This window comes from Capra hircus, chromosome 28, assembly GCF_001704415.2.
Source record: "Capra hircus breed San Clemente chromosome 28, ASM170441v1, whole genome shotgun sequence".
NCBI lineage: Eukaryota > Metazoa > Chordata > Mammalia > Artiodactyla > Bovidae > Capra > Capra hircus.
This window is the reverse complement of record NC_030835.1, coordinates 40,444,811-40,974,664: the sequence shown is the minus strand read 5'-3', so window position 1 is coordinate 40,974,664 and position 529,854 is coordinate 40,444,811. Positions and strand designations below refer to the sequence as shown.

General features: G+C 45.0%; 1 protein-coding gene across 1 annotated transcript; it reads left to right on the top strand.

Moving 5' to 3' along the window:
- On the top strand, window positions 61,346–508,077 carry DISC1 (disrupted in schizophrenia 1). Its single transcript, XM_018042542.1, has 14 exons — window positions 61,346–61,591; window positions 146,876–147,852; window positions 158,369–158,438; window positions 205,357–205,504; window positions 220,532–220,661; window positions 224,305–224,531; window positions 249,861–249,915; window positions 255,035–255,137; window positions 269,145–269,333; window positions 412,419–412,479; window positions 473,269–473,542; window positions 494,631–494,748; window positions 503,280–503,437; window positions 507,502–508,077. The coding sequence occupies exons 1-13, from the start codon at window positions 61,492–61,494 to the stop codon at window positions 503,417–503,419; spliced, it is 2,592 nt and encodes an 863-aa protein (XP_017898031.1). The 5' UTR covers window positions 61,346–61,491; the 3' UTR covers window positions 503,420–503,437; window positions 507,502–508,077.

Genomic DNA, 529,854 nt, shown 5'->3' with positions numbered 1-529,854 from the left:
GGGTTGCCATTCTTTCTCCAGGGTATCTTCCCAACCCAGGGATGGAACCCACATCTCTTACATCTCCTGCATTGGCAGGTAGATTCTTTGTGTCACTTGGGAAGCCTCCAAGTTATACCTGTCAATTCCCAATTCAAAATCTCCACTTGAGTGTCTGATGGATGCATCCAAGTTAACAGGTCCAGAAGTTAGCTTGTTTCTCCTGTCAAACCTTCTCCCACTGTTATCTACTTCTTCTCAATTGATGGTGACTTCATCCTGGCAAACGATCAGGCATGCTGATAGTCATCTCAGTTCCTCACTTTGGCTCACATTCCGTATTTAATCTGTCAGGAATTCTATAGGTCTATATTTAAAATATACCCAACATCTTTTATCATCCTGGTCCACGCCGTCACCGCCTTTCACTTGGGTTACTGCTGCAGCTTCCTGCTTCCATCCTGTCCCCTCCCGAGTAGGCAGAGTGGTCTGTTAACCTGCAGTCAGGCCAGCTTGCCTCTCTATTGAAATCCTTGCAGTGGCTACTGTTTCATTCAGACTAAAATGCCCAAGCCCTTGAGATGGCCGCAGGACTCTGCACTAGAGGTCCTCGACCTTTGTGGTACCAGGGACTGGTTTCGTGGAAGGCAGTTTTTTCACAGACCTGGGGAGTGGGGAGGACGGTTTGGGGATGATTCAAGCGCATTACACTTATTCTGAACTTTATTTCTATTATTGCATCAGCTTCAGCTCGGATCATCAGGCATTAGATCCCAGAGGTTGGCGATCCCAGCTCTATACCATCTGCCTGCCTCCTCTTATTTCAGCCTAATATTCTCCCTCCGGGCTTCCCTCGTGGTTGCTCAGTGGTAAAGAATCTGCTTGCCAATGCAAGAGATTCAGGAGACTCGGCTTTGATCCCTGGATTGGGAAGATCCCTTGGAGGCGAAAATGACAACCCACTCCAGTATTTTTGCCTGGGAAATCCCGTGCATGGGGGAACCTGGTGGGCTATGGTCCATAGGGTTGCAAAAGTCAGACATGACTGCACGCGCCTGCACACACACACACACACACACACACACACGCACACACACACACACCACACACTCCCTTTGACTTACTGCCCTCCAGCCTCACTGGCCTCCAGCTTGTTTGTTGTTTTACCAAGGTCTGTTTCTTGTCTCTTTTTTTTTATTCAGATATCTGTGCACTATTTTCCTTATCACTTTTAAGTTTGTGCTAACAAGCCACCTTCCAAATAAGGCCTACCACGATCTAATTTAATCGCTATTTGCAACCTACTCCCAATGCACTTTCAGAGGGTGGCCTCTCCATGGAACACAGAATGAACAGTGTCCTTGGCACTGTGGAAAATACCATTCCCTTCTTACATGCGTAATATGTAACCAACCAAAGTGTTATGCTTGCTATTTGTCTCCCTTAACTAATATGTATGCTCTCCAGGGAGAGGAATGTTTGTACTCCCTGGTGTATCCCAGACATATTGAACAATCCATGGGTACACATAATGGGTACTTAGTGAATACTTGTGAAATGAACAGACAAGGAGATTGTTTTCAGTTCTTTGGTATTACAGATAATATTTGTAATAGAGTAGTGAGTACCTGTGATGATTAATTTTATGTGTCAAGCTGACTGGGCTAAGAAATGCCCCGACATTTCATCACACATTATTCTGGGTATGTCTGTGAGGATATTTTTTGGATGAAATTGACATTTGAATCTGTAGACTGCGTAAAGCCTCTGGCCCTCCCTAATGCAGGTGGACCCCATCCAACCCTGAATAGGACAGAAGGCTAGAGGGAATTCTTCTTGCCTGACTGCTTGAGACTTTGATCTTTCCTGGCCTTTGAACTCAGACTGAAATAACAGTTTTTCTTGGTCAGTGAGCCTGCTGGATTTTGAACTGAAATTTACACCTTCGGCTCTCCCGGGCCTTCAGCTTGACAGCTGCAGTTCTTGGGGCTTTTCAGCCTCCATAATTGCAGGAGCCAATTCCTTATAATAAATCTCTTTATATATATCTATATGTGTATTGTATGTATGTGTCTATCTGTCTACCTACCTATCGATAGGTAGTTACATACACCTGTGCCCTACTCGTTCTGTTTCTCTGTAAAACTGATTAATACAATATTCTCAGCTTGTCTCCTTGTGAGCATATGTAAGAATTTATCTAGGGAGATGATATGGGAGAGAAATTGCTTGGTCTTAGAATGTAGACATTAAATTTTACTAGATATTATAAAGTACTATACTAATCTATATTTCTTTCTGCAACTGTGTAAAAGTTTGTGTTCCCACATCATTTTGCCAACCCTAATAACCAACCTGATGGTTTTTATTTTTATTTGTTTATGTATTTTTAAAATATTTATCTATTTGGCTGCACCGCGTCTTAGTTGGGACCCGCAGAGTCTTTGATCCTCGCTGCAGCATACAGGATCTCTAGTCGTGGCATGGGGGATCTAGTTCCCCAGCAGAGCCTTAGCCACTGAACCGCCTGAGAAGTCCCAGCCTGATGGTTTTGAAATGGTATCTTTTAAAATGATTTTGTCCCTCACTGTACTAGTTTTACCTATGTGAAATTGCATTTTTTGTGAGCCAGAAACTATTGAATACTGATAATTCAGTGGGGTCTAATCTGACAGTGACTGTCTCTGCAATTATGAACTCATTGCCATTCATATTTCTTCTTTTATAAATTACTTGTTCATATGATTTCAACGTTTTTCTATTAAATTGTTTCCCCCCAACTCCCTCATGGCCTTTCCCCATTTTTGAAATTCTTCTTTATATGAATACCTTTTCCTGGTCTATGGTTGGGAGTGTGTTTTCTCATACAGATATGTGTGATTTTAATGTCATCACATTTACCATTCTTCTATGATTTGTGCTGTTATTGTCTTAAGAACTTCAACCATACCCTGAGGTCATAAGTAGATTATCGTATATTTTGGTCTATCATTTAAAAAACTTTTATTTTAAATTGAAGTATAGTGTCTCAGGTGTACAGCAAAGTGATTCAGTTATACATATATGTGAATATACATATATATTTTTTCAGACTTTTCCATTATAGGTTATTACAGATGTTGAATATAATTCCCTATAATACGCCATAAGTCCTTGTTGTTTATCACTCTCGTATACAGTAGTGTGTATCTGTTAATCACAAATTCCAAATGTATCTCTCCCTCTTCTCCTTTGGTAACCATAGGTTTGTTTTCTGTTTGTGAGTCTGTTTCTGTTTGATAAAGAAGTTCATTTGTATCTTTTTCCTTTGGATTCCACATATAAGTGATTTTGTTGTTGCTGTTGTTGTTATTGTTCAGTTGCTCAGTCATGTCCAGTTCTTTGCAACCCCATGGATTGCAGCACACCAGGCTTCCCGGTCCTTCACTCTCCTGGAATTTGCTCAAACTCATGTCCATTGAGTCGGTGATGCTGTCCAACCATCTCATCCTCTGTCACCCCCTTCTCCTCTCCTTTACCCCCTTCTCCTTCTCAGTCTTTCCCAGCAGCAGGGTCTATTTCAATGAGTTGGCTCTTCTCATCAGCTAGCCAAAGTATTGGAGCTTCAGCTTCAGCATCAGTCCTTCCAGTGAATATTCAGGGTTGATTTCCTTTAGGACTGACTGGTTTGATCTCCTTGCAGTCCAAAGGACTCTCAAGAGTCTTCTCCAGCACTACAGTTCAAAAGCATCAATTCTTTGGTGCTCAGCCTTCTTTATGGTCCAACTCACATCTGTACGTGACTACTGGAAAAACCTTAGTTGATATGATATTTGTCTTTCTTTTTATTAGCATGATAATCTCTAGGTCCATCCATGTTGCTACAGATAGCATTATTTCATTCTTTTTTTATGGCCGAGTAATAATCCATCATATATCTATATCTATCTGTATCTATATATTACCCTTTCTTAAACCAGTCCTCTGTTGATGGACACTTGGGTTGTTTCCATGTCCTGGCTATTATAAGTAGTGCTGCTATGAACATTGGGTTGCATATATCTTTTCGAGTTAGAGTTTTCTCCAGATATATGCCCAGGAGTGGGATTGCTAGATCATATGGTAATTCTATTTTTAGTTTTTTAAGGCACCTCCACACTGTTCTCCATTGTGGCTGCAATTTACAGTCCCACCAACAGTGTAGGAGGATTCCCTTTTCTCCACATCCTCTCCAGCATTCATTTTTTTGTAGCTTTTTTCCTCCACATTGTGTGACTTGTGGGATCTTAGTTCCCCAACCAGGGATTGAACCTGGGCCCTTGGCAGTGAAAATGCAGAGTTCTAACCACTGGACAACCAGGATATCCCCTGTAGACTTTTCGATGTTGGCCATTCTGAGCAATGTGAAATGATGCCTCATTGTGGTTTTGATTTGCATTTCTCTAATAATTAGCTATGATGAGCATCTTTCCATGTGCCTGCTGTCCATCTGCATGTCTTTGGAGAAATGTCTATTTAGGTCTTCTGTCCCTTTTTTGATTGGGTTGTCTATAAATCTTTAAAAGTTTTGCTTTTTCCATTAGTTTGGAATCATTGTGGAAATTTTTTTGGTATTCCAGGGTATGGTGTGTGATATGGATGAGAGAAGGGGTCTTATTTTTCCATGTGGATTGAAAACTTTATTCTTTCCCCATCAGTTTGCAATGCAGTCTCCATTATCTTAAGTTCTAAGAAATGTGGGTTTCTTTTGGTTCCATCTTTCATGGCCCACTGGTCTATTTGCCTGTCCTTGCACCAATAACACACTTACTGATCACTATCAGTTTATAGTGAGTGTTGATAAATGAGAGGGCAACTATTCTTGCCTTGTTTTTCTTCAAATTTGTCTTACTGTTCTTGTATTACTTCTTTCAGTACTGGATAGAATTTTGCAGTGTGTTTTAAACTGAATTTGCTAGTCACTTGAAATATACCTTTTCATAAGGAGAAAAATATCTTTAACTTTGTTCCTTTGTTATGGTTGAGTTAGAGTGAGTTATGTGAAATCAGTGAATTAATTATCACCAAAGCCAGCAGGAAAAATCAACAGCCCATGACAAAAAAAAAAACGTTATGACAAAAGTGATCCATTCTCTACAGCAAATATTGTGACTTTCCTATTACAAGCATGTTCCCAGTAGCAGAGTTACAAATCAACAGTCTCTCGAACAATTTAAAATTAATATTATAGGAAAACATGATGACTTCATGATGTCAAGGTACAGAGTAAGTATACATTTAACTTTTTATAATCATAGGCCTGTAAATTTTTATTAATCTTTCCTTTACTTACCTCACAAGATGTAAGGGCTCATTCGGGGCTTGGAAACAGACTTCCCAGTTCTCCTCGCCCCGCTTCTCCAAGTTCCTGGCTAGCAATTGCTAGCTAGCTCTTCCTGGCAGCCTCTGAGTCAAAAGAGCTATCCAGTCAGTAATTAGTTAGTATTCAGCAGTTTTCTTAATGCCAGCTTGCAGATCTCTCATAATCTCTACTTTGGAACTTAATTTACTATTTAATTCATCTATTAAACTTGTTGGTGGAGAGAATCAATTTTTTTTGTTTCAATAACTATTTTTAATTTCTGTAAGTTTTATCTGTTTTTCAATCCTTCCTGTTCTGTTTTCATAGTGCCTATTCTGTGATTTTCTATTCCTTTCTTTTAAAAACCTCTCTAATTAATTTTTAAATATGCTTATTTCATAATATCTCTCAGACTATCCTTGAGGGGCTAATCCTGGTGCATCAGTGGGGATCATGTATTCAGGTATATTATGTATTTTTCACTTAACCTAAAGTTTTATCTCCTGCCCTTGTGTGTCGTTAAATCCAGGCTCCTGGTGTTTAGTACCTACTGTTGGGTCCCCTGGGAGCAGCGTATCTGTGTGCTTTCAACCATGGGCGTGGTCAGTTCATGTGCATCTCAGCCTGCATTTCAGATCACTCTTTCTCAGAGACTTGTTTTCTTTTTCTGTGTTCCTTTATGTGTCATTTCTGTGGGTTTATAGTATATGGCATTCTACTTCAGGTCATTCTTCCATGTTGCCAGATATGGTAGTTAAATTTTTGCAAGAAAAAATTTTTTAACCTAATTTTTATATGTACATTGTTGAAAAATCTAAAGTCAAAAAATTACGTTCTACTTGAAGAGATTATTACTATTAGCATTATATTAATTCTATATCTTTGTAATCTTGTTTGTGCATATGTCTATATGTATGTGTGCAGGTGTGCAAACACTAATAAAATTACTGTTAGGTTAAAGAGGAATTATCCTCATTGTACTATTTAATAACATGATTTTCAAAAATTAAATATAATGTCAAAATATTTACATGTTAACCAGTGTATTCCTACTAGGTGTTTTTTAAAGGCTACAAGGTATACCATCATGATGCTGTAATGTAATTTATTCCACCAATTGCATTGTTGGACATTTTTTAAATGTTTGTGGTTATAAACAACACTGATACAATGACCTTAGAAGTGCATCTTTGCCTGCATCTTTGTTTATTTAGAATAAGTTGCTGAAAGCAGAATAGCTGGGTAATATGAATATTTTTGTTATTTACTGACAAATTGAGTTGTTTTCTTCTGGGACAATTATCAGCCAGACTCTCTTTCCTAAATTCTTGTTTACCAGATATTGAAAATTGAAATGACATGAACATATATTTATATGTATCTCTTCCTAGAGCTGTAGGCATAGCACTAACATTTTCTCCCAAGGTTAGGGAGTGAGTTTCTGGCGTGTCTTTCCTACCTAACTCCACCCTGTCAGAGTTAATAGGAATTCCATGTGTCACACGTGCTCTGAAGCATCAGTACGTGCTCTGAAGGAGAAAGGGTTCTCTATGATTACTTTTCAACCTGAAAAAAAGTACATATGCCTCACATTTATCTGCTCCACTTACCAGCACCCAGCCCCATCCTGCCTCAGTGAACTTAATGAGATTAACAGATGCTATTTCTTTTTTTAATATGCTTTTTATTTTGTATTGGAGTATAGTCGATTAACAATGCTGCGCTAGTTTTGGGTGGACAGCTAAGGGACTTAGCCATCAGAATGTATCCATTCTCCCCCAGACTCCCCTCCCATCCAGGCTGCCACATAGCACTAAGCAGAGTCTCTCGTGCTGTGCACTAGGTCCTTGTTGGTTATCTGTTTTAAACATAACAGTGTGTACTGGTCCACCCCAAACTCCCAACGTGCCCCTTGTGTGCTTAGTCGCTCAGTCATGTCTGACTCTTTGCAACCCCATGAACTGTAGCCCACCAGGCTCCACTGTCCATGGGGCTTTTCCAGGCCAGAATACTGGAGTGAGCAGCCTTTCCCTTCTCCAGGGATCTTCCCAACCCAGGGATCAAACCCAGGGCTCCCACATCGCAGGTGGATTCTGTACCGCCTGAGCTACCAGGGAAGCCCAAGAATACTGGAGTGGATGGCCTGTTCCTTCTCCAGGGGATCTTCCCGACAGATGCTATTTCTTCAATCCGTGTTAGTGTACTGTCAGGTAACAGCGTCATTCTGAGGCTGCTAGAACTGAGGCGCAGAACAGTGGCGAGAGATGGGCAAACGAGTCTGTGAGAGAGTATTCTTCACGTCTTCCAATCTATATGTCCATCTGTGCTTCCCTCTAAAGTCATTTATGTAACAGAATGCTACATCAGAAAACTCCAAGCTGGCTTTTACTAAAGTATTCTTTTGGTTACATTGTAGATTATGTAAAATCTTGCCATTTATTCTTGTTTAAAAACATTGAAAGGAGGCATGATATGACTCTAATAAATCATCATTAATTTTGTTACGTTTCATAATGGCATCTTGTCATAAAAGAATATGTTGTTGTTTAGACACTAAGTTGTGTCCAACTCTTTTGTGACCCCATGGACTGCAGCCCACCAGGCTTCTCTGTCCATGGGATTTTCCAGGCAAGAGAATACTGGGGTGGGTTGCCATTTGATATTCCCAACCCAGAGATCAAACCCTCAGCTTCTGCATTGACAGGCAGATTCTTTACCACTGAGCCAACAGGGAAGCCCGTAGAAGAATATACACGTGGGAATTCGCCGGCAGTCCAGTGGTTAGGGCTCTGTGCTCTCACTGCCAAGGGCAGAGCACTAAGATCCTGCATGCCTTGCAGCGTGGCCAAAAAAACAATATGCATATGTATTTTAGACATGCATATCAAAGCACAGGAAGTCTGGAATTTGCTCTAAAACTCCATGGAGTGGGAGGGAGGGAGGGGGAGAGGAATCGGTGGATAGTTGAAGCAAGTGTGGCAGAACTCTATGGGGCCATTGCATTATTCTCACTTTGTGAACATTTGATAGTTTTCAAAATGTAGTAAAAAGGTAGTTTCTTAGGGCAAGGAAGAGAAGAGAGACATGGAGAGAGATATTGAGAAGGGTTGATTGATTATCCTGTTGAATCTCTGAGTTAAAAAGCCAAGGGAAACCTGTCTGACAAAGGGAGAAACCTGGCTGAACGGGGCTTCATTGTGAATGAGCCGCCTGCTGCCGTCTAAGAGCTAGAGGTTCCCCGATGGCGCAGCGATAGAAGAATCCTCCCGCCAGTGCAGGAGGACCGAGTTTGATCCCCAGGTCAGGAAGATCCCTGGAGAAGGAAATGGCTATCCTCTCCAGTGTTCTTGCCTGGGAAATCCCATGGACAGAGGAGCCTGGCAGGGCTGCGGTCCATGAGGTGGCAAAAGAGCTGGACACGACTCAGTGACTAAACAACAGGCCATCTAAGGGCACAACGAGAAGCAAGGCTGTGTCTTTGTAGATACATCCCTCTACCCCATACACACACGCAGTTCCCGTTGCTCTAAGCCTGTTCTGTAAGAATGCAGTTAACTTAGGATTTAATAGTGGGAGGAATATTAGAGACCGTGCAATCTACCCTTTTTCTTGAGTAAATGAAGAAATCAAGTAAAATACATCTATTTCCCTGCATAAGCATCTTTTAAAATCTCATCTCATGTACTCTCACCGCAGTTTTGAAAGGTAAAAACTGGAGATGTTGCCCTGTTTTTATACACACAAGTGAGGCCTTGTGTGTGTGTTGGTGGGGGTGGGACAAGTGTCTTTGCCACTTTAAAAAGTCTACACTGAAATGAGCTCTTTCCTTGAATTTAGACTTTTTCTTTTACTGAAGCTTTGTGTATTGACTTTAAAATTTTTACTTATATTAATTTCTTTGGCTGCACTGGGTCTGAGTTGCGGCACATGGGGTCTTTAGTAATTGCGGCGTGTGGAACCTTCTTTTAGTTGTGGCATGCGGGATCTAGTTCCCAGTCCAGGAACTGAACCAGGCCTCTGCATGATGAGTCTGGAGTCTCAAGCAGCAGACCACCAGGGAAGTCCTGAATCTAGGCCTTTTGAAATCTATCCCAGACTCCTTGTATTTTATTTCGTAGAACACTAGGAATTAACAAGCCCTTCAAACAGAATTAAAAGTTATTAATATCACTGATATGTGAGTAGGGAAACTGTTCTGACGCCATCTCGTTTTTAAAATTGAAGGTCCAAGTTTTGATTCTGATATCATAAATTTCCTTTAGTGGCTTGTGCACGTTCAAGTTCAAAAGTCAGTAGTGAAATGTTTAGAGTTCAGCAGTGACATTAAGGTCCGGATGAAAATAGGAGATTTTATTTGTAAGACAAGCAGAATTATACAAATAATGTCACAATTCAAAATATATTTCTCCAAACCTAAGATACTCGTCCGTGACGCCTCTAATGAATTACCTCTGCCTGCTCCCCTGACTGCCTGTAGGTTCTAAAGGTAATGTCAGCTTCCCAAGCACGTTTAGTGTTTTTCTGTTTTCTGTTTTTCTTAATGCTCCTTCCTCTTTGCATGCCTTCTCTTTTAAGACTGAGCTCAGATTCTACCTCCTCCAATTTGGTGAAATCTTCCTTACTAGCCCGTATCACGAAGTCTCCCTGTTTCCTAGGGAAACTCTAACAAAGTAACACAGATGGAGAGGCTTAAATGATTGAAACATATCTCATACTCCTGAGAGCAGGATCAGCTCTTTCTGGGGCTGTGAGGAGGGCTGTGAGGAGGGCTGTGAGGAGGGCTGTGAGGAGGGCTGTGAGAGCCCTTCAGGCCGCCCCCCCCTAGTTTCTGATGCTTTGCTGGTGGTCTTTATTCCTTGGCCTCTGGCGGCATCGCCCCCCAGTCTCTACCTTGGGCTTCACGTGGTGCTCTCCCTATGTGCATGTCTGTCTCTAAACATCCACTTTATTAAGGACATCAGACACATTGGACTGGGCCACTCTGCTCCAGTTCTACCCCATCTGAACAAATGACACCTGCAACAGCGTATTTCTAAATAAAGCTATATTCTAAGGTAAGAAGACTGAGAACTTCAATAGGTGGATTTTTCTGGAGATCCCAATTCAACCCATAAAACTCCTTTTGAGTTTTCTCCCCACTTCATTTATATTTCGTTCATGGAATCTATCACATTCTGTGTTGTTAACAGTCTTGACTCTCCTCCCAGACTGCAAGATCTTCCAGGTCTGGTTCATCTTCATACAACCGGAAGTGCCAAGGATAGAGGATGGGTTTGTCAGGGGCCTTATATAGTTTTCATTATGGCTGCCTCTGGTCCCCTAGGCTATACCTCCAAATGGCAACAGGCAGGATTTTATTAAAATAAAACTTCATTTTTTCAGGTACACAGTCTGTGTACCTGAATGCATGCAGTTAAGTTTTTGTACCCTTGTTGAAGGCAGGACAAAGTGATTTGGATTTGAAAGTCAGGTGGACAATCCAGGCTGTAATAGCCACTTGATAGTGTCAGCCAGGAGAGAGAGAGACAGAGTAGCAAGTATGACTTTCAAAAAAAGCTAGGGAAGACTCTGAGTTAGTGGCTGAATGGGTGGATGCCTCAGGAGTAGTGGGTACAAGCATTAGGATTATAAGAGCATTCTGAAACCTAATGCTAATGTTCTGGGGACAGAGATTCTGCAGGACTTGAAGGGGAGGAGTGAGTGTGAAGACAAAAACCAATTACCAGTAACCAGCACCAAGGGGCAGAATATCTGTGCCAGGGTCTGTGCCAGCCCCAGGATCTGGACAATACAAGCACAGATGTCAGAACCAAGAGGTGAGTTTGATGATGAGCCAGTCCATTGTATTTTTCCAGAAAGCTTGCATCATTGTGAAGGAAGTCCCCCAATCTGGGGAGGAAGGGATGGCTGGAGCAGGGAAGGGTGGCATGCTCCCCAGCCCAGCCTCAACAGCAGACTCACAAAAGGCCAGGCTTCGTTTGCTGTTCATGCAAAGTACTGAACTAGACAACTAGGGGAAAAAGTCACGGTCCCCTCACTCAAGAGGTTTACAGATCTACAGGGAATAAAACACAGCCAAGAAAAAGTAAACAATCATCTGGTGCCCTACATTTGGGCAAGTTCCATGGTGAGTTGGAAAGGAGGTCCCTCTGTTGATGGAGATGCTGTCTCCAAGTGTGGCCCTTGGACGGTGGCATCAGTGTCATCAGGAGCTTGTTAGAAAGGCGGATTCACAGGCTGCACTCCAGACTTATGAAGTCAGGGTCACTGGAGGTGGGGCCAAGGAATCTGCATTTAACCAGCTTGGAAGGTAGGGGATTTCTTGTGCACATTGAAGTTTAGGAGGCACTGCACTTAGGAGCAGCCGGGAGGATGGGAAGCCGGAGGCAGGAAAGGAAATGGGGAGATGCGGACATGGAGTGAGTGATGTAGGAGAGCCTTTGGGGACTGCTTGTGAATGTACAACTTTCCAAGCCTTTAGTTAGGAGCTTGGAATCTGCAGGATGGAGAACAGGGCAAGCAGGAGAGCATCACACTCCCCTGGATGCCAGAACTTGCCTCCCATCACTTAGATTAGCCTTTCCCCCAAACCAGAGATGCTCCATGAATAAAAGGATTCCAAGAGCAGATGCCTGTGGGAAACGCCGGACTCTGTTCACACCTCCTGGAGATTTATAGTGAACACGAACACGGTAAAGACATCAAAATTCTTTTTTAAAAAATAGGGATCTATTTAATAAGTTTTGGTCCTTTGCTCACTCAGCATATGATCTGCAGACCAGCAGCATCAGTACCACCTGGGAGCTTGCTGGGAAATGCAGAGGGATTTCCTCGGTGATGCAGTGGCTAAACCTGCACACTCCCAATGTAGGGGGCCCAGGTTTGATCCCTGGACAGGGCACTACTAATAGATCTCACATGCTGCAACTAAGAGTTTGAAGGCTGCAACTGAGACAGGGTGCTGTCAAATAAATATTTTTTTGAAAAAAGAAAATGCAGAATCTTCGTCTCTACTCCAGAGTCAGAAACTTCATTCAACAACATCCCAAGGTGATGGATATGCTCATTAAAGTTTGAGAAGTGCTGGCTTAACCCATTATTCTTGTGGAATTCACTTTGGAAATGCTGCTTTAGGCAATGAGAAGCCAGTGATTTTGAACAGGAAAGCAGCAGGATGAGAGCAGCCTTGTCCTACACAAAGCCCCTGAAGGAGTCTTTCCCTTTCTCCTCCTGGTGCTCTCTCCCCTTGAGCGCTTCCGGTCATTCTCCTCCACTGCAGGAGACCTTGTTCAGGCATGAAGCCCCACAGAGACTTTTCTGGGCAGTGCCACACTGGTGACCTGTAAACCAGTGATCCATGAGCTCCTTGCTCTCATGAAACTCCAATACCTTTCATTGACCTGGAAACCCAGCCATTGTTCTTACTGATGATCAGATTCAGTGCTTCATCCAATCAAGGCATCTTTGGATCCCTATCTTTTAACAGTCCCTCTGTGCAGTTTTTAGATACGATCTACCAGGATAGTCTTCTTTTCAAGCATGGTCATTTCATTACACTTTCTTTTAAAAAAATAACTTGAAAAATTATTGTGTTAAAGTGTCATTCTGAATTATTCGCTAGTTGTGTGCGCTAGTCGTTTTTGAAAGCAAGAATCTTGCTAGTCAAGTTTTGAATCCCCCAACTAGAACTTAGGGGGTTACTGAGTAACAACAAACGGTGGGAAAGCACAGGGTTTCCTGGAGCCATATGAGGTAGTGGCATTCAGAGGAACCCCACTTGTTCATTACATTCCAAAGGTATGAGCAAAGCAAAATCTTGTCCTAAAGGGGGTTAGCGGAGACGGTGACAGTTGAAAGGCTGAGAGATCCTGCGAGGACAGATTGTATGGGCACACCGTGGTGTGTGTAGGAGAGACTTGTGCGGTGAAGGAGGGGCTGATACATTCAGGGCTGGGGACACTGCAGGTCACACGGAAAGAGCATGGGCCAGGGCAAGAGACTGAGGACACAGGAGGCTGTTGCAGGCACGCTGGCAAAGCCGCGCAGAGTCAACCTGAAGTCCGGAAGTGTAAGACCTCTTTGCGTCCCCTCCGACATCTGCCAGCAACGCCTGTCTTTGTGTTAACAGGAGGCCGGAAGGGGGAGCAAGTTAAAGAATGGGGACCTGTTTCCTCTCTTTGTGCCCCAGTTCCCCCTCCTTTGTATACACCCTCCATCCTGAATAAGCTCTGATTCTCAGGACTAAAATGCACAGCGTGTATCCTGCGGAGACACAGATACCGCCCAGGAGAGCAGAGCCAAAGGATCCCCAGAGTGCAGAGGTGAGAACACCCAGGTAGCTCGGGGGGAATACAGTCTCTATAAAAGAACCTGTTAGCCTAATGAGGCCAACACTGACTTAAAGTTGTAGGTTCTTTCTCTTTCATCAAGAGGCAGAACTTGGAGAGAAGAGTGACTCGGCGACATGGTTTTAGACACACTGTGCAGCTACAGAGTCGGGTGGGACGAGTCCCCTCCTTGGGCGTCTTGGGACCTGAGGCTGTGACCACAGAGATGTCCTGGCCGCGTCTGCCATCTAGCGCCTCGCAGGAGGGGTCACCACGCCGGTGTATCCCGGCTTCCCGGGTAAATGTGTGCATATAGACTCACTGTGAGAGCATTATAAAATCGGCCAGATGGAGGTGAGTAGAGCAGATTCACGGCAAATTCTGTACAGATCGAGGCGAGTGGGAGAATGCAGTTAAGTGGACCTGAGGGGTAAGATCCCCTGGAAGAGGAAATGGCAGCCCGCTCCAGTATTCTTGCCTGGAAAATTCCTGGAGAGAGGAGCCTGGCGGGCTACGGTCCATGGGGTCGCGGAGTCCAACAGAACTTAGAGACTGAGTGCGCGCGCGGGCACGCACGCGCACATCCCCACACACACCCCCCCACACACAGCATGTGCACCCCAGCTCTTCTCTTCCCCGCCCCCCCGCGCGCGCGCGCACACACACACACACACACACACACACACACACACACACAGCATGTGCACCCCAGCTCTTCTCTTCCCCGCCACACACCCCCGCGCGCGCGCACACACACACACACACACACACGTGCACCTCAGCTCTTCTCTTCCCCGCCCCCCCGCGCGCACGCGCGCACACACACACACACACACACACACACACACACACGTGCACCTCAGCTCTTCTCTTTTTCCCCCGCCTGTGCTTCGCCTCCCCTGGCGTCCTCACTCTGCCCAGCCCTTCCTCCCGGGAAAGGTCAAACAATCCTCAGCCACCCCTTGGTTCAGCCCATTCAGAGGAGGTCGGCCATGTAGAATCCAGTAGATACGATGCCTTCATATGAACAGACTTACATCTACGATTCATTTTGTAAAATAGATTTCTACTATAATAAAAATAACGCGGGCTCATTGTGAAAACTTTGGAACGTATAGAAAAGTGAAAAGGGCCCACTGTCTCCGCATCCTGATTATCTGGGGGCGGGGGGCGCCCGCTGGGGAGTGGGCTTAGATAAGAAATCCCAGCTTGAGAAGGCAAATGACTGCTAGAAAGGCGTCTGGGGCGCCTGCCAGAGCTGGGCTAGGACAGCGCCCAGGCCCTAGGCGATCCCCGGGACTCCTACCCCGCAGCTCTGGGCGCGTAGGCGGTCCTTCTGCGCATGCACACTGCCTGGTCGCCGGGAGCCCAGGTTCCCCGCGGTGTGACCCGCGACCCGAGCCTGGGCTGGGTGCTCGGGGCTCGGCTCGGACGTGCGCGTTGTCCCGTGCCCTGGCTGCCGGGGGACTCCTCCTCCACCACATCTGGCAGCTCTGTGACCCGAGGTCAAGCAGAAAATAACCTGTTTAACAAATCCAGTCAGTTATTTTTAAATCTAGAAAAGTTAAAAATAAGAAAGCAAAAATATCTCCTAGCGAATGCCTTTCTGGTCTTTAAGGAAATGACAGACATGGGCTTAAAACATACAAAACAGCATAAAAGTTTTAAAATGAAAAATCAATGGCTGTCCTTCCGAGAAATCCCTCTTTTCAAAGGGAATGATTATGTCCGCCCCCACAATATGTACGTATTTATATATGTATATATTCATACCCTTTTAATATTTATACGATGTGGACTTTTAACTGTTCATTCTTCTGCTCTTCCTGCCTGCCCTCTTCATACTTCTCAGGGACATTTCCACATTTGAACATCTAAATCTAATTATTTTAAGGATGCTTGGAATTCCATGTGTAAAGTACCGTATTTCATCTAATATAAAGAAATTCTCAAATGCTTTGTCAGGCAACTCACAGATCTAGAATGCACCTGGACCTGCAAATCTGAGTATTCACAGCTGGGAGAGTTTTTGGCTTGGTTTGTGGTGATCTAGAAGCTATTCATTTACAAAAGTGCCACCAAAACATCTCCATGAAATCATTTATTTCAATTTAATGCTACCAAACAGAGCCCTCTTAAAGCTTGGAAACAAAACTAAAATCGTCCTAGAAGTGGAAATGCTGAGTCTTAAAGAACTACACTAAAAGGTATTGGTAGATTTTGTTAAATGGTCCTTTTACAAAGTTGCACAGATTTATACTGTTACCAAAATATGAATGAGGTTGAACATCTTTTTATATGTAAAATGGCAGCCAGTATTTCTTTTTCTGTATATTGCTTGTTCATATTCTTTGGATTTTCTTACTGATTCAGCTGGGCTTTGTAAATGAAAGAAGTTATCCTTTGTCTATCACTGTGTTCTGCAAATGTTTTCCGCATTTTGTCTTCTGTGTTCTACCTTTGTGTTTAGTTATTGATTTTGTTTTGGTTTGGTTTTACAACAAAGAAATGTTAACATTTTGTCTGGCAGATTTGGCAGAGTGCCTTTATACTTGTGGGTTGTCTGTCTTATTTTGCAGAGCCTTCCCCACTACAATCAGTCAATTCACTCATGATTTTATTTAAAAGACACACACACACACACACACTCATACACCTTTAATTGTTAGGAAAGTCATCTATTCAATGAAGAAAGTTTGTAAGATACATATGAGCCAAAAGAAAAGTCTTACAGTCTAACTGCCAAAGATAATCACTATGAACATTTTGCCATAAGAAGTTCTATGTAATAATTAAGATTGTGTTTCGATAATGTCATGAACTATATTTGTTAAATATTTGAGCTCTATTTTAAAACAACTTTACTGAAGTATGACTATTATCCCATAAAAATCACTCATTTAAAGTAAATGATTCTTGGTAAAATTACAGATTTGTGTCATCATTACAACAATCCAGTTTCAGAGCATTTCATCACTGCAGAAAAAAGCCCTATTTGTGTTCTTTTGAAGTCACTCCCCACTCTTTCCAACCAGTCGTAGGCAACCATTAATCAACTTCTTGTCCCAATGGATTTCCTTTTTCTGGACATTTCATATACATGGAGTCACACAATATGTCAAGTTTTGTGTTTGGCTTCTTTCACTTAGTATAATATTTCTGAGATTCATCAATATCATAAGGTGTATCAATACTTCATTGACTTTATTGCGGAATACTAAGTAGTTCATTGACTGGATAGAATACATTTTGTCCATTTGTCAGCTGATGCACATTTGAGTTTTTTCCGCTTCTCAGATATCCTGAATTACGCTGTTTTGAACGTTTGTCAACAAGTTTTGTGTGGACATGTTTTCCTTTTCCTGGGTGTAAGTGGAATTGCTGGATTGTGTGCAAACTCTGAGTCAGCATTTATTTGTTTATTTACTTAGTTTTGACTCTGCTGGGTTTTCACTGCTGTGAGGTCTTTTACGCAGTTGAGGGGGGGGGGTCTACTCTTCGCTGTGGTGAGTGGATTTCTCACTGCAGTGGGCTCAGGGCACACAGGCTTCTGTAGCTGCAGCCAGCGCTCAGTAGTTGTGGTTCCCAGGCTCTAGAGGTCTCGCTCAATTGTTGTGGAGCATGGACTTGGTTGTTTTGCAGCATGTGAGATCTTTCCGGACCAGGGGTTGAATCCATGTCCCCCTGCACCGGTAGGCTGATTCTTTACCACCGGGCTACCTGGGAAGCACTCTACCTTAGCATTGGATTCTATATCTTGAGGAGCTGCCTGGGACCAATCTGTACTGAAACCTCCACCAGAAAAAAGGAGGCCCTTTTCATTCAAGCTCCTTTTCTCTGGATGACAAGGCCTGTCTGGAATAATGTCTAAGGTTCCAGGACTTTGCATAGAGCTTAAGGTTAACTTTGAGTCTTATTTTAGCAGAATGTTAAGGTGAATTTCTTCCTGTCTGAGTTTTGACTGGGCTACTAATGTAATGGGCATTAAACACCAAAATGAATATAAGACTGAAACCTACATGAGCAAAATTTTTTTAAAAGTTCAAAGTTACAAAAGGGGAATCAGAACAGTATTTGCCCACCCATGTTCATAGCAGCATTATTCACAATAGCTGAAAGGTGGAAGCAACCCAGCTGTCCACGGATGGATGGATAGATGCACAAAATGTGGTGTATCCATACAATGGAGTATTAGTCAACCTTCAGGAGGAAGGAAATTTTGACACCTGCTACAACATGGTTGAACCTGAAGGACATGAAGTTAAGAGAAATAAGCCACACAAAAATACTGCATGGTTCTACTTACAAGAGGTACCTCTAAAACGGAGTAGGTCCCTGTGGTCCTTGCCATCTGACCATGTCCTCTGCCTGTCTTTTGTCTGTGGAAAGCTTTAGTCAAAGAATAAGTTTAATCAGAGAAGTGAGATACGCGGAAACAAAGGAAAATAGTAAAAGGAGATTAATAATGACAAGTCATTAAGCATACTCAAGGGCCTTTAGTTCTTTCTCAAGGGCTGTAGATGATGTTCTGAGCCATATCCTGTGAGTAGTCTCATAGCTACCAGAACACCAGGTGGAGAAGTTAACTACATGATGACCACACTGTACCCAGGACATGAACGTCCACAATTCTGAGAACTTGCCGCAAAGAAATGGGAATAAATGGGCCCTGGAGCTGAAGATTAACTATACCTGAAACAACCAAGATGATGCTGGTAAAACCACTGATGACCAATTTGAAGATGACTACTAGAGACGACTGTGCTGTTTTGCTTGTGACACCAATTCTGTCCATAAAGGCTCTTATCCCCTGCTTGTCAGGGGTAGGAGGAGAGTTGGCCTTTGGACAGATGTCCACCATGCTCCCCCCACAGTTGCTGGCATCTGAAATAAAGCAACCTTTTCCTTCCACCAACCTGGCCTGTTTATTGGCTTCTGAGATCCCACACACTTTCAGTAACACCTATGCTGGTCAGATTCATAGAAACAGAATGGTGGGTGCTGGAGTTTGAAGAGAAGGAGGGGGAGGAGTTATTGTGAAAGGGTACAGAGTTTCAGTTTGGGAAGAGGAAAACATTTTGGAGATGGGAGATGATGATGGTTGCCCAACAATCTGAATGTACCCAATTCAATTGGATCTTACACCTAGAGATGGTAAAATTTTTGTTATATATATTACAGTAATTTAAAAAAAGAAAATGGTGGGGATCAGTAACCATTTGGACATATTTTAATCAAAAAAGAGAAATGTAAAAGGCAGGGGAAGGACAGCTGGGTTCTTGATGCTGAGACTCTGGGAGAAGGAGGCTGTTAGGAGCTCCCAGACCTCGCTGGTTTCATCCTAACCATCTGAGAGTCAGAGACACATGAAGAATCACAATGCCATATTCCCAAAGAAAGGAGTGGGGTCAGGGAAGGAGGTTCCTTAACTCAGGCAGGACTGCCAGGAGCTCAGCCGCAGGCAGGTAGGGAGGTGCCAGGAGAAAGCTGATCCTGTGCTGGGTCCATGTTGCCCCTGGGCTGCTTGGAAATGAGGCTCCAGCGAAGGCTTCTGCTCATCCACCAAAACCCCATCAACTCCTGCACGTGGGGCTTTGTGAACAAACTTCCTATTTGCAAAAGCAAAACAGGATTGCAATTTCTCTGATTTTCCTGAATTTAGAAAAATAGGCCACAAACGTAGTATTTAAGTGAGTTATCATCTGGGGCATATGCTCAAGGATGAATCACCTGTGAGCGCTCTGCAGCATTTAGAGAAACTCCAGAAGGACATTACCGAACTTCCCCCTGAAGACCGTGAGAACAGATGCCAGCAGATCAGACTCGCTTTAAATTCTCAGACCTTGTGCGTTTCAGAACTCCAGATACGTTCTTATGGGAGGACAGAAAGCTGGAGCAGACTTTTTCTAAACCTCTCTCTCTAGATGACTCCACCATGTGCAAGTCACATTCTGTGGAGAAAGACGCAGAAGCCCGCCCAGTTTTGAAGGGAAGCACTGTTTGTGTATGAACTTGGAGGAGCGGGCATGCTAAGTCACTCAGTTGTGTCTGACTCTTTGCAACCCTGTAGATTGTAGCCCACCAGGCTCCTCTGTCCATGAGATTCTCTAGGCAAGAATACTGAAATGGGTTTCCAGGGCCTCCTCCAGAGACTCTTTCTGACCTGGAGCTCGAACTCCCACCTGCCTGTGTCTCCTGCATTTGCAGGTGGATTCTTTACCCACTGAGACACCTGGGAAGCCCCAACTTGGAGATACAGATCATTAAATAGGAGAATTGTCCTTCAATGCTTTTAGTCACATCTCATTCAAAATTTTCAGTAAGGAACGTTCTGGAACCTGTAATGGATATATTTATTCAAATATAAATTTACTTATTGCAGTATCTTTCACCCAGAAATATTTTATTTCTACTCATTCTTTCTGTGCCACAGGTCCTCCGGGACTTCTGTAGCATTTGGAGATCTGGAGTCAACTGCTGACCAGGGCCCTTATCTGCATAGAGATGTTACATCCTAAAGCGTTTGTTAGCTGTCGTGGGGTACAGACTTCATTGTGTAAACAAAGATAAGCCTGGATCGGGATCCTGGGACATCAGACAGAGGTCCTCAGGGATTTTAGGTGTGTCCTGCTTATCTTTATCTCACCTCTTGCCTGGTTTTCTCTAACACCCATGTGGGGAAATTCTCACTGTATTTTCCTCTTCTCGCATTCACAGAGCCAAGAATTGAGTAACCAAAATTCATGGTTTGACAGGAAAGAGAGGGTGTGAGGAAGGTGGGGAGGGGGCAGTGTAAGATGGGATATACCTTCTATGGTCCCTGCAATTTTTGAAAACTCTACAGAGTACCCAGAGGCAACTGCAGCAAGGGACATCCAACAGTAAGGAGATGAATTCCAGCCCAGGAAGAACCCAGGCTTGTTAGACTGGCTTCTCATACATTGAATGTCAAGTAACAATTAGAATAAGACCCACAAAGTCCATTTCACCTGATGCGTCTGGACCGTAGCCAAACTGAAGCTTTAACAGCGACATATACAATGTGCATGAACAAGTGACCAGTGGACGTCAACATCTGTTTTTTTATCTTAAGTGTGTTTCTTTGCCTTGTCACTGTGGAAGAAATCCCGGAAAAGTCTTGAAAGCTACTTAGCTCCAAATTTACTTTAGGAAAGAAAGGCCAAAGAGTTTTGATGACAAATTTTCTTTATTTCAGCTGCCAAGCTGGTCTTTGACCCTTTAACATGGGTGATTATTTATTTGCACATAGGTTCTTTGCTTCTTTCAATACAGACATCTCTTTCCTGGAATAGTCACCTGATTTCTGATTCCCATTTGCAAAGAATTTGCTGTTTCAAATAAGTTTTAAAGTACTGTACTAAATATCTCTTTTAATATACTGCTGCTGCTGCTGCTGCTAAGTCGTTTCAGTCGTGTCTGACTCTGTGCGACCCCATAGGCGGCAGCCCTACTTATATATAAAATATAGTAATATGAACTCTGGTGGCTCAGACAGTAAAGAATCTGCCTGCAATGCCAGAAACCTGGGTTCATCCCTGGCCTGGGAAGATGCCCTGGAGGAGGGCATGGCAACCCACTCCAGTATTCTTGCCTGGAGAATCCCATGGACAGAGGAGCCTGGTGGTCTACAGTCCATGGGGTTGCAAAGAGTCGGACACGAATGAGCAACTAGGCACAACACAGCACATAATGTAATATAGATAATATATAAAATATTTTGATGCACTATATATATATTTCCTTTATTAAATTCGTAAGCATTATAAGAGGGAAATGTGAGTTAATAATGGCACATGTTTTTTGAGTTTATATATCCCTCCAAAGTAATGCTTTTTTTTAAAGAACTCTGATTTCCTGTCTAGTTCACATATTCTTACTACACATATAAATTCTTTTCTACCCTCTTATCTTTTTCATTATATTTAAAATATGTTACTTTGATATGGATGAAGATGAAAAATGAGTAATTTTAGATGAGTTTTAAGGTTATCAGTGATGGTCCATTTTCTTGGAAGACCAAAATTGACTCAATTCCACCTCACTGTTGTAATCACAAAGCCTCTGATGGATAGTGTCATTTTAAAAAGCATATTGCTTTTTATAAATATGCACATGTATTTGAGAAATCTTTATATATGTGTATTATAATATATGGCATGTATATGAAGGAATCCACTGAGCCACACTCATATACCTTTTTCTATATTTTTGAGCAAAAAGTTTTTAGGGGGAAATGAACAGGCTTGTGTGAAAGATCTGGGATCTTGGTGGCCCTTTCGAGTTTCTGATCTGATGATGACTCAGTTCCCCCACTCACTCTGCTCTGATGGGAAAGGTGCGGGGATTCTTTAGAACTGTTGGCTAATTCTGAGACAGACTGGGGCCTGGGGCCCTTTGCGGCAGTGCTTGCACCTGGACAAACATCTCCTCGAGTAACAGAATGCAAAGAAATTATAAGCGACTAAAAATAATAGCCTGCATGCGCTGTTGGGGCAAGTTACCGACAATAAGATACAAAAAGTCCAAAAACCCAACTGCCACTTCTGAAGAGCAGGGAGCAAAAACAGAGTATTGTACATGCCTCTTGCACACAGTATCACCAAAGGGTGAGCAAACCACCTAAGCCATCCCTCTAGCCCAACCCCTGGGCACAGTCCTACCCTTACCTGATATTAAGAACCAGCTCGCCTCACTTTGGGGAATGAGCAAGGGAATCTATTATTCTCTCTCCCTGCTGCAGCCACAGGAGCCCCAGTAAAGACTTGCCTGAATTTTTTGTCTGGCCTATTTTGTTGCTAAGTTGTGTTCTACTCTTTTGTGACCCCGTGGATTGTAGCCTGCCAGGCTCAGAGGAGTTCATGGAATTCTCCAGGCAAGAATACTGGAGTGGGTAGCCATTCCCTTCTGGAGGGGATCTTCCTGAACCACGGTTTGAACCCAAGTTTCCTACACTGCAGGCAGATTCTTCACTGTCTGAGCTACCAGGGAAGCCCATTTTGCTTCTATTCTCTTTCTATTGATTGGAGAAGGTCAAGAACCATGGTCAGTATAATTCCTTTGAAACAGCAGAACTCGCCATTTCTCCGACTCTCTGCACACTGCAATTCTGCAGGGTCAGAAGCCTGTGTCTGTAAAGCAGCAGGACGTAGATCTTTCTGCGGGGCTTCATCAGCCTCTGCTGCCCTCTGGTCCTTGTGTAGGTCCTGAGATTGCAGGTCTGGACCTAGTCCAGGGAAACTCAGTTTCCTTGCCAAAATACATGCAAGTAACAACGTGGAGAGCACCACGTTTTCTTTTCTCTTTTAAGGATGAGTCTGAGTGCCACTGATTCTCCTACACAAACACTGGCATAAGCAACTTACTTTCTCCTTGGGGGACTGTGCTCTGGCCTGACTGCCATAAACACCTGGACCCTCCCGAGGTTAGGCCAGCTCCTCATCTTGCCCAGGAAGGACATTGACATGTTTATAAACATTTTATTACAGGTTGAAAATTTGAAGTCAACATTGCGGTAGCAGAGTTGCGAGCACATTTATATTGTTGTTTCGTCGCTGTTATGTCAACTCTTTGCAATCCCATAGATGTAGCCCACCAGCTTCCTCCGTCCATGGGATTTCCCAGGCAAGAATACTGGAGTGGGTTGCCATTTCCTTCTCCAGGGGATCTTCCTGACTCAGGGATCGAACCCATGTCTCCTGCACTGGCAGACAAAGTCTTATCCACTGTACCACTAGGGAAGTCCTAAATTAAGTATACTTTAGTAAAGGAAAGTATAATAATTCCATTAAAATAAGTTTTACTGCTATAGCAACAATAAAGCCCAAAGACAACAAATAGAAGAGATCCGTACTGTGACACTCATCACATTTGTAGGTAACAGGAGACTGGGGTTGAGAGATTGAAGTCTTAGTAACTATTAGCAAAACACAGCAGTCTGGTCAACTTCTGGGTCTTACTATTGGCATACCGTTATGGTGAAACATCTTGTTTATTCTGCTCTGCCTTTCACTGAGCCTAATATATTCAGTTCAAAAACTGTAAACTTACAATGCATGATTTATCATTTTGCATGTCTTCAAAATGACTTTCACAATAAATAATAATTGAGAAAATTAATATGTTATAATTAACTATTACTCATTGGATATTTATGTATTCACATTTTTTCTTTTCCTTTTGTAATATTTTGCTTCTACTGACAGTTTCTTACAGTAAATTTCGGGGAGTAAATGTCTTGGGTGAAAGTTTGTTCACATTTATTCATTTTTCTTCTTTAAACATTTTTTTCTCTTTTACGCTTAACTGTTTTTGTTCTCAAGTTTTTAGAATCATGAAATATTTGAATCATAAAGAAAAGTATACAGAATGCTCTCATTTCATTTATCTTTAAGAACTTTCCCCCTGTTGTCTAGGCACTTGTGTCAGTTTGAGAGTGTTAGTTGCTCCGACTCTTTGCAACCCCATGAACTATTGCTCACCAGGCTCCTCTGTCCATGGAATTCTGCAGGCAAGAATCGTGGAGTGGGTAGCCATTCCCTTCTCCAGGAGCTCTTCCCAACCCAGGGATCGAACCTGAGTCTCCTGCATTCCAGGCAGATTCTTTACCCTCTGAGCCTCCAGGGAAGCCCCTGTGTTAGCTTAAGGAGCATCCAATGAATGGAAGGTTACTCCTTCAGTGAATGGGAATGTGGTTTTGAGATCAAGTCAAAGCGACAGGTCTTTATTGAGAATTTAAAGAGAACACAAAGTGGAGAAGAGATTCTGGAGCTTTGACTTGAAGTAACTCACTCTCTGCACCATTCCAAAGGCTGTTGTTGGGACAGTGCCTTCCTCTGGGGCCAGATGTGGACCTGCACTGAGAGCCGGTCTCTCTCTTCTCATCCTACGGGAGAGAGGTGGCACCTGCACCTTAGAGGATGGAGGGGAGGGATCCAGGCCAGCATGTGTACGGCGCCTCACCTAACTGTGGGCACACTGAGTGTGATGCAACGCTCCATCTCATCCTTTCACGTTGAAAGATCTATCTGCCTTCACAGCCTTGTCCCGCTCTCAGGTTAGGTGAGAGGGTGGTCCTCTCATCTCCGTTGGGCCGAGTCTGAAATGGCCCCAAGGCAGCCAGATCAAGGGGTCTGGAGGAGGGGGAAGTTGGATATAGCAGGAGAAGACCCTGGGAAAGTTCTCACACGAGCTTCTTAAAGGAGAAATGTTACGGAGCAATCGTGATGGTGTTGCGCCGTATCGCATTTTTTAGTCGACTTCCACCCCCTAGTGGTTATTTCTGAGAAGTTCTCTTCCACTTTATTTACTTTAAAAAAGTTTTGATGTTGACCTTCCTATCTCATCATCTGTGTTTTCTTTTATAATGTTAAGAGCAAAATAACCCAGTAGCACGACGGAAGTAACCATCACAAGCATACACACTCAGAGATGCTCTGAGAGGGTCCTTGGGGCAGGCACACTGGTGTTTTAGTCTGTTCCCTCTATACCATTTGGATTTTTGTTGTCTTGTAATATGATACTTATAATATGTGATTTAAGCTTTTAATTGAAAAAAGTTTTGTTGAAAATACAAGTAGGAAAACTCAACATTAAAAGCCAAATAACCCAATTTAAAAATGGGCCGGGGGCATCCCTAGTACTTGGTGGTAAAGAATTTGCTTGCCAATGCAGAAGACATGGGTTCAACACCTGGCTTGGTTAGACCCCACGTGCCCTGAGGCAACTGAGCCCAAGCGCCACAACTACTGAGCTTGGCTCCGCAGCAGGAGAAGGCATCCCAGTGAGAAGCCTGGACACCGAAACTCGAGAGCAGCCCCTGCTCACCGCAACTAGAGAAGAGCCTGCGCGGCAACAAAGCCCGGCACAGCCAAAAATAGTTATTTTAAAAGTAAACAAATAGGGCCAAAGGTCTTACCAGATACCTTACCAAAGATGATATACAGATGGCAGAGAAGCGAATGAAAGATACCCCACGAAATGTGGAAAATGCAAATTAAAACAACAATGAGATACTATTGTACCCATTAGAATGGTGAAAATTTAAAACTGTGACAACGCCAAAAGCCGAAGAGGATGTGGAGCAGAAGGGACTCTTGTTCTTTGCTGTGACAATGCAAAACGATGCAGCCACTGTGGGAGACAGTTCCGTGGTTTCTTATGAAACTAAATACAGCCTTGCCGTAGGATCCAGCACTTGCATTCGTGCCTTGGGTAAATGCTGCTGCTGCTGCTGCTAAGTCGCTTCAGTCATGTTTGACTCTGTGCGACTCCATAGATGGCAGCCCACCAGGCTCCCCCATCCCTGGGATTCTCCAGGCAAGAACACTGGAGTGGGTTGCCACTTCCTTCTCCAGTGCATGAAAGTGAAAAGTGAAAGTGAAGTCTCTCAGTCGTGTCTGACTCTTAGTAACCCCATGGACTGCAGCCCACCAGGCTCCTCCGTCCATGGGATTTTCCAGGCAAGAGTACTGGAGTGGGGTGCCATTGCCTTCTCTGTGGGTAAATGCTAAGGAGTTGAAAACTATGTTCATATAAAGGCCTGCACATGGTTGTATCTAGCAGCCTTATTAATTAACTGCCCAATTTTGGAAGGAACCAAGGTGTCCTTCAAGAGGTGAATGGATGAACAAGTACACCAAGACAGCAGAATCTTATTTAGTAATAAAAAGACTCGAATCATGAAAAGACATGGAAAAACCTACAATGAGAAGCATTTAATCTGAAAATGCTACATACTGTGTGATTCTAGCTATATGACATTCTGGAAAGGGCAAAACTATGGAAACAGGTAAAAGACCACTTGTTACTGGTGGAGATGAATAGAAAAGGGGTTTTTAGGGCAGTGAGACTGTTCTGCAGGATACTGTAATGATGGATACATGGCATCACACATTTGTCCACAGCAATGTGCACGTGCTGGTCCAACATCAAGAGTGGAGCCTAGTGTAAACTGTGGACTCTGGGTGATTATCATTGATGGTGAGAAATGTAACACTCAGGCGGGGGGAGCTGATAATGCGGGAAGCTGTGCATGCGTCTGGGGATGATTATATGGTAACCTCTGTGAACCTAAAATTACTCTGAAAAAAAAAACAGTTTATAAATATATATAAATAGGGGGCTTTTTGAGGAAGAATAAATTTTGGAAATTGGGGCAAAAGAAGTACTAAATATAAATATGAAAAAGGTTAAAAAGAAAAACATTTAAAATGATAATTTTTTAGATAAACTGTATAAAACATGAAAAATAAACATTACTTAAAAATTCATTTCACTTCCCCCTCTTTAATAGTTGTTTTACATTTTCAGCTCTTTTCTTCAGTTAATCCACAAGCAAACATTGTTTTAATCTAATCAATACAAGAATCAATCCGGATTTCCTGATGTGGAGTCAGAATTGTACAACTCATCTATTTGGAAACATCATGTTTACAAACAGAACACGAGTGAAATCAGTAGAATTTTCTTTGCTTTAAATACTTGTTGCCAGAAGAGCAAGTTGCTTTTGCAAAATGAATTGTATCTGTGATACTCAGAGGAAGCCTGGAGTAAACCCTCAGGTACAACAGGGTCTTCTGTTGTGTAGGTTCTGGTGTCTTACTGGCTAAGTTCTCATCTCGGCTCTGTCTCCATCTTTGTGATCGAGGACAAGAAACAGGCTCCCCAGGCCTGATTTCCTGGTGGATTAGTTTGCTAGGGTTGCCATAACACAGACTAGGTGGCTTAAACAACAGACATTTATCTCCACACAGGCGTGCAGACTGGAAGTCCAAGACCAAGGAGTCGGCAGGGTTGCTTTCTTATGAGGCTTCTCCTTGGCTTGCTGATGGCTGCCTTTTCCTTGGGTCTCGTCCCATCATCTTCCCTCTGTGTGCATCTGTATCCAAATCTCCTCTTACAGGGACACCAGTCATGTGGGATTAGTGCCCACCCTAATGACTTCATTTTACCTTAATTACCTCTTAAAACCTCCATATCCAAATGTAGTCATTTTCTGAGGTGCTGAGGGTGAGGGTTTCAATATACAAATTTTGGGGGGTTGTATACAACAATTCACCCAGAGAAGGAAATGGCAACCCATGCCAGTATCCTTGCCAGGAAAATTCCATGGATGGAGGAGCTTGGCAGGCTACAGTCCATGGGATTGCAAAGAGCTGGACATGACTGAACAACTTTACTCACAACAATTCAGGCTTCCCTGGTGGCTCAGACGGTAGAGAATCAGCCTGCAATGCAGGAGACCTGGGTTTGATCCTTGGGTTGGGAAGATCCCCAGGAGAAGGGAATGGCTACCCACTCCAGTAAGGCAATGGGCAACTCACTCCGGTACTCTTGCCTGGAAAATCCTATGGACAGAGGACAAAGAGTCAGACAGGACTGATCAACTTCACTTTCACTTTTCACTTTCATGCATTGGAGAAGGAAAGGGTAACCCACTCCAGTGTTCTTGCCTGGAGAATCACAGGGATGGCGGTGCCTGGTAGGCTGCCGTATATGGGGTCGCACAGAGTCAGACACGACTGAAGCAACTTAGCAGCCAGTATTCTTGCCTGGAGAATTCCATGGACAGAGGAGACTGGTGGGCTACAGTCCGTGGAGTCACAAAGAGTTGGGCACGACTGAGCGACTAACACTTTCACAATTCAGCCCATGACACCTAGGAGCATAGTTGGCTATCCCCATGCTGCAGAACTGTGTGACCGTGAGGTCATGTTTAGAAAGCTCCTATGCAATGCCAGGCACACCCCAGGCACTGATCACAGTAGAGGCTCAGAGAGCAAGTTGTTTCTGCTTCTTAAGTCTGGATATGGAATGTCAGATTTTCTTAGAGTGAGAGGCGTCTATGACAAAATCTGGGGCTTTCGATACTGGTTCAGAAAGCTCTTGCACAATCCTACTGCTTACATGTTGCAGACGTAACTCCCCTTTAAGGTGATACCCCTTGAAATCTGTCCTGACTCACTAACTGCCACTCTGAGGAATGCTTTCTGACTGACCAGTCTCGTTCTAGTTCCTCCGGTCACTCCAGCTCTTCCGAGGCAATAAACCAGCATGGATTCCGGAGTCCCATGGTGTCCATCATGTGCTAAGTCACTTCAGTCTGGCTCTGTGCAACCCTATGGACTGTAGCCTGCCAGTGGGCTATAGGCTCCTCTGTCCAAGGGATTCTGCAGCCAAGGATACTGGAATGGGTTGCCATGCCTTCCTCCTGGGGATCTTCCCAACCCAGGGCTTGAACCAGCATCTCTTACGTCTCCTGCATTGGCGGGCGTTCTTTACCACAAGCACTACTTGGGAAGCGTGGCTTACACTATGTGTGTGGGTGTTGGCATTCAGTCTCTTCAAAGCCTCAGGTCACACGTTTGTAAAATGGGGGTGACAATCCTTGTCAGCACTTAATCTGCAGAGGTGTCATGAAAATGGAGCGAAATGTCACAGAAATGCATAATGATGAAATCACAGGTGAGTTCCTCGTTTCTGTCAGCTTTTCTTATTTGCCTCCCTGTACTTGTTGCTCTCCAGGTGGCTGTTTTTAGGAAGAGCGTCCTCTCTGCGTGGCCTTTCCAGGCTTTTGCGGTTGCCCCCGCGATATTCGTGAGGAAAGACAGCGGGGACTAAGGTCGCGCCCGCTCCCCGCCCTCAGCCTGTGTGGGAGGAGCCCAGGATGCACGCCTTCCCGGTCTCCTGGGCTTGCTGCCCCTTCTCACCTCCAGCCTCCCGGGCCTCACCGCAGTCATTCCACCATCTTCCTGTTCCCCTCTGTAATCACTCTTTGCTTGCTTTCTTTCCTCGCTGCCTTCTTATAAGCAGGTTTTGTTGTTCAGTCAGTAAGTCGTGTCTGACTCCGTTGCGATCCCCTGGACTGTAGCCCGCCAGGCTCCTCTGTCCATGGGATTCCCCAGGCAAGAATACTGGAGTGGGCTGCCATTTCCTCCTCCAGGGGGTCTTCCCGACCCAGGGAAGGGGCGCACCTCCTACACTGGCGGGCAGATCCTTTACCGCTGAGCCACCAGGGAAGCCCGTAAGCATGTTTACCCTATACTGAAAAAACCACTCTGGCTTTTCCTTTTTGGTTCCTGTGGCCCCACCATCTCCTTGACCTTCCACCTCCTGTCTGTGTTCCTCTCTCTGCTGCCTCTTTCTCCCTTGGGTCCATCTTTAAAAGTGCTTTGTTCAGATAACTGTCTGCTACTAAAGCTTTAATGGCTCCTTCTAGCCAACAGGGGACAAAACCCAAAGTCCTTGGCTTGGCATTCAAGGCCCTTCCCAACCTGGCTGTAACCTCTATCTCTAAAGTTGCCGCCTCTGAATCCTCATGGAGATGAGCTCTCAGCTCCAGTGGGTGGGGTCGACAAGCTGCACCCTTGCCCCACCCTTCCCCTTGCCTGGGAAGTCTCCTCCCCATCTCTTTTAGGAAGGATTCTCCAGGCACCTGAGCTCGCAGGCTTTTCTACCTCCCCTGAACTCTTACCTCATTTTAAAAAAAGTATTTTTTATTGAAGGATAATTGCTTTACAGAATTGTGCTGGTTTCTGTCAAACCTTAACATGAATCAGCCATAGGTATACATATATCCCCTCCCTTTTGAATCCCCCCCCCATCCCACCTGTCTAGATTGGTACAGAGCCCCTGTTTGCTTCCTGAGCCATACAGCTAATTCCTGTTGGCTATCTATGTTACATATAGTAATGTAAGTTTCCTTGTTACTCTTTCAATACATCTCACCCTCTCCTCTCTCCGCATCTCCGTAAGTTTGTTCTCCATGTCTGTTTCTCCATTGTTTCCCTGTAAATAAATTCTTCAGTACCATTTTTCTAGATTCCGTATACATGCATTAGAATACGATATTCATCTTTCTCTTTCTGACTCACGCCACTCTGTATAATAGGTTCTAGGTTCATCCACCTCATTAGAACTGACTCAAATCCGTTCCTTTTTATGGATGAGTAATATTCCACTGTGTATATGTACCACAACTTCTTTATCCGTTCATCTGCTGATGGACATCAGGTTGCTTCCATCTTCTAGCTATTGTAAATAGTGCTGCAATGAACAGTGGGATACATGTATCTCTTTCAATTTTGGTTTCCTCTGGGTATATGCCTAGGAGTGGGATTGCTGGGTCATATGGTGTTTTTTGTTTTTTTCCCTTAGTTTTTTTTAAGGAATCTCTATACCGTCTCCATAGTGGCTGTATCAATTTACATTCCCACTAACAGTGCAAGACTGTTCCCTTTTCTCCACACCCTCTCCGGCATTTATTGTTTGTAGGCTTTTTGATGGTGGCCATTCTGACTGGTGTGAGGTGATATCTCATTGTGGTTTTGATTTGCATTTCTCATAATGAGACATATTGAGCATCTTTTCATGTATTTGTTAGCTATCTGTATATCTTCTTTGGAGAAATGTCTGTTTGGGTCTTTTCCCCACTTTTTGATTAGATTGTTTGTTTTTCTGGTATTGAGTTGTATGAGCTGCTTGAGTATTTTGGAAATTAATCCTTTGTCAGTTGTTTCATTTGATGATTTTCTCCCATTCTGAGGGTTGTTTTCTCACCTTGCTTATAGTTTCCTTTGCAATATATTGTGCAAAAGCTTTTAAGTTTAATCAGGTCCCACTTGTTTACTTTTGTTTTTATTTCTGTTAGAGAAGGTGGGTCATAGAGGAGCTTGATTTGATTTATATCATCAAGTGTTCTGCCTATGTTTTCCTGTAAGAGTTTTATAGTTTCTGGCCTTGCATTTAGGTCTTTAATCCGTTTTGAGTTTGTCTTTGTGTATGGTGTTAGGAAGTGTTCTAATTTCATTCTTTTACATGTACCAGTCCAGTTTTCCCAGCACCATTTATTGAAGAGGCTGTCTTTGCCCCATTGTATATTCTTGCCTCCTTTGTCAAAAATAAGGTATCTATAGGTGCATGGGTTTATTTCTGGGCTTTCTATCTTGTTCCATTGGTCTATATTTGCTTTTGTGCCAGTGCCATAGTGTCTTGATGACTGTAGCTTTGAAGTATAATCTGAAGTCAGGAAGGTTGATTCCTCCAGCTCCTTTCTCCTTTTTCAAGACTGCTTTGGCTATTTGGGGTCTTTTGTGTTTTCATATGAATTGTGAAATTTTTTGTTCTAGTTCTGTAAAAAATGCCATTGGTAATTTGATAGGGATCCCATTGAATCCATAGATTGTGTTTAGTAATATAGTCATTTTCACAGTATTGAATTTTCCTATCCAGGAACATGGAATATCTCTCCATCTGTTTATGTTGTCTTTGATTTCTTTCATTAGTATCTTATAATTTCCTGTGTACAGTTCTTTTGTCTCCTTAGGTAAATTTATTCCTAGATATTTAATTCTTTTTGTTGCAATGGTGAATGTGATTGATTCCTTAATTTCTCTTTCTGACTTTTTATTGTTAGTATATATAGAAATGCAAGTGATTTCTGTGTATTTATTTTGTATCCTGAAACTTTGCTAAATTCACTAATTAGCTCTAGTAATTTTCTGATACTATTTGTAGGGTTTTTTTTTTATGTACAATATCATGTCATCTGTAAACAGTGAGAGCTTTACTTCTTCTTTTCTGATCTGGATTCCTTTTATTTCTTTTTCTTCTCTTATTGCTATAGCTAGGACTTCCAGAGCTATTTTGAATAATAGTGGTAATAAAATAATAATAAAAGTGGAAACCCTTGTCTTGTTCCTGATCTTAGGGGGAATGCGTTCCATTTTTCACCATTGAGAATAATGTTTGCTGTAGGCTTGTCATATATGGCCTTTACTATCTTGAGGTAGGTTACTTCTATTTTAATCATAAATGGGTGTTGAATTTTGTCAAAGGCCTTTTCTGCATCTATTGAGATGATCATATGGTTTTTATCTTTCAATTTGTTAACATGTTGTATCACATTGATTGATTTGCATATATTGAAGAAATCCTTGCATCCCTGGAGTAAACCCAACTCGATCATGGTGTATGAGCTTTTTGATGTGTTTCTGAATTCTGTTTGCTAAAATTTTGTTGAGGTTTGCACCTATGTCCATCAGTGATATTGGCCTGCAGTTTTCTTTTTTTGTGTTGTCTCTGTCTGGTTTTGGTATCAGGGTGATGGTGGCCTAGTAGAATGAGTTTGGAAGTGTTGCTTCCTTTGCAGTTTTTTGAAAGGGTTTTAGAAGGATAGGCATTAGCTCTTCTCTGAATGTCTGATAGAATTCTCCTGAGAAGCCATCTGGCCCTGGGCTTTTCTTTTTGGGAAGATTTTTGATCACAGCTTCAATTTCAGTGCTTGTAATTGAGTTATTCATGATTTCTATTTCTTCCTGGTTCAGTCTTGGAAGATTGAATTTTTCTAAGAATATGTCCATTTCTTCCAGATTATCTATATTAATGCCATATAGTTGTTCATAATAGTCTCTTATAATCCTTTGTATCTCTGCATTTTGTCCATTGTAACCTCTCCTTTTTCATTTCTAATTTTGTCGATTTGATTCCTCTCTTTTTTTTCTTGATGAGTCTGGCTAAAGTTTGTCAATTTTGTTTATCTTCTCAAAGAACCAGCTTTTAGTTTTATTAATCTTTACTATTGTTTCTTTCATCTCTTCATTTATTTCTGCTTGGATCTTTATGATTTCTTTCCTTCTGTTAATTTTGGGGTTTTTTTGTTCTTTTCTCCAGTTATTCTAGGTGTAAAGTGAGGTTGTCTATTCAATGTTTTTCTTGTTTCTTGAGGTAGGATTGTATTGCTATAAACTTCCCTCTTAGAGCTGCTTTTGCTGCATCCCATAGGTTTTGAGCTGTCATGTTTTCATTGTCATTGGTTTCTAGAAATTTTTTGATTTCCCTTTTGATTTCTTCAGTAACCTGTAGGTTATTTAGAATCAAGTTGTTTAATCTCCATGTGTTTGTGTTTCTTACAATTTTTTCATTGTAGTTGATATCTAGTCTCATAGCGTTATGGTTGGAGAAGAAGCTTGATATGATTTCAGTTTTCTTAAATTTACTGAAGTGTGACTTGTGACCCAAGATGTGGTCTATCCCGGACAGTGTTTCATGTGCACTTGAGAAGAAGATGTATTCTTCTGCATTTGGATGGAATGTCCTGAAGATATCAATGAGGTTCATCTCATCTAATGTATTATTTAAGACTTGTGTTTCCTTATTAATTTTCTGTATTGATGATCTGTCCTTTGGTGTGAGTGGGGTTTTAAAGTTTCCTACTATTAATATGTTACTGTCTATTTCTCCTTTTATGTCTGTTAGTGTTTATCTTTTGTATTGAGGTGCTCCTACATTGGGTGCATAGATATTTACAATTGTTATGTGTTCCTCTTGGATTGAGCCCTTGATCATTATGTAGTGTCCTTCCTTACCTCTTGTAATCTTTATTGTAAGGTCTGTTTTGTCTGATATGAGGATTGCTACTCCAGCTTTCTTTGCTTCCTATTTGCATGGAATATATATTTCCATCCTCTCACTTTCAGTCTCTATGTGTCTTTAGGTCTGAAGTGGGTTTTTTGTAGACAGCATATATATGGGTCTTGTTTTTGTATCCATTCAGCCAGTCTGTGTCTTTTGGTTGGAGCATATAGTCCATTTACATTTAAAATGATTATTGATATATATGTTCCTATTGGCATTTTCTTAATTGTTTGGGGTTGATTTTATAGATCTTTTTTCTTCTCTTATATTTCTTGACTATATAAGTCTTTGCTATATAAGCTTTAACATTTGTTGTAAAGCTGGTTTGGTGGTACTAAATTCTCTTAACTTTTGCTTGTCTGAAAAGCTTTTGATTCAATTTTGAATGAGATCCTTGCCAGGTACAGTAATCTTGGTTGTAGATTTTTCCCTTTCAGTACTTTAAATATATCCTGCCATTCCCTTCTGGCCTGCAGAGCTTCTTCTGAAAGATCAGTTGTTAAGCGTATGGGGTTTTCCTTGTATGTTACTTGTTGCTTCTCCCTTGCTGCTTTTAATATTCTTTGTTTGTGTTTTGTCTTTGTTAGTTTGATTAGTATGTGTCTTGGCATGTTTCTCCTTGGGTTTATCCTGTATGAGGCTCTTTGTGCCTCTTGGACTTGATTGGCTATTTCCTTTTCCATGTTGGGGAAATTTTCAAGTATAATCTCTTGAAAAATCTTCTCATCCCTTCTCTTTTTCTCTTCTTCTTCTGAGGGCCCTGTAATTTGAATGTTGGTGCATTTGATATTGTCCCAGAGGTCTCTGGAGCTTCCCTTGTGGCTCAGCTGGTAAAGAATCTGCCTGCAATGTGGGAGACCTGGGTTCGATCCCTGGGTTGGGAAGATCTCCTGGAGAAGGCAAAGGCTACCCATGCCAGTATTCTGGCCTGGAGAATCCCATGGACTGTATAGTCCATGGGGTCGCAAAGAATCAGACACGACTGAGCAACTTTCACTCACTCACTCACTCAGAGGTCTCTGAGACTATCCTCAGCTCTTTTCATTCTTTTTACTTTATTCTGCTCTTCAGAAGTTGTTTCCACCACTTTATTTTCCAGCTCACTGATTCATTCTTCTGCTTCAGATATTCTGCTATTGATTCCTTCTAGAGTATTTTTAATTTCAGTAATTGTATTGTTTGTCTCTGTATGTTTCTTCTTTAATTTTTCCTGGTCCTTGTTAATTGATTCTTGCATTTTCTCCATTTTGTTTTCAAGGTTTTTGATCATCTTTGCTATCATTATTCTGAATTCTTTTTCAGGTAGTTTGCCTATTTCCTCTTCATTTATTTAGACTTCTTTGTTTCCAGTTTGTTCTATCATGTGTGTAGTATTTCTCTGTCTTTTCATTATTCTTTTTTTAACTTATTGTGTTAACTTATTTGTGTTTAACTTATCGTGTTTTTCCAGGCTTCAAGGAAAATTGAATTATTTCTTCCTTTTGTTTCTGCCCTCCTAAGTTTGGTCCAGTGGTTTGCATAAGCTTTGTATAGGGTGAGATTTGTGGTGTTTTTGTTCGTTTGGCAAGGCTGAGTGAGGTGGTAATCCTGTCTGCTGATGATTGGGTTTATATTTTTGTTTTGTTTGTTGCTTAGATGAGGTGTCCTGCACAGGGTGCTACTGGTGGTTGGGTGATGCCAGGTCTTCTATTCACGTGGTTTCCTTTGTCTGGGTTCTCACTATTTGATACTTCCTAGGGTTAGTTGTCTGGTAGTCTAGGGCCTTGAAGTCAGTGGTCCCACTCCAAAGGCTCAGGGCTGGATATCTGGTCAGGAACGAAGGTTCCACAAGTGGTTTGTTATGGCATTAAGTGAGATTAAAACAAATATCCAATAATGAGAAACCATGAACCCCAGACAAGTAGCAGTTACAAAATCAGGCAAATAATAATTAAAATAATGGAATATACACTTATACATGTAAACCCATGAGCAAAGTCAAAACAGTCCAACCAAAATAAAGTACAGTAGACTGACCCAGCAAACAAAGGAAATAAAAAATTATATTTACCAGTTAAGAACAAAACTAACTAAAGCACAAACTGGAAAACAAGACTAAAACAGGGTGCCAAGTGGCGAATGAAGCAATGAAAATAAAGCTAGCAAATGTGTTGAGAGGAAAGGAAAGAGAGAAACAAAGGAATAAATGTAGAAAAAATAATATTATGTTTAAAAAATTGAAATTATAAAAAAGAGAAAAGAAAAAAGTAGAAGAAGAAAGAAAAAAAGAAAACTCTACAGAACTGCAAAAGCCCAACATAGAGGCAGAAGTTTATAAAAACAATAAAAAGTGTGACTGAATATACACATATACATATACACCCATAGCAAAATCAAAACAGTCCAACAAAAATTAAGTGCAATAGACTGACCTGGCGAACAAAGGAAACCAAAAATTATATCTAGCAGAACAAAGCTAACTAAAGCACAAACTGGAAAACACCTAAAGCTAGGTGCAGCTGGGGAATGAAGCAGTGAAAATAAAACTAGCATATATGTTGAGAGGGAAAGAGAGAAAGAAAAGAAAGAATAGATATGTAAAGTTAAATAGAGGTAGATAAAGAATATTTATATATATTAAAGATTGACTGAAAGGGGAGAAGAACAATAGGAAAGGAAAACAAAGGAAGAAATGTAGAAAAAATAATAATGGGTTAAAAAAATTAAAAGTTAAAATTAAAAAAAGAGAAAAAAAAAAAAAAAGGAAAAAAAGGAAAACCCACAGAACTGCAAAAGCCCAGTGTAGAGGCAGAGGTTTATAGCAACAATAAAAAATGTGACTGAGGGAAAAAAAAAAGCTCAAAAGCTTAATTGGATTTCTTAGTGCCAATAAAATCAACAACTAAAACAGTGCCAATAAAATTGACAACTACAACAGATTAGGGGGGCAAAAGGGGGACAAAAAGAAAAGTCCAAAAGAATCTACAGAACAAGTCCAAACAGGAATGCCGCTGCTGCTGCTGCTGCTGCGTCGCTGCAGTCGTGTCCGACTCTGTGCGACCCCATAGACGGCAGCCCTCCAGGCTCCCCCGTCCCTGGGATTCTCCGGGCAAGAACACTGGAGTGGGGTGCCATTTCCTTCTCCAATGCATGAAAGTGAAAAGTGAAAGGGAAGTCACTCAGTCGTGTCCGACTCTTCGCGACCCCATAGACTGCAGCCCACCAGGCTCCTCCATCCATGGGATTTTCCAGGCAAGAGTACTGGAGTGGGGTGCCATTGCCTTCTCTGCAAAACAGGAGTAATAAATGTTTTTCTTGAGTCACTGCTGTCAGAGCCCTTCCCCTCGCTGGGAGTCCAGTCCACCTCACCTCCCTAGGATGCCCTCTAACACTGTGCTGGTCTCTGCTGTGGGGGCAGCTCAGAATCTAGTCTGGTCCTACTCCTGTGTGTTCTTGCCTCCGATGTCCACAGCTATCAGAACTACTGCGTTTTCTTTTGTGGTAAGTCTCAATGGCCTTTTATATATTCAATAGACCCAGAGTCTGCCTAGTTCATCGTGTGGATTTAATCTGCAGCTTGTATAGCTGGTTGGAAAGGTTTGGGTCTTCTTCCTTAAGACAGTGCCCCTGGTTTCAATTGTGGTTTTATTTCCACCTCTGCCTGTGGGTCATCCACTGAGGTTTACCCCCTGAGGCTGCCCTGGAGGGCTTGGGTTTGCCCCTGTGGGGGCCAGATGTGGAGGTGGTGCAGCTGCTTGGGTCCCAGCAGTTCTGGCAGCACCAGTACTCCAGGGAGTTGGCGGCTAGGGCAGCAGGAAATATAGTGCTCTGGAAGGGTATGGCAACCAGTACTGGCCAATACGCTCCAGTCTTCTTGCCTGGAGATCCCCCTGACAGAGAAGCCTGGCAGGCCACAGTCTACAGGGTCGCAAAGAGCTGGACACGACTGAAGCGACCCTGTGCACATAGATGCAAGACTGTTTTGATTATGGTGGCTCTGCCCCAGTGAGAGTTGAGCATGAAGGTGGCGCAGCTGCTTAGCTTGCTGGACACTGGTGGTGCCAAGTGTGCAGGGACACGGACTGCCTCTGCCGCAGCAGCTACGGTCCTATCAGAGTCTTTTTGAGCCTCTTGTAGATGGTGATCAGAAGGCCTCTTTGGCCAGTCTTTCTTCGTACCTCTCCCAGTTCAGGCACTTAGAGGGCTCCCTTGCCTGGGGTCCTTCTCTGTTGTTTGGGCATCAGGCAGAGAGAGAGCCCCCCCCTGGTTGAGGTCCTACTCTGTAGAATGGCACATCAGTCACTTAAAGGAGCACCCTGGTGGGGTCCTGCTCCATAGTTCAGTGCGTCAGGCGTTTGATGGGCCAGCCTCTCTATTGTTCAGCTGCAGATGCTGGCATGTGGGGAGAGAGGCTATGGTGATGGCTCCACCCCGTACACGTGACTCAGCAGTATCGCCTTGCTCCCGTGGCTGCCTGGCTTTCCTCCACTGGCATTTCCCACCACAGTCTCCTCCCTCACATCCCCTCCATCCGTCTCTCTGCAGTTAACAGCAGCGCTCGCCCTGGGATTGCTCCACAATCCCTAAACTCCAGCTCCCAGCCCTTGTGCCTTCCAGGGGACCTGCATCCCTGTCCAGGGTATGTATGGCTGCAGCAAGGACTGTCTGATTCTCGTTCCATTTAGGCTGCCTCAGATCAGCTGTTTCACTCTCGGCCTTAAATGTTCCTCCTCTGACTCAGACAATTGCCCCACTGCAGGGATCAGACCCCTGCTTCAGTTCCGCCACCCACTGAGGGCAGGTCCAGTCCTGCTAACACTCTTGTTTCTCCCCCAGTTCCTTCCTCCTACTGAGTTTTGTGTGGGTCTATATTTTCTTTCCACTGGTCAGGTACTCCTGTCTGCTCTCAGCTGGTGTTCTCCATGCACTTCTGTGTCTGAAGGTGTATTCCTGATGTATCCGTGGAGAGATTACTCCACGTCCACCTCCTCCTCTGCCGTCTTGTTCTCGCCTCACTTTTTTTTTTTTTTTTAATGTCCATGTATGTTCTCCAAAGAACTAAGAGCCCTGAATGCAGACCCTGGATCTTACTTGACCAGGTTAGTGTTTGGGATGTGCTGCCTTTCACTAACCACAGTCATGGACACTTTCATCTTATTGAAAAAAAAAAAAAAAATGGAAGGAGTCTTTCCTGCTTTCTCACATGGCTGTTGTCATCACTGAAAGAGCGCAAGTAGGAGAAAACGCTTTGAAACTCCAGGGACATACACATATTGGCTATTCTTGATCTTTCCACATCACTCCAGAGCCCTGTGTTTGTTGCATGTCCACGTCCCTTTCCCGCTATCACCTGCTTCTTAGGGGAGCTTCCCGACCCAGGGGCTGAACACGAATCTCTTGCATCTCCTGCACGGGCAGGCGGGTTCTTTATCACTGTGCCACCTGGGAAGTTTGTGCTATCAAACAGAGCTAAATCAGACTGTGCAGCTTAAGTGTTGCCTGGAAAGAACAGTTGCAAAGGGCTGTGTCTCCTTAAGCTCCAGGACATAAGACGATTAACAGCTGGGCACAGGGCACCCGCTCCTTCTGCCGAGTTGCTCAGATGACGGGGTGCCTGGGAACGGCAGATTCCTGCCATCTGTCAAGGCGTCTGGCTCCCACTCAAGGACGTGGTTCAGATTCTAAGCTGACAACACACATCTAACACAGGCGTGAACCTCAGGATCTCTGTCATCCTGAGGATGTTGATACAGGATGGTTCTCCTCCCTGTGTGGCCCTGACACTCACGTATCTTCTATCTTCCAACCAGCAGGATGTGGGCATTTGGACTCTGCTCACTTTATTCGCCACTACTGCCAAATGGTCATTTTCATCTAAGGCTTTTCTCAACTGGCAAACATGTTGGTCTTCTCGCCTCCCTCTTTGGCCCTCCTCCTCCCCATTTCCCTCGAGTTAGGATTAAAAAGGATACAATGATTTAACTTTATTTCGATGTGTACAGTGCTTGATAGCTCTCTAGCCAAGTCTATGCGCTTATTCCTTATTCTTAGCTGCTTCTCTCTGAAGTAACACTCGTGTATTTGTTGCTCAGGCATGTCCAACTATTTGTGACCCCATGGACCCCTCTGTCCACGGACCCCATGGACCCCATCAGGCTCCTCTGCCCACAGAATTCTCCAGGCAAGAACACTGGAGTGGTTACCATGCCCTTCTCCAGGGGATCTTTCCAACCCAGGGAAATGATTGCACTTGGTGCCTGAACCATAGGGCTACAGATCTATTGTACTCACCTACTGCCTTATTGTGTGCCCTCTTTATTTTTTGTGGGTCAATCTTGCCTATTGAGCAGCCTATTAAAATTTTTAAAATTTTGGTGGGCTTTTTTTTTTTAAGAGCAGTTTTAAATTTGCAGAAAAAGTGAGTAGCAAGTATAGAGTTCTTCTTTTTAAAGAATTTTTTTTGATGTGGAACATTTAAAAAATCTTTATCGGTTGGTCACACTATTGTTCCTGTTTTATGGTTTGGTTTTTTGGCTACAAGGTGTGTGTGATCTTAGCTCCCTGCCCGGGGATCAAACATGCACCCCCTTCATTGGAAGGCGAAATCAACCACTGATCACCAGGGAAGTCTCCAGAGTTCTTATGTACTCCTCCCCAGGCTGCACCGAGCCCAAATGATTTCCCCTATTATTTTAATTTTAATTAATTAAGCTGTACTGAGTCTTTGTCAAAGAGCACGCCAGCTCTTTGTTGTGGCTCAAAGGCTTCTCTAGTTGTGGTACATGAGCTTAGTTGCGCCAAGGTATGTGGGAACTTAGTTCCCCCAGCAGGGATCAAACCAGCATCCCCTGCCTTGGAAGGAGGATTCTTAACCGCTGGATCACCAGGGAAGTCTCTAACCTATTATTATTAATCTCTTGCAGTTGTTGCAATTAGTTTATATTAGGGTTCAGTCTTTGTCTTGTACATTTTACAGGTTTTGCTAAATACATAGTGACATATGTCCACCATGCCAGTGTCACACAGTGCAGAGTCCTCTAGAGTCCCCTGCGCTCCAACCATTCATCCCCATCCCCTCCCCCACCCCCTGGCTGCCTGTGGGTTTCTCTGTCCTAACAGGGAGGTGCTAATTACACACACATTCAGTATCACAGTAATCCAAGTCTATGCCCCAACCAGTAATACTGAAGAAACTAATCTTGAACAGTTCTATGAAGACTTACAAGACCTTCTAGAACTAACACCCCAAAAAGATGTCCTTTCAATACAGGGGACTGGGATGCAAAAGTAGGAAGTCAAGAGATTTGGCCTTGGAGTACAAAATGAAGCAGGGCAAAGGCTAACAGTATTGCCAAGAGAACGCACTGGTCATAGCAAACACCCTCTTCCAACAACACAAGAGAAGACTCTTCACATGGACATCACCAGATGGTCAATACTGAAATCAGATTGATTACATTCTTTGCAGCCAAAGATGGAGAAGCTCTACACAGTCAACAAAAACAAGACCAGGAGCTGGCTGTGGCTCAGATCATTAACTCCTTATTGCAAAATTCAGACTTAAACTGAAGAAAGTAGGGAAAACCACTAGACCATTTAGGTATGACATAAATCAAAACCCTTACAATGATACAGTGGAAGGGACAAATAGATTCAAGTGATTAGATCTGATAGAGTGCCTGAAGAACTATGGTGGAGGTTTGTGACACTGTACAGGAGGCAGTGATCAAGATCGTCCCCAAGAAAAAGAAATGCCAAAAGGCAAAATGGTTGTCTGAGGAGGCCTTACAAATAGCTGAGAAGGCAAAAAGGGAAAGATATACCCATTTGAATGCAGAGTTCCAAAAAATAGCAAAGAGAGATAAGAAAGCCTTCCTCAGTGATCAATGCAAAGAAATAGAGGAAAACAACAGAATGGGAAAGACTAGAGATCTTTAGAGACACCAAGGGAACATTTCATGCAAAGATAGGCACAATCAAGGACAGAAATGATATGGACCTAACAGAAGCAGAAGATATTAAGAAGAGGTGGCAGAAATACACAGAAGAACTATGCAAAGAAGATCTTCATGACCCAGATAACCACGATGGTGTAATCACTCACCTAGAGCCAGACATCCTGGAATGAGAAGTCAAATGGGCCTTAGAAACATCACTCCGAACAAAGCTAGTGGAAGTGATGGAATTCCAGTTGAGCTATTTCAGATCCTGAAAGATGATGTTGTGAAAGTGCTGCACTCAATATGCCAGCAAATTTGGAAAACTCAGCAGTGGCCACAGGACTGGAAAAGGTCAGTTTTCATTCCAATTCCAAAGAAAGGCAATGCCAAAGAATGTTCAAACTACCACACAATTGTGCTCATCTCACATGGTAGTAAAATGATGCTCAAAATTCTCCAAGCCAGGCCGCAACAGTACATGAACCGTGAACTTCCAGATGTTCAAGCTGGACTTAGAAAAGGCAGAGAAACCAGAGGTCAAATTGCCAACATCCATTGGATCATTGAAAAAGCAAGAGAGTTCCAGAAAAACACCTACTTCTGCTTTACTGACTATACCAAAGCCTTTGACTGTGTGAATCACAACAAACCGTGGAAAATTCTTCAAGAGATGGGAATACCAGACCACCTGACCTGCCTCCTGAGAAATCTATATGCAGGTCAAGATGCATCAGTTAGAACTGGACATGGAAAAACATACTGGTTTCAAATAGAGAAAGGAGTAGGTCAAAGTTGTATATTGTCACCCTGCTTATTTAAATTATATATCGAGTATGTCATGCAAAATGCCAGGCTGGATGAAGCACAAGCTGGAATCAAGATTGCCAGGAGAAATATCAATAACCTCAGATATGCAGATGACACCACCCTTATGGCAGAAAGTGAAGAACTAAAGAGCCTCTTGATGAAAGTGAAAGAGAAGAGTGAAGAAGTTGGCTCAAAACTCAACATTCAAAAAACGAAGATCATGGCATCTGGTCCCATCACTTCATGGCAGACAGATGGGGAAACAACATAAACAGTGAGCGACTTTACATTTTGGGGCTCCAAAATCACTGCAGATGGTGACTGCAGCCATGAAATTAAAAGACACTTGCTCCTTGGAAGAAAAGCTATGGCTGGCCTAGACAGCATATTAAAAAGCATTGACATTACTTTGCCGACAAAGGTCCGTCTAGTCAAGGCTATGGTTTTTCCAGTGGTCATGTATGGATGTGAGAGTTGACCTATAAAGAAACCTGCCAAACTGATGCTTTTGAGCTGTGGTGTTGGAGAAGATTCTTGAGAGTCCCTTGGACTACAAGGAGATCCAACTAGTCCATCCTAAAGGAAATCAGTCCTGAATATTCATTGGAAGGACTGATGCTGAAGCTGAAACTCCAATACTTTGGCCACCTGATGTGAAGAACTGGCTCATTGGAAAAGACCTTAATGCTGGGCAAGATTGAAGGCAGGAGGAGAAGGGGACAACAGAAGATGAGATGGTTGGATGGCATCACTGACTCGATGGACATGAGTTTGAGCAGGTTCTTGGAGTTGGTGATGGACCGGCAAGCCTGGCATGCTGCAGTCCACGGGATGGCAAAGAGTCGGACAGGACTGAGTGACTGAACTGGCTGGTTAGCAGCAATAGTAAACCCTGGGTTGAGTGTCTGCATGGCTGTCAGTATACACTCCTGTGTGCACAGGCATTACTTATGGAGCCACAGTTTCTAGCAAATCATAGAATAGTCTCAGCTTTTTATGAGCAGGAAGGTAGGAAGTCCCTGAGATAGGATGATACCTTCTTGATGGAGAAAGTGCTTTCGCCAGCGTCTGCTGGGAAGGGCCGTGGTCTGAGTGTGGTGTGCTGCATTTCTGCGTAAAGGGCCCACAGAGGAGACCAGCCAGAGGGGCTCTTGTCCTTGGCCCTGGGCCAGAGGAGCAGCTGGGCTGTCAGTGAGCTGAACATTGTTCAGCAAGGGCTTTGGCGGGTGCCCAGCATCCTCGGGTGGCTCCTGGCAGATGTGACAGGAGTGTAGAAAAGCCTCTTTTGAAAGCAGCAGTGAAATTCAGCAAGTGTCCTCCCAACACCACTAGCTCATTCCGTGTCTTTTCCCGGAAAGTCAGGTAATGACAAAGGCTGATTCTGATTTGGGGGGATGACTTCCTTTAAAGAATGAATGCATGGGAATGTCTTGCTAATAAGATGGTAAATCTCCTTCTAGCACTTCATGTGAACTGCTGCTGGACCATCTTCTTTCTCAGCTGGGGTAGTGAAATGCATAACAGCAGAACAGGAATAGTGAAGGCAGAAACTAGCAATGATCGACCCTATCACACATCACCCACGTCAAATACGTCATATCATTAGAGCAGTTCTGTAAACATGCATGAATGGGAGGAATCCTTTACACAGATCATTTTTCAAAATGTCTACTTGCTGTAAAATTCATGTTTAGTTGCTTTCACAGAAGGTAGGCAGCTACAGATTTATCAATTGCGCATAAATTAGGGTAGCCATAAAGTTGACTGATGCTACAGCTGAAGCTCCAATATTTTAGCCATCTGATGAGAAGAGCTGACTTATTGGAAAAGACCCTGATGCTGGGAAAGACTGAAGCCAAAAGGAGAAGGAGATGACAGAGGATGAGATGGTTAGAGAGTCCCACTGATTCAATGGACCTGAGTTTGAGCAAACTCTGGAAGATAGTGAAGGACAGGGAAGCCTGGTGTGCTGCAGTCCATGAGGTTGCAAAGAGTCGGACAGGACTTATTGACTGAACAACAATATAAGTTTACTGTCAATCTCTAAGCAAACCCTAGGGGGTGGGAGGTAGTGGGTGGTCGAGGAACAGGAAAAATCCTTGGTGAAACTGGAAACTACTCCCGAGTGATCACCACCAGCTCTGTAGTCTGCCTCCTCCTTCTGGGAGTCATATCCTCAGCATATTCATGCTAGAGACTTTGAGATGCCAGCTTACTGAGAAGCAAGGGTCGGGTATCAAAAGTCCTCAAAATCCCACCAAGAGGATCAGTGCAACAGTTTCTTAGCCGCCCTCCCCCTACACTGTGCAGGGTAGATGAGCCTCACACACCTGAAGAACACTCTGGAATCGAGGTGGCCCCTCATGCTCTGTATTCCATATTGGTGGGCTCCAAACTCTGTCTACCATTAAAAACAAAATCTCCTCAGTGAATTCATATTTCTTTCAAAATCAGTTTTATACATTATTTTAAATTATGTGTGCATTGCTTTAGTCATGTCTGACTTTTTGCAACCCTGTGGACTATAGCTCCTCTGTCCTCATGCTCCTCTGTCCATGGGATTCTCCCAGCAAGAAAACTGGAGTGGGATGCCACGCCCTCCTCCAGGGATCTTCCTGACCCAGGAATGGAACCTGCATCTCATGTCTCCTGCATTGGCAGGTGGCTTCTTTACTGCTGAGCCACTGGGGAAGTTCGTTTTAACTCATAAAACCCCTAAAAACAGAAATTAAAAAAGGATGAGATACACAGTGCTGAAAAATAATTTAAAAATGTATAGATTAAGATTTGACTTCTTATAAGAAAAAAGTAAAGTAAGTAGCATAAACAAAGTAACAATTTTTTTTCTATCACATAAAGAAATTCAAAAGAAGGCAACTCAGGTGTGATATGACAGTTCCACAAAACTGTCAAGGAGCCAGATTAATTCCTCATCTCTTCTTTACCACCCCTAGGCTGTGGCTCTTGTTTTGAAGGTCCAAAATGGCTTCTAGAGCTCCAGCCATCATATCCATAATTCAGGATGCAGGGTGCATGAAAGAAAGATATCATGTCTATTTACTTTTTTGAGGTTAAAAAGGCTTTTCTTTGTGAAATACTAGTGATAGAAGTTGGTGAAAGCTAAATTTCCTTAAAATGTTAGTAATATTATGTATCTGAACATCTTGTTATTTCTTAAGCTTTTACTGATCATTTGCAAACTCTTGAGAGTCTGATAGCCACTCAACTGGTTTCCCTCTTGTTTGCAAACATGGAAACTAGGAAATAAAACGATTTGCCCCTCAAACACACCGATTTAATTGGAGAAAGAATCCTCAATCGATTCTTGGATTCAAATTTCATCCTTTTTCTTTTTCTTTTCTTCAGAAAGTCATAGGTTCATCACTACACAATATGCCGGTAATTCCAGCTTTTTGAGGGTGATTTCATCATTGGATGGATTCAAATTTCAGATTGGCTAAATGTGTGGGCCTTTCTTCCCCAGGAACAGCTTTATAGAGACATGTATAGTTGACAGTGTTTTCCAGAGAAGTTTCGAGAACACATTTACTGGGGCTTCCCTTGTGGCTCAGTGGTAAAGAATCTGCCTGCCAATGCAGGGTCACTGGTTTGACCCCTGGTCTGGGAAGATCTCATATGCTGTGGAGCAGCTAAGTGGATGCACCACAGCTGCTGAAGCCTGTGCAGCCTAGAGCCCACGCTCTGCAACAAGAGAGGCCACTGCGACGAGGAGCCTGTGCACCGAAACGAAGAGTAGCCCCTGCTTGTCACTAGAGAAAAGCCTGTGCAGTGTTGAAGACCCAGCACAGCCATCCCCCAAAAAAGAACACATTTACTTAACTCTCCATGAAGGGAGCCTGGTGAGCTGCAGTCCATGGGGTTGCTAAGAGTCGGACATGACTGAGCGACTTCACTTTCACTTTTCACTTTCCTGCATTGGAGAAGGAAATGGCAACCCACTCCAGTGTTCTTGCCTGGAGAACCCCAGGGACGGGGGAGCCTGGTGGGCTGCCGTCTATGGGGTCGCACAGAGTCGGACACGACTGCAGCGACTCAGCAGCAGCAGCAGCAGCAGACTACTCAGGCCCTGGATGAAGGAGGCACCCTCTTCACTTTGGACTCTGGGACTGCTGGGTGACTTCCTGAGATTTGCTGAGCTCTGTCCTCTATGAAGTGCTTTGTTGACGGGGGTGTTATAAGCTCCTGTAGGCTGTGGAGTGTATCCATTTGAGGGGGTTGCTTTTCCTGCATTAGGGAAAGGTGAGCCAGAAATGGGTGCTGGTCAGACAACTTGGGAAGTCAGCCGTGAGGGAACAGGCACGATGCTACAGAGCGGGTGAGCAAAGCTCTCCTAATCGCTGGCGGGGAAGATTAAACTTGGGGAAGAGAAGCCTTGAGGTTGCCGAGCTTTCTAGCAGTAAGGCTGGCACGCGTTACTGTGGTGGCCACGGCTGTCCCTGGCGTGTGAGGACTGTGACGGCAGCAGCGGCGTCCGCCGCGTGAGATGGGCAGCCCCAAAGAGGCCTGGGCGGCGGCAGCTGCTGGCAGGAAGCGGCGGGTGGGAAGGCCAAGCGGCCAGACTGCTCAACTGATGAGAGGCAGGGAGTGGGGGACAGCGTCTCTCTCCCGGAGGAACTTGAAATAGGTGTAGATACGGAATTTCTTAAAAAAAAAAATATATATATATATATATATATATATATTTTTTTTTTTTTTAATGGAGGATAATTGCTTACAAAGTTGTGTTGGTTTCTGTCGTACAACAATGTGAATCAGCCATAAGTAACATATGTCCCCTCCCTCTTGAACCTCCCTCCCACCTCTCACCCCTCTAGGCTGTCACAGAGCGTGGGTTTGCGCTCCCTGTATCATACAGCAAATTCCCGCTGTCTGTCTACTTTCCACACGCTAATGTATGTGTTTGCTGTGAATTGGCCCCTCCCTCTCCTTCCCCCACGGTGTTCGTAAGTCTCTTTTCTATGTCTGCGTCCCTATTCCTGCCTTGCTAATAAGTTCCTCAATACCATTTTTCTAGATTCCATTATATATATATGTGTGTGTGTTAATAGTCAATATTTGTTTCTCTCTTTCTGACTTAGTTCACTCCGTATAATAGGCTCCAGGTTCATCCACCTCAAATACGTTCCCTTTTATGGCTGAGTAACTGTATTTCTAATGGAGAACAAAGTCTATTCGAGGAAGAGAGCGGCCAGGGGAAGAGCATACCTCAATGAAGAATTTACTTGTGAATAAATCTCTGAGAGATCCTGTTAGTCCTTCCTAAATTTCATGTGGGAAACTGAGGCAAGAACAGATTAAAAACATTAAGGTCCTACTGTATGGCACATGGAACTCTGCTCAGTGTTATATGGCAGCCTGGATGGGAGGGGAGTCTGGGGGAGAATGGAAACACGTATATATAACTGAATCTCTTCGCTGTTTACCTGAAACTATCACAACATTGCTAATCCTCTATACCCCAACAAAAAATAAGTTTTTTTAAAAAGAACGGGTTAAAAAGACACTGGATGATGGATCTTCGTGCAGCATAACATCAGGCAGCCTCTCTGAATGCTCTAATTTGACACACAAACCCATTCTGAATGCCAGCTCTCTAGTGGACACCGATCACTGGAAGATGAAGATGTCACAGCGAGGGGTCAGGATGGCATGTCTAGAACGAACACCCACACTTCCCATGTGTTTTCTCACTGTTAGAGCTTTTAGACAATGTCCATTGCGAAAGGAAGGTTATTTATATTCTATATTTAGCCTAAAACTATGATAACATCCTTTGGCATGGCCTTTATCTGGTGGTATTTGAAATTGAACCAACTTCCTGCTTCCAGGCATTAACAAATGAGGGACTTCATGTTGTCTACTGTTATTTCCTGACTTGAAGATAGATTTTTTTTCTCCAATTCAAGTTTTTTTTTTTTTTAAGAAAAGATCTCCTTTAGACATTAAAATTTCCCAGAATTGTTTAAGCTTTGTTATTGTTCTCAATGAGAATATTTCCTATTTCACTCCGGCTATGTCACTTGATGAGAATTCTTGTGACTATCCTTCACTGCCATGCTCAGATAATTTGCAGGAGATTGGAGAAATAAATCCACTAGCCTGTCAAGTATCAGAATCCCAATTTAGAACATTCATTCTAATAAGTCTCTGGCCAGAAGATCCAGTGAAGAACAAGGATGATATCTACCTTCAAAGAGCTTACAATTTAAAGGAGTGATGCAAAAGGACATTATTTATATAGGAAATTATCATGTCCCAACTTACCTCTGGGCTTCCCTAGTGACTCAGTGGTAAAGAATCTGCCTCCAATGCAGGAGACATGAGTTTGATCCCTGGGTTGGAAAGATCCCTTGGAGAAGGAAATGGCAACCGACTCCAGTATTTTTGCCTGGGAAATCCTATGGACAGAGGAGCCTGGTGGGCTACAATCCATGGGGTTACAAAAGAGTCGGACACGACTGAGCGACTAAACAACTTAGCTCCACTGACTTTTTTCCTCTGGGAGTGAAACTAAGGGAAGGGGGGTGGTGGGGGAAATTATGCATGAAAATGCCTCAGTCTGAAGACTTATTACCTAAATATAAATCTCACTATATGAAAGGAGAGTGATTGTTCAGAGGCATCAAAAAACTGTCATTTTTGCTTAGTGAGTGATAGTGTGTCGTCACCGGAGAAGGCAATGGCACCCCACTCCAGTACTCTTGCCTGGAAAATCCCATGCACAGAGGAGCCTGGTGGTCTGCAGTCCATGGGGTCGCAAAGAGTTGGACACGACTTAGTGACTTCACTTTCACTTTTCACTTTCATGCACTGGAGAAGGAAATGGCAACCCACTCCAGTGTTCTTGCCTGGAGAATCCCAGGGATGGAGGAGCCTGGTGGGCTGCCGTCTATGGGGTCGCACAGAGTCAGACAGGACTGGAGCAACTTAGCAGCAGCAGCAGCAGCAGCAGCAGCAGCAGCAGCAGCAGCAGCAGCAGTGTGTCGTCGCGGTTAGGAGAGCAGACTATTCTGCCAGGCTGCCAGGTTCAAACCCCCTCTCTGCCACTCACTATGCTTGTGATTTGGTGCACGTTCTAAAGTTCCTGTGCCTCAGTTAGCTAGTCTGAAAATGGGTGTGATAATTGGGTTGTTCCAAAGGTGAAATACATTTAACAAGTTTAAATTGTTTAGAACAGTGTCTCACTGATAGTAAGTGCCCAGTAAATATTAGCGACTATTAGCCAACTTCTAAAAGACTCCCATATTTTGAAGTTCACTGTTTTGGCAAAAGAGCTATACGATTTTTCCTCTCTGACGTCCTAGTGTTTTGCTATGAAATTTACTCTGGTGGCTCGGATGGTAAAGAATGTGCCTGCAATACGGGAGACCCAGGTTCAATCCCTGTATTGGGAAGATTCCCTGGAGAAGGAAATGGCAACCCACTCCAGTGTTCTTGCCTGGAGAATCCCATGGACAGAGGAGCCTGGCGGGCTACAGTCCACGGGGTAGACAGTCAGACACGACTGAAGTGACTGACACTACGCCTATAGTGGTCAGTGCTCATTCTCTATGTCAGTGCAATCTGTAGGTGCGTGTAGTTTCAATAGAACAAAACCAGTGTCCCTGTCTTGATGGGGCCAGGGTCCCGGGCTATCGCTTTGGATCGCATCGGCATAGGGATGTCCCTCCACCTCTGCTCTAATGAAGATTTTGGTAGTATTTATGAGGAAAAGTTTTCCAAGAATTTAAATTAGAAAATATTGCCAGAACAATTATCTCATCATTATTTTCTCTCAGTTATTCTTTCTGTACGACACTGTATACATATCTCAATACCCAGAACTGAAATCCATGGCAAACCTTGCTGGGAAATAGCTATGGTGGTGGAGAAGGGAATGGCAACCCACTCCAGTATTCTTTCCTGGAGAATCCCATGGGTGGAGGAGCCTGGACTAAAGGTGTCACTTGTTTACTCATAAGCAGTAGGATCCTTGGTGCTGAGCCTTCTCGGAACATTTAGAGTAGACACTTTCTGGGTTGCTGCCCAGCTCACAGTGGTCCTTCCCTTCCCTCTGTGTTCAGAGGTGCTTTGCAGGCACCGTGCTTATCCTACACTCATATGTGACCCCCCCCTTCCTTGTCTACCCTGGGCAGCAAGAGAGGCTCCTGACCTACTTTGGACATGAGTCAGGATCTCATCTGTAGAGATTTAGAACTGGCTCCATGGGACTTCCCTGGTGGTCCAGGGGTTAAAAATCTGCCTTACGATGCAGGGGATTCAGGTTCACTCCATGACCAGGGATTGAACTAAGATCCCACATACCATGGGGCAACTAAGTCCCTGGACCACAGCTAAAGATCCCACATGCTGCAACTAAGACCCGCCGCAGCAGCCCCACCCCTGCCCCCGGAAAAAAAAATATATTTTAAAAAGAACTGGCTCCATGAGGGTCAGGCTTTCCATGTGGCTGACTAATGAACATGGAGACTCGGGAGGAATAGCAGTAGATGTGCAGGAAAAAGAAGGCAGGCGGGAAATTGCCAGGGTCCTGCTGGTTTTCCAGAGGCTGGCTCTCATCTCTCCAGAGGACCCGATTCATTCTGTCTTTGAATTCTGTGAAACACCCACTGTATCCTCACGAAATTTCTTTTGACTTAGAGTATATTGGTTTTGGTTAGTTGTAGTTACAGAGTCCACACTAACACAGCATTGTGTGGGGATGATAAAGCTGTCATGAAATTAAGGAAGATTCCTGCAATATCTGTGCCAGAGATTTGGAATCAGTGGGTTTGTAAGCGAGAGTTCAGTTGAAGAAGCAGAACTTCCATCGGTGCTGTGAAATAAGGAATATGTTATAGAAATTAGACCTCAAAAACCATCGTGAGAGTGGCTGGAGAAAGGCTGTTAACCAGCTCTGGCGTGGGTAAAGGAGTCGGGGTGTGCAGGAAACTTGGAAATTGTGCAAGTCCGACTGTCAGGACAGGGCTGGGGAGGGGTTGGTAGAGAAGTGTGTGTGTGTGTGTGTGTGTGTGCTCAGTCGTGTCTGACTCTCTGTGACCCAGTGGACTGTAGCCCGCCAGGCTCCTCTGTCCATGGGATTTCCCAGGCAAGAACACTAGAGTGGGTTGCCACTTCCTCCTCCAGGGAAACTTTCCGACCCAGGGTGTCTTCCTGTCTCCCGTGTCTCCTGCATCAGCAGGCAGATTTTTTTAACCACTGAGCTACAGGAGGCCTATGGGAAGTTAATGCCTCTTTATGCCTGTGAGTGCACAGAGAAGCATTCGGGGATGTGTGAGCCTGGACATTGTCAGTTGGGACGAGAAAGGACAAGCTAGAACCAGCCAGCACCTCTGCGTCTGTCTCCACTGCCTCTCACCAGCAGTGGCCTTTCATGTGAGATGGCTGTTGCTTCGCTGCCTCCTCCCAGACAGCACACTTTTGGCCAGGGTAAGCAGTAACTATCCAGGGAAGGGCATTCTGCAGAGCAGAGTTCCTGGAATAATCAAGCTGATGACAGAATAGTCCTGTGTACAAATCTTTGTTTGGCTAGGGATATACAATTCCACAAAGTAGCTAAGATATAAGCTTAGGAAAAAAAATTCTAAGTGATTATTGTGAACAGACATATTTGGGACCCACCGCTTTATGGCGTCACCATCTGCTCAGCCTGGTCAACCAAGTTAAAAACCAGAGTCACCTTAGCTGCCTTCCTCTCAACTTCCCTCAGCATCCAGTCACCAAGTTTTATATAATTTTGCTTCCTAAAGTATCTCCTGAACAGGGCCCCCTCCTCTGCATGCTCATCATAAAAGCTCATGGAATCCTACCTGGACTCTTGTCTCTTCATAACGGGCCTTTCTGCACAGGTCCATCCTACTACCATTACGTAGCAGTCTGAACCCTGACTGCGCTTTAGAATCATCTCGGGGACTTTAAAACACCCAGTGTTTACACCCCACCCTAGGCCATACATCAGACCCTCTCATGACAACCTGCTGTGGTACACACCACCATTAGTTCTATTTTGCAGATGAGCACATTGAAGATTCGCAAAGTTGAATAACTCCCCAGGGTTCACAGCTGAAAAGTACTGGGGTCAGCTATGCACACAGTTATCTGAGGGCAGAGCTTGTGCTCCTAACCACAGGTGGGATGCCTTCCAAACTGCGGTGCTGGGCAGATTAGAGGGATGGTAGGGCCAGCAGGTGAGGTGGGAAACACAGGTGAGCGTGTACAGTTGAGGGGGACTTGAGAACAGCTTTGAACTTCATTGGTTTGAATGGTTTCTTAGACAACCAAGTGGTGATATTCCGGCAGCAGCTGAAAATGCAATGAGGGGCGTCAGGATGGGGAAGAGTGGATGGACACAAAGGACAGTGCTGACCTAGAAGGGACAGGATTCAGTGAGCTCAAAGGAGGCGGTGCAGGAGTCTGCAGCATGGTCTCCAGGTTTCCATCCTGAGGGGAGGGGTCAAGGGGAGAGGGCTCTCCCTTCAGAACAAAGCTGATTCTGGGAAAGCAGCAGTTTGGGGAATGGGCAGGAGAGGGCAGTGAGAGTCCTTTTGGAGATACTTCACTTGAGATACCAGCAGAGCCTCTAGGTTGGAAATATGAACTGAGTTTGGGAGAGAGGTTGCTGTCAAAGATACCAACTGAAATTATATCAGGGTAGTTGAAACCTTGAAAGTAGATGAGATAGTCAGATGCAGAGTGAAGGATGCTCAAGAAGAAAGGAAGGCTGAGGATGCAATTCTGGGGAAGACGAATGAATGAAGGGGGAGAAAGGAGAAGTCAAAGGAGGACGCCCAAAAGGAGGAGCAGGCAGGGGAGGAGGACAGGGATGAATGGATGGAGAGATATAGATGGAAAGATAATAGAAGAGAGATTTATTTTAAGGAACTGGTGCACGCATTTGTTGGGGCTGGCAATTATGAAATCTGTGAGGCAGGTCACAGCCTGGAGGCAGGATTTGAGGCTTTAGTCTTGAGGGAGAGTTTTTCTCCTTCTGAAAGCCTCACTTTTTATCCGTAAGGACTTCAACTGATTGGATGAGGCATACCCATGTTATCAAGGGTCATCCCCTCTACTTACAGGCTTCCCTTGTAGCTCAGTTGGCAAAGAATCTGCCTGCAGTGCAGGAGACCCAGGTTCGATCCCTGGGATGGGAAGGTCCCCTGGAAAAGGAAATAGCAAGCCACTCCAGTATCCTTGCCTGGAAAGTCTCATGGACAGAGAAGCCTAGTGAGGCCCATGGGGTCACAAAGTGTTGGGCACGACTGAGCGACTAACATTTACTTACTTACACCTACTCCTTTACTTAAAGTCAACTGACTGTAGATATAACCACAATTACAAAAGTGTGTCTACAGAAACACCTAGACTAGAGTTTGATTAAACAGCTGGGTACCCTAGCCTGGCCCAGCTGACATATAAGACCTACATCACAGTTCACTCCTGTTGACTTGGCATCCATACACATCTCCTTAAGCCGTTCTTTTTTTTTTTTTTAATTATTCACTTTGTTTGTTAGCTGGATAGGTCTTCATTGTGGTGTGCAGGCTTCTCATTGTGGTGGATTCTGTCATTGTGGAGAATAGGCTCTGGGTTAATGAGCTTCAGTAATTGCAGCTCATGGGCCCAGTAGTTGTGGTACATGGGCTTAGTTGCCCCAAGGCATGTGGGATCATCCTGGACCAAGATCAGACAAGTGCCCCGTTGCACTGCAAGCAGATTCTTAACCACCAGATTGCCAGGGAAGTCATCCTTAAGCCCATTCTTAGTCTCCAAGTAAAGACAATAACAAGTACTTCTGCGTAACATGATACAGCTCCCCCAAGTGTAACTGTAAATGCACTAACCTTCTCCCCAGAAGAAGATGTATAGTCCTTGGGTGATGTTTACTCTTTCTCTTCATGCCTAGGACCTAAATACTGTGTTGTAAATTTAATTGTTATTAGTACATCCTATGTTATATAAATGGATAAGGAAGAGAAGAAAACAAAGGTAAATTATAAAATAATACATCAAATATCTTTGTTTCTTTCCCTTTCTTATTCATGTATACACATAGTCATAACAAAATAAGGAAGAAATGTTCATAACAAAGTTCTTAGTTGTATTAGCTGGTTGGAGCTGCTATTTCTAACTACCTTCTTCAACTGATCATTCTCTTTACCTTTGGGAAGCACCTCAGCTGGTCCTGGTTGTTTACCTGCTGGGGTGACCCAAACCTTCACTCCTAAATGGTCTGGGCCATTAGCAGTCCTCCCTGAACTAGGTTGTTATAGTTTTCCATGGACTTTAGTCAGAGGGCATGGAAATGCTAAGAGGTTCCCTGAGGGGTCTCCTACATTCCAGACGTATATGCTTCCTTACCTCCACTGTGGAAAGGCAGTCCAATGTCCCCTTGGTAGTCAGAATCAGTCATGCCAGCCAACACCCTAACTCGCTTCTTTGTTGATTCAGAGACACAAGCCACCCAAAGTAGCCAGGTGGCAATCTTAACTTCCAGTTAAATGCAATCATTGTTGTGTTTCTTCATGAAAACATTCCTCCCTTTGGAACTAACACCACCAGGTCAGCTGAGCATAAGGTTGCGGGAACAGAAGGCAAACCTTGTGCTAGGGCATCACTAGAGCTAATGGTGAGAGATGCCACGCCCATTTCCATCCCTGGATTCTTGGACCCATGAATCTGGTCTTGGGAGAAACAGCATCATATACTGGATCCTGATTCAGAGCCTCCACAGACAGTTTCCTGGAGAATCTTGCCCAACTCTGCAAGATACTGCTATCTAGCTGATGCTGTGACTGAGTCTTCGAAAGGCTATTCCATTTCTCTACCCAGCTAGCTGCTTCAGGATGGTAGGGGGCATGGTAAGACTAGTGAATTCTGTGAGTGTGAATCCACTGCCACATTCCAATTGTTGCGAAGTGAGTTCCTTGATCAGAAGCAACGGTAGCGGGTAAGGCGTGCTATGAGCCTATGGATGGTGGTTTTGGCAGAAACACTGTGTGCAGGAAAAGAAACTCAGTGTACTCAGTGTGATTATCAATTCCAGAACAGAATTGATAAGAACAGAATCACATTCAAAAAACTAAGATCACGGCATCTGGGCTCATCTCTTCATAGCAAATATATGGGAAAACAATGGAAACAATGACAGACTTTATTTTCTTGGGCTCCAAAATCACTGCAGATGGTGACTGCAGCCATGAAATTAAAAGATGCTTGCTCCTTGGAAGAAAAGCTATGACCAACCTAGACAGCATATTCAAAAGCAGAGACATCACTTTGCCGACAAAGTTCCATCTAGTCAAAGCTATTGGAGAAGGAAATGGCAACCCACTCCAGTGTCCTTGCCTGGAGAATCCCAGAGACGGGGGAGCCTGGCGGGCTGCCGTCTATCGGGTCGCACAGAGTTGGACACGACTGAAGCAACTTAGCAGCAGCAGCAGCAGTCAAAGCAATAGTTTTTCCAGTAATCATGTATGGATGTGAGAGTTGGACCATAAAGAAAGCTGAGCACTGAAGAATGGATGCTTTTGAGCTGTGGTGTTGGAGAAGACTCTTGAGAGTCCCTTGGACTGCAAGGAGATCCAACCAGCCAATCCTAAAGGAGATCAGTCTTGAATATTCATTGAAAGGACTGATACTGAAGCTGAAACTCCAATACTTTGGCCACCTGATGCAAAGAACTGACTCCTTAGAAAATACCCTGATGATGGGAAAGATTGAAGGCGGGAGGAGAAGGGGATGACCAAGGATAAGATGGTTGGATGGCATCATCAACTCAATGGGTATGAGTCTGAGCAAACTCCAGAGGATGGTGATGGACAAGGAAGCCTGGCGTGCTGTAGTCCATGAGGTCTCAAAGAGTCAGACAAAGAGTCAGGTCGCAAAGTTCAGACTGAAAGACTGAGCTGAACTGATCGCTTTGGGGAATGCTGCCATATTGTCGGTCTTGCTGCTGGCAGATTGGACCCTCGTTGGTGGCCATGGTCAGGCTGGCCTTGGTGAGTGAGTCTGTAATGCTGAGCCTCTGGATAACTTCTGGCCCTGCCACCATGATTGATTTGTTCATCAGCCTATTGGGCAATGTCAAGTAGCTGGAGAAGGAGGCTGACTGGTACCCAAAGAACAATGTCCTAGCCACTTGAGGATTACAAGCCTCCTCTGCTGAGATCAGACCATTCACCTGGGACATAGTATCTTGGAGTTTTTTGGCTGTTCAGAGAGGTCTATCCACCTACCTCTTCCTCAGATCACCTTGTCACCAATTTTCTAGTCATGTTCCTTTCAAATCCCTGACCATCCAGCCAAACCATTGGTCACAGTCCATAAGCTGGTGTCTACTTGTACTTCTGGGCATTTCTCTTTTGAAGCAGACTGAACAACAAGGTTGACTGCTCAAAGGTCAGCAAGCTGGGCAGACTTGCATTCACCACTGTCCTTCAGGGATGTTCCAGAAGGGGCTGTAGTACAGCTGCTGTCAACTTCCGGGTGGTGCCTGAACACTGGGCAGGCCTAAGTCTTCTCTTCCTCAATCAGCTGATCACAGGGAGCCCCCTGAGGCCACAGGTGCAGGCCGGGAAGGAGAGGGAGGCGGGGGCCTTGGGCGCGTGGGCCACTTCCTCATGTGACTTAAGCACGTCCTCTCGGTCTGCTTGAGCTGAGTCTCGTATGTGTCCATTCCATCTGATGATGGAGTGTTGCTGTACACCTGGACTCATGCCTGAGGTTCTGGCAGCACCCAGTTCATGGCAAGCAGCTCAGCTTGCATGGTGATGTGTGGGCCCATGGTTAAATGATCAGTTACTACTAGGCCCAGTAGTAAGTAAAAGGCTGTTTCTCAAAGTCCACGGAGGAAGGCAGGGCCTTGCTCTGTAATCTTAAGGGTCTGTGAGGTGACTCCCTGCGGGGCTCTGACCCAGCCTCCATCAGCATCTACCACTGACTGTTGCATCTGCTGGATCACGTGGCTCAGCCGGCAGAGGGCAGCTCACAGTGCGACCTGGATGAGGTGCAGGGACTTTGCTTGTTCTTGGTCCCCCTCAAAATCAGCCGCTTTTTGGGTCACTTGGTAAATGGACTTGAGGAGCATTCCTGAGTGAGGAGCATGTTGTGTCCCAAACCCAAAGAGGACCATCAGGTGCTGTGTCTCTTTTTTGGTTATTAAAGTATTATTAGTCGCTCAGTCTGACTCTTTGCGAACCCATGGACTGTAGCTCGCCAGGCTCCTCTGTCCAAGGAATTGTCCAGGCAAGAATATTGGAGTGGGTAGTCATTCCCTTCTCCAGTGGAATCTTCCTGACCCAGGGGCTAAACCCAGGTCTCCTGCATTGCAGGAAGATTCTTTACTGTCTGAGCCACCAGGGTCATACAAAGGGCCAAATACAACAACTTATCCTTCACCTTATTTATTTATTTAAAAATATTTATTTATTTGAGACCATCGAGTCTTGGTTGCGGCATGTGGGATTTTTGTTGCAGTGCAGCGGCTTCTCTCTCGTTGTGCTGCTCGGACTCAGCAGTTGTGGCATGTGGGTTAGTTGCTCTGTGGTGCGTGGGATCTCAGTTCCTCATCCAGGAATCAAACCCATACCCTCTGCATTGGAAGGCTGATTCTTAACCACTGGACCACCAGGAAAGTCCTTATCCTTCACCTTAGAATGGATAGCCTCTACTACCAGACCTCTTGAAAACCCACTGAGAAGGAAATCTCTAGAATTTTTGTCAGATTTGCTTTCCACCCCAGGACATACAAATGTCTCACCAATAAGCCTAGAAGAGCTACTCTTTCCTACACACTAGGTCCAATCAGCATAACATCATCAGTGCTATGGACCAGTGTGAGGTCTTCCAGAACAGAAAGGCAAGAGGGTCCCTCCTTGACCAAATTAGGATGTAGGGCTGGAGAACTGACCTATCCTTGAGGGAGGGCAGTCTTCACTGTACTGCTGTTTTTGCCAGCTGAAGAAAGGCTGCCCTGTGGTTGGTCTTTACTAACAGGTATGCAGAAGAAACATTTTGCCAGACCAATACTGCATAGCAGATACTAGGGGAGGTGTTACTTTGCTTAAACAGTGAAGCTACAGCTGGTAGGGCAGCTGCAATTGGAATCACCATCTGGTTTAGTTTATGATGACCCAGTGCCGTTCTTCAGGCTCCATCTGTCTTCACAGGCCACAGGGACGTGTTGAACGGGGAGGTGGTAGAAATCACCCGTGCATCTTTCAAGTCCTTGATGGTGGCATTACTCTCTGCAGTCTCTCTAAGTAGGCAGTATTGCCTTTGGTTATTAACTGGGGAATGCTGCCGCACTGTTGGTCCTGCTGTTGGTGGACTGGACCCTCAGCGGTGGCCATGGTCAGACTGGCTTTGCTGAGTGCAAGCCTGTATTGCTGAGCCGCCAGATAACTTCCAGGACTGCTGCCGCAACCACTTTGCTCATCCAAGGCAGAGGCAGCTGTAGAGGCTTCCACTTGGCTCTTTCTCACAAAATAACCCTCACTTTAAGGGTCGTGGAGCCAATGTAGGGATTCTGCCAGTTGCTGAGTATTATTCTAATTATTCTAACAGTGCATTCCCCTACTGGAGAAATAACCCCAGTATGGGTGCAGAGACCCCTATGAGATGGACTTGAGCTAAAACTCCATTCATCACCTGACCTCTACAAACCCTTGCTTGGAGGAGTACCGCAGTGATGTTCTGGATGCTCTGAACTCAGTGTCAGTTCAGAGCCAGTGTCCAGTAATTCCTGAAAAGTCTGATTACTTCCTTTTCCCCAATGCACAGTCACCCTAGTAAAAGGCCACATGTCCCTTTGGGGAAGGCTCGAAGAAAGAGTAATAGTATGTATTTTTGACAATGTTGCAGAATCTTGTAGGAGACAAACATCCCCTTTGTTCAAGGAGTTTTGGGTCTGCAAATTGACTCAAGTCTGGGAACTGATGGAGTCTCTCTGTTTTAGTAATTTAAGTTAGGCTTTTGTTTGCTTGACCAAGAACTTTCCTGCTCATACAGATCACATAAGAATTCAGTAGAATTCTCATCCTGGATTGCCATGACTAACTGGTCAATGCCATAGGTCTGTGGGGGTCAGACTGTTCTGGTTGCTGCCTTGCCTTTGCTGTCCATTACAGAAACCGTGCCCACCCTACCTTGGGTGATTCATTGCCACCATTCGGCTCCAGCCACGCTGGGATCCAACTATTCTCACTGCATTTAAGGACCCACGCTGCAGTGGTGCAGTTTCCAGGGTAATTTCTGATCTACAGAGAAGAGTTGACCAGGCATGCTGGGTCACAGAGTTATTTCTCAGAGTCACGGTGAATGCTGTGTCCTCTGGACCTCCTGGGAGTCAGTAAGTGGGTCTTATGTGATAAATCTATGCTGATATTTCACTCTCCCTAAGCCTTTAGATAATTCCTTTACAGTGTACCAAGGCAGTTCTGGCATTTCCACATCATTTAGTGCTGGTCACCTCTTGCCTCCTATTTCTGTCAACTAGCTAAGCAAACAGCTTGTTCTAATCTCACAAACTGCGGTGAATCCGGATCTCTGCTTGGTGGTGACCGTCATTACATTCAGCCTCATCCAATGGTTCCCCACACTCTTCATATTAACGCTCACATTCATTCTGTCCTACAACACTCCGACTTCTAAGCATATATAGGTGTTTTCACTCACATGGTTCTGATCTTTTGAACGACCTTGACTCTCCTCCAGTTCTAGGACAATCCTTCCCCTTCCTCCAGGGAGCCTTTCCGATCCTTCCCCTTCCTCCAGGGAGCCTTTCCGACCTTTCACTGCCTCTTACCGCCCCTCCTCCCACTTCTACAGTGTTTCATGACAGACTTCTGGCTCTTGGCATATTCTGCTGTACGTTGTTATTTAGTTTTAGAGGCGCATGTTTATCTTCCCCATAGGAGGCCGGGGAAGCTCCTTAAGGGCGAGAACCATTTCTGGCAGGTGCGTCTTCAGGGATGCTCCAGGAGACTCCTGAATGAACACAAGAGGAGGCGAGTGGGCTGGCTTAGGAGCTCAGCACGGATCGCAGTTGTGTCCTGGGCTGGCTGCCCAACGTGGGGAGGCGGATCTGGGGCCAGCCCAGTGCTGCCAGAAGATTCAAACAGTTGGATCCTCATTTCATGTAGAACTACTCGCCCCGCTCTCTTTCCCAGGGTGAGCCCCAGTCTCCCCTCATCCTCCCCCAGCCCCCCCGCTCCTAGCGAAACGAGTCCCTCTCACTCCCTCCAGCTCTTCCGTCAACCCTGTGGTCACTTCCCTAATTAGTGTCTGGGAGGAACCCTCCCGCCCCCCAAGGAGGGCCTCCTAGTCTCTCCCTTCCCGAACACCCGTCCTCTCCACCGCACTTCCCCTCTCATTTTCGTCCAACACCGAGGGAGAGTGAAAAATAAGCTCTCCGAGGTCTGTGACCCAGGCTGCGGGCTTGCGCGCCCCGCCCGCCCCAGCCGTCCGCTTGTGTGTGTGTGTGTGTGTGTGTGTGTGTGTGTGTGTGTGTGCGCGCGCGCGCGCGCGTGCCTGGCCCGAGGCTGGAGAGGAAACAGCCGGTCCAGCCCGGGAGGAGGAAGGAGCCTCCCCTTCCTCGCCAGCCCCCTCCCCACTTCCCGTCCGGCTCGGCCGTTAGCTTCCCCGGACGCGGGCCTCGGGTGCACAGAGCCCTCTGGCCGCAGAGGAGATGGAGAAGGTGGAGGCGGATCGGGAGGAGCCGGCGGGGCGCATGCTGGGCGGGGCTCCCCAGGGCGCCCCGGCCGGTGGCGGCAGGGGCCACCGCGCAGGTAGGGGTGCTGTCACGGCCGCCCGGCGGGTCGGGCCGAGGGTTCCTCGGCGAGGGTGAGCTCTGTCCTCTGGAAATCGGTTAGGTCCGGGGTGCGCCTCGGTTAATATCTAGGGCTTCTGCACTCTTGCGGGGTGAGGGAAACTGAGGCAGGGCGCGTGGCGTGCCGAGCTGAAGTCTTTGTCCGGCCTGGGGCTGCCCGCCAGCGCCGAGCCGGGCCAGGTCCTCCCGGAAGACGGTGCTGAGATCCCGGGAGCAGTTCCCGCCCCCGTGGGTCCCGGTGGCCGAGGAAGGCGGCTTGAGCGCGCCGCTGGGTTTCGCTGCGCCCGGGGACTGAGCCAGCCGAGGCTCGGGGCTCCGCGCGCCCTCCCCTGCGCACTCTCCGGACAGGGGACGCCCCGCCGCCTGGTCCGGGAACCGCGTCCTGACACCCCGCAGAGTCTCGGGTTTCAGCCCTCGAGGACCTGGAGGGAGGAGGTGGGGGTGGGATGGGGGACGCGGTGCTGGCACCGTCCCAAGGGGCTGCTCTGCGAGCAGTTTCACCTCCCACTTCCTCCGCGTCTGTGATGCCCTCGGCTGTCTCGGAGCTGGAGCCGGGGAGCCCCGGTCAAGCTGTCAGCGCTGTCAGCGCTCAGGGTTGACACTGAGGCCGTGAAGTGCACCGTTGCTTTGCAGGAATGACAGGATGTCTCCTGCCATCTCGCTTTTAAAATACACGTGCAAAGGAATTTGAGACTTTGGGATGAGAATGAGATTTGGAGTGAGGGAGTTATGTGTCCTTGCTGGATTGGAAGGAGGCGGGTAACTTTGACAGCTTCTGGAGTCTTCCCCGGTGGCTCAGATGGTAAAGCGTCTGCCTGCAAGGAGGGAGACCCGGGTTCGATCCCTGGGTTGGGAAGATCTTCTGGAGAGGGAAACGGCACCCCACTCCAGTACTCTTGCCTGGAGAATTCCACGGGCGGAGGAGCCTGGTCACAAAGAATCGGACACGACTGAGCAGAGAGTCGGACATAACTGAGCGGTTTCACTTTCACTTTAGCAGCGCTGAACCTCGATTTCATCACATACACAAAAGAAGGCTGGTAACCTCCCCCCTCCCCATCTTGTCTGGATATCTGCTGTGTGTGAAAGCACTTTGCAAAATGTATGGTCAGTTGGGCAGGCAAAGGCGATTTGGATAGTACCAGAGTCTTCAGAGCTGGAGTCTGAGACAGTTAGCCTGCACCTCAATCCTGCACCTAATTGTGTCTTAGTTGCCCCACTTATGAGATGGGGACAATGACAATGTCCTCGTAGAGTCTCTGTGGGTTTGACCGTGGCCATGGATGTGGACACCCAACCTGGTGCTGAGACACGTAGTGAGCTCTAAACGAGAGCCTCAGATGCTCTTTTCACTAAACAAACCCCAGTTAATTTGGAGTGGTGTTAAAAAAAAAAAAAAACCACCACCAGTGTGATTTGATTATCGTATGAATGTGTGTCTGTGTGTGTTCAGTCGTGTCTGACTCTTTGCAACCCCATGGATTCTAGCCCACCAGGCTCCTCTGTCCATGGATTTTCCAGGCAAAAATACTGGAGTTGGTTGCCATTTTCTTCTTCAGGGGATCTTCCTGACTCAGGGATCGAACCCTTGTCTCCTGCATCTGCGAACAGATTGTTTACCACTGTGCCATCTGGAAAAACCACATATCCTGTAAAGTATGAATCAGCTCAGTTCAGTTCAGTTGTTCAGTCGTGTCCAGCTCTTGGCAACCCCATGGACTGCAGCATGCCTGGATTCCCTGTCCATCACCAACTCCCAGAGCTTCCTGAAACTCATGTCCATCGAGTCGGTGATGCCATCCAATCTCATCCTCTGTCATCTCCTTCTCCTCCCACCTTCAATCTTTCCCAGCATCAAGGTCTTTTCCAATGTGTCAGTTCTTCACATCAGGTGGCCAAAGGATTGGAGTTTCAGCTTCAGCATCAGTCCTTCCAATGAATATTCAGGACTGATTTCCTTTAGGATGGACTGGTTGGATCTCCTTGCAGTTCAAGGGACGCTCAAGAGTCTTCTCCAACACCACAGTTCAAAAGCATCAATTCTTCAGCGCTCAGTTTTCTTTATGGTCCAACTTTCACCTCCATACATGACTACTGGAAAAACCATAGCTTTGATAAGACGGACCTTTGTTGGCTAAGTAATCTCTGCTTTTTAATATGCTGTCTAGGTTGGTCATAGCTTTTCTTCCAAGGAGCAAGCGGCTTTTAATTTCATGGTTGTAGTCACCATCTGCAGTGATTTTGGAGCCCCCCAAAATAAAGTCTGACACTGTTTCCATTGTTTCCCACCTATTTGCCATGAAGAGATGGGACCAGATGCCATGATCTTAGTTTTCTGAATGTTGAGTTTTAAGACAACTTTTTCACTTTCCTCTTTTACTTTCATGAAGAGGCTCTTTAGTTCTTTGCTTTCTGCCATAAGGGTGGTGTCATCTGCATATCTGAGGTTATTGATGTTTCTTCCAGCAATCTTGATTCCAGCTTGTGCTTCATCCAGCCCAGCATTTCTCATGATGTACTCTGCATATAAGTTAAATAAGCAGGGTGACAATATACAGCCTTGACGTACTCCTTTCCCGATTTAGAATCAGTCTGTTTTTCCATGTCCAGTTCTAACTGTTACTTCTTGACCTGCATACAGATTTCTCAGGAGGCAGTTCAGGTGCTCTGGTATTCCCATCTCTTAAAAAATTTTTCACAGTTTATTGTGATTCAGACAGTCAAAGGCTTTGGTGTAGTCAGTAAAGCAGAAGTAGATGTTTTTCTGGAACTCTCTTGCTTTTTCGATGATCTAACAGATGTTGGCAATTTGATCTCTGGTTCCTCTGCCTTTTTTAAATCCAGCTTGAACATTTGGAAGTTCACAGTTCACGTACTGTTGAAATCTGGCTTGGAGAATTTTGTGTATTACTTTGCTGGTGTGTGAGATGGGTGCAATTGTGTGGTAGTTTGAAAATTTTTTGGCATTGCCTTTCTTTGAGATTGGAATGAAAACTGACCTTTTCCAGTCCTGTGGCCACTGCTGAGTTTTCCAAATTTGCTGGCATATTGAGTGCAGCACTTTCACAGCATTGTCTTTTAGGATTTGAAATAGCTCACCTGGAATTCCATCACCTTCACTTGCTTTGTTCATAGTGATGCTTCCTAAGGCCCACTTGACTTCGCGTTCCAGGATGTCTGGCTTTTTGGTGAGTGATCACACCATCGTGGTTATCTGGGTCAAGAAGATCTGTTTTGTATAGTTCTTCTGTGTATTCTTGCCACCTCTTCTTAATATCTTCTGCTTCTACTAGGTCCATACTGTTTCTGTCCTTTATCGAGCCCAGCTTTGCATGAGATGTTCCTTTGGTATCTCTCATTTTCTTAAAGAAATCTCTAGTCTTTCCCATTCTATTGTTTTCCTCTGTTTCTTTGCATTGATCTCTGAGGACGACTTTCTTATCTCTCCTTGCTATTCTTTGGAACTCTGCATTCAAATGGATGTATCTTTCCTTTTCTCCTTTGCCTTTAGCTTCTCTTCTTTTCTCAGCTATTTGTAAGGCCTCCTCAGACAACCATTTTGCCTTTTTGCATTTCTTTTTCTTGGGAATGGTCTTGATCACTGCCTCCTTTACAATGTCACAAACCTCCATCCATAGTTCTTCAGGCACTCTGTCTATCAGATCTAATCCCTAGAATCTATTTGTCACTTCCACTGTATAATCGTAAGGGATTTGATTTAGGTCATACCTGAATGGTCCAGTGGTTTTCCTTACTTTCTTCAATTTCAGTCTGAATTTTGCAATAAGGAGTTCATGATCTGAGCCACAGTCAGCTCCCTGTCTTGTTTTTGCTGGCTGTGAATAGCAGAGTATTTAAAAAGAAATTTAATCGTAATAAGTTCACAAGTGGCACATCAAATCTTCTGAGGGAATCTTCCCACCCAGGGATCAAACCCGGATCTCCCACATTGCAGGCAGATTCTTTACCGTCTGAGCCACTAGGAAGCCCAATTGAGAATCTGGCACTGAGCAAAAAGAGGCCTGGAGCTTCTTTCTAAGCTGTGTGTCCTCGATCCTCAGTTTCCTCAACTGTTTACAAAAAAGATAAGACGGGGACAGTAACTTCTGGGTTAGGGCTGCCTGAGGATTCAGTGAAGTAAATGGTACGAGTACCTTGGGGCGTATGACTGACTGTGCAAATAGAAGATATCAGTGCTACCAGGAGGGAATAAGAAAGTCTGCAGCTTTTTAGAGCTTGCAGTATGCCAGGCGGTCTAGCAGGAATTGCTGTGATGAAACCTGCCCCAGACCATTTTAAGGTAGCTACTTATAATTTTCACTTTCCCCATACAAATCTGAGATGCAGATTCACCCCTCTTATTTCCAAGTCACATAGCCATTAAATGTAGAACCAGGGTTAGAACCGCGGGTTGGTGCCTCTCACAACTGTATTCTCAACCACTGGCTGAACTAAAGTTATGGAGACAAGCTGATGTTCAGAGCAGGCCTATGTTAGATCACTGGTAACTATATACCCTACATATTTATAGACTCTAAAACATGGGTGAATTGTTAACTCTGGAAGAAGAGACTTTGAAATAATCTTGTTTTCATCCCTATGTAAAATAATGCCATTTTAAGCTATCTTCTTTCCAAAATAAACAATGAAAATTTGCAGAGAAAAAAGTATTAAATTTTCATATAAAAATATATCACAAGAAATCATCAGAAATCTCCTTTTAAAAAATAATTGCTCTGAGAAAAAGAAAGCAAAAAAGAGAACTCATCAGAAATCTCAAAACTCAATGGAATTTGCATGAATGCTTTATTTTAACACACTTATTTGCCAGGACCCTTAAGACAGCACAAGAAGGGTAAGCTGGGATTGAGGCTTTTGGGATTATGATTACCTGGTAAGGCTGGGACCCAGGACATTTCTGCAGGGACCTCACTGCTCACTTGAGATGCCCCCAGCAATGGGCTTTCAGGCAAAGTCTGTGTACCTGAGGGAGAGTGAATGCCAGGTTTCTGTGCTGCAGAACCAATTCCCTGTTCCGTTGTTTCTCTTATTCTTTTTTCTTTTTCCAGAAGTAACTTGTGCTCTTCAGTTCAGTTCAGTCGCTCAGTCGTGTCCAACTCTTTGCGACCCCATGAATCGCAGCATGCCAGGCCTCCCTGTCCATCACCATCTCCTGGAGTTCACTCAGACTTGCGTCCATCGAGTCAGTGATGCCATCCAGCCATCTCATCCTCGGTCGTCCCCTTCTCCTACTGCCCCCAATCCCTCCCAGCACCAGAGTATTTTCCAATGAGTCAACCCTTCGCATGAGGTAGCCAAAGTACTGGAGTTTCAGCTTCAGCATCATTCCCTCCAAAGAAATCCCAGGGTTGATCTCCTTCAGAATGGACTGGTTGGATCTCCTTGCAGTCCAAGGGACTCTCAAGAGTCTTCTTCAACACCACAGTTCAAAACCATCAATTCTTCAGTGCTCAGTTTTCTTCACAGTCCAACTCTCACATCCATACATGACTACTGGAAAAACCATAGCCTTGACTAGACGGACCTTAGTTGGCAAAGTAATGTCTCTGCTTTTGAATATGCTGTCTAGGTTGGTCATAACTTTTCTTCCAAGGAGTAAGTGTCTTTTAATCTCATGGCTGCAATCACCATCTGCAGTGATTTTGGATCCCCCCAAAATAAATTCTGACACTGTTTCCACTGTTTCCCCATCTATTGCCCATGAAGTGATGCCATGATCTTCTTTTTCTGAATGTTGATCTTTAAGCCAACTTTTTCACTCTCCACTTTCACTTTCATAAAGAGGCTTTTTAGTTCCTCTTCACTTTCTGCCGTAAGGGTGGTGTTAGGAAACTTACAAATGAGAAAAAGAACATTGAAAACCACAGTAATTCCACCAATGCAGATCAATAGTTTGGTGTCTCTGTTCTTATAATCCATTTCTGTACCATGTTCATTAATTTATGTGTTTCCAAAACATTGCATGCAAACTATTATTGTTTAGTTAGATGACAAAAATAATACTTGCTCATTGTGCAAACATTAAGGTATTAGTTTAGAAAAAAAAAGAAGTCCAAATTTATTATGTTCATTAAAACATTTCCTTTTTTTAAAAAAAATATTCTTGAAATTTTGACTGAAGAAGGATTAGAGATTATATCATTAATGTCTGAATTTTATCGTGATTTTGGTCAAAGTTTTATGAAAGATCTTCAGAGTGAAGACAGTGATGATCTTCCTGCATGCCAAGTTGCTTTAGTAGTGTCTAACTCTTTGCAACCCTATGGACCTCAGTCAGGCTCCTCTGTCCATGGGGATTCTCCAGGCAGGAATATTAGAGTGGGCTGCCATGACCTCCTCCAGGAGATCTCTCTGACCCAGGGATTGAACCCGTGTCTCTTGTGTCTCTTGCATTGGCAGGTGGGTTCTTTACCTCTGGAGCCACCTGGGAAGCCCCTGAAGGAGCATGCTGCTGCTGCTAAGTCACTTCAGTTGTGTCCGACTCTGTGCGACCCCATAGATGGCAGCCCACCAGGCCCCCCGTCTCTGGGATTCTCCAGGCAAGAACACTGGAGTGGGTTGCCATTTCCTTTTCCAATGCATGAAAGTGAAAAGTGAAAGTGAAGTCGCTCAGTCGTGTCCTACTCTAGCGACCCCATGGACTGCAGCCTACCAGGCTCCTCCATCCATGGGATTTTCCAGGCAAAAGTACTGGAGTGGGGTGCCATTGCCTTCTCCTCTGAAGGAGCACAGTCATTTACAAACCTGCTCATCACTTGAGGTCTTGTTTTGGCTGTGGCATGTGTGATCATAGTTCTCAACCAGGGATCGAATCTGCATGCCTTATGTCTTACCACTAGCGCCACCTGGGAAGCCCGGTGATGTTTAAATAATAAGATCTGAAGCTTGGCACAGGACAGTTTCTGAGCATAGAATTTTTAGATTAGTATCATTAGACCAGAATTAGAATAATTTTTTTTGGCAGTGATAATAGTAATTCAGCTTATATGCCAGGTTCTCATGCAAAGCCAGAAGAGAATACTGCTTCCAGGCAGGCCCTGGACAGCCACCCTGGGGCTGGAGAGGGTCCCCGCTGGGCACTGTTGGTGCTGCCCTTGGCCAGGCACTTTCCAGATAGCAGAATGTAGTCATGTAAGGTTTTTTAGCCCTTGGGAGTCTTCTGTTGCTCTTCTCAACTTGAACGCCTGTGGTGAAAACTCCTTAGCAAATATCTTTCATGCAACAGTCATGCCCTTTTAAAAATACCTGCCACAGATACCTGGACCATTCTGATCCATTTTCTCTTTTGAAATCAGTTTACCAGCTGCTTCTTTGAGCACAGACTTCACCATCAGCTTCCCATTTTTCATACCAAGTGGAAGTGGGAAAGCAGAACTGTGGCTCACCAGTGAGTGACGTAATCTTTCTCTCTGGCTTTGGAAGGCAGTGGGGGCCCATGTGCTGTGCTCAGTTGCTGACATGACATGATTTTCTGTCTGCTTCCTTTTACTCAGTGCTCCTTCCTTTTGGCCACTTGCCTCCAGTCATGGCTCAGAAATGGGTGACAGAGATGTGGAGCTTCCTGAGATCACTTGGGTCGGTTGGTGTTTATAACAGAATCGCAGAACTTACTGCTGGATGAAGCCTCAAAAGAGCCAGTGGCCAGACCTCTTGAGTTCTGGCTGGTGAGGCATGGACAAGTGTATTTATCAAGTGCAGGGCTGAGAAATATATATTTGGTCCTTATAATGGTAAACATGAGTGTAGAAGGCCTGGTCTCACATTAGGTAATTGAAATAAATAGCCCTAGGTTCTCATTCCCAATCAACTTCAGGTAAATTTCTCAACCATGTTGCCTTGTGCTCATCCTGAAAACAGGTGGATATAATTCTACCTGTTCAACCCTTGCATTTGCCTTCCATGGTAGGACCACTTTTTTTTTTTTAATTCATTTATTTGGCTGTGCCAGGTCTTAGTTACAGCCCATGGGATCTTTAGTTGCAGTATATGGGATCTTAGTTCTCTAACCAGGGATTGAACATGAATCTCTTGCATTGGCAATGCAGAGTCTTAGCAACTGGACCACGAGTGAAGTCCCCTTGGTAGGACTTTTACCCTTTATTTGCAGATGGGTTTGAACTCTCAGAGAAATTCAGTTAAGACAGAAATTCCTGGAGGTTTGGCACTACAGTCTTTGGGGATAAGTCACATCAGAGTCCTGACAGTCTTAAGTGATGGTGGAGATCTCAGGATCTGCCTGGCTTAGCTGACAAGTGTGGAATGTGGGTGGGAGCAGCAGAATATTAGGACCTGAGTCCTCTCCCCTTACTCAGGACTGTTTCCGTTAAGTATGCTTCATTCCATAGTGCTGCATAATCCCCCCTGCTTAAGTAATATTAAGTGAATCAAACCAAATCCTTATTTATATATTTTTGAGCCATCATGCTTAAATTTGTGAGTGATTCCTTTTTCCAATATTGTCATTGATCTGTAAGGCCACATCTGTTCGCTAATCATTCATCATTCAGTTGGCATTTAGAGTGCCTTCTTGGCCCAGAATTACGAATAGAGCCACACATGAGTAGGATGTCAACTTTGAACTTCAGTTTAGTTCAGTCGCTCAGTCGTGTCCATGCGACCCCATGAACCGCAGCACGCCAGGCCTCCCTGTCCATCACCAACTCCCGGAGCCTACTCAAACCCATGCCCACTGAGTCGGTGATGCCGTCCAGCCATCTCATCCTCTGTTGTCCTCCTCTCCTCCTGCCCTCAATCCCAGTATCAGGGTCTTTTCAAATAAGTCAGCTCTTTGTATCACGTAGCCAAAGTATTGGAGTTTCAGCTTCAATATCAGTCCTTCCAATGAACACCCAGGACTGATCTTGAACTTAACCTAGAGAAAGACAGCCTTCTGAATGGGAGAAAATAATAGCAAATGAAGCAACGGACAAACAACTAATCTCAAAAATATACAAGCAACTTATGCAGCTCAATTCCAGAAAAATAAACGACCCAATCAAAAAATGGGCCAAAGAACTAAATAGACATTTCTCCAAAGAAGACATATGGATGGCTAACAAACACATGAAAAGATGCTCAACATCACTCATTATTAGAGAAACGCAAATCAAAACCACAATGAGGTACCACTTCACACCAGTCAGAATGGCTGCGATCCAAAAATCTGCAAGCAATAAATGCTGGAGAGGGTGTGGAGAAAAGGGAACCCTCCTACACTGTTGGTGGGAATGCAAACTAGTGCAGCCACTATGGAGAACAGTGTGGAGATTCCTTAAAAAATTGCAAATAGAACTACCTTATGACCCAGCAATCCCACTGCTGGGCATACACACCGAGGAAACCAGAATTGAAAGAGACACATGTACCCCAATGTTCATCGCAGCACTGTTTATAATAGCCAGGACATGGAAACAACCTAGATGTCCATCAGCAGATGAATGGATAAGAAAGCTGTGGTACATATACACAATGGAGTATTACTCAGCCGTTAAAAAGAATTCATTTGAATCAGTTCTGATGAGATGGATGAAACTGGAGCCGATTATACAGAGTGAAGTAAGCCAGAAAGAAAAACACCAATACAGTATACTAACACATATATATGGAATTTAGAAAGATGGCAATGATGACCCTGTATGCAAGACAGGAAAAAAGACACAGATGTGTATAACGGACTTTTGGACTCAGAGGGAGAGGGAGAGGGTGGGATGATTTGGGAGAATGGCATTCTAACATGTATACTATCATGTAAGAATTGAATCGCCAGTCTTTGTCTGATGCAGGATACAGCATGCTTGGGGCTGGTGCATGGGGATGACCCAGAGAGATGTTATGGGGAGGGAAGTGGGAGGGGGGTTCATGTTTGGGAATGCATGTAAGAATTAAAGATTTTAAAATTAAAAAAAAAAAAAAGAAAAGTGTTAGCTTTTTGCCCCAGAAACATTTAAGTTAGTGTTGGCTGATTCTGGGGTGCCCATACGGGGGAGTCTGCATGTGGGTCAGGTGGGGGCTGCAATGGATGATGTGTGGGGACCCTTCCAGCTCTCGGATTCAGCGACTTTTGTCCTGGAAGACTGGGATTGTCTGGGACTCGGGGTGTGAATTTCCTAGTCCCTGCTCTGTGTACTCAACCACTCCAGTACTCTTGCCTGGAAAATCCCATGGACAGAGGGCCTGGTAGGCTGCAGTCCATGGGGTTGCTAAGAGTCGGACAAGACTGAGCGACTTCACTTTCACTTTTCACTTTCTTGCATTGGAGAAGGAAATGGCAACCCACTCCAGTGTTCTTGCCTGGAGAATCCCAGGGATGGCAGAGCCTGATGAGCTGCCGTCTATGGGGTCGCACAGAGTTGGACACAACTGAAGTGACTTAGCAGCAGCAGCAGCAGCTCTGTGGGGTTTCACGTTTTGCCTCCTCCCCCCACTCACATGGTTGCATTTCAAGAGGCTCAGACAGCTCCCCGCAGTCAGCTGCCTGAATGCAATTGGTACTTGACCTTCCCAGGGTTATCTGTATCTAGGACTGATATTAATCATTAACACGATCATGTTCACTCAGGCAAACACAGAAACCAGGAATAGAAACGTGCATTTGACAGGTGGCCCTGCGTGGAGACTAAATGCTTTCACAGGTTGAAGGGGGGAAATATCTAAATTTAATGACTGAATTGTGTCTTGAATGTAGAATCTGACTTTAAATTTGGTTTTGGGACGTAGACACCAACGTAACTTTTCTTTTTCATACCTGTGGTTTCTTAATTTGCAAGTAGATTGATAAGATGATTTGGCATAATTATTAGGCTTTATTTTTGACACAGGAGAAGGTGTTTTGCATTTATAAGTAAAGCAAGTCTCATCTTAGTAAAATACTGATAGCCAAAGAAGGACTGTTTCAGAGTGGTCAAAAATAGATCAATGGGGGTTGTGTTTCTAATGTACTGGAAACATAGACTTGTGAATGCCGCTTTGAGATTACAGATCTTCAAATGAAAAAATTTTGCACATCTCAGTACAATTCTTTTTTTTTAATTGAGATATGGTCGACACGAACAAGATCAGACTGGGTGTACAACGTGGTGATCTGCTATTTGTGCACATTGTGAAATGATCTCCACAGTAAGTCTAGTTACATTCGCCACCTCGCATGGTTACAAAGTCTTTTTCCTGTGATGAGATCTTGCAACGTCTACTCTCTTATAGACTCCGTACAATGATTAATATTTCCCTGGTGTTTTTCATTATAGCCATGGGCCAGGCATAGTGAAATGCGAGACGGCTGACCTTGGGCATAGATATTCTGCATTCAATTCAAATAATAGACTTGGGGCCTCAAATTACCTTGACTCTGATCAGTTTTTTTGTTTTCCTTTCTCTGGTTATACAATTCTCTTCTAAAGACTCTAACATCCATTTATTCATTCCACTGTATTTATTCATCTGTCCAGGAACACTCATTTGGCATCTACTGTCTGCATGGCACTGTGGTATATAGCAGTGTGTTTAAAGATGCATTGGATTGTCCACAAGGACCATCTGGTCTAAAGCAAAGATCTAACAAGGCCTGGTGTTCTTCCCAGGTGATTTAAGGCAACCCTCAGAGCTTCACGGTCATTCTTAGGGTGCTTCTCCCAAAGGCATCTGTGTCTTCCAAAGACCTTCCTGTGCTTTCGCAGTCCTGACACTAGTTTGTGTCAGTATTTCTCTGCTCAGTCCCTCCTGACAGTCAGGCCTGGATACTACTGCCAGGATAATCTTTCCAAAGGAGAGATCTGATTAGATCACTCTTCCTTGTGCAAATACTCATTACTGTCCTGTAGGCAAATTCTTAGCATTCCTTTCCAGGCCTTCCATAAAGTGAAACTGAAGTCGCTCAGTCCTGTCCGACTCTTTGCGACCCGTGGACTGTAGCTCACCAAGCTCCTCTGTCCATGGCATTCTCCAGGCAAGAATACTAGAGTGGGTTGCCATTTCCTTCTCCATAAACAGTCCACCAAATCCCTAAAACAGATGCTCTGGCTCACTTGGTTCTGCCCACCAAGAACATGATGGCATCTGCCCTATTTGTCCCAAGTCTCCACACCTCATTTTACTGTATCCCAAAGTGGGATTGGCAGCTCACCGCTCAAAAGCTAATAAGGAGGCAAGATCGGTGGAAAGGAAAGTTCGCTTTATTTTGGATGCCAGCAACTGGTAGGGAAGATGGGGAGAGCAGACTCCTGTCCAAATCAATCCTCCTCCTCCCCATTAACAATCAGGGGGCAAGATTTTACAGACAGAGGTAGGGGGCTACATGCAGAAACAGGACAGTCAGCTCTTGAAATTGGTCATCGGTGGTCTGACCAGCATCATCTTGATTGTTAATCTTCAGTTTTAGGGTCAGTTTGTTCCCGTTTCCTTGAGACCAGTTCTCGGCTTATGTCTTGGTTACAGCCTGGTCATCACGTGGTTAACTTCTTCCACCTGGTAGGGACTTCAGTATCTATAAGATTGCTCATAGTACATGGTTCAGAATATTAGCTATATCCCCTGAGAAGGAATTATAGGTCTTTATACTTAATGTCTAAACTATATTATTTAGTATTGTTGGACTGTTTTCCTTTGTTTATGCATTTTCTCACTTTTCTGGTCAAACTTATTTTTTTGGCTAAAGTTTTTCCACAGACAAAGGCAGGCTGAGGACGGGGTGGGGGCAGGGGAGAGGAGAAAGAGCATCTTGCGCTATTTCAATACTTCCAGCCTTCCCTGGTCTTCTGGAATCATCTACTCTTTGCCACTTGTGTTCTGTTGCAGGTTATTTTGTTTCTTAACCTGCTTTCTGCCTCCAGTGTAAACCCCTTCAGCTCAAGGAAGCTCTCCGGTGATCTCCTTGTCTCTCATGTATGTAGTACATCACAGTTTACTACGCTCTGAGTTGAATTAAATGCTTTGTTGTATTTTAGATTGAGCAATCCAGTGGGTGGGTTAACCAAGTCTGTTAATTTTTATATATTTTGAAACCAGAGTTCCAGAAGTTCATTTCAGTTCAGAAGTTTATTGTAATGCACAAATCACTTTGCTGGATACCACGGTAGCCTTTCGATTAAAAAGAGAATTGTATAGATTGTTGTTCATACCCTTGACAAGTCACAATGCAGCGGAAAAAGGAGAATTCATTTTTTGGCATTTCTGGATGCTGTTTCATCAGAATGATTGGCCATTGGTATACACCAAAATTATCAAGAAGTGACCAGCAGCTAGTGGGTGTCCAGTGAATATTTTATAGGATAGATGGATGGATAGGTGGGTAGGTGAGTGGAAAAAGAAAGAAGGAATTTGTTAATTTAGAATTTATCAACTGCAGTGTTTATTGCTAATTATAACAATTGTGTTGAATATTATAGTGTTTTTTATTATTAAAAAAAATTTTTACAATGTTGTGTTGGTTTCTGCCATACAACAATCTGAGTCGGCCATCAGTTCAGTTCAGTTCAGTCGCTCAGTCGTGTCCGACTCTTTGCGACCCCATGAATCACAGCACGCCAGGCCTCCCTGTTCATCACCAACTCCCAGAGTTCACTCAAACTCACGGCCATTGAGTCGATGATGTCATCCAAACATTTCATCCTCTGTCGTCCCCTTCTCCTCCTGCCCCGAATCCTTCCCAGCATCAGAGTCTTTTCCAATGAGTCAACTCTTTGCATGAGGTGGCCAAAGTATTGGAGTTTCAGCTTCAGCATCAGTCCTTCCAATGAACACCCAGGACTGATCTCCTTTAGGATGGACTGGTTAGATCTCCTTGCAGTCCAAGGGACTCTCAAGAGTCTTCCCCAACACCACCATTCAAAAGCATCAATTCTTCTACGCTCAGCTTACTTCACAGTCCAACTCTCACATCCATACATGACTACTGGAAAAACCATAGCCTTGACGAGATGGACCTTTTTTTGCAAAGTAATGTCTCTGCTTTTGAATATGCTATCTAGGTTGGTCATAACTTTCCTTCCAAGGAGTAAGTGTCTTTTAATTTCATGGCTGTGGTCACCATCTGCAGTGATTTTGGAGCCCCCCAAAATAAAGTCTGACACTGTTTCCACTGTTTCCCCGTTTATTTGCCATGAAGTGACTGCAAGGAGATCCACCCAGTCCATTCTAAAGGAGATCAGCCCTGGGTGTTCTTTGGAAGGAATGATGCTAAAGCTGAAAGTCCAGTACTTTGGCCACCTCATGTGAAGAGCTGACTCATTGGAAAAGACTCTGATGCTGGGAAGGATTGTGGGCAGGAGGAGAAGGGGACGACAGAGGATGAGATGGCTGGATGGCAGGAAGCAACAGTTAGAACTGGACATGGAACAACAGACTGGGTCCAAATAGAAAAAGAGGTCCGTCAAGGCTGTATATTGTCACCCTGTTTATTTAACTTATATGCAGAGTACATCATGAGAAACGCTGGACTGGAAGAAACACAAGCTGGAATCAAGATTGCTGGGAGAAATATCAATAACCTCAGAAATGCAGATGACACCACCCTTATGGCAGAAAGTGAGGAGGAACTAAAAAGCCTCTTGATGAAAGTGAAAGAGGAGAGTGGAAAAGTTGGCTTAAAGCTCAACATTCAGAAAACGGAGATCATGGCATCCGGTCCCATCACTTCATGGGAAATAGATGGGGAAACAGTGGACACAGTGTCAGACTTTATTCTTTTGGGCTCCAAAATCACTGCAGATGGTGACTTCAGCCATGAAATTAAAAGACGCTTACTGCTTGGAAGGAAAGCTATGATCAACCTAGAGAGCATATTCAAAAGCAGAGACATTACTTTGCCGACTAAGGTCCGTCTAGTCAAGGCTATGGTTTTTCCAGTAGTCATGTATGGATGTGAGAGTTGGACTGTGAAGAAGGCTGAGCGCTGAAGAACTGATGCTTTTGAACTGTGGTGTTGGAGAAGACTCTTGAGAGTCCCTTGGACTGCAAGGAGATCCAACCAATCCACCCTAAAGGAGATCAACCCTGGGATTTCTTTGGAGGGAATGATGGTAAAGCTGAAACTCCAGTACTTTGGCCACCTCATGCAAAGAGTTGACTCCTTGGAAAAGACTCTGGTGCTGGGAGGGATTAGGGGCAGGAGGAGAAGGGGACGACAGAGGATGAGATGGCTGGATGGCATCACTGACTTGATGGATGTGAGTCTGAGTGAACTCCAGGATTTGGTGATGGACAGGGAGGCCTGGCGTGCTGCAATTCACGGGGTCGCAAAGTGTCGGACATGACTGAGTGACTGAACTGAACTGAAAAGAGTTGGACACGACTGAGCGACTGAACTGAACCGAACTGAACTGATGGGACCAGATGCCATGATCTTAGTTTTCTGAATGTTGAGTTTTAAGCCAACTTTTTTTACTGTCCTCTTTCACTTTCAACAAGAGGGTTTTTATTTCCTCTTCACTTTCTGCCATAAGGGTGGTGTCATCTGCATATCTGAGGTTATTGATATTTCTCCTAGCAATCTTGTGGAGAAGGCAATGGCACCCCACTCCAGTACTCTTCCCTGGAAAATCCCATGGACGGAGGAGCCTCGTAGGCTGCAGTCCATGGGGTTGCTGAGAGTTGGACACGACTCAGTGACTTCGCTTTCACTTTTCACTTTCATGCATTGGAGAAGGAGGTGGTGGCCCACTCCCGTGTTCTTGCCTGGAGAATCCCAGGGACGGCGGAGGCTGGTGGGCTGCCGTCTGCGGGGTTGCACAGGGTTGGAAACGACTGAAACGACATAGCAGCAGCAGCAGCAGCAGCAATCTTGATTCCAGCTTGTGCTTCTTCCAGCCCAGCATTTCTCATTATGTACTCTGCATATAAGTTAAATAAGCAGGGTGACGATATACAGCCTTGACTCCTTTTCTTACTTGGAACCAGTCTGTTGTTCCATGTCCAGTTCTAACTGTTGCTTCCTGACCTGCATATAGGTTTCTCAAGAGGCAGGTCAGGTGGTCTGGTATTCCCATCTCTTTCAGAATTTTCCGCAGTTGATTGTGATCCAGACAGTCAAAGGCTTTGGCATAGTCACTAAAGCAGAAATAGATATTTTTCTGGAACTTTCTTGCATTTTTGATGATCCAGCAGATGTTGGCAATTTGATCTCTGGTTCCTCTGCCTTTTCTAAAACCAGCTTGAACATCTGGAAGTTCACAGTTCACGTATTGCTGAAGCCTGGCTTAGAGAATTTTGAGCATTACTTTACTAGCATGTGAGATGAGTGCAATTGTGCAGTAGTCTGAGCATTCTTTGGCATTGCCTTTCTTTGGGATTGGAATGAAAACGGACCTTTTCCAGTCCTGTGGCCACTGCTGAGTTTTCCAAATTTGCTGGCATATTGAGTGCAGCACTTTCACAGCATCATCTTTCAGGATTTGAAATAGCTCAACTGGAATTCCATCACCTCCACTAGCTTTGTTCGTAGTGATGCTTTCTAAGGCCCACTTGACTTCACATTCCAGGAGGTCTGGCTCTAGATTAGTGATCACACCATCGTGATCATCTGGGTCGTGAAGATCTTTTTTGTACAGTTCTTATGTGTATTCTTGCCACCTCTTCTTAATATCTTCTGCTTCTGTTAGGTCCATACCATTTCTGTCCTTTATCGAGCCCAGCTTTGCATGAAATGTTTCCTTGGTATCTCTAATTTTCTTGAAGAGATCTCTAGTCTTTCCCATTCTGTTGTTTTCCTCTATTTTTTTTTTTTTTTTTTTTTGCGATCATCGCTAAGTAAGTCTTTCTTATGTCTCCTTGATATTCTTTGGAACTCTGCATTCAAATGGGTGTATCTTTCCTTTTCTCCTTTGCTTTTCACTTCTCTTCTTTTCACAGCTATTTGTAAGGCCTCCGCAGACAGCCATTTTGCTTTTTTGTATTTCTTTTCCGTGGAAATGGTCTTGATCCCTGTCTCCTGTACAATGTCACAAACCTCCATTTATAGTTCATCAGGCACTCTGTCTGTCAGATCTAGTCCCTTAAATCTATTTGTCACTTTCACTGTATAATCATAAGGGATTTGATTTAGGTCATACCTGAATGGTCTAGTGGTTTTCTCCACTTTCTTCAATTTGAGTCTGAATTTGGCAATAAGGAGTTCATGATCTGAGCCACAGTCAGCTCCTGGTCTTGTTTTTGCTGACTGTATAGAGCTTCTACATCTTTGGCTGCAGAGAATATAATCAATCTGATTTCAGTGTTGACCATCTGTTGATGTCCATGTGTAGAGTCTTCTCTTGTGTTGTTGGAAGAGGGTGTTTGCTATGACCAGTGCGTTCTTTTGGGAAAACTCTATTAGCCTTTGCCCTGCTTCATTCCGTATTCCAAGGCCAAATTTGCCTGTTATTCCAGGTGTTTCTTGACTTCCTACTTTTGCATTCCAGTCTCCTATAATGAAAAGGACATCTTTGTTGGGTGTTATTTCTAAGAGGTCTTGTAGGTCTTCATAGAACCGTTCAACTTGAGCTTCTTCAGTGTTACTGGTTGGGGCATAGGCTTGGATTACCGTGATATTGAATGGTTTGCCTTGGAAATGAACAGAGATCATTCTGTCATTTTTGAGATTGCATCCAAGTACTGCATTTCGGACTCTTTTGTTGACCATGATGGCTACTCCATTTCTTCTAAGGGATTCTTGCCCACAGTAGTAGATATAATGGTCATCTGAGTTAAATTCACCCATTCCAGTCCATTTTAGTTTGCTGATTCCTAGAATGTTGACCTTCACTCTTGCCGTCTCCTGTTTGACCACTTCCAATTTGCCTTGATTCATGGACCTAACATTCCATGTTCCTATGCAATATTGCTCTTTATGGCATTGGACCTTGCTTCTATTACCAGTCACATCCACAACTGGGTATTGGTTTTGCTTTGGCTCCATCCTTTCATTCTTTCTGGAGTTATTTCTCCACTGATCTCCCGTAGCATATTGGGCACCTGCCGACCTGGGGAGTTCCTCTTTCAGTATCCTATCATTTTGCTATTTCATACTGTTCATGGGGTTCTCAAGGCAAGAATAGTGAAGTGGTTTTCCATTCCCTTCTCCAGTGGACCACATTCTGTCAGACCTCTCCACCATGACCCATCCATCTTGGGTCAGCCATAATTTTACATATATCCCCTCCCTGTTGAGCCCCCTTCCTTTCCTCCACATCCTACCCATCTAGGTCATCACTGAGCACCAGACTGGGCTCCCTGTGTTATTTAGAAGCTTGTCACCAACTATCCATTTTGCACATGATAGTGTATATATGTTGATGCTAGATATTTTCCATTAGACCCACTCATTTCCTTCCCCACTATAATTTTTAAGATGGTTTACTTACGTATTGATTTCCACACATGTGTATAACATGGGCTGCTCTTTATCTAGGAAGAGAGATACTAGTCCTCCATCTATAGAAACTGTGTCAATTTCCTGGCCGTGGTGTTACGTTTGCTCAGTTTCACAGATGTGCTCTTCTCAGGAGGCTCTGTGATTTCTGTTGCACACCTTTCCCAGGCTAGGGGAGGCCCACGGCTGTCTGGGGTGACAGGAAGCAGAGTGTCTCAAGCTGATCCCACACTGATGACCTCATCCTCTGCCCAGATGCCTTATTGGCCCTGGGGATTGCACGATGAGTTCTGAACCATTTCCCCACAGGGCACCTTTTGTGCATCTGCCTTGATTTGGCTCAGATAGTCATTTGAACAGAAAAATGGGCAAATTCTGTCATTTTAATCCAACTGTTGTATTTTCTTGACTTTATGATTTGGGATTATTCAAATACATTCAGTCTAATATTTATTGTATCAAAATGTTTTTTGAAACTTTTCTGAAAAGCATAAGGTGATATACAAGGAGAGCTAATGATATCACTCTCATTTTTTCCATTTTGCTGAGGTGGAATAGGGCTCAGTGAAAATAATATGAAATGTCCCAAGGGGGTTACTGACCTCCAGCTGATCTTGGGGTACATTTATATGGGCTCTGCTTTTATTTATTTTTTAAAATTTTATTTATTTATTAAAGATTAATTAATTTATTTTAATTGGAGGCTAATTACTTTACAATATTGCAGTGGTTTTTGCCATACATTGACATGAATCAACCATGGTTGTATATGTGTTCCCCATCCTGAATCCCACCTCCAACCTCCCTCCCCATCCCATCCCTCAGGGTCATCCCAGTGTACCAGCCCTGAGCACCCTGTCTCATGCATCGAACCTGGACTGGTGATCTGTTTCACATATGATAATTTACATGTTTCAATGCTATTCTCTCAAATCATCCCACCCTTGCCTTCTCCCACCAAAACAGACCAAAAAGTCTCCTTTGCTGTCTTGCATATAGGGTCATCATTACCATCTTTCTAAATTCCATATATATATGCGTTAGTATACTGTATTGGTGTTTTTCTTTCTGACTACTTCACTCTGTATAATCGGCTCCAGTTTCATCCACCTCATTAGAATGGATTCAAATGTATTCTTTTTAATGGCTGAGTAGTACTCCATTGTGTACCACAGCTTTCTTATCCATTCGTCTGCTGATGGACATCTAGGTTGCTTCCATGTCCTGGCTATTATAAACAGTGCTGTGATGAACATTGGGCTACACGTGTCTCTTTCAATTCTGGTTTCCTCGGTGTGTATGCCCAGCAGTGGGATTGCTGGGTCATATGACAGTTCTATTTCCAGTTTTTTAAGGAATCTCCACACTGTTCTCCATAGTGGCTGTACTAGTTTGCATTCCCACCAACAGTGTAAGAGGGTTCCCTTTTTCTGCACCCTCTCCAGCATTTATTGTTTATAGAATTTTTGATAGCAGCCATTCTGACTGGTGTGAGATGGTACCTCATTGTGATTTTGATTTTCATTTCTCTGATAATGAGTGATGTTGAGCATCTTTTCATGTGCTTGTTAGCCATCTGTAGGTCTTCATTGGACAAATGTCTGTTTAGTTCTTTGGCCCATTGTTTGATTGGATCGTTTATTTTTCTGGAATTGATCTGCATGAGCTGCTTGTATAGTTTTGAGATTAATTCTTTGTCAGTTACTTTGTTTGCTATTATTTTCTCCCATTCTGAAGGCTGTCTTTTTATCTTACTTATGTTTCCTTTGTTGTGCCAAAGCTTTTACATTTAATTAGGTCCCATTTGTTTATTTTTGCTTTTATTTCCATTACTCTGGGAGGTGGGTCATAGAGGATCCTGCTGTGATTTATGTCAGAGTGTTTTGCCTATGTTTTCCTTTATGAGTTTTATAGTTTCTGGTCTTATATTTAGATCTTCAATCCATTTCGAGTTTATTTTTGTGTGTGGTGTTAGAAAGCGATCTAGTTTCATTCTTTTACAAGTGGTTGACCAGTTTTCCCAGCACCACTTGTTAAAGAGATTGTCTTTACTCCATTGTATATTTTTGCCTCCTTTGTCAAAGAAACGGTGTCCATAGGTGCATGGACTTATCTCTGGGCTTTCTGTTTTTTTTTTTCCATTGATCTATGTTTCTGTCTTTGTGCCAGTACCATACTGTCTTGATGACTGTAGCTTTGTAGTATAGTCTGAAGTCAGGCAGGTTGATTTTTCCAGTTCCATTCTTCCTTCTCAAGATTGCTTTGGCTATTCAAATTTTTTTTTGTATTTCTATACAAATTGTGAAGTTATTTGTTCTAGTTCTCTGAAAAATACAGTTGGTAGCTTGATAAGGATTGCACTGAATCTATAGATTGCTGGAGTGGGTTGCCATTTCCTTCTCCAATACTCATTTTCACTATATTGATTCTTCTGATCCATGAACATGGTATATTTCTCCATCTAATTGTGTCATCTTTGATTTCTTTCATTGGTGTTTTATAGAATTCTCTATATAGGTCTTTTGTTTCTTTAGGTAGATTTATTCCTAAGTATTTTATTCTTTTTGTTGCAATGGTGAATGGAATTTTTTTCTTAATTTCTCATTCTGTTTTCTCATTGTTAGTGTACAGGAATGCAAGGGATTTCTCTGTGTTAATTGTATATCCTGCAACTTTACTATATTCATTGATTAGCTCTAGTAATTTTCTGGTGGAGTCTTTAGGGTTTTCTATGTAGAGGATCATGTCACCTGCAAACAGTGAGAGTTTTACTTCTTCTTTTCCAATCTGGATTCCTTTTATTTCTTTTTCTTCCCTGATTGCTGTGGCTAAAACCTCCAAAACTATGTCGAATAGTAGTGGTGAGAGTGGGCACCCTTGTCTTGTTCCTGACTTTAGGGGAAATGCTTTCAATTTTTCACCATTGAGGATAATGTTTGCTGTGGGTTCATCACATATGGCTTGAGGTATGTTCCTTCTATGCCTGCTTTCTGGAGGGTTTTTTTTTTTTTTTTAAATCATAAATGGATGTTGAATTTTGTCAAAGGCTTTCTCTGCATCTATTGAGATAATCATATGGTTTTTATCTTTCAATTTGTTAATGTGATATATTACATTGATTGACTTGTGGATATTGAAGACTTCTTGCATCCCTGGGATAGAGATGTATGTATGATCTTTTAATATGTTGTTGGATTCTGTTTGCTAGAATTTTGTTAAGGATTTTTGCATCTATGTTCATTGGTGATATTGGCCTGTAGTTTTCTTTTTTTGTGGCATCTTTGTCAGGTTTTGGTATTAGGGTGATGATGGCCTCATAGAATGAGTTTGGAAGTTTACCTTCCTCTTCAGTTTTCTGGAAGAGTTTGAGTAGAATGGGTGTTAGTTCTTCTCTAAATTTTTGGTAGAATTCAGCTGTGAAGCCATCTGGTCCTGGGCTTTTGTTTGCTGGAAGATTTCTGATTACAGTTTCAATTTCCATGCTTGTGATGGGTCTGTTAAGATTTTCTATTTCTTCCTGGTTCAATTTTGGAAAGTTATACTTTTCTAAGTATAACTTCCAAGTTGTCCATTTTGTTGGCATATAGTTGCTGATAGTAGTCTCTTATGATCCTTTGTATTTCTGTGTTTTCTGTTGTGATTCCTCCATTTTCATTTCTAATTTTGTTGATTTGATTCTTCTCCCTTTTTTTTCTTGATGAGTCTGGCTAATGGTTTGTCTATTTTATTTATCTTCTCAAAGAACCAGCTATTAGCTTTGTTGATTTTGGCTATGGTATCCTTTGTTTCTTTTGCATTTATTTCTGCCCTAATTTTTATGATTTCTTTCCTTCTACTAACCTTGGAGTACTTCATTTCTTCTTTTTCTAGTTGCTCTAGGTGTATAGTTAGGTTATGTATTTGATTTTTCTCCTGTTTCTTGAGGTAGGCTTGTATTGCTATGAACCTTCCCCTTAGCACTGCTTTTACTGAGTCCCATAGATTTTGGGTTGTTGTGTTTTCATTTTCATTAAGCATATCTTGATTTCTTTTTTTATTTCTTCTGTGATTTGTTGGTTATTCAGAAGTGTGTTGTTTAGCTTCCATATGTTTGTATTTTTAATAGTTTTTTTCCCCTGTAGTTAACATCTAATCTTTCTGCATTGTGATCAGAAAAGATGCTTGAGATGATTTCAGTTTTTTTGAATTTACCAAGGCTAGATTTATGGCTCAGGATGTGATCTGTCCTGGAGAAGGTTCCCTGTGCACTTGAGAAAAAGGTGAAATGCATTGTTTTGGGGTGAAATGTCCTATATATATCAATTAGGTCTAACTGGTCCATTGTATCATTTAAAGTTTGTGTTTCCTTGCTAATTTTCTGTTTAGTTGATCTATCCATAGGTGTGAGTGGAATATTAAAGTCTCCCACTATTATTGTGTTATTGTTCATTTCCCCTTTCATACTTGTCAGCATTTGTCTTACATATTGCGGTGCTCCTATGTTGGGTGCATATATGTTTATAATTGTTATATCTTCTTGGATTGATCCTTTGATCATTATGTAGTGTCCTTCTTTGTCTTTTTTCACAGCCTTTATTTCAAAGTCTATTTTATCTGATATGCGTATTGGTACTCCTGCTTTCTTTTGGTCTCCATTTGCATGAAATATCTTTTTCCAGCCCTTCACTTTCAGTCTGTATATGTCCCTTATTTTGAAGTGGGTCTCTTGTAGACAGCATACATAGGCGTCTTATTTTTGTATCCATTCAGCCAGTCTTTGTCTTTTGGTTGGGGCATTCAACCCATTTACGTTTAAGGTAATTATTGATAAGTATGATCCTGTTGCCATTTACTTTGTTGTTTTGGGTTGAGTTTATAAACCTTTTCTGTGTTTCCTGTCTAGAGAAGGTCCTTTGGCATTTGTTGGAGAGCTGGTTTGGTGGTGCTGAATTCTCTCAGCTTTTGCTTGTCTGTAAAGCTTTTGATTCTCCTTCATATTTGAATGAGATCCTTGCTTGATACAGTAATCTGGGCTATAGGTTTTTCTCTTTCAGTCTTATTCTTACAGTAGCCTCAAGACTTCTCTGTCTATACAGCACCGATGATAAAACATCTAGGTTAATGGTGAAAAGATTCTCCACAGCGAGGGACACCCAGAGAGGTTCACAGAGTTACATGGAGAAGAGAAGAGGGAGGAGGGAGATAGAGGTGACCAGGAGAAGAGGGGGAGTGAAAAGGAGAGAGACCAATCTAGCCTGTGATCAGTTCCCTAAGTGTTCTCCACAGCTCGGGACACCCAAAGAGATTCACAAGAGTTAAGTAGAGAAGAGAAGGGGGAGGGAGGAGATAGAGGTGACCTGGGGGAGAAAAAGGAGTCAAAAGGGGAGAGAGCACTCAAGCCAGTAATCACACTCCTGAGTAAAAATGGGTACTGAAGATTGGATTCTTTAAGGTACAGAATTGATAACAAATACCAAAAAAGCAAAGATTAAAAATCTAGAGTAGAGGTTAGACTCTCAAAAATATAATATTAAAAAAAAAGTTGCCAAAGTTATAAAAAAATATGGAATTTGCTTTAAAAAGAGGGTCTTTTTTTGCAAGGTAATAGTAGGTTTTAAAAATGAAAATTAAAGGAGTGATAAAGAACTTAAAAATTTTTTTAAGTTTTAATAGAAAAAAATATATAGGAATTTCTCTGGAGATGTTGAGGGCATGTGGAGTCAGTTCATTTCCAGTGTGTACTTCTCAAGGTCTACAGCCCCCTTCCAATGTAGCCAATGCTGCTGCTACTGCTGCTGCTAAGTCACTTCAGTCGTGTCTGACTCTGTGCGACCCCATAGTCGGCAGCCCACCAGGCTCTCCCGTCCCTGGGATTCTCCAGGCAAGAACACTGGAGTGGGTTGCCGTTTCCTTCTCCAGTGCATGAAAGTGAAAAGTGAAAGTGAAGTCGTCAGTTGTGTCCGACTCTTCGTGACCCCCTGGACTGCAGCCCACCAGGCTCCTCCGTCCCTGGGATTCTCCAGGCAAGAGCACTGGAGTGGGGCGCCATTGCCTTCTCCCGCAGCCAATGCTGACAGGGTCTCAGTCTGCTGCACCTGTCACTTCCAAAGCAGCTCCCCCTTCTTCGTTCCTTTTGGCCTCCTCTCTTTGCAAGTCTCTTCAGTGTCTAACTTCCACCCTGACACAGGGGGCGAAGGTGGTCGTTTATTTAGGCTCACTTGTTCAGTTGTGCTGCGGGGAGGGAGGAACACTGCAAACAAATATCACTGGCGTGTGTGGGGAGTGCTTGCAGTGTCTGAGCCACACTGGGTTTGCCCCTGCTCACGGCGTGTGTGCTTTCCTGGTCTACACTGCTCAGGCTCCAGGTTGTTCTGCTGGAGAGCCATCTAAGGTGGGCCCTGGGATGCATGCACTTCCCAGGTATAAGCCGCGCAGGTTCAGGTTCTTGGGTACTCTGCAAGGGCAGGCTCAGTCGGGCCTGCGTTTTGTGCCCTTCTGAGGTCCAAGCAGCTCAGGCGACCAGGTGCTTGGCGAGCGCACTCTCCCCAGGTCCTAGCCACTTGGGAGTGCCATCTCAGGTGTGCCGCGTGTCTCCTCTGGGGAGCTAATCTCTGTCTGCGACCCTCCTGGCGGGTGTCAACCTCCCAGGATCCTGGGAAGAGTTGGTTAGCGACTGGGAGCCTGCTGGCAGTTTGGTAGAGGATGCCATCTCTGGGGCCGAGTTTGCCCCGCTCTGGCTCTGGCTGTCGCCCGCCTGCCTCCGGCGGGGGATGGGCCAGTCTGCAGCCGGCTAGCCCTCCTCTGGTATTCATTCAGTCCTTTGTTCTGTGAGCGGGTCTGGCAGTGCCTTAGGTTAGAGCTTTTCGCAGGAAAGTTCTCTCTCTTTCTTTCCTCTTTTTTTTCTCTCTCGGGCTATCCCACAGTTGGGGTTGCTGTCTCGCGTCAGCTCCCTCAGATTGCCCTCAGGGCATTCAGGCCCGGTCCTTACCGGGAGCAAAGCAGCGCGGGCCTCCCTGTTAGCCCCGGCCTGTTGGTGGTGGATGCGAGTGCCTGGGCTACTTCTCCGCTGGGAGTTGCACTTAGGCACGTAATCTGTGGGTTTTATTTATTTATTTTTTCCTCCTGACTATGTTTCCCTCTGAGATTCCAAAACTCCTCACAGACCCGTCTGTGAGGGGGTTCCTGGTGTTGGGAAACTTCTCCTCCTTCACGACTCCCTCCCCGGGACGGATCTCCGTCCCTAACTCTCTTTTCTCTCTTTGTATCTTTTATATTTTGTCCTACCTCCTTTTGAAGACAATGGGCTCCCTTTCTGGGTGCCTGGTGTCCTCCGCCAGCGTTCAGAAGTTGTTTTGTGGAATTTGCTCTGTGTTCAAATGATCTTTTGATGAATTTGCGGGGGAGAACGTGGTCTCCCCATCCTATTCCTCCGCCATCTTAGGACAGCCAGTGGACTCTGCTTTTAAAATTGTATTCTGCTTTTTAAGGAGTATATGATCCTTAAAGAAAAAACAAAACAAAACAGTTGTTGTTGTTAGTTGCTCAGTTGTGTCTGGTCTTTCTCCCCTGATAGACTACAACCCACCAGGCTTCTGTAGCCCTCCTGTCCATGGAATTTCCCATGCAAGAATGCTGGAGTGGGTTGTCATTTCCTTCTCCAGGGAATCTTCCTTCTCCAGGGATCGAAACATCGTCTCCTGCATTGGCAGGTGGGTTATTTACTGCTGAGCCACCTGGGAAAAAAACAATATCATATCCAAATTAGGAGACTGCCTTTCCCAATAAAATGATTAATTATTCACCATTACAGAGCCAGGAAGGGGTGAGTCAACCAGAAATTTAGCAGAAGGAGAGAAACATTAGTCTGGGCTGAATATCTGTGTCTTATTTATCTTCTTATCATTTGTGTTAGATTGTAGTAGGAGTAAAGACTTACTGAATTGCATTGGCTTACGCTAACATGCATAATTTGGCCACTGTGGCATGCAGAAGAATTGCCTTCCAACCAGTGGTGGGTCCAGAACTGTAGCCGGGGGAGGGTTAGGCAGCATCTGGGTTAGAAAAGGCAGGATGCAGCATGTGTCTTAAAAAGTTGCTTCTGCATGCAAACACACTATATAAACATGTTCAGTTTTTTTTTTTTTTTTGATCACAGTATGCAACATGTAGTATCTTAGCTCCCCGACCAGGAATTGAACCCATGCCCTGTGCCTTGGAAACACAGAGTCTTAACCACTGGACCTCCACAGAAGGCCTTCAGTTCAGTTGCTCAGTCATGTCTGACTGTTTGTGACCCCATGAACTGCAGCATAACAGGCTTCCCTGTCCATCACAAACTCCCAGAGCTTGTTGAAACTCATGTCCATCAAGTGAGTGATGCTATCCAACCATCTCATCCTCTGTTGTCCCCTTTTCTCTCCTGCCTTCAATCTTGCCCAGCATCAGGGTCTTTTCCAGTGAGTCAGTTCTTCACATCAGGTGGCCAAAGTATTGGAGTGTCAGCTTCAGCATCAGTCCTTCCAATGAATATTCAGGACTGATTTCCTTTAGGATTGACTGGTTGGATCTCCTTACAGTCCAAGCAGTTCAAAAGCATCAATTATTCGGCACTCAGCTTTCTTTATAGGCCAACTCTCACATCCATACATGACCACTGAAAAAACCATAGCTTTGACTAGACGGACATTTGTTGGCAAAATAATGTGTCTGCTTTTTAGTATGGTGTCCAGGTTGATCATAGCTTTTCTTCCAAGGAGCAAGTGTCTTTTAATTTTATGGCTGCAGTCATCATCTGCAGTGATTTTGGAGCCCAAGAAAATAAAGTATGTCACTATTTCCATCGTTTTCCCATTTATTTGCAATGAAGAGATGGGACTGGATGCCATTACCTTAGTTTTTTGAATGTTAATTTTTAAGTCAACTTTTTCACTCTCCTCTTTCACTTTCATCAAGAGGCTCTTTAGTTCTTCACTTTCTGCCATAAGGGTGGTGTCATCTGCATATTTGAGGTTATTGATATTTCTACCTGCAATCTTGATTCCAGCTTGTGCTTCATCCAGTCTGGCATTTCACATGATGTACTCTGCAGAGAAGTTAAATAAGCAGAGTGACAATATACAGCCTTGTTGTAGTCCTTTCCCAATTGGAACCAGTCTGTTGTTCCATGTCTGGTTCTAACTGTTGCTTCTTGACTTGTATACAGATTTCTCAGAAGGCAGTCTGGGTGGTCTGGTATTCTCATCTCTTGAAGAATTTTCCACAGTTTTTGTGATCCACACAGTCAAAGGGTTTGGTGTAGTCAATAAAGCAGAAGTAGATGTTTTTCTGGAATTCTCTTGCTTTTTTGATGATCTTTGGTTTGATCATTTGATCAAATTTGATCTCTGGTTCCTCTGCCTTTTCTAAATCCAGCTCGAACATTTGGAAGTTCTCTATTCATGTACTGTTGAAGCCTAGCTTGAAGAGTTTTGAGCATTACTTTGCTAGTTTGTGAGATGAGTGCAATTATGCAGTAGTTTAAACATTCTGTGGCATTGCCTTTCTTTGGGATTGGAATAAAAACTGACCTTTTCCAGTCCTGTGGCCACTGCTGAGTTTTCCAAATTTGCTGGCATATTGAGTGCAGTACTTTCACAGCACCATCTTTTAGGATTTGAAATAGCTCAGCTGGAATTCCATCACCTCCACTGGCTTTGTTCATAGTGATGCTTCCTAAGGCCCACTTGATTTTGCATTCCAGGATGTCTGTCTCTAGGTGGGTGATCACAGCATTGTGGTTATCTGGGTCATGGAGATTTTCCTTGTATAGTTTTTCTGTGTATTCTTGCCACCTCTTCTTAATATCTTCTGCTTCTGTTAGGTCCATACCATTTCTGTCCTCTATTGTGCCCATCTTTGCATGAAATGTTCCCTTGTATCTCTAATTTTCTTGAAGAGATCTCTAGTCTTTCCCATTCTATTGTTTTCCTCTATTTCTTTGGATTGATTGCTGAAGAAGGCTTTCTTATCTCTCCTTGCTTTTGCACTCTGCATTCAGATGGATATGTGTTTCCTTTGCCTTTAGCTTCTCTTCTTTTCTCAGCTATTTGTAAGGCCTCCTCAGACAACCGTTTTGCCTTTTTGCATTTCTTTTTCTTGAAGATGGTTTTGATCATCCTGTCTAAGGGAAGTCCTTAGACTGCGTATTTAAGATCAGTACAAGTAGCAACAATTTCTAAAGGCTCTGGCACTCACATATTTCACAAGATAAAAATGTTGGCTGCCCATGTTGAAGCACGTCATCATGATTTTAGTTGGAGTACCTTTTTTGAAAGGCTGAGGAAGCATGTCGGGGGTGAGCACCCCAGGCTGACTTTTGACGCTGCTGCTTTCCCCCTCCCCCAGCATCCTATTACCCAGGATGTCCATCACTTATCAAGATGTATTGTGAATTTCTGAAACATTGACCAATGAGTCTTTTAATGGAAGTGCAGATACAAAGAAGTACATGGCTAGTTTCATTTCAATTGTCATCAATTACTTGGCCTTATTGTGGGTAAACCATGGTTAACCATGGCTAACTTTGTGGCCGGATGGATTGGGGGTCAAGACCCTGGGCAAATCCTTTAACATCTTTGGATCTAGTATCCTTCCTTGTGGAATTGTGGATGAATTTATCAGCCCTCAATGTAGAATTGTGGTAAAGGTCTAATAGAATATTTATATGGGTGCATCATAATCTGTAATATTTGTGTGTAAAGCATTGTCTTGATTGTAAACTTGCTGACATTGTCTCTAACAGCAATCCTGTCTGTGATCTCACTTCACCTTAAAGCTTTTCCCTTGCACCTTAATCCAGGTCCCAGATCCCTTATCTGAATCTCATTAGTATTTCTGCAGCAAAATCAATTCTTATGCCCTTAACTCAGAGGGATAAATAAGCTGTCCATCACTTTACACCTGTGCATGTGAGGATGCATGGACTCCTGCAGGTTGTTTGAAGGGAAGCCTGTGGTTCTCAACAGGGACTTCTGAGTTTGGAATTTTAGGTGCTTAATCAGGAGCTTGTATTTAATGGTTGTTATACTTGCTCTGCTTCTTCTCCCCTTTCCCTCGTTTCCTTGCTCTCCATTTCCAATTCTTAGCCTCAGTTGCAGTTGTATTATCTCTGTTGTTTCTGAAATGGGCCCTTGATATGCTGCCTTTGTTGAGAGACATAAGCCAGCTTGCATCTGGGGTGAACAGAGGGACAGAGGCGTGTCCCAGAGGAGGTGGGAAGCAGGACCCCATGGAGGGTGTTGTTATTCTGTTGAGTTTCAGCAGGTTTCCAGAGCAGGAAAGCAGACTGACCCCTCTACAAGGCAGCGCTGGCAGGCAGTCTGCTCTGGGGGTTGGGGGCTCTCAAGCTCAGCTTCCAAGATGGTGTGCTCACTAGGCCTCTCCAGGTTTTGGTCCTTGGTCTGACACCTGGATTCTCTGGCTTTGCCTGGCCCTTTAGGAGGGCTGGGTTGTGGAAACTGTCTTGCACTGGTTTTAACTCTTCTCTGAATGCTTCTGCCTCTTGGATTCATCCTTTGGGGTCACATTTTGCAGCCTGAGGGCAAAGGATACCCTACCTTCTACTCTTCCTGGGCTCTGGAGCCCCTGCTTGTCTTGGAGGGACTTTGGGACAGTTTCTATCATTGATAAGCTGGAAGGAAAAGGGGTTGGAGCTGTTATGGTGCCTCCTTAGATGCCCACCACCATCGAAAGTCAACGTGGGCAGTTCCTTTGGTTCTTATATTGCTGTCTTGGGCTGTGAGCGCTTGTGGGCTGCTTGTGGTAGGGAGGCTTCCCGTGACTGATTGACACCAAATGATCACAGAGAGTGAAGGCAGTGTAACAATACCCATGGGTTGGCTCTGGGGAGGAAATTCTGGAATTCTGGTTCTAGAGCCAGTCAATCTTCACTTTGTTCAAGGTGTCATTTTAAAAATTTTAAAACTGTATGTACATATGTATATATTTAAATTCATTTTTAATTGGAGGATAATTGCTTTACAGTGTTGTGTTGGTTTCTGCGATACAGTGTGAATCAGCTGTAAGTATACATATATCCAGGAGGAGGAAATGGCAACCCACTCCAGTATTCTTGCCTGGAAAATCTCATGGACGGAGGAGCCTGGTGGGCTACACTCCATGGGGTCACAAAGTGTCAGACACGACTTAGCAAATGAGCACGCATACATATATCCCGTCCCTCTTGAACTCCCTTCCCAACACCCCCATCCCACCCCTCTAGGTTCAAGGTGTAATTTAATTTGCGTTTGTCCTTATAAAATTTTCTCCCATATGAAATGTATACTCTGTAATTCACTGTTTGGCTTTTGGTTTCTCAGCATCCCCTCAGATAGATAGCCTTTCCTGTTGCAGAAATTCTCCGCTCTTGCTGCTATCATTTCACACCCAAAGAGGGCATTCTAACCTTAGAAGAGCTTCAGCTTAGCAGTGCACCTGCCCTTTCTCTCTAAGCACAGAGTCTGGCCTCTCTCTCTCTCTCTTTTTTTTTTTTTTTTAACTTTATTTTACTTTACAATACTGTATTGGTTTTTGCCACACATCAGCATGAATCCGCCATGGGTGTACATGAGTTCCCAATCCTGAACCCCCCTCCCACCTCCCTCTCCATACCATCTCTCTGGGTCAGCTCGGCTTCCCCGGTGTTTTGGCTGCGGGGAGGAAATCGTCACAGCCCACGCGTATTTAATAAGACTGTGATGGAAATGGACCCAACCTGAGTGCAGGAGGGGACAGAGAGGGGCCTGCTGCTTGCTCTGCCACCAAACCTCATGGGCTCCCTGTACATTTCTCAAACCTCACGGGCTCCCTGTACATTTCTCAAACCTCACGGGCTCCCTGTACATTTCTCAAACCTCACGGGCTCTCTGTACATTTCTCAAACCTCACGGGCTCCCTGTACATTTCTGGAGCTGCTCCTCATGGACTGTTTTCACTGAGGGAGAATTGTGACTATTTTCTGTGAGGCTGGGGACTTGGCAAGTCAATTGGCTAATTGTTTGGGTGTTCTTTCAGCATTGTGTGCAGTGAGTGTGGGAGGCAAAGACCCTTCAGTGCAAAGGTCATGCCAGCTTGTTTCCTGGAAGCCCACAGGAGCCAGAGTCAAAGGGACTTTTTGTTTTACCAGGAGAAAAACCTACAGGAAATCTCAGCTTGAGCTATTCCTCCGCAGTCTCCTTGTCCCATCAGAGCTGGCTGTGCTTTGGCCTCCTTTGTGGGAGGCAGTAACTTGAACAGAAAACAGATAAATGAAAGGATGCTGCTCGCAGTGGCCGGAGTGGAGCACTCCTGCTGGACCCACTAATACGCAGGTGGGGGCTTCCCCTGGGGCCGCTCATGCTGTTCTGAGAATCAGCTGTGGTCTTAAGAGTAAGGTCATGAGCCCAGCCTCTGCCCCATCATAGGCCATCTATGTTATTATTGAGGGGCAAGTGTTAGGTTTCAAATTTCTACCAGCAGTTCTGTCTCTTGCTTAGGTATATGACCAGGAATAAGTCATTTATTAATAATTTCTATTCCGCTATAAACTGAGCAATAATAATGCTTATTTCATAGACCTGTTGTGTGGATTTTACGAGACACATGCAGAGGGCTTAGAAAATAGTAGCTCATTAAAATAGGTGAGCTGTACCTCTAGCTGTGCGGGCCAGGTCCCTCCAGGAGTACAGGTGGAGCCCAGGGGAGAGTGGGGCTGACCCCCAGCCTGGGCTATGGTGCTAAGGAAGGCATGCCTGCATCCAATTCATCATCGCAGAGGGGTCACCTTTTTCCAATTTATCCGCCCGGAGGGAACGTATTTTTGTAGTTCATCACCCCAGAGGGGGTAACTTTTAAAAATTCTGCACGCAGGCACCACATCTGCTAGCTGCAGCCCTGTTGACAAGAGAAAGATGCTGTTATTAGTGTAGCGGACAGACCCTCCTGGAGAGAGGGCACGCAAGGCATGCTTTGCCTGGCTCCAGTCGGCTCATTTCACTTTAATTCCAAAGATACGGTTACCACAGGCAGAGGAGCAATTTTGCTATTTCCTCAGTTCTAAATTTTGTCTAGAATTTTCCCTGAGGCCAAGGACGATAATCTGCCTCCTAAGGCTCCCTCCTCACCACTGCCTTGCCCCTGTCCTCTGGAATGCACACTTGCTAACAGGCTGGAAGAGAATGAGAGAGAGCAGCTGTGGGATGCTGGTTGTTGGCTCGTGGTCCCCCACCCGTCCTTCTGTGCTTTGCTCCTTTCTGTTGGGGCCGAGAATCAGACACGTTTCTGGCTCCCTTGCCAGCCCTTTCCCCAGGCTCTAGAACCAATGGGCATAACCTCTTCAACAGCACAGCAGACTCAACAGGCTAGGGATGCAGCCCAGAGAATCAGTGCCTGACCTCTAGCTACTCTCCTTTTCATCTCCCTTTTTTCTCCTCCAGTTCTTTCCATACCTTTGTGACTAACTCCCTGTACTAAATGTCCTCTGTTTGGCATGCCTGGAGTGGTTTTAGCTTTCTTGCACTCTGTGTGCAGTCTCTGTGGATCTGTTGGGTGCTTAGGGGCTGGGCCCACTCCCCAGGATATCTTCCTTTCTGTGTCCATCTCCATCATGCCTGTCGGCATCATTGCCATAGCCTTTACAATAGGTTTTTAGTTTAGCCTCTTCCTAATCATGGTGTCATTTAATAGTCAGATTAATTGTCCTAAAACTTTAGTTCACCTGGCTCACACATCTCAAAACTCGAACTTTCCAGCCATTTGATAAAGGTATAGTCATCTGTGACCTAAACCACAGTGGCGAGAATCGTAATTATGGACACCACCTCTGCAATCCTAACAACAGACCTCTGCAGTCAGAGGGTCGTTCTTCGGCCCTGGCTGGAGGCAGGGTGTCAGTCCAGTGGCAGACACACCAGCAGTGGGTGTGAGGAAGCTTGCAGGCCCTGGCCCCAACTCCTGCTGCATCTCCTTCCCTCCTCCCCACCTGCCCAGACCGGGGCCTTGGGGACAGGGCCCTGGGCGGCACTGGCCTCTCCTCCTCTCCCGGAAGACAGCGTCAGTGCACAGATCCCACGAAGTCCTAGGATTAGGGAGGACAGAGACTGGGAAGTTGAGACCATGATACTTATAAACCGGTGGAAATAGGTGTACTGTGAAAAGTGCAGATGAGCTGTGAGCCCAGATAAGAGGTTACTGTCTTGGGAGCGGGGGCTGTGTTTCTTACCCTGACAGATTTCCTCACTTCTTTGGAGTAATGTTTTTAGGAAATTCCAGAACGAAGGGATTGGCAAGACTCTCTTAAGGGAAATAAAAGAGCCATAATAGGGTTAACTGGAGGAAAAATAATACAGTTAATGTTCAAACATAGCTTTATTGTTTCCATATAAAAAACAAAACATAGGTGTTATAACAAGTCAAACAAACCTGAAAAATACATGGTGGAAGAAGTGATCACTGAAGCCCTCCTTCTTCACTAAATTCTCTAGTGGTCATCCTTCTGAAGGGTTCTCAAGCCTGTGTTATACACACATGCAATTTTACAGAACTGGGATTATGTTACCTTGTTTTATTAAAAATTTTTTATTTGTTTATTGGCTGCGCTGGGGCTTCATTGAAGCAAGTGGGGGCTGCTCTCCAGTTGTGGTGCTTGAGCTTCTTATTTCTGTGGCTTCTCCTGTTGTGGAGCACGGGCTCCAGGGTGCACGGGTTCATCAGCTGTGGCTCACGGGTACTAGAGCACCGTCTCAGTAGTTGTGGTTCATGGGCTAAGTTGCCCTGTGCCTTGTGGGATCTTCCCGGACCGGGGATCAAACCCATGTCCCCTTCATTGGCAGGCGAATTCTTCACCACTGAACCACCAGGGATGTGGCCATGCCTCGTGGTATGTGGAGTCTTAGTTCCCTGGCCAGGGATCGAACCCATGCCTCCTGCACTGGGGGCCTGGAGTCTTAACCCCTGGACTGCCAAGGAAGTCCCTACGTCCCCTTGTTTTCTAATCTAATTCTTCCCACTTATTAGTATAGCAGAGAAACAGTTTCATGTCAGCTGATACTGCTCTACTTCGTTACTTCTAATGACTGCACAGTATCCTATGTTCGCACCATAAATTACTCACCCAGCCACACTAAACTGGAGTGTTTACAGCTGTCTCCCTTTAGAACATGCTAGCTTGTGTTAAGTCCCTGTGCTTATGGTGATGCTAAGGCTCTAAAAGGTATTCTGAGGTACCAGTGCTTAGAGCATCAGAAGTGTGTTTCTTTCCTGTGACGTTTACTTCTTCCTCCCTTTACCGGCGGTTATCCTGAAGCACCGCTCGGGTGGACGGGAAGCACTGCCTTCCATGGCCATCCAGGGGCTCAGGCTGGCAAAGGCCTTTAGCATGTGGTTTCCAAGGTTGTTCTGTCCTTTGCCATCCAGCCAGGAGTTAGTAGAAAAGAGAGAGCAGATTTGATGGGGGGCTTTATAAGCATCAGAACTGGAAGTGGCAGACTCCACTACTGCCCACATCGCGATAGCCAGGTGAGTCACATGGCTACACGGAGCTGCAAGGGAGGCTGGGAAATGCACTTAGCTGGATACGAAGGAGGGAAAAACCTAGGTTTGGCTAACAGCTCCTTCTAGTGGTCACCAAATCCTGGTTCTTGTGGCGCTAGTAGTAAAGAAGCCGCCTGCCAATTCTGGAGACATAAGAGATGTGGGTTCAATCCCTGGGTCAGGAAGATTGCCTGGAGCGGAGCATGAGAACCCACTCGTTTTCTTGCCTGGAGAATCCCCTGGACAGAGGAGCCTGGCGGGCTACAGTCCATAGAGTTGCAGAGTTGGACACAACTGAAGCGACTTAGACTGCACCCCGCCCAGGAGAGACACCTTGAGGCCTACGCAGTCCCTCCAGATGACTTTTCTCCTTCATGAGGACCCTGGTTTAATGATCCTCAGAAAATGAGGTTCCGTGACTTACGAACTAAAAGGGAAAACATTTTATTTACCTCATCCTTAGCCCCTCCCAGTTTTTAGTGGTGGAGCAGAGACAGAAATGATACAACAATAAAAATTCCCCTTTGGACTGGGTAAAATAGGAGATCCACCATAGTCACATGCATCCCCAGGCTCAGAGCAGATCCTAGAAGCCAGTGGGTAGGCAAGGTGCAGGCACCCAGCCGGGAGGTGGGAGAGCTTCCTCCACTGGCCCTTGATTCTGTCCGGAGAGGACGTCTCCTGTTGATTGTCTCCACGGCCCCTGGTCTGTCCTGCCGGGTTCATCCTTGGCCTTTAGTTTCCATGGCGACATCTGAAGTGGTTGCTGGGGAGTCTGCCATCTTTCTCTTAATCAAAGAGCTTTTATTTATGTATTTATTGGTGGTTGCGCCACATCTTCGTTGTTGTGCTTGGGCTTTCCCTAGTTGTGGTGAGTGGGGCTCCTCTCCAGTTGCGGTTCACAGGCTTTCATTGTGCTGGCCTCTCTCGTCGCAGCAGCTCGGGCTCTAGGCTCTTGGGTTTCACTAGTTGTGGTGAGCGGGGCCCCTCTCCAGCTGCGGTGCACGGGCTTCCATTGTGCTGGCCTCTCTTGTTGCAGCAGCTCGGGCTCTAGGCTCTTGGCTTTCCCTAGTTGTGGTGTGCAGGCTCAGTTGCTCCACAGCACGTGGAATCTTCCTGGCCCAGGGATCAAACCTTTGTCCCCTGCATTGGCAGGCGGACTCTTAACCACTGGACCACCTGGGAAGTCCCATGAAGCTTGATTTATTGTGTGACTTTATCACCCCATACCCTTCCATCTCAACTAAATGGCGGTTACCTTGAGGTCCCCAGACTCAGACAGGAAGGCATCACTCTTACTCAGTTTTTTTGCCACAGTCTTTGAGTCTTTGGGTCTTTGTCACTCATAAACTTTTTCAATCTTATTTCTTACTGTTTGAGGCTTAGAAGCAGACAGTTTTTACAACCCTTTAAGCACACAAATTTCTGAATTCTATCCTCTTTCATTTATGCCTGCAAACCAACATATTTGTGACTGAGTGTATTTTTTCTTCAATATTACTTTAATTGTATTTTACTATCACTTTTATTTTATTAACAATTTTCTGCTTTTCAAATCCCCCCCTGGAGCTGCAAGCTTGGTTGGCCCTAGGTCTGCTTTCTTAGTTATTGCAGATGATGATTTTACCAAACATTCTGCCATTGCATTACTTGGATTTCCATTTTTCCAGGCTCTGGTATCAGTTTGCTTGCTATTCACTTCCTGGTGATTAAGTCAGTACCACTTATTTTATTGATGTCTACTTTAAGGCGCCAATTTTTGCACTCGTTAACCCCTGCTGTTGTAATATAAAACCTAAATTCTCAGTAGCATATCATTTTCAAAGTTTGTTTCTTGCTGATATAAGCTATATTTTGAGGCAAGGGTGGTGGTGGTGGTGTTTTTTAGGGGACATCATTCTACTCTGTGTGGTCATTTAGGGAGTCAGGTGAACTGGTGAACCTCCATTTTCAACATCTGGCTTCCAAAGTCTCCCAGAACATCAACACCTAATCCATAGACAGAGGAAGAAGGGCTGTGGAATGACCACAAAGAAGGTTTTTTATTAGCCAGGCCTGAAAAGTGGTGGTCATCATTTCTGTCCACAGTTTCACTGGCGAGGATTCAGTCACCTGGCTACACATAATTTCAAGGGAACCTGGAAATGTGGTTTACCTGTGTGTCCCAGAGAAAGGGGGAATGTGCTGGTGAGTAATTATCAGTTTCTGACTGAATGCTTATGTAGCAGAGACTCTTCTAAAAACCTTACATGTATGAACTCTTTTTATTCTGTGAGATAGAAACTGTTGATAACTTCACTTAACAGATGGGAACTTGAGACACTGAGAAGTTAAATAGTTTCCCCAAGGTCACCCAGCTAATCAGCGTTGGAGACAGGATTTGAATCCAGATGACCTTGTCTGGTCTGTGACCTTATTCACTATCTATATTGATAACATAGAATACAGTCAACAGTAAACTATAAAAAAGGATAGAAGGGAAGACCACAGACTCAAAGATTTAAAAGTGAGGATTAGAAGTGATCAATTTAAAAACTACATAAAATAAAGAGAAATACTAGAGTTGATAAGCAAAGAATACTAGCTTAAAAGACTGATACATAACCTTCAATGTAATATGAGGGTAAAATGTGATAAATAAAACACAACGGCTAAATGTGAAAGAAACTGGAAATTAAGGAAAAAATGCTTATAAATACCTGTCAACTGAAAAAAAGCACTAAGATGAAGTGAAAAAATAGTGAAATATCACAAAAGAATAAAAGTATTAAATAAGGAAAGAGCAAGTTGAATAAATGAAGATTAAAGTATTAAGAAAGGCAAACTCAGGGCTCCATATTCGGTGAGGCACAATATAGCTAACGTTCAGAGCAATTAAAATAGAAATTTCCTGTATGCAAAATAAGAAAAAGGTTTAACTAAACCCACAACATGATAAATGAAACTAAAATAATAGAAAATTATGAACTCTTACAAGATAGAGGAATTTTAGAAGGGATTCACAGAAACAGTTAAAATAAGTTATCGGCATAAACCCTGTTCTCAGATTGCTCCAATCTGAGTCAGCGCCTGTGATTTGGGGTCCCCAGTAGACATTCTCAGGGCTGAGAGCTGGTGGGTAGGGAGGGTGTCTGGGGTCTCCCCCTCTTCATAGGCCCTGCTGCTGCTGCTAAGTCGCTTCAGTCATGTCTGACTCTGTGCGACCCCATAGACGGCAGCCCACCAGGCTCCCCCGTCCCTGGGATTCTCCAGGAAAGAACACTGGAGTGGGTTGCCATTTCCTTCTCCAATGCATGAAAGTGAAGAGTGAAAGTGAAGTCGCTCAGTCGTGTCTGACTCCTAGCGACCCCATGGACTGCAGCCTACCAGGCTCCTCCATCCATGGGATTTTCCAGGCAAGAGTACTGGAGTGGGGTGCCATTGCCTTCTCAGTCATAGGCCCTACAGTACCTGAATGTAATGATGTCAGCAAAATGGGGGTGGGGGTAGGAAGCACCAGATCCTTGTTCCTCCCTGGAAATTTAAAAACAAACAACAAACAATTAGAGACCAGAACAAGCAACTTAACAGGAGCTTTGGAAAATGGTCAGAGGAAGTAAGTGAATGCCCAGTTCAGAAAGAGCCACATTCAGAATGGTAACTGAAAATGTTAGTCACTCAACGTGTCCAACTCCTTGTGACCCCATGGACCCCATGCGCTAGGCTCCTCTGTCCATTGGATTTCCCAGGCAAGAACACTGGAGTGGTAGCCATTCCCTTCTCCAGGGGATTTTCCTGACCTGAGGATCAAACCTGGGTCTCCTGCATTGCAGGCAGATTCTTTACCATCTGAGCCTCCAGGGAAGTCCTCAAAATGGTAGGTTCTACAAAATTTAAGTGTTAAATGCACAGTTATTGTTCAGCCGCCCAGTCGTGTCTGAGTCTTTGCGACCCCATGGACTGCAGCTTGCATAAGGATAAATACATAAGGAATTATTATAAATCCATATGGATGATGTAATTATAGAGGTGTAATTTATAACATCAGTAATGCAAGGGGGTTGGGAGGAGCCGTGGGAAATGGAGTTTTTGTTCCCTATTGAAGTTGTTGGTATTAATTCAAATTAGATTATTATCACTTAAGATGTTATATGTAATCCTCACGGTAGCCACAAAGAAAACATCTATAGAAAATGCACAAAAGGAAATGAGAAAGGAGTCAAAGTGTCCCACAAGACACAAAGGAAAGCAGTAAAGGAGGAAATGAAGGACAAAAACGCCATCAGACAAGCAGAAAACAAATAGCCAAATGGCCAAAGTAGGTCCTTCCTGATCAGTAATTACCTTAAATATAAAAAACTCTCTAATCAAAAGGCGTAGATTGGCAGATGGATAAAAACATGATCCAGTTACTTGCTGTCTGTAAGAGACTTACTTTAGGTCTGAGGATACACAGAGAGTGAAATTGAAGTGGTGGAGAAAGAAATTCCCTGCAAAATTGTAACCAAAAGAGAGCTGGGATGTCTATACTATTATCAGACAAAGTAAAAAACTGTTACAAGCAACAAAGAAGGGCTATATATATATATATATATATATATATATATATATATATAATGTATATATGCACGTGTGCATGGTAAGTTGCTTCAGTCCTGTGTGACTCTTTGTTGCCTTATGGATTATAGCCCACCAGGCTCCTCTGTGGGATTCTCCAGGCAAGGATACTGGAGTGGGTTGCCATGCTTTCCTCCAAGGGATCTTCCTGACCCAGGGATCAAGCCCACATTGCTTACATCTCCTGTACTGTCAGGCAGGTTCTTTACCACTAGTGCCACCTGGGAAGCTCATGTGTATATACATATACATATATATATATATTTTTTTTTTGAAATATTTTTTGGAGTATAGTTGCTTTTTGGGGCTTCCTTTGGTGGCTCAGTGGTAAAGAACCCACCTGCCAATGCAGGAGACATGGGTTCAATCCCTCGGTCAGGAAGATCCCCTGGAGAAGGAAATGACAACGCAGTCCAGTATTCTTATCTGTGAAATCCTGCAGATAGAGGAGCCTGGCAGGCTACAGTCCATTGAGTCGCAAAGAGTCGGATGCCACTTAGTGACTAGCCCACCACTACCACAATGATAGTTGCTTTACAATGTTTTGTTAGTTTCTGCTATAGAACAAAGTGAATCAGCTATACAGGCTTCCCTGGTGGCTCAGAGGTAAAGAATCTGCCTGCAATGCAGGAGACCCAAATTTGATCCCTGGGTCAGGAAGATCCCTTGGGGAAGGGAATAGTAAATGCATTCCAGTATTCTTGGCTGGAGAATTCCGTGGACAGAGGAGCCTGGCAGGCTACAATCCATGGGGTTGCAAAGAGTTGAACACGACTGAGTCACTAACACTTACTCTTTTTTGGATTTCCTTCCTATTTAGGTCGCTGCAGAGCATTCAGTTCTGTGTGGTATGCAATAGGTTCTCATTAGTTATCTATCTTAACATAGTAGCAATAGTGTATATAAGATATTATATACTGATGAAAGACTCAATTCGCCAAGAAGATATGATAATTATAAACATATATGTACCAAGTATCAGAGCTCCAAAATATATGACACCAACACTGAGAGACGTTGCAGTCCATGGGGTTGCAAAGAGTTGGACACGACTGAGTGACTGAACTGAACTGGCTGAACACTGAGAGAACTGAGGGGAGAAATAGCTCTAGGATCCCAGGCCTGTGCAGTGCAGGGGGCAGGCCGGCCTTCTGCTCTGCGCCCGCACCGCTGGAGGTGGACCCCAGAAATAGCTCTAGGATCCCAGGCCTGTGCAGTGCAGGGGGCAGGCCGGCCTTCTGCTCTGTGCCCGCACCGCTGGAGGTGGACCCCTGCGTCTCCAGTGGCTCCCTGCTGCCTACTGGCGTTTGAGTCTCTGTCTTGCACGTGAATTCTGACTTTGGCTATATGTTCCCTATTACTTGGTGATCCGCATCCCCACCTTAGTTGTGTCTCCTCTGACCCTCCTCCCTGAAAAGCCTCTCTTTCCTCCACACTCCATCTCCTCTAGGAAGGTTTTTATGAGCCCAGGTTAATGACTCTCATCCAAGTGTACCCTGACCTGGTGCACAGATCATCTGTTCCCCTCATTTAGCGCATCATGTGTGGTAGTATTCTTTTCGTCGTTGTAGTTGACCATGCTGCAGTATGTGGGATCTTACTTCCCTGCCCAGGGGTTGAACCCAGACCCCCTGCATTGGGAGTATGGAGTCTTGGACCACTGGATTGCTAGAGAAGTCCTAGACACGTGTATTTCTTTTATAAAAAATTATTTATTTATTTTTAGTTGGAGGATAATTGCTTTACAATATTGTGTTGATTTCTGCCATACATCAACATGAATAAGCCATAGGTATACATATGTCCCCTCCCTCTTGAACTCCCCTCCCACCTCCCACCTCATCCTGCCCCTCTAGGCTGTCACAGAGCACTGAGTTTGAGCACCCTGAGTCATACAGCACCTTCTCACTGACTGTCACTCACTGTCTGTTTTACATATGGTAATATAAATGTTTCCATGCTGCTCTCTCGATTCATCCCACCCTCTCCTTTCCCCACTGTGCCAGACACATGTATTTCTGTTTTGTCTATTTGTTTGATAGATCTTGAGTTTCTTGGGGTCTAAAGCTTCTTTAAGTCAATGGCACTCAGCTTTGTAACCTGAATGAAGAATTCTAATTTTTAAAAATTGAATCAGTAGATGTTTTTCAAAAGAAAGGAAAGGAAAGAAAGAAAGAAAAGAAAGAAAGAAAGAAAAGAAAGAAAGTGAAGTTGCTCAGTCATGTCCGACTCTTTGTGACCCCATGGACTGTAGCCTACCAGGCTCCTCCATCCATGAAATTTTCCGGGCAAGAGTACTGGAGTGGATTGGCATTTCCTTCTCCAAGGGATCTTCCCAAACCAGGGATCAAACCTGGGTCTCCCACATTGCAGCCAGATGCTTTATCGTCTGAGCCACCAGAGAAAGCTTATTCCCAAACAATGATCTTAATCCTAATGATTAGCTAATGGACACATCTCAGATATGAAGGTGGACAGACAGAGCTAAGCTGCTTAAATTTGTGAACCTCAGTTTTCTTACTTTTGAATCTGGGGGGGGTCCATTTTTTGCCTCTACTATGTACTAACATCGGGCCATGTGCTCTTACTTGAGCATCATAACAGCCTAGGGAGACGGGTGCTGTTCTCATCCCCATTTTTCTGCTGAGAGAACTGAGGCCCAGCGGTGTTCAGTAACTCACCAAAGTTACCCAACTCATAAATGGGAGAGCTGAAACTTGAACCCAATCCCACAACTCCTTTGCTTATTTTTATTTTCAGGTCCCAGTTCTTTAACTTCTTCATCTTGCCTGTGATCTAAGTTCAAGCCCTCCATTATATTTTCCCATCTCCCAGTGGTAGCTGTGGTGGGCAGAATGATGCTCCTTCAAAGATGTAGTCATTGGAGTCCTTGGAACCTGTGACTATGTTGTGTTACAGTCACACTGTGGATGTGATTAAGTCAAGACTTGAGATGAGTAGATCATCTTGGATTATCATGATGTGCCCGATGTGCTCACAGGGTCCTTCGAGGTGGAAGAGGGAGGCAGGAGTCAAAGTCAGAGAGAGATTAGAAGATGCTCTGCTGCTGGTTTTGAAGATGGAGGAAGGGGCCCCAAACTGAGGAATTCAGGCAGCTTCTAAAAGCTGGAAAAGTCAAGAAAATAGATTTCCCCCTAGAGTCTTTACAAGGAAAGTAATCCTGCTGGCACTTTGATTTTAGCCCAGTGATAACCACTTTGGATTTCTGACCTCCAGAACTCTAAGATGATAATGTGTGCTCCTTTAAGCTATGAAATTTGCAGTGATTTGTTATGGCAGCAATAGGAAATGAATACTGTTGTATTTCTGCTTTCTTTGCTCTTTTTTTCGGTCACATCTCTTTCCTCTGTCCCCATTCTAAGTGGTGTTCCAGGGCTCTTCTTCGCCAACTGGGTTATCACTTTCTGTGTGCATGGAAACATTCTCCCTTCTGCTAAAGGCCACACCAAGGTAATTATCTTCCTGGCTGTTTTCTCTTAAAAGGTGGTGCCAAGAAAAGAGAAGAATGGCCCATATGTGGTCTTAGCAGAACAGGGAATAGTAGGTCTTCTATATCCTTTAACCTGCAAGCTGAGTCTCTCCAGTAGGCTCAGATGGTAAAGAATCTACAATGCAGGAGACCTGGTTTGATCCCTGGGTCAGGAAGATCCTCTGGAGAAGGGAATGGTTACCCATTCCAGTGTTCTTGCCTGGAGAATTTCATGGAGAGAGGAACCTGGTGGGCTATTGTCCATGGGGTCACTAGGAGTTGGACATGACAGAGAGACTTTCACTTTTGAGTCTCTCCAGTGCCTGTCAATGTCATGCTTAATTTTGGTGCTTCCTGTGGCTCAGCTGGTGAAGAATCCGCCTGCAATGAGGGGACCTGGGTTCGATCCCTGGGTTGGGAAGATCCCCTGGAGAAGGGAAAGGCTGCTCCTCCAGTGTTCTGGCCTAGAGAATTCCATGGGCTGTATAGTCCATGGGTCTGCAAAGAGTCAGACACAACTGGGCAACTTTCACTTTCACATGGCATCACACTGGCTGCTCAGTTCAGTTTATTGTTAACTGCAGTCCCTAAGCTTTTCAGATCATACGAAAGCCAGAGATATTATGAATTGTTCTTGTATCTTGTAGAATGTCTGTCATCTCGAGTCATGTAGCTTTTGGCTCAAAGAGGGGGAAAATGTACTGATTTAATCTCTCCAGGGAAAGATTTAAAGACCAGGCTAGTAAGGAAGACAGATGGAGTTCTGGGGAAAATATAACAAATTCTAGAGCTAATCGAATTAAAGGGCTATGAGAGCTAATCGAATTAAAGGGCTATTTATGCACTTTTCATTGCTGCATAAATAAGATATAACAATCAGTGTCAGCTAAGAAACCCTCAGCAAACATCTAATCTCATTATTATTTCTTTCAGCTTTACATAGAAAGGTTGTTTTAAACAAATATTGGTATGATACAAAAGAAGCTGAGAGAAGCAGAGAGACACGGGATATCTGCTTGCCCGCTCTCTATATGCCCCCACCCCCACCCCACTCTTCAGAGGGCAAGAGATCTCCCAACCATTTCAATCTGTGACACACCTGTGACACCACCAGCTTGAAGAGTAGGGTAGAATGCTTTCAGGGAAAAGGATTTCATCCATGCCTGGCCATTATGGACTCTGAGGATGAATAGAAACTTGAGAATGCAGAGAGGAGAGTTCAGGGCTAGCTTCAGAGAAGAAAGATGCTGAGGTTATTGAGAATTCTCAGAGATGGAATAGTTCTTTCCTTGAAAATTCAGAATGGCTGTACCCTGAACCCTCTGGGCTTCCTAGAATTGTGTGGTTAAATGTTTATGCATTTCCCAGGAAAACATTTTAAACAACGCAGCTAAGGTGCTATACCTCCAAAACAGGTAAAGTAGTTGGCTCCCCGTCTGTGATTGCCTTGCACAACCTGGCAGAGAGAAGGCAGGTCAGGAACCCATGTCCTGAAGGAAGTTCTTACAGAACACCTAGGAGATAGTGCCCCCAGAAGAAAGAGAAAAGCAGTTGGTGAGATTGTTTCCATTAACTCTAAGGTATCCAAGAGTACCACAAAAGTCTGTTTTGGGTAAATCTCAGGCAGTCCAAAGGTTCTCAAGGGATATAGGAAGAAAATTTTACTTTGCACACTGGAACTTTGCAGTCTGTCTGACCCCTTTGGAGGTTACTTCTAAAGTGGCAGAAGCAGGGCTTCAAGGAGTCCTAAGCTTTGGTGACCTTTCCTCAGCCCTCCATCCTGATCGCTATAGGGAAGTTATTCTGCCTGTGTGATCTGTGTTGTGTTAACACACGCAGAGAGATTGCCATTTTAATGTCCCCTGGATGTACTTCATCCTCACAGAGTTAAGATCGAATTGCTTTCTACTTCAGTAAATCCAATCCAGATTTCTAACTGATTATTGGTTAAAGTTTTAATTTAAAATTCCTTTTCTTTTAAAAATTAGCCATTCAGATTGCAAGGTTCGTAAGGCAGCTCAGATCCCGAGACTGTTGGTGTTGGAAGGGGCCTTAGCTGTCATCTATCGTAAGGGATGCTTTGTGGAGTTTTTGGGGGACAGAATGAAAAAGTGAAAGGGTTAAGTCGCTCACTTGTGTCTGACTTATTGCAACCCCATGAATTCTAGTCCACTAGGCTCCTTTGTTCATGGAATTCTCCAGGAAAGAAAACTGGAGTGGGTTGCCATTTCCTTCTCCAAGGAATCTTCCCAACGCAGGGACTGAACCCGGGTCTCCTGCGTTGCAGGCAGATTTTTTACCATCTGAGCAACCAGGGACGGAATAGTCATTACTTTAACTAGATCACATGTAATGATGTAAGTGAAAATGCTTTGTAAATTTTAGAAGACTTAACAGATATTAACTATTTTTTTAAACTGAAGTATAGTTGATCAACAACTATTGATTATTAGCATTTGTAAAGATGCTTTTCCATTGTTGCCAGCTTTATTTATTATAACATGCATTTTCATCTTGAATTCCTATTCTTTATGTGAATAAGAGTAAATAACTTTAAAATTACTTAATAACATTTTCCCCCTCGCACACTCTTTCCTATACTTCAGTAATTATGGGGCACAGGCTTAGTTGCTCCGTGGCATGTGGAGTCTTCCTGGACCAGGGATTGAACCCATGTCTCCTGCACTGACGGGCAGATTCTTATCCACGATACAGGTGAGTGATGTGTCCCCAGAGGTACAAGAGATGGTTTTCAGACTCACAGGATGTGACATGGAATGCCATTGGCTCACCTTCTCGTGTTCTCTTGCTGCCAAGGAGAATTCTCAGTTTGCTGCTAATGTGTCCTTGGTGTGTGTGTGCTCACCTTCTTTAAAACTAATTTCCCTTTGTAATAAAGTCAGAGCTGAGCAGGCTTCTGTTCCTCCTCCTCCTCCAAAAGGCTAGTTTGTTTGCATTGTCTTTATTTATATGTTGTTGTTCAGTTGCCAAAATGTGTCCGACTCTTTGTGACTGCAGCATGCAGCCCTGTGGACTGCAGCATGCCAGGCTTCCCTGTCTCTCATCATCTCCTGGAGTTTGCCCAAGTTCATGTCCATTGATTCAGTCATGCCATCCAACCTTCTCATCCTCTGTCACTACCTTTTCCTTTTGACCTCAATCTTTCCCAGCATCAGAGTCTTTCCCAGTGAGTCAACTCTTTGCATTAGGTGGCCAAATAATTGGAGCTTCAGCTTCAGCAACCATCCTTCCAATGAATATTCAGGGTTGATTTCCTTTAGGATTGATTGGTTTGATCTCCTTGCTCACAGGGATGATATCGAAAGAAAAATCACAGTGGGGAGGATACCTGAGGACTGTCAGGAGGAACAACTGGGTACAGATTCAGGAGTGATACTTATGTCCTCAAATGTCTTTATATCGATGCACAAAATAGTGACTGTAAGCAAAATGAAATTGAAACATTTACGTCAGGGAAAAAAATGTGTGAACTCTTTAGGATTTGGGTTGGAAAGTCTGTGAGAATATCTTTGCAGCTTGCCTCTCTGAGGCCTATTAAGGATTTCTCATCACTAAGATTGTTTCATTGATTAAATGAGGGGGTTGCATGGAGAATGCTTTGATTAGTTGGAGTATGCTATGCATATGTGTGCATGCATGCTCAGTTGCTTCAGTCATGTCCTTCTCTTTGTGACCTTATGGCCTATAGGCTGCCAGGCTCCTCTGTCCAGGGGATTCTCCAAGAAAGCATACTACAGTGGGTTATCATGGCCGCCTTCAAGGGCTCTTCTCAACCCAGGGATCGAATTGGTGTCTCCTGCATCTTCTGCATTGCAGGTGGATTATTTGCCCACTGAGCCACCTGGGATCCCTGAGGTGTGCCATACAAATGTCAAAATGATCGTTCTTTCACAAGTTGTATTATTACTTTATATTGTCTGCATTATAACATTTACATTCTATTCTGTATCAGTACTTTTCATCGTTGTCTAGCCTTAGTGCTTTCTTTAAAAGGATCTGGTGCTTGCTGGTAGTCTTTCTTAAAAGGATCCTACCATTCCTGAGTCCTGTACTATGATTTATTGCTTGGTTGTTTGAATTTCACCATCCAGAGATTTTCATCCAGAAAATCCGTGACTGTGACAGTGCCCAACATTAATGCATATTGAATAATGACTTTTTGTTGTTTTTATAGTGTTTGACAAGTTGGCCGGGTATAAAATTCTTGACTGTCCCCACATCAACCCCCAAACTGCATAGACAATGTCACTTGGCATTGAATGTTACTTTGAAAGCCCTTTATATGCATAGCTTGAGTTTTCTCCAAGGTTTACACAGGATTCATACTTTTTCTTTGGAGTTAGGTGATTTTACCATATATGCTGGTGTTGGTCATAATATTTCCTGGATGCTGTGTATACCTTTTATCTACAGATTTAGATTTTTATTCCACAGGTGTTTTCTTCTATTATATCTTTGGTTCCCTCTGTCTTTTTTCTTCTCAAGGGACACCAATCATTCATATATTTGTTGCTCTGTATATATATCATCTTCTCTATAATGATTTTCTCCTTACCTTTTCTCTTGCATGTTTTCATTATTTTAAGCTGGCATTCTAAGTTGTTGACTCTCTTTTCAGTCGAAACTATACTTCTTGCTGCTTCTGAGATTGTTCTTGGAGAGACAGCAGTGAGCAGTCTTGAAGCCAGGTCTTATTTCCCTGACCAGGAATTAGACCTGGGTATTCTGGATGAGAACCAGGAATCCTAGCTCCAGGTCCATCAATGGATAGAGGGTAAAAGCAAAGTTGCCCTGACTCTTGCCCTCTTTGAAAGCATGAATGTTTCAAGGAGGCAAAAACTGTAGAAACAGGTACAAATTTTATTATTAGAGACATAGCACATTGTGTGGGAGAGCACACAGAGAAGCAGTTTATTTAAGACAGAAGCAAGGCAGAAATACACACCTGGAGAGGAAGAGCATGGGCATCCCTAATGAGGAGAAGTGCGGTAAAGGGGCAGTTAAATCATTTATATAGGGCAGGTCTTCCCAGTCTTTGTTTACCTTTGGCCAATCACCTTGCTTCTTTTCTCACATCTGATCTGCCCTAGGAACCCAGCCAATATGCATGTACATCTTTTTGCCAAAGTGGATTCCAGTGCAGAGGCCTGTGGGAGCTTTGACAGCATCAGTTATGGAGTGGCACCCCCTCCTTTTTGACCCCTGAGGAGCATGCTTGTGCATGTGCAGTCAGGGAGGTTTCCTTGACCTCAGGAGTGATAGATGTGGTCATCTTATCTCTTTGCTCCAGCAGAGCTCAGTTCCTGCCATAAACTTGGTCCTTCGAGTTTCTAGGGAAAGCAAAGCTTCAGTTTACTCTGCTTGACAAACTCCAGCTACTCACCCCAAGGGCCCATCTGTTGCAGCAAAAGAAGAAATAAGTGAATGGCCTTTGGCACGTGCCAGGCAAACAGTTCTGAAAGAGTTAAGCAATCTTGGTTATTCCTTAGCTGTTACTGCTAGTAAACACTCATAGCTAGCTTTGTCCTTCACAAAGCGAAACAAAGCTGACTTCATGTGAGTAGTAACCTGTACTTGGCGTTTCTTCTCCCCTTACACTCTCTTGTAGCATTCTGCATTTCACAAAGGTCATGGGCCGATAACTTCAGGGACATCAGACCAGGTTGCTGAGTTGCCTGATGCTAGCTGTGGCCATTTTGAAACTTTGCAAAAGAAAAAAAGTGTAGGACCTTCACAAAGATAGAAAACCTCTCCCTATTCCTGATAGAAAGGGGGCACAATTCTTGAGGCACCAGCCTCCTGTGTTTCCCTTCTGCTTGGCAAGAAGAGTAAAGCTACTCTTTTTCTATTTCCTTCAAACTCTGCTCTGTATTTCTATTTGGCATTGGTAGACAGGAAAGCAAGGTTTTAGCAACGTGTCTACCTCCTACCTCAAGATGGCTTCATTTTATAACTGAACTGAACAGAACACCCAGGCAGGCATCCACTGGCCTAGGGTAAATCTTAGGTATTGTTTTCTAAAAATTGTACTGTTACTACTGTTTCTCAAATTAACAACTGGCTGCCAGCTGCCTTCTTCTCATCTCATGCCTGCCTTCTTCATTCTTCTGAGTGCAGCAGCTCAGGAAAAACACTTCTTTCCTTCTCAAGAACTGAAGAGGAAGGTATTGATTTGGGTGTCTGCTATTAATTTCATCCATATTTCACAGTGTTTGGAGAATGTTCCTCAGAGCTTTGAGAAGCAGCATGGCTCTGGAGCACTCTGCTTGTGTTTTAATTCCTACCTTGCCAGCTACCAGCTTTGTGAGGCTGGGCAAATTACTTGTTTTCCTCATCTATGAAAAGAGGCTGGAGTAGGGCTGTTAAAAGGATGAAATGAATTAATGTTTGTAAAATGTAGATAACAATGCCTGGCATACATAACAAATAGGCACCTTATAAGGGCCTATTAAATGGATATGGCATATGATCGTGCATTGCCAATAAAGTTTTCTCCCCAACTTCTTACAGTTTGTCTATTTCAGTGGACTTCACAGAGGTTCAGTTAACTTGCTTTTATTTCATTCTCTTTCTGGATTTGTTTGCTCATAAATGTTTGTTTAAGCATTCATTTAGAATTGTATCTAGTGTATGTATCTGGCTGACCAACCTGTAACTTTTTACTTTTTTATTTTTAAGTCTATTTTTAATTGAAGTGTAATTGATTTACAATATTGTGTTCAACCTATAACTCTTAGATTCTACTTTTTTCCTTCTTGGAACCAGAACACTTGCCAATCTTGGTCCACAGTAGGTGTGTGCATATGTGTTCAGTTGTCCAGTCATGTCCAACTCTTTGTGATACCTTGGACTATAGCATGCCAGGCTCCCCTGTCCTTCACTATCTCTTGGTGTTTGCTCAGATTCATGTCCATTGAGTTGGTGTCACTATCTAACTCTCTCATCCTCTGCCACCCCCTTTTCCTTTTGCCTTCAGTCTTTCCCAGCATCAGGCTCTTTTCCAATGAGTTGGCTCTTTGTATTAGGTGGCCAAAGTATTGGAGCTTCAACTTCAGCATCAGTCCTCCTAATAAGTATTCAGAGTTGATTTACTTTAGGATTGAATTTCTTTAGTGTGGATAATAGTTTATCTGACCTCATTTGAGGATATGAACTCATTTGAAGTGGCTGGGTGTTCTCTATCATTTTGCCTCCCTTGAGCTTCAGTTCCTCCTAAATTATGCTACCACCATTCTTTCCAGTCTGAAGGTCACTTTCAGTAGAAATGAGGTTGAAGCTTGGAGCTGTGTGATTCTCTCCTGTCTTCTCTCATTTGTTTCCCTTGTGCTGTAACTAGTGGGCTTGTCCCTGGTAGCCTGACTTTCTTATCCTGGTTTGTTGGTTGGCTGGTTGGTTGGTTGATTTGAAGCGCACTCCGCCTGCCCCCCCGCCCCCCTCCCCCCGCCACTTTTAGCATATTTACAGAAGGAATAACTCCTTCTAGCCTTTTAGTCTTTTGACATTTTTCTTATTGCTTCATGACCCCTTTGTACTTTTCATGTTATTTCCCGTCTGTTTATTTTTTCCCTTTGAAAATTTCTGCCTCTTGGAAAGCCTCCCTTCAATCTCTGAAGTTCTTGTAGATGCTGCATTGGGGTTATTATGCTAGTTAAGTGATTGGGCATTGTGAAAAGCACATATTCCTAGATTTCCTGCTTTAGGTATTCTAGTTGGTGGGGACTAGGGACTAGGACTGCCCCTCAAACACTTCCTGCATTTTCACAGGGCTCCTGGGTGCCTGCTGCTGCTGCTGCGTCGCTTCAGTCGTGTCCGACTCTGTGTGACCCCATAGCTGGCAGCCCACCAGGCTCCCCCGTCCATGGGATTCTCCAGGCAAGAACACTGGAGTGGGTAGATGCAAGTAATCCATGGACCACACTCAACTCTAGCTGCTTTGGAGTGAAAGTGTTTGTTCTCTTTCCTCCTTCAAGCCATGAGTGAAGGTGACTCATGAGTGAGATTCTCTGGGGGGCTGACTGCAGGATCAGGTACCTGCTTCTGGCTTGACAACTTTAATCCTGTCCCTTCCATTCCCATTCAAGAAAGATAACAGAGTATGAGAGAGAGTAACATGGACTTGAGTATATTCCAACTATAACAAATTAAATAGCTCGCAGCTTTAGTGCCTCACTCTCCCTACCCATCTCTGAGCCTCCTTTTGGGGCAGTTTCTAACTCCAGCTTGACCTGGGCACCCCTCCACTTCTGTGTAACTGATACTTTTTGGGTGGCTGTCAGATGACTCCCGATGTTCCCTGGGGAGGACCTTTCCTTAAGAGCCTCTGCTTGAAGCTGAACTGACTCTGGCATATTTTCAGCTTGGAAACTTTCGTATAAAGGACTCTATAAATCCTTCCAGGCAGTCACATTTGGACATTATCCTGGGTGCTGATTTCCTTAGAGTTGTTGTTGTGCAGTCGCTAAGTCATGTCTGACTCTTCGCAGCCCCATGGACTGTAGCATGCCAGTTTTGTCTGTCCTTCCTTACCTCCCAGAGTTTGCTCAAATGCGTGTCTGTTGCGTTGGTGATGCTATCTAACCCAGGTCACCCTCTGTTGCCCTCTTTTCCTTTTGCCTTCAATCTTTCCCAGCTTCAGGGTCTTTTCCAATGAGTCATCTCTTTGCATCAGGTAGCCAAGTATTACAGCTTCAGCATCAGTCCTTCCAATGAATAGTCAGGACTGATTTCCTTTAGGATTGACTGGTTGGATCTCCTTGCAGTCCAAGGGACTCCCAAGAGTCTTCTCCAGCACCACAGTTCAAAAACGTCAATTCTTTGGCACTCAGCCTTCATTATGGTCCAACTTAGTGATGTTAGCAACCTCCTTGTTCTGGAATATTTTACATGTAATCGGTGAGTATTTGCAAAGGTCATACAGGCCTTATATACTCCTTGAGATCCAGTCTCAGCTCTAAGAGATCTGTTTGTACCCCAGACTCTCATTCCAGTGTCAGGGTCTATTACCTGCAGGACAGGGTTGAGGCTGAGTGGAGGCCAGGCTTCCCAGTCCTGGCTCCAGCATTAAGTAGCGGTGTGACTTTGGACAAATTTTGTTCTCTTCCATAAGCCTCAGTGACCTTATTTTTGAAATGAGGTGATAATAATCCTGACTATTAGGTTTTGGTGAGGATAAAATGACATAAACATGCAAAGATTAGAATGTCCTTGGCTCTTGGCTCAGTGAATGTTGAAGGAGTCAGTGCACATATAATGATGTCAAGTTCATCAAGCTTTTTTTTTTTTTTTTGTAAAAGGTCTAAGTTTATTAATCCTCTCATGAAAAATCTGCACAATCACCACAGATACAGTCACTGCAGAATCTTTGCTCCTTCTTTCTGCAACACTGACGTGACCTTTGCACTGCCCCTGACTTTCTTCATTCTGTTCTTGCATCCCTTTCACTGTTTCCTTGAGGTACTTTCCTTTTCACACAGTTCATGTCTTGCAAGCCTGTGCTTGGGCTCATTCTTCTTTGCGTGATCATAAAGGAATCGTAAATCATGCCAAAGCCAGTTGCCTTGCCCCCACCAAAATGGATTCTGACTCCAAATACAAAGATACAGCTGGCGTTATCTTGTACATTTTGGCTAGTTTTCCCCAAGTTTCTGTCTTAGGTACTGTTGCCTTCCCAGGGTGAAGGACATTGATGACTATTTGTGTCTGCTGAAGTAGTTGATTGGTCACAAACTTCCTGGTCCAGGTAGTTACTGTGTCGTTCATGATGGCTGTTGACCTTCAAGCAACCAGGACGGGAAAATCAAGCCGGTTTTTGCTGTTATTTTCATGGTTTGCATTCTGAGTTGTTTTCGAGATCACATCTGTTGGGTGTGCCACAATGCTTGATGATATGGAGGGGAAGGTGGACGTGGAAAGCAGTGTCATGGGAAGTAACCAGACTGTTGTGATAACAGTGTTTGATTCATAAGCTACTGGGATAAAACTGGGCTATCACTCTTAGAAAATAGCGTTAGGAAAACTTTTCATTTCTATAACACTTTATAGCTTAAATGTGTTTTCTCATGTCCTATTTCATTTAAAGGTCTCCCAGGTGGCACTAGTGGTAAAGAACCCACCTGCCAGTGCAGAAGATAAGAGAGGCTTGGGTTTGATCCCTTGGTGGGGAAGATCCCCTGGAGTAGGAAATGGCAACCCACTCCATTATTCTTGCCTGGAGAATCCCATGGATAGAGGAAACTTGTGGGCTCTCATTTAAACAGAAACTTAAGTGCATGGGAAAATGGTTTTTCTTTATGTTCCATCATAAGGAATGGAACAATATGAGGAATATCAATAACCTCAGATATGCAGATGACACCACTCTTATGGCAGAAAGTGAAGAAGAACTAAAGAGCCTCTTTTTAAAAATTTTATTTTAAATGTAAATTTATTTTAATTTTAATGTTTACTTTACAATATTGTATTGGTTTTGCCATATATCAACATGGGGGGGGTTCAGGATGGGGAACACGTGTATAAAGAGCCTCTTGATGAAAGTGAAAGAAGAGAGTGAAAAAATTGACTTAAAGCTCAACATTCTGAAAATGAAGATCATGGCATCCAGTCCCATCACTTCTTGGCAAATAGATGGGGAAACAGTGGAAACAGTGGCTGACTTTATTTTCTGGGCTCCAAAATCACTGCAGATGGTGATTACAGCCATGCAGTTAAAAGACGCTTACTCCTTGGCAGGAAAGTTATGACCAACCTAGACAGCATATTCAAAAGCAGAGACATAACTTTGCCAACAAAGGTCCATCTAGTCAAGGCTATGGTTTTCCCAGTAGTCATGTATGGATGTGAGAGTTGGACTATAAAGAAAGCTGAGCGCTGAAGAATTGATGCTTTTGAACTGTGGTGTTGGAGAAGACTCTTGAGAGTCCCTTGGACTGCAAGGAGATCCAACCAGTCCATTCTAAAGAAGATCAGTCCTGGATGTTCACTGGAAGGACTGATGTTGAAGCTGAAACTCCAATATTTTGGCCACCTGATGTGAAGAGCTGACTCATTTGAAAAGACCCTGATGTTGGGAAAGATCGAAGGCAGGGGGAGAAGGGGACAACAGAGGATGAGATGGTTAAATGGCATTACCAACTCAAAGGACATGAGTTTGGGTAAACTCAGGGAGTTGGTGATGGACAGGGATGCCTGGCGTGCTGTGGTTCATGGGGTTGCAAAGAATCAGACACTACTGAGCGACTGAACTGAACTGAACAGCCAATATAAGGCTTCCCCAGTGCCTCAATGGTATAGAATCTGCCTGTAATGCAGGAGATGCTGGTTTGATCCCTGAGTTGAGAAGATCCCCTGGAGGAGGGCATGGCAACCCACTTCAGTAGTCTTTTATTTATTTAATTGTTTATTTTTTACTTTACAATATTGTATTGGTTTTGCCATACTTCAACATGAATCCGCCATGAGTGTACCCATGTTCCAAATCCTGAACCACGCTCCCACCTCCCTCCCCATACCATCCCTCTGGGTCATCCCAGTGCACCAGCCCCAGGCATCCTGTATCCTGCAATATGATAGTATACATGTTTCAATGCCATCCTCCCAAATCATCCCACCCTCTCCCTCTCCCACAGAGTCCAAAAGACTGTTCTGTACATCTGTGTCTCTTTTGCTGTCTTGCATACAGGGTTATCATTACCATCTTTCTAAATTCCATATATATGCGTTAGTATACTGTATTGGTGTTTTTCTTTCTGGCTTACTTCACTCTGTATAATCGGCTAAGTTTCATCCACCTCATTAGAAATAATTCAAATGTATTCTTTTTTAATGGCTGAGTAATATTCCATTGTGTATATGTACCACATCTTTCTTTTTTATTTTTTTACTTTATAATACTGTATTGGTTTTGCCGTACATTGACATGAATCCACCACGGGTGTACATGAGTTCCCAATCCTGAATCCGCCTCCCACCACCCTCCCCATATCATCTCTCTGGGTCATCCCAATGCACCAGCCCCAAGCATCCTGTATCCTGTATTGAACATAGACTGGTGATTCGTTTCTTACATGATAGTATGCATGTTTCAATGCCATTCTCCCAAATCATCCCACCCTCTCCCTCTCCCACAGAATCCAAAAGACTGTTCTATACATCTGTGTCTCTTTTGCTGTCTTGCATACAGGGTTATCGTTACCATTTTTCTAAGTTCCATATATATGTGTTAGTATACTGTATTGGTGTTTTTCTTTCTGGCTTACTTCACTCTGTATAATAGGCTCCAGTTTAACCCACCTCATTAGAACTGATTCAAATGAATTCTTTTTAATGGCTGAGTAATACTCCATTGTGTATATGTACCACAGCTTTCTTATCCATTCGTCTGCTGATGGACATCTAGGTTGCTTCCATGTCCTGGCTATTATAAACAGTGCTGGGATGAACATTGGGCTACACGTGTCTCTTTCAATTCTGGTTTCCTCAGTGTGTATGCCCAGCAGTGGGATTGCTGGGTCATAAGGCAGTTCTATTTCCAGTTTTTTAAAGGAATCTCCACACTGTTCTCCATAGTGGCTGTAGTAGTTTGCATTCCCACGAGCAGTGTAAGAGGGTTCCCTTTTCTCCACACCCTCTCCAGCATTTATTGCTTGTAGACTTTTGGATCGCAGCCATTCTGACTGGCGTGAAATGGTACCTCATTGTGGTCTTGATTTGCATTTCTCTGATAATGAGTGATGTTGATCATCTTTTCATGTGTTTGTTAGCCATCTGTATGTCTTCTTTGGAGATATGTCTATTTAGTTCTTTGGCCCATTTTTTGATTGGGTCGTTTATTTTTCTGGAATTGAGCTGCAGGAGTTGCTTGTATGTTTTTGAGATTAGTTGTTTGTCAGTTGCTTCTTTGCCATTATTTTCTCCCTTTCCGAAGGCTGTCTTTTCACCTTGCTTATAGTTTCCTTTGTTGTACAGAAGCTTTTAACTTTAATTAGGTCCCATTTGTTTATTTTTGCTTTTATTTCCAGTATTCTGGGAGGTGGGTCATAGAGGATCCTGCTGTGATTTATGTCGGAGAGTGTTTTGTCTATGTTCTCCTCTAGGAGTTTTATAGTTTCTGGTCTTACATTTAGATCTTTAATCCATTTTGAGTTTATTTTTGTGTATGGTGTTAGAAAGCAATCTAGTTTCATTCTTTTACAAGTGGTTGACCAGTTTTCCCAGCACCACTTGTTAAAGAGATTGTCTTTAATCCATTGTATATTCTTGCCTCCTTTGTCAAAGATAAGGTGTCCATAGGTGTGTGGATTTATCTCTGGGCTATTTTGTTCCATTGACCTATATTTCTGTCTTTGTGCCAGTACCATACTGTCTTGATGACTGTGGCTTTGTAGTAGAGCCTGAAGTCAGGCAGGTTGATTCCTCCAGTTCCAATCGTCTTTCTCAACTTTGCTTTGGCTATTCGAGGTTTTTTGTATTTCCATACAAATCTTGAAATTATTTGTTCTAGCTCTGTGGAAAATACTGCTGGTAGCTTGATAGGGATTGCATTGAATCTGTAGATTGCTTTGGGTAGTATAGTCATTTTCACTATATTGATTCTTCCGATCCATGAACATGGTATATTTCTCCATCTATTAGTGTCCTCTTTTATTTCTTTCATCAGTGTTTTATAGTTTTCCATATATAGGTCTTTAGTTTCTTTAGGTAGATATATTCCTAAGTATTTTATTCTTTTCTTTGCAATGGTGAATGGAATTGTTTCCTTAATTTCTTTTTCTACTTTCTCATTATTAGTGTATAGGAATGCAAGGGATTTCTGTGTGTTGATTTTATATCCTGCAACTTTACTATATTCATTGATTAGCTCTAGTAATTTTCTGGTGGAGTCTTTAGGGTTTTCTATGCAGAGGATCATGTCATCTGCAAACAGTGAGAGTTTTACTTCTTTTCCAATTTGGATTCCTTTTATTTCTTTTTCTGCTCTGATTGCTGTGGCCAAAACTTCCAGAACTATGTTGAATAGTAGTGGTGAAAGTGGGCACCCTTGTCTTGTTCCTGACTTTAGGGGAAATGCTTTCAGTTTTTCACCATTGAGGATAATGTTTGCTGTGGGTTTGTCATATATAGCTTTTATTATGTTGAGGTATGTTCCTTCTATTTCTGCTTTCTGAAGAGTTTTTTTAATCATAAATAGATGTTGAATTTTGTCAAAGGCTTTCTCTGCATCTATTGAGATAATCATATGGCTTTTATTTTTCAATTTGTTAATGTGGTGAATTACATTGATTGATTTGCAGATATTGAAGAATCCTTGCATCCCTGGGATAAAGCCCACTTGGTCATGATGTATGATCTTTTAAATGTGTGGTTGGATTATGATTGCTAGAATTTTGTTAAGGATTTTTGCATCTGTGTTCATCAGTGATATTGGCCTGTAGTTTTCTTTTTTTGTGGCATCTTTGTCAGGTTTTGGTATTAGGGTGATGGTGGCCTCATAGAATGAGTTTGGAAGTTTACCTTCCTCTGCAATTTTCTGGAAGAGTTTGAGTAGGATAGGTGTTAGCTCTTCTCTAAATTTTTGGTATAATTCAGCTGTGACGCCGTCTGGACGTGGGCTTTTGTTTGCTGGAAGATTTCTGATTACAGTTTCAATTTCCATGCTTGTGATGGGTCTGTTAAGATTTTCTATCTTTTCCGGTTAGTTTTGGAAAGTTGTACTTTTCTAAGAATTTGTCCATTTCTTCCATGTTGTCCATTTTATTGGCATATAATTGCTGATAATAATCTCTCATGATTCTTTGTATTTCTGTGTTGTCTTTTGTGATGTTTCCATTTTCATTTCTAATTTTATTGATTTGATTTTTCTCCCTTTGTTTCTTGATGAGTCTGGCTAATTGTTTGTCAATTTTATTTATCCTTTCAAAGAACCAGCTTTTGGCTCTTTTGATTTTTGCTATGGTCTCTTTTGTTTCTTTTGCATTTATTTCTGCCCTAATTTTTTAAGATTTCTTTCCTTCTACTAACCCTGGGGTTCTCCATTTCTTCCTTTTCTAGTTGCTTTAGTTGTAGAGTTAGGTTATTTATTTGACCTTTTTCTTGTTTCTTGAGGTGTGCCTGTATTACTATGAGCTTTCCCTTAGCACTGCTTTTACAGTGTCCCACAGATTTTGGGTTGTTGTGTTTTCATTTTCATTTGTTTCTATGCATATTTTGATTTCTTTTGTGATTTGTTGGTTATTCAGAAGCATGTTGTTCAGCCTCCATATGTTGGAATTTTTAATAGTTTTTCTCCTGTAATTGAGATCTAATCTTACTGCATTATGGTCAGAAAAGATGTTTGGAATAATTTCAATTTTTTTGAATTTACCAAGGCTAGATTTATGGCTCAGGATGTGATCTATCCTGGAGAATGTTCCGTGTGCTCTTGAGAAAAAGGTGAAATTCATTGTTTTGGTGTGAAATGTCCTATAGATATCAATTAGGTCTAACTGGTCTATTGTATCATTTAAAGTTTGCATTTTCTTGTTAATTTTCTGTTTAGTAGATCTATCCATAGGTGTGATTGGGGTGTTAAAGTCTCCCACTATTATTGTGTTATTGTTAATTTCCCCTTTCATACTTGTTAGCATTTGTCTTATATATTGTGGTACTCCTATGTTGGGTGCATATATATTTACAATTGTTATATCTTCTTCTTGGATTGATCCTTTGATCATTATGTAGTGTCCTTCTTTGTCTCTTTTCACAGCCTTGTTTTTAAAGTCTATTTTATCTGATATGAGTATTGGTACTCCTGCTTTCTTTTGGTCTCTATTTGCGTGGAATATCTTTTTCCAGCCCTTCACTTTCAGTCTGTATGTGTCCCTTGTTTCGAGGTGGGTCTCTTGTAGACAACATATATAGGGGTCTTCTTTTTGTATCCATTCAGCCAGGCTTTGTCTTTTGGTTGGGGCATTCAACACATTTATGTTTAAGGTAATTATTGATAAGTTTGATCCCATTGCTATTTACTTTATTGTTTTGGGTTCAGGTTTATACACCCTTTTTGTGTTTCCTGTCTAGAGAGTATCCTTTAGCATTTGTTGGAGAGCTGGTTTGGTGGTGCTGAATTCTCTCAGCTTTTCTTGTATGTAAAGCTTTTGATTTCTCCTTCATATTTGAATGAGATCCTTGCTGGATACAGTAATCTGGGCTGTAGGTTATTTTCTTTCATCACTTTAAGTATGTCTCGCCATTCCCTCCTGGCTTGAAGAGTTTCTATTGAAAGATCAGCTGTTATCCTTATGGGAATCCCCTTGTGTGTTATTTGTTGTTTTTCCCTTGCCGCTTTTAATATTTGTTCTTTGTGTTTGATCTTTGTTAATTTGATTAATATGTGTCTTGGGGTGTTTCACCTTGGGTTTATCCTGTTTGGGACTCTCTGGGTTTCTTGGACTTGGGTGATTATTTCCTTCCCCATTTTAGGGAAGTTTTCAACTATTATCTCCTCAAGTATTTTCTCATGGTCTTTCTTTTTGTCTTCTTCTTCTGGGACGCCTATGATTCTAATGTTGGAGTATTTAATATTGTCCTGGAGGTCTCTGAGATTGTTCTCATTTCTTTTAATTAGCTTTTCTTTTTTCCTCTCTGATTCATTTATTTCTACCATTCTATCTTCTACTTCACTAATCCTATCTTCTGCCTCAGTTATTCTACTATTTGTTGCCTCCAGAGTGTTTTTGAGCTCATTTATTGCATTATTCATTATATATTGACTCTTTTTTATTTCTTGTAGGTCCTTGTTAAACCTTTCTTGCATCTTCTCAATCCTTGTCTCCAGGCTATTTATCTGTGATTCCATTTTGATTTCAAGATTTTGGATCATTTTCAGTATCATTATTTGGAATTCTTTATCAGGTAGATTCCCTATCTCTTCCTCTTTTGTTTGTTTTGGTGGGCATTTAACCTGTTCCTTTACCTGCTGGGTATTCCTCTGTCTCTTCATCTTTTTATATTGCTGCGTTTGGGGTGGCCTTTCTGTATTCTGGCAGTTTGTGGAGTTCTCTTTATTGTGGAGTTTCCTTGCTGTGGGTGGGGTTGTCAAGGTTTGGCTTGTCAAGTGGCTTGTCAAGGTTTCTTGGTTAGGGAAGCTTGTGTTGGTGTTCTGGTGGGTGGAACTGGATTTATTCTCTCTGGAGTGCAATGAAGTGTCCAGTAATGAGTTATGAGATGTCAGTGGTTTGGGGGTAACTTTGGGCAGCCTGTATATTGGAGCTCAGGGCTGTGTTCCTGTGTTGCTGGAGAATTTGCGTGGTATGTCTTGCTCTGGAACTTGTTGGCCCTTGGGTGGTGCTTGGTTTCAGTGTAAGTATGGAGGCATTTGATGAGCTCCTATCGATTAATGTTCCCTGGAGTCAGGAGTTCTCTGATGTTCTCAGAATTTGGGCCTAAGCCTCCTGCTTCACGTTTCCAGTCTTATTTTTACAGTAGTCTGAAGACTTCTCCTTCTATACAGCACCATTGATAAAACATCTAGGTTAAAGTTGAAAAGTTTCTCCACAGTGAGGGACACCCAGAGAGGTTCACTGAGTTACATGGAGAAGAGAAGAGGGAGGAAGAGACAGAGGTGGCTAGGAGGATAAAAGGGGGAAATGAAAAGGAGAGAGACAGAGCCAGCCAGTAATCAATTCCCTAAGTGTTCTCCACCGTCTGGAACACACAGAGATTCACAGAGTTGGGTAGAGAAGAGAAGGGGGAGGCAGGAGGCAGAGACAACCTGGTGGAGAAAAAGGAGAGTCCAAAGGAAGAGCAAGCAGTCAAGCCAGTAATCTCACTCCCAAGTAAAAATGAGTACTGAAGATTGGGTTTTTACAGGTACAAAATTGATAACAAATACGAAAAAGCAAAAATTAAAAATCTAGAGTAGAGGTTGGATTTTCAAAAATACACTATTAAAGAAAAGAAGAAGAAAAAAACAAAGTCACAAAAATATTAAAATGTATGTATATGAAATTTGCTTTAAAAATAGGGTCTTTAAAAAAATTAATAGTAGGTTATAAAAATGAAAATTAACGGTGTAATAGAGGACTTTAAAATTTAAAAAAGTTAAAAGAAGAAAAAAAAAGAATGATCGTAAAAATAGTAATGATATACCTAGGACTTCCTCTGGTGTTGTTGTGGGCAGTGTGGGGTCAGTTCATTTTCTGATACTTCCTTGGTCCGGCGTATATTTCTCAAGATCTATAGGCTCCTTCCTCTGTAGTCGGTAGTAACGACAGGGTTTTAATCTATTGCACCTGTCACTTCCAAGGCGGTTCCCTCTGTTTTCGCTTCTGTTTGCTGGTCTCTTCAGTGTCTGATTTTCGCCCTGACATAAGAGGGGTGGTGGTGGACACTTTTTTTTAGGCTCACTTGTTCAGTCGCGCTGTGGGAAGGGAGGGAGGCTGCAAACAAATAACACTGGCGCGTGCTCACAGTGTCTCAGCCACACTGGGCCTGCCCCCGCTCACAGCGCACACAGCTCAGGCTCTAGATTGCTCCACCGGGAACCGTCTGAGGCCGGCCCTGGGCTGCATGCACCTCCCAGGTCTAAGCCGCTCAGGCTCAGGCACGCGGGTAGTCCTCAGAGGCGCAGACTCGGTTGGGCCTGCGTTTTGTGCCCTTCCCGGGTCCGAGTAGCTCGGGTGTTTGGCGAGCGCGGTCGCTGCGACTCATCGCCTCTCCCGTCCCTGTTGCTCCGTTCTCTGGGTGTACAGCTGGCGCCCCTTCTCAGGCGGATGGTGACTGTCCAGAACCCCAAGATGTCTTAGTTAGCAAAGAGGCCTGTTTGCAGTTTGGTAAATAATATCTCTCTGGGGCTGCCATTGCCCTCTTCCGGCCCTTCCTGCTCTGGCTGCCTGTCACCGGATGGGGATGGTCTGCAGCCGGCTAATTCTGTTCCATCCTTTGTTCTGTGCCAGGTCTTGGCGGTGTCTTGTGTTAGAGCTTTTTGCGTGGCAGCTATCCCACAGTCTGCTTTGCTAGCCCAAGTTAGTTCACTCTGGTTACACTCGGGGCATTTGGAGCATTCGGGCTCGATCCTTAAAAAGCCATGCAGCCCGCACCTCCCTGCCCAGCCCCCGCTTGCTAGTGGCGGATGCAGGCATCTACGCTGCTTCTCCACTGGGGGAGTTACTGTTGGGCTCATAATCTGTGGGGTTTAATTATTTATTTATTTTTCCTCCCTGTTATGTTGCCCTCTGTGCTTCCAAGGCTCGCCACAGACTCGGCAGTGAGTGTTTCCTGGTGTTGGAACCTTCTCTCTTTTTAAGACTCCCTTCCCAGAATGGAGCTCCGTCCCTACCTCTTGTGTCTCTTTTTTTCTCTTTTATATTTTTCCCTACCTCTTTTTGAAGACAATGGGCTGCTTTTCTGGGTGCCTGATGTCCTCTGCCAGCATTCAGAAGTTGTTTCGTGGCATTTACTAAACGTTTAAATGTTCTTTTGATGAATTTGTGGGGGAGAAAGTGGTCTCCCCATCCTATTCCTCCGCCATCTTAGGACCGCCCCCTCCCACTCCAGTATTCTTGCCTGGAAAATCCCAGGCACAGAAGTAGCCTGGTGGGCTACCGTCCATAGGATCTCAAAGAGTGGGACACTAATGAAGCGACTGAGCATGCACGCATAGCCAATGTAATGACAAAGCCTGACGAAAATAACCTTGAACTTCACCTCCTACACGGAGTGAGGGTTTGTGTGGTGTTCCTGATGACCCTTTCTTTCCACCCCACCCCCATCCAGACTCGCCCCTGATTTTGATCCTGTCTGGCCCTCTCCCAGGATTAGTTGTATAATTGAAAATGTGCCCACAAACATAATCTCCGGATTGGTGGATTTAAACCAAAGCTGATTAGAGAGTTCCAATTGTAAGTGTATGCAAAGAACATCTCTCTTTGAAACATGTTATTGATAATGAAAAGCGGAGACCCTCAGTGCTCTGCACACAGCTCGTGGCCTTTGTATGGTTTCACACACATCCTCTGTGTGTCCTGCTCTCGAGCTAGGCTCCTCCTAACCGCACAGTGTGACACTGTGTTGGTGTTTTGAAGAAAAAGCACATCTGTTTTCTGTTGGGCTGAGCACTGGGCTCTGGGGTTCCTTTCCCTGCCTGTGCCCCCAACCCTACCCTAGCAGACTTACCAGAGTTTCCTTGCTCTGAGGCCTCTCTAGTTGAGAGTGTGCATTCTGAGATAGGAATCTAGGTGTGATAGAAGATTTCATGTGAAAACAGTTGCAGGTTGATATTTGACTCCAAGAAAATGGTTTGTTCTGTAATTATATATAAGTGTATATGTGTATGCATGCATGCTCATCACTTTAGTCTATCTGACTCTTTGTGACCCTATGGACTTTATAGCCAGCCAGGCTCCTCTGTCCATGAGATCTCCAGGCAGGAATACTGGAGTGGGTTGCCATGCCCTTCTCCAGGGGATCTCCCCTATATACGTCTATATAATCCTATCAACTTTTCCTTCATACACATGTTTACTGTCAAAGTTTCCTTAGCTAACAGGTCACTTGGGGTGGCTGAGCATTCCTAGAAGCACCTGTGTGGCATTGCCTGCATCCTATGGATACTGCCATGATGGGGAATGTTAGAGGCCCATGTGCACCATTGCTGTGCACCCTTCAGAGGCTTTCTGGTGGAGGGTTTACCCTGTCCTTGTCTTGTCTTCCAACCTTAAGGGTCCTTCTTTGTTCCATTGCCGCCCTGGGTGACATCTTTTCCCCATAAGCTGGATTTCCCTTGTCCTGATGTTACTGAACCAAACTTGGGTTTACTCACTGACACTCCGTAAAGCCGATCTACTGACACTGGGTTGTGGTGAAGGAAAGAACAGTGTTTATTGTAAGGCGCCAATACAAGGAGGATGGGTGGCTTGTGCTCTAAAATCCTGAACTCCCCAAAGCATTTTTAAAGGCCAGGTTGAGAGAGGGGTGTTTCAGGGTATGTGATCAGCTCCTGTTCAATTATCTGATTGGTTGATGGTGGTCAGTCATTTGGTGCCAGAAGGTCTGGGGGCTATGTGCTCATGATCATCAAGTAGCAATTTCTTCCATTTGGTGGTGGTTTTAGTATCTTAAAAACTCAGAAAATATGCATGAGATACTGTTATCTGGGTACTGCAAAGAGAAACTACAGCAGAGGATAAACGGTACGGGGCGGGAGGGGGTCTGTCCCTGGGAGGGCTCCATAGGGTCCTTCTTGGTTACACTGGTAGTTGTGAGTGTATGGCAGGTATATTATAGTCCTCTCCCTTCCCCTCCCATTATTTAGTTGAATTATTTTTCTTTCTCATACCATAGAGCAGTTATATGAGTCTCCTCCCTTTTGAAACCTTTTCCAGTCTTAATTAACTCTAATCCATCATGCTGGAGAGGACAGGGCAAAGGAAATAGTCCCGAATCAGGGAGCTGGGACCCTCCCACTAGCCAGCCACCCATCCAAGACTTGGGTCCCTTTTGCCTGGACCTGTCACTCACCAGCTATGAACCCACTTGCCTCTCCTACTGGTCCTACTTCCAGGCTCTACTTGTAAACAGGGAAATTGGGGGAGTCTTTTTCAGATCTTTTGGATGAAATCCAGAGATATATGTCTACCACCTTTCCCCTGATTTACTGTACTTGACTTATTGTTGTTGTTCAGTCACTCAGTCGTGTCTGACTCTTTGCAACCTCATGGACTGCAGCAAGCCAGGCTTCCCACTCCTGCACCATCTTCTGGAGTTTGCTCAAATTCATGTCCATTGAGTCGATGGTGCCAACCATCCAACCATCTCATCCTCTGTCATCCCCTTCTCCTCCTGCCTTCAGTCTTTCCCAGTATCAGTCTTTCCAATGAGTCAGTTCTTTGCATCAGGTGACCAGAGTATTGGAGCAACAGCTTCAGCATCAGTCCTTCCAATGAATATTCAGGACTTATTTCCCTTAGGATTGACTGGTTTGATCTCACTAAAGTCCAAGGGACTCTCAAGAGTCTTCATCAACACCACAGTTCAAAAGCATCAGTTCTTTGGCGCTCAGCTTTCTTTATGGTCCAACCCTCACATCCACACATGACTACTGGGAAAAACATAACTTTGACTATATAGACACTCCATTTAAAGTTATTATAAATGATTGGTTGTATTCCCTGTGTTGTATGTATCTTTGTAGCTTATTTATTTTACACATAGTAGTTTATACCTCTTAATCCCTTTCCCCTATCTTGCCTCTGCCTCTTCCCTCTCCCTGCTGGTAACCACTAGTGTGGACCCTCCACATCCAAATGGCATTGTAATTGTTGTAAATGGCATTATTTCATTCTTTTTCAAAAATAGCTGAATAGGATTCTGTTGTATATATGCACCACTTTTTTATTCATTAGCCTGTTGATGGACACTTGGGTTGCTTTCACATCTTGGAAATTTGTAAACAATGCTATGAACATTGGGGTGCTCTATGTTTTTAATTAGCGCTTTTGGTTTTTTTAGATAGATACCCAGTAGGGGAATTGCTGGGTCATATGCAAATTTGGAAAACTCAGCAGTGGCCGCAAGACTGGAAAAGATCTGTTTTCATTCCAATCCCAAAGAAAGGCAATGCCAAAGAATGCTCAAACTACCGCACAATTGCCCTCATCTCACAGGCTAGTAAAGTAATACTCAAAATTCTCCAAGCCAGGCTTCAGCAATACGTGAACTGTGAAATTCCAGATGTTCAAGCTGGTTTTAGAAAAGGCAGAGGAGCCAGAGATCAAATTGCTAACATCCGCTGGATCATCGAAGAAGCAAGAGAGTTCCAGAAAAACATCTGTTTCTGCTTTATTGACTATGCCAAAGCCTTTGACTGTGTGGATCACAATAAACTGTGGAAAATTCTGAAAGAGATGGGAATACCAGACCACCTGACCAGCCTCTTGAGAAACCTATTAGCAGGTCAGGAAGCAACAGTTCTAACTGGACATGGAACAACAGACTGGTTCCAAATAGGAAAAGGAGTACATCAAGGCTCTGTATTGTCACCCTGCTTATTTAACTTATGTGCAGAATACATCATGAGAAACGCTGGACTGGAAGAGGCACAAGCTGGAATCAAGATTGCTGGGAGAAATATCAATAACCTCAGATATGCAGATGACACCACCCTTATGGCAGAAAGTGAAGAGGAACTGAAAAGCCTCTTGATGAAAGTGAAAGAGCAAAGTGCAAAAGTTGGCTTAAAGCTCAACGTTCAGAAAACGAAGATCATGGCATCTGGTCCCATCACTTCATGGGAAATAGATGGGGAAAGAGTGGAAACAGTGTCAGACTTTATTTTTGGGGGCTCCAAAATCACTGCAGATGGTGATTACAGCCATGAAATTAAAAGACGCTTACTCCTTGGAAGAAAAGTTATGACCAACCTAGACAGCATATTCAAAAGCAGAGACATTACTTTGCCAACAAAGGCCCGTTTAGTCAAGGCTATGGTTTTCCCAGTGGTCATGTATGGATGTGAGAGTTGGACTGTGAAGAAAGCTGAGCGCCGAAGAATTGATGCTTTTGAACTGTGGTGTTGGGAAAGACTCTTGAGAGTCCCTTGGACTGCAAGGAGATCCAACCAGTCCATTCTAAAGGAGATCAGCCCTGGGTGTTCTATGGAAGGAATGATGCTAAAGCTGAAGCTCCAGTACTTTGGCTACCTCATGCCAAGAGTTGACTCCTTGGAAAAGACTCTGATGCTGGGAGGGATTGGGGGCAGGAGGAAAAGGAGACGACAGAGGATGAGATGGCTGGATGGCATCAGTGACTCGATGGACGTGAGTTTGAGTGAACTCCGGGAGTTGGTGGTGGACAGGGAGGCCTGGCGTGCTGTGATTCATGAGGTCGCAAATAGTCAGACACAACTGAGCGACTAAACTGAACTAAACTGAATGGAAGTTCTATTTTTAGTTTTTTGAGGAATCTCTAAACTGTTCTTCATAGTGGCTGCAGCAATTTACATTGCCACCAACAGTGTTTGAGAGTTCCTTTTCCTACACATCCTCACCAAGTTTGTTATTTGTGTTCATTTTGATGATAGCCATTCTAATAGGTGTAAGGTGATATCTCATTGTGGTTTTAATTAGCATTTCTCTGATGATTAACAGTGCTAAGCATCTTTCCATGTGCCTGTTGACCATCTGTATGTCTTCTTTGGAAAAAAATGTCTACTCAGACCTTATGCCCATTTTTTATGTTTGGTTATTTCTTTTTTTTGATGTTGAGTTTCATTAGCTATTTATATATTTTGGATATTAACTTCTTACGGGTCATATAATTTGCAAATATCTTCTCCCATTCAGTAGTTGTCTTTTCATATCATTGATGCTTTCCTTTGCTGTGCAGAAGCTTTTACGTTTAATTAGGTCCCTTTTGTTTAGTTTTGCTTTTATTTCCTTGGCTTTTGGGGACAGATCCCCAAAAATATTGCTACGATTTATGTCAAAGAGTGTTCTGCCTTTGTTTTCTTCTAGGAGTTTTATGGTTTTGGTCTTACATGTAGGTCTTTAATCCATCTTGAGCTTATTTTTGTATATGATGTCAGTGTTCTCATTTCATTCTTTAACATAAAATCTGTTAATTTCAAATTCTTTTTCATAACCCTGCATTTGTACTCTCCTCCCATCACAATTACTGTTTTTAATATCATGTTTGACATCAAATTGTTTTCTGTATCCTTTAACTGCTTATTGTGGATATGGATGATTTTGCTACATTTGTCTTTTAACCTTCCTACTAGCTTTGTGTATGGATAGTTTTGTACCTTTACTATATGTTTGCCTTTACTGATGAGCCTTCTCTTTTGTAATGTTCATGTTTCTAATTTTAGCTTTTTCTTTTTAACTTTAAAGAGGTTCCTTTAGCATTTTTTTGTAAAGCTGGTTTGGTGGTGCTGAATTCTTTTAGCTTCTGTTCGTCTGTAAAGATTTTGATTTCTCCATCAAATCTGAGTTGGAACCTTGTGGATAGAGTATTTTTGGTTATAGATTTTCCCCTTTTGTTACTTTAAATATATCATGCCATTCCCTTTTGATCTGCAGAGATTCTGCTGAAAAATAAGCTGATAGCTTTATGGGAGTTTCCTTGTATATTATTTGTTGCTTTTCCATTGCAGCTTTTTAATAGTCTGTCTTTAATTTTTGCCATTTAAGTTACAGTGTGTTTTGGTATGTTTTTCTTTGACCTCATCCTGAATAGAAGTCTCTGTGCTTTCTGGACTTGGGTGACTTTTTCCTTTCCCATATTAGGGAGTATTTCAGCTATAATGTCTTCAAATATTTTCTCAGGTCCTCTCTCTCTTTCCTCCTTCTGAGACTTCTATAATGTGAATGTTGGTATGCTTGATGTTGTCCCAGAGGTCTCTTAAACTGTCCTCGTTTCCTTTCCTTCTTTTTTCTGTTCAGCTTCAGTAATTTCCTCTACTCTTGTCTTCCAGACCACTGATCCATTGTTCTGTATCTTTTAGTATCCTGTTGATTCTTTCTAGTTTACTTTTCATTTCCCTTATGGTATTCTTCATCTCTGTCTGGTTGTTCTTTGTACCTTCTGACTCTGTTAAAAGCTTCTAACTTTCTCTTCTGCACATCCATTCTTCTCCCAGGTTCTTTGGTCATCTTTATGATTATTCTTGGAAGAGGCATGGCAACCCACTCCAGTACTGTCACCTGGAAGGTATGGACAGAGGAGCCTGTAAGGCCTCAGTCCATAGGGTTGCACAGAGTTGCACATGAGTGAAGTGACTTGGCATGCACTCAGGATCATTACCTTGAGCCCGTTACTTGGTAGCCTGCCTATCTCCACTTCATTTCATTCTTCTTCTGGGCTTCCCTCCTTCATGGAACATGTTCCTCTTCCACCTTTTCCCCTAACTTGCTGCTTTTGTTTTTATGTATCTGGTGGTTGTGTTTCCCAACCTTGGAGAAGTGGCCTGCTGTAGGAGACGTTCTGTGTCCCAGCAGTGCATTGCCCTCTTGTTACCCAAGCAGTATGCTCTAGGGGTTCCTTCTATGAGGGCAGCTTGGGTCCTTCTGTTGTGGGGGGCTGACTATGTGGGTAGTCTGGTAGGCTTGGTTGGCTCCCAGTTTGATTGGCTGCCAGGATCTGCCTTGTGTGAAGGCTGCAGGCCACTTGTTGGCAAGGGCCAGGTCATGGGGTAACTGACTGCCAAACCCAGGAGGGCCCCAGGACCACTGCTGGCTCACTGATGGGTGGAGTCCTGGTCTATGAGACTCTGGGGCAATTGCCACTTTGTTGGTGGGTGAAGCCAAGTCCTGGGGTTAGTGCTGGGTCTACTGGTGGGCAGAGCTTGTCTTGAGTCTGGCTGTAGGGCCCAGGACTTGCTGAAGTGGTGTTGGATTGTTGGTATGTGGGGGTCAGTAACCAGACATAGTTGGGTACAGGATCTGGGGTGTCCTGCTAGTGGGTGGGGCCAGAGTACAGTCTGTCCCAGGGGGCAGGTTGGTTCCACAGGCCCAGAGACTGTGATTTTCTTGTGTCTGGTGTCTGTCCCCTGGTGGGTTAGGCTGGTCTGGAGGCTAGAGCAGGCTCCTTGGAGGGCTAGGATGGGGCCCAGGGACTGGTGCCTGCCCACTGGTAGGTGGATCTGGGTCCTGGGCCCTCCAGGGGACAGGGCCGTGTCCAGAGGTGTCTGTGGCTCAAGGATTCTTAAGGCACCTTGTTCGCTGGTGAGTGAGACTGTGTCCCTGCCCAGTTAGTTGCTTGGCTTGAAGCATCTCAGCTCTGGTGCCTGTAGGCTGTTGGGCTAGGGAAGGGCTGGGTCCTGGGGCTAATGAGCTAGAGGGAGGGTTCCACAGTGGCTCTCGGTGGCACCAGTGTCCACATGGTATAAGAAAGAGCTCACCCTAAACACCTGCCACCAGAGTCTGTGTCCTCAGGGTGAGCTGCAGTTGCCTCCTGCCTCTTTAGGAGACTCTCTGAGAATCAGCAGGTAGGTCTGACCCAGGCTCCCATGACATCACTGCTGCCCCAGGACCCAGAACATATGTGATTTTGCGTGAACCCTTTAAAAGTGGAGTCTCTGTTTCCCCAGCCCTCTGAGACTCCTGAAAGTATGCCCTGCTGGTCTTTCAAAGTCAAATGCTCTGGGGGCTTCTCTTCCCAGGCAGGACCCTCGGATGAGGGAGCCTGATGTGGGGCTCAGACCCCTCACTCCTTTGGAAGGACCTCTGCAGTTGTGATCACAACCTTCTCCAGCTTGTGTGTTACCCACCCAGGATGGGAGGAGGGACTTGACTATGTCACGAGTCCATCCCTCCTTAGCTGTCTTGTGGTATTTCCTTCTTTATGTCTTTTAGCTGTGGGAGGTATTTTTCATTGCTGATGGTCCCATAAATACAGTTGTGATTTGGTGTGCCCATGAGAGGAGGTGAGCTCAGGGTTCTTCTACTCTGCTATCTTGACTGATCTCTCTCTACTGTCTTTTTCTTTTTATTAGTTCTTGCTTAAGTAAAGTTAGTTGGACATGATTCACTTTTTTAATAAAGCATTTATTTATTTGGCTGCATCGAGCCTTAGCTGTGGCATGTGGGATCTTTTGTTGCGATGCAGACTCTCTAGTTGCAACTCGTGGGCGTAGTTGTTCCCAGGCATGTGGGATGTTAGTTCCCACATCCCCTGACCAGGGATGGAACCCATGTCCCCTGCATTGTAAGGTGGATTCTTAACCACTGGACCACAGGGGGAGTCCAGACACGATTTACTTTGAATAAACCATGTAGGCGTCCTCCATTTGTAAGTGTTCATATAACATCCCTGTGATTAACCTTTGGCAGCTTATCTGGTGTCTGTTTCCTGCACATTGATTTGCAGTTGCTAGGCTTCAATTTGCAGGAAGGATCTATTTCCCTTTTTAGAACCCAGGAGGGTGCTTTTGTGTTTCCAGTCTGTTGGAGTGTCTCCTGTTCTCCCAGATTGCTTAAAGAACACCTCAGCAATCCTCTGATCTCATTTTCACATTCCTTCAGTTAATAAGTGAATTAAAGCCAATTTATTACCCAGGATTGCCTCATTTGTTTCAAAATAGCCTGTGTACAGAGGAAGCTCTATTCCCTTAGTGAGAGTTAACTCAAGTTTTCAAACCCATTCTAGAGAAAAACAGACTCATCTAGTTTGTTTTTGCTATTAAACATGTTTTTAAAAAAGGAGTCGGCCTTTGGATATCAATGGAAGTTGAGAAAAATAGCCCAAAGACTGAAAAGGTAAATGAAGAGAGAGAGGGACAAAACCCTTGATTCTGAGTGTTCTGAAAAAAGTGTGAAATGTGATTCTTTCCCTTAATAGTTCCCTTAAGGAACATGAGGAAGTTTTCAAAGCAGTGGCTGGTCGAGGGCATGCACATGGCAAGGATTTCTGTACCTCTAGGGGAAAATATAGATCAATTAAAATCTTCACGAGTTTCTTACATTTGCCAGAAATTGCTTGCAGACGTCTGATATCTTTCTAATAATTTGGGAGTTTCCATGGACTTCTGTGCTTTTATAGTCGCCCATTTATTTTCTCTCTGCTGTCTTCTACCTTATTAAGAAGATAAGAAGAGGAAAAAAAAACAACAACAACAACAACAGCACGAAACTAAGTCTGAAGCGGCGGACTGCTGGAAACACGGAATAACAGAAATAACACAGTTCAGGAAAATTGTAAGATGCTCTTAGGATACAATGATGTCTTCTGGTGCCCAAGAGCTTGAGGAAAGAAGCTAATTTTTTGAGCCTGTGTCACCACTAATCACAAACTCTGACGGGCTTTTGGAAATACATGTCAGTGATTCTATCGTATCTTCGGAACAGTCCTTCAAGATGTGGGGATTATGGCCTTTCTTTCTTTCTTTTCGGCTGTGCCGGGTCTCTTTCGCTCCCTGAGGGCCACTTTCTAGTTGTGGTGCGCAGGCTTCTCATTGCAGGGGCTTCTCTTGTTGAGGAGCGTGGACTGTAGTGTACGTGGACTTGGTAACTGGGTCTCATGGGCTTAGTTGCCCTGCATTGTGTGGGATCTTCCCAGATCAGGGATCAAACCCATGTCCCCTGCATCGGCAGGTGGATTCTTGAGCACAGGGCCACAGGGAAGTCCCTATGCCTGTTTTATACACAAACTGAGGTGTAGGTGGGCTGAGTCACTTTCTCACGTCACGTAGATGGGAGCTGACAGAATCCAGCTCCTGTTTGTGTAGCCAGATCCTCTCTCTGAGTCTTGAACTGGGAACCTCATACTTGACAGATGAGGTTAGTCGTCCTCGGAGGAAACACAGGGCTTGTCTGTAGACATCGTGGCTCCAAGGTGACATGGCTGCAATGCCCGGAAGGCAGGACTGAAGTGCGCTCAGAAATACAAAACTGACATCTTACGCACTGTGTGGGTCTAATCTGGAGAAAGATGCTAACACAGAGACGCTCCCTGGCGGGGGAGTAGGGAACACTGACTAGGAGGACAGAGGACGAAAGCGCTGTTTTCACCCTTCTGGGCTGGGGCAGAGGGTGGGGATTGGTGGGAACCTTCCTGTCTGCAGGACTGACAGGCAGCTCCGCATTGTGGTCCATGCGCAGCCAGATGTGGCTCAGAGCAAAGCTCTCTAGGGCCTCTCCATTGTGAGGAGATTGTTAACAGTCCCCAGGTGAGAAAACCAAGTTCAAAGACGGTTTACGTTGACACGCCAAGGAGCTCTGAGGGGCAGAGGTAGGTTCAGACTCTCTCTTTTTTTTTTTTTAAAAAAAGTACTTATTTTATTTATTTTTGGCTGTGCTCGTCTTTGTGGCTACACGTGGGCTTTCTCTAGTTTCCGGGAGTGGGGGCGACTCTAGTTGCAGTGCTCGAGCTTCTCATCGCAGTAGCTTCTTCTGTCGCAGAGCGCGGGCTCCAGAGTGCACGGGCTTCAGAAGCTGTGGCAGGCAATCTCAGTAGTTGCAGCTCCCCGGCTCTAGAGCACTGACTCAGCAGTCGTGGCCTGTGGGCTTAGTTGCTCTACGGCATGTGGAATCTTCTAGGACCAGGGATTGAACCCATGTCCCCTGCATTGCCAGGCAGATTCTTATCCACTGTACCCCCAGGGAAGTCCCAGACTCTCTTGAGAATGTCATTCTTCCTTTTGCAAGTCTTGTCATTCCTGGGATGCTGAGCCTCGTGGATGATTGATTGTGGGGCCTGGTCCCATGGGTGGCTTGAACTCCTGTGTGTGCCTGCTGGGCCATAGCATCCCTTGATGCACATGCATCTCTCTTGGAAGCCTGGACTGCAGGAATGATTCCCTGGGTGATGTGGCTTGTGCTGGCCTGGCCTGGCTGTGATATCTGGGGGTGTCATCACCATGCTCTGAACACCAGCCTCCAGGGGAGCAGCCAGCATCTCCGGCTCTTTGCCCCCCCTTGGCAGATAGTCCTGATCTGAGAATTTTCTGTGATACCCTCCCTGATAGTAGTGACTGGTGGAGACAATAGAATCTCATCTTTATAAAAAAAAAATCGCAAAATACCTCATTTTGAGAACAAAAGCTTTCAAAAGGAGTTGCGTGATGTTTAGTTGCTTTCTACGGTATGGAAACATATTGATATAACCAAAGCACACTTGAGATATTTAAGCATCAAAGCATCCGTGGAGATTTATTCTTAAGAGTAAAATGTATTGCTTTGTTCGCATTGATTCCAGTGTGAAGAGGCACTCCAAAGGCAAGAAGACACAAGGATTCTGTATAATGAGTTTGTGCTATGTGAATGTAAATGGGTACTTGAAAACAGTTTGCTCTCTTAAACATCCTAAGTATTCCCCACTGCTGTCTTCCAGAAAGTAGGACTGTTTAAACAAACCCCTTCTTTGCAGGTGGTGCAGAGGTTAACTCCAGTCCAGCCCCTGCCTGGTTTTCATCTACTCCAAATGGTAATGGCGTTTGAATCAATCAGAAAGATTTGAGTTTCCTGGATGGAGAGATGGCCTCTTAAAACTTGGATGCTATATATAGTATCTCAATATGAAGTGAGACTAGAAAAGTTTTATGAAAGAAGAATCCTCAAGTGCAGAAGAAAGACAATCATATTCTGTTATAAAATATTTCCTTACATCTAAGACCCAGTTAAGTGACAGGTCACCCTCAGCACCCTCCCCCATGCTCACAGTGGCTTAGAGAATCTTTATAACATAGGAATCATTTCATTTCTTCACACCAGGGCATCAAGTATTTCCACACTCCAATATTGGAGTGTGGAAAAAAATAGCAAATTTCCTCTTGTTTTCTAGTAGGACCATACAGCAGACATTTGCTGCTTATATCATTTTTAAGGACAGGCATGTAAAGTGGCACAAACCTTTGATATGGGCTTAAATTCTGAGTATTATAAAAATCTAGTGCAAAGTAGAGATTTCCTTGAAAGACAGGTTACTACTTCTGTGTGAAGTGCTGACAACTTAAGAGCATTTTTTAATAAACACCTCTCAAATTTGGCACGCAAAGAGGGGCATTTAGAAAGCCATGAAAATAAGCCAGTGCGTAAAATACAGCATGAAAAAGGTTAACTGTGAACTTTACCGATGGACAAGTCTGAGCAAAACTCTCTTTTGTTAGGGTGGATGTGAGAGCTTACGGTTCTTTGCTGCAAAAATAAGAGCAGAAACTTGTTTTGAAGTAACAGCTACAGAGAGGGCTCCTTCTGGTTCATCCATATTTTATTAGGGTAGCAGTTAAAAAATTCATTAGCGACACCCATCTGGAGCTAACAGCACTCTTGAGAGGGTTCAGATGGTGATCAGATTTTTGAGTAGCACTTTACATGGAAAGAAAAAAGACAATCGTTTATGAGAATTAATAGTACTGTGGAGGCTGCTCAGTGATTTCAGAGCAAACCCTTTCATGGGTTTTATGAGTGTCTAGTTCCTAACTTCCTCTACCACTTGCTTCACCTGGAGGAAGGAGATCCAGGGGTAAAAGGGAAAGAAAAGAGAACTCAGGACATTGGATCAGAGAGTTGGGCAGGTACTGGCCGACGAGAGTGGGTGGGTTAAGTGTCCAGGGACACCATGCTAGGTGCCGTGTGTGTTGGCCTCCAAGAGCCTGCTCCTGCTCTGGTTTATCTTTACCTTAAGTTCGGTCTACAAGGCTTCCCTGGTGGCTCAGATGGTGAAGAATTTGCCTATAGTGCAGGAGACCCGGGTTCAATCCCTGAGTCGGGAAGAACCCTTGGCAAAGGGAATTGGCTGCCCACTCCAGTATTCTTGCCTGGAAAATTCCATGGACAGCGGAGCCTGGCAGGCTGCAGTCCATGGGGTTGAAACGAGACATGACTGAGCGACTAACACGTTCATTTTCACTGCCTGCAGGGGGCCAGGTCCAGGTGCCTTGGCTTTCAGATGATACTTTTGCTCTATTCCTGACTTGCAAGTAAAAATAGCTTTTGAATGATTACTCTGTGCCAGGCTTGGCAGAGGGCAGTGAAACTCGTAGCCTTCTCTGGCATCTCAGCAATGCCGTGAGGTGGAGTCCCAGGCGACAGACCAGATAACGCAAGTGGCAGAGTCGCAAGTCACCCAGCAGCACTCACTTGGAAGTGGCAGAGAGAGACTGTAAATGCAGGTCATCTGTCTCCAGAGCCCGTACCATTTCCTACTGGAAAACACAGGTCCATAATTTGTGTGTGGGTATGTACATGCGTTTTAAATAAACTTTTTATTTAGGAATATTTATGGATTTATAGAAAAGTAGGAAGGATAATACAGAGAAGGCGATGGCACCCCACTCCAGTGTTCTTGCCTAGAAAATCCCATGGACGGAGGAGCCTGGTGGGCTGCAGTCCATGGGGTCGCTAAGAGTCGGACACGACTGAGTGACTTCACTTTCACTTTTCACTTTCATGCATTGGAGAAGGACAAGGCAACCCATTCCAGTGTTCTTGCCTGGAGAATCCGAGGGATGGGGAAGCCTGGAAGGCTGCAGTCCATGGGTCGCTAAGAGTCGGACACGACTGAGCGACTTCACTTTTACTTTTCACTTTCATGCATTGGAGAAGGACAAGGCAACCCATTCCAGTGTTCTTGCCTGGAGAATCCCAGGGACGGGGGAGCCTGGTGGGCTGCCATCTATGGGGTCACACAGAGTCGGACATGTCTGAAGTGGCTTAGCAGCAGCAGCAGGAAGGATAATACAGTTTCCTTCACCCAGGTTTCCGTATGCTAACATATGTAATATGTTATAATATATATTATATATTTGTTGTTGTCCAGTTGCTAAGTTATGTATGTCTGACTCTTTGTGACCCCATGGACTGCAGTCCACCAGGCTCCTCTGTCCATGGAGTTTTCCAGGCAAGAACACTGGAATAGTTTGCCATTTCCTCCTCCAGGGGATCTTCCCAATGCAGGGATCGAACCTGCATCTCCTGGGTCTCCTGCATTGGTATATGAATTCTTTACCACTGTCCCACCTGGGAAGCCCTGTTTCATGGTAGGATAATTAAAACTAAAAAATTAACATTGGTACAATGAGCTAACCTACAGCTTTTATTTGAGTTTCACCAACTTTCCATGAATATCCTTTCATTGTTCCCAGATCCGATCCAGGATCCCACACTGCATGGTGCATATGTGGGTTTGACCGTTAAACACCAAAGTGGGCTGAATGTTGAACCGTGTTTGGGTCCTGCTATCCTGACTGCAGACGGTGGGTGGAGGGGGAGGTTTGGGGAAGTGAGAAAGCTGCTGGCCTCCTGGGCCTTCCTCATGGTCATGTTGGGGGCAGGAGGGGCGGGGGTGGGCGGTGCCCAGGCCTCCCATTGTCTTATAGAAAGTGGAAACCCTATGTGGGGGAGAAGATTTAGAACATATATATGGGGACAAGTTTTAAATACCAGATCACACTTGGTCCGCATGTAGTGGGCAACAACTATAGCTGCATTCCAAGAAACAAAAGAGGAAGATTCTGCGAAGAAACATGATCTACAGTGCTGTGAAAAAGTTTAGGATAGGTTTGAACCCCCAAGTGTTCTAGGAGGTTATTCAGGACTCCTCCGTAGAGCAGAGGCTCCCAGCCCTACTGCCTACGGGATCACTTAGGCAGCCTCCAAAGGACTCAGGCCCTCTCCCCAACTCTGTGATGTCATCAGCCTGGGTTGTGGCCTGGACTGGGGAATTTTTAAAAGATGACATTTCAAAGTGACTCTAATGTGCAGCCTTGTTTGGGAACCACTGATCCAAAATCTCAGCATTTCAGCTGCAGAACCCAAGCCAAGGACAGCGGTGACAGCAGCTGGACACACAGGCTGCGTTGGTGTAATGGTGTCCCTCACCCAACACCTCCTGGAATCACCAGTGGTTTCCTTTTGGTTCTTTCTCTCCTGAGCCCGCCCCTTCTGCCAGAATTCCTCCTTAACGGGCCCTGTCCTTTCTCCAGGCTCTTCTGTTCTCATCCATTCCTCTTCTCTCCAGCACAGGTCCCTGCCTCGTACTGCGTCCACCTGGAAGCCCTCCAGGCTTGCCCACAGCCTGCCGTCCCTTCTTGCCCTGTGGCCTTGCCCTGCCTACTCTCAGTGATCCTGAGAAAGAATCGTGCCGTCCCTGTATACTTGCTGTTCCCTCTACCTGCAGATTCTTTACTGACTGAGCCACCAGGGAAGCTCATGTATATATATAATCTACATTCCCATAAATGTCTGTGTATGTACATACACACTTGCGTGTGTCTTTTTATTATACTCTGGCATGTGTGAACCCCTGAGTATGCATGCGCGCGCACACACACACACACACACACACACACACACACACACAGCCTGGTCCTCCCTGCCCATTGATGACGCTGTTGAAAATGTGCTTCCTGTTGGACTTCTGATTTTAGCCCCCGATTTAAGCTTTAAGCTTAAGCGATTTAAGGTTCTTGAAGATGCGGCTGCTTGTTTTAGGTATGGGGAGTTTTATATGGATATGTGTATAATGGTAGAAGCTGACAAGGAAAAATAAAGACATTTTTGGCCTAATAGATGTTTTTAAAAATGTAGGCATCTTGGTAAACTAGTTAGGATGATTCTGAAGGGGTTCTTTACAGAAAGATTGAGAATCTCATTTATCTGGCCCTGAAGTGTTTCTTCGCCTAAGTGTTTCTTGGGGACGTACCTCATGGTCTAGCGGTTAAGAATCTGCCTTGCAATGCGGGGGGTGTGGGTGCGCTCCCCGGTCATGGAACTAAGATCTCACAGCCACGGAGCAACTAGGCCTGTGTGCTGTGCCAGCCCGTGCTGCAGCTGGAGAGTCCAAGCGCCACAGTGAAAAGTCCTTCATGACCTAATGAAGATCCCATGTGCCACAGCTAAGACCCGGCACAGCCCCAAAACCAAATATTAAAAAACTAAATGTCGTCAGAGGGTGGTGGAGGGTGGGCAGCGTGCCCAAAATGCTCAGAAGAAAGTGTACTCCCTGGCCGTTGTTACGAGGAGTCCTGGGGTGGCTGTGGCGCAGAGAAGGACGCAGATATCCGGGGGATGGCTCTTCCTGGCTTGGTGCCCCCTGCTGTGTGTGGGAAGCTGCGGGCTTCCTTTGCCCTGGGTTTGGTGCCTCCTAACTGCTGTCCCTGTGTCCTTTCTTGTTCCTGCCTGGTCTCTCTCCACAGAGAGAATCTCGTAAAACATGCAGATCAAATTCTGCCTCATTCCAGAGATCACTCTCAGGACAGAGAGCCAGTCCCGGTGCAGCTGGGTGCAGCAGCTGGCTCCATCCTGCCACCTGCCTGTCACCAGGGTCCCCCATCTGCCCTTGCATCTCCGTCCCTTCCTCTCTCAGGATCTTCCCAGCAGCCTCCCCCCGTGGCCTCCCTGCCTCCCGCTCACTTGTCAGATCTCAAGACCCCACTGACCAAAACCAGGGCTCTGTCACCTGTGCCTGGGCACCGCCAGTCTGCCCGTCACCCTCCCCGTCTCTGTTCCTCCGTGTGCTTGCGTGATCGCCACTGCCCCCTCCCAGGAGGGCGGGGCCCTGAGAGCTCACCGTGCTCCCTCAAGGACAGGGTCTGTGTCCTCTGAGAGGCAGGTGCTTGGAGGGGAGGGATGTGGGAGAGGTTTAGGGAGGTGCCCCTGAGGATAAAGGAGGGGGCAGGGGAGCCTGCCAGGAAGACAGGGAAGGAGCAAGTCTCACAGACCAGGAGGCTCTGGTCAGGCTGACGGCGGGACTCTTGGGCGCAGGTTGTTTATAAGAGTTGTCCTGTCTCCCCTGGAACGGTCTGTGTTCACTTTGAAAGTGAAAGTGAAAGTGAAGTCACGTCCGACTCTTTGCAACGCCGTGGACTGTAGCCCACCAGGCTCCTCCATCCATGGGATTCTCCAGGCAAGAATACTGGAGTGGGTTGCCATTTCCTTCTCCAGGGGATCTTCCCGACCCAGGGATCGAACCAAGGTCCCCTGCATTGCAGGAAGGTGCTTTAACCTCTGAGCCACCCTTCCCTTTAACTCCAGGAGGTGAGTTTTGGGGTAGCACATACAGTGAGGAGTACTCTGGAGCTCAGAGAGCCCTCTGCTTTGCTGTCTGGTTAAACAACTGAGCCAGCTAGGCAACTCCACTGTGTGTGTGCGCAGTTGCTTCAGCCATGCCCAACTCTGTGTGACCCTGTGGACTGTAGCCCGCCAGGCTCCTCTGTCCTTGAGACTCTCCAGGCAAGAATCCTGGAGTGGGTTACCATGCCCTCCTCCAGGGGATCTTCCCGACCTAGGGATTGAATTCATGTCTCCTGTACTGGCCAGTGGGTTCCTTACCACTGGCGCCACCTGGAAGCGCCAGGGAACTCCACTGCTGCTGCTGCTGCTGCTAAGTCGCTTCAGTCGTGTCCGACTCTGTGTGACCGCATAGACAGCAGCCCACCAGGCTCCCCCGTCCCTGGGATTCTCCAGGCAAGAACACTGGAGTGGGATGCCATTGCCTTCTCTGGTAACTCCACTAGCTAACTTCACATGGAATTCTCCATTCTCTGTGGTTGATTAGTCATTCCATCTTGGGATGGTTTTTGTACATGACTTACATCCCGTGCTGGATCATAAGCAGTCTGGGGGTGGGGATACATCCTCATCCAGAATCTTGTGTTCAGTGAGGACTGGTTTTGTTGGTGTGGATCGCACAATTAAAATGGAAATGCAGTAAAGCTTGATTTATTTCTCTCCAGCACTTGTCTTGCTCACCAGATTATTGCAGTGACCCCAAGGCACTTCCGAATCCCCAGGTGCTCTCTGAACTGTCTGAGAAAGATGAAGTTGTGCTCAGTTGAGTGTTTGTGCTTAATGTATATGATTGGATTCTGGTTCTTGGAAAACAAGTTAATCCTCAGGGATGTGTGGTTTCTTTATGATCCAGAGCCTCTGGTTAACCTGAACATTTTATAAAAGTCTATGCCTTGACCATGAAAAATAGGATTAAAATTCCTTCCATGAAAAGAGTATATTCACTTATGTTTCCACTGTATATTGATACACAGGTCATGTTTTGTAGTCATCATGTGCTTATATGTCTCTCACTATTCTACACATCCTCAGCAGTGCCTCCGAGTCCCTGTGTTTCCCCTTTATGAGGCAGAAGTGCTTTCCCCATGGGGCCTTAGCATCACCGAGCACCTTTCCCAAACCCACATGAGCATTTTGTGTAGATTTTAACTTGGGTATTGGCTTTAAGGTCTTCCAAGTAAATTCATGAGTATGTTAATTGCGTAGTTTAGATTTCCTAGTCAAAAATGAATATGATCTGGTCAATGTATGTTAGACGCCTTCTCTGTATACTAGGGTTTGGGCGGGGGGCTGTTGTAAGGATCGCATGGAGCTTATTTATAGCATAAGTTGAGAACAGTTTATATACACCAGCGAGAATAACTGACAGAGCTGGGTGTTAATTAATAGGGACTCTTAATAAATGTGGGCTCTTGGTGAAGGCCTGTGAGCTGGGGGATCTGGACAAGGTAGCTGATGGATCAAGGGAGAGCCTTAGAGGTGGGGCAGGCAGGATCCTTGCCGACCTGGCTGGAAACATTGGTTTCTCCCATTTTCTGCGTAAATTATGTAAGCCGATGCTCCTGGGTATCTTATCTGGGCTGGGCTGTGTGTGGGAGCTCCGTGACATCTGGGCCAAGTCGCAGCCCTCTTCTTTCACTCCCTTCAGTCTCAGAGCTCACTGGGTGGATGCGGGTGCAGACGGGATCCCACGTAAGCAGGGACCTGCCGGTCTGTGCCGTGGAGAGTTGAGAGGACTGTGCTCCCCTCCCCTGGAGCTGCTGTGGAGTGTGAGGCTGCCAGGGAAGGAGACAGCTGCTGTGGCCCTGCCTCCGCCTCAGCCTGTCTGGGGCCAGCTGGGCAGACTGGAGCCCTCTCTGGGTTTACACGGAACAGAGGGCACAGCTGGCTTCAGGTCCTGCCCTCGTCTTGCCATAGTCGACTTCCTGCCCACTTGAACCTGTGTTTCCAGAGCTGACTGCAGCAGGGAGCCAGAAGGACTCTCTCTCCAAGGGCTGAATGCATTAGAAGCCTTCCTTACCGCAGGATGTGAAGGCTGGGCTTGGATGTCAGGGTGGACTTCAGGCAGGATAGATAAGTAACAATTGGTTTCTGGTCAGAGGGACGCGGCTTCCCAGTTGGGAACCTGCCTGCCAATGCAGGAGACATAAGAGATGAGGATTTGATCCCTGGGTTGGGAAGATGCCCTGGAGGAGGGCATGGCAACTCACTCCAGCATTCTTCCCTGGAGAGCCCCATGGACAGGGGAGTCTGGTAGGCTACAGTCCATAGGGTCACAAAGAGTCAGACGTGGCTGAAGTGACTTAGCATGCACGCACAGAGGGACATCAAGTGAGTGTGTGTGTGTTAAGTTGTTCAGTCGTGTCTGACTTTTTGCAACCCCATGGACTGCAGCCTGCCAGGCTCTACAGTCCGTGGGGATTCTCCAGGCAAGAATACTGGAGTGAGTTGCCATCTCCTTCTCCAGAGGGACATCATAGATGTCCTCAAATAAACAATTAAAATATAAGTGGATAAAGGTTTCAGAGCAGCCATGTGCTCTGTATGGGTTTCTTATACTCCTTCTAGCTCATTCCACAGGTGCCCTCCAGATCCAACGCTGTCAGCTCCTCTGCCCTCTCTGGAGGCTTAGGATTGATACCGTGTGACAATCTCTGTTTCTGGGGTCACATTCTGGGAAAGCTCACACCTGGGGGGATGTCTGGTGTACAGGAGGATTCAGGGGCTGGGCTACCCCCATTCCCCAGCCCTACCTCTCAGCCCCTCATTTGATGAACAGTGTGGCCTGATGGCATCTTACAGGCCCCTCCCCTTCCCCCAGGAACTCAGGCTCCCATTGGGGAACTGCTTGGATGGCAGCTGGGCCAGGCCTGGGGAGGTTTCAGACCCTTGGTTGAGTAGCTTTATGGAGGGCTACTCAGACCCAAGGTTCTACAGGCGTTTGAAAAAAAGTGAAATTTCAAACAAATTATTTTCTACTTAATGTTGCTCCTTTAACTTCAGAAGAGTTATTTGTGTGATTGGACTTGCATAAAAAAATTAGCTTAAAGTCTCTTTAAGCCAAAAGACAATACAGATTTCACAGGACTCCATTTTGAAGGTATGAAATTGCTGAATAGTTTTCCTTTGGTAATTGAAGCCAGAATTCAGTGTTCTCTCTGCTTCCTTCTGGATTCCTTGTTCTTCAAAAAATATTTTGCCAGTTTCACAGGCAGAGGAGAGTTAGTTCTTCTTGGCATCCCTCTGCCCCATCCTGAGCTCCTGCAGCCCTGTGCTGACCACCTCCGGGTGAGGGGGCAGCCTCAGATGGCGAGAGCAATGAGGGAAAGGATGGGTCTCCTTGGGATCACAGAGCATAGTGACCTAGTTTGGTCTATTAAAAAAAATTTTTTTTATTGAGGTGAAACACGTATAACACAGAATTATCCTTGTAACCATTTTTAAGTGTACAGTTCAGTGTCATTAAGGACATTGACATTGTTTTGTTTCTGTTACTGCTGTCCATCTCCAGAACTTTGTTATCTTCCCAGACTGAAGCTCTATCCCCCCTGAGCGCTAGCTTGCAACATTCTCCTACCTCCAGCCGTCTGCCTTCCTATAGCCCCTGGCAACCATCTTTCTGCTGTCTGTCTCTATTAATTTGACTCCTCAAGGTATCTCATATAAGTGGAATCAAACAATATTTGTCCCTTTGTGACTATCTTATTTCACTGAGCGTCATGTCCTCAAGACTGAGGTTCATTCATGTTGGAACAGGAGTCAGAACTTCCCTTTTTAAAATAAGGCTGAATGATTTCCCATCGTGTGGATAGACCATGTGTGACCCATCCGTTTGTCAAGGCACTCTTGGGTTGTTTCCACTTTGTCTATAGTGAATAATGTCGCTATGAACACAGGGGTACAGTTATCTCTTTGAAACCTGATTTCAATTCTTTTGGGTATATACTAAAAAGTGGAATTGCTGGACCATGTAGTAATTCTATTTTTAATTGTTTGAGGAATTTCTATACTCTTTTCAGCTATACCATTTTACATTTCCATAAGTGCACATTTCTATAGAGCACACTGGTTTCGATTTTTCCACATCATCATCAACACTTGTTATTTTCTGTGTGTGTGTTTAATAGTAGCTATCCTAGCGAGTGGTCCAAAATGATGTATTAATGATTCCTTCTGTACATTTTCTGCACGTTTTTGCCATGTTCTTTTCCACCAATTCAAACTTTGATGGAAGAAAAAAAAATAAAGAAGAGAAAAGAAAAGATAATACCTTTCTTTGACTTCTTGTCATTGCAAGTTTCCATCCTAAGTGATGTGCTTGGAGGAAAAGGACATAGAAAAAGCATGTGATTTGGGGTCAGATGGGCCCCAGTCCATCCATCCATCCATTCTACTTTCCTTCCATATAGCCTCACATCCATTAATTTATCCACCATTTATCAAGCAACTTAAATGCAGGGTATGGTCATAACACAGTGGGATCCTGGATGCCTGGCACCCTGTTTACCTGATGAAGGATCTGAGACCATCTGTATTCTGGGAGGTAGGGCAGGGCAAGATGTGTGGACCCAGCAGGGGTGGGGAGCTGCGCTCCACTTCTCAGCACAGGCTGCCCGATACACAGCTATGCCTCACGTTGCCTGCTCTTGCAGCTTCCATCCAGTCTGATTCGAGTTGTGGCAGGGCCCCAAGACTCAGCCACTTGCAGGGGTTTGATTTCTCTGAGCCTGTTTCCTTAACTGAAAGAAATGTTACAGTTCCTGGTTGATTCACATGACTTTGGTAGGGAGCTATGGAAATTAATCAAATGAGGACACATGATGAGTAACGAGGTGCTACAAAATATCAAAATAGTAACTGTTAATAACACTTTAATCACAGTTATTCTGAGTGCCAGGCACTGTTCTGAGGGGTCTGCCTGTAGTAACTCATTTAATTTAATGCTCACCACCATCCTAGGAGAGAAGTACTGTTGATATCTCCATTTTACTGATTAGCATACTGAGGCACAGAGAGGCTAAGTCACTTCTGAAATGTCACACAGCAAGAAATGGCACAATGTGGTTTGAACCAGGCAATGAGGTGGCGCGACTTATGCTGTCAGCTGCTATAGCATCATGCCTCTGAGAGGCATCAGCAGTTTCATTGTCTCTATCCTTCTCGCATAGCTGGGAGGGGAATACAGCCCTTGGTTTGGAGAACACAGCAAACAGGGCCTCCTGTAATTCATTGTGAGATGAAATTGATGGGCGTAGGGTCTCAGTCAGCTCTCCACGGTCCACAGGCAGCAAAGCCGTGGAAAACTCAGGTAACCAAACCATACGTATATCTTAAGAGCAGCCAGAGTAGGTGACTGGCTCTCATTCTGAGGAGTGCGCTGGCATTCGGCTTCAGCTCGTTTGCTTCCCAGGCCACTCCAGGATGAAAGCGCTGATGCACTTAAACGATCAACAGGCAGGATGCTGGAGGCTCAGAAGGAACTGCCGATGTTGTGCTTGAGACATGTTAGCATAATAGCTGTGCCAGCTGCTCTGCTGAGCAGAGGAGCTGGCACACTGGGCTGTGTCTACACATCCCCGGGGTCGCTTCCGGAGGATCATCAGTTTCTTTGCCAGGTTGGCCTGGTGACCACTGAGCCAGCATCTCTGTTTGACAGATGCCCAAGGGATGACCTCTGAGCCTGGGGTTGTTTCCCATCTGAGCCAGAGAGATGTGTGTGTGTGTGTGTGTGTGTGTGTGTGTGTGTCTATGATGATGTTTTCTCTCTCTCTCCAGGAAGCCAAGATTGCTCACCACCTGCAGCGTCTTTTCGGAGGAGGCGGCTGGCACGGAGGCCGGGCTACATGAGAAGCGCAGCTGGGCCCAGGATCGGGTTCCTCTCCCCGCCAGTGGGCGCTCCGTTCCGGGCCCAGGGAGGGGCATGTGGCGAGGAGTCTCACCACCCTGAGTCCAGGGCTGGCCCGTGTGGCCTTGACCCTGGAGGCCAGTGGCGAGGTCGCTCAGTTGGGAGCCTCATTCCCAGGAGCACGGCCGCCTCGGCTCTGACCGTGGGGCACCGAGGATCGGCTCTGATGGCCGTGAGAGGAAGCCCAGGGCTCCTTGGGGCTCAGCCCCGAGCTGGCACTGCCCTGCCCAATAGGCTCAGCAAGCTGAGTGGCCCCAGGGCCACTGGCTGTCGCGGGGAGCTGCCGTCCATGGACACTCACGAGGCCCTGAGTCCTTGCCGGGAAGCCTGGAACAAAGGCTGTCCACCCCCGGAGGACATGAGTGACACCAGCTGCAGCCTCGGAAGTGGCCCCCAGGCACCCTCCGTCCCTGCCAGCTCTCAGGACGTCTTTACCTCCAGCTTTAGTTTCATTCGCCTCTCCTTGGGCTCTGCTGGGGAACGGGGAGAAGCAGAAGGCTGCCCACCCTCCAGAGAGGCTGAGGGCCCTCATCAGAGCCTGGAGGAGAAGGAGGCCAAGGCTGCCAGCTCGGGTGGACCCCACGATCACCCTCGGCTCCTCTCTCTCCCCTTCACTTTCAAGCCTTCTCAGGGCCTGGCAGATGCTGCCCAGACCTTGGGGGGCAGCCCCAGTCTGGAGGGCCAGACTCTTCCGTTGTTGGACACAGATGCTGCCTCCTCCTGCTCCCTGGATCCCGTGTGGTTTGAAGCCAGCAGCTCTGCAGATGCTCACCAGTGGGACCCGCTGCTCAGCAGATGTGAGCCAGCGCTGCTGCACTGCCTGCAGGGCCAGCGGAGGCGTCTGGAGGTGGGTGTCTTCCCAGCCTTCGGGCACGGGATGGTCATGGCTCAGATTAGTTCTAGGCAGAGGGCCAGAAACGACGCTTCTAGGCTTGACCGATTTCCCACTGGAAAATATGGCAGCACCTTTGGTGGTTGGCTGCAAAAAGATGTTGCTCCATCTCTGCTTCTTCTCTTTCATCCTGAACTCAAATCTGTTCTCATTTTCTCTGTCCCTTGGACGCTCAGGTTTGTTGTTTGTTGGGCCACAGGCTCCTCTGCAGTTTCTGGCATGGGTGACTTAGGGTTGGCTCAGTGTAACTCTTCTTTGAAGTGGGAGGTCAGGACCACAGAACAGGGGACCTGGAGCTGGCTGGTGTGTGGACGGATGAGTGATATAGAGGTGGTGATGCTCCACATTGGGGCGATCCAGAGTCGCTTTTGCGTTTTTAGCTCATCTCCCACTGCAGCTCCGGGAGCTCCCCACATGGAATCAGGGGCTCTGTTTCTGGTTCCTAAACCTCTCAGCCCCTTAGTTTCCTTGTTTAGAGATGATAACACCATGCAGGGTTATTCCGTGGTCCGGTGGGAATGTAAGTGCTTTGGAAATTGGGATGGACTGTAAGCCCTGACACTGCAATATTGCTGGCCACCCAGTTATCTGAGGGGTGGGTCCACCTTGGAGTAGGCGAGGTTGTTCTACCCTAGAAAGTTCCCAGGGAAACCCGGGCAGAGGTGCTTTGTGGTGACCCACTGACTCGTCCTGTTGAAAGACTGTTTTCCTTCTGGGGTGTGCATGCATGTATACGCACACATGTATATCTATGTGCACGTATGTGCATGTGTGCATATATGTGGATGTGTGTACACATGTGCATGTGTGTGCATATGTGTATGCGTGTGTATGTGGCGTAGGTACATGTAAGTAGGGAAGTCGAGCCTCTCTCATCAGGATTGGAAGGAGGACCTGAAAATGTGAGGCTCACGTTCATTCCGAGGGACTGATCTCATCTGCTCTCAGCCCCTCGTCTGTGGCCTAAAGTCCCAGCCACCTCCCCGTTTGCCCTGTCCCAGGCCGGCCTTCAGATTTATCCCCCAGGGAGAGAGAGCAGCCGGGCCAGTGTGCAAGCAACAGTGCAGTGTGCGGTGCTCCCAGGCGAGGCGGGGAATCTTTGAGTCAGGCATGTCCAAAACTGACACCACTGTCTCACCCGTTAAACCAGTCCTAACAGGTGTCACTGTTGATCTGTAACTGTTGATTTGAGCTAATAGAATGCACCCAGCTCCTTAGAGCAGCTGCAGGTTCTTCAGCACCCTCCCCGCTGCCCTCCCAACCTCTGCTCCGTCTTTAAGTGCCCCCAGCCCTGCTGCTAACCTACTCTCACGGCCACGGCCATGGTCCCTGCCTGGTTCAAATCCTTGTTATGTTTCACCCGAGTTTGGTAAGGGGTCCTGACATACTTTCCTCCAGAGTCTCTCTTCCCCAATTCCTCCTCTCCGAGGTCAGCATCATTGTCTTTGGGAATACTGCTGGGATGCTGTTATTCCTTGGCTTAAAACATTTGGTGGCTTCTTACTTCCCTTAGGATGGTCTCCAAACCCCTCATCCTGACAATGGAGACCTTTCCCGACCTGCTGCAGCTGCCCAGTGCCTTCCTCCTCCAGCTCGGCTGCTCTCTCTTCCTGTGTCTTGGGCCTCTGCCTGGAGTGAGCTTCCTGCCTTGTGCCACCTGCTAAGCTCTTCTTATTCCTCTCAGTGCGGCTCCAAAGCCACTTCCTTGTGAGACCTCTCCCCCCTTCCCCCCGCCCCAATACCGAATGAATCCCTCCCTCCCTCCCTTCCCACAGCCCTTTGGATGTGCTCTGTGACAGCACTTGTCACTTTAATAATCAGTTGTTCGCGGTCCAAGTTCCTCACTTGACCATGAGCTCTTTATCTCCAGCTCACTTCTCTTAGCCATTTTTGGATGCCTGATGCCTGGCATACTGCCTGGTGCTTGATTAAAATTGTGGTTTTAGTGAAATAATTTATCTTGGTAAGATGGGCTGCAGGAATCTAATTGATAGACTTCTTGGATTGAATGTCTGAGGCATAAGGAGAGATGCTGAGAGGTACACACACAAGGATCCAAACACTCAGTGGAGGTTTGCACCATCGTGATTTTTGGACTCTGAGTGCCAGTTTTCAACACTTTATTTCCAAAATATTTTAAGAAAAATCTCAGCAACATATCTGCATTTCAAAAATCCAAGTTTTGACACAGGTCAAGCAGAAGTACAAAGTGGTTATAAAGACCAGCTTTCCTTCCTCCTAGATAACCAAGCAGAAAATCACTTGGCAGTGGGTCTGCTGTAGTCAGTCCACAATATCCAGTCCCTGAGGTTTGGTAGAACCAACAGTTTTTCCTTTCCTTTCAAGTCCTCTTACCAAGATATAGGGGTCTTCCCAGGTGGCGCTAGTGGTATAGAACCCACCTACCCATGCAGGAGACACAGGAGATCTGGGTTTGATCCCTGGGTCGAGAAGATCACCTGGAGGAGAGCATGGCAGCCCACTCCAGTATTCTTGCCTGGAGAATTCCATGGACAGAGGAGCCTGGTGGGTTACAGTCCATAGCGTCGCAAAGAGTTAGCCACGACTGAAGTGACTTAGCATGCATGCATGTATATAGGTATAGACCAGGATATCTAGTCCTGGCCTAGATTTTTTGATACTTTGGAGTTTGTGAAACCCTGAGCAGATATGCTTTCTGGGGGCCACAGACTCACCATGCTAGTCTCTGAACTACCAGGACATTGGGGTGCCTGGGAGCTAGAATTTTAGGGGCTGTGGTTGCAGAAAACCACCTTAGCTCACCTTTTAGATTCCATGATCTTTAGTTTTAAAAAGAAATGAAACACACCCTAGATATATCTCTTCTTATAATTAGTTATAAGCCACTGGAGAGTTGTTTTATGGGGTCTTGATTTCTGGAGGATCCCCTGGGATCTTGTACTCCTGGCATGCTGGCGGGACTGCCTGACTGGTAGCCTGCTGCTGTCACTTCCTTGCTGTGTGACCTGAAGTCATTTCCTTCATTGTTCTGTGCCTCAAGATGCTCTTGTAGTAGTTGGAGGTAACTGCAGTCCCCACCTCATAGATTGTCGTGAGGATGAAAAGTGCTGGTCCACGTGCAGTGCTTCAGATTGGTTCTGATGCCCAGCAAGAACACAGAATATTGCTCATTGTTATAGAGTATTGCTCATTAGAGAAATGGCTCAGAGAATTTGAGTCAAAAGGGGAATTCACTCTTCTTCCTTGTTGACTTAAAAAAATATTCGCAACCTTTAAAAGAAAATTCACAACCTAAAAGTTGAGAGTTATGTTTTATTTGGTGGAAATTTTTAGGACTTAAGCCCAGGAGATAGTATCTCAAGTGACCCTGAGAGATGCTCCAAGGAGGCAGGAGGGGGAGCCAGGTTATATAGAAGTTTTGCAACAAAGGGAAGGTAGTCTGAACATCAAAAGATTATTGTTAATTAACAAAAGCCAGATATCCCAGGTTAAGTAGTTCAGCACTTTTCTGTGTGTGGGAAGATGCAAGATTCTGGGCTCACTGAAATCATGCCTGTGATACTCACCTCAGCTATCTGGGGCCGATATGCTGTGTTTTCCACATTCTGAGCTTCCTTGGGGCTCACCGTAGGGAGTGGCTGCAGTCTGGTGGCTGCGAGATGACAGATATTCTTTTCCTCCCTGAGTTCCCTCAGGGCTCACCGGCTCACATTGGAAGGCTGCAATCAGTGATGACTGTGACATCCATGTTTACTGATATGGCAGGAAATATTCCATTTCTCACCCTACAGTTTAAATTAAACTCACATCTTGTCTCAGATGATAGGATCCGGACACAGGTGATCTGTAGTGTAAGTTCCTTGGTTTATCCAGCACCTGGATAGTGAGTAACATGATGCTTTCCAGTGATTTGCATGTCTGTTGCGTGGAAGAGGGATGACCTTTATTCAGGGTCGTGGAGTGACCAAAGGAACTCTGTCCAGGGCAAAGGTCTTACAGGAGTGCAGATTTTGCTTCAGATGGAGGAAGAGGCTCCCGACAGTAGGGTTGTGCTTGATGAGGGAGGCCTTGCTTTTTCCACCATGTTTGTGCAGAAACCTCAGATTGCTCATTTGGGCTGAAGAACTGGGGAAGGGTTGAGCTACGGATCTTCAAAAAGATCCCTTCAAAGATTGGGATTTTAGTGTTCTGGCGCTTTTTAAAATGTTTTATTCCAATTCCCTAACCCCTCTTCTCTCCCCTTAAGGAAAATGAAAATCTCAGGAATTTGAATTTTAGCTCCTGTTAAATGCAGTCCATACTTCGTATCCACAGATTCTGTATTCGGGAATTCACTCTCTTGTTAAACCTTACTGAAGTCCAAGGGCAGGGCTCACAGTGCTTCCCTGGTCTTTTGTGGACGTGCATGCAGTCACTCAGTCTTGTCTGACTCTTAGGAACCCTTTGGACTGTAGCCCGTCAGGCTTCTCTGTCCTTGGGATTTTCCAGACAAGAATACTGGAGTGGGCTTCCATTTCCTCCTCCAGGGGATTTTCTTGATCCAGGAATCAAACTCGAGTGTCCTTTGTCTCCTGCATTGCAAGCGGTTTCTTTACCTGCTGAGCCATCAGGGAATCCCTCATGGACATGCACAGAGTGACTGAAAGTCTGGGCCACCCAACACGCATGTTCTAGCTGAGGTCTTGTTTCAGCTCAGACTGTAAACTAGTGTACTTTGCAGCTGCTGCTGCTACTAAGTCATTTCAGTCGTGTCTGACTCTGTGCGACCCCAGAGACGGCAGCCCACCGGGCTCTGCTGTCCCTGGGATTCTCCAGGCAAGAACACTGGAGTGGGTTGCCATGTCCTTCTCCAATGCCTGAAAGTGAAAAGTGAAAGGGAAGTTGCTCAGACATGTCCGACTCTTCGCGACCCCATGGACTGCAACCTACCAGGCTCCTCCGTCCATGGGATTTTCCAGGCAAGAGTACTGGAGTGGGGTGCCATCATGGCCTGTTTTTATAAAAATTTTTTCTGTTTTTTTTTTTTTTAATTTTATATACAGTATTTTTTAAACAAATTTGTTTTTACTGAAGTATAGTTGATTTACGATGTTGTATTAGTTTCAGATGTACAGCAAAGTGATTCAGTTAAATTTTAATGCCATGCTTTTCCCACGTTTGATTTTTTTTTTTTTGGTGAGGTCACTGTTTAAGCTGGTTCCCAAGCACAGGACTGGCAGTGCCGTCTGGCACTTGTAAGCACAAGAAGGCTGCTGTGTGCCTAAGTGGAGAAAGTACGTGTGTTAGATCAGCCTCTTTCAGGTGTGAGTTGTGAGCTGAATGTTAATGAAGCAGAGATAAATATTAAATACAGAATCTTTAAGGGCTTCCCAGGTGGCGCTTGTGGTAAAGAACCTGCCTGCCAATGAAGGAGACATAAGAGATTTGAGTTTGATCCCTGGGTCAGAAAGATCCCCTGGAAGAGGGCATGGCAACCCACTCCAGTATTCTTGCCTGGAGAATCCCATGGACAGAGGAGCCTGGCAGGTTATGGTCCATAGGGTCACAAAGAGCCAGATACAACTGAAGCTACTTACCATACACAGACAGTATCTTTAAATTGAAACACACATAAAACAAGGTTATATATTGATCAGTTGACAAAAATATTGTGACCTAACCCTATTTTTCCCCCTGGAAACAGTGATTCAGTATTTGCTAACTGAGTTTTCCCAGTGATTCTATGGAACTTAATGACCACAAATGAGACTCGACTGTGTGTTTTATACTGTTTAGAAATAGCCACCCAGGGACATTACCAGGGGTTGGGAAAAAATGCTTATTCCTTGGAAGAAAAGCTATGACAAACCTTGACAGCATATTAAAAGCAGAGACATTACTTTACTGACAAAGGTCCATCTAGTCAAAGCTATAGTTTTCCAGTAGTCTTGTATGGATATGAGAGTTGGACCATAAAGAAAGGTGAACACCAAAGAATTGATGGTTTTGGACTGTGGTGTTGGAGAAGACTCTTGAGGGTCCCTTGGACTGCATGGAGATCTAACCAGTCAATCCTAAAGGAAATCAGTCCTGAACACTCATTGGAAGGACTGATGCTGAAGCTGAAGCTCCAATACTTTGGCCACCTGATGCAAAGAGCTGCTCATTTGAAAAGACCCTGATGCTGGGAAAGATTGAGGGCAGGAGGAGAAGGGGACGACAGAGGATGAGATGGTTGGATGGTATCTCTGATTCACTGGACATGAGTTTGAGTAAACTCTGGGAGTTGGTGATGGACAGGGAAGCCTGGCGTGCTGCAGTCCATGGGGTCACAGAGTCAAACATGAATGAGCAACTCAACTGAACTGAACTGAGAAAATTGTGGTGAAAGGAAATGCTAGCTGGGGTGCAGAGGAGGGAAGTAAGTGGGAGGACCATGAGTGCTGGGTCCCACCTGAGGTTGTGGAGCTGGAGGAAGAGGAGACAAAGGGCCTGCCTCACATGGGTGGTGTGTCTGGATAAGACATGCCCATTAGTCGCTGTGCTTCCAGCCAAGATGGACATTCAGACATATCGCAGGGCAGCAACTCAGGGTCCTACAAGGATAGTTGGATGAAGGGGTAAAGTGAGGTGGGCACTGGCTGCAAACTTTTCTTTGACCTTCTTTCCTGTGTTTTTTTTGCATCAACTCATGTGGTTGTGGTGATGCTATAACTTCACATGGCAATTGAGCTGGGCATTCAGCCTGTCTTCCATCCTGGCTATTTAAGACTAAGTAAGTAAGTAAATGAAGTCACTCAGTCATGTCCGACTCTTTGTGACCCCATGGAATTTAGCCTACCAGGATTCTCTGTCCAAGGCATTTTCCAGGCAAGAGTACTGGAGTGGGTTGCCATTTCCTTCTCCAGGGGGTCTTCCTAACCCAGGGATTGAACCTGGGTCTCCCACATTGTAGGCAGACACTTTACCATCTGAACCACAAGGGAAGCCCATTTAAGATTAAGTTCCTGGTAAAATATGCACTTGTCATGTGGACCAGCTCAGCGATAAATGTGATCATTCATTCATTCATTCTGTCATTAACTAGGAAATCACGTGCCTGCTGCTAAGAGTACACCTCATGACTGGCTTGGAGGCTGTGTTGGTTGGAGTAGGTTAGTAACAGACAGCAGCGCAATATGAGAGGCTTCATAGAACACAGCTGTGTTTCTAGCCTACGAGTCATGTTCCACAGGGGTGGTTGGGGGCCCTGCTCTGCCCCTGAGCGCATAGACTGGTGTGGTGTTGAGGGGTGTGGTGTGGTGTGGTGTGGTGACCACTCAGGTCACAGTCCCTGAGACGAGGAGGAGAAGGCTGAGGGATCCACAAAAGCAATTCAGAGCACAAGCCACCTCTGTCTCCTCCACGCACACCCCGTGAAGCAGAACAAGGACAGGAGGGCAGTGTAATGGCTCCATGAGCCCAGAGCAGCGGAGAACCAAATCAGGGTGAGCGCTGTCGTCTTCTACGTGGACACAAAGAGGCTCTTGCACTCTAGGTGCTCTAGGTTGGATGAGTGCTCAGACACCACACCACACCACACCACACCACATCACATGACACAACACCACATCACACACACCACACCACACCACACCCCAGCATGACTCCACAATACACCACACCACACGACACACGGCGCTATACCACACAATACCACACCACACGATACCACACCACACCACACCATACCACACCACCCATACCACAGCACACAACACCCCACAACCCATACCACCACCACCCACACCATACAACACCCCACCACACCACACCACACCACACAACACCCCACCACACCACACCACATCACACCACATCACATGACACAACACCACATCACACACACCACACCACACCACACCCCAACATGACTTCACAATACACCACACCACATGACACAACACCACATCACAATACACCACACCACACCACACGACACACGGCGCTATACCACACAATACCACACCACATGATACCACACCACACCACACCACACCACATGACACCAACCACACCACACCATACAACACCACCCATACCACAGCATACAACACCCCACAACCCATACCACTACCACCCACACCACACCCCACCCCACCACACCCCACCCCACCACATGACACCACACCGCACCACTCACACCACACCACACCACTCACACTGCACCACCCACACCACACCACACCACACGACTCACGCCATACCACAGCACACCACACCACACCTTACCACATGACACAACACCACACCACATGACACCACACTACACCACCCATACCACACCACACCATACCACATGGCACCACACCACAACACATCACACACAATAGCTGTTGCCTGGTGTGATAGGTACTAAGAAACTTGCAGCTCCATCCTTCTGTGGCTCACACCAAAAACTTGGCATTCTCCTGGCTTTGTCCTCCCAACACGGGATCTGTTGGTGAAATCTGGTGGTTCTGTCTTCCCCCAACTGTCTTCTGGGTATGTCCACAATCACATCACTTCTCCCCATCTTCACTGCTCCTGCTAGAATCCAGGCTACCACTATCTCCTTCCTGGGTTATTTCCATGCCCTCCTCCCTGGCCGCCTGACTTCTGCCCTTACCCACAGCTGTTAGGAGGAAACGTCAGACATATATTGAATCATGAATTCTGTTATTCAGAGTCCCCAAGTAGCTTCCCAAGCCCTCCAGAGTGGAATCAGAGCTTATTTTGACCACACCCAAGCAGCATGTGGGATCTTAGTTATCTGACCAGGAGTTGAACCTGTGCCCTTGACGGTGGAAGGCTAAGTCTTAACCACTGGACTGGCAGAGAAGTCCCGGAAATCAGAACTCTTAAATGTCTTCATCCCATGTTCCTCATGACCTTTCTGACCTCCTCTGCTACACTTTCCCCCTTTAACCAAGACTCTTTAGGCACGGCTGGCTCCTGTTAACTCTACGGTGCCTGGGGAGTTGCTGCCTGCAGCCTCTGTGGCAGTTCTGCCTTCTGCTGGAACATGTGTCTCCCAGACAGCCTCAGGGTTGGGATTCTCCAGGCAAGAGTACTGGAGTGGGTTGCCATTTCCTTCTCCAGGGGATTTTCCTGACCTAGGGATCGAACCCGTGTCTCCTGCATTGGCAGGCGGGTTCTTTACCACTGAGCCACCAGGGGAGCCCTACCACTCATGTATCTTTGCTCAAATATCAGCTTCTCAATGAGATATTGCTTAAAATTGCAACCCAACTGTCTACCAGCCTTCCTGGCCCCCTTACGTGGTTCTGCTTTTTTTCCTCTGTCCTAGCACTAATCCTTTTCTAAGGCCTTGTAAAACTTACTTATTATGTTTATTTTTGTCTTCTTACACAAAATGGATAAGGCTGGAGGGCTAAGAATTTTGTGCTGTATCTGTAACCCCTCGAACAGTGCCTGACACTTACGAGTGAATATTTGCAAAATGGTTTAGATCATGAGCGCAGGTGAGGTTGTCAGTAGAGAAACAGGACATCTAATGTGGACTGGAGGGGGTGGCTCCTGAAAGAGGTGTGGAAGGAGAGGCAGGTGTAAACTGGCAAAGAGTGGCAAGAAGCTGGTTTCCAGGGAGCAAGATTAAATCCATTTATCGATGGACCAAGAATGTCCCTGCAGAAAATCCCAGAGCTTCCTGTTGAGACGAGAAATAATGAGAAATGAATGTGTTGGTAGTTCTCAGACAAGTGATGGGATCGTTGAATCTCGTTCTCATGCTCAGTTCTAAGTCTGACTCTTTGTGACTCCATGGACCGTAGCCCTCCAGTCTCCTCTGTCCATGAGATTCTCCAAGTAGGAATACTGCGGTGGGTTGCCATTTCCTTCTCCAGGGGATCTTCTCGACCCAGGGATCGAACCCACGTCTCCTGCAGCTCCTGCATGGCAGGCAGATTCTTTACTGCTGCGCCACTGGGGAAGCCCATCCTTGAGTCCACACGTGGATTAAGTAAGACGGTGCCCATTTCTATAATGGAAAGATCCTTAGGACTTCTTTGATGAAGTCTTTCATTCTCACCCAGCCCTCAGGACAGCCTGCTGAGTTGAAGTTCATTGTTTTCTTTTCCTGGTTTCTGCTCTAATGTTGGTGTGTTTATTTTCATACATTTAATATGATGCTTTTGAACAGAAGACACTTGGTCAGGTCAGGAAATCTGTATTCCTTTTTATTATGCATTTTTCACACAGATGAGGGTACAGTGTGATGTTTTTGTTTAAAAATGACATTCCAACTCTTTTTTTGGTTTTATGCTCAAATTACGCTTTTTCTTTATGTAACTTTTTTTTGAGAAATGAATGCATATGGCATTGGAAAAATGTACATTTGTGGTTCTTTTTTTAAAGGAGAATAGTGTGGTTCAGCTTCAAAATAGTTTCTAAGTGTTCTTAACTGTAACAAAATTAGTGTGAACAAGATTGTAATTCAGTTTTCATTTTTTTGCCTTTCAAACCAACATAGGTAAAATCCTTAAGATTAAAGCTTCAGAAACTTCAAGATAAAGCGATTGAAGATGATGATTATGATAAGGGTGAGTTTTGCTTTGTTTATTGATTCTTTCTTCTCTTCCCATAATGGGCAATTTCGCTTTCCCTCCTTATTCACCTGTATCCTCCACACTGCAAATGAATTGTGTAATCTGTTCCCTGATCACCTGCACTCAGTAACGGTTGACTATTTTACAGCACTGTTCTTTTCTGAATTTCAAAGCAGTTTGGGAGGAATAATCCTTTGGGTCATAAGTATAACCTTATTGATTTTCCAGAAGCACTCTGAGTACTTGCGCAATAAGGGTTATATTAAGTCATCATCTACCTGTCTAAGGTGTGATGTTGTTGTTGCTGTTTAGTTGCTAAGTTGTGTCTGACTCTTAGCAATCCCGTGGACCATAGCCCACCAGGCTCCTCTGTCCATGGGATGTTCCAGGCAAGAATACTGGAGTGGGTTGCCATGCCCTCTCCAGAGGATCTTCCTGACGCAGGGACTGAACCCACATCTCCTGCACTGGTCAGTGGATTCTTTATCATTGAGCCACTCAGGGAAGCTCCAATTTGTGATGTAGCTATACTTTATTCACTCATCAAAAAACATTGGTGAACACCTACTATGTGGCCAGCACTGTGGCAGGGATAGGGGAGTAAGAGAATACAGTTTCTGGCCTTGGGATGCCTGTGAGTATGAGCCCTCGTGGAGCTTTCTGACTTCACATGCTTGGGGACCAGGTGTAGGAGTTGGGATGAGCTTAAGAGATGATGCCAGTCTCTGTGAGTGGGCTCGGATGTATTGAATTCCCATGTAGATGGCTTGAAATGGTCAAGCTGGAAAGAAGTCATGACATGAAGATGGAAGAGTTGGTCAGAAGCAAAAAAACCCAAACCAGAGTGAGGCACCCAAATAGGAGTCAGGCCAGAGTGGATGAAGGTATCATGGCTGCCAAGTGGACGCTGGGTTGACTATGTCAAAGAAAAGTTGCAGGTCTGGTTGGATTGGGAAGGATCTTAAGGACCTGGGTACCAATTGCAAGATCTCACACTCATTTCTGCTGGGTCTTGGGGATAAGAGAGGGCCTTAGAGGACTTCTTGTTCCACCAGGCACTGATGAACTTGAGAACTATGCTGGTGATAACCAAGCTCAGCACAGCGAGGATTGGCCTGGAGATATTTTAGATTTAAGGCTCCCCTGGAAGCTGGTTAGCCCTGAGGCTTGGTCTTCAACCTCATGGGGCCATATTCTGGTTTCCCAGAGAGTAACTGACCATTACGAACTGGGTGCTACAGGAATGGGGCAAGTGACTCCCAAAAGGAGGGTGCAAATCCTATTCTAGGAAACACACGGAGCAGAGCTGATGCCGTCTGGTGTCCTTGTTCACCATGGGCTTTGGGAGGAAGGAGAGGAATTTGGGGATGGAGCTCTTTAAACTCTGCCAGTCCGCTTTGATGGGACATTTTGATTTCAGAATGATGCCTGGCGCAGGATGATGTATGTGAAAGAGGAGCAGATGAGCTATTCCCAGACCCAGGTGTCCCTGGGGACTTTTGTCAGTGGGAGACACCTAGGTTTTGACACTCCCACAATGGCACAGGTTTTATTTTCTCTTCCAACGGCTGTGCCTTGGTTCCTTTGACAACAGAGCTCTCTCTGTAACACACAAAGCTTCAGACACAGGTGAAAAACCACACCCTCTTTTTCTGATCAAGAAAAACCTCAACTTTTCTGGATGCGGTGCTCTCAATGGGCTTCATTAAATGAAGGCCTCACTTCTTTAGTCCTTTCTCCAAATGTCTCTGAAACACCGCAGGGGAGAAGTTGAATAGGACACACCTCACAGGGAGGCTGAAAGAATAAAGGTGACTTTATTCAGTGTTTCTGCCTGTTTATTTTCCTTGTTTGTATGTCGCTGTCCCCCGAAGGAGATGTTTGGGGGTAGGCCAGCATTCTGTTTTTCCTCAAGCCTTCCAGGTGATTGAGGTGTGTGCTGATGCCCGAGAAAACACAGTGTAGGACTTTCTTCCTTGGAAAATCAGGCCTGTGGTACAGTGGCAGCTGAGTCTAGCCAGTGAGGCTCAGTCCATGGGCCATGTCCCTCCTGGTGAAGATGACTGGGCCCTGAGGTGTGAGTAGGATATACTGGAAGGGCAAAGAACTGGAAGAGCCACCATTGCTTACGAGCCGCCATCCCAGAGTCTGATTGCCTTGAAAGGAGATTTGAAACCAGCTCTCTTATCTAAGGGCTTCCTTCGTTGCTCAGTGGTAGACAATCTGCCTACAACGCAGGAGATGGGGGTTCGATCCCTGGGTCAGGAAGATGCCCTGGAGGAGGGTATGGCAACTCACTCTGGTATTCTTGCCTGGAGAATCCCATGGACAGAGGACATTGGCAGGCTACAGTCCATGGGGTTGCAAAGAGTTGGACGTGCCTGAAGCCACTTAGCTTGTGTGTGTTTGTTGTGTGTGTGGCTGTGAAGTACATTCAGTCATGTCTGATACTTTGGACCTCGTGGACAGTAACCCACCAGGCCCCTCTGTCCATGGAATTCTCCAGGCAAGAATACTGAAGTGGGTTGCCATTTTCTTCTCCAGAGGATCTTCCCAACCCAGGGATTGAACCTGGGTCTCCCCCACTGCAGGCAGACCCTTTACCAGCTGAGGCACCAGGGAAGACCGTGTGTGTGTGTGTGTGTGTGTGTGTGTGTGTGTATGTGCTAAGTAGCTTCAGTTGTGTCCGACTCTTTGTCACCCTTGTCACCCTATGGGCTGCAGCCTGCCAGGCTCCTCTGTCCCTGGGATTCTCCAGGCCAGAATGCTGGAGTGGGTTGCCATGCCCTCCTCCAGGGGAGCGTCCTGTCCCAGGGATCGAGCCCGTTTCTCATGGTCTTCTGCACTGGCAGGTGGGCTCTCCCCTGGTGGCTCAGATGGTAAAGAATTGCCCCTGGAGAAGGGAAAGGCTACCCACTCCAGTATTCCGGCCTGGAGAATTCCACGGACTACAGTCCATGGGGTCGCAAAGAGTCCGACACGATGGAGGGACTTTTACTTTCACTTTCACTTTTCTTTACCACTAGCGCCACCTGGGAAGCCCTTAGCACGTAGCACATGGCATCTGAAATGGACCTCTGCAGGGCCCAGAGCATGGACTGGCACATAGCAGGTGTTGAATAAGTTGTCATAAACTCCTTGCCATTCAGAAAACTAAGATCATGGCATCTGGTCCCATCACGTCATGGCAAATATATGGGGAAAGAGTGGAAACAGTGTCAGACTTTATTTTCTTGGGCTCCAAAATCACTGCAGATGGTGACTGCAGCCATGAAATTAAAAGACGCTTACTCCTTGGAAGAAAAGTTATGACCAACCTAGACAACATATTAAAAAGCAGAGACATTACTTTGCCAACAAAGGTCTGTCTAGTCAAAGCTATGGTTTTTCCAGTAGTCATGTATGGATGTGAGAGTTGGACTGTAAAGAAAGCTGAGCGCCGAAAAATTGATGCTTTTGAAGTGTGGTGTTGGAGAAGACTCTTGAGAGTCCCTTGGACTGCAAGGAGATCCAACCAATCTATCCTAAAGGAAATCAGTCCTGAATATTCATTGGAAGGACTGATGTTGAAGCTGAAACTCCAATACTTTGGCCACCTGATGGGAAGAACTGACTCATTTGAAAAGACCCTGATGCTGAGAAAGATTGAAGGCAGGACGAGAAGGGGAAGACAGAGGATGAGATGGTTGGATGACATCACTGACTCAATGGGCATGAGTCTGAGTGAACTCTGGGAGTTGGTGATGGACAGAGAGACCTGGCAAGCTGCAGTCCATGCGGTCACAAAGGGTCAGACATGACTGAGCAACTGAACTGAACTGAATTGAACTGAACTGAAACTAATTGCCAAGTAATTAGGGAAGTTGAGGTGGAGAGTTGTGGTCATGAAATGTGTTGACACAAGAGCTGAATAAAGCTTCCTTTCTCACCTATGATAGTTCATCCAGAGTTACTAATCAACATTTTCAGGGTTGCTGAGATGTCCTTGCCACTCACTATTTAGTCTTTGTGTGGACTGTCTCCTTGTTCTGAGAGGAGCTGCTCTGAGGCTGTGCGCTGTCTCTAGGGAGTGGGTCTGCTGATGTCCACAAGGTTTTCCAGGAGCACGTAGAGGGTGATCTTATCCCCCTTTGTTTTGTTTTGTGTTTTTGCTTTTCTCTCTTTCTTTCTAGTTTCGTTTGTAATGACAACTTTGTGTTCCAGGGAAATGAGCCATGAGCACAGAATAGAAAGGTCCATGTTTTGTTATCTCATTAATGTGCTGAAGCTTTACCTGTGATGCCCAGTGAGGAACCTTCTCAGATCTCTAATGACATCTCTCCCTCGCTAGGGAAGGAAGGTTGCTATATTCTCATATTCTTGCAGAAAGCTGGGAGGACTGAGGTGAAAAAAATGTTGCTGTTTGGTATTTCCTTGGGGTCTCTCTCGTAGAGACTCCACGTGCTCCTTGGTTTTCTCACTTGACCGCTTGTCGCATGTCAGCTGAGGGGCGAGGCTGAGACCTGGGAGTCCCACGGGGGAGAGCCTGCCATCCAGGGACTGGGGGTGAGAGGCCCGGGTCTGCGATGTGCTGGGAGGGAGAAAAGGAGAGTGTGGACCGCGGTGTTTGACATGGTTACTGTCCTAGTGGTTGCTGTGTGGATTTGTGGCCTCTAACATCCCCTGGCCATGTGTGTCCATGGGTGACCACATCACACATTCACGAGGAGGCCGTGAGGTGGTGACTTCAGCTCTTCAGTGGCCTGCATTGCTGTGCCATGGAGCAAGCTGGCTTTCCTGCTTGCCTAGACTTTCTTTCTTGCAGCGGAGAGTGGCCAGCACTGAATTCCTTTCTCTCTCCTTGTGTCTCAACCAGTAGTCACTGTGACAAAATTCTAGCACAATAAAATGTGAGGCATTCAGAGAAAGGTGATCCAAGCAGAGCCAAACATGAAACCATGAAAATGGCCAGCTCTTGTCTAAACTGCCGTCATCTTCTTTTTTCCTGAGTTCTTTCCTTAGCAAGCTTCCTCCATCCACAGTGGATCCTTGGTGATAGTGTGCAGATCATCCAAGCTGACAGCCATTTCTTTCCCAGGGGCCTGCTCTAAACATCCACCCATGGCTTCTGGAATCTAATGCACTCTTGTCTTGGGACTACAAATGTGACTGAACACAGTGAAAACCCATGGGTTCCTTTTCACTGTATTTCATTTGAGTCTAGAAAGCAAAAAACAAGACTGAGTAGAATCTGGTCATTTTTATATCCACAGGACAGCAGAGTCAACGGGAGGTGGACCCCATTCTGGCTACCCCAGAACAAAAATGTGATTCTTGGCAGCCTGTGCTGTTTCATGCTCTGCCTTGGAAAGAGCTACACTGAACCCCAGGGCTTCTCAAGAGATGCAGGTTTTCCCTGGGTCAGGAAGATCCCCTGGTGCAAAGCATGGCAGTCCACTCCAGTATTCTTGCCTGGAGAATCCCATGGACAGAGACTGGTGGGCTACAGTCCACAGGGTCACACAGAGTCACACGACTGAAGCAACTTAGCGTGCACCCGGAACCCCTGTGTGAATGTGGGTGCAGCTTCTGTCTGCAGCCCCCTGCCCACACCCTTGCCTCCTCTCCCTGCACCCCAGTCTGGAAACAGCATCCTTCTGACCTGTTATGCAGAGGGCTCACCCCCTGTGGCCCTTGAGTGTCTCCCCTGGTCCTGGGATAGTGAGGCTTCCATTAAAAAGCACAGAAACAGAAGCTCAGATCTCAAGTAGGTGTTACTCGACTGACTGCATCCTTGTGTGCTTTGAGCTCAGTTGCTCAGTTGTGTCCAACTCTTTGCGACCCCATGCTGGCCAAGCTCCTCTGTCCATGGAACTTTTTAGGCAAGAATACTGGAGCAGGATGCCATTTCCTGCTTCAAGGGACCTTCCTGACCATGGGATTGAACCCACATCTCTTGTGTCTCATGTATTGGCAGGCGGATTCTTTATGGCTGAGCCATCAGGAGATTGCAGCCTTTGCACTCATGAAAAATGCCAGCGTACGAGCCAGCCAAGTCACCATCAGCTGGGATCTTGGCCAGTTCCCAGGAGGCACTGTCACCAACCCCTTTCTTGGGCAAGGCCCTGGGTGCTGCCCAGAGAGGACCAGCATGTGCTCCGACCTGGCAGGATCCAGAGCATCTTGCATCCCAATGTGGAAAACAGCTTTGTAGCAGTTGTGGGGGACAAAACCCAGCTAGGAAGGTTGTGGATTCTGGCAACTCATTTATGTGACCACTGAGGGAGGAGCAAATGAAGGCTTCATGCTGGGGATGCATCAGGAAAATGGCCCATGATCTTATCTAAAAACATTAGGCTGTTAGGAACTGAGCACTTGCATTGATTCAATGTTAATCTTTAGCATCATTCTCACAAGAGTGGAAGCTCCTGTGTCTGCCTCCTATTTTACGTAAAAACTGAAAAATTGGGAGATAAGTTATACATATAGACAAATGCTGCAGAAAAAGAATATGTGTAAAATGCCATTCGCTTCTCTTGATTACATTGTCTCAGGTTCTTGTCCTGTTTATAGAAGAGTTTCTGATTTGTGAACTAAGGGCAGAGATCTCAGCTGATGGCGGCTTTCCGCATCACTGTGTTTTTTGGCAGGTTTGTGTGCTGGCATTTTTCAGTGTGCCGAGGGCACAGTCAGCTGTGTAACACCTACTTGGGATTGGAGCTTTGTGCACAGACCTTTGTCTGCATAGGATATGCATCCCTTTCATTTGTAGCAGATTCAAACATACATTTCAGCATGATGCCTTTTCTCCCCCACGTTCCAGCTGGGTGTCTTGGTGTTAAGTGTGGAATATTAACCCCCTGCCCTCACCGTCACTCTGGGGGTAGACGCTCAGGGGAGTGAATGTCCCTCTTCGTGGCCACGTCGTGGGTTCCCAGGTGGCTTCTGGTTCGCTTCCCTGATTGTGAGGAGATTGGCCTGCCCTTCAAGGACCACATGAGGTGTGGCCGCAGCCATTACTCGTGATGGAACCTGACAGCTCCAAGGTTTTATATGCTTCTGAGTACAAAACACCAAGACAAACAAAAAAATCTTTTTTTTTCCCCCAGCTCTTCTCCCTGGTTAGTTGGAACTTGGTCACACTTTCCTACCTGCTGAACTGCAGCACTTTTTATTTTATATTTTGGGTCAGTAGGTCTTTAAAAAAAATAATTTATTTATTGTAATTGAGGGATAATTACTTTACAATATTGTGATAGTTTTTGCCATACATTGACCTGAATCAGCCAGGGTGCACATGTGTCCCCCATCCTGAAGCCCCCTCCCACCGCCCTCCCCACCCCATCCCTCCAGCTCGTCCCAGAGCACTGACTGTGAGTGCCTGGCTTCATCCATCAAACTTGCCCTGGTCATATGTTTTACACGTGATAATATACATGTTTCATTGCTGTTCTCTCAAAACACCCCACCCTTGCCTTCTCCCACATAGTCAGTCCAAAAGTCTGTTCTTTACATCTGTGTCTCTTTTGGGGCCCTGCATGTAGGACCGTCATTGCCATCTTTCTAAATTCTCTATATATGTAATATACAATATTGGTGTTTCTCTTTCTGACTTACTTCAGTCTGTATAATAGGCTCCAGTTTCATCCACCTCTTTAGAACTGACTGAAATGTGTTCCTTTTTATAGCCGCATAATATTCCTTTGTGTATATGTACCACAGCTTACTTATCCATTAAGCTGCTGAGGGACATCTAGATTGCTTCCATGTCCTGGCTGTTGTAAATAGTGTAGCACTTTTAAAACTGGAATTAGTAGGTGGTTGTGTAGTAACAGTAACAGTAAACGTGTCTTGATCTCTTTGTGTATCTGCCTGAGACTCACTCCCTTTGATAGGCATTCCAGACTATAGAAACGTCAACAACTTTACCTTTTCAAGTGAAATAGAAATTTCATTTGTTTTCAAGGGGCATTTCCCCTCTGTCTGCAGACTGTGAAGTAGCAAACACACCTAGAAGGGATGTGTCTGTGACCAGGGGCAAAAGCCGGAACAGGACTGAGTCTTCCCACTACAGTCATTTCAGGTCCAACCTATCTCTGTTTTAAGCACAAATGGATGACTTTCCTTTAATAGGAGGAATGTGCTAATTCCTCAGGCTGCTATAGCAAAGCACGACAAGACTGGGTGGCTTAAACACGAGCCATTGATTTCTCGTAGTTCTGGCTGGAAGTCCAAGGTCAAGCTGCCAGCAGGGCTGGCTGCTCCTGAGCGCTCCTTGGGGTGTAGACGCCGTCTTCTGCCTGGGTCCTCGTGTCTGTGTCCTAATCTTTCTCTTCTAAGGACGTGAGTCTTGTTGGATTAAGGTGCACCCGAAGGACTTCATTTTATGTAAGAACTCTTTAAAGACTCTGTCTCTAAATACAGCCACATTCTGAAGTCTTGGAGGATAGGATTTGGGGTGCACAATTAAACCCATAATGAGAGGCCTAACGGGCTCAGAGCAGAGCTGAGTACTGAACACATCCAGGCATTTGCACAAAAGTAGATACTTGTTTGACCATTCTGTGGTCATATGTAGACATTTGATAGAAAAGTTAAAAAAGAAAAAAAGGCAGACTTTTGTCACTGTGAGTAAATGGGTTGACTACTCCTTTCCCTGTCCACAGATGAAGCTGGCTGTCACGGGCATCTTGTTTTGTCCAAAATGCCACAGTTAGGAGCAGAGCCTGGCTCTTAAGCCAGTACATCATACCGTACCTCACTCTTTCATATGAACAGCCATTTAAGGAATCTTTGTCAGGTTTACCAGGCTGTGGTAAACCAACACATGTGTGAGAGGTGACCTCCCCTCAAGAAATGTTTTCCCTGAGTGTATTTGAGGCAAGCAATAATTATACAAGTAGGTAAAATTTCAGTTAACATTTGAATTGATTTTTTTTTTTTGCACGAGGACTGTCTACTTTCAAGAGGAAGAGAATCAACTTAAACTGGTGCCAGAAGAAAAGAGGACTTACTGATGGGGGTCTGGGGTCAGGGGGTCGAGGGGGTCAGGACGCTCACTTTTCTGTCTGTGGGTTGACTTGTTCTCTCAAACCGCTCGTTTCACCTGGTTGCTATAGCGGTAGGCTGAAACACGGCCGGCTCTAAAATAACGCGTGCATGTGTGCTCGGCCGTGTCCAACTCTTTTGCAACCCCATGGACCTTTTGCAACCCTGCCGGGCTCCTCTGTCCATGGAATTTTCCAGGCAAGAATACTGGAATGGGTTGCCAGTTCCTCCTCCAAGGGATCTTCCCAACCCAGGGATCGAACCCGCATCTCCTGTGTCTCCTGCATTGGCAGGCAGGTTCTTTACCACTGAGCCACCTGGGAAGCCCTCCTGTAAAAGGGAGGCACACTTACTCCCTGGAATTTGTATACTTAACAGTGGTTAAAATGGCACATTTTGTTAAATATATATATATGCGTGCATGCTAAGTGGCTTCAGCTCTGTCCAACTCTGTGATCTTATGGACTATAGCCTGCCAGGCTCTGTCTGTCCATGGAATTCTCCAGGCAAGAATACTGGAGTGGGTTGCCATACCTTCCACAATTTAAAAAAGTAATGTACCAAAACTGGTTGAATTGTACGCTTTAAATAGGTGAATTGTATGGTATGTAGATCACACTCAATAAAACTGTTTAAGAAAAATGGTGACAAAACTTACCTTCCTCATGAACCTACAACTGGTCAGGGCAAAATGGGTAGAGCTCGTCTCTGCTCTAGGCATTCACTGGGCAGTTTGAAGGCTAGAGGAGGGGGCCACGCTCAGTCGCGTGTCTGGGGGCTGGTGCTGTCTGCTGGTACCTGACGGGGGCCATGGCTGGAGCACTTATCTGTACCCTTTCCATGTGACTGCTTGGCTTCCTCATATGGTGATGGCATCCTGAGGGAGAGAGATAGGCAAAAACAATCACTTATTAGGGATTAACCTCGGAAATCAGGTAGTGGTACTACTGCTACTACTGCTGCATTCTATTCCCTAAAAGTAGATCACCAAGTGTGACCCCCTACTCAAGCACAGACTCATTAGACTCCATCTGTTGATGGGAGGAAGGTCTAAAGAATTTGCGGGCATCTTGTTAAACCACAACAGACAGCCCTCTCTTCTCAGATGCTTTCACATTTTCTCCATGTGCGAAACATACTCATTCCCTCTCAAGACCCCTTAAAGCTCTCGTATGTTAAGGCATCAGGCTCAGACTTGATGTCCCCATTTCCATGTCTAACTCAGATGCAGGTGCCGAGGAGGCTTCTCAGGGGTGATTTCTTGAACACAGCGTCTGGGTTACGGTTTCTCTGGATGATCTGAACACCTGTGCGCTAACGAGCTGGCTGTTGGTTGCTTTTAGTCGCTAAGTTGTGTCTGACTCTTGCGACCCCATGGACTATTGCCTACCAGCCTTCTCTGCCCGTGGGATTTCCCCGGCAAGAATACAGGAGTGAGTTGCCATTTCCTTCTCCGGGGGAATCTTCCCAACCCATGAATCAAATCTGAGTCTCCTGTGTTGCAGGCAGGTTCTTTGCCAACTGAGCTATGAGGGAATCAACCCCTACAAACCCAGCCTATGGTGGTGGGACGGATAGGGTAACTGCTAAAGATACTTGTTCAAAAGGGGTAAGTGGGAGGCCTGCAGCAGCGACTGGTGCTGAGCAATTCTGAAATCCACCTGTTGTCTGTTCCTTGATTAAGATTTAGCCCTACTGCCTAGAAATTATTTTCTATATCTCTGACCTCTGGGCTCTTGGTTCTACACTCTGAATCATGCTTCCTTTTCCATAAGAAGTAGTCTGAGTGTATAGCCTGCTTCCCAATCATACAGGTTTGGGGGTCCAGATGCCTTTTTTTCATTTTGTACTTTCTCTTTAATTTTTTGGCGTAATTCTTTTTAAAACGTTTTGGGTTTTATGTGAATCCATTTATAATCTGCTCCATCAGACAAAAGCTATATCCACAAGTCTCTTCAAGAGAAGCCTCTTTTCTCAGGCTTCCTGTAAGGCTTGGAGGGGCAGGGGTTAACACTCTTCAGAGTCTGAAGGGGCTGTTCGACTGTTTGAAACTGTTGGTGATGACCCTTAAATCTTTCTGGGATCTTAAAAGGGACTTTACAGTATATAGCCTTGGCCTCATCTTTTGACCGTATTTTCCTGACAGAACTCTGAATTTGATTCTTTGCCTGGAAGCTGTTTCTAAATCTTAGCATCATTTGTTATCTGGAGAAGCTAGGAATAAGAAATAATTTGAATTTCGAGCCCTATACATCCTGGTTCCTTTATAGTGACAGTTATTTCTTTGGCTTATTCTCTTTTCTCACATTGTACTATGGGGATAGAGAAGCAATTCCGGTAGTCCCTTGGAAGTTTGACTTCAAAACCTAGAAGTTAAAAGTTTTCAAATAAAAATATTGCTAAACAGCCTTCCAGCTTCCACTAACATTTTTCTTTCTTTACTTCCTTACCAATAGCCTCTTCAAGATCAATCATACTTCTCTTTAGGGCTCTTCCAACTTCCATGCAGCTCCACACCCCCATATCTATGACCGCGTGTTTGATTCTTTGTTATGGCAGCACCAACGTGGCACCAAAATCTGTTCCTGGTTGCCTGCTGCTGTGTAACAAACAACTCCAAGTTTAGTGGCTTGTCAAAATAACAATTATTTTGCTAAAAAATTCTATAACTTGGGGAAATCTCAGTAGAGAAAGCCCTTCTTCACTCCATTTGGCATTAACTGGGACACGCGGTCATGCTCGATTTGACATTGGGCAGTGGTGCTGGCTGTAAACTGGGTCTCAGCAGGGTCTGCAGCTCATGAGGCTGCTTGAATTACTCTCAGTGTGATGTTTAATGTAGGGGGGAGAGAGAAGGGGCATTGGAAGAGAGGGAGAGAGGAAGCTGAAGGGAGTTCTATCATCTTTTAAAAAATTTTTTAAATTGGAGTAGAGTTGACTTTCAATGCTGTGTTACTTGGCTGCACACAGCAAAGTGATTCAGTTGTATATATTTATATATATTCTTTTTCAGAATATTCTCCATTTTAGGTTATTGTAAGACATTAAGTACATTTCCCCATGCTGTGCACTAGATCATTCTTGTTGATTTTATATATAGTAGTGTGCATCTATTAATCCCAAACTCCTAATTTATCCTCACCCCACATTTCCCCTTTGGTAACTGTAAGATTGTTTTTTTTCTTTTTTTTTTTTTGTCTGCAAGTCTGTCTTTGTTTTGTAAATAAGTTCATTTACAATGAGGTATCACCTCACTCTGGTCAGAATGGCCATCACAAAAAAGTCTATGAATAATAAGTACTGGGGAGGGTGTGAAGAAAAAGGAACCTCTCTTCTTGGCTCCAGTATGAAAGCTTTCGCGGAGAGCTTGCATCAGGTGATGACTTTGGGGGGACCAATTACTGCAGCTAAAGGTACGGCAGGTAGAAAAATGTGTTTACTTGTGTCTGTGATGAGGTGAGATTGTCTATTGTGGGAAGAATGACTGATAAAAAATCAACTCTGTAATAACCTATGTTGGAAAAGAATCTAAAAAAGAATGGATACATGTATATGTATAACTGAGTCACTTTGCTGTCTAGCAGAAACTAATATGACATTGTAAATCAACTATACTCCAATATAAAATAAAAGTTAAATTAGAATCGCCAGTCTATGTCCGACGCAGGATACAGCATGCCTGGGGGCTGGTGCACGGGGATGACCCAGAGAGATGTTATGGGGAGGGAGGTGGGAGGGGGGTTCATGTTTGGGAACGCATGTACACCCGTGGTGGATTCATGTCAATGTATGGCAAAACCAATACAGTATTGTAAAGTAAAATAAAGTAAAAATAAAAATTAAAAAATAATAATGAGAGCAACATGTGAATTTCAAAATGACGGATGTTAACAATATTCAAGAAGATTAGGATGAAAACACTCTCCAGAGTCCATTCATTTAGGTGTCCAAGCACTGCAGGATGGTGGGAAGTATGGTGGATTACACACAGTCCCTCCCCAAACCTGCTCTCACAGATTGGATTGAAAATTGCCTCTTATTAGAGATTTTCCAGAGACGTTTGTCCTAGTCTTCCCAAGGAAGCAAGGCAATCTTTGATTTGTCTCTGACTGTGGTCGCGTCTCGGGCGGCTTTGTGAGTCCATCTCATAAAGTGAGTCCATCTCATAAAGTGAGTCCATCAGCAGGTTGTTATGTACATGTATATAATGTGGTGCCGACTGGCCCACATCTCCTGTCACTGAACTGAAGGATGGCTGAAATCAATTGGCAGAATCAGCTCTCCTATTTCTACATGGGTTAGGGAAGCTTGTGTCGGTGTTCTGGTGGGTGGAGCTGGGCTTCTTCTCTCTGGAGTGCAATGAAGTGTCCAGTAATGAGTTATGAGATGTCAGTGGGTTTGGAGTGACTTTGGGCAGCCTGTATATTGGAGCTCAGGGCTGTGTTCCTGTGTTGCTGGAGAATTTGCGTGGTATGTCTTGCTCTGGAACTTGTTGGCCCTTGGGTGGTGCTTGGTTTCAGTGTAGGTATGGAGGTATTTGATGAGCTCCTGTCAATTAATGTTCCCTAGAGTCAGGAGTTCTCTGATGTTCTCAGGATTTGGACTTAAGCCTCCTGCTTCTGGTTTTCAGTCTTATTTTTACAGTAGTCTCAAGACTTCTCCTTCTATACAGCACCGTTAATAAAAGATCCAGGTTAAAGATGAAAAGTTTCTCCACAGTGAGGGAAACCCAGAGAGGTTCACAGAGTTACATGTAGAAGAGATGAGGGAGGTGGGAGTTAGAGGTGACCCGAATGAGATGAGGTGGAATCAAAAGAGGAGAGAGCAAGCTAGCCAGTAATCACTTTCTTATGTGCGCTCCACAGTCTGGACCACTCAGAGATGTTCACAGAGTTATACAGAGAAGAGAAGACGGAGGAAGGAGACAGAGGTGGCCAGGAGGATAAACGGGGGGAGTCAAAAGGAGAGAGAAAGATGACAATTAGAAATAATTTACTTTTATTCAACCTGGGGGAGTCTGTAGTTAAAAATACCTTTAGGAGCTGTGAAAAATTCGCCCAGTGTTTATTTACACATTTAGTTTTAATTCTGTATATTTTCAGTTGAGGTGTAATTTACCTACTAGGAGCTGTGAAGTGTTTAGTAACCAGCTCAGCATGCAGAGTGCACACTCCCAGGATTGGGTGAGGCGACCTAGGGTCAGTGTGACAGTGTCCTTTCGTCTTGTCATCTGTCCTTGAGCACCAGTTCGCTCCTGGATAAACTGGGGATAATAATCCCTGTGGTGCCGTGTGGCTGGAAGGTTAACCATGATAATGGTGTGTGTGAGGTGCCTGGTGCACAGATATTGATGGATTGCTTGTTCTCCTTTCCCTGCCCACTCCTCACCCTTATCCCACATCCCTGGGTACCACAGGTTAGAAATCGCAGTGCAGAGTGGGGCTGCCTCTGAATCATCTCTTTGCCAGCACTTAGCATCAGTAGCAGGCAGAAAATAAGATAGAATGGTTTGGCTTCTTATTTTCTATTTGGCAATAAGCAGCTTATTTGCACATAACCTGATTTCTTTCAAGCTGCAAAATTTTGGAAATGAGGTAAAGCAATATATACTAAAACATGCCGATTATAATGAGGCATTTAGAGTCTGACTGCTCTTCACATTTTCCTGGCAAACTACTTTTCTTCTCTGCGGTCTAAATCTCATGACCTTGAGTTTCTTGTTCTCTGCCTCATTTTCTGTTGAATGACATTGGATGACATTGCGAAAATGAAGTTGAAAGACTGCTTGGGCTTGAAAGAATTGGTTTCCCCGGTTTTGAGGGTAGTTGGAAAAAACATGAAAAAGGAAGAAAACGAGACATAAATGGAGGGCTAAAGACAAGGACAAAGAAGAGATCGACGAGAGATTGGTCCTCGGTCCTGGTCGTTTTTCTGTGGGTCCCTTGCTGTCTTGTGACCTGTACCCTTGTGGGCAGAGAGAGTGAAGACGCAGGTCCAAGATGATGATCTAGTCCATTTAACATGCTCGCTCACAGACATGGCGTCCATTTCTCCTGCGTAACGGCAACGGTACAGAGCCCCTGCTCCTTCACGGGGCTTCTTGCATGGGGTGGTGCGTCACTGGACAGATACTCTTTTTTTTTTAATAAACTGTCCAGACACTTACTTAAATCTTGCATCCCCTCTAATAAAGAAATTGACAGTAAGCATATCAGTAGCATATTGTAGATGACAGAGACACACCAGGGGAAAATGACTGGCTATTCCCTTCCGTTTTCACAAGCTCTGCGGACATCGTCTGCTGTTCTCTCTGCCCATGGCTCCAGCTCCCAAACCCATGAGGACTGGAAGCATGGTGTGAATGCATCAGTTGCTCTGGAGCTGGAATTGTCTTTGGAAGACTAATTATGACCCACTTAACAAAAGTTATCTAGGAAAATTTGCATAAGTTTTCTGTAAGATTTGGGTACAAAAACCTTTATGGTATATAAATGCTTGGAGATTTACCCAGGTCTTCAGTTGGATGGAGGCAGATGCTCTGGAGAAGGAAAGGACATCTCCTTGTTTGTGGGTGGAAAGTTATAGTGAGTTGTTCGCTTCTGCTTTGGCAGTGGTTGCTGGTCAAAGCAATCTGGAGTCTTGACAAGGTTTTTAAGCAGCCCTCACTGCTGCCTCTGCCTGACTGAGTCACTAGTGTGGGTCCTGCTTTGGCCTTTTGGTCCTGTTTGTCAAGGAGGAAGGCAGACCAAGTGAATCAAGGCTGCAAGACATGCATTTGGAACAAGAACTGAGTGGGTTGTAAAGTTCATCAGTGAAGAGAGAGACGACCTCAGCCATCTAGTCTCCAAGCCCAGAAACTGAACAACTTTCTGTTGTGTTCTCTCAGCACATTCATCAGATAATTCTGCCACCTCCCAGTTTCATTTGCCCACTGGTCCTAGCCTGAGAATTGTTTTCATTGTATGTTTGTTTTTGGACAGTCAAATATCTCTGAAATAATAAGAAACTGGCCAATTTGTGACATCTTCCCACTCCAGTGTGACTGTGTAGAATGTCTGGCCTAAGACCCAAATACGGCACTTCTCCTGCCATCCCGCCCTGGCAGGATCGAGTCCCGGGCTCTGTTAGGTCTCAACCCAGCTTCTCTGGCTGCATTTCCTCCTGCACTGAATGGCAAGTCAGGCTAGAAAAACTGGGGCTCGTGCTAGATCCTCCCCTTTCCCTAGACACTGAGCCACTGCGTCGCTTGGATTTCGTCTCCTGAATATCTTTCTTCTGTCCTTAGATCCATCAGGTTCTGCCTGGACTCATGCACTGGTCTCTCCAGGGTCCCCGCTTCCATTCCCACTCTCCTCCAATTCGGCTCTCACGACTGCCAGCTGCCCTTCTCCAGTGCCTGGGGGACCACCTTCTCTTTCACCTCTGTCCATGATTAACATCCTCAGGATAAATGTTAAACTTGATCTATAGCAACACCTCGCCCTGACCACTGTCTGGCCTGCTGATTTCACTTCTTGCCACTCCTTTCCCCCATGTAACCCCCTCTTCAGCCCTTCATGGTCCCTGGAGGTGGCTGCCTTTCCCACATGGCACTTCGCCTTTGCCTGCACGCACTGCTCCCTTTCCATCTTAGATCCTACGAGCCATCATGACTTGGTTTCAGGGTCCCTTCTGTTGAGTGCTCTGTAGGTTTCCCTAGCCTCATATACAGCATGTGTTAATATAGCTGTTTGCTATGGCCTTGGCTGAACTGTAAGCTGCCTTCTGGGAGAGGCAGAGTCTCCCTAATTTCAGCCTTTGTCCTCCGCACCTAGCATCATGCCTGGTCAAGGTAGACTCTCAAGAAATGGTTGTTGGATGAGCTAGTGAATGTTTAAGATACATCTTATCAATAAATGATGATGATCACTATTATCATGTTATTAATAGTTGATAATTCTACTAACAATTGAATCATAAAGTATTAGTGCCTTTCAGGTCACAAAGTCAAGTTCTGCCACTTCCCAGCTGTATGAACTTGGGCAAATTACCTAATCCTTGCAAGCTGCTGTTTTCCCATCTGTAAAATGGGATAATAGAGTTGTTTTGAGACCTAAATGATATGGTATAGACTAAATATATGGGTTATATATAACACTGAATGAATGTCAGTTACTGCAATTAAGATCACAATTAAATATTTAGATATTATGAGTCTATATAGATAATGTTTTAAACTTACTGTCTTTGTGTTTTTCTATTTAAATTTGTTTGCAAACAAGATTTTGTCATAGTAGTAGCTGAAATACCTTGGAGTGACAAATTTAGTAGCTTCCTAGAGCAGAGAGAAACCAGAAAGCCTATAGCAGAGGGACTCTTGAATATTTCACAGTAGACAAACAAAGTTATTTTCCGTCACGGCAGTGTATTGGGTGGGATGACCTTTATCAGTTGATGACAGTGATGTAGCAGAAGGGACAGTTTTCCACTTGACCTTTATACAATGTGCCAGCTTGTCTCCTAACACAAACTGGGTTACAATTGACAGGCTTGAGAGAATGCTAACCTGATGGAAGCTTATTGTTTGGGAGGAGGCGTGCACTGAGGCAGCCCGTTAGCTCTGGGATGTGGTGACTTGCATGTCCCTGGGGTGGCTGTGAATGAATGCCTGCTGCCTGAGTCACTGCCAGAGCATCTCATGTAATTAGCTCCTCTGGGAGTTTGTTTTTCACTGAGGTTTGTTCATAATGAATTTTTACTGCCGTGGACTTGATCACTCTGTGTTCTTGTGGCTTTCTGTCTTTGTTAGCTCTCTTCCTCTCCTTGCCAGAACGTCACAGGATGTTTTCTGCTCACTGTTTCTTGCAGCTTCATCTTTGCATTTCCCTCCACTTTACTACTTCCCTTGAGTTTTCTACCATTGAGTGACTCTTCACGAGGGCTGTCTGTGAACTTTGCAAGTTTGCTCCTTCTCCAGACGGTTCTGGGGTTCTGGGAAGCAGAGGGAGTGTGCGGAGGTTCAGCCTGGTGGCTGTGGTGGAGGGATGTGCTGCTGGGAACAGGTCCACTTGGGTTGTCTCCCTAGTTCTGGTGCCAACTGCATGGATGACTGCAGGTAATCCACTTCATCGCTTTAGGAAGCTCGTGGGAGGATTATGTTTTTGTCTGGAGTGAGGGCCACAGGCAGTCCTGATCAGGAAATTAAAAATGGGAAATGCATGTGTCCTTCTGCGACTTATTCCAGAGCCAGATCTGCTTGCTGTGAGAAAGCACTTTATCTACTAAACGGGTGCAATTGCGTTTGCCCTGTTCACTGCCCTGAACCCATGTGAGAAACAAAGAGAATAATGGCTGCTTTCCAACTGTGGTGCTGGAGAAGACTCTCGAGAGTCCCTTGGATAGCAAGGATCATGGGTGTAGCAAGGAGATCGAACCAGTGAATCTAAAAGGAAGTCAGGCCTGAATATTTCCTGGAACTGCTGATGCTGAAGCTGAAACCCCAGTACCATGGCCCCCTGATGTGAAGAACTGACTCATTGGAAAAGACCCTGATGCTGGGCCAGCTTGAAGGCAGGAGGAGAAGGGGATGAAAGCAGATGAGATGGTTGGATGGCCTCACCGACTCAACAGACATGAGTTTGAGCAAACTCAGGGAGATAGTGAAGGACACGGAAGCCTAGCATTCTGCCACGAATTTGCAAAGAGTTGGACATAGCGACTGAACAAAGACAGCAATGGATGCAGAAAGTGGGCTGATTCAAAGAACTTTGCCAAAATGTTAACAGGGCCTGTCTCTGGTTGGGATGTTGTGGATAGTGGTCTCTGTTAATCCTTTCTACATTACAAAAAAACAAAAAGCAGGAGAGAAAAGTTTTTAGGAGGGAAAATAACATGCTTTGGAAAGTTAGAAATCTGATAAAAACCCTCAGTACCACAGCTTGGAACTTAGCCTCTTGTTTCAGATGAGTGAATCTTGCTGAGATTAATATTTTATACATATCTATGGAATCAGAAATTCACTCACATTGTTTAAATAAGAATTTCTGTCTATCAAAACAGTGCGTGAAGATGTAAACCTTTGTTTTTCTTGACTCATAGCATGAAATGCTCACTTATATCCTGTCAATTTGAGGCAGATTCACAAAAACTTGGCAACTTACATTAATCAAGTCATGTCTGACTCTTTTGCCACCCCACGGACTATAGCCCGCCAGGCTCCTCTGCCATGGAGTTCTTCAGACAAGAACACTGCAGTGGGTTGCCATCTCCTACCCAGGGCTCGAAACTGGGTCTCCTGCCTCGCAGGTAGATTCTTTACCATCTGCTGCTGCTAAGTCACTTCAGTCGTGTCTGACTCTGTGCGACCCCACCGACGGCAGCCCACCAGGCTCTGCCGTCCCTGGGATTCTCCAGGCAAGAACACTGGAGTGGGTTGCCATTTCCTTCTCCGATCTTTACCGTCTGAGCCACCAGGAAAGGCAGTATTTACAGCTCTTCAACACTGCTGTGTCTATGTATTTTCTTCAGAATGCCAGAAGGCTGTGATTTTCAGGCTGTGTTCTGAGGGGTCCCAGGCTGGAGGAGGGGACCATCCAGAGCATCGGAGCCTCTGGGCTTTGTCTGTTCTTAACACTCCTGTAAGGGTCATCACAAAATGGGTTCCATTGCTAAAAAAGCAAAGCAAAACAAGCCAAAAAAAAAAGAAGTAAGCAAAAATATTGAGAAGTATCATGATAAGAACTTAAAGATGATAGCTTGGAAACCCTGAAACTTTGTAGAGAGGAAAGAAGAGATATCCCTTCTGTCTCCAGGCTTCTTTTTCATATCTAATGAAAGGTTCACCTTTGAGTGTCTAAAAACAGTATATCTCAGAGGGATTCAGCCTGAAAGGATGATGGCGCTTGAGTCTAATGAGGTTCTGAATAGTGAGTACAGGATTGGCAAGTGTGGTTTGCCAATCATACTGAAACAAATCCTTCTAGTTACCTACGGGGCATGAGTACTTCCTATGAGCTCATACAAGGGTGGTTTTTCAGCATAAACAGCAGTGTGCTTCCAGCGCCATTTGTCCTGGTCAAGGATGTTATTCTGTGTCCATTCCACTTAGAGGGATTCATTTTCTACTTGGCAGGTGGAACCAATTGCTTTGGATCCACCATGCAAACCTTCACATCCTAAACCAAACTCCTATTAATGAAACTTCCCAAATTTTAAACAAAACAAACAGATACACAGAGCTCATCATTACCCCTTTAGACAAAAGAAAAAGAAGATTTGGATGGAAGGATATGCTCACTCAAGATCAAGGAAGCATCCTGTTCCTCTCTGTCTCTCTCTCTGTGTCTCTCTGTCTTTCAGGATAGCAGCTGTTTGGATGCTGGCCATGGGACTGAGAATATCAGCTCATCATTTCTTCCCACCCCAAGACTTTTCCCACTAATATCCTGGTCCCCTATTACGGTGTGAAAAACCACTACTGTTCAACGTCAGTGTTTGGACAATTAGATTTCTATAGGGAAAAGTTCCCATCCAAAAGTGAATAGAAAAATATGCCATGATTAATGTCATTTATGGGAACTGAACTTTTGGGGCCAGTACATCATGAGAAACGCTGGGCTGGAAGAAGCACAAGCTGGAATCAAGACTGCTGGGAGAAATATCAATAACCTCAGATATGCAGATGACACCACGCTTATGGCAGAAAGTGAAGAGCAACTAAAAAGCCTCTTGATGAAAGTGAAAGAGGAGAGTGAAAAAGTTGGCTTAAAGCTCAACATTGAGAAAATGAAGATCATGGCATCTGGTCCCATCACTTCATGGGAAATAGACGGGGAAACAGTGGAAACAGTGTCAGACTTTTTTTTTTTTTTTTGGACTCCAAAATCACTGCAGATTGTGCCTGTAGCCATGAAATTAAAAGACGCTTACTCCTTGGAAGGAAAGTTATGACTAACCTAGATAGCATATTCAAAAGCAGAGACATTACTTTGCCAGCAAAGGCCTGTCTAGTCAAGGCTATGGTTTTCCAGTGGTCATTGTATGGATGTGAGAGTTGGACTGTGAAGAAGGCTGAGCACCGAAGAATTGATGCTTTTGAACTGTAGTGTTGGAGGAGACTCTTGAGAGTCCTTTAGACTGCAAGGAGATCCAACCAGTCCATCCTAAAGGAGATCAGTCCTGGGTGTTCATTGGAAGGACTGATGCTAAAGCTGAAACTCCAATACTTTGGCCACTTCATGCGAAGAGTTGACTCATTGGAAAAGACCCTGATGCTGGGAGGGATTGGGGGCTGGAGGAGAAGGGAACAACAGAGGATGAGATGGCTTGATGGCATCACCGACTCGATGGACGTGAGTTTGAGTGAACTCCCGGAGTTGGTGATGGACAGGGAGGCCTGGCGTGCTGCGATTCATGGGGTCGCAAAGAGTTGCACATGACTGAGCGCCTGAACTGAGGACCATAGCTGAGCACTCCTCCTCCCCCTGGTGGCAGCATGTATTAATTGCAGGCAGAACGTTTGGGCAGGAAGTCACTTGCTCTGCAGACTCCGTAAGGTGATGACAGTCACCCCTCTCTTCCAGAAGTGTTGCTATGAGGTCAGATACCCTGGCAGTGGGCTTACTCTTTTGATAGAGCTTATTTCTGGTCCAGGTGAAGTGACAGTCCTTCCTTATTACACACATATCAAAGGTTAGATTTCTTATAACACGACGAGCACATCAGACTTCTCCAAAGCCCAGAGCAGACTTTTTAAAATATTGGTCCGACTCTGGCTTATAACTTACAGTTTTGAGTCTGCTCTAGAGACTTTTGTGCCATTGATTGGGCTATTATCCCTTTACCCCCTCAGCGTTCTCCTCAATTCAGTGTTGTCCTCAGACTCAGCCTCCTAGCTCCTGCCCGCCACTTCCTGCAGATCCACCTCTGCTATTGACGCCAGCTGTTGGGATGAGGAGCCCCCAGAAGAGGTTCACCCAGGGAGAGGTTCACCCGCTCCCTCCCTTCTTCTTCCCTCTCTTGGGGGTTGTGGGGCTCATCCGTTCACCTGAGGAGTGTCTGAGGCAAGTGTGCAGCTGTCTGGACAGTTAATTCTCCGGGTCAGTGGCTTTCTCAGCGTTTGGCAGTGACCCACAGAAAGAAATACACCCGATTGTACATATACATGGACAAAAACACTGCCCCCTCCACACTGTGTTTGTTCTGGTTAGCTCAGGAAAAATGAATGCTGGTCTCCACCCTTTAAATTGATATCAGCAGCCACTAGTGGGTGGGCCAGCATTTTGAAAAATACTGTTCTGGTCCCTTGGAGCTTCCTTGGTGGATCAGACAGCAAAGGATCTGCCTGCAGTGCAGGAGACCTGGGTTCAATCACTGGGTCAGGCAGATCCCCTGGAGAAGGGAATGGCAACCCACTGCAGTATTTTTGCCTGGAGAGTTCCATGGACAGGGGAACCTGGCGGGATACAGTCCATGGGGTCACAAAGAGTCAGACACGACTGAGCGACTAACACTTTTCTTTCTTTCACTCTGGTCCCTCAGATGACTCACACCCCCTACCTGGGGCTGGGGCAGTTCTGCTCCTCTGGGCTGTCTCCAGGGACACTTAAGGGCCCCTGTTCTGCCTCGGTCTTCAGGAAACCTGGAAACCCCCTCTCCTCAGGAAACAGCAGGGCTCCAGGAGGGACTTTTGTCTTTTCCCAACTCCCCCACTCTGCTTTCTCCCCAAGGACTTCTCACCATATTAGAAGGTGGCACCAGAGTGGCCTGTGGGTTCTGAACTCTGCCAACCTTAAGCCACAAGTGAGATGCGCTTTACCCTTCTTTCAGATGCCCCCGGACTTGAGGATGGTTTTCCTAAGGCCTTTGACCTTGGGGAGAGAAACAGTAACCCCTGCCTGCAAGACTTTACTCGGTGTCATGGGCTCTGTTCTCCCCGCCCCCCGACAGCCTTTTCTGCTTGGCTTCTGTGTGCACACACAGGGCAGGCTCGTCCTGGAATTCATCCTCAGTGGTCTGTGATATGACAGGTGGATCCAGAGCCCAGACTTGAGGATGAGGCACCTTGTCATCTTCTGTTCTGAACCATGGCCCTTGTCCACTGTAATCCCAACATCACTGAAACAGTTCCACCTCTTCCCGGGAAGGCAGGTTCACAATGGTCATTTTGTCTTCTCGTTTCTCGCTCTGGCTCAGTGAGGCTCATCATCCAGGTGACCGTGAGTACCGAGTGCCCAGCACAGCTTTGCTCTTAACAAACAATATGCCAACCGCCACTTGACCAGATATACTGTCTTCTCTGCAGGGTTGGGTTTTTGTCCACTCCTGTTCTTTGCTGTCCCCTTAAATGGCAACCCACTCCAGTATTCTTGCCTGGAGAATCCCATGGACGGAGGAGCTTGGGAGGCTACAGTCCACTGGTCGCAAAGAGTGGGACACGACTGAGCGACTTCACTTTCACTTTCACTTCACCATGGGTGGGTTCTCCAGGCTATGGGGTCCCTGTGTGTTTCTAGAAGCAGAGAGTTGGGACCCTAGTGGCCTGTTTTGGCTCCAGGCCCTCCACCCAGGTTGCTGCCAGTCTTGGTCCTGAGAGATCACAAAGAGGGCTACAGGAGTGTAGAAGCGGACATGGGGATCAGCCCAGGTCCCCGCTAACCACAAGGAGGTTCCCAGTGGTCAGGCTCCATGGAGAGGCCATGATCAAAGGGGACTGAGTTCTCCCTTGGTTACTGAGTTTAATGATTCTCATACTTTACACCCATGCCCACATCCTGGCATCATGGTGCTGTTTTTACCACGTGCTGGGAAAGTCAAGTTTGTCCTGCCTGAGTCAGTCCCTGTGCCCACACGCTGAGGGGGTGGTCCCAGCCACCAGGGGATGACCCAAGCCACCAGGGGGCGAGGCTGGCCTCTGAGTTTTGGATAAACGGCACCCCAGAGTCAGCCGCAGCCCCTGTACTGGACGCTTGCCCTGGCATTGCCAGGGTGTCGTGGGCAGGGTCAGGACGGCCATGCAGGCAGGCGGGCAGCAGTGAGTCTGTTCCTCCTCTGGCCTCACAGCCTCCCTCTCTAGCAGAGCCTGACCGGACCCTCTGACAGCCACAAGGGTGGGTGTTCCACTAAGTTCCAGCGCTGGCAGGACAGAGCTCCTCTCCTTGTCCCTGGGCAGGTGTAAGGGCTGGGGCAACAGGGAAAGCCCTCCCCGTGGACGCCTGGGGAGCAGCGGGGAGGCATGATAGCCATGAGGTCACTGCCATGATATAGTGACCACAGTCCTGTTAGTCGCTCAGTCATGTCTGACTCTTTTTAAGCCCCTGGACTGTAGCCCTCCGCCAAGCTCCCCTGTCCATGGAATTCTCCAGGCAAGAATACTGGAGTGGGTTGCCATTCCCTGCTCCAGGGGATCTTCTCAACCCAGGGATCAAATCCGGTCTCCTGCATTGCAGGCGGATTCTCTCTTGTCTGAGCCACCAGGGAAGGCGCATTTCCTCCATGTGTGTGCGTGTGTGTGTGTGCACGTGCATGTGTGTGTGTGCGCATGTGTGTGCGTGCGTGCGTGTGTGTGTGTGTGTGTGTGTGTGTTAGTCTCTCATTTGTGTCCCACTCTTTGAGACTCCATGGACTGTAGTCTATTAGGCTCCTTTGTCCATGGGATTCTTCAGGCAAAAATACTGGAGTGGGTAACCATTTCCTCCTCCAGGAGATCTTCCCAGCCGAGGGACTGAACCTAAGTCTCCTGCATTGCAGGCAGATTCTTTACCTTCTGAGCCTCCAGGAAAACCCATTTCCTCCCTACATGATGTCAAAGACAATATCCCCAAATTAGTTGACTTAATAAGGGCCAGTTCTTACAGGTGGATAGTATCACCCCCAAATGCATTTAGGGAAAATTGATTCTGAGGCGGCCAGTACATTGTGGTCCCAAATCACGTGGCTCTGCTACTCTGTCCTAACTCAGGATGTGGTTTTAGAGCCCAAGAGAAAAGACATGGATGTACTTACTGCATGATCCTTCTGGAAATACGCACATTCCTTCTTAGGCTTTGATAGGTAAGGGTCAATGGAGAGATTTTACCTCCTTGCAGGAGTCTGGTGTGCAACAATTCAGGAATGTTCATTCAGAGAGGACTTTCGTGCTTGATAGAATCAACCTAGTTGTAGAGTTGTCAAGTTAATGCCATCAGTACTTGGTCATGAATATTATTACATGTTTTTCCTTAGAAAACCAGTGCATTAGTGCCTGATACCACTTGTGTGCTGGTGTTTGCAAGATAATAGAGTGGATGGACATGTGGCAAAAGATTAGCAGTGAAAAACTCAGAAAGTCTTTGTCTTGCTTAGTCCTACAGGTGCTTTTTTCTCTCTTTTCTTCATGGACACCAATGGTGCTCACTATAATTTTATATGGCACACCTATGGGTATTTCTGCGAATGCAAATGATGGAATTTTATATTGGTGTGTCATGGTGGTCCTTGAAGGACTTCCTGACTTCCAGATGGCTCTGAACCACTGGTACCCCAGAAGCTGAAGCCCATGCTACCTACACATGTGAATGGAAGATGGGCTGAGAAGGAGAAGGAGGGCCAGAAAGCTGATGCACTGTTAACATCATGATAAAGGACGCACACAGCAAGACTTGGCATAAACTCCTCCATAGTTGACAATCCTCCAGGCGCTGGGCCACATGGAATGTATGCTGAATTTTATATAGATGTCATCTGAGTTGAATTAAATCTGAATCAACAAGTTGGGCCCTCACAACAATCTCTTTGAATTATTTTTACTTTTTGTAACAACTCTGCCACTTGTATTTTTTAAAACTGTTCACAGGTATTCTTTCTTTGCCATTTCAGAATTAGACACTGGCACAAGTTGATTATTCAGGTATCTTCAGATGAGGAAACTAAGTATACAAAAATTAAATAACCCCAAAATCACTGCAGATGGTGACTGCAGCCATGAAATTAAAAGACGCTTACTCCTTGGAAGAAAAGTTATGACCAACCTAGATAGTATATTCAAAAGCAGAGACATTACTTTGCCGACTAAGGTCCGTCTAGTCAAGGCTATGGTTTTTCCTGTGGTCATGTATGGACGTGAGAGTTGGACTGTGAAGAAGGCTGAGCACCGAAGAATTGATGCTTTTGAAGTGTGGTGTTGGAGAAGACTCTTGAGAGTTGCTTGGACTGCAAGGAGATCCAACCAGTCCATTCTGAAGGAGATCAGCCCTGGGATTTCTTTGGAAGGAATGATGCTGAAGCTGAAACTCCAGTACTTTGGCCACCTTATGAGAAGAGTTGACTCATCGGAAAAGACTCTGATGCTGGGCGGGATTGGGGGCAGGAGGAGGAGGGGACAACCGAGGATGAGATGGCTGGATGGCATCACTGACTTGCTGGACGTGAGTCTGAGTGAACTCCGGGAGTTGGTGATGGACAGGGAGTCCTGGCGTGCGGCAACTCATGGGGTCGCAAAGAGTCGGATATGCCTGAGCGACTGAACTGAACTGAACTGAACTGAACTGAACTGAATATCACAAAATTGGGCCCAGTGAATCCAGGACAAAAATCTGGGTCTTCTGATCCGTAAGCAAAGAAATCATTTAAATTTTTTGATTTTCTTTTCATCTTACAGGATTTTCATCAGAGAGAAAGGAATCACACCACTCCATTTTTAAATATTTACCTGATAATTTTATACATCTTTAGATACTTCAGGATAACATACAACCTATGGCACTCATCTTTAAGATTCTAGTTTTCAGGATTACAATGCCAAGGTTTGTTTTGAGAGTGTGCATATCGCCCTCTTCACTCACTCCATAAATATTGACTGGGTTAGATGCTAGGCAGAAAGCCGTCCACAGGGCAACATCGTCTTCCACCTATAGGCGCTCAGTCCTCCCACTCCTGGGCAGTAAGGCTGGGAGTCCCCATCTGGGTCCAGCAGTTGGACTTCTCCACCAAGTAAGAGTTATTGATCCTCCACCTTCTCTTATTTTTTTAACTCAGGGGCTTGGAAGCTCTGCTCTTGGAGTCATGCTTAACTAATGAAGGGCCTGATGGCCAGGGACCATGACTATATGCCACATGGAACCACGTGGGGAATTTATTTGGTTCTGTCAATAAAAAGACATTTGCTCCTTGGAGGAAACACTGTGACAAAACTAGACAGTGTATTAAAAAGCAGAGACATCACTTTGCTGACAAAGGTCTGTATAGTCAAAGCTATGGTTTTTCCATTAGTTATGTATGGATGTGAGAGCTGGACCATATAGAAGGCTGAGTACTGAAGAATTGATTCTTTTGAATTGTGGTGCTGGAGAAGACTTTTGAGAGTTCCTCTCACAGCAAGGAGATCAAGCCATCTAAAGTCAATCCTAAAGGAAATCAACCCTGACTATTCATTGGAAATTGGAGAAGGAAATGGCAACCCACTCCAGTGTTCTTGCCTGAGAGAATCCCAGGGACGGCGGAGCCTGGTGGGCTGCCGTCCATGGGGTCGCACAGAGTTGGACACGACTGAAGTGACTTAGCAGCAGCAGCAGCATTCATTGGAAGGACTGAAGCTGAAGCTCCAATACTTTGGCCACCTGATGTGATGAGCTGACTCATTGGCAAAGACCTTGATGCTGGCAAAGACTGAGAGTAGGAGGAGAAGGAGGCAACAGGGAATAAGATGGCTGGATGGCATCACTGACTCAATGGACGTGAGCTTGAGCAAACTCTGGGAGATAGTGAAGGACAGGGGAGCCTGGCATATTGTAGTCCATGGGGTCACAAAGAGTTGGAAATGACTTAGTGACTGGACAGCAATAATCAGTACAAAGGACTTGAGGTTTTTCTTTCTCTGTTTTAAATATATGTATATATGATTGAAGTATAGTTGACCTACAATGTTTCAGGTAGACAGCAAGATGATTCAATTATACAAATACACATATATTATTTTTAAAATTATTTTCCATTATAGGTTATTATAAGATATTGACTATGGTTCCCTAGCTATACATTAAACCTTTGTTGCTTGTTGCATATCTATTTTTTAATTAGAAATCTAGCATTCTATTCATCTTAAGTCAATCAAGTGGAATAAAAATGTCATAACTTTTTAGTTAGGAAAAAATTCACAGGTTTTCTAAAATATTATATATGTATATATGTATACAGAAGCATTTCTACTACACTTGATAAAGGCTTGCGATAGAACACCAGAAAAAAGAAGAGATGGAAAAATTGGAGAGTATAAACTGAATGAAATGGGAGCACTGAATATGAAACACAAAAAGTTAAACAACAAGATAAAAGTAAAAGATCATCATATACTCCAGTTGTTTTTAAACATGACTGCTCCTTAGAAACATATCTGGAGCTCTGGAGAAAAAAAGCAGTACCTGAGCATTTGTATTTTTCAAAAAAACTCAAGATAATTCTGATATGCATTTGGATTTTCAAAAGCGATTACAGGTTTTCCTATTAGATCCTAGTTTTGGTGATACAGAGTTCTATTATTTTTCTGTTGACCAATCATGATACAATGGTGTTAAATGACGAATAGTTACATAATCACAATAATGAAAAATGTTTATCAGTTTTCACAAACAATAGCCAGACAAAAAATAAAAGATAATCACAATTGCAAGCATAATGGGAACATGATTAACAACAATATAAAACAGTTAACATAAATTTGGGGGGGGGAGTCGAACAGAATGATATGGTGAGTGGAAGTGCATACATGCACATGTTTTCATCCACCCAGTCAGTCTACATCTTTTGGTTGGTGCATTTAATCCATTTACATTTAAGGTAATTATTGATAGGTATATTACCATTTTCTTAATTGTTTTGGGTTTATTTACTGTAGGTCTTTTCCTTCCCTTGTGTTTCCTGCCTAGAGAAGTTCCTTTAGCATTTGTTGTAAAGCTGGTTTGGTGGTGCTGAATTCTCTTAACGTTTGCTTATCTGGAAAGCTTTTAATTCCTCCATCATATCTGAAGGAGAGTCTTGCTGGGTAGAGTGTTCTTGGTTGTAGGTTTTTCCCTTTCATCACTTTAAATATAATCATGCTCCCTTCTGGCTTGTAGAGTATCAGCTGATGGCCTGATGGGAGTTCCCTTGTGTGTTATTTGCCACTTTTATTATGACAGATATGTTATGTTATATGTTATTTGTTTTTTCCTTGTTGCTTTTAATATTTTATCTGTCTTTACTTTTGTCAGTTTGATTACTATATGTCTTGTTGTGTTCCTCCTTGGGTTTATCCTTCCTGGGACTCTCTGTGATTCCTGGACTTGTTTGGCTATTTCCTTTCCCATGTTCAGAAATTTTTCAGCCATTATTGCTTCAAATATTTTGTCAGGCCCTTTCTCTCTCTGTTCTCCTTCTGGGACTCCTATACTGCAAATGTTGGTGCTTTTAATGTTGTTACAGAGGTGTCTTAGGCTGTCTATATTTCTTTTCATTCTTTTATTTTCTGTATTCTGTTCTGTGGCAGTGATTTCCACCATTCTGTCCTCCAAGTCATTTATCCATGCTTCTGCCTAAGTTATTCCGCTATCGATTCCTTCTAGTGTTATTCGTCTCTGTTTTTTTTTTTTTGTTCTTTAGTTCTTCTAGGTCTTTGGTGAATTTTCTTGCATCTTCTCAATCTTTGTTTCCATTTTTTTTTCAGAGACCCTGAATCATCTTCACTATCATTATTCTGAATTACCTTTATGGAAGGTTGCCTATCTCCACTTCATTTAGTTGTTTGTCTGGGGTTTTATCTTGTCCCCTCACCCGGGACCTAACTTTCTGCTTTTTCACCATGATTAACTTTGTGTAATTTGGTTTTTGTTTTAGCTGCTGTGATACTGTGCTTCCTCTGTCTGCCCTCTGATGAATGAAACTAAGAGGCTTGTATAAGCTTCTTGATGGGAGGGACTGGTGATGGGGAAAGCTGGGTCTTGCTCTGGTGGGCAGGGCCTTGCTCCGTAAAGCATTAATCTAATTGTCTGCTCATGGGTGGGGTTGCACTCCCTCCCTGATAGTTGTTTGGCCTGAGGGGACCCAGCCCTGGGGTCTGCAGGCTCTGTAGTAGGGTTAATGGCAAACTCTGACGAAGAGGGTTTACTCCAAAGGGGAACTCTCAGTGCCCCCGTCCCTGTGGTGAGCCCCTGCTGACCCGCACCTAGCAGGTAGTTTAGGTTCAGCCTCCTGTGGGGTCACTGCTCCTCTCCTCTGAGTCCTGGTACGTGCAAAATTTTATTTGTGCCCTCCAAGACTGGAGCCTCTGTTTCCCTTAGTCCTCTGGAAGGCCTATAATCAAATCCTGCCAGCCCTGAAGGTCAGATTTCCTGGGTATTTCCAGTCCCTCTGCCGTGTCCCCAGACTGGGAATCCTGACATGGGGTTCAGAAAATTCACAGCAGTACGAGAATTTCTTTGGTAGTATTGTCCTGCAGTCTGTGGGTCACCCACCCAGTGGGTATGAGATTTAATTTTATTGTGATTGCACCCCTCCTACCATCTCGCTGCAGCTTCTTCTTTGTCTTTGGATGTGGGGTATTTTTCAATGGTTGTCCAACAGGTAGTTGCAATTTTGGTGCTTTTGCAGGAGGACATGAGTGCAAGCCCTTCTACTCCACCATCTTGAAGCAGAAACCTTGATGTGTTTCTTGTATCTTCTTTCAGTTACTGTTGTATTTCTGCTCTAGGAAAATATTCCTGCTCACTCCAGGTTTTTTTTTTTTCTTTTCCTAAAATCTTCGAGGTACCTGAGGACTCTAGGTCTAAAACTAGAGAGCCTTTCAAGTCCCAGTAGCTTCTCCTTACTATTTATAGGGGCATTGCATGAAACCAGTACAAGTGCAGGCTCACAGCTGAAAGGGTTGCTGTTTAGTAGCAGTTCTGGTCACTGGCTGCTGTTTTGTAATTTCTCTCTATTAACATTGCCTTTGAATTGAAGGTCACAGTTTTATTTGTTGTGGTGCTTCAGCCAAAAGAAAACAGCTTAGTTCTATTTTGTTCCAAGGAACTAATATTCTAGCATGCTTGATTCCTCCTGATTGGATTTCAGCCTAATTGGAATGGCTCTGGCTGGGGGAAAGAATTTATTTAATCTTCTTAGGTTTTTTTTGAATATGCCATTTTATCTCTATCCCTTTGTGCCACTCAAAGAATTTAAGCTGTTTATGTTGCCATGCCATTAGCCGGAGATCAGTTTAGGAGAATCCTTTGGCATGAGGCATCGCGTTTGGAGTATTCTATTTGTCCATTGTTGAAGGGGACAGGCACATCAATGTGGTTTGCATTATATTTTTAAAATGACAGTGGTTGGTTAATAGTGCACTCCTAATATTCTGAATTCCATTAGAGATGGATGTATTGAAAGATGTTCTATTTTAAAAAAAAATGAAGTCCGAAAAGATTACAGGTTGTGATGATTACTGTCAAAAGGATGAGAGAGCGTGTGGTTTTTGAGTGGTGACAAGCAGATGTGTCCAACTAATTCTGTATGGAAACACCAGCAGAGCAAATTACTCATGAAAAGTCTGTTCATAGGAACTAATTGAATGCCATGTCCAGTTTAATAGTGAAAATGGAGGGCAGCCAAAACCAGTGGCGAGAGATGATGAACAGGCATTTGAACTCTCCCACTCGGCTGACTTCTGAAAACAGCCCTGGGGCCAACGGAAGGTTCACAGGGCCGAGAGACACATCACCTCAGTCCCAGACCCTCGGACAGATGTGGAGAAAGGTAAAGGAGCCCATGAAGGAGAAGCTCAGAACAGACCACTTGGATTTGCAATAACGTCATTCTGCAGGAGGTCCAGGAATCAGTGGCTGAGTCTTGAAGCTGTGCCACTGGTTTCCAGCAATGCCCATAGCCTTGCAAGCTATGGTCAGTCTGCTGAAAAGCTCTGTCCCTTTCATCCTAATAACGTCCAGTATTCAGTCTACAGAGGTGTTCCATTTACCAGCTGTGTGCCTAGATTGCTAAGTGAGTTAGTAACTGACTGAGTTAGTAATTGCCTAAGCGATTAAGCCATTTTGGTAATGACTGATCATATATCGAAATTCAGTTAAAATGAGGAAGATGTCGTAAAAAGTTGTTTCACGTAGGAAGACCTGCCATTATATTTTAAACAAGAGTTCCTCTTTCACAGTTTATACAGCTTCAAATGGCTGAAAAAAGACACGCCCAACTGTGGTTACCTCATACTTAGTGCTGGTTGACCCCAGGTAGGCACCCTACTTGCTGTCACCTGAATGAACCAGCTGATAATTACCTTTTCAAAAGTGGAATTTATCTATCAAAATTCATATTTATTTATTGAAGAATAGTTGATTTGCAATGTTGTGTTAGTTTCAGGTGTATGGCACAGTGATATATATATATATATATATGTATATATATATGTATATATATATAAATCTGTGTGTGTGTCTCTGAATCACTTTATGGCCTTCCCAATGGCATTAGTGGTAAAGAACCTGCCTGCCAATGCAGGAGATGCGGGAGATCCAGGTTCAGTCCCTGGGTCGGGAAGATCCCCTGGAGGAGGGCATGACAACCCACTCCAGTATTCTTGCCTGGAGAATCCCGTGAACAGAGGAGCCTGGCGGGCTACAGTCCATGGGGTGAGCAAAGAGTCAGACACAGTTAAAGCAACTAAGCGTGCGCGCACACACACACACACAAGCATGCAAACAGAAAAACTCAAATGCACATTTTGGCCAACCCAATATATTCTTTTTCAGATTGTTTTCCCTTATGTGAAGTGAAAGTGAAAGTTGCTCAGTCGTGTCTGACTCTTTGTGACCCCAAGGACTGTACAGTCCATGGAATTCTCCAGGCCAGAATACTGGAGTGGGTAGCCTTTCCCTTCTCCAGGGGATCTTCCCAACCCAGGGAGCGAACCCAGGTCTCCCGCATTGCAGGCAGATTCTTTACCAGCTGAGCCACAAGGGAAGCCTATTTTCCCTTATAGGTTATTATAAAATGTTGAGTGTAGTTCCATAGGCTATAGTAGGGCCTTGTTAAGAAATACACTCTATATATAAAGACATAAAAGGGTTTAAAGTAATATCACGTAAACATGTATCATCCTAATACTAATCCAAGCAAAGCTGGACTGGATCCTTTTAGGTAGCATATAACTGAATCTTGGTCTTTTACCCAATTTATATCTACCTTTTAATTGGGATGTTTCTTGTGGAGTTGCTAAGTCATGTCCGACTCTTTTGTGAACCCATGGACTGTAGCCTGCCAGGCTTCTCTGTACATGGGATTTTCTAGGCAAGAATCCTGGAGCGGGATGTCATCTCCTACTTCAGAGCATCTTCCCAACCCAGGGGTCAGACAAGGGTCTCCTGTGTCAGTTGCGTCTTTACCGCTGAGCCACCGGGGAAGCCCAACTGGGGGTGTTTAGATGCTTCATATAAAAGTGAAATTTTAAACATAATTCAGTTCAGTTCAGTTCAGTTCATTTGCTCAGTCGTGTCCGACTCTTTGTGACCCCATGAATCGCAGCACGCTAGGCTTCCTGGTCCATCACCAACTCCCGGAGTTCACTCAGACCCATGTCCATTGAGTCAGTGATGCCATCCAGCCATCTCATCCTCTGTCATCCCCTTCTCCTCCAGCCCCCATCCCTCCCAGCATCAGAGTCTTTTCCAAGGAGTCAACCCTTCGCGTGAGGTGGCCAAAGTACTGGAGTTTCAGCTTTAGCATCATTCCTTCCATAGAACACCCAGGGCTGATCTCCTTTAGGATGGACTGGTTGGACCTCCTTGCAGTCCAAGGGACTCTCAAGAGTCTTCTCCAACACCACACTTCAAAAGCATCAATTCTTCAGCGCTCAGCCTTCTTCACAGTCCAACTCTCACATCCATACATGACTACTGGAAAAACCATAGCCTTGACTAGACCTTGAGTCAACAAGAGTTGACTCATTGGAAGACTCTGATGCTGGGAGAGATTGGGGGCAGGAGGAAGAGGGGACAACAGAGGATGAGATGGCTGGATGGTGTCACTGACTCGATGGACGTGACTCTGAGTGAACTCCGGGAGATGGTGATGGACAGGGAGGCCTGGTGAGCTGCGATTCATGGGGTCGCAATGCTTTGTTGGCAAAGTAATGTCTCTGCTTTTGAATATGCTATCTAGGTTGGTCATAACTTTCCTTCCAAGGAGTAAGCGTCTTTTAATTTCATGGCCGCAGTCACCATCAGCAGTGATTTTGGAGCCCCCCAAAATAAAGTCTGACACTGTTTCCCCATCTGTTTCCCATTAGTTTATGTTTAAAGCAATACATGATCATTGTAAAAAAGCATCTAGTAAGTTCAGAAATATAAATTTAAACATCATCTTTATTCTCAAGAGGCACAGACAGTGATCCACTCTTAATATTCTGGGGTGTGCTCTCTTCACCTTTTCCATTGTCCTGCCTTTCTTCTCTTGTCACTTCTTTTGGGCTCTCTGCAGCTATTTGGAAATGAATGTTCCTCCATCTTGGAAATGCTTTCAGCCCCTGTCTTGTAATAAGTAGCTGGCGTGTTAGGGGGGGCAGGACAGTAGGCAGTGGCGGCTGGGCAGGTGGTGATGGTGGGAGTGGAGGCAGTGGCGGCAGAGGTGCTGGAAGTGGTTGGAATCCTGGGGGGGCCTGGCTCTTACAGAGATATGGACAACAGTTGCCAGTAGAAATCCAGCAACCGCGAATTCTGAACGATGAGCTCGGAGCACACAGATGCAGTGGTCCAGTTTTCAGCAGCATCTGTGGAAACATACTTTAGAGACAGTTTTTATAATTATGAATATCTCGGGCTTTTATAAAAAGTAACCAAAATTCAGTTGGTCAGTTACTTGCCTAGGGCATTTGGTAATTGACATTTGGTGAAAGAAACATTTTCTTGTGAATTTAGTTTTGAGAGCTAAGGCAAAGAGTATTTTGGAGGGACCCATAACCAAGCCTTCCTTTGGCAAACTCACGATCCTGAGGAATTCTTAATGTTTTGTGTTGTGTCTGAATATTGTGACTTGAAGCATGGTCTGCAGGCCAAAGGACAGCATTTGTGTGCACACTCCTACACACACACACACACACACACACACACACACACACATGCTAGTCTAATGACACGTCCCAGACCTGGGGACAAACCTGGAAGTTTCATTACTTTTGCTGTTTTGATCGCTCACAATTGATTTTGCCTGGTAAATTCTTGCTGAGGAAGAACAGATGCTTCAAACCAAATATTCTATGCAAATACTTCAGAGAATCAACAAATATTTGTTAAGAGCAAGGTGATAGGCTAAATGCTGAGTGAGCAAACACCATGATTAAATCATTGCTTGTTTTCTGAAATTTTTGTATCTCCCCCAAATGTTTGTTTTTCCTTTTATACCACAACCAAGGTAATTTCTTAGTCTTTTTTCCACACGTTGGTGAGCTTAAAAATATAACATTTCTGGAAATCCTCTTTGGGATACACTGAAAAGATCTATGACCCAGGGAGACCAGGCTTACCTTAAGCAGTTTAGCATTAAGGATTGGAGGAAGCCAATTTCCATTTTTTTATGCAGAAATCAAAGAGTGGGATAAGAAACCAGTAGGCTTTCAAAAAATAGAATACTTTCCTAAATACTAAACAGCTCAAGATTTCACAGCTGATTTTATAAGAAGTGAAATTGAGAAAAGGTCACCTGCAATTGCATGACTGATTGCCAAAATTCTTAGTTCCTCCCAGATTAAAAAAAAAATTTATAAATAATTATGGACCCTGTGCTGTGTCATGCTAAGTTGCTTCAGTCGTGTCCAACTCTTTGCAACTCCATGGACTGTAGCCCCTCAGGCTCCTCTGTCCATGGGATTTTCCAGGTAAGAATACTGGAGTGGGTTGCCATGCTCTCTTCCCGGGGATCCTCCTGACCCAGGAATCGAACCCGTGTCTCTTAATGGCTCCTGCACTGGCAGGTGGGTTCTTTACCACTAGTGCCGCCTGGGAAGCCCCATGCTTGTAATATTGTATCTTGTTTTTCTTGTGTAATATTAAAGTGCTCCTTCACAGATTTTCTAATTGTGTTTCTACGTAGCATTCCATATGGGTGGCTAAATACCATAATTTATTTAGACATCCCCCTAGAATTGGATCTGAGTCTGTTTCCACTTGTGCCAGTTCTTTTTTTTGTTTTTGGTTTGTTCTGGCTCCTGAATGCTTTCTGTGAGAAAAGCGGGTCAGACGAAAGATGAGTTGATAGAGCAGTTTGCGTTTGCGTGACGTATGGATATGTGTTAGTTGTTCAGTTGTGTTTGACTCTTTGCCTCCCCATAGGCTTAAATACTGGAGAAGATAGCTGTTCCCTTCTCTAGGGGGTCTTCCCAACCCAGGGATCACACCCAGGTCTCCTACATTGCAGGCAGATTCTTCACCATCTGAACCACCAGGGACGCATCCTGTATAACACATCCTGGTGTGTATTTCAGGATATGGTCTACAGTGTAGGATGTGATCTTCCCTGTGGAACAGGTTTTGGAGTCAGACCGACCTTGGTTTTATTTCTAAATCCACATAGTGGTACAACTAACCCAGAAAAAATCTCTTAAACTTTCCATGAGCCTCAGTCTTTTGATCTACAAAATGGGAACAACCACGGCCCCTTCATGAGGTTGCGGTGAGGCTAGCAAAGCACTTGGCACTAACAGTGTGCATAGACTGGTTGTTGTTTTTCCATGACTACAGCATTCTTCATGCAAATGTAGACACTCATTTATTTACGAATGAATAAATACCTAGTACCTTTGTCTAGTACCCACTGTGAGCCTAGTGCTGAACTGGGTATTGGCAGAGATGACTAGGACTCAGCTCTGCCCAGCGGGTGCCACTGCCTCTAGGGACCCGCACAGATGAATAGACAGACAGCATCTCTGTGTGGCGGGGGAAACTGTGGGTGCTGGCACAGTTTTGGGGGTGGCTCTTGGGAAGTCTAATAGCAAAAGCCTAGAGTTTGCCACCGAAAGAGTCAAGGTGCACATTCTGAAAACTGAAAGTGAAAGTCACTCAGTCATGTCTGACTCTTTGTGACCCCATGGACTATACAGTCCATGGAATTCTCCAGGCCAGAATACTGGTGTGGGTAGCCTTTCCCTTCTCTGGGGGATCTTCCCAACCCAGGGATTGAACCGAGGTCTCCGTACTGCAGGTGGATTCTTTACCAGCTGAGCCGCAAGGGAAGCCCAGGTCTTGTGCAAATGACTTAAATTCTCTGCATCTTAGGTTCTGCAATTGAATTCCTGCCGTAGAAGTCCCGTCAAGCTCAGAAATAATGTATATATGGTGCCGGGCCTGTAATAGATGCTCAGAAAGGATTATCATGCTTGAAGGCTTCAGTGCCCCAAGAGTAGCTGATTTTTATGATAATGAATCCAGCGGATTCCAACACACTGAAATGTCAGAGGCTGTCTCCGGTCAGTCTGAAATACATTTTATCGCAGTTTTATGCTTTGTAAACTGGTCATCTCACATGGTGTGTATGGTAACGTGGAATTGTTACACTATTCAGCTCTCAATGAATAGCATTTCTTGGCTATTACGTAAAAACCAAGGCAGAATGACTTAGGAAGACATTGATTGCTTCTTAACTTTAAAGGGCCCCCTTAGAATGTAGAATGGCTGCACGGCCAAGAAAGGGGTTTACGCCATCTATTCTGTCATCCCATAGACGGAACAAGGCAGTAGGAATTGAGTCTGTTTAGCAGGATGCCTTTAGGTGTGAAGATTTCTTACTGCTCTGTAAATGGTTGTTTGCTTATTTACTCATAGCTGTAGAAATTACTTTTCTTTCATTCTGTTTCCATCTTGTAGCCCAAGAAACAGGTGCTTAGGGCTAATGTGTCAAGGAATAACAGACGAGTGCTGCCCCTCAATTAAACATTAATAAATATGTTGTAGCAACATCAGAAAAAGCATTTGCTTGATCCAAATTGGAATGAGATGTTGGTTAGCATTTTCACTGCTGAGGTCCTATAAATAGTGTATTAGATTCATAAATTAAATACCTAGTATCACTGAGAACATATTAGACATCATTTTGCTTACTGCTTGGTGATATCTTTCCTGGTTAACTTTGAGTTTATTTGTTTTTGCATTTTACAAAATGCAACCCCAGATTCTAACGTTGGGACTGTTCTGACAGTCAACCACATTTCCTCAGCACCTGCTATATGCAATACTCTCTAAAACTCTGGCTTTCAGACTTGAGCTTCAGACTGAAATCAGATGAACAATATGTGCAGAAAGCTTGCAGAGGTGTACAAGAAAGAAAAGCCGGAGACAGTGAGTTATGTTTCCTCAGCCACTGGCCAGATAGAATTAAAGAAGAGATTTTCGTAAAGACGGAGCGGAATTCAGACAAATGATGTCAAGTCACAAATACTGGATTTAGTTATGCTGCAGTTGTCTACTTGTAAGTTTTATTTTTTATTTACTTTTTAAATTAAACATTTTAAACAAAAGTTACTTATTTGATCGTGCTGTGCTTTAGTTGCAGCCTGTGGGATCTTTGATCTCCGTCGCCACATGTGAGATCTATAGTTGCAGGTACGTTGGATCTTAGTTTCCTGACCAGGGATCAAACCTAGGCCCCCTGCATTGGGAGCATGAAGTCTGAGATACTGGACCACCAGGGAAGTCACTGTTTATAAGTCTTAGAGAGAATTTATTTGGAAATAATTCCCCACTTACAGAAGTTGCAAGTTCAGTACAAAGAGCTCGCATCTCTCCCTCCCCCTGGGTCCCCCGCTGGATGCTGTGTATCACTTGCTTGAGAGTCAACCGCGGACGCAATACCTCGGCAGCCCTACGTACCCCACACACACCCCCAAACAAAGATCCTGTCACACGCCCCCACCCTGCAACTGTCTCAGTCAGTCGAGGAGTCAACACTGACCACCGTTCCCGTCCGGCCCTCGGACTGTTCACACATCGCCGACCGGGATCCAGCGCTGGGCGTTCATCCTCCCTGGACTGGAACACGTGTTGCACGTGGTCGTCATGTTCCCTCAGTCCTCTCCTGTTTGGAACCGTTCTGCAGTACTCGGTCCTATGTCCTTGAGAGTTTTAAGGCGTGCAGACCTTACGTTTTGTCGGATGACCTCCAGTTTCCTCGTGACTGGACTCAGGCGGTGCAGCCCCGACAGAGACGTGATGGAAACGCGGGTCAGGGACTGTGCTTCTTGGTGCATCTTAGCAGGTATCTCAGTAGGCAGACGACTCTGGCCACCGCTGATGGCAGCCTTGACCATCTGGTTATACCCGCGGCTCCCAGGCTCCTCAGCATGCGTTTACTGTTTGTCCTCTAGAAACTGATTAAATGCTGAGATTACACTTCTGCCCTGCACCTTACCAAAGAGCCATTCCTTTTTAGCAGTTGGCACTCTGTTGGCATGGATGCAACTGCAAGACCCCTGTTCTATTCAGTGGGTGGTACTTCATTCATGGCGTTATTTATTTGATTCACGAACTATTCCAGATTTGGCTTGTGCTGTGTGTGTGCTAAGGCGCTTTACTCGTGTCCAACTCTTTGTGACCCCATGGACCACTGCCCACCAGACTCCTCTGGCCATGGAATTCTCCAGGCAAGAATACTGGAATGGGTTGCCATTTCCTTTTTCAGGGGATTTTCCCAACCCAGGGATGGAACCTGAATCTCTTCTGTCCCCTGCAGCGGCAGGCGGGTTCTTTACCACCAGCGCCACTTATGGGAGCTCATTCAAGGTAGTTCTTGATACATCCCCATCAGTCTTTAGCTTGTCCTTATTATTTGTACAACAAGATATTCCAGACTCATTTTGAACCGGCCCTGCCTCAGACTTAGAATCAGCCCGTCTTACAAGGGCTCCAGTTCCTTTCAAGGAGGGTGGTGTTTAGAAACCAGAACCTGTCTGCCCACTGCTACTGGGGTATTGTTGTGTCTAGGCTTTCTCAGTGGACAAAGATAGAAAATATCTGTAGACACAGTCACATATAAATCTGTATTTCCATAATTATCTACGTCTGTGTTAAAGATGGTGCTAGTGGTAAAGAACTCGCCTGCCGATGCAGGAGATAGAAGCGATGCGGGTTCAGCCCCTGGGTCAGGAAGATCCTCTGGAGAAGGAAATGGCAACTTACTCCAGTAATCTTGCCTGGAGAATTCGATGGACAGAACAGCCTCACAGTCCATGGGATTGCAAAGAGTCAGACATGACTTGAGTCCACTGTGCGTGCACACACACACACATCCAATTCTAATATAACAATCCTAAGTTCTTTCTGCCCTAATCTCTTTCCATAATTGGAAGAATATCCTCTAATAATGAAACATCTGGCTCTCTTTACCCTCCATGCATTCACTTACTTGTTCCATCAGTTTATTTCTCAGTGTGACCTGCCTCCCACCCATCTGGCTGTCCCTGCAATATGCTCTGCCCTCAGGCACTGGTGGGTGCATTACCAACTGGCCCCCCAGGCCTCCGTGTGGCTTCCCGAGGCCCTGCCCCCTGCACGCTAGTGCTGGCAGGCACATACACGGCTATGTGCTCCTTCACACGCCCCCTCTCCCAGTGGGACAGCTGGCTCCCCCTCCTCACGGGCAGACAAGACAAGGCCTGTTTGTAGTTTTGACCCCCTGTCCCCAGTCACCGGGTCCCTGAACAACCAGGACTGTGTCTTACTCGTCCTGGCAACCCTACAGCCAAAGTTCAGTTACCAGAATATTTGTTAATGGAATGAATACACGAAATAATGAATATGCATGTTATTTAGAAAGTGAAAAATGCTATTTCCAGTCATTTTCAAACACACCATCCACATGGGTAGATGAAACAGGCCACTCTGGCTGAAGCGTCCCCTCCCCACTGTGAAGCATATGATGGACTGATTGTTTGCGTCCCCCGTAACCATATGTTGAAACCCTAAATCCCGAAGTGGCAGCCTTAGGAGCTGGGGCCTTTGGGGTGATCAGATCATGAGGATGGAGCCCCGTGCATGGGTCAGTGCCCTTGCCGGAAGACGCTCTCTTTCGGACCTGTGAGGTCGGGCATGGTGCCAGTCTGCCTGCCCCCCCCACCCCAGGAGAGCCCCTCACAGGGCCCAATGTGGCCTCAGTGATACCAGACCTCCAGCCTCAGAGCTGACAGAACACGTCTGTTGTGAGCTGCCCACCATCTCTTAAACATCTCTTTGCTGTTTAATCCCAATTGTGACTTCTTTAGACCCCTGAGGAGACCTTCTTCCCATCTAGTGGATGGAACTCTGAGACTTAAATGGGGAAGTGACCTATCGGACACTGAAAACTCCACCAACATTGAAGTTGGTGATGGAATTCAGGTGCTTCTTATTTTTTATGCACTAAAATTTTTTAACTGAGGTGAAATAGAGAATAATGTAATAAGGTGCATGCTAAGTTGGCTCAGTTGTGTCCAACTCCTTGTGACCCCATGGACTGTAGCCCACCAGGCTCTTCTGTCCACGGGATTCTACTGGAGTGGGCCGTGATGCTGTCCTCCAGCAAATGTTCCTGACCCAGTGACTGAACCCACGTTTCCTATGTCTCCTGCACTCGCAGGTGGGTTCTTTACATTAGCGCCACCTGGGAAGGCCAACAATGTAATAAGGTGCATAAAGCTGTATTGTACGGTGCAAATCTGCCTGGAGGCCAGGCAAGTCCTCCAGGATTCAGAGCTTTTTGTGTGTGTGTGCCCTCTGTAACCACCACCTAGAACGGGATACAGCATATTTCCAACACTCAGTGAGACTCCCTCATCCCCGTTTCCCAGACGCTATCTCTACCTGCCCCACGATAAGCATTATTCTGACCCCTATCAGCATAGTTTGGTTTTGCCTGTTTCTGAGCTTTCTATAAATGGAGTTGTACGGTGTGTGTGAGAGTCATCCACGCTGTTGTGCATGAAGCAGTAGTCAGTTCAGTTTTTACTGCTGTGTAGTTAATTTATCTGTGGTCCTTTTGAGTTATTTTGAGTTTTGAACCATTATAAATAAATGTATGACTGTTGTCCTATGTCTTGTTTGATGGAAGTGTTCTGGACATATCCCTAGGAGTGGAATTACTGGATCATGGGATATAGCGTATATTAGCAGCTACTGCCAGATAGTTTTCCAAAATGGTTATGCCAGCTTGGTGCCCTGAGTCTCAGTGTTTAGATTCTGTGTTCTTTTCAAGAGTTGTTGCCTCTGCATCACTCTGGGGCAGAGTGCAATGGGGGAGGAGTGAGCTAGGCTAGACAGCGTGCCTGTGGTCCCCAACTCCAGGCATAGACATTTGGCCTCTGTCCTGGAGGCCAGGCAAGTCCTCCAGGATTCGGAGATCTTCTTGTGATAACGTGTGACAGTCTCTGAATTCCTGTGTCCGTTCACTGGCTCGTGAGCTGCTCACACCCGAGCGTCGTGATGTGCAGAGATGAAACAGTGGAGCTGTGAGCTCCTGGGTGGAAAGTAACTCAGCTGCAGAAGCGGTGAGACTTGAGCTGGACCAGACGCAGAGCAAATGGAAAAGGTGTGAGTGTGGGGGAACCACAGGGAGGATCACCAGGATCACCAGAACCTGGGGTTACAGGAAGAAGCCAGGTCAGAGAATGCACACTGCAGGCCCAGCTGGCGCCTTTGGAAGGAGGAGCAGAATCTTGTGAGGTAGGCAGTAGATTTTAGATTTGATGAGTGTTACGATTTTATACTCATCCAGCTGCAAAAGAGAGCTTCCCTGGTAGTGCTAGTGGTGGTGAACCTGTCTGCCAGTGCAAGAGATAGGAGATGTGATTCGATCCCTGGGTCAGGAAGTTCCCCTGGAGTAGAGCATGGCAACCCACTCCAGTCTTCTTGCCTGGAGAACCCCATGGACAGAGGAGCCTGGCAGGCTGCGTGCAGTCCATGGCCTCTGTCCATGGGGTTCCAAGAGTCAGACAGGACTTAGCAATTAAACAGCAACAACTTTTTTTTCTTTTGGTTTCCATGTATAAATGACATCATAATGATATTTGTCTTTCTCTGTCTGACAATAAATTAGTATGCTAATCTTTAGACCCATCCATGTTGCCGCAAATGACATTATTCATTCTTTTCTGTGGCTGAGTAATATTCCATTGTATATATGGACCCCTCTTCTTTATCCATTCATCTGCGGATGGACATTCAGGTTGCTTCCATGTCTTGGCTACTGTTAATAGTGCTGCTGTGAACACAGGGGTGCATGTATCTTTTTGAATTATGGTTTCTTTTGGATATACACCTAGGAGGGGGATTTCTGGATCATATGGTAGCTCTATTTTTAGTTTTTAAAAACCTCAATACTGTTTTCCATAGTAGCTGCATCAAGTTACATTTGTACCAACAGTGTAGGAGGGTTCCCTTTTCCCCACACCCTCTCCAGCGTTTATTGCTGTAGACTTTTTGATGATGGCCATTCTGACCGGTGTGAGATGATCTAGTGCACTTTCTAAAGTCATAAAATAGAAATAATGTAAAGTAAGTGGCGGCATTGAACGTAGCTAATCACAGTTGTCTCCTGGGATAACCGCAATGACTTTTCCTTTGGCGTTTATTGTGAATCTGATTTTTGGCAGCCAGTTTCCCATTTCTAGTGTTTGCTGCTGCTAGGCCAACTAGGGTTCTCTGCGGACTTCTCCTGTGGCAGCGGAAGGTGCCATTTACAGTGCAGTGCCCAGTGGAGGGGGCCCGGCCTGGGTCTCTAACTTTCTCGCAGACTCTTGAGGGCCAGCACGCAGTGGTGTAACTAATAATAGCCAGTCCTTCTGGACACATGCCAGGCACCAGGCGCGGTGCTAAAGGCTTTGTGTGGATTATCTCATTTAATCCTCAGACGACCTTGTCATGTGTAGACTATTATTAGGCCTGTTTCTGCAGATTAGGAAATGGAAGCTTAGAAAGGTTAAGTTATTTGAAGGTCACGCAGCTAGAAATGGCAGAGCTGAGGTGTCAACTCTGTTTCTTACCAATCTCTGTGTAATAACATCTTGACACATCTTTATCACTGTATCAGGATTGCATCAGTACGCTATTTTAAAGCATATAAGGTATTTCACGCTTGCTTTTCACTGAAGTTTTGGTTTTATACAGCAAGCTGCTGATGCTGCTAAGTCGCTTCAGTTGTGTCCAACTCTGTGCAACCCCAGAGACGGCAGTCCACCAGGCTCCGCTGTCCCTGGGATTCTCCAGGCAAGAACACTGGAGGGGGTTGCCATTTCCTTCTCCAATGCATGAAAGTGAAAAGTGAAAGTGAAGTCGCTCAGTCATGTCCGACTCTTAGCGACCCCATGGACTGCAGCCTACCAGGCTCCTCCGTCCATGGGATTTTCCAGGCAAGAGGACTGGAGTGGGGTGCCATTGCCGTCTCCCTTATACAGCAAGAAGTAAGTCAATAACTAAATAGCAAAGCAAGTAAATTAATAAAAATGTAAACATTAATTAAAATAAAGTATTTTAAAAGCATGAAGCCTGGTGTTAGAGAACGGGTCGGGTCGGGTAACTGTGGGCGCAACCCTAGTAGACCTGTCAGCCAGACTCCACCGTATGTTGTTAAGTGTGGTGCCTGACTTGGTTCCACCATCCTTCTGAAGAAAGTGGCACAGACTAAGAGCCCTGGCAGTACCTGTACTGGATCTCCAACAGGACGCAGATGACCTTATCTGGTGTTGCTAGAATGAATTCTTGGCAAATTCTCTCAGCAAGTTTCTGGCTATTAGTCCCAAGGTCTGCAGCAAATTGATGGGAAGATCTTGCCATTGACACTCCCAGAGACCTGGGGCCGCTCCCCATGACACCTGCGCCCTCATCTCCTCCAAGTACGTGTTGCTGCCCAAGAGGGGTGCCCTGTGATCAGCACTGACCTCTGCTGGTGTAGCATAAAAAGTGTGCTCAAAGAGCTTTCAAAATAACAAGCTTGTTGAAATAGCGTTTCCACTTAAAACTGAGTCTTATGGAAATGGCTCACTTGGAAAATGAACTGTAGGGCCATAGAAATGTGAACGTATATTGTGAGCTAGGGACTGGTGGCTCAGTGATAAAGAATTCACCTGCCAATGCGGGAGACGTGGGTTCAGTCCCTGGGTTGGGATGATCCCCTGGAGAAGGAAAGGGCTACCCACTCCAGTGTTCTGGCCTGGAGAATCCCGTGGACAGAGGAGCCTGGAGGGATACGGCTCATGGGGTCACAAAGAGTCGGACGCAACTGAGCGACTAAACAACAGCAACAAGAGGAAAAGACTGTCTTTAAAGAACTTTCCTTTACATTTTGGGGCTTCTCAGGTGGTGCCAGTGGTAAAGAATCCTCCTGCCCATGCAGGAGATGAAAGAGACCCAGCTTCAGTCTCTGGGTTGGGAAGATGTCCTGCAGTAGGAAATGGTAACCCACTCCAATATTCTTGCTTGAAAAATTCCACGGACAGAGGAGCCTTTGGGGCTATAGTCCATGGGGCCACAAAGAGTCGGACACGGCTGAGTGACTTAGCACACTCTGTAATCTAGGCCAGAGCCTCTGGAACATTCTCTCATGGCACACATAGTAAAGGATGTGTGTGTGCAAAGTCGTGTCCGACTTTGTTCAACCCTATGGACTGTAGCCCGCCAGGCTCCTCTGTCCATAGGGTTCTCTGGGCAAGAATACTGGAGTGGGTCGCCATTTCCTCCTCCGGCGGATCTTTCCGATGCAGGGATTGAGCCTGCGTCTCTTACGTCTCCTGAATTGGCAGGCGGGTTCTTTACCACTCGTGGCCCCTGGGAAACCCCAAAAGTAAAGGGTAGTATTTGCGTTGCACACCGGGGTCAGCAGGTGGTGCTCGTGGCTGGAGGTGGCTGCCTGGGATCTCCGGGGCCGCAGAGCCCAGCTACTACCAGGGGGCAGAGGGGATCACCGTCCTTCCCACCTGTCAAGGACCAACAGGAGGGAATCTCTGACTGATATATTTTTAACTCCAGTCCTTGCATTTCTAAAAAAAATAGCTTTATGGGAAACTTTCCAGTTCTTGAGGGTTTGATTATGAGGGTAAGTCCTTAGTTGATGGGATTCCAATTTCTGCAGCTTATTTTCTTTGAAGAAAAAATGTCTGGCAGTGATCACTGTGTATGCCTTCTCCTAGGAGATTAAATGTCTTTGAAAAAAATAATAGGAGCCATCCTCTGAGCAGAAGTGGATCTCTGCTCATCTGTAGCACAACAGAGTTTGAACATCACTTCGGTGACTTAGTAACTGTGAGTGAGTCTCTCTTGAACAGTGTCTAAGGAAACATTCTCAAAATCAACACTTGGGCACTGATCTTTTTCAACTGGTTGTACAGAACTCATCAGAATTAGCAGGTCTTCTCCTAAGTGATCATCATGGTGTTAGAAATAATTCATGTGAGGTATGGGCTTCCCAGGTGGTGCAGTGGTAAAGAACCTACCTGCCAACGCAGGAGCTGTAAGATGCAGATTCGATCCCTGGGTTGGGAAGACCCCTTGGAGTAGGAAATGACAACGCCCTCCAGTATTCTTGCCTGGAGAATCCCATGGACAGAGGAGCCTGACGGGTTACAGTCCCTGGGGTCACAAAGGGTCAGACACGACTGGCTGAACGAGCACAGGATGAGGCATCCTCCTGTGTGATGGCCACAGTGACGATCATCATATAAATACATAGACTGCAACCTCTGGAACCTAGAAGAATGAAAGCTAAGGGGGCCGCCTTTTTAATAAAAAGACAGGAGATACTTAAAAAACGTCAACCTAGAGATGAAGAGTGCTGACCTAGAGCGCGTGACCTTTCTGTTACTTCGCTGAGGCCACCATGGGCTGGGGGTGGAGCCAGGGACCCTGCGTTGTCTATTTTGAGTCGTATGTTTCTTTATTTCTCTCTCATCCTTTTGGGTTTCCAGCCGAGATGATCCAACAAAGATTAGAAGCCCTGGAGAAGGAGAGAAGCAGCCTGCACTTTCAGCTTCCTTCTCAACAGCCCGCCCTCAGCGGCCTCCTGGGCCACCTGGGGGCCCAGGCCCAGGCTTCCCTGCGCTGGGCAGCTCAGCGGTAAGCGCTCTCCCGGGGTCCTCTTCCCTTCTCCCCACTCCCGAGTGAGGAAGAACATGTAGGAGTCAAGCCCAGGAGACCCTCCCTTCTGTTGGTTGGGCGGGGGTGGGGGTGGAGTGGTGTTCCTTCCAGAGGGCGAGACCTCTGTGGGTCACACGCCCCGAGAAGCCCTTCTGATCAGTGGCAGGAGGGCCCCTTAACCTGCACGGGCCGGCTGGGTGCTAAGTTCCCCGGGGGAGCCCACCTCCTGAGCAGGTGGGGTGGATTTTCTCGGGTCAAGGGCAGCTGTAAGATCGCAGGCGGTCCCCTCTGACTGAGGGATGAAAATGCATCCTCCTCCTGAGTCCGCCTAGGGCATCTTCCGCTGTTTCCTCTACCCAAGGGTCTCCCAGGACCAGGACTAGATGGAGCGCAGCTGCTATTTCTAATTCGGTGGATCTCAGGCCCGCCTGCCCGTCTGAGTCACCTGGAGAGTTTTTAAATGTCCAGCTCCTACCCTAGAGCAGCTAAGTCCGGCTGTCTGGGGCTGGGTGCCAGGTGTCGGCCTGTTGGAATGTCTGTGAGCGGCTGTTCTCCTCTGTCTGCGGGTGACCTCTCTCTTCGGGTTTTAAAGACTTGGGCGGAAGGGGTGGTGATGAATGTGATTAGCCGAGTCACAGCACAGGTCTGCTTCTGCTCGGGTACAAACATGGCCGCGGCAATTACATTTTATTTCCAGCTTCCGCTTGGCTCTGCACTCAGTTACTGAGTGCAGTTACACACCTGCGTGACCTAGTTCTCGCTCACGTTCGGTTGATCTTAGCGGCTCCCTACAGCCTGCCTTGCAGTGAGGCTGGTTATTTTCTCGCTTGCTTGTCCTGCAGTTTTGCAGGAAGCATAGGGCAGTGTGTGTGGTTGCTGGTAGCTGCTTCCTTATACATCCTTGTTGAGTGAACTTCTACCTCTTAAGGGACAGGTGGACCTCACCTCCTGTTTCTGTTTTTATTTTCGTCTGCCATTGAGGTATCAGCTTGTTTCCTGTCCCTTTCTCACACGGGACTGTCCCAACCTGACTTTCTACTTAATTCTTTCTTTTGATCCTTGGGGTTATTTCTGGTCCTGCGCCCCAGTCATGGGCCATTTGTAGCATCTGCCAATGTATTGTGTTTCTATTCATTTAAAAAACACTTGTGTAAGAGTTACTGAGTGTGTTAAGAAGTAACTCAGTTTTTAAATTTCCTTTGTGATAAAATGAACGTAAAATTTACTATTGCAGCCATTTGTGAGTATACAGCTTAGTGGCATTAAGTACGTTCTACTGTCCATCTCCAGAACTTCTTCATCTTCTCAAACTGAACCCCTGTCCTCATTAGACACTGACACTCTATCCTCTTACACTGTTGGTAGGAGTGTAAATTGGCGCAGCCACTGTGGAAAATAGCGTGGAGGCTCCTTAAAACGCTGAAGCTGGAGCTAAGCTAACTGCAGGTAGGATCCTGCAGTCCCACTCCTGGGCAATATATCTGAAGAAAACTCTAATTCAAAAAGATACAAGCACCCAGTTCATAGCAGCACTGTTTACAATGGCCAAGACAGGGAGGCAGCCCAAGTGTCCATCAACAGATGAGTGGGTAAAGAAGCTGGGCTGTATATATACACACAATGAAATAGTACTCAGCCATGAAAAGAATGGAATGATGCCATTTAAGCAACATAAATGGGCCTAGAGAGTGTCGTACCAAGTGAAGTGAGTCAGATAAAGGCAGAGAATGACAAATGTCATATAGTATCACTTACATGTGGAATCTAATAGACGATGCAAATGAACTTATTTCCAAAACAGAAACAGACTCACAGACTTAGAAGACACACTTACAGGTACCAAAGGGGAAGGTGGGGAGAGGGATAAATGAGGAGTCTGGGATTCGCAGATACACACCACTATATATAAAATAAACAACAAGGCCCTACTGCGCAGCACAAGGAACTGTATTAAATATCTTATAATGAACTATAATGGAAAAGAATTTGAAAAAGAATCTCTATCTATATATATCTGAATCACTTTGCTATACACCAGATACTAACACAGCAACTGAATCACTTCGCTGTACATCGGAAACTAACATAGCATTGTAAATAAACTATACTTCAATTAAAAAAAACCTCCCACTCCATTGTCCCCTCTCCCCTAGCCCCTGGCAACCGCCATTCTGCTTTCTGTCTCTGTGAGTTTGGCTAGTTTGGGTACCTCACATAGTTGGAATCATGCGGTATTTGTCCTTCTATGATGGCTTATTTCACGTAGCCAGGATTCGTGTATGTTGTGGCAGGTGTCAGAATTTCCTTCCTTTTGGAGGCTGAATCATGTTCCATTGCATCATGTACCGTAGTTTGCCTATCTATTCATCTTTTGATGAACAGGAAGTAATTTACTGAATCCTCAAGACAAGTGTAGGGGGTAGTGGAGTTTGTATATTGCTCCAATACGGAGACCTACACCGTCACCTGCATCAGTGTCTGTACTTAGAGCTGAGGAGACCAGGACAGGAGGGCTTTGGGGGCTTGTGCCAGACCCCCGTGTGTGTGTACGGAGCCTGGGCACAAGCCTGGCATTCGGCCTGAGGCCCAGTTGGGAACTCGCTCCCTGTGGGCTCTAAGTCGGAGCCGGGCCCTGCTCGCCAGTGGTCATCTCTTTATCTGCACAGGACGTGGATGGAGAGCGTTGCTTGGCTGTGGTCTCGGAAGCTAAAATATGCTACAGATGAACTTATTTCCAACACAGAAACAGACGCTCCGATTAGAAGACAAACTTAAGGCTATTAACGGGGAAGGTGGGGAGAGGGGTACATTAGGAGTCTGGGATTAGCAGAAACACACCGCTATGTATAGAACAGGTAAGCAACAATGTCCTAATATATAGCACAGGGAATTATATTCGCTATCTTGTAATGAACCATAATGGAAAAGAATATAAAAAAGAATATATCCGTGTATATATATAAATATTTATCAGGAGCACTTTGCTCTACACCAGAAACTAACACAGCATCCAAGTCACTTTGCTGTACACCAGAAACTAACACAGCTTTGTAAATAAACTATACTTCAATTAAAAAAACCTCACTAACTCCATTGTCCCCTATGAGTATCTCATAGGGCACTGTGAACTAAAAGGCAGTGCCCTACATTATCAGGTTATATCTCCTGGCATTTCTCATATTTAATTGTTTGTGACCCATAAAGATAGCATATTCATGTCACTCAACTTAATATGTCCTTTACAAAAAGATGTATGTTATAGTGAAGTCGCTCAGTCGTGTCCAACTCTTTGCGACCCCATGGATTGTAGCCACCACACTCCTCCGTCCATGGGATTTTCCAGGCAAGAGTACTGGAGTGGGTTCCCTTCTCCAGAGGATCTTCCTGACCCAGGGATCGAACCCAGGTCTCCTACATTGTAAGCAGATGCTTTACCGTCTGAGCCACCAGGGAAGTCCCAAAAGATATTATTAACCATTTGTGAAGCTCATAGAAACCTTGGCGTACCTTGTTAACCCTGTTGCCTTTGCTCACTGAACTACCTGGATGCTGTGTTTTTAGTTCCTGTTCACTTTTGGAGCCCACTGGGATTTGATTTCTATCTCTAGCGCTACCACCTGGCAAGGAGGAGGTCCACAGTGCCTTGAAGAACCTTGGGCTAGAGTTCAGGAAACCTGAGTCTGATTCTGTCTTTTCTGTCTTAACAAGCTCTGTGTGACCTGATGTGGTTTCCCACCTTCTCCACACTTCATTCCCCTCATCAGAAAAGGGGGGAGGAGTTAATTAGATCACTGTTTCCCAAACCAGTTATTTAAGTATTATCTTGGCTTTTCTTGTGCTCAATCCACCTGTCCATTGTTAGAAGATAATGCCTCAAAATCAACTCTTTTCTTATCTTCTTCTATTGCTGCTGCTGCTGCTGCTGCTAAGTCGCTTCAGTCATGTCTGACTCTGTGCGACCCCATAGACGGCAGCCCACCAGGCTCCCCCGTCCCTGGGATTCTCCAGGCAAGAACACTGGAGTGGGTTGCCATTTCTTTCTCCAATGCATGAAAGTGGAAAGTGAAAGTGAAGTCACTCAGTCGTGTCTGACTCTTAGCGACCCCATGGACTGCAGCCCATCAGGCTCCTCCGTCCATGGGATTTTCCAGCAAGAGTACTAGAGTGGGGTGCCATTGCCTTCTCCGTTTTCTATTGCATGTTGACAAAATTACATAGTCATTAATAGTTTAAGAAATTGTGTCTCAGTGTGCTGACTGCACATGCAGCCTGTGACATTTGTCAGCGGCAGGATTATCTGGACCTGGCAGGTTTTCTCTGAACCAGGGGCTTTGGTTGCAGTTCTCACAGAGGCCACCAGGAGGATGTGCCCTCCGGCTGGAGCTTGCACAGCCACAGGCCACGGGCTCTGTGAGCCCAGGGGGACGCAGAATGCTTTCCAATTATTTCCTGAAGAAAAAAAACAGTGGTATTGACATGGAAAAATTTCAATACTGATTAGTAACACAAATAAGTGCCTCTTCACCTTGTTGAGATCAAGGATTTCCTAGAGGAGCTAATGAAAATGGTGGGTTTCTTTCATCACAAAACCACGTATGTACAAACGTATGGACGGTTGCATACAGACAGCTGCGTGCAGATCTTCTCAGCTTATTCCTCTCTGGGAGGAGGAGTTTTGGGTCTCTAGTTAAGAAAATTTGGTTTGGAATAAGATCTGAGGAAATGTACCCAAGTACACCCAGCTACTTCATATCTTAATTTTCCCTGTTTAATTCAACTTTTTAAAAAGGTATGTTTAATTCCCTGAGCTTTTCGTCCTGAGTCACACTCTGTTTGTCCAGCTCCTTCCAGAATCCCAGAGAGTGTTAGCTGTCACCGCAGGGGTTAACTGGGCTCCTCTAAAGCAGATAGGGTCCTCAGATGGTTTAGCATCTGTCTCTTTCTGGCTTTGGTTCCGCACCGCTCTGTACTATAACTGGTTCACTGGGGTGTCTCTGCTCAGCAGGGGTACAGAGGCATCTGCTCTGCTGTGCTCTGTTGAACACATCTTTCCCATTTCTCTGTGGTATCTTGGGCAGATCATAACAGATGTCCGGGGCATGTTCAGTTACTGATGCTCATCCTGTCAGTCCAGTTTGAAATGCCAGTTGTATGTCCAATTCAAGTCTTTCCTTGTCCAGTGCTTGGAATCCTCTCTTTGTGGGCCATCACTGCTCCCATGGCCAACACAGCCTTTCACACCCCTGTGATCGCGAGCCTGCATGTTCCCTCTTGGGGAACTCAGGTGTGGGGTCCCCAGAGGCCACTGCAGCGCCTCCCTGATCTTGACATGAACACAGTCTCTCCACTCCATGGGGGCAATCACTGCTTTTTACATGTCACCCAGCCTGGTGGCTCAGAGGTTAAAGCTTCTGCCTCCAATGCGGGAGACCCGGGTTCGATACCTGGGTTGGGAAGATCCCCTGGAGAAGGAAATGGCAACCCACTCCAGTACTCTTGCCTGGAGAATCCCATGGACGGAGGAGCCTGGTGGGCTACAGTCCACGGGGTCGCAAAGAGTCGGACACGACTGAGCGACTTCACTTTCACCTTCAGCCTCTTCCTGTGAGCCCCCTTGCCCAGTAGGCACACTGGTTGGGCGGATCCCTTTTGTCGTGTCCACTTGATTCCTGGGAGGCTCACATGTACTGTCACGCTGAGCGGTGGTCTTGCAGCGGCTGGGGTGAGGGTGCGGGGGTGGTTCCCAGTGCTCTGCCACGGCTCTCCCGTTCCTTCATCCCTGCTTGACAGGCAGCCACTGAGCTGTTGTAACCCCCCTGTAGCTGTGGTAACACCCCACTGAAGCAGTTATATTACAGAGCAGTGCGGAACCAAAGGTAGAGAGAGAGAGATGCCATCCCTGCTCACAAAGTTGGTGTGTGGGCGGGCCTTGCGGCAGAGACACGATGCCCAGAGTCCCAGCCCCTCAGCCGCGCCCACCGTTCCCTCTCCAGCCGTGGACGCCTTCGTGCCCAGTGACTGCTCTGCACCTCAGCCCCCAGCAGGCTTCTCCGTCATGGGGCTGTCTCTGACGCCTGTGAGGAAGGGGCATGACTACTGCCCCTGAAGGCAGCCCTTAGCCCCCGGGTGGGAGCTGGGGGCTTAACGCCCTTGCTGCCCCACCCCCAGGGGGATGGCTCTGAGGAGCATCCCACACATTTTCCCCAGAAGGTTCCTAGTTGGTTGGCGCTCCAGTGGCCTGGGTGGTGATCAGCTCAGCAGCTCACTGTTCACTGACTTTTCCTCCTTCTCACTCCTTCACTCTAATTCCTTGAGAACTGCTTCTCCTAAAACCAGCCAAACTCAGCTCCTCATCTGGGGCTTGGCTCTGAAGAGGAAGAGAGGCAGATGGAGGTTCACGTGGGAGATACAGACCTCGGCCTCCGTTCCGGGGTGCTCCCAGCTGGAGGAGAGGGTCTGGTCCAGTGGCTTTTCTTTCACCTGATCTCAGTGGGAGAGTTTGCTGCCTCCCGTGTGGGGCTGGAGGTGGGGCTGGAGAGCATCCCTCGTCAAGCCTCCGTCTCCTGCATGGCCAGCAGGTGTGCGTGTGTGGAGGGTGCTGGGGTGGAAGGTGGTGATGCTGTGTGCAGCCTGGGGTGGGCACCTCCCCTCATGTTCCCAGCTGAGGGTAGAGGGCTTCAGGCCTGTGTCCTTCAGCGTTTGCTTCTAATTCTGGAGCAACCAGAGACTTCCACCTGAATATCCTCTCACTGCAATGATAGGAAGAGAGCAGAGAGGCGTCTATTCTTGCTGTGTTCATCTAGTCCAAAGAAGGTTGTATTTTCCTTTCTTCTAAGACAGAGGTTTGGTCTACTGTGCACATATAACTGATAGTTTTCTCATTAATACTTTGCATTTCTCTGACTGCAGCCTATGTGTTTTCCCATGGGACCTCCACCAATGCGTACATGAAAACTGGTCATATTTACAACTTCACCTGTGTGTGTGTGTGTGTGCGCATGTGTGTAAAATGTCCTTTATCAAAGACCTTTTACCAATAAATAACTTAAAACACAAGTGAACAAAGTACAACAGAGGTTTAAAAGCAAAGATATGCCGAGGTTTTCCAACGTGGCTTATCAAGGCCCAGTATTTCCTGCTCACATCTCTTCTTTCTGACGGGAACGGAAGAGATGAATGTTGTGTAGCTTCTGGTGCTTCTGGACCGAGTCCTTTTTCCTCTGACCAGGTCTCTGTCTCTCCCCTTTGAAAAATGATTCTTTATTTCCACTTAACTGTCATGTTGGGGCCATAGCATTTAGTGACCATCAGCTCTAAGTTCACAGTCTGGAATGGAGATATACCGCTAGAGGCTAGGAAATAACTCACATAGACACATTCTACTCAAGATGCAAAATGAGGTGGCATAAAATGATCACTCTTCCCAATACGCCAGGGGACATTTCAGAACCCTAATCACAGCTTGGGCCAAATGAGGACTAGTATCACCTGTCCCCCCGAGAGGACCCACCTCCAACCCCTTGTCATCATGAGGAGATAAGGGAGGAAGGAAAAGAGGAGAAAAGCCAGTTGATGGGAATCACAGAAGACTTCCTGAAATTTGTTTTAAAGTCAGTGGATTATAAATAAAAGCTTCCAAATACAGACCTTCCATCCTCTCGGCTCCAACTTATCTGAAGTCTGTCTGAAGCCTGTTTTATTGGACTTGGTTCCTATAAACCCAAGTGGACGTCCATGTGCCCTCCTGCAGGGCTGTCATCTCTATGTTTCAATTCAGTCCAGTTGCTCAGTCATGTCCAACTCTTTGCGAGCCCATGAATCGCAGCACGCCAGGCCTCCCTGTCCATCACCAACTCCTGGAGTTCACTCAGACTCACGTCCATCGAGTCAGTGATGCCATCCAGTCATCTCATCCTCTGTCGTCCCCTTCTCCTCCTGCCCCCAGTCCCTCCCAGCATCAGAGTCTTTTCCAATTTAGAAACCAATAGTGCCCACTTTCCTAAGGGGTATGAATTTTACTCCGCTCTCCTTACTTTTAGACCCCAATCAGATATATAAGGCAGAACCGTAAAGCTGCCTGCATCATCTCTGACAGTTTTACAATGTTTGATTGTGCCATCAGAGTGGCCTCTGTCATTTATGGACATTGTTTGTTGGCCGAGGAACCTATTTCCAGATTTAAAGCACACTTCAGTGACTGGCCCAAACCGCTTCCTATCACCATCTTGCCAGCATGGGGGAGATGGAAACATATACGTCAGACGACATAAATTGATAGAATCGTGACAGATACAAGCAGCAGTTGGCAAAGGCGTTCAGAAAGTCTTGCTCAAGTCTTGTTTTTGGAAGTGGTCATTGGAGCTGAAGTTTTCCTCACTGTGGAAATGAGGGCATCAGTTTTGGTTCTTTGCTCAATTAAAACTATGATTCCATGGGGCTTCCGAGATGGCTCAGTGGTAAAGAATCCTGCCAATGCAGGAGACACGGGTTCGATCCCTGATCTGGGAAGATCCCACATGCCACGGGGCAGCAAAGCACGTGCGCTACAACTACGGAGCCTGCGCTCTGGAGCCTGGGAGCTGCAACTGCTGAGTCCATGAGCCGCAGCTGCTGGAGCCTGGGCACCTAGAGCTGTTGCTCCGCAACAAGAGAAGCCGCTGCAGCGAGAAGCCCGCACACTGCAGCCAGAGAAAGGCCCTCACGGCAACCAAGACCCAGGTCAGCCAGAAATAAGTAAATAGTTACATTAAAAAGCCTCTATGATTCCAGCAGTGGCAACAAAGCAGCATCGTGTGACTGTCATTTCTGCCTGGAAACAGACCCTCTGTGTTACACGTACAACTATATAAACCACACAGTTGCCATGAGCCGTTCTGGCACCGGGTGTCCTAGCAGGTAGAATGTCTGGACTCCCCTTGGCCCTGTCACTCTGGACATTCCCGAAGGTGGTCCTTTGATCAAAGGCAGTGCATTGGAAGGCTTCATCCTTTGCTCAATATTACTGAACCCTGCACTCACAAAAGTCAGGTGGCAGATGTTTTCCCTGGGATGAAGAACGCTCTCCTGTGTAATTTGGAGCTATGCTGTTTTCAGGGGTGTAGGAGCTTATTTTACCAATGGCTTTTTTATCCTTCTTTAAGTGATTAGTGGAAAAGACAAAAGTAGAAAGGCCAGGGGTTAGCCAGCACTGGGCAGCTGAGGGCCTGAAACTCAGGGCTGATGGTGGGTTCCTAGATACCCCGATTCCCTGTGGGCAGTGAGTGCTGTGCTAACATTGCAACCCACATGTTTTTAATTCTTGCCCCTGAGGGGTTTGCTCATTTTCCATACTGATTAGTTTATAGCAGCACAGCTAATTTGCAGTGACATTCGGGATTACACATTAAGGTTTATTAGAATGAAGGGAACAACACTGTGGAATGTTGTAGCAGGGGAGCCTGGCTCTGAGCGCTGGAGAGCTGAGATGCAAACCCATCCCCGGCTTCATTACTGAACTGCCATGTGTCCTGGGGCACAGCCTTCTGTGCCCAGCTTTCTTCACCCAGAGTCAAAATCTGAGAGACATAAAGAAGAGTTTGGGTAAATCACAAGGGTTTTCTTAAGGATTAAGTAATGAATGTGATTAACGGTAGATGGGAGAATTCCCACTCACTCACCTGTCGCTCCCCCACAGCTCATTTTCAATTCTGTGTTGATTTCCTTCAATAACTCCTGTCCCAACCCAGATGGCATCTATTTAGGAAATTCAGGAAACTCTTAATATTTGCATAAGCAGAGCAAATTGAGAAATAAATTAGTGTGAAGCAATGATCTCATGCAATAGAAAGCTGAATATAAATGGCTTCTGGATTTTTCTAGGCCAGGGATTCATGAAGTCACTTAGTAAATATTTGTGAAGTCCTACCCAGTGCTGGACCCTGGAGATAACAGCACGGGATGGGCTGAGGTTCACCCTTCCGAGCGAGAGGCTGGGTGGACAGGCCAAGACCCTGGGGTCCAGGGGAGGAAGTGGGTTTCATTCACACAATCGCTGATGTGGTTTCCTTCCAGGGACCCCCTCTTCTGACACCTGGAAAGGTTGTCAGAAACGCCTCTTCTTTACTCTTCATTAAAAAGGACAGTGTGTCCACTGGATGTGAGCACAGCGTTCCCTCTCCTGATGCAGACATTGATGTGGGCAGGGAGTGGGTGCAGCCAGCTCCCTGAGGACAGAGAACAGACGTCCCAGGGAGAGGGCAGAGTCTGCACACTGTTGACACTCAATGGTTGTTTGCTGAATAGATTTGTTCCCTGTAATCCGCTGTACAGGGAAGGTATCAACATCAGGATTACCACCATCATCCTCATTTTGTAAACGAGGGAGGTGAGCTTCAGGGAGGTTTGCTAGGGTTAGGGTGAGTAACTTCAAGGACACACGACTGGAAAAGGGTGGCATTGGGTCTTCTCGCCCCTGTGCAGTAAAGCCAGTCTACTGACACCTAGTGGTGGTGGAGGAAAATGCAGTGTTTATTGCAGGCACCAAGCAAGGAGTCCAGGCAGCTAGAGCTTGAAAGGTCCCTGAACTTGCTAAAGACTTTGACAGGTTTTTAAAGACAGGGTGAGGAAGGGGGAGTTATGGGTTGTGTGATCAGCTCATGGACATTCTTCTTATTGGTTAGTGGTGAGGTAGTTAGGAGTCAACATCATCAACCTTCTGGTTCACACTGGTCTGGGGTCTACCTGCTTGTGGGCATCATACAGTTAACTTCTTCCACCTGATGGAGGCTTCAGTATCTGCAGAATATCTCAAAGGACATGGCTGAGAGAATTAACTATGGCTCTGGAAGAGGAACTAAAGTTTCTTGACTTAGTTTAGTGGCTATGCTATTATTATTTTGCTTGACTGTTTTTCTTTCTTTCTGCATTTTTTTTCCAATTGAATTTATTCTTTGACTAAAGTTTTTCCTACAGATAAGTGGTAGGTGAAGGACATGGCAGAGGGAGTCCTGTTCTGGAAAGGCCCCCATTGGGCCCCCAGAGCAAGTTGTTGGAAGTCTCTCTGATGCTCTCTTTCCTTGTTGGCAAAACTGGTAACACTTGGTGTACAGTAAATTCTCAATTCATACTGAATTATTTTGTTATTACCAGTTAAATTTTTTCATTACTACTACTACCATTGTAATTTGCCTTTACACAGATGAAACAGAGAGTAGCAAGTCTTAAAATAAGCTTCTAAATTACGTGGTATGTTGCAATAAGTAAGCAGCTTTCGAGATTACTCAGAGTCTGAATCTGTGTCAGGCCCAGAAAGGCAAGCAAGGCTCCCTTTTCTGAGGCTGCTGGTTTTTAACTTAGGAAAGCCTAGGTGACATATTTTCTACCGCTGTCTCTAAGAATATCAGGGTTACCTCACTGCAGGGCTTGGCTGGCCTCCTTGTTTTGTAAGGGCCGCATTAAGATGTAGGAAGTGGGACCACGACTTCTACCTTTCCACTTCTGCAGTCTGTCTGAGCCTTGGCAGGAATGTTTGTCCATGGCTTTGGTTTATCCATCACCTCTGCTCTGTGCAGAAACCACATCTTTTTTATTGCTGTGTCTGTGGCTCCCAGCACAGTTCATGGCACATAGTAAATGGGCTTAAGAATGGTTCTTCTTTTTCTGAATGAATGAATCAGTACATCAAATTGATAGGAGTGAAAAGAAATGGACAAAATAACCACACATATTTGGATTAACTACTCACTTTCTTTCCTAAGAAATATGGAGGTTGTGTGATCCTGCATGAATGTACAAATCAAAACACACACCTCTCCCACTTCAGCATGAGGGACCCTGAGGTCAACATGGCAGCCACGCTCAGGGTGTGTGGAACGAAGTCCCAGTGAAGAGCGGACAGGGTGGGTCATGCCTCACACCCATCAGTGGGACCTGCTTCTCTGCCGGGAAGACACCCTTGATTGTTAATGTATGGATAGGATTTATTTCTGATGCATACGTATCTCGTTTGTCCAAGACCTGGAACCGGTTAGATATGTTAGAATGTTTAATGATACAACTACTTGTGTCTGTGGTAGAAGACATTTTTATTATCTTATTGTTTTTCTTTCATTTTATTGTTTGTATTTTATAGTTATAAAAAATAGTATATGCTCATTATAGAAAAATTAGAAAATAAAAGATTGGCCAAAAGAAGTAATTCCATCACACAGAGGTAAAAGCTGATAACATGTTGGCAGATATTTTCTCATCTTTTACTTAATATATATTGTTAGAATAGTTGTTCCATGCTATATGGATTACCAAATACCTGCTTTAGAAAACAGCTATAAATAGTGAACATTTTCCATGCAATTTAATCTTCTTTGGTGACCTAATTTTAGTGGCTGCAGAGCCCTCCTCTGGGTGGATGTACCGTGGTTTACTGCCCTGGTCCTAACTCGGGGCCACAGGCGCAGTGTTTTCAGTTTGGGCTACTAAGGAGTGTGGTATTTTTTCTGTGGCTATTCTCTATGCGTCCCTATGATTATTGTTGTTGCTGTTTAGTTGCTAAGTTGTCTCTGTCTTTTGTGACCCCATGGACTCTAGCCCACCAGGCTCCTCTGTCCATGGGATTTTCTGGGCAAGAATCCTAGAGTGGGTTGCCTTCTCCAGGCAATCTTCCTGACCCAGGGATTGAACCTGAGTTTCCTGCATGGCAGGCAGACAATTATTTACATATTCAATTCAGTTCAGTCACTCAGTTGTGTCCGACTCTTTGCGACCCCATGAACTGCAGCACGCCAGGTTTTCCTGTCCATCACCCACTCCCAAAGCTTGTTCAAACACATGTCCATCGAGTCGGTGATACCATCCAACCATCTCATCCTCTATTGTCCCCTTCTCCTCCTGCCTTCAATCTTTCCCAGCATCAGGGTCTTTTCCAATGAGTCAGTTTTTCTTATCAGGTGGCCACAGTATTGGAGTTTCAGCTTCAGCATCAGTTCTTCCAATGAATATTCAGGACTGGTTTCCTTTAGGATGAACTGGTTGGATCCAGGGGACTCTCAAGAGTCTTCTCCAACACCACAGTTCAAAAGCATCAATTCTTTGGCACTCAGCTTTCTTTAGAGTCCAACTGTCACATCCATACATGACTACTGGAAAAACCATAGCTTTAACTAGACAGACCTTTGTGGGTAAAGTAATATCTATGCTTTTAGTATGCTGTCTAGGTTGGTCATAGGTTTTCTTCCAAGGAGCAAGTGTCTTTTAATTTCATGGCTGCAGTCACCATGTCTGCAGTGATTTTGGAGCCCAAGAAAATAAAGTCTGTCACTGTTTCCATTGTTCCCCCATCTATTTGCCATGAAGTGATAGGACCGAATGCCATGATCTTAGTTTTCTGAATGTTGAGTTTTAAGCCAACTTTTTCACTTTCCTCCTTCACTTTCATCAGGAGGTTCTTTAGTTCTTCTTCACTTTCTGCCATAAGGATGGTCAGAACCCCATGAATAGGGGCAATTTACATATGATTAATTTTTAAAACCTGGACAAGAGGATCCAAAGGCATGTTTTGGAGCTATAATTTTTATTCCCTGTGCTCACCAAGGAAATATGGTTTCCAAAAGCTTTTGTCAGTTGTTATATGAAAAATGATATTTTATGTTGTTTGAATTTGCTTTTAAAACCATTTTTGATGATAAACCGTCATAATTCTCTTTTTTTGAGTTTCTGATAGATGTACTCATCTTTTTCTGCTTCTGTTGCTGGCACTCTTGACATTAGCAATATTTCCTTTTCCCCAACTTGTTGTTTGCCTTTTAACTGTGGTCAGCGGTGCTTTCACAGACACTGTTTCCCTGGATTGTTGGCATAGTTTTGCTTAGGGTAGACTTTTCCCCCATCCTACTGCATTCAGTTAGGAATTGATTTGTCATCCTTTGATGAGAAACACCTGCAAGGTTTCTGCAAGGCCAGCTCACCCGCGTAAGGTGGCAGCCTGAGCCACATCCTCACCAGTGTTGCTTCAACCAAATATGCCAACTCCTGTGAGCATAGGAGAAAGAGCCAAACAGATTTTAAGTGGTTTTTTGATAGTCTTCTAGCACACTTTTTCCGAGAAGTTCTGACCCAAACATCTTCAAATCAGCCATCCCTCTCTGTCATGTCCACAGCCAAGATCTGCCCCGGAATTTGGCTCTGGATGGGTCCAGGCAGGGCTGTCCAATGATGTATAATGCAGACCACATGCATGATTTTAAATAATATGGTAGCCACAGTAAGATTTTTTATTTAGTTTTGGCTGTGCTGGGTCTTTGTTGCTGGACTTTCTAGTTGCAGTGAGCAGAGGCTACTCTCTACTTGCCGTGCAGGGGCTTCTCATTGCCTGACTTCTCTGGTTGCAAAGCATGGGCTCTGGGTGTGTGGGCTTCAGTAGTTGCAGCACGTGGGCTCAGTACTGGTGGCTCACAGGCTCTAGAGGGCGGGCTTAGTTGCCCCTTGGCATGTGGGATCTTCCTGGAGCAGGGATCGAACCCATGTCCCCTCAACTGGCAGGCAGATTCTTAGCCAGTTTAGCTCCAGGGAAGTCCCTACTCTCCATATTTTTTAAATGTAAGAAAAAAAAATAAGTGAAATTAATTTAAGAAATACATTTCATTAACCCAGTGTATCAAAAATGTTGTCATCCCAACATGTAATGAATGTGAAAATATCATTAATGAGATATTTGGCATTCTTTGTTTTCATACTGTTTACAATCTGATGTGTATTTTATGCTTTCAGTACAGATAGCTACACGCATAGTTATGGAGCCGGACGGTGCCCAGTCCAATAAAGCAAGGTGACTCTAGGCAACTGCTAAAGCCCCAACAGATTATCATTCAAACAAACACATACACTAGGGACCTCTTCCCCATGATCCTTCTAAGGACGAGGGCAGCTGGGAGCCACTTTGTGAGTCTTCTTTGCATTAACATACATGTAGATCTGAAGATTTCAGGTCACTCATATCTGTGCCTATATATGTGTGTGTGTGTGTGTTTTAAGAGCTGGCAGTGACGACCCCCAGGCCCGGCTGAGAATGGATCCAAAGACGTTGGAAGCCGCTGCTCAGGACAGTTTGCGAGTGTCCATCACCAGGCGAGACTGGCTTCTCCGAGAAAAGCAGCAGCTACAGGTGAGCAGGTGAAGACTCTTTATGAAGCAAGACAGCTTTTTCTAACACATGTGAGCCAAATGCAGCAAAGTGGGTCTTTGCTTGAATGCAGTTCTTAGAGAGTTGGCAGGGCACCCAGGAGCCACGAGGCAGAGTGAGGGGTGGAGACAGCTGGAGGGCTTGTTGGAGTCTCTTTACAAACAAGGGGTTGGAAGTTCAGCAGTGTTTGTGCTTGTTTTTGCTAGTACTTTACCTTTTGAATATGCTTTCCTTGTGTGCCAGGCCAATTTGTCACCTCTTATCATTTTGTCCTTGAGAAGTTTCTTTCGGAAGGCAGGGAAAAAAAAAAATCTGAGCTGAGGCAATCCTTTATGGAAACTGCTATCAGATTGGACTGTGGGTAGCGACTGTCAGGAGGCAGAGCCGTGAGTGGGGACTGGGCAAGGCGGGCGGAACTGGGAAAGACTGGGAATGACTGGGCTTCGTGGGAGCTCTGGGTTGTCCTGGAGCAGTGGATGCAAGTTGGCTGAGAATCATGGGGGGCTGGAAATCTTGGTGCAACTCTGAGTTATAGCCAGAAGGTGACCAGGGCCTCTGGAAGTTGACAGGCCCCCCAGAAGCAAGGAGCCTTGAAGTTCTGTCCACGCCTTCCAAAGCCTAGAGGACTTGAAGCCTGACTGGGGAACAGTGAAGGAACACGGACTTCTGGAAAATGCAGAGCTCTTCAACATGTGCGTCCACAGTGTGGCTTAGCCTCTAAGGCCGAGTGACCTTAGACAAGAGAATGGGTCGTGGAGAGGTTACTGGAAACCCCCACCTCCCATGCAGAGTCTTCTTGTTATGAGTTCACCCTTCCAATTCCATATGATAGCAAGGAAGCAAAGGGAGGCAAACATCATTGCAATTTGAAGAAAGTGAAGTGAAATCGCTCAGTCATGTCCAACTCTTTGCGACCCTATGGACTATAGCCCTGTAGCCCCCCAGGCTCCTCTGTCCATGGGATTTTCCAGGCAAGAATATTGGAGTGGGTTTCCATTTTCTTCTTCAGGGGATCTTCCTGACCCAGGGATTGAACTCAGGTCTGCCACATTGCAGGCAGATTCTTTACCCTCTGAGCCACGAGGTTTGAAAATGTTGTTTTTTAATGGCTAAGTCATGTCTGACTCTGCAACTCCATGGACTACATGTAGCCCACCAGATACCTCTGTCCGTGGAATTTTCCAGGCAAGAATACTGGTGGCCATTTCCTTCTCCAGTCTGAAAATATTTTCCAGTAAACTGGTGCTTTCACACTCTTGAGCTCACCACGTTGAGCACACTTGTTGAGCAAGTTCAGGTAGCTGAAAATGTGAAGTCTGATTTTTGATTCTGAATAATATTCACCAGCTGGAGGTGAATATTCCTGATGATGTCAGAGTGCACAGAACATACTTTTAGCCCAGGCTACCTAGTGTTTGAGGGCTTTGTGGTAAAGAACCTGTCTGCCAACGCAGGAGACATAAGAGATGTGGGTTTGATCCCTGGGTTGGGAAGATCCCCTGGAGGAGGGCATGGCAACCCACTCCAGTATTCCTGCCTGGAGAATCCCATCAGAGGAGCCTAGCAGATTACGGTCCAGAGGGTTGTGAAGTTGGATATGACTGGAGTGACTTAGTGCACATGCATATACTGAGTGTTTGAAGGAAGCATTCTTGGCACAGTGCTGGGGGAAAAGAGAAAATTAGTGATGGGGGCGTGGGGCCTGGCAGGCCTTTGTGAAGTCTTGGGGTTTTTTCTGACTGGAATGTGAGCCATGGAGTGGGGTTGGTTAACCAGTGAAGTGATGTAATTGACCATATTTCAAAAAGGCATTTTGACTTCTGTGTGAGAATAGGGTGGAGGGCCACTGTGGAAAACAGTATGGTGGTTCTTTAAAAAATTAAAAGTCGAGTTGCCATGTGATTCAGCAGTTTCACTTCTGGGTATAAGACTGCAAAGAATTGAAAGCAGGGACTCAAAGATGTGTTCACAGCAGCATTATTCACAATAGTCAAAAGGTGGAAGCGACAACCCAAGTGTCTATCAACAGATGAATGGATAAGCAAAGTGCACGTTGCTCAGTCCTGTCTGACTCTTTGCAACCCCGTGGACTGTGGCCTGCCAGGCTCCTCTGTCAATGGAATTCTCCAGATCAGAATACTCGAGTGAGTAGCCTATCCCTTCTCCAGGGGATCTTCTCGACCCAGGAATCGAACCAGGGTCTCCTGCGTTGCAGGCAGATTCTTTACCAGCTTAGCTACCGGGGATGCCTGGGTAAACAAAATGTGGTATATAAATACAATGAAGCATTTAAATTCAGCCTTTAAAAGGAAGAAAATTCTGACACATACTACAGCATGGATGGACCCAAAGGACATTATTCTAAGTGAAATGAGCCAGCCATAAAAGGACAAATACTGTATGATTCCACGTGTAGACACCCGGAGGAGTCAGAGTCACAGAGAAATAAAGTAGAAAGATGGCTTCCAAGGCTGAATGCAGGGGGAGAGGGGGGTCAGAGTTCAGTTTGGCAGGATGAAAAGAATCCTGGAGATGGATGGTTAAGATGGTAAGTTTTCTATTACTTATATTTTACTACAGTGGAAAAACCCCAAACAAACAAAAACGGAAAGAATAGGGATGGGAATTCAAAGGTAGGAAGTAGGGAGGTGTGGTGGGAGACCCTGTCAGTGACACCATGATCTTGGACCAGTGGGATACACGCTGTTGTCTTAGCGTGTCTTAGCCGTGGATCTTCAATACCTCCTCCTGTGTCCCTTCCCACCCCTACTGGAGGAGGGGTCAGCAGGTAGATCAGGTAGAGTGGTCGGCATCTTGGGGTTGTGAGGACATGGGTGAGATGGGGAGACAACCAGTATTAGAGCTGTGCTCTTATCAGCTGGCGGCCACCGCAGGAGCCATGGGCGTATGTTGATTAAAAGAGTCTCATTGGAGATTCAGGATGCTACGGGCACTGAGATGACTATCTGCCATAACGCTGTGTGCACAGCGGGCATTCAATTACCTGCTGCATGTTTGGTTCATTGACCTCAAGATTGGATGATACTCAATTCTTGGGATTTGGGTTGTCATATTAGTGGAAATTAAATTTATTTAATATTTTTATGAACCTTAGGCTGCATAACCCTATCTGTGGCATCTCACTGTTCTTTCAGTCCTTAGACTTAGGAAACTATGGCTTCTAGTCTTTCTCTGCATGCTGTATCTGCATGCTTGGGGGCAGACCAGCCAAGGCTTGTTTGCTTTTCCTTTTTTGGTCGTGTTAGCTGCTTTGCTGGCCTCTCAAGTCCCTGAAGTTTGTTGCACTCTGTTCTGGCTCTATCACCTGAAATGAAGTAAGTGGTTTACATATTTGCTGGATTCTTCCAAGTCTAATTCTTGGCTCACCACCCGCAGTTATTTAATGCTTGGGAGGGAAGCTTTTTCCCTATGCCAGCTAATCAGAAATACAAAGCTGGAATGATTTTTCCAGTTCAGCAAACCTCCAAAAATCTGCCCGCCTTCAAGGCGAGCTTCACGGCCCTCATGCAGGTGGCGCACTCTCCTGTAAAGAGAGAGTTCTCAGCAGTGTAGTCGACCATGAATGGGGTTAATTTACAAAACCTGCTCTCTCCATTCTCTGCAGAAAGAAATTGAGACCCTCCAAGCCAGGATGTCTGTTCTGGAAGCAAAAGATCAACAGCTGAGACGGGAAATTGAGGAGCAGGAGCGGCTTCTCCCGTGGCAGGGCTGCGACCTTGTGGGAGGATTGTCCCTGGGCGAGCTACAGGAGGTCACCAAGACCTTGCAGGACACCCTGGCCTTGGCCGAGCAGATTCCCCTCCGTGCAGAGCCACCTGAAGCCATCCAGAGGTACTGGTGATTTCCTAAGTGATTTTGGATCTCTCGCCTTGTCAATCTGTTTATGGGACTGATTTAGTCTGCGGTCCTACATATGTAAATGTTGGGTTGGCCAAGGAACTTTTCCGTCAACTCAGTATTTTCCAAGCAGTGCTGTGTATTTTCAAGGGAAAGTACTCTCGGAATTTTGAGGGTCAAGGCCCTTCTTTGTGGGGGCAGCCCTGTCCACTGCAGGACGCTCTACACCATGGCTACCTAGCCTATTGGGCTCCCTAGGTGGTTCAGTGGGTAAAGAACCCGTCTGCACTGCAGGAGACACAGGCAGATACGAATCGATCCCGGGATCAGGAAGATCCCCTGGAGGAGGCCATGGCAACCCACTCCAGTATTTTTGCCTGGAGAATCCCATGGACAGAGGAGCCTGGTGGGCTACAGTCTATAGGGTTGCAAAGAGTCAGACGCGACTGAGCAGGATGCACCCAGCCTGCTAAATGCCTCTTTCTCTCCATTCTGCTCAGCACCTTCCCCATTTCCTAACGCCCCCAGGGCGCCTTCTCTCTCTTTGGGATCTGTTGGAGTTTGATCGGTTGGAGAGTCTGATGCCAACCTTTACTGAGGACAATCGTCTGGAGACAAGGGGAATGTTAGAAAGTGTTAGTCGCTCAGTTGTGTCCGACTCATTGCGACCCATGGACTGTAGCCCATCAGACTCCTCTGTCCATGGAATTCTCCATGCTGGAATACTGGAGTGGGTTGCCATTTCCTTTTCCAGGGGAATCTTCCTGACTCAGGGATCGAACCTGGGTCTCCTGCATGGCAGGCAGACTCTTTATCATCAGAGCCGCCAGGGAAGCCTGGAGACGAAGGAGGGAATGAGCTACTAAGAGGGGAGACTCAATCAGTGACCAGGAAGAAGAAATGATCATTCATGACAACCAACATTTATTGAGTCTTACTATGTGTCAGGCGCTGTGCTAAGCTTTACACTATGAGTGGTGTCTATTATTATATCCATTTCACAGATGAGGATAAGAGAGTTTAGGAAGATCAAATAGTTTGCCAAAGTCTCAATTGATAAGAGGCAAAACTGATACTAAAATTCGTGTTTGTTACATCAAAGCCTAGTTTCTTACCCACTTGTGGAGGGAGAACCTTCCCTGTGTTCTCTGTTGAGGAAGACACAAGAAATACATGTGGACCTCTGACCTTCTGGGAGGTCATTACCTTATTCTGGCCAAAGATGGAACCTGCGCTTACTCCTATTAGACAGAAGTCGAGCTGGTGGTGAGGCTTGAGGGTGCAGCGGGTGCGGCAATGAGGGGAATGAATGTACTGCTCAATAATTATGCTGCAGGAAGCACTTAAGAAAGCCTTACCACCCGTAGCGGTTGAGAATAGGGACTCTTGCTATCTACTCATCCACATATTAGTTGGAACCACTTATTGTCGGGGGGCTGTTACTCGGATGAACTGGGTTAAAATGTATCAATATAAAGGTCATATGATGGTGCCTGGGTGGCAGCACGCCCCTTTACGGTCGTATAATGGTGCCTGTCCTTTTCATCACAGGGATTTCCATCTTCAGAAGCCTTCTAACTGCCGTCCAAATGTGTCTTAGACTGTTTAGCAAGTATCTGCCCTCTTACACATGCCACACTCGGAGGTATCAGCTGGGATGCTCATCCAGGAAGATACTCACCATGTCCTCTCCTCCCCGTCCCAGCCCTGATATTTCCCTGCAGAGCTTTAACCCTGGGCTCCATCCACAGGGAAGGGGAAGATGTGTGTTGTTGCCAGATTTTAGTCAAAGGAAGCTGACCATCAAGCCTGCCTGTGCCCTTTCTCCTTCACCCCCACTGTACAGCCTTGGCCTCCAGGGACCTTTCCTACTCCTGCTTCCCCTATCCCTCCTGTGGAAGTCTTTCTACACACACACGCACACACACACACACATGCGCACAAACATGCATATACAAGCACACACATATGCATGCACACACACATATACACACGCACACTTACACATGTGCACACACATGTGAAAGTGTGAAACTGTTAGTTTCTCAGTTGTGTCCAACTCTTTGCGATCCCATGGACTATAGCGTGCCAGGCTTCTTTTTCCATGAAATTCTCCAGGCAAGAATATTGGAGTGGGTTGCCATTCCCTTCCCCAGGGGATCTTCCTAACCCAGAGGTTGAACCCAGGTCTCCTGCATTGCAGGCAGATTCTTTACCATCTGAGCCAGCAGGGAAGCCCATACACACATATATGCACACATGCACACACACACACAGACAACACACGCATGCATGTAGACACGCACACATGATGTTACATGTCATGTGTAATTATGCATGTGATGTATGCATGATGGTAGACGGATGTGCTGACATACGGGCTTCCCTGCTGGCTCAGATGGTAAAGAATCCTCCTACAACTCAGGAGACATGGGTTCCATTCCTGGATTGGAAAGATCCCCTGCAGGAGGGAATGGCAGCCCATTCCAGTATTCTTGCCGGGACAGAGGAGCCTGGCGGGCTGCAGGACTGAGTGACTAAGCACACACACACATTAATATATAAGGAATACGTATATGGCATGAGCTATACATATACATTTGTTTCTATAAATGCAATTTACACCTGAGGCTGAAAGTGAGCCTCTTCTGCCCCTCTGTCCAGATGTGTCCTACTTATTTCTCCTTTCACTTTGAGCAGCAGAGAGGCTGGTTTGACTCCTTTTATGTCACTCACAAGCTCTTCGAGGGCAAAAACTGGGGTGTGCTTACCTTTGACCCTGCTGCAGGATTCACAATGCCTCTGTGCTTTGAGCTGAATCCCTGGGCAGCGTCCCTGCAGGTGTGCCCATCCCTGCACAGAGATGCCCCGGGCAGAGGCTGCTTTCTCATTCATCAACTCACGGCTCGCAGAGCAACCCGCGTGGTGGGCAGGCTGGGCTTGTTATTCTATTTAATGATTGAAGAAATAAAAGCTCGAAGTTTTCAGGGGATGCAGCTAGTTAGAGACTACTTATATCCACCTATAGGTGCCTCTGGGTCTGAACCAATGAAAGAGTTTCCACTTAGAGGCCTCAGTCTAAAACAAGAGACTCCTGAGTATGGTGGCTGATGGAGCTTGGCTCCTGAACTCAGATCTTACCATCTCTAGTCTGTTATGATGCCCATGTGCTCCAGCTTTGCCTTTTTAATCAGGATGAGATGCAATCGAAATAAAAGTGTGACTTTTGCTAAGTCATCCAGTGCTCTAATCAACTGAACTGGCTCTTGAAAGACCTTTCAAGGTGTGTGGCAATCCGATTCTACAACATTCTTAGGGAAATCGGATGCAAGGCTGGCTCTTAAATGTGCTGCGGTGCTGGCTGGGGGCTCCTCGGGGAGGACCCATCATCCCCGAGTCCACCTGTGCCCAGGGAGGTTACAGAGTTCAGGTCAAGAGCAGTCTGTCACTTTTTGTGCCTCTCTGCCTGTGGGAACACCTGGGCATCTCAGTGACCTGAACCTAGCAGGGCTCTGTGTAGGAGCGAGAGTCTTAGGAATAAAAGGACTAGCAGTTGCCCAATGAGGGTAGGAGGGAAGATCCCAGGATCATTAAAGGTAGAGATCAACATGGGAAACTTACCTGCTGATCCAATGGCTAAGATGTTACACTCTCAATGCAGGGGTCCTGGGTTCAATCCCTGGGTTGGGAAGATCCCCTAGAGAAGGGAATAGCAACCCACTCCAGTGTTCTTGTCTGGAGAACTCCTTGGCCAGAGGAGCCTGGTGGGTTACAGTCTGTGGGGCTGCCAGGAGTCAGACACAACTGAGCGACTTTCACTTTCAGCCCATCTGTGGCTTATAGCTGGCTCTGTATCCATGGTTTCTCTGCATCCCCAGATTCTACCAACAACCAACCACCAACAGTATTTAGTATTGAAAAATAGCTGTGTATAGGTGAACTCTTGCAGTTCAAACCTGCGTTGTTCGAGGGTCGACTGTAGTTTCTTCTCAGACCCGTTGGAGAGATCGGGACAAATTGTGAAACAGGAAAATCTTGGTCTTAGGAAGAGAGGTTAGAGAAAGCTGGAGAAACAGACCATTCAACATCCTAACCGTCTTTGTCATCATCCATGAAGGTTTTTCACAGAGGCCAGCTATCAGCTTAGGATGCTGTCTGGGGAGGAGCTGCTTCTGATCGACTCTATCAACAGTGTGCAAGTTCAAGGGGAGGCTCTGCTTCTTTGCCTGGATAAACCACACACTGGTTTGGGGAGGAGCTTCCTAAGAGCACTGGGCATTCCTGAGATAGCTGCTGCTGGAGACTCTGCTTGTGTGGGTGCCACGTTCTGACTGCAGCTTGCTGGGGAACCCTTGGGCCGATGTTTGAGAAAGACAAAGTAGCAGGCTGTGTGCTGGGGATGAGAGGCCCGGTGGCTTTATATTTGGGTGTTTTGGTAGGAATCAAAGCAGCAGTTTGAATTTTCTGATGTCTGTGTCTTGGATAAAATAACGTGTGTATGTTGTGTTAGTTGCTCAGTCATGTCCGACTCTGCGACCCCATGGACTGTAGCCCGCCAGGCTCCTCTGTCCATGAAGTTCTCTTAGCATGAATACTGGAGTGGGTTGCCATTCCCTACTCCAGGGGATCTTCCTGAGCCAGGGCTTGAACCCTGGTCTTCTCCACTGCAGGCAGATTCTTTACAGTCTGAGCCACCAGGGAAGCCCAGGATCAAATAATTTATCAGGATGGAATGAAGAGCTGCCTTCTCAGATATCCGAGTTGCCTTCTGATGGAGCCAAAGAGAGTGAATTTCTTCCTCCAAACAAGAGGAGAATGTTTTTAACTACTTGGGAATTAGACATTTTGCAATATGAAAGCTTACAGGGTAGGGATGGGTGAGGGACAGGAGCCACTCAGAAGACGAATGTTCATTGCCATTTCCCTCATCCCTGGGATTCCAGTCCTTTGGCTTTAGAACAAACTCCTTGTCTCTTCCTGCAAGTCTTCCTGTGATGGGAGAGGTCCAGAAGGACAGCTATTTTTCCGGTAAGCCTGATTCACTCTCCCTTGGGAACCTACCCTTCCCTTCTCTGTAGTGGGATTGAGGGGTGGAGTAGGGGGTGGGAAGAATGGGGACAGAGGGAGGGAGGAGGTGACAGTTTCTGGGGTTTTCCTAAGGGATGTGTGTCCGTCTGTTTATTTCCGTATGTGGAGGAGGGCTGTGATTTGCAGCTCATCTGCCTCCAGGGCGGTCAGCTCAGCCCCTCTTGTTGGTCTGGGAGCCTTGAGCATCAGTGGAGGCAGGGCCGGCTGTGACCCTGGCTGACTGCAAAGCCAGGTAGGAATGTACTAGTAACTGACAGAGCCAAGTGAGGGCTCCATTATTTGCTAACATTCTTTAGAGATGCTTGGCTGCTTTGCATTAGTCTGTGGTTGAGTTCTTCATTCCTTGGCTCCTGGAATTTTTCATGCTTCAAATGGAATGTATTCTGGCAGCTCATGGATGAGTCGTCGTCTCTGGTTGTACAGTTGGAAGAAACATGTCGCATCTTTTTACGAACCATTGGCACAAACTGCAAAGCAAACCCAAGCTCTGGTTACTGCGAGTCTGGTTGGACCTTGGCAGGTGTGTCTGAGTTGCTGGGGGTGTGGGTGGAGAGCCGGGCCTGTTCCCTGGTCCCCATGACTTACCCTCCTAGGGCCCCTTGGCATGGCTGACCAGTTCTTGGAGGTGCTCAAGCCTCCCGTCATACCTACTCTCAGCCCACAGTGAGCAGCCAGGCTGATGTCACATCTCTGTTTAAGTGAGATTTGAAATAATGAAATTCAGCACAGTTCACAATTGACTGGGAAAGAAGCATCAATAGTCCCACTTTCCTCCCAGATACTTTATCTTATTATAGTTAAAAGAAACAGCAAGGCCTGAATCAGAAAACAGACTCCAGATGTGGGACGAGAAAAGCTGATGCTCAAAGGGTGTGTTCAGGGGTAGGGGAAGCAGCTGTGTGTGTCCTGGCGATGCGCCTGGGGGATGGCACCACGCTGGGACAGTGCCGAGTTCAGAAGAAATGCTCCTGATCTCCACGCCTCTTCTCCACTTGCTGTGATCGTGTGCTTCAGTCTCTGCTTCTGGTCTTTGCTTTGGTTCTTTCTCGCCTTTGTCCTTCATCTAGTTGGTTTGTCAAGACAGGGGCTTGATGGGACTGAAACTACGAGGACTTATCTGGAGGAGGGGAACTGCTTTGTGTTGCTGAAACGGCTAGGTTTTGCGGTGAGGTTCTGACTTTTCTTCCTTTATTTTTAAAACAGACACCTTGGTTTTCCCACGGATTCATGAGGCAGGCAAATCTTTGCCCAGAGACTCAATGAATGCAGTGAGGTTGCAACGTATAAGCAGCATGAGACCGACACTTCTTGCAGGAAGTCTTCCTTGATTAGACGGCGTCCTCAGTGTTCAAGACAGCTCTCATGTTTATCATTCGTCTTTCTTTTTTGATTTGCAGTATAATAATACATTAAGGCCCTCACTTTGGGCTTCTCTGGTGGCTCAGATGGTAAAGCATCTGCCGGCAATGCAGGTGACCTGGGTTCGATCCCTGGGTCGGGAAGATCCCCTGGAGAAGGAAATGTAAATCCACTCCAGCACTCTTGCCTGGAAAATCCCATGGATGGAGGAGCCTGGTCGGACACGACTGAGCGACTTCACTTTCACTTTCAATGCATTAATTTAAATGTCACTATATGCTTCCCTAGTGGCTCAGTGGTAAAGAATCTGCCTGTAGCGCAGGAGATACAGATTCAATCCCTCAGTCGGGAAGATCCCCTGGAAAAGGAAATGGCAACACACTCCAGTATTCTTGTCAGGAAAGTGTCACGGACGGAGGAGCCTGATGGGCTACATAGCCCATGGGGTCTCAAAAGAGTTGGATGTGACTTAATGACTAAACAATAACAAATTATTTACAAAAGTTCATTTCTGCTCACAACCCTATAAGGTATTCTGGGCAACACACTGGTTTTTGCAATGTGTTTAGTAGATGAGGCTGCTGAGGGTCCAGATTCACACTGCAGTAGGGTCCTGAGGCCTTGGGCCAGGTTTGGAAATGGAGGGGAGAGAGGTGGTTAGCATGGAGGGTCTGGAAGAGAGCGGGGCTTGGAGCAGGTGCACCTGACGGGCAGTGGAAAGGTGTGCAGCTGATCCAAGCAAGAGAATGCTGCCATTTCAGGCCAGCAAGTTCTCTCTGAGCCCAACGGATCACAAGGTGGCACCTGAGAGGGATCAGAGCAAACAGGTCTCCAAACACAGGCAGCCTGGGGAGACCACCAGGCAACTGACTAAGAGGGGTGGGAGCAGTTTCAAAGACAGGAGTGCAGGAGAGGAGCCGCTGGAGGAGAGGAGCTGCTGGGCGCCCGCAGAACAGGAAGTCTTGTTTATCAGTGGAGGTTTGAACTGGATAACGCTGGAGGTCCCGTCCAAATCTCGAACACTTTGCACTTTCAGACTTTGTAAAATAGGTTAAAATAAATGGCTTCAAAAAATTGGTCATTCTGTTCCTCGTAGCCCCCAAATATGCTCCCCTATACTGTTCCCTAGCAGGTGACAACCACCCAGAGCTGCAGCGCTCAGGCTCGCTCTTTTCCAGATGAGTCATTGCTGATGGTGAGCAGGTGGCTTATTTGGTCAGTCGTGTCCAGCTCTTCAGGACCACATGGACTGTAGCCCACCAGGCTCCTCTGTCCCTGGGATTTCCCGGGCATGAATACTGGAGTGGGTTGCCATTTCCTTCTCCAGGGGATCTTCCCGACCCAGGGATGGAACTCGGATCTCTTGCGTGGTCTCAGGTGGATTCTTTACCAACTGAGCCACCAGGGAGGTCCACTGGATGAGGATGGAGTTGGTCTCCCAGTGGCCACTGTTTAGAGTTGGGAAAGACGGTCGTGTCCTCCCGTTTCCTTTGGAAAGTCATCATCACAGGCAATGGAAAGTTTTTACAGGGCCACACCTTGGAAAAGAAGGAAAGGCTTAGAAAAGAAGGAAAAGACTTGAAACTACCCCCTGTCTGGGCATGTGTGGATGCCACTTACCTGGAGGAAACAGGACCCTGACTTCTGTATTTTGTTTAGTACATTTGAGAAATCCCGAGGAGGACTCTTATCTTACTTACAGATTAAAATAACAACAACAACTTTATTTTGCGCTTAAGTAAATTTATTAGGACTGAAAAAATGTAAAACAAAGGAAGATTTAAAAAAAGAGCAGGGGAGGATGAAAAAGTGGCTATATATTTTAATGTTATTTATTTATTTTGAAGTATTTACTCATTTATTTGCCTGTGGATGCTCACTCGCCCAGTCGTGTCTGACTTTGCAGCGTGCCAGGCCTCCTTTGCAGCAGCCCATAGACTACAGCACGCCAGGCCTCCCTGTTCCTCGCGGTTCCTATTTCCCAAAGTTTGCCCAAGTTCATGCCCATTGCGCCAGTTGTGGCATGGGCATGAAATCTCCGAAAGAAAGTGAAGTCACTCAGTTGTGTCCGACTCTTTGCCACCCCATGGACTGTAGCCTACCAGGCTCCTCCGTCCATGGGATTTTCCAGGCAAGAGTACTGGAGTGGGTTGCCATCGCCTTCTCTGGAAGATCTTCCCGACCCAGGGATTGAACCTAGGTCTCCCGCATTGTAGGCAGACGCTTTACCATCTGAGCCCCCAGGGAAACCTGGGCCCCCTTGCATTGCGAGCACAGAATCTTAGCTATTGGACCACCAGGGAAGTTCCTGTGGCTATTTACTTTTAAATGCTGCATTTTCATATTTTATAAATTCTTCGTGCTTCATTTTCTTCGAGGAATTTACAACATTTATTATTAGGTAGTTATTTTGGGAAACTTGTAATATATGGACTTATCCATTCTTCTTTTATAGCTTGGGTATCTGATAAACTATTTTTGACTCGAGCCACATGGATTCTCAGAGACTGAAATGACTGTAGCTGGTTCTCCGGGTGCTATGACTGCGAGTCAGCTCTCAGCCTGGGTGAATGCCTATGGTCTCTTCTAATAGTTTTTACTCTGGTCAATTTCAATTTTAATTTTTCATTATTGTCAACTTGAGAATTGTCCTATGCTTAATTTCTATGTAACTTATGTGTCTTCCATAATCCTCCATCCCCCTTCATCAAATTTTCTTATTCCTGATAAATCCTAAACGTGTTATCGTGTCTTCAGGTTGTAGGTTTTTGGTTCCTGCTTTAACTTTTCAGATGTTAAAGAATACGCCCAACTAAACTGTTCTTCATACTTTGAGCTGAAGGTTTAAAGCTCTTCCAGCAGAAGTCATTGAGTTCTGCTGAGAGACCCTTTCCCGGGGACTGCAGCAAATGTCCCCAGGTCTGGAACACCTGCTCCTTACTGGCTGGGACTTCAGTCGGTTATTAGCACGTCTTTTCCAAGCTGCACCTGGGCTTCCCTAGTGGCTCAGATGGTAAAGAATCTGCCTGCAATGCAGGAGACCTGGGTTTGATCCCTGGGTCAGGAGAGAGAAGAGAATAGCTACCCCCTCCAGTATTCTTGCTTGGAGAATTCTACGTGCAGAGCAGCCTAGCGGTCTACCGTCCAGAGGGTCACAATAAGTTGGACACGACTGAGCAACTAACACTTCCATTTTTCCAAGCTGCTCAAGGCCTGCCCTTCCCTGCACTGATTCCTAGGCTGCTGGGAAGTCATGTGCCAGGACCTCTAGATTTCCTTTACACACGGGCAGGGAGGCCCGGTGCCTTATACATGGGGGTCATTTGTTTCTTACTGTGCTCATCCTGGGCCACTGTTATCAAAATTACTTTGTACATCCTTTTGGACAAATTCCCTCAGCTTCCTCTTTGAGTGGTATTGATGTTGGTATTTGATTATTTATTCAATTATTTGTTTAGTCAGCTAGGTTTTTTCCCTGCTTTTTATTCATTTTGCTCATGAGCAGTCTATTTCTGCAATCTTTTATCCAATAAAATGTGTAAATCTTTAGCTTACTCAAGGAAGCATTTTAGGAAATGAAATTTATAGTATTCCCCAGTTTCAGGAATCGGATGTGTTGCTTTGTCAGCGAGCTTTGAAAGAGCCTGAGAGAAATGTAAGGTTTAAGCCGTGTCTGCAGCTTTACGTTCATATGCTTGTTCCTGGCCAGATGGCATATAGTTAAAGATGAATCAGAAGAGCATCGGTTCAGTTTAGTCACTCAGTCATGTCTGACTCTTTGTGACCCCACGGACTGTAGCACACCAGGCCTCCCTGTCCATCACCCACTCCCGGAGCTTGCTCAAACTCATGTCCATTGAGTCGGTGATGTCATCCTCTGTCCCCTTCTCCTCCTGCCTTAATCTTTCCCAGCATCAGGGTCTTTTCCAATGAATCAGTTCTTCACATTAGGTGGCCAAAATATTGGAGTTCAGCTTCAGCATCAGTCCTTCCAATGGCTATTTAGGACTGATTTCCTTTAGAGTTGACTGGTTGGATCTCCTTGCAGTCCAAGGGACTCTCAAGTGTCTTCTTTCACACCACAGTTCAAAAGTATCAATTCTCTGGTGCTCAGCTTTCTTTAGAGTCCAACTCTCACATCCATACATGACTAACGGAAAAACCATAACTTTGACTAGACGGACCTTTGTCAGCAAAGTAATGTCTCTACTTTTTAATATGTTGTCTAGGTTGGTCATAGGTTTTCTTCCAAGGAGCAAGCGTCTTTTAATTTCATGGCTGCAGTCACCATCTGCAGTGATTTTGGAGTCCAAGAAAATAAAATCTCTCACTGTTCCCATTGTTTCCCCATCTGTTTGCCGTGAAGTGATGGGACCAGATGCCATGATCTTCGTTTTCTGAATGTTGAGTTTTAAGCCAACTTTTTCACTCTCCTCTTTCACTTTCATCAAGAGGCTCTTTAGTTCTTCCCTTTCTGCCATGACAGTGCTGTCATCTGGGTATCTGAGGTTGCTGATATTGCTCCCAGCAATCTTGATTCCAGCTTGTGCTTCATCCAGCCTGGCATTTCATGTAATGTATCCTGCATTTAAGTTAAATAAACAGGGTGACAATATATAGCCTTGACGTACTCCTTTCCTGGTTTGGAACCAGTCTGTTCCATGTCCAGTTCTAACTGTTGCTTCTTGATCTGCATACAGATTCCTCAAGAGGCAGGTCAGATGGTCTGGTATTCCCATCTCTTGAAGAATTTTCCTCAGTTTGTTGTGATCCACACAGTCAAAGGCTTTGGCATAGTCAATAAAGCAGAAATAGATGTTTTCTGGAACTCCTTTGCTTTTAAAACTCAAAACAGAAAGTAAAACCTTTCGGGTAAACCTTAGAGTTATAGAAAGTATACATGTTTAGAAATTTAGGAGAAACAACATACATTAAAAAAAGTATTTGGATTAAGTGGAAATGCAAACATTTTTTTAAAAACCATGAAAACAATGGGATATTACTTATTAACTAGTCAGAATTAGGGGGACAGTGAAATGGAAATTGGATGTTACCTTTGAATCCTTTAACAGAATAAACCCAGAGGCAGGATCATATTCCCCCGGATCAAATTGTAGGGTTTGAAGGATTGAACTCACAGGAATTTTGTGGCGAAAAGCTCTAGAGGCCCAAGAACAGAAATCTTTTTGAATGTTTAAATACATTTGGGTTATGACAGTAGTTGAAATCTGACACCATCTTGGTTACTAGTCTTCAGAAAATAAGAGACCAGTAATGTATTTTCATACTGTATATAAAAAGATATCTTTAAAATAACTTGGGAGGAAGAGGTGGAAAGGAGAGTAGTTATGATCTAGACATAGGGTCCTTCATTTTTGTGACTCCGTTCATTTTTTTCTTTATTGGGCAACTAAAATCTCTTGCAGACAAATGCCTCTAAGTCAAAGTATTTTTGGCACATGCATTATAATTTCATTTTGGAATATAATTGTTTGAGAGGCAGCAGGAAGAGTTGGTTGGAATAACACTTGGAATATTTGGATAAGCCAGATAACAGATTTGTCAGTTGAAACCAAGCTGTGGTTGGGACTTCCCCGGTGGTCCAGTGGGTAAGATTCTCTGCTTGCAATGCAGGGGACACAGGTTTGATCCCTGGTCAGAGAACTAAGATCCCACATGCCGCATGGTGCAGCCAGAAGAGAGCTGTGATTCTTGACGGAAATGGGCTTCGATGCAAGGTGTGACTCTGTAAAGTCAGGCGGTTTGTCAGTGGAGCTAGAAACTGGCAAGAGATGGCAGGGGCCAGGCTGTGTGTGTGTGCGTGTGCGCGTGTGCGCGTGTGTGCGTGTGCTTGCCTATGTGCGCCGTTCTATTCATATCAACTGATTTGGGAAATTCTGTATATCCAGTAAATTCATTATTAAGCTCTTTCCTCCGCTCAGCATGTTTCCATCAGCACCTCGACCCCAAGAAGTGGTGTTTTTTTTTTTTTTTTTTTTTTTAAGAAATTGGAAATCCTTGTGTTTATTCTGTCTTTCTCTCTTAGATCCCTTTTAGGAGTGCTTATATGAGTTTCTTGGTGGTTCAGATGGTAAAGAATCTGCCTGCCATCCAAGAGACCCAGGTTTGATCCCTGGGTTGAGAAAATCCCCTGGAGAACGGAATGGCTCCCCATTCCAATATTGCTGCCTGGAGAATTCCATGGAGAGAGCCTGGCAGGCTACAGTCCATGGGGCCACAAAGAGCCAGACGTGACTGAGCAACTAACACTCTCACTCTTTTCACTTTCATATGAGTGACAGACATCTTTTATTAAAAAGAGTACATGCCCTAATAACATTTGACATCTCAGCGTGAGTTTGCTGAGTCAGTTGGAGAATTTGGACTTTACCACAAAGATTCAAGAGCGATAGAATGAATTATCCTTATTCAAGTTTAGACTAAGATCCCTGAAGTTCAGAGAAATATTTGGTAAGGATATGAGTCACTAATGTGATCCACATTTAGAGAAATAATCAACAGACCTAAAGTCCAAATAGTTCTCTGGCCAATTTCGCTTTGGTTCTTTTATTTAACCTCTTCTGCTTGGGCTAGAGAGAAAAACGTCAAACATATTAGTTAAAAATGCACGTGCCCAATTTTTGTCAGATTACTTGTAAATATTTCTTACTCTGATATAGGCATGGCTATTTGTAGAATTATTTATTTTAAAAAATCTTTCTATACTTCATTCTGGCCCACGTCCCCCACACATGAGCTAACTTTTTGAGTCAGTCCTGTGTGTGGCTCCCTCCCCTGCTGGACAGGGATTCTGTGCTGTGCCCAAGGTGACAAGGATGGCCTGCAGTGCCCTGCTCCTGCTGCTGCTAAGTCGCCTCAGTCGTGTCCGACTCTGTGCGACCGCATAGACAGCAGCCCACCAGGCTCCCCTGTCCCTGGGATTCTCCAGGCAAGAACACTGGAGTGGGTTGCCATTTCCTTCTCCAATGCATGAAAGTGGAAAGTGAAAGTGAAGTCACTCACTCGTGTCCAACTGTTCAAGACCCCACGGACTGCAGCCTACCAGGCTCCTCCATCCATGGGATTTTCCAGGCAAGAGTACTGGAGTGGGTGCCACTGCCTTCTCCGCTGCAGCGGCATAGAGGTTGGCATATATCTCTCTTCACTGCATGCAGCCTTTGCTCAGAGTAAGTGTCTCAGGCGACCCGCTTCCTCGCTTTTACAGCCGCAGAGAGTGGCTTACCTCTGATGACTGTGTGTCCCGTTGTGCCTTTATGAGATCATCTGAAGCCTGGAGGAATTCTTGGCATTTTTGTTGTCTGTGCTCCATCTATGTCCCACTGGTGACATGTGACATTATCAGCTGTGAGGAGAGAAGGGTCCAAGGATGGGAAAAAGCCAAGTGGATGAAGTCCTGCATTTCCTAAAGCTGTTTTTGCTGTCATTTTCTTCACCACTTGCCCCTGACAGAAGGTTGGAGGCCTGAGCAGTAATTGGCAAGGTTGGTAATGTCAAGGATTCCTGTATCTGTATATATATTTTAATTCACCACCAAGTAGTGCCTGTGCTAGGCCAGCTGTCGTCTTGCCCTTTATGTCACTTCTCGTTTGCTTCAGTAACAGTCTCTCCTTCTTAAACTTGTTTTTACGAAACAAGACAAGGGATGGAGCTGGGGATGGGGACAGGGGGCAGGGAGAAGACTGGAAGCTGAGCTGATGTTCCTGCTCCTGCAGCTTCTGGCACATGGTCAGACCTACACGGGCAGAAAGTTGGGTGGTCAGTGGCCAGCAGACAGCAGACTTTTTGCACAATTCTGTTCTGAGGGCAGGAACACTCATGTCTTGCTTAGTAAAAATGGCCTTCTATTTCTGCCTCTGTCATTAATGCTCTCTGGCACTTTGCATAACTGATGTGTTAAAAAATGTTTTTTTTTAATGTGGACCATCTTTTAAAGTCTTTATTGACTTTGTTACAATATTGCTTCTGTTGTTAAAGTTCTGTTTTTTTGACTGTGAGTCATGTGGGGTCTTCACTCCCGACCTGGGATTGAATCCACACCCCTCCACTGGCAGATGTATGCTTGGCATCCTGGGTGTGAGTTTAATGCTGATGGCCAAGGCTGGTGCTGAGGGTAGTCATGGCTGGCTTCCTGGAGGTGAGAGAAAGCATCACTAATGGAGGAAGAAAAAATGCGTGTGAGGTGGTTTCTCTAGAACAAAAACACAGAGGCATCCTCCAGGCTGCCTCTCATGTGGCCCAGAGCAGGAGGCCAGTGGAAGCAGGAGGACCTGGCTCGTATCCCCATCCTGTGGTCTGTTCTGCACTGTGATGGGACCCTTGGCCTGCATGTCCAAGAACTAGCCACGCCTTCCAGATAGTCACTGCTTGATCCCTGCAGTGTGGTCCACCCTTGGGAGGAAGACCTTAAAAAGGGGCCCAGGCAGAGAGCAGGTTCATTGCTCTCTGGGAAGGCTCTTCTGGTCTCAGCTGCCTTCACCAGCTTCTGTATTGGCATGTATTAATACCTTTGGCCCCATAGATATTTTCTTCCGGGAGTAAGGAGAATAAGGGCAGAGCCCTCTAATGCCTGGATCCATGAAAGGTGTGGAAAGCATTACTGTGAGAGGGCACAGATTCAAGTTTCTGATGAGTCTTTTGAGTTATGCCTCCCAAAGTAATAGCATCTGGAGAAACAGGGAGTAAATAGTTGGTTGCTAGTTGAGCAGGGCATGGGATTCTGTAACCAGATAGATGCCAGATGCAGCTCTAGGTGTTAGCAAGGAAGATTAGCAAGGTGCTCTGGGCTGCCCTGGTGGCTCAGATGGTAAAGAATCTACCTGCAATCCAGGAAACCCAGGTTCGATCCCTGGGTTGGGAAGATTCCCTGGAGGAGGCCATGGAAACCCACTCCAGTATTCTTGCCTGATGAATCCAATGGACAGAGGAGCCTGGTGGGCTACAATCCATGGGGTCACAAAGAGTGAGACACAACTAAGTAACAAAGTACTGAACATGGGTGGCTTACACACACATTTATTGTGATTAGAGGTCCAAGATCAAGGTGATGGTGGGGGAGAGGTTGGTTCCTTCTGAAGCTTTGAGGTAGGATCTGTTCCAAGCTTCTCCTCAGCTTGTAGACGACCGTCTTCTCCCAGCATCTTTTTACACTGTTTTCTGACCATGTGTGTTTCCGAGTAAAAATTTCTCCACCAGTTAAATAGGAGTGGGGCCCACCCTAGCAGCCTCATCTTAACCAATTACATTTGCAGTGACCTTATCGCCATTAAAGTGACATGCTGAGACATGGGGGATTAGGACTTTAATATATGAGTTTTAGGGGGACACAATTCAACCCCTACATGTTCTATGAAAAGGAGCCATCCGAAAGAGAGAAGTCAGAGAGAGCAGGACTTCTAGGAGCTGGGATTTAGAAGGAGGAGAGGAGGTCTTCTTGAGTGGACACCATGTCGTTAGCCTCTTCTTCCTCTCACATAAACCTCCACCCACAGCAGGCTGGTGAGTGTGTGTGCGCTGAGTCCGCCAAGCTCCCCTGTTCATGAGATTTTCCAGGCAAGAATACTGGAGTGGGTTGCCATATCTTCCTGCAGGGGATCTGCTGGCCTGGGATTGCACCCTTATCCCCTGCGTCTCCTACACTGCAGATGGATTCTTTACCTCTGCACTGCGGGCGGGGGCGGGGGGTCCCTATCCTTGAAACAATGAAAGGAAAGCTCCAGTGTCCTCAAATGCCAGTGAGGAGGAAGGGTGGCATGGGAAAGAACTGGATGTGCATGGAACTCTTAGTAGCCTGGCCTGTTTTTCAAGAGACTATATTGAATGAATTAGATCTTTCTGACCTTCCTGCCTGAGCTGGAGTTCACTGATTTCATTACTATCCTGCACTATTTCTTAAATCAATATTGCATTCATGCGTGCCTGTGTGCATGCTAAGTTGCTTCAATTGTGTCCAACTCTTTGTGACCCGTGGACTGTAACCCACCAGTCTCCTCTGTGCATGGGATTCTCCAGGCAAGAGTGCTGGAGTGGATTGCCATTTCCTTCTGCAGGGGATCTTCCCGACCCAGGGATCGAACCGAGGTTTCCTGCATTGCAGGCAGATGCTTTACCGTCTGAGCCACCAGGGAAGCCCCCCATTAATCCCCACTTGCGCTGGGGCAGTAGGGGGAGTGGGGCAGAGAGGGAGCCTCTCACCATCCTGTGGTTTGAGGGCATGTCTGATAGAGATGGGGATGTTCCCACAATGCCCCACCTAGTCCCTAGAAAGAAGACAAGAGGGTGCTCATTCACTCACTACCCACTATGCTCCAAGTATTTCTCCATGGAAGAGACTTGACCTTGTGGAGCTTTCCTACTAGTGCGAGAAGAAAGCAGATATAAACAAGAAATAGAAATAAGCAGTAAGCACAATTAATAAGTAAATCACATCGTCGGTTAGGAGGCAGTGAATGCTATGGGGGAAGACAAAGGACTAGATGTTAAGTGTGCAGGTTTATAGGTAGTAATCAGTTTGGGCTCCCTGGGGTGCGGAGTGCTTAGACCAGAGTAGGGACTGGAAGGTAGGAGGGACTGGTCTGGTGTGTGTCTTGGAAGGAGAGTACCAGCCAGAGGGGTCTGCATCAGTGGATTTGACGAGCATCAGGAGGCCTCTGTGGCCAGGCAGAGAAAGTGAAGGAGGTTGTTGTAGGAGAGAAGGGCAGAGAGGTTATGGGAGAAGGCCATGCTGGTCCTCGTGGATGGGCTTTACCTGAGTGCATTAGAGAATGGGTTTATGGGTTTCATGCAGTGCCTGAGAAGGCTCACTCTGGATATAGGATTAAGAATAGACAGTAGGGGGTGAGGACAAAAGCAGGGGACCACTTCAGAGCCCACTGCAGCGTTTCAGGGGAGGAAGTCCATGGTATGGGTCAGTGGTCGCAGCATACTTGATCCTCTGGCTGGACTCTTCCTTCAAACTGTATTTCATCCTGAGTCACTGAACCCAAATTGCCTGGCTGATATTTTCCGCTAAAAATGTCTTATTCTGGCCCTTAACCATGTCTTGGCTTCTACTGTTTAGATTCAGCTCAGTTCAGTTCAGTTGCTCAGTCGTTTCCGACTCTTTGCGACCCCATGAATTGCAGCATACCAGGCCTCCCTGTCCATCACCATCTCCTGGAGTTCACTCAAACTCACATCCATCGAGCCGGTGATGCCATCCAGCCACCTCATCCTCTGTCATCCTTTTCTCCTCCTGCCCCCAATCCCTCCAAGCATCAGAGTCTTTTCCAATGAGTCAACTCTTCGCACGAGGTGGCCAAAGTACTGGAGTTTCAGCTTTAGCATCATTCCTTCCATAGAACACCCAGGGCTGATCTCCTTCAGAATGGACTGGTTGGATCTCCTTGCAGTCCAAGGGACTCTCAAGAGTCTTCTCCAACACCACAGTTCAAAAGCATCAATTCTTTGGCGCTCAGCCTTCTTCACAGTCCAACTCTCACATCCATACATGACTACTGGAAAAACCATAGCTTTGACTAGACAGACCTTTGTTGGCAAAGTAATGTCTCTGTTTTTGAATATGCTATCTAGGTTGGTCATAACTTTCCTTGCAAGGAGTAAGCGTCTTTTAATTTCATGGCTGCAGTCACCATCTTCAGTGATTTTGGAGCCCAAAAAATAGTCTGACACTGTTTCTACTGTTTCCCCATCTATTTCCCATGAAGTGATGGGACCAGATGCCATGATCTTAGTTTTCTGAATGTTGAGCTTTAAGTCAACTTTTTCACTCTCGTCTTTCACTTTCATCAAGAGGCTTTTTAGTTCCTCTTCACTTTCTGCCATAAGGGTGGTGTCATCTGAATATGTGAGGTTATTGATATTTCTCTCGGCAATCTTGATTCCAGTTTGTGTTTCTTCCAGCCCAGCGTTTCTCATGATGTACTCTGCATATAAGTTAAATAAGCAGGGTGACAATATACAGCCTTGACATACTCCTTTTCCTATTTGGAACCAGTCTGTTGTTCCATGTCCAGTTCTAACTGTTGCTTCCTGACCTTCATATAGGTTTCTCTGTTTAGATTAGTTGCTGTGAAAAAGTGAAAGTGTGAGTCGGTCAGTCATGTCTGCCTCTAAGGACTGTAGCCCGCCAGGCTTCTCTTCCATGGAATTCTCAAGGCAGGAATACCGGAGTGGGAAGCTATTCCCTTCTCCAGGGGATTTAAGGGAATCCTTTTCACCCCTAACCTGAAGCTAAGGCATTTGTGTGCTTTTATACTTACCCAAAGGCTTCCTCGGTGGCTCAGATAGTAAAGACTCTGCCTGCAAAGCAGGAGACCCAGGTTCAATCCCTGGGTTGGGAAGACCCTGGAGAAGGAAATGGCAACCCACTCCAGTATTCCTGCCTGGAGAATCCCATGGGCAGAGGAGCCTGGCGGGCTACAGTCCACGAGGTCACAAAGGGTAGGACGTGACTCTGCGACTGCCACTTCCACTTCAAAGGCCCCATAATCAGTTTTTAAAAACTCAAAGACATTGTCACATGCAATTTTTTTATAGCCACCTGTCCTTAGAGCCTACACTACAAAGCAAGAATGTTTACAATCTATTGTGGGAGAGGTTTTCTGTTTCCCACTTGGGTGAGTTGAAAATGAAATCATCTATTAGTCTGAAACAAGCAGAAGGGCCATCGTGACCACATGGAGTAGACTTTTTTCCTTGGACCCTGGAGCAAGCTGGAATCAAGACTGCCAGGAAAAATATCAATTACCTCAGAAATGCGGATGACACTACCCTTATGGCAGAAAGTGAAGAACTAAAGAGCCTTTTGATGAAAGTGAAGGAGGAAAGTGAAAAAGTTGGCTTAAAACTCAACACTCAGAAAACATGGCATCTGTTCCCATCACTTCATGGCAAACAGATGGGGAAACAATGGAAACAGATTTTATTTTCTTGCGCTCCAAAATCACTGCAGGTGGTGACTGCAGCCATGAAATTAAAAGACACTTGCTTCTTGAAGAAAAGCTATGACCAACCTAGACAACATTAAAAAGCAGAGACATTACTTTGCCACCAAAGGTCCATCTAGTCAAAGTTATGGTGTTTCCAGTAGTCATGTATAGATGTGAGAGTTGGACTATAAAGAAAGCTGAGCGCCAAAGAATTGATGCTTTTGAACTGTGGTGTGGAGAAGACTCTTGAGAGTCCCTTGGACTGCAAGGAGATCCAACCAGTCCATCCTAAAGGAGATCAGTCCTGAATATTCATTGGAAGGACTGATGTTGAAGCTGAAACTCCAATATTTTGGCCACTGATGCAAAGAACAACTCATTTGTAAAGACCCTGTTGCTGGGAAAGATTGAAGGCAGGAGGAGAAGGGGACAGAGGATGAGACGGTTGGATGGCATCGCCGACTTGATGGGCTTGAGTTTGAGCAAGCTCCAGGAGTTTGTGATGGACAGGGAAGCCTGGCATGCTGCAGTACATGGGGTCACAAAGAGTTGGACATGACTGAGCGACTGAACTGAACTGAACTGGAGCACCAGGTATAGGATCTTAATAACACATGTAATTAATCATATTGTTAAAAATGGAAATTTCACATATGTTAGTTTGCTAGAGCTGCCATGACAGACTCCCACAGACCAAGGGGCTTAAACACAGTGCTGGAGGCAGGAAGTCCAGGATCAGGCGTGGGCGCTGCTGGCTCCTTCTAGGGCTGTGCAGCGAGAGTCTGTGCCAGGCTCTCTCCTCGGCTCGCGGGTGACTGCCTTCTCCCCGTGTTCCTGTCTGTGGTCTTCCCCGTGTGTGTGTCTCTCTCTGTGTTCGAATTTCCCCTTTTCATAAGGACACCAGTTATATTGGATTAGGGTCACCCGGATGACCTTGTTTTAATTGATCACCTCTATAAAGACATTATCACCAAATAAGGTACCATTCTGAGGACACTGACATAATGAATTGGGGTTGGGGGCACACTCTCAACCCATAATAGACCCCTGTATACTCAATTTCCTTTCGCCACCGCCAGCCTCAAGCCCAGCTGCCCCTATTGTACTTTTCTGTATAGCACATTCTTCTTAATAGTCTCAACTTTTTCTGAGGCTTCATGTGTTGAGAGTGAATTTCAGTCAAATGATTTAAGTACCATTTGTGAGTAGAGGATAATGTCCATTTACAAATAATGAATTTGTGTTGTAAATTCAGGGCCTCCCTGGTGGCTCAGACAGTAAAGAATCCACCTGCGACACAAGAGACCTGGCTTCAGTCACTGGGTCGGGAAGATCCCCTGGGAAGGAAATGGCAGCCCACTCCCGTATTCTTGACTGAGAAATCCCGTGGACAGAGGAGCCTGGCGGGCCACAGTCCATGGGGTTACAGAGAGTCAGATGTGACTGAGTAAACTCAACACCATTCTAAAATAGGATTCTAAAAACCAGTGTATACAGTGACAGTATACCTCAAATGATTACACATCTTCCGGAAGAGCTAGCGTAATTTAGTGGTTAGAAGAACAGACAGCTAAACCGCCTGGGTTATCATTCTCCCATTTACCAGCTAGCTGACCCTGGGAAAATTACTGAAATCTCTCTTGGAGTGTTCCCGTCTGAAGATGTAGATATTAGGTACCTACTTCATAGAGTTATGTGAATTTAAAAGGCTAATCCATGTAAGGAATACAAGGGAGAGTGCCTGGCACACAGTAAGTGCTCAATAAGTGTTTGACACTATTATTCCTAGGGTGGCTGCTTTGCAGGAAGACACTCATTTGAGTAAATTAGGCCTGGTGTGTTTGTTAAAACATTATGTGCTAATTTGTGGAGACAATGTGTGTTTCCAGGGTACCGCATAATTTGATCTGAGAGAGCAGTTCACTTGTCATTAACCATATGCAGGCTTCAAAGAAACGTGGGGATTCATTTTAATCACTGAAGTACATGTAACTCATATTTATAAACATTTAACTCCTCTAATTTGGTGGTTTTCAATTTGTATTCCTGCTCCTGGAATCATGATTTGGGGACCCCTGGAAGATCCCCTGGGAGAGGAAATGGCAACCCACTCCAGGATTCTTGCCTGGAGAATCCCATGGACAGAGGAGCCTGGTGGGCTACAGTCCATGGGGCTGCAGAGCTAGATGTGACTGAGTGAGTGACACGCCTGGGTGACGGTGGTAATATTCAGTGTGCAGGTCCCTGTGACCTCATTTGTACCCCAGGCCAGACATCCCACCTCAGTCAGAGCAGATCCCCTATTATCTATTGTATATATTACTATTCTGAGTACAAGTTCATTTGAAAGAGCTCTACTAGTAAAAATAGCTTGAAAATCACTCACGTGGGGTATAGATGATTTATATTCTTCTGCCCCCCATTGCTTCCATTCTGTGTGTACCCCAGGGATGCAACTAATGCTAATATTAGCCTGAGCAAAACATAATTAGGAAGGTGAATCTACTGTGAAAAGTAATATAGCATAAATTAAATAAATTAAATATAAATCAAATCAAATATAAAACAATGCATTCAACTATCTGCCTCTCTGCCTCCCTGCTTTAACATCAGTATTTGAGAGGAGACTAATCCTCTTTCTGGGACTGGGCCAAGACCCATGAACATGTCAAACCCTGGAAGGACGGTGCTTGACCCGCTGGGCACGAGCTAAAGGCACTGACATTTTGGTCAGCTAAATTCTGTCTTAATTGTTGACACATGAACTAGTCTTTGTATATGGCTGGGAAAACCTATTTATAAGATACTATTATTATTACTTTTAATTAATTCATTTAAAAAATTGATCATACAATGCATTAGTTTCAGGGGTACAGCAGAGTGACCCAGTTATGTATGTATATATGACTTCCCAGGTGGTGCTAGTGGTAAAGAACCCTCCTGCAAACACAGAAGAGGTAAGAGATGCGGGTTTGATCCTGGGTTGGGAGGATCCCCATAGGAGGGCACGGCAACTGACTCCAGTATTCTTGCCTGGAGAATCCTGTGGACAGAGGAGCCTGGTGGGCTACAGTCCATGGGGCTGCAAAGGGCCAGACACGACTGAATGAGGTGCACACACATTCACGCATATAGCTAAGCTAAGCCGCTTCAGTCGTGTCCGACTCTGTGCGACCCCATAGACGGCAGCCCACCAGGCTCCCCCCTCCCTGGGATTCTCCAGGCAAGAACACTGGAGTGGGTTGCCATTTCCTTCTCCAATGCATGAAAGTGAAAAGTGAAAGTGAAGTCGCTCAGTCGTGTCCAACTCCTAGCGACCCCATGGACTGCAGCCTACCAGGTTCCTCCGTCCATGGGATTTTCTAGGCAAGAGTACTGGACTGGGGTGCCATTGCCTTCTCCATGAAAATATTCCATAAATGAATTTCAGTAACTCTTAAACACTCCACAAAATTTCCTAAGAACCAGTGAGAGTATAATACCTGGCAATCCTCTCTAAAACAGAAATTCACCTATCTGCTACATTACTGCTGATGATCTGAAATGTACATCCGTACATGTATATTCTTTTTCAAATTCCTTTCCCGTATATTGAGATATTGAGTATGGTTCACTGTGCTATGCAGTAGGTCCTTGTTTATCTATTTTATGTACACTAGCGTGCATGTGTTAATCCCACATTCATAGCTGACCCTTCCTCCCCATCCTTCTCCGTTGGTTATCGTGCGTGTGTGCTCTCAGTCGTGTCTGACTCTTTGTGGCTCCTTTGTGCTTTTTCTCCCATAGATGATAACAGTGATAACAGTGAGGACAGTGAGGGCAGTGAGGACAGTGAGGGCAGTGAGGACAGTGAGGGCAGTGAGGGCAGTGAGGAGAGTGAGGACGGTGAGGGCGGTGAGGGCAGTGAGGGCAGTGAGGACGGTGAGGACGGTGAGGACATTGAGGGCAGTGAGGGCAGTGATGATAACAGTGAGGGCAGTGAGGGCAGTGAGGACAGTGAGGGCAGTGAGGGCAGTGAGGACAGTGAGGGCAGTGAGGAGAGTGAGGACAGTGAGGACAGTGAGGGCAGTGAGGGCAGTGAGGAGAGTGAGGGCAGTGAGGGCAGTGAGGGCAGTGAGGACAGTGAGGGCAGTGAGGGCAGTGAGGGCAGTGAGGGCAGTGAGGGCAGTGAGGAGAGTGAGGGCAGTGAGGACAGTGAGGAGAGTGAGGACAGTGAGGACAGTGAGGGCAGTGAGGGCAGTGAGGACAGTGAGGGCAGTGAGGAGAGTGAGGGCAGTGAGGGCAGTGAGGGCAGTGAGGGCAGTGAGGACAGTGAGGGTAGTGAGGAGAGTGAGGACAGTGAGGACAGTGAGGGCAGTGAGGGTAGTGAGGAGAGTGAGGGCAGTGAGGAGAGTGAGGGCAGTGAGGGCAGTGAGGGCAGTGAGGGCAGTGAGGGCAGTGAGGGCAGTGAGGACAGTGAGGAGAGTGAGGGCAGTGAGGGCAGTGAGGACAGTGAGGGCAGTGAGGGCAGTGAGGACAGTGAGGGCAGTGAGGGCAGTGAGGGCAGTGAGGACAGTGAGGGCAGTGAGGACAGTGAGGAGAGTGAGGGCAGTGAGGGCAGTGAGGGCAGTGAGGGCAGTGAGGGCAGTGAGGACAGTGATGGCAGCGATGGCAGCGATGGCAGCGAGGACAGCGAGGGCAGCGAGGGCAGTGATGGCAGTGAGGGCAGTGATGGCAGCGAGGACAGCGAGGGCAGTGAGGACAGTGAGGGCAGTGAGGAGAGTGAGGGCAGTGAGGGCAGTGAGGGCAGTGATGGCAGCGAGGACAGCGAGGGCAGTGAGGACAGTGAGGGCAGTGAGGGTAGTGAGGAGAGTGAGGACAGTGAGGGCAGTGAGGAGAGTGAGGACAGTGAGGACAGTGAGGGCAGTGAGGGCAGTGAGGGCAGTGATGGCAGTGAGGGCAGTGAGGAGAGTGAGGGCAGTGAGGGCAGTGAGGGCAGTGAGGGCAGTGAGGGCAGTGAGGACAGCGAGGGCAGTGAGGGCAGTGAGGGCAGTGAGGGCAGTGATGATAACAGTGAGGACAGTGATGGAAATCAGTCTGAGAGTTCGTTTCATTCACTCACTCGGTCATTCTGTAGACATTGACTGAGTCCCCACCCGTAAACTCCAGGAATTATCTTGCACACCAAGGACACAGGAATGGACACAGGAGGATGCACGCAGTTGCTCCGATTGTGGAACTCTTATTCCAAAGAGGGGAGAAAGAAATTACATGAGTAAATAAATATGTCAAGATGCATAGTGCTAAGGAGAAAAAAAGAAGCAGGGAAAAGCCTAAAGAGCAGAGAATTCTATTTTAGGTACTTTAAATATATGTATCTTCTCTCTGCTGCGCCTCCCTGCTAAACCCAGAAGATGCTCGGAACATATTGAGTGAATTATTAACCCAAGTAGATTATATGGGATCACCTGGCTGTGAGACTACCCTGGATAGACCGTCCTTCTTGAAAGGTGCTTGTAGGGATGTACTTTGATATCTTGCTGCCAGAAACACATCTGAGTTGTTCACTCTGCCAGTGGATGTGCTTATGGGAATGCTAACAGATTTCAATGTAGCCTAGGTAGAGCGTGATTAGGGAGGGAAAACTCAGCTTCCTGAGGGAGTGGGTGAGTGAGTGAGTGAGTGAAGCCGCTCAGTTGTGTCCAACTCCTTGCGACCCCGTGGACTGTAGCCCACCAGGCTCCTCTGTCCATGGGATTCTCCAGGCAAGAATACTGGGGTGGGTTGCCATTTCCTTCTCCAGTCAAACAGAACCAATTTGGGATCTTCTTTCCTACTGTTCTTCTTCAGCCTTTGGGCTGATAGAAGCGTCACTGTTTTGCCATCTTGTAAACATGTGGTAGGACTGAGCATTTTACCAAGACCAATGTCCTCTTTTCAATTCTTCCAGCCTCCAGGAAAGGATAAAGTCCCTCAGCTTGTCACTTAAAGAAATCACTGCTAAGGTAAGTACCTTTCTATGCCCACTTTCTAAAGAAGTTGCTGAAGTTTTCTTTTGATATAATTTCATGTCACAGATCACCCGGGCTCTGGACAAAATATAAACTTGGCAAAACCATTCTACAGGCTAAGTGATGGGCCAGCCCACGAGCCAGGGCCGAGGGCGGCTCCTCTGGTGGATGTTCTGGCTGTGGTCCCCAGGCATCGACGGGCTTGGCCTTCGGGGAGGGAAACACGATTACAGCTGTGCAGAATCAAATGTCTTTGCTTAAAAAGCCTTCTAGGATGGGTGTAATCTGACAGGTTGAGTACATTCCCTTCCTGAAGGGCTGTGTTCAGGTTTTTCACAAACAGATGGAAATGGTACAGTAGGTGCTTGTTTTTTGTTTTTGTTTTTGTTTTTTTAAATAAATTGACTTCGAAATCATTTTGCCTATCTTACCTACCATTTATACTTCATATCAGCACCTTGGTTTGCATAGAGATAGAGGACCCAACATTATTCCCTGGGAGCACATAGTCAATTCATGTAAATAGTCAGTGTGCAGCTAGTGAGGATAACCACAGTTTACAAAACAAAACCCTCCTCCACAGAGATAGTTACTCCCCACCAAGTTATCCTATGAAGCAGGATCAATTACCCTGTAAATTATTCTTAGAGGGGAGGCAGGGAGAGAACTAGGTCTGAATCATTAATGATTTGTGTTGGGTCTGGGAACCAGGGTGGTTATAAGATGGTTGAAATAAGTAAAGGTCAGGATTCTGAGCAGGGAGCAAAGCAGCCAGGAGGCCACCGGCCTGGAGGGAAGATCTTGTTCTCCGTCCCCAGGGCGGAGAGCAGGAAGACCCGTGGGGGGGTTTGTAGACCCCAGGAGAGCCAAGACAGTGGATGTATTCTTGGCAAAAAATGTCCATAGTGGCTCTGGTCCTTTTCCTGTTTTCTGCGTCTCGTTCACTTTTGAAAAAAATTTCATATGATTTTGCTAAAAACTGCACAGCAGCAGTTTGATGGGCAGTTCTGCTCTGCACCGAAAAAGAGCTTCCTGTGAGACTGAGCCTCGGACCCCAGAATGCTCGAAGTCCAGCTGCCCTGCCTTCCCAAAGAACCACCGCAGAGCGCTCACCCAGAGCAGGAGGGCGGGATGAGACTCAGGCGGCCGTGTGGGGACCTGAATCCACATGCAGAACTTGGGAAAGAGCTTTATTTCAGGCTCCCAGGCTGTGTGGCTGATGCCTTGTCTCCTGCCCAACTGGAGACACTGGAGCCAGTGCCAACACTGGCTTGGTTTACCGGTTCTGTTACAGGAGGCAAGAGCGGATGCTCGACAGCACACCTGGATTTCCGCCTTATCCGTGACGGTGATGTCCACATGGACGTTCCTGTCCCACGCACTCTGTGACCTCCAGGGCAGCCACTGGGGAGGTGAGGTGGGGCCAAAGCTTCCTGGATGGGGAGGTGGTAGAAGCACCTCTTGCACTTCCTACTAGAAATTATGCCGTTTATAAGTACATCCTAATTTCTGTGTAGAATTAAAACGTGAAAGGACTCTTGGGTTTGGGTTTATTGGGCATCAGACAAACACATATACTGTGTGTGTAACACGAATGAGTCTGGATCCCAACAGGGAGGATGTCGGTGTGCCTAATCTGTAACACAGATGGTGTTTGTGCGTGTGTGTTTTCTACGACATCTTATTTCACGCGCACACACAGGTACACATGTGTGCATTCACGCGCACACACAGGTACACATGTGTGCACGACGCTGGGATTCGTTGGTCTCCAGCTGCTATGATTTGCCCAAATGCCAAAAGCCTTTTGCTTTGTTTGTGTCTTTTCTCTAAAACATTCACACACAAAATTGCAATTCCCTTGCTTTTCCATAAAATTAACAAATGCATGCCTACAACTTTAAAATGTAAATGGAAAAGCTCCATTTGGCAATGAGTCCCTTAGGGTCTAAGTTTATTTGGAAATAAAAACGGAGATGCAGGTTTTCTGGGTCATGCATGCCTGCAGGCGTGTGTGTTTGTGTATATAGGTGGGTGTGTACATGTGCACGTACATGAATGTGTGTGTGTATCAGGGCCATGTATTAGTCTATAGAGAATTAAAACTGCTCAGTCGCACACAACTTTCTCTCTACTCTGAACTTGATTGACCGGTGACCTTGAAGTAAAAGTCACAGCTTGGCCCAGCCTTCTTTCTTCAGTGTATTAGACACAATAATCTGATATTCTTTCAACTCCTTTCTCAAAGAGAGCTGGCACCTGCCTTCCACTCATTACATTTTTTGACTCTTATGGGTTACCCAAACCAAAGGTAATTAGGGGATAAAGGAGATGGAAGAAAGTGTTGGAAATAAATGGGGTATCTGGAGGTTGGTAGATATTAGATTACATTCAGCAGTGCTGGAAAGAATGTACATTGCAATTTAATAAGAAGATTTAGAGGTTGTTTTATATTAATAGTGACAGCTCGCTCAATAAAAGAGAAACTGACCCAATTGTGGTTAAGAGAGACTGTGAGCTAAAATCAGAAACGCTGGACGTGAGGTGCAGCAATCATGACCGGGGTGATGGAATGGACAGAAATGTCCTGGGACCTCTGGCGACACGCTTTTGCCCAAGGGGAGGGCATGTTCCTGTCATCAGCATGGGGCCCATGAGACTGCTTGGGCGGATGTAACAGCAGCTTCCTTTACCTTCGGGTCCCACCCCTGGGACGAATCTCAGGGCCACTGAGAGGGTGTCTCCAAATTGATGGCTTTGGACAGTGGTTGCTCAGCTCTGCTGGTGCAAGCTTTGGGGTAGAAGCCTTTACACTGTCCCTTCATCCAGAGATTTTTATGAAGAGATTTATAAAAAGAGTTTTATAAAGCGATTTGGGAGATTACAGCTGCTTAATGGAAAGGACTATGCTGAAGGCCATGGGGGCGAAGGCGTACTGTTTTAGGCAGGGTGGGCGAGGTCTGTGCTGATTTTAGAAAGAATCTCTGTTGAAGTCTGAGGTCGGCAAAGCACTTCAAGGTGATAATGTCTAGCAGGAGCTGGAAACTTCTGGGGAGATTAAATTTTATATTTTCTCTGGGCTCTGTGAACCCACCTGGGTTTTTATTTCTTGAATGGAATGTTGGGTTTTTGGTGAGGAAAGAAAGGTGCTTCTAAGTAACATCCTTTGTGGATCCCCCAGATGTCTTCACATATGTATTCATTGTTATTCAACTGTGCTCTCTGCTTTCGCTGAACTGGAGGTTTTTTTAGGTAGTTCATTAATCTCAGTATAGGTAGCAATTGAATACAAGGTTTTTGCTCTAAATAAAAGAAACAAAATGTCATGTTTTAGCTTCAAACAAATACAAAATAGCCCAAGACATCTGGAAAAACAAACTGAGATTTAAAATTTTTGCTATTTTTTAAAGATCAAGAAAGATGTAGGAAGTGAAATGCTAAAACCTGCAAACTTTCCTGAGATCTACTTGTCTATTTTTCAAATCTAGCTTCCCAGCAAGTATTTACCCTCAAGTTTTATTAGACAGTGTCCACTAGGAACTCTCTGCCCTTGATCGAAACATCTGTGCACCGTTATTTCCTGCCTACTATGTGCCAGACACAGAATGAAATCCCCGCTCCCATAGCGTGTGTCCTCCCCAGAGAGGCAAGAGAAAAACGAAGGAGAATGGCAGCAGTGTGTCAGCTGGAGAGGGCGTTATGGGCAGACAACCTGTAGGGGCAGGTGGAGGGGGAGGAAGGGCTGAGGGGTGCTTATGTTCTGTGGGTGATCCACACGGCCCTTCCTCCCAAGACAAACCCTGTGGGCTGTGCCACCAGGGACAAGCCGAGCCACACAGAGGAGGATGCCAGCATGCAGAGGCCCTGGGGAGGGAGTAGGGAGAGGGCTCCAGTTATTTACTTGTGGTTATATCCACTTGTGCGAGCTCATCTCAGTTTCTTCCCTCGCTCTTCCCTGCTCCCTCCTCCCTCCCTGCTCTTTCCCTCCTCCCTCCCTGCTCTTTCCCTCCTCCCTCCCTCCTCCCTGCTCCCTCCTCCCTCCCTGCTCTCTCCTCCCTCCTCTCCCTCTCTCCTCCCTCCCTTCCCTTTCCCTCCTCCCTCCTCTTTCCCTCCTCCCTCCCTCCTCCCTGCTCTCTCCCTCCTCCCTTCTCCCTCCTCCCTCCCTGCTCTAACCCTCCTCTCCCTTCCTCCCTCCTCCCTGCTCCCTCCCTCCTCCCTCCCTGCTCTCTCCCTCCTCTCTCTCCCTCCCTCCTCCCTGCACCCTCCTTCCTCCCTCCCTCCTCTCCCTCCCTCCTCCCTGCACCCTCCTTCCTCCCTCCCTGCTCTCTCCCTCCTGTCCCTTCCTCCCTCCTCTCCCTCCCTCCCTCCTCCTTCCTCTCCTCCCTCCCTGTTCTCTCCTCCCTCCTCTTCCTCTCTCCTCCCTCCCTGCTCTCTTCCTCCTTTCCCTCCCTCTTTCCTCTCCCTCCTCCCTCTCCCTCCTCCCTGTCTCCTCCCTCCCTGCTCTTTCCCTCCTCCCTCCCTCCTCCCTGCTCTCTCCCTCTTCCCTCTCTCCTCCCTGCTCCCTCCTCCCTCCCTCCTCCCTCCTCTCTCCTCTCTCCCCTCCCTCCCTCCCCCCCTCCCTCCTCCCTCCTCTCCCTCCCTCCCTCCTCCTTCCTCTCCTCCCTCCCTCCCTGTTCTCTCCTCCCTCCTCTTCCTCTCTCCTCCCTCCCTGCTCTCTTCCTCCTTTCCCTCCCTCCTTCCTCTCCCTCCTCCCTGTCTCCTCCCTCCCTGCTCTCTCCCTCTTCCCTCTCTCCTCCCTGCTTCTCCCTGCTCCCTCCTCCCTCCCTCCTCCCTCCTCCCTCCCTGGTCTCTCCCTCCTCTCTCTCCTCCCTCCTCTCTTCTCTCCCTCCTCCCTCCTCTCCTCCTCCTCCCTCCTTCCCTCCCTCCCTCCCTCTCTTCTTTCTTCCTTCCATCCTTCCTTCTTTTATGTGTTGCTTGTCTTTTAAGAAATTGCCTGTGGTTATTCTGTATCGCCCCTTTACCACTTATAAACCTGGGAATCTGGCTGGTGCTCTGTCGCCCTCTAATCTTTACCTGAGTAAATGCTGAGTCATGGCTGCCTCTCTCTTTCTAGGTGTGTATGAGTGAAAGACTCTGCAGTGCCCTGAGAAAGAAGGTTAACGATATTGAAACCCAACTGCCAGCACTGTTTGAAGCCAAAATGCTTGCCATCTCAGGTACCTGGGACAGAGGGGACGTGGAGACAGCTGGAGCGAGTGATGACAAACGCCGCACCCCTTTCTCATCCTGGGTTGACATTCTTCCTGTGCCTGAACGTTGTGTAGCATTCCACCTGTCACTTGACAACTCAGAGCCTTCCCAGGGAGTCTCACTGAAACTCATGGAATAGATGGGCAGCGTGGCTTCTTTATAAGGGATGGGTTGTTATTTTTTACTTGCTAAGTCGGGTCCAACTCTTGTGACCCCATAGACTGTAGCCTGCAGGCGCCTCTGTACATGGGATTTTCCAGGCAAGAATACTGGAGTGGATTACCGTGTCTTTCTGCAGAGGATCTTCCTGACTCAGGGATTGAACCTGCATCTCCTGCACTGCAGGCGGAGTTTTTACCACTGAGCCACCAGGGTACTCCTATAAGGGATGCATCAGTTCAGCTCAGTTGCTCAGTCATGTCCAACTCTTTGCGACCCCATGAATTGCAGCATGCCAGGCCTCCCTGTCCATCACCAACTCCTGGAGTTCACTCAGACCCACGTCCATCAAGTCAGTGATGCCATCCAGTCATCTCATCCTGTGTCGTCCCCTTCTCCTCCTGCCCCCTATCCCTCCCAGCATCAAATTCTTTTCCAATGAGTCAACTCTTCACATGAGGTGGCCAAAGTACTGGAGTTTCAGCTTTAGCATCATTCCTGTCAAAGAAATCTCAGGACTGATCTCCTTCAGAATGGACTGGTTGGATCTTCTTGCAGTCCAAGGGACTCTCAAGAGTCTTCTCCAACACACCACAATTCAAAAGCATCAATTCTTCGGCGCTCAGCCTTCTTCACAGTCCAACTCTCACATCCATACATGACCACAGGAAAAACCATAGCCTTGAGTAGACAGACGGACCTTAGTCGGCAAAGTAATGTCTCTGCTTTTGAATATGCTATCTAGGTTGGTCATAACTTTCCTTCCAAGGAGTAAGCGTCTTTTAATTTCATGGCTGCAGTCACCATCTGCAGTGATTTTGGAGCCCCAAAAAATAAAGTCTGACACTGTTTCCACTGTTTCCCCATCTATTTCCCATGAAGTGATGGGACCGGATGCCATGATCTCCGTTTTCTGAATGTTGAGCTTTAAGCCAACTTTTGCACTTTGCTCTTTCACTTTCATCAAGAGGCTTTTTAGCTCCTCTTCACTTTCTGCCATAAGGGTGGTATCATCTGCATATCTGAGGTTATTGAGATTTCTCCTGGCAATCTTGATTCCATCTTGTGTTTCTTCCAGTCCAGCATTTCTCATGATGTACTCTGCATAGAAGTTAGATAAGCAGGGTGACAATATACAGCCTTGACGGACTCCTTTTCCTATTTGGAACCAGTCTGTTGTTCCACGTCCAGTTCTAAGTGTTGCTTCCTTACCTGCATACAGATTTCTCAAGAGGCAGGTCAGGTGGTCTGGTATTCCCATCTCTTTCAGAATTTACCACAGTTTATTGTGATCCACACAGTCAAAGGCTTTGGCATAGTCACTAAAGCAGAAATAGATGTTTTTCTGGAACTCTCTTCCTTTTTCCATGATCCAGCGGATGCTGGCAATTTGATCTCTGGTTCCTCTGCCTTTTCTAAAACCAGCTTAAACATCAGGAACTTCACGGTTCACATATTGCTGAAGCCTGGCTTGGAGAATTTTGAGCATTACTTTACTAGCGTATGAGATGAGTGCAATTGTTTGGTAGTTTGAGCATTCTTTGGCATTGCCTTTCTTTGGGATTGGAATGAAAACTGACCTTTTCCAGTCCTGTGGCCACTGCTGAGTTTTCCAAATGTGCTGGCATATTGAGTGCAGCACTTTCACAGCATCATCTTTCAGGATTTGAAATAGCTCCACTGGGATTCCATCACCTCCACTAGCTTTGTTCGTAGTGATGCTTTCTAAGGCCCACTTGACTTCACATTCCAGGATGTCTGCCTCTAGATGAGTGATCACACCATCGTGATTATCCAGGTCGTGAAGATCTTTTTTGTACAGTTCTTCTGTGTATTCTTGCCATCTCTTCTTAATATCTTCTGCTTCTGTTAGGTCCATACCATTTTTGTCCTTTATCGAGCCCATCTTTGCATGAAATGTTCCCTTGGTATCTCTAATTTTCTTGAAGAGATCTCTAGTCTTTCCCATTCTGTTGTTTTCCTCTATTTCTTTACATTGATCGCAGAAGAAGGCTTTCTTATCTCTTCTTGCTATTCTTTGGAACTCTGCATTCAGATGCTTATATCTTATAGGACTCTTAATAATGCAGGAGCACACATTATATAAAATAGCTATTTGTGTAGTTTGCATTTCCAGTTTCGGTTTAAGAGTTTAGAGATGAGATGTACTCTGGATGCCATGTAATTCTAGCCAGGGTTTCTATAGATATATGTATCTGGAGATGCTTAGTGAGGGTGTGATCAACCGCTTCCTATAGGGGAAAGAGTGGTAACAGGAGACAAACTAATGTATTCAGAGTAACAACCTAGTCATAGATAAGAGATTTCTGGAGGATTTTCAGTGGATCATTATCCTTCCTTAATTTGGTAGTTATAAAGGGATATACTTTTCCATTAATCGGTAGGCTGAAAAGACGAGTGTCTGAAAATAGGGTCTTACTCTATCATTTGAATAGTACTTAAGAAAAGACTTATTTATTTATTGGCTGTGGGTCTTTGTTGCTGTACGTGGGCTTTCTCTAGATGCGCTGTGCAGTTTTCTCATTGTGGTGGCTTCTTATTGTGGACCATGGGCTGGGTAGTTGTAGCCCACAGGCTTAGTTGCCCCGAGGCATGTGGCATTTTCCTGGACGAGGGATTAAACTGGTGTTCCCTGCATTCTTAACCCCTGGACCACCAGGGAAGCCCCTGAACACTGCTTTTGAGCATTCCTCTGCATTTGGTATTATCTTTCCACATCAGCTCTATCAGGTAGGAGGGAGAAACACTGTGATCCCGAGGAAGAGAGGGAGAGGTTGAGGCCCTGGAACGTGTCCTGTGGTCCAGTTAACCCCATTAACGGCATGGTGCTAGATCAGGGCTAGTGTCCAGGTGTGATGTATGGGTTTTTAACCCAGTTATGCAATGACAGCCTGCTTTATAAGCTGAATGAATCCATAGCGCATCAACTCCAGAAGAATCATAAAAATTTAATGAAAAGGTATAATAATTACATGTATGGGTTTTAAATGGCATTTTAAGAAGGAATACAATAATTGGCAGCTTCTGCTCTTCAGATCATTAAACAACTAATGTTGGCAGCTAACGAGCAATTTGGTGCCTGGCGCAGTCACGCGTATTATTTACAGCCCGTAGAACACGCGGGCGCGCGTGTGGAGCTCAGCTCTCGACAGCTTCACATTCCATTTCCTTCGAATTATGGCCCCATTTGCTAAGAGGAAAAAAGATTGAATACAGTCTTGCTTCTGAATTAGGGTTTTTGCCTTTCTTGATCAATGTATCTTTCTCAGGAATGCAGGTGGATGTGTCTCTATTAAGCCCAGAGGAGGAGATGCATCATTTGGGCAACAGAGAAACCCTCTCTCAAATGTGAATTATCTCCGGTTTAGGATCCAGGGAAAATTCTTAAGATGGTGTCTTGCACAGAGGGCCTGAGTTTTCTGTGTCGTTTTTAGATCAGCTGAGAAATTGGTCAGAACTGATTGGATGAGGGGTTCCCCGAGTTAGCTGGGGTGGGAACACACCCCCCATGTCCTATTTCCCTGACACTCTTGAGCCCCGTGGTGAACAGCCCTTTCAGTCCATGGATCGCCCTGTGGGTTGGATTGGTGACAGATGCTCACCATCAGCTTCTGTGGTGGTGTTGGTTCAGTCACTAAGTCCCACTCTTTGCAACGCTGTGGACTGTAGCCCACCATGCTCCTCTGTCCATGGGATTTTCCCGGCAAGAATACTGGCGCGGACTTTCTTCCAGCGATCTTCCTGACCCAGGGATCAAACCCACGTCTCTTGTATCTCCTGTGCTGGTGGGCAGGTTCTTTACCGCTGAGCCACCAGGGAAGCCCCTTAACTTCTGTACGTGACGCAGTTTCCATTTCCTTCTGAGCTGTGCTCCACAGCAGGGAGGGTCAAGGTGGGAGGAGGTACTCTCTTTAGGATTCTGGCAGGTCTGTTTTTATATAGTCAGAATAGCAAACCCTAACTCTGTTAGACAAAAGCACAAACATCTCCAAGAGAGGCCTTTCTCTATTTTAGGATCTTTGTGAGGATGCTAGGACAATGCTCAGAGGTTCTTAGAAGCCCTACTGAATGAGAGGACCTTATGGGATACGCTTAGGTTCTTAGAGGGCCTTTTGTCTGTCTGAAAGCATCTAGATCTCCCATCCTGGTTTTGATCAACGGACTGAGGATATCCTCTTGATTTAGGAATCATCTGCCCTCTGCAGACAGGAGGAATAATAAAAATGCATCGGTTAGGTACAATGGCAGCCTGAAATCCTCCTTGATTTATGTGTGTGTGTGTGCTTGCTTAGTCGCTCGGTTGTGTCCCACTCTTTGCAATCCCAGGACTGTAGCCCGCCAAGCTCCTCTATCCATGAGATTTCCTAGGCAAGAATGCCATTTCCTTCTTCAGGGGATCTTCCTGACCCAGGGATTGAACCCGCGTCTCCTGTATTGGCAGGCAGATCCTTTACCACTGTGTGATTTGGAGGGAAATAGGAACATTCTTAGAAATAAAATTCGTTTTTCTAGGTAATACAAAATATTTGCTTCTCTCTAAAAAGTTCATGGTTTTGATCAATGGCTGGGGGATCTGATAGACTCAGTAAAGGTTTTTCAAAGATGATGTTTATCCAAGATGGAACTAGAGACCTGCCAAATGAGAAGGAAAGGGTATTGTTGAAACCTTAATAGCAAGGGAGTCAACCACCATCACTTATGCTGTGGCAGAAGCTCCAAGGCAGAGGAGTGGGAAAGCTTTGCAGTGGAAAGAAAAGGAGGTTCCAGTAAGGACTGGAAGCTGTTGGCCTCGGGGAAGCTAGGGGTGAGGTAACTAGAGCACCCAGTGTGATTGCTTAGGGGAGCATATTTGGCTTTCTCTGATTGGTCCTAAGCTGGAAGCAGGGACAAAGGTTAGGAAAGCTGTTATCAATCAAGTGCTGGCTATTTAGGGCCGGTTGTTACAGAAGCTGTTGTTTAGCTTTGTGGGCTGTGGATAGAGAAAGCGTCTGCCTGCCTACAAGTCTGCCTTACAGCTGGCTGGCCTCCTCTGCTGGTTGCTGTGCACAGGGCTGTGTCCTCGGTGCACTGCTGCAGGCTGGGTTCTGTTCTACGTATGATCTGGCCACTGTCTGTCTGTATACTTTGTCTCTCTCCAGGCAGCTCATTTTCTCAAGCTAGTTGAAGCAGTCTATGTTTTATGTATTAATAAAATCCTGTGTTACAGCATTCTGTTCCCTGCATCTCCTCTATGCAGTGTGGCCATTTCCAAAATGTTTGATGTGCAGAACCAGTCACGGAACTTGGCTCACAGAAGATGTTTCTCAGTGTCTCAGGAAATCATGGTGGCTGGAAGAAAGAAACAAAACCAGCAGAAAATAGCAGATTCTAGCTGAAGGAGCTACCACGGATAGGGGGATGGGTGCAGTTGGCTGGTGCTTGATTGTGGCCTTGACATTGCTGAGGGCGGTGCCTAGAAGGCAGACGGTGTGGACTTGAACTTGGAATTCCTCAAAAAATCTGGTGTCACACCAGAGAAGAGATGCAGAATTCCATTAGTTAGGGGTTTATGTTCAACACTGGCTTTATTTCTTTTTCCCTAGTCAAGTGTAGCTCAAATTTGGGTAGGCAGAAGAGGATGGGAAGAAGAGAAGCCTGGCGTGCTGCAGTCCATGGGGTCAGAAAGAGTCGGGCACAACTGAGTGACTGAACTGAACTGAACTGAACTGAAGAGGATAATTTAGGAGAATCATCACAAATGGAAACACATTTGGCTCAGCCAGTACCATGCGTGTACACGTCCCCGTGGGCGGATGTCATTGTGAGGCCTGGGCACTGACCGAGTGAAACAGCCCCTCTGAGCACAGGATTCAACTCGCCTCCTTGTGGTTCCCTCCCTGCGTGAATGACCTGTGGCCATGTGTTTACTAAGTCCCTTACTGAACTATATTTGGTAGAATGAGCACCTACCATGAGGTTGGAAGAACCAAGTTCAAGTTCACTAATCTAATGTGACATCTTCAAATTCCAAAGCTTTGTGACATTGGGAGGGTCACTCTCTGGATCTCCGTTTCTTCAACTAGAAAGCAGAGACAATGATTACAAGAGCCCCTTCTTGGATTTTTGGGAAGACTAAAGCAGAAGGCGATGGCGCCCCACTCCAGTACTCTTGCCTGGAAAATCCCATGGATGGAGGAGCCTGGTAGGCTGCAGCCCATGGGGTCACTACGAGTCGGACACGACTGAGCGACTTCACTTTCACTTTTCACTTCATGCATTGGAGAAGGCAATGGCAACCCACTCCAGTGTTCTTGCCTGGAGAATCCCAGGGACGGGGAACCTGGTGGGCTGCCTTCTATGGGGTCACACAGAGTCAGACACGACTGAAGCGACTTAGCAAAAGGAGAATTTATCTATGAGCTCTATAATCTATGAGACTCAAGTAATGACCTCAGAAAGTAACTTGCAGATATCATGAAGCAGAGAAGAGTAAATATTTGAATTCAGAGACACTCAGGATATAGTTAGAGAGAACAGAATGGATGACATCAGTTTTAGCTTTGGCATACCCCTAGAAGTTTTTAGTTGTGTTATTTGTAGAATAAAATATTTTGACAGGTGCTTTAAAAAAACCTACTTGAAGGCCTATGTGCGGTTCCCTTGGGCCAGAGCAGGTGGGCACACGTGCAACTTGATGCCAAAGCATATACGCACCCCTAAGATTCCAGGCTTTCCCCATGGCTTGGTGGTAAAAGAACCCACGTGCAGTGCAGGAGATGCAGGCAATCCAGGTTCAACACCTGGGTTGGGAAAATCCCTTGGAGGAGAGCATGGCAACCCCTTCCAGTATCCTTGCTGGAGAATCCCATGGACAGAGGAGCCTGGTGGGCTACAGGCCATGGGGTTGCAAAGTCAGACACAGCTTAAGTGACTAAGCACGCAGCACACAGATTCCCCTTCACTTTAGGGAAGGCCCATCAGGGTAATGGAGACTGGGGTTACTGGGTCGCTGATGGAACTTCTTTCAAGGATCAACATTTCTTTTTTTCAATTTTCATCTAAACACTCTGGCCAGTTTCGGCAATCAGAGAGGGCTGCCTCAAGCCAGATTCACCTCCTGGGCTTGGATCTGAAGCCAAAATGCTTATGAAATATTAACCGAGGGGACTGTCATGCTTTCTCATGGCATGGGTTTTGATATTGACTGTCTCTTTGGGAATTCACTCTCGTTCTGCGTATATGAAACTTCCACATCACTCTGTATTTTCCCAAGCCATACCCCTTCAGATCAAGGAAGGTTCCTAATTAGTGATTGCTCTCACGTTTTATTGAGGCCTTGGTCTCTGGAGCTGGTGATGAGTTGCAGGAGGGCCTGATGATGTGTTTGCAGGGCCCCTTCCGTACTGGCACTCACTCCATCTCTGTAGTCTCTTCCTGTTTGCTTTGAGAGGTCTTGTCTCTGAACTATTCTCGGGAGGAAGTTGCACACTTGGCACCTTCTGCCTGGAGTCTCTGGGGCCCAGTTGGTGCTTACCCCACATTTTATTAACTCTGTAGCCTTGAGAATATGGCCCTGCAGGATGAGAGTGAGGGTGAGGGTTAGGTCTGGGGTATTGGTGGGGGCTCCCTCAGCCCAGGCTGAGAAGGGAACTTGAAGGTGCCGCATGTGCTGGGACTGCGTTGTGCGTCGGCAACCACACCTCTGGGGCAGGTCCTTGGGCTTCTTTGGGGCCCTTCTGGGGGTTTCACCAGCGGCAGCCCTCACTGGTCATTTTTCAGACAGAAGTCATGGATCCAGAAAAGTTTCAATTGTGTTTCCATTTACAACTCAAAGCTTGTGGAGTCCAGCCTGCTCTCCTTATCAGGACTTTGGTTTTCCTAAGTGGTCCGAACCCACTGGCTTGACTTTGGGGGCTTCCACCGACTTCTTGGCTGCGCTAGGCTCCACCTCAGTCATACGCCTCCCACCAAAGATGAGGCTCTTTGCTTAACCAGGTTTCCATTTCTTCTTTGGAAACCTTACATTTTTTTCCTGGAGAACCTGCCTCCATCTCCCTTTCTGGAATTATCTCCTTTCCAAGAACCCTTCTAGTGAATATTTGTATATATATATATATTTTTTTAACCATACATCTTATCCCCCCTCCCCCTCCTTTTTTTTTGATATGTACCATTTTTAAAGTCTTTATTGGATTTGTTACCATATTGCTCCTTCTGTTTTTTTTTTTTTTTAATGTTTTGGTTTTTCAGCCATGAGGCATGTGGGATCTTAACTTCCCACCAGGGATTGAACCCACATCGCCTGCATTGGAAGGCGAACCTTCAACCACTGGACCACCAGGGAATTCCCCAATTTATCCCCTTTATTCAAGATAACTTCCTGGAGAGCAGGGACTGCGCCTGTTCCTTTCTGTATACGCCCATGCAGTGATAGACAATAAATAGTCTCAAAAGATATTTATCCAGTCATGGAATTGGAAACTGGATTTCAGTAACAGAAATGATATTTTTTGGGTATTCAGAATGCCCTAACATGGAAAAAATTTTTGTAACCTTTTCCATATTTATATAATATTGAAATCTGCCTATTAAATAATCAAAATGAAGAAATAAATAGCACAGTCTATTATTCTGGAGACTTCTGGAGTTGTATTTGAGTTGGAAACTTGCCCTGCATTTTACTGCTATGGAACCTTCAGCAAGATATTTAGTTCTCTAGATTTCACTTTTCTCCACTGTAAAGCAGAGATAACAACATGTATTTTAGTGAACATAAAATGAGCCATTATTTTATATAGTACTAAGAAAGAAAAATTGCTGTCAATTAAACAATGATGCAATGCTTTCTGTGGCTTAGACTTTTTATTTTTTTTTATTTTTATTTTTTTAAAATTTTATTTATTTTTTTATTTTTTAAATTTTAAAATCTTTAATTCTTACATGCGTTCCCAAACATGAACCCCCCTCCGACCTCCCTCCCCATAACATCTCTCTGGGTCATCCCCATGCACCAGCTCCAAGCATGCTGTATCCTGCATCAGACAAAGACTGGCGATTCAATTCTTACATGATAGTATACATGTTAGAATGTCATTCTCCCAAATCATCCCACCCTCTCCCTCCCTCTGAGTCCAAAAGTCCATTATACACATCTGTGTCTCTTTCCCTGTCTTGCATACAGGGTCGTCATTGCCATCTTCCTAAATTCCATATATATGTGTTAGTATACTGTATTGGTGTTTTTCTTTCTGGCTTACTTCACTCTGTATAATCGGCTCCAGTTTCATCCATCTCATCAGAACTGATTCAAATGAATTCTTTTTTACGGCTGAGTAATACTCCATTGTGTATATGTACCACAGCTTTCCTATCCATTCATCTGCTGATGGACATCTAGGTTGTTTCCATGTCCTAGCTATTATAAACAGTGCTGCAATGAACATTGGGGTACATGTGTCTCTTTCAATTCTAGTTTCCTTGGTGTGTATGCCCAGCAGTGGGATTGCTGGGTCATAAGGTAGTTCTATTTGCAATTTTTAAAGGAATCTCCACACTGTTCTCCATAGTGGCTGTACTAGTTTGCATTCCCACCAACAGTGTAGGAGGGTTCCCTTTTCTCCACACCCTCTCCAGCATTTATTGCTTGCAGACTTTTTATTTTATACTTACTGAAATAGCTCGTTTAGATGTACTTAAGCTTTTGAAAAGTCACATATCACTCTTTAAAAAGAAAAATGTAAGGGCAATGAATTGGTTAAGGTTTTTCTAAAATGTTTCATATTCAGACTGAGTGTCCTGATACACAGTTTGACTCAAGTCAAGACTCCTGTTTCTCCATACATTATCATCCTCTGCCTCAGTGAGGATATTGGTGATGTAACTTTTTTCCTCCAAGACTGAACTATTTTCTATAGGATTTTCTGCCAAGCTGCTTACACCATTCTTCAAGTTTTAAATGCTGGTGCTTTCCTGATCTTACAAATCTATATCAACAGTTAGGACTCAAATGGTCCTTGCTGTGAGAGGTGGACCATAACGAAGGCTGAGCACCAAATAATTGATGCTTTTGAACTGTGGTGCTGGAGAAGAGTCTTGAGAATCCCTTGGACTGCAAGGCAATCAAACTAGTCAAACCTAAAGGAAATCAACCCTGAGTATTGACTGGAAGAGCTAAAGCTGAAGCTTCAATATTTTGGTTTAAAAAAAAATATTTTGGTTACTTTATGCTAAGAGCTGACTCACTGGAAAAGACCCTGATTCTGGGAAAGATTGAGGGTAGAAGGAGAGGAGATGGCAGAGAATAGGATGGTTAGATAGCATCAAAACTCAGTGAATGTTAATTTGAGCAAACTCCATGAGACAGTGGAGGACAGAGGAGCCTGGCTGCTGTCAGTGGGGTTGCAGAGTCAGATGCAACTGAGAGACTGAGCACATTCTAGAATTTAATATCATCAGAACCCTGTAGGGTACCGTCTCTTGTGTCTTTTTTGATTTACTTCCGTGTCACTGCATGTATGAAGAGTTCGTGCCTGTTTCTTGGAGAGTGGCCTTCCCGGGTGTAGATGTATCGCTTTTCTGCGTTCTCCAGCTGATGGATGTTTCCGTTGTCTTCAGTTTGGGGTTGTGAGTAAAGCGACTGGGAAGATCCGAGTCCAGAATTTTTGCTTATGTGTTTCATTTCTCTTGGATAAATACCTAGCAGCGGAATTGTTGGATCACAGGATAGGTGTATGTTAAAGGTATAAGAAGCTGGCAGAACCCTTCTCCAAGTGGTTGTACATTTCAATCTCCACTATGTGGGACAGTTCCAGTAGCGGGTTGTCCTTGTTAACTGGTTTCAGTCCAGTTAATCTGCTTACCTGATTGGTTTTGCAGTGGAATCTCCACAGCTTTAATGTGCATTTTCCTGGCAACACTTTTTCATATGCCTCTTGGCCGTGTGTATGTCTTTGTAATGTGTCTGTGGCATCATTTGTCCACTTTCCAGTCAGGTTATTTGTGATTTAATTATTGAGTTGCAGAACTCAAGTGCTTCCTCAGATATATGTATTGTAAATATTTTCTCCCTGTCTGTGGCTTGCCTATGCATCTTCTTAATGGTATTTTTTTGAGTAGAGGTTTTTAATTTTGATGAAGTCCATTTATCCATTTTTTCTTTTATAATTAATATTTTCTGCATCCTTTATAAAACTTTTGCTGACTCCAAAGGTAGATTAATATTCTTCTATATCTTCTAGAAGCTTTACAGCTTTCACGTCTTCATTTAGGTTTGTGGTCCATCTCTAATTAAATTCTGTGTATGTTTTGAGGTATGTATTAGGATTACTGTTTTTCCCGGGTAGGTAGCTACTTGGTCCAGTGTTTCACTGAAAACACTCCTTTTTCCTCGTTGACTTGCTTTGACACTTCGGTTGAGGATCACTTAACTCTGTGAGTGTGGGTCCACTGCTAGACTGTCCGTTCTGTTCCATAGAGCTGTTTGTCTGTGTCTATGCCAGCCCCATACTGTCTGCATTTACTGTAACTTCACTGTTAATAAGAAATCAAGGAGCAGATGCCCTCTAACTCCGTTCTACCTTTTAATGATTGTTTTGCTTTAGCATTTTCTTGTACATTTTAGAATAAGTTCAATTTCTACAAAAGACTCATATAAGGTTTTGACTGAAATTGTATTGAATCAATAGATCAATTTGAGGAAAATGAAAATCATAACAAAATTCAGTTTTAATATATGTGTATATGATGTCTTTCTAATTATGAAGTCTTCCTTAGATCTCTCAGAAGCTTCAAAATGGTTTTGTGTGTAGAAGTTTTCTCATGTTTCTTTAAATTTATTCCTAAGTATTTTGAGTTTTAAAATATACATGATATTTTAAATTGTTTGCTGCTGGTATTTAGAAATACAGTTAATTTCCGTGTATTGACCTGGATTCTTTCACCCCTGATAAATTCAATGTGCCATATGTTTTGCTTAGAATTTTATAGAATTTCAGGTTTATTCTTGCAGTCGTCTCTAATGCAGGTATTCAGTTCAGTTCAGTCGCTCAGTCATGTCTGACTCTTTGCAACCCCATGAATTGCAGCACGCCAGGCCTCCCTGTCCATCACCAACTCCTGGAGTTCACTCAGACTCACGTCCATCGAGTCGGTGATGCCATCCAGCCATCTCATCCTCTGTCGTCCCCTTCTCCTCCTGCCCCCAGTCCCTCCCAGCATCAAAGTCTTTTCTAATGAGTCAACTCTTCACATGAGGTGGCCAAAGTATTGGAGTTTCAGCTTTAGCATCATTCCTACCGAAGAAATTCCAGGGCTGATCTCCTTCAGAATGGACTGGTTGGATCTCCTTGCAGTCCAAGGGACTCTCAAGAGTCTTCTCCAACACCACAGTTCAAAAGCATCAATTCTTCGGCACTCAGCCTTCTTCACAGTCCAACTCTCACATCCATACATGACCACAGGAAAAACCATAGCCTTGACTAGACGGATCTTAGTCGGCAAAGTAATGTCTCTGTTTTTGAATATGCTATCTAGGTTGGTCATAACTTTTCTTCCAAGGAGTAAGCGTCTTTTAATTTCATTGCTGCAGTCACCATCTGCAGTGATTTTGGAGCCCCAAAAAATAAAGTCTGACACTGTTTCCACTGTTTCTCCATCTATTTCCCATGAAGTGATGGGACCGGATGCCATGATCTTCATTTTCTGAATGTTGAGCTTTAAGCCAACTTTTCCACTCTCCACTTTCACTTTCATCAAGAGGCTTTTTAGTTCTTCTTCACTTTCTGCCATAAGGGTTGTGTCATCTGCATATCTGAGGTTATTGATATTAGCACAATCATATTCTGTAAGAAGTTTGCCCTGAAATTCCATATGCTAATTTTTTTGCTCCAGGTCATACAGTTTGAGTTACCAGGGGAGTATGGTTTGAATTTCAGTCTAGTTTGACTCCAAGGCCCAATCCCTCTCCACCCCACTGTAATATTTCACCTCTTTGACATTTGGATGTTTGAATGGAGTAATACCATGTAGCTTCCCTGGGTTTCACGGGGACATTTTTGTGTCATTGTGTTTCAGAAGGACATGAATTAATCAATGGAACCTCTGAAACAAAATACCACGAGAAAAGGTGGAAAAGTGCCTAAAGGTTTCTCTAGTTTAAAAAGGACTGTCAACGTGCTTCCAGATTCCTCCACAGAGGCCATTCATGCAGCTGCTGCTGCTGCTAAGTCGCTTCAGTCGTGTCCGACTCTATGTGACCCCATAGACAGCAGCCCACCAGGCTCGCCTGTCCCTGGGATTCTCCAGGCAAGAACACTGGAGTGGGTTGCCATTTCCTGCACACAGCTGCAAATTCCAGTTTCCTTGCCTCACACAGTTGTTGTTGCTGAGTTGCTCAGTCATGCCCGACTCTTAGCGACCCCACAGACTGCAGCACGCCAGGCTTCCCTGTGTTTCACTGTGTCCTGGAGTTTGCTCAAATGTGTGTCCATTGAGTTGGTGATGCCATCTAACCATCTCATCCTCTGTTGCCCCCTCCCCTCTTGCCCTCATTCTTTCCCAGCATCAGGGTCTTTTCCAATGAGTCAGTTCTTCACATCAGGTGGCCAAAGTATTGGAGCTTCAGCTTCAGCGTCAGTCCTTCCAATGAGTATTCAGGGTTGATTTCCTTTAGGACGGACAGGTTTGATCTCCTTGCCGTCCACGGGACTCACTGTTAGCACCTGTTTGCTATGGCTGAGTCTTCTGTGTATTGGGATGCTCTAATGCTTGTTCCCCCTCCTTCTCTCCCACTTCTCTTCTCTTCCAATGCGCTGCAGGAAACCATTTCTGTACAGCCAAGGAGCTCACGGAGGAGATCAGATCATTAACGCTGGAGAGGGAAGGGCTGGAGGGGCTTCTCCACAAGCTGTTGGTACTGAGTTCCAGGAACGTCCAAAAGCTGGGAAGTGTGAAAGAAGATTACAGCAGACTCAGGCAAGAACTGGACCAGGGGAGAGCTGCCTATGGTAAGTGGTCGCACGGTTGCCCGATGCAGTGTGTGTGCCGTTATTGCACTGCTTCACATGTGCCCTTCACTGTGGAGGCTGTCCTGGAGCCACACAGGATGTTGTTGACAGGAGCCCTAGAAAATAGGGCACGATTTCTTCAGCGTTTGTTTTGCTATCAATCTGATGCCGTTTCGTTTCCTGTCTTTCCTCCTCCTCTACTCTGTGTTTGCTAATGGCCTTGTGATTGCTTGAGGCAATCTCCCCCTTGGCACAGGTCTTGAGAATTTTCTGGCTGACAATTATCTCCCTTTTGTTCCTTGGCTCGGCCTTCTGGCTTGCACAGTCATACACGAAAGCAGGCTGGCTCTGGGAAAACCAAGGAGAGACCATGGAGTGCCTCTTCTCTGTGGGCTTTTCTGAGAGCTGCCCACAAAGAAGGGGCAGATGCAGAAGACACTGCCTTGGCCAAAGTATCCGCTTGTTGGAGGAGTTAAACTGTTCTTGTGGTCTCTTCTTGTCTAGTTGTTATCAGTAAATGAGGTCACCTTGAAGTTTCACTCTGAGGGATAATTTCAGCAGATTGTGCTTTAGCCCAAATTAATAAAGTCAAACCTGTTTCTTAAAAAAAAAAAGTAGTAAAGAGTTTCTGATGATTCAGTTTCTAATATACAGAATGAAATCATAGGGAGAAAATTTAAAATACAATAGTTGCTGAAACCCGTTTCTTCACCAGTAAAATGAGATGATAGATTATCCATCTTAAAGCTGGTTAAGTGATACAGATTAATTGCATTAATTTATTAAGATCCTGAGATTGTGTGTGTGTGTGTACACCTTTGCCCTTCCCTTGGGAACTAGAGGTTGTTGGAAGGCAAAGTTCATACTAGTAAATCATATTTCCTAAATAAATGTTTACTAGATAAATGAATGACATTCATACTAATAAAGAGCTATATTTATAAAGTATACTTGTTTAAAAATTTCTAGTGAGGTGGATGAAACTGGAGCCTATTATACAGAGTGAAGTAAGCCAGAAAGAAAAACACCAGTACAGTATACTAACATATATATATGGAATTTAGAAAGATGGTAATGATAACCCTGTATGTGAGACAGCAAGAGACACAGATGTTTAGAATGGACTTTTGGACTCTGTGGGTGAGGGAGAGGGTGGGATGATTTGAGAGAATGGCATTGAAACCTCTATACTATCATGTAAGAAACGAATCGCCAGTATATGTTCAATACAGGGTACAGGATGCTTGGGGCTGGTGCACGGGGATGATCCAGAGAGATGATATGGGGAGGGAGGTGGGAGGGGGGTTCAGGATTGGGAACTCATGTATACCCGTGGCTGATTCATGGCAAAACCAATACAGTATTATAAAGCAAAATAAAGTAAAAATAAAAACTTTTTAAAAATAAAAAGAAATAAGAATGAAGGTATTAGGTAGCCAGATTTGAAATAGGTTCACCCTGGGGGCTCACACAGTAAAGATTCCACCTGCAATGCAGGAGACCTGAGTTTGATTCCTGGGTTGGGATGATCCCGTGGAGGAGGGAATGGCTACCTACTCCAACATTTTTGCCTGGAGAATTCCCTGGACAGAGGGGCCTCATTGGGTATAGTCCATGGGGTTGCAGAATCAGATGTGACTGAGTGACTAACACTTTTAACACACTTATTTGAAAATACTCCACAAATTGAAGTGAATGAAGATTAGTATTTAAAACCAAACAAATATGAAATCAGCTAATAGAAACAGGTGTGTCGTTTCACTGCTAATACGTTTGGTTTTAAAGGCTTCCTAAGTTTTGCAGAGAGAGGTTCCTTTGCAGCTATCTGAACGACAGGTGCCGCTGTCAGCCACTGTTGTGTCCGCTCAGCCCTGGACACCTCTAAGTTGGCCTTATCTTTTTTTCACCTTTGCAGGTCAGAGCTTTGTGTTTTGCCAAATATGTAAACTAGACACTGTGCATTTGAGCCTTAGCATATAACTATAGTCCTGAGAAATGACAATGTGTTCCTCCAAGATATAATGCTGCAGTTTATTATGTTATTGTAGGTCTAATTTTGTAGTTAAATAAATTTGGCTGTAAATTTTTATAAATTTGTTTTAAAATTTTAAAAATATAAACAAGGAAAACTATGAGATGTCTTATGTTACCATCATAAGACTTTTGGCACAAAACAGGAAATTTATATCTCAGAGAAAAGATGAAAACAAATTTGGACAAATTTAGTTCAGCAATAGTTTCTTGTTTTAAAAAAACTTTATTGAGGAATAGTTGATTTACAGTGTTGTGTTAATTTCTGCTATACAGCAAAGTGACTCATATATATATATATATGTATGTTTTTTCATATTCCTTTTCATTATGGTTGTCACAGGATATTGAATAGAGTTCTCTGTGCTGTACAGTAGGATCTTTTTATCTATCCTATACATAATAGGATGCAGATATATTTTCATTTGAACAGTTAAGCTCTTGAAAGCCATTAATATCTCTTTTTTTTAAGGAAAAAAAAAGCTGTGCGGTACTTTTTGAATCTCATCATTGTCACTTGACTAAGTATTTTCAAAATGATGAATAAAACATAAACAAATGGAATGAGAGATTGTTACCGTGGATGATTCTAAATTGCAGATGGCTCATTACTGTGAAGGCATTCTTTATGTTTTATCCTTGGATTTTGCTGGATCAGCTACCCTTTCCCTGTGCTGTGTGTGTGTGTGTGTGTGTGTGTGTGTGTGCGCGCGTGCACACTCAGTTGTATTCGGCTCTTTGAGACCCTGTGGTCTGTAGCCACCTGGCTCCTCTGTCCATGGGATTTTCCAGGCAAGAATACCGCAGTGGGTTGCCATTTCCTCCTCCAGGATGTCTTCCCCACCCAGTGACAGAACCTGCATCTTCTGCAGCTGCTGCTTTGGCAGGTGGATTCTTTACCACTGAGCCACCTGGGTAGCCCTTCCTTGTGCTTTACAGGCTAAAGCTAATTTTTAAGCAATCTGAGGTGACTTGGCGATGGGCCAACCAACTTAATAATCTTGGGTTGGTGAGAGTGTAAGAGACAAAGAAATAAATTCTTAGTAAAGTGAAGCTTTTATCCAGTGATATGATATTAAACTAGACCAGCATCCATGTTCTGTTATTTGTTGGGTTTGAGAGTTAAAAATCTGGAGTGAGCTCTGTGCTCAAGTTTAAATGTAGAGCAAATACAAAGAAGTAATGTGCTTCTGCACATTACTGAGATGGTTGGATTGCATCACCGACTAAATGGACATGAGTTTGAGCAAGCTCCGGGAGTTGGTGCTGGACAGGGCAGCCTGATGTACTGTAGTCCATGAGGTCGCAAAGAGCTGGATACGACTGAGCGACTGAACTGACTAACTAATGTGCTACTGCAGGTATTCCCATGAGCTGACTCTTTTTTTTAATTTATTTTATTATTTATTTACTTTACAATATTGTATTGGTTTTGCCATACCTCAACATGAATCCTCCATGGGTGTACATGTGTTCCCAATCCTGAATCCCCCTCCCACCTCCCTCCCCATACCATCCCTCTGGGTCATCCCAGTGCCCCAGCCCCAAGCATCCTGTATCCCACATCAAACCTAGACTGGTGATTCATTTCTTATATGATATTATACATGTTTCAATGCCATTAATCTTAGATAAAACATCTTAAAGTAAGACTATTAAAAAATGAGCAATGTGTAGTGTTCTTAAAAACAGATTTTTATTTATATATTAAAATTTTTTTCTATATGTTATTCCCTATTTTATTTCTTTTTTATTAAAAAACATTTTTTTTTACAAGTGTGTTGGTTTCTGCCATATAACAATCAACCATAATTACACCTGCATCCCCCACCCTTGAGCCTCCCTCCCCTCCGCCACCCCACCCCTGTAGGTCATCACAGAGCGCCAGGCTGGGCTCCCTGTGTCACACAGCCAGTCTTCACCGGCTGTCTGTCTCACACATGACAGTGTGCATGTATGTTGGTGCTACTTTCCCCATTCTTCCCACTATCTCCCTCCCCCACTGCGTGCACAAGTCCATTTACTACGTCTGCGTGTCTGTTCCTTCCCTGCAGATTGGTTCATCAGTACTATTCTTCTAGATTCCATATGTCAAACTGGCTCAACTTTGTTCTTTTACGGCTGAGTGATATTCCACTGTATTAGCCACACCTTTATCCATTCATCAGGCCACGGACATCTCGGTTGCGTCATTTTCTGGCTATTGTAAATAGTGCTGCAGTGAACCCTGGGGGTATATGTGTCCTATAGGATTGTGGTTTCCTCAGGGTATATGCCCAGTAGTGGGGTTGCTGGGTCATATGGTAGCTTTATTCCTAGTGTTTTAGAGAATCTCCATACTGTTCTCCATAATGGCTGTATCAGTTTACATTCCCACCAGCTGTGGAGTAGGGGTCCCTTTCCTCCACATCCTCTCCAGCATTAATTGTTTGTAGAAATGGCTTTGCAATGTTGTGTATTTTCTGCCCTACAGCGTGAATCAGCCATAAGAATACATGTATCCCCTCCCTCGTAGCCTCACCCTATCCCACCCACCCCCACCCTGCCCCTCGAGGTGTCACGGAGCACTGAGCTGAGCTCCCTGCGCCGCACTGCAGCTTCCCACTAGCTGCCGGTTTTACACATGGTAGTGTATATATGGAGAAGGCAGTGGCACCCCACTCCAGTACTCCTGCCTGGAAAACGCCATGGACGGCGGAGCCTGGTAGGCTTCAGGCCATGGTTGCGAAGAGTCGGCCATGACTGAAGTGACTTAGCAGCAGTGTGTACATGTCTGTGCCACTCTCTTAGTCTGCCCTGCCCTTTCCTTCCCCTGCTGTGTCCACGTCCGTCCCCTATGTCTGCGTCTCCATTCCTGCCCTGCGAATAGGGTCATCAGTACCGCTTCTCTAGATTCCATGCGTGTGTGCATGCTAGCGGTCACAACAGTCGGGGACCCAGGCTGTGTGATGTCGGCTCTGGGTAGGCTTACCCAGCCATGTGTGTGTCCGCATCCAGTCGGGGTCCTGTGTTTATAGCGGAAGGGGAGAGCTGCAGTCTTAGAGAATAATCAACAATCTCTGTCATTCAGAGGGTTAATGATGGGGAGAGTGTATGTGATGGCGCATCGCAGATGAACTTGCTTTGCTAAATCACGTACAATGTCATTACATCTCGTGTCTCTGGTTCAACTGTGAGCCCGCTGAGGTGAAAGCACGGTCTTTAGGTTTCATTTTTGTTGTTGGCAGTATCCACCATGATGTCATCAAAAACAGTAAATAGGCCATAAATATTTGTTCACTTACTGGGGTCAGATGTTGACAAGAAACATTAGTCCTTTCTTCCCTTATTTTGACTCACAGACCCAGACCTTGGATCTTCTTTTTTGTTCAAATGTTTAAAATTCTTCTCCCAGTCTAATTAAGGCAGTGATAAAGTTTTTTAAAGTTTTTCATGGAAGATGCTTGAGTTGTCCGAGTTGGATATACAGATTGGGGTGGCAGCAGACGGAACAATGTGATGCGAAGTAGGCCAAAGTACTTGGGGGCAGGGAGACAGAAATCATTATGAATCTATTGACTTTTGGCTCAGTGACACAGAGTCTGTTTAAAGAGGGGAGGAATACCCCAGGTGCTTATACCCCATCAGTGGTTCCTAAGACTTCAGGAGAACGCATATGAAGTCTGAGCAGTTTTAGGGGCAGTAAATAGATTAAATCTATCTTTCAACCTTTGAATACTTGTGGAAATTAACTATAGACCTTTAGTTATTGTGGATTTCAGTGTTTTCTTTTTTTAAGGGAGAGTGGTATGAAAAAGAATCAGTAACATTTTTAAGTTTGCTACGTCTGTTTTCAGAAAAAAAGACAACCCTGGGATTTACAGAACCGTGTTTCCCTCTCTTGTGTATAAGTTGGTAATCTGTATTGTCCTTTATTAATATTATTGATTTCATACTGTAACTTGGATATAAAGGAAGCAGACGTCAAGGGGAGAGATTTAATCACAGAATAATCAGGGCCAGAATTTTAAATAGGACATCATTAGCATGGTAATGAATTTTCCCACTTTATGCCAGCTGCCCGAGTAGAAAAGATGCTACAGATGTAGCTCAAAAATCCGGCAGCGCCTGTGGCCCAGTGAGCTGTCAGGAATCCACGTAGGATCTGTGAAATGCGTGAAAGAATTCTCAGTGCGGGTGTCAAATGGTGTCTTTTTTCTGGGAGTGATGGCTGGCTGTGTCCAGACTAAACTCATCTGTTTGCCTTTCAGTGAGTATGGAGGAAGAGGCAGTCAGATAAGGGGCAGTTTTTAAAGGTGATAAAATGGGCGTGGCTCAACTTTTCAATTATGGTTTGGGTCTAATATCTACTTTTTCCTTTAGGCTAGAAAGGCCACATTCACATAATCCTACCCTTCTTCTTGGACTACCTCCTAACAGGTAATAAAAGGAAGTTTGATGCTGTTTAGTGAGATACCAGTTTTTTAACTCTTCAGTCCACTGGTGAAACATCTTTTGTAAATCACTTTAAGAAAAAGCGTTTGGTTTAGAGATCATGTGATTTAACAGGCTTTGCATATATAGGCAGTCACTCCTTTTCCACATTTATTATCTATATTTAGGTGAAATTTTCAAGAAAAATTAGAACGGGGAATAAAGTCTGTCTTTTTGGGGAGGGGGTTGGGGAAGAAATGGAAAACTGGAATTTATATAAATATACATCAAAGATGGACACAAAAAATTAACAAATATAATGGAAATATAATGGAAAAGTTGAGACAGAAGAAAATGCAAGTGATGAGTGTTAATTATTTCGGTTGAGAATATGATGTGATCATGAACTTCCTAGAAGCCAGAGCAAAAAAGACCAATAAAACATCATCTGTCCTCCTCAAAAGTAGCTTAAAGCATGAAGTTTTCAGGAATATGGAGTGGTGTTAAATCCTTAAAGGTGATTTTTTTTGAGAGTGTGATGGAAAGTCTTCATGAGTAGATTTATAGCAAATGAAAAAGCTGCTACCAACCATTTCTGACAAAACAAATGACAGCTGAAAGCAGTAGTGCATGGGAGCCTGTGGACCTGTGCACAGACTTCAGATCTGCACGGCTGTGCATTGTTTTCCACAAAAAGATCCAGTTACTCAGCAGATGTTTGAGGGAGTCAGAATTTCCTTCAAATTTTAAGTTCCTCCAAATGTTAAGAAACTGTTAACGTATAATTAGATGGAAGTCAATTAGGAAGGCCTCAGGCTCATTGAGTTTAAATATAGGATCTTCCGGTGATCTGACATCAGTGGTCCTAAGTCCCTGGAACCTGAAGGGGTGGTTGCTGCTGCTGCTAAGTCGCTTCAGTCGTGTCCGACTCTGTGCGACCCCATAGACGGCAGCCCACCAGTCTCCCCCGTCCCTGGGATTCTCCAGGCAAGAACGCTGGAGTGGGTTGCCATTTCCTTCTCCAATGCATGAAGGTGAAAAGTGAAAGTGAAGTCGCTCAGTCATGTCCGACCCACAGCGACCCCATGGACTGCAGCCTTCCAGGCTCCTCCGTGCATGGGATTTTCCAGGCAACAGTACTGGAGTGGGGTGCCATTGCCTTCTCTGGAAGCGGTGGTTAGAGACCCCTTTCCGTAGATGCATCACAGGGATTTCGAGGTGGCCGGAGTGGTAAAGAATCCACCTTCCCATGCACGAGGTGCAACCGATGTGAATTCAGTCCCTGGGACAGGAAAGATCCCCTAGAGAAGGACATGGCAACCCACTCCAGTACTCTTGCCTGGAAAATTCCGTGAACAGAGGAGCCTAGTGGACTACAGTCCATGAGGTAGCAGAGGGTCAGACATGACTGAGCGGCCTGAGCTATTTGTCTGGGAACCAGATGAGTGTTGCAGGTTCAAGGTGAAGGAACTTAGTTTGTTATATGGCAAGTATTTTATTAATGTCTGCCTTTCTAACTGGAAATCTTTATTTGTTTAGATTGAATATATGTATAATATGAATATTTTGGAGAAAAGCTTTCTTTAAAATTTGAAAATTTCTTTTCTCAGGTTTTTCTGTGAGCTGAACTTTCACGTCCCTAATCATCTTATTAAGTTATCAGAATCCCAGTTAAATATACATTTTCATTTTTTAGTTTCTCTGCATAGTTTTCTTCTTTCCAGTTTATTCTTACATCACTGTGAGTATGGTTATTTCCCTTCAGACTCTCTTGCTGTAAAATTCTAAGCTTGAAATGCGTGATTACTTTCCTTCCTCTTGTATTAAATAATCATGATAAGTCCTTTGGGAGGCTTCTCCACAACAGTGCAAGAAGCCTGTGTTAGTTTGTGGGTGGCCTCAGTTCAGTTCTGTTGCTTCTCCATCATCTGTGTCTCATCTGGCACGTGTGGCATCACAGTGTGAGGTTGGATGAATACATTCTTTCTGCTTCCCAGGTGTTTGATGTAAGTCACGGCAAAGCCAGGTGTCTGTTTCATTTCTCTTCACCCCTCCATCATTTAAATTCTGTTATTTAAGTATAGTTGATTTACAATGTTGTATTAATTTTTGCTATATAGCAAGTGATCCAGTTACGCATATATGTATTCTGTTTTGTATCTGTCCATTATGGTTTATTGTAGAATGTTGAATATAGTCACCAAGCTATACAGTAGGACCTGTTGTTTATCCATTCGATACATAGAACCTTACCCCTGCTAACCCTAACCTCCCCCTCCATCCCTCTCCCGACCCATCCCCCTTGTCAACCACAATCTGTTCTCTAAGTCCATGATCGTGTTTCTGTTTTACAGGGAAGTTATGTCCTGTTTTAGATTTTACACGTAAGTGATATTACACATAAGTGATATTACATGGGATTTGTCTTTCTCTGTCTGAACTTCACTTAGTATGGTAATCTCTAGTATCATTTGAAAAGAAAGTGAAAGTGAAAGTTGCTTAGTTGTGTCTGACTCTTTGTGACCCCATGGACTATACAGGCCATGGAATTCTCCAGGCCAGAATACTAGAGTGGGTAGCTTTTCCCTTCTGCAGAGGATCTTCCCAACTCAGGGATCAAACTCAGGTCTCCCGCATTGCAAGTGGATTCTTTACCATCTGAACCACCAGGGAAGCCCAAGAATACTGGAGTAGGTGGCCTGTCCCTTCTCCAGGGGATTTCCCCAACCCAGGAATCGAACCGGGGTCTCCTTCATTGCAGGCAGATTCTTCAGCTGAGCTGTCAGGGAAGCCCCTAGTAAAGCCTCTGTGTTCCAGAATGACTTAGACAGTTCCTGCAAGAGGTGAAATCACTGGTTACTCTAGTCCATTCTGGTCTTGAACTCCCATGATTCCTTCCAATTTTGTTCCTTTTTGTAAAAAAAAAAAAAATTGACCTCAAATATTTTTTTAAATTGTGGTAAAAGTCACATACTATGAAGTGTACTGTTCCAGCCATATGTAACTGTACCATTCAGCGGCACTACATTTATTCGCATTGTTGTGCAACTTCTCATCATCGTCCATCTCTTGAATTTCTTACCTTCCTAAACTGAAACTCCCTGTCCTCCCATTAAACACTAACTCCTCATACCCATTCCCTGTGCTTTGGCCCCTGACATCTGCCAATGTACTTTCCGATTCTATGAATTTGACTATTCTATGTGTCTCATGTAAGTGGAATCAAACAGTATTTGTCTTGGCCTAATGTCCGCTTCTGATTTCTTCTTTCCATTTTTATCCGTGCAGTTAGTTTTAGAAATCTTCACTGATGCTACTCCTTTTTCTACATGTATCTCCATTTGCTTTTCCCCCCAAAGATTTATTTGTTTATTTTTGGCTGTGGTGGGGTTTCGCTGCTATACATGCAGGCTTTCTCTAGTTGCAGTGAAGGGGGTCTGTTTTCTAGTTGTGGTACCCCGGCTTCTCACAGTGGCGGCTTGTTGAGGAGCAAGTGCTCTAGAGTGCTGGGGCTTCAGTAGTTGCAGCACTGAAGCAGGCTAAGTAGTTGTGGCAAATGGGCTTAGTTGCTCCACGGCATGTGGGATCTTCCTGGACCAGGAATCAAACCAGTATCCCTTGCATTGCAAGGCAGATTCTTAACCGCTGGATCACCAGGAAAGCCCCTCCATTTGTTTTTTACACTCCTATAACAATATTCCCTCAACAGAGCCCCTAGGTGGGAATAGAGTGACAATTTTAATAGTATTTCATACCCAATTGCAGCAGGCAGTTTTTTGACATGCTGATTTGTTTGGAGCAGGAAGTTGGTTCTATGTTATAAGGTGGGTCCATGTGAATCTTAAGTACTTGACAAGTGTTCTGCTTTCTTTCTGGAACATTCTTGTCAACCAGTGCCTATGTTAGTCTCTGTCTACATTTCACTTGGACTCAGGGCTTTTGATGACCTTAGTGTGTGCACACACATGCACACTCATACACACCCTCCTGAAAATTAAGCTGAAAACGGTGGTAAGCGGGATGCCACAGTTCCTGGTGGAAAGCCCCTTGGCCAGGGTTGGGGGAGGGGTTATTCATTTCATGGGGCTGTACCCTGACTCGCAGAATGTTTCTCATCCTTCGCATTGTCTTTTGTGCATCGCTTCCTCCCACACCTGGTTTTAAATGTTCTTGGGTGGGAGTTTCCAGTAGTCATGTATGGATGTGAGAGTTGGACTATAAAGAAAGCTGAGCACCGAAGAATTGATGCTTTTGGAATGTGGTGTTGGAGAAGACTGTTGAGAGTCCCTTGGATGCAAGGAGATCCAACCAGTCCATCCTAAAGGAATCAGTCTTGAATATTCATTGGAAGGACTGATGCTGAAGCTGAGGCTCCAATACTTTGGCCACCTGATGTGAAAAGATTGAAGAACCTGATGCTGGGAAAGTTTGAAGGCCAGAGAAGGGGATGACAGAGGATGAGAGGGTTGGATGGCATCACCAACTCAATGGACATGAGTTTTGAGTAAACTCCAGGAGCTGGTGATGGACAGGGAGGCCTGGTATGCTGCAGTCTGTGGGGTCGCAAAGAGTCAGACACAACTGACTGAACTGAACTGAGTGGGAGTGGTACCACCCTCAGTAACCTGAACAACTTCAGCATTATGTTATGGTCTGAAAATAGAATATTATTGTCGTGATTATTAGAACTTAATTGAAATGAGGGGAATTTAATTCTCTAAATATTGTCCTTAATGTAGAACCTTATAGATTTAAAAATGAATTCTTTGGGGATTTCTCCTTCTGTGGTCTTTATTGTTTGTATTTAGCATGTGTTTATTAGATCCCTTGCTGTGTGCACAGATTAGCTATAGCTTTAATGGATTTGATATGTTCTTTGAAAGGAAGGAATGATTCCCTGTATGTTGTCACTTTCTCTTCAGTAACAAATGTTAGTTTCTCTTCTTTTGGGCTAAGGCTGCACGTGCATTTGGTTGTCTGATCCTCTGGACACTTGTGCAGCTGGCCCAGTACCATCAGATGGAGATGATAAGACTCAGGAAGGATGGGAGTCTTGTCTGAAGTCACATGGATGGAAGGGGTCAGGGCTAGGATTTGAATCCATGGCACCCCACTCCAGTACTCTTGCCTGGAAGATCCCATGGATGGAGGAGCCTGGTGGGCTGCAGTCCATGGGGTTGCTAAGAGTCAGACACGACTGAGTGACATCACTTTGACTTTTCACTTTCATGCACTGGAGAAGGAAATGGCAGCCCACTCCAGTGTTCTTGCCTGGAGAATCCCAGGGACAGGGGAGCCCAGTGGGCCGCCATCTATGGGGTCGCACAGAGTCGGACACGACTGAAGTGACTTATCAGCAGCAGTAGCAGCAGCATATTGTGATTTCACCTTTTATGTAGATTTATATTCTTTATGAACCTGATTCCTGACATGAGGTCTTTCCACCCTCCCTTACCACTGGCTTACTACCCTTATTGCCAGCCACCTTCATACTGCACTCAGAGTCGAGATTATGGAACAAAAGTCCACTAACATCATCTCTTGAAATGATATTGAGTGTCCTGAAAAGAGAGGCTGTTTTCATGTTTGGAATTTCTAAGTGCGCATTCTATGTTGAATGCCCCAAATGACGACCTGCTGTCTGCAATATTCCTACACTCATTGCATCATGGAACTTGACAGGAGGTTCTCTAGGTTATCAGCCATGTAATACTCATATTTTATATTAAAACCCAAATTCTTTATTTTGGAAGGATAACTAATAGGGACTTACCATCACTACCACAAGTGAGAAAAAAGTTGAATTATACAAATTTAGTTGGATACAAATATGGGAACTTCAAACCACTTTTGGATATTTTGTTTTCAAAGAACTATGGCTAGTTCTGCTTCCTGTTCAAAAATGCTTAAATGTCAGTGTTTTCCTTCGTAGTCCTGTAAGATCAGGCATTGATAGTATATTGATATCCCAGTCAGAGTTTTTGGGGGAGAAACCCCGTTTGCCTTTAAGAATTTACTAACATGCCATCCAATTGGTTATGAGGAATTAAGTTGCAAAAGTGTGGCTCAGATGGTAAAGAATCTGCCTGCAGTGCAGAAGACCCAGGTTCAATCTGTAGGCTGGGAATATCCTTTGGAGAAGGAAATGGCAACCCACTCCAGTATTCTTGCCTGGGAAATCCCATGGACAGAGGAGACTGGCGGGCTACAGTCCATGGGGGTCCCAAAGAGTCAGACATGACTGAGCGACTAACACATTCACTTTTCTTTCAAACCCCTATTTGCCTGTAGAATTTACTGATATATCATCCAATAAATAATAAGGAATTAACTTGCAAAATTTGATGGCCATTGTTGTGAGTTTCTTTTGAGTGAGCTTTTGAACTTTAAATAAGCAACATGTACAGTATTCTATAATTCAAGGCTTTGAGAGATTAAGACTGATTCTTTTTTTTCTGAGTCCAATTTTGTGAATTTTTGCAGAATTAAATGTTTTTCCTGCTAACTATGATGTATTTTGGAGAAGGAAATGGGAACCCACTCCAGTGTTCCTGCCTAGAGAATCCCAGGGACGGGGGAGCCTGGTGGGCTGCTGTCTATGGGGTCGCATAGAGTCGGACACATGACGTATTTTATACTATCATAGTATTTTTAGTGCTTAATCTAATAGGAAATGTCTTGATTTCCTCTTTGACTTTGTCATGAGTTATGACCTCCTGCCATTTTCTCTTTGTTCTTTTTCTTTGAAGCTGCCATATGTTTTGTAACCCAAGAAAGAGAATTGTTTTTGAGAGGTCATCATTTGACCTGAAAAGCTAACTTGGCTTTTCAGGTTCTCTTAGCTCTTGTAAAGAAGACAGGGTTTCATGATAAGTGTTTTCTGCCCTCATCACATTGTTGCACCAAATTTTGTTGCCCTGTGCCCACCAGACTTTGGGTGATGGCCATCCTGCCTCATTTACTTTTTTTTCAGACTTTTATGGAATTGACGAGGGTTGGATCCTGTTCAGTTCAGTCGCTCAGCCATGTCTGACTCTTTGTGACCCCATGGACTGCAGCTCTCAAGGCTTCCCTGTCCGTCACCAACTCCCAGAGCTTGCTCAAACTCATGTCCATCAAATCGGTGATACCATCCAACCATCTCATCCTCTGCCATCCCCTTCTCCTCTTGCCTTCAGTCTTTCCCACCATCAGGGTCTTTTCCAATGAGTCAGCTCTTCGCATCAGGTGGCCAAAGTATTGGAGTTTCATCTTCAGCATCAGTCCTTCCAATGAATATTCAGGACTGATTTCCTTTAGAATTGACTGGTTTTATTTCTTTGTAGTCCAAAGGACTCTCAAGAATCTTCTCCAACACCACAGTTCAAAAGCATCAATTCCTTGGTGTTCAGCTTTCTTTATAGTCCAATTCTCACATCCATACATGACCACTGGAAAAGTTGTAGCTTTGACTAGATAGACCTTTGTTGGCACAGTAATGTCTCTGCTTTTTAATATGCTGTCCAAGTTTGTCATAGCTTTTCTTCCAAGGAGCAAGCATCTTTTAATTTCATGGCTGCAGTTACCATCTGCAGTGATTTGGAGCCCAAGAAAACAGTGTCACTGTTTCCATCGTTTTCCCATCTATTTGCTGTGAAGTGATGGGACCTGATGCCATAATCTTAGTTTTCTGAATGTTTGAGTTTTAAGCCAACTTTGGATCCTGTTCAGTTCAGTTCAGTTCAGTTCAGTTCAGTCGCTCAGTCGTGCCTGACTCTTTGCGACCCCATGAATCGCAGCACGCCAGGCCTCCCTGTCCATCACCAACTCCCGGAGTTCACTCAGACTCACGTCCATCGAGTCAGTGATGCCATCCGGATAGACAATTCTAAGCCAATGCACTGCCATTTAATATTTATGGCGTGGCAGAAACCATCAAGGGCTGCTTAAAGGTCGACTGACTTGACATGAAAAATGTATAAACCAGGTGTGCTCATAGCTCGCGTGCTCCATAGTCACAGAAGGGAATTTTATTTGTCTTTTGACATGAAACTCTCTGCAGTTTTTATAACTCATTAAGAACTGATTGCATGCTTTGCTTTAGGTTTACTGATAACCAGACTTGTTTTTCTCTTTTAATTTGCCAAAGTGATGTTAGAATTTTGGTTATTTTAGCTTGTTTTGATCAGCTCTCTTTTCATCTGTGTTACTAAAGCTGTTTTACACTGTATATATTTCTAAATATTATATTACCCTTCCCACAAAAGAATCTAATGCAAATATATTATGACACCAGGGTGTGATTAATGAAAGGAAGCCTGGTCTTGCTGGAGCAAGGTGACTGGAGTCTTGAGCTTCTTGTTAACTTCATATTTGACCCAGCATTTGACTTTGGTCGTCAGGTCCCCATTGTATCAGTGTAACAGATAAATTAGAATTTGGTGAATGTCTGTGTGCCCTCCATACAACCCTGCAATTTTTTTTCAGAGGTTGAGGAACAGTGGGGGACTGAATACCAAACTCCAGGTCTGCCCTAAGAAGGCCACCCAATACTGAGATCCCCCTATATCTAGAATCCTGAGAATGTAGTAAGCTTTGGAGGTGAAGTAATTTCCCCAGTGGATTATACAAGAATCCTCTGAAGTTGAAGCTTCTGAAATTCCTAGAGTTTCTCTAGTGTGATTTTTTTTCAATTTTTAATTTATTTCACAGAATATCATAGAATAAAAAACATTTAAAAAATTGAATGAAAAATGTCCACCACATAACTTCCATAGCAGAGCCAGGGTCCCTGGGTGCATTTTTGGTGTCCCACTCCTCCCCACCACTGCTGCCAATGCCTAGAGTACATGTAGACCTTTTACACATGTGTACTGAGAGAGTGGGCACCATCATACCTTTATAGCCTTATGTGGCAAAAATGAAAGCATTACATGACTCAATCCTCATTGCTATACATTCAGAAAAATGTATCATCCCATTCTACTGATGCTGAAACTGAGGCTTAGTGAGCTAGGAGGGCTGTAGATGGATGCAGAGAGCTGGAACATGGCTTAGATCTGTGCGGCTCCAGAGTCAGACTCAGCACGGAGTTAGATTTCCTTGTAACACAGAGTTCTAGGTTAGTTTCTAGAACCTTAATAACATTCTGAGAATCAGTATACCATGACTTAACTTTCTCCTTATTTTGATGTTTCTAGCAATCATTTTATAAATTTCTTTCTGAAGATAAAGTGAGATTGGGATTTCTGGGCCCAAGAGCAGAACCATTTTGTGATTTGATACATCCTACAAAGACTTTCAAAAGGATTATACCAGTTTAGTTTAGACTCCCATTCATCCTTTCTACACTGTTATTTCTTAAGAAATTATGTAGTATAATAAAAATAAAAAATTGTTTTTAATTCAGGCTTTATTTTGGAATCTTTTTGACTAATAATGAAGTTGAACTTGCTTTTTTGGTGCCTTTATACTTTTTTCTATTGTGTGTTGTTCATATCCGTTGTTTATTTTTGGAGCAGGGGCAGGAGGAAATTTGATGGTTTCCTTATCTTTATATAATGTGGTTATTATCATTTTTCTTGTTTGTATGCTGTGTGTATGTGTGTGAAGTTAACCCATTATTATTAATAATGGAATGAAAAGAGAAATTTTTTAAAGCAATGATAACATGTTGAAGTAGCAGTTTAGAGTGAATTTTGAAACTTCTTAAGGCTTAGGATGCAATAGATTTAACAAACAACATAGGTTTTCTCGGGAAAATGCATTCTGTTTCCACTCCATGCGTTAATATTCACTGGGCCTGGCCTTTAAAGCTAATGCAATATCGAGGGAACAGCTGTAACTGGGACCATAATAAACCAATCTCATTTTTATAATAAATCTGTGGAAGGCATCCTTTTTACGTTTTCATAACCATTAAAATAAAGAAGCTGAGAGAAATGTGCAGTTTCATATCCATTGCTTTACTTTTTCTGTATCCCACATCTCACATTGAGTACTTCACCATATTTGGCCTTTTACAAAAATATGCTGTTTTCTTAAATGGATCCATTAGAAAAACAGCTCCTGCCAATATGATTTTTTTTCTTGACAAGCATGCTGTTATTTCAGGGCCTATAGGAGAGTGTCTGTTGGTGCCTGGAGCTGCTGAGGCTGCAGCTGTGGGAGTCACAGGACTTGGTGATGGATGGTGGCCGGGTGGGAAGAGGGATGGACGGGATGACCTTTTAGACTGTCACCAGCCTTTCATGGAGAGGATCTGGGTCTGTAACAGCTCCTGCTCCTTCTCTCCACAGATAATAACCAGTGCAGGGTATTAAGTCAAAGGTCCTTTTCTGTGGACCATGTGTCATCACTGTAAGTTGCTATGATTGGGGTCTGCGAAGGCACGTCCTTGCCAGTTGCCACTGTTGGGTATCAGATTCTCCACCACCCCAACCACATCTTCCTACAGCTTTTTGCTGTGGGTTTCTCTCCTCCATCTTTCAGATATTCCCACACCCTCATCCACCCAAGTGCACACTCCCTATCTCTGTTCTGGGTATCACCTGGACAACTCCTTTGACCTGCTAAATTTCCCGTGGTCTCTGCATGCTCTGGATACCTTATATGATGCACTCCCACACCTCTCCAGGTCCAGCTGCTCTGAGGTCTCTGTGAGGATGCCCTCCAGCAGCAGAACCCACCGACTTACCTCCCTGTATACTCTGTGTCCTCCTTGACCTTGTATTTCTATCCCTTGACTTTTTCTTCTGGCCCTGCCTGGAGCTTGGCTTGATACTCTGGAGGGGATCATTGTCCCCACCCCTCTCCAATGTTCCATGATTATTCATTCCATTTTGCCATGTTTAATGGAATATTTAACAGCATCTATGAAGAAGGCTGAAGACTATAAATAAATGCTCTCTTTGGTATTGAAAGGGTTTTATACAATATAAAATTTAGAGCATATTTTCCTCAGGAGCCCTGACATTAATATTCATCATGAGCCCCAAAGAAGAAGCTATTATATTTTAGCATAATGAAGTTTACCATATGTTTCAAAGTCACTTGCAATTGTGCTTCTCATCATGACAATTAGAAAGGTCATCTTGTCTTGCCAGGCTGTGTTAGATACATCACCCAGCTCCTGGCTGTGAGTGTGTGCACATATATACGGGGAAGATAAGATGCTTCTTATAAGAAAGTATTGCTGTTTTCATCTAATTACAAACACGAAACATGCCTGTTGTTTGGCCTTAGATGATATGTGGACACAGAGATGGAAACATCTAAAGCAAATCCCCTTTTGTGCTCTCAGTGACTAAATTATATGAGGTTATTTTTCCTTCCTTGAAGCATGATGGTGATGAGGCTTCTCAAACCTTGGGTAGAGGAATTTGACAGCAAGACAATAGTTTGTTTCTTAAAAGTGGATTTTCTGCCTTTCTTAACAGTATGGCAACAATATTATATTTAATTCTCCATATATGAACTTGGATGACAGGATGAGGAGAAGGAGAGAGGTGGTGATGGGGCTTCTTACGGAGCTTGTGGAGGGACAAAGATGCAGTAGGATTAAAGCAGGTAATTCTTAGGAACCTGAGCATGCAACTGGAGGAGCTGGTCACGGGAGCTGATGCTGGAAAAATGGTTCTTCACCATTATCTACTAATATTATTGCTGTTGATGTAGCTGAGGCTTCCTGAGGCTTGGCCCAAGGTCATATCCCTCCAGACAGCAGAGCCTGGCATGAGCCAAGTCTGTTTCCCTCGTTAGGCCCATGGAATTGAGTCAATTCCTAGGCAGGTTGATAAGAAGTCCAGGGATCCCCAAGGAGAGTTAGTTAGTTAGTTAGTTTAGTCGCTCAGTCGTGTCTGACTCTTTGCAACCCCATGAATCTAGCACGCTAGGCCTCCCTGTCCATCACCAACTCCCAGAGTTCACTCAGACTTGCGTCCATCGAGTCAGTGATGCCATCCAGCCATCTCATCCTCGGTCGTCCCCTTCTTCTCCTGCCCCCTATCCCTCTCAGAATCAAAGTGTTTTCCAATGAGTCAACTCTTCGCATGAGGTGGCCAAAGTACTGGAGTTTCAGCTTTAGCATCATTCCCTCCAAAGAAATCCCAGGGCTGATCTCCTTCAGAATGGACTCGTTGGATTTCCGTGGAGTTCAAGGGACTCTCAAGAGTCTTTTCCAACACCACAGTTCAAAAGCATCAATTCTTCAGCGCTCAGCCTTCTTCACAGTCCAACTCTCACATCCATACATGACCACTGGTAAAACCATAGCCTTGACTAGACGGACCTTAGTCGGCAAAGTAATGTCTCTGCTTTTGAATATGCTATCTAGGTTGGTCGTAACTTTTCTCCCAAGGAGTAAACGTCTTTTAATTTCATGGCTGCAATCACCATCTTCAGTGATTTTGGAGCCCCCAAAAATAAAGTCTGACACTGTTTCCACTGTTTATCCAACTATTTCCCATGCAGTGATGGGACCAGATGCCATGATCTTCGTTTTCTGAATGTTGAGCTTTAAGCCACCTTTTTCACTCTCCTGTTTCACTTTCATCAAGAGGCTTTTGAGTTCCTCTTCACTTTCTGCCATAAGGGTGGTGTCATCTGCATATCTGAGGTTATTGAGATTTCTCCTGGCAGCCTTGATTCCATCTTGTGTTTCTTCCAGTCCAGCGTTTCTTATGATGTACTCTGCATATAAGTTAAATAAGCAGGGTGACAATACACAGCCTTGATGTACTCCTTTTCCTATTTGGAACCAGTATGTTGTTCCATGTCCAGTTCTAACTGTTGCTTCCTGGCCTGTATACAGATTTCTCAAGAGGCAGGTTAGGTGATCTGGTTTTCCCATCTCTTTCAGAATTTTCCACAGTTTATTGTGATCCACACAGTCAAAGGCTTTGGCATAGTCAATAAAGCAAAAATTGATGTTTTTCTGGAACTCTCTTCCTTTTCCCATGATCCAGCGGATGTTGGCAATTTGATCTCTGGTTCCTCTGCCTTTTCTAAAACCAGCTTGAACATTAGGAAGTTCGCAGTTCATGTATTGCTGAAGCCTAGCTTGGAGAATTTTGAGTATTACTTTACTGGCGTGTGAGATGAGTGCAATTGTTCGGTAGTTTGAGCATTCTTTGGCATTGCCTTTCTTTGGGATTAGGATGAAAACTGACCTTTTCCAGTCCTGTGACCACTGCTGAGTTTTCCAAATTTGCTGGCATATTGAGTGCAGCACTTTCACAGCATCATCTTTCAGGATTTGAAATAGCTCTACTGGAATTCCATCACCTCCACTAGCTTTGTTTGTAGTGATGCTTTCTAAGGCCCACTTGACTTCACATTCCAAGATGTCTGGTTCTAGATGAGTGATCACACCATCGTGATTATCCAGGTCATGAAGATCCTTTTTGTACAGTTCTTCTGTGTATTCTTGCCATCTTTTCTTAATAGCTTCTGCTTCTGTTAGGTCCATACGATTTCTGTCCTTTATCAAGCCCATCTTTGCATGAAATGTTCCCTTGGTATCTCTAATTTTCTTGAAGAGATCTCTAGTCTTTCCCGTTCTGTTCTTTTCCTCTATTTCTTTGCATTGATCGCTGAAGAAGGCTTTCTTATCTCTTCTTGATATTCTTTGGAACTCTGCATTCAGATGCTTATATCTTTCCTTTTCTCCTTTGCTTTTCACCTCTCTTCTTTTCACAGCTATTTGTAAAGCCTCGCCAGACAGCCATTTTGCTTTTTTGCATTTCTTTTCCATGGGGATGGTCTTGATCCCTGTCTCCTGTACAATGTCACGAACCTCATTCCATAGTTCATCAGGCACTCTATCTATCAGATCTAGGCCCTTCAATCTATTTCTCACTTCCACTGTATAATCATAAGGGATTTGATTTAGGTCATACCTGAATAATCTAACGGTTTTCCCTGCTTTCTTCAATTTAAGTCTGAATTTGGTAATAAGGAGTTCATGATCTGAGCCACAGTCAGCTCCTGGTCTTGTTTTTGTTGACTGTATAGAGCTTCTCCATCTTTTGCTGCAGAGAATATAATCAATCTGATTTCGGTGCTGACCATCTGGTGATGTCCATGTGTAGAGTCTTCTCTTGTGTTGTTGGAAGAGGGTGTTTGCTATGACCAGTGTATTATCTTGGCAAAACTCTATTAGCTTTTGCCCTGCTTCATTCCGTATTCCAAGGCCAAATTTGCCTGTTATTCCAGGTGTTTCTTGACTTCCTACTTTTGCATTCCAGTCCCCTGTAATGAAAAGGACATCTTTTTTGGGTGTTAGTTTTGAAAGATCTTGTAGGTCTTCATAGAACCATTCAACTTTAGCTTCTTCAGCATTACTGGTTGGGGCATAGACTTGGATTACTGTGATATTGAATGGTTTGGCTTGGAAACGAACAGAGATCATTCTGTCATTTTTGAGATTGCATCCAAGTACTGCATTTCAGATTCTTCTGTTGACCATGATGGGTACTCCATTTCTTCTGAGGGATTCCTGCCTGCAGTAGTAGATATAATGGTCATCTGATTTAAATTCACCCATTCCAGTCCATTTTAGTTCTCTGATTCCTAGAATGTTGACGTTCACTCTTGCCATCTCTTGTTTGACCACTTCCAATTTGCCTTGATTCATGGACCTGACATTTCAGGTTCCTATGCAATATTGCTCTTTACAGCATCGGATCTTGCTTCTATCACCAGTCACATCCACAGCTGGGTATTGTTTTTGCTTCGGCTCCATCCCTTCATTCTTTCTGGAGTTATTTCTCCACTGACCTCCAGTAGCATATTGGGCACGTACTGACCTGGGGAGTACCTCTTTCAGTATCCTATCATTTTGCCTTTTCATACTGTTCATGGGGTTCTCAAGGCAAGAATACTGAAGTAGCTTGCCATTCCCTTCTCCAGTGGACCACATTCTGTCAGACCTCTCCACCATGACCCGACGTCTTGGGTTGCCCCGCGGGCATGGCTTAGTTTCATTGAGTTAGACAAGGCTGTGGTCCTGGTGTGATTAGATTGACTAGATTTCTGTGAGTATGGTTTCAGTGTGTCTGCCCTCTGAAGCCCTCTTGCAACACCTACCATCTTACTTGGGTTTCTCTTACTTTGGGCGTGGGGTATCTCTTTACGGCTGCTCCAGCAAAGCGCAGCCGCTGCTCCTTACTTTGGATGAGGGGTATCTCCTCCAAGGAGAGAGGGGTCTGGAATTCTCAAGTAGGAGGAAAGGACAAACTTTTTTCCCCCTTTACATCTCTTACTCTTAGTCACATAGAATGTTTTTAAGTCTTGAACTGATGATTACACAACAGACAACTCAGTTTAAACTCTGTACTAAGGATTAGATAACAACAGTGTATCCTGCTTAAGGACAGTTTCTCCTTTCTGAAAACCTTCTGGCTAATCTTGTCATCTTAAACTGTAAATTATAGGAGTAGGTCTAGTGAGATCTTTACAACCTCTAGACATTCTTTTGATTCATTGTAATAATTAATTAAAAAGTATAAAACCCCCTTGCTAACACTAGCGAAGGGAGCACTCTTTCTGCCCCCTTCTGACATCTGTGTCAGAAGCTTTCTCTATCCCTTTTATGCTTAAATAAAACTTTATTACACAAAAGCTCTGAGCAATCAAGCCTCGTCTCTGGCCCTGGATTGAATTCTTCTCCTCCGGAGGCCAAGAATTCCAGTATCTTTCGTGGTTCAGCAACAACCTTCAGGATTGCACCCTGGCCCTCAAGGAGGTGGAAAGGGGCAGAAGCCACAGTTCTTGGCCTAAGAGTCAGGCTGCACACTAGCTGTCCAGCTGATGGTCAGTGTCTGTCGCACTGTGCATCCTGCTGGTTCAAATTTTACAAATGGGAGAAAGCTTGAAATGTTTTTATAAGTGCTTAGTCTCAGAGAGGGATTGGCTACTTACTATTTCATCCCCAACTTCTTAATTTATGCTGTTGGCTAAGTTCAGTTTGGCTTCTTTTCAAGGAACTGCAACTTCCCTAGAGGGTGTTTATGGTGACACCTTGAAAATCTTGTTCATTTGTTGGTCAGTTCAGAGGTTTCTCTTAGGCCCCTTAAATATCACTCAGGTTGTAACCCAAGACAGCCACATGGCTGAGCAGAGCTGGTAATTTACCACATAGTCAGCTGTAGAATGGAGGCTGGGGAGATAACTCCTTAGAGAAAAAAAAGCAAAGTATTAAATAAAGAGGAACAGGAAAAAAAAAGATGAAGAAGATGAAGAAGAACTCTTTGCAGATTTTAGTTTTTTGTTTAAACACCTGTTTTCCCAGCCTCTGTGGCAGCTCTTTGAGGTCATCATTCCTCCCCAGCCACACACACCACCCCCAGGTCTATGCTCTGCATATAGAATATGGGTTTAGTGAAGCCTGGGTAAATTAGGTGGATGCTGAATTTGAGAACTGAATAGAATTTGTGATGTGAGGTATTTCGAAGTGTCATTCGCCAGGCATTCCTATATTCAGAATCATTCTTGTGCCAAGTCCTGTGTAGCTCCTTCTGGAGGTGATATAGGAATTATTCCTCATGAGTCCTATGAAGGCTGTATTCTTTTCCCCATATGATGAAACTGAGGCTGTGCATGATAAACTGACTTTCTGAGTGTGGGTCCTGGCAGAGTTGGGGCTGTGTGGATGCACATGCAAATTCAAGTTACGACGTGGGACATGAGATGGGGTAGCTGTTTAACTTCCGTGACCCTCAGTCTCTGCCTCGTTTACTCATGTAACCAGCAGCAGATCCAGGTCTTAATGGGCCCTAAGACATGCAATGTGTAGGTGGGTCTTATTTAAGAAAAACTTGCTCAGTCATGTCTGACTCTTTGAGACTCCATGGACTGTACAGTCCATGTAATTCTCCAGACAATAACACTAGAGTGGGTAGCCTTTCTTTTCCCCAGGGGGTCTTCCCAATCCAGGGAGCAAACCCAGGTCTGCTGCATGGCAGGCAGATTTTTTTTTTACCAGCTGAGCCATAAGAAAAACTATATACATAAAATTATGAATCAAAATTAGTTACAGGGCTTAGAAGGGACCCACTGAAGGTGAGGGGCCCTGAGTTGTATGTATCATTAGATTCATGGAAAATTTGTCCTTGCTTTCAATTAATTTTTTGTAGCAGCCACTGAGAGTTCAGCCCTCAGAGATGGGAAAACTCTGGGAGACGCCAGCAGAAAAGAGATCATTGCAGTAAAGTGTGAGAAATGCTCTGATGGAGAAGCACAGGATGCCAGGGAAAGAATTCTGGAATAAATGATACCTATTCTGAAGGAGATCAGCCCTGGGATTTCTTTGGAAGGAATGATGCTAAAGCTGAAACTCCAGTACTTTGGCCACCTCATGCGAAGAGCTGACTCATTGGAAAAACTCTGATGCTGGGAGGGATTGGGGGCAGGAGGAGAAGGGGATGACCGAGGATGAGATGGCTGGACAGCATCACTGACTCGATGGACGCAAGTCTGAGTGAACTCCGGGAGTTGGCGATGGACAGGGAGGCCTGGCGTGCTGCGGTTCATGGGATCGCAGAGTCGGACACGACTGACTGAACTGGACTGAACTGAACTGAACTGGACTGAAGCTGTGGCTTCGGACACGGAAAAGCTGAAACAGGAAAGTATGGGAAGCACGTTAGGGGCAGGAGAGAGCCGGGCTTGAAGGTGAGAAGGGATGGCCTTCCGTTAGCAGCTGTAAGAAGGTCAGCGGGCTTCCAGGTGGTGCCAGTGGTGAAGGAGACCTGCTAATGAAGGAGACATGAGAGATGCTGGTTCAATCCCTCGGTCAGGAAGATCCCCTGGAGGAGGGCATGACAACCCACTCCAGTATTCTTGCCTGGAGAGTCCCATGGACAGAGGAGCCTGGCGGGCTACAGTCCATGGGGTCGCAAAGAGTCGGACCGAACTGAAGTGACCTACACACAAGTGACACACACAAGCACACAGAAGCTCAGTGTGTCCAATTTCTCTGTGCGATGGGCAGGGGGAGCTTAACCTCCAGGGTCAGGCAGGCCAGTCAGGCTTGCATACTAATTAAGGTGCCTGGACATTATCATAAGTGCAAGACTCATATCTTTTTCATTATAGGTGGTGAGGTGGCGAAGTCGCTCAGTCGTGTCCGACTCTTTGCCACCCCGTGGACTGTAGCCCGCCAGGCTCCTCCGTCCATGGGATTCTCCAGGCAAGAATACTGGAGTGGGCTGCCATTTCCTTCTCCAGGGGATCTTCCCGACCCAGGGATCGAGCCCAGGTCTCCTGCGTTGGAGGCAGACGCTTTAACCTCTGAGCCACCGGGGAAGTGGTGACACTCATTATACGTGACGTGTGTGCCCTGTAGGACTTTCAGCAGGTTCCTTAGCCTCTCTAAGCCTTCAGCCCTCATGTCTGAGGAATGCAGGTCTCAACAGGTATTATTTATTGAGCAGATACTGCTCGTAGAGCTCCTTGTACATGCTGGGCGGTATAGATGGTGGTTCAGATGGTAACGCATTTGCCTTCAATGCAGGAGACCTAGCTTCGATCCCTGGGTGGGGAAGATCTCCTGCAGAAGGGAAAGGCTACGTGTTACTCATCATAACAGTCCTCCAGTGTGGAATCATTATCCTGATTTTACAGAACAGGGAACTGCTGCTCAGAGAGGTTGAACAGCATGCCCAGTTTGCCCAGGTCAGCATACTACAGGGTTCTGAAGATACCTCTATGTGTGTGTGTGTGTGTGTGTGCGCGTGTGTGTGTGTTTGTATGTGTGTGTGTGGTGTCGCTGTGCTCGTCAAGTAATCATTTAGGTTCTATGCAGGTATGTGATTGTAAGTAAAAGACAAAGATTGTAGACAACTGTCAACTTGCAAGAAAGCTCAGATGCGTTTTTGATCCCCAGTGTCATCTTCGTCTTTTAACCACCATAGCCCTTGATCTTGTACGAATTTTGTGCTCTTGTGGGCACATGCCCAGCTTTCTGCTGTAGGCTGAAGACTGTTAAGAGCAGGGACTGGGTTTTGCTTCCCACTGTCTTCCCTCCAGTACTCAGTCATTACTTTTTTTGGTGTAGCTTGAGCTGAATAGGATTTGGGGAGCATGGGGCGGGACCTAAAAGAGCTTTGTTGTTGTTTAGTCACTAAGTCATGTCTCACTGTTTTGTGCCTCCATGGACTGTAGACTACCAGGATTCTCTGTCCTCGGGATTTCCCAGGCAAGAATACTGGAGTGGGTTGTCACTTCCTACTCCAGCGGATCTTCCCAACCCAGGGATGGAACCTGTGTCTCTTGCATTGGCAGGCGGATCCTTTGCCACTGAGCCACCAGGGAAGTCTCCCCAGCACTCACTATGGTGTAAAAATATCACCAAACCTGGGGATGCTCGAGGTTTCTCTGTCTTGATCAATTTTGATTTATGATATTTTTCAGTGAAAAGAAATTTCCTGCTGAAGGGCCAGGTTCAACATGGAGAGGGCTGAGGTGGTTTGCTAATAACAGGAGTCAGCCAGACTGGGTTGGTGCATGCTCTGTGCCCTGGGCAGGGCACAGAGGGAGGCAGGAAGGATCCAGGAACAACCGCCAGCTGTGTTTGTTCTGTCCCTGCTGGCATCTTGGATGGCTAAGTCAGGACAGAGTGGGCATAAAGCGTGATCCTGCGGCTGAAAGCCCTTAGGGAGTGAGGGATGATGGCAAACTTTACCATCAAGTAAATCTGCTGCCTCTTGAGAGACTTGCCTGTTTGTGAAATGATGTCTCAAACAAGCTTGGGCTTGAGTTGTTTAAAATTCCAGCAAACCAGAAATGTCTCTTATGTGTCTTTGGGATGATGAAAGTCTTCCAGAGTTGTAGAGAGCACAAAATAGACTCTTTCCTTTGATCCTGACAGGGGATATTCTGAATTAACAATGTGGACAGTTACAGGTTGAAAAAAGATCAATGCTAGAGATACTAGTACTAGACAAATGGTAAGTGGCTTGTCACTCTATTAACAAATGCACTAAGGGAAAAAAGGGTTTTCTGTGTCTTTTATGAAGTTGCAAAAGTGTAATATATCAGAATTGTTTGAAAAATGCCAAAAGTATGGACTATTTTATGGGAGCATGTTTGGTTTACTTTTTATCTTGAATTGCTCTGATATTCTTTCCTTTTAGGAAGCTTTGAGGCCCTGGCTTTTTGCTCTGTTTCAGCCAGTCATCAGGAAGAGTGGGAGCCACAAATAGCTCATTGTTTTAACTTTAAATTTCCCTGGGCTCTCACCTAGTCATCTCAGGCACCCTTAAAGGGAGGCTGGCATCAGGTGTGTGTGAAGGTCAGAGCAAGGGCCACAGTGTGCCTGGGAGCACGTGTCTGGTGAGGTCGGGGTCTGATAAGGCCCCTGACTTTCCATAGAGCAAGACTTGCCTCTGCTACACCTTCTGTAGATTTTAATACCTGCATTTAAGTTCATACATTTAGTCCTTATTGCTGTAAATATCCTTACATGTTTGTGGTGTTTTGCGTCACAAGAGCCTCTGAGTACATTTTCAAGCTGAATTTGTCTAGGAGAGTTTCAAGTGCAGAAGAACTCACTTGTATGTTGGTGGCATCTACCTTTAGGGAGATCACTTCTTTTTCTCAACATTCTATCCTTTTGAGAAACTGTGAGTGCAGAGATGACTCCCCTGACCAGCTGAGCTCCTATCACAGGAAGCAGAGCTGGGACAAGGAATCGGCTGTAAGACCTGGTGTAAAACGGAGGCAGCCCTGAGCAGCAGCAACAGAACAGAGCCCCTCACCGGCCAGACCAGACGGGTGGACCTTCGCGCAAGTTCAAAGTGGGTGGGAACGTGACCATTCTATGCTTCCAGTGCAATTGCGAACGTGAAAGGAGAGGAGAATGCCCCCAGCACAGTTATGTCTGTGGTACAGGACTCTAACGGCCTGGGATGAGGGAGCCGATGGAAGAACAGGGCGGTAAAGGGGAAGAGTGGGAATGCAGGTTAGTGGCGGAGGGCAGCGCACACCCCTTCAGACCATCGTCTGAGGCGAGTGGAGTCCCCTAGTCTTCTAAGTCCCTATTTTACCAAAGGCTTATAATATAAAATCGGAACGTTGTATTTGGAGAGGGAGAGGCGAAATGTCCACCCAGGAGAAGACTGAATAAGGGCGCCTTTGGCGGGTAAGTGAAGGGACCAGCAGGGGCTGACATGTCCTCCTTATGGAAAAAGGTGCTTAGCGGGAGGTCTCTCCTCCAAGGGGCGTGCCTGCCTGGGACTTTTGTGGGTACGGCCATAGTAGCACCGTCAGGACGGTGGTTGCAATGAATCTGAGTCAGCTCTAGTGAGGTGGATGGACCTGGAGTTTGTCATACAGAGTGAAGTAAGTCAGAAAGAGGAAAACAAATATCGTATATTAACATGTATATATGGGATCTAGAAAAATGGTTCTGATGAACCTATTTGCAGGGCAGTAATAGAGGCACAGACATAGAGAACAGACTTCTGGAGACAGTGTAGAGGGGAGGAGAGGACGGGATGGACCGAGAGAGTAACACTGACGGATATACGCTACATGTGTTAGACAGACAGCTAGCAGGAAGCTGCCATGTAGCACAAGGAGCTCAGCTCAGTGCTCTGTGATGATCGAGAGGGCTGGGGTAGGGGCGCAGGAAGGCTCAGGAGGGAGGGGGTATATGGATACTTACAGCTGACTCACGTTGTTGGACACCAGAAACTAACAACGCTGTACAGCAATCATCCTCCAATTAAAGTTAAAAAAGAGAAAGGTTCACTGTCAGCTTAAGCTCAGACAGCTAGTAAGTGATGGAACCTCCAGAACAGGACTGACAAAAAATTTAAAATTGTTTTAGCTCTTCTACAATGGTCCAGGGCTATCTTATGTTGCAATATTTGAAGGTTGCTTTTAGAACTGATCACTTCTTCAATCACTCTGAATCTTTATGTCTGAGCTTTATTCATCTCGGGTTTTGGATTTGGAAGGCTCTAAAAGCTATGGATTGGTGTCGCGTTTTCTTTGAATAAGTAAAGAAAGTGACCTATGCACAGGAAAGAACACCGCAAGGGTTCGAAGGATATAAACACAGTTGCTTTTGCTTTTATATGTGTCTTCTGTATATACATCAGCTTTACCCCCAAAAAAGTCAGTCTCATGATTAGTTTTTCTAATATTTTGTAAGTATTTAAATGCTGGCGTTGGGAGAAGCTACAATATATGCGCCTGGTCTTGTTTGAATCAGGGGTCCGTTTGGCAAGAGTGGCTGCTGCTTCTATGTCCTCAGCTTCCAAGCTAACTCAGTCGTATTTGTTATTAGCTTAGACTTGCTCTCTGCCTAATGTGGCACTAGAGTCATTGGCTGTGTCAGCCTGACCAACAGCTTGGTCACAATGAGGACAGCCACCAATTCCCTTCCCATATGGGGTGAAGTCAGGAGTGAGGAGGGCTTCCCAGGTGGCACGGTGGTAAAGAACCCGCCTGCCAATGCAGAGACGTGTTTGCGGGTTTGATCCTTGGGTCGGGAAGATCCCCTGGAGTAGGAAATGGCACCCTACTCCAATGTTCTTGCTTGAAAAATCACATGGACAGAGCAGCCTGATGGACTACAGTCCACAGGGCCGCAAAAAGTTAGACATGACTGAGCACGCGCGTGCACACCCAGGCACGCACGCACGCACGCACGCAGGAGTGAAGATTATCAGGGAGACGCGCTTGTCAGATTCTCAGTGATACTGAGAAGGAAAAAGTCAGGGCTATTTTTTTTTTCCGGTGTGAACGGGAAATAGAATTGTAACTAACTTTCAGTTTCTCCACTGTGCTAATCCCATCTTAAACTACTGGGGATTATGCCAGATAGTTTTGGATTTGGGCCCAATATTTGACCTTAGAGCAACTCTCTAGAAGATTAGATTGTAGTTGAGTGGAGAATGCCCCCCGGACTTGATTTTTAAACAGAACCAGATGAATTCCACTCTTCTCTGCTTTTAAGAGCAACACGGCTTGGGGATACATGAAAGCTGTGTCAGACAGCTTTGCTGATACTTGCCTTTATCATTCTTTCTGGAAGTGGTTAGACTTCTTTAATAAAATGCTACTGTCCTTGGAAAAGGACTGGAGAGAAACAAAATAATTCAAGCTTGCTACATCCCTGGCTGTCCAGTGGTTCCGACTCTGGGCTTACAAAGCAGAGGGTGTGGGTTCAATCGCAGGTGAGGGGACTAGTATCCCACATGCCTAGTGGCATGGCCAAAACAGAACAACTCATCTTAAAACAAATCAAGCCTTAGTCTTGAGACACTTAAGAAATGACAGGGTGGAGAAGAAGCGGAGCAGGCGGGGCTTCCTGTCTTAATGGTGACTGAGGGGTGCTAAACGCAGGCTGCAGACAGGCTCTAGGCTGGATCCAGTGCCAGGATACAGCCTGGGGTCGGCTCTGCGTCTTCCCTGCCTGCAACCCAGAGTTTGTGGTTGTGCTTGAAGCCTGAGGAGCCTAGTGACCCCGATGGGACTAGAGAGACTAAATTGACAGTATAACCTGCTGGCTATTGCAAATGATCGCGGTAAGCTTAGCATCACCGAAGACAAAGAGCCAAGCTGGGGACGGTAGGATGGCGGCCTAGGGCGACAGTGCCAGACACAAAGACACCGGACCTCACGGGAGGTCATCACCCTGGGGCTGAAACCAATCCACAGACGAACAAACTTGCCAAATGAGACCAGCTTCTGCATGGGCTTTGTTGATTGGGTGAAGCCGGGTTTTAATCCTGATTAACCTCTCACTGGTGTAACTGTGTGTGAGTCATATAACTTCTTTCTCGCTGAGCCTCAGGTTTCCTACCTATAAAATGGGGGTAAATCCTATTATAGCCATCATGAGGGATAAATAAGGTAACATATATGACAATATAAAAGATCATAAATGTGATAGTACAAAATGTATAAAACTTTTAGTAAAATAGTTGTAAGATGTGTGTCCAACTCCTGGCAACTCCTAACTAAATTATGTATACTACTCCTATGTGTAATGTACATGTAATATTACGTATGCATACTACATATACTACTCCTATGTGTAATGTATACATGTAATATCACATATGCATATTACATATACTAACACATGTAATTCTCTTATCTAACATATACAGCAGTACATATAAAATTTCTAATCAAATACCTGGCTGCAATTATGAAATCTCATGTACCCTTCCTTAGCTTTTCATCCTTTTGCAAATCTTTACAGGAGTGCCCTAAATTTGTTATGTACTGAAAATGTTCAGCTTTACATCCGAGACTTCAAAGCTCTTTCTATGATTCCATGCGCCACATACTTTATTACTATATACTTGGCCGGAGGTGATATAAGAATCTAAGGAAACTTTTAGATAAGGAAAGAGGTTTATTGAGTAGGTTTTTAAAATGGAGGTAATTGTGGTTTTCGATGTCAGTGCAGTTTCCCTCCACAAATTATTGAATTTGTAAATGACACTTCTGAAACCTGATACCTTATTCTAGGTTTAATCCTTAATTTTACACTATAATATAAAGACTCATATAATAGTGTCTTGTGTTTATATAATACCTTTCTATCTTGTCACCTTACCCACAGTGATAAAATGCAATTAAGCTTGATTTTCATCCAACCTTCCCTTCAAATCTTGACATTCTACTTTTTCGCCCTCTCTTTTTAAAGCATAATTCCCCTTGTATTTACAACATACAACTCACACCACACACACTGGAGGGCAGGGACTGGGGAGAGGAATAAAACTGGGGTGTTACTCATATCCTTAAAGCCAAACTCTGGTCTGCTCTCCGTTTCCTAAGTATGGTTTGTTTTGCCAATCGTGAGACTATTTTATGGATGATTATTTCCAAAGAGAAGTGCCCCTCCTCCTCCCTTTTCTTCAGCTGATCCATTTCACAGTCAACAACAGTGAGCCTCCAATTTGGAACTTGATTCAAAGCCTGGATACATCTGTCTTCACGGGCCGTGTTCATGTGCATATTCTAAAAAGGGCTTCGCATTACAGGGTCTGCTTGATAAAGTATGCAAATTAAACAGCCACCCTACTGTTTAAATTCAAATCCTAAAATTGCCCTGAGAATGCGAGGGCTTGTGCTGGAGGCCCCTGCACTTACAGCTTTGTTTTTGGCTTGGTGCTCATGCTGACAGCTTCAGAGAACATGAATTCCTACCAATGTTTGTCAAGCTGTGAGCCTGAACAGTTCATTAGCTGCTAGAGTTATGGGGTGGGAGGTGGGTCACCCAATTTGGAGGGTGACCTTTATGAGCTCTTAGCTGGATTGCATATTTATGTGTCAGAGTGTATTGGAATTTAATGAATCTGTGACCTGAAGGGAGAGGAAGACGGTGGCAAGTCTGGGAGTCTAGGACCGTAAACACCCCATTCCCCTGTTCTTTGGGGTGTCCCCTCTGCTTCTTGGGGTTACTGATTAAAATGTGGTAGGTAATGCAGAAGCTGCTTCAAAATCAAATTTGGTCAAACATCTGTGTAGGAATCTGTCCTAGTGGCTTTAATACTGAATTTGCTTGTGTGTTCTTTTAGCTACTGCAGGCCTGTGCATCGTTTTCCTCCCCTTCCTGCTCAGGTGGATTCTGCTGAGCTCAGGGTAGGACTTCTGGTTGAAGCCCCTGCCCCACGCAGACTGTGGGTCCTCATGTAGCCCAGCCGTGGGGAGTCAATCTATTATTATTATTTTGGTTAGAAATTATAGGTTTTTTTTTTTTTTGAAAGAGACAAAAAAGCAAAAATAAAACCAAAACAACCATGCGTGCATGCGTGCACGCTCAGTTGCTTTAGCTGTGTCCGACTTTGCGACCCGAGGCACTGTAGCCCTCCAGGCTCCTCTGTCCATGGGATTCTCCAGGCAGGAATACTGGAGTGAGTGGCCATGCCCTCCTCCAGGGGATCTTCCTGACCCAGGAATCTAACTGGCATCTCACCACTCCTGCACTGCAGGTGGATTCTTGCTGCTGAATCACTGGGGAAGACCCCAAAGCAACCATATATATCAATAATTGGGAAATATGTGACTATACACACATATATATAATATATACACACTCACTCATATATGTATGCATGAAATTACATGAGGAGAAGAGTAAGATGTCTGAAACCAAGAATGGGCTTGAACAGATTTCTAGCAAAATGCAACGGAAAGTTTTGCTTCAAGTGTCTAGGCTAGATAGCGTGGCCCATGAAGCACAGGAACACTCATCTATTTAACTGATTAAAAAGCTATATTCACTTTACCTGGATTACTGCCCCTGAACCCACTTTCAGGAAAGGGGAACATGAGGTGTCAGGTCCCCTGGCGTGTGGGGAGGAAGCAGGCTGGGGAACCACGGTCTTTGATCAGTTGATGGCGCTGGGCATGTGCCATAAACACACCAGGCCTTGGCCTCCTGAGAGCAAAAGTAAGGGTCTGCACTAGATAACTCTGCAAGGGCTTTGCAGTGTTTTTTGGTGATGCTGTGAATTTAAAACTAACACAGGAAAACAATAATCAGCCTTGCTGGCTAGAATCCTGAAGTTAGCTGCGGTCGCTCTTCAGGCCCGAATGCAGCCACGGTCTCCTATCATCAGAACTGGATGGGCCACGCGGACATCGCTGGGGCAGGGCCGTCGGGAGGGGAGGTCCCCTGCCAGATTCAATGTCACTTGCTTTCTGTAGCTGTATTTTCCGAACACCCTCTAACCTTGTCTGAAGAGACACCGGGTGCCCGACACCTGGCGTTGCCCGGCGCTGAAGTCACGTGCCTCCCATGCTGAGCAGAGGGAGGAGCTTCGCTCAGCTCTGCCCCCAGGCCACCTCCCAGGGGAGTTCATTCCTGGGCCTGCTGCGCTAGGACCGTCTTAGGTTGAGCCGGCAGGACATCCAAACAAGCAGCCATCTGTGCTAATTCCGTTGTTTCAACAGAAAAGGTAAGGCCGATTTTACTAAATCAATGGTTCAGGTGCCCATGAAATAGAGCCTAGCTGAGGTCCCTGCAGTGTTCTCGGAGGCTGTAAGTGGGCACTGCTTTGTAGCTGGGCTTTTCTCCCCGGCTGCACTCAGAGCCACCTTCTGGTCATAAGTCTGTGGGGTTAGGGGTAGAGTGAGAGGTATTTATGTCAGGGCTCCAGGTGACTGTAATGTTTGCTGCTGCTGCTGCTAAGTCGCTTCAATCGTGTCTGACTCTGTGCAATCCCATAAATAGCGGCCCACCAGGCTCCCCCATCCCTGGGATTCTCCAGGCAAGAACACTGGAGAGGGTTGCCATTTCCTTCTCCAATGCACAAAAGTGAAAAGTGAAAGTGAAGTCGCTCAGTCGTGACCAACTCCTCGGGACCCCATGGACTGCAGCCTACCAGGCTCCTCGGTCCATGGGATTTTCCAGGCAAGAGTACTGGAGTGGGGTGCCATCGCCTTCTCCGACTGTAATGTTTAGTCAGCTTGTAATTAATTTATAACTGATTGCCTGTGTGCCGAGCTGCTTCAGTCGTGTCTGACTCTTTGTGACCCTATGGACCGTCGGGCTCCTCTGTCCATGGGGTTCTCTAGGCAAGAATCCTGGAGTGGGTTGCCCTGCCCTCCTCTAGGGATTAAACCCTCCTCTCATGTCTCCTGCATTTGCCTGCGGGTTCTTTACCACTAGCTCTACCTGGGAAGTCTTTATAACTGATTACCAGACTTCAGATGGGTAAAACCAGCTGGCTCTTATGGCTCTCTTTCAAAGAGAGCCTTGTTTTGAACAAGGTCTTGTTTTGAACGAGGTCTTGTTTTGAACGTCTGAAGTTTCGTGCACTACTGGCCCCTGGCTGAGACAGAGCTGCTGCTGCTCTGGTTTCTCTGCACCCTGCCTTCCTGCTCTTTGCTCACCATTCTGGAGTACTTTTGTAGTTCAGTTGCAGCTTATAATTTGGAGTCAATCCCTGTAGTTTCCCTTTTTCTGTTGATTTTTCCCCCTACATTTAATTTATTTATATTTAATTTTTGACTATGCTGAGTGTTCGTTGCTGTACATGGGCTTTCTCTGGTTGTGGTGTGCAGGCTTCTCTTCTTGCAGAGCACGGGCTATAGGGCACATGCTTCGGTAGTGGTGGTTCACTGGCTTAGTTGCCCTGAGGCATGTGGGATCTTCCTGGATCAGGGATTGAACTGATGTCCCCTGCATTGCAAGGCAGACTCCCAACCCCTGGACCACCAGGGAAGCCCTCTACTGACCTTCAAAAGGTGTTGTGAGGTCAGAGTTCCTTCCCTGTGCTGGCTTCCTCTGGAGCATTGTAGGGTTCCCCTGGGCCAGTGCTTTTGGCCTCTTTGGTACTATGATGCCTCTGGCTTGGCTCCTTAGATGTCCCTGTGCTGGATGTCTGGGAACGTGGAAATCTCAGAAAAGGGCCATGGATGTCAGACACTGATGCATTGCCTGTGACCTTGAAAGCGATGTTGATGGGTCAGTGGTCTCCAGGGAAAGCCTTCAAAATGCAGAAGATGCTGTCAGATGATGGGGTGCCTTGAGCATCGAGGAGTCAGAAAGCTGGGGCTCTCTTGCCAATTCTGAGTTAGTCAAAGACTGAGGATCCAGAGAGGGTCCAGCCAAGCTCCTTGTGGGGAGGTCCTTCCTATCCTTCCTACCTCTGCCCACACGTGAGCTCACATGGCGAGGTGACTGCCTGCTTTCACAGCCTGTAAAGGGCTTGGTGACGAAGGAGGCTGAATCTAGCGCTTCAACCTGGCTTTGGGTGGAGGATTGACACCTATACCACAGACATCTGGAAATCTAAGGGTGAAATGTGTGGGTATCTTTAAAAAAATTGTCAAAAAATGAAGACAGGAAAGATCGTTAACGATCTTAAAAATATAAGTGCTTGGTGGTATTTCCCTGTTGGTTCAAATCTGCCTGCCAAGGCAGGGACACAGATTCAATCCCTGATCTGGGAGGATCCCACATGCTACAGGACAGCCAAGCCCGTGCGCCACAACTAGAGAAGCCGTTGCATCTAAAGACTAGCCCCTGCTTTCTGCAACTGGAAAAAAACCTGTGTGCAGCAATGAAGACCCGGCCAAATAAACGAATAATAAAAGCTTAAAAAATGTTAAGTGCTTACATTAAGAAAGGTAGTGGTGTCTGTTACATTCAGACTATTTCTTATTTATAAACAAAATTAATTTGATATTTTTTAAGGCTTATTATCAATTAATCTGTAATGCTACTAAAATTTTAAAGAGTCTGGTCTCTGGTTGATTTTTTCTGGTTTATGAAAAACTGAGTACTCTAAGCCGAAGACACATTCAGCATAATATCAGTTATGTCTCTGTGAGGTGTGTATGTGCCCATGTGTGTGGGGAAAGGCAGCTTTAGAATCACTTCAGTCAAGAGGAATTCCTGTGATTGCCCTGGTGCGCCTGGCTCTTCACCTGGCCCAAGTGACCCGCCGTCTGTGTGACATGGTGGGAAACTGGCTACAGCTGGAAAGATCTGCACCCATCTAAGAAGTGGGTTAGGCAGTGACGTGGGGGAGAGAAATGAGTTGCATTCAGGCCAAACGTCAGTTTTTCTGTTTTTATGGGTCCTTCTCGATTAATAAAGGCTTCCCAGGTGGTACTAGCCATAAAGAATCTGTCTGCCAACAGGAGATACAACAATGCAGGTTAATCCCTGGGTTGGGAAGATCCCCTGGTGGAGGAAGTGACAACCCACACCGGTATTCTTGCCTGGAAAATTCCATGGGCAGAGGAGCCTGGCAGGTCTAGACCATGGGGTCACATAGAGTCAGACCCAACTGAGCGTGCCCACACATGTAAGTTTAATAAGGCACGTAAAGCTAGCAAAAGTGTGGAATGAGAGGATGAAATGCTTGGTAATAGTAGGTCTGAAGTAGAGTGTCTTCAGTGGGCAAATACCTTATGACTTGCACCAGGAAGGGGAAGAATGTCCACTCTTGTCTTCTTAAATTTTTTCCTGAAAATGTTCAGGGGAAAAAAAAGATAGGTAAGTGTTATACAAAATACAGAGGCTATTGTAGGGAAACAGAGGAAACTTTAAGCTTTTTGTTTTGTATTGCGGTATAGCCAATTAACAATGTTGTGGTACTTTCAGGTGAACAGCTAAGGGACTCAGCCATACATAGACACATATCCATTCTCCCCCAGCACTTCTCTGTCTTTTAACTTGTCTTTATATTTTGGTAGATCTTTATTAAATATTTTATTGAAATATAGTTGATTTACAATGTTGGGTAGGTTTTAGGCGTACAGCAGAAGTGGTTCAGTTAGTTATATATATGTATATACATAGATGTATAGATATATATATTCTTCTTTTTCTTGGCTGCACTGTGGGCTTGGGGGATTTTAGTTCTCAAACCAGGGATTGAGCTCAGTCCCTTGGCAGTGAAGACATGGTGTCCCAACCACTGGACCACCAGGAATTCCCTATATCGATTTTTCTTTAAAGATTCTTTTCCGTAGGAGGTTATTGTAAGACCTTGAGTATGGTTCCCGGTGCTATATGGTAGGTCCTTGTTGTTTGGCAGTATTTTCACATTATGAGTGTGATCATCCCAAAACGACTCACAGTGCAGAATGAAGCTGGAGGTTTCCAGCGCGTCTGGCACAGCTGAAAGGACTGGATAGATTTTACTTCGTTTGTCACCTTGAAGGTAAACACTGATGTTTTCAGTCTGCTGTGTAGGTAAAATCTGCCCATATTCACATAGCAAATAAGTGGCAGAGCTGGTATTTGAGTCAGTTTTGCTGGGCTCTGAAAGGCTTGCTCTAAAAGGTTTTCATATGGTCAGTGGTCACCCCATTTTGATAAGGGGTAATAAGCAACAAACATGCCTTCATCAGTTTCTGGGTCAGCACCCAGGGCTGCACATAAAAAACTTCATAATGATGCCGCCTTGGGGTGTGCAGCCTCACTGCTACAAAAATATTGGATTAATAAAAATTCAGTTATGATTGACATCGTTTATGAAACGTTCTTTTAACAAAAGTATAGTTTCATGTCAAATTCAGATAAATTTGAACGATGACTTTTAATAAGACAGTGTGGTTTCTTTCAGACGCTTTGTGTAGATTAAAGTCATAAAACTGTCAAGAGACAGATCACAACTTCTTTCCAACACCCGCATCTTTGGACTAGTTCGTTTCTTTCTTTGTCCTGAACTTTTAAGAAAGTAGGGTAATGAGTCCCTTGTTTCTAGTCTCTGTAAAAAGAAAAGGAGGCTTTGCCAATGTCTAGTTTATTCCCAGTCCCCTGAGGCGCAGTGGGGAGGGAAAGAACCAGCTAGATCAGAAGTCCATGAGAGGAAACTCAGAATAAAGAGGATATTGAGTTCTTCCCTTTCTTGGGGGAAATCACTGTGCCCCTAAAGAGAAAAATACCCCTTGCAAATCTTGCACAGGGGAATTCTGTTTTAGTGCCTCTTCAGATGAAAGGACTGTAACAGCTGACACGGTGGATGTTTTTTAATGAACGTCTTTTTCATACATCCTTTTGTAGAGTATAGACCACTAGCAATATATGAGCTTCTGAGCTTAAGCATAGTTTAGCTGTGCAAGATTAACAATATAAAACATGCAAGACTCATCCTTCTTATACAGTGATGCTCATAAGTTTTCACTACTCTAATTTCTGAGGGGAAATTTTCAGATGAAAGCAGAAAGAAATTTTAGAAGTATTCATCTCCTGCCCCATGTCATGTTCTCATGTGTCTTCTATGGATGTTAAGAAAGACTCGATCTTCCATTTATACGACTCATCAAAGTTGCCTCTATTTTGTACACAATGGGGTTCTCATTAAACCTGAGGAAGGGATATGACAATTTTTTTCATGACTGCACTGCATATATGAGGTGTTTAAAAAGTATGGGTGGTAAGAATAATATCTTAAAATTCTTGTATGTTGTTCCCACAACTTTCTTTTTGTTTGGATTTGTGATGTCCTATGTTCAGTTTTTCATTCTGCATTTGCAGATGATTCCACGAAGGGAAGAGAGAATTAGAAAGATTTGGCGGGGGCTTCCCTGGTGGCTCAGTGGTGAAAAATTCTACTTGAGACGCAGGAGTCACAGGAGATTGCAGGTTTGATCCCTGGGTCAAGAAGATCCTCTGGAGGAGGGCATGGCAATCCACTCCAGTATTCTTGCCTGGAAAATCCGAATGGACAGAGGAGCCTGGTAGCCTACAGTCTATAGGGTCACAAAGATTCGGACATGACTGAAGCTCCTTAGCATGCAAGGACACTGTAACCTTCAGTTCAGTCGCTCAGTCGTGTCCGACTCTTTGGGACCCCATGAACCACAGCACACCAGGCCTCCCTGTCCATCACCAACTCCTGGAGTTTACCCAACTCATGTCCATCGAGTTGGTGATGCCATCCAACCATCTCATCCTCTGTCGTCCCCTTCTCCTCCTGCCCTCAATCTTTCCCAGCATCAGGGTCTTTTCAAATGAGTCAGCTCCTCGCATTAGGTGGCCAAAGTATTGGAGTTTCAGCTTCAGTATCAGTCCTTCCAATGAACACCCAGGACTGATCTCCTTTAGGATGAACTGGTTGGATCTCCTTGCAGTCCAAGGGACTCTCGAGAGTCTTCTCTAACACCACAGTTCAAAAGCATCAATTCTTTGGCGCTCAGCTTTCTTTATAGTCCAACTCTCACATCCATACATGACCACTGGAACAACCACAGCCTTGACTAGATGGACCTTTGTTGACAAAGTAATGTCTCTGCTTTTTAATATGTTGTGTAGGTTGGTCACAACTTTCCTTCCAAGGAGTAAGCATCTTTTAATTTCATGGCTACAGTTACCATCTTGCAGTGATTTTGGAGCCCCTCAAAATAAAGTCAGCCTCTGTTTACCCATCTATTTGCCATGAAATGATAGGACTGGATGCCATGATCTTTGTTTTCTGAATGTTGAGCTTTAAGCCAACTTTTTCACTCTCCTCTTTCACTTTCATCAAGAGGCTCTTTAGTTCTTTTTCACTTTCTGCCATGAGGGTGGCGTCATCTGCATATCTGAGGTTATTGGTATTTGTCCTGGCAATCTTGATTCCAGCTTGTGTTTCTTCCAGTTCAGCGTTTCTCATGATGTACTCTGCATAGAAGTTAAATAAGCAGGGTGACAATATACAGGCTTGACGCACTCCTTTTCCTATTTGGAACCAGTCTGTTGCTCCATGTCCAGTTCTAACTGTTTCTTCCTGACCTGCATATAGGTTTCTCAAGAGGCAGGTCAGGTGGCCTGGTATTGTAAGCTTAGTACAGTTGAAATCTTTTTCGGAAGTTTTTCAGTTTTGTAGCTGGGGATAGTGCCTTTTGGGCTCAGATCACATTATGATGATTGACAGCCTTTAGAGATCCCCTGGTGAATCTGTTGTACAGAGGAACAAGCTGAGGCCTGAGCATTCATGCCGCTAGCCGGGGTCCGATGGCTCATGAGTGGCTGAGCTATGATGAGAACCCATCTTCCCATCTCTGTGCTGGAGCTCTTTTCATACAAACATGCTGACTTGATGAATCTAGTGTTACAGTGTGCTGATATTTCATACTTTTTTGAAATTTCTTTTTTTTAAGTTTATCTTGTTTATTTTTATTTTTTGACTCCACTGTGAGACATGTGGATCTTAGTTCCCCAGCCAGGGATCAAACCTGTGTCCCCTGCATTGGAAGCGTGGAGTTTTAACTACTGGACTGCCAGGAAAGTCCAAATATTTCATATTTGAGGTCCACGTCTTTGTGTCTGCTTTGGAAGGGAGTTTTGTACCATTCATTCATGGCCAATCTTCATATTTGCCCAACACCACCAAATGCATGGACAGAGGAGCCTAGCGGGCTACAGTCCATGGAATTGTGAAGAGTCAGACATGACTGAGCAACTAACACTGCAAATACATGGAACAGTAACTGTTTCCCCCTGTTTGTTGACAGGTCAGTATTAGGTGCTGTCAGGAAATCAAAGGAGGTTAAGAAATCCCAGAGGTTGATCTGAGAAGTTCTGGTAATGTGTTGCCTCATTGTCTTGGTTGTATATGAGTTTTAATCCATGATAAAATGCTCTGTAGCCCAGTAAAATCAACATTAGGTTGAGATTTAAAAGTCTAAGAACTAAGCAGTCTGCAGACTGGCATATATTTCCTTGGTGATATTGGCCAGATCCACAAAACAGTAACGCTCCATCGCCCCATCCCTGACCTCTGGTCACCCCTGTTCTACTTTCTATCTCTAAGGATTGGTCTGTTGTAGCAACGCTGTATAAACGGGATCCTCCCACATTTGTCCATCTGTGGTGTGTGCGTGCGTGTGTAGTCGCTCAGTCATGTCCGACTCTTTGCCACCCCATGGACTGTAGCCCACCAGCCTCCTCTGTCCATGGGATTTTCCAGGCAAGAATGCTGTCTCTGAAAGCAAGATGAACCGAACCTTTCCACGGGAGAAGTCAGTTCCATAGACTACGTGGCCTCTGGAATCCACATCTCAGAAGATGTGGGAGTTTATTCTGCCAGCACATTTATAAGCCTGAGATGTTCACTGCGTGCGTGGTTATCTTCAGCCTCCTGAAAGGGTGAGAGGTCAGCCCCTCTAGGCCTGCTGAGCTTCACGTCGTCCCGTCCTCAGTCTTCGGTAACAGGTGTCGCCACCCTGACACTACCCAGCAGATAATGGAGAGGGCTAACCGTACCCCTGTGACCGGACCTCTGGCTAAGAGGTTCTGCCCTGGTCCCACGCGCCCCTCACACCCGTGGCCGTGCACCAGTTGTCCACAAGCCACTCACTCAGAGCAGCGGGTGTGGAGGGCTTGGATCTCGCCGAGCCAGGAGAACTGAATTCTCATTTCTGCTCTGCTGTGGCATGTCTGGGTGACTGTCACTTTGTTCCTTCAAACTGGAGATTTCCCGCCTGTAATATGAGGCGTTTGGACTTGATTATCTCCAAAGTCCCTTCAGTGCATATGTAGCAGTTTTCTAATGATTAAACAGACAACAAAGACTAGGTGGCGCAGTGGATAAGAGTCCGCCTCCCAAATGCAGGGGACACAGGTTCGATCCCTGATCCAGGCAGATCACCCATGCTGCAGAGCAGCTGAGCCCACGCACCGCAACTGCTGAGCCCAAGCTCCGGAGCCCCCGCGCTGCCCCTGCTGAGCCGAAGCGCAGCAGCTGCTGAAGCCCTCGTGCCCAGAGCGTGTGCTCTGCAGCCAGAGAGGCCACTGAAACGAGAAGCCCACACACCATAGCCAAGAGTGGCCCCTGCTCGCCGCCACTAGAGCAAACCTGCACAAAGCAATGAAAGCCGAGCACAACCAAAATCGGATTAGTAAATAAAGTTTAAAGGAACAACAACAACAATGACCACCAGCTGACATGCGCTACGAAACTTAGGCACTTTCAAAATCGCTTTGCATTCACCTTCACAGCTACCTTAGGAAAGAGGTACTGGACGCAGAGAATTAGTAACTTGCCTAAGGACAGCCTGCAGGCCAGAGCACTGTGCCTGGAAGACAGAGTCTGACTCCAGAAGCCAGGTCTCAACTATAGTAGCATTGAATTGAAAGAGCGTTGAAGAGAAATGACGTCACAATAAGAAGAAAAAAGCAAAAAGCACAGCTTCTACTCTCTAGCAATCATGCTTTGTATGGATCCTTCTAACCCTGATGAAAGGGTGTAATTAATCTGTAATTAAAGTAATAATGGGATTTCTTAGACAGGGAGGGCAATTAGGGAATGACGTCCTTGTGGCTCTCTGGACGCTAGAGGGCGCCCTGGCAAAGCTTACTGTCTGCACATCCTCTGTCTTAGGAGAGTGCAACTTCCCCGGACCAACTTCAAAAGAAATATGGCATTTCACCCATCAACGTGAGTCAGCCAGTTTTGATTCCTGTAAAATTCAAAATAGAAAAAGACATAAATCAACACAGCCACACCCTTCCCTGATGACATCAGAGCGTTCTTCAGGCCTGACTTCAAGCCCCTGGTTCTGTGCTGTGTTGCGAGTGCTGTGTGCCTTCTCACAGCTCGCCTTAGTACAATGCTCCAGATGGCCATATTCTTAGCAGCAGATCGACTGAAGCATGATAATGAGGGATATTTTATTTAAATCCACTCTTTATCTTTCGTTGCTTATTCACATGTATGGTTTGCGATCACACTGCCATTCCATGTGATGGGAAATGAGACAGATTTGAAGAAAGTAATTGTTTAATATTCAACAGATATACCTATTGTGCTTCAGACAAGAACAGACAGCACTAAAGAACTGCGGCTGCCTCACAGAAACGCCCTGTGGCTGGATCTTAGGTACTAAGGAGCCGTTTGGAACTGTGTTTAAAAATAATAGTAGAGGGGGCCTTCCCTGGCAGACCACTGGTTAAGCCTGTGAGTTGCTAATGCAGGGGTCGCAGGTTCGATCCCTGGTCAGGGAACTGAGATTCCCACATGCCTCTAGGCATAGCCAAAAGATTTTTAAAAAATAATAGTGGAGGGAACCAGGAGAAGCGACGGTGCCTAAGAGAGCCACAGAGGGTCCTGTGAGATATAGAGATGCTTTTCACTGTTAGTCTCCTGGGAAACTCTCCTGAGTGTTCAGGATAGGAGGAGGTCGTTGTGCAGCCCTGTGGCCCCCGGGTTATCATCCTGTTACCTCTCTTACTGTGTCCATATGTAAAATAGATCTTCACATACAGTTGCGTTGTTAGGAAAAGATGTTAAGTCCTTGTATATGATGCTAAACAGAAGCCCTAGAAAGCCTGTTTAGGCTCAGCACTGTGTTTGGCTTAACACAGGACAGTCTTTTTCACCTACTGAGCTGTGAATTGTTCACGTGGTTAAGATCATCTCTAGCAAGTAAGCAGAACACTTGAAGCCCCGCTCCTGGGAAGGGAAGAAAAGCCTCTCAGGCCCTTAGCTTCCCCCTGATAACACCCCATTTGTTTTGCAATGAGTGTGTGTTGGTGCTGAGCGAATGTGAAAACTCCTGCTTAGCTGACAAGGCAAAAACCCAAACCCAAACAAAAACACACATAAAACAGAAACCTCAGAGGACACTTGTCTCTGGGGGAATAAAAAAACAAACAGTTATTTCTGCTGTTGAAAAAGCCGCTTGTGTGCAGCCGGAGTTGATACCTGGCCCCAGACTCTCCGCGTTTCCCTGAGGGGGGCTGCCTTCTGCTGCCCTTCCTTGTCTGTCTCGTTTTTACCTCTTTCCCCCCCGCCTTCCCTCTCCTTCCTCTGCTCCTTGTTTCCCTGTCGATCCCTTTTCTTCTCCTCCTGTTTCTTTTTTCATCTCTCTCGTTACTCCTTCTCGGGGTTGGGCAGGACTGGTCTGAGGCCCCTGCTGGCTTCCGGGCTAGGTTTGGACCCCTCTAGCCGAGCATCCTCAAGACAGCCGTTAGCCCAAACACGCTGATTCTGTTCTTTTTGTGAGAGCAGTGAAACAGATAATAGGGGCTTCCCAGGTGGAGCTTGTGGCGAAGAACCCAGCTGCCAGTGACTGGGACATGAGAGATGCAGGTTCGATCCCTGGGTTGGGAAGATCCCCTGGAGGAGCGCATGGTAACCCACCCCAGTGCTCTTGCCTGGAGAATCCCATGGGCATGGGAGCCTGGTGGGCTGGAGCCCATGGGGTCGCGAAGAGTCGGACACGACTGAAAGGACTTAGCACGCACGCACACGTGAAGAAGATAACAACATGAAGTCCAACCCAGCACCTGCAGAAAGGGTCGGTAGTTGTGTTTTTCTCGAAATTAGTAATGGGGATTGCTGTCAGGGAACTGGTATTAATTAGGACAAGAGCTGGGGTAGGTGGTCCCTGCATGGAAGGAAGAGGGGATCCGGCTGGACCCATAATGGGAGGTTCTTCAGCTTAGGAGGGGGAGTGCTGACCTTCAGGAGATGTAGTCCAGGGGGATACTCAAAAACATCAGGCTTCTGAAGAGAGTGAGCAGGGAGGGGGCGAGCGAGGGACAGGCAGAGAAGTGAGCGGATGGCTGGACCTGTTTTTACAGACATGCTTCACTCAGAAGCGCAACTGTGATGGTTGATGTGGAGTCAAAAAGGTCAGGGTGGGCCCTGACAAAGATCAGGTGACCATCAGCCCAAAGTTTTCAGGGTTAGAGTCTCCCCTTGAAGATCTTGAGATGACAGTTTGGGCCTTGGTTCCTGAGAAGAAGTGTTCATGTTAGTCCCTTAGTCTTGTCCGATTCTTTGCAACCGCATGAATCTGTCCTTGGAATTCTCCAGGCCCCTCTGTCCTTGGAGTTCTCCAGGCAAGAATGCTGGAGTAGGAAGCCATTCCCTTTTCTAGGGGATCTTCCCTACCCAGGGATTGAACCTGGGTCTCCTGCACTGCAGGCAGATTCTTTACCGTCTGAGTCACCAAGGGGATCCTCATCACTCAGTGGTTCTTTCCTGGGAGAGGTCTTGCCTTGCTCAGTTGTCTGGGTGAAAGCTCTTGTGTCCTTGGTCCCTAGAGGAGAGCTGGCATCTGAGGAGCTGAACCCAAGGCTGAACTTCCAGTAGGAAGAAGCTAGGAAAGAAACCACCTCTAGGGGGCACTTCTGGAGTCCACGAGCCCAGGGGGAAGGAGTCTGGAGGTCCTGGGAGCCTGGGCACGGTGGGTCTCTGCGGGGGTATGGGGAGGCAGAGGAGAATGAAGGAGGCACCCTGGTGAGGTTTGAGCAGCTGGTGACTCTTTGCCTGACAACTGGGAGAACTGCTATGGGATCATCCTTTCCAGGGCAGCACATCAAAGTAGCAGCGACCTCAGCTCCATCCACTAGGAAGCAGAACTGGCCCTCTAACTCTCAGGGGCCAGAGGAGGCAGCCTGTGTAATGCTTGGAATACAACATGAAGAAACAGTTACAAGGGCAACACCCTTAGACCAGCGAGGCAGAAAGTCCTAATGATTGACGCGCACCTTCCCTCCTTACCCCTGAGTGGGTCTGATGACCTCCGGGCGGTGGGTTTGCACGCTTCTCACCCGGGTGTGCTCAGCAGGTGGCCAGCCCTGCAGTCTCTTGAGACCTGCCCTCAGGGCCAGCACAGCCGGCTGGGTCACCCTGAGCCTGTGCCGTGAAGGCTACCGGACACGGGTGTGTGGTCGGCAGTGACGCCCTCTGTCCCCACCTGGCAGGCTTAATGAGGAGTGGACATTGGCAGCAGCCTAGAAAGGCCACCAAAACCTGTTAATGAAGTCAAACACGAATGCTGGGCTTAATTTCCCTCTTGCCATCATGGTAAGTTACTATAGACTCTGCTTTTAGAGATTAACAATTAACCTTCCCCCCGCCCCAAAAATTGTTTCCTACCTCTCTAAACTGATGCATTCCTGGTGGTATTTATAAGTAGTGAATTTTGAACATCGATTCAGATGTTTTAAAAAATAAATATTTTTCTTAAAGTTATTTATGGAATATTGTGACTTTAATTTGGCCTAGGAATATAGTTTCTGAGGATAAACTTACATCCATCTTGTGTTTCGTGATGAGTTTCCAGCATTTTTCTTCTTGTTGCTGTTGGAAGTGGGGTAGACCAGCTCACTGAAACCTTCCAGGGCCTTCGGAACAGACCTCACCCACGGATGTAGCCCTGCCGTCTTCCCTGTCTTACTGGGTTGGTGCCTGGAAGTTTGGGCTCACAGACTCCTCCTGGACTGGGCTCCGTACATGGTGCAGAGGCTTCCCCTTAGCTGTCATCGTCTCATCAGGGTTTTGCTGGGTTCTGAGGGCAGCACTTAAATCTATTTCTCACTTCCACTGTATAATCATGAGGATTTGATTTAGGTCATACCTGAATGGTCTAGTGGTTTTCCCTACTTTCTTCAATTTAAGTCTGAATTTGGCAATAAGGAGTTCATGATTTGAGCCACAGTCAGCTCCTGGTCTTGTTTTTGCTGACTGTATAGAGCTTCTCCATCTTTGGCTGCAAAGAATATAATCAATCTGATTTCGGTGTTGACCATCTGGTGATGTCCATGTGTAGAGTCTTCCCTTGTGTTGTTGGAAGAGGGTGTTTGCTATGACCAGTACGTTCTCTTGGCAAAACTCTATTAGCCTTTGCCCTGCTTCATACCGTATTCCAAGGCCAAATTTGCCTGTTACTCCAGCTGTTTCTTGACTTCCTACTTTTGCATTCTCTTCAAGAAAATTAGAGATACCAAGGGAACATTTCATGCAAAGATGGGCTCAATAAAGGACAGAAATAGTATGGACCTAAACATCACTTCATGAGAAATAGATGGGGAAACAGTGGAAACAGGGTCAGACTTTATTTTTGGGGGCTCTGGAATCACTGCAGATGGTGATTGCAGCCATGAAATTAAGACGCTTACTCCTTGGAAGAAAAGTTATGACCAACCTAGATAGCATATTCAAAAGCAGAGATATTACATATTACATATACATATTACATATTACATTGCCGACTAAGGTCTGTCTAGTCAAGGCTGTGGTTTTTCCAGTGGATGTATGTATGTATGTATGGATGTGAGAGTTGGACTGTGAAGAAAGCTGAGCGCCGAAGAATTGATGCTTTTGAACTGTGTTGTTGGAGAAGACTCTTGAGAGTCCCTTGGACTGCAAGGAGATCCAACCAGTCCATTCTGAAGGAGATCAGCCCTGGGATTTCTTTGGAAGGAATGATGCTAAAGCTGAAACTCCAGTACTTTGGCCACCTCATGCAAAGAGTTGACTCATTGGAAAAGACTGATGCTGGGAGGGATTGGGGGCAGGAGGAGAAGGGGATGACAGAGGATGAAATGGCTGCATGGCATCACCAACTTAATGAACATGAGTTTGGGTGGACTCCGGGAGTTGGTGATGGACAGGGAGGCCTGGCGTGCTGTGATTCATGGGGTCGCAAAGAGTCGGACACAACTGAGTGAACTGAACTGAGGGCAGCACTTGGCAGGGGTAAGAGAGGAGCCTTTGTGGAGAGAAGAAGCCCCTTTAGGCGGAGGGAAGGGTGTGGGAATGGTCACTGGATGGGCACAAGCCCCCTTGTCCCACTTCGTGCATTTGGTCAGGGTGGTGCCGACTGTGACACGGACTCTTGTCCCAGGTGTGAGGCGGTGCTGACCAGGATCACACCTTTGGCAGAGGAGAAAAGTTACGTTCAGACCATCTATGGCTGGTTTCACCTTTCTGTCGGTGGGTTCTACCTCGATGCACTGACTCTCTTTTCATCTCCACTTCTTTTCTTGTTGAACTGCCTCCAGCCAGACAGCCAGTGTGTGCACAGTGGTGTCCAGCTCTCTGGGGGCCCCTGGACTGTAGCTCCTGCCAGGCTCCTTTGTCCGTGGAATTTTCTGGGCAAGAATACTGGAGTGGGTTGCCGTTTCCTACTCTGGGGCATCTTCCCGACCCAGGGATTGAACTCACGTCTCTTGCATCTCCAGCATTCGGTCCTTTAGCAGCTGCTTCACCTGGAAAGCCTCATTTCTGACTTAAAACCCCAACTTCAACCTTTGTAGGCATGCCCTTCTGCTGGGGAGTGAGTTCCTGCAGCCTCGGGGTCTGGAGCCAGGCTTGAACCTGCTTGCTGGCATCTTCCATCTCTTTCTCGGGTCCAGTATAACTCCTCGCCTCCAGCCCTTGTTCTGACTCATGGCTGTGAGCAGTTTCTTCCTGTAGACTGGCTTGACTTCAGACTGTGGGATAGAATGCGTTTCAGGGGCCACATGATCGAAGGGCATCTCTTACATCTTCTTCCTTTCAATGATGAAGTTTGCCTTTAGGTCACCCGGGCATAGCATTGCTGAGTTCAGATTGAATGTTTGCACATACACCAGTGCCGCACCAAGAGGCCACATGGACACGTCCCCAGGGACTCGCCTCCTCCTGCCCGTCTCCCCACGGGTGCCCTGCCTGTTTTCATTTCTGAGTCCTTTTTCTTTCAGGTTGAACACTGAGTCGGTCGCTGATGAAAATGCTGTGGGTTAGGTACTCTCTGAAACATGTAGACAGTGATGCTGACTTTCTGCAGGCGCATTGGTTCGAAATCTTTTGATCTGGAAAAACAGCCCATAATAGTCTTCAGATTATGATGTCATGCCAATGGAGTGTTCCCTCTGAGGTCAGTCCTTCGCAGCCTGCCCATGGCTACTGCAGGTTCCTTCTGGTCTGGCCCTGAGGCAGTGTGATGGGCCTGGCTATTCTGGGGCAGGATCTGAAATAACCTTATTTCTAAGGTCCTGTGCTTGGGGGAACTGAGAGGCCTAACTCAGCACTGACCTCTAGATTAGCAGCCTCTCTCATGGAAGGGTGATTTTCTATCCATTTCCCCGGTTTGGTGGGCCCAATCGCTTGCTCCCAGGAGTGGGCAAGCCCTCCATTATGTCTGGGTCTCCTGAACAAGAAAAGTCATCCCCCAGGGTGCTGGGCAGTCACTGTCAAGGGGGAGTTGTGTGTTGTGTTCTCAGTAACTCAGTCGTGTCTGACTCTTTGCAACCCCATGGGCTGTAGCCTGCCAGGCTCCTCTGTCCATGGGCTTTTCCCAGGGAAGAATACTGGAGTGGGTTGTCATTCCATCCTCCCAGAGAGGCTTCCCTGGTGGCGTAGTGGTAAAGAATCCACCTCCTAATACAGGAGACGCAGGAGACACGGGTTTGATCTAGGTCAGGATGATGCCCGGAAAAGGAAATGGCAACCCACTTCAGTATTCTTACCTGGAATTCCATGGACACAGGAGCCTAGTGGGCTGCATACGGTCCATGGGGTCCCAAAGAGTCGGGCACGACTGAGCATGCACATGCACGCACTCCAGGGGATCTTCCCCATCCAGGGATCGAACCCACGTTTCTTGTGTCTCCTGCATTGTAGGCGGATTCTTTACCACTAAGCTAGCTGGTCAAGGGGGCAAGAGAGGACAAAACTCACCCCTCGGCCCAGCTTTGCAGTCGATCCCTTAGCCTTTACCCTCCCTGACAGGGGCCCTGATTTCTAATCTGCCTGTCCAGAACCCCACGTGCTCCTGCAGGGACTGACTCTCCCTGTCCCTAGCCTCTTCTATAGCATTAAGTCAGACCTATTTGACCTCTGACCCCAGTACCCTGACCCAGTTGGTGCCATCCCTGCCCTTGTAAGAACAGCCAGCCACGTTGATAGCAACTTTACTGGCCCTGATACAGAGAAAACAGCTTTAAACTTGAAATTAAGGGTTGCTGGGGGTGAGACCTGCAGTCACCTGCACCACACCTGGCCTCCCCGCCAGCTTTCAGTCAGGAAATAGCAGTTAGGATGTAGTCACAGAGACTTCCTGTATCCAGTGGCCAGCAGAGTTCACAAAGTGCCCCTCTTCCACCAACCTCTTCCTAAAAGCAGGTTTTTAGGTAACAACTATGTGAACATGGAACATGAGCAGTTCCATGAACACGATTTCAACATCACTCATGACCTCTCCTGTTCATCTTAAAAAAGTGATCTGATCTTCATGAACCTCCATTCATCATTTTATCTTATTATTGTAGCCAGGCGGAGCCTTGAGGGTTTCATCTCCCTTGGAGACAGGGCTGAGCAGCCTGGATTCCTAGATGTCACTGGGGATGGGGCTGGGGTGTCTGGAGGGGCCTGAGCCCATGATGCTCCCAGGCTGAGACATCCGCACAGCTCCCTCTAGAGACACGGGTTTGTATTGGGGGCAGGATTCGACTCATCCACAAACCTGAGTGACATTGCCGGGACCCGCTGTCATGGTGCCCGTGAGGGTTGCCTGCAGGCTGGATGCCCACTTGGGTGGGGAGACAGGAGGCGCGACAGGAGAGGGAAAGAGCAGAGGCAGTGTGAAGAATCAGAGCTGGAGGAGAGGATGAAGTTTGTGCCTGTGTGTGTGTGTGATGTGTGTAGGCATGTGTGTGGTGTGCGTGGGGTGTCTGTGTGTGCGTGATGTGTGTGGTTTGTTTGTGTGTGTGTGTGTGTGTGTGTGTGTGATGTGTGTGGTGTGTAGGCATGTGTGTGGTGTGCGTGGGGTGTCTGTGTGTGTGTGTGTGTGTGTGTGTGTGTGTGTGGTGTGTATGTATGTGTGTGGTGTCCGTGGGATGTCTGTGTGTGTGATGTGTGTGGTTTGTATGTGTGTGTGTGTGTGTGTGGTGTGTGCTTTGTGTGTGTGTGGCATGTGTGGGCTGTGGAGTCAGGACAGGGAGGGCGCTGGGGAACTGCTTCCAGGGCCTGGTGGTGGCACAAGGTGGCTGCCATTGCCCCTCATGTCTCCCTCCTCTCCATGGCCTGATGTAATCCACTGGGAAAGCCGCTGTGTGTAAGTGCTGGATTCACTTTTGGAGGTTCCAGATGCGCCATCTCCCCACCGCAGAGCAGCGCTGGGCGCCCTCCACGCGGTGGGCGGACCTGTGGACGGAGCGTGGGAAGCCTCCCTGCCCCCCTGCTCTGCAGCATGCAGAGAGCCTGATTTGATGCAGTCCATGCAGATGTTACTGTCTGGGCAGGTCAGTTCCCGTGTCTCAGAAATGAGGACGTTCGCCTTGGTGCTTGATCATCGACTCTATGGAATTATGTAGGCACTGTACTCCTTTAACACTGGCTTGCTTTCATTCTCTTAAAAAATTCCTCATCTTAGTGGTGGAAAAAAATGTCTGTGTCATGCTGGTTCTTGCTGTAAGGTTATTTCTCCCCATTTGCCTGAAAACTCTGTCTTACCACTCCCAGCCCCTTTGATTTAACTCCTGGAAAAGCTCCTCACACCCGATTCTGCTCCCTGGGTCCCCCTGTGTCTAAGTCTCTAACAGACCCCCAGTCTGATATTGGCTGAAGACAGAATAACAGAGGTTCTTTATCTTGAGAGTGTCTGCAGGCTAGCTTCCAGCATGTCATTCTAGGACTGAAGCTGTAGCTGTTTCCTAGACTTCTGTTTATTTTCCGTTCCTTTACCCACTACTGTTTGAAATCTGGCTGCTGTTTGCATACTTTCGCCTTTATGTCCCTATTTCCATCTGCTCTTTAAAAAACCCCAACAAACCAAGTGAGTTTTATTTTAAACCAATCCAGATGACAGGAGCAGTCCTGACAGTGCCTTGGGAACCAGGAGAAGAACGTTCTCGTTAAATCACTCATCTACTCACTCAGTGCAGGTCCGTCTACGCTCTATCACCAGGTTTTCTGTGTATCTCAAGACAAGTGCGTGTTTCTGAGGCAGCTTCCTTCACCCCAGATAAGCAATTGTTTAAGAAATTGATTTTGACATATGCTTTTGGTTTTAATGTTTCCTTTTACATTCTAAAATAATCTCCCGTTTCATGTAATTTCCTGCTGCCACATATAAAGATGTCTTCCAGGGATCCTCTCGGGAGCTTCCATTTGCTTCCTGCAGACATGGCTGTGGAGGGTTGACAGAGGAGCCCTGGTGCCCTCTACTTGCGGCTGTGAAAGGGACTCCACCTGGGTCCACTCAGTCCTCCTTGTGCCCAGACTCTAAAAGATCTCCTGCACACATTACCATTTTAAGGAGCCCTGAGGAGGAAGATCTTATGAACTAGTATTGTGTCACCACAAAAGATACGGACATCGTTTCTCATCAAGGCCTGATGAGAAATGAGGAAGAGACGGGGGTAGAATGACCTGCTTAGTGTCTGCTTATGATTCTTGAGCTGAGACCACGTTAGGGATTTCTAATAGGGCAACACATCAGAAGCAGCACTAAGGTCAGTGTGGTGAGCTGTCCCAGGGCTATGTCTCAACCTTTGGCCAAGAGCCCACCCTGCATCCTCCTTTAGCATCCCAGAGCAGTGAGACTCAGTGTTAGTCCCTCAGTTGTGTCTCAGTCTTTGAGACCCCATGGACCATAGCCCACCAGGCTCCTCTGTCCATGGAATTCTCCAGGCAAGAATACTGGAGTGGATTGCCATGTCCCCCTCCAGGGGATCTTCCCAACCCGGGGATAGAACCTGCAGGGTCTCCCGCATTGCAGGCAGATTCTTTACTGTCTGGGCCACCAGGGAAGCCCTGGACTTTCACAGCAGCCCACTCATGATGTGAAAAATGGAGTGAAGGCAGTACTCATAGAATGCAACAGAACCAGCAGGTAAGGAATTGAGAGGGAAGGGTTTAGGATTATAAGCACAGGTGTGCTAATGATGAATCATCTGAGGCAACCCATCAAGGAACATTCACACAATAATTTCACACAATAATTTCAAGCTATTAAGGAAAAATCAACCCCGCAATCAGATCTTTCCTATAGAGATCCTCTCTATATGGGAGACTCCCAGAACAGAAAGTCAGAAGTGGGATTCTGGGGGGAAATGTAATAGAAATGCTTAAATTCCAATTTCACAACTAGGAGGAGGGCATCTTGAATAATCTTAAATAGTGCTCAAATGTAGGTCTGGTCAAAGACTTAGAGGCTAACACATTTTCATGACTTTTGTCTTTTTCACTTGAAAATTTTTTCATTCATAGCCTTCCATTTTGAGAAAATAAAACACAGTGCATCCCTTTAGCAGTCATCTAAATTATTCAGAATATCATAGTTCTAACTGAGATACTCATGAAGGCACTAAAGCTATTTCCAGCAGAATCCGGGATGCGGGCATTAGAAGCCCGCAGGGTCTGTTCCAAGCATCCTCTGGATGTGACCGTAGGAGACCAGCTCTGTCTGACCCCAGTCTGACCTCAGACTTGTCTAATATATGGATATAAACACTGAGAGAGAAATCAATCTGCCCTGCCTGGTGGCAAAGTGAATTTTCGTTAAGCCTGTGATCAGATACTTACAGCTGTAGTATTTGGAGGCTATGACCTGGGGTGCTGTTAGTTAGAAGGAGAAGCTGTCTGCTAGCTGAATATGTGGGGAAACCAGCCTCAGCCAGCTTTGGGCCTAGGTGAATGAGGCCACCATTGTTGGGTGTTGGCTGCCTTAAGTAAGCAAGTAAGTGTTAGTCATTCAGTCGTGTCTGACTCTGTGCTACCCCATAGACTGTAGCCTGCCAGGCTCCTCTGTCCATGGGATTCTCCAGGCAAGAATACTGGAATGGGTTGTCAAGCCCTCCTCCAGGGGATCTTCCTGACCCAGGGATCAAACTCAGGTCTCCTGCACTGCAGACAGGTTCCTTACTGTCTGAGCCACCATGGGACCCCCCCCCCCTTATTGGAAACTGGGTGCACTGATTGCGTGTCACCTGCTGTGGGGACGGCCAGCTATAGACCAAAGCCACAATGTTGATGCTTTCAGTAGGACTGACAACTTGAGGGGTCTCAGGCAGTTCACTTTCCTGGTTTTGAGCTCATGTTTCTTCTTTTGTAAATAAGCGGAATGGCTGAAATGATCCATTAATTCCCCTCTAGCTCATCTGGGTCTGTCTTATCTGAACATATTGGTTTGGTGTCTCTGAATTGTTCTCGCTCTAAATGGCAAAACAGAAAGACCCCATGGCCACCTGTCTTTGCAGCAGCAAGGGCTGCATGGCTCTGCTCTTCTCCTCCCATCCACCTGTCTCCTGAGATCCATCGTGGAGGATTTAGAGAGCTCACGAGTCCCCAGTAAATAGAACCAAGGGGGAAAGAAGAATGGAGCAAACCGTACCAGAAGGTATGTGAATGGCCAGGTCGTGTTGAGACCATTTTGTTGCCTGTTAACTGTTTCCCAAACATGCTTCTGCACTGGTTCCTGGTGGGAAATGATGTGGAATGCAGGCCAAAAAAGGTCTGAGAGCCCTGGCACATAGTGGCGTAACCTGAAGACCTTACCCCATGTCATATTTCTTTTAGTTAAGTTTCTAACTCTGGTTAGCAACAGTGGCAGTACCTAACTCTCCTAGTAGTCATGAAGGGCAGTCATATCTTTCACAGAAATGGCCTGGGTATCACTGACCCGCAGCAGCTGCATTCTGTATTTTAAACTTTGGGTCTGAACATCTCCACTGATTTAAGTGTATCAGAATCCAGAACTCTGGGCAGCAAATGAGCATCTGGAGGGCTTCTGGCTTTTTGGAGGCATAGCAGAGATATGCAGGGCACTGTGGCGAATCAGAGCTCTGTGGTTCTCGTCTGTCTGATGATGCTAGGGGCTGGGATGTGGACCTCTTTTGTCCTCCCACCTCGCTTGGTCCCCTCCTTGGTAGTGGTGAAGTGTGGAGCCTTGGGGGAATGTGGGGTGCGAACAGCATGCCCACAGCTTAGGAGTCTTGGGCGCATGCTTAGTCATGTCTGACTCTTTGCGACTCTCTGGACTGTAGCTCTGTCCATGGGACTATCCCAGCAAGAATACTGGAGTGGGTTGCCACACGCACCTCCAGGGGATCTTTTTGACCCAGGGATCGAATGTGTGTCTCCTGCATTGCAAGTGGATTCTTTACCCACTGAGCCATCAGGGAAGCCCACAGCTTGGGAAAGATGGTTCTGTCTGGATGGAGAACAGTTTCAGTAGCAGCCATACTACATGTGCTGATTTTATTTCCAGCCAAAGGAGCACTCTGGAGGGAAACTAGACTAGGGGTCACAGGGCAATCTCCCCCACGAATAGTGGATGAAATGAGAAAGGGGGCATTTAGTTTAACACAAGGATGTCCTTTTCCATCAAGAGGTCTATAGGATGTTATGACACCCACCATTGTGGCTGTGCTAAAGAAGAGTCTGACTGCAGAGCCCAAACCTGAATAGCCAGGAGGATTAATTGGATGATCCCATATGTCATTTTTGTTTATAATATTCCTGATCCAGGTAATAGGCAAATTATGTTAGACTCTGAACACTAAGGGGATAAGATCATGTTCCACTTGGTGACCCGTCATGAATCTAGTAGCTAAATTCAGTGTATACTGGGACTAAAACTTATCTCCGTTACAGTTTAAAGAAAAGTCAAGACACAGGCATCCAAAGTTTTGTATTTATTTATTTTTTGATAACACAGGGACACAATTTAATGATTCTAGTTTTTTTTACAAGTCACATGTCATAAACATTCAAGTAATCCATCTTTAAAAAGTATATTTACAACATTGAAAGTAATAAGGTGAAGTATGAACACAAAGTTTTGTTATTTTTGTAGCTCATTTACTGGTGGAGGGAAAGGAAGAAGTATTTGTGTATTCTCACTGGATAAAGATCCGGATGCTAACTCTAGGCTTCTGTGCCCTCATCCTGACTCGAGTTTAGGAGCTGGGTTACTCAAAACGTACTGGGGTGCTCCAAGTTACTGGCTCCTGGTCCGAGTGGGGTTCAGTGGAGGTTGGCTGTCAGTATTACTTTAGGTACCTCAGTTTAGCTACACTCTGTGAGGCTGTGAAAAACACCAGTGGCTCAGCAGGTAAAGAATCATCCTGCAATGCAGGAAATACAGGAGACATGGGTTTGATCCCTGGGTCAGAAAGATCCCTTGGAGGAGGAAAATGGAAATGCACTCTAGTATTCTTGCCTGAAAAATCCCATGGACAGAGGAGCCTGGCAGGCTGCAGTTCAAAGGTTTACAAAGAGTCGAACACAACTGAGCCACTAGGCAAGCAAGCTGTGAGGCTGAATGATGAGGCTGTCTACAACCCTGGTGAAATGTAGATGTTCAGATCTGTGGCTAGGTTCTTTTTCCTCCAAGTAACTTTGCATTCTGAGTTTACATTTAAACAAAACACAATTAGAGAACAGGCATGAATGACTGATCTGCATGAATCAGCTTCTTTCTACTGAACACATGTAGATCAAAAGTGACTTAATAGCTGACTTCAAATATACACAGAAAGTATGGAAAATGGAAATTCCGTGGTATCTCAATTCATATTCACTGAGGGCAAGATGGGGATAAAGGAACCCAAATTGCAGCAGAAAGGAGTTAGACATCAGGAAGGAAGCCTCCTACCTTTGGAGATGTCTGATGGGAAAAAATGAAGCCACTGTCTTAGGATGGATCACTGTCTTAGCCCATGAATATTTATGGAGTGAATACATGCTACCAGGCTGGTGCTGGGCTTGGCACTGTAGATCCAGTCTGTAGAACAGACAGATCTGCACTCTGACCACACAGCTTTGAAGTCTAGTGGGGGACACAGATATTAGGCTAAAACACAAGCAGGTAATTATAAGCTGTGACGATTATCATGAAGGGAAGTCCAAGAGTATGAAATGGGTACATAGCCTAGGGCCAGGAGGCAGAGGAAGACCTCTCCAAGGAGATGAGGGTTGAGTTGAGGTCTGAAGGATGAGTAGAAAGTAGCAGGTGGATGGAGGAGGACATGAAGCTCAGGCCGGCTGAGCAAGAAGTCTGTGCAAGGACCAGGGGTCAGGGGAAGCTGTGGCTTCAGGGGATGTAGAGAACAGTGAGGCCAGTGTAGCTGGAGCCCAGGATGGGGAGAGGAGTGTGGGGAGCCCTGTGTTCAAAATGTAAACCAGGACCCAACCGAGAAGCTTTTGAAGCAAGTTGAGGACCTTCATCTTTCTATAAAGAGCAATGGAATCATCAATGTTGTTTGCTTTTCCCTTTATTTTTTGTAAACTGAAGTATGACAAGCTGTCAGTCCATTCGACCTGCTGTGAAGAATTACACAGACCCAGTGCCTTATAAACAGCATCAATTTACTTCTCACAGTTCCTGAGGCTGGAATACTGAGCCCGGGGGGCCAGCATGGTGGAATTCCAATGAGGACTTGCTAACAGGTTGCAGATGAGATTGTTCTCCTCATGTCCTCACCTGGTGGGGAGCAAAGAGGGGGGGGGGTTTCCCTCAACTCTTACAGGGGCACTAATTCAACCTGTGTGTAGAGTCCTTGGGACCTTGTTTGATCCTAATCACCCCTCAAGGGCCTCATTCACCTCCTAATAGCATCACTTTGGGAGAATAGAGTTTCAAATACAATCTCAGGAGGGACACAAACATTAAGTCCACAATCATGCCTACGGAAAAATGCCCATACAGGTCAGCTCATCAGTTTTCACAGGGCATACATTGATCGCGTAACCAGTACCCAGGTCAATACACAGATCATGATGAGCACCGCAGCACCTGCCCAGTCACTAGCTTGCTCCAAGGAAACCCTTTCCTGGCTGGTGATGCCGCAGACTGACCGATTCTGAGCTTTTACATAAACGGAGGCATACGCCGTATTCTTGGTTTAGCTTCTCTTACTCAACAGTGTGAGATGCATCCACTGGCTGTTTGCAGCAATAGCTTAGTATGTGAATATAACATAATTGATCAGTTCTACTATTGATGGACAGACATTTGGGCTGTTTCCTGGGTCTGGCTCTCTGGAATAGCGCTACTGTGAAATACTTGGTGATTCTATTTCTATTGGCTTTTCTATTGGCTGTTTTTCTAAGATTGGAACTTCTGGAACTTAAGGTGCAACTCTTCCTTGACTTATGACGAGGTTACTTCCCTATAAGCCCATTGTAAGTTGAAAACATTGAATACACCTGACCTAGTCAACATCATGAATTTTAGCCCAGCCATCTTAAGCATGCTCAGAGCACTTCCATTAGCCTGCAGTTGGGCAAAGTCATCTAACACGAGTCTGTCTTATAATAAAGTGCTGAATATCTCATGTAATTGATTAAATGCTATACTGAAAGTGGAATGCAGAATGGTTGTCTTGGGTCTAGTGTGGTTGTAAGCGTATCACTTGTTTGCCTTTGTGATCTCAGATCTGACTGGGAGCTGCTGCTCACTGCCCAGCCTCACAAGAAGGGATCTAAACACATATCACTAGCCTGGGAAGACAGCACAATTCAAAAATCAAAGTAGGGTTTCTACGGAGTGTATATCGTTGTTGCAGTGTTGTAAAGCTGAAAAACCTAGCCGTCCTGTCTGGGGTTGTCGGTATGTGTGTTAAACTGTAGTGCATCCTGACAAGCCGTTTTCTAAGGTGTCTGTTCTGACTTTCTCCCCCACCCACAGTGTGGGAAAGTTCTCACAGGTTTTTCTGCAAACAGTGCTTTGATCAGACCTGTGTTTTCAAAGACCATGTGGGCCACTAGGAGGAGAGTGGATGGTAGAGCGCAGTGTGCATGGAGGGGCCTGGGGGCTGTCCTGGTGGGTAAAGACGACGGGTGGGGATGCAGCTGGTGAAGCCAGGTGGGTGGAGAGAAGTGCACGGATGCAGGAGAGACTGGCAGGGCAATGCCGATGGCCCCAGGGGATGAGCTGGGGGTGGGAGTGGGAGAGGTGACAAGAAGGACCTCTCACTGCCGTGCTCACCCCTTACCACCATGATGACCGGTTAGGTGGTGGTGTTTGTCCGAACTCTGGTGATGGGCCAGGCGTGGGCAGGCTTGGATCCTGATTCTAGTTTGGGCCTGTTGACCTGAGGGTCATCAGGGCTGTTCAAGTGGGAATCAAGGAGGCAGTGAGACAGAGGTGCCCGACTCAGGAGGGCAGGAGGGCTGGTGGGCCTGTGGTATTGATGTTCACAGGAGCGCTGATGAGAGGAGGTCACCTGGGAGGAGAGCAGCCAATCCAGTCCCAAGACTTCCTAGTTTCAGAGCAGTTTTTCCTAATGTAACTTTTGAACACATTTTAAAGGAAAACAATTATTTTATTTCAAGGTGAAGATCATTAGGCTACTGTGTATGTGGTGGGGACATGAGTGGGGAAGTGGGAAGTGTGTCTGTATTTGCTGTAGGACACCACAGGGCTGGGGGCAGAGTATCTCTGTTTTAATTTCTTGGGCTACCTTAACAAAATACCACACACTGGGGGGCACCATCAGCAGTTTGTGTCCTCACAGTTGCAGAGGCTGGAAGCGCACAATCATGGTGTCGGTAGGGTTGGCTCCTCCTGAAGCCTTTCTCGCTGACTTATCGATTGGTCTTCTCTCCGCATCCTTACATGGTCCTCTGTCTGTGCTTCCCTCTGTCCCAATCTTCTCTTCTTACAAGGACGTCAGTCAGTGGATCAGGGTCCAGCCTGATAACTCTCTTCCCTCTTTCAGAACCCTGTCTCCTGGTAACCTCACACTCAGGTCCTAGGGCTTAAGGACCCCAATGTATCTTTCCCAGAGGAATCTGCTTTTTCCTGTGATACCCTCTCAGTCAAGGTCCTGCATTTGGACCAGAGCTCACCTGTCCTTCACCCTGCACGTTCAGGAAACTCTAACTTGTCCCTACTTTGTGTCTCACTGGCAACCAAGCTAGGCAGTTAGAATTTCTAGAGTCAGAAAAAATTGTCTTATCACACAAGGCTTCCAAGCAACCAGAAAATTTGAAGCAAAGCCATAATAATCATGACCACAGACCTTGAATGTGTGCCCTTAACTTGTTTCACTTGTTTCTTTAACTTGTTTCCTTTCAAATTCACATCTAGCCCCTGCCCTCCACCTGCCCCCCTTCCCCTGACTCTGTGGAGGAGGTATTATTTCCCACTTCATCGAATTGATGAGCAACTTGTGATGTGGGTCACATGCTTGGTCAGTAGAGATGAGGCGTCTGTCCAGGCCTGCCTGCCACCCCTCTCCATCCTGCTGTGGGCTCGGGCCACGAGGGACGCACCAGGACCTGGCTCCTCTCTCAGGTTTTGAAAACACAGTTTAATTGGAAGAAGCAAATGTTGGCACAGTGATTTTTAATAGTTATCTTTTGGGTGCTGCTGCTAAGTCACATCAGTCGTGTCCAACTCTGTGCGACCCCATAGGCTCCCCCGTCCCTGGGATTCTCCAGGCAAGAACACTGAAGTGGGATGCCATTTCCTTCTCCAATGCATGAAAGTGAAAAGTGAAAGTGAAGTCACTCAAGTCATGTCCGACTTTTAGCGACCCCATGGACTGCAGCCTACCAGGCTCCTCCATCCATGGGATTTTCCCAGGCAAGAGTCCTGGAGTGGGGTGCCATTGCCTTCTCTTTTGAGTGAATGTACTGTTTTTCCCAATTCAGGCTGATTTACTTGCAGGGCTTGTAGTCAGGGCTCTGACAGCTACGGAAGAGATTATCTTTAATACTCCCCAGAACCATGAGAAACACCAGATAAAGAAGCACGTTTCACGGTGGCACACGCTCCCCATCATCTCACACTGAGCAGTCTCCAGCGTTCCCCACATCCTGTCTCATCCATTCATGAAAAAGAGAGAAGTAAACCTGACTGGAATTAAATTTGGAAATCTCTAGGAGAAAATGTGTTTTTGAGTTTTCGGTTCTACACCTCACAGCAGTTTATTCTGTGCTGTTCTCATCTGTCTGCCTGACTTTCTTCTCACACAAATCCTTCAGGCGTCACTTGAATAAGCAAAGCATATTAAATAGGAAATGCCTTGTTTCTCATGTCCTGTCTCGCTGTGGTACCTGTGCTGTTTGTATATCATCCGTTGTCTGTACAATGAGGTGGTTTTACGTTTCTGTTGAGAAGCTTCAATCACTGTCCCTCATCAGGTTTGCCTCATGTAACCGAATGGTTGATGTGTATTTGAATGTGTCCTTGATAGCATTAGGCCCATGAGTTAGCTCAGAGAAAAGATCCCTTTTCCAGATGTGAATGTGGAATGGCTTGAAATGTATGGCCAGCCCACAGCGTGTTCATCATTGTGCTTACTGTTAGGCCTGCAGAGACGCTTGCAGCATTCAGGGTGCACAGCTGGGCACCTTTCTGTTTGTATCAGATATGCAGGAGAAGGGGGAGTGGGGCGAGAGGGAGGAAAGCAGGAGAGGGGGATGGAAACAGAGAACACAAGAGCAGAGCAAGGCAGTTCCTTTTTCCAGAGGCCTCTAGCATAGCGCTGAAGACACGCAGGAAGCTGAGCAGTCAATATGCGGAGCAACAGACGCTACACAAGCAGGTACCTGCAGGCTGTCGCAGGCAGAAAGACACACGAAGGGAGGACAACAAATGGGACTCCAGGCCCTGTTCTCGGTGCAGAAAATAGAGCAATGAGCAAAAGAGCCATGCCCCGTCTGCCCTCGGGAAGCTCCTGTCCTTGTAGGCACAGGGTGGTCAGGCAGCCAGGTGGGAAGGGTGGGCCTGGGGCTGAGAACGGCACAGGCTTTAGAGTGAGGTTTGAACAATCCAGTGGATCTGGGGCAGTCAGAGGGAAGCTTCCCTGGTGGCTTGGATGGTAAAGAATCTGCCTGCAATGCAGGAAACCCAGGTTTGATTCCTGGGTTGGGAAGATCCCCTGGAGAAGGGAATGGCGACCGACTCCAGTATTCTGGCCTGGAGAATCCCATGGACAGAGGAGCCTGCCAAGCTATAGTCCATGGGGTCACAAAGAGTCGTGACATGACTGAGTGACTTTCACTTTCACTTTCAGAGGGAGGCAGGCAGGGTCAACACCAGGCCCCCAGGAAAGCGTCTGGATACCAAGCCAGGGAGCAGAAACTGTCTTCTGAAGGCCACGAGGAGCCCTGCTCGTTTCCATGAGGGTCTCGAGGTTGGATTTGGAGAGCTTGGCAGAGGTGTGCAGGATGGAGAGGGCAGGGCTCAGGCAGAGCCCATTCAGGACCTTAGGAGGGGAAGGTACCTGTGGACACACACAGTGGGCCCGGGGGCAAGAGGACAACAATTCCATGGTGGGGCAGTGCTGGGGAGCGTAGGGGTGAGGATTCTGGAAGGACCTCCAGAGTCCTAGCTTTCCACTGAGTGTCTTGACGCCATCCACTGAAGGATGGGATGGATGAAAAGGGTCAGGTCTCAGAAATTGTGCTGAGTTCAGATTTGGCCATCTCGCTTGTGAATTACGGAATTCCTCATGCTTCACCCGGGAGTGCATCAGAAGGATGAGGTCTTCTTACTGGCATTTGTGGAGACTTGCTTCCTGAATGTATTATTCCTCAAAGATGTCACATGTCCTTGGTGTAGCAGGGACTGTTTGTTGGAGGGACTGTTAACACCTTCATGGTGGGGAAAGGAAACCAAAGCTGGCTCTGGTTAAAAAGCAGAGTGTGGGGACCCAGAGGATGTGCCTGGGTGAGCGACGCCAGATCTAGTGCTTTTCCACTAAAATCCCCCAGGTTTTTCCAGGGCTGTCTGAACCCCCTGGATGGAAAGTTAGGTGATACCAGTTCCCACCCCCATGGCAGGGGGTCAGCCAACTGAATGGCAGCTCCTGGTGTCCTAAGGTGAGGTCCTGGTGTCTAGGGATCTAGGGAGGGTGGTGGGGTAGGGGCAGGTCTGGATTCCTGCCTCTCTGCATCCACCATCCCAGCCACTCAGCCAGTGCCCACCCGTGTCTGGTGGATAAGTTCTCTCTTCTGAGATGTTTTTGCCTGTGAAAATGCCCTTGCTGTGGGTGACAATGGCATTTTGTGTCTGACACGTATATTGTTGATGTGTGATACTATATGTTATAAGTTCAGTTCAGTCGCTCAGTTGTGTCCGACTCTGTGACCCCATGGACTGCAGCTCGCCAGGCCTCCCTGTCCATCACCAACTCCCGGAGTGTACTCAAACTCATATCCGTTGAGTTGGTGATTTCATCCAACCATCTCACCTGTCATCCCCTTCTCCTCCTGCCTTGAGTCTTTCCCAGCATTAGGGTCTTTTCAAATGCGTCAGTTCTTCACATCAGGTGACCAAAGTATTGGAGTTTCAGCTTCAGCATCAGTCCTTCCAGTGATTATTCAGGACTGATTTCCTTTAGAATGGACTAGTTGGATCTCCTTGCAGTCCAAGGGACTCTTGAGAGTCTTCTCCAACACCACAGTTCAAAAGCATCAATTCTTTGGAGCTCAGCTTTCTTTATATACCAGCTCTCACATCCATACATGACTACTGGAAAAACCATAGCTTTGACTAGACGGACCTTTGTCAGCAAAGTAATGTCTCTGCTTTTTAATATGCTATCTAGGTTGGTCATAACATTCCTTCCAAGGAGCACCATATGTTATGCTAATATAATAAATATAACAGGAAACTTGGGGTGGGCATCTGCAATGTGTCTTTGTGTGATCCAGTTTTTTGGAAGGAGTCAGTCCAGGATGGGAGAAAGAATGGCTTAAGACAGGAGTATCTGACTTGGAGGGCTTCCCGGGTGATGCTGGTGGTAAAATCCCTGCCTGCCAGTGCAAGAGACCTGAGTGATGTGCGTTTCATTCCTAGGCTGGAAGGTCCTCTGGAGGAGGGCATGGCAACCCACTCCAATATTCTTGCCTGGAGAACCCCACAGAGGCGCCTGGTGGGCTACAGTCCATAGGGTGGCAAAGAGCTGGACGTGACTGAAGCGACTTAGCGTGTGACTTGGAGGGGCGTAAAGGGAGGGTCCCCCCTCTTTCCATCCTCCTCCCTCCTCTCTCCACCAGTATCTCCCACCATCTGTGGTGTCTAAGGCTTGGGGCAGACCGGCTTTAGAACTTGTTATTAATAGATCACAGTGCTTATCTTCATGGAACAGAGAATTACCGACTCTTTAGTTGACGCCTGGTTAGCAGGCAAACAGTTTGACACCAGCTGGCTGTAAAAGGCATTTTTAATAAAACTTACCTCTGATTTAAAATAAAAATGCTGCCTCAGAGATTTTGGACTGCAACAGATGAGAAACTGACAGGTGGAATCTTTCATGCAAAACTTTTGCTGGGGCTAAAGGGAAATATCTGATAAGATTGCTTGCCCAGGGAGGAAGGAGTAATTGGGTTTTCTCTCCTGCCCCCTTGCATCTAGCCTGCTGTTATTATGACAGGACCACAGAAGTTCTAAAAGCTGAATCATAGTTTATATTTTTAGCGTTTCTGAACTATTGAGAAAAGATGGAGGGAAGGAGTGCAGTGTGGGAATAAGTTCTTGCCCCACTTCTGTGATGATTATTGTCTGCGTGAAAGTGTGAGGTGAGATATTCAAACCTGATTTAGCTTGTCCACAGCAAGCTGTCGGGGAACCAAAGCCTTAGCTGAAGACCATGGGCTGAAGTCCAGGAGTCCATCTTTCAAAACCTTAAGACAATGACTTCGCCTACTCTTGTGTGTGGATGGTGTTACCGTTTTCTGGGTCTTTCCAGATCAAATAAGTTTATGTGTCCATCATCTTGTGGATATGCATTCTCTGAATACATGAGGTTCTGAAGAATTTTCTCCCTAATCCTGCTTGTGGTGACAGTGGAAGAGGAGGAGGGGGAGGAGGGGGAGGAGGAGGAATGGGAGGAGGGGGAGGAGGAGGAATGGGAGGAGGGGGAGGAGGAGGATCGGGAGGAGGGGGAGGAGGAGGAACGGGAGGAGGGGGAGGAGGAGGAACGGGAGGAGGGGGAGGAGGAGGATCGGGAGGAGGGGGAGGAGGAGGATCGGGAGGAGGGGGAGGAGGAGGGATGGGAGGAGGGGGAGGAGGAGGATCGGGAGGAGGGCAGGAGGGGAGGAAGAGAGGAAGGGGGAGGGGGGAAGAGGAAGGAGAGACAGCCCTGGGAGCTTGCAGCTAAGATAAAAGGAGCTGAGATTATGACAGTATTATTCTCCCTCGGCTGTCATCCTCCTTATAACAATGAGGAATAACCTTATGGTGATTTTGCTTATCAAACATTATTAGCAAGTCTCCCTCTTTATTGTTTGCTCATGGGATGTCTTCAGAACCCTTGGGTAGTTTCTGTGGGTTACAAGTTCCAGCTAAGTTTGATCATTGAGGAAATAATGTTCTTGAAGGAAAGATGTATCTGAGTTTTTAAGGAAAGAGCACACACGTGAGGACAACAAAAATGTTCATTTCTCTCCCTCCCTTCCCCTGGGCACTGGATGCCGTATCTGGGTCAGTCCAGCTGCCATCTTTGTTTCCAGATGTGTGTCTTATGGAACACGAGTAATACGGATTTCTCAAGTCTTCTAGCAATTTATTCCCCTTAGCTAAATTTTGCAAAATGATTTAAACCACCCAGGGCTCGGCTCTGAAAGGCACTAAAATGGGATGAAGGCATTGGACATGACTCGGAAACAAGTAAAACAGAACAGACCTGTCTTCTTTCTAATATAATTTTATTTTAAATGCAAGTTATTGCTCTGCTCTCCCCAATATCAGACAGCTGGTTCCTTCTTGAAGCAACTCGTGACGACAGATGGACCAACCGTTTTCTCAAAGTCTTGGCTGCTTCCATGACGCCATTTTCCCAACCCGCTCAGTGCCCCAGCTTCTTCCCATGCCAACCTCCGTTCTCCTGGCATTAAGCAGTTGTCTAGAGTTGACTTTTTATTTTCCATTTAACATTGGGAAGATGAACATAAGGTGCCAGGCTGGATTATTGTGTTCATCGCCAGATGGATTTGTTCTGTCTCCATAAGCATCCATTCCCTTTGTGCAGCATCTGAGCCCCGGTACCTCCCTTAGAGAGTGTGTAGCCCTCCCCTAGCTTTTCTCCCAAATGTGTATGTTGTGAGTTAGGCTGTTAAATCGATGGGACCAGGTGGTGGTTACCTGGCCATTAGTACATTTTCCTGTGTTCTACTATATGTACCTATTTCTGCTCTTTAAAGCATGGAATTATTTGTAAGTAATAGCTCTAGAAACAAACCTAGCATGTGTATTAATTACAGATATCAAATTGGTATAAGTGAGGAAGGAAAATAAAGTGGGGGTTGACAACTGTTATCTGTGTCCTTTGAACGTTAGGACACTTCACCTGACTTCCTCACATCGATTTTCTATCCAGAACCGTTGCTGTATAGTTGGAGTATTTCTTTTATGAACAAGTAAACAAAATCCTGTACAATTATGAAAGTGAATAGACTATAGCTACACGTAGCAACATGGATGAGTTCCATATACATAATCTCAGTGAGAAAAACAAGTTCCCGAAAAACATTTGCAGTGCAACACCAATCATTTAGAAATGTGCAAAACAACGTTTTACTATGTTAAAAGACACGTACATATGAAGGAAGAGCGTAAATCCATGTGTGGGAACAATAAGCACCTAAACCTGCCCCCTCTGGGGCAGATAGTAGGGTTACACCCCCAGAAGAGGGGTCAGCGCCACCAATACGGGCTTTCCGTCCCTGTGCCCCTCTGCCCCTTCACACCACACACACATGCTTCCCTCTGTGCAGTCCTGCCTCTTTTTCTTTTTTCTTTCCATCTACTTTTCCCCCCATGTAGACGATGCATGCTAAGTCCCTTAGTCGTGTCTGACTCTTTGCAACCTATAGACTGTAGCCCGCCAGGTCCCTCTGTCCTTGGAATTCTCCAGGCAAGAATACTGGAGTGGGTACCCATCCCCTTCTCCAGGGGATCTTCCCTACCCAGGGACTGAGTCTTACGTTGGCAGGCGGGCTCTCTACCACTAGCGCCACCTGGGAAATGCATGTAGACAATGGACTTTTTTTTTTTTTTTTAAATTGAAGTATAGTTGACTTACAATGTTGTGTTCGTTTCTGTTGTACAAGAACAGTGAATCACATATATACATAGATGAGACCTTCTCCACAGTCTTTTCCGTTGTGTTTTATTGCATGTTGAATCTTGTAGCAGTTTGTACCTGTTAACCCCAAACCCCTAGTTGAGCCCTCCCCTCCGTCCCCCTTGGTAACTGTATGCTTGTCTCCTGTGTCTGTGAGCTTTGTTCTGCTCTGTAAAGAAGTTCGTGTTGCATTTCAGATTCCACATGAGTGATATGTGGTGTTTGTCTTTCTCTGTCTAACTTCACTTAGTATGATTATCTCCAAGTCCATCCATGGTGCTGCAAACCACATTATTTCATGCTTTATGGCTAATATTCCATTGTGTGTATATATATATACCCCCATCTTCTTTATCTGCTCATCTTTTGGTGGACCTTTAGATTGCTTTCATACCTTTGTTGTTGTTGTTTAGTCGCCAAGTTGTGTCCACCTCTTTGTGACTTTGCGGACTGAAGCACTCCGGACTTCCCTGTCCTTTACCACCTCCTAGAGTTTGCTTGAACTCATGTCCATTGAGTCAGGGCTTGGTTATTTTAAATAGTGCTGCTGTGAACATAGAGCTGCATGTGTCCTTTTGAATTATAATTTTGACCTCATATATGCCCAGCAATTGGATTGCAGCATCATATGGTAGTTCTATTTTTAGTTTTCTAAGGCACTTCCATCGGAGGTGATGGCACCCCACTCCAGTACTCTTGCCTGGAAAATCCCTTGGATGGAGGAGCCCGGTGGGCTGCAGTCCATGGGGTCGCTAAGAGTCGGACACGACTGAGCGACTTCACTTTCACTTTTTACTTTCATGCATTGAAGAAGGAAATGGCCACCCACTCCAGTGTTCTTGCCTGGAGAATCCCAGGGACGGGGGAGCCTGGTGGGCTGCCATCTCTGGGGTTGCACAGAATTGGACACGACTGAAGCGACTTAGCAGCAAGGCACCTCCATACCGTTCTCCGTAGTGGCTGCACCAAGTCACACGCCTGCAAACAGTATAGGAGGTTCTCTTTTCTCTGCTCCAGTATTATTGTTTGTAGACTTTTTAATGATGGCCATTCTGACTGGTGTGAGGTGATACCTCATTGGCTTTGATTATGAGAAATATTAACTGCTCCCTTTGAGAATTACTTTTTCAAAAGGTTTTTAGAAGAGCAATGTTGGTCATATCGTGTGTAGTTCATAATTCAGGTCGTGTTCAAAAGACTGAAATCAGTTAATACTAAAAGGAGCTGTGGTTTGTCCCACATTTGTGGTTCTATTATTTTGGGGGATTTTGGAATTGTTGTTACAAGGAATTGTTTCTCCTTAACTCCAGAATTTGCTTAGAGAGTGTTTTTCTCCTTGATTTGCTGAAATTTGATTTCCTCTCATGGAGTTTTCAAGGTGTGCCATAAGTTGGTAGTTGCTCTCCATTGTACCAAACTTTACTGTAAACCATGCATATTTAACTCCCATGTATACATGGGAGTGATCTCTGCCTTTGATGGCTCCAGTCTTGTGTAAGCGAAAAGCATAGTGACTGATCAAACAGACGGAAGGAAATCTCTTTTTCCTTCCCATGGGAACCCATAGTAAAGTTCCCATGAAATTAGTGCTGTGCATACACAAAATAGCAAACTCTCTACACAGCATTCATTGTGCACAAATTTACCTTCACAAAGCAAAAAATAAAAGTCAAACAGAGAAGGCACATCTGCTATATATTTATTTTTATTTTTAAAATAACATCACAGAGTGTTTGGAATCCCTTTAAATAATTCTCTATGTGATTCCACTTATATAAAGTACCTACAGTTGGCAAATTCTTATAGACAAATGTGGAAGAAGGGTGCCAGGGGCTGGGGGAGGGGGTATGGGGAGTTAGTGTTTAATGGAGACAGAGTTTCAGTTTGGGGTGATTAAGAATGCTTCAGAGATGGGTGGTGGTGATGGCTGTACAACCATGTGAACATAACAGTGCTATTAAATCATACACTTGAAAATGGATAAAATGCTAAATTTTATGTTATGTGTATTTTACCACAATTTAAAAACAGACACTATATCCTGATAATTTTGACAAATTTCCCATTTACTGATAAACCTGAGCATGCGTTCTTTCTGGATATTGAATGCATTTTGTTTCTTTTCCTTTGGGTGTCCTGTTCAGCATTTTAGATTATTTTAATAGCTAGAGCTGTGCTCATGTTTTCCTCCCATGACAAAGAGTGGGAATCAGGTGTTCGTCTCTCACCATCTGTTTGACAGCAGCCCTGAAGCCTCATGGGATTGGAAGGTGGAGTTACTCACATGGAGTTATCTTATCCTACTGCTTCCATGCCCACTGGCTTGGCCTCCACTGTGTTAAAAAAACTGCAGCTATGAAATTAAAAGACACTTACTCCTTGGAAGAAAAGTTATGATCAACCTAGACAGCATATTCAAAAGCAGAGACATTACTTTGCCGACTAAGGTCCGTCTAGTCAAGGCTATGGTTTTCCCAGTGGTCGTGTATGGATGTGAGAGTTGGACTGTGAAGAAGGCTGAGCTCCAAAGAATTGATGCTTTTGAACTGTGGTGTTGGAGAAGACTCTTGAGAGTCCCTTGGACTGCAAGGAGATCCAACCAGTCCATTCTGAAGGAGATCAGCCCTGGGATTTCTTTGGAAGGAATGATGCTAAAGCTGAAACTCCAGTACTTTGGCCACCTCATGCGAAGAGTTGACTCATTGGAAAAGACCCTGATGCTGGGAGGGATTGGGGGCAGGAGGAGAAGGGGACAACAGAGGATGAGATGGCTGGATGGCATCACGGACTCGATGGACCTGAGTCTGAGTGAACTCTGGGAGTCGGTGATGGACAGGGAGGCCTGGCATGCTGCGATTCATGGGGTCGCAAAGAGTCGGACACAACTGAGCGACTGAACTGAACTGAAACAGAAAATTTGCGATAGAGATAGAGCAACAGATCAGGAGGCAACTGCCACTGACAAGGTAGTCTGTTATTTAGTATCACAGATTCCAAGAGGAGAGGCAGCCATGCCATGGGGACCACATGGGGAAGCTCTGCGGTCGATCAGGAGGCAGAGGGAGGGGAGAGGGTGAGAGCCTTCACTGTGGTTTCCATGATGCTGTCGATCAGGAGGCAGAGGGAGGAGGAAAGGGTGAGAGCCTTCACTGTGGTTTCCATGAGAAGGAACAGGAGAGGCAGGGCTAGCGGGCTCAGACTTTGGCTCATTTAAGGGCTCTGATGTAGGGGTTTCCCTGCTTGTCTGACTCCTAGCCCCAGGTGACTAGGCAGTGGTGAGGTGGGGAACTGAATGCCCCACAGAGGGTGTGCTGGGAGGGTGTGGACTTTCTTGGTTGCTCAAAGGGGAATTGACCAGCCTTTAGCCAGGACCTCAAAACTGAGTCAAGGGAATGTTGTTAAAAGCTGTGTTCCATCCACCAGGCCATCTCTTCCCAGTAGAAAGGAAGCGTTTCTGGGTGTTATAGCACCACTCCGTGTGGACTCGAGCATCCGTGTTTCAGCGGTGGCAGTAACCTGTGGCCACCCCTTTCTCAAGGCTGACTGCCGCCCCAGCTCAAGAGAGATGTGTTTCCCTGCACTGACTGACCCAGGGGGGTTGTTTGGCCCAATGCCATGAATGTTTCAGGATAGGGGTTCCAAATACGTCACAAAAGGAGATCCCTCACCTCAGAGCCTCTTCTGGGCTTAGCTGCTCTACACAGAGAAAAAACTTGACAGCATAGTTACCCCCTTGGGAATGACCACCCAAAGGTGAAGAGTGTTCAGGCCTCAAATGGGTGAGGTGGGCATGAGAAACCAGAAGCAGGTTTCACAGAAGTAATGCCTTGTCCTCCATAATGACCCTTCAAGAGCATTGACCCCATTAGCACAGCACAAGAAATTCTCAGCTCATTTATTCATTCAGGAATATTTGCATGAGAGGCAGCATATATGATGGTCAAAGGCATGGGGTGTGGCGTCCGGATGGCCTGTCAGTGGCTCCCCTTGCTTATGGTCTGTGTTCTAAGGTGAACTGCTGAACCACGCAGTGTCTAGGTATCCTATGTGTAAAATAAAGATGATAATACAAAGCTCATAGGATTCTTGTAAGGACTGAAGAACACACTGATAGAAAGATCAGAGCTATACATGTTAAAGAGCATGGTGATTATGGTACTTTACCATTCATCTCTGCTAGGTATTAAGGCATGTGAGATGCGGTCTCCTTTCTCATGGAGTCCACTGGGGGAAATGAATATAAAAACAGGCAACTGGAGAACAATTGGTGAGTTTTCTTATTTGGAGCATAAAGGAGGGAGTCACCTCACTTTCTGGGCTTATCAGGGTAGACAAGTCACATATGAAAAAAGACACTTTATTTAAGTATTAATGGATATACAAACAAAGGGAAGACAATTCTCCGAGTAGGGAATAGCCCAGGTAAATAGCTGCGAAGCCTGGTCAGTGTTTTAGGATGTGACATACTCTGGAATTAAAAGCACAACCTGTGGCAGATTGGGGGAGGTTAACAGCAGATCGTAAGCTTAGAGTGAAAACTCAAACCCAGATTCAGAAGAACTTGGGTCGTGTGTATGTGTGTGGCTGGTAGAATTCCATAGTCTTAAAAGCTTTACATGCTAATAACTGATACATGGAATCAGATAACATACTTTCACTTCTGCCTGTCATCTTTTATTTAGCATATTTTTGAGGTTCATCCATGTTTTGTGGGTATCAGTAGTTTACTCCTTTTTTTAGTGCTGAGTTATTTTCCTTTATATGAGTGTAATTTATTTATTCATTTTCCTGCTAATGGACATTGAGGATTGTTTCTAGTTTTTGACTAATGTGCCTAAAGCTTCTGTGGACATTATTATATACATCTTTCCTGTTTTCATTTTACTTAAAAGTGTAGTTACTGGGTCATAATGCAGGCACATGTTTAATTTAATCAGAAAACTTCCAAAATTGTACCATTTTATATTTCTATCAACATGGCTGGAGAGTTATAATTGTTCTGCGTCATTACTAACATTAGATGTCATCTGTCCCTTTCATTTTAGCCATCCTAAATAGCTGTTCATTCACGATGTACTGGTGACTGTTGGTATTGAGCAATTTTTCATGTGTTTATTAATCATTTATATATATGTGTGTGTATACATATATTTGTGTGTGTGAAGTGCCTGTCTATGGCAAGCCACTCCAGTGTTCTTGCCTGGAGAATCCCAGGGACGGGGGAGCCTGGTGGGCTGCCGTCTATGGGGTCGCACAGAGTCGGACACGACTGAAGCGACTTAGCCGCAGTGCCTGTCTAAACCTTTTGCCCAGGGTTTTGTTGGGTTTTCTGTTAACTGTTAACTTTTCAAGGAAGCTATTGATGTATTTTGAAATCGAGTCTTTGGCCATGTATATTTATTGCAGCTATTTTCTCCTGCTCTGGGGACTTTTCTGTCTATTTCTTAATGGTGTCATTTGATGACTAAAAATTTCTAATTTTGTTGAAATCTATTTTATACCTCTCCCAGATTTCTATGAAATTTCTTTACTACCTCTGTTATGGTACATTGATTGATTTCCACACACTAAATAATGTTGCTTCCCGCACAAACCCTACTTGCTCATGAAATATTATGCTTTTTACATATTGTTGGATTTGATTTGCTACTGTTTGATTAAGGATTCTTTGCCTATGTTCATGAGAGTAATTGGTTTATATTTAGATCAGGGTTATGCTGCCCTCATAAGATTGAGAAGTATTCCCTTCTGAAAGTTTGTGTAAAATTGGTATCTCCCCCCTCTTAAATATTTGATTATATCTAACAGTAAAGCTACCTGACTTTGGAATTATTTGAATAAGGCTCAAGATTACAAATTCAACTTGTTTAAATAAATATAGGGTTTTCAGATTAAGTATTCTAATTCTTTTGGGGAGGATGTAATTTGCATTCTTGGGGCTTCCCTGGTGGCTCAGTGGTAAATATAGGTTTGATCTCTGAGTAAAGAAGATCCCCTGGAAAAGGAAATGGCAACCTACTCCAGTGTTTTTGCCTGGGAAATCCCATGGACAGAGGAGCCTGGAAAAACCACAGCCTATGGGGTCGCAGAAGACTTGGATACAACTTAGTGACTAAACAGCAACAGTTTGCACTCTTGAGAAAATTTTGTGTCATCGAATTATATTTACAGTATATATGGTGTAACATTATTTGAAAATAGATTTGCTTAATTCCTAAACACTTGTGGACTTCCTAGATATCTTTTTGTTATTGCTTTCTAATTAAATTATGTTGTATTCAAAAAACATTTTTGGTATGATTTTAACCTTTTTTGAAGTTATTGAGACTTGTTTTACAGGTAACATACTGTTTATCTTGGGTAATATTCTCTGTGCACATGAAAACTATGTAATTTCTGCAATCATTGGGTATATGTTCTATAATGTCAAGGAAGTTATATTGATTGATAGTGTTCAAAGGCTCTCTATTCTTACTCCTTAACATCTCCTTGATCTCTCAGCTATTGGGAGGAGTATGTTGGAATCGCCGTCTGTGATTCTGTCTGTTCCCTTTTTAGTTCTATGAAACAATATATTTCAATGCTGTATTATTGAAGCGTTTTGATGCTTCAAGTATTTTGATGCTCTGTTAAAAACATACACAGTTGGGATCGTTAAGAGTTCTTGACACAGTGTCCACTTTATTATTTTGACATTTTCTTTTACCTCTGTCAATACTCCTTCTTCTGAAGTCTGCTTTATCTGGTTTGAATATAGTTATTTCAGGTTTCTTATGATTAGTGTGAACTTGATGTATCTTTTCCCACTTATTTGCTTTTAACCTATCTGTGTCTTCATATTTAAAGTGGGTTTCTTGGAAATATGCTATAGTTTGATATTTGCTTTTTTGTCCAGACTGGCAATTTTCTCCTTTAACAGCAATCATTAATCCGTTTATATTTAATGTGATTACGATGTTTGAGTGTAAGTCCACTGTTTCGCTGTTGGTTTTCTATTTTTTCTGTGTGTATTTTTTTTTTATTCTTTTTCTGTCTTCATTTACAATTGAGTCTTTTTCGGCATATTTTATCACTTCTCTCTGATTACTACTATTCCACTTTGTTTTACTTTCTACAGTGTCTGCTCTATGGTTCACATTGTGCACCTTTAATTTATCACAGTCTGTATTCAAGCAGTGTTATACCATATATATTACAGATATAATTAATCTAAAGTAATGTGTGACAGGTGAAAGGGAAAGTCGCTCAGTCGCGTCTGATTCTTTGCGACCCCGTGGACTGTAGCCTGCCAGACTCCTCTGTCCATGGAATTCTCCAGGCAAGAATACTGGAGTGGGTAGCCATTCTTCTCTCCAGGGAGCAAACCCAGGTCTCCCACATTGCAGGTGGGTTCTTTACCACATGAGCCACCAGGGAATTTTTATCAAATATAGTAAGAATTTTACAACCATATACTTTTATTTCCCCTTCCTTTTTTTTTTTCCTGTTATTCTTTTACTTTTCTCTATCTCTCTCTATATATATATGTATTACAAACACAAATCAGTAAGACTTTCAAAATTACATTATTGTCCCTTTTTCTGGGATAAACTGTTATTTTCAATACCATGCTGGATTTTTACTAATTTATCTCTGCATCCATATTGGTAAATTAAATTAAATACAACGTTGTCTCTTCACACTGTCTTTTACCAGTCTTGGCACCGAGGCTATATTAGGTTTGTAAAGTGACTGGGCAAGTGTCCTCGTGTTCTCTTCCCAGGTCTCCGTCCATCTGGGCTGCTGCAGCAATTTGAGAGCTAGTCTCTACCCATTCCCTCGTTTTGACATATACTTCTGCTCCCAACACTATTTCCCACAGTGCAGTGATTCTTCTAAAATACACATCCCTTGATAGTAACTAAGTATCTATTTGTTTTCTGGGGTTTCTCTACACAACATTAGCTGCATTGACATCATCTGGCTAAAAGACCAGTACTGGATCACAACAGATTTTCTATCACCATATTCCCTCTTCTTGTGGAGTTTCAGCTGTATCAATGATGGTATTAACAGCTGCTGCCCCACCGTCATTTTTCATGCAATTACTTGTATGCTGTGATCTGGAGCCTGGTTAGATGGGGATATTCAGGGAATGGTCAGGGGTATGGCAGTGCAAAAGCAGTGACCTGACACTCTCTGTATTTTCCCTGAATTTGGGGTCCAGGGCAGCCTGTTACAACAGGCGTATAGATAGTGTTTAAATAATTGGTGCAAAAGTCTGTCCAAAAAAGATTGCCTCTTCATCGAGTTCTAGACAACCCTCTAAGATATAACTTGTACTGAGAACTAGTCCTTCTGGAGATGCAGGCAAGGTGCCATTTCTGAAACTTTTGGAAAAGAAATAGGTCAAGTGCCACATTTTTTTTCCATTTTAGTTTATGCTCTTCCCTGTTCTCCCTTCATCAGTAAATGGTGGGGTTCCTTAACCTTCCTGGTGCCCTTGTGGGAAGTGGGCTAATGCACTAAAAGGTAGTCATTCCAGTTTTATCAAGGAGGACATTGAGGCTCACACAGGGTGTGTAAATGGCCCCCCAACACGTGACCAAGCAAGGGTGCAGAATAGGCCCCAGGGCCGGACTCGATTCAGAGCTCAGTGCTGTGGTCTCTTCACCAGTGCCCTCACAGGACTGGCGTGAGGAATTAAAGAAGCTGGTGCATAAAGTGTGTACCCAGTAAAGCTGCCATCACTGGGGACTGAAGCACTGTCTGTAATTCATTCTAACAGTTCAGTGGAAGGTATTTTTGAGTACTGACTCGCGAGCCACCAAACCTTTTGTCAGGTTCTGTGGGTGAACAAAAGGTGATTGAAAAATGATCCCCAGCATCACTGGCTGGTATGGATGAGAATCACGCAGGATCAGGCATGTGACCCCACAGGGCTACACCGGCAGAACAGCGGGAGCTGGGAGCAGGAAGGGGCAGGTGATTCATTTTGCCTGGCAGGGTTTTGCAAGACTTCAGAGAGGAAGTGGCAGTCGAGGTAAACGTTGAAGGAAGATTGAAATTTCATCAGATAGATGATGTGGGCAGGGCATTTGGAATAGAGGGAGGGCGGGTTGCAGTCAGACCTTGGTGAACTGACTCGGGCAAGCTTCTGCTGGAATCACAGGGGGTCTTGGATTAATAGTCAACCTTGCTGTCATTTCTTTGTTACTGTGTCTGTTCTTTGAAACGAATGGGACTTTTTGATCTTTTATCCTTGTTTTTCTCCTTTCTGGGTTACAGTGGCACATTGCTTTATTTTCCCCTGATAAATTGACTGGTCCAGATAGCATTTCAGTTATCACTTAATGAAACAAGGCCAAAAGATTTCTTTCACACACACCACTCACTAAATTGTCCTTTTCTTTCCCTTCTTCCACAATGACCTTCAGCCTATTTGTAACATCTGAAGAACTCCTTTGCGGTGACATTTTGCGGTCATTTATTGTTGAGTTGACTGCCTTGGGCTGCCGTCAGGGCCGGATAGCAAAGTTACGTGGCTGATTTTGAGCTGGTCTGCATGCGCTGGTATAACACCCAGGCCCTGTGGTGCATTTAACACTGTTTATTTCACACCTGATCACTGGCATATTCAGGAACAGAGCACTTTCCCTGTCAGTTTCTCCTTTAGGGTTAGCTTAAGCCAGGGCTGTCTTAACTTTTGCCTTTTTTTTTTTTTTTTATCAGAGAAAAATCTAGTTTCAAGCGGTGAATCACCAAAGTAGGATTTTAGAGGCTCATTCCTAGAGCAAGGAGGATGGAGAAGGTACTTGATTCAATATATGCAAGCAAATATGTTTTGAATCTCATTACAAGAATATTTCTACTCACAAGGAGTTGGAGATTTGGTTGTGGCCCTCAAGGAACGTAGAATCACGAAGAATTATATTAAAATGTTAGATATTAATATTAGACAACATAGCAAGATGTAATTGAGTGAATTAAAGCAGTATAAGCTGTACACAGAAGTGTGAGCTGAGAAAGAGCCAAGTCTGCGTCCACTTGATCTAGGTCAGTCATGACTTGGACCTCCAGCAAACATTAAATAATGGTAATAATAAGATTTCAAAGAACTGCACATAATTTTCCAACCGCGTGCATGTCTGTGTACTTAGGGTCTTAAAACATAACAGATCTTAAAACAAAATAGTAACACACTGACTCTCAGAAGAAAGAATTCACATTCTTGCTTTTCCATTGTTTCAGTGTTGAGGGAGAATGGCAGGCCGCTCAGGAGAACAGATGTCTAGAAGACAAGGGGTGCTCACCAGGAGTGGCTGGGATCTATGCTGGGCAGGGGAGTGGAGGGATGGATATTTTGACTGAATAAAGATTTCCTCTAACTGAATTGCAAGGGAGGCAAAGAGGATAACAGCTTGGACTTTTATCCCTTCACCATGGAAATTTCTAGAGTCAATTGAAGACCTTAAAACAAAATGGAATTTGGAAATCGATGCTGAAAGTCAGCAAGTAAAGTTGACACTTTGTTGCCGTTTAGTCACTGTTGCGTCCAGCTCTTTGTGGCCTCATGGACTGTAGCCTGCCAGGCTCCTCTGTCCACGGGATTTCCCAGGCAAGGAGTGGTTGCCATTTCCGTCTCCAGGGGATCTTCCTGACCCAGGAACCCCACCCACATCACCTGCATGGGCAGGCAGATTCTTTACTGCTGAGCCCTGGAGCTGAAAATAGTTGCTAACTACTTCCATCAATAAATAATTAGACCAGCTGGGACAACCAGGCAACAAATAATACCAGAAAATTTCCAGAATACAGTGTGGTTTCCCTAATCTGTCAGTCACAAACTGATTGTCCATCCTGAGAATTTTCATACTAGTTTCCAAGGCATGAAAAGAGTAGAATTCTAACTTAGACTCCCTACTTAAATCTCTGGGGCAGTTGTTCCCGAACTATAGTGTGTATCACATTCACCTGGTGGATACATTTAAAACAGAGTTTCTGATTCCCCAGATAGGGTGTGAGATGCGGTATATATAAAAAACGGAATACTGCTCAGCCACAAAAAGAGTGAAATAATGCCATTTACAGCAACATGTGCAGACCAAAGGATGATCATAGTAAGTGAAGTTGTCAGACAGAGAAAGACAAATACCATATATCGCTTACATATGGGCTCCAAAATATGATGCAAATGAACATATTTACAAAACAGAAACAAGCTCTCATAGGGAACAGATCTATGGTTACCAAAGGGGAGAGAGGGTAGGGGAGGATAAATTAGGAGTTTGGGATTAGCAGGTACAAACTTATTATATAGAAAATAGATGAACAACAAGGACCTACTGTATAGCACGAGGAACTATATTCAATATCTGGTAATGCCCTGTGGTGTTGGAGAAGACTCTTGAGAATCCCTTGGACTGCAAGGAGATCCAACCAGTCCATTCTAAAGGAGATCAGTCCTGGGTGTTCTTTGGAAGGAATGATGCTGAAGCTGAAACTCCAGTACTTTGGCCACCTCATGCGAAGAGTTGACTCATTGGAAAAGACTCTGATGCTGGGAGGGATTGGGGACAGGAGGAGAAGGGGACGACAGAGATGAGATGGCTGGATGGCATCACCAACTTGATGGACGTGAGTCTGAGTGAACTCTGGGAGTTGGTGATGGACAGGGAGGCCTGGCGTGCTGCGATTCATGGGGTCGCAAAGAGTCGGGCATGACTGAGCGACTGAACTGAACTGAACTAAATGCCCTGTGGGCTTCCCAGGTGGCTCAGTGGTAAAGAATCCACCTACCAATACAGGAGACGCAGATTTGATCCTTGGGTCAGTAAGATCCCCAGGAGAAGGAATGGCAACCCACTCCACTATTCTTACCTGAGAAATCCCATGAACAGAGGATCCTGGCGGACTACAGTCCATGGGGTCACAAAGAGTCAAACACGACTTAGCAACTAAACAAAAACAACAATATTCTATGATGGAAAATTATCTGAAAATTATCTGTACATTATATGCATATATGTATAACAATCATTTTGATGTACACCTAAAACTAACACAACGTTGTAAATCAATTATACATCAATAAAGGGACTTCCCTGGTGATCCAGTGGACAAGATTCCACCCTTCCATTGCAGGGGGCTTGGGATCGATGCTTGGTTGGGGGACTTGATCCTGCATCCTGTGCAATATAGCCAAATAAATAAATAAATAAACAAACCTCCAAAGCTCAGTCATGTCCGGTTCTTTGTGACCCCATGGCTGTAGCCCGCCAGGCTCCTCTGATATTTCCCAGGTAAGAATACTGGAGTGGGTTGCCATTTCCTGCTCTAGGGGATCTTCCCGACCCAGGGATTGAACCTGGGTCTTCCACATCGCAGGCAGATTCTTTATCACCTGAGCCACCAGGGAAGCCCCAAGATATATATAAAGCTGAGATATTTCTACCCAAAACAGAAACCTGAACATAATTATGAGAAAATACCCAACAAACTCAAATGGGAGGAAATTCTATACAGTAACTGACATGTAATCTTCCAAAGTGCCAAAGTTATGGAGGTTAAGGGAAGACGAGAGGGCCATCCCATACTGAAGGAAGCTGGAGAGAGGAAAACTGCATTTAGTGTGGGTTCTGAAGGGGCTGGCAGTCTACAAAAGAGTATTGGGACATTTAAAAATTATCAATGAAACCTGAGAATTTGGTGGTAGTCTTTGGTGGTTTCTCCTGGCTCAGACGGTAAAGTGTCTGTCTACAATGCGGGAGACCCAGGTTCGATCCCTGGGTTGGGAAGATCCCCTGGAGAAGGAAATGGCAATCCACTCCAGGACTATTGCCTAGAAAATCCCATGGACAGAGGAGCCTGGTAGGCTACAGCCCATGGGGTCACAAAGAGTCGGACACGACTGAGCGACTTCACTTTCACTTTCCTGCTTAAGTAGGTTATGTACTTGTTTGTAGGAAATACACACTGAAGTATTCCAGAATGAAGGGACATAGGGTCAACTCTCCAATAATTCAAAGGAAAAAAAGTTCTTCATATTATATTTGCAGCTCTTCTGAAACTTGTGATTGTTTAAAGTAAATCCACTGAGGGCATGCATTTTGATCCATGAATCAGGGGAGACATACGCACAGTGCTTGATTGTTTGGGCTGTTCTTGAGGTTAGCACTCTACACCCACAAAATCCTCTCCCATGTCTTTAGAGATCATAGCATATTCCTGGTGCTCCCTGCAAGTGGGAGGTGGGATGAGTCCAGGGGGAATATATGTCCTTCCTCCGGATAGCACAGTGTTGGGTGAAAATAAAAACAAAGCGAAACAAGACAAATGCTGACTGTAGCCCACCTGGTAGCTGTCAGAGCCGCGCTGCACTCTGTATTAGACGCTGCTGTTGTTCTTTAGTTGCTAAGTCACGTCCAGCTCTTTGTGACCCAGTGGTTGCAGGCTGCCAGGCTCCGCTGTCCATGGGACTCTCCAGGCAAGAATGCTGGTGTGAATTGCCGTTTCCTTCTCCCGGTTCTCTTCCTGACCCAGGATCACACCGTTGGCTCTTGCCACACCTCCTGCATTGCCTGCGGATTATTTACCACTGAGCTATCCGGGAGGCCCAGTAGATGCTGTAGGTTGTCCAAATCTGCTCAGGTTAGATGGTGCCTTGACTGCGCTTCTGGGCAGATACTGTGTGCGTGTTTATTAACTCTCTTCTGAGGCAAAACATGAGCAGCATACGTAATTTCTATTTGTATTTGTCTATTCTATTTGTGTTTGTACCCAGTAGGTTTCTATACACAAATAGAAGGAAGCTTTGTGCTTAGCGGATTTGTTTTTATTTCCTTCCAGTCAGTCCTATGAGTGAATAACTGCATTCAAACATTTTGTCAGGATATAATTTTTTAAGCTGAAGAGCCTTGTCTTTTACTTCTGTGCTTTGTCCCTCTCCAGGGGGACATCCATAATCCCACGTTGGCCTGCAAGCTCACCCCCTCGGGCTGGTGGGCCCCAGTTTTATCTCTTGTTAAGGCTGTCATTTGATGGCTAATGCTTATTAATGCTTCACTCTAGGATAGAGAAGAAATTGGCCTTTCCAGCACTAAAGGCTTCAAATGATGAGACTCTGGGTTAGCTTCTCCTGCCAGCTTCAGGCAGAGGCCTCTTCTAGAAGGACTGCACTTCTTTCCCTTCCTCTCGGCTTGAGGCAGGGCAAGGCTGGGCCTGGGGTGCACAGAGGCACCAGTACATGGAATCCAACTCTCAGGGCTGTGCGTGGGCAGGGTGAGTGCCTTCTTAAATGTACTGTCAGCCCAGGGGAAGCTAGCTAGTGGTAAAGAACCCACCTGCCAACGCAGGAGACGTAAGAGACGCAGGTTCGATCCCTGGGTCAGGAAGATTGTCTGGAGGAGGGCATGGCAACTCATGTTAGTATTCTTGCCTGGAGAATCCCACGGACATAGGAGCCTGATGGGATACAGTCCATAGGGCCGCACAGAGTCGGACACGACTGAAGTGGCTTAGCATGCACACAGGCACCTCACTGCCTTGTCTTGGTCCCTCATGACCATCTGGGTTCATCTTCATTTTGTCAGGAAGCAACCAGCAGGGGACTTCCTTGGTGGTTAAGAATCTGCCTTCCAATGCAGGAGACTCAGGTTCGATCCCTGATCTGGGAACTAAGATCCCATATGCCCTGGGGCTACTGAGCCCACTCGCCACAACAGAAAATATCCTACTATGTTGAAACAAAGATCCCCCGTACCACAATGAAGACCCAGAATAGCCCCCCAACCCATATTTTAAAAAGAAGCATCCAGCGGATGCCAGTGATCTGATTTTTCCCCGCCATGCTTTCTGATGTCACAGCTCCTCTTGGCAAGTAGCATTTCCAGGGTACAGTCGGTGACAGTTTCATCACGTTTTCCCCATCACACAAGATACCAGATTTCCATCCACATGCTCAACGCTCTCTCTTCTCTCTTTGGCCAAGTTCTCACTTTGGTTCTGTTTCTCGTGGCATCCTACTTGCAGGTAACAAATTCTGTATCAGTGAGGAATCAGTGACAGAAGCCTCCATATAGTGCTGATGAGGATTTTCTTTTGAAAATTTTCTGTTCTCTTGTAATGAGAACCCTGGAAGCAGGCGGCCCAGGGTTGGCGTGGTGACTTCCTGAGACCTAGGATCCTTCTGTCTTTCCACTGAGCCGTCCCTACTGTTGCTTATGCCCCCTTATGTTCACAATATGACTGTCTCTTCTCCAGCATTGCATCTGCATTCCAGGCAGAGAGCAGACAAGGGGCCAAAGGTGCATGCCAGAGGAGCCTACTTCTCTAATAAGCGGATTTCTCACAAGCCCAGCCTGTAGCTCATGCTTCCATCCCACTGTGTCCTTCAGGAACCCTAACTGCAAGAGAAGCTAAAATCTAGTTGTTGCTTGTTTTTTTTAATTTTGTTTTGTTTTAGTTTACTTGCTGTTAGCTAAGCATATTGCAATCCCCAGTAAGAGTTTGGTTATGATGAGGGGAATAGCTATTGGGTAGAAAACTGGGAGTTTTATCACAGTTCTGCTTGGCCCCTTTTGCAAACACGTCAATTCATGAGACAGGGAGAATAGCCATCAAAGTGGCCTTTGGCAGGCTCCACCTTGCAACCCCGCCTTATCATCCCTACCGCAGAAAGGAAACCTTTTCTTTTGCTTCCTGTGTGTCAGTCTCAGGGAGGACTCTGGTTCCTTGTGGGTGACATGTCCATCCCTGTGGTCATCTGTGCCTTACATATGGGGAGGGGTGGCTTCCCTGAGGATGGGACAATGACAGGGAAACAGGTGGCTATGGGCGCAGACACTGCTGTCCTGAATTTAGAAAGATCTGATTAGTTAATATATATTAACAAAGACAAAAAGAGAGGCCTGTCTAGATGGAAAGAAAATTATATTTGAGGCAGAAAATGTACAGGGGGACCTGGGTGGCAGGAGTCTGTACTTGCCCCTCTTATCAGCCCATGGGTGTTTCCTCTGAGAGGGTTGGACTGTATCTTTGCAAACAGCCTGGGGCGCATCAACAGCAACATTTACAGGGTTATAAAGAAAAGCAGTTCTTCATGGAACAACTTAGAATCTCAGCAGCCATAGGAAGTTTTACGTACCGTTCCTGGGCACACATCTGGACAAAACTCTGATTCAAAAAAGATACATGCGCCCCAATGTTCATTGCAGCGCTACTTACAGTAGCCAAGACGTGGCAACAACCTAAATGTCTATCAACAGACAAATGGATAAAGAAGATGTGGTGTGTGTGTGTCTGTATATATATATGTGTGTGTGTATATATATATGTGTGTGTGTGTATATATATATGTGTGTGTGTGTGTATATATATATATATATATATACACACACATATACACACGCTGGATGTATATATATTTCAGTTCATATTTCAGTCACTCAGTCATGTCTGACTCTTTGTGACCTCACAGACTGCAGCACACCAGGCTTCCCTGTCCATCACCAACTCCCGGAGCTTGCTCAAACTCATGTCCATCGAGTTGGTGATGCCATCCAACCATCTCATCCTCTGTCCCCTACTCTTCCCGCCTTCAGTCTTTCCCAGCAGCAGGATCTTTTCTAAGGAGTCAGTTCTTTGCATCAGGTGGCCCAAGTATTGGAGTTTCAGCTTTAGCATCAGTCCTTCCAATGAATATTCAGGACTGATTTCCTTTAGGATGGACTGGTTGGATCTCCTTGCAGTCCAAGGGACTCTCAAGAGTCTTCTCCAACACCACAGTTCAAAAGCATCAATTCTTTGGTGCTCAGCTTTCTTGATGGTGCAAGTCTCATATCCATACATGACTACTGAGAAAACCATACCTTGACTAGAGAGACCTTTGTCGGCAAAGTAATGTCTCTGCTTTTTAATATGCCGTCTAGGTTTGTCATAGCTTTTCTTCCAAGGAACAAGTGTCTTTTAATTTCATGGCTGCAGTCACCGTCTGCAGTGATTTTGGAGCCCAAGCAAATAAAGTCTGTCACTGTTTCCACTGTTTCCCTATCTATTTGCCATGAAGTGATGGGACCGGATGCATGTGTGTGTGTGTGTGTGTGTGTGTGTGTGTGTGTGTGTGTACACACACACATTATATATATGTATAAATACTATATATTTATAATGGAATATTAGTCATGAAAAAGAATGAGATAATGCCATTTGCAATGTGGACCTAGACATTATCACACTTTGTGAAGTAAGACAGAGAAAGATAAATACCATGTGATATCACTTGCGTGTGGAATCTAAAGCAGGACACACATGAACGTGTCTGCAAAACAGACCCACGGATAGAGAGAGCAGACTTGTGGTTGTGGAAGAGGGAATTGGGGAGGGAAGGACTGGGAGTTTGGGATTAGCAGATGCAAATTATTATGTATAATATTGATAAAACACAAGGTCCTACTGGGTAGCACAGGGAACTGTATTTAATAACCTGTGATAAACCATATAGGAAAAGAATATGAAGAAGACTGTATATATGTGTAACTGGGTCACTTTAAGGTACAGCAGAAATTAACACAGCATTGTAAATCAACTATACTTCAAGATAATTAAAAAATGAAGTTCCACTAATTTTTAGCTGAGATAGAAAAGAGTAGAAGAAAGTTTTCACATGGAAGTCACCTAACTGAATTCTCCAAGGAGGCATCATAGCATCAGATTGTGTAGGTCAAAATTTCTTAGAAGGATTCTGAGATCTTAGATCTCAAATCTGCAATTTCTCCTGCATAGGATTTGCACGCCACAGCATGCGCACTGTGACCAGAGGCACAGTTCGTTTGACCAGAGACCTCTTATTTGATGATACTGTTATGCACCGAGCCCGTATCTCCGAACCAACCGAGAGAACGAGTCCACCACAGTAATGCAAAGGCAAGAAGGGAGTTTATTTCTAGCGCGCTAGGGCCCAAGTCTCTTCCAGCACAGTGGAATCTGACAAGAGCCCCGAACAAAGGAGTATGGCGGCTTATATACAGGCAGTTCTTTGTCTCAGTTACAGGAGTAGCTGGCGTTACATGATTGGCCAGGCAGGATGAGCGCATGTCCTGTCTCTTTCTGGTAAACATGACTCAGGTCCTAGAGCCCGTGGTTTGGTCCCTAACATTCCCGCCTGTCCTTAGATCATATAGAGGAATCTTCCTCTCGGTCCTGAGACACAGTTTGATATTGTTGCCGAAGCACAAACAGCTGCACTGTATTTATGCATTCCTTTACAAAGGCTATAAGTCTGTTGATAATACATGGGCCAAAGGTAAGCATCAGTAGAAGTATTAGCAGGGGTCCCAGCAAGGTGGAGATTAGGGTGGTCAACCAAGGGGATTGTTGAAACCAAGACTCAAACCATCCTTGTTGAGCCTCACGTTTTTGTTTACGCTGGGCTAGTCCCTCTGTTACTTTGGCCATAGATTTTCTAACTATTCTTGTGTGATCAGCATAAAAACAACACTCTTCTCTTAGGGCAGCACAGATTCCCCCCTGTTGCAGAAAGAGCAGATCTAATCCTCTTCTGTTTTGCAGAACTACTTCAGATAGGGAAGTTAAAGACGATTTTAAATGACTAATAGATTGCTCTATACGGGTGATGTCCTCATCTATGGCCGCTCTCAGGGAGTTAAATCCTTGGCTTTGCAGGGACAAAGCTGTTATTCCTGTTCCGGCCCCGGCTATTTCAAGACCGAACATAGTTGCTATGGCTATGGCAGTAAGAGGTTCCCTCTTGACTTTGTAAGTTCTTTCTTGAGGATTTAGGATCAATTTTTGGGCCCAGTAATCATATATTGTTTCCTCTGGTCAGTACAGAATCTTTGGCATGACTGCTACCATAACACAGAATTCTTCTTTGGGATCAAAGATTGAGCTGTGTAAGCATGGAGTCAGCCCCGTGTGTGAACAGACCCACCATCCTCTCATCCGTGGTATTAGCCACCTGGCTATGGGCAAGTCCGTAGGCTCAACGACATGCGCACACAGTGGAGACTTCTCTTATAATACCTTGCGCATACATAACCCTTTCCCCCATACCTCTCTCATTGTAAGGCCTACTTTTTGGTCTCCCCATTGACACTGAGGAGAATTGGTGCCGTTGGCCAGGTCCTAAGAGGCGTTGAGGCCTACTGCCTCGTAATAAGGGGGAATTAAGTTGTAACATAACCAACAGGATTTAGTTGCCTCAGGATGGGTTTGATTTAAGGTAGCATAAGCTGCCTTTACTAATTTCCATAGTGGATCTGTTTGTCCGAGTTTAGGAAGGGGGCCCGCCTCTGGGTCTTTTGTTGGTCCCTGGGATGTAGGTAGGGAGGTTGTCGGGTAGAGAGTTGCATGGACCTGTTCAATGGGGTTTGGACTGATACTATATATTTGTACCGGTTCTAAAACTTGACTCACAACAATGATCCCATTATAATACTCCCGGTATGGGAACCCGTCAGTTCTGGTCTGAAGCCCCCATGTTATCCCATTGACCCAGGCCTTTTCTTTTTTTGCTTTGTCAATGTTAAACCTTATTTTTACCTGGGCAAAGTTATGATCCTTTTCCCAATCAGAGTACGGAGGTACGGGTCCTACAAATGAGAAGTTAAGCAAGTCCCGATTTCCTACATCCCACCGTCTATACCCTGGAGTCTCCGACCCATCATTGGAAGTTACGCAGTCCCAAGATTTACAATAAGAGTCCTGTATCCCCCTACAGATCTTCCAGTTATGCCTGGGCACACCTGGACATGCCCAGAATGCATGATTCCGGAGCTTGCCCCTCTTCCAGGGTACATTTACCACCGGCTTAAGGTCAAAGTATAAGTCTGGCCACCAAGTATTTGGTGGCTGTATTGTGGTGGTGGAGTTAAGCATCTCACGTGTTAGTCTATTTTGCAGTTTCCAGGTGATTCTGACGGGTTGGTGCGGGTTCACGCTGGCAGCTTCGGAGCAGAGTAACATGGTCATCCATAAGATGGTCCAGACGAGTTGTCTTGGTCCTGTTGACGACGCCAGAGCTTCAGCCTCAGGGGGTTGGATGGGTGCAGAGACGCTTTCCATTTTTTTTTTTAGTGTCTTCCTGCTCTGCTGAAGTAGCTGGGCATACGTGGTTGCAATGCACCCAAGGCCCAATACAGTCGACCTTTAGGGCAGTTGGGGTAGTAAGAAGAACAACATAAGGACCCTTCCATTTGGGTTCTAGTGCCTTGGTTTGGTGCCTTTTGACCCATACCCAATCTCCTGGGCCAATGTCATGTGAGGGAATAGTTCCCTTATTTTGACACACATGTATTTTCTGGAGCAGTTTCCAGACACGAGAGTGCACCTTGCTTAAGGCCATCAAGGCCTCTTGGAATTGTCCCAGTGTGGGAGGCGGTAGTTTCTTCCCTTCAAATATTGGACATACAGGGGGAGGTCTCCCGTACAGAATTTCAAATGGGGTCAGATTAAGTTGATTACGCGCACGGAAGAGGGTGAAGGGAAGGAGGGTCACCCAGTCCCCACCAGTCTCTATAGTCAATTTAGTTAAAGTTTCTTTTAGGGTCCGATTCATTCTTTCTACTTGCCCTGAGCTCTGTGGACTGTATTCACAATGTAACTTCCATTTAGTCCCCAGGGCTAGGGCAAGGCTCTGAACTATTTGACTCACAAAAGCAGGTCCATTATCAGAGCCGATGGTCACCGGCAGGCCAAACCTGGGAACTATTTCTTCTAAAATCTTTTTCGCCACTATCATCGCGGTTTCTCCCTTTGTAGGAAAAGCCTCCACCCACCCTGAGAAGGTATCCACCAACACTAACGAGTACCGGTAACCATACTTGCCTGGCCTTACCTCGGTGAAATCTATTTCCCAGTGTTGCCCTGGTCCTTCTCCCCGATACCTCAGTCCTGCATGTTGTCCTTTTCCTGGCCTCATCTGTTGACACGCCTTACAAGCATGCACTATGTTCTTTACAGTTGTCTGGTGCCAGGGAAATCGCAGGCGCGCAGTTTGAAAGAGCATCAGAGTCTTTTTTTTTTCCAGATGAGTAGACAAGTGTAAATGCTCACATAGTTGCTGTCCCAACTGAGCAGAGAGTATCAAGTAGCCGTCTGAGTCTCAGTACCATCCATCCACCTTTTTGAAGGTTGGTGTGTTTTTGGATCCAAGCAAGGTCTGTGGATGAATACTCAGGGGTTGGGGGCAGAGTTCCCATACCTGGAGGTGGAAGTCCGATCGCCAACACAGGGGTGATGAAATCTTCATCAGCTACTTTTCGAGCTGCCAGGTCTGCGGCACGATTACCTCGTGCCGTGGGGCTGTCACCCTTCTGATGTCCAGGTACGTGTTCTATTGACACAGCTCGAGGCATCTGTACAGCCTCTAAAATCTACGGATTTCAGGCAAGTTTTTAATTTCTTTTTCTTCAGCTGTCAAAAACCCCTGTTCCCGATATATAGGGCCCTGGATGTGTACCGTGCCAAAAGCATAGCGACTGTCAGTGAAAATAGTTATTCTTTTTCCTTTGGCTCTCTCTAATGCTTGAATCAGGGCAATTAACTCTGCCTTTTGTGCTGAGGTATCCGGGGGAAGGGCCTCTGCCCATATCGTCTGTCCAGAGTCATCTACTACTGCGGCTCCCGCCCGTCTCTGTCCATCTTTTACATAACTGCTGCCATCTGTGAACCATTTTAGCTCACTGTTACCCAGTGGAGTATCGGTTAAGTCCTTTCGTATTGCTGTTACCCCGGCCAGTATCTCATCACAATCATGGAGGGGGCTATTTTCCTCCGGATTGGGCAAAAGAGTGGCCTGATTTAGAGTGCAGGGCGTTTGGAAATGAATCCGTGGGGTGTCAAGTAGCAAGGCCTGGTAGTGCGTCAAGCGGGCATTAGAAATGCATTTACCTGGGGGTTGCTTAAAAACTCTCTCTATGGCATAAGGAGTGCAGACCAAGAGTCTCTGTCCATAAGTCAGTTTATCAGCATCGTGGACTAAGAGCGCGGTGGCCGCGATGATACAGAGGCAAGGTGGCCATCCGGCTGCCACTGGGTCCAGTCTCTTGGAAAGGTAAGCTACAGGTTGCTTCCATGGTCCCCGTCTCTGTGTTAGTACCCCTTTTCCTATCCCCCGCTTTTCATCTACAAATAATTGGAAAGGCTTAGATGGATCAGGGAGGGCAAGGGCAGGAGCTTCTAGCAAGGCTCGCCTGAGCTCTTGGAAGGCCTCTTTCATTGGCTCAGTCCATTTCCAGTCCTTGTTTTCTTTGGTCCCTTCATATAGGGGCCTGGCCTTTTCTGCAACCCCCAAGATCCATAACCGGCAATATCCCACAGTTCCCAGAAATTCTCTCACTTGTCTAGGGTTAGCCGGCTCAGGGATCTGGAGGATGGTTTCTTTCATAGGCTGTGTTAGCCACCTCTGGCCCTGCTTTATCTTATAACCAAGGTATGTAACCTCTTGCTTGGCAATCTGGGCCTTTTTGGCACTGGCCCTGTAACCTAAAGTCCCCAAGGTTTGGAGAAGGTCACCTGTTGCCTCTTGGCACTCTTTTTCTGTAGCCGCTGCCAGCATAAGGTCATCAACATATTGTAATAAAACAATGGTAGGGTGTTCAACCCGATACTCACGGAGGTCTTCGTCCAGGGCCTCATTAAATAATGTGGGTGAGTTTTTGAAACCCTGTGGTAAGCGAGTCCATGTCAGCTGCACGGGGTCTGACCACTGTCTTCCTGCCATTTGAAGGCAAAGATCTCTTGGCTTGCAGGGGTAAGAGGCAAACTGAAAAAGGCATCTTTTAAATCTAAAACAGTATACCAAATGTAGTTTGGAGGCAAGTTGCTTAGCAATGTATAAGGGTTAGGAACCATAGGATGAATATCACTCACCCATTTGTTGACTTCTCGTAGATCTTGAACCGGTCTAAAATCAGTTCCCCCCAGGCTTTTTCACAGGCAACAGGGGAGTGTTCCATGGGGACCGGCACCTTTTCAGGACCCCAGCGTCTATGAGGCATTGTATATGAGGAGTAATTTCTTATCGAGCCTCTTGACTCATGGGATACTGCCGTACCCTCACCGGGGAAGCACTGGCTTTCAGTTCCACAATGATAGGGGGCCTCTGTTTGGCCAGTCCCATTCCTGCTGTTTCAGCCCAGGCCTGAGGGTATCTTTGAACCCATGGTTGTACTTTGGGGCTTATTGTTGCTGGGGCCTCTGGCAAGCAGAGTCTGTATTCATCTTTTAATGCCAGAGACAAGACCTGAAGAGGATGCCCGGTCCCATCTAGAACCGACACTTGTCCGTGGTCGAAATGAATTTGGGCGTTCACTTTAGACAGTAAATCCCTTCCCAAAAGGGCGCTGGACACTCAGGTATCACAGAAAAGAATGGGTCACCTGGTGGGCCCCCAAGTTCACTTGCCATTGTGTAGTCCATCCATATCATTTAGTCCTGGTTGCTCCCTTTGCCCAGCTACTTTTCTTAGACATGGGTCCATCTTTTTGGTTTAAGACTGAGTATTGGGCTCCCGTGTCCACCATGAAGCCAACCGGTTTCCCCTCCACATTTATAGTTACCCAGGACTCGGGGAGGGGCTTCGAGCCCTGACCCCCCTAGTCGCTATCCTCATCCGCATAGAGGATACAACTGTCTGGAGAGGGAGTCTCGTTCCTGGGGTTCTTGGACCCCTCTTTTAGATTTTTTTGGGGGCATTTATCTTTCCAATGTCCAAACTCTTTACAAAACGCACATTGGTTTTTTTCAAGCTTAGGCCTTGTCATCTTTTCTTCAGTTTTTGAGTCCAATTTTTTCCCTTTTTGGAACCTGTTTTTGTTTTCAACCCCAGCAAAAAATATCTGGGCCAGCTCTTTTTGATTTTTACGTTTTTTTTCAGCTCTAAATTTTCTTTCTTCTCTTCTAATGTGGTCCTCTCTCTCTTCTGGGGTCTCTCTATGATTAAAAACTCTCTCGGCTGCCCTCACTAGATCTTGCAAGGATTGTTCACTTAACCTCTCTATCTTTTGTAACTTTCTTCTAATATCGGGAGCTGCTTGATTTACAAATGCTAACATAACTGCCGCTTGTGACTCATCTGCCTGTGGGTCCATGGGGGTATACTGTCTAAAAGCTTCCACTATCCTTTCAAGGAAGGCTGCTGGGCTCTCATTTGGCTCCTGCCTCACTGAATTTATTTTGGCCAAATTAGTTGGCTTCCTGGCGGCCGCTCTAAGGTTGGCCATAAGAGTCTGACGGTATACCCAGAGACGCTCCCTACCTTCAGTGCATTCGAAGTCCCAGTTGGGTCACACCAAGGGGGACCCCTCCTCAATGAGGTTAGGCTGTATTGTGGGCCTCCCATCCACCCCTGGCACATTCTTCCGAGCTTCTGACAGGATCTGCTCGTGCTCCTCTGTAGTGAAAAGCACCTGTAACAGTTGCTGACAATCATCCCAAGTGGGATTGTGAGTAAAAAGGATAGACTCTAAAAGATCAATAAGACCCTGTGGTTTTTCAGAGAAGGAGGGAGTCTGGGTTTTCCAATTGTACAAATCACTAGTGGAGAAGGGCCAATACTGATATGTCCGCTCTCCACCCTCTCTGGCTGGCCCCGCCCGGACCGGAAATGCGTGAATGGTGGAGGAGGGGACTTCTGGGTCTTTTTTTCCCGCTATGCTGGCCATTTCCCCTGTTCTTCCCTGAGTTCCCTGGGTGGGGCCCCCTTCTTTGGGAGGAGCTGAAGGCTCGGTTTTCCTCTTGGCTTCTCCCGATGAAACCTGTGGAACCTGTGGAAGCAAGGGCGGATGTGGATCCGCATACGGGGGTGGGAACAATTCGGTCTCCAGATCTATCAGATTAGAATACAGAGAAGATTCCTGGAAGACTGGCTTTGGTCGATTCTCATCCTTTTTTCCTTCTTTTTTTTTTTGGAAGCCTTCATGACTAGCACCTGTGGGCTTGGTGAGGTTGGAGTTGGGGAAGAGGGACGGGGAGGTTTAGGAGGTTTAGAAGGAGCGAGAACAAAGGGTTTAAGCCATTCTGGCGGGCTTCTCACTAGATCCTGCCAGACCAGAATGTAGGGAGTCTGATCTGGGTGCCTGGCAGGACTAGGAGTAAGCACCCTCTCTTTAACTGCCTGGATAATTTGGGGATTGAAGGTTCCCTCTTGTGGCCATCTGACGTCAAAGGTGGGCCACTCAGCAGAACAGAAAGTCACCAGTTTGCTCTTCTTCACCAGTAACGAAAGATTCTGAGCTCTAGACTTGAAATCAGAGAAGTGGTTAGTCATAAGAGATAAAGGAGTAGAAGTTGTTTGTCCCATGATCACAGAAAAGTACACTGGGAGCCAACAGAGCACACAAAGAGCAGCGCAGACACCACAAATAGACAAACAGATAGCAAACGCAAGGCGGCCACCGACAATGCACTCAATCTTACCTGCAGGGAGTTCACAGAGCCAGCCGCCTCTCCAGCACAAAACCGGGCCCCGGCCTTACACTGGACTTAATCCAGTAACCAGAGCCAGCCGCCTCCCCAGCACGATACCGGGCCTTGGCCTTATGCAGGACTTAATCTAGCAACCAGAGCCAGCCGCCTCCTCGGTATGATACCGGGCCTTGGCCTTACGCCGGACTTAATCTAGTAACCAGAGCCAGCCGCCTCCCCAGCACAATACCGGGCCTCGGACTTAATCTGGGCTTCTGCAACGTTAGCACCGGTGCTCAGAGCTCTTATCTCCTAACGAGGTTACTCCCTTCTACCAGGAGAGTTGTCCTCCCCAGCGGAACGGAGATCCCGGATGAGCCCCCAAATGTTATGCACCGAGCCCGTATCTCCGAACCAACCGAGAGAGCAAGTCCACCACAGTAATGCAAAGGCAAGAAGGGAGTTTATTTCTAGCGCGCTAGGGCCAAAGTCTCTTCCAGCACAGTGGAATCCGACAAGAGCCCCGAACAAAGGAGTATGGCGGCTTATATACAGGCAGTTCTTTGTCTCAGTTACAGGAGTAGCTGGCGTTACATGATTGGCCAGGCAGGATGAGCGCATGTCCTGTCTCTTTCTGGTAAACATGACTCAGGTCCTAGAGCCTGTTGTTTGGTCCCTAACAGATACATTTTTCTTTTCTTTGAACATCCACAGTCTTAAGCTGTGGCCAGCAAAGCTGCCAGAGCTATATTTAACCCACTGCTCCTGTTAATGATGCAGATATCGTGGATGATGGAATTATTCTCCTTGAGAAGATGTATTCATTTTGGCTCTAGTGGCCGAGCATTGTCAGACAAGTTGATTACCGGGAGACACCTAGCAGGTGAGGCGGGCACCTGTGTACTGGCTTTCTGCAAGAGTCATAAACCGCATCTTCTCTGGATTTGCCTTTTTATATGGATTCCATTGTGGCAGAAGTGCCTTTTCTCAGTGACCAGTTGGGTCATCCACACTCTTTAGGGATGTGACATGGAAATGGAAAAGCTGTAGGGAATCATCATAATGTTAAAATGCAAATACTTTGTCATTTAATCATTAAGAACAAAGACTTTTAAAACTCCCGGAGTTGGAAACATCAGGGTTTACAAGATCCTTGCACATAATGGAGGCTACCTCTCTCAAATATGCTTAACAAAGGATCATCCCATCTTTTTCCCTGCAGCTTTACTGGGCAAATCTAATTGTTTGAAAGGCTTCTGTTCTACTGAGAAGAAATCAAATTTGAGAGGGAGTGTATTTCATCCTCACTGAATGAATACATCTCACTTTCTGTAAAGAAAATACAGGTGTGTATTGATGCCTGATGCCTTGATGATATGAATTACAGTGGTCTGGGGAGTGTGTTAAGGCTTCCAAGATGCTTTATGTAATACTGTGGGCTCCAAATAAGATAATGTACTGTTAAGAATCACATAGACAGGCATTTTTATAATGAGGAAATTTGAGGTTAAGAGCTCTGTTGGCTTTCCTGAGGTTTCTCAGGAATGATCTTGTTTTTCCTCTCCCTCCTGCTGTGTCTTTCCCCTCTGGATACTACAAGCTAGAGGAAACCAGGATGGGTCAGCAGTCAGGGTGGAGAGAGCACAGTGGCTGGCCCTAGAGAGATGAGCTATTTGGAAGGAACAATTTTCCTCTATTCTTCTAGGTTCTTCTGGCTGGCTTAATACTTAAATTGACATGAGACATTAACAGGAGAAAAGAAAATTATTTGCATACATACAAGGGCTCCATAAGAAATATGAGGATAGTCAGGCAAGTGAGACTTTCATGCTGTTCTGAGCTAAGGGGAAGTGGGGTGGTCAGGGACCTCAGAGCGGGGAAGTCAGTTCACGAAAAGCATGTGTTTGGTAAACAGATATGTGCTGGGCCAGATGGAGACAAGAGGACACAGAGAAGTTTTAACAAACAGGCTCTGCTAGGTTCTTCCCTGTATGCACACCTAGTTCACACTACTAGGATGTGAATGTTCCCTTCCTGGGACACACCCACTACCAAATTTTCATGATGACCTAGGGTTAATATCATGTATACTAGTTGTTGGGTTTCCCTAGTGCCTCAGACAGTGAAGAATCCGCCTGAAATGCAGGAGATCTGGGTTGGGAAGGTCCCCACTCCAATATTCTTGCCTGGAGAATCCCCATGGACAGAGGAGCCTGGTTGGCTACAGTCCATGGGGTCACAAAGAGTCAGACATGACTGAGTGACTAAGCGTACCACACACTAATTATTAGGGGCTTCGCTGATGGCTCAGATGGTGAAGAACCTGCCTGCAACGCCAGAGACATTGCGGGGTTCAATCTCTGTGTCAGGAAAATCCCCTGGAGAAGGAAATGGCAACCTGAGCCTGGTAAGCTTACAGCCCATGGGGTCACAAAGAGTTGGACAGGACTGAGTGACTAACACTTGCACGCAAACACATACTAATTATCAGCTAAGTAATATTCCTTGATTGTTTATATGATCACACTTTATTTCGAAGACCGTTTTCATACTCAACATGGTGGCAAGAAGCGGCAAGCTGATTATCTTCATTTTGTGATTAAAGCTGAGATTCCAAGAGGCTAAACTATCTGTGTTTGTGAACAGCAAAAATTAGAATTGGAAGAGCAACAGCTGACTCCAGGTTCACGGCTTTGTTGGCACTGTGGTCATGTCGTGGTCTGTGGAGTGCGGTGTCGTGGGGCCCATCAGTGAGGGCCACAGGGCTGCTGTGCTTTGAGTTGTGATCACCTTTGTGACCTATGTTTCTGCTTTCCTCTCATCCAGGCTCTGAGCTATATTTGTGAGAGAGATGTTCCTGTCTGTTTCACCTCTTTGCTATTTTGTTTCTTTTCATCTCGTGGGATCTCTGAAAGGAGAAAACCAAGACCATTTAGAACTCTAAGTGTGGTAAGGACGACAGACTGGGCTGAGGGTAGACTGTCCACAAAGTTCACAAATGCAGTGAGTGACCTCCTTGTAGACTCCTGGGTGACTATTCAGATTTTATTATTTTTTTTTAGTTTTGTAAATTAATTAATTTATTTTAGTTGGAGACTAATAATTTTACCATAGTGTAGTGATTTTGCCATACATTGACATGAATCAGCCATGGGTGTACATGTGTTCCCCAACCTGAACCCCCCTCCCACCTCCCTCCCCATCCCATCCCTCTGGGTCGTCCCAGTGCACCAACCCTGAGCACCCTGCCTCATGCATCGAACCTGGACTGGCGATCTGTTTCACATATGGTAATATACATGTTTCAGCGCTATTCTCTCAGATCATCCCACCCTCAATTTGATGTCTGGTTCTGGGTTGTGTCCCAGCTGTGGAGTTTGTTGCGTCATGTCCCAATCAAGCACAGGATTCCCAGGTGGCTCGGTGGTAAAGAGTCTGCCTGCCAATGCAGAAGACACAGGAGATTCGGGTTCAAACCCTGGGTTGGGAAGAACCCCTGGAGAAGGAAATGGCAACATGGTCCAGGATCTATGCCTGGAAAATCCCATGGACAGAGGAGGCTACAGTCCATGGGGTCGCAAAGAGTGGGACACAACTGAGCAACTGAACTGAACTGAGCATGCGCGCACGCAAGTGTGGTCATGGCCCTCACCCTGCCTGTGCACGCTCGTGTGTTACGTGTGTGACTGTAGGTAACTGGTGCAGAGCAGTTATTTGGTAACAGAATATTTGTAAAATCCAAGGTTGGTTTTAAAGTCTGCATTTTACCTGCAGTTATCCTGTAGGACCGCTGGTTAGGAGAAATATATCTGTCTTGTTCGGAGGGTTCCTGGATATTTTTTAAGCGCTCTTTGAATGCTTACAAGGGTTATGAGACCCTAGGCCAGCAGGAAGGAAGAGACAGTTGGGGAAGGAAGGCAGGAGATGGGAGCAGCCAGAGGAAATGAATGCAGATTTCCACATCCGGAGGCATTGTACACAGTGCCTGCCTCCAAGACCTGGAAAGGAGCTGTCCCATTGTGACCTAATTTTGGCTATAGATTTCCTTTCTTATTTACATGTTTTCTACATTCCATTCTCTATAGAGTTTTTTCCTTCCTCAGCTTTTTATGTGTGCTCAGTTACTAAGTCATATCTGACTCTTGGCGGCCCCGTGGACTGTAACCCAGCGGGCTCCTCCGTCCGTGGGATTTTCCAGGCAAGAATGCTGGAGACATTTCCTCCTCTAGGGCATCTTCCCCACCCCCATACTGAACCTGCGTCTCTTGCTTCTGTTGCATTGGCAGGCAGGTTCTTTACCACTGGTGCCACCTAGGAAGCCCATAACTTTCTATAAAGGCCCTCAATTAAACAGAAAAATGTGTTTTTCCTAGGGTTTAACTTGCCAACATCTATTTTCTCTCAGATTTTCTGGTTGCACTAGAAAACTTTTGCTGATAAATGAATCGATGGTTTTTAAGCCACAGAAATACCATTTTCTCTCCTCACTGATGGATTTTCTTGATGGATCATGAGTATAATGTATACATAGTTCAGTGGCACTCGTCTTGTTTGGCTGTTTTTCTTAAGACAGCTTTGACAATAAGCCGCTACTTTGTCTTTGATTCTTAATTCATCAGTGATAAAGCATCCATTTGTGTTATCCTTGATTAACAGTGAAAAAAATGTGCTTCAAACTTTGCTGTGCTTGTTCTCAAGTTCTTGGTGGATCTTCTTTTCTTCGATGCTTAAAAGGTTTAGGGAGTGAATGAGAGGTCACGTGGGAACAGCTAAGCTTCTCCTCGGCACACAGACTTGCCACTGACATGTTTTTGTCCCAGTGGCCGAAGTGCATGTCTTTCTGGATACTGCATGGAAATCTGCTGTGGGGCTTGGGGTTAAATCCATCCTTAGGCAATCTCCTAATTTTACTTTTGTGGCTGAAGTGCTTTACCAGACATATTGCTGCTGAGATTGGACAGAAAGATGTTTTTTTGATAAATTCTTAATCTTTATTGGAAGGAGTCAAAACGAATTCTGTTAGGGTGTCTATTTTTTGGCTATGAGTAATAGCTATCACGGTCTCTGACAAACAATTTTGTATGTAAAAATAATGTGCAGAGTGATTAAAAATAGTTTTTAGGTGTGCCTTGATACAACTAGGATTTGTGCACTTTCATTTTCCTGTGGGAACCTATTGTTTGTGATCAGTGGTGAAGTTTACATTCCCAGGTCCAGGACAAAATCTCCTGAGGGTTTCTCCACATCCCTCTAGGGCAGGGATTCATAGCCTCTTCACATTTGTAGCCCCTGGTTACAGAGGCTCTCCAAGGAGTGCATTGAAGATGGATAGCGGCCTCTGCATATTAGATGCCAGTAGCACCTCCTCCTCAGTTGTGACAATCAAAAATGTCTCCAGACTATGCCAGTGTCCTTGAGGCTTCGGGCTACCAGAATTAGCAAATAAAAACTTGGGACACCCAGTTAAATTTGAATTTCAGATAAACTGTAAACATTTTTTATTGTGGTTACATATCCATAACACAAAAATGACCATTTAAACCGTTTTAAGTGAAAAGTTCAGGGGCATTAAATTCATTTCCTTGTTGTGCAGCCATCACCACCGTCCATCTCCAGAACTCTTTCCATCATCCCAAACTGAAATTCTATCCCCATTAAATTGCCCCAGGCAACCATTGTTCTACTTTCTGTGTGAATCTGACTAGTTTAGGTTCCTCAGAGAAGTGGAATCATACAATATTTGTCCTTCTGCGTTTGGTTTATTTTCCTTAGCATAATATCCTCCCAGCTTCATTGATGTTGTAGCATGCAACAGAATTTCCTTTCTTTTTTGAGACTGGATAATATTCCTGTTATGCCCAGAGTCCGAGTCCCCAAAACAGAGAATAAGATGTCCACAGCAATGCGAAAGCATAAAGGGGTTTATTACTAGCTCAAGCCAGGGCCCTGGCTCCATCCAACACAGTGGAATAAGGCCAGAGCCCCGAGCTCTGAATCACATATACTTTTATACAGACGGTTCTTTGTTCCTGTAACAGCATAGCTGATTGGTTAAACCGTACGTGCACGGGACTTTTAACCTCGCATCCCTATCTGGATTGGCTCAGGTCTGGCGCGGGCGGGGGGCTACAGGGATTTTTTTCTGATTAGTCGAGCTACACTGCCTGAGGGAGTTCCCAGTTCCTCAGCTTTCCTAGAGACTAAACCTCAGGCCTAGCCTGCCCCCTAGAGCCTGTCCTGGCTTCAGTTTGGTCCTAACATTCCCCCCTGTCTTCAGCTACATAGAGGAATCTTCTTCTTTATTTTGGGGCAGGGCCTGATGCTGTTGCCTCAGTACCATCAGTTGGATGGTATTGATGTGGTCTTTTACAAAGGCAACAAGCTTAGTTATTATGCATGGACCAAAAGTAAGTATTAATAGTAGCACTATTAGAGGGCCTACCAGGGTAGAAATTAGTGTTGTTAACCACAGGGACTGTTGGAACCAGGACTCAAATTAATTTTGAGACCTTTTTTTTTTCTATTTTTGATTTAGCCCTTTTCTTGTCTTGGCCAGGGACTCCCTGATTACCCCTGAGTGATTCACATGAAAACAACATTCTTCCCCTAACACAGCACATAGGCCCCCTGAGAGACTTCATACTCAAGATACTTTTTGGGAATTGGGGCGGAGGTCTCTTTCTTCTGTAACTTCTTTCTGCTGTGCATGGGCGTAGGCCTGCCTAGCAGAGCAGAAGTCTCTCTATCTGATCTAAGTTGGGGTTTTCCACATCTGAAACCACCTTCTACCCTTGTAGTAACAGCAATTTAGTTGGCCCCTCTCAGAGATGAAATAGACAAGGGCCAAAAAGAGACCTACCAGGATGGTCATCTCTGGTCCCCGGAAACAGAAGGCAACATTTGGGGTGAGGGTTACAGGGTTTGTGACCCCTTCTGATTGGTTGGTGGTGAGGCAACAGAGCAGTGCTCCAAGAATCTTGTGTTCAGTCTGAAGTTACCATCTTTTACCTGGGTGGGGGCTCAAAGACATTGTTATGCATATTTCTTTGAGTAGGAACTAAGACTCAGTCTGGAGGCTGTACCAACCTTTGATCGTTTCTGTTTTTATATCCCCTCCCTTCCCTGATTAGCAATTGTTTGAATCTATGCCTTGGAATTCAGGGAAGGCCAAGGAGGCTGAACAAAGTCTATATCTTACAGATAAGAAATGGAGAACACAGAACAGATCTGTACTCCAGGGCCCCACAGAGTCCCGCTCAGTTTTAATTTTAGGGAACTAGGCAACAATGACTATGATAACTTTCTGTCAAAATGGGGCATAGGACTGCCCCAGCTTGGAGCAATACAAGCCCTAATCTGAAAGTACACCCATAGCATCACCTAGTTATTTTCCAGGATATCTGAACCGTAGCTACTCTATTTTGACTTTTAATTGTAAGCTATTTTTAAATAGCCAAAGCAGATTTTACCGTTAATGACATCAGTGTTTTTCTAGATATGAGAAGATGCAAGAATTGGGACTCATAAAATCTTTTCCTGAAAAGATCTAACTATCTGATGGCCTGTTTTGCCAGTTTTTCCCAGAGCACAGAGTGCCTCATTTTTTATTTTTACCCTGAACTCCTTTCAGGGGCGTTGAAAGTCAGCAGTTGCAGCGGCCATGATTTAATCTTTGTAGATGCAGATGGCAAGTGTCAGTCTTCAGTTGGCAGAGCCCCTTTTTGCTCATAAACTTGACCATGATTATGAGGGGGGCACTTCATGGCCATTTTATCCCATGGTGCTGAGAGTGTCCATTCTCAGGTAAACAGGCCACTCAATGTGCTGTTGCTGGACTAGGCCATGAAACAGTATCCAAAATTCTCTGGACCACCTGTCTTACTAGCTTTTTGGTCCAGGAGAATATTTCCTCTTATTGCTTCTTGCCATATCTAGAGTTACACTGTTACCATCATCGATCTCATATGGGACTATATATTACTCTATTAGAGGCCTCACACACATACAGTGTAAGAAACAGCAATTTTGTAAAACAGGTGAAATACAAATAACATAGCCAGCAGTATTAGGAAAGTCACAAGTAAGACTTATGTTAAGAACTTTCATTAGATGTAGCCCAGTATATCTTCAGGTTATCTGACTTAGTCTGCCCTGTAGAATATTTATCTTCCAGGGAAATTATATATTGGCACCATCTATAAGGAACATAGCCCAGCTTTCTAGTGTCACTAGACTGATTATCTTTAGTATGATTTAATTTTTTAAGTAAATTTTCTCAGGGCCAACCAGTTAGAGTCTGGTAATAGAGAAATTTACCAAGGTAACCCAGAACTAGACACAGGTTATTGGCCACAAACCCAACAACTGGATTGATTTTGAAACTAGCATAGGATCAGGCCTATGATAGAAAAGCATTCGACTTATATGCAAAGGTCTAAGAAGTCAAGAAAACATAAATGATCATACGAATCAGGTCCCGCATCTTGGGGAAGCTGTCTACCTCTGATGTCGTCGTCTTCTCATCCTGGTGTAGTGTAGTTTCTCCTGATAAAAAAGTCTTTCCATCCATGTTGGAGACAGTCCCTTAAAGTATGTCTTTTTCCAGTCCTGGTTGCAGGTCATGAGGCATCTGATCTTCATCCAAAGATAGATTACTGAGATAAGCTTCAGAAACAAACTTAGGGTGTTCCTTAAGAATTCAATTAAATTTTATATTAACATTACATAACAGCAAAGAACTATCTAAGAGATGAGTCTTACTAGATGCAGACCTCTATTAACAAACTGGTATTTAACATTTTGAAATATCTTTTTTTTCTTAAAGTTACCCTTATTTTTATTAAATATAACCAAATTAAGGCTAGTTTGTTTGCAAAATAGGTCTGTTTTTACTGATTCTGGTCTGATGATTTTTATAATCATAATTGATCATAGGATTTTTATTTTGCTGAAACATTTATAGAGTCTCAGACTGAACTTTTAAAATAAAACAGGGCTGGGAATCTCACAGCAAAGGCTTATCACAGATTTTGCCCAATGAATCTAGGTGAATTTTTCCCTTTTTAAGGTCTCAAAAATTTCTTGAGATTTTTGTATCCGTGAGATAACCTTCCTAACTCATTTGATAAACTTACTGGGAACCTAAGAACTTCCAATTTTTGGAGGAGTCAGATAGAAAATATAATTGTTTTGTTTATAATGTTTAAATTTACCAAAGTATTGTCATAATTAGTTTGAGAGGAAGATTTTCCCTACTCCCTGAAAACATAAGATTTAACCCCATAATTTTTCAGATAGAAACCATAAAAGTTATAAGCATATTCACTGGTTCATTCAGTCCTTTTGTTAACTTTTGTGAAGTTATCAGGTTTTCCATTAAAATACCAGGACATATCAGAATGTTAAAAACTCCATATAATTTTTAGGATATCTGTATTAGTAATTTTACCCTACATTATAATATGAGCAGATTTATTACTCATTTGATAATCGTTTTTATGTAATTTAACCAACCAAATAAACACAGTTTAATATCTCTCTTTGGGATGCTTCAGGGGCCCTCTGAAGCACCCCAAAGTTAGCTAGAAGCTAAAAGTGCTTCATAGAATGATTTAGGAAGTTTTGTCAACAAATATCAGAAAGGTTTCGAGTACTCAGTCAGATGGGACTATAGGTCACTGTGAAACAGTAGCTATTCACTCAGCCAAAGTAACAATATGGGATTTCAGAGGCAAATACAGAACAGACCATTTAAGAGGCAAATAAACTTAAATCTATTGTCAAATGCAGTTCAACCTCTGAAGAAAGTGTGTCCTTTTAACAGAGAGAAAAGCCAAATTCAAGTTTTTGCGCCAGCTTATTTTTAGTCATTAACAGTCCCAAATTTCTTTAGCTTCTTTGTAAGAGGAAACTAATGTTCAGTAATAAATGTTTTAAAATCTTACTCTATTTGGAAATGAGCTAGCTAGTCAGTGAACTTCCATCACTTAGTTTAGCACAACCCAATTCAAGTTACCCCAATTTGGACAGACTATTTCAGACAGACATTCCTAAAGCATAATTATTTTTAATAGAGTTTATCTAAACGCTCATATCTCATTTACATTTTTTTTGAAGTTTTTTACTTGAGGTAATTTTCTTGTTGACAAACTTGTAACAGATATAATATTTAACATATTAAACCTAGGTACAATGAAAATTTTTTTTAACGTTAATTACTCTAAGACATGTCTATATTAGATAGGTCAACAGACAAACATTAATATCAGGTATTTAACATTGAATATTTCCCAGTTCACATAAACCTGGAATTTATTGTTTAATTTAGAATTACTTGATTTGTAAGCACTTACCTTTTTTAAGCCAGATAAATAGATCTCATATACAAAGTAACCTCAAAAATATTATCCAGAGACAGAGACATACCAAGACATATTTAGACAGCACAGTGCAAGATCTAGCTTAAAGTCTTTTTTTTTTTTTTTCTCAGTGTCAGGAGTTAGAGATAGTCTAGATAAGTGTTCTTAAGAGCCCTGGTCTCAAGGCACAGGGAAAGAAAATCAAGTTCTAACAAATGGCGGCAGGTCTAAACCACATGGTGGCCAGACAAAGCAAAATGGCCATCAAAAATCACTACACAGATCACAGAGTTAAAACACACACATATAAATCCGGCAGTCCTCATCAAAGTGAAGGTGAAGTCGCTCAGTCGTATCAGACTGTTTGCGATCTGTGGACTGTAGCCCACCAAGCCTTTCCGTAACATCAAAGATTTTAAGTGAGGAAAGGAAGCCAGGTTGAAAGAAGAAGGGGGAGGAGGCGGGAGAGGGGGCAAAAGGGGTGGCCTTACAGACGTCTCCTGCCACCTACAGTTACCCAGGCCTTACGGGACTTTTCCCTGGCCTTACAGAGAAGGGAGGACTGGAACTCGGCTCTACTAGAAATCAGAACCAGAATTCGAGTTCTCTGCCAAGAGGAGGTGATCAGTCTCTAATCCTCAGCTCAGGCTGAGGGCCCTTAGACCAGATTTCTGCATCCAGGACCAGGGGACTAGAAAAACAGGGAAGGATAGGAAGGGTTAAGGAGAGGAAAGAGAGAGGGAAGGAGAGAGAGATCAATAAAGTTTCTTGTTCCTTACCTGTCGGGGCACTGTGGCCTGTTGTCTGCGTCAGGAGGAGACCAGGGACAAAAGGATCCCAGTTTGGGCCGCTGGGTCTGGTCCATTGGCAGGCAAGCTGGCCCCTGAGTACCCCGAGTGGTCAGGATGTCAGTCTCGGTGAAGAAGAATCCCACCAGAGTCACTATTTGTTGCAGGAAGAGGGACCCCTTCCAGGGCCCGAAACTGGGCTCTTGCCTAACACTCAGAAATGAATTGTCCAAGGAGACATATGTGCTGACAAAGCAAGAGATTTTATTGGGAAAGGGCCCCCGGGTGGAGAGCAGTAGGGTAAGGAAACCCAGGAGAACTGCTCTGCCGCGTGGCTTGCAATGTACAGGCGGTGTCTCCTTTAAACCTTTCCCGAACTCTTCCGGTTGGTGGAGGCTTATTAGTTCTGTATTCTTTATCAGGATCTCCTGTCATAAAACAACTCATGCAGATGGTTACTATGGTGCCTGGCCAGGGTGGGGCGGTTTCAGTCAGTGTGCTTCCCCTAACAATTCCCCCTGCAAGATGGGGTATATAGCGGCACCGTTGGTTCAGGCTCCTTGAGATTCTTTGGGTTCTTTCTTACATGTGTTGCCAACACCTGAGGGGTAGAAAATCCCTGTTGAGGCAAAAAAGGTTTTACCCAAGGAGTGGGTGGGGGGGCTTGGTCAGGGTGTCTGATCCGCAGTCGGAAGATGATATCTCGGACTTGGTGTAGAGTTTCCAAGTCAAAGGTGCCTTCTGAGGGCCAGCCTACATGGAAGGTCGGCCATTCTGCGCTGCAAAAAGTTATTAATTTGTTCTGCTTCACCAGCACCGATAGATTCTGTGCTCTAGACTTAAAATCAGAGAAGTGGTCACTCCTAAGAGACAAAGGAGTAGAAGTTGTTTGTCCCATGATTACAGAGAAAAACATAGGAGACCAAATGAGCACACAAAGAGCAGAGACAGTGCCGGCACTCACACAGACGCAACAGACAGACAACAGATGCACATCGGCCAAAAGCACAGTACTAGGTCTTCCGGGGCCCCCTTTTTTTAACCTTTTTCTCCCCTTGAGAGTATCTTACCAGCAGGACGTCCACAGAGCCAGCCGCCTCCCCAGCACAATGCCAGGCTTCGGCCTTACGTTGGTCTTAACCAGAAAACAGAGCCAGCTGCCTCCCCAGCACAATGCTGGGCCTCGGCCTTACGCTGGACTTAACCAGAAAACACCAGTGTTCAGAGATCTCTCTTCCTAGTGAGGAAACCACTTCTGCCGGGAGAGTGTTATTCTTCCCAGTTAAAGGGATCCCGGACGAGCCCCCAGATGTTATGCCCAGAGTCCGAGTACCCAAAACTGAGAGAATAAGACGTCCACAGCAATGCAAAAGCATAAAGGGGTTTATTACTAGCTCGAGCCAGGGCCCTGGCCCCATCCAACACAGTGGAATAAGGCCAGAGCCCCGAGCTCTGAATCACATTTATTTTTATACAGACGGTTCTTTGTTCCTGTAACAGCATAGCTGATTGGTTAAACCGTATGCATGCGTGGGACTTTTAACCTCACATCCCTATCCGGATTGGCCCAGGTCTGGCGCGGGCGGGGGACTACGGGGATTTTTTCTGATTAGTTGAGCTACACTGCCTGAGGGAGTTCCCAGTTCCTCAGCTTTCCTAGAGACTAAACCTCAGGCCTAGCCTGCCCCCTAGAGCCTGTCCTGGCTTCAGTTTGGTCCTAACATTCCGAGTTATGAAACACTGGACTGGAAGAAACACAAGCTGGAATCAAGATTGCCAGGAGAAATATCAATAACCTCAGATATGCAGATGACACCACCCTTATGGCAGAAAGTGAAGAGGAGCTAAAAAGCCTCTTGATGAAAGTGAAAGTGGAGAGTGAAAAAGTTGGCTTAAAGCTCAACATTCAGAAAACGAAGATCATGGCATCTGGTCCCATCACTTCATGGGAAATAGATGGGGAAACAGTGGAAACAGTGTCAGACTTTGTTTTTCTGGGCTCCAAAGTCACTGCAGATGGTGATTGCAGCCATGAAATTAAAAGATGCTTACTCTTTGGAAGAAAAGTTATGACCAACTTAGATAGCATATTCAAAAGCAGAGACATTACTTTGCTGACTAAGGTCCATCTAGTCAAGGCTATGGTTTTTCCTGTGGTCATGTATGGATGTGAGAGTTGGACTGTGAAGAAGGCTGAGAGCCGAAGAATTGATGGTTTTGAACTGTGGTGTTGGAGACGACTCTTGAGAGTCCCTTGGACTGCAAGGAGATCCAGCCAGTCCATTCTGAAGGAGATCAGTCCTGGGTGTTCTTTGGAAGGAATGATGCTAAAGCTGAAACTCCAGTACTTTGGCCACCTCATGTGAAGAGTTGACTCATTGGAAAAGACTCTGATGCTGGGAGGGATTGGGGGCAGGAGGAGAAGGGGATGACCAAGGATGAGATGGCTGGATGGCATCACTGACTTGATGGACGTGAGTCTGAGTGAACTCTGGGAGCTGGTGATGGACAGGGAGGCCTGGCGTGCTGCGATTCATGGGGTCACAAAGAGTCGGACACGACTGAGCAACTGAACTGAACTGAACTGAATGACTGTAGCACAGGTTGTTTATCCATTCATCTGTTGATGGACATTTGAGTTGCTCCCACATTCAGCTATTGGGAACAGTGCTACTCTGAGCATTGCTGCTCCTGGTCTATTAGTGAGATGTGTCACGTGCAGTTTCAGAATATACTTACATTTCAAAAGATGCACTGCTAATCCGCTACTCAAATTAGCTGGCCATCCTGTATTCGCTTTTGTCGGGTAATCCTACTGAGTGGAGAACCATGGCCATAGCCCCTTCCTTGGGCCCTGGCTTGGGGCTGTATGGACAGCTGTGATCCCTGTGATTGTCATATATTCAGTTCAGTTCAGTCGTGTCCGACTCTTTGTGACCCCATGAATCGCAGCACGCCAGGCCTCCCTGTCCATCACCAACTCCTGGAGTTCACTCAGACTCACGTCCATCGAGTCCGTGATGCCATCCAGCCATCTCATCCTCGGTCGTCCCCTTCTCCTGCCCCCAATCCCTCCCAGCATCAGGGTCTTTTCCAGTAAGTCAGCTCTCCGCATGAGGTGGCCAAAGTACTGGAGCTTCAGCTTTAGCATCATTCCTCCCAAAGAAACCCCAGGGCTGATCTCCTTCAGAATGGACTGGTTGGATCTCCTTGCAGTCCAAGGGACTCTCAAGAGTCTTCTCCCACACCACAGTTCAAACGCATCAACTCTTCGGTGCTCAGCTTTCTTCACAGTCCAACTCTCGCGTCCATACATGACCACTGGAAAAACCATAGACTTGACTAGACGGACCTTTGTTGGTAAAGTAATGTCTCTGCTTTTGAATATGCTATCTAGGTTGGTCATAACTTTTCTTCCAAAGAGTAAGCGTCTTTTAATTTCATGGCTACAATCACTATCTGCAGTGATTTTGGAGCCCCCCAAAATAAAGTCTGACCCTGTTTCCACTGTTTCCCCATCTATTTCCCATGAAGTGATGGGACCAGATGCCATGATCTTCATTTTCTGAATGTTGAGCTTTAAGCCAACTTTTTCACTCTCTACTTTAACTTTCATCAAGAGGCTTTTTAGTTCCTCTTCATTTTCTGCCATAAGGGTGGTGTCATGTGCATACTTTCAGGTAAAATCTGGGATATTCCAAGATCCCCAGCACAGCTAAGTGCATGCAGAACAATGTGAACGCTATTAAACATCTTAAACCTCATGAGTCCATTTGCTCTCAATCTGGGAAAGGTGATGGAGGTGTTGACCTACTGTTTTGCTCTAATTTTCACCCACAGTGGTTCTGGCAAAGTAGTATTTATTAAGGACTTCCCAGGGGGTGCTAGTGGTAAAGAACCCGCCTGCCAATGCAGGAGGCACAGAAGACACAGGTCAGATCCCTGGGTCGGGAAGATCCCCTGGAAGAAGTCATGGCAACCACTCCAGTATTTTTGCCTGGAGAATCCCATGGACAGAGGAACCTGGTGGCTACAGTCGACAGGGTCAAAAGAGTAGAATATGACTGACGTGACTTAGCACGCCCCGAGGTGCTTATAGAAAAAATAGTATCACAATTGGATTTTTCAAAAAGTCAATTTAATTACAAGTTGAGATCCTCACTGGCTACTCATCTCCATTTCAGATCATTTTTCTTCTCCCATTTTTCTTTTTCTACCACCCAGAGAAGCCACTTAATGGATTATTTCTATGTGATTGAGGACGGTCGTGTGTGACCACCTAGAACTTTGCCTCTGAGGCATAGGGACTTGGGTGGATCCTGTCTGCATCCTCAGCTTCAGTTTTCTCATTAGGATAAAAGTAATGATGGGAATGCTGTCCTTAGTAAGGTCCCCAGGAGGATAGAGGAGATCATTCAGATCCAGGTCTGACTGTGGGAATATTGAGTACCTGCGGGTGTTCAGCTCCACTCAGCTGTGGAGCTGGGGTGAGGTTTTGGTGGCAGAAAGACAGCAGTAATTGCTAACACTTATGAAGTGTTTACTGTGTTCTACGTAAAAGCCTAAAGTCTTTGGATGCTTCATTGCTTTTAATCCTTACGTGGAGGCCAAGAGGCTTGCATGAGTGCTGAGTAGCTTCAGTCGTGTCTGACTCTGTGCGACCCCATGGACTGTAGCCCGCCAGGCTCCTCTGTCCATGGGACTCTCCAGGCAAGAATACTGGAGTGGGTTGCTGTTTCCTTCCCCAGGGGATCGTTCTGACCCAGGAATCGAACTTGGGTCTCCTGCCTTGCAGGTGGATTCTTACCACTGAGCTCCCTGGGAAGCTCCATGAGGCTTGGACCACTGTAATTCCTTTTTACAGATCAAGAACTGGAGCCCAGGGAAGTTTACTTCACAGACAGTGAGTGGGGGAGCTGGGGTTGGCCTTGGAGCATCAGGCATCTGGACTGAATAGTTGTCCTAAACACTCGGCTACACTGAGCTGCCTGGAAGGAACGCAGGGAGCAGAAATGAGCCATGTGGGCAGCACTGAGCCCAGGGGTCCCCCTCAGACTCCAGAAAAGATACCATTGCAGCCCCTCAAGTCCAGTCACAGGAAGGTCGCTCTTTTTTGTGTGTGGACCATTCTAAAATCTTATTTTATTTTAATACCAAAACCATTTTGTGTTGGGATATAGCCAATTAACACTATTGCGATGGTTTCAAGTGAACAGTGAAGGGACTCAGGTGTACATACACCTGTTTCCGTTCCCCCGCAAAGCCCTATCCCATCCAGGCTGGCGCATAGCATGACGCGTTCCCTGTGCTCTGCAGCAGGTTTTCGTTGGTTATGCATTTTGGTGCAGCAGTGTGTCCATGACCTTCCCAAAGTCCTCAACTATCCCGAACCCCTGGCAACCGTAGGTTTGTTTTCTAAGTCTGTGAGTCTCTTTCTGTTTTGTACGTAAGTTCATTTGTATCATTTCTTTTTAGATTTTTGTGGACTCTTTTTTTAAGTCTTTATTGAATTTATTGCAATATTGCTTCTGTTTTATGCTTTGGTTTTTGGCCACAAGGCATTTATGATCTTAACTCCCTGACTAGGAACTGAACCTGCACCCCCTGCATTGGAAGGTGAAGTCTTAACCCCTGGGCAACCAGGGAAGCCCCAGGATGTTGTTTCTAAAACAACTTTTGTGTTCCCACCCTGCTCAGAGCCTCCTTCTGATTCTGGCAAAATGTCTTCCGCCTGGCAGTCAGGATTCAAGCCACCAATCCTCAGCTTGAGAAAATGCAATGCTTATTTTTACAAAAACCAAAATGGTTTTGATTTTTCTATACTGACCCAAATAAGGAGTCAGTCAGTTATCACTTAGCTCTCTGTGGTCTCGGGCTCCCAGGGCTCCACACACTTGCTCTCCTGGGGACCCTGCCTCCCAAGCCACGCATTCAGCAGGTGTTCCCAAGTGCTGACAGTTTAAACTGTTGGTGGAAAATGTGGCCCCTCTCTCTCTCTTTTTTTAAATTCTGTGATGTTTTACTTTGGGGCCTGGAAAGGAACCTTCACTCACTGACTGCTGCAGGTTAGACCTCACCTCACCGGGGGTGGTTTTCTTCACTGAGAAACTTCACACCCACATGCAGACTTTGAGATGTACCTGTGCGGTGCACATCCAGACTACTTTTTAGGGCTTCTGCCCAGAAAGCATGGCTGCTGGGGGTGAGTTTGGCTCATGTGTTAACACACGTCGTGCAGGAAGGATGTTGGCAGTTAGTCGTATGGTTTTCGAGATCCGTCCACGACAGCTTCACACAGGGCATCTGACGGTGAAAACTGGAGCTGCCTGGGAACTAAAAGCAGGAATTCTGCTCTGAACAGCTTCAGTTTCTGGCTGCAGCACTGTTACCCGGAGAGGAGGCCTGATGAGGGCTCAGGGCTGTGTGTTTCTGAAGTTACAAAAGCGAGCGCTTGTTTGAGTTCATCGGGCAAGTCCTGCTGCGTCCCTTTACTTGTTCTCTCCTGTATTAAGGGCTTCAAAGTGGCTCATTTCCCTGAATAAATTTGGCTTTATTTTCCCTGAAAGCTTAGTAATGACTTAATGACAGAATTTGAGGAGCTTGTCATAGAAACACATGTAAAGGGAAAAAGGTGAATGTTTCCCCCAGTGAGTAAGGCAGCTGACCATCAGTCCAAGGAGAGCAGCAGGAAAGCCCTGTCCTCTGTCCTGGGGAGCAGCCTGGACCCAAGCCCCCAGAGCCTTGGGGCTCACTCAGCTGTACCTACCAGGGATGGTGTGTGTCTGCTCACGATTGGATCAGTGAAGGAAGGCGCAGTCTCGTCAAAGGAGGCATACTGAGCTCCAGGGCTACATATGGGACAAAAATACTCCCCTGGAAAATCTACTGAAATACTTTCAGTGTTCAGCAGAGGCTGTGTGGGGGGGATACATGCACATGGCTGATGTGAGGATAATGTGGCCATGTGAATGATGCGGGGAAAGGGGAAGAGGTGTGATCCTGGGAACCCTGATTCTGCTTAAAGAGATGCTCTGTATTCTCAGCCAAGCATAAGGGGGACACAGCCGCTCTGTTGAGAAAATGGAAGGGTATCTGCAACTCAAAGAAAAAAAATATGATTCTCTTGCTCTGATTATTGGCCTGGCATCAGTCAGCTCAGCATTTGTCAGTCTTATGAACAAGGTGAGGTTGGGGTGGCCTTATAAATGCCAGGTAATTCTGGCACCTTGAGAACGCATCTAGAGTTGGGAGGAGACTTGAGAACTCATCTAGAGACTTACCCCCTCCCCTGTACTTGCTGCAGGAGTCTACTCTGGCCTCAGTTTCTTCATCTGAAAGTTGAGGATAATAGGATTAGCAACCCCATGGTGAAGTTGTGCACCCAGGACAGTCTTTAGGAGCCCAGAGCTGTCTGACGTGGCCAAGGCTTCCCTCAGAGCTGAGACTTCCCTGGTGCTGGACTGGTCCAGGGACAGCTGACTGGCTGCTGTCAGGGGTCATAGCAGAGAATGGTCACAGCCATGGACATGGGGACAGGATGACTTCAGAGGTTTCCTCCACCAGTGAGATAACACAAAGTCCCCCTTATGAAACCCGTAACAGGGGTGAATTGTACCCCCTCCCAAAAGACAAGTCCAAGTTCTGACTCCTGATACCTGTGAATGTGAACTTGCTCAGAAATAGGCTCTTTGAAAATATAACTAATTTCAGCATTTTGAGATGGAATTATCCTGGATTTAGGGTGGGCCCCGAATCCAACGGCTGGTATTCTTTTAAGAGAAAGGAGAGGGAGGTTTGAGGCATGGAGACCACAGAGGGAAGCCACGTGGAGATGCAGGCAGAGGTTGAAGAGCTGTATCTGTCATCAGGATGCTGAGGGTTGCTGGTCACCACCAGGGGCTGGGAGAGAGGCCTGGGACTGACTCTCCCCTGAGCCACCGGAAGGTGCCAACCCTGTCACACTGATTTTGGTCTTCTGGTTGATGGAACTGTGAGACAATAGATTTCTGTTATTTTCAGCCACCCAGTTCGTGTACATTGTTACAGCAACCTCAGGAAACGAATTCAATTCCTGACCCATAATAAGCGCCCCATGAACGTCAGCTATGAAGACGCCGCTCTGGTGACTCCTGGCCCCAGGAGGACTGTGTTCCTGCAGAGAATTAGTTATTCCACTTCCAAGAGTCTTCCTGACCTCAGATTGTTGTTGTCAGCTAACCTCTTCGACATGCCCTGTTGGTGAACACATTTCAGAGAGCAGGATTGCTTTTTTAGGGATTATCAGTAGTGTTATCATTGTGGTGGTTATGTGGTAAGTCACTTCAGTCATCTCTGCCTTTTTGTGACCCATGGACTGTAGCCCACCAGGCTCCTCTGTCCATGGGATTCTCCAGGCAAGAATACTGGAGTGGGTTGCCATGCCCTCCTCCAGAGGATCTTCCCTACCCAGGGACTGATCAAACCAGTATCTCACATCTGCATTCACAGGAGGGTTCTTAACTACTAGTGCCACCTGGGAAGCCCAGATTTATTATTGGTATTTATCAGTAGAATGTCTCTACAATCCAGACCCATATCAAAAGTAGATGTGTATAAAACAATGGTGTGTTATCTCCCTGAGTATAGCATATAAAGTTCAGGAAGTACAGGTCCAAATTCAGACCCAGTGTGACAACGTCAGTTTGTGTGGAGGTGAGGGCTGTTCGTGGGTGTCTGTCTTACCTACACATTTCAACAGCTGTCTGTCCTTCTGGCCTGGGACAGTTGGATCTGGAGATTGAGCTATTGTGATGTTTATAAGTTTGATGATCCGTCTCAGGCTCTCATATCTTTATCTGACCCAGTTTCAGTGGCCGCCTTTGAGTCTGAAAGTCAAGAGGTCAGGCTCAAGGGGAGTTGGGGGTGTAATAACACTTTTACACATAGTGGGAGGAAAGCCAAAGGGACAAAGAAAGAGGCCGCTCCTTGGGCTGAAAGTCAGAGGCAGGGATTTATCTTCCACCGAATCTGAGGACCGAGAGTGGAGTGGGGAGAGGGCTCAAATGCGAGTTCAGTTCTCACACGCCCTTCCTGACCTCCTTGAAGAAAGGCCAGCTTTGAAAAACGAATCTTTCCCAAGGGGTATGATGCACTGTCTTCATCGCTTCGTGTGCTTTGCTCAGAAGTCCATTGGTTTCCTGGAATTCTTACTTAGAACCCACTTAGCCCAACAGTGGCGTTTTCACCCACACTGAGGATGGCACACGTGTCCACCGCAGTGTGCTCCTATACCCTAGTCACGGAGCCCTGGGGACCACCTGGGATTGTCTTTCCAGCTCTGTGTCCTCCCGCTGGGAGGAGAATCCCCCTTTCTCTGAGACAGAAGACGGGAAGGTTTAGCATCCTCATTCTCTGTCTAGACTCCACCCTCCTGCATCTGGGTCATGGGATCTGTCTGAGTCCAAGACCAGCCGTGCTCCCAAGCATGAGGCATGCGTGCACACTTCAAGACTAGGAGCACTAAGACATGACCATCAGGTTTCTTATTTACTTTTATTGGAGTATGGACGATTTACAATGTTGCCTTAGTTTTAGGTGTACCATGCAGTGATTCCGTCTTTTCATCGACTCTGCTCCATTTAAAGCTGTTACACGATGATGGCTGTATTTTTCTGTGCTGAATCTTGTTGGTCGTCTGTTTTTCACGCAGTTGTTTGTATCTTGTGATCTCCTCCCCCCATCTTGTCCCTCCCTGCTTTCCTCTCCTCACTGGCAACCACAGTTTGTTCTCTGTAAGTCTGTTTTGTTATATGCCTTCGCTTTGTTTTTTACAGGTCACATTTAAGTGAAATTGTAGAGTATTTCTCTTCCTGTCTTGACGTTTCACCCAGCATAGAACTCTCTAGGTCTATCCCTGTTGCTACCTCTCTGTTATGGCTGAGCAGTATTCTATATGTATACATGCTCGTCTTCTTTAGGGACTCCCAGGTGGTGCCAGTGCTAAAGAATACACGATGGAATATTACTCAGCTATTAAAAGATAATGCATTTGAATCAGTTCTAATGAGGTCGATGAAACTGGAGCCTATTATACAAAGTGAAGTAAGTCAGAAACAAAAACACCAATATAGTATATTAACACATATATATTGGAATTTAGGAAGATGGTAACAATGACCCTATATGCGAGCAGCAAAAGAGACACAGATATCAAGAACAGGCTTTGGGACTCTGTGGGAGAAGGGGAGGGTGGGGTCATTTGAGAGAATAGCATTGAAACATGTATATTATCATATGTGAAACAGATTGCCAGTCCAGGTTTGATGCATGAGACAGGGTGCTCAGGGCTGGTGCACTGGGATGACCCTGAGGGATGGGATGGGGAGGGAGGTGGGAGGGGGGTTCAGGATGGGAAACACATGTACATCCATGGCTGATTCATGTCAACGTATGGCAAAGCCACTACAATATTGTAAAGTAATTAGCCTTCAATTAAAATTTAAAAAAAAAAATCTGCCTGCTAATGCAAGAGACACGAGAGACATGGGTTTGATCCCCGGGTTGGGAAGATCCTCTGGAGTAGGAAATAGTGCCCCACTCTAGTATTCTTTGTTTGGAAAACTCCATGGGCGGAGGAGCCTGGTGGCCACAGAGAGTCAGAAGCAACTGAACACACACACATCTTTTTTAATGTTTATCTGTGGATGGACACTTAGGTTGTTTCCACATCCTGGCTGTTGCGGACAGTGTTGCTGTGAGCATGGAGGTGGCCTGTGGAGACGGCCTCTGCTTGCCTGCCAGCGGGGTGTACTCAGGGTGAAGGCCGTGCCCTCCCGGGCTTGCACCGGGCAAGCCGTCCACGGGGCCATGCTATTGTTCTCGCCATTCTCCCTCCCCTGCTCGCCTCCCCCACTCCTGACAAAATATGGAAATCCTGTCCCCGAGCAGCCGTGATCACAATGCACCATCTCACAGCCAAAAGCGTGTATTTTTAACCCCGAGACTTCAAAAATGGCTTAAATCATCCCTGCCGTCGTCTGTTAGTCTGCTGCTGGGCGGTTATGTTTCCCAGCCGCAATGAGCCTCCCAGCCCTGCTGCCCAGAGCAGACGGCCGGCTCCGGGCCCAGACGGACCGCCGGGTTCCAGCGCGGGCGTCAGCCTGCTCGGAACAGCCGGGGGCGGTGGATGCTCGGGACCTGGGAGCAGGTGCGTCGTGCAGACTCTGTGCAGCAGGTCTAGGTGGGGAAGCCCAGGGTGGCTCAGGCTTCAGTGGGCAGAAGAGAGCTTTTGGTGGCTTAAAACCAGATGGAAGAAAGAAAGAAATGCAGAGGAAGCCTGATTTTTTGGAGGCTGCGAGAGAAAGGCACTTTATAAGAAGGCATCCCCCCTTTCTGCTTCCTTGAGGGAGAACCACTCTTGACTGTCCCTGGGTCTCGTATATAAGGGCATTTGAGGAGGGCATGCTCAGGGCAGTGGCTGCTTGAGCCTGACTGAAGTGTGGGGCCAGGTGTCCGGATGCCAGAGGGGTCTGTGAAGCCAGCCCCCTAGGCTGAGGACCTCCAGCTTGGAGTGAGAGGTTACCCAAAGCCTCTGGGACCCAGGACAAGACAGAGAGCCTGACCTTCACTATCAAGCAGGCCCTCACTAGGAATATCACTGGAAAAGAAAAGGAAAATTTAAACAAAGAATTTCAGAAAACAAATTGACAGAACGTTCCCATTAGCATTTTCCTTTGGGGTTTGAATTGGAAAGACCGCAGAGATCGGGTGTTTTATCTCCTGCAACGTACAGATCAGGCACGTGAGGTCAGGCAAGTTTTAGTGGAAGCTTCGAGTCTCAAGTTTACAGGGAGCCCAGAGCCACGTGCGGGTCTTTTGGCTGCCGGTCCAGTATTCTCTCACTCAAACACTTTAGAGTGTTTCTTTCCCAGCATCCTTCTAAGTGACTTAAATGCAAACGCATTGACTCGTCACCATAACAGTGTGAGGTGGCTGCAGTACTTCTGACCCACTTTTAGACAATGAGCCAAGACATCCATAGCAGGGTTCAATCTGTAGGCCAGCGTCCCATGGGCAGGAAGTGACAGTGGGATTCCAGCTGGGCGGTGGGCCTTGGGAGCTGTGCCCTGGGCACTACCCTGCAGGGCCCACTTCGCCTTTTGGTAGGTAATCTGAGATCCTGACCACCATTTATAACATCCCGTCCCTTGGGAAGCATGTTCTGGGTCCTGAGAGAGAAGATGCCCATCAGCACAGACAGGTACCAGGGAGCCTGGGGACTCAGGGCTGTTGCTGGCTGCAGCTGTTTGGCAGAAAGAATGGTGTCATATTAGGTGCTGACGTCTTGGGAACTGAGCAGGGGAGATTGCCAGCCTGATGCAAGTCTAGCTTCAGCGGCCCACAGGTGAGCAGAGGGCTGGGTGGAGACCTGGAAACCGTTGGTTTAGCTCTCGCTTCCCCATTGCTGCTTCAGTAGCCAATGCCACATTTCCTGTGTCTCACTGGACAGACTCAAGGCTGGGCAAGTTGTTCCCTTTTGGTCATTCTGCTTTTGGCCCACTTGTGAATATTGTTTCCCAAACTAGACTGTGCTTTAGAGACCTGCCTTGGCTAGTTTTCCTCTTGGTTGCCCAGACTGGACCCAGGCCACCCCTGCCCGCTTTAATGTGGTCCTGATTTCCTGATGGTCCCTTGCCTGAAAAGAAGCCAGAACCAGCCTGGGCAGGAGATGTTCAGAGCCCTTAACAGAAGTCACGCTAATCGCAGATGGAGGAGTGGGTGAGTTTGTACAGCTCCTCCCTGTTACGATGCACTTGTGGGCCTGTGGAGCTACAGAAGATGCCCTAGGGACTAGCTTATAATGCAGTAACCAGGCGTGGGTTCACTTACAAACCTTTGACTTGACTCAGCGGTTCCTAGCAGGGTTCATAAATAATTGTTGAGTCGGTAAGTGAATGAACCAAATTAGGCTAATAAGTGTTTCTAGAGCAGTAGGAAGTCTGCACTGTTCTGACACACAGTTAGTTGTGGTACCTGCTGTGTACCTCAGCATTGATTTGTGTATTGCCCCGGGCTTTGGGGAGCCATTCGTACCATGTGGTTATTTCTCCATATTGACACCTAGTGGCAGTGTCCTTAATTGCAGGCACAGTGCCTGTTAAATCAATGGCAGTGTGGTGCTAGAGAAGACTCTTGAGAGTCCTTTGGACAGCAAGGAGATCAAACCAGTCAATCCTAAAGGAAATCAACCCTGAATATTCATTGGAAGGACTGATGCTGAAGCTGAAGCTCCAGTATTTTGGCCATCTGATGTGAAGAGCCTACTCATTGGAGAAGACTCTGATGCTGGGAAAGATTGAAGACAGGAGGAGAAAGGGATGACAGAGGGTGAGATGGTTGGATAGCATCACTGACTCGATGGACATGAGCTTTAGCAAACTCTGGGAGATAGTGAAGGACAGGGAACCCTGGTGTGCTGCAGTCCATGGGATTGCAAAGTGTTGGACATGACTGAGCAACTGAACAACAACAACAAAAGTGTTAAGTCATGGTATTCCGTGAAATTATCCCCTTGGAGTTATGTGGTAGCCCTACCTGGGAAGATGTAACCTTGCAAAATAATCTGCCAGAATGACAGTGAGCCTCTTGCCTTCTCTTGCTTGTGTGCGTGCTAAGTTGCTTCAGTCATGTCTGAGTCTGTGACCTTACGCAGCCTGCCGGGCTCCTCTGTCCATGGCACTCCCCAGCTGGAGTGGGTTGCCATGCCCTCCTCCAGAGGATCTTCCTGATCCAGGGACTGAGCTCACATCTCCTGCATTACAGGTAGTTTCTTTACCCCTGAGCCGCCAGGGAAGCCCTGTCTTCTCTTAGGGCTGTGTATTTAGGACTGTCTGGCTAAATGGTCTGAATTAAGTTTCTAATTTTGAAAGTAACCTAACACATAGGAATGATTTTTCTCATTTTACATATTAGGAAGTATAGCTAAAGCCCAGTAACATGCCTGATTCATATCAGGGGCTGGGTTTGAATCCTGTTTTGTCTGACCTCAAAGTCTGGTCTTCCTCTGACCTTCAGCGGTGCCACCTAACTCCAGGTTCATTATCTGCATGAGAGGCCCTGTGCATACTGCAACACGCAGCCGTCCTTTCCATCCTCACTCCTACCCGTCAGGAGCTGGTCTCTTATTTGGTTCAGTATTCTAAGTTCATGAGTGAGTGAAGCTATGCAATAATCCTAAAATGCATACTAGTGTATCCTCTACTAGATACATTTAAAATTTATCTAGTATTAACATACTATAATTAAAAGCTTGTATTCTTCTTGCAACCTGTGAAAAATTGTATCATCCCTCTGGCTCTCAGCCTCTGATTGGAGCCCTGGAGAGCTCCGGTCAAGTTGTAGATTTCCCTTATACATTTGGGCTCATGTTAGAAAAACCCAGCATAGAGATATGTGAAATGGAGGCTATCTACTATCCCTCTGCCACCACAACATAGTTGTGATGGCAACAGTGAAATTGATGATAATGACAGCAGCAGAAATGATCAAAGTTAACAGTTACTGAGCATTTTTTCCTTGATGCCTTACAGCCATCTTATGAGGGAGGTACAAGTTTGTCCTGATTTTTAGATGAATAAATGATGTACTTGCCCAAGTTGACTAAACTGATAACTCACAAAGCTAACCCAGGTTAGTGTGAGTGCAAAGTCTTACTTTTAACCACTTATACTGTCTCTCAATTGTAAGAAGAGGTTCAGACTCTGAAAGCAAACACAAGTTAGTACTGTAATAATAAACCCCCAAATATGCACAAAATAAATCATCCAGCCACCTATTGCCACCTCTAAAGCAATTCTGGCTAAAACACACAACCTTTTGATTAAGACACACCGGTTGCATCTTCTTCAAACATTTATACTTATCTCTAGTTTTGTGACATTTCATGATATCTGATTTTTGTAGGGTAAAATGTGAATTTCCATAAAAAGAAATTCAAAAGCTCATTTTAACCTGACTTCTTTCAAAATTGAATGTATTTCATCAAGCATGTTGATGAATATTATAGACTGAATATATGTTCCCCCAAAATACATATATTAAATCTTAATGCCCAAAATAATGGTATTTGGAGGTGGCACCTTTGGGAGGTGAGGACACAATGAAATGACCAGAAAAATATCTCTAATCAGACACCAAGGGCTTCCTTGGTGGCTCAGATGGTAAAGAATCTGCCTGCAATGCAGGAGACCCAGGTTCAACCCCTGGGTCAGGAAGATCCCCTGGAGAAGGGAATGGCTATGCACTCCAGTATTCTTGCCTGGAGAGTCCCAGGGACAGAGGAGTCTGGAGGGCTGTCATCCAGGGGGTCACAAAGAGTCGGACATGACTGAGCAACTAGCACTTACTTAATCAGGTGCCAAACCTTGTAGTACCTTGATCTTGTACTTCCCAACTTCCAGACTGTAAGAAATAAATTTTTTATTGTTTATAAACTACCCAGTCTGTGGTATTTTTGTTATTGCAGCCTGAATGAACTGAGACAGTGGGGAAGACTTGGTGTTCTAAATTCAGTAGGGATATACTTACAACCCAAACGTTTGGGACAAAATCAAGCAGTATGTCCGCTGGCCAGAGTCCTCCCCTTGGCTGGGCCTCCCACCTCCCCAGATCTGCGTAGCTGTGGGTCACCGAGAACCTCCCCTAGGACGCGAAAGAGCTGCCCTTCCCTCCCTCTGCAGGCTCTGCTATCCAGACCCCAGAAAATTCTGGTGTGAAAATGAGATTGAGAAGGAAGTGGAAAGCAGAAAGCCAATGTTAACCTACCTGTTCCGCCTTCACCCCACCCGAGGCTTACCCCACGATGTCTCTGGAAGGAAGGATGGAGGAAAGAGACAGCAGAGGGAATGGAACGGGAGGAACCGCCGCGGAGAAGCAGCGCAGCAGCGGCTGGGAGGGCCCCGGTCTCAGGGGGCATACCTTCTGCCCAAGGGACTCCGCTTCCATGCCCGCCCCCTTCTCTCCTTTTGGTTTTATGGGAGTAGTTTTCAGTTTCAGTGGACCCATCACTTACTTCATGGCCATGCTTGGGAAACAGTACCTGTAGTCAAGGATGGGGGTCTTAGAGTATCTGTTCTGGGTGTGAGTGGACGTCACCTTAGTACAGGTAAATGAAAGAAAAAAAGGAAGGTCTTTTTTAAGCAATGCAAATCCAGGTGGAAATATTAAACTTAGAAGGTGAAATCTCATATCACACTCCTTTGAAATTGTAAGATGTACACTTTGTATATTGTCACTTAATTGGACAAAAACAGTTAAATGAATTATTGTTAGGTGTCTTATGTGAATGATTTGTTTGATGAAGTTACAGAAAATGTGTAGTTCCTTATTTTTTTAATTTTTGAAAAATTTTATTGAAGGATATTTGATTTATAATGTGTAGATTTCTGTTATACAGCAAAGTGACTCATTTATACACACATATTCTTATTTGTATGGGAAATGGTTAGATTTCATAATCCAAGCTTGAGTTCCATTTCTAAGGAGGTGATTGGAAGGTTCTGGACAGAGAAGGGAGTGTCTAGGTCCCCCCCACTGGAGGGCAGAGCTGACTCTGGACTGGTGTCTCCCACTGGAGGTGGTTTAGAGAGAGGCTTGGTAGATCCAGGAAAGGGTTTATCTCTGAGCTCTTGTTTGCACAGCCTGCAGGGATTAACTCCTGGTTGGGTCTAAGCCAGAGAGATAAATGACACAGCACATGTGTGCTCACATTCAGAGAGAGCATTTGCCAAAATGGGACAAGGAAGGATTGTGGTAAAGAGAGTGCAGGACATCTGAGTAAAGCAGGATGATCTGCGCTGTGCCCTGGGCTTTATGGAGAGCCCAGAGCTGAGCCTCCGGGCCTGGGGCCCATCCTGAGAATGAGAGTTTAATGCGCAAATGGCGCGATGACTAATGGAGGCTAAGCCACTTGGGAACAACGGTGGCTGGGTCCTAACTTTTTTTTTTTAAACACAAGGTTTTCGTTTTTGTTTTTTTTTTTCCCAACCTCATGAATACAAGGGAAATAAATCCACAAAAGGGGTGGGGAGAAAGTGCTACATTTTATTAAAATGATTCTCAAAATTCAGATCCTGGATTTTCCAAAGCAGTAAAGTTTAGATTGAAGGTGGGGTTCCTGAATTGCGCAGGTACAATACGGAATGGCTCAATGAGAGCTGGCTTCACAGAACACATCAGCGTAAAGTCTTTTACGAGGAAAGCCATGAAAACATCCTTCAATACTTTGCATCCCTGTCTAATCCAAGTGTTAACTGGTCAGCCTTCAAACTCAGGCCAGTTGGTAGAGAGACAGTCACCTTATGCGGGGGCTAGGTTTCTTTTTCGGTGTGCTGTGGGGCATGTGGGGGTCTTAGTTCTCCATCCAGGGATTGAGCCCATGCTCCCGGAAGTGGAAGTGTGGAGTCTTAAGCACTGGGCCACCAGGAAAGTCCATGGGTTGAGTTTTAAAGGTAACACTTAAGGCAGTTATTAATTACCTGTAGGGACTTCCCTGGCAGTCCAGTAGTCAGGACTCAGTACTTTCAGTGGCCCGAGTTCAGTCCTTGGTCAGGGAGCTTAGAACCCACAAGATGCATGAAAACAAAACCAAAAGCACATTTAAAATTGCCCCTGAAAATCTCTTAAGTTGCCCATGAAATAAAGTATATAAACTTATATATATATGTGTATATGTACTCCCTGATTTGAGTATATATAAATGTACAACACGTAAGCTCCCCTGGAGAAGAAAATGGCAACCCGCTCCGGTAGTCTTGCCTGGAGAATCCTGTGGACAGAGGAGCCTGGTGGGCTACAATCCATAGCGTTGTAAAGAGTCAGACACGACTGAAGCGACTTAGCACAGCACAAATGTACCATTTATAATATTTAATGGAAAAGTCATGCAAAGTAGGATTTTCCAGTATTTTTAGTGCATTACACAGTTACACAGAACCCACCTAGCTGAATGCTTGGAACTTACCGTCAGCACCTTGAACCCAGCCCAGCTGCCCTCTGCTCTGTCTCACACAGACCAGCTGTTTTCATCCTGCTGTGCTCGCCTAGCATCCAGCGCCATCTGGGCCCAATTCTGCAACCCCTCAGAGCAGATCTCTGGGCACTGTTGTCTCTCTAGCCCAGAGGGCCTAGAGGTGGGCATGTCACAGAGGACAAAGCAATACACTCTGTCCAGGAGTCAGCCATGTGTTTCTGGGCACCAGGCAGCCACGTGCGATTATGCGGGGTGGTCCTTGTCCCTCTCCGGCCCCTTTGCCCACATCACGGAAAGCAGCGACAGCATTGCAGTCTTTGTTTTAAGTGAGTTTCTTAAGGTTTTTATTGGTGGAAGGTAGATGGTAAAAAGGATTACATAATTAAAATAGCATAGGTGTGAAACTGGTGGGGCTCAGTTTATGAAAAGGTGGACGAACCTGTCTCAAAAAATTCAGCTGTCAAAATGGCAGCTGTCATAACAGAGGCCAAGGCCACTTAATGTCTCTGGATCTCAATACCTATAATTAAGAACAAGCCCAACAGGGATGTGTATTCGGTATCTTGTAATAGGCTGTGATGGAAAAGAATTGGGGGTGGGGGGAAGGAATGTATATATGCACCTGAAAAGTGAAAGTGTTAGTCACTCAGTCGTGTCCAACTCTTTGCGACCCCGTGGACTGTAGCCCACCAGGCTCCTCTGTCCATGGAATTCTCCGGGCAAGAATACTGGAGTGGGTTGCAATTCCCATCTCCAGGAGATCTTCCCAATTCAGGGATCAAACCCAGATCTCCTGCATTGCAGATGGATTCTTCACCATCTGAGCCAGCAGTGAAGCCCCATATATATATACATATATATGTATAACTGGATCACTTTGTCATACATCTGAAACTAGTATGATATTGTAAATCAAGTCTACTTCAATAAATTTTAAAAAAGAAAATGTCCATAGGAGTTTCATCTATTCTATTTCCTGACTTTTATTTTTTAATTTAAATTATTTATTTTTAATTGGAGGATAAGTGCTTTGTAATACTGTGTTGGTTTCTGTCATATAGCAGCATGAGTTAGCCATGGGCATACATATGTCCCCTCCCTCCTACCTCCCACCCCATATTTCCTGATTTTTAAACAAAATAAATCTGCTTTCATAACTTGAAGGCTTACTCCCTGTTTGGACTTCCCTGGTGGTCCAGTGGTTAAGACTTCACCTTCCGCTGCAAAGGGTGTGGGTTCGATCCCCGGTCAGGGAGCTAAGATCTCACATGCTTCAGGGCCAAAGAACCAAGACGTAAACAGAAGCAATATTGTAACAAACTCAATAAAGACTTTAAAAATGGCCCACATTAAAAAAAAAATCTAAAAAAAGAAAAGACCCCCAAATGAAAAACTAATTCCCTGTTAAAAGTTTAATGGGATCTTGAGGTGATAACAGGGCCATCTGGTGTTGTCTGTAAAATCAAAAACTCAGCTATGACTTCCTATTTTTTCTTTTCCATTTCGGTCAAAGGGTCACCATCCAACTCACATATTTATAACATGACCCTGTGATAAGGAGAAACTGCTTGCTTATCTCCGGGTCCAATGATAGAAAGAGTATCAGAAAAAAGACACTGCAATCCCTCAGCCACATGGAGACGCGTGAGGAAAATGACACTTTAATCTGCGGAGGAGCAGGCTCTGTCTTCCCTTAAACCTGCAGCCCTACTTTATTACACAGTGGAGCCAGTTATGGATGACTCACTGGGAAAGTGCATTTTATGATCTTGTCAGAAGAAATGGTTTCACTGGGATCATTTTAAGCCAATGATTTTATACCTGCCTCCTCCTAAAGATCTAGGACATTAACTTATTAACCGTTCTAGAGTCAAAGCAAATGCATTTTAAATACCTAAAACAAATGCCAGGAAACCGTGGGGATGGGAGAATAGATTTTCCGTTGGCATTTAGAGTTTCCCATATCAAGGGATCAATCTCAGCGGATTTAGTAAGAAAGGGCTCCCTCCTCTCCCCGCCCCCTGCACACGGAGCCTTCATTTTGTTCCACGGGAGGGAGAGTGAGCGTGTGGGATGGAAGGCTGATTCTTTCAAAACCAGGCTCGTGTCTCTTTGATGAGGTCCTGGCACCCAGCCTGTGTGGAGCCATGTCCCCTCCGTGCAGCTCTGCCGGCCGATCCTGGGTGGGTTTGGGGGACGTGGCAGCCTGGGGAACAGCATCCTGGTAGGAAGTGATGTGGAGGAGGGATTTCTGAGTGTGTGAGTGTGTGTGTTTGGTGAGGGTGGTGGGGGGCAGCTGCAGATCGCCTTCTAGTGTGCACCCAGGTGACCCTTTCTAGCTCTCTGGTCACTGTCTAACCCTGCTGACACCGGGACATGTTTCGCCTTTCATTAGCTTTTCTGTGGACCCTGCCCCTCTGGGGATCCTGCTGCTTCTCTGATCACCCCATCTCTGTCATCTTTGCCAGCTCCTCCTTCTCTGCTCATCATTTTAAGGTTTTGCTCCTTTTGGGATTCTGTCCCCAGCCACTTTTTCTTGCCATGCTACATGGCTGGCACATTAGGTGAATCAGTTCAGTTCAGTCACTCGGTCGTGTCTGACTCTTTGCAACCCCATGAACTGCAGCACGCCAGGCTTCCCTGTCCATCACCAACTCCCAGAGTTCACTCAGACTCACGTCCATCGAGTCAATAATGGCCCCCAAGTAGCCATGCCCTGGTCCCCAGAATCTGTGGCTAGGTGATGTTACAATGGCATTGAAACATGTATAATATCATAAAAGAAACGAATCGTCAGTCTAGGTTAGATGCAGGGTGCAGGATGCTTGGGGCTGGTGCGCTGGGGTGACCCGGAGGGATGGTGTTGGGTGGGAGGTGGGAGGGGGGTTTGGGATTGGGAACACATGGACACCCATGGCGGATTCATGTTGATGTGTGGCAAAACCAACACAATATTGTAAAGTAAAAATAATAATAATAAATAAAAGTGAAAAAAACAGAGCTCTGCAGATGTAATTGAGGTTGAGGATCTTGAGGCGGGGAGAACGTGCTGGGTTATAAAAAGCCCAATCTAATCCTAAGAGCTTTTGAGAGCAGAGGACTTTCTAGGCTGGAAGCAGAGGAGAGATGAGGCAGAAGGAGGCTTGGGGAGATCTGAGGTGGGAACTGACTTGACACGGGGTTGCTGGCTTTGAAGCTGGAAGGAGGGGGCCCTGGGCCAAGGCATGTGGGCAGCTTCTGGAAGCTGAACCCCACCCCCGGCGGGGTCCCTGTTCTCCGCCTCATGAATCCCTTCCCCTCCTGACCACCTTTTATGGGTCAGCTCCGCTTGGATATCTTAAGGTCATGCCCAAGTCTGCCTGTTAGGAAGTGAGCTCAGTTTCTGTCCTCCCAAATCTTTCTTTTCTGGTGACGCCCACTGCCATCAGGCTTGCCCTTTCCTCTCAGTTGCTTCTCACGTGGCCTCACCTCTGCTGGGTGTTTGTTGGATTGTCACCGTCTTAAGGGCTCTTCTGACCACCGTATTCACAGCGGCTGCACGCAATACACACACGGTCCCTTTCCACTCACAGCATGGCGGATTCATGTTGACGTGTGGCAACAGTATATTGTACCTACTTCTTGGCTTCTGTCTCTCCCCACTTGGAATGTAAGCTCCATGTCTGTTCTATTTTATTCATTCTGTTTAACCAATAACCCAGTAGTTCCCAAATAGCAGGTACTGCCTGGAACATTTTTATAAATACCCACTGATTTCTCATTCTTCTCTGATAGTGCCCAGTACGGAGTGGCTGCTAGGTGTGCAGTAGTTGAGTGAATAAATTCAACCCAACACAAAATCCTGTCAATTCTGTTTCCTTAATAGTTCTGATATCAACCTGCCTTTATTCACCCGCAGGCACTTTCTGGTTCCAGGCCTCCCTCATCACAGTAGCCGTGTTCCGCTGATCCGGCCGTGTCTCATCTCACCCCCTTACAATCCGTTCTGTACACTGCAGAGAAACTAATGACCAGGAGACCGGGTCTGTAATGCTTCCTGGTAGACCTTTGCATGCCCCTTCTTTTTTAAAAATTTAGTTTTTGACCACACTGTGCGGCATGTGGGATCTTAGTTTCCCGACCAGGGATTTGAACCCATGCCCCCTGCATTGGGAGCTTGGAGTCTTAACCGCTGCACCGCCAAGGAAGTCCCTGAATGGCCCTTCTTGACATGCTTTCTCCATCTTTGTTTCCCACCCTCCCCTCCTTCCTTACACTTTAATCATCTGTGGTCTCAGCTTCCGGTTTCCCAAATATGCACTTTCTCTCCTTACTTCCAAGTCTTTGCACATGGCTTCTTGCCCCCTTCCCTCTTGCTTCCTGCCCTGCTCCCTGCTCATCCCTCCTGTTTCTCCCTGGCTGTTCCCCTCCCCTGACGCCTCCGTGGCCTCCATCCATCTCCACCACGGGAAATGCCTAACCAGCTAGCCCATCCTGGCCTCTGCCAGCGTGCTGTAAAAACCCCTTTACATGGGCGATACCCTCCTGAGTTCACAAGGTTCTTGAGGCACTGGGCTGGTGAGCAGCGTCTCCTTCAGCACCTCGCACCCCAGCTGGCACCTAGCAGGGGCTCAGAAAGTACCCGCGAGCCTGTGACTTGGCTTCTTGGGGCCGGGTGAGCCCAGGCCAGGCGCTCTTGCCAGCCAAAGGGCTACTTGTTCTGCCAGGATTGATTTACAAGTGCAATTATATGTGTAAATGCATTTTCTCTGTTCTGCCTTAGGACCCAATTTTTGAAAATTAGATTTTAAATGTCCCATCCTCCTCACTCGAATTTTCTGCTGCTAGACAGTCAGCGCATAATTTAAAATGAAAGGCATAGAAAATTGGACTCATTTAGTTTACTCTGCTTGAAACCCATGTTAGGCTATTTTTAAATTCTCACGGATCGTGTGCTCATCAGGGTGTGGGAGAGGGAGCAGAGACAGGGCACCGGAAGCTGCTGGAGATGTTACTGCACTCTGTTGTAATACCTTCGGTTTTCACACTAGCGTTATCTCAAATACAATGTCCGGAGTCAAAGCCTGAAAATCAGAGTCAGCCTCAACACATGTTGCATTTTTGTTGTCCACTGTGACAAGGGGCTGTGGCCAGCTTGCCCTTGAGTTCTGGGGGAGTGAGTACTGACCTTCTGTCTTCTGCTTACAAGCCCACGTGTCCCCCTGTCTGTCCTGTGCCCCCTGCAGACAGAGGATGGGAGCAGATGAGGATGCGGGTGTTCGCAGGGGCTGCCAGCCACCCACTTACAAACAGTGCTCTCACAGCCGTCCCTGTAAACAGACGGGGGCGTTCTCTTCACCCACAGTCCTGAGTCCCTGCTCTCGGATTAGGAGTTGGTGCCAAACCTTCTGATTTCACATCAGTTTCTCCCTGGAGACGCTCGGCTCATCTGGGTGTGAGTTTGAGGCTTCTTGCAGGTGGGCGGTGCTGCGCGTTGACACTGAAGTTGACTATGGAAGGCACCAGTGTCTCCTAAAGCCAGTACCACAGCCAGCTTTCCAGGGATGCCGAACGCCCAGAGCTTGTGCTCAAGACCAGGCTGTTTTCACACGTGCTTTACAGAGCAGGAGTGGGGCTCAGCACCGGGGAGGCCAGGCCATGAAATCAGACGCACTTTGTAACAGAGCGGCTACCCAAGCCAGCTAACGGGCACACACGGAGAACCACTGTGGGGGGCTGGCCTCCTGAAACTTGGACTCTAATGGGAGGGACGGAAAAGCAGAAGCAGAAGGCAAAGTGCGTGCCAAGTCGCCTCGGTCCTGTCTGACTCTGTGACCCCGGGGACTGTATGCAGCCCGCCAGGCTCCTCTGTCCGTGGGATCTTCCAGGCAAGAATACTGGAGCGGGTCGCCATGCTCTCCTCCAGGGGATCTTCCTGACCCAGGGATTGAACCCACGTCTCTTATGTCTCCTGCGTTGGTGGGTGAGTTCTTTACCACTGGCGCCATCTGGGAAGCCCGTGTAAATGAACCCATAAATAAAATAATTACAAGATGCTCTGAGACCTCCAGAGTCGAGAGTCAGGGATCAGAAAGAAAATAACTGAGTGACAGTCAGTGGCTCCAGGGGAAGCGCCCTCTAAGGAGGAGACATTTAAGCTAAAGCTTAAAGGATAAGAAAACCACCCCTGCAGGGGGTGCAGGGAGGAGCCTGCCAGGCGAGGATGGGGAAGAACCCTGTGTGTCAGTCAGGCCAGACGTGGGTAGAGGGGATGGGTGGATGAGATGCGGAAGGGGAGACCTGCAGGCATCGTGGAGGGTCTCAGTATTGTTCCAAGGTCAAAGGGAAGCCAGTGCAGGGTGTTAAGCAGTTTTTGTGGGCTCTCTCTCCAACGAGAAGGACCCTGTGAGGAGGGGGAGTTGCGGTCCAGCAAAATGGCCTGGAGGAGGGAGAACTCGTGATCTCCACCTGAGCTCTGCACTCAGCCTTCTCTGCCTGTCAGCTCTGCTGCTGGGAGGAAATGGAAAATGCAGCAGCCGCATGTGACAAACCTTGGTTCAGGGTGTCATGTCGAGGCCACAGAAGCCCAGCCAGGGTGGGCATTCCCAGCCCCCAGCTCTCTACCCCTGTGCTGAACCCCCAGCACTGCCTTCCTGCATCCCAGATGCTGCCTCCGGGAAGGTACTAGCTGGATATCTCATAACACGTTCTCGCTGGGCTCTGATAGATCAAGGATTATGTTCCCTGTCAGCTGTCTTGATAAGGCTGAAATCCAGCTCTTTCACAATGTCGTGTTCCTAGCTGATAAGGCCTGTCTCTTTCTTCCCCCTTGTCCATTATAGATTTAACTGCAAATGTTGGTGAGAGCAGGCTCATCAGTAATACACACGGGGCTGGGGGCAGAGATACAGCACACAGACTGTAGATGTGGATATTTAAAGTTGTGAATCAGTCTAGTCAGTGGCTAAATACAGCTTGTCCTGTTGTCTTAAATTGAGCTTTAAAATGTAGGTTTTGTTATTACTCACGTGTGGTGGGGCCAGTAGCTCAGATCACTGCCATTGAAAAGAGAGTTTGTTACTTACGGCTCCCAAGAGGAGGGACAGTCAAGCTATGCAGAGTCCCAGGAGATGCACTGGGGTGGTAGGAGGAGGCAGAGAGAGGGGAAATTTATGGCAAGGGGGCTTTACTGAGGGTTGTGGGGGGAGGAACAGGTGAGGCAGGGTCAGTAGAGCAGGACGGGCCAGTCTGAATTAATTCAAGGCTCTGGAGTGTAGGGGCTGTCCCTTGCTGTCTGGTACCTGGCCCTGGGTGATCAGGGTTGGTGTGGGGTGTGGAGAGCCTACAGAGGAGGTTGTTGGGTGCAGGCTGTGAGGCGGTTGGTTGCTTTGCTGTGAAAGGCCTGCCCTCAGGTAAGGTATTTTCCCTCTCTAGGAACTGGCCAGCCCTGGAAGGGGCAGTTCTTCCAGGACCAGGAAGAACCAGATGTCAAAGCATCCTAAAATAAAGAAAGTAGAAAATGTGATTAATAGACCTGACAAATATAACTCTTTAATGGCTAGGGGACAAGCTAGGAGAGGTGTGGTTTTGATCCCTGGGTTGGAAAGATCCCTGGAAGAAGGAAATGGCAACCTACTCCAGTAGTCTTGCCTGGAAAATTCCATGAACAGAAGAGCCTGGAGGGCTTCAGTCCATGGGCTCGCAAAGAGATGGACATGGCAAGCACACACGCGTGTGCACGTGGGAGGGGCAGACCTGCTAGGGTCAGGAAGACCCCAAGGGCAAAGCATCCCCAAGTAAAGAAAATAAAAAACATGGTTAATGCCCTCGACAAATGTAGCTCTTTAACGGGTAGGAGATCAGGGATTTAGAATTCTTGGACCCCGTGGATTCTGTGCTGGAAAGTAGAGGTGAGGGAGAGAGCTGGCCACAGCCCCTGGCCTCCCCATCCTTGCCCGTCTCCATCATCTGTCACCGCAAGCACCTCCCATACGGGTGTTGGAGAGCCAGCTTGCATGTCCTAGCTCTGGCCACTCCTCTGCATGGCCTGAGCCCCCTTCTGGAAGGAGAGGGGGTTTCCTCTGGACTCTGGGCATACTGTGGGCACAGGGCCATCTTGTACTCGTTGTAATGCAATCTTGGAATCAAGAACTTGGGAGGATGAGTTGCTTCAGGGCAGAAGCAAGGGATTCCATCCAGGCTGTTTTCCTATAAGACTTTATATTACAGGAATATAATATATTATGTCATTTATTATTATAATTATTATTATAATGCTCAGTCCCTCCACACCTGGCTTGTGTTTGTCCTGATGAAGCAGATATGCAAAGATTCATATTTTTACTGTTAATTTTGTAAACCTATTTGTTTCATCACCCATGCATCATCTGAGCATTGAAGGAAAGGACAGGCATGTTGGTTTGGCGTTGGGCTTCTGACAAGATTTGGTCCATGAGCAAGAAGTGCCCAGCAGGTGTGGACTGGTCGTGGGGCTGCGTGGTTTTGATGCACGAACCTGGATGTGGGCACCCTGTGTGTGTGTTCAGGGTGGAACTTAAGAGCCAACTGAAAACCCACTTCTTCTGTAAAAGGCTTAAGAAAATAAGGCAATGAAAAAACTGCAGTGTTTTTCCAAAGTGCATGTATTAATAGAAGATGTACCAGGATAATCATTGCATTCCACCATGACTTGGAGTTTCCATCGGGTCTTCTCAGGAGTGTCTTGGTGAGGTGTCTAATCTCGTGGGGAGAGGTGGGGTACTGTGAGCTGGGCCCCGGGGCTGAGTAGGCTGTGCTCGTGCCTGGGAGGTGAGTGACATGCACTGATTGGACAGGCACACTCCTCGCCCAGAACCTCGTGTGGAACCAGACCCCAGGTTTCCCACCTCGTGTAGTGCTGGTCCCTGTCTGGTCTTTATTTAGGAGATAAGAAGCCAGTTCACTTGTGGGCTTTGTCACAGCCTGTAAGAGCTTCCCAGGTGGTGCTAGTGGTTAAGAACCCTCCTGCCAATGCAGGAGGCATAAGAGATGTGGGTTAGATCCCTGGGTGGGGAAGATCCCCTGGAAAAGTGCATGGTGACCCACTCCAGTATTCTTGCCTGGAGAATCCCATGGACAGAGGAGCCTGGCAGGCTACAGTTCATAGGGTTGCAAAGAGTCAGACATGACTGACTTAACACACACACACAGCCTGTAAGAGGTTGGGAACATCTGTGTGGCCCACACAAAAGGGTGGGTTTGCATTGTTTGGGTGCCTGGCAGGCCAGCACCTGGAGCAGAGATGAGTGGGATGCCAGTGGTCTGTGGTGCAGGTGGCCTTGTGGATGGATTAGTGCCTAAGATGCGGGCTTTGAAATCATCCCTCTTTATTTCACTCCTGTCACAAGCCTGTGTCTTCTTCCATATGTTTTGCTTTGTAAAGAGACTGAAGCGTGCCCTGTGCTCACGGCCTTCTCAGCTCCAGGATTCTGTATTCTGTGTTCAGTAGCCTGTGTGGCCCCCTCTCTCCTTCTCAGGCTGGGCTGCCTTTGTGTGTCCTCCACCCTCCAGTCAGGCTTCCTAGGTGGCACTGGGAAAGAACCTGCCTGCCAATGCAGGAGACACAGGAGATGCAGGTTTGATCCCTGGGTCGGGAAGATCCCCTGGAGGAGGGCATGGCAGCCCACTCCAGTATCCTTGCGGGAGAATCCCACGGACAGAGAAGCTACAGTCCATGGGGTCACAAAGAGTGGGACATGACTGAGCGACTAACACTTTCATTTCTTTTTTAATCTTCTGTTAATACATGCACTTTGGAAAACTGTAGGGTTTTTCCACTGCCTTATTTTCTCAAGCCTTTTACAGAAGAAGTGGGCTCTCGGCTGGCTCTGAGATTCCACCCCTAACACGCACGCACAGGGTGCACACGTCCAGCTCTGTGTCCCCCCCCCACGGACGAGCACCCACATGCACCACGCTCCAGTAATTCCCTGTTCGATGACCTCAGTTGCTCAGCATCCTGAGAATCTGTTCTGACTTCTGATTTTATCAGGCTGTCTGTTCCTTGAGACTATTCATGTGTCTTCCTCATGGTGGCTTCCCCTGTGAGCAGCACAGCATTGCCCCTGGGGGGAGGGGCATGAGGTGCTAGGCGCCTTTTCTGAGCCCAGGACTGTACTGGGCTCTAAGGGTTCAAAGGACATAGCATCCATGGCTCTGGCAGAGAGCTGGGAATGCCCAAAGTGACCTCAGTGTCTCTAGGATGGTTGTAAAGGACTGCAGGACCCCAGAGAGGGAGAGAGCACGTGGGAAGAGGGGCTGCAGGGCAAGAGAGCAGAAACATTTGGGGAGGGTATTCCAGGCAAAGGGAACAGCAGGAGAGTCTATACTGGCCCAGATCGGTCCCCTGGAGGCTGCGGGCAAGGGGTGGGGCCGCAGGAGCTGTGAGGACTCCCTCCCTCCTCTGCTGACCTCTCTCTGAGTGTTACCTCCACCTGCCTGCCATGACTAAAGCTGGCCGCCGTGGCTGCAGCCCTCATTCTTCAGCGTGAGCCGGGGGAGGCAAGGGCCTCTTCATTTAACACGGTTTGGAAACACTGGCGTAGGAGCCTGATGGCCCCTCACTGGAGGGCAGACTCTGCTAAGAGAGTGGTGGGGGCTAGGACCTGCTGGCAGGGGGCTAGGCTGATGATGAAGCTGATGAAAGTGTTAGTGATGAAAGTGTTAGTCACTCAGCTGTGTCCAGCTCTTTGAGACTCCATGGACTGTAGCCCACCAGGCTCCTCTGTCCATGGCATTCTCCAGGCAAGACTACTGGAGCGTGTTGCCATTTCCTCCTCCCGGGGGTCTTCCCGACCCAGGGTCTCCTGCATTGCAGGTGGATTCTTTGCCATCTGAGCCACCAGGGAAGCTTGATGATTAGTCGAACTCAAAAAGAAAGGTGTGGTGCAGGGAGACCCTCTCACCGAGGAGGTGGTCATGGGTGTGATATTCCATGGAGCTGTAAGCACAGGGGTTGATGTTAAAATCTTGCCCTCCCCCTCCCTATCACCACACTGCCAAAATCTGGGTGCAAGTTACTTCCCAAGACGGTGCAGCGGAGTACCTCCAACACAGATATACCCTGTAGCTGGGGATCTTATCAGCTTCACATGGGCCAGTCCTTACCCCGGATTTCCTTGCCATGTTCTGAGTTTTCCAGCCAGCATGCTGGGGTCTCTTTTCCAAGGGCTATAGCTCAGACAGACCCTCAATCCTAGGATCCTTCCATGGTCAAATAGAGAGAGTCCAGTTTCAAACCTTTAATAGATGTTAAGCCTCAGCTCTAGAGGGAAAAGTAAATACTTTCTGTGAAATACAGAAGTCCTTCAGTGAGGTTCATAAGTTATGCTCCATAATAAATGAGCAGCAGTATTGCGTATTTGAAAAAAGTAGACTCTGGAATTAGGTCGAACGAATTATTTTTATTTATGTTTAAATGAATTTTCTTCAGGTCAGGCTCCTTACCCTCATAAGGGATTTAGAGAGTTACTGTGAAAATTAAAGGCAATAACGCACAAAAGTAAAGCCCCACACCAGCATCTAGTGTGAGCTCACTCTCCTTAGCTTAAGAAGATCAAGGTAATAGATTGGGAGTCTGGGATTAACATATACACACACTATTATATATAAAATAGATAACCAACAAGGACCTACTGTATAACACAGGAAATTTGACTCAATATTCTGTAACCTAAATGGGAAAAGAATCTGAGAAAGAATATATATATATAACTGAATTGGGCTTCCCTGTTGGCTCAGCGGTAAAGAATCCGCCTACAATGCGGGAACCACAGGAGACGTGGGTTTGATCCCTGGGTCAGGAAGATCCCCTGGAGGAGGGCACGGCAGCCCACTCCAGTGTTCTTGCCTGGAGAATTCCATGGACAGAGGAGCCTGGCAGGCTACAGTTCATAAACTGAAGTGACTTAGCACGCATAACTGAATCACTTGGCTGCATACCTGAAATGAACACAATGTTTTAAATCAACTATGTTCCAATATAAAATAAAAAAATAAAATTAAGATCAGGTGTGGATTTGGGCTTAAAGTTTTTTAACACTCATTGTTTAAGAATACAGTGTTGCACTTTGAAAACAAAGTCCCCAATTCTATTCCGTGTCTGCCTTTAGAAACGAATGAAGAAAACTAAATCCTGTGGGTGTCAGTGGGGTGTGTGCCATGTTTGAGGGAAGAAAGGAGAAAGAATCAGACTGGAGTGTAGAGTCTCGAATGGACAGTCCCAGGCAAAACTAGTAAATAGACTTTTTAAGCAACTTACACAATATTGTCAATGGATGTCCAGACCACAGCTCTTCCAAGGATATGCGCTAGGAAGGACGAAAGCAAACCCAAGCCCTTCTGTCAGAGGGAGAGCTGGGGAGTCGGTGGGAGGGCTTGATTGTCGGGTATGTGAGTGGGGGTGGCTAACGTGGGCACAACTGACAGCGTTGGCGTTTTTCTGTCTTGCTTTTCATGCCAGGAGTGCTTGGTTTTCTTTTTGTCGCTGAGTGGTGCTGATTTATTAGGCCGTGTGCTTCAAGGGCACGGAGAGATTGCATGTAGGAGCAAGCCTGAACAGGGAAAGTGAGAATTACTGTATCAGATGATACCCAATTAACTGGTGACAAGCACAGCAGGTGAAATTGGAACCGGGGCTTTATCTGTTATGTAGAGTGAGTGTTTGCTCAATAGTTAACTGTTTTTAAACCTGGGGGAGCTTCCCTATTCATTCTCTCCCCTATTCATTCTCTCCCCTTTCCTCCTGCCCAGGCTCTCTTCCCATCTAAGCAGTCACAGTTTCTACTGACATGAGTATCCGGACTAAGTCCCCGAGATGCGCTCTGGGTTCAAGGGTGACAGGGCTTCTCCTGGGGCATCACACAGCGCTGGACTGTGGAGGCGGAAGCATACACATCAACACAGCTCAGAATAACTGCTTTTACTTTCTTCACGGACAACTGAATCATATTATGATGCTCCAGTTCTGAAAAGGCTTTCCCACTCTCTGCCTGCCTTTGAAGTTACCATAATAGCTTGACTCATATCGCCCAAAGGAGAAAATCTGGATGAAGCAGTTAATCTTTACATCCACTTCTGGGAGTGGCCAAGACAGGTGATGGAGGCTCAGAGCCTGTGCTTTCCGACCTTCGGACCTGCCTATCTCCTGTCGCCAGCTCCTGCGCTACACTGCGTGACCTACATGTAAGCTCAGGGAAAAGTGATTCAGAAATTATTGGGAAGATAAGGTAATCTGGCATTAAATGCCTGATATTCTAAAACACAAATCTTATTTTATGTGCACCTGATGGTTTGGATTATGCTCGCCTCCTCCGGCTTCAGCCAGTGTGGAAAAGCCTTTAAGATCTCTACTTAGTTGCTTCCACCCGGAGTCATGTTTACCCCTTCCGCCTGGGCTGAATCTCCTTCCACGGTGCTCCCAGAGTGACAGATGCTTTACCTTTCTATCACTGGACCAAATTTGTTGCTTTTATTAGCTATCTGTTTGTCTGTCTTTATCTCCAAACCTGATTTTCTCTAGGCTGAGAGCAGCGCCACGTTCAGGTCTGTAGCCGCAGTGGATACAACCTGGCACGCAGTGGGCATTTCAGAAATGTTAGATGGATAGAAGGAGAGTCAGATAGAACCCCAAAGAGAGGCCTGCTCTTTGTTAGCGTCTGTTAATTTGGTAGGACCCGTATCTGATCACTTTTCTTCTCTCTGGAAATCTGGTATCAACATCAGAGAAAATTAACAGCAGCACACTGAATGATGTCCTGCTGATGAGAAGTGAGCCCATTGCTAAATTAGTGATGGTGTTTCTTTGGTTCCAACCCTAGAGGATGTGCGCATCAGCACAGCTTTTACTCTTCATGGTCAGCTGAATCATATTATGAGGCTCCAGTTCTGAAAACTGATAGACCAGTCTGAAGTCTAGCAAGAATTATATCCTATTTAACTTGGGATCTCTCTCTTGAGGGTTCTGTGTAAATGACCACCACATGCAGTGATGGCAGAAAAATGCAGTAAAAATTATCTGTAGAGGCAAATAAAATCTTCTTGTAAAACCACATGAATATGACATTGCGGGAGGAGTGACTCAAGCTGAATATAAGACTTGGAAAATTAAGTGATCATTCATTAATCATTTTCTCATTGCAAACTACTTTGAGGGCTTCCCTTGTGGCTCAGTTGGTAAAGAATCTATCTGCAATGGAGATCCAGGTTCGAACCCCAGGTTGGGATGATCCCCTGGAGAAGGGAATGGCTACTCACTCCAGTGTTCTTGCCTGAGAAATCCCATGGACAGAGGAGCCTGGAAGGCTACAGTCCATGGGGTTGCAAAAGTTGGACACCACCAATAACTACTTTGTCTTACTCCTTGGCCTATACTATATAAATATATATATGTATATATGATGAACACACACGCATATATATCATATATACATGCATATATACTAAGTGTATGTATGTGATGTGTATATGTGAAAGACACACAGTGGTAATACAATGGTAATGTATTTTACTCTGATATATTAGCAGTCTTCTTCCCCACAGTTGATGTACAATTAGGTTTCCATCTTTTGATGGCTGTGTTTTGTGATTGCTAGTGCTCTTTGTAACTCTGACTTTTTACAGCAGTCTTTGGCCTCTCCTGAATTTAATATGTTTCAACGCCGTCGCTTTGTTGGCAGCCGAAATTTCACACGCGTTTATTCAGTGTGCATTTCCTTACTCCCATTGTCTTCTTTAAAATTGAGGTTGTGATTTGTAACAGTGGGCTCTGCAACTGTCCTTCACTAGCTGTGTGACTTGGGTCCCTTCGTTTCTCTACGTGCAAAATGAGGATGATAATGGCTGCTGCTGCTGCTAAGTCGCTTCAGTCCAACTGCACGTCCGTTTCTTCCTGTTGTTCCCTCCCTGGATTTTGGTTGGTGCCACTTCACTATTTCATCTCCGTGTGTGGTTTAATCACCCAAGTAAACAGAAGTGCTTCCATTAACTCATGCGGAAGAATGGCACCTCAGATGGTCAGAAGTTTCTCAGAATTCTAAGATTCCTCCTCCGTCTTTCACATCTTCCTTCTGGAAGATTTCACTAATGAGAGTTCATCTTATCTAAATTTGTCCTTGAATAATGATCTTTGAAATCTGATGATTTATTTTTATAAAATGAGGTCCTATCTCACATGTAACTTATGTTATTTTAGAAAACGTCAATAAAATGGGTAATGTTAGAGAAAATTTGTGATTGACGCTGAACTGATGAGGTCCCTTTGCTTCCACTTTCAACTTTAAGATCATATGGTACTTATCTCACGATGCTGTCCTTATTAACTGGGGTGGTGGGGCTGAAGCTCTTCGGAACCACTGCTTCCTTCAATCTCATGGCAGGTGTTACTCATTTCCCATGACGAATCCTCCTGTCCTGTTACACAAACAAAGGGTCTAATACAATGAAACTCAGTTAGACCTTTTTCCACTTGACATTCTCCTATCTTATCCTGAAAAGGATATTGCTGGTAGCTTGGTTTTTTTTTTTTTTGTTAGACTCGTAGGGATATTTTGGGATCATCAGTTATGATGAAGATTTACAGAAAATGTTGCTATGCCCCCCAGGGTGTTGTCAATGTTAGTATCTGACTCCACCTTGCTCTCTGGGCCCCTCGAAGCCATGTCTCTTTTATACATAAACAGTGCCTAGGCTAGTGTGTTTGGAGAAAGTAATGGCACCCCACTCAAGTACTCCTGCCTGGAAAATCCCAGGGACAGAGGAGCCTGGTAGGAGGCTGTCTATGGGGTCACACAGAGTCAGACACAACTGAAGCGACTTAGCAGCAGCAGCAGCAGCAGCAGCAGGCTAGTGTATTGCATGAAGCAGGACCCAAATTCCATTCCTGTAACATTGCTTTGTGTTTGTGCCATGCGCTCTGATAAATGTTTTTGCAGATTTTCTGTGTTTAATGATCAATTGGTTCTTGTTTAATTGGATTCCTGAAACGATTTCATTCTGATGTTTTGGCCTGATTCTGGATCTCAGATTCCCTTAGCATGTGGGGAGGAGGAAGTATTCCTGTCTCTTCCCCATCAGGATGCCTGGTGACCCCAGGTCTCCTTTTCCCTTTGGTACTCAGCTTCCCTTGGTGCTGAAACCATTTGCCTCAGGTTGGGACTTGAACCCATGTGGCAGGATTCAAACCCAGTCTTAACCCAGGGTCTTCTGAGATCACAGACCCGGTTTCAGGATTTAATGAAGCTCAGATTCTTTATGTCTCATCACAGAAGCATTCAGTGACAGACAAAGTGATAGGTGAGAAGTGGATTTATCCAGAGAAAAAACACACTGCAGAGACATTGCAGACCCATTCGATTCTAACTGGCTTATGCTGTGTGCTTGGGCTGTATCATTCTTTCAGAAGGGCCCTGCTCCCTTCCTTCCTGTTTCAGCATCGTCTTTGGTTCTTGGGACCTTGTCTCACCACCATTACTGTTCTCTGTGTCCCTGCTCTAAGATGCTGGGGAAAGGAAGGAGGAAGAGGGAGAGAGAAGAGAAAATGACCTCTGTTCCCAGTCAGTGTGTCTGCAGGCATCTGTTAGGAAGTTAAAAACCTAAACTCCCCATCTGCAATCTGGGCCTCTCTGGAAGGTTGGTGAGTCAACCCAGGAATGACTGAGCAAGGCTGGCCTGGGTGATGAGTCAGGATCCAGCAAAAGCAATCAACACAACATCCTCTGCAGATAGCAGCCTCAGGGAAAATGGACAAGATGTTCCTGTGGGTCCAGCAGGTCACTAACTAGAGCTTCAAGTGGTGAGATGACTCAAGTATTTACTGTCTGATTTCTTAGCAAAATCATTTATAGGGTGTACCTATATTTTGAACTGGATTATTTTGAACTGGAGAATATGGCTTTCTTGTCCTCAAGGGAGGTGCTATGAATTTTTATCCCTTGGATAAAAGGTGCTATCACAGTATAATCATAGTTATATGGAATCATCAAGCTCTTCTTAAGTTACTCTTAATCCCAGTGTGATGACATCTCTCCTCCTTGCTTCAGTTGCCAGGGTCTTCCAAGTGTCCATCTATAGTTCAGACCTTCTCCAAGGCTCATAATCCAACTTCATACTTGACAGCCCAGCTGGATAGCTAATAAACCTAAATTTATCATATCTAAAATTGAACTCTTTTTTTTAAAGTTTTTCAATTGCTTTGATTTTTTCCAGCTTTACTGAGGTATAATTGACAACATGAGATATTTAAAGTGTAGAATGTGGTATGTGATACACATTGTGCAAGAATTTCCCCTCATCAAGTTAATTAACACATCCATCACCTCACATATTTACGTTTTTTTTTCCCTTTGATGAAAACACTTAAGTTCTACTTTCTTAGCAAATTTCAATCCAAAATTAACTCTTGCTTGTCTCTGCAGATTGGTTTCACCTGAGATCTTCCCATCTTGGTTGATGCTAACCCTGTTTTTATTTCAGGAGCTCAGGGCAAAAATCTTGTACTATAGTCATTCTTGACAAGTCAGTTTTTCACACATGCAAATCCAGTCCATCAAGAACTCCCATTGTCTCTAAAGTATGCCTAAAGTCTGCCCCTTAGCACCATCTCCTGCCGTTGCCCTGGTCTCAGTTCCCATCAGCTGACCTCCCTGTGTTGCTCTGATTCTCTCACCTGCTGCCACGATCTGTTCTTGGCACAGCAACCAGGAGCCAATTTATTGCCATTCTTTTGCAGTGCTTTGCCATTTTGCTCAGAAGACCCCAAATCCTGACATGCGCTTTCCAGTTACTAGAGCTGTGGAACAAATTTTCCCCCAACTTACTACCAACTATGTCTTACATGCACTAATTCTGTGAGTGAGGAATTTAGACAGGGAGCAATGGAGATGGCTTGTCTCTGTTCCATGAAGTCTGGGTTGCTCCCCCCCAGACTGAAAGGCCCAAATCATCTGGAAGCTCACTCATTCACACATCTGGTGAGTGATGCAGGCTGTAGGCTGAGATCTTTGTTTGGCTTTCAGCCTGAACAATTCTGCACGGCTTCTCTGTGTGGCTTGGTCTTCCTCACAGCATGGTGGTTGGGTTCCTAGGAGGAGGAGAAACCTGGACTGGGCCCCTAACCTCAGAAGCTAAATAGCATCCTTCCTGTCACACTCAACGGTGGGAACAGTCTTGGCCTGTTCGAGTCAAGGGAAAGGAAATAGATTTTCCTGCCTTAATGGAAGCATGTGGGGGCCAGAAAGATTGCTGTGGCCGTGTTTGGAAGTAGAGTCTGCTGCAGTAGCCTGTGACTGCACCTGGGCTCTTTCTCTGTCCGCATTGCTTTGCCCTGGGGAAACTTCTGCTCAAGCCTCGTGTGGCTGGGGCACTCAGGCAGACTCCGCTGGCCCTCTGCGGCTTTTCCCTCCCCACTTTGCCCGCTCATGTACTCCCCCCACCATCTTCATGCTTTTATTCAAATGTCAGCTTCTCAGCAGGGCCTACCCTGACCATCTTGTAGCCGCACTCTGATCTCCTTCTCTTGCTTTGTAATACTGACCACCCCCTAGTCGTCTATGGAATGTTATATATTCATTATTACCCTCTAGAATGAAAGACCCGGGCATCTTTACTGATCCTGTTCACTGGTTTATACTCAGGGCTTAGAACAGTGTGTGGCACATAAACACATATAGGGTGTGAAACAGAGAATTTCTGGTTGGAATATTCTGAATAGGCACTTATTCCCAATGAACCGGTGAGATCTCTGCTCTGAGGAACCACATCACCACGACTGAATCCCCAGGTTGGCACACAAGCTGACACGTAGTAGAAACTGAAAACAAATATTTAACTAATTTATTTGGAGAAAAATTTAGCACAACTTAACTTGTAGGTTTTCTTCTATTTCTTTGAGGAAAGAAATATTCTATTTCTTTCTATGATCATGGAGGAAGGCTTTCTTATCTCTCCTTGCTATTCTTTGGAACTCTGCATTCAAACAGGTGTATCTATCCTTTTCTCCTTTTCTTTTCTCTTCTCTTCTTTTCACAGCTATTTGTAAGGCCTCCTCAGACAGCCATTTATCAGTGCAAAGAAATAGAGGAAAATAATAGAATGGGAAGGACGAAAGATCTCTTCAAGAAAACTAGAGATACCAAGGGAACATTTCATGCAGAGATGGGCTCAATAAAGGGCAGAAATGATGTGGACCTAACAGAAGCAGAAGATATTAAGAGGAGGTGGCAAGAATACACAAAAGAACTGTACAAAAAAGATCTTCATGACCCAGATAATCACAATGGTATGATCACTCACCTAGAGCCAGACATCCTGGAATGTGGAGTCAAGTGGGCCTTAGAAAGCATCACTATGAACAAAGTTAGTGGAGGTGATGGAATTCCAGTTGAGCTATTTCAAATCCTGAAAGATGATGCTGTGAAAGTGCTGCACTCAATATGCCAGCAAATTTGGAAAACTCAGAGGTGGCCACAGGACTGGAAAAGGTCAGTTTTCATTCCAATCCCAAAGAAAGGCAATGCCAAAGAAAGCTCAAACTACCACACAGTTATACTCATCTCACATGCTAGTAAAGTAATGCTCAAAATTCATTAAGCCAGGCTTCAGCAATATGTGAACCATGAACTTCCAGATGCTCAAGCTGGATTTAGAAAAGGCAGGGGAACCAGAGATCAAATTGCCAACATCCATTGGATTATCAAAAAAGCAAGAGAGTTCCAGAAAAACATCTATTTCTGCTTTATTGACTATGCCAAAGCCTTTGTGTGGATCACCACAAACTGTGGGAAATTCTGAAAGTGATGGGAATACCAGACCACCTGACCTGCCTCTTGAGAAATCTGTATTCAGGTCAGGAAGCAACAGTTAGAACTGGGCATGGAAAAACAGACTGGTTCCAAATAGGGAAAGGAGTACGCCAAGACTATATTGTCACCCTGCTTATTTAACTTATATGCAGAGTACATCATGAGAAACGCTGGGCTGGAAGAACAAGCTGGAATCAAGATTGCCGGGAGAAATATCAATAACATCAGATATGCAGATGAAACCACCCTTATGGCAGAAAGCAAAGGAGAACTAAAGAGCCTCTTGATGAAAATGAAAGAGGAGAGGGAAAAAGTTGACATAAAGCTCAGCATTCAGAAAGCTAAGATCATGGCATCCAGTTCCACCATTTCATGGCAAATAGATGGGGAAACAGTGGAAACAGTAATAGACTTTATTTTTGGGGGCTCCAAAATCACTGCAGATGGTGACTGTAGCCATTAAAATTAAAAGACACTCCTTGGAAGAAAAGTTATGATCAACCTAGATAGCATATTAAAAAGCAGAGACATTACTTTGCCAACAAAGGTCCATCTAGTCAAGGCTATACTTTTTCCAGTGGTCATGTATGGATATGAGAGTTGGACTACTAAAAAAGCTGAGCACTGAAGAATTGGTGCTTTTGAACTGTGGTGTTGGAGAAGACTCTTGAGAGTCCCTTGGACTGCAAGGAGATCCAACCAGTCCATTCTGAAGGAGATCAGTCCTGAATATTCATTGGAAGGACTGATGTTGAAGCTGAAACTCCAATGCTTTGGCCACCTGATGTGAAGAACTGACTCACTGGAAAAGACCCTCATGATGGGAAAGATTGAAGGCAGGAGGAGAAGGGGATGACAGAGGATGAGATGGCTGGATGGCATCACAGACTCAATGGACGTGAGTTTGATTAAACTCTGGGAGTTGGTGATGGACAGGGAGGCCTGGCATGCTGCAGTCCATAGTGTTGCAGAGTCAGACATGACTGACTGAACTGAACTGAACTGACTGAACTTGGAGATTGGGGCAGTACAGGTCAATAAAATAAGAGGCCAACTTAAACAACATATATTTCACTCTGTGTGTTTCTGTTTTAGCCATTAGCTATTAGCAACTAATGGACCAGAACTTTTGTTGTATTCCCATCTAAATATTTGGTTTCTTGATGAGGAATTTTAAGGTACTTTTTCCGGTTTCCAGTAAAGCCCCTTTACCTCAGTCTGTATCAGAGCTTCCCCCCACTGTACCATATCTCCTTTACATTAGTAAAGTGCTTCTTTGGCCCTTTGAGCTTTGTGTGGGTGGTAGTTTCTCGGTGGTGTCTGACTCTTTGTGACCCCATGGACTGTAGCCCACCAGGCTCCTCCATCCATGGGATTTCCTAGACAAGAATACTGGAGTGGGTTGCCATTTCCTTCTCCAGGGGATCTTCCTCACCTAAGGATTAGACCTGGGTCTCCTGCATTGCAAGCAGATTCTTTACTGTGTGAGCCACCAGGGAAGCTTTAAGAGTCATCTATTCCTTCAGCATTTGGTGTAATGAGGCACTGAGTTTATCTCTAGGAGAAGTTGACCTCACAGCTTGGGAGCTGAGCAGTTAATGCCAACTTATTGGCTGGATCAGATTTCTATTTGAGTTTCAATGAAAGGGTCTGCAATCTTCAGCTACCACCGATGAAGTTCTCTGATTCATCCCTGAGGTGGGATGTTCTTCTCGCTCTTATGCTCTTTCCCAAACTCTGCAACCAAGCACTTGGCTACCAGGTGGGCAGTGGGAGGGGCACAGAGTACAATGGGATCCACGCCAGACATGTGAAGAGCTGCCTTTGAGAGCTCGTGGTGAAAGGCATCACGCCTTTTCTCCTGACTCCAGCTCCTGCGGCACCTGGGGGCCTCAGAGCCTTTCCAGCGCATCCATCCAGACATCCCCTCCAATGGCTCTGGGTGTTTTCCAAACATAGGATGTTATCACTGGCACCTTGACTGTGACCCTTTGGATTTTGGCTTTTAGCTCAGCGGTTCTGGGTTTTGTTCAATCTTTGACTCCAGTTGCCTTCATTTTGGATTTTTGTTTTGCAGAAACCAGTGTGAAGGTCTATACTATGAAGTACATGGAAATGCTTGAGGAGAAGCTGCACAGGTAAGGAGGGTGATTTCTTCCTCACAGACTCAGTGGTACATCTGGACCCTTCATTATAACAGAATTTAGTGAAGGCAAAGAAAAAGGCTAGCCAATTCGTCATAAATTAGCAAAGTAAAACACACACAGAAAGGAGTTCTTTGAACGCTGTAACAGGAGAATCAGGTGTCATACAAACATCTCCCAGCACTTTTTTCTTTTTATAAAATGTAAGTAGATTAAGATGTTGAAAAGTGTCTGAGGGAGATCACAAGAGAGTTTTCATGTTTCAGAAGAAGAAGAAGAATCTTCCTTGGTATGTCAAATTCAGAATGTATGCCTCGGTCTGTCTTCCTGTTCTTTTAAATGTCTGAAGTGGGTGTTATGGATGTTGACCTGGCTTATATGTGTTTTGGAACCATAGAAAAATGCCCATCTTAGGTTCTGTTTTGAATCTTGAATCAAAACCAGCGTGAAAATTCTTGTGCCTTTTTTTCTTAACCCAATTAGACATTCAGATTTGAGAAACATTAGGGATGCTGCGGCATGTCAAGATGTTTCTGGAGTTTATGGATATGTACTCATGAAAATAAACCCCAGCCACCAGGCTCTGTTCCTAATTAAGGAAACACGTACAAAAATGTAATATGTGCTTTCTTCCCTGGGACTCATTTAGCTTTATGGAAAATGTTTTGCTACTATTTGGAAATTGTTAAATAACTCTTTAAATAGGCTATGCCTTAAACCTTTGTCTGCCAGGGTAATGCCGTCGGCTAAAATACTGCTTCTCCCTTAAGATGTTAAGAGGAGCTGCCTTGCTGAGCTCTGCTCTGCAGGGTGGATTCTAATGCGTGGAAAGCAGGTTCTTCCAGCCCTAGAGGTGGGGAGGAACTATGGCAAAGGTAGTCAGTAGTGTGCCTGGGGTGAGAGCGTGTGCAGGTGAGAGGCATCCTCTGAGGAGAGGTCTCTCCGCCTTAGAAAGTAGGGTGCTCACCTGGCTCAGGTGTGCTGCCCTGCCTGGCGCTTGCTCTCCCACGGGTTCTGCTGGGGAAGGTTTCTGCACATCCCTTTTGGTCTTAACTCTAGTTATCATGTTTTAGCCATAAACAGCACACACACACCCCAAGTGTTCCGTTAGGTGACTGGACGGTAGGTTGGGGTTGTAAGATGTGGGTATAGCTAGAGGGTGCCCCTTTATTGTTTTTTTTATTGGAGGATGATTGCTTTCTGCCATACAACACCGTGAATCAGTCATAATTATACGTATTCTCTCCTTCTTGAGTCTCCCTCCCCCCATACCACCCCCTTGATCATCACAGAATGCCATCCTCACCTTCCTGTTTTTTAGCAGTTTCCCACTAGCTATCTGTTTCACACACACTAGTACATATATGTCGGTTCTACTCTCTCAACGTGCCCTGTTCTCTCCTTCCCCTGCTGGATCCACACATGCATTCTGTATATCTGCACCTCAATTCCTCTTCTGCAAACAGGTTCATCAGTACTGTCTTTCTAGATTCCATGTGTATGTGTTAATACACTATATTTGCTTTCCTGACTTACTTCATTCTCTATACCATGGTCCAGTTTCATGCACCTCATTGCAGCCGATTCAAATTCGTTTCTTTTCATGACTGAGTGATATTCCATTACACGTACGTGCCACATCCTCATCCATTCATCTGCTGATGGACATCTGGGTTGCTTCCATGTCCTGGCTGTTGCAACAATGCTGCAAAGCACCCCTTTAAATTGCAGCTCTATCACTTACCAATTGCCTGAGCTCAGGGAAGCGTTCACCTACCTTCAGTTTCTTTATCTATAAAACTGATGGATGGGAGTGTGCATTTTATTGTTCACTGTACATAAAGCTCTCTTATGGTCAACTGCCAACAAACGTCCGTTCCCTTCGCCTCTTGCTACTTTCCGGCCTTCCTTGCCTTAATCGTCAAACTGGCTGAACAGTCATGCACAGCCTGCATCCTTTCCCCGCCAAGCCGGGCCCCTCTGCTGCGTATGCAGTCAGGGAGCGGCCCCTCGCCCAGCTGCTCGGGCTGTCCCACCTAACACCTGTGCGGAACCAGGGCCTCCATTCGCTACCCCTTCCCTCCCCTCCCCCTTGGAGTCAGTCCGTAGTCCTGCCACGTCAGCCCCTGTAGGATCCTCTTGCCTGCCTGCATCCACCACGCCAGTGTGGGTCTCCCTGAATGACTCTCACAGCTACTTTTTACATTTTTTCTGAATCCATTGTGGCCCTTTCTACCCCATTCTCCAGCCGATCCTGAGGGAGCATGTTAAAATACAGATCTGGTCCTTCTGTATCCCTTCCTCCCAAGGATAAAGGCTACATGCCCCACCGTGGCTCCCGCCATTCTTCCGTGCGGCCTCTGTGGGAGGTCGCTTAGCATCGGCCATCACCACCGGTCGCCACCCTACTGCATGACTGCCGATTCTCTTGCTTCTTAGTGCCGCTGTGGTGTTTTTCTAGAGAGAACATAACTCAGAATGGAAAATGGTCAAGGGACATTGTTCAGGGAAGAATTAGGCTGAACCATGTGAAATTACTGATATTAGACCATTTTGACCTAGAAAATGACAATTTCTATGGTTCAACCAAATATCTAGTGATCTGGAGTCATCTGCAGTAGTCAGACGCTACGGCCTAGGACGGGCCTGTCTGCTTCCCCATGACGCACCAGCCCATGTGTGGACATGAGAACTCTCACCTCCTCCTTGCATATGCTCCAGGGGGCTCTCTTATCTCCACCCCACCAGCCCTCCATCTGCATAAGCCTTGTTCATCCTTCACGTTGTAGACATCTTCTCTTTGAAGCCCTCCATGACTCCCCAGGACCAAGCCATGTGCTTGCACTGAATTAGTCTCATCTTCAAAGTGCTTAATGTCAGGTATGGAAGATTACGTGTCTTGTTCTACATGCATCCTCAGTGATTTGGTAGGTCGGAACAGTTTAGAGTGCCAAACAATATCTGCTGAGCGGATAACTGAACAGACGAATGAGTGAACGCTGCCAATCTGTAGACACCGCGGTGTCCTATCTGTCGCCTCTTCAGCCTTGTGAGTGCACGACAGGCGGACGTTTGCGGCTTGGGATCCGTCAGCCGTTTCCAGGGACCAGGGTGGTGGCTGGCTACCTTCCAGCCTACTTCCTGAGGGCTCTTTCCATGACTGTTTCAAGTTTTGAGGAGGTCTGGCCCACATTTGCTTGAACTGTTGTGGTGGAAACACACGAAGAGACAGGAGAAAAGGCACTAGGGTCTGTGATCTCTGAGCAGTGGACAGAGGAGCAGAGAGAAGCTGGGAACTGGTACGCCCCCAGGGGCATCCCGGCAAATTATTGCTGCCTCAAAGCAGGAGGCCAGCCTGGGGGCCACGGAAGTGTGGTCATGGTTGGCCTCTCCCTCCCAGCACAGAACCGTCCTCCCTACCGGACGTGATGAGTGATAGTTGTACAATCCTGCTACAGTCAGTTCTTTCTAAGAGAATCAGTGTTTTAAAGCACAAAAGCAGTTTTTAGCCCTTGATATGGTTTGCATCATGGTGGCTGCTCAGTTAATATTGCAAGATGTTGACAAGAGCAAGGTGATAGATGCCGATGGAAATCTTGGTTATTGATTTGCAGTGTCTGTAGTGTCTCTTGAACATTCAGGGGTTTAGAAGGACAGTGCTGATAAATGAATGAACTGCTCATTTCCCGACCAAAGTTGTGGAGGACACGCTTTACCATCAGTGTCACCGCGAGATTTGGATCTGGCCAGTCGTGATTTCAGGGTTTCCCTGGTGGCTCAGTTGGTAAGGAATCTGCCTGCAGTGCAGGAGACCTGGATTTGATCCCCGAGTCAGGAAGGTTCCCTGGAGAAGGAAATGGCAACCCACTCCAGTGTTCTTGCCTGGAGAATCCCATGAACAAAGGAACCTGGCCGGCTACAGTCTGTAGGGTTGCAAGAGTTGGGTACGACTTTGCAACTAAACCACCACAGTCATGCTTTTGGAGCCACACCTAAATGACAACAACATCTTTGTTGAGACCTGGACACTCAGGTACTGAGACAGACTGGGGTGGGTTCAATGTTCCTCTCTCTATCAAGAAAGTCAAATGAATCAGAAATTAGGAAATAATTGATGCTGTCAGCAGCCCAAAGGGATCTCCTCACAGTACAGAACAAAAAGTGAGCAAATATTAAATAGGGGTTTCTAGTATATAGTAACTGAGAAGGCAGTGGCGAGCCACTCCAGTACTCTTGCCTAAAAAATCCCATGGACGGAGGAGCCTGGTAGGCTGCAGCCCATGGGGTCGCTACGAGTTGAATACGACTGAGCAACTTCACTTTCACTTTTCACTTTCACACATTGGAGAAGGAAATGGCAACCCACTCCAGTGTTCTTGCCTGGAGAATCCCAGGGATGGGGAAGCCTGGTGGGCTGCCGTCTAGGGGGTCGTACAGAGTCGGACACGACTGAAGTGACTTAACAGCGTAACAGCAACAACAGTATATAGTAAACAAATAATTTGCCTATTGACAATCTGAGTTATATAAAAAATGGAATTTCCCTCTAAATTTGAATGTTTGTAAAAACATTAAGAAGGTTTTTAAAAATCTGATTTTTTAAATATAATTGTATTATTTCTTGATGAGATTACAGTCAATTTTATTTTTTCTTATAAGTTTCTGTATTTTCTTTATTTTTTATTTTTAGTTTTTTATTTTTACCTTATTTTACTTTACAATACTGTATTGGTTTTGCCATATATTGACATGAATCCACCACGGGTGTACATGAGTTCCCAATCATGAACCCCCCTCCCACCTCCCACCCTGTATCATCTCTCTGGATCATCCCTGTGCATCAGCCCCAAGCATCCTGTATCCTGTATCGAACATAGATTGGCACTTCGTTTCTTACCTAATAGTATACATGTTTCAATGCCATTCTCCCAAATCATCCCACCCTCTCCCTCTCCCTTAGAGTCCAAAAGTCTGTTCTATACATCTGTGTCTCTTTTGCTGTCTCACATACAGGGTATGGTTACTGTCTTTCTAAATTCCATATATATGTGTTAGTATATTGTATTGGTGTTTTTCTTTCTGGCTTACTTCACTTTGTATAATCGGCTCCAGTTTCATCCATCTCATTAGAACTGATTCAAATGTATTCTTTTTAATGGCTGAGTAATACTCTATTGTTTATATGTACCACAGCTTTCTTATCCATTCATCTGCTGATGGACATCTAGGTTGTTTCCATGTCCTGGCTATTATAAACAGTGCTGTGATGAACATTGGGCTACATGTGTCTCTTTCAATTCTGGTTTCCTCGGTGTGTATGCCCAGAAGTGGGATTGCTGGGTCATAAGGCAGCTCTATTTGCAATTTTTTAAGGAATCTCCGCACTGTTTTCCATAGTGGCTGTACTAGTTTGCATTCCCACCAACAGTGTACGAGGGTTCCCTTTTCTCCACATCCTCTCCAGCATTTATTGCTTGTAGACTTTTGGATCGCAGCCATTCTGACTGGTGTGAAATGGTACCTCATTGTGGTCTTGATTTGCATTTCTCTGATAATGAGTGATGTTGAGCATCTTTTCATGTGTTTGTTAGCCATCTGTATGTCTTCTTTGGAGAAATGCCTTATTTAGTTCTTTGGCCCATTTTTTGATTGGGTCGTTTATTTTTCTGGAATTGAGCTGCATGAGTTGCTTGTAAATTTTTGAGATTAGTTGTTTGTCAGTTGCTTCATTTGCTATCATTTTCTCCCATTCCGAAGGCTGTCTTTTCACCTTACTTATAGTTCCCTTTGTTGTGCAGAAGCTTTTAATTTTAATTAGATCCCATTTGTTTATTTTTGCTTTTATTTCCAGTATTCTGGGAGGTGGGTCATAGAGGATCCTGCTGTGATTTATGTCGGAGAGTGTTTTGCCTATGTTCTCCTCTAGGAGTTTTATAGTTTCTGGTCTTACGTTTAGATCTTTAATCCATTTTGAGTTTATTTTTGTGCATGGTGTTAGAAAGTGATCTAGTTTCATTCTTTTACAAGTGGTTGACCAGTTTTCCCAGCACCACTTGTTAAAGAGATTGTCTTTACTCCATTGTATATTCTTGCCTCCTTTGTTGAAGATAAGGTGTCCATAGGTGTGTGGATTTATCTCTGGGCTTTCTATTTGTTCCATAGATCTATATTTCTGTCTTTGTGCCAGTACCATACTGTCTTGATGACTGTGGCTTTGTAGTAGAGCCTGAAGTCAGACAAGTTGATTCCTCCAGTTCCAATCTTCTTTCTCAAGATTGCTTTGGCTATTCGAGGTTTATTGTGTTTCCATACAAATCTTGAAATTATTTGTTCTAGTTCTGTGAAAAAAAATATGATTTTTAAAACTGATTTTATTTGCTATCAGTGTTAATGCTGCCAAATATTTGATGCACATAAAATTATCTCAACTATGTTATTTTATATGCTTAGGATATCTATTCCATCAAGTATAATTGTAAATAGGTCAATAGTAAAATCATTATTTGTAAATTACACCCATAAACTCTTTATTTCATGTAACATACATGAAAATAACGTGGGTTCTCAGTCCTGTCCAACTCTTTGCAACCCCCTGGACTGTAGCTTGCCAGGCTCCTCTGTCCATGGGATTTTTCAGGCAACAATATTGGAGGGGGTTGCCATTTCCTCCTCCAGGGATATATACACATATGTGTGTTTATATACACATTACACAAACATACAGTCTTGCATTTGAAAAATAAACATTTCATAGTTCTTATGTTTATTTGGAAAATTCCTTTTTAGTAACATGAGACTGAGTGAAAATTCATGCATAAGAAGCAGGTGATATTCTTTCCTTTATATCAAACCTTATGATTTGGAGTGACTTGGAGGCTGGGGAGAATCTGGCTTATTATTTCTCTATCACTGAAAGGCAGAGAAACAACAAACCTCTGGCAAATACACCTGTTCTCAAGAAGAAAAGGAACTCATGACAAAAAAATCTGAGTTCCAAGTTGGGTACATGTATGTTGCTGCTCAGTTCAGTTCAGTTCAGTCGCTCAGTCGTGTCCCACTCTTTGCAACCCCATGAATCGCAGCTCGCCAGGCCTCCCTGTCCATCACCATCTCCTGGAGTTCACTCAGACTCACGCCCATCGAGTCAGTGATGCCATCCAGCCATCTCTTCCTCTGTCGACCCCTTCTCCTCCTGCCCCCAATCCCTCCCAGCATCAGTCTTTTCCAATGAGTCAGCTCTTCGCATGAGGTGGCCAAAGAACTGGAGTTTCAGCCTTAGCATCGTTCCTTCCAAAGAAATCCCAGGGCTGATCTCCTTCAGAATGGACTGGTTGGATCTCCTTGCAGTCCCAGGGATTCTAAAGAGTCTTCTCCAACACCACAGTTCAAAAGCATCAATTCTTTGGCGCTCAGCCTTCTTCACCTGTTCTATAAAGGAGATGGGATTTGTGGATTTTCCCCACCTGTTTCAGAGGTGTCCCACCTCCCCCTTCTCTACAGCCAGGGAACCAGGAGGGTGGCTGCTGTCAGTTGCAGGGTCATGGTCATTTCACAGGCCCACTCCCTCTGGGATTTCCCCTCGGCTCCCACTGTTGCTGCTCATTAAAGCATGTAATACCTCCCTCCTCCTGTCCCCCCACCCTCCTGTTCAGTACACTCTGCCTCGGCAGCCAGAGTGACTTTGTCACTGCTCTGCTTACAATCCTTCTAGGCTCTTTCGCATCCGGCATAAACCCCACAATCCCCATCCAGGCCCCCAGGGCTCCCCATGAGGGGCCTTCAGCCTGCTGTCCACCTTGTCACTGTGATCCCCACCCTCATTGGGTGCTCAGTGCTCCAGAGGAGCCTGTGCTCAGTTCCCCAATTCACCCCCAGCAGCATTTTTTGGGGAGTCCTCCCCATGCCAGCCCCTGGGTGCACCCTCACCGCCAGACTCAGCACAGTACCCCTTCTCTCCAGAGCCTCTCTGGCCTCCTCTTGCTTCCTTCTAGGTTCCCACAGTGGGAGTCACTTATAGCAATCTGTTGCATTGACTTCTGTTTTATTCTCTTGGACTGTGAGCTCCTTGAGAATGAATGCGTTTCAGGCCAAGCTTGCTTTGTGTTCCAAATGGCTGGCATGCTGTTTGGCATGGGTTAAATATTCAATAAAATTAAGAATGCAAGAGTGGATAGATAAATAGCTACTGTATCTTAAAATGTTATTTTCAGCTATTCAATTCAAAAAATCAAGGCAGCTTAAGAAGATGCAATGCTCCAGAAATCCATTTGTCTTGCCATAAAATCTTAGTGAGATGAAATAGAAAAGGAAAAAATCTACTCTTAACGAGTCTTCTCCATTTCTTTTACTCCTTGGGTTTACAGAGGTATGATAGTAATTAAGCATGATATTTTGGCTTCACTCATGTTCACTTACAGCTGAATCTTGCTTGAATTTCTATTTTCTCAATTATTATTATTTGAGGGTTCCATTTGTTCATTTGTTTTATTTTTTAGATTCCACATAAAAGTGAAAGCATACAGAATTTATCCTTTTCCATCTGACCTATTTCACTAAGCATAATACCAACCCAACCTCCCCCCGGCATGGTCCACACATGTTGCAAATGGCCAAATTTCATTCTTCTTTAATGGCTGAGTAATATTCTATTGTATATAGAAGATGTGGTATCTGTTTTCTCAAATATTATATATTCTCTCTTAACCGTCTTTCTCACAGAGGCAAAAGGAATGTTCAGAGGTCTTGTAGATGAGTTTCATTTTCATTGATTAAATGTTTTCAGTTCAGTTCAGTCACTCAGTCATGTCCAACTCTTTGTGACCCCATACACTGCAGCATGCCAGGCTTTCCTGTCTGTCACCAACTTCCGGAGTTTGCTCAAACTCATGTCCATTGAGTCGATGATGCCATACAACCATCTCATCCTCTGTCATCCCCTTCTCCTTTCCCAGTCTTCAATCTTTCCCAGCATCAGGGTCTTTTCCAGTGAGTCAGTTCTTCACATCAGGTGGCCAAAGTATTGGAGCTTCAGCTTCGGCATCAGTCCTTCCAATGGATATTCAGGACTGATTTCCTTCAGGATTGACTGGTTTGATCTCCTTGCAGTCCAAGGGACTCTCAAGAGTCTTCTCCAACACCACAGTTCAAAAGCATCAATTCTTCAGTGCTCAGCTTTCTTAGTAGTCCAACTCTCACATCCATTCATGACCACTGGAAAAACAATAGCTTTGACTAGATGGACCTTTGTTGGCAAAGTAATGTCTTTGCTTTTGAATATGCTGTCTAGGTTGGTCATACCTTTCCCTCCAAGGAGCAAATATCTTTTAATTTCATGGCTGCAGTCACCATCTACAGTGATTTTGGAACCCAAGAAAATAAAGTCTGTCACTGTTTTTATTGTTTCCCCATCTATTTGCCATGAAGTGATGGGACCAGATGCCATGATCTTTGTTTTTTGAATGTTGAGTTTTAAGCCATCTTTTTCACTCTCCTCTTTCACTTTCATCAAGAAGCTCTTTAGTTCTTCTTCGCTTTCTGCCATAAGGGTGGTGTCGTCTGTGTATCTGAGGTTATTGATATTTCTGCCAATTTTATCTTGTATCTAAACATGTATGGAAGTAATTTATCATTGTCCAATGGTCAGCTCACCTCTGTGGTTCATGGGCACCAAGCCCTCCACCCTAAGGCTCTGCTTAGAATTGTGGAATCTCTTGTATACATGCCTGATAGTAAAATTTCTCTTTTTTCTACATTTTTTCCCCGAAGTTAGATGTTAAAAACTGCCACAAAGTATAGGTGCAGTTTAGTGGATTATAGGCTGTTTCCTTGTACTCTTCTGTGTTTCTCAAGTAGGTTTTTATTTTTTTTGAATATGCATCATACTTTCACAATCAGAGAAGAAAGCAGAAAAATCATTAAAGTCTGTTTTGAATATGGCAGTAATTAGATACTTTTTTTTTATAGGCCTTCTTAGCATGAGAGGGACAATCAAACACTCCTTGATCTTAACCTGAAATTTACTTAGAGACTGATATATTTTTCCAAAGGTGGTTTGGTTCTTTTTTTAAAATTAATGTTTACTTTCTGTTTATCTTGCAGTTTCAATATATTCAGCCTACAGGGAAGCGGTAGCTCAGGGAATTCACTCTGCCTGGTGGCTAGCAGAGAGAGGAGCTCTATAGTGGGTTCAGCCTGGACCCCACCACCTTCCTAGCTTGTCTGTCTGGACAGCTCTGCCTTCAGCCCAGTCATTTGTGGGCAAAGCTGTCCTGGGTTCTAAGCCAACACAGTGTACCATGTGGAGGACATCAGGAGACTAAGGCATCATTTCTCTGCCCACAGGGCGTGCCATCTGGACGGGGAGCAGCACTGTTCACATGCACTTCAGGGTTTAAAGTCTGTCCCCTCACCTGAGGCTCCAGGAGCCCATCAGCCAAGGCTAAAAGCAAGCGTTGATGACCAGGTGCCCCCGTCTCAGGAAGATGGGAATTAGGGCTGAGGATGGGGTCTCTAGAACACTTGTTTCCTAGACAGCTGCGTGTGAGACGGTCCCGTAGGATGTGGGGAGAACACGTTAGCATTTCTGTTTCACTTTTTCATTTCACTCATTTAGGTTTTGTCTTTGAACATGCTTTATATGTGTATAGTGGTGGTGATGGTTGTTTTTCAGCTGCTCAGTCGTGTCTGACTCTTTGCAACCCCATGGACCGCAGCACGCCACGCTTCCCTGTCTTTCACTATCTCCTGGAGTTTGCTCAAATTCATGCCCATTGAGTCTGTGATGCTATCTAACCATCTCATCCCCTGCCGCCCTCTTCTTCTTTTACGTTTAATCTTTGCCCGCATCAGGGTCTTTTCCAACGAGTCTGCTCTTCGCATCAGGTGGCCAGTGTATTGGAGCTTCAGTGTATAGTGGTACCTGCGTACAGTTTATCAAATGTGTGAGTGCGTTTGTCATTTTCTCACTGATGAGTGCCTGCATAATAAAAAACAGTCAGAGACAGTGCTGAATTAGTGTTCACTTATTTTCCAATACTGAGTCCAAGGCCACATTCAGTATATGACCATGCTGTGCAGCAGCCCTCTTTGTCTTCACATCCGCAGAGGAAAAAAGGAGTTAATTCTGTAAGAGGAGAGCCGGCTCTCAGATGATACAAAGAAGATGAAAGAGGCAGAGGCAAGCGGACAGAAAGGGCAGGATTACAAACAGCATGAGAGAGGGAATTTCAATGTGGAGCTGTTGGTAACGTCAGGCAGGAATTCAGGAGCCTTGTTCAGGTGTGTGGTCCTCAAGAGCATAATAGCTGACAGCCCAGGCGGCCGCTTATCTGGGGAGTGTGGTCCACACTTGACTGAGCGGCACTTGCTTCCGGCCGTTCAGCAGCTTCCCAACAGGAGTTTAACAATGAATAGAATTCTTTGGGGTTCCACATAGAGTGTTCTTTATTCTGAATTATGCAAGGCGATTTTGACGTTTCTGTGCACCTGGAACAATCCATTTTCAACCCACATTGACCTTATTTCAAAGGCTTTTGAGGGAAGTGACTGTAAGAAGTGGCAGCCAGCAGTTAGGCGACCGGCTGCCATGGGAACCCCTGCCCCCCAGGTGCAAAGAGAGAGAGAGCTGGATGCCCCCATCTGCCTTTTGCACCCTGGTTTTATTGTTTTGCTTCTGATCTGGCTTTCCTCCTTCCCCTCTTGACAGGCACAAGTCAGACATGTTCCTCTCTCCTCAGACCTCACGGCTTCTCCACGGCCTCGTGCCGTTTGTTCCTCCTGAGTCTCCAGAAGGCAGGGTCTCAGCTCCTCTCTTTTCCACCTCGGTTTGCCGTGCCCCTCCTGTGTTCACCTCCGCCCTCAGTTGGGAGCTGTTTGTGTTTGCGTCAGCTCGATTTCTTTCCTCTTTGTCTGTCTGTGTCCGTCTGCCTGTGTGTGTCTCTGTCTCTCTCTGCTCTCCTCCGTCTGTCTGCTCTCCTCCGTCTCTCTCTGCTCCCCTCCGTCTCTCTCTGCTCCTTCGTCTCTTCGTCCTCTGTCCCTCTCTATTGCTCTGTTTCTTTCTCTGCTTCCCTCTCTGTTGTGCCCCGTCACTCAGTCATGTCTGACCCTTTGCGACCCCACGGACTGTAGCCCACCAGGCTCCTCTGTCCACGGAATTCTCCAGGCAAGAACACTGGAGTGGGTTGTCACTTCCTCCTCCAGGAGATCTAGCCAACGTAGGAGTCGAACCTGCATCTCCTGCCTTGTCAGGCAGATTCTTTCCCGCTGTGCCACCTGGGAAGCTCGCATACTACACTTGATCTTAGTTTCCGTCTCTCTCTGTTTCCCTGTCTCTATCTCTGTCGCTTTATCTCTCTGTCTCTTTGTCACTCTGTCTCTCTCTGCCTCTCCCTCTCTCTCTCTGCCTCTGCCTCCTTACTAGCAGGAGACGCATAGGGTGCAGAGGCTAGGAAGTAAAGACATCACCCCTTTCATTCCTGCCTGTTACGCCATCGCTCTGCTGCTCTGACTCCTGTCTATCCATTCCAGACTGTACTAAGGAGCTGTTGCCCACAGTGATTCTCATCCTCTGGCTCCTGTCTTGTGTTCTGCTTCTTGCCTGTCCTTTGACTGCGCCGTCTTGGGTCATGAACTTCCTTTTGTGTTCATGTTCTGCCTTCTCGCCTCAGTTGCCCACTTGGGGCTCTGTCTGTGCACCCAGAAGATGCTGTGACTCCATACACTGTGGATAGAGACACTGTAGCAAGTCCGTGCTTCCTTATAAAGCCAGATGGGTTGATCTGACATGGCATAGACACTAAAGTCTTCATGGAAATATTCATTGTTAGCTTTGCCCACTTTTGAATATTGAAACAATTTGGTTGCACTATCTAATTTTCCAGGGGAGACAAGGATCTAGAATACCTTACTATTTTGAGGGGACTTTACTAGTGGTTAAAAAATCCACCTTGCAGTGCAGAGGACGTGGGTTTGATCCCAGGTTGGAGAACTGAGATCCCACGTGTTGAGAAACAGCTAAACCCAAATGCCACGTCTATATTGCGCATCTGCACTGCGACAAAGGAAGGGTCCTGTGTGCTGCGACAAAGACCCAAGGCAGCTAAATAAATACATATTAGAGAAAACAAAATAAAATGCCTTGCTATTTTGAGAGTCAAACTGATAAGAAATCTTAAAGCACTTAATTCTACAAAGGTCTACATAATCACTAACATGTAACCATTGATTGTTCACATCAAGAGGCTGCTTAGTTCTTCACTTTCTGCCATTAGGGAGGTATCATCTGTGTATCTAAAGTTGTCGATATTTCCCTATGCAAACTTGATTCGAGCTTGTGATTCATTCAGCCTGGCATTTTGCATGATGTACTCTGCATATAAGTTACATAAGCAGGGTGACACCATACAGCCTTGATATCCTTTTTTCCCAATTTTGAACGAATCTATTGTTCCATGTCGTGTTCTAAGTGTTGCTTCTTGACTTGCACACAGACTTCTCAGGTTTCTCACACACACACATATATATATATTTCAGATTTGTTTCCATTATAGGTTATTACAAGATATTGAAATAGTTCCCTTTGCTGTACAGGAGGACCTTGTTGTTCATCTAGTCTACTTATAGTAGTGTATATCTGTTAACCCCAAATTCCCAATTTCCCCTTTCCCCTTTTGGTAACCATAAGTTTGTTACATATGTCTGTGAGTCTGTTTCTGTTTCATCAATCAGTTCATTTGTATCCCTTTTTTAGATTCCACAAGCAAGTGATATTGGATTTCTCTTTCTCCATCTGACTTACCTCATTTAGTGTGATCATCTCTAGGTCCATCCATGTTGCTGCAAAGGGCATGACTTCATTCTTTGTTGTGGCTGAGTCGTATTCGGTTGTAAATATGAACCACGTCGTCTTTACCCGCGCCTCTGCTGATGGACACTGAGGCTGCTTTCCTGGCTTGGCTGCTGTACCTAGTGCTCCTGTGAGCATCGGGGTTTGCGCATCTTTTTGATTTATAGTTTTGTCCAGATGAAGACCTTCTCTGGGGGCACAGATGGTAGTGAATCTGCCTGCAGTGCAGTCGACCCGTGTTTGATCCCTGGGTCAGAAAGATCCCCTGGAGAAGGAAATAGCAACCCACTCCAGTGCTCTTGCCTGGAAATTCCCATGGACGGAGGGGCCTGGTAGGCTACAGTCCACAGGGTTGCAAAGAGTTGGACTCGACTGAGTGACTTCACTTTGTCCAGATATGTGCCCAAGAGTTAGATTATTGGATCATTTTTAGCTCTATTTTTAGTTTTGTAAGAAACCTCCATACTGATATCCACAGTGGCTACACCACTTTACATTCCCACCAACAGTAGGAGGGTTTTCTCCATGCCCTCTCTAACATTTATTATTTGTAGACTTTCTGACCATTGTAGTTTTGATTTGCATTTCTCTAATGATTAGTGATGTTGAGCATCTCTTTATGTGCCTGTTGGTCGTTTATATATGAGAAGACAGATCTTTGCCTGCAGCATCAGAATTAAAAGCGTGGACCAAAGATCTTGGTCGCCTGTCACCATTTTCTGCCCCTGATATTTCAGCCCTTCACTGGACGCGGGGCTATTCTGAAGAGATGGCCTGAAAAATGAAAAAAAAAAAAGATGACTGTGATTTTGTGTAATAGGAAATGGACAGGAGATTGGCTATTACTTAAAACAGAAGGCTCTGCTCACAGACTCCACTGTGGCTTGTGCTGTTCAACCCAAAGTGTGTGTTTTAAATCAGCGATGCGATCACTCTGCCCACTGAGATCAATTAAGGCATCAGTCAATATTTAAGGAGGCCTGAGGCTTGGCATGACGCCCAGTGAATCCTCTTTCTTTACTCTGTTCAGTTTCAGTGGCACCAAGCTATTCCATGGCGGTCACTGTGTGAACCTGAACTTCAGGCAGGAGCGGGGGGACGTTCTGTTCATTGTGCTCTCTGGGCCCCTGTGCCTTGACCCTGGATACACCAGGGTGCTCCACTCTGTGCCTGTTTCAAGGGGCCTGTCACATTCTTCAAAAGTTGATTATAATAAGAAAGCTGAGCGCCGAAGAATTGATGCTTTTGAACTGTGGTGTTGGAGAAGACTCTTGAGAGTCCCTTGGACTACAAGGAGATCCCACCAGTCCATCCTAAGGGAGATCAGTCCTGGGTGTTCATTGGAAGGGCTGATGCTGAAGCTGAAACTCCAGCTAATCAATAGGGATGTCCAAACTAAGATGATTTTTACAAGCTCAAGAGAAACCATTATAGCTTGAGTGTTCCTGATGCATTTTGGCAGGGAGCTGAGAAATCTTAAAGAAAAATTAATTGCTATATCGATGGAAACCCCAGTAGGTAGATATCCAATTTGTCATTAATTAAAACGAGAAGACTTTTAATGATTCAAGGAAGCATTGTCAAGATTGTGTGATAGTTTAATTTGCTAACGTGGTATGAACCTGTTAGCTTCAGACGCATGATTAATACAAGTGACGCTCCTCCTGGAATTTCTCCGACACTCACTTTCAGCATGCAATCATTTTTAGAGTATGCTCAGTGCTCCTATCTCACGTGAAGTGAATTGACAGTTCTGCAGTAACCTTGGCAAAGGTAGGTTAGACGAAATAGTACACATACATTGTGGCTCATTGTTGCTTGTGTCTTCCTCCTCACTCCCCTATCATACAACAGCTGTGTGAACGTTAGCCGCAGAGCAGGCTGCAGACACTCTCTGTGCTGGCCTGCTCCCCTTCCATCTAGGAGTTCACCCCAGGGTGGGTTCTAAATCCCCGATTACAGCCTTCTCAGGTGGGAACTAGCCTTTTTCCTTCTGTGGCGTTGATATAAGGATGCCATTTCTTGAACTGGAAGAATTGTATGTGATTATACTATACGTGTGTATATGTGTTAAGTTGCTCAGTTGTGTCCGACTCTCTGTGACCCCGTGGACTGTAGCCTGTCACGCTCCTCTATCCGTGGGATTTCCCAAGCAAGAATACCTGAGCGAGTTGCCATGTCTTCCTTCAGAGGATCTTCTTGACCTAGGATCGAACTTGCATCTCTTGAATCTCCTGAACTGGCAGGTGGATTCTTTACCACTGCACCGCCTGGGAAGGGCCCTGACGATATTATATGCTAAGCCTAAAAAGATAACTTTGTAGCTCTCATTCATTACCCAACAAGGCCTTTTAGTGATGCTTCTTTTTTGCTTTTTAAATTTTATTAAGTACAGTTGATGAAGATGAAGTACATCTTCAAGATATTGTGTTAATTTCTGCTGTATAGCAAAGTGACTCAGTCATATATATATATATATATATATATATATATATATATATATATTCTTTTCATTTTCTCTTCCATTGTGGTTTATCACAGGATATTGAATATAATTCCCTGTACTATACAGTAGGACCTTGTTGTTTATCCATCCTGTATATACTAGTTTGCATCTGCTAATCCCAAACTCCCAAGCTGTTAGTTGTGCTTCTTAAAATAAAAGTTTCCCAAAGAAATCATAAAATTATTTAGTGAACAATGTGGAAACAGACTCACCAAGAGGGTGACTTGTGACAGTTACACAAAGCAGTCCTCCTGGGTATTTTTCTCTGTTATTCTGAGTTTGGGGCAGCAGGGAGAGGTGGCCCAGTTAGGAGCTGTGGTTCTGCACTAGGCATGTCCCACCTGGGCAGGCTGGTCATGGTGCCGCATCACTTCGCTCTGTAAGTGAACTCAGACCTGTCTCTTTTCACTGACACTTTGTCTCTAAATTTTCTTGGTTTACAGCCCTTCGGTGGAAGCTATTTTTGTTTTGATGATGAGGGTTGCCCACTCTCTGTGGTTGCCGGGAGGAGATGGTTCTCAGTGTTGCTTCAGCGCGCACGTGCTCGCTTGGGCGGCTTACTGGAGCATGAAGTGGGAATGCGTTTGTGTAGGTGGTCTCACCCTCCTGCTTGCTGAGGGGCAGGGTCTCACCTGGAATGTTTCATCTGATCCTGTGTCTCTGTAAGTGGCTACAAGTCTTTTCAGTGAGAAGGAGCCACTCCAGTGTGTCTGAGTGACTTCCGAATGAATTTGGTCCCACCTCTATTTCCTGGGCTGCCAGCACATGGGCCCTTATGTGGCAGCTGTGATAACGGGGCCCTGACTTCTCAAGGCACGTTAGTCCATCCAGGAGGGCCTCTCCCCTGAGATCAGTGGGGCAGTGTCTGGAGACTCACGTCCTGAGAGAGGGACCCGTGAGAGCAAACCAGCCAGCAGCGTGGCCCCAGACTGTGCTTCCCTGTGCAGGCCTGACCCTTGACGACGGCCCCGATACTTTGGGACAGGAGGATTATGGAGGCAGATCAAGAAAGCAGGTATCAGCCTGTTGCTCCCGCAGTCTCTGCTGAGGCATCAGTGTCACCTGAGCTGCAGGGTAAGAAAGGACGGAATGAAACCAGCTATAAGGTTTAGGGGAAGGCTAATACGCTGCTCCTGAGAGCAACGACCGTATGTCATTTCTAAGACAGAGTCCCATGTGAGGCCTGCCGCTCGGACTCTGTCTCCTCCTCCTCTGCCTTTTCCACGCACACCCTAAGCAGTCTGGCCCACGGTGTCTGATGGAGCCTGACCCATTATAACTTCGGGGAATGTGCGGCTAACCAGGTCAGTGTCTTGCTCTTTTTTTAAATTTTTTTATTTTACTTTACAATACTGTATTGGTTTTGCCATACATCAACATGAATCTGCCACGGGTGTACACGTATTCCCAATCCTGAACCCCCCTCCCACCTCCCTCCCCATACCATCTCTCTGGGTCATCCCAGTGCACCAAGCCCCAAGTATCCTGTATCCTGCATTGAACCTGGACTGGCGATTCGTTTCTTATATGATATTATACATGTTTCCATGCCATTCTCCCAAATCATCCCACCCTCTCCCTCTCCCACAGAGCCCAAAAGACTGTTCTATACATCTGGGTCTCTTTTGCTGTCTCGCATACAGGGTTATCGTTAAACCATCTTTCATAAATTCCATATATATGTGTTAGTATAGTGTATTGGTGTTTTTCTTTCTGGCTTACTTCACTCTGTATAATCGGCTCCAGCAAGTGTCTTGCTCTTTTAAGGAATAAGTAAGCACTTGAGAGAAGGCCACAACTTTATTCAAAAGTGTAAAAATGAGAATTCCTGGGATGGGGACTGTGGTTCAAGATAATTTTGATGAGGGTGCTTCAAAGCCACCACATCACGTGGGCCATGAGTACACTGTGGATCTTGTTCCCTCACACGGGAATAGGCATCTCTAAGGATGTAATTTGTAAACATTATCTACAATCCCTCAATGCCTCAGTTAGTTTCTCTTCCACTCAAAGTCCAGAGTTCAGAACTGTGGAGTTTTTGTTGTTGCCATTGCCTCTCTTTTCTTTTTTTAATGTGGGAGCTTTAGTTGTGGCATGTGGGATCTACTTCCCGAACCAGGGATAGAACCCAGGCCCCCTGTATTCTATCCAAGAATGGAGTCTTGGCCACTGGACCATCAGGGAAGTCCCGGATCTGTGTTAACTGTATAATCACAGGCATCTCTCAGGCTTGGCCCAACAGCTGCTCAATGGTGAAATTAACAGTGAAATTAACATTTCCTTACCAATGGAGACGCAGAATCAGGTTGGAAGCCAGGCATCTGTTTACACAAAGAGTTGTTTTAGTAACAATAATAATGAGCCACTATATACAGTACTCAATATTTTCAAGGCTGAAGAAGTCAGTCAGTTCAGTTCAGTTCAGTTGCTCAGTTGTGTTTGACTCTTTGTGGTCCCATGGATTGCAGCACGCCAGGCCTCCCTGTCCATCACCAACTCCTGGAGTTTATTCAAACTCATGTCCATTGAGTCGGTGATGCCATCCAGCCATCTCATCCTCTGTCATCCCCTTCTCCTCTTGCCTTCAATCTTTCCCAGTAGCAGGGTCTTTTCAAATGAGTCAGTTCTTTGCATCAGATGACCAAAGTATTGGAGTTTCAGCTTCAACATCAGTCCTTCCAATGAATATTCAGGACTGATTTCCTTTAGGATGGATTTGTTGGACCTCCTTGTAGTCCAAGGGACTCTCAAGAGTCTTCTCTAACACCACAGTTCAAAAGCATCAATTCTTTGGCGCTCAGCTTTCTTTATAGTCCAACTCTCACATCCATACATGACTATTGGAAAAACCATAGCTTTGACTAGATGAACCTTTGTTAACAAAGTAATGTCTCTGCTTTTGAATATGCTATCTAGGTTGGTCATAACTTTCCTTCCAAGGAGTAAGCGTCTTTTAATTTCATCGCTGCAGTCACCATCTGCAGTGATTTTGGAGCCCCCCAAAATAAAGTCTGACCCTGTTTCCACTGTTTTCCCATCTATTTCCCATGAAGTGATGGGACCAGATGCCATGATCTTAGTTTTCAGCCAACTTTTTCAGTCTCCTCTTTCACTTTCATCAAGAGGCTTTTTAGTTCTTCTTTACTTTCTGCCATAAGGGTGGTGTCATCTGCATATCTGAGGTTACTGATATTTCTCCTGACAGTCTTGATTCCAGCTTGTGCTTCTTCCAGCCCAGCGTTTCTCATGATGTACTCTGCATATAAGTTAATTAAGCAGGGTGACAATATACAGCCTTGACGTCCTCCTTTTCCTATTTGGAACCAGTCTGTTGTTCCATGTCCAGTTCTAACTGTTGCTTCCTGACCTGCATATAGAAGAGGTCAAAAGCTAGAAAATCAGCATTTTAATCATTGACAGGCTACTTAAGAGGTGAAGGACTTTCCTTATTCCCACCGCAAGCTGACACTCTCTTTATCTGAACCCGTGACTGTTTCTGTGGTTCTGAGTTAGTGGTGACTTTTTTTTCCCCTGCAATACTATTGAAGTATATAAGAATTTTATTGAACAGTGATTTACAATGTTGTGTTAATTTTGGCTGTAAACAAAGTAATTCAGTTACACCTATGTACATATATTATTTTCTATTATGTTTTATCACAGGATATTGCATATAGTTCCCCATGCTGTACAGTAGGACCTTGTGTGTCCATCCTATATATAACAGTGTACATCTGCGGATGTCAAGCTCCCAGTCCTTTCCTTCTCAGTGACCCCCTTGGCAACCACAAGTCTGTTCTTGATGTCTGTGAGTCTGTTTCTGTTCATAAATGATTTCATCTCTGTTGGATTTTAGATCCCATATATAAGTGATACACTGTGATATTTTTGTCTTTCTGACTTACTTTGCTTAGTATGATAATCTCTAGGTCCATCCTGGTGCTTGCAAATGGCGTTACTTCATTCTTTTTATGGCTGAGTAGTATTCCGTTGTATCTGTGTACCATATCTTCTTTATCCATCCATCTGTCAATGGACTTCTAGGTCGTTTCTGTTGTTGTAAATAGTGCTGCTGTAAACACAGGGGTATGGTAACTCTTTTAAATCTAGTTTAGCATTATAATAAAAGGAACCAATAATACCAACCTACGGAGTAGTAATTTTCTCCAAGAAGTGTCAAAGCCTACAGAATAATTTGAAAGATATTTTAGGCCTTGCTCACTAGTGTATTTATTAAGTGTCTAAAGAGTGCTTCTTGGCTCACTGCGTATTCTTAAGTCTTGTGGCTTCTGAAACAGGAGGGAGGCTAGGCTGCAGCAGACACTGTGGTCCCCTTCACTCTAGTGTGTCTCAAGGCTAATGTCCTAACTATTTTTGTGCAAATGAGCCTTCAAGTCCCATCTCCAACTATGTGTGTTACTCCAAACCCTAAATGAAGTTGAGACAGCACAGTGTGGGGGGAGGGGTATTTTTTAAACTATTGATTATTTCACAGCCTCTGGGCATCAGCAGGGACTCCAGCTTCCTGACCCACAATGGCACCTGTTGCTACCAGTTAGCAGAGAGGAGTGTGCTTTTGAGAAGGAGCTGACCCCAGGAGAGGTACTGAAAATTTCTTCATGAAGAAGGAACTGGTTTGACCTTTCTTGTAGCTGCTGCAGGAGAAGTATCTTTGGGACAGGAAAAGGAAGTTCCCTCTTCAGTTTACATAGGATAGTAAGAGTTGTGATGCTCTGTTCCATGGTGAAGACTCAGACACAAGGACAGAAGGACAGAAGGACCATAGCGTGTTTGGAGCCTGAGAGACCAGCCAGTCATTTTCCCAGGACATGGCTTATTTCTTGACAGCTTCCCTGTTGGGCTTCACTCAGGACCTTTGGTTTGAATTGCTCATCATCGCAGGAGACCATCAGAAGAAAACAATCAAACAGACACAAGAGTTTCTAAGAACAGAATATTGGTGATTTAAATAGATCCTAAATACTTGCGTCACAAATACATTTGAGGATTCATTAATTCAAATAAAAACATTATGATTGAGACTGTCTGGAGAAATTATTCAAATATTTGCTGGAAAGCTGGAAATGACACACAATGATGATCTCTGTAAACAGCTGACCTTTAATAAGAGATACTATATGAAGGTAATCCATGAAACACTTGAGATAGATTATTTAAGTGAAGCCTCCCAACAACCCGGTGAGCTGCAGGCTCTGTTATTATCTGAATATATAGGGACCTGAGGCTAGCAGAGATCAAGAGCCTTGCTTCAGGTGCCTCAGGGTGTACACTATGGCTGTGTAATCTGTCTCAAACCCCCTAAAAGTTCCGTTCTCCAAGGCTAATGTTGGCACAATATTCTGGAGTTGGGTATGGGACAGAAGTATGAAACTTGGAAACAGTGTCTTAAAAATGAACTTTTTTTTTTTTAACTTCCCTGGTGGTCCAATAGATAAGAATATGCCCGCCAATGCAGGGGACATGGATTTGATCCCTGGTCCAGGAAGATTCCACATGCTACGGGGCAACTAAGCCCGTGTGCCACTGAGCGTGTGCTCTAGAGGCCTGGAGCCACAGCTACTGAGCCTTTGTGCAGCAGCTACTAAAGCCTGCATACCCAGAGCTTGTGCTTTGAAACAAGAAGCCGCAGCAACGAGAAACCTATGCACCACAATTCAAGAAAGCCCACGTGCGGCACCATAGAACTAGAGTAGCCAAAAATAAATAAATAAAAGCCCTTTAAAAATGAACCATTTGGTTTAAATTTCCTTAGTAAGACTTTATTTAAAAATCCCAACTATTGTGGAAATTTTCAAACATATGCAAAGCTAGGGAAATTATAAAGAAGCCCCATGTGCACATCTCACAGATCCAACCATTTTCAGTACGTGGCTGAGCTGGTTTCAACTGTCCTCCCCTCCACTTCACCACTGTCCTGGTTTCCTACAGCTGCTGAAACACATAACCGTGAACTAAGCAACGTGAAAGAACCCAAACTGACTCTCTCCCAGTTCTGGAACCCAGATGTAGGTCTCACTGGGCTACAGTCAGGGTGTTGGCAGGGCTGGTTTCTTCTGGAGGCTCCAGGGGAGGATCTGCTTCATCTCCTTTTCAGCTGCTAGTGGTCGCCTGTGTCCTTGACTGGTGACCCCTCCCTCCATCTTCAGAGCACATCGCTCCAGCCTCTGCTTCTGCCAAGGTATCGCCCTCTGCCTGCCTCTTACAAGAGTCGCTAGATGACGTCATTAGACTGACCAGAAAACCAAACATAATCTCATCCCCAAATCCCTAACTTAATTATGTCTGTGACGTCCCCCTTTGCCATATAAGCTAACATTCGTGGGTCCTGAATTTTAGGACTTGAACACCTTTGGGGAGCCATTATTCAGCCTACGATACCACCCAGCCTCCTACAAGAGTATTTTGAAGGAATCTCATTTTATTTAGTCCATAAATATATCAGTGCTCAGCACTCAGTTACTACGTCGTGTCCGACTTTTTGCGACCCCATAGACCATAGCCCACCCAGGCTTCTCTGTTCATGGGATTTCCCAGGCAAGAATACTGGAGTGGGTTGCCATTTCCATCCCTAGGGGATCTTCCCAACCCAAGGACTGAACCCAGGTCTCCTGTGCCTGCTGCACTGGCAGGTGGATTCTTTACCACTGAACCAGCTGGCAAGCCCCAAATACGTCACTACACATCTGCAAGAAGATAAAGACGTAAAGAACAAACAGTAATACCATTGTTGTCGTTCAGCCACTCAGTCATGTCTGACTCTTTGTGACCCCATGGTCTGCAATGTGCCAGGCTTCCCTGTCCTGCACTGTCTCCTGGGGTTGGCTCAAATTCATTTCCGTTGAGTTGATGATGCCATCCAAACATTTTGTCCTCTGTCATTCCCTTCTCCTCCTGCCTTCAATCTTTCCCAGCATTGGGGTCTTTTCCAGTAAGTCAGCTCTTCCCATCAGGTGTACAAAATATTGGAGTTTCAGCCTCAGCATCAGTCCCTGCAATGAATATTCAGGGTTGATTTCCTTTCGGATTGACTGGTTTGATCTCCTTGTAGCCCAAGGGACTCTCAGGAGTCTTCGCCAACACCACAGTTCAAAAGCATTAATTCTTTGGCTCTCAGCCTTTTTTAAGGTCCAACTCTCACATCCATACATGACTACTGGAAAAAGCATAGCTTTGACTATACAAACCTTTGACAGCAAAGTTACATCTCTACTTTTTAATATGCTGTCTAGGCTTGTCATAGCTTTTATTCCAAGGAGCAAATGTCTTTTAATTTCATGGCTACAGTCACCATCTGCAGTGATTTTGGAGCCCAAGAAAATAAAGTCTGTTACTGTTTCTATTGTTTCCTCTTCTATTTGCCATGAAGTGTTGGAACCATCCCCATGGAAAAGAAATGCAAAAAAGCAAAATGGCTGTCTGGGGAGGCCTTACAAATAGCTGTGAAAAGAAGAGAGGTGAAAAGCAACAGAGAAAAGGAAAGATATAAGCATCTGAATGCAGAGTTCCAAAGAATAGCAAGAAGAGATAAGAAAGCCTTCTTCAGCGATCAGTGCAAAGAAACAGAGGAAAACAACAGAATGGGAAAGACTAGAGATCTCTTCAAGAAAATTAGAGATACCAAGGGAATATTTCATGCAAAGATGGACTCGATAAAGGACAGAAATGGTATGGACCTAACAGAAGCAGAAGATATTAAGAAGACGTGGCAAGAATACACAGAAGAACTGTACAAAAAAGTTCTTCACAACCCAGATAATCACGATGGTGTGATCACTCATCTAGAGCCAGACATCCTGGAATGTGAAGTCAAGTGGGCCTTAGAAAGCATCACCACAAACAAAGCTAGTGGAGGTGATGGAATTCCAGCTGAGCTATTTCAAATCCTAAAAGACGATGCTGTGAAAGTGCTGCACTCAATATGCCAGCAAATTTGGAAAACTCAGCAGTGGCCACTCAGATGGTAAAGGGTCTGTCTACAATGTGAGAGACCTGGGTTTGATCCCTGGGTCAGAAAGATCCCCTGGAGAAGGAAATGGCAACCCACCCCAGTATTCATGCCTGGAAAATCCCATGGACCAAGGATCCTGGTGGGCTACAGTCCATGGGGTCACAAAAGAGTCGGACATGACTGGGCAACTTCACTACTCACTACGGCAGTGGCCACAGGACTGGAAAAGTCAGTTTTCATTCCAATCCCAAAGAAAGGCAATGCCAAAGAATGCTCAAACTACCGCACAGTTGCCCTCATCTCACATGCTAGTAAAGTCATGCTCAAAATTCCCCAAGCCAGGCTTCAGCAATACGTGAACGGTGAACTTCCTGATGTTCAAGCTGGTTTTAGAAAAGGCAGAGGAACCAGAGATCAAATTGCCAACATCCGCTGGATCATGGAGAAAGCAAGAGAGTTCCAGAAAAACATCTATTTCTGCTTTATTGACTATGCCAAAGCCTTTGACTGTGTGGATCGCAATAAACTGTGGAAAATTCTGAGAGAGATGGGAATACCAGACCACCTGACCTGCCTCTTGAGAAATCTGTATGCAGGTCAGGAAGCAACAGTTAGAACTGGACATGGAACAACAGACTAGTTCCAAATAGGAAAAGGAGTAGGTCAAGGCTGTATATTGTCACCCTGCTTATTTAACTTATGTGCAGAGTATATCATGAGAAACGCTGGACTGGAAGAAATACAAGCTGGAATCAAGACTGCCGGGAGAAATATCAATAACCTCAGATATGCAGATAACACCACCCTTATGGCAGAAAGTGAAGAGGACCTAAAAAGCCTCTTGATCAAAGTGAAAGAGGAGAGTGAAAAAGTTGGCTTAAAGCTCAACATTCAGAAAATGAAGATTATGGCATGCGGTCCCATCACTTCATGGGAAATAGATAGGGAAACAGTGGAAACAGTGTCAGACTTTATTTTGGGGGGCTCCAAAATCACTGCAGATGGTGACTGCAGCCATGAAATTAAGAGACGCTTACTCCTTGGAAGGAAAGTTATGACCAACCTAGATAGCATGTTCAAAAGCAGAGACATTACTTTGCCGACTAAGGTCTGTCTAGTCAAGACTATGGTTTTTCCTGTGGCCATGTATGGATGTGAGAGTTGGACTGTGAAGAAGGCTAAGCGCCGAAGAATTGATGCTTTTGAACTGTGGTGTTGGAGAAGACTCTTGAGAGTCTCTTGGACTGCAAGGAGATCCACCCAGTCCATTCTGAAGGAGATCAGCCCTGGGATTTCTTTGGAAGGAATGATGCTAAAGCTGAAACTCCAGTACTTTGGCCACCTCATGCAAAGAGTTGACTCATTGGAAATGACTCTGATGCTGGAAGGGATTGTGGGCAGGAGGAGAAGGGGACGACAGAGGATGAGATGGCTGGATGGCATCACTGATTCGCTGGACGTGAGTCTGAGTGAACTCCGGAAGTTGGTGATGGACAGGGAGGCCTGGCGTGGTGCGATCCATGGGGTCGCAAAGAGTCAGACATGACTGAGCGACTGAACTGAACTGAACTGTTGGGACCAGATGCCAGAATCTTCATTTTTTGAATGTTGAATGTTAAGCCAGCTTTTTCACTCTCCTCTTTCACTTTCATCAGGAGGCTTTTTAGTTCCTCTTTGCTTTCTGCCATAAGGGTGGTGTCATCTGCATATCTGAGGTTATTGATATTTCTCCCCGCAATAATTCCAGCTTGTGTTTCATGCAGCCCAGCATTTCTCATGATGCACTCTGCATATAAGTTAAATAAGCAGGGTGACAATATACAGCCTTGACATACTTCTTTCCCAATTTTGAACCAGTCCATTGTTCTATGTCTGGTTCTAACTGTTGCTTCTTGACTTGCATACATGTTTCACAGGAGACAGGTATGGTGGTCTGGATTCCCATCTCTTTAAGAATTTTCCACAGTTTGTTGTGATTCACACAGTCAAAGGCTTTAGCATAGCCAATGAAGCAGAAGTAGATGTTTTTCTGGAATTCTTTTGCTTTTTCTATGATCCAATGGATATTGGCAATTTGATCTTTGTTCCTCTTCTAAATTTGATCTCTGATTCCTTTTCTAAATCCAGTTTGAACATCTGGAAGTTCTCAGTTCATATACTGATATCACACCTAAAAATATAATTATCACACCTAAATACGTTAAGAAGGCTTTTTAAATATCATCAGATACGCAGTTTTCCCAAAACTTTATTTTGACATGTGGCTTATTCAAATTAAGAAATGCGTCTTAGGTCTCATTTATCATATAGGTTCCTACTCCTTTTTACTTCACGTGCTTGTTTCTGAAGTCACCAGTATTTTTATTCTATAGAATTTCACTACTTGTATCTTTGTAGTCATTAACATGTTTCTTTTTTCCCACGTATTTCCCATAAACTGGTAGCTAAATCTATAGATTTGATTATATTGAGGTTTGATTTTATTGTTATAGTGCTTCATTGATAGTGTTGTGATTTTCTATATAAGGAAGACAATGCTATCTGTTTTTTATCTCTTGTGTTGAGATTGGTTGTTGGGTTCAAGTTTTGGGAGCCACACACGTGAAAAATTTGGCTTAAAGCTCAACATTCAGAAAACGAAGATCATGGCATCTGGTCCCATCACTTCATGGGAAATAGATGGGAAAACAGTGGAAACAGTGTCAGACTTTATTTTTTTGGACTCCAAAATCACTGCAGATGGTGACTGCAGCCATGAAATTAAGACACTTACTCCTTGGAAGGAAAGTTATGACCAACCTAGATAGCATATTGAAAAGCAGAGACATTACTTTGCCAACAAAGGTCCGTCTAGTCAAGGCTATGGTTTTTCCTGTGGTCATGTATGGATGTGAGAGTTGGACTGTGAAGAAGGCTGAGCACCAAAGAATTGATGCTTTTGAAGTGTGGTGTTGGAGAAGACTCTTGAGAGTCCCTTGGACTGCAAGGAGATCCAACCAGTCCATTCTAAAGGAGATCAGTCCTGGGTGTTCTTTGGAAAGAATGATGCTAAAGCTGAAACTCCAGTACTTTGGCCACCTCATGCAAAGGGTTGACTCATTGGAAAAGACCCTGATGCTGGGAGGGATTGGGGGCAGGAGGAGAAGGGGACGACAGAAGATGAGATGGCTGGATGGCATCACAGACTCAATTGACATGAGTCTGAGTGAACTCCGGGAGTTGGTGATGGACAGGGAGGCCTGGTGTACTGCGATTCATGGGGTTTGAAAGAGTTGGACACGACTGAGCCACTGAACTGAACTGAACTGAACACCCTTAGTATCAAATTTTCCATCAGCTTTTTGCCTAAAAAAAGTAATTGGTGATTATTGACTGGGTTTATTATTTCATTATTGGACTGCAAAATAACATTCTGTTTCTATCACAGTCTTCATTTATTTTTTTTTTTTTACATAAAATTCTTCAGTAAAAAAGAAGTTTCTTTGGGTCATTTCAAAGAGGGTTTGTGGGCATATGGAAACAGCTATGACTGGAGACTACAGCTCCCTGCAGGACATCTCCACAAAATAGTGCTGTTTTCCTGAAGGGAGGAAAGGTGATTTATGACTGGTGGTATGTGAAGTTAGTAAATGTCTCAGAGTTTAAAAACAAAATTTCCTTCAAAGTCTATTTGATTGTTCTGATTTATAATTTAAGAAAGGAAATGCTTGATTCTTTTTCTTATGCACCAGTTTCAAAATAATGATTGGTTTTCTAGAATTCCTAAAGATCAACAAAAAAGTTTGTTTGCACACACATGTGTGTATAGCATTATGAAGTCATGGATTTTTAACATATTTGTTATGTTTCAATTATTTGCAGACATTATCCTTTTTCAAATTTTCCCATCATTGGCTGAGATCCCATCAGATTGGCTCCTGAATTTCACATCAACCAAAATGCTTCCTTGTTTTCTCATGTAACGAGATGTTTTGGGCTCATTTTGAATATTTTCTGGCCCAAGTCAAGAATCAGTATTTTCTGCAAGGAGCTCTTATTACTCTTAGTAGGAAATGATATTTAGAGACCACAGTCTGGGCCCAGGGGGTGCTAACAGGTACTGGATTATTGTTATTTTTAAACTTTTAAGGAGACAGAGCTAGGATTTTTTTCAAAGACATTATATCACAGATTCACACTGTTATTTCTAGTTCAAATTTACGTTTGCATAGTTTTACTTCCTTGATTTTATACTTGCATTTCTTTCCTCTTATGCTGAAAAATTTTATTCCTTATATCATTAAGAGACTTGTATACCTATCTATCTTCATTTATCTTTGTTATAAAGTATATTTAAATACATGAATGCAGTATATGAGGGCTTCCCTGGTGGCTCAGACAGTAAAGCGTCTGGCTGCAATGTGGGAGACCCGGGTTAGATCCCTGGGTTGGAAAGATCCCCCGGAGAAGGAAATGGCAATCCACTCCAGTACTATTGCCTGGAAAATCCCATGGACAGAGGAGGCTGGTAGGCTACAGTCCATGGCGTCACAAAGAGTCGGACACGAGTGAGTGACTTCACTTTCACTTTCATGCAGTATATTGTATTATATGTGTGTGTGTGTATGTATCTATATGTGTGTGTGTGTATATATATATATATATATATATATATATATGTTCTATTGGGGTTTCCCTGCTGACTCAGTGGTAACAAGTCCACGTGCAATGCACAAGACTCAGGAGACATGGGTTTGACCCCTGGGTTGGGAAGAGACCCTAGAGGAGGCATGGAAACCAACTCTAGTGTTCTTGCCTGGAGAATCCCATGGGCAAAGAAGCCTGGTGGGCTACAGTCCACAGGGTCACAAGGAGCTGGACGTTGCTGAAGTGACAGCGCCTGTGGTACACAGGCATATATTACATTGTACTTGGTGTAACCATTCTATGTATGGTTTCGGAATAACACTAACATTTTAATTAACAATATAGTAACTGAAAACATCCTAAGACTTCTTTGCGGATCTTTTTGTTCTTAGCATATATCCCACCAGGGATGCAGAGTTAAATTACAGAGTTTGAAAATCACTTTAATTAATTCCCCTTGGTGTCATTCAACCATCAACGCAGTGCATAGTTAGCTCAATGCACAGTAGCTTGTCTTTTTGTCTTTTATTTTAGTGGTTGCTTCTGTTAGAAATATGTAACACAAAATTTATTTTCAAAGTTAAATGTACAAAACAAGGTGCAATCAGAGAAGTATAGCTGTCCTTCCCTCGCTTCAGCCTCTTCTTGACTTTTTCTTACAGGAACTCGTCTTAATTCAATTTTGGTTTATCCTTCCACTTAATAACATACCCATGTATTTTCATAACCCTCTGTTAAATGAAAGGTGCAGGACTGTACCTGCTGTCCTGCATCGGATAGCATTACTTGTGAATGTAAACCTTCCCGAGAGTAGGGCATAGAACCCACAAATTGTTAAGCATCTTTGTATTGTAAACCCGGCAGTCCATTTAATCAGAAAGGGGTCAAGTCGTAAGGAACAGCGAGCCAGAATCCTCTTTAGATTTCAATTGTGCAGGGCTCTGTTTGTGACCCGTTCTGTGCTAACATTTTTATTTTCCTTCTCATATTCCAAGATCTCCCAGGACTCACAACAGTTATAATTAATTGTATAAACTGATTTTGGAAATACTGTTTATTTTCCAACCAGGTGGTTTGTCAAAAATATATTTCTCTGTTACCATATGACAATTATAACCACAATTTTCAGAGTAATTAACATTCCAATAAGTACACATATTACAATTTGCTTAACCATATTTCATTGAAGGACATTATTTGTTTTCCAATTTTTTGTTACATGGAAAACTTAAAAATTAATTTCTCTTTGCTCAAGAGGCTTGAACCTTTGAACTGTTAGGACCAACACCATTTAACTAATAGGCACCTGTGTCCTTTCCTCGGGTCCTTGTTTCCAGGGGTGGAAGTATGAGGAAAGATGTAGCTCGTCCCCGAAAAGTCTTTTTTCTTAACAATTTCAAAAGAAGAAAACTGTGAAACATACACCAGATGAAAATAGACAGGAGGAGGACCTTTAAACAGAACAAACACCTTTGTGAAAATTCTCATTTCTGATTTTTTCCAAAGAAGTTTTTATATAAGGCATATACAAAGTGTGTCATATTAGATTTAATATTGGAATAATGAGAAAGATTGTGATTTGGGCCAGATGACTATCTTAGAGCCTTCTAGGGGAACCTAGACAGCATATTGAAAATCAGAGACATCACTTTGCCGACTACATAAAGGTCTGTATAGTCAAGGCTATGGTTTTTCCAGTAGTCATGTCCAGATGTGAGAGTTGGACCATAAAGAAGGCCGAGAGCCAAAGAATTGATGCTTTTGAACTGTGGTGTTGGAGAAGGTTCTTGAGAGTTCCTTGGACTCCAAGGAGATCAAACCAGTCAATCCTAAAGGAAATCAGTCCTGAATATTCATTGGAAGGACTGATGCTGAAGCTGAAGCTCCAATACTTTGGACACCTGATGTGAAAAGCTGCCTCATTGTAAAGGACCCTGATGCTGGGAAAGATTGAGGACAAGAGGAGAAGGGGATAATAGAGGATGAGATGGTTGGATGGCATCACTGACTCAATGGACATGAATTTGAGCAAACTCTGGGAGATAGTGCAGGACAGGAAAGCCTAGTGTTCATGGGGTTGAGAAGAGTCAGACATGACTTAGCGACTGAACAGAACAGAACAGAAGAACAAGATCTTAGATTGCCCCAAGGCAGATTCTCCAGGCCCTAGAATTCACATTGATCCTCAACCAGAAGGCTGTCAATTGTCCTCATTCACCCTTGCCCAGTACTCATTCAATACCTTACTGGAAGCCACAGAGAACTAAGGAGCTCAGGCATTTCTTTTGATAATATGAGGAAAAACAACATACATGTTTACTAAAAGATTCCTGCTGTTTCCTGGAGGTGACAGAGGAGTGTGTTAGTGACCCCATGGTTGCCAGTGTTTGTAGAGAGTTTGAGCTGTCCCCTACCAGAATCTCAGTGAAGGAGAACCCCTATGAATGGGCCCTGAGATGAGGGTGGCCTGGCTCACTCATGGGGCTGGGGAGAGCCAGTCTGAACAGGCAGAGGGGCTGTCGCGCCTTGATGAGCAGCACAGCTTGCTGGGCAGCATGGAGCAAACATAGGGGGCCTTAGGGGGGAGACAGTATGTTTAGGCTGGATGAAACAAGTCACAACTGCTCTGTAAAGAAGAGAGGAAGGGCTCAAAGATAAGCAGGGTTTTCGAAAAATTCATTGGCAACACTATTCGGAACAGATTTAAAAGGAGAAAGAACTTGAAATTAGAGAGGCCAGTAAGTAGGCTATTGGACTTCCCAGGTGGCTCAGTGGTAAAGAATCTGTTTGCCAGTGCAAGAGATTCAGGAAACATGGGTTTGATCCCTGGGTCAGAAAGATTCCCTGAAGGAGGAAATGGCAACCCGCTCCAGTATTCTTGCCTGGAAAATCCCATGGATAGAGGAGCCTGGCGGGCTACAGTTCATGGATTCACAGAGTCAGACACAACTGAACGACTGAGCATGCAAGTTATTAAGATAGTATAGTCATGAGTTCATAGAGGCAGGACTGATGTGTGGAGAAGGATGGAACAACCGGGGACGAGACAGTAGAAGAAAGGGCAAATTTAACTAAAAAAATCTGTGGGTCTTAGTGACCAAGTGTAGGAAGTCACTGATATTGGTGCTTCTAGAATCTGAGGCAGCAGTGACTGGGAGAACAGGTAATAGAAGTAATTCATTAAATGTAAAGCCCATTCCAACAAGGACCTAGAGTCCTCCTTTTTAAAAACAAAACAAAACTTTCTTATTCTCTCTTCTCATCTCGTTTATACAACTATTTATCAAGTGCTCCCACATCTGACACCTCTTCCCTGTAGCACCGGCAGCTAACAATCCAGGCGCAGTCTCTGCTGTCACAACTTGCATTTAATTAGGGAAAGAGGCAGAGGAGAGAATAAGGTAATTCATGCAGTGGTAAGTGTTGTGAAGAAGGGGAAACAGGACCATGTGCTAGATGGTGACTGAGGGCTCTTGCAGGTGGAAACCCTGGAAAGTGACTTAGAGGAAATGCCCAAGGAGCCAGTTGTGGAAAGGCTTGGTGGGATTTCAGGACATTCTGGAAAATGAAAAAGATCTCTTAAGACAAGAAAAGGCTTGGAGTGGGGCTTCCTGGGTGGCTCAGTGGTAGAGTCCAGCTGCCAATGAAAGAGACGTGGGTTCGATCTCTGGTCAGGGAAGATCCCACGTGCCACGGAGGAACTAAGCCCGTGTATGACCGCTACTACTGAGCCTGCGCTGTAGAGCCTGGAAGCCGCCACTGCTGAGCCACGCGCCTCAACTGCTGAAGACCGAAAGCCCTAGCACCTGTGTTCTGCGACAAGGAAAGCCACCACGATGAGAAGCCTGTGCTTTGCAACTAGAGAGTAGCCTCTGCTTGCCACAACTAGAGAAAATAGCCCACACTGCAATGAAGACCCAGCACAGCCCACCCCCTGAAAAAAGAATAGGCTTGGAGTGTATGAAACAAAAAGAAGGCTGAGGGCCCTGGATGGTTCCTAATAAGGGGAAGGAAATGGGAGCAGAGAGTATTTCAGTCAAAGTCTAATAAGGAGACAGAACTCAGACAAGTAACTTGAACAGGGACAGTATTTGGTTCAGTTCGGTTGCTTCAGTTTCTCTTTGCGACCCCATGGACTGCAGCACGCCAGGCCTCCCTGTCCATCACCAACTCCCAGAGCTTACTCAAACTCATGTCCATTGAGTCAGTGATGCCATCCAACCATCTCATCCTCTGTTGTCCCCTTCTCCTCCCGCCTTCAATCTTTCCCAGCATCAGGGTCTTTTCGAATGAATCCGTTCTTTGCATCAGGTGGCCAAAGTATTTGAGTCTCAGCTTCAACATCAGTCCTTCCTATGAACACCCAGGACTGATCTCCTTTAGGATGGACTGGTTGAATCCCCTTGCAGTCCAAGGGACTCTCAAGAGTCTTCTCCAACACCCCAGTCCAAAAGCATCAATTCTTCAGCACTCAGCTTTCTTTATAGACCTCACATCCATACATGACCACTGGAACAACCATAGCCTTGGCTAAATGGACCTTTGTTGGCAAGGGACAGTATGTGGGCGTGTTAAGTCACTTTCGTCGTGTCTGACTCTTTGTGACCCCATGGACTGTAGCCCACCAGGCTCCTCTGTCCATGGGATTCTCCAGGCAAGAACACTGGAGGGGGTTGCCACACACTCCTCCAGGGGATCCTCCCAACAGAGGGATCGAACTGCATCTCTTGTGTCTCCTGCGTTGGCAGCTGGGTTCTTAACCATTAGTGCCACCTGCCAAAGAACTATTCATTGTAACAAAGTATTGAGGTAATGAGGGATCCACAGAAGAAGTAAAGAGCATTTAGCTGCTAATCTCAGGGCCGAGATCAGGAACCCAGCCCCCAAGCTAAGGGGTATGACCAATGCCAGTCAGGAAGCCTGAGGGGCCACACCAGTGCACCTGCGGGCCAGCCTCTACCTGGAACTTCCTGGGAACTACCTTCCAGGGATCCAAAGAGGATGGTTCATAGGGAGTTATCTCCCCAGAGGCAGTCTGCTGGCAAAGTGCTTGAGGAGGTTCTCAGAGAAGCTGTGGCCTTCCAGGAGCTGCTGACACGCTGGTGTTGGAGCAGCTGTGCCTGCTTCCGGGGCTTGTGCAGGAGAAGCTGTTCACATAAAAGGAGCTGGATGCTGGGGAAGGAGCCTGCATGAGCTGGTGCTGCAGAACCCATAAAACCGAGCGCTAGGGACACCACCCTCCCTGCAGGAGCTGGGAACCGGGAGATTCCCACGCGTGCTCCGGGCCCTGGGCACGGCAGCAGCTGTGTGTGCTCTGGGAGCTGGGTCTAGAGGAGCCAGCCCGTTAGGATTGTGCTGAGTCACCCTGTGGACTGTAGCCTGCCAGGCTCCTCAGTCCATGGGATTCTCCAGAAAGGAACACTGGAGTGGGTTGCCATGTCCTCTTCCAGGGGATCTTCCCAACCCAGGGATTGAGCCCCTGTCTTTTTTGTCTCTTTCATTGGCTGGTGGGTTCTTTACTAGTAGCACCACGTGAAAAAACCCAAACCAGGACCCCGCTCCTCTAAGAAGGTCTCTCCAGCGCCCTCTGCTGGCAAAGGAAAACGTTTTAAAGGGTCCATGTAAATGTTTGCACAGCAGGTAGTGAGGAAGATTTGGAGCTGAGTCAGGGAACTCTCAACTGGCATATAGCCAGGGCCCTGAACTTGGAGGACCTTGTAATGGAGGTGATGGTGATGATGACGGCAGAAGTATTGGGAGTGGTGCCTATTGCATCCAGACCTTGTTCTCAGTGCTTTGCATATTTTAATTCATTCTGTGGTCACAATCCAGTGAGATGCTATCATTATCCCCACTTAGCAACTTCACTTTCACTTTTCACTTTCATGCGTTGGAGAAGCAAATGGCAACCCACTCCAGTGTTCTTGCCTGGAGAATCCCAGGGACGGGGGAGCCTGGTGGGCTGCCGTCTCTGGGGTCGCACAGAGTCGGACACGACTGAAGCGACTTAGCAGCGGCAGCAGCAGCAGCAGCAGATGAGGCAACTGAGGCACAGAGCAGATAAGTTGCTTTCCTGCAGTCAGCACTCAGCTGTGAGCAGTCTGACCCCGAGTCGGTCTGACAGATTCTGTCAAGTCATTACTGAGCTTGGAACAAACAGATACATCTGTCAGACAATGTAAGTCCTTTAAAGAATTTTGCAGTCATGCCTTTTGTGATCAGGCTTCCAAGGTCGTGCAGCGGGGAAGAATCTGCCTGGCAATGCAGAAGACACGAGACACAGGTTGGATCTCTGGGGTGGGATGATCCCCTGGAGTAGGAAACGGCAACCCACTTCAGGTATTCCTACCTGGAGAATTCCACAGACGGAGGGGCCTGGCAGGCTACAGTCCATGGGGCCGCAAGAATTGAATACAACTGAGCGTGCGCACACACACACACACATACACACAATTTTGTGATGAAACCAGCCACCTCTACTTTATATATTTTTATATACACAGGCATTTTACTTACTTTAAGGTACAAATGTACCAGGAAACATGGAATAGAGCACGTGGGGAAGGTGAAGAAATTGGACAACTGGTGCTACTAAAATACTAGAAAATAGAATTTTGAGTATGGTTTGATGGATTGGGGGCTCCTTTAGTGTAACAAAAACAGAAAAGGGGAAAAGTTCAAAATTATCATTATAGGGATGAAGAGATGTCACTCAGAAGATCTTCACAAGTGTTTCTCATACCCTTATGTGAGGAGTGGGGCAGAGCCATGGTCTCGGAGGGGCTGGGGGCAGTTCTTTGTGCAGGATTCATGGTGCCCCAGACCCCAAGCTGGGTGGGTGGGGAAGGGGGACCTGACCTTGGGGAGCTTGCTGCCTGGTGGCTGAGACGTGGCTGCTTCTTTAGTGCAAGGCGCGGTGAGAGTGCCAATAGTCAAGGGAAGGTAGCAAGAAAAGACAGCACCCAAGCTAGAAGAGTTGCCAGGATGTCTGGAGAGAGCAAGGCATTGTCGGTTTGGGGCCAGTGCCTGGCAAGGACCTAGATGGATGAGGGTTTGGGAAGAAGGGTGATGCAGGGTCCAGAAGACGGTCCTGGGTCAGATCATCTGATCCGGGCCTCTGTTTTGTGACCAGGTATGCATACTTAGTCGCTGAGTCATGTTTGACTGCAGCGCCATATACAGCCAGGCTCTTCTGTCTGTGGGATTCCCCAGGTAAGAATACTGGAATGGATAGCCATTTCTTTCTCCAGGGGATCTTCCCAACCCAGTGATTGAACTAGGGTCTCCTGCATTGCAGGCAGATTCTTTACTGTCTGAGCCACCAAGGAAGTGACCTGGGAAATTATTTAATCTAAGTTTCAGTTTTCCTGTTTATTTAAAAGAAATATAACAGTGAAACCCTCACAAAGCTGTTATGCAGATTAAATGAGATACAGCAGGCCTACTTTCACCAATAATGGGATAGGCTCAGTAAATGTTTGTTGCCATTATTATCTGCAAGAATAATATTATTTATAATAATAATTATGATTGTTACTATCATTATTGAAAAGGCTATTATGACGATGATTACTATTGTTATTGGAAAAGGCTGAATGTTGGAGTTTGAAGAGTGTTAAGGGGACGACCGAGGATGAGATGGCTGGATGGCATCACTGACTCCTTGGACGTGAGTCTGAGTGAACTCCGGGAGTTGGTGATGGACAGGGAGGCCTGGCGTGCTGCGATCCATGGGGCCGCAAAGAGTCGGACACGACTGAGTGACTGAACTGAACTGAAAGATTAGATTTAAAAGGGTTTCATAACAGATGTGCATATGTGTGTATGTGTGTGTATGTAATAGAATTTTGAGATAGTTTTCATTTGAAATCCTTTTTTGTGTGTGACAGGCAGTCTAGGGAAATGCTTGGTTTTGCACATAATAATGAATGCCTGCTTTGTCTGTTACCATTTACAGCAACTACTGTTATTTCTGTCATCTCAAGAGAGATGTTCCTATGTTGGCACAAAAATGAGCAAGATCTATCACAAAAAAATTACCAGGTATGGGTGACTGTATGGGTCTTACATGTTTTGTTTGGTTTTAGTATAGAACAGGAAATCGCATTTCCCAGATGGAGAGGGAAACTAAATACTTCTCACAAAATGAGTGAAAACCTAATGCCATCGGGTCATGGGTTTTGTCATCAGGATGGGATTCAATCTCAGCTCCACCAACTAGCTAGCTGGGTAACTGAGCAAATACCAGACCCTCGAGTCCACACCCTGATCTACAGAGTTGAGAGCATCGTCATAAACATACTCACCTTGGTAGTGAAATCTTACAAGAGAATGAAATAACATGTGACAAGTGCCTAAAGCCCTGGCAGGCACAGTGAGGGGGGTATCGGTCTCCTCTCAGCCTGCACCCTCTAATTCAGCTCTCCCCATCCCCAGCCTTCCCCGTCTGGGGAGCTCTAGTGGCTAATGGCCAATACGTGAAGCTGCCATGTTGATCTGGACCTTGAGGCAGACGGTATTTGGAAATTCAATGGTGAGGTAGCCGGTGCAGGGGAATGGGTTTTCAGGTGCCGTATCAAGTCAGAGAAATCTCTCCTCCTCTTCTCTCCCTGCAGGCATCACCACACGGTCTATTCTTTTAAGACAAAAGTGCTCCATGCTGCAGTAGCGTTCCCACCAGGGGCTGAAGGAATTGACAGCATTTTTTTTTTTTTTTTAGAAAAAGCCATAACATCCCTTAGTTCAGAGAGATTATAAATCCCACATCCTCCAGATTAGATAATGCACATTCAATATCAGTAGGAAAGAAACAGAGAAGTAAATATTTGCTACAAAATGTCTTTCTGATGTCTTGAAAATTAGTTAATTTCCTGCACCTGACAAGTCAGTTCTCAGCTACATCCGCCTCCCATTTAGAGGCAAAGGGAAAACAAGCCCCCACAGCAAGGAGCCTGTCACTTGGGAATCCAGGGGAGATAATGTGACCACAGTGCCGTGGCATTGAATATTGATAAGGATGTGACAGGCCATGCTTAAAGTTTGGTGTCACATTCCAATGACTGGCTGAGAGATGAAAAGAAAACAAAAAATTAATCCCCCTCTTGGAATCTCCTGCAGATTCACTTAGTGGTTGGTTGCAGCTCAGCGGTCCATCTCTTTCTTTCCCCATTAATAATCGTAATCAAATATCCATTATTGGTTTTCAGCAACAGTGTAATTGCTTTCCCTTCCTTATTTCCTGGGACAGTAGGTCTGCTGGTGAGAAAGGGCAGTTGTGTAATCGTTCTTTCCACGCAAACTCGGAGAAGTCAGTTGTGCCCTGCGGATATTGATGTCAGCCGCTTTGCTCTCTGGTGAAGGGGAGGAAGGAAATAATTTCATCCTGCTATTTTTAGACTTCAATTTGGATTTCAGCCTTTATGATACTTTGTGTACTGGGGATAGAGCTGTAGATGCACAATCCGGCGGCTGTCAGGAGCTAGGCTTTCTACTTGCCCCTGTAGACTCCTGTCTCAGGACCGCATCTCAGCACTGCTCAGCCCTCGGGACCCTCCTTGGTGGCCAAAAGCCCAGCCAGCCTGAGAGGGCTAAGACCCACTCTGTATCGACAGTCTTTGCCAGTGGAATTTGCTGCCAGCAACCACTTAGGCTTCATTTTGCCTGGAAAGGTTTAATCTGATCTTTCATATGCATAGATATTCGGCACCACACGCATTCTCTGTTAACAAAATGAAGTTGCTTGACCATCCTTGTTTTTCCTGTCAGTTTCCCAGAGGTGGTAGATAAAAGCCAGAATGAGGAAAAACTACTCTCTTTGCTGGATTTCCTTCTGAACTCACAAGAAGGGCCCAGACACCTGGGACTCTGGGTTGTCTTTCTTCAGCGGTGATGGAAGCCAGTCTTCCTAGCTCTTCCGTATTAATGATGAGCTGGTCGTAAACCCCTAAGGCATTTAGGAAGTGCCAGTGATACTTGTCTGAGCTTGCCTCCTGCCAGGTGTTTCTTGTCACGTGTGCTAAAATCTAGAGCGGTCAGCATGGCGCTGAACCCTGTGGGTGCAGGCCGTGTGAGCCCCACAGGCTGTAGGTTTCAGCAGGTAAGACCCTGCTCTTCAAGGTGTGGCTGCAAACTGGCAACACGGGCACCATCCAGACGTGGCTGGAGGGCAGAGTCTCAGGCCTGCCCTGGCCTGGGAACCAAGAACGCCAAGTGATCCATGTGTACATTAATCCCTTTTTCTTTGCTAAAAAAAAAAAATTCACATGGCTTTATTAGAATCTTATGAAATCTATGGCTCCTATTCCCATGCACTCTCACATGAGATCTTGCAGGTAATTTCAGTGAGTGCAGCCCCCATGAACTTCAGTCAGACCTGCCACTCAGGAGCTCTGAGTGCATACCTGGTGGGACCCCCGATGCCATGGGCCCCCCCTGTGCTGCGCCTCGGTTGTCCTGTGGACCAGCCTTCACTGTGACGCCTGATCTCATACATTTAAGGAGAACTAGCTCAGGGCAGGTCTTTGCTCATCATCTCTCCAGCCCCTTCAACCCTGAGACTCTTGTTTACCAGCCCTATTGTTCTGATCCTTTTGTGGCCACTCTGCTTTCTGGCTCTCTTTCCTTGGTTGGCTTATAGCCAGGGTCTTGGATTTCCCAGGTGGCTTAGTGGTAAAGAATCTGCCTGCCAAGCAGGAGATGTGGGTTTGATGTCTGGGTTGGAAAGATCCCCTGGAGAAGGAAATGGCAAGCCGCTCCAGTATTTTTGCCTGGATAACCCCATGGGCAGAGGAGCCTGGTGGGCTACAGTCCATGGGGTGGCACAGAGTCAGACATGACTTAGCCACTAAACAGCAGCAGCAGCAGCAGCCAAGATCTTAGAATAACCTGCAGCTGCGAGGCATAGGCGCCGAGGCCCTTGCCCAGGTGCAGCACACATGCTCCTTAGAGGTAGGAAGGTTTCCGTGGTCTTCCTGCTCTTTGTGCTGACAGCATCCTTTCTGCCGGCCCGAGGGGGACTCTGGGCTTTGATCTCCTCCAGCCTTTATGGTGGCCTGAGGACAGTGCAAGACAGACTGAGTGTCACCCTGGACACTGAACACTGAAGTCTGTTCACTCCCTGATTCATCAAAGGCACACTCTGACCTCGAAGGTATCCTTGCTTTGAAAGTGAAAGTGTTAGTCACTCAGTCGTGTCTGACTCTTTGTGACCCCATAGACTGTAGCCCACCAGTCTCCTCTGTCCATGGAATTCTCCAGACAAGAATATTGGAATAGGTAGTTCCCTTCTCCAGAGGATCTTCTTGACCCAGGGAAAGAACCCAGGTCTCCTGCATTGCAGGCAGACTCTATCGTCTGAACCACCAGGGAAGTCCTGTCCTTGCTTTGGAAGGGAGCAAATATATATGGTTAGATGGTATCGCTGACTCAAAGGACATGAGTTTAAGCAAACTGCAGGAGATAGTGAAGGACATGGAAACCTGGCGTGCCGCAGTCCATGGCGTCGCAGAGTCAGATACAACTGAGCAACTGAACTACAACAACAGCAACAAATCCATGTGGATGATTACAATCTAGGATACAGGTCACAGCAGGAGTGTGGGCTGCAGGGCCATAAACGAAGGATGTTCACGTGGTGCGCCCACTGCTCGTAACGTTGTCATCCGGCAGCTCAGCGCCTCACCCCGCTGTGTGGGGCCGTCATGGAGCACCCCCGTTTCACCCCTGCAGTCTGTCATTTGTGAAAAAGTCTCATGTGAGCTCCTTTTGCTTGGGATATATAGTGATCACGTCTTTTGTTTGGGGGATCGGGGCTCAGCCATGATGAGGCTGCAGCTGGCCGCTGGGCTCCCTTTCGTGTCAGAGGCTCCGGCCCTGGCTGTTTGCTGTCCCTGGAGCCTTGACTGTGGTCTGTTTGGAGCTCATGTCACACTTCCTGTGGCTTACGGACTGGACCCTCCAGCACCAGGGAAAGCCCACCTAAGGCTCTCACGGTGGCGGCATGCGCTGATGGCCTCCGCTGCTCCAGGCCCACAGAATCTCCAAGGCTCTCACACTGTGCCAGCAGCGTCTCCGGGCTGGGGCTCGGGGCGTCACTCGTTCCCAAGTAGCTTGTACTCTTCTCCATAGAACACAGTTTGGGGACATTTTTGTCTTCTTTTCCATAAGGCCAGAGGAGCATGTCTATGGAGCTGTAGGGATCTCTGCCTCTTTGACACTCTGACTGATCGTTTGTCCCATGAAACATTCAGTGGGAGCCCTTTGGCAGGTCTCTCTTCCCATCCCAGCCCTGAGCTGTCTGTGGAAAGGCGCCTGCTCTGAGAGCTGGGGAGAATCACAGCCTTCACCTACAGGGCGGGATCTGGCTCCTTTTCTCTTCAAGTTGAGCTACTGGACAGTACCCAGGAGAGGAGCTGGGGGGCGATTTATGAAGCTCTCTTCCCGTCTAGCTCCTGTTTCCCTTTAAAATTCCTTGGCTGCCCTCGGCGTAGGCATGTGTTTCTGTTTATCCTATGGCTCTCAGGACTGTGTAGCTCCTACTTCTGAAAAGCTCTGATTAGGAAGCCCTTTCCTCAACTGACAGCTTGCAGTGATCACACATGTGCCCACAAACTAGGACAGTCTCTCTGCAAAGGGGATTGTGCAAATTTTGGCCAAAAGGCCAAAGGAAAAGCAGTGGGTAAACTTTTTAAAAATTTAGATTTCCTTTCTGTTATACAAATAAAGGATACATGTGGTTTATTTGAATGTAAAAAAAAAAAAAAAGATATAGAGCAGAAAGCAGTAATCCCCCATGCCTCTCCCAACTATAAGGAAACAGTTTCAAGTATATTCTTCCAGAAATATTGTACTTGTGCATAAGCATATATGGATGCATATGTCTGTCCTTTTGTTATTTTTTAAACTTCAAATGAGATCTTAACAGAATACTGTTTGCTCTGTGCTTTACCTATTTTGATTTAATTTTTTTAGAAGCCTGTCCGTTATTTTGAGAAACAGCCTAGCCTTCTGTTGTGAATGGTTGCGTTGTGTGCAACAGTAAATCTGGTTGATTTGTTTTTTCCCTTTGGTTGTTTCCAGTTGTTTCTTGTGATGCAATTACTGTGCTTTTCCACACAGCTCTTTTTTTCTTGTCTGAATATGTCTGTAGGGTACATGCTTCGAAGTGGAGCAGCTAGATCAAAGACCATATGCTTTTTTAATCTTAACAAGCATTGCCAAATGACTTTCCTAAAAAAGGGTAATGCTTTATTTGCACATCTTTACCTTGAAATGTTACTGATCACCTTTTTATGTATTTATTGGTTATTTCTTTTTCTTCCTCTGCTTATTCTGTTTTTTTTTTTTTTTCTTGGAATGTTTGTTTTTCTTCTTATTGATTTTCAGAACTCTGGAAGGTTAAGGAATTTGATTCTTGGACTGTGCAGTGTATTAGAAATATTTTTTCCTAAATAGGCCATTTGAATTTTGATTTTCATTTACGGCATTTTGCTGTCTAGAAGTTGAAATTTGCGTGTATCTGGATTTGTCCCTTTTTGTCCCTTTTTTGACTTCCAGGTTTCTGTGTCTTCCCCACTTTAAACTTGTAGTCAAATGATTTAAAATTTCCATTTAGTCATTGAACAGCTTAGAAAACAATGCAGTGCTGGAACGGTTGAGTGGCATATTGAGACCTTAATTTTTAATGTAGTCAGTCCACTGGGACCGCTTATCAGGAAAGCTTTTCCCCTATTAACCTTTATTAGGGTGGATGTTTTTTCACTCAATTGTTTTATCTGCTTCAAATTGGAGGAGTTCTTTTAGTGTATCTTTCCCGAAAGTTCACTCAGTTAATTAAATACTTACTGAATTCTTATCATGGTTAATACCTTGCTAGACTGTATGATTCACAGGATTTTTTTCTAAAAAAAGAGTATGAATTATTCTCAAACTTCATTAGGCACCTGCAGTAGAAGCTATATGTGCATCAAAGTCAGACATCAAAGCAGAATATAATAGCTATATTAAGAGTACTACCAAATGCCATAGGGGTTCAGAGAATGGAGACTATACACGGTGAGGGGATGAGGGAAGAGTTCTTTACTAAAGTGACATTTAAGATGGGGCTTGATGAATTGGTTGGCTTCTTAACAGGTGGGGATTTCGGAAAAGAAAAAGCATGAGAAGTAATTGTCTGAAATGAGAAACTTGTGCATTTGTCCTGGGAAGAGCAAGTGATGCACTTGGGTGTCATCTGGGAACACGCAGGGGAGCCGTGGGGAGGTGTCCAGGGCAGGGCTGAGGTCAACTGGGAAGGGCCTTGGCAGAGCTGGCTCCCATCTGGCAAGCAGTGAAAGCCACGGACGGTTTTGGAGCAGTGATAGATGTGTAGATTAGAAAGGTGGAATGTCTGAGGGCAGCAAGGCTCATAATTAACTGCAGGGGTGACAGAGTGAATTGCTTAATTCAAGGTAGAGTCAAAAAAGGAAGAACACACCTGAACGGTGTTCTCCGTTTACGATCTATAGTCTGATGATGGAGAGAAAAAGGTTGAAAGTGACCATAATGTCTGGCCTTCATTCAGTTCACTCTTCTCCTTTTTTTAATTGAAGTGTAGTGGATTAACAATGTAGTGTTCATTGGTTCAATCTTTCTTAAACTTTTTATTTTATATTGGAGTATAGCTGATTACCAATGTTGTGATAGTTTCAGGTGTATAGCAGAGTGGTTCAGTTATACATATACATGTATCTATTCTGTTTCAAATTATTTTCCCATTTAGGTTGTTACATAACATTGAGTAGAGTTCCCTGTACTGTGTTGGTTGCCTGTTTAAAATATACCAGTATTTGCATGTCAGTTGGGGTGCGTGTGTTGAGTCTTAGTACGCGTCACATTGTGCTGGGTGCTGGGAACAGCAGTCAGCATGGCAGACAGGATTACTGCTCTCCAAGGATGGAATTCTAATGGCGCGAAAGCAACAAATAAGCCAAGAGGAGGCAGGAAGAAAGAGAGCGTGAATATAAATGGAGAAACTAAGAGGAGGAGCTGGGTTGGTGGAGATTCCTGATAACCTGGGTTTCATGTTATAAAACTGAGCATTCAATTGTTCAAGATAATTATCTGTCTATATATCAATAGCTATTTCTGGTGATATTCTCTTCCCGTTTTTGTCTCGGTGTTTACAGCTGGGTGATGCAGTGGGCAGTGGGGGGTGGGGTGGAGGGTTGGGGGGCAGTTTGAAAGAAGCTGCCAAGTTGGAAAGCACTTCTAAAATTCGTGGCTGATTGACCTGTCTACAAAGGAGAGGGAATTGAGCAGACTCATGGTTAGACTATATCTTTGGCTTTTGAGGATGCCTTAATTTTCTCACCTGTAAAATGGAGATCTCTCCCAGCACGACCATTTTACTTTGCTCACAACTTTGTGGGTCATAACTCAGGAAGTGTGAACTGTGGTGTTGAACTGTGGTGTTGGAGAAGACTCTTGAGAGTCCCTTGGACTGCAAGGAGATCCAACCAGTCCATCCTGAAGGAGATCAGTCCTGGGTGTTCATTGGAAGGACTGATGCTGAAACTGAAACTCCAGTACTTTGGCCACCTCATGCGAAGAGCTGACTCATTGGAAAAGACTCTGATGCTGGGAGGGATTGGGGGCAGGAGGAGAAGGGGACGACAGAGGTTGAGATGGCTGGATGGCATCACCGACTTGATGGACGTGCATGGCTGGACAGTTCTCACTACAGGTTGTAGTCATGAGGCTGAGGTTGCTGTCTTGCCAGCTCAGCTGGACAGCCAAGGTGCTCACATGACTGGCAGCCGAGAGTAGCCATCAGCTGAGACTGTAGTTGGCGTCAGTGACCAATTTGCATTGACCCCAATTGCATGTAGTCCCCTCAGTGTGCTGATTTCAGGATAGACAGGCTTCTTGATTGGCAGCTGGCTTCCCTCAGGGCAAGTGTCCCAGAACAATTGGTGGAAACTTCAGTGCCTTTTCTGGGATCCCTTGGTTACAAGAAAGTCAGTAAGGCAGTCCAGAATCAAGAGGAGAGGACGAGACTCCACCTCTCGATTGTAGGAACGTCAAAGAATTTGAATTGTAATTTAAATCTTCCGCAGTGTTGCACTCCTGACTACTTCATAAGGTTATTTTGAGGTAACAACTTTTAGAACAACTTCTGACCAATCACTGTTAATTAACAGAAGTGATGATGAGGGTGCTGGTGTTGGTAGTGATGGGAGATGGATGATGGGGATGATGGAGGTGAAGGTGATGGGGATGATGAGGATGATGGGGGTGATGGGGGTGATGGGGATGATGGGGGTGATGGGGATGATGGGGGTGATGGGGATGATGAGGATGATGGGGGTGATGGGGGTGATGGGGATGATGGGGGTGATGGGGATGATGGGGGTGATGGGGATGATGGAGATGATGGGGATGATGAGGATGATGGGGGTGATGGGGATGATGGGGATGATGAAGGTGATGAAGATGATGGCGGTGATGAAGATGATGGGGATGATGGAGATGATGGGGATGATGGAGATGATGGGGATGATGGGGATGATGGGGATGATGGGGATGATGAAGGTGATGAAGATGATGGCGGTGATGAAGATGATGGGGTGATGGAGATGATGGGGATGATGGAGATGATGAAGGTGATGAAGATGATGGCGGTGATGAAGATGATGGGGATGATGGAGATGATGGGGATGATGGGGATGATGGGGATGATGGAGGTGAAGGTGATGGGGATGATGAGGATGATGGGGGTGATGGGGATGATGGGGATGATGAAGGTGATGAAGATGATGGCGGTGATGAAGATGATGGGGATGATGGAGATGATGGGGATGATGGGGATGATGGGGATGATGGGGATGATGAAGGTGATGAAGTTGATGAAGTTGATGGAGATGATGGAGATGAAGGTGATGGGGATGATGAGGATGATGGGGGTGATGAAGATGATGAAGGTGATGAAGATGATGGGGGTGATGGAGATGGAGATGATGGGGATGATGGGGATGATGGGGATGATGAAGATGATGGGGGTGATGGGGATGATGGGGATGATGAAGATGATGGGGGTGATGAAGATGATGGGGATGATGGGGATGATGGGGATGATGAAGATGATGGGGATGATGGGGATGATGGGGATGATGGGGATGATGGAGATGATGGGGATGATGAAGATGATGGGGGTGATGAAGATGATGGGGATGATGGGGATGATGGGGATGATGAAGATGATGGGGATGATGGGGATGATGAGGATGATGGGGGTGATGGAGATGATGGGGGTGATGGAGATGATGAAGATGATGGGGATGATGGGGATGATGGAGATGATGAAGGTGATGAAGATGATGGGGATGATGGGGATGATGAAGATGATGGGGATGATGGGGATGATGAAGATGATGGGGATGATGGGGATGATGAGGATGATGGGGATGATGGGGATGATGGGGATGATGGGGATGATGAAGGTGATGAAGATGATGGGGATGATGAGGATGATGGGGATGATGGGGATGATGGGGATGATGGGGATGATGAAGATGATGGGGATGATGGGGGTGATGGAGATGATGGGGATGATGAAGGTGATGGGGATGATGAAGATGATGGGGGTGATGGGGATGATAAGAATGATGAGAATGATGAAGATGAACAACTGTACTACCTTTCTGCAAAACATCTGTTATATTGTTGGAAGGTTAAATCTTGGGTGGAATTAATTAGTGGTCTCACCCAATTTATATTTTTTATATAACAATAGGAGAAAAATAACGAGGGCCCATGATTATCATATCCTAGCCATCATACATGCACGTTTAAGAATGATTTTCATTTCACTGGTGCCTGCTACTATTCAAGATTTGAGAGCTTCAGTACTTTTTCTCCTACTGTTGCTCTTTTATATATTGTATACGTCATTTTGTTTCTTTCTTTTTTATAAACCATCCTCTGAGATAATAATAAGAGATATTATATTACAAATGTAGAAACTCAAACTGAAAGTACTTCCTAAAGATCACCAAACTTGATGCTGCTGCTAAGTCGCTTCAGTCGTGTCCGACTCCGTGCGACCCCGTAGAAGGCGGCCCACCAGGCTCCCCCGTCCCTGGGATTCTCCAGGCAAGAACACTGGAGTGGGGTGCCATTTCCTTCTCCAATGCATGAAAGGGAAAAGCGAAAGTGAAGTTGCTCAGTCGTGTCTGACTCTTTGTGACCCCATGGACTGCAGCCCACCAGGCTCCTCTGCCCATGGGATTTTCCAGGCAAGAGTACTGGAGTGGGGTGCCATCGCCTTCTCCACACCAAACTTTATAGTAGAGGCTAAATTCAAATCAAAGTCATCTGATCTTGACTGAATCAACTCTGTGTTCAGCCACAATTAGTAGGCATACAAATTCTAACTGGCTTAAACAAAAGTAGGAGGGACACCTGGGTTGGCTGAGTTAGCAACTCAGACTTGTCATCAAAAGCTCCAAGATTCTTCCCGTTCCTTTTTTTCCCCAATCATTTCCATTCACACTGCATCAGCTTTGCCTGTAGGATGACTCCATTAGGTCACAGGATAGACACAGTGGTTTCTTTGTTCATTGCTGCTTGGGGAGAGAAAGCGAAAACTATTCCCCACCCACCAGCATCTCAGCATGGGCCATAGAACTTGGCCTGATTGACTTTAGCTCTCTGGATTGCCAACCCCTGTACTGTGAAGGGTTGCCCAATAAACTGTCGTAGGTTACCTGTTTTCATCTAGTCACAGTCTATCTGGGGAGCTAGGCTTATCATCCAGTGAAGGGAAGGTGCAAGTTGCTCAGTCCTGTCTGACTCTTTGTGACCCCGTGGACTATAGAGTCCATGGAATTCTCCAGGCCATAATACTGAATGGGTAGCTTTTCCCTTCTCCAGGGGATCTTCCCAACCCAGGGGTTGGACCCAGGTCTCCTGCATTGTGGGAGGATTCTTTACCAGCTGAGCCCCCAGGGAAGACCATCCAGTAAGACCCAACAAAGGCGGGTTGTTTACCTGAATACTCCCTGAGTTCTGTTAGGAGGGATAAGAGGAAGGGACATTGGCTCATCAAATAACAGTATCCACTACAGTTTCCTAGACAAACACTTTTTTCATATACTACATTTCCGCTTGTCAGAGTTTCAGATGGCATTTTGGGAAGCAGGCTAAATTATCTTAAAGTCTTTGCTTAGGGGAGGATTGTATTAATCTTTCTTTCCTGGAAAATAGAAGACAAAGGAATGAACTTTAAAAATGTCTACGAAAATCAGTTTCTGAAAGTTGGAACTTTAATCTTTGTTGTGCAAGGAATGAAAATATTTTAGACCCATGAGGACTGGTGGTGTCTAAGCAGTTTGCAGTTGAAGGCTTAGTACCACTGGGCATTCACATATGGGGTTGATAGTTTTCTTCTTTATGGTTCTGTGAAAAGACCTGGTTAGTTTCAAGTTTTCTAAAGAATGAGGTAAAATGCTAATACTCTATCATTGAAAATAGTAATAGGTCAGGAAAGAGAATTTAGTAAGACGAAATGAAATTGTGAGTGTCTGTGTTAGACACAATTCTCTCACTGTGGATTGTGTTAGAATTCACTCACTGTGTTAGAATTCTAACTCACTGTGAACTATTTCTGTTTCTAAAATGAATAGAAACTTGCCCACAAATTTCCTGCCTAGCCCCTCTTTTAACATCATTCTCTGTAAATAGCACACTCATTCCTAAGTTCCAGCAAGATTCAAGCCACAATCTGATGATCTCTCTGGGAGTTCCTTTAGCTTTCAAATGAGGAATAATAGGGATGATGAATCTCTATTCACTATTCAAGAGCTTCCCCAGAAACACTGAACCTGTGTCTTCAAACTGTCTCATTATTAGTTGTAAAAACATCACCAAAGATCTCACATAGCTCAAATGGCTGTAAGTCATTTGTTTAAGGGATTGTTACTAATGACCTAATTATTCTCCTTCATGGGAGAGACTCTGAAATTAGCCACTACGCTTCATTACAAATGGATTCAATAAGAAGATATTTTAAAAATCTAAACCTTCATGAAATTATTACGTGAACTGTAATGAAGCACGGTAATTTCACACCTACATGATTTGCTTACCGTTCAGTCTGTGTCTCTAAAACTGATCTCCAAACTTTGACATATGCATTCTAAGAGGTATTTCAGGATAAGTGTCTTGCATTTTCACTCAAAGACCACACATAATGTATCTTATTAAATAGGAAATGAACACAGAGTTCTATAATGTAGAAAATTGTTTATAGACTCAGCAAACTCTTTCCCCTAGGAGCAGGTGTGAATCCAGTCCTGCACACACCATTAGAAAGAAGCCAGAGAGATGCCAGGGGATCTGACAAGTTAATAATAAAAAATAACTGAGGACCCTCCAGGCAACTGAAGGTGGTGTGGTCTCCATGTGGGGAAGAAAACGATGATAAAGTGGAGGAGGGGTTTGGGGACATGCCCTTTTCTTTCTCCCACATTGCCTGGGAAAACCAGTACCCATCGTGTTGCTTCTGGAAAGAGACAAGCGCCTGCCGGCCAGTGAATCAGAAGAGCTGCCCCGGGAAGGCTTGGATCTTCAGCACTCCTCCAGCCCTCTCTGTTCCATGGAGGGTAGATAATTGAGGGAGTCTTGTGTATTTCTGCAAACACAGAGGTACACATTATTCTATCAGAGACGACAGCCCGCCTAATAGGTCAGGCACAAGTTATGGCCTTGGCATTATCCCCTTCTCCAAAGACCCATCACCAGCTGAGGTGGTTAATATGCCTAAGCAAACATGAACTCAGTGGAATATACATGAGGCTTCTTAGGAGGGCAACTGCTATAAAGGAGCAACAATAATGGACTCTTACCTGATGAAGCATAATTAGACACAAGATGTCCAATAGTTGTATCATACACTTCCACAAGGTAAAGGAGAATATTGGAAACAGGCGGTAAAGTAGGAAGTCATAAACCCAAATGGAAATTCAGAGAATACAGAATATAAAAGTTGAAAAAAGTCTCAGTAAATGGGTTGAATAGCCAAGTGGATTCAGTTAAAGAACCAATTAGTGAGCCAGACAACTATTCAAATACTCTGAAGGCCTGAGGAGCAGACAGAGAGAAGGAAAAAAAAAAGAAGCTAAGCAATGTACAGAATAGAGTTATTTGATCAGTGTTCATATGAAAAAAAAAATCCCCGAAGAAAAGAAAACAATTAATAGAGGAGAGAGAGGAAATATTTGAGAGACTAATGACTGAGAATTTCCCAGAAAAAAAGGGAAAGATATAAGACCTTTTACTGACGGGCTTAATAACTCTAACAGAATAGGAAAGGATGAGGGGATCAATAGGTTGCAATTAAACTTCATATAAAACAAAGATAAAAAGAAATTGTCTAAGGGCAGATCATCTAGAAAGGGGTAAGAATTAGGCTGATCTCAGACTTTTCAATAACATCATAGAAGGCAAGAGGGCAGAATATTAAACCTAACCATTATTTAGAGTTTGAGTATGAAATAAAGATGTTCTCAGACCTGTAGGTCCTTAAAAGATTTACAAAACACGTTTTCTTTGAAGTGTTTTTCAAGGAAATATTTCAGCAATACAAACAATAAGTTCAGGAGGGCAGTGTGAGTTACGTGAGAGAGAATTGAAAAAAAACTTTAGTAAATTTTACTGTTGATGAGATAGAGAACTTACAAATAAATCAGGAAATGTATGAAACTAAAATACAGCCTCAGAACACCTCCAGGTGTATCCCCTTTGAGGTGGAATGAGAATAGAATGAAGGGGCGGTGGAAGTTTGCTAAGAGGCAGCCAGGCAGGCTCATTCCTTCCATGATCCAGTGGGAGCCTCTCAGACAACAAATGAACATTTAATTTCACACAGAAACCTGTGCGCAAATGTTCCTAGGAGCTTTATTTATAATAATCCCAAGCTGGGAAGAACATCACAGATGTCCTTCAGTGGGTGAATATTTGAATAAACTGGTTCAGACAGCGTGGAACACTACGCAGCAATAGAAAGAAATGAACTGTTGGTGTGTGAATCTCCAGGGAGCTATGTCGAATGAAAAGAGCCAATCCCAAAGTTGCAAAATTTATGATTCCATCTATATAATATTTTTGAAGTGATAAAATCTGGAATTTGGAGAATGGATGTAGTGGTTTCCAGACACTAGAGATGGCAGTCAAGGTGGGAAGTAGTGATGTGGTTATAGCAAAGGGTATTGGATGCTCGGTACCTTGAATGTGGTGGTGCATACATGAACTTGCACAAGGGATAAAATTATGTAGAACTGTAGCCACGTACACACACACACACACACACACGCACACAGGCGAGGACATCTGAATAAGATCAGTGGATTGCATCAGTGGCAGTTGCCTGGTTGTGATATTGTACTATATTTTTGCAAAATGTTACCATTGTCGGAAACTGGGTAAAGGATTCATGGATCTCTCTGTATTCCTTTTCATGATTTTATGTAAATTAATAAAAAGAAAAAGGAAGATAGGAACAAACAAAGACATAAAAATTAAGAATCTTGGTTGTAACAAATCAGAAAAACTGCCATAATTATTAAACAGTAATTATAGTAATTCTGAACACATAGGTGAAATCCACCAATCCCAAAGATTAAATTCCAGAATGGATTTTTGTAAAATTCAGCCAAATGCGTTGTATTGCATTCATTTCTGGAAAAAGAAAAATGGGTGGGATGGGGTGGGGGGACTGGGGCAGGTTCAAGAAGGAGGGGACATACGTATACCTATGACTGATTCGCATTGTTGTACAGGAGAAGACAACACAGTATTGTTAACCAATTATCCTCCAATTAAAAATAAATTAAAAAAAGGAAAAATTTAAAAACAACGTGAACATAAAGTGTGGTAAAAGGAAAAATTGAACTAAAAGAGAGTTGGAGTAATATTTATAATATTAGAAAAAATAACAGTATATGTAAAATTTTGGGGGCAATAATGTCATAAATTAGAAGTAAGTCAAATTCAATTACAGAAAAATATGAAAAATCAGGAAGTTTGATGGTAGGTATGCAACTGTCTTTTAAACTATTTTTCATGTTTTTCTCTACATTTAAAATATTTAATAGTTTTAATAGTAAAAAACATTTTATAATAAAAAACAAAAATATTGGAGATGATTAAGGTATTAGATGGAGAAGGCAATTGCACCCCACTCCAGTACTCTTGCCTGGAAAATCCCATGAACGGAGGAGCCTGGTAGGCTGCAGTCCATGGGGTGCTGAGTCAGACACAACTGAGCAACTTCACTTTCACTTTTCACTTTCATGCATTGGGGAAGGAAATGGCAACCCACTCCAGTGTTCTTGCCTGGAGAATCCCAGGGATGGTGGAGCTTGATGAGCTGCTGTCTATGGGGTTGCACAGAGTCGGACACGACTGAAGCGACTTAGCAGCAGCAGCAGCAAGGTATTAGATGAAAGTTTAGAGCTTTAAATACTTTAATTAGAAAATTAAAATAGAGAGAAAATAAAACAAGCATGTGACAGCAGAAGCTAATAAAAAGATGATAAATCTAAAGAATGAGAAAAATAAAGATAAGATCAGAAATCAAGAAAACAGAGAACAAAAATCAGTATCAAAGTTGAACAAAGCAAAGTGTTCTTTGCGAAGGTTAGTAAGCTAGCAAGACTGATAACACTGAACAAGATTAGTCAGAAAAGAGGTAAATGTTTAAATAAAATACAGAATGAAAAGGAGAAATGTCTATGGAGAAAAGTGATTTTAAAATTTATGAACAAACATTATAATGCATATGAAATCTGTGAGAAAGTGGATTGACTTCTATAAAAGGTGCAGTGTTAATGTTAAACTGCTGCTGCTGCTGCTGCTAAGTGGCTTCAGTAGTGTCTGACTCTGTATGACACCATAGACAGCAGCCCACCAGGCTCCCTCATCCCTGAGATTCTCCAGGCAAGAACACTGGAGTGGGTTGCCATTTCCTTCTGCAATGCATGAAAGTGAAAAGTGAACGTGAAGTCGCTCAGTTGTGTCTGACTCTTCGCGACCCCATGGACTGCAGCCCACCAGGCTCCTCCGCCCATGGGATTTTCCAGGCAAGAGTACTGGAGTGGGGTGCCATTGCTTCTCTGAATGTTAAACTAGACACTAGGAAAAGGAAAACTGAGTAGACTCTAAAAATTAAAAGATGTTCAACTGGCAATAAAATGCTTCCTTTCACGTGGCTCAGTCAGTAAAGAATTTGCCTGCAACTGGAAGACCCAGGTTCAGTCCTTGGGTCAGGAAGATCCCCTGGAGAAGAAAAGGGCAATCCACTCCAGTATTCTTGCCTGGAGAGTTCCATGGACAGAGGAGCCTGGCGGGCTACAGTCCATGGCGTTGCAAAGAGTCGGACACAACTGAGTGACTAACACTGTTCACACTTTCAATGAAAACCTTAGGAGAAGGACCGGGAACCCAGAAAAGGAATAAACTGACAGTGGATCAGGAGAGATATTTCACAGGAGAAAATCTGAGTGTCTAATAAGCGACTGTAGTGGAGAAACTCAACTTCAAGATACTACTTGTCACATATCAGATTGGCTACAATTAGGAAGTTGGAAAATAGAGTCTAGTGTTTCTAATAAGGATGATCTCTTCTCATGTGTACAAGACCCTATTCCTGCTCTCTTGATCCAGGATGTGGCTAAGGAAATCTGTGTCTTTTCTCTCTCTTTTTATTATTTTATCTCTTTTAAAAAAATTTTTGGATGCCTCATGCAGCACGTGGGATCTTAGTTCCCAGAACCAGGGATGGAACCTTGTCCCTGAAGTAGAAACTTGGATCCCTAACTACTGGACCACCTTTTTTTATTATTTTAGACTGCATATAACACAATGAGAAAGTACACACATTGTGGACATACTGCTTGATGAATATTCACAAAATGAACATACCCATCACCAGCACCATTGACAAATAAAAAACACTTCTAACATGCCAGCAGGCCTCCTGATGCCTCTCGCTGTCATTACTCCTCTTCTTTTCAAAGAAGCCACCATCTTGATGTCTAATACCATGGGTTAATTTTTCATATTTAAAAATATAAAACAAAACACCAATACAGTATATTAATGCATATATATGGAATTTAGAAAGATGGTAATGATAATCCTGTATGCGAGACAGCAAAAGAGACACAGATGTATAGAACAGTCTTTTGGACTCTGTGGGAGAGGGAGAGGGTGGGATGATTTGGGGGATTGTCATGGAAACATGTATAATATCATATAAGAAATGAATCACCAGTCCAGGTTCGATACAGGATCCTTGAGGCTGGTGCACTGAGATGACCCAGATGGATGGTACGTGGAGGGAGGTGGGAGGGGGTTTCAGGATGGGGAACACATGTATACCCGTGGCGGATTCATGTTGATGTGTGGCAGAACCAGTATAATATTGTAAAGTAATTAGCCTCCAATTAAAATAAATAAATTTAAATGTAAAAAAAAAAACACAAATAGAATCATAGTACCTCCTCTTTGTCTTTTTGTCTAAGCTTATGTTTTTGAGATTCATCCATATTCTTGCAGGTTGTATTAATTTGTTCATCTTTGCAAAAATTCCAGTGAGTGGACATTCCACAATTAATCCATTCTTCTATTTATGGACATCGGTTTTCCCTCCCAGGTTTTGGCTGTTACAAATAATGCTGTCTGATCATACATACAGTTGGTCTTCCTTATTAGTGGATTTTGAATTTGTGAGTTTGTCTACTTACAGAAATTTACTTGTAGCCCCCAAATCAACATAAATCAGAGTTCTCCCTGTTATTCAAGGACATGCCCAGAGTGGCTAAAAATTTGAGTCACTTGATGTGCATGATTCCAGCTGAGGCTGAACAAGACAGTGCCCTGCTTTCTGGTTATAGCTGCCATACTGTCGAGACATCCCCTTTTTGCTGACTTTTTAGTGCCATGTTTTTCACATCTTTGTGCTTTTTCTTGGTGATTTTGCATAGTGATGAAGGGCTGTCTGATGGTCCTAAAGGGAGGAAAACTGTAATGTGCCTTACGGAGGGCATATGTGTTGGTGAGCTTTGCTCGGGCATGAGTTATAGTGCTCTGTATGGGACTAGTGTTAATGAATCAACACTATATTTAAAACAGGAACACCCATAAAACAAGATTACAAGTGTGCTCAGTTGTGTCTGAGTCTTTGTGATCATGGACTGCAGCCCACCAGGTTCCTTTTGTGCCTGGGATTCTCCAGGCAAGAATACTGGAGTGGGTTGCTGTGCCCTCTTCTGGGGGATCTTCCTGACCCAGGAATTGAACCCATGTCTCCTGTGTCTCCTGCACTGCAGGCAGATTCTTTACCCACTGAGCCACCTGGAAGCCCATGATAATGTAACCAAAGGCTAACAGGAAGCTAGCCCTGCATTTCCCCTGAGAGCAGTGGTTCAGCATCTGCCAATTTAGTGCTCATAGTGACTGTAGAAATGACTACTGTGAATTAACACAGTCCTAAATATATACTCTTGAAAGGTACGTATTCCTAAGAGTTGTGGTGCTGGGTCCTGTGATTGAGATGCTTTCATCATTAGTACACCTGTCAGCGAGATTTCAAAGGCACTGCGTTCATGCGCCCTCCCACCAGCAGTATAGGGGAGGACCAGTCGTCTCTGGGGTCCCAGGTGTCACGTGCACACGAGTACTCTCAGTCATGCCTGATTCTCTCAGTTGGGTCTCGCTGTGTAGTTTAGCGTGGACTTTCCTGATGACTGATGTTGTTGTACATCTTTTCATAAAGTACTCATTGGCCATTTAGATCCCCTCTTTTGTGAAATATCTTTTCCAGTCTTTGGCCAAAATTGGGTTGTCTCTTTCTTGTTTTGTGGGAGTCCTGTTTATAGTCAGGAAGCAGTTTTTTGTTGGTTGTATGTATTACAAATAACTTCTTCCACTTTGTGGCTGATCATTTCATTCTCTCAATGGCTTTGTTTTTTGATGAATGTAAGTTCTTAATATTTATAGTCAAATTTCTTACTTGTTTTCTTTATAGCTAGTACTTTTTATATCCAGCTTGAGAGATCTTTGCTTACTGCAAAGTCATAAAGATATTATCCTATTCAGATACACCTCAGAGACATTGTAGGCTTACGGTCATGGTCTAGAACCAAACCTGCACTATCTCTGAGAGAGTCCTTATTAAAGAAAAAACAAAAATGCTAGGAATAAAACCACTATATGACCCAGCAATCCCATTACTAGGCATATACCCTGAGGAAACCAAAATTGAAAAAGACACATGTACCCCAATGTCAACTGCAACTCTATTTACAATGGCTAGAACATGGAAGCAACCTAGATGTCCATCGACAGATGAATGGGTAAAGAAGCTGTGATGTATATATATGCACAGTGGAATACTACTCAGCTGTACAAAGGAACACATTTGAGTCAGTTCTGATGAGGTAGATGAAACTAGAGCCTATCGTACAGAGTGAAGTCAGTCAGAAAGAGAAATATAACTATCATAATCTAATGCATATATGGAATCTAGAAAGATGGTACTGATGAATTTATGTGCAGGGCAGCAATGGAGAAACAGACCTAGAGAACAGATTATCGGACACAGTGGGATTTGGGGAGGGAGAGGGTGAGATGTATGGAGAGAGTATAGGAACTTACAATGCCTTATGTAAAATAGATAGCCAGTGGGAATTTACTGTTGAGGGCACTCAAACAGGGGCTCTGTATCAACCCAGAGGGGTGGGACTGGGGTGGGGAGATGGGAGGGAGGTTTAGGAGGGAGGGGACACGGGTGTATCTGTGGCTTATTCTTGTTGATGTTTGACAGAAAACAACAAAATTCTGTAAAGCAATTGTCCTTCAATTAAAAACAAATAGATTTTTTTTAAAAAAGAAAAGATAATGGTGCTGATAGACTTGCTTGACGCAGGGTTGCCATAAACCTTCAATTTGCAAAAAAAAAGCGCACTATCTGTGAAGTAAAATAAAATGAAGCACAGTAAAGCAAGATACTAGAAGTTTTATTCCTTTTTCACATTTTGATCTGCAATCCACCTGAAATTGATGTTTGCTTAGTGTGGGCCAATAATCATGAATTAGATTTTTTTCCCTATGGTGTGTGCATGCTAAGTTGCTTCAGTTGTGTCCACTTCTTTGCGACACTATGGACTGTAGCCAACCAGACTCCTCTGTCTTTGGGATTCTCTAGGCAAGAATACTGGAGTGGGTTGTCGTGCCCTCCTCTGGGGGATCTTCCCAACTCAAGAATTGAACCCAGGTCTCTTAACATCTCCTGCATTCATAGGCAGGATCTTTACCACTAGTACAACCTGGGAGAAACACAAGCTGGAATCAAGACTGCCGGGAGAAATCTCAATAACCTCAGATATGTAGATGACACCACCCTTATGGCAGAAAGTGAAGAGGAACTCAAAAGCCTCTTGATGAAAGTGAAAGAGGAGAGTGAAAAAGTTGGCTTAAAGCTCAACATTCACAAAATGAAAATCATGGCATCTGGTCCCATCACTTCATGGGAAATAGATGGGGAAACAGTAGAAACAGTGTCAGACTTTATTTTTTTGGGCTCCAAAATCACTGCAGATGGTGACTGCAGCCATGAAATTAAAAGACGCTTACTCTTTGGAAGAAAAGTTATGACCAACCTAGATAGCATATTCAAAAGCAGAGACATTACTTTGCCAACTAAAGTCCGCCTAGTCAAGGCTATGGTTTTTCCAGTAGTCATGTATGGATGTGAGAGTTGGACTGTGAAGAAGGCTGAGCGCCGAAGAATTGATGGTTTTGAACTGTGGTGTTGGAGAAGACTCTTGAGAGTCCCTTGGACTGCCAGGAGATCCAACCAGTCCATTCTGAAGGAGATCAACCCTGGGATTTCTTTGGAAGGAATGATGCTAAAGCTGAAGCTCCAGTACTTTGGCCACCTCATGCGAAGAGTTGACTCATTGGAAAAGACCCTGATGCTGGGAGGGATTGGGGGCAGGAGGAGAAGGGGATGACCCAGGATGAGATGGCTGGATGGCATCACGGACTCGATGGACGTGAGTCTGGGTGAACTCTGGGAGATGGTGATGGACAGGGAGGCCTGGCGAGCTGCAATTCATGGGGTCGCAAAGAGTCGGACACGACTGAGCGACTGAACTGAACTGAACAACCTGGGAAGCCCATTCGTATAGTGATGTTAATCCAGTTGACATGAGTATATTGAACAGGCTGTCCTTTACCCATTACACTGTATTTCTTATGCCCTCATGACATATTTCCGTTCTTTTGTCTGCAACCTGTTTGTATCCTTCTATCTAATGACGTATGTGTCTGATAAGCAACATGGAATTGGATTTTGATTTTTTTTATTCTAGTCTAAAATCTTTGACTTTTAAATACTGCATCTATCTATTTATATTTAATGTAATTCCTCATATATTAGGGATGAATAGTTCAGTGCTGCCATCTTCCCTATCTATATCACATTCATTCCTATCTTTATTGCTTTCATTAAACCAATACTTAAGTATATTTTAATTTTAAAGCTCTCACATCTTGGCTCATTAGTTAGACGTTCTTTAAATCTCTCTGCTTTATGATTACCATAAGGAGTTCGACATGAATCCATGAGTTTTTAAAATTTAATACATTGAGCACTTTACTACTTTCTGGAAACTCAAGGACCTGAAACTATTTTCATGCCTTTCATTCCCTCTTTGTCATGTATTTTAAGTCTTCATATATTTTAGATCACCAAAGAAATCATTGCTGTTTTTTACATCACTGTCACTTAAATTTAGCCTCATATTTACTCTTCCATTGTTTTCATTCCTTTATGCGTGTCCTTGGGCTTTCTCGGAGGCTCAGTGATAAAGAATCACCGGCTAATGCAGAAGTTGTGGGTTCAGTCCCTGGATTGGGAAGATTCCCTGGAGAAGAAAATGGCAACCGACTCCAGCATTCTTGCCTGGAAAATCCCACGGGTAGAGGAGCCTGGCAGACTATAGTCCATGGGGTCATAAAAGATCTGGACGTGACTTAGGAGCTAAATAACAACAATCATGCATGTCCTTGCTTCCAGCTGGGATCATTTCCTTCACTGTGCATATACTGCGAGGAATTCTTTCCATTTTTATTTATTTGAGGATACCTTTTTAAACTTTTATTTTTGAATGAAATTAAAATAATCGTATAATCTATAGGATGTTACCTTTCCCCCACTGTTTTTAAGATGTTGCTTTGTTACCTCCTGGCATACATACACCATTTCTGTCACGCATGTTATTGCTTCCTTGAAGTGAATGTCTTTTTTTCCCTCCATCTGTTTTTAAGAGATCTGATCTGTCTTTGTTGTTCAGCAGTTTGACTAAGATGAACCTGGGTGTGTTTTTAAGTTTGCTTCTCCCGTCTTTGAGATTGTATCTGAATGTGTAGTTTGATGTCCCTTGTCAATTACCTGAAAATTCTCATCAGTTGCTCTTCTAATATATAGCTTCTGTCTCATTTTTCCTTACTTACTTTTGGATACATCATTTATAGTTACAGGCTTTAAAATAATGATGATCCATATATTTAGGAAGACAAGAGGACATGGTGGATAATTTCAGAAGAGAACTGAAATGTAAAAAAAAAAAAAAAAAGTCAACAGAAATTATAGAACTGATAAAATAACCAAAATTTAGAACACAAGAAATTTGAAAAGCAGATTAGACACAGTGGAAGGAAGGATTAATAAATGGAAGATAGTTGTATAGAAAGTGTTCAGTCTAAAGCTGAATGGATGATGAAAAATATGCTTTCATTTAAAATTTGGGGCTTTTGGCTTTCCATTGAAATCAAAATTTTTGTGAACATTGAGTCTACACCCCTCATAGCTTTATCTGGTCTGAGCTGATGAAAGGGCTCCCTGTAAAGGGATGTGTCCCTCCTACTAGCAAGAGTACACGTCTCTCTTACTACATTCTGTTACTGAGGCAGGCTGACTGTTATTTTGGTTTATTTTACCCTTGCACTGCTTCACTCATTTACGTTACCTGGATGAACATGGGTCGGTAAGGGGAAAAGGTCGGGGAGGGACAAGCTAGGCAGATGAAGTTCAGTTCAGTTCAGTTCAGTCGCTCAGTCATGTCTGACTCTTTGCGACCCCATGAATTGCAGCACACCAGGCCTCCTTGTCCATCACCAACTCCCGGAGTCCACCCAGACCCATGTCCATTGAGTAGGTGATGCCATCCAGGCATCTCATCCTCTGTCATCCCCTTCTCCTCCTGCCCTCAATCCTTCCCAGCATTAGGGTCTTTTCCAATGAGTCAACTCTTTGCATGAGGTGGCCAAAGTATTGGAGTTTCAGCTTCAACATCAGTCCTTCCAGTGAACACCCAGGACTGATCTCCTTTAGGATGGACTGGTTGAATCTTCTTATAGTCCAAGGCAGATGAAGTAGCAGATGAAAAAGTACTTGCCCTGAGGGAGCTGGGCAAGTCTAGGGACTCAAATGAAGGCAGCAAGACAAGAGGACAAACGTGAGTAGGGTTGTTGTATTGAACCACTGAGTCTTGAAAAATATTTAGGATCTTGGATATCCTTACAGACCAAGTAGCTAAGAAGGACTATACTTATTTCACTGTTACTTGATGGTATACAAATTTGGCCCCTCTGAATCCTCTGGTTGAAATAATCCATCATTATGTAAAAGTAAGTTGTTCACTCTAACTTCTTAGCCAGGTGGAAAAGCTATTGGTTTGGTATGATGAAACAGCACTGAATTAATCTTTATGCCTTTGTTTCTTCTCTGCCTTATAGCTGCAAGTGTCCGCTGCTTGGAAAAGTGTGGGAAGCTGACTTGGAAGCTTGTCGGTTGCTTATCCAGAGCTTGCAGCTCCAGGAGGCCAGGGGCAGCCTGTTTGCAGATGAGAGACAGAAGGATGACTTAGGGGGAGGTACTTATACAATGGCTCTGGCCAGCCCCCCGAGGTCCCACCCTGAAGAGGAAAGGAAGACCCCTTTGCAAGCCTTTGAAGAGTGGACGGTGCACCTGACCCCCTCTCCTCACAGTGCTAGCAGTGAACAGAAAGAGGTCTGTCCATCCTCATAGGATTAAGGATTCTTACTCTGAGGGGGGCTGTGGGACCACACTCCAAATGAGAGCAGTAAATCCTGGGTGGGCTTCCCACTGAACCACCCAAACTCTTTAAAGTTTTAACAACTCCTAACATGATTTCAAAATGGTGTAGAAATTTTACAGAAGTTGTTTAATATATAGGAGAATGAAAAAAACTTTTGGCATATTTAGTTCTATTTTTATTCTAATTTCATGGCTCTAGTCAGAATATATAAACTAATATATAATTACCATATATATATAGCCCACAGTCTACATATCATATATCACATGTAGCTGTTGTCTGTATACATATTATATATGTTATCTATATTTAATTCTATATTTAGAATACATATATATCCTACAATATTTATTCATTAGAATCAAACAAATATATGTATATATTCCATTAACTGTTTTTGCCAAAGCAAGATCATAATGAATGTTAGAATTTGCTCTTTTCATTTAAAAAACCTAAGATATGGCCTGTGATATATGCATTAAAAATTAAAGTGTAGATTTATTCATTATTTTACCCCAGGGCTGACCTAGATTCACAGAGATCTAAGTTCCCCACCCCTCCCCTCCCTGCTTCATCTCTCCTTTCTCTCCCTTCTCCTTGCTCACTTTCCCTTCTAGCCTTAATAAGATCCTTTCAACAAAAGGGCTCTAGGAATTTCTTTCCAGTTTCGGTGCCATGACAGGAGGCTTCAGAGCACTTTTCTGGCCAGATTCCCAGGTGTTCTGAATATTAAAAGAAAATAAAGCCTTGGTGGAGCTGGAGGAGGGGCTTCCCAGGTGGTGTAGAAGCAAAGAGTCCGCCTGCCAGTGAAGGAGATACAAGAGACATGGGTTTGATCCCTGGGTGGGGAGGATCCCCCAGAGGAGGAAACGGCAATCCACTCCAGTGTTCTTGCCTGGAAAATTCCATGGGCCAAGGAGCCTGGCAAGCTGCAGTCCATGGGGTTACAAAGAGTTGGACACGACTGAGCGACTGAGAACGCACACCCAGATCTGGAGGAACGTGTCATCCCACGTCCATGTCTCACAGTTGACATTAGGTGTGCCACTGGGTCTTTGCCACTGCTCACCAGGGAACATGTCCATGTGGGTACCCTGCCCCTGTCCTGGCTGCAGGACCCTAGTCTTTAAGAGCACACACCCTCTGATGACCTGCGCTTACAGTCAGCGCCTTCTGGACTTGCCTGGATAATTGATGCCCGATCATATATTTTCATTGAGCAACCTTATGAGAAAGCAAGCTGCTGTCATTGTCTGGAATCCTGCTGGCCTCATACAAGGAGCCTCTACACCGAGCTGTGGATGATCTCAACTCCTTTGTTAGCCAAGGCCCTGCAGGTGGAATCCCCTGAAAAGCCTGGCTGCCTCGCTTTTGGTTAGCATTGTTGAAAACCTGTGGCCTGTCTCAGTGGGCCAGCTTCGAAGAATATTCTGATGCAAGGGGCACGCTGCCTGGTCATCTCCAGTTCTGTGTCCTTCATGTTCCATGTACTGTCCCTCCATTGCTTTCTGGGGTTTAGTCCGAGAGGAAGGTGGGCATCTTTGGAACGCTTGAGCTTCCTTTCAGGAAAGGACAAAATTATAGAAACAGAAAACTGAACAGTTGTTGCCGGGTACTGGTGCGGAGGGGTGGGGATGAGGGGTTGGTGGGGGTGAGGGGAGGGGCCCCGGTCACAAACAGCAACATGAAAGCGTTGGGGCTGGGGTGGCAGTGAGAGAACTACTCTGTGTCTTGAGTGTAGTAGCGGCTATGCAGCTGCGTGCGTGCGCACATGCTCAGTCACGTCGATCGTGTCTGGCTCTTTGCAGTGCTATGGGCTGTCGCCCTCCAGGCTCCTCTGGCCATGGGATTCTCCAGGCAAGCATACTGGAGTGGGTTTTCACGCCCTCCTCCAGGGGATCTTCCCAACATGGGGACTGAACTGCGTCTCTTCCATCTCCTGCACTGGTAGGCGGGTTCTTTACCACTTGCTTCAGCTGGGACGTCTCTGCATAACTGAATGCCTATGTCTAAATGTATAATTTTACACCAAAATTTTTACTGCATGTAATGTTACAAAAGTGACTGTAATTTAAAAAATAATATCTCCCTATTTTAAAAGTGAGGCTCTCGCTGTTCAATTTGGTTGAGTTTGTCTCAAGGCTATCGGAAGGCAGTACAGCAGATGAGCAGAGCCGAGGCCGCTGGGCTGAATACAGACTGCGTTTCCTCATCTGTTAAAAAACAAAACAAAAAATGAGGACGATGAAAAATATCTCGTGAAAGAAGGTTGTGAAGATTTAAATAGAATAATGCATCTAAGCGTGAGTGACACACACACGGTGGAGGCAGTGTAGTTGCTGAGTCGTGTCTGACTCTTTGCAACCCCGTGGACTGCTGCCCACCAGGCTCCTCTGTCCGTGGGGTTCTCCAGGCAAGAATGCTGGAGTGGGTAGCCATTCCCTTCTCCAGGGGACCTTCCTGACCCAGGGACTAAACCTGTGTCTCCTGCATTGCAGGCAGGTTCTTTACCATCTGAGCCAGCAGGGAAGCTCTGACACGTGGTACGGGCTTAACTCATAATTGTGTGTGTGTGTATCACTCTTTATGGCAGTCACCACAATCTCTAAGACCTTTTTAAAATAGTATACCCTGCTTCTTTTGTTCACAGAAAAGAGAGCAATGAATCCGTGGAAGATATTCAAGTAAGAAAGGTTTAGTAAAGGGACAGTCTTGTTTGTATTTGGATGAAGGCTTCTAAGCTCCTGAAAGTTGGGACAATAACCAAGGGTCTCATTCAGAGGAAGGTGCTTTTGTTTTCCTGCCTTGGTCTCCAGGGACTCACTGGATTCTGGCTCCTCGTGTATTTATCCTGAGGCCATGGTGTCTGTTTGCTTGGCAGCACTGAGTTGCTTTTGCTGTGGAACTCCCTGCTGGGTCTGGCCACCCCGCACTGGCTTCTCTCTTGAAACCTGGTGCCCTGAAGGCAGTCAATTACTTTCTAACCTAAATCTTCCATGAAAAATTGCTGACTTCTTCTGGAGGTCCACAGGGAGATGGATTTTCAAAGCCTTCCCTGTGCTTATCTGCCCCACGTGGGTACGTGCATTTCGGTTGCACCGGTTCTCACAAGTACTTTGTCATTAATTAGAGATTTTGCTGTGTTTAGGGTCCCACCGGGCTTCTCGGCACCATTTCCCCCATTTTACAACTGGGCCCATTAAGGCACAGTAATTTGCTCTGGGCTTTGTTACCTAGGAAGCTGGCCACAGGGCGAAGGGCCAATTTTCACTTGCGCTTCCTCGACGGTAAGAGCCCTCTTCTTTTTCAGCTTCATTACAGCTCTCCTGCAAGTGTTGCCTCAGCCTCTGGAAACAATCAGCTGCTGTTGGCCCTGCTTTATAGACATTACAGAAATTGCATGGGGGCCAGACAGAAGCTGGGGAAATCAGTGAGCCAGCTTCCTCCACTCTGAAGTTGCTCTTTTGTACTTGCTGTTCTGGCCATTATACCTGCGTAATTCTCTTTCCTGTCTGCAGCCTGTCCTGCTGGGGTGCTTTCTGTTTTTACTACAAAGTGGGCTTCCCTCCTGCGAGTTCCCCTGGACAGCATCACTCTCCCTGCCTTTTGCCTCCAGCTGCTTCCTTTCCCAGCCAGGAGCTGCTCAAACAGGCTCAAAGAGGCTAAAAAAGGCCCAGCAGCTTTGAGCATCTCATACAGGATTTGAGTAGCCAGGGTGTTAAGATGTCTGCAGTAAAGGGCATTAGCAGTAAGATACAGGGTAACTTTATGCTGTTAGTTTCTGTTTTGTGATTGAAATCTAGTTGGCTTACAGTTTTCATTATTATTGTTGTGGTTGTGGTTTAGTCTCCAAGTTGTAGCCGACTCTTTGTGACACCATAGACTGTAGCCTGCCAGGCTCCTCTGTCCAATGGGATTTCTCAGGCAAGAAAACTGGAGTGGGTTGCCATGCCCTCCTCCAGGGGATCTTCCTGCCCCACAGATGGAACCCAGCAGGTCTCTTGCATTGCAGTGGATTCTTTGCCATCTAACCCACCAGGGAAGCCCTTTCGTTACTATATAGGTCTCCAAAAATGATTGCCAATGTCTCCCAATGTCATTTTATTCCATTTCACATGAAAGGAAAGCTGAAGAAACCAATATGTGGTGAAGTGTGTCCTCACCATCTTAAACTGATTTATAATTCTAGAAACATCCGTGGCGGTTGAAGGGCTTATTCTCCAGTCCTGGCAGATGCGGCTTTGCTTCTCTGTCTTTCCCATCGCTTCCCGGCTCCCCTGAGCTCTCCGCAGGGCAGCAGCCTCACCAGGGAAGCCTGGTAAACAGAGCAGGGCCTGAACTATATGTCCTCTTTTTTTTATTTGTATTTTTAGTTGGAGGATAATTGCTTTGCAATGTTGTGAAGCATTGTATGGTTCCTGCCCTACATCGCCATGAATCAGCCATAAGTTACATACGTCTCCTCGTCTTTGAACCTCCCTCCCACCCCCACCCCATCTCACCCCTCCACGCTGTCCCAGAGCAGCTGGTTGAGCTCCCTGTGTTATGCAGCAACTCCCCACTGGCTCTGCTTTACACGTGGTGATGCAGATGTCTCAGTGCCTGTCTCTCCACTCGCCCCACCCTCTCCTGCCTCCACTGGGTCAAGTGTGTTCTCTCTGTCAGTGTCTCTATTCCTGCCCTGCAAATAGCTTCAGCAGTACCATCTTTCTACATCCCATATATATGCATTAATATACAATAGTTGTCTTTCTCTTTTGACTTACTTTGTGTAACCGGCTCTAGCATCCACCTCACTTAGAACAGACTCAAATGCACTCTTTTTTATGTAACAATCCATTGTATATATGTACAACTTCTTTATCCGTTCACTTATTAATGGACATGCTCTTGGTAGCTCGTCTCACTTGAAATTTGTGAGACAACCCCCAGGGTAGAATGCTTACTTAATCGTTAGCTGCTTTTTCTCTTTCTGTCTAAGGCCTTTGAGGAGAAAGCAGAAAACTTGGCAATTTAGTATTTTGTGTTGCAAACCCAACCTCCTTACCTCCAAGAGGAGAGCAGTAGAAGCAATTAGGTTGCCATGAGGATTGGTAATTGATTGATTGATTTAAGAGCCAGAGAACTGTAAAAAATGATATATGTGCATTGAAATTGTTAAGTTTATCTACTAATTTTTACTGCGTATAAGACCGAGGCTTGGCACACGTTTGTACAGGTTTTCCTGACTGGGTTTTCCCACGGCTCTTCTTGCAGAAACCTCACCAATAATGCATCATCAACAAATTTCCAGTTAGTGTTTCTTTAAAGAGGCCTGGAAATTTCTAGAACACTTACAAAACAGTCATCAGTCCCTCCCTGCTTAAATATTATTCAGTTTTCCCAAGGTTTGCAGCATGGTTTAGATGGAGACAGGAACTCCTCTTCTTTCCCACTAATATTTCATTGCTTTACATAGTATTTATTTAAATTATGTCATTAGAATTTTAAGTACGCCTGGCACCGAAAGGTTTAGAAGAAACTCCGTCAGTAGGATGGGAAGTTGGCAGGCTGACCGGCACCACCCTGGCCCTGGCCTTGGCCCCTGGCTTCAGGGGAGGGCGCTGAGCCCTAGACACCTGTCAGGTGGGAGGAGGGGGCTTCTAGGCCACCATTTAACTGGTTCCTGCCGCTTCTCTCAGTTAATTGATGTTATCGGCCTGCCAGCCTCCTGCCCAAGGAGAGGAAGTGGATGCCTCTGATCTGCCTGCTCTCCCTGCTTTTGGAAAATTACGGAACCACTCTCTTCGCTCCAGGGCCTAACTGTGGTGCCTCTCCTACTAATTAAAAATAGTTCTGTGCTTCTGAGGAAAACTACCTCGGGGCCTTCGGAGCCTCCTTCACCTTGGAAATTCCTTGTCACTGACTGATGAACACTTGAGGGGTTGAGAGAGGCCGGTCACAGGCTGGGTGGTGAGGACGGTTACGCTTGTACACAGTTTCCTTTGAGAAACTGGGAGATTTTGAGTCCAGGCTTTCACATCTCTGCAAAGTGTACTAATGCTCTGTTCAAAGCAGTGATGTTAGTCGTCTCATAGTTGCATAACCCACAGAAAAACATTTAGAAATTCAAAACAATTTTAATCTAAGATGGACACAAATGGAAGCTGGCATTTGAGTCTGAGCTCCTTGTAGTTTAGTACTTCTTAGCGACAGGCAGCTGGCAGGGCTTCCCAGGTGACGCAGTTGGTAAAGAACCCACCTGCCAATGCAGGAGACACAGGTTTGATTCCCCGGTTGGGAAGATCCCCTGGAGAAGGAAATGGCAACCCACTCCGGTATTCTTACCTGGGAAATCCCATGGACAGAGGAGCCTGGAAGGTTACAGTCCATGGGGTCCCAAAGGGTTGGACACGACCAAGCACGCACGTTCATGCACACACATGCAGGACACATCCCCTGAAAGTCAATCCCCCCACAGGTGTTCTGTCTTCATTTTCTCATGCAGAAGGACCTTAGAGGTTATGCTGCCATCACCAGAATCTGGTCTTGTGTTAAACAGATTGTTTAGGTATTCACTGATGCTATTAATCTCATTTACAAATAGATTTTTCCTCCAAAGTTTCCAGTACAGTTTGGCCTTATGCAACATTGGTGTGCCAAAGGAAGCAGACCAGAGTAGGAAATAGGGCTTTCTAAAGCTTCCCTTTCATGGGAACTAGAAACCACAGGCCAATGAGCATACATGAGTTACCAGGCCACTTCTTCTTTCAGCCATATCTTTTGTTCTATTAATGGTTCTATTTGGAACTCATTTCTTAGTGTCTTCTTTGAAATAAGCATGCAGATTTGTCATTTCGTTGCTTTAGTTGCTAAGTCGTGTCCGACTCTTTGCAACCCCGTGGACTACAGCCCACCAGGCTCCTCTGTCCATGGGATTCTCCAGGCAAGAATACTGGAGTGGGCTGCCATTTTCTTCTCCAGGGGATCTTCCCCTGACTCAGTGTGCAGATACTTGAAGACAATTAATTGACGATTCAGCTTGTTCTGACCTGCTGCTGCTGCTGCTGCTAAGTCGCTTCATTCGTGTCCGACGCTGTGCGACCCCATAGACGGCAGCCCACCAGGCTCCCCCATCCCTGGGATTCTCCAGGCAAGAATACTGGAGTGGGTTTCCATTTCCTTCTCCAATGCATGAAAGTGAAAAGTGAAAGTGAAGTCACTCAGTCATGTCCGACTCTTAGTGACCCCATGGACTGTAGCCTACCAGGCTCCTCCATCCATGGGATTTTCCTGGCAAGAGTCCTGGAGTGGGGCGCCATTGCCTTCTCCGTTGTTCTGACCTAAAGACAGACATCTAAATATTTCAGATGCTTTCCTTACCACCAACAATATCTGGATGCTTTTAAAAGAAATACCCACTTGCTCAGGGTGTAACCATATAGTCTGTATATTTGGGTGAATACATGCGTCTTATGGAGTAGTAACGATGTACCGTTAGTGACATACCATGAGCCTCTCTGCTCGTTGGCATTACATAACAACTGCAGAACTCAGCATTTACGTGAAAACACGAATACTTACAAAATCGATTTCAAATAGATTGTGAAAGATATCCTTTGTGGTATTGGACAGCAGTTCGAGGTAAATATTCTTTACGTGAACAATAGAAAAAGGAAAACCATATAGCATTTCTGGAATGTATTTGCCAAGCTTGTATTTTGGAAAACAGCCCAAAGGAACATATTTAAGGCTGTGATTTTAATACTGAACTAAGGAAATGCTTTAATGCATCAGCTAAGCTCATGGATGGTGGTAATCACATCTGGTTTACCTCAAGCTATAGGAGAGGGGATGAAACTTAAGAACGGAACAAACATCATGAGGCTCAAGATCCATCTTGGTTTGTAAGGATGCATGTGTGCAGTGCAGGATTTTAAATTGATCCTGAAACATAAGTACTGCTGTGGCTCAGCAGTCCATAAATGCAGGTACTCTGTCACCTGTCCTTTCTTTGTGATGTAGCCTGTGACTTTCGCTGCAGGAATTAGATATTTTTATGGGTAGACCTCTATTGCTGTTGCCTTATTACGTGCCAAGGAAAGTAGGGATCTGAGTAGGCTGGTAGGGCAGAGAGGGGGCTGTCCAAGTCAGAGGCCTTCCCTGTTAGCACAGGTCCTGGCCACGAACTGTGGGAAATATTGATGGCTAATTTTTTCTTTTTTTTTTGAATTGAAGTATAGCTGATTTAAAATGTTTCAGTCAGTAGGTAACACTACTGTGTGTGAAACAGATGGCCAGTGGGACGATGCTGAATAACACAGGGCGCTCAGGTCCGTGCTCTGTGATGACCTAAAGGGGTGGGATGGGGTGCATGGGAAGGAGGCTCAAGAGGGAGGGGATGTACGTATACATATGTATAATTCATGTTTTATACAGCAGAAACTAACATAACATTGTAAAACAATTATAGCCCAGTTTTAAAAAGAAATTCCATTAGATACATATGTTTTTTTCAGATTCTTTTCCATTATAAATTATGACAAGATATTGAATATGGTTCCCTGTGCTACACATTAGGTCCTTATTGTGCATCTTATATATAGTAGTGTATATATGTTAATCCCAAAGTGAAAGTAAAGGTTGCTCAGTCGTGTCTTGACTGTTTCGACCCCATGGTCTATACAGTCCATGGGATTCTCCAGGCCAGAATACTAGAGTGGGTAGCCTTTCCCTTCTCCAGGGGATCTTCCCAACTCAGGGATTGAACCCAGGTCTCCCGCATTGCAGGCGGATTCTTTACCCGCTGAGCCACAAGGGAAGCCCTGTTAATCCGAAACTCCTCATTTATTCCTTTCCCTTTCCCCTTTTGTAACCGTAAGTCTGTTCTCTATGTCTGTGAGTCTGCTTTGTACAGAAGTCCATTGGCACCTTCTTTTAGATTCCAGATATAAGTGATGTCATAAGGTATTTGTCTTTGGCTTACTTCACGTGGTATGGTAATCTCTGGGTCCATCCGTGTTTCTGCAAATGGCATTATGTCATTCTTTTTCATGGCCGAGTAGTACCCCGTTACATATGTAATGGATATATATATATGTGCTCACGTCTTCTTTGTCCATTCATTCATACTGATGAGTTCCTTAAGCACGTCGCCCAGCATAATGTGTTTCTCACATGGGATATAGTCCTGAAGGGTACTTGTTGATTTCCTCAGCTTAATTTTTAAATCACAGCAAGGCTTCTTACCTCAGTTATCAGGTTTCTCTTGTCCTGCTACTTGTTATCATTTCAGACATCATACTGCCTTGCCCTTTAGAACCACTTTTGTCAGCGTTTTAAAACATCAGCTATTTCAATGTTCTTTATCCAGTGACTTAACCCAAGGTGGAGCCGGTCTGCTCAAGTCTGCAGCAGGTCACTGCTGATGAATAACATTTCTGAAAGCATATTCTCTGTTAGGCGTGGCAGTCTTGCATAAGGAGAGTTGGCAGCTACAGCAGTACTTACCTAACTAACAATGTAACCTAAACAGTTTCTATTCCAAATACATTTTTATTCAGGAAATAATGTGTGTGTATGTGTGTGTGTGTGTGTGCGTGTGATACATATGATTCTCTCATCACTTTAGATGTAGCCAGATGAGATGTTACCAGATACTTGTTCTTATCAAAGCAATTATTGTTATAATATAATTTAATCCTTACCTTTTTTTTTGGTACTTTTATGAAGACCATTTTGAAAGTCTTTATTGAATTTGTTACAATATTGTTTCTGTTTTGTGTTTTGGCTTTTGGCTATGAGGCATGTGGGATCTTAGCTTCCCCAAAAGGGGTCGAACCTGCGCCCGCTGCATTGGAAGGCAAAGTCTTAGCCACTAGACCTCCAGGGAAGTCGCCCCTTCCCTTTCAATATGAGCTCCCGTTTTAAAACTTTAAATATTTATATCTTCCAAATTCCATAGGCAAGGACATAGTCTTCTTTATGGGAAAATCACTAAGTAATAAAGTCCTTGGAGAGCCTGACCACGGAGTCTGTGAGTGTGGTTTTCAGCAGTGTGTGGGGTGCAGGCATCTGCTCAGGCTAGCAACTGAATGCGTTTTTGGATCCAAGTATAAACCTTTCTAGATAAATGTTTTTAGAAAGTCATTTTAATGAGAAAATCCTGCCCAACAAAGGAAATCCTTTTTTCTGTTTTAAATCATGCTTCCCCAGTTTAGTGAGTAGGACAGAAATTTGACATCAGCCCTAATTCAACACAGCTGGAAATTTCTGCCTGAACACTCAAGTCTACGGGTTTTGATCATGAGGTGAGTTACGCAAATTCTCTTTGAAATATTGCCTGACCAAGTTAGGGCTACCGAATCAGACATGTGTGGAAGGACAGGAAGGAGGATTTAGGGCTCTTCGCGAGGCTAATAAAAGGCAAGCGTGTGTGGAAGGGCGGGGACAGATACATAAGACCCGCTCGCTGCCCTAGAGGCAGGAGATCATCCCAGGCGAGCTGCTCTTGGCTGCATCCAGGGGAGGGACTGAGTCTAGAGACATCTCACACACTTGGTGGCGAGAGGCGGCCTTGGCCAGGGCAGGCTGAGAAACCGCATGGCTTCCTCAAGACCTGCCAAAAAAGAAGTCTCCATTCCTTGCTTCAACAAATGTGTCCTGAGCATCTTTTGAGAGCTAGGCAAGTTGCATTGGAATTCCAGGGATGGCAGGACCCCATTCTACCCCCATCTAGTTGGAGAGATAGGCAGGTGCATACATGTGAGAGTTCTGTCCATAGTACAGGAGGAATACCCTAGCCTGGAGTTGAGTGGTAAGAGATTCAGTGATTCAGGAGCATGCCTGGAGGAAGTGGGGTCTGCAGGGCTTCTAAGAGGAGAGAGGGCATCCGCCAGGCAGAGAAGGGAAACGCTCAGTAAGAGGCCCTATTCCTGCTATAGTTTTTTTCATTCCGGCCTGTGGTGAAAATAGGTACTCCTAGGGCTAAATGATGGAATAAATGTGTAGAAAGAAAAAAAATAATAATTTGAATGGCTGAAAAGACTGCCTGATGGGACAAATTACTAGAGAGTTTTCAAAGCCACTTTGAAATGCCAAACAACCTATACTTTATCTGTTCAGAATTGCAAATACTACAGAGCTCCATTTCAGCCAGGAATACCAATGATTTTGTAGTAGGGGATATTTTAATTTTCAAGTATCAGTCATATAGTCCTGTAACATTTTTTGGGCCACTTTTAATTTAATAACTAAGTGGGAGCAAATGTTACCAATTTCACACTGAGAGGAGCCCAGTGCATGAAGAACTATTGAATGTGGTTCAGAAAATGTTCATTGGGAATCTAGCAAGTAGATGGGAAAGATGGGCAGTTAAGGCTCTCAAATCCCAGAGGGATAGTGGTAAAGAATGCGGGTTCCATCCCTAGGTCAGCAAGTCCCTTGGAGTAGGAAATGGAAACCCACTCCAGTATTCATGCCTGGAAAATTCTATGGAGAGAGGAGCCTGGCCAGCTACAGTCCATGGGGTCACAAAGAATCAGACATGACTGAGCAACTGAACACACAGATATATGTTCTTATTCAGAATGGAAAACTGGCCATCCTTCCCATGTGACTCACCTGCTGTCCTCTGCCTCCAGCCTTGGGTTTCATGGCCTTGGAGACCAAAGGTCCCTCGCTCACCACTGCATCCCAGATTGTCCTGGTTGCCATCATCACCAACATCTAGGTGATGTGTATGCAAGTCATGGAGGGGGTACCTCTTTGGGTGAGGCTGAGCCCTCTGGGAAACAGAACAGACTTTGCCAAGCTTTGAGGGAGGAAGGAAGAGAAGAGACAGCTTCTGGTGCTGTTTGCTTCTCTGATTCTTTCTGTCATCCCTTGTAGCCCCCTCAATCCTGCCATGGGTCAGCCCTGCACAAATCCCTTTCTGTGTCCCTCACCCCACCTCCTTGCATCATGGTTAAGTCCAGATCCAGAGGAAAGAGCTGGCTAGATGTGGGAAGACCTCTGTCTTGGACCCCAACCCACCACTTTCTCTTTGTGTGACCTTCAGCAAGTCACAAGACTCTTAGAGATGCTTCTAATGTGTGTATAAGGAGGAACTGAATTGGATGAGACTTAAGTTCCTAGGCCCACCAGCTCCAATTCTCTCTGCTTAGGCATGAAGATGCTTGGGGAAGCACCTGTGACATTCTTAGCAGCCCTGACTGTGGTGGCCCTTTGTACATGCTTGCATGTGATGTCCTGGGAAACAGGCAAGAGTGAAAATGAGAGACTCCACTTTCTTGCAGGTACATCCCAAGCTGGGGCCTCAGGAGCAGTGCACTGCTTAAAGAATGCACTTGTTTTGGTTTAAAGAGAAATGCCAGCATTGCCAAAGATCTGTTGAAAGACAACTGCTTTGAAAAAATGTTCCCTTTCTGTTAAGACTAACAAGCAAACAAAAGCCCTTCTATGGCTCCTATTTCCTCTACCTTTTTATTTGATTTTTTTATCGATTATTATGATAATCGCTATATAATATTGTGTTGGTTTCTGCCATACATGAATGTGAATCAGCCACAGTAAGGAAGCGGAGAAGGCAATGGCACCCCACTCCAGTACTCTTGCCTGGAAAATCCCGTGGATGGAGGAGCCTGGTAGGCTGCAGTCCATGGGGTCGCTAAGAGTCAGACACGACTGAGCGACTTCACTTTCATTTTTCACTTTCATGCATCGGAGAAGGAAATGGCAACCCACTCCAGTATTCTTGCCTGGAGGATCCCAGGGACGGGGGAGCCTGGCGGACTGCCATCTATGGGGTAGCACAGAGTCGGACACGACTGAAGCGACTTAGCAGCAGCAGCAGCAGCAGCAAGGAAGACAAGACACAGCTTCTGGTGCTGTTTGCTTCTCTGATTTCTTTCTTTCATCACTTTGTAGACCTCTCAGTCCTGCCCTAGATCAACCCTACCCAAATCCCTTTTGGTATCCCTCCCTATTCCATCACAGGTTAGGCAAATACTATGGATAAAATTAGAGACTAGGGTAAAGTTGACAGTGAAGCCCCCTGCTCTCCTGCCAGGGGACCTCTGTATAGTGAGCCTAAAAACCAATGACTTAAAAAGGACGTACTTGAGAAAAGTGTTCTCAAAGCAAGAGAGATATAATGGTAACAGGCCTGATGCCTCCCGCCAATACCGTGCCACCCTGGGCCAGTAGAGCACACGCACACTTATGTTCCTAGGAGGAGGTAATCCTTGGGGATTTACATAGGATGGCGATTTTGTTCTTCATCCTAGGAAGTGAGTGTGTCCCCAAGGGGGCTGTGAGATCTAGAGACAGGAATCCATTCATCTAGTACACTTCTGCCTCTCATGAGGAAGCATCTTGCTGTACCATATCCACTAAAGAATCATTTTCCCCAAAGCTAGAGGGAAGCAAGCTCCCACTGGTTACATCCTGAGCAAATAATGCTATTCAGACTACGCACCTGCATATTTGACCAGAATTCGGGGATCTGGGGACCAGTGGCCAACAGCAGTGACCACTCGTTGCGATCTTTTTCTTACTCTTCTCAGGCTCATGGCTCCAGTTCCCAGCACAGCTGGGTGCTCCCTACCCTGAGACAAGTCTAGGTGTTAGCACTTTAGTGCACTTCAAGATCTGATTGGTCTGGGGACCAGAAGGGGATACCTCCTGCTAATGTTGTGCAAGGGTCCTGTCCATTCAGGCAGGCTCCCATGTGGTATATACCCATGTTTTAGCTACTATGATCCTTAACACATAACGCTCAGCTTAGTGATAAAGAAAAATTCATATATGCATGGACCTGTGAGGAGGACTGTCTTTGCCCCACATCGTCTGGGTGTTTAATGAATCACTTGAAGGCAGGTCCTTAAGTTGTCTGAAGGCTCAATCCCGCTCGTACCTGGCTATTGACTGGGCCTTTCGCTGGGGCATTCAGCCTGACACCTACACCTGGCCAATCCAAGTGACTTGGGCTTCCTCATGACATAGACCCTGGGTTCCAGGGCAAGTGATCTGAGAAGACATAGCACCTCTTAGGATGTTGACCTGGAAGTCAGGCATGTCAGCTCCAGAGGATCCTTAAAGGACCAGCCAGGTTTAAGGAGGAGAAGTATTAATAATAGTCTGTCTCCTGGCAGCACAGGTAAGGTTCTGGAAGGCCATACTGCTGTGGCCAGACACACATTCCGCCCTGCCTAGGCTCATCAGGGGAACAGCAAGGAGGTTCTACCCGGCTCCTCCAGGCTGTGGTCCCCAGGCAGGACGTCCACAGCTTTGTCCAACTGATGTGCATGACTCTGGGTCCATCTGGCCCTCTGTGGACAGATGGAATTTCTTTGAATGATGGAGAATTTTTTATCAGATTGATAAAATATGTAAATCTTCCCTCTCGTTAGCTGTCCCTTCTCAGTTTAGGTCTTAAACTAATTCCATTCCCATGCTTCCATATGAGAGTTTTATGGTAAAGCCGTAAACCATTCAACTAACACCCAGGTCACACGTAGAGTCCTTTCAGTTCAGGATCAGGATCTGTCAGTAGTGATTTGTGCAGGAGTGTGGTGGAGATTCTGTAGCTTGAAAAGGCAGTCCCATGAGAGAACGCCAAGCAGCTCTTCTGTTTCTGATCAGAGAACCTTGATCTCACTGAGTCCTTTTCCCTGTGCCTCTTTGTGCCTTTTAATCTTTTTTTTCTCAATTATTAAAGCATAATTGATATACAAGTTGTGTTTCAGATGTATAGCAAAATGATTCACTTGTTACATTTTCCATTATAGGTCAGTACAAGGTATTAAAAATAGTTCCCTATACTATACAGTTGGTCCTTGTCGGTTATCTATTTTATCTGCAGTAGTTTGTATCTGTTAATTGCATACTCCTAATTTATCCCCTGCCTTTCCCCTTTAGTAACCATATGTCTGTTTTCTATTTCTTGTGGTTTTTAAGCTTTAAAATCGTTTGTTTTTTTTAAATATTCAGTTGTATGTCTTCCATACTTTTTCATTATGGCCTGAATTAATGTTCTTAGTGACTTTTTTCTTTTCAGAGATGTGGAAAAGACAACAAAACATTGAGAAGAAAATAAAAATGTACTATAATGCTGGCGCTCCAAATAATTGTTAATATTTGAGTATTTCCTCATTATTAAATATTCTTATATTAAAATGATTTTAATAGCTAAGTACAGATTGAATATACCAGGACTTATTTTAACTGCTCCCTTTATTGTTGGACACATGTTATTTCCTCTTTCTTGCACTCTTAATGCAATTACTTTTGTATTACTAAAATAATAATAAATTTTTATTTAACACATATGATAGAGATTTTCTATATTTATTAAAATGCTTAATAAATTTTTTAAAAATTTAAATGTATAAATTTTCTTTTTGATAAATTCCAATAAAGGGGCTTTTGAATCATAGACTATAAATAATTCAAAGTTTTGCTGTGTTGTTGAGTCGCTAAGTCGTGTCTGACTCTGTTGCGACCCCATGGACTGTAGCCTGCCAGCCTCCTCTGTCCATGGAATTTTCCAGACAAGAATACTGGAGTAGGTTGTCCTTTTCTTCTCCAGGGGATCTTCCTGACCTGGAGATCGAACCTGCATCTCCTGCATTGGCAGGCAGGTTCTTTACTACTAGCATTATCAGGAAGGCCCAACGTTTTTCTATGTGGTCTTAAATCACTTTTCCAAATTCACACAATCACTATCAATCTGTACATAATTTAAAAATAAAAACAGGCAAGAATATACAATGGAGTAAAGACAATCTCTTTAACAAGTGGTGCTGGGAAAACTGGTCAACCACTTGTAAAAGAATGAAACTAGATCACTTTCTAACACCCCACACAAAAATAAACTCAAAATGGATTAAAGATCTAAATGTAAGACCAGAAACTATAAAACTCCTAGAGGAGAACATAGGCAAAACACTCTCAGACATAAATCACAGCAGGATCCTCTATGATCCACCTCCCAGAATTCTGGAAATAAAAGCAAAAATAAACAAATGGGATCTAATTAAAATTAAAAGCTTCTGCACAACAAAGGAAAATATAAGCAAGGTGAAAAGACAGCCTTCTGAATGGGAGAAAATAATAGCAAATGAAGCAACTGACAAACAACTAATCTCAAAGATATACAAACAACTTCTGCAGCTCAATTCCAGAAAAATAAACGACCCAATCAAAAAATGGGCCAAAGAACTAAATAGACATTTCTCCAAAGAAGACATACGGATGGCTAACAAACACATGAAAAGATGCTCAACATCACTCATTATTAGAGAAATGCAAATCAAAACCACAATGAGGTACCACTTCACACCAGTCAGAATGGCTGCGATCCAAAAATCTGCAAGCAATAAATGCTGGAGAGGGTGTGGAGAAAAGGGAACCCTCTTACACTGTTGGTGGGAATGCAAACTAGTACAGCCACTATGGAGAACAGTGTGGAGATTCCTTAAAAAAATTGCAAATAGAACTACCTTATGACCCAGCAATCCCACTTCTGGGCATACACACCGAGGAAACCAGAATTGAAAGAGACACATGTACCCCAATGTTCATCGCAGCACTGTTTATAATAGCTAGGACATGGAAACAACCTAGATGTCCATCAGCAGATGAATGGATAAGAAAGCTGTGGTACATATACACAATGGAGTATTACTCAGCCGTTAAAAAGAATTCATTTGAATCAGTTCTGATGAGATGGATGAAACTGGAGCCGATTATACAGTGAAGTAAGCCAGAAAGAAAAACACCAATACAGTATACTAACACATATATATGGAATTTAGGAAGATGGCAATGACGACCCTGTATGCAAGACAGGGAAAGAGACACAGATGTGTATAATGGACTTTTGGACTCAGAGGGAGAGGGAGAGGGTGGGATGATTTGGGAGAATGACATTCTAACATGTATACTATCATGTAAGAATTGAATCACCAGTCTATGTCTGATGCAGGATACAGCATGCTTGGAGCTGGTGCATGGGGATGACCCAGAGAGATGTTATGGGGAGGGAGGTGGGAGGGGGTTCATGTTTGGGAATGCATGTAAGAATTAAAGATTTTAAAATTTAAAAAAATTTAAAAAATTTAAAAAAATTAAAAAAAAAACAGGCAGGAATTATGTATTTGGGGGAATATGTAAAGCCATATTTTAAATGGACTTAATTTAGCTTTGATTTCTATTTGTTTTAGCCCTAAGATGAAAATTGAATCATTTGATTCCATCAAAGAGTGTTTTAAATTCCTTAGCTTCATGTTCTGATTCTGTGCTTTTGTGCCTCTTTAAAGTGCAATCTCCGTCGTATATATTTCCCCACTCACACTGTATTTTTCTCCTTCGCGTATGGCTTGCGGTTTCACTGCTGTCAATCATTTTTCTCCAGATGTTCTTTCTCTTGGTGTCTCATTTAGTTCAGGCATGACTGTGCCATTACTCACTGCCCGTTGTCTCAGCTTCCGTGTAATTTGTCTACTCCGTAATTCTACGTCTTTGAATGACAATGTTACCACTTTCAGAGCAGTAAAATATACATGTATATGTGATTTTTACATATTTACTGTTTTCTCCTCATCACTACTACGCTCAGTTAGGAACAAACCTTCACACATGCTTCACCTGCTTTCTCGTATAATTGTGTCCATTTGTCTGCAAAATTGTATGTTGTCACTAAGTTTTTTGTACATATATTAATTTATAATATATTAGATGTCTTCAGTATTTACGGTAGTTATGGGTACTTCATCTGCACTGTTTTCTTCTAATGTAGTTGACCATTTGGGATATCAACTTTAGGGAATTCTGGAGTTGATATAGTGAATGTTCAATTACATATCTTGATTAAATGGTTATTTTTGGACTCCAATTATACTATTACACAACTTGTGAACTCTAAGGACTTTTTAAATATTGCCACACCTGGGCATTTTGTTGTTTCTTTTCTAGCCATTAATTATAGCTTTTTTAGTAACTGCAGTTTAATCTGAATAGATATCTCAATTCTTTTCCCTAGGAAAAATTATTTTTATATACCTTTAGGACTTTCACCATTAGTTGGAAAAATATTAGTTTTACTTTTGGTTACTTTTAAATTCTGAGCTCTCTTTTTGCTGCTTATTTATTTACTTATTCTATTTTATTGAGATATAATTGACATATAACACTGTGTAAGTTGAAATGTACATTGTTTTTATATGACGCAGGTTATTACAAGATATTGAATATAGTTCCCTATGCTACACAGTAGGTCCTTGTTTATCCACTTTTATTTATAGTAGTATATATACGTTAATCCCAATCTCCTAATTTATCCCTCCTCCCCCTTTCCCCTTTGGTAACCATAAGTCTTTTTTCTATGTCTGTGAGTCTGATTCTGTTTTATGATAAGCTCATTTGTATCATTTTCTTAGATTCCACATATAAACAACATCATATGACATTTGTCTTTCTCTGTCTGACTTACTTAGTATAGTAAAGATTCTAGGTCCAGTCATACAGCAGATGGCATTATTTTGTCCTTTCTATGGCTGAGTAATATTCCATTGTGTATATAGGGACCACTTCTTCTTTATCCATTCATCTGTTGATGGACATTTAGGTTGCTCCCATGTCTTGGATATTGTGAATAGTGCTGCTGTGAACACTGGGGTGCGTGCATCTTTTTGAATTATAGTTTTCTTTGGATACACATTCAGGAGTATGATTGCTGGTTCATACAGCAGCTCTGTTTTTCGTTTTTTAAGTAACCTTCATTATTACTCTCCACATGGTGGTTTTGTACAGAAAAGTGACATAAAGAGGGCTCTTCTGGTTCATGTGTTGGATACAAGTGTGAAGGGGAAACATTTCAGAAGGCGGGAGGTCGCAGACTTGGCTATTCATTCATGGAAACAATGAATGCCATGTGCCTGCCATGTGCCTACCATGTGCCAGGAGCTCTGAACCTAGCAGCGAGCAAGCCATCATCGTCCGAGCTCTTATGGGGCTTGGCATGGATTGTCCCTTCTTTTATGGGGCTTATGCCCTGGTGTGAGAGAGGGAAAAGAGTCCTTGCGCTGGTGGTGATAGCAACCGTACATATAATACAGGTCTCCTGGCATTTAAAGTCTCCTTGGGAAGGCTCTTGCACTGTTGGTGGGAATGTAAATTGATACAGCCACTATGGAAGAAGGTATGGAGATGCCTTAAAAAACTAGGAATAAAACCATCATATGACCCAGCAACCCCACTCCTAGGGATATACCCTGAGGAGACCAAAATTGAGAAAGACACATGTATCCCATTGTTCACTGCAGCATTATTCACAATAGCTGGATCATGGAAGCAACCTAGATGTCCATTGACAGATGAATGGATAAAGAAGTTGTGGTACATATACACAATGGAATATTACTCAACCATAAAAGGGAATGCATCTGAATCAGTTCTAATGAGGTGGATGAACCTAGAACCTATTATACAGAGTGAAGCAAGTCAGAAAGAGAAAGATAAATATCGTGTGAGTGAGTGAAGTCACTCAGTCGTGTCCGACTCTTTGCGACCCCATGGACTGTAGCCTACCAGGCTCCTCTGTCCATGGGATTTTCCAGGCAATAGTCCTGGAGTGGATTGCCATTTCCTTCTCCAGGGGATCTTCCCAACCCAGGGCTCGAACCCAGGTCTCCTGCATTGTAGACAGACGCTTTACCATCTGAGCCACCAGGGAAGTCCCACTCATGCATACATACAGAATCTAGAAAAATGGTACTGAAGAATTTATTTGCAGGGCAGCAGTGGAGAAACAGACATAGAGAATAGATTTATGGACATGTGGAGAGGGGAGGAGAGGGTGAGATGTATGGAAAGAGTAACATGGAAACTTAGTTCAGTTCAGTTCAGTCGCTCAGTCATGTCCAACTCTTTGCAACCCCATGAACCACAGCACGCCAGGCCTCCCTGTCCATCACCAACTCCCGGAGTTCACCTAAACTCATATCCACTGAGTCGGTGATGCCAACCAACCATCTCATCCTCTGTCATCCCCTTCTCCTCCTGCCCTCAATCTTTCCCAGCATCAGGGTCTTTTCCAATGAGTCAGCTTTTGGCATCAGGTGGCCAGAGTATTGGAGTTTCAACTTCAGCATCAGTCCTTCCAATGAATATTCAGGACTGATGTCCTTTAGGATGGACTGGTTGTATCTCCTTGCAGTCCAAGGGACTCTCAAGAGTCTTCTCCAACACCACAGTTCAAAAGCGTCAATTCTTCGGCACTCAGCTTTCTTTATAGTCCAACTCTCACATACATACATGACCACTGGAAAACCTTACATTACCATATGTAAAATAGATAGCCAACGTGAATTTGCTGTATGGCTCAGGAAACCCAAGCAGGGGCTGGGGTGGGATGGGGAGGGAGATGAGAGGGAGGTTCAGGAAGGAGGGGGCATGGGTGTACCTGTGGCTGATTCATGTTGAAGTCTGACAGAAAACACAAAATTCTGTAAAACAATTATCCTTCAATTAAAAAATAAATAAAAGTTTTAAAAAATCATTAAAAAGTCTCCTTAATATTGTAGCTTTCAGGGACTGTGACTAGTGTACAGATACATGTTCAGTGCCCTATTAGAGTCCTGTGCCCCTGAAGGAACATCTCTCTGTTCTTACAGGTCAGCCTCTCTTTGGTTAGCATTCCTATTCCCGTGTGAGTTTGCCCATGAATGCAGTTCAAAGACCCAGGCTTCCCCTTTAATAAATCCACTTTAGGAGTTGGTATACTGGGTATAAGTCTTAGAAATGACCAGATGCAGGAGATAAACTGTGGAGTCATGTAGATACAGCTTATCATTCAGTAATAACCTGAAATTGCCATTCTCAAGAATGACCTCCAGGGAAGACAAAGTTTCTGGCATGATTCCAATGGGATGCAGAAGGTAGCAGAGCTGTGTTGGGGAGCCTTCCCTTTGTGGACCCTTGGATGAATCACAGATGTGTTCATAGCCCTGAAAATACCTGTAATTTACTAATGATATATTTTTCTTTTTCCCTGGCCAGGAATCTTACATCTTTTCGGCGGAACTTGGAGAAAAATGTGAAACCATAGGCAAGAAGCTACTGTACTTAGAAGATCAGCTGCACATGGCAATCCATAGTCATGATGAAGATCTCATTCATATCCTTTTAATCCTGCAGGTGGAGCACCTGTTAGGTTACTTTGTAAAAGAAAGTCTTAAAAAATTGCAGTTTTCCTATGCCTCAGCAGATGGAAACCAATAGATACTCCTGGTATTTGGAGTTCAACACACCTCTGATCTCTGAGATTATTCAGTATGCGATGTTTTCTCTCTAGGTTTTGGTAAGTTGGCATTTTTGATGACTAAACCTGACTGCTAAAAATTACCAAAGAAATTCAGACATGCACAAAATTAGGCCAAAGAAAAATGTAGTTTTGGGGCTGTGCAGCTGGGTTTGTGGGGCTCTGATGGTTGTGAGTCTGACTGCCTCGGTTTTCTAGGGGCTTTCTGAATACCGAGAAACCCAAATCCATCTTCAGCTTCCTCTTGTATCACGTTAGTGGGACTTCATATCGCTCCCTTCCAATTTTTTCTCATACAAGATTCCCTGTCACATCTGCAAATCCCTTTATCAAAACTAGTTGCCAGTGAGCAAGATGGCGCAAGAAACTACTGGCTTAGGTGTTTGCCCACATGAAGCACTGAATCCCATATTAATCAGTGTATGGTTTGCCCCTGGTTAGCTCTTCTGAGGGCAGATGAGTGCGTGCAAGATGGATGAAGGCATATACAGCTTCGTCCTGTTATTTTTTTTTTAAGGTATTTAATCATAAGTTGAAACTTCTCTAGATGAAAGTACTTCTTTGTTCATTTATCCTTTGTGTTCAATAGTATGACTTTATTAGATGTATTTGTGAGAAATGTGGCCATTTTGAACTTTATGTCTCATTGCTGTCTTTTCAGAATTCTAGTTCTTATCAGACTTTATCTGGAATATGTGTGTGTGTTTAAAGAGATTTGAATGGTCAAGCATTAACCATAATCACAAGTATTCAGATCCACAGTCTAATGATGGATTCAGCGTTCTGTTTCCTTTCCCCTTATAACCTGAAATCTTTCACCTTGCTTATTAAATTTAGCAGGAAAAATTTTTTCAGCTTAATCAGTGATTATTTCCAATTGCTCAAGGTACATTTTTAAAAGCAGACATTCTGTTTTTTGTAACTCCCTGCCCCTAATAAACTGTTATTTAAGTTCTCATTAAAAAGCTGGCCAAAGAAATAGTAGCAGTATATTTGCCTTTCACTTTTATTTCATGTTCATGGATCCCACAGATTTGAGCAGTTGTTAGGGGAGTGTGGCCTCCAGCAGATGGACAAGTGACAGTCTGCGGCTGGGCATCGGGGAGCAGGGTCCTGCCAAGGGCCAGTGCACACCGAGCGGCTCCTGGCTAGCAGGTGGGCTTGTTCCTCGGTGGGAAAACCCCCAGCTTCTGGTGGGCTCAGGTAGCAGTTCTGACAGCTGCATTTGAGGTCTGTGTTAGCTTCTCATTTAGAAATTTTCAAAAATGTTTGTTTGATTCTGGAGAATTGGGTTTTCTCCTTAATAGATATGGGTAGTGGGAAGGAGGCTGAGAGGGGACAGAGATGTGTATAAATAGGTTGCTTTTAGTGTTTCCAAGCCAGATTCAGGAGCAATGGGATCATGGACAGTGGATAATGCCTCTATCAGTTCAGTTCAGTTCATTTCAGTCACTCAGTCGTGTCTGACTCTTTGTGACCCCATGAATCACAGCACGCCAGGCCTTCCTGTCCATCACCAACTCCCAGAGTTCACTCAGACTCACATCCATCGAGTCAGTGATGCCATCCAGCCATCTCATCCTCTGTCGTCCCCTTCTCCTCCTGCCCCCAATCCCTCCCAGCATCAGGGTCTTTTCCAGTGAATCAACTCTTCACATGGGGTGGCCAAAGTACTGGAGTTTCAGCTTTAGCATCAGTCCTTCCAATGGACACCCAGGACTGATGTCCTTTAGAATGGACTGGTTGGATCTCCTTGCAGTCCAAGGGACTCTCAAGAGTCATTTCCAACACCATAGTTCAAAAGCATGAATTCTTCAGTGCTCAACTTTCTTCACAGTCCAACTCTCACATCCATATGTGACCAATGGAAAAACCATAGCCTTGACTAGACAGACCTTTGTTGGCAAAGGAATGTCTCTGCTTTTCAATATACTATCTAGGTTGGTTCTAACTTTCCTTCTAAGGAGTCAGTGTCTTTTAATTTCATGGCTGCAGTCACCATCTGCAGTGATTTTGGAGCCCAACAAAATAAAGTCTGACACTGTTTCCACGGTTTCCCCATCTATTTGCCATGAAATGATGGGACCAGATGCCATGATCTTCGTTTTCTGAATGTTGAGCTTTAAGCCAACTTCTTCACTCTCCTCTTTCACTTTCATCAAGAGGCTTTTTAGCTCCTCTTCACTTTCTGCCATAAGGGTGGTGTCATCTGCATATCTGAGGTTATTGATATTTCTCCCAGCAATCTTGATTCCAGCTTGTGATTCTTCCAGTCCAGCATTTCTCATGATGTACTCTGCATAGAAGTTAAATAAGCAGGGTGACAATATACAGCCTTGACGTACTCCTTTCCCTATTTGGAACCAGTCTGTTGTTCCATGTCCAGTTCTAACTGTTGCTTCCTGACCTGCATACAGGTCTCTATAGGTTTAGAGATGCCTCTATAAGCATCTCTAACGTCAGATAACAACATGTACCTGTAGGTTCCCAGGTGCCGCAAGTGAGGAACCTGCCCGCCAGTGCAGGAGATGTAAGAGATGTGGATTCGACCCGAGTCAGAAAGAGCCTCTGGAGGGGGGGGCACGGTCACCCACTCCAGTATCCTTTCCCTGGAGAATCCCATGGACAGAGGAGCCTGGCGGCTTCAGTCCTTAGGGTTACAAAGAGTCGGACACAACTGAAGTGACTGAGCATGCACTCACTAAGGTTTTCATTTGAGTTAAATGGGTAATATTCAGGAGATGTGCTGAACACAGTTCTTAAGTAAGTAAGTGAAGTCGCTCAGTCGTGTCCGACTCTTTGTGACCCCATGGACTGTAGCCTACCAGGCTTCTCTGTCCATGGAATTTTCCAGGCAATAGTACTGGAGTGGATGGTCATTTCCTTCTCCAGCGGATCTTCCCGACCCAAGGATTGAACCCAGGTCTCCCGCATTGTAGACATGGTTTACCGTCTGAGCCACCTGGGAAGTCATGGTTAAGTGCTTGGTTTTAGGTAGAAAAACATTTTCATTGTCAGTGTCACAAGATCACACCACATCCCATTTTTATATGAGGTTTCAAGATAGACTGATTCAATCATTTTGTAATAAAGCCTTGAGAGAACTTATTGGTAACCCTACAATGACTTATATGAAAAGTCATTTCATTCTGATAAAATTTCTATAGACAGATAGGAATTATTATTTCTATTTGATAGTTGAGAAGACTGAGGCTTAGAAATTGCATGACTGTCCAAGATCATTTCTGACGAATGGCAAAGCATCCAGCCACCAGCCCATGGTCCTTCATGGCCAATCAGGAGGCCTGTAAGTAGCTGGACAGGCTTATTCTGTGGAACACACAATTACTATCAAAATGTTAAGCTTTAATAAGAGGTGTTTAGTGAAGATATGTTTATTGAGAATTTTGCTGGTCCTTGCTGAAATAAATGGAAACGTAGAGGGAACATGTCAAACCAGGATTGGGAAACACTGGTTTAGGTACTGAAGTCACCCTCCACCAATAAAATTTACACCACAATATGGATTTCAATGCAGACTTTCCTCTGCACCTCTGGCTTTGTTCTGTGTCACTGATTGAGAGTAAATACAAAGAAGGTATCTTTGAATTCAAACAGTGGCGCTTACTGGATCTCGGTGCCTTGAGATAGAAGGACACATTTACAAGGCACTGCTGAAGCTTCTTACACAAACCGAAGCTCTTGTTTCAAATGAGAGCTTATCTCGATTCAAAGAGGCTGCTGAAATCCTCCAGCCAGGCTCCGACTGGTTTGTGTTTCCATTCTTGATCAAAGAGGCAGAGCTGAGTGCGGTTGAAAGAAACAGCTTGCCGTCAACAACAGGAAAGAATTTCCCAGCGAGCGTAGTATTTTTGTTTGATTCCATTAAGGACTCTGCCAGATCCTCCTGTGTGTAGGCTGCAGAACGAACATGATTAATTCAAGCCCACATCAATGTCCATGTCCAGAAGATTCAAGCCTTGGACACTCCAGATGCAGAGGCCCGGAACTTTGCATAAGCCACGAGTGCGAGAAAGCCCTGGGCTACAGCATCAGGAGAGGGTGGGCCAGTCACAAGCAGTGGGGCTGACCTTCCCAGCAGATCCTCTGGGCATCCTGATTTAACATCAAGGCCTGGATGCTGACTTGCAGTCTCTTGTTTTTATGAAGAAGTCCCTGGATTGACAGTGGAGGAAGGGGAGAAGACAGGCTGTGTCTCTTCATCCTCCTGACAGGCTCACTAAGTCACACCGAGTAACAGCACCAACCCATCAGGAAGCACACGGCAAGCACCTGAGAAGAGTCTGCAGCGTTAATTGGAAGAGCCGGCGCCACAGAGGTGACTCACGCCTGGCATCTAAGGCGAGGACGGGAGGTGCGACTTCACTGCCACTCAAGCCGGGATTTCCAGGAGTGTTTGTCTGAGTCTGTAGTATAATTTCACAGTCACTTTGGATCCTAATTAGCAGTTGTGTTTTGAAAAAAACATGTTGAGGGGATGGAATCATTCTTCCACGTACATAGTGCTTTAACCGAAAACCGTCTAGGTTAGGTGGATGTTTTAGCAGCGGTTTTTCTCTTTCTCCTTCATCTTGTACAACACACTTTCAGAAGGAAAGAAGGACACCTAGGAGTAGGACACTGAGCATATTTCAGAGCCCCCAGGGTAGTTCTGCCCGCCTCTGAATCCTAGATGAGACGGCACAGACTGATTCTATCTGTGGTTCTATTTGCATTCATGTCCAGGAAACCCTCCTGGATTTCTGTTCTTTCTCTTTACTTGGAATGCATGGTGCCCAATCCATTAGTCTTGGTGGTGCTTGATGGCATGCAAACACTCTAAATACATCCAGATACGTGCAAAATGCCACATGAGCTTAAGAGCCCTTGCTTGGTTCAGCCTTAAAACATGCAGCTGTAACTGACAAAGGAAATGGGAGTTTGGGGGACTTGCTCTTGCCTCCTTGGAAGTGCTTTCATCCTCTAGAACTGAAGAGCTGGAAGAGGGATTGTGATCATCATGGGGTCATAGGTGAAAGAACTGAGACCCTAAGACGCTGCAGTTTGACCGTTGTGTGCCACTAGTCTGATGCGAATATGCGGGCCTGGGTTCTTCCCTCTGGTCCCCACGAAAAGGAGTGGACTGGGAAGAGGAGGCGCGGGAGCCCAGGAGAGGTGTGGACACCTGGCTCCTACTGCAGGCTTAGCACGGGTGAACTTGGCCCTGGGCGGCACCGCAGGAAGTGCGCCTGCGCAAGCTTCACACCCTTTGAGGCTGCTGCCTGTGGGTGGGGCTTTCCTCTTTCCTCGTCAACAATTGGGCCCCTCACTTTTGGCTTTGGGAATGAAGGAAAGTTCCCAGGACTGTGGCCACAGGGCCTGCAGAGGGATCACTGTTGATAATGAAAAAATAATTTAGCAAATGAGTAACTTACTTCTTTTGGAAGCAAAGGGGATCAGATGAACTGAAGACCATCGTTTGACCCAGCTAATAAAATGATCGCTTAGAATCACAATCGGCAGTAAAATACTCAATTGTTTCTGATGTATAAACAAAAGACCCCTTTGAAAAAAATCTGAGGATCTTTGGACATGGCTGCCCTAAAGGACAGTGTTGTCTTAGCACCGAAAGACACGTGTGAAACGTGCCTTTATTCATTGCAAACACACTCTGCACAATTTTACTATCAAGAAGTAATGTTCTTGGCACTTCCCTGCTGGTGCACTAGTTAAGAATCCGCCTTTCAATGCAGGGGACGTGGATTCAATCCCTAGTCAAGGAGCAAAGATCTCTCTTGCTTCCAGGCAGCCAAGCCCATGTGGCAAAATTCAGGAGCACATGTGCTTCAGCGAAGACCCAGCACAGCCAAAATTTTTAAAAATATTTTTTAATTGTAAAAAAAGTTTTTAAAGAAGTAATACTCTTGCCTAATACACCTGTAGTCTATAGCAAGGCGGTCTCGGGTTCAAAGGGGTTTTTAAAGATACTGGCATGGCAGTCCTTGTGCCATTGTTGAAACTTATGTGCTGATTTTCTCAGCTGCCACAGGTCTTTGGGGGCGTATCTGTTACAGAGAATGAAATACCCACTTGGCTGAGAGGCTGCTAGAGCACTGACATACTGAGAGTCATTTAACCCCTTGTAGACCTCTTCTTGCACCTAGATGTAACAAGCACCTCTGTCACGTATACATAAATTCCAGCACCGAAGTTTTACTCTGTTTCCTCAGAACTTTCACAAAACACGTGGTCAAATATCAGTCGGCTTTAACTATGAACTTATTGGGGGAGAGTCAGGAAAATCTGCATTTTATAAGTAAGATGATGAAAGCATTTGCCAGCTTCCCAGAGCTGATGGGCACATCCTCAAATCTCCATCTTCTCATTCCTCCCTGTATCCCTGGAGACCATTGTCTGAGGGGCTGAGACTGTCTGAGATTATGGTCTGAGTGTTATTTTCGTTGTATAACAGTCTTTTTCTTTTGTGGCTTCTCTCTCACTTTCTTTTCAAAACCCATTTTCAGTGTCTTCTCCCAATGCTAGACATTTTATGACGAGACATTGTATGACTTCTTTAAGAGGCAGTTGAGTTTGGTTCAGTTTCTGTCTCTAAAAAGCTTGGTTGTCATTCAGCATATCACAAGAGTGGGGCCTGTCGTCCCAGACTGCCTATCAGAGGTAATGATGTCTCAGGAGTTTGTCAGGATTCATAAACTGCTTAAGCTCTATGTTTATTCTTTATAAACGTAGCTTAACTTTGTGATTAATTGGCAGCTTGGTATTTGGTCTGGGACCACTTATGTTCCTGCTTGTGTAAAGTCATATGTATTTTCACTAAAGATTAACAGAGCTGTTCAGAGAAATAGAAGAAAATGAAGTCTTTTAAAAAAGGAAAAAGACAAGTATTGGATGCTTTCTTCTCTTGGATCTCAACTCCGCCCTCATCCCCCCCCCTCAAGTTCAAGTGCAAGGAGTGAATCATCATAGTAGATGTATGTAAATTAGGTAAATGATGAAGTCTAGTGAGGCTTCAAGAGCAAGAATAACTGCCAGAGCCTTGTCAGGGTGGCTCAGCGATTTTTGCTTAGGTGAGGTTCATTTGCATAATTCCCAGGATCCTTTGGAATTCCTTATTTAAAAAAGAAAAAAGAAAGCTTCCTATAGTCATAACCTAAAGGTATCTCTATCTCTTGACACTGCATCAACATCGCATTTGGATAAAACAACATTGTAGTAGATGTAGGCAGTCTGAGTGGGAAAATTTCTGCAAGCTGCTTACCCTAAAGCTTTCTGTTTTCTCCGTATCTGATCTAGTAATATTTAAGTGGTCTGACCTCGTGCGATGACTTAACAGTGTTTAAGTGCGGTCAACATGTTTCTGTGTTTCTTCTTAAGTTCCTGTTGGATGAAGTTAAGTTAGTTTGCTTATTAAATTAAGAGAATCTAATCCACCACTCATTCTGTATTTGTCTTAGAATTGTTCTGACTGCAGGTACACCAGGAAAAGCTGTGGACAGACAGGAAGACAACCATTGGTTAAATGTTCCTGAGCTTAAACACCTAGAAGAGAGCTCATCTCGTTAAAGAATGGTAGTCATATTATTTATTCCATCGAATTATTTGCTAAGTTCTCTGTGATTGCTTTATCTACAGGAGAAACAACTTTATAGGTTAGGAAACTAAGAGCCCAACAGTTTAAAGAAAAATGCATCAACCAACTAGCCAACCCAGAGAATGCAAGTTCCCTGCCTTCTGTCAAATCTCTAGTGCCCTGAATGGCTTTTTTACAAGTACCCTAGAGCATAATAACACATGACAGCAGATTAGAACCCAAGGGGTTTTGAAGTCATTGTTCCAGGAGAAAACTGAGATTCAAAATGATTTACACAAGGTGACAAGGCTGGCCAGTGGCCGACAGGCACTGTAACTCATGACTGAGTGTGGACCCGTGCTGGCGCCCAGTCCTGGCTTTCTCCAGGAGACTCTGGTTTCCAGCCTTGTTTCCTCTCCACTGTCAGAGCACTTGGATGTGCCAGGGGCCCCCACCCCAGCAGGGGGCTTAGCAGGAGTACAGTCACGCTGACCATATTCCGTGGAGCATCCTAGCTTGCCATCTGTCTCAGCCTAAAAGCTGACTCTTCCTTTTCCTGTTGGAAACCTTCCTTGAGACAGTCAATGACCTCGGGCCTTGTAGGAACTGCAGTCGCTCTTAAAAGAAGTGTAACATTTGTATTAATATTTAATTGGTCCAATTTGGAGGAACTTGAAACTGCAATTAGAGGGCAGTGCCCATCTGCTTTCAGCAGGCACGTGGCTCTTAGCAGATCCCTGGGAGGCTGCAGGGGCCGCCCATCACCTTCACGCGTGTTCCTTAACAACGTGCGCACAGTCTCTCAAGGGGGAGCTCCAGATGGTGAAGGAAACTCTCCAGGCCATGGCCCTGCAGCTCCAGCCAGCAAAGGAGGCGGGGGAGAGGGAGGCTGCAGCTTCCTGTGTGACAGCTGGCGTCCGGGAAGCACAGTCCTGAGGCCTGACAGGACGGAGGGTGAGTGACCGTGTTATCAGCATGAGTGCTGGGGGCCTCTCCCATCCCTTCTGCATAACCAGTGTGCCTGAACCCATTATGGAGATGTGCAGCCTGGATGCCCAGCCGAAGGTGGTCCTCTCTCCTGGGCCTGAGTTCAGGGGAGTTTGCAGATTGGAATATGCAGGGCGGCGGGGGCGGCCGGGGGGGGGTTGATCTGCTGATTTCCTTCTGTCAGTCTGAGACACTTTTACTGTGTCATTAACAAGAGCATTCTGCAGAGGATTTGAAAAAAATCTCTCCGGTACAGACCCCATTAGACAGACAGTGAAACTGTTAGTTGCTCGGTCGTGTCCAACTCTTTGCGACCCCATGAACTGTAGCCCCTCAGGCTCCTCTGTCCATGGAATTTTCCAGGCAAGAATGCTGGGATGGGTTGCCATTCCCTTCTCCAGGGAATCTTCCCAACCTTGGGATCAAACCTGGGTCTCCTGCATTGCAGGCAGATTCCTTACCATCTGAACCACCAAGGAAACCTCATTAGACAGAAGTTGGGGTGAATTCTGCTAGAAAGATGTCTCCTTCCCTGCATTATCTTGCTTTCTGCTGCACTTAAAATAGCTCCTGATTTAAGAACTTATAAAAAAGGAAAGCATACATGTCTCTCTCATCATACCTGCTACACTTTCCTACAGGCGCATGTATAAGGGAGCTAATTAACCCTAGAATCTGGAAATAACAGGTTTTCACCTTAACTTCTCCTGTGATTCTCTATCATCTCAGGAGAATTAAGATCAAAATTTTCAGAAGGTATTTTTAAAGAGACAGCCTATCATGAGCCCCAGCCCTCTGGTTTTCCTGTTGTGGCAATGCCTGTCTTTATAGGATGGCCCCTGATGTTTCATCAGTGCTTGCTGAAATTCACTGACAACTAGAGCAGAAAGGGAGTAGGGGCCATAAGTGGGTTGGGAACTTATTTAAATGTTTAAGCCTCTCGTATATTCCCCTGAACCATTCTCACCCAGGATCAGGCAGGACATGGAAATGGAAAGCTTCAGGACAGGATAGTGCTCAGTGAGGCAGGGCTGTACTCAGATAATCAGTGCTATACTGAGTTAATCACTGCTGTGCTTGGTTAATCAGTGCTGTACTCAGTCAATCAGTGCTGCACTCAGTGATGCAGTACTGAACTCAGTTAACCAGTAATATACTCAGTGAAGCAGGGCTGTACTCAGATAATCAGTGCTATACTCAGTTAATCTCTGCTGTGCTTGGTTAATCAGTGCTGTACTCAGTCATGCAGTGTTGTATTCAGTGAGGCAGTGCTGAACTCAGTTAACCAGTGCTGTACTCAGTGAGGCAGGGCTGTAGTCAGTAATAGTAATGTGGGGCACTGAAGGCCCCCCCCTGGTGAGGTGGCTGTAGAATAGGCTGAACTCACCCAACAGCGCTTCCCAAGGTGCACTGAGGAGGGCAGCCTTGAGAGATGCTCTGCAGACACACCACTCTCCTTTGGCATGTTTGGGAAGTGTCCTATGCCATCATTTCTGCTGGAGAGCAATGGTGCAATCAGCATATTAGCCTTTGAGAATGCTTCAAGTAAGAAAACCCTCTTGATTCTGTCTCACCCGAAACTCCCCAAGTTTAATGGATCATAGTTTTTAAATTTAAATTCTATTAATGTTCCATCCATCTACTGCATTCTCTGGGGGTGTCATGATCCAAATGCTGGTTTATGTCACTTATGTCTGCGTTAGAGATGAAACTCAAAACCTTTGCTGTGCTGTGCTTAGCCGCCCAGTCATATCTGACTCTGTGACCCCATGGACTGTAGTCCACCAGGCTCCTCTGTCCATGGGATTCTCCAGGCAAGAATACTGGAGTGGGTTGCCCTGCCCTCCTCCAAGGGATCTTCCCAATCAGGGACTGAATCCAGGTTTCCCACATTGCAGGCAGATTCTTTACTGACTGAGCTACCGGTAAAGCCCCAGATTTTTGCAGTGTTGAGTTAGTAAGGACTGGCCACAGTTTGTAAGTGTAATTGACTGACTGGTGGTTTTGTATTTCTGTCTCTTGATGCTTACAGGAGTAGTGACACTCCTGTCTTCTTTTGGATCCATGGACAGTAGACAATCTTTGTCATTTTCCGAAGTCTCACTGCCATTTCCAAAGGCAGCTGGTGCTTTGCTCAGCCTTCGGTGCTGTGCAGTGCTTCCGTCAGGAGATGGCCCTGCTTAAGCCAGCAGGTGGCCACAGCCCAGGGAACCAGCAAAAGACTGCACATGAATTTTCTGATTGTATTTTCTACAATTTTCTGGTGAGCACTTAAAAAATATATACTATGCATATTTTAGTAATAATATAATTAGTTTGTTCTAGGAATGCTTTTCAATGTTTTTCAATGATGGAGCAAATTCCTGAATTATTTATCATGTCTAAGCAATATTATGTACTAGTCACATGGCACATGGAATTCCTCAATCCTTGAATTAATTTCAGTGAAGCAAAACTTGTAGAGTCAGAATTGTCTCTAACAAATCCCTACTTTGAGAAGTGTCATCCTAAGAAACCCCATGAGACGTTTTAGCAGTCACCTAACTCAAGGGTTTTATATGACTCAGGTACCATCATGAATAATTATGTGAGGTTATGATGTATCTGAAAATTCTGGAAGCCAATGACTAGCTGAGTGTGCCCCAAATAAGTGTTCTCCAGTGCCCTAGGGGGCAGCATATCCATCTCCTTGTTGAGATGCCAGATCAAGGTGGGTGAATGATGCTTTAACCACCTGCTGCAGCTCATCCCCGGAGAAGGCGATGGCACCCCACTCCAGCACTCTTGCCTAGAAAATCCTATGGACGGAGGAGCCTGGTAGGCTGCAGTCCATGGGGTTGGCTAAGAGTTGGACACGACTGAGCGACTTCACTTTCACTTTTCACTTTCATGCATTGGAGAAGGAAATGGCAACCCACTCCAGTGTTCTTGCTTGGAGAATCCCAGGGACTGGGGAGCCTGGTGGGCTGCCGTCTATGGGGTCGCACAGAGTCGGACACGACTGAAGTAACTCAGCAGCAGCAGCAGCAGCAGCAGCAGCTCATCCCTAGTCTGTGCTGGCGTCAGAGGCAGCCAGGATGCCTGCACAAGGCCAGGGTGTTTCTTCTGCCCACACGACCTTCTCACGCCCCTCTTCAGCCACTGTGACCCCCAAAAACCCAGGGCTTTGTATCTGAAACCATAATATAGGACAGTTTCTGTTAGGGCAACATAAGAGGAGATTAGAGCTTGAATTTAAATGCCACAAAGCAATAACAATAAAAAAAAAAAAAACTAAGCTTTTATGGAGACAGTCAGGACCACAAGCACAAGTGCAGATGGAAAATGATGACTTTGGATCTGATTCCATGGCACCACGCAAGAGAAGCGATGATAGATTACGTGGTAGTCTGCACTGAGCTGCTGGCACCTGAACGCCAGACATTTGTCTTCCACCAGCCTGAGCTGTGGCATGTTCTCAGTCAGTGACATTCCCGGTTCCTCCTAACTTCTTGAAATTTCAACATCAAAATGATCTTCCTCAAATCAGATGAACGTGTAATATTAGAAACTATTCTTCATGCATTGGAGAAGGAAATGGCAACCCACTCCAGTGTTCTTGCCTGGAGAATCCCAGGGACGGGGGAGCCTGGTGGGCTGCCGTCTACGGGGTCGCACAGAGTTGGACACGACTGGAGCGACTCAGCAGCAGCAGCAGCAGCAGTCTTCCTATGTAGTAGGGGTGGGTTCCCCAGCACAGGAGTGTGGAAATGCTCACATATGTGTGTTGGGACTGTTCCAACACCTTTATAATCGTTATCATCTTAGTTCTTACTCCAGCCGTATGGGGCAGGTGTTTGTAGTTAATGAAATTGAACCTCGGGAGACTGATGAACATTACCCACAGCACAGAGCAGGTGAATAGGGGACCAGGAGCAACAGTTAGACCGCTGAAGACAGGTAGACCACTCTTACCTGTGTTCTTACTAAAGTGCTTTCAGTGTCTTTGAGGGACTGCGAGCCCTAGAGCTTATTTGTTCCCTTGAGAACAGATGGTCATCTTGGAACTCCTGCTTGAGACTCAGAGAACTGGGCCTAGGGAAACCCTGGCTCCTCACACCCCGAGATGAGCATCACTGCACTCTGACCATGAAGTCTAGGCTCGGACAGGCTTCCAGGACCCACCACCCACCGCTGACCTAATCCACCATTCGTTCCCCATTCCCTGTAAAGTCATGCCAGGAACAGCCACCTACTCTGCGACAATAGGCAGATTTTCTTGAAAACGTCCATCTAATCGGTGTTTTTCAGAAAACATTAGAGAAAGCAGCTTTACACTCACTGTTTAATGGCTTACATTAAGAAATAATTTGATACTCTAATTCTGAATACCCTCATCTTATCTAATCTTTGAATTTTGTCATGTAATCTATTACTTCATGAAATTTACTTTTTATGTGTTAAACTAAAAATGTTGCCCAAGTCACTGGTGCACCTTTAACATTTGTTTTTTAATCTTCTGGAGTATGGAGGATAGAAAAATGTATCAGCTTTACTTGTCTCATCTTTCTGTTATGGGATGAGTCATGTATTTACATTGCACAAAATGTTTCTAATAAAGCAATGCTTTAAAAGTGTGTATGTGTTTACTTTCAGATATTAACCAGTCAGAAAATGATGGAATTTTCTATTCCAGACCCTTTGAAGATATTGAAAATAACATTACTATTAAATGGGGAATAGGACAGAGTGCCCACTAACAACACTGAAATATTTTACTGGAGATACTGGCTTAGACAAGAAAAACAAATGAGAGTTACGATCTGGAAGGGAGGAGATACATTATTAGTGACAGGTGATGTCATTGTAAGCCAGACAACCTAAGAGTATTAACAAACACAAAATTTATTTACACAAATAACAACACAATCAGCTTACCAAAATCAATATGCTTTACATATACAAATAATAATCAGAACATAAAGTATAAGAAAAGACCTACTTTCAATAGCAGCAAGAAAAGAAAACAGCTAGGAACAAATTTAAATAAGAAACACATAAGCCTTATCTGAAGGAAATTTTAAGATGAAGAACACAAGAGGGAGAATTGAATGCAGAGAATGACATTAAATTTTGGGTAGAAAGTCATCATAAATTGTCAGACGTCTGTAAAAAAATTCATAAATATTACCTGATCCCAACAGAGTCACAAATGTCCAGATATTCTCAGCAACCATTCTCTGCTTCATCCTTTCTAGCAATTCCTCATTCAGGTGCTTAAACTGCAAATGTGCTCACACATGAGCAGAGTTGCCATATGCATTTTACTATTAAAGCAGTTAAACAAGACTCCATCAGCCTGAGGGAGCTCCAATGCCCTGGCACCTATACCAGCAAACCCCATCTATTCCTGTAAATGCTTCAAGGTTATGAAATGGAAGCCTGAGGATGACCAGTCACAAACAGCCAATTAGGCTTTGGACTATAGCCAGTCAGTCCTCCCCTTGCTTCCACGTTTTCTCTGTGAAACTTTCTCTTCCTCCTGTCGGTGGTGTCTCCCAGTTACTTCTGGTTTGGCACCGCCTGATTCCGATTGATTTTTGCTCAAAAAAACTCTTAAAAAGTTTAAAATGCCTCAGTATATTTTTTAACAGCCCTATTGTTTGTAAGAGAGAAAATTGGAAACAAGCTAAATTTTCATCCATAGCAAACTGGTTTTAAATAAATTATGGCACAGCCACACTATGGAATGCTTTGAAGTTGCCAAAAGGTCTTTCTATACATGTCTAGCTGCGTCTGCAGAAATATCACTGCAAAGGGGCCCACTTAACTTGGGGCAGAGGGTTGGAAGGAGATTTACTTTTACTGTGTCCTGTTCTTTTAAAAATTTGTACCAAGTGCTTCTTCTTATTTATTCAAAAAAAAATTCTTTAAGAAAAAAGCCATGATCACAGAAACTGGAAGTGGGCCCTTGGGTAGGGCAGGGCACTTGGGCCCGGGACCCCCAGCACTGCCTCAGAATTTACCCGCTCGTAAGCACCCACTGTGTACCCAGCACCATACTGGGGAGCGTGCCACATATTCGTGATAAAAAGACAACTGTCAGATATTATGGTCAAATGATCTGAAGGAAGTAACTAATAATATTTATAATTACAAATAATACAAATTATAAAATATTATAAATATTACCATTTTAAAGACAAGGGATGAATTTTGACACTTGAACAATGATGTCAGGTGGTAAAGTATGAAAAATTCAATCCCTTCTGTAATTCCAGTTCTGGTCCTGGGTTAGGGAGTTGGGCAAAGCCTCCTTCCTTGGAACACAAGTCTAAGAGATCTAAGAGAGCTGTAGTTGGCTGTGAAGACAGAGTGGGGCCGGGGGAGTGGAGTTACATCTCTCCCCCATTGCTTCTTAGGAGTTACTCGTGCAATGAGTGTTTTCTTCAGATAGGTATCCTTTTAAAGGTACCTACCACATATACATTCACCCTGGAGAAAGGAGGTTTGACAGACACCAGAGTGAAGAACAGTCCAGAAAATATCTCTTCTCATTATTAAAATAACACGTAAGAACTGATTGATTTTACTCTTCTGTTTTCAAGAGTTTGAAGCATCTATTGGAAACAGCTCAACTGCATGACAGGAATTTGATCTCTTCCCATTGTCTTATTTATTCACTCCAGAAACATTTATTGAATTCTTATGATAAAAATTGTTCTTCCTATGATGGATAAATTTGTGACTATTTATAAATTTACAGAGGTTAAAATCTTAGTGAAAATCATTCAGCCAGTAATGAAAATATGCAGTTTCTCAGAACCCTTGGTTTTATATCTACATGATAAATTGTAAGACAATGCCCACACAGAAAGACACCCAATAGCAGTTAACTTCATATTAAGCAAGAGTCACTCATTATTTTGTTTCCTATATTGTTTTATTTATAAGAACAACATTAAAAATTGTTTTAAAAGATTCATGTATAAACCACTAATCTTCATTTTTCTATTCATCTACACAAAAATATACTTTCATTAAATTGAAGCTGGTCTATTTTTTATTCTGCTTTTTATGTTTAAGATGATGGTATTTTCCATTTTGCTACATAATCATTGTAATCTTTGTGTTTGTTGCTGTATACTGTTCTATCAAGTTGATCTGTTGTAGCTTAGATATTCCTATGTCCATCCGTCTGTCCTAAGTCACTTCAGTTTTCTCTGACTCTTTGCCACTCTCAGGCTCCTCTGTCCGTGGGATTCTCCAGGCAAAAATACTGGGATGGGTTGCCATGCCCTCCTTCAGGGGATCTTCCTGACCCAGGGACAGAACCACTCTGTTAGGTGTCCTGACCCAGCAGGTGGGGTCTTTACCACTAGCACTACCTGGGAAGTCCCTATTCCTGTGTCAGTTCAGTTCAGTTCAGTCGCTCAGTCGTGTCCGACTCTTTGCGACCCCATGCACTGCAGCATGCCAGGCCTCCCTGTCCATCAGCAACTCCCGGAGCTTACTTAAACTCATGTCCATCAAGTCGGTGATGCCATCCAGCCATCTCATTCTCTGTCATCCCATTGTCCTCCCACCATCAATCTTTTTCCCACCATGAGGGTTTTTTTCCAAATGAGTCAGCTCTTCACATCAGGTGGCCAAAGTATTGGGGCTTCAGCTTCAGCATCAGTCCTTCCAATGAATATTCAGGACTGATTTCCTTTAGGATGGGCTGGCTGAATCTCCTTGCAGTCCAACAGACTCTCAAGAGTCTTCTCCAACACCACAGTTCAAAAGCATCAATTCTTTGGCGCTCAGCTTTCTTTATAGTCCAACTCTCACATCCATACATGACTGCTGGAAAAGCTATAGCCTTGACTAGATGGACCTTTGTAAGCAAAGTAATGTCTCTGCTTTTTAATATGTTGTCTAGGTTGGTCATAACTTTTCTTCCAAGAGCAAGAATCTTTTAATTTCATGGCTGTTATGATTTTGGGGCCCAAGAAAATAGTCTGTCACTGTTTCCACTGTTTTCCCATATATTTGCAATGAAGTGATGGGACCAGGTGCCATGATCTTCATTTTCTGAATGTTGAGCTTTAAGCCAACTTTTTCCACTCTCCTTTTTCACTTTCATCAAGAGGCTTTTAAGCTCCTCTTCTCTTTCTGCCATAAGGGTGGTATCATCTGCATATCTGAGGTTACTGAGATTTCTCCTGGCAATCTTGATTCCAGTTTGTGCTTCATCAACCCAGCGTTTCTCATGATGTCCTCTGCATATAAGTTAAAGAAGCAGGGTGACAGTATATAGCCTTGACATACTCCTTTTCCTATTTGGAACCAGTCTGTTTTTCCATGTCCAGTTCTAACTGTTGCTTCCTGACCTGCATACAGGTTTCTCAGGAGGCAGGTCAGGTGGTCTGGTATTCCCATCTCTTGAAGAATTTTCCAGTTTATTGTGATCCACACAGTCAAAGGCTTTGGCATAGTCAATAAAGCAGAAATAGATGTTTTTCTGGAACTCTGTTGCTTTTTCTATGATCCAAAGGATGTTGGCAATTTGATCTCTGGTTCCTCTGCCTTTTCCAAATCCAGCTTGAACATCTGGACATTCATGGTTCATGTATTGCTGAAGCTTGGCTTGGAGAATTGTGAGCATCAGTTTGCTTGCATGTGAGATGCGTGAAATTGTGCAGTAATTTGAGCATTCTTTGGCATTGCCTTTCTTTGGGATTGGAATGAAAACTGACCTTTTCCAGTCCTGTGTCCACTCCCGAGTTTTCCAAATTTGCTGGCATATTGAGTGCAGCACTTTCACGGCATCATCTTTTAGGATTTGAAATAGCTCAACTGGAATTCCATCACCCCCACTAGGTTTGTTTGTAGTGATGCTTCCTAAGGCCCACTTGACTTCAAATTCCAGGATGTCTGACTCTAGGTGAGTGATCACACACATCGTGTTTATCTAGGTCATGACGATCTTTTTTGTACAGTTCTGTGTATTCTTGCCACCTCTTCTTGCCATATCTTCTGCTTCCATTAGGTCCATACCATTTCTGTCCTTTATCGAGCCCATCTTGGCATGAAATGTTCCCTTGGTATCTCTAATTTTCTTGAAGAGATCTCTAGTCTTTCCCATTTTATTATTCTCCTCAATTTCTTTCCTATGTCATTGGGTATTAAATCTTTCCAATATTTTGCTGTTATAGCCAAAGCTGCAACAATATTTTCATGCATATAGACTTTCCTTTCCTTTGAATTTTGTTCCTGGGAGGAATTCCCAGGAGTGAGAATTCTGGAGTAAAAGGTAAGAAAGAATGACGCATTTGAAATTAAGCTTAAATTAGGGGACAAATTGACGACAGCGACCAGGCTGCAAGCATTCCTTCCTCTGCTGAGGGGATTCCCGACCAGGTATTGATTGGTTTCATTGATTTTGTGGTGCTTCCTCTTGTCACGGATATATCCACAATTACCACAGCAGGCAAATCACAGCTGGGCAACTTCTGCCATTAAAATGAGCAGCTTCAGCTCGGCAGCGGCATTCCACTCCTCTCCTCACCGATGCTGCCTTCTTGTGGGTCTGCGCGCTGCCTCTTGAAGGTCCGTATTCTCTCCAGGTGAGTGTGTGGGGTCCCACAAGCATCCAGGATTTAGAAGACCAAAGACCTGGCCTGAAGTCATTTCCCACTTGCCAGTTGTCTTCTTGATCCTTTGTTTGAATATCTGCAAAATGAAACTGATGATAATAAACCCTGCCATTTGGCATGGTGGAAAGACTCAAAGAGATCAATGTAAATGAAAGAACTGAAAGATAAATCAACATATATAGGCTTTTAAAATGAGGACATTTTCTAGTATAGAAAGTGAACAGAATCAATGTAAGTGGGAATGCAACCCAGTCAAGACCACTGAGTGCACCCCAAAGGGAATCACTTGAGTTGTACGTGGAGTTTTCTATTTCGACTTGTTCTTGAACTCTGTATTTTAGTATTCTGATTTAAAAATTTAATCTTATAGTTTTTATAGTCTATTATGCAATTATAATATTAATATATTTTCTTATTACATTGTGTTAATAATGCAAATGTGTCTGTATAACATTTTTCTTTTACTTTTTACATTGTGTATGATATGAATTTTGCTCGAATTTGTTATGGATTGGTATTTCTCAGCTGTTCCTTGAAATCGTCTTGGTTTCTCTGGAGAATCAGGTACATATGCTTATAAAGAGATCCTTTGTTGTTCAATTAAAACACTCCTTCCACATTTGCGCCTTCAATTGCCCCTTCTCCCAGCTCCCAGGGTGGCCTCAGATACTCAAGAGAACATGAAAGGTTCAAATAGAAAGTGCCTTGGGGAAAGTCTATTTAACCAACTCAGTCCAGCCTAGCTGAGGGGTAAATAATCATAAGCACCCATGGCTCTTTCTAAAGCATCCTCCCCAACCTGCAGACTTGCATATGAACTAGAGCTTGGCTTTGAAGGACCAGAGCCAGAACACTCCCCCTACCTGGCCCCCAGACATTTCACATCCTTAGCCCCTGAGCAATGCAGGAATGCAGATTCCAGGCCCCTGTGAGTTACCCCAGCTCCTGGTCTCCTTCCAAAGGTGTATTTCAGTACCCTGTCCCTTGACGCACCGTCCTTTTTATCTCCACCCCACTTCAACCACCTACTTTCCTAACATTTACTGATCCTTCCCTCTTAGGGCTTTGATGATTTCCATCTCTTTTTCTTTCCTAATTTATTTGCTTTTCCTCTTTAGAGGGGAAAGGAAAAGTACAGTTCCTGATGACTTGAGAGCTCCAGGATGAACTCTGTGGTTCGAAAGCACCCTCTTCATTTATTAACCTTGAAGGGACTCTGGCTGGGGCTCCGGCACTTATCTCGCCTTCAGTGGGGACTCCTGCTCTCAGCAGGATAAGAGCATCTGTAACAACCACACAGCTGGAGCTGCTGGGAATGGAGACTGCTTCCATAGGAGTCTTTATAAGTAGGAACCTGCACCAAGGCTTTCTTCACCGGGATGGAAGTGTCTGATGCTTTGTGTCTGCCAGACTTCCGTTCTTTACAAGCAGAGTGAGTAAGAATTCCTTGACAGAACATGAGGGGACTCAGAGAGACTTTGATAATCCCTGCTGTGGGCAAAAACGCTGCTGAAGGGTGTCTTTAAAAATGAAGATGACAATAAAACATGCACTCTTACGAAAGATGGGAGAAAATAAGAGAGTAGTAGGCTGGGTGGCATCACCGACTCGATGGACATGAGTTTGGGTGAACTCCGGGAGTTGGTGATGGACAGGGAGGCCTGGCGTGCTGCGATTCATGGGGTTGCAAAGAGTCAGACACAACTGAGCAACTGAACTGAACTGAACTGAACTAATGAGGCCAGAAGGAAGAAAAGATACGTTGTAAATTTGGTGGGGGAAATGAACATATAAAAGACTTGTGTGCAATGGCAGGTCCCACACGAAGCACAGGAAATCTCTGATTTATTATTTGTCACTCAAGGAAATCAGATGCACCGAGGGCACAAGCCAAGTGGGATCTTGCTGAGTGGAGTTTTGACTTTTAAGGGCAAGTATGTATAGGCATCTCTTCTGAGCGTGGAGAGCTGGCAGTCACCAGGGAGACACTTAACCTCCAGGGGCTTGAAGTGAATTAAAGTGTCTGGATATTTGTAAAGTATTTTATGTACTTGGCTGCGCTGGGTCTTAGTTGCAGCATGAGGAATCTTCAGTCACAGCATGCAAACTCTTGGTTGTGGCATGAGGTATCTTAGTTCCCTGACCAAGGATGGAAACTGAGGCCCCTGCGTTGGGAGCGCAGAGTCTTAACCACTGGACTAGCACGGAGCTCCCTGTCTGGATATTTTGTGCTTGGAAGATCCTGGGCTCTTTGCCATTGTGAGGCCAATGAACCATGGTAGGTCTCAGATGTAAGGAAGATTCTAGACCTCAAATTCACAGACAAAGGGTTTCTTTGGTTCTGTGTTTCTTTCCCGTGAACAAGCAGTACTTGAGGTGCATGGTGTCAGGTCTGGACCTTGTCCTGGGAGGCTGTGCCCTGCTAGATGCCCAGAGTGGAATTCTAAAGGCAGTCAGCGGACAGGCCAGTGGAAGATTGACCCAAAGCAAGTGTCCTCAGGGATGACACCAGCTCATCCACGTCGGGAACTGAGACTGACTCAGTTGGGGAGGTTGAGAACCGACACTGAATCATTTCCTTGCTCTCCCCACTCCAGCCCACCCCTTCTCCCTTTCTCTCTCTTGTTAAACCACTTTCTTGTTAAATCAGCTATTCATTGGTGATGGTATGGCAAATCTGAAATCATAGCCACTAAGAAGATTGCAATAATTGCTCTCAAATTGCCTAGTTCTTATTTTTCCCTTTGTTATGTTATCAAGACACTATGACTCACTCTGCCATAATGCTTTTCCCTGAATCATAAAGAGACGCCTCTCTCCCATAGAGGAAGTGAAGGATTTTCTTGAACTACTGAAAGACTTCCCCAATTAGGGGGGAAAAATTCATAAAGGCACACAAAATGAAACCTTTTATCCCCCAGACATTTCCAGAGGTAGGCATGTGATTCCCACAAGTCAGCCTAGTGGCGTTGTCGGGATAAAAGTTGTATTTTGGTTTAGAACCATGATGGGAAGTTAAATAGAATTGCCAAAATGGGCATGTTTCCTGGGCTCATCAGAAATAGTTATCTGCATGGACTGGAGGGCTAAAATATTCATTCATGTCCAGGCAACTACCAGAGAACTGGGAAGCTTGAGTACGGAAGCATCTGGGATAAAGATTCAGTACTAGAAGTTATTGCTGCAGCCTTGGGCTCTCAGATCCCACGCTCACTCTGTAGTCCCCAGGGGGTGACTCTTGTCTCCCTCACCTCATTAAAACTCTATTTGTGTATGGCCTGCCAAATCCCATAGCATTTTTTCTTGACATTTTGGTAGCTAAGTCCAGTGTTGAAACAAATCTATTCTTCATTGAATCTCTCTCTCCCTCTGGGGTTCTAGGACTCTACACCCCTCGAGGTCTCATCCTGCGTCAATATTCCTGCTTGCTTATTCCTTCTCCTGCTTCAAAGATCGATACCCTGAGCCTCTGTCCTCAGATCTCCTTTCTCACTGGGTAATTTCATCTGCTCCAACAATTTTAACATTATCTTTCTAGAGATCATTCCCAAAGTTATGAGACAATTGAAACTGTTTATTGAGCACCCCCATGTGTTATTGGTTGTTGTTGGGTCACTAAGTGCTGTTGTTGCATCTCTTTTGCGACCCCAAAGACCATAGCCTGCCAGGCTTCTCTGTCCGTGGGATCTCCCAGGCAAGAATACTGGAGTGGGTTGCCATCTTTAGGTGCTGGGTCCCAGATTCCAAACTGGGTGTGGCTCCTGACCCAGGAATTGAACCTGGGTCTCCCACACTGCAGGCAGACTCTTTACCATCTGAGCTACCAGGGAAGCTATATGTGGCTCAGTATTTTCCTATCATTCTCAGATTTTGTCTTCTTTTCAAGCTTTAGATTCTGCTGGAGATTCCTGTCACTACACCTTCCCAAATTCAACATGTCTAAAGCCAATTTCATTTTTCTCTTCCTTCTAAAAATCTGTCTATCATTCAGCTGTCCTTGACCATGGTTCCTGGCATATTTATCTTCTGGGAGACAGACAAGAACCCTCACTATTACCTTATACTCCTTCTTCCTCATCCCAAATCCAAACAGGAAAGTCTTAATGCTTTTAGCATTTCAAGGTTTTATCTCTCTCTTATTTTCTCTATTCACTATCTTGTCCAGTTTCTCATCATACTTACTTGAACTATTGCTATAGGTTTCTAATTGGTTTCTTTGTCTTGCATGTCTCATAATTCAAATTCGTGGTCGAAGTTATCTTCCTAAACCAATGGTTAGATCAGGCTCAAAATCTTTCGGTGATTTGTTGTTGCCCGGAAAATAAAATTTTTATTCAAGGGTGATCATTGTCTGTAACCAGACTATCCTTCCAAACCCATCTTCAGCAACCTCCTCCCAGTTACTCTGGGTTACTCACTATTCCTCAAATTCTCACCTGTTTCCATACCAGCCTTTGCTCATGGTTGTGCTCACAGCCTTGATTCTTGGGTTTCACGTATCTCACTTCATGATCATTTGTCCCGAGTGTGAGGGGAGAAAAGCAGTGAAGCCCTGGGTTTGGGATCTGAGCAAGTGAGTAAATAGTGATATCATTATGGAGGTAGAGAAGAGCTTGAGGAAGAGGGTGAGTGTGTGTGTGCTGGAAGAGGGGTGCAGGGAATGGAAATTGCCGCCGGAATATTGAGGAGGCAGCATATATTTAAACTGGACCAGGGAGTCGTGTCCTGTTGCATTGTTGCTAAGCTGTGTCCGACTCTTCGTGACCCCATGGCCTTCAGCATGCCAGGCTTCCCTGTCCATCACCATCTTCCAGAGCTGGAGATGGTGCTTACATGATAATGCCATATAGACAGTGCTTAAAGCCATAGAACCGTGTGGAACAAGTAGGAAGAGAGGAATACTTAAAACAGAGAGAAGTGCAAGTGGAGAAAAGGAAAGAAAGTCACAGGACATTATAAGAGTTAACAAAATCCTTGGGAGTTTTAATGTGAAGAAGAGCAGAAACATGATTCCATATTCAGCAGAGAACTTCCAAGGGATTTGCATGAATAATCTTAATTATAACAACAACCCCACAGGTAGTTAACTGTTATCCCTCTTCTACAGATAAGGAAACTTAAACTTATGGATCACTACCTATAAGGAGGAGGTATTGGATTGCCTCAGTCCAAAAACCGAAAAGAGCAATGTTACCAGGAAATAGAAACACCTTGATTCCATTTTCATGTTGTCTTATGATTAAAATACAGTGACTTTTAGCTATCGCACTGGCTGATTCGCTTCTCTTCTTACGGAGTCTTGCGCAGTATTTAGGTGTCGCTGAACCAATATATCAATGGCTTGTGACGCATGTTGTTGTTGTTTAGTCGCTAAGTCTTGTCCGACTCTTGCGACCCCGTGGACTGTAACCCGCCAGGCTCCTCTGTCCATGGAATTTTCCAGGCAAGGATACTGGGATAGGTTGCCATTTCCTTCTCCACGGGATTTTACCAGCTGAGGGACTGAACCTGTGTCTGCTGCATTCCCTGGGGGATTCTTTACCACTGAGCCTCTTGGGGACCTCTTGTAATATGTATGACCAGTTTATCTTAGGTAACCCTTGAGAATGGAGGAGCTGGTGAGCACCCACTGTTTACTGGTAAACTGTTTAATTGGAACCTGGCAGCAGAGTTCATCTTCAATATGATTGCAACTTACTTAAAGTTTATAATTAGGGTCCTCCTTCTTTCTACATCATTTTCCTCCTTTTTAGGAACTTCTGTTCCTCAAAGTACTTGGCTCTTTGATACAGTCAGACATCTCTGGCACTCCAGACTTATGCATATATGATGGTCTGATCTGCCCTTCTTGAGACCAGCTCTGGTCCCCTACTCCTTCCCTTGGAAGCCTGGACACCCACCTGACGTGTGAATAAGGTAAGTCCCTTGCCCAGGTCTTCTGCAATTGAAGTTTTCATTCTGTCTACCCTCTGAAACATGGGCCACTGGGGAAAGGAATGGCAAACCACTGTAGCATTCTTGCCTTGAGAACCCCATGAATAGCATGAAAGGCAAAAAGATATGACAATGAAAGATGAACCTCCCAGGTCGGGAGGTGTCTGATATGCTGCTGGAGAAGAGTGGAGAAATAGCTCCAGAAGGAATGAAGAGGCTGAGCCAAAGCGGAGATGATGCCTGGTTGTAGGTGCATCTGGTGGGGAAAGTAAAGTCCGATGCTGTAAAGAACAACACGGCACAGGAACCTGGAGTGTCAGGGCCATGAGTCAAGGCAAATTGGAAGCAGTCAAAGAGGAGACGGCAAGAGTGAACATCACATTTTAGGAATCAGTGAACTAAAATGGACGGAAATGGGTGAATTTCATTCAGATGACCGTTATATCAACTACTGTGGGCTAGAATCCCTTAGAAGGAATGGAGTAGCCCTCATAGTCAACAAAAGAGTCTGAAATGCAGTACTTGGGTGCAATCTCAAAAATTACAGAATGATCTCAGTTCGTTTTTAAGGCAAACCATTCAATACCAGAGTAATCCAGATCTATGCCCCAACTACTAATGGCGAAGAAGATGAAGTTGAATGGTTCTAATGAAGACCTATGAGACCTTCAAAGGACACCAATAAAAGGTGTCCTTTTCATCATAGGAGAGTCAAGAGATACCTTGAGTAACAGGCAAGTTTGGCCTTGGAGTGCAAAATAAAAGAAGGAAAAGCCTAACAGAATTTTGCCAAGAGAATGCACTGATCATAGCGAACAATCCTCCTCCAACAACATGAGAGATGACTCTACACTTGGACATCACTAGATGGTCAATACTGAAATCAGATTGATTTTATTCTTTGCAACTGAAGATGGAGATGCTCTATACAGTCAACAAAACTGACCAGTAGCTGACTGCGGCTCAGATCATGAACTACTTACTGCGAAATTCAGACTTAAACTGAAGAAAGTAGGGAAAACCCCTAGGCCATTCAGCTATGGCCTAAATTAAGTCCCTCATGATTATACAGTGTAAGTGACAAATAGATTCAAGGGATTAGATCTGATAGAGTGCCTGAAGAACTATGGGTGGATGTTCATAACATTGTATAGAAGGCGGTGATCAAAGCCATCCCAAAAGGAAAGACGTGCAAGAGGCAAATGATTGTCTGAGGAGGCCTTACAAATAACTGAGAAAAGAAGAGAGATGAAAGGCAAAGGAGAAAAGGAAAGATATACCCATCTGAATGCAGAGCTCCCAAGAATAGCAAGGAGAGATAGGAAAGCCTTCCTCAGTGATCAGTGCAAAGAAATAGAGGAAAATGATAGAATGGGAAACAACTAGAGATCTCTTTTAGAAAATTGAAGATACCAAGGGAACATTTCATGCAAAGATGGGCACAATAAAGGACAGAAACAGTATGAACCTAAAAGAAGCAGAGGATATTAAGAAGAAGTGGCAGGAATACACAGAAGAACTGTACAAAAAAGATCTTCATGACCCAGATAACCACAATGACGTGATCACTCACCTAGAGCCAGACATCCTGGAGTGTGAAGTCAAGTGGGCCATAGGAAGCATCACTTCAGAAAAAGCTAGTGGAGGTGATGGAATTCCAGCTGAGCTATTTCAAGTCCTAAAAGACGGTGCTGTTAAAGTGCTGCACTCAATATGCCAGCAAGTTTGGAAAACTCGGCAGTGGACATAGGGCTGGAAAAAGTCACTTTTCATTCCAATCTCAAAGAAGGGCAATGCCAAAGAATGTTCAAACTACCACACAAATGCACTCACTTCACATGCTAGCAGGGTTATGCTCAAAATCTTTCAAGCTAGGCTCAAAATTCTCCAAGCCAGGCTTCAACAGTACATGAATTGAGAACTTCCAGATGTTCAAATTGGATTTAGAAAAGGCAGAGGAACCAGAGATCAAATTGCTAACATCTGTTGAATCTTAGAAAAAGCAAGGGAATTTCAGAAAAACATCTGCTTCAATGACTAGGCTAAAGCCTTTGACTGTGTGGATCACAACAAACTTGAAAATTCTGAAAGAAATGGGAATACCAGACTACCTTACCTATCTCCTGAGATACTGGTATGCAGATCAAGAAGTGGCAGTTAGAACTGAACATTGAAGAATAGACTGGTTCAAAATCGGGAAAAGAGTATATTAAGGCTGTATACTGTCACCCTGCTTATCTAACTTATATACAGAGGACATCATTCAAAATGGTGGGCTGGATGAAGCACAAGCTGGAATCAAGATTGCCGGGAGAAATATCAGTAACCTCGGATATGCAAATGATACCACCCTAATGACAGAAAGCAAAGAGGAAATAAAGAGCCTTTTGATGAAGGTGAAAGGGAAGAGTGAAAAGCCTGGCCTAAAACTCAACATTCAAAAAATGAAGATCATGGCATCCAATCCCATCACTTCATGGCAAATAGTGGTGGGGTTGGTAGGGGGGGAATGGAAACGATGACAGACTTTATTTTCTTGGGCTCCAAAATCACTGCAGATGGTGAGTGCAGCCATGAAATTAAAAGATGCTTGTTCCTTGGAAGAAAAGCTCTGACAGACCTACACATCGTATTAAAAGCAGAGACATCACTTTGCCAGCAAAGGTCTGACTAGTCAAAGCTATGGTTTTTCCAGTAGTCATGTAGGGATGTGAGAGTTGGACCATAAAGAATGCTGAGCACTGAAAGACTGATGCTTTCAATATGTGGTACTGGAGAAGACTCTTGAGAGTCCCTTAGACTCCAAGGAGATCAAATCAGTCAATACTAAAGGAAATCAACCCTGAATATTCATGGGAAGAACTGATGCTGAAGCTGAAAGTCCGTTTCTTTGGCCACGTGATGTGAAGAGCTGACTCCCTGGAAAGACCCTGATGCTGGGAAAGATTGAGGGCAGGAGGAGAAGAGGGCGACAGAGGATGAGATAGTAGCATGGCATCTTTGACTCAATGGGCATGAGTTTGAGCAAATCAGGGGGATAGTGAAGGACAGGGAAGCCAGCCACGCTGCACTCCATGGGGTCACAAAGAGACACGGCTGACTGACTAAACAACAACTTCCCAATGTGCAAGTGATAGTTGGACTTTGCCTGGTGTTATTGAATCACAGGACAATAGTCATGAAAAATATAAGAAGCAGCTGGTCAAGTAAATTCTTCCATGTTCCTGGGAATTGAGAAGGAGAAAAAATTGAAATGGTAGTGGTAGGAGATATTTCTTTCTTTCCCTGATTAATAATCCTTATGTTCCCTAGCACAGAAGGAAGATCTGAGCAGAATATGCCGAAGAATGATTAAAAATTAGTAAAGTATATAACAACCAATAGACCAAAGCTTATCCATTCAAGGGACTAATGCTTAAAAGGTAGGCTTTCCAGGAGATGATAGTCTTACTTTAATTAGTCTAATTCTTCTTTTTGAATTGTCTTAGATCCAATTTCTACACCTCACCACCCTGGGCACACAAGCCTGTGCACGCTTGCCCTTGTCCAGAGAAGTGACGTGATTTTGGCCACCATGTCCCAATTTCGCAAGGGGTTCTCTCCTTCCACTCAAATGATTGGAAGCAAGGTTGTCTGAGTAATCTAGTTCTTTCTTGGGATACAGTGAAGAGATGAGAAGGGAGTGAGAATGGATGCTGGTTCCTGAAAACATCTAGCACGATTACTGCTCACATTTGTTACTCTGAGAAAACTGTCATGGAAACTGAAGGGAAAAGCTGTGATCTGAATACAGGTTTACCGTAATTAGGACTTCCCTGATAGCTCAGTTGGTAAAGAATCTGCCTGCAGTGCAGGAGACCCCGGTTCAATTCCTGGGTCGGGAAGATCCCCTGGAGAAGGGAGAGGCTACCCACTCCAGTACTCTTGGACTTCCCTTGACTCAGCTGCTAAAGAATCTGCCTGCAATGTGGGAGATCTGGGTTTGATCCCTGGGTTGGAAGGTCCCTTGGGGAAGGGAAAGGCTACCCACTCTAGTATTTTGGCCTGAAGACTTCCATGGACTACAGTCCATGGGGTCGCAAAGAGTCGGACGTGACTGAGCCACTTTTGCTTTCAATTTACCTTAATCTAAGCTCATACTCTTAACTGGTACAATGTACTTGGCTGTGTTTGACTGTTGATTAACTTCAGGTTGTTTTCAAAGAACAATATATGCCTTCAAAGAAGAAGATCTGGCACACTTAAAGTTTTCCAAAACTGACTCTGAAGACAGTTTCGAAACTGAAGTTTCAAAAATGTTTTGCATTATGACAGTAACACTAGATAAAAAGTTTAAAAGCTTCCCAAAGAATCAAGACCATTTTGGTGGTTGTATAAATTATGAAATTTTCAGTGACTCAAAATTCCTGCTAAAACACGGCATCTACCATCTCTGTTTGCTTTCCACTGATGGAAGCACATCACAGGGCCCAAGTCCAACCTCAGTAGAGCGCGAGCGATTCCCCACTCATTGCAGGCACAAACGTCCTATAACTGCGGGCAGTACAGCTTAGGGGAAAGTAAATATTTGGAAAAAACAAAATAATCTCCCACAGCTTATGAAAAAGGAAAAAGAGGACAGGGAAACAATCTAGACAAAGAGCCAACTCAATAACAACAAAATTGGAAAGTAAAATGCATTTTCCAAGAGTCATAAAAGGAAAGAGAAACATATTGGTCTGTTTATTAGATTCAGGGCAAGGTTGAATGGAAACACTTCTCTTAACTAAAAAGGAAAGAAGTAATTTTGCAACTGAAAATACAGAAATTTCCAGAGACTGCCCCCTTGGAGATCAAATAATTTGGACACAGTCATGTCAAACAACTGTGTTGCCACCACACACACTGGATCAGGGAAGGAAATAGTTTAAAATTGCTCAGATTAATGGAATATGTTAAAATCTGAAAAAACCTAATAATTAAATCCTGAATTATCTGGGAGTCACAAAGTAATCTTTAGGAAATCACAAAGGACTGGCACTTAAAGGGGCTTCCCAGGTGGCTCAGTGGCAAAGAGTCTGCCTGCCAACGCAGGGGACACAAGAGATGTGGGTTCAATCCCTGGGTCGGGATGATCCCCTGGAGAAGGAGATGGCAATGTACTCCACTATTCTTGCTTGGAAAACCCCATGGACAGAGGAGCCTGGCGGGCTAGGGTCCATTGGGTTGCAAAGAGTTGAACATAACTTAGTGGCTGAGCACATAGCACAGCATATAAACAGTGAAAAATATTGTACATTAACATTTAATTACTTTTTCCTTTTTTGTTTTAGTATGATGGATAAATTAACATAGTAAAACTTTATTTAATGTCTGTTCCCAGAAAAATATATAACAATAAAATAGTTCCAAGAATATATAATAATATATTATGACCAAGTGGGATCTATTCCAAGAATACAAGGATAATTAAATATCTTTAAATCCTTTAATGTAATTCAAAATACTACTGAATCACAGGGCAAGTCACGTGATCTTCTCCATCAATGCTGAAAAACCCTGGAAAAAAATAGAAGTCAAGATACTTCCTAAACATAAAAAGTATACAAGTATACTATATCTGGTATATCTATCTCTATAGATCTCTATATTTATCTCAGCTCCCAAACTAGCATCTTGTTTGATGAGGATACTCTGGCATCCTTGCTAAAATCAGGAATAGTAAAGTCACTATTTCTTATTGCCTTTGAAATATTGTTGTCGTTGTTCAGCTGCTCAGTCGTGTCCAACTCTTTGCAACCCCATAGACCACAGCATGTCAGGCTTCCCTGTCCTTCACTGTTTCCCAGAGCTTGCTCAGACTCATGTGCATTGAATCAGTGATGCCATCCAACCATTTCATTCTCTGTCACCCCCTTCTCCTCCTGTCCTCAATCTTTCCCAGCATCAAGGCAAGCATCATTGCCCTGCAGCATGTGGGGTCTTAGCTCTCTGACCAGGGATGGAACCCATGTCCTTTGCACGGCAAGGCAGATTCACAACCACAGGGCCACCAGGGATGTCCCTTTTGAAATATTAGTCAACAGTTTAACATGCACGTGCCTAATAGTCTCTACACAGAGAAATAGAACATAAAAATGTAGAACACCAATTAGAAGATGAAAACAAAGATTTCATCTGCAATATTGATGAGGCATAATAAAATACTTAGGCACATCTTAACATGTAAGAAAACTTGGAAACACTCCTGAAAGCCGTGAAGATAGAATCAGACACATGGAAAAGCATATGTACTTTGGATAGAAAGACTCAGCATCACTGGTGCTCGGGGGGTAGTGCTGTTGATGGACACATTTCCTTTATGGCCTTTCATCGAGACCTGTGACTTCACCTGTGCGGGTCTGCACATGTGTAAGTGTAGGGACAGGAATAATAAATGGGATCAATAGCTAAAAGTTATCCTGGATGCTAAATATGACTCTTCCTGAAGTCTAAAGAAGAAATTAACATTTTATAGAGGCACTCCCTGTGTTGAAATCTGTCTTCTCTCTTTCCTTGGAAGGACAGCCACTCACTTCTATTTTAAGTAGTACAAACTACCTTCTTCTTTTGGGAAAATCCCACTGCCTTCTCACAGGGTTAGAATCCTACTGCCTTCTACCATCAGGGCAATAACGCACTCTACTCCCAAATTCTGAGCTAGTCAGTGAAGCTGCTGCACTAGGAAGTGAGTAGAGATGGCAAACTCTCAATCCCTGGGTTGAGAAACACTTTAAAAAAATTATTGGGGTATAGTTGCTTTACAATGTTGTGTTAGTTTCTGCTGTACAGCAAAGTGAATCAGTTATGCATACACATATATCCTGTCTTTTTTTTGGATTTCCTTCCCATTTAGGTCACCACAGAGCAATGAGCAGGGCTCTCTTGTGCTATGCAGTAGATTCTCATTAGTTGTCTATTTTATTCATAATATCAATAGTGTATGCATGTCAATCCCAATCTTCCAATCCATTCCATCTCTCCTTCCCCACTTGGTATCCATACACTTGTCCTCTATTTCTGCTTTGAAAAGAAGTTCATCCATATCATTTTTTCTGGATTCAAGGTGTGGTACATACATAAATGGAATATTGCTCAGCCATGAAAAAGGAATGGGATTGTGCCATTTACAGAGCTGTGGATGAACCTAGAGACTATCACATGACTAAAATAAGTCAGAGAGAGAAAAACACTTGGGTTTCGTCACCTCAAATCCAGCATTGTGTCCCATTGAGGTCTCTTATTTGCTGTGAGGTGGACATACACCTTGTTCTTCCTGGGACCCTCCAGTGGCCATCTGCTAGGCAAAATGTACAGGCTTGCATCTCAGAATTCACAATTTAAATCAACAGAAAGGAAGAGATAGGTTTTCTTCAATGCCACATAATCTCCAAAAGTTGCCTTGTCTGTACTAGAGGTAATGTTCCAGCAGAGGAATATAGTTCCCCCTTGTTCAGCCTCCTACTTTCAGACTCTGACAAATCTCTTCTGACGCACAAGAAACAGGATCCAGTGCGATGCCTTTTCTAACAACGGAGCCATCTACCTGCAGTGGCCCATCTTGGGCCACACACAAATAGGGCTAAACTTTGCAATGACCCTGGGCTGGATTAATGTTTGACAGGAGAGAGTCCCTCACTTGCTTCAGTAAATGGACAATAACCAGCATAAAGATATATAATTTCTTATTCCTGGTAAGGGAATACCTATTATATCAATATCATATCATCTATATACATTATCTATGGACTTCCATCTAGGCTCAGTGGTAAAGAATCCACCTGCCAAGCAAGAGACTCAGGGTCAGTCCCTGGGTTGGGACGATCCCCTGGAGAAGGAAGTAGCAACCCACTCCAGTATTCCTGCCAGGGAAATCCCATGGACAGAGGAGCCTGGTGGGCTACAGTCCATGGGGTCGCAGAAGAGTCAGACACAACTTAGCGACTAAACAACAACACCCCCTTTACCCTGAGTCGGGGACTTCTTGATCCTCCAGTTACAGATCGCAAAAGATAAATCGGCAGATTCACCAAAATGTCTATACTATTTATTACTGGGTGGCAGGGGAAATTTTGTTTGTTTTTTTATTTTTGTTGATATTTTTCACTATGGAGTCTGCTTCTCTTGCACGTAAACGTAAGTCTTAAAAGGGTAAAATGAGGAATAATTAAGCTACAGAAATAAGAAATGCCTCACTGTGTGTAAGAATAGTTTCCGGGTAATCACAATCAAGGAATTTACATAGGCCAGTACATTAAGCAACATTCAACAATAAAGTCCTAAGAATAAAAAACAAAACAGCTGTGACACCAGCCTTATATTTTAGGGTTTTCAGTTTCATAGTCATTTATTGAGTTCTGTGATATGCTAAGTGCTTGAGATATAAAAATAATTAAAATGTAACCTTGAATTATGGCTTACTGGTCTCTGCTCTTTTCTTTAGGTAGCCTCATATGAAAACAATATCTCCACACAATGAGACATTCCCTTCATACTTCATCAAATTCTGTAGTTATGAATTAACAACATACAAGATGATCAAGTCAGCAGCCAGGGCTGCTGGGGTCTATTCAAGGTTGAATCTCCAGAACCTAAAACTGTGCCTGATATAAAGACAATCAATCAGTCCTTATAGAATAAAGAATGATTGCAAATAATACCTGGAGAAGGCAATGGCACCCCACTCCAGTACTCTTGATTGGAAAATCCCATGGACGGAGGAGCCTGGTAGGCTGCAGTCCATGGGGTTGGCTAAGAGTTGGACACGACTGAGCGACTTCACTTTCATGCATTGGCGAAGGAAATGGCAACCCACTCCAGTGTTCTTGCCTGGAGAATCCCAGGGACGGGGAAGCCTGGTGGGCTGCCGTCTATGGGGTCGCACAGAGTCGGACACGACTGAAGCAACACAGCAGCAGCAGCAGCAGCAGCAACAGTAAATAGTACCTTCAATTTATTGTTGGCTGTGTCTCATCCAAACATGAGCTTACTCAGAAATTTGTGAATTAGAAATTCTAACCAACAAATTATTTTCAAATGCAGTGTATTTATGAGTAATAATTTAATGTGTAATGGATAGATGTAATGTTATATGAACAATCCTATGTTAATTTTGATATGGTTGGAAGTATATTAAGTGCATTTTTTTCATATTTTAGGTATTTTGATAAAGTAACAGTTGTGTGTTGTTGTTTAGTTGCTAAGTTGTGTCCAGCTCTTTTTGAGACCCTATGGACAGTAACCCGCCAAGCACCTCTGTCCCTGGGATTTCCCAGGCAAGAACACTGGAGTGGGTTGCCATTTCCTCTTCCAGGGCATCTTCCTGACCTAGGGATTGAACCCAGGTCTCCTGCATTGGAATTCTTTACCACTGAGCCACCATGCTGTGTTTGTGTTCCCTCCAAAGAGCCTCAGGATATAGTGTGGGATGTGGAGAGGCAGTGAAGGTAGCCTTCATGGAGGGGAAGGGAGCGTGGCAACTTCTTGCTGTTAGAGTCCAGCCAGTCTGAGTTGCCCAGTCCTTACGGGTGGGGTCCCACTTCCAGATGAAGCCTGACACTGGTTTTGTTTGAGCTGCTGCTTGAAACTTGTTTGCAGCCCGGCTCAGTGCAGAAAGTCCTCTCCCAGCTCATCTCCAGGATTCCCATGGGTGGCTTCCCTCTTCCATATGTTCCCCTGAAACTGTGCTGCCAACGTCTTGCTTCGAGTTTCCCTGCGAATGCATCTCTGAAGTGCCGGATGTGCTCTTTCTGGATGCCGCCCAATTAGCCTCTTGAGATCAGAATTGCAGGGCACATGCTTCTGAGGAGAGAAAACAAAGGATTCCCCGGGGGGTTTAAACAGTCTGGGGCCTCTGGTGGGAAATGAGGGCTGTAGGAAGAAAGCTGGCAGAAGGGGCTGGAGGCAGACAGAGGGGCAATTAGAATCATGGTCAATAGAGGTCATTGATCCCAACCCCACCCGCTGCCAACCCTCCTCTCCTCTGGGTCACGCCTAAGGAAGCCAGTCTCATCACCAGAGAATACTATCAGTATCAGTTAAATGTGATGACCACACCTGACTAATTACACCTGAATCTGACTGCCTGCTGTATGAAAACAATGTCTCTAATTAAGCCTTCGAGAGTTAAAAAAAAGAAAAGATGAAAGATGTCATTTTTCTTATGTATAGCTTGTGCTGATTTTGTGCTTAGTCAGGCATTTATCACTTTTAATTCACAAAGTCACAGGAAGGGATAGACTGATTCAGACCACACATCCAGCAAGTGGCAGATCTGACCTGTATACCAAGGATGGTGGGACCAAAGTCAGGGCTACCTCCATCTCATTGAAGATCCACCCTCTCTGTTTTCCAGACCTAGTGTCCTTTTGGATATGAGCCCTGCCTTCTTGCCTGAGGGACACGGACTCTTTCACAGTCCTGCTCTCTGCCCTCGGGTTTTTAGTGGTCCGACAATGATCTGGTGAACAACACTCTATTGGGTCACCTGACCAGCACTGGGTTGATGACAGTTTCCTTTGTTCTGTCGAGATGGCAACTATGTAGCTTTGGTCAGCTCTCTCAGAAGCAGATTCTGAGAGAGGATTTGAGTCCAAGTGGCTTATTGAGTTGATTCCAGGAAGCCCTGGTAGGGAGGGTGGAGGCGAGACAGACAAGGAAGGAATCCAGTCAGGAAGACCCTCTGGGCAGTTCAGTGCCCTGGGACTGAGCCAATTTTGGGAGACCTCTGAATACTCCCTTCAAAGGGGTGCAGGTGCTAAAGATAACTTCCTTCTCAAAATCAATTCTCCAGGCCGGGACCTCTCATCAATT

Bases quoted from the DNA above. Each gene is read 5' to 3' on its own strand.
- DISC1 (XM_018042542.1), top strand. From the start codon at position 61,492: ATGGAGAAGGTGGAGGCGGATCGGGAGGAGCCGGCGGGGCGCATGCTG. The intron at 255,138-269,144 runs GTACCTGGGACA...AATGCGCTGCAG, and splicing joins CAAAATGCTTGCCATCTCAG to GAAACCATTTCTGTACAGCC. The intron at 412,480-473,268 runs GTAAGGAGGGTG...TCTGCCTTATAG, and splicing joins CTTGAGGAGAAGCTGCACAG to CTGCAAGTGTCCGCTGCTTG.